The 429178-nt window shown below is 35.6% G+C and overlaps 13 protein-coding genes and 1 long non-coding RNA gene across 23 annotated transcripts; 9 read left to right on the top strand and 5 right to left on the bottom strand.

The window, feature by feature from the left end:
* The first annotated feature begins 7175 nt into the window (after positions 1 to 7175).
* Positions 7176 to 75301, top strand: LOC123564215 (sorting nexin-29-like). 2 transcript variants are annotated; one of them, XM_053536846.1, is made up of 23 exons: positions 7176 to 7312; positions 15529 to 15593; positions 15809 to 15861; positions 16959 to 17039; positions 19024 to 19097; positions 21325 to 21499; positions 24444 to 24514; positions 25402 to 25560; positions 32817 to 33327; positions 36070 to 36158; positions 36645 to 36735; positions 38704 to 38768; positions 42153 to 42216; positions 43807 to 43935; positions 44913 to 44995; positions 50443 to 50549; positions 50841 to 50957; positions 51756 to 51808; positions 53335 to 53425; positions 54572 to 54712; positions 55679 to 55818; positions 57786 to 57836; positions 71194 to 75301. In XM_053536846.1, exons 1-22 carry the CDS (start codon positions 7306 to 7308, stop codon positions 57802 to 57804), a joined length of 2385 nt encoding a protein of 794 aa, XP_053392821.1. In that variant the 5' UTR covers positions 7176 to 7305; the 3' UTR covers positions 57805 to 57836; positions 71194 to 75301. The 2 variants fall into 2 exon arrangements, with proteins under 2 accessions (XP_053392821.1, XP_045213535.2); XM_045357600.2 differs by lacking the exon at positions 57786 to 57836.
* Positions 75302 to 81116: 5815 nt separating this feature from the next.
* LOC123564214 (uncharacterized) lies at positions 81117 to 165426 on the top strand. Of its 2 annotated transcripts, XM_053536842.1 has the most exons (39): positions 81126 to 81420; positions 96808 to 97070; positions 105123 to 105304; positions 122342 to 122445; positions 123001 to 123269; positions 123563 to 123718; positions 124181 to 124221; positions 124589 to 124680; positions 124985 to 125165; positions 125375 to 125452; positions 125903 to 126160; positions 126309 to 126581; positions 127288 to 128466; positions 129524 to 129628; positions 130977 to 131167; positions 132130 to 132291; positions 133934 to 137766; positions 138280 to 138413; positions 139911 to 140151; positions 142906 to 143284; positions 144252 to 145418; positions 145639 to 145760; positions 146082 to 146482; positions 146958 to 147259; positions 148372 to 148455; positions 149197 to 149427; positions 150903 to 151014; positions 151290 to 151474; positions 152566 to 152698; positions 152957 to 153133; positions 153466 to 153558; positions 153852 to 154517; positions 154964 to 154981; positions 156224 to 156330; positions 159206 to 159270; positions 160068 to 160225; positions 162868 to 162952; positions 163451 to 163479; positions 164196 to 165426. In XM_053536842.1, exons 1-39 carry the CDS (start codon positions 81310 to 81312, stop codon positions 164405 to 164407), a joined length of 12579 nt encoding a protein of 4192 aa, XP_053392817.1. In that variant the 5' UTR covers positions 81126 to 81309; the 3' UTR covers positions 164408 to 165426. The 2 variants fall into 2 exon arrangements, with proteins under 2 accessions (XP_053392818.1, XP_053392817.1); XM_053536843.1 differs by lacking the exon at positions 162868 to 162952 and having other exon boundaries at positions 81117 to 81420; positions 164196 to 164316.
* A 1576-nt stretch (positions 165427 to 167002) lies between these two features.
* LOC123564213 (apolipoprotein(a)-like) lies at positions 167003 to 189737 on the bottom strand. Of its 2 annotated transcripts, XM_053536844.1 has the most exons (23): positions 189540 to 189737; positions 188629 to 188847; positions 185631 to 185888; positions 185134 to 185166; positions 184246 to 184455; positions 183658 to 183801; positions 182075 to 182188; positions 181494 to 181529; positions 180283 to 180501; positions 179707 to 179964; positions 178778 to 178810; positions 176535 to 176744; positions 175921 to 176064; positions 175200 to 175313; positions 174701 to 174736; positions 172904 to 173122; positions 172193 to 172450; positions 171125 to 171157; positions 170538 to 170747; positions 170163 to 170306; positions 169750 to 169863; positions 169210 to 169245; positions 167003 to 167374 (listed from the first exon to the last, which is right to left on the bottom strand). In XM_053536844.1, the coding sequence occupies exons 1-23, from the start codon at positions 189610 to 189612 to the stop codon at positions 167124 to 167126; spliced, it is 3366 nt and encodes a 1121-aa protein (XP_053392819.1). In that variant the 5' UTR covers positions 189613 to 189737; the 3' UTR covers positions 167003 to 167123. The 2 variants fall into 2 exon arrangements, with proteins under 2 accessions (XP_053392819.1, XP_053392820.1); XM_053536845.1 differs by lacking the exons at positions 188629 to 188847; positions 189540 to 189737 and adding an exon at positions 186846 to 187021.
* Positions 189738 to 191175: 1438 nt separating this feature from the next.
* LOC123562820 (uncharacterized) lies at positions 191176 to 194777 on the top strand. Its single transcript, XM_045355421.2, has 5 exons — positions 191176 to 191550; positions 191877 to 191958; positions 192461 to 192583; positions 193409 to 193584; positions 194085 to 194777. Exons 1-5 carry the CDS (start codon positions 191254 to 191256, stop codon positions 194166 to 194168), a joined length of 762 nt encoding a protein of 253 aa, XP_045211356.2. The 5' UTR covers positions 191176 to 191253; the 3' UTR covers positions 194169 to 194777.
* A 4734-nt stretch (positions 194778 to 199511) lies between these two features.
* On the top strand, positions 199512 to 202067 carry LOC123562819 (mammalian ependymin-related protein 1-like). Its single transcript, XM_045355420.2, has 5 exons — positions 199512 to 199901; positions 200258 to 200339; positions 200753 to 200875; positions 201463 to 201638; positions 201876 to 202067. The coding sequence occupies exons 1-5, from the start codon at positions 199605 to 199607 to the stop codon at positions 201957 to 201959; spliced, it is 762 nt and encodes a 253-aa protein (XP_045211355.2). The 5' UTR covers positions 199512 to 199604; the 3' UTR covers positions 201960 to 202067.
* Positions 202068 to 214392: 12325 nt separating this feature from the next.
* Positions 214393 to 232855, top strand: LOC123564210 (long-chain-fatty-acid--CoA ligase 1-like). 2 transcript variants are annotated; one of them, XM_045357589.2, is made up of 21 exons: positions 214393 to 214550; positions 218471 to 218639; positions 220411 to 220522; positions 220879 to 220946; positions 221967 to 222068; positions 222456 to 222555; positions 223102 to 223274; positions 223447 to 223479; positions 223851 to 223902; positions 224062 to 224135; positions 224760 to 224840; positions 225346 to 225480; positions 225821 to 225903; positions 226428 to 226578; positions 227000 to 227072; positions 227346 to 227434; positions 227770 to 227886; positions 228295 to 228438; positions 228820 to 228921; positions 231769 to 231840; positions 232192 to 232855. In XM_045357589.2, the coding sequence occupies exons 1-21, from the start codon at positions 214546 to 214548 to the stop codon at positions 232333 to 232335; spliced, it is 2079 nt and encodes a 692-aa protein (XP_045213524.2). In that variant the 5' UTR covers positions 214393 to 214545; the 3' UTR covers positions 232336 to 232855. The 2 variants fall into 2 exon arrangements, with proteins under 2 accessions (XP_045213524.2, XP_045213523.2); XM_045357588.2 differs by having other exon boundaries at positions 214426 to 214644.
* LOC123564211 (meiotic recombination protein DMC1/LIM15 homolog) lies at positions 232705 to 260333 on the bottom strand. 3 transcript variants are annotated; one of them, XM_045357592.2, is made up of 13 exons: positions 260281 to 260333; positions 255241 to 255327; positions 254543 to 254587; positions 251391 to 251441; positions 250184 to 250362; positions 248697 to 248791; positions 243284 to 243356; positions 241386 to 241477; positions 237716 to 237789; positions 235960 to 236074; positions 235663 to 235723; positions 233761 to 233877; positions 232705 to 233231 (listed from the first exon to the last, which is right to left on the bottom strand). In XM_045357592.2, exons 2-13 carry the CDS (start codon positions 255295 to 255297, stop codon positions 233162 to 233164), a joined length of 1029 nt encoding a protein of 342 aa, XP_045213527.1. In that variant the 5' UTR covers positions 255298 to 255327; positions 260281 to 260333; the 3' UTR covers positions 232705 to 233161. The 3 variants fall into 3 exon arrangements, with proteins under 3 accessions (XP_045213527.1, XP_045213526.1, XP_053392825.1); XM_045357591.2 differs by having other exon boundaries at positions 260110 to 260313; XM_053536850.1 differs by lacking the exon at positions 260281 to 260333 and adding an exon at positions 260236 to 260254.
* A 7989-nt stretch (positions 260334 to 268322) lies between these two features.
* LOC123564209 (NHP2-like protein 1) lies at positions 268323 to 283522 on the top strand. Its single transcript, XM_045357587.2, has 5 exons — positions 268323 to 268480; positions 272544 to 272661; positions 279621 to 279724; positions 281440 to 281473; positions 282576 to 283522. The coding sequence occupies exons 1-5, from the start codon at positions 268478 to 268480 to the stop codon at positions 282698 to 282700; spliced, it is 384 nt and encodes a 127-aa protein (XP_045213522.1). The 5' UTR covers positions 268323 to 268477; the 3' UTR covers positions 282701 to 283522.
* Positions 283523 to 296873: 13351 nt separating this feature from the next.
* On the top strand, positions 296874 to 317428 carry LOC123564208 (sodium/calcium exchanger 2-like). 3 transcript variants are annotated; one of them, XM_045357586.2, is made up of 13 exons: positions 296874 to 297017; positions 300739 to 301446; positions 302183 to 302194; positions 303404 to 303480; positions 303682 to 303849; positions 304198 to 304385; positions 307120 to 307349; positions 307747 to 307979; positions 308718 to 308823; positions 309468 to 309646; positions 310483 to 310654; positions 311483 to 311640; positions 312516 to 317428. In XM_045357586.2, the coding sequence occupies exons 2-13, from the start codon at positions 300765 to 300767 to the stop codon at positions 312750 to 312752; spliced, it is 2442 nt and encodes an 813-aa protein (XP_045213521.2). In that variant the 5' UTR covers positions 296874 to 297017; positions 300739 to 300764; the 3' UTR covers positions 312753 to 317428. The 3 variants fall into 3 exon arrangements, with proteins under 3 accessions (XP_045213521.2, XP_053392824.1, XP_053392822.1); XM_053536847.1 differs by having other exon boundaries at positions 296964 to 297073; XM_053536849.1 differs by lacking the exon at positions 302183 to 302194.
* A 6379-nt stretch (positions 317429 to 323807) lies between these two features.
* On the bottom strand, positions 323808 to 331758 carry LOC123564207 (probable ATP-dependent RNA helicase DDX47). Its single transcript, XM_045357585.2, has 3 exons — positions 331368 to 331758; positions 328467 to 328687; positions 323808 to 324760 (listed from the first exon to the last, which is right to left on the bottom strand). The coding sequence occupies exons 1-3, from the start codon at positions 331729 to 331731 to the stop codon at positions 323987 to 323989; spliced, it is 1359 nt and encodes a 452-aa protein (XP_045213520.2). The 5' UTR covers positions 331732 to 331758; the 3' UTR covers positions 323808 to 323986.
* A 35-nt stretch (positions 331759 to 331793) lies between these two features.
* On the top strand, positions 331794 to 349163 carry LOC123564206 (uncharacterized). Its single transcript, XM_045357583.2, has 4 exons — positions 331794 to 331900; positions 333763 to 333901; positions 337401 to 337506; positions 341268 to 349163. The coding sequence occupies exon 4, from the start codon at positions 341278 to 341280 to the stop codon at positions 347128 to 347130; it is 5853 nt and encodes a 1950-aa protein (XP_045213518.2). The 5' UTR covers positions 331794 to 331900; positions 333763 to 333901; positions 337401 to 337506; positions 341268 to 341277; the 3' UTR covers positions 347131 to 349163.
* Positions 349164 to 353391: 4228 nt separating this feature from the next.
* On the bottom strand, positions 353392 to 379520 carry LOC123564202 (uncharacterized). Of its 2 annotated transcripts, none has more exons than XM_045357580.2 (4): positions 379373 to 379520; positions 370868 to 370982; positions 357222 to 357373; positions 353392 to 356565 (listed from the first exon to the last, which is right to left on the bottom strand). In XM_045357580.2, the coding sequence occupies exons 1-4, from the start codon at positions 379418 to 379420 to the stop codon at positions 355483 to 355485; spliced, it is 1398 nt and encodes a 465-aa protein (XP_045213515.2). In that variant the 5' UTR covers positions 379421 to 379520; the 3' UTR covers positions 353392 to 355482. The 2 variants fall into 2 exon arrangements, with proteins under 2 accessions (XP_045213515.2, XP_045213516.2); XM_045357581.2 differs by lacking the exon at positions 379373 to 379520 and adding an exon at positions 371444 to 371940.
* LOC123564205 (uncharacterized) lies at positions 360454 to 383444 on the top strand. Its single transcript, XR_008369870.1, has 2 exons — positions 360454 to 360591; positions 381841 to 383444. It is a non-coding gene; the product is annotated as an uncharacterized LOC123564205 (long non-coding RNA).
* LOC123564204 (uncharacterized) lies at positions 383204 to 388078 on the bottom strand. The gene is made up of 2 exons (XM_045357582.2): positions 387726 to 388078; positions 383204 to 385412 (listed from the first exon to the last, which is right to left on the bottom strand). The coding sequence occupies exon 2, from the start codon at positions 385239 to 385241 to the stop codon at positions 384321 to 384323; it is 921 nt and encodes a 306-aa protein (XP_045213517.2). The 5' UTR covers positions 385242 to 385412; positions 387726 to 388078; the 3' UTR covers positions 383204 to 384320.
* Positions 388079 to 429178: the final 41100 nt, after the last annotated feature.

Genomic DNA, 429178 nt, shown 5'->3' with positions numbered 1-429178 from the left:
ACACGTCCTCATATGACTCATTATACCAGATTTCATCAACAGCAAGGAACTACATTTTTGACTACTTCACATGTAACACTGAGTAGTCACTTCCTGATTGGTGTAATCAGTCCTTAAGCGGAACTCTAAGCCGCCCGCTTAGCTCAGTAGGGAGAGCATTAGTCTACGGATCGCGGGGTCGCGAGTTCGATTCCCGGGCTGGGCGTATGCTCTCCGTGACGATTTGATAAAAGACATTATTGTGTCTGAAATCATTCGTCCTCCACCTCTGATAATTCATGTGGAGAAGTTGGCAGTTACTTGCGGAGACAGGTTTGTACTGGTACAGAATCCAGGAACACTGGTTAGGCTAACTGCCCGCCGTTAACATGGCCGAAATACTGTTGAAAAACGGCGTTAAACCCAAAACAAAACTATTACACATCAATCGAATGGACTTTATGATCCCAAAGGACCAGAAATATAACAACACTGAATCTAAGCCGGTGCTGTTGGTGTGAGTGATGTCATACTGTTCATTACCTCACTTCAAAAGACTCACTCAAACTGAGTCTGTTTTTTATTGCTTGGTTGCGTTCTGTGTTTTAGCACAATCTTTTCACATATTTTATTGAATATTTACAGTCTGTTGCAGCTTACAGACTGTTCCACTGTTCTACATTTTTAGCGATCAGTATATTGGACTCTTGTTTAGCAATTTAGATCAGTATTGAGTGTAAAATGAAATACACCCAAACAGAAATATCCTATATATAATGTCTCTATAATGTGCCTGTTCTAGATATGCAGGAAGAGTTACATTTCCTTGATCATGAACATTTTCAGCGAAGCTGTCTAAGCCAACTTTTGTCCTACTTAAAGAATCAGTGAAAGTTGTAAATTTATATTTATTCAAACAATTAAAACAGCGGGAGTGGACGGAAATAAATACATGCATAATTTTATAGGTTGAAATTAATATACATTTCACAAACAATTTCGTTACATTTTAACAGAGTGTTACATTAGATATAGTAGATACTGTCTCTAATGCATTTATCGGAGAAGCGCAACAGATTACTGTAGACAGGAGGTATTTATACACGTAATATTTATCTGAGATTTATCTGCATGTCAAACACGTTCAAAGGCCCTTTACATACAGAGGCAGCCACTCTAGGTGCTAATTCAACCTCTATCAGTACAAACACGGAGCAATCTGACTAGAGGGATAGAGTGAGGGAAAGACCACCAATAGAGAGAGAGAGAGAGAGAGAGAGAGAGAGAGAGAGAGAGAGAGAGAGAGGAGACTTTTGGATAGAGATATGTCCGGCTAACTAAGCCTACATCTTTGCAAATAGAAAATCTGGTTCTTTAACGTGTCCGATGTGTAGCACAGATACAAGCGAGGTCGTTTTCTTCTGAGAAAAACTAGTACTTGCCTCTTAGTTAGGTGGGAGACTCTCAAGAGTATGTTAGAAATTTCCAGGACCGGATTTCGAACCGTGGACCTTTTAATTGGCAGTCAAGCGTGTTACCACTTGTCCACTGGATCACCAAGTACTACGATTAAGTTTGCTTCATAAACATTACTACAGTGTAAACTTCAAATGATGGTGATCTTATTGGCCAGCTTGTCTGCTGTAACTAAAAATATGTAGAATGCATTTCTTGGATTTCCTCAAAAAACTTTGGTAAAGAGAGAATGTATATGTTCATTGGAGTTTTTACTTTTTCTATTTTATTGTCACAACATTCTTGTTTGTGCCGTGTGGTGGCCGTAAAAAGTTTCTCCGTACCTTCAATCAGAGCTGTTATATTTCCATCTTTTCAGATCGTTTTGCACGTAATTGCTGTTTAACCCCTAATGGTGTTACTAATATATTATCCATTTTAGTCTTTCTATTCGCGAGATATTGGTATAGATGAGTATTCATTTTTTTGTAAACACACTTGTATATTAATCATTCAGTATCAAATTCTATTCTAGCATAAAACTGCTGTTACTGTCACTTTTCAGGGGTGTTTTAACAAGAGAGAAAACGTGTGTTAACAGAGAGATTCTCCCGCTCACGTGCTGTTATAACACCTTTTATATATGCGTGTTCCGTGGCAAAGCGTAAACGTATTACGGTCCCAAAACTAATAATTCAAAAGAAAATGACGTCAACGTGAAAAAAAAAAACAGCGCAGCTAGACTTTACCGCGCATTTCTTGGAAATTTAATGACGTTGAGGGACAATATATTCATTTACTCGGTTAGCGCATGATCTTTTCGTGTTATAACATCTGCAGAATCCCTCGGGAATCGTTGGTACCCTCGTCCTTACGGGCTCGGGTACCAACCAATCCCTTGGGATTCCCCCTCGTTTATATGATTGAAAAATTGTTGAAAAGACGTTAAACCCGAACACACACACCCTTGGGATTCTGCAGATGTTATAACACGAAAAAAACATGCGTTATCCCTACCCTGTAATCCTGCTTTTTCGGATTTTTTTTATCATTTAAACATTTTCAGAATGGCGATGAATCCCTTTTGATGTCTCTGATTAAGTCATAGGTATCATGAGCAATTTTCACTTCTTTTTTTAACTGTTTGTCTAAATAACTGCCATTCGTTTCTAAGTGTTATGTCTACTAGTTTTCTTGAAATTTGAGTGTACACGATTTCGCCTTATAACAAGGGTTTTTATCTTAGTGGAATTTATTCATGGCACATATTTAGATCCTTTACTTACTTTTTATGTTTTTTTTCTTTATAGATTTTAATACCGTTTAAAAGATATTGCTTATGCAGTGGTATTATTATGCAATGGTTCGCTTCATCTGGCACCGGATACCATGTACCAATTTGCATTGTAATAGCAATACATGTATATATTTTTAGGAAATACTAGAAAAAAACGAAAGTTTTCAATCTTTAACTAATGTAAATTGTGTATATGTCAAAGTAAACATACATACCGTTCAACTTATGAATATTTACAACTTAAGCACCATTTTGTTGTTGTTGTTGTTTTCTAACCATGAATCCCTACAACTGCTGCTTCAAAGTAACTTGATAATTTCCAGAAAGACATTAAATAGAATGAAACTGCTTATTTTGGCCTACTGTTAAAAAAAGCATTCTTATGAATTGCAATGAGGTGTCTCCCACAAGACAGTTTTAAATATACTTAAGTGGTGGAATCTAGGATCTAAGCGACATAATATCATTAACATCAACATCATTTTGCATCGTTATTCTGGTCCATTGACAAATGAAAAAATGATTACTTGCATTTATTAAAATTCATTTTGAAAGATTTGCCTTTAAATATTTCTTATTTTCAGAAAGAGAGCAAAAACGCCAGCTTACTACTACATTTCATACAGAAAGAAAAAAAAAACATTACCTGACATCACTGGATAGGCAGAGCCTAATGTCTTATTATTCGTAATTTCAAGTAGCGCATATCGGTTTCTATCATACACCATAAACGTACCCTATCTGATGTGATGCATTGTTCGAGAGGGCTTAGACGCTTTCCTACGGAGGTGAAGGCCCCGGGTTCGATTCCTGGCTACTCTCATTGCAGTGTGTCCTCGGGCAAGGCACTTTATCAGGACAAAACTAAGTAAGACACGTGCGGACCTCCCCTGGTTATCCCCCAAAATCCTCAGACTTATACGTAAACGGGACAAAATGTATTTAAACATGAAAATGAAAGGTTAACAATAACCCATTGCCCAAGCATTTAAGGCCCTAAAATGTAGGATCCAAAAGGAAAAAAGAACCTCCTATTGGTCTTATTTGGAATCGGTCACTTTTACTTGCGACTCACAACCGGGTAAGAAAAAGTTATACCCTACTTGTTAAACATAACGAAACAGAGAGTTGTGGTGTAGCCCCCTTGAAATGTGAGGGTCTAACGCATACCGACCCGGTCACAAAGGCAAATATCCTCAATAAACAGTTTGAATCTGTCTTTTCAAAGCCCCAATCCCTAAGCCTGAAACAACTCGGCAAAAAAGCAACAAACCCTAAATCAGCACCAGAGATGCCAACGATCCTCATAACTGTTGAGAGCGTGGACAAGTTACTAATGGAGCTAAATCCAAATAAAGCGTCTGGTCCTGATGAAATTTCCCCAAGATTACTTAAGGAGCTTCACCAAGAGATAGTCCCAATCATTAGAAAGATATTCCATCTATCTGTTGAAACAGGTCAAGTCCCAACAGACTGGAAGAGAGCAATCGTTGCACCAGTTTACAAGAAAGGTCCAAAGTCCAAGGCTAGTAACTATAGGCCCATATCCCTAAAATGTATTGCCTCTAAATTAATGGAACATATTCTTGTCTCAAATATCATGTCCCACTTTGACAGAAATGATCTCCTTAGCCGGTATCAACATGGCTTCAGGTCAAAGCATAGCTGTGAAACACAACTTATAAGCTTCACACAAGAGGTATTTGACAATCTTGAGAATGGCCAACAGACTGACGTTATCGTCATGGATTTCAGTACAGCCTTTGGCAAGGTTGACCACCATAAATTGATTCATAACCTCGATACCTTGGGAGTCCACTCATTAGCATCCCAGTGGACCAAGTCATTTCTCAAGGACCGTTCCCAAAGAGAAGTTGTGGATGGCTTTACCTCAGATGAACTTCCTGTTCTTTCCGGGGTTCCACAAGGATCAGTCATAGGCCCTGTCTCTCCCTAGTAAGTCACGACTTTTTGCAGATGACACTATTGTCTATCTGACGGTTAAATCCTCCCTTGATTCTCAATCCCTACAAAATGATCTTCATTCCCCAGAAGCCTGGGAAAAGGACTGGTCAATGGAATTCAATCCAGATAAGTGTGGGGTGTTGAGGATTACTCGAAAGAAAAAAAAACCTATCATATACAATTATACACTCTATAATATAGGTGAGATCGTGTTTGTAAACAAATCCATTGTATTTTCTATTTTTAGAACTGATAAGACAAAGACCGGGTGGGCAGACGCCGAGCGTCCATGTTTTTTGTAATCAGTGATGTTTTTCTAACGGCTTAAACTTTCTTAATACACAAATAATATCAATAATTTTTTGATCAATGGAAAGTGTATAAATCAAGCAATTTATTGATTACTTTTGATTATAATTTCGAAATTAAATGGATTATTTATGAACGCTTAACTTACAGTGTTTTTTCTAAAAGTGTGGAGGATCGCTACGCCGCTATTAAATTCTTATGTCATTTAAAACGGTTATTCATTTTAAAAAGATATTTAAATGGGAAAATATGAAAATCGAAAGCATTTCAAAACCTTTTGAATTTTTAAAATCCATAAATGAGCGAAAAGGTTATTAAACATTAAAAATTCAGATCCCATACAAAACGATGTAAAACATTTGTCTTACCCACCACCAGATAAACAGGTATTCATGCGGGATGTCATGGCGATCTCTCCTATATCACTAAAAACTATAGAAACTGTTAAATACCTGGGCGTTACACTAAGTAAAGATCTCAGTTGGTCAAAACACATTGATAACATGACATCGAAAGCAAACAATTCACTTAGATTCATCAAAAAATGTCAAAACAAACAACAGAAAAGTAAAAGAAACAGCTTACAAGACCTATGTCCGCCTACAGCTTGAATACTGTTCCACTACATGGCACCCTTGGCAAAAAACCCTAACATACAAAATTGAACGAGTACAACGATCTGCAGCCCGATACGTATGTAACAACTATGGTCAAACAAGAAGTGTCAGCCAAATGCTTAATGATCTCAACTGGCAATCCCTTGAACAAAGCCGAATTAAAATTCCCTTATTATATTTTTAAAATAAGGTAAAATAGAAAAAGTGGAAACTCCACAGATCGTTCAACACGACAAAAACGAAAATGTTGCAGGCTTGGTTTTATTTGAGCCTGTTCATGGGCGGTAGTGGAAATGCATGCTACCGGGTTGAGCAGAACTCAACATTTACACATGCTAAAAGTACAATAGAGAATAGTGGAAACTTCACAGGTCGCTCAACACGACAAAAACGAAAATGTTGCAGGCTCGGTTTGATTGAACCTGTTCATGGACGGTAGTGGAAATACATGCTGCCGTCCACGCCTTCTAGCCCCGGGTTGAGCAGAACTCAATATTTACACATGCTAAAAGTAAAAAAAGGGCAATTTAGAGACATCCGCAGATGTAATCAAACGCCGGTGAACATGGAACCTTCAATGATATACGTGTTGAGGCGTGTAATTCCATGAAGAGCGGCGTTTGGTCCCCAGATAAAGTAAAGGGTTTGCACCAAACGAGAAAACAATGGGCAGAACTAAACCAACTGGAATTTAGGAAGGGGATCTGAGGTTATGGAGCCTGCGTATCACATGAACTATCAAAAGACAAAATTAAAAAGCAGGCACCTTATCAAAGGGGTGATTAAACAATACCCAAGGCTATGAAAGCGGGAGTATTGGAACCACCCAGGCCGAAATGGTCATGTTGAGAAACAGTACCAATAACACGACATAAAAATCGTGCTGAACGATCTGAGAAGATCGAAATATAACACCCCTGATTGAATGTATGGGGAGAATTTTTTACGGCCGCCACACGGCACAAACAACGCTGCTGTGATAATAAAATAGAGAAAAGTCTTATTGCACTCGACCATAACCACCTCACACCTACAAGGAACCTGAACTACTTGATCCAACAATCTCACACGGAATGGTCTCCCCCTACATATACAGTCCAGCCCCAGTTTGATACTATTCACTGAGAGGCTGGCAACTGTAACCTTCTAATCTAGATCTATGTTTTTATCTTAGTTATTGTAGTTCTTTTTAACTTTGCACCTATTGACCTTGCTCATCTTTTAACAATCTGTCCCAGACAAAGCGCCTCCCAGTTATAATCAGAATTAATTGTAGGGCAGTACACAGTAGATGAAATTGCCTCAGTCGACCGAGCTCATGCAGTGTGTCTTTGGGTAAGGCTTTTTATCAGGATTGCCTCAGTCGATCCAGCTGTAAGTCATATAGGTATCAGCAAATTGCTGGGCGTAAGGTATAATTGGTTTTAACTGTTCTTAAATTAGGGTCGCTCCAAAGCTCTACAGAGCTTTTTTTCATTGTTTCACAAGCGACGGTAAATAAAATTTACCTTTCTCTTCGAACTTTTCGCCAATTTGTCCTATTCGCAAGTTACGAAAATTTTTAATCACGTGACCTGTGGGAAGTACCAAATCAAAACATTAATTTTAGAAGACATTTCTCCTCTTTATTGTGTCATCAAATACAAATTCGTTCATTCGATGTCAATGCTATGAAGTTTTGAAATGAATGGCACGTATTTAATCAGATAAAATTCATTTATGTCTTCAAGCTGCTCTACTTCTCTGAAGTAATTTCGGATTAGATATATTTCGGATAGGAAGTGGCTAGGTGTCTGGTAACGGACTTCTAGAGGTCTTGTAATCAGTATATATCGTCCATTAAACGCCAGAAGGGGCTATCAGCATTCTTTGTACATATGTGGATAGCCCCTTCTGGCGCTCAACGGACGATTAGTCTAAATAATGAGACCTCGGGCAGACCGATTTTACATTTTGATATTTTACGCTGTCTACCTAGAGGTCTCAACCAGAAACAATCAAAACTGTGGTGGAAACTGTGTCAATTGAAATTACGATTTATCAGTAGTCACGATTTTTCTTTAGCTCTAACTGCTTACCTGTTGTTTTAAATCATAAATTTATAGTAAATAAAAAACATAAGAACAGGACATATTTATCAAGAATTTCTGTTGTAAAAAATTTAAACCTCTAACGTTTCAATCGTCTTCATGTAATGGCGGTCGGAGGCGTGACCAATGAAAACGCTTGGTGTAGTAATGTGTTTACCAGTGATCGGCCATTTTCCAATATGTAGTACACTCGTGTTAAACCTTGGCATTTTTTTAACTGCCATAGTTTGAATTTTTCTCAAGAAATCTCGGTAATATATCAATCATTGAAAAGGAAAAAATACAGGCCTTCTATGTATGTATTTCTTTTTTTTATCCGTTGCATTGTTATAACATAATTCCCGCCCAACGGATTCCATTGGGTGTTACTTACGCAAAGAAGAGGACAGTGCTATCACATTCTTTACCTTTTCTGGTTTGTACTCGGAGGCGGATATCGACAAGTCAAAATAATATAACGATATTCAACTCTCGAGTACAATTGTTTGGACTAAACGGACGATATGTACTATTATTTACTGTTTATTACCAGTGTATAAGGTAATTGCTGATAAAAGTTGTAAATAGTTGTCATAAAGTTCCTGTTATTACGTCGTTTTTGACACAAATGCAAAACACCCTTTACTGGTGCACGCATGAGAATAGACGTCTAGACTCCAAGCTCTTCACGTTCTATTTATATACCCAATTACTTAGAAGCCCTTACCAGGTTAACTAGACACATGCATAATCTATTAGTCATTAGTCTTCGTCAAGTCAGTGTCAGTTCTGATTACTTGAATTAATTATTCCTTTTTAGCTCATCGGATATTTGGGAAAAAATGATGAGTTATGTCATCACTTGATCGGCATCGCGTTGCCTGGTTAAGTTTTATGTTAGGTCAGCTTTTCTCCTAAACTGTCAAACTTTGCTATTGCTTTGAGACTTGCAACACTTGTTCACCATCAATAGCTGACCCTGTGCAGGAAGAAACATAACTCCATCCAGCTTTTTGCAAGAATTATGGCCCCTTTTGGATTTAGAAAATATCAGATTTCTTGGTTAAGTTTTATGTTTATGTCAGCTTTTCTCCTAAACTATCAAAGCTATTGATTTGAAACTTGCAACACAGTTCATCATCATAAAAAGCTGACTCTGTACAGCAAGAAACATAACTTTATTTTGCTTTTTGTAAGAATTATGGCCCCTTTTGGACTTAGAAATATCAGATTTCTTGGTTAAGTTTTATGTTTAGGTCAACTTTTCTCCTAAACTATCAAAGCTATTGCCTTAAAACTTGCAACACTTGTTCACCATCAAAAGCTGACTCTGTACAGCAAGAAACATAACTCCATTTTGCTTTTTGCAAGAATTGTGGCCCCTTTTGGACCTGGAAAATCAGATTTCTTGGTTAAGTTTTGTGTTTAGGTCAGCTTTTCTCCTAAACTATCAAAGCTACTGCCTTAAAACTTGGAGCAGTTATTCACCATTAAAAGCTGACACTGTACAGCAAGAAACATAACACCATCCTGCTTTTTGCAAGAATTATGACCCCTTTTGGACTTAGAAAATATCAGATTTCTTGGTTAAGTTTTATGTTTAGGTCAACTTTTCTCCTTTACAGTCAAAGCTAATGCTTTAAAACTTGGAGCAGTTGTTTGCCATTAAAAGCTGACTCTGCACAGCAAGTACAGTAACTCTACATTGCTTTTTGCAAGAATTATGGCCCCTTTTGGACTTAGAAAATCATGAGTAGGATAATAATTCTTTTATACAGTCTGTAACAGAGACAAAAAAATAAGATGAGCATCTGTACCCGCAAGGCAGTGCTCTTGTTCCTCCATACCACAGTCTTGTGGAATAGCAGGGCTCCAGATAAGATGCGTATTAGTGTAAATTACGCTTTGAAATATGCATAATATTATACGCATATCTGATAATTTTGAAGTGTATAAAAACATATATGAAATTTCAGAAACGCACGCAATGACTTTTTACTAGCATAAACAAAACCTGAATCGTCTTGATGCTTAACATAACAGAGCACGGTCAGCATTAATTCTCCCACATTGAACGTACACATGCATTGAATGGTACTTTATAAACCTAGTTTAAACAATAATATTATACACTTAGTGCGTAAATCAAACAGTTGGGAATTAATATTGATGGTACAGTAGTGTATTTTAAAACGATGTCCATTTAAAATATCAACTTCCAGTGCAGAGTAAACAACAAAATTGTCTCTTTCATAGAATGTAAAAAGTGAACAAATTTTAAACCATAAAAAAATTATCCCCAAAACAGTTAAAGATATATTGGATATATTCTATTGCATTCAGTAGTGAGTGTGAAGCCAAAGCAAGCCAAGGGAGAAAAAGAATCAAAAACTTGAATGCTGAATTCATAATTTTAACATCCAAAACATTGTGGAATGATACTAATTTCACTTGGGTAATGATTACATTTTATTCGGACTTTATTAGACTCCCTGTGTAAAATCTCAAAATTTAAACTAAAATAAAGGTATTAAATCCATATAATATTTCAGTGAAACTTCAAAATTTTGTTGTTTGTAGCATCATCTGGAGCATGTGCAGTGAAAAATCTTAATTTGATTTCGAAAATTATAGCGTATATTTATTTCTAAAGTCACTACATGTTCATTGTAAATATAGTTCGTTATACCCAAGTGGAAACTGGCAGGTACTCGAAAATGCAGCTCTTTGATTGGTCAATTAGGACCACTGATGTACGGTGATGTCATGATAAAGACTAATTTAGTTATGAATTGAAATTGAACTGCAAACAAATCCATGGGTGTTACACCCAAGAAATATGTTATAAAACAGATTTCTGTTGTTTTTTTCACATTTACAAATTTTCAGTTGTCAGCTCTCACTTGGGTTCTATGAAATTTTAACAGCAATTTCCAGTAATCTGACACGGTTATCTATTTACTCGAGCAGTAAAATGAATTTAACAATTCATGAGCGCAATACAATCATGTCATAAATACTAAAGAAAAAATAAAGTTTATTATTTTGATTCATCAATTTCGAGAAAAACAATAATTTGATAAATGCTTCAAATTACAGCGTACATATTGCTATTTATTATTTATCAAATTTGCGATTGTATTTTACCAAGGATTAAAGAATTATAAATATTTCTATATTCTGTCACTTGCAATGTACGTAAAACGATGAGAAACATAAGAGATCAAACTTTTGAAAGCATCTCCCATTTTTAAAGTAAAATGTATAGTCTACTCTTTGGAAAAAGCGTTCTCAGTATTCATATTGATTACTGGACCTCTCAACTGCGGGCCTAGAAGTCTGGTTCCTGGACACCTAGACACTGCCTTTCTGATATTAAAGAAACTGGCAGTTATTCTAAGCCCAAGTTTTACATAAGACTTATATAGGAGAAAACTTAAAAAATCTTCTTGTCTGAAACCAAAAGACCTAGGCCTTTGATATTTGGTATGTAGCATTGCCTTTTGGTTTCCTACCAAAATTGTTCAAATTATGCCCCTGGGATGAAAAGAAGCCCCGCTTCGGGAGTCTCAAGTTTTACATAGATTTAAATAGGATTTTTTTAAAAATCTTCTTGTCTGAAACCACAAGACCTAGGCCTTTGATGTTTGGTATGTAGCATTGCCTTGTGGTTCTCTACCAAGATTGTTCAAATTATGCCTCTGGGGTGAAAAGAGGCTCCGTCCCGGGGGTCCCAAGTTTTACATAGACTTATATAGGAATTTTTTAAAAACATTTCTTGTCTGAAACTGCAAGGCCTAGGCTTTTGATTTTTAGCTCGACTATTCGAAGAATAGTCTAGCTATTCTACTCACCCTGGCGTCGGCGTCGGCGTCACACCTTGGTTAAGTTTTTGCATGCAAGTACATACAGCTATCATTTAAAGGCATATAGCTTTGAAACTTATTTATTCTTTTTCTAGGTCAATTACCAACCTCACTGGGTCAAGTTCCATAACTCTAACATGTATTTTGAGCAAATTATGCCCCCTTTTGGACTTAGAAAATTCTGGTTAAAGTTTTACATGCAAGTTACTATCTCCAAAACTAATGCAGATATTGAATTGAAACTTCACATGTGTCTTCGGGGTTATAAAACTAGTTGATAGCACCAAGTCCCATAACTCTGACCTTCATTTTGGCCAAATTATGCCCCCTTTTGTACTTAGAAAATTTTGGTTAAAGTTTTGCGTGCAAGTACATACAGCTATTACTAAAAGGCATATAGATTTGAAACTTATTTTTTCTTTTTCTAGATCAATTACATACCTCACTGGGTCAAGTCCCATAACTCTGACATGTATTTTGGCCAAATTATGCCCCCTTTTGGACTTAGAAAATTCTGGTTAAAGTTTTGCGTGCAAGTACATACAGCTATTACTAAAAGGCATATTGATTTGAAACTTATTTTTTCTTTTTCTAGATCAATTACCTACCTCACTGGGCCAAGTCCCATAACTCTGACATGTATTTTGAGCAAATTATGCCCCCTTTTGGACTTAGAAAATCCTGGTTAAAGTTTTACATGCAGGTTACTATCTCCAAAACTAATGCAGATATTAAATTGAAACTTCACATGTGTCTTCGGGGTTATAAAACTAGTTGATAGAATCAAGTCCCATAACTCTGACTTGTATTTCGGGCAAATTATGCCCCCTTTTGGACTTAGAAAATCCTGGTTAAAGTTTTGCGTGCAAGTACATACAGCTATTACCAAAAGGCATATAGCTTTGAAACTTATTTATTCTTTTTCTAGGTCAGTTACCAACCTCACTGGGTCAAGTTCCATAACTCTTAACATGTATTTTGAGCAAATTATGCCCCCTTTTGGACTTAGAAAATTCTGGTTAAAGTTTTACATGCAAGTTACTATCTCCAAAACTAATGCAGATATGGAATTGAAACTTAACATGTTTCTTCGGGGTTATTAAACTAGTTGATAGCATCAAGACCCATAACTCTGATATGCATTTTAGTCAAATTATGTCCCGTTTCGAACTTAAAACTCTTTTGATATTTAACATTTTGGGTAATAATTTCCTGCTTCTGTGACAATATTTCGAATAGTCGAGCTTGGCTGTCTTACGGACAGCTCTTGTTTTTTAAGATACAGCTTTGAAATGGCTAGGGTCACATAGTTTTTATACGAGTTATATAGGAAAAAAATACTTAAAAAATTATCAGATCATATTTCCTAGACTGTTTGATTATAATTACCGTATGACCCCAAGTAACTAGGGGTCATTTGACTGTAACCTTGACCTACTGACCTATTTTTTTTTTTAAGATACAGCTTTGCATTGCCTAGTGGTCCTTAACCAAGATTGTTCAAATTATGCCTCTGGGGTAAAAAGAGGCCCTACCCTGGGCGTCCCAAGTTTACATAGACTTACATAGGAAAAAGCTTTTAAAAATCTTCTTGACTGAAAGTTCAAGGCCTAAGCTTTTGATATTCAGTATGTAACATTGCCTAGTGGCTCTCTAACAAGATTGTTCAAATTATGCCCCTGGGGTGAAAAGAGGCCCCGCCCTGAGGGTCACATAGTTTTTATACCAGTTATATAGGAAAAAATACTTAAAAAATTATCCAATAATATTTCCTAGACTGTTTGATTATAATTACCGTATGACCCCAAGTAACTAGGGGTCATTTGACTGTAACCTTGACCTACTGACCTATTTTTTTTTTTAAGATACAGTTTTGAAATTTGGATGACATGTATAGTTTTGCAAGCCGATTTTAAACAGACTTAATTCAGCGACCATCAGTGTGACCTACTGACCTACTTTCTTGTTTTCTAAGCTACAGCAAAAGGATTTGGGCCACCTGTACTATTTCTTTTACAGATTTCAAAAGTAATCTTGCATAATCTTCACCTTGACCAACTCTCCTAATTGTCTTGTTTTTAAAGCTTTAGCTAAGAAATTTGTTTAAGCAACCTACTCTACTCAGGTGAGCGATTTAGGGCCATCATGGCCCTCTTGTTGTTAATGAAAGTATTGATTGGTCTCTCCCTTTAAAGCCCTGCTCCGCTGCTATTCAAATTCTATTGTGTGTATGCAACCCATGAATACAATAGGTAACAGTTAACGGCCACGTGCCACACTTTAGCATGCAAAACCACAGGTATTTCATATAGAATTTATGTAAAATAGACTCTATTTTGATAGGCGTCACTGTTCATAGTCAGGATTTTCATGCTTTTTCAGTGACAATTCAAGGTTAAAAGGTAGGACGGGAGCAGGCATTTAAGGACATAATTTCCTGATGTCTTCTGTACGTTTCTCTGTATTACAACCAATGATAATATATTTGTACTTTCATCATAGTAATTAAGTGGGAAAGATTCTTACATAATATGCTTAATTATAAGTATCTTGGGGGAGCTCTGGCACTGTGTTGTGTTGTGGTGATTTGCCCACTTGACATGCATTGTGTCATTTAGATTAAAACATGGATTAGTACAATTCTTGTAATCTTCCTTGGGATGTACTTGTCCCATTGAATAAATTAATTATAATAAAATAAGTAAGTGCTGGACTATCTTTGGTTTAAATCTCTGTCACTAGGTCAAATCAATGAAAAACTAACAGTAGTTCTTCCACATCATCATCCTCATCATATGACACAAGGTCCATAAATCTGACACAAATATTTAGTGATTTATGTCCCCTTTTTGGTTTGAATTTCAGTTTAATTTTGATGCTTTCCCCCCCATATATCTGTGTTGTTACTGTATGGATTATATTCCAACTTAAAACGGTTGTTCCACATGGTCACCCACATCATATGACACAATGTTCATGATGCTGGCACAAAAGTGCTTTTTTACTAGAATTTCAGGTTCAAGTTATGTTTCACTTCTGCTCTATCTCACTTATTTGATTCAAACTTCAAAGAGTTGCTCCACATTATTAGCCACATGATATGACCCAATGTCATGGTGCATTACTTTTGCAGAAATTTTCCATGAATTATGTCCCTTTTATACATATTTAATGTTTTGATACACTTCTCTATCTCTGTTATTGCTAAATACGTTTGACACAGACTTAAGCTATTGTTCAATATCTTCATCCACATTGAAGTAATTAAACACTCCAGTGACAGCTCCAGCTTCCTCAGATTGCCCAGTTTCACTATCCAGCATCGAAATATATGAATGCACTGTCTCCTGTGACAGCTCTAATGTTTTTGTATAACATTATTAGCTTTGCCAAAGAATCTTTCAATGTGATTTCTTTCTACAGTATTGTAATACAGTGTACTTTTTGTGTTCATTTCACTTTTTGTTTCATGCTAGTAATGTTATAGTTCTGTTATTGCCGTTTTCCTTCTGAATGCAAAGGCCAAAGTTCATTAGACACAGAGCTCAAATGATTGAGTAGAACATAACTGGGATTTATAATTTATGCAAATGTAGATTACTGGCATTACGAACATGCTGCCAATATATTTATTTTATGTATATTGTAAATTCATTACTCATTAATGTTTAGTGGGGGACTAATTTTCTTGGATTTTTTTAATCAGTAAACAAAATCAAATCGTAATGAAGAAATAAAAGCAGTTAAAATATGCATGTTGGGTCTTTTACAAAATAGCCATTTTAAAACCATCCATTCCATGCCAACAAAATTAAGTTTTGTACACATAGCAAGAATGTTATATTTAGAGTCTATGCACATGTACTTGACAAAGGGGGACATTTGAATAAATTGAATTCAAAAAATTGAGATGACTTTATGATAATTTACTTGCACATTTGATTAACAAGTGTTTTTGAATTGAACTTCAGGGGATGATGCACATGCCCAAGAGAAACAGAGCTTGCAGACAAGATTGCTGGATGCTGTTAAACAGGTATCACTTCATCGATTTCCACCAGATTAATTTTTGTGTGTTAATGGCAGTCTACTATATGTGTTTAAATCTTTTTAGCTCAACAGTCTAATTGGTAGTAATACTATGTTAAATTTGTAGTGAAATGGTAGTTTACATGCTACTGTTCTGAAATTCTGTTGAATTCGTTTATATCTGTATATCTTGTATATAGCTGTATCACTTTCTGTTCTCAGTGCCAGGTACGGTTTGGTGGAAGGACAGAACTGGCCACAGACACTGATGCTAGGTATATATATGTACTAACTTCTGTTCTTCTCTACAAGCTAAATATTGATATACATGATATATTTAACATTGTTTCTAACTCCAAACTAAGTCTTGTTCTTTTGTTTTGTTTCCTCTGCAGTATGTCGGTCAGATTCAATGAATTTCAATGAAAATCGAACACAATGTTTAATGATTCAATATGTGTTAATAACAGTAACAGTAAGACATAACTACAAGATTATTTGCTTTTTGTTGAGAATTTGTTCTCCTTCCTTTAGCCTGCTGGCAGCAAGTGATTCCATGCTGGCTGATCTTGGTGTGCACTGTTCGCTATTCAGTCAGTAAATTTTCAGTGAACATCCCTTTGAATACTAAGTACATCCCTTTGAATACTAAGTAGTACTGCCCAAATTGAAAGTTGGACCAGTCCACTTTTGAAATTTAGAATGGTAAAGGTTAAGTCACTGCACAACTTGTGCACATTTCTCCATACAGATTTTACAAATCAACTACTGTGAAATCATTAAATTTCGTGGGCATGAAATTTCGTGTTTTTGGTCAAAACAGCAATTTCATGGGGATATGAATTTGTGGATTTCAACTTTTGAACATAAAATGAATGGGAAATTTACTTGTTTGTTGGGATTAAATTTCGTGGATTGACTCAACCACGAAATCCACAAAAATTAGTCTCCCATGAATATTAATGATTTCACAGTAATGTTCACATGCCGAATAGTGTCCCAAGTTGGAATTGCAATGTGTTCTCTTGATGAGTGTAAGTTGAATACTATGTCCAATTTTCATTGAAACACGTCGACATTTGACAGAGATATCATAACAACCAAAAAGCAAGTGTTGAGTTAGAAAAATTGTTAGAATACATGTAACATATATTGCTAAGTTGCATCAGTGACAGTAGTGGAATTTTTCAAGGTTTTTGTCATTTCGAGAAATGCATTGTAAATTATTTAACTAACATTTGTTTTCAAGAAGTTTCTTTTCTGATCCTAGTATTTCTTTGAATTTTTGTTCTATCAGAAAATATATGGGCCCATGATTAACAAATTTCGATACATGATATAATTCAGTACTATAGTACTTCTTACATTTCAGAGTGTCCTGTCTGTGTGCAGCATGGGAGAGTGTCCTGCAGCATGGTATGAAGGGAGAAACCAAGGCTATAGCAGCTCTCAAGTAAGTTCTCTAGTTATTGTGTTATACTCAGCAGAAAATACAGTTGTGCCTCTCAGGCTTATCAGGGATAAAGCTTTAGTGGCTAGTTAGTGTAGCAGACAGATTTTAATAAGCATAATAAAGTTCCAAGTAAGAGCAACTTAATTTTTTTTATCAACTTTCATCTGTCATTATTGAAACCCGCTCTACATTGAGTATAAACATTTCAAGAATTTAATATGTCTCCCCCAGGAGACATATTGTTTTTGCCCTGTCAGTCCGTACGTCACACTTCATTTCCGAGCAATAACTGGAGAACCATTTGACCTAGAACCTTCAAACTTCATAGGGTTGTAGGGCTGCTGGAGTAGACGACCCCTATTGTTTTTGGGGTCACTCCGTCAAAGGTCAAGGTCACAGGGGCCTGAACATTGAAAACCATTTCTGATCAATAACTAGAGAACCACTTGACCCAGAATGTTGAAACTTCATAGGATGATTGGTCATGAAGAGTAGATGACCCCTATTGATTTTGGGGTCACTCCGTCAAAGATCAAGGTCACAGGGGCCTGAACATTGAAAACCATTTCCGATCAATAACTAGAGAACCACTTGACCCAGAATGTTGAAACTTCATAGGATGATTGGTCATGAAGAGTAGATGACCCCTATTGATTTTGGGGTCACTCCATCAAAGGTCAAGGTCACAGGGGCCTGAACATTGAAAACCATTTCGATCGATAACTAGAGAACCACTTGACCCAGAATGTTGAAACTTCATAGGATGATTGTACATGCAAAGTAGATGACCCCTATCGATTTTGGGGTCACTCCATTAAAAGTCAAGGTCACAGGGGCCTGAACATTGAAAACCATTTCCGGTCAGTAACTTGAGAACCACTTGACCCTGAATGTTGAAATTTAATAGGATGATTGGTCATGCAGAGTAGATGACCCCTAACGATTTTGGGGTCACTCTGTGAAAGGTCAAGGTCACAGGGGCCTGAACATGGAAAACCATTTCCAATCAATAACTTGAGAACCTCTCGAAACAGAATGTTGAAACTTCATAGGATGATTGTTCATGCAGAGTAAATGACCCCTATTGTTTTTAGGGTCACTCCGTTAAAGGTCAAGGTCACAGAGGCCTGAACATTGATAACCATTTCTGATCAATAACTTAGAACCACATGACCCAGAATGTTGAAACTTCATAGGATGATTGAACATGCAGAGTAGATGACCCCTATTGATTTTGGGGTCAGTCTATTAAAGGTCAAGGTCACAGTGGCCTGTTGTAAAATCATTTTTTGGAAATAACTTAAGAACCATTTGACCTACAATGTTGAAACTTAATAGGATGATTGGACATGCAGAGTAGATGACCCCTTTTTATTTTGAGGTCACTTAATCAAAGGTCAAGGTCACAGGAGCCTGAACAGTGACTTGAGAACCACTAGGCCAAGAGTGTTGAAATTTAGCGGGATGACTGGACATGCCAAGTAGATGATCCCTATTGCAGCCAACCATCAGTGTCTCTTTGACTTTCGCTCCTGACCCCTATTGACTTCTTGCCTATAGGACTTTGCATTGGGGGAGACATGCGCTTTTTTACAAAAGCATTTTCTAGTTACCATTGCTTTGAGGTTAGAAGGCAAAAGAAACAAAGGTATGCTATTGGGATTAAAAGTGCATTTAGGGCAAAGGACAAATACAGTTACGGAATTCAAATATTTTTTTCATTTTATCACCCACATTTGCCTTAAATCTTTGAAAAATACCCAAAGTGATTTCAATAACTAAACTGTTATATCAAATAATGAAAAGGATTTATGAGATAAAACTCTTTGTCTCTGTACTGTAAGGGGAGACCACTGTTTGGGGATTGCTTATTGTCGGCAATAATGTAGTCCAGTGATTCGTTGTTTCTGTAGTTCTACTGTTTATTGTGTGTCAGATCAATGATAAGTGAAACCTAATCTTTATATCAAACATTGTGTTTCAGGCAAGTTACAGAAATGACTGGTCTTACAAAGGTGGCAGAAATGTTTGCTGATAAGCCTATTGAGAAAGATCTAGGTCAGTAAAACTTCATGAATAAGATGTCAGAGTTGTATTTAAAGAGAACACAGTTTTGTTATTGATTTGAGCTCTTGAGATGTAAATTTGAAATGTATATTGTTGTTTGTTAGATGGATGGGGCATACAGAACTGTGTAGGAATTATCGGTGCCAAGCCTACTGTTTGATCCACTTTTCAGTTACAAGATAATTATTTGCGTGATTTCTCTTTAAATATAGGACATTTCCCATTATTCTGAAGAAAAGGCAGTAATAGGAACTAAGTTTTCAAAATACTTCTATTAGTTTTGAATTTATCATGAAAAACAATTTTGATAGGGTATTTTGCATTGTTAATTTCAACCATTTTGGACAGCACTTTTCAGAATTTTAAATATTGGTTTTAGAGACAGATTGTTAAAATCTGAGTCGCTATGAAAGTGAATAAAAGTGATTTTTTATGAAAAAAAATGTAAAAGTTAGAAAAAAACATAAACATTGTAACATATTTCATTGGCCAGAATTTTACACAAGGAAATTGATTTTTTTAAACGATATCTTGAAATTAAGATAAAGATCATTAACAAGTCCTGAAAACCTATAAAATGATGTATAACTTATATCTGGACTCCGGGAAATAAAGCAGCAAGTCACACACAAAAAACCTTTTGATTTGGGCTTGGTAGATTAAAGAGAAGGTATTCAGGTCACCACCATGTTTTAGGTGATTGTTAACTTTGTGAGGTTATGATCACCTAAATATGTTATAGGGATAATTCATAGCAATTTTACTTTGTCAGCTTGTTGAAGTCTTCTGTACTCATGGATAACTTGAGCCTAGCCAGGCTAGATTTATCCTAATAAAGTCATTTTTAGCTCATCTGATTTTTTGAAAAAAAAATGATGAGTTATTGTCATCACTTGATCGGCGTCGGCGTTGCCTGGTTAAGTTTTATGATATTTATGTTATGCAAGATTTATAGCCCCTTTTGTACTTAGAAAATATCAGATTTCTTAGTTAAGTTTTATGTTTAGGTCAACTTTTCTCCTAAACTATCAGAGCTATTGCTTTGAAACTTGCAACACTTGTTCAATATCATAAGCTGACCCTGTACATCAAGAAACATAACTCCATCCTGCTTTTTTCAAGAATTATTGCCCCTTTTGGACTTAGAAAATCAGTTTTCTTGGTTAAGTTTTATGTTTAGGTCAGCTTTTCTCCTAAACTATCAAAGCTATTGCTTTAAAACTTGCAACACTTGTTCACCATCATAAGCTGACCCTGTACAGCAAGAAACATAACTCCATCCTGCTTTTTGCAAGATTTATGGCCGCTTTTGGACTTAGAAAATGTCAGATTTCTTGGTGAAGTTTTATGTTTAGGTCAACTTTTTCTCTTAAACTATCAAAGCTATTGCTTTGAAACATGCAACACTTGTTCACCATCATAAACTGACCCCGTACATCAAGAAACATAACTCCATCCTGCTTTTTTCAAGAATTATTGCCCCTTTTGGACTTAGAAAGTCAGTTTTCTTGGTTGAGTAATATGTGTAAGTCAGCTTTTCTCATTAACTATCAAAGCTATTGCTTTAAAACTTGCAACACTTGTTTACCATCATAAGCTGACCATGTACAGCAAGAAACATAACTCTGTCCTGCTTTTTGCAAGACTTATGGCCGCTTTTGGACTTAGAAAATATCAGATTTATTGGTTAAGTTTTATGTTTAGGTCAGCTTTTCTCCTTAACTATTCAAGCTATTGCTTTGAATTATGCAACAGTTGTTCACTATCATAAGCTGACTATGTACATCAAGAAACATAACTCTATCCTGCTTTTTGCAAGAATTATGGCACTTTTTGGACTTAGAAAATCATGGTTAGGACAATTTTTCTATTAATCAAAAAAAAATCAGATGAGCGTCAGCACCCGCAAGGTGGTGCTCTTGTCTTTACATAAGGTCAGTTTCCAGTTCATCACTTTTCAAGGTTTTGGCAACAAAATTTAAACAGAATCTTTACTTTATGTCGTAATCATGAACTGCAAAACTATTGTGCAACTAACAAAGTATCCACAAACAGATACATACCTGGGCTATTAAGTCATGGCAAGATATCTCTTAGTTAACCGGATTGAAATTGCACTTAATGGCAAAAGTGAATACTGGCCCTGCTGTGTTTATCATTTGCTTTGTTCTTTACAGTGATGATTTTATGAAAGTTAATTGTTTCCCTTTTTGTTAAGTGTTCTGGAATTATGTGAAGGAAGTACTGACTCGACATGAGGCAGACAGATTTATGAACCTGAAAAACATTAACAGTGATTCTGGTCGAGGGAGATCATGGCTACGGGCATCACTCAATGAACACTCGTTAGAGAGATACATGCATATGTTAGTGGAAAGTGATACGTTACTGAGGTGAGTTAAGTGATAATGGCTGAGGACATTACTTGATAAACACTTATTAGAGAGATACATGTATATGTTAATGGAAAATGATTCATTACCGAGGTGAGTTTAGTGGTGACTGTGTGCTTCACTCAGTGTACACTCATTAGGTAAATATATGTGCATGTTAGTGGAAATTGATACATTACTTAGGTGAGTGAAGTGGTGGTGACTGTGAGTTTTACTCAAAGAACAGTTGTTAGAGAAATACATGTACATGTTAGTTTGAAGTGATATATTACAGAGGTGAGTTAAATGATTATGACCGCTTTCTTTACTTAGTGAACACTTGTTAGAGGGAAACTTCTGCTTTCATGCTATTTCTAGTTAAATCCTTTATCTTGTATTTAGAGTAAATGATCCCCTACAACAAACTGCTGAGTTAAGAATAGGTTTAATCCTTTGCTTTGGAATGATTTAGCTTGTAAATGCGAATTCAGCAAAGCCTCAGCATAACCTTTCATACGGAGTCACTGTTCATCTATTTTCACTTATTATGGCTATTTTCACATATGTTAAAGGACAAAAATTGTAATGAACACTAAATTTATCTCATAAAAGATATGTTTAGCTGGAACCATAGCAATAGGACTAGATTTGATTATGCCAGCGTTGCGGCAGCCATTTTGTTTTAACCAAATTCATATCGGAAAATAACTAAACAGATACATGTATATATCAATCTTGGCCAATAGAAGTACAAGAAACTTGTACAAGGTGAGATATATACAGATACAAAACTGATTACACCTGATGATATCATTCCATGCCCTCAAAAACATGCATATCCTAGCTGTTATAATAGAAACTCTTTGTATCTGATAGTGTCTAAGAAATAATGTATTCATTAAGCTGCACTGTTATATGAACTGCTGAAAGTGGAAGCACTGATGATTTAACTTGTTTAAACGTAGGGTAAACCTGGGATCTATTTTCTGTCAAAATGTGTGTTGTTTTGACTTTTTAGCCCACCATCATGATGATGGTGGGCTATTAAAATCACTCTGCGTCCGTGGTCCGTCCGTCCGTCATTCCGTCCGTCCGTCCGTCCGTCCGTCCGTCCGTTAACAATTTCTCGTTATCGCATCTCCTCAGAAACTACTGGGGGGATTTTGACCAAACTTTGTCAGAATGATGTATTGGTACCCTAGTTGTGTCCCCCTGAAAATCAGACTGGTTCAACAATTTATGAGTGAGTTATGGCCCTTTGTTTATTTCTATAATTTCTATAGATTTATATAGGGAAAAACTTTGAAAACCTTCTTGTCCAAAACCACAGAGCCTAGGGCTTTGATATTTGGTATGAAGCATCATCTAGTGGTCCTCTACCAAGATGATTCAAATTATTTCTCTGGGGTCAAATATGGCCCCGCCCTGGGGGTCACATGGTTTATATAGACTTATATAGGGAAAAACTTTGAATAACCTCTTGTCCAAAACCACAAGGCCTAGGGCTTTGATATTTTGTATGTGACATCATCTAGTGGTCTTCGACTAAGATTGTTCAAATTATACCCCTAGGGTCAAATATGGCCCCGCCCTGGGGGTCATATGGTTTACATAGACTTATATAGGGAAAAACTTTGAAAATCTTCTTGTCCAAACCACAAAGCCTAGGGCTTTGGCATTTGTAATGTAGCATCATCTAGTGGTTCTCTACCAAGTTTGTTCAAATTATCCTCCTAGGTTAAATATGGCCCCGCCCCAGGGGTCACATGGTTCATATAGACTTATATAGGGAAAAGCTTTTAAAATGTTCTTGTCAGTAACTACAACATTCAAACTTGGACCACATGTATATTTTTGAGTGGCAAGATGAACCTTGACATGAGTTGACCTTGATTTTGACCTAGTGACCTACTTTCACATTTCTGTAGCTACAGCCTTCAAATTTGGACCACATGCATAATTTTGTGCATTGGAAAAAACTTTGACCTTTATTTTGACCTAGTGACCTACTTTCACATTTTTGAAGGTACAGGCATCAAATTTGGACCATATGCATAGTTTCCTGTTTCAAAATGAAATTTGACATTGATTTGACCTAGTGACCTACTTTCACATTTCTCAAGCTACAGCCTTCAAATTTGGACTACATGCATAGTTTTGTGTACCGAAAAAAAACTTTGACCTTGACATTGACCTAGTGACCTACTTTCACATTTTTGAAGGTACAGGCTTCAAATTTGGACCACAATGCATAGTTTTGTATTCTGAAATAAAATTTGACCTTGATTTTGACCTAGTGACCTACTTTTACATTTCTCAAGCTACAGCCTTCAAATTTGGACCACTTGCATAGTTTTGTGTACTGAAATGACCTTTGACCTTTACATTGACCTAGTGACCTACTTTCACATTTTTAAGGTACAGGCTTCAAATTTGGACCACATGCATAGTTTTGTATTCCGAAATAAAATTTGACCTTGATTTTGACCTAGTGACCTACTTTTACATTTCTCAAGCTACAGCCTTCAGATTTGGACCACATGCATAGTTTTGTGTACCGAAACAAACTTTGACCTTTACATTGACCTAGTGACCTACTTTCACATTTTTGAAGGTACAGGCTTCAAATTTGGACCACATGCATAGTTTTGTATTCCGAAGTAAAATTTGACCTTGATTTTGACCTAGTGACCTACTTTTACATTTCTCAAGCTACAGCCTTCAAATTTGGACCACTTGCATAGATTTGTGTTGTGTACGGAAATGAAATTTGACCTTGAGCTAGTCAGTAAGTCTTGAAATTTGGAACACTCAAAAATGGCACATTGGTGGGCGCCAAGATCACTCTGTGATCTCTTGTTAATAATTTAAAAAGGTAGTTGTTCTGATCAAGAAAACACTTCTTACCAATCCTTCTTTGCTTTGTAACAACATAATATTTTAGCAGTAAACATTTTCATTTCAGTCAGTTTTACAACAGCTGGGCATTTCTAAGAGACCAGGAAAAGAACAGCATGCTCCCAATGATGGCTAGAGGTGAATCTTTTTGTTGTAAACTAATTATTTTTCTTCAAGAGCGCTAAATAGAATAAACATTTACCTGACATCATCTTATTTTAACAAAACTTTTGTGTCAACTGTTGCATTTTGTTATCGACTTTTCAAACTTATTCAAATGATTCTGCTGAAAGTGCAGTAGGAGATGAAGAAAAAAATATCTGCATGAAATGCTGTTCTATTGACTTGCACCAAACATAGGGCTGTATCCTTCTACTATCTATCTGACTTTTTAGCTCGACTTTCTGAAGAAAAAGTAGAGCTATTGCACTCGCCCTGGCGTCGTCATCACCATTGGTTAGCTTTTGATAAAGTCAAATATCTCTGTTACTATCAAAGCTATTGACTTGAAACTTAATATTCATAGATTTGCCGATCCTATTCTGTCATTCATTTCGCATGAACACCGAAAAAAAAAAAATTTCTTAAATAATGAATGAACTATATTATAGCTCAACCATATTCTGGTATTCACTCAAGATCTAAATAAACTTAAAAAAGAATTTGTTTTAAAATATGATAGAGGCATTAATTTGGGAATATACAGTATCATTCTGCAGACATGTAGCAGAATTATACATTTTTGATACAATCAAAAATTGTATTTGAGGTTTATTTGTGAGCTATTACCTAAATACATACAAGTGCATTAACAGAAAATGATATTGAAACAACTGTCATGAGGAAACCCATGTGTTGTATATATTTGTTTCATTTAATAGTTTGTTAAAAAAAGATGTTGAACAGCAGATCACTTATAAAACAGCTATTTAGAAGCTTTTTATTGTGACAGACGGCCTGTATTTGCCAAACATTAATGTCAAAAGTTGCTTCTCATAATATTATTTGTATACATGTTATTGCAGGACTGGATTCAATTTTGTTTGCTATCACAGTTGATAATGCTGAGTTAAACACAGTACTGCAAACTCCTAAAACAGTTGTCAATGTTGGTAACCTCCCAGCGTCAACAGTGAAACCAGAGGAGGAACTTAGGCCAGTCATAGCTGGTGAAAGCCCACCTGGTAAGTTCTCTTTCCTGTTATAGCATAAGTCCTCCTGGTAAGTTCTCTTTCCTGTTATAGCATAAGTCCTCCTGGTAAGTTCTCTTTCCTGTTATAGCATAAGTCCTCCTGGTAAGTTCTGTTACCTAATTATGTCTCCCACCACACAGTGGTGTGGGAGACATATTGATTTACTCCAGTCTGTGTGTGTGTATCTGTCTATCACAAAGCTTGTCCGCACTCTAAGTCGAACATTTCTCATCCGATCTTCACCAAACTTCAACAAAATGTGTCTGCCAATAAGTGCTCGACCAAGTTCGATAACTAGCCAAATCGGCTTAGGCACTTCGGAATTATGGCCCTTGATTTACCAAAAACACTCAGATTTCTTGCACAGTTTTACCCCTACTAGTAGTATAGGCGTCCTTTTGGTGTCAGGAAAGCGCATGCACATGTGGATTAAGTAAACAGTATATAAAGACTGACTTACTATTTAGATGATTAGGCAGTCAAGGGAAACATGCGCTTTTCTCAAAAGCATCTCTAGTATAGCTTGTGAAGTTATTCCTTGTAAGATCCTGGCTCTGTTATCTGCCATAGCATTGGCAGTCTATCTGATAAATTCTGGTACCAGTCAAAGATAGTGAAGGTCCACATGGCTAGATCTGTTATCTATTATAGGGTGTGACAGTCTCTTTGGTAAGTTTTTTGTACCTGTCAAAGCCTGTATAAGTCCACTTGGTAAGATTTGTTACCTACCAGAATCTGTAAAAGCACTGTTATGTACCATAGCATGTGAAAGTAATATTGACTAGCTCTGCTACATACCATAGCTGGTGAAAGTAATATTGACTCTGCTACATACCTTAGCTGGTGAAAGTTATATTGACTCTGCTACATACCTTAGCTTGTGAAAGTAATATTCACTAGCTCTGCTACATACCATAGCTGGTGAAAGTAATATTGACTCTGCTACATACCTTAGCTGGTGAAAGTAATATTGACTCTGCTACATACCTTAGCTGGTGAAAGTAATATTGACTCTGCTACATACCTTAGCTGGTGAAAGTAATATTGACTCTGCTACATACCTTAGCTGGTGAAAGTAATATTGACTCTGCTACATACCTTAGCTGGTGAAAGTAATATTGACTCTGCTACATACCTTAGCTGGTGAAAGTAATATTGACTCTGCTACATACCATAGCTGGTGAAAGTTCTTCTTGTATGCTAGTGACAGTCTTTGTGGTAAGTTCTATTACAAGCCAGTGAATGTGGATGGTTTTCATAATAATTTAGTAAAAGCATGACATTCACTGTTTTTACTACAATCATCCCTAGCCCTGGTGTTATTCTGTGTGCTATACTGAAGATAAGTCTAACAGATAGTCAGCCAAGACATGCTCCAGAAATTGATCATTTCTGTTTCACAAACATTTAAAAAACATGCATAAAAACAGTTTTGTGTCCTAAGTGCAACACAATTTTATTTGGCATATTATTCTACTGCCAAATAAAGAAAATAACTGATGATGCTTCTCACAGTGAATATGGCCTGGTTTTGCAGAATAGTGTTCTTTACCTTGCACAACTGCTGTAGACAATGTAATTGCAGTATTATGGAACTTTACATATACAAAAAAATCTGTGCCATTGCATAGATCAGCATTGTTCAAATAAATGTCTTAAAGTTCCTTGAGTTTATGCTTTTACTTATATGTCAAAAAAAAGATAGAGCAACTATCCAAATAGAAAGTATGCTTAGTCACATAGTTAGTGAAATATCACTTTCAATATTGGCTTATTTTTGCACATGAACTTGCACAGTTAGAGTCATAATGGGAGGTAATCAAAAACAAAGGATTTGTTAATATTTCCAACCATGTTAAGAAATAGACAAACCTTGAACATTTGTATGAGAAAAACAATTATAAACATAAGATTTAACAAGAAATTAGTACAATTTATGTTTATAGCAAAAATGTGACTGCCACATTTTGAAGAACAGCATTATGACCCTTTGATACATGGACAGTATTAGATTTTGTTAAACTGTGTGTAAATAGTCATACCATACTATAGCTGGTGAAATTCCACTTGGTAACTTTAGTTACAGCAGCATCTGAAAGTCCACCTGTTAAGTTTAGGTTTTACACTAGTATGCCAAAGTCCTCCTGGTAAACTCTTGTTACATATAGTAGCATGTGAAAGTCCTCCTTGTATGCTCTGTTACATACCATAGCAGGTGAAAGACATTTTGGTAAGCTCTATTACATATAATGGCTTGTAAAGGTAATCCTGGTAAGCTCTTAGAAAATACAGATTGGTGAATGTGATCTTGGTAAGCTCTGTTACATATAATGGCTTGTAAAGGTAATCCTGGTAAGCTCTTAGAAAATACAGATTGGTGAATGTGATCTTGGTAAGCTCTGTTACATATAATGGCTTGTAAAGGTAATCCTGGTAAGCTCTTAGAAAATACAGATTGGTGAATGTGATCTTGTAAGCTCTGTTACATATAATGGCTTGTAAAGGTAACCTGGTAAGCTCTTAGAAAATACAGATTGGTGAATGTGATCTTGGTAAGCTCTGTTACATATAATGGCTTGTAAAGGTAACCTGGTAAGCTCTTAGAAAATACAGATTGGTGAATGTGATCTTGGTAAGCTCTGTTACATATAATGGCTTGTAAAGGTAATCCTGGTAAGCTCTTAGAAAATACAGATTGGTGAATGTGATCTTGGTAAGCTCTGTTACATATAATGGCTTGTAAAGGTAACCTGGTAAGCTCTTAGAAAATACAGATTGGTGAATGTGATCTTGGTAAGCTCTGTTACATATAATGGCTTGTAAAGGTAACCTGGTAAGCTCTTAGAAAATACAGATTGGTGAATGTGATCTTGGTAAGCTCTGTTACATATAATGGCTTGTAAAGGTAATCCTGGTAAGCTCTTAGAAAATACAGATTGGTGAATGTGATCTTGGTAAGCTCTATTACATATAATGGCTTGTAAAGGTAATCCTGGTAAGCTCTTAGAAAATACAGATTGGTGAATGTGATCTTGGTAAGCTCTGTTACATATAATGGCTTGTAAAGGTAATCCTGGTAAGCTCTTAGAAAATACAGATTGGTGAATGTGATCTTGGTAAGCTCTGTTACATATAATGGCTTGTAAAGGTAATCCTGGTAAGCTCTTAGAAAATACAGATTGGTGAATGTAATCTTGGTAAGCTCTGTTACAAAAGCAAGTAAAAGTAAGTGTTGTAAGCTCTGTCACATACAATAGCTGTTGAAAACTCTGTATGTATATTTGCATTTGAAAGTCATTTTAGTAAGTTTTGTAACCTTTGTGACAGTTTAATTTTAGTGCCACTTTGCATATCATATCTACTCTGATAAAGCATTTATCTGTCCAGGGCGTCAAGTTACCTATATTTACCTATATTTTCCTATATTTTAGCCCTCTACCTATAATAACCTATAAAATCCTATATTTTGCCAAAATACCTATAAATACCTATAATCTGGAAATTTTGTGGTAAGCAAGGAATACAAAGGTCATTCAAACCATTAAAAAAGAAGTAATTCTATGATAATTGAGTTTATAAATATGCTGTTACCTTTTAGGCATTGAAATTTGTATTCCTTTCAGGTGTAGCGACCCAGCCCAGCCCAGCTTTAGGAAAGCTTTAAGTAATGGAAGTTCTTTTTTCAGTTGGAATATTTTCCATTTCTTAAAGCTTTCATGTATAAAAATGTGAATAGGAAATGCACGTTTTTATTTTGTTTTCAGAATAAGCCTTAATGTTTCATAATTAAGCCTCATAATGCCTGCTAATAAGAGTCAGTTTCGAGATAGGTGGCTGTCAGAAGTAGATGTATGAAACTGTTTTTAGCTCACCTGTCACAATGTGACAAGGTGAGCTTTTGTGATCGCGCGGTGTCCGTCGTCCGTCGTCCGTCCGTGCGTCCGTCCGTGCGTGCGTCCGTCCGTCCGTAAACTTTTGCTTGTGACCACTCTAGAGGTCACATTTTTCATGGGATCTTTATGAAAGTTGGTCAGAATGTTTATCTTGATGATATCTAGGTCAAGTTCGAAACTGGGTCACGTGCCATCAAAAACTAGGTCAGTAGGTCTAAAAATAGAAAAACCTTGTGACCTCTCTAGAGGCCATATATTTCACAAGATCTTCAAGAAAATTGGTCAGAATGTTCACCTTGATGATATCTAGGTCAAGTTTGAAACTGGGTCACGTGCCATCAAAAACTAGGTCAGTAGGTCAGATAATAGAAAAACCTTGTGACCTCTCTAAAGGCCATATATTTCATGGGATCTGTATGAAAGTTGGTCTGAATGTTCATCTTGATGACATCTAGGTCAGGTTCGAAACTGGTCACGTGCGATCAAAAACTAGTCAGTAGGTCTAAAAATAGAAAAACCTTGTGACCTCTCTAGAGGCCATATATTTCATGAGATCTTCATGAAAATTGATCAGAATGTTCATCTTGATGATATCTAGGTCAAGTTCGAAAGTGGGTCATGTGCCTTCAAAAACTAGGTCAGTAGGTCAAATTATTGAAAAACCTTGTGACCTCTCTAAAGGCCATATTTTTCATGGGATCTGTATGAAAATTGGTCTGAATGTTCATCTTGATGATATCTAGATCAAGTTTGAAAGTGGGTCACGTGCCATCAAAAACTAGGTCAGTAGGTCAAATAATAGAAAAACCTTGTGACCTCTCTAAAGGCCATATTTTTCATGGGATCTGTATGAAAATTGGTCTGAATGTTCATCTTGATGATATCTAGATCAAGTTTGAAAGTGGGTCACGTGCCATCAAAAACTAGGTCAGTAGGTCAAATAATAGAAAAACCTTGTGACCTCTCTAAAGGCCATATTTTTCATGGGATCTGTATGAAAATTGGTCTGAATGTTCATCTTGATGATATCTAGGTCAAGTTCGAAACAGGGTCATGTGCGGTCAAAAACTAGGTCAGTAGGTCTAAAAATAGAAAAACATTGTGACCTCTCTAGAGGCCATACTTGTGAATGGATCTCCATAAAAATTGGTCAGAATGTTCACCTTGATGATATCTAGGTCACGTTCGAAACTGGGTCACGTGCCTTAAAAAACTAGGTCAGTAGGTCAAAGAATAAAAAAACCTTGTGACCTCTCTAGAGGCCATACTTTTCATGGGATCTGTATGAAAGTTGGTCTGAATGTTCATCTTGATGATATCTAGGTCAAGTTTGAAACTGGGTCAACTGCGGACAAAAACTAGGTCAGTAGGTCTAAAATTATTAAAATCTTTTGACCTCTCTAGAGGCCATATTTTTCAATGGATCTTCATGAAAATTGATCTGAATGTTCACCTTGATGATATCTAGGTCAATTTTGAAACTGGGTCACATGCGGTCAAAAACTAGGCCAGTAGGTTTAAAAATAGAAAAACCTTGTGACCTCTCTAGAGGCCATATTTTTCATGAGATCTTCATGAAAATTAGTGAGAATGTTCACCTTGATGATATCTAGATAAAGTTTAAAACAGGGTCACGTACCTTCAAAAACTAGGTCAATAGGTCAGATAATAGAAAAACCTTGTGACCTCTCTTGAGACCATATTTTTCAATGGATCTTCATGAAAATTGGTCTGAATTTTTATCTTGATTATATCTAGGTCAAGTTCAAAACTGGGTCACATGAGCTGAAAAACTAGGTCACTATGTCAAATAATAGAAAAAACGACGTCATACTCAAAATTTGGTCATGTGGGAAGAGGTGAGCTATTCAGGACCATCATGGTCCTCTTGTAATTTTGTTCTGTAGATGGTTTGATTATAATTGTTTTCTTTTTCATTCATGTCCAAATGCAGGCCCAACACAATATTTTATACTTGTATTAACAATGTACTGATATATGTTGTTAGCAATATGGCTTGGTTTGCCTAATTCCCTGTTAAACTGATTTGAGTACCAGTATTGGTAAAGTTTTGTCTGTTGATGAATTGATAGTTTATTATGAAAGTAAGATATATGTTAAAATGTTATTTGTTTAACATCATAAAAGTAGCCACTTTTTCTGTTCCTTTGTATTTTATGTTTAATAAAAGAGAGTGCTGGTGGTGGTGGAGGAGGATAAAACACTTGTCTGACTTGTTTTCTTCATTATAAGCAACCTATATAATCCTATATTTCTGGCCCCCAAATACCTATATTTCAGGATCCTACCTATATTTTTGACTCCCAAAAGCACTTGACGCCCTGTCTGTCTGTAAATAAGGAAATATTTATAGTCAAGCTGCAAGAATATTTTGATATAATTTTGTTTAGTCATACTCACAAGAATGCCAATTTCCATTCAACAGTGTGATGTACTTGTTATTTGCAAACCCAAACATTAGTTCTATTCAAGAGAAACTTGTATGCATCTTTAGTTCAGTTTGATATTTCAGAAATCTAGGATACAGAATAAACACATATTGAAAGAGTTGTATAGCTTGTGATTTTTAATCCAGATTAACAATATGCTGGTCTACAAGGGGGCACACCTGACATGTCCACCAACTCTGTACCAAAATCTAGGATCAGCCCCTGTTAACAAGAAAAAGTTATACTAGCTTCCTTGTATTCAAATTATGACCCACCTGTCTTTTCATGTGATGTTCAGTGATAACTGTAGCTTTTAGAAGGATACAAGGAAATACATGACTGTGTCAGTAAGAGTACTGCAAAAAGATGTCTTTTGATACAGACTGTGTTGCACTGGGTCATACTGATTACACAGTATTTGTATTGTTGATTGTCAGAGATAACATGTTATATCAAACAGTTCTGATTAAACACATGATAAATAAACTCATCTGTCGGGTCACAGGAAAAGTTAATCTACAAGTTTATATGAAATGATAATGCATGGCCCAATTTACTTCCATGTTCATATTAAACATATCTTTATGTTAGTTTTGTGGTTGTAAAAAGCATGTAGAAAATATGCGAAAATTAAACTTGAATTGATGAGGATGTAATATTAATGGAATGTGATTTAACTGATGAATTAAGATTTACGTATAATTTAAATAATATTTATCATGTGATTTGAAAAATGTTTTTTTGGAGCTACGGGTTCTGTTATTTTCATTTAACGAGTCTTACAGGATACTACTAGCACATGAAGGACATTTGGATGAGGGATTGTTTCATTTTCAGGGAATAAACAAAGAATACATGATTTAATCAGGATTTTATAAATAAGAACTGCTTTTCACTTTGTTAGATCGAGAGAAGAAAAAGGAAAAGAAGAAGAAGAAAAAAGTGTCGCATATAGTTAGTTTTGATGAAGATGACTCTGGTTTAGGGAGATTCTCCAGGGTAAATCAGACAGGGAAGAGCGGAAGTTTCAGTTTTGGCTCACCATCTGATGCATCAGAAAAGTTAGCGCAACAGTTTCAGACAATTTCACAGGAATCTGTGACTTCAAGCTCAAAAATTAGTGCTAATGTTGAAAGTGCTGGGTTTAAAACTATAGACAATGGTGCAAGTGCAATGACACAAGATAGCCAGTTAAGTACTATGTCAAAGAATAGCCAATCAGGTGCAATGACTCAAAATAATCAATCCGGTGCAATGTTACAGTCCAACCAAACAGATGATGTGTTCCAAAATGGTGCCAATATACAATCTTCACATGTTCTTAGATCTTCAAGTAGAGAGCCTAGTATTGCCTCAGGTAGATCAGATAACAGAAGGAGCCAGGGATCTTTCAGTTCAGCAGACTTTGAATTAAGGTACTAATAGTTTCATAATAGGTTTGTGCATTGTCAGTATGTGACTTTCCCTTTATTCATTCATCTAAAACACCTTTGGTTAGCAGACTCCACAATTTTTAGCTGGAGAGGGAAATATTCAGAGCTCTAGATAAGACCCAAATTTGTGTAATTATGAATTGGGTTTTAAAAGAACACATTGAAAGTCAAACTAATATTAATTTATTTTGATTAATGTAGAGATATGCATTTTACTTGATAGAAAAACTATGTTATTAGCTCGACTATTTGAAAGTTTCCAAATACTAGTTTTTGTTGATGTTATTTAGTCAGCATCATGTTGGCATCTGCTTTTGCATCATTAAAGTTTTGCATGTAAGCAGGCTCCTCAAAAAGTACTAGGGTAGATGTCTTCAAACTTCAAACATGTATTTGGCATCATAAGAAAACCTCACTGGACAAATTACATAACTTTTATTTTGTTAACACTATGCCCCTTTTAACAAAGAAATATTTGTTTAAGTTTCGCTTTTAAACTGCCGAGCCAAAGGCTTTCAAACTTCACACATGTCTTTCACTTCTTTAGATGACATCACAGTCAGTAAAGTTAAACAACTCTAGCTCATATTATTTTAGAATAATGCCCCTTTTTCAACATTGAAATTTTGGTTAAAGTTTTTCATGTAAGTAGGTTTCTCTGAACCGTTTGGCGGAATGCTGTCAAACTTCCCACATGCCACAGAGCAAATTACATAACTCAAGCTCTTATTTTATTATAATTATGCCTCTTTTTTGCTCACTCATTAGACAAATAAGGGGGGCTTTTGTACTTTTCCTGGAGTGGCGTTGCTGTTTGCATCGGTGTCACTATTGCATTCTGGTTAAAGTTTTATGACAAGCTTCTCAGTTTGTCTATATCTTCTTAACCTTTGATAAGGGGCAGACATCTGTTAGTTTAGGACCAGGTTTCCAGAAGTTGAAGGTCACTTGGATCAAATATTTTAATAGTGCAGGTTTAAGTTATATGACAAGCTTCTTAGTTTCACTATATCCTTTTATATACTGCCTATATTGTTATTTAACTTTACATAAAGATGGTCTAGGTGAGGGTCAAACATCTGGTAGATTTGGGTCAGGTACCAAAAAGTCGATCAGCATCACTCTGTCAATACTGAAATGTTTTATGACAAGCGTCTCAGTTTCGCTTTATCTTTTTACCTACAGCCTCATTAATAATCAAATCGGACATAAACATTGATCTTAATAAGGGGCAGACACCTTTTGCCTAGGTTCAGGTATACCTAAAATGGAACACAGAGCATGTATTTTGATCGTTTCTTTTTTAATACTAATCATTTGAGCCGCGCCACGGGAAAACCAACATAGTGGCTTTGCGACCAGCATGGATCCAGACCAGCCTGCGCATCCGCGCAGTCTGGTCAGGATCCATGCTGTTCGCTTTCAAAGCCTATTGCAATTAGAGAAACCGTTAGCGAACAGCATGGATCCTGACCAGACTGCGCGGATGCGCAGGCTGGTCTGGATCCATGCTGGTCGCAAAGCCACTATGTTGGTTTTCCCATGGCACGGCTCATTTTTAGACAAAATAAATGTTGATAGATATCTTATAATGAATTCTGATAAAAGCAAATCAAAATTTTCTGATGTAATTAAAACACACAAGCCTTTTAGTGTTTGTAATGGATTTGTTTTTGAATGGAAATTTGTCATTAAAATGAAATTAACATAAATACTATTACAAAAAAGTTGATGTTCTAATAAAACTTTATTAGAAAACATATGCAACACATTCAGTGAAGTAAAGTACCCTGAAAATTAACATGTAGATTTTCAAAGAATCAAGTTGAATACAGATAACCCATTAATAGAATTTTCATTTGCAGATTCGTTTGTGAAAATTTAAACTTGTGCTACACACCTAACAAAATATGGTTCAAAAGGTAAAAAAAAGAAGAAATAAAGATTAGGAAAAATAGCTAAAGTGGGGTTTGAACCTATAACCTGAAAACATGTAAAATTACTGGCTTAAAAGACTTAACAACTTGGGCATGGGGGCAGATTATTATAATATTTATATGCAAATAAGTAGAAGGTTTTCAGTTATGGATAGACAACCTTTAAAACAAATCTGAAACAAGTTTCTATTTGGGTATGACTGCTGAAGGTAAAGGTAAATTTTATTTACCGTCGCTTTGTGAAACAATTAACATAAGCTCTGTGGAGCTTTTGAGTGACCCTATTTTAAGAACAGTTAAAATCATTTATACGTTACCCCCAGCAATTTGCTGGTACCCATTTACAGCTGGGTCGACTGAGGCAGTCGTGATAAACTGCCTTGCCCAAGGACACACCACAATGGGAGTAGCCAGGATTCGAACCAGGGGCCTTCACCTCCGTAGGAAAACGTCTTAGCCCACTCGACCAATGCGTCCAATGCGAAAAAGATCTTAATTCTGTAAAAGAAGCTGTACCTGCTTTTGTGAACTTTGACTGTGCTCATTTAGAAACACATTTTCATTTATTCAAAATATAGGAAAAAATACCTTTTTTGGATTATTTGTGATTTTAGCAATAATCATATACATGTTTTGATCAAAACCCTTCTGTTTAAAATAAATTCAGTACAGAAGTGAAATGTTCTGGTTGGTAACAGTATGTTAGTATAGGTCATTAAATGCGAACCTTGTTCTTTTCGATTTTCAAAATTCTTTCCCATGAAAAATCAGCTTTTTAACATTTTAGCATGGAGATGAGTGGAACTATAATGACCCCTGTGACCCCTGGAGGGCGCAGTGCTATAGAAGATGATGATACTGGACTGGGACGGTCATGTGAGTCATTTGTTATATTCCATATTTGCGGATGCCCTTCCACATAATAAAGTTACTGTTCTAGACATCTCTCGATACCTTTACACTGAATAAAGGGTCTACCATGGATGTTAAATCTTTTCAAATTTTACAAATGTATAATAGAGCCACCATAGTAATATACTTATCATGCTGGACACGACTGATTCTGCCTTTGCGACCAGTGTAGATCATGTTCAGCCTGCACATCCATGCAGTCTGATCATGATCTGCACTGTTCGCCATTCAGTCAGTATCTTTTTGGTAAGCACCCCTTTTAACTGTTAATGGTACTGTCCAAATTGAAAGATGGACAAGTTCATTATAGAAATTTAGCATGGTAACCTTTTAACAATAACTTCAGTAGTTTGGTTGTTGAGGAGTGTCAGAAATAGAAATCAAACAGGAAAAATCTTTGAATAAATGGTGTTGTGATGAGTGTAATGTTACAGTTTATTCTGTCTACAGATGATTCCAACACATTATCTGCTTACAATGGTGAGGATATACAGTCAGCTACATTTGCTCTACAGCAAGCCCAGATCAGCTTCAATGAAAGGTATGTTATAATCTGGCATGCCCAGATCAGCTTCAGTGAAAGGTATGTTATAATCTGGCAAGCCAAGATCAGCTTCAATGAAAGGTATGTTATAATCTGGCATGCCCAGATCAGCTTCAATGAAAGGTATGTTATAATCTGGCAAGCCCAGATCAGCTTGAATGAAAGGTATGTTATAATCTGGCATGCCCAGATCAGCTTCAATGAAAGGTATGTTATAATCTGGCAAGCCCAGATCAGCTTCAATGAAAGGTATGTTATAATCTGGCATGCCCAGATCAGCTTCAGTGAAAGGTATGTTATAATCTGGCATGCCCAGATCAGCTTCAGTGAAAGGTATGTTATAATCTGGCATGCCCAGATCAGCTTCAATGAAAGGTATGTTATAATCTGGCATGCCCAGATCTGCTTCAATGAAAGGTATGTTATAAACTGGCATGCCCAGATCAGCTTCAATGAAAGGTATGTTATAATCTGGCAAGCCCAGATCAGCTTCAATGAAAGGTATGTTATAATCTGGCATGTCTTCACTTGTAACATTACTGAAGGTTTATGGAAAGATCTCTTTCTGTAATAAGTATCTTTCAATAGATGGATGTGTGTAATGACACTATGTTAGAGCTTCATTTATATACATTTATGTTTACTAGAATGTTATCACTGGGCATACAAATGAGTTCAGTTATGGTAGATGAGGTACTTTTCACAACAGTTTTATTAGCTCATCATTCTGATTTTTAGCTCGACTATTCATAGAATAGTAGAGCTATTGGACTCGCCCATGCGTCGGCGTCCGCGTCGGCGTCCGCGTCCGCGTCCGCGTCCCGATTTGGTTAAGTTTTTGTATGTAAGCTGGTATCTCAGCAACCACTTGTGGGAATGGATTGAAACTTCACACACTTATTCACTGTGATAAACTGACTTACATTGCACAGGTTCCATAACTCTGTTTTGCTTTTTTACAAAATTATGCCCCTTTTTTGACTTAGAAATTTTTGGTTAAGGTTTTGTATGTAAGCTTGTATCTCAGTAACCACTTGTGGGAATGGATTGAAACTTCACACACTTATTTACTGTGATAAACTGACTTACATTGCACAGGTTCCATAACTCTATTTTGCTTTTTTACAAAATTATGCCCCTTTTTCGACTTAGAATTTTTTGGTTAAGGTTTTGTATGTAAGCTGGTATCTCAGTACTCACTAATGGGAATGGATTGAAACTTCACACACTTGTTCACTGTCATGATCTGACATGCACAAAGCAGGTCCCATAACTTTATTTTGATTTTTTACAAAATTATGCCCCTTTTTCAACATAGAAATTTTTGGTTAAGTTTTTGTATGTAAGCTGGTATCTCAGTATCCACTAATGGGAAAGGATTGAAACTTCACACACTAGTTCACTTTCATGATATGACGTGCAGTGCAAAGGGTCAATAACTCAACTTTGCATTTTACAAAATTATGCCCCTTTTTCAACTTAGGAGTTTTTGGGTTAAATTCTTATATGTAAGCTGGTATCTCAGTACCCACTAATGGGAATGGATTGAAACTTCATACACTTGTCCACTGTCATGAGCTGATAAGCACTATGCAGGTTCCATAACCCTATTTTACTTTTTTACTAAATTATGCCCCTTTTTCGACTTTCTTATTCATTCAAGCGACAAGGCTGTTAAATAGTCGAGCGTTGCTGTCCTCCGACAGCTCTTGTTTAAAAAATGTAAGAGGTATTGTCGTCACTTGCTCGTCGGTGTTTGCGTCGACTTTGGTTAAAATTTTTGTTTAGGTCCACATTTTCTCAAAAAGTATAAGAGGTACAGCTTTGAAACTTTGCACACATCTTAACACCATTTGATGACTGTGTAGGCCAAAACTCTGATATGCATTTTGTCAGAATTATGACCCTTTTTAGCTCCACTATTCAGAGACTCTGTAACAAATTCTTGTTTGTTGTGTATTACAGTCACAGAACTCAGGGAGATGGTGGAAATGTTTCTGATGATATACATAGTGATAGGATGTCTACAGGTAAACCAGCATTCTAACATGGTTTATTTGTTTTGTCAATTAAAGAAACAAGTCAATAATAAAATCCATCATAATTTCTGTCTGCATGTTTTTAGGTTGAATATCCGGAAAATAGGTAAAGCTGTTGCGCTCTCCCATTCGTTGCATCAACACTGGTGTCCCAGTTTGATGAAATTTTTTAATGTTAGCCAGTATCTCCTGATATCTTAGTAAATATTTATGGGAATGGATTGAAATGTCTCACACTTATTCATTGTGATGATCTGACATGCAGTGGACAGGTTCCATAACTACTTCGCATCTTTACAAAATTCCCACCCCCATCCTCCTCCTTTTCTATTTTGCATTTTTAGCTCACCTGAGCAATGCTCATGGTGAGCTATTGGGATCACGCTGTGTCAGGCATCCTGCGTCTGGCGTGCGTGCGTGCGTGCGTGCGTCCGTCGTCAACAATTGTGTTTAAAAGACATCTCCTCCAGAACCACTGAATGGATTTTGAAGAAACTTGGCATGGATGTTCCTTGGATGGTCCTCTACCAAAGTTGTTCAAACGGTTCTGCTTAGTTGCACATAGGGGCTGTTGCGCTCTCCCATTCGTTGCATCAACACTGGTGTCCCAGTTTGATGAATTTTTTTAATGTTAGCCAGTATCTCCTGATATCTTAGTAAACATTTATGGGAATGGATAAAATTATTTGATTTGTCAAAAAACATGCTGGCCAGAGGGCGTGGTCACTTTTCCCTATATGTATATAGTGGAAACTTTAAAATTCTTCTTTTGTGAAACTGCTGGCCCAATTTTAGAATAATTTTACACAAATGGTCCTTGTATGACCCTCTACCAAGATTGTTAAAATTATTCCGATTCGTCAAAAAACATGGCCACCAGATGGCATGGTCACTTTTCCCTGTATGTATATAGTAGAAACTTTAAAAATCTTCTTGTGTGAAACTTCTTGCCAGATTTGAAAATAATTTTACACGAATGGTTCTTGTGTGACCCTCTACCAAGGTTGTTCAAATTATTTTGATTTGTCAAAAAACATGGCCGCTAGAGGGCATGGTCATTTTTCCATAGATATGTATATAGTAGTATTTTTAAAAATCTTCTTTTGTGAAACTGCTAGCCTGATTTGAAAATAATTTTACACGAATGGTTCTTGTTTGACCCTCTACCAAGATTGTTTAAATCATTTCGATTTGTCAAAAAACATGGCTGCTAGTCAGGGGGGTGGAATTCCTATGTCTGACTTGTCCGACTCGGGACTTTTTGACGGCGGACAAGTGAGTTTTCGCATTCCGTTTGTCCATGGACAAGCGCAAATTTTCTGGTTTGAAATGAAAAAAAGGAAAGAACAATTTAGAAACTCTGAACAGTGCTTCAAGTTTATGGAGTTTATAAAAGAATTTGATGTACGAAATGGATGTTTCACCCGCCAAGGGCCTCTCGATTTCTCCAGTTTTGGGAAAACCATACTGTGTCTAAATTTAGCATATCTTTCTCTGCGTTCTGATTGGTTCCTTGTCTCGATCTCGCGTGATTTTTGTACATGATAACTCAGCAAATAGAAACCGGAAACGTAAACAATTACCACAAAGTTTTTTACTAATTCGTTGTTACCACTTCGTCTGCCAACAAAAATTGAAGTCAGTAGTCAAAGCACAAAGAGCTCGCTAGTACGAGTCAGAAGTCAGAAAGTTTCATGCTTTCTCACATGGCTTCGCACGGCATGATGGGTATTTTTGTTAAATGCTTGACGGCCTCACGGACGAACACAAGCTAAAGTGTCGAAAGCTTATTTTTGAAAAAGCTACAGTATTACACTTTATTATGTTTGCTTTTGTTACTACTTGTAGATTATTGTCCAAAATAAAGAATTATTTGCATGCTAAACTGTTGAAAATCCGGGAAAGTAAATTTTGACTGCGGACAAGTAGATTTTCAAGTCTCATTTGTCCGTGGACAAGTGAAAAATATTGGGATTTCTACACCCCTGCTAGTGGGTGTGGTCACTTTATCCTTTATGTGTATAGTAGAAACTTAGGAAATCTTCTTGTATAATACTGTTAGCCTGATTTTAAAATAATTTCACACAAATTTTCCTTGTGTGACTTTTTACAAATCCTGTTTTCTGATTCATCAAAAAAAAAATGGCCACCAGAGGAAGTGGTCACTTTTCATCATCAGTTTCTTTAAACAGCATCTCCTCCAAAATTACTGAATGTATTTTGATGAAACTTTACACAAATGATCTCTGGATAGCCCTCTTTCAAAATTGTTAAATGGTTCCGGTTCATTGAAAATACAGGGTTTTTTTTGTTGATAATAGGTTTTCAGTGATCAGACTTTAAAAATCCTTATCTCTAGAGCTTTGATATTTGGCATGTGATAAAAAGGGTTTGAATTTTGACTCTCTACCATAATTGACCAAATTATTGCCCCAAGGTCAATAAAATGGCCATGCCCGTGTCTGACATGTACTTACTATAGGCTTATATATAAGAAACTTCAAAAATCTTCTCTGAATCAATAATAGCTACTAGCTAGAGCCTTGATATTTGGCGTGTGATATCAGATTTGTAATGACTACCATAATTATTCAAGTTATTGCCCTAGGTTCAAAAGTGTGTGTGACATGTATAAAATATAGACTAACATAAAAGAAACCTAACTCTGTACTTATACAAACACACAGGTGAGCGCGTTAGGGTCAACGACCCTCTTGTTACGAAATTATGCCCTGTTTACAACTATAATTTCAATACCATCTAATGGGAATGAATTGAAACTTCACACACTTGTCCACTGTGATGATCTGACATACAGTGGACAGGTTCCATAAATATTATTTGGATTTTTACAAAATCATATCAACTTGCCAACTTAACAATTTCTGGCTAAATTTTTGAATTTATGGGAATGGATTGAAACTTCACACCTTGTCAGCTATGATGAGCTGACAGGCATTGTACTGGTTCCATAACACTGTGTTAAAGTTTTAAACAATTATGCACCTTCATTATTTTAATTTTCTTTAATAACAAGGCTGCTGAATACTGGAGTCTTGCTGTCCTCTAATAGCTCTTGTTATGAGCATGTTAAAATTATAATAAACAATGCCTTCTTTTGGTTTATGGTTTGTTTTACAGTGGTTCTTGATTTAGATGCTTGGATTTGTAACCATTCAGTTTAATCCTGCCCATCTGAAATGGTTGACAAATACATGATGATAACATCCTTGTAAGATTTCTGAACTAAGTTTTAGACAAGGCATTATGTAGCTCGACATGAACTATGACATAAACATAAACCAAAGAAATATAATGTGAACTAAGTTGAAAGTTTTAAGAAGGACATGTTATTGTATATCATTACACTTTCAGAGGAACTAAAGAAGGCAGTTGTATCAATGATGCTGAGAAAAGATGAAGTTGAAGAACAGAATAAGTAAGTTTAAATACCTTGTGTAAATTCTCACTTTAGTTTAGTACAATTGACATCATACATTAAGCGACTTTTCATTAAACAAACGCTTCAAATAACGCCAAAATGTTTTTACTTCATATATGCATTCTATTAAACAACTTTTCCATTATGCAACCAGCGACCACATAAAACCGACACCAGCAGGTATAATTGCGTGCAAAATATACCTATTAAGCGACCGTATAGGGAACAGCTCTTCTGTTATTTTCACACGGGGCTAGTTTGTGAACAATTTTATCACATGTATAAAGAAAACTATCGACCAAACAAACAATTCTCAGTAACTTCATTGTTTTTATATGCCAACCAAAAGTATAACAAAGGAAAACCCCAATTATTTTAACCGATCAGACATGGACATACCATTTGTTACAAGCAAGGGGCCTCCGTGGCCGAGTGGTTAAGGTCATTGACTTCAAATCACTTGCCCCTCATCGATATGGGTTCGAGCCTCACTCGGGGCGTTGAATTCTTCATGTGAGGAAGCCATCCAGCTGGCTTACGGAAGGTCGGTGGTTCTACCCAGGTGCCCGCTCGTGATGAAATAATGCATGGAGGGGCACCTGGGGTCTTCCTCCACCATTAAAGCTGGAAAGTCGCCATATGACCTATCATGTGTCGGTGCGGCGTTAAATCCAACAAAAATAAAAAAAAAAATTTTGTTGCACGCCATGAAAATGGTTATCAAAATAATAGCTTGAGAGGAAATCTTTAAGCTGATTTTAATCACTCTCAAGTCAGCTTGCTTGAAAACAGTTACTGATGGCATATGAGAAGGTGAGGCCATTACTCCAGTATTTCTAAAACCCATCACCTTCCTGTTTGGTGGCTGACAACTTATTCACTAGACCACTGCTCCCTTCATCTAAAATTTTAAATTAATATATAAGGGTGCAGCTTGATCTTTTATTTCTAAAGCTACATTTGGAATTTTAAATTTTCTTTAATATTTACATGTGTGTAGATGGGAGTTATAGAACTATAGCAGCCACCTTGAATACACACACTATGCATACATGTACATGTAATAGATATTTGGTCGCCCATAAAGAACCTGCCAAAGTATACACCAGACTCCATCTTTTAAGTAATTCTGCCCAAAGCTGAGAATATATGAGCTGCGCCATGAGAAAACCAACATAGTGGCTTTGCGACCAGCATGGATCCAGACTGTTCGCTAACAGTTTCTCTGATTGCAATAGGCTTTGAAAGCGAACAGCATGGATCCTGACCAGACTGCGCGGATGCGCAGGCTGGTCTGGATCCATGCTGGTCGCAAAGCCACTATGTTGGTTTTCTCATGGCACGGCTCATATGTTGCTGTCTCTTTTTCATAGATATAAAAAGGAAGTGGAAGCAATGCATATTTGTTTTAAACAACATGTTACATCAAAGTTACCTTTATTGAAAGCTAGCACACTTGATTAAGAAAAAGATCACAGCAAGCAGTTTTGAGTAGATTTCTGTGTAAGTCAACACTCTAGCCACTGTGAATGATGTTTTTTATTGTATTTTGTTTAAAATAGCTAGTGTTTTTTAATATTTGCGCAGATCATTAAAACAAATGCTGGAACAGGAGATGGATTCCTCGTCAATACTTAGAGCTGAAATAGAAGACATGAAACATACAGAAACTACAAGACAGGAAAAAGAACAAGCTAAACTACAAGCCTTACAAAAGTAAGTCTCTATTACAGTTTGTAATCACATGTCAAAATGTGTTATCAATTTTAGAAGGTAGTGTTACACAGTACAGATCCTTGAAACTAATGGCATGAAACTCACAGGGCATGAAAGTTACGAGAATTACAAAGGCAGGAGAAGGAAGAGCCAAACTACAAGTTACCTAAATTATGCTTTTTAGCCTTTTTAGTGACACACTGTGCTATCAGTTTTATGAAGACATTTTGCTATGCTTATAGAACATATAGGGTTTTATGTTTATTTCCCAAGAGATACATTTTTGCACAATGTGTGATTTAAAGGTAATAGGGAATTGATCCCTCTATGGTAACATGCGATATACCGAATGAGATACTAGTATATACTGTCGAATTAAAAGATGTGTACTTCTGGCAAATGCACAGAGCGTCTGACTTCGGATTTTTTGGAAGAATACGTGTTTTCCTTGTACCTAATAAGCGTCCACATAATTTGTCCGAACCGCAACGTCTTGCACATCAGTACAAATATAGATATATGGTATATATACACGTAGTGTTCACTTGTAATTAAAAGCACCTAGTGAGCACAGTTCGTATAAATAAATATACCTCTCCGGAGGCTGCGCCTATTCAAGAGGTAGGAATTACCTGTAATACAATACAATGTGGGCAGTGTTGTTTTTATTCCAAAATCTTCCTTTAAATTGATAGGGAATCGATCCTATGTGTAGCGATGAAAATCGGGATCGATCCCGCGATATACCGAATGAGATATTTACTATCAAATTAGAAAATGTGTCCTTCCGTGCTCTCATTAGACAGTTCTTTTCAAATGTTATGGGATGAAATGAAGTCTGATCGATTCCCAGTTGAGGCAGTGCCTTATTTCACATTATTGATGTGTGTGATTATATTTTCTTCTTAGCAGTTGCAGTCCTGAAAATTGTCAGTATTATGTGTATATTTGTTGAGAGTAATATGTATTATTTACAGAGAAAATGAGCTGTTAAAACACCAGCTGAGGAAGTATGTAAATGCTGTGCAGATGTTACGCACTGAGGGAACTTCAGTTGATGGTAATTTTGTAAAAGATTTAGCCTATTCAACTATTTGACATACACAACCAGAACCACTACACAGTCCGATGATATACAGTAAAACACAAATTATCCTATTTGTTCACAAGTTAGCCATATATCATGTATGTTCAATTACGCAAACCAGTTCCATTAAAAATAACAATTATAGTGACTTGTTGCCACCTGAAAATATTTTACTTAAGAAATAATTAAAAAAAGAGTGTTTTAACACTATTTATGCACAATGGGCAGTTATGCGCTGGGCGTAATAATATCACGAGGGCGCAGCCCGAGTGAAATTATTTGTACGACGTATTACCGCCCGAGTGTATAAATAGTGTTAAAACACAGTTTTGCTATAAATTATTTCTATTCTAATTTGCCCTTAATGTAAAACAGTAGATGAAATATAAAAGCCCTCTTTCTTTGTTGCAAATGATTTGTGAAATATGTTCTTTTAAGCTATTCAGATCTTTGGATTATAATGTATTTCTGCACATTTCATAAACTGGAAGCACTGTAATGGAATAACATATCTATTCAAATAAGAGAATAAAGTCTGTACTTGGCATATGGAAATACCAATCATTTTATGAATAAATGCCAGCCAGTGAGTAACTTTATTTAAGCTAGTTCTGCACGTTTGGATCAAAATTTTTTCTGCAGTGTAGAATTTGATTAACTCACATTTTTCATGGGATCTTTATGAAAGTTGGTCAGAATGTTCATCTTGATGATATCTAGGTCAAGTTCGAAACTGGGTCACGTGCGGTTCAAAACTAGGTCAGTAGGTCTAAAAATAGAAAAACCTTGTGACCTCTCCAGAGGTCATACTTTTCAATGGATCTTCATGAAAGTTAGTCAGAATGTTCACCTTGATAATATCTAGGTCAGTTTCGAAACTGGATCATGTGCCTTCAAAAACTAAGTCAGTAGGTCAAATAATAAAAAAAAAATTGTGACCTCTTTAGAGGCCACATTTTTCATGGGATCTGTATGAAAGTTGCTTCATGATATCTAGGTCAAGTTCAAAACTGGGTCAGCTGCAGTCAAGAACTAGGCCAGTAGGTTTAAAAATAGAAAAACCTTGTGACCTCTCTAGAGGCCATACTTTTGAATGGATCTTCATGAAAATTGGTCAGAATGTTTACCTTGATGGTATCTAGGTCAAGTTCGAAACTAGGTCACGTGCCATCAATAACTAGGTCAGTAGGTCAAATAATAAAAAAACCTTGTGACCTCTCTAGAGGCCATATTTTTCAATGGATCTTCATGAAAATTGGTCAGAATTTTTATCTTGATGATATCTACGTCAAGTTCAAAACTGGGTCACATGAGCTCAAAAACTAGGTCACTGTGTCAAATAATAGAAAAAAATGACGTCATACTCAGTTCAAAACTCGGTCATGTGGGGACAGGTGAGCGATTCAGGACAGGTCTGTGTGCTTATTTTTAGCTCACCTGTCACAAAGTGACAAGGTGAGCTTTTGTGATCGAGTGGCGTCCGTCAGTAGGTCTTAAAATAGAAAAACCTTGTGACCTCTCTAGAGGCCATATTTTTCATGGGATCTGTATGAAAGTTGGTCTGAATGTTCATCTTGATGATATCTAGGTCAAATTCGAAAGTGGGTCACATGTCATCAAAAACTAGGTCAGTAGGTCAAATATTAGAAAAACCTTGTGACCTCTCGAAAGGCCATATTTTTCATGGGATCTGTATGAAAGGTGGTCTGAATGTTCATCTTGATGATATCTAGGTCAAGTTCGAAACAGGATCATGTGCGGTTAAAAACTAGGTCAGTAGGTCTAAAAATAGAAAAACCTTGTGACCTTTCTAGAGGCCATTCTTGTGAATGGATCTCCATAAAAATTGATCAGAATGTTCTGAAAGTGGGTCACGTGCCATCAAAAAGTAGGTCAGTAGGTCAGATAATGAAAAAACGTTGTGACCTCTCTAGAGGCCATATTTTTCATGGGATCTGTATGAAAGTTGGTCTGAATGTTTATCTTGATGATATAAAGTTCAAGTTTGAAACTGGGTCAACTGCAATCAAAAACTAGGTCAGTAGGTCTTAAAATAGAAAAACCTTGTGACCTCTCTAGAGGCCATACCCTTGAATGGATCTTCATGAAAATTGGTCAGAATGTTCACCATGATGATATCTAGGTCAGGTTTGAAACTGGGTCACATGCCTTAAAAAACTAGGTCAGTAGGTCAAATAATAAAAAAAAACTTTGTGACCTTTCTAGAGGCCATACTTTTTATGGGATCTGTATGAAAGTTGGTCTGAATGTTCATCTTGATGATATCTAGATCAAGTTTGAAACTGGGTCAACTGCGGTCAAAAACTAGGTCAGTAGGTCTAAAATTAGAAAAATCTTTTGAACTCTCTAGAGGCCATATTTTTCAATGGATCTTCATGAAAATTGATCTGAATGTTCACCTTGATAATATCTAGGTCAATTTCGAAATTGGGTCACGTGCGGTCAAAAACTAGGCCAGTAGATATAAAAATAGAAAAACCTTGTGACCTCCCTAGAGGCCATATTTTTCATGAGATCTTCATGAAAATTAGTGAGAATGTTCACCTTGATGATATCTAGTAAAGTTCTAAACAGGGTCACGTACCTTGGAAAACTAGGTCAAAAGGTCAAATAATAGAAAAACCTTGTGACCTCTCTAGAGACCATATTTTTCAATGGATCTTCATGAAAATTGGTCAGAATTTTTATCTTGATAATATCTAGGTCAAGTTCAAAACTGGGTCACATGAGCTCAAAAACTAGGTCACTATGTCAAATAATAGAAAAAACGACGTCATACTCAAACCTGGGTCATGTGGGAACAGGTGAGCGATTCAGGACCATTATGGTCCTCTTGTTGAGATATTTGATCATGATTAAAGTGAACCGGACATTTCACACTAATTTTAAGACATTATTTTGATTTTTTTTATGTGTCATATGTTTTAATATCATACTTTGACTTAAGAAATATAGCAACAGTGCCACTGTAATAAATTTACTCACAGGTTTCCATTAATTCATAGATTGATTTTCATTTCCGTACACTGAATCCAGGCTTTATTCTATGTTTTCCGGATAAATGACGTTACACCATCACTTCCGATTTTTCAAACGTGCAGAACTACCTTAACAGTTACTGGCAGTGTTTCTATTTTTCTCAAGATAATATATGATAGTAAAATGTTTGAAATATTAAATGGTTTCAAGTAAAGTCTTAAAATCAGCGTGAAGTATGCAAACCTCTTGAGTCATAGGCAGATATCTCAAAAACAAACTGAGGAACCTGTACATTTTATTTCACCATATTATAAACCATATGTTTATTTATGACTGAATAAATTCTTTAAAATCTACAGTGTACAAAAATATCTCTTCCCGGAAATATCAAAATTGCAATTTTTCCGTACATTTCAGTTTTGTATGAGGTCCAAAGTTTTAAATCAGTCTAACCAAAAAATAAAGCACACAACCTTTCTTCTTTCTTTGACTTATTTTCTAAATAGCCTGTTCCCCTATATTCTCACGGTACTAATGACAATAAATACAGTAAGCAAGCAAGTAAAGATGTAACAGTTTTTTCGTTTAATAAATAACTTAAAATAATTCATTATCTATCAAAACATACAAGTTTTGACACAAAATATAATTAAAATACTCTTCCCGACAATCACGTGTCAACATGTACACTTTCTACCATTTTGATATTGTGTCCTTGGTATTTTCGCGTTAAAAATGTTGTTGTTGTAGTTGTAGAATTATTGTTAGGTTACATACCACCGCATTTGTTTATTTCCGGTACACTAAGGAATACCGTGTCTGTTTGTAAAAACAACTATTTAATTATAACAATATTCAATTCGGAAAAATTATGTGAAATGTTCCACACCCAGTACTTGACAATTTACTCATTTCGACAGTGTGTACACTTAAAAGAGCTGTCCCTTCTCAGAACCCCGACCTTTGAACCTTTATATGTGACCACTAAATCCAGTCCGTGTTGGAAATTATAGTACAGAGGTGGGAATTAAAGGGAAGCGAGGCATTGTGGGATCATCATTCATCCGAATCGGGCCTATTTATAACAGACAACATAAACAAAACATTGGCAAAAACGATGTTAACAAGTGAAAAATACAGGATTTTTGTTTAATTGGATAAAATTTTAAGTATTTGAACTATTTTGAAAGCATACTCACCAAAACTCTATGCATTCTGGATAAATTGATTAAAATTTGAACTGAAAATGAAAGTAGGTTGTTTGTAAACGATGTCCAGGTGGCGCTGCTGTGCAAAATGGAAATAACACGAAATTACCAGTGACGCGAGAATACCGAGGATGACTATTATATTCTAATGTTTTGAAAAATCAGGTTGAATTGTACATTTTAGAAATATTTTTAATCCAGATGTGCAGAACTTCCTCAACAGTATTTCTTTTATCAGAGGTTTTCACGTTATACATGAACTGTAACAGTGCTATAACAATTACATTTCAAAATGAAACACTAGCTATTTTTAGCCAAATTACATGTAGTATCCTAAACTGTTACAGTGCTATAACAATTACATTTCAAAATGAAACACTAGCTATTTTTAGCCAAATTACATATAGTATCCTAAACTGTTACAGTGCTATAACAATTACATTTCAAAATGAAACACTAGCTATTTTTAGCCAAATTACATATAGTATCCTAAACTGTTACAGTGCTATAACAATTACATTTCAAAATGAAACTGCTGGCTATTTTTAGCCAAATTACATAAAGTATCCTAAACTGTTACAGTGCTATAACAATTACATTTCAAAATGAAACTGCTGGCTATTTTTAGCCAAATTACATATAGTATCCTAAACTGTTACAGTGCTTTAACAATTACATTTCAAAATGAAACTGCTGGCTATTTTTAGCCAAATTACATATAGTATCCTAAACTGTTACAGTGCTATAACAATTACATTTCAAAATGAAACACTAGCTTTTTTTAGCCAAATTACATATAGTATCCTAAACTGTTACAGTGCTATAACAATTACATTTCAAAATGAAACTGCTGACTATTTTTAGCCAAATTACATATAGTATTCTAAACTGTTACAGTGCTATAACAATTACATTTCAAAATGAAACTGCTGGCTATTTTTAGCCAAATTACATATAGTATCCTAAACTACATCCTTGTTAACCCTTATCATGCTGGACAGGATTGATTCTGCCTTTGCGACCAGTGTAGATCTTGATCAGCCTGCACTTCCATGCAGTCTGATCAAGATCTGCACTGTTGGCCATTCAGTCAGTATCTTTTTGTTAAGCTCCCCTTTTAACAGTTATTGGTTATGCCCAAATTGAAAGATGGACATGTTCATTATAGAAATTTAACAGGGTAAGGGTTAATTTGAAAATTTTCATTTATAGTAAATCTGGGTATACATGTTGATGAACCACAGCCGACAATTCCACCTGAAAAACCAAAGACAGATTATAGTCATGAGGCAGAGGAGTATGAGAAAAAACTGATACAGGTAATTCTTGGGATTTGTTTGGGTTTTGTGGTAAAACTTTGTACAGGTGTGTTTGCATGTTTAGGTAGAAACGTGTACAGGTTACTTCTCACTTTTGTTTCCTGTTGAGGTAGAAACTGGTACATGTAGTTTTTCGGTTGTGTATGCTAGCTTAGGTAGAAACTGATGCAGGTATTTTGTCATCTATGTTTGTGTTTGCCTGTTGAGGTAGAAACTTACCCAGGTAATTTCTCAGTTGTGTTTGCCTGTTGAGGTAGAAACTTGTACATCCCTCTTGTATTTAATTTTCAGGTGGCTGAGATGCATGGAGAACTGATGGAGTTCAATGAATTATTACATCGTCAACTCAACATGAGAGAAAACATGCTCAAACGATTACAGAATGAACTTGTTGACCTAAGAGGACCAGTAAGTCATACATTTATCATTGAAATGCTACACATTTGCATAATTTCATTTCATTTAAGCATAAATTCAGATTCACAAAATATGCTTACCAACCCAGCACTTAAAGGCGTACACTAGAATTCGGGGCTGAATTTTTTCCCAATAGAATTTCTTCAAACTTTGGATATTGAAGGACAATCATCAAGGGCAGATAACTCTTTTTCAGTACTGCTGACCTATGATTTTTATGCCTCCGGCATCTGCTGATGCGGGAGGAATATAGTGATTGTCCTGTCCATCCATTTGTCCGTCCTTACGAGGTTAACCAAATGAGACCGTTTCGTCTAGCATCAGTACCCGTAACTAGAATGACTTGATACTAATGCAGATGTAACCTGTGACCATTCCTCATCTTCAGACATCACCTGACCTCAGTTTGACCTTGACCTTGAACATGACCTTGTTTTGGACTTAGGTTGCTTTGTATCAACAAGGATGCCACCAGGATCAAGCATTTATTGAACGCAGCTACATGTTAATACAAATTTTTGTTTCTTAGATGATTGCCCTTCAATATCCTAAGTTTGAAGAAATTCTATTATTGAGAAAAATTTCGCCCATCTCATATACAGGGTATTCTAGCATAACGTCCTTAGTGTATGTTATGGACATTGAGTTTTACAATCATTTAAAGACCAATAGGCTTGGATGGGTATGTTTCATTTTTAGACCAAATATTGCAAGTCAAAGCACACTTCACTTGACTGTTCTGCAAATTGTTCATAAAGTTAGCATTCACAATTTGTTTTATTTTTGCAGTTACCACATGACATCAACTTCACTGATGATCTACTTGCAATGGGCACTGAAAGGTATATTTGTTGGTATTAAAAGAAGTTCTGCTACCAATAAAATAAAGTTTTATGCTGAAATTGACATTGCTGTCTTTTACATATCTGGTATATCTCACTATTTCCAGCCTTACTTAAGTAAAATGTCAGATTAACTAAAGTTTACCCAGTATGTATTAGGTGTAAAGCAATCAATTCTATGAAAACTGACCTGAACACTTGTCGCTTAGGTGATTTTTTGTGATCACCTTGTGAACATCAATGTCAGGCATCAATACTTTTGTTTAAACATCTAAGCCTCTGAAACTACAGGTCAGAACAAAACCAAACTTGGTCTTAAGAATCCTTGATCAAATTTTAAGAAAGTTTGTGTGAAGATATATTTATCAGTCTTGTATTTACCGCCTCGGTAGCCTAGTGGTAGAGCGTCCGCTTCGAGAGCAGGAGGTCGTGGGTTCGATCCCTGGTCGCGTCATACCAATGACGTATAAAATGGTACTAGCAGTTTCCTCGCTTGGCGCTCAGCATTATGAGGATAGTGCTAGGACTGGTCAGCCTGGTGTCAGTATAATGTGACTGGGTGGGATATCATGCCACGTATCTACGGCGTGATATTCCATTGAGGTAGCACTATAAAGTTGGGCATTGTGCTTACTGCTACAAGTAGACACCGTCGTTTATATGACTGAAAAACTGTTGAAAAAGACGTTAAACCCGAACACACACACACTTGTGTTTAAAGTTTTTTCCATTTTGCCTCATGTGCTGGTTTGTTTTTTTAAACTTGATAAAAGTTTATGAATTGGTCAAAATTGACGGTGGCCTTTCTATAACAAGAGTAGTTTTTTCTTAGAACTAAACATAACTTATACAGAGTGTGTATCTCTATAAAATCTAGGTCAGGTTTGATAACCAGCCAGTTCAGATTAATATCTCCACAATTATGGCCCTTGAATTACTCAAAATTGCCAAAAAAAGAAAAAAAGACAGTGTCTCCGCTCTCTAACTTGAGTAGTTCTCATCCAATGTTCACTAAACTTAGTCACAAGGTTAATGAGCATAATATTGACAAGTTCAATAACCAGCAGGATAGTCTCAGTCAGTATTGAGTTATGGCCCCTGAATTACTAAAAATTTCAAAAATTGACAGTGTCCAATTAATAACTCAAGCGCTTCTTGTCCAGTGTCAGATATTCACTAGTCTGCCCAGTGAGTGGAGTATTTTAAAAGTCAAAAGTAATTTGCTGTAAAGGGGTGTATTTTGTGGCTGTTTAGCACTCTTGTTGAAACCTCGTTTAACATTTGTAATAACTTCACACAATTGTTTCTTGTATTTTCCTCTACCAAAATTGAAAAATACCATGTTAATTTTTTTTAAAAAAATAAGGCAGCTATGCTATGTTTGGGCTGTTGAACTTGAATGAGGTGCTCAGGGCCATTATGACCCTCTTGTTTGAATAATTTAAGTATGTGAAAATGTTATGACCAAAAGATTTTTTCAGCAGTCAATGACATCTAGAAACCAAGTATGTTTGTCATGTTTACAGTTTGAGTATGCAGCAGACACGCCTGATTAATGTATGGATCCCATCTGCCTTCCTTAGAGGCTCAGCATCAGATACCTACCATGTTTATCAGGTAAATACAGTCCTTGTGATAACTAGAAAATAGTGTAGCAGACATGTCTTATTAATGTGTGGATCCCATCAACCTTCCTCAGAGACTAGGCATCAGATACCTACCATGTTTATCAGGTAAATACAGTCCTTGTGATAACTAGAAAATAGTGTAGCAGACATGTCTTATTAATGTGTGGATCCCATCAACCTTCCTTAGAGGCTCAGCATCAGATACCTACCATGTTTATCAGGTAAATACAGTCCTTGTGATAACTAGAAATAGTGTAGCAGACATGTCTTATTAATGTGTGGATCCCATCAACCTTCCTTAGAGGCTCAGCATCAGATACCTACCATGTTTATCAGGTAAATACAGTCCTTGTGATAACTAGAAAATAGTGTAGCAGACATGTCTTATTAATGTGTGGATCCCATCAACCTTCCTTAGAGGCTCAGCATCAGATACCTACCATGTTTATCAGGTAAATACAGTCCTTGTGATAACTAGAAAATAGTGTAGCAGACATGTCTTATTAATGTATGGATCCCATCAACCTTCCTTAGAAGCTCGGCATCAGATACCTACCATGTTTATTAGGTAAATACAGTCCTTGTTATAACTAGAAAATAGTGCAGCAGACACGTCTTTTTAACATATGGATCCCATCAACCTTCCTCAGAGACTGGACATCATGTTTACTAGGTAATTAAATTTCTTGTAAAATCTAAGAGAATAGTGCAGCAGACACATTCAGTTAATATAAGACATAGCAGACAGGGCATCAGACAACAACCATGTTTATTCTGTAAATATAGTTCTTGTTAACACTTAGAAAAAAGTGCAGCAGAAACGTCTGATTAGTTTATGGATATCATCAAAATTCCTGAGAGGCACAACATCAGATACCTACAGTGTTTGTCAGGTAAATAGAGAATATCATATTAAGATTTATTATTATTAAGAGTATTATATTTTGAATTGAAAAATGAATTGTATGTGGATTTGTGTGGTAACAGATCCTCTGCACAAGGGAATGAAAATTGCTTCAGCTAATCAGTAAAAATAAAAAAAAGAAGATTTATTTCAGTGAAAAACAATAATATAGTGTGTGAAAATTGCAATTTTAGTGATAATAGGTTATATAAAAATGCTGTTTGATTTCAGGTGTATGTAAGAATAAAGGATGAGGAATGGAATGTTTATAAACGATACAAACAGTTTAATGAGCTTCATGGTGAAATGAAGAAGAAACACCCTTTAACTGGAAAGTTTGAATTCCCTCCAAAGAAATCTTTTGGTAAAAAGGTAAAGTGTGTATATAAGAAAAGTACAGCATTTGACAGAACATGCTAACCAACTAACTAATTATAGAATTCTTAGACTTTTGTAATTGTTGATATAATCTTTAACTGAGCCGTGCCATGAGAAAACCAACATAGTGTTTGCGACCAGCATGGATCCAGACCAGCCTGCGCATCTGCGCAGGCTGGTCTGGAGCCATGCTGGTCGCAAAGCCACTATGTTGGTTTTCCCATGGCACGGCTCAACTGATATTATCCAAAACAGAATTGCATCTGACAGTGAAAAAAGGTATATATGCTAAAATTCCATTTAAACACGTAATTACTGGTAATGAAGAGTTAATTGCAAGGTTTCACGGTCACCCTTTTGAAGTCATCATTACTGTAACAGTGATACATCAACTTAATAAACTGTAGTAAGTTATAAGGTATATCAGTATACTTTCAGTGCTGCTGTAGTTTTAATTACTGACTGTTTGACGAAGTCTTTAAATAGGATAGCTAGGTTTCAAATATTTTAGGTCAACCTTCAGTCAAGTTGAGTGAATGGAATAGTCTTACGCCATTATTGGAATATATAGCATATTTTTCCATTTTTCTGTGATATTTTAATGTAAGGTCAAATGCCTTTGTGTATCCAGTTTAATAGTTTATTGAGATATGTGTGGCTACCTTAGAAATACTATATCTCATTTAGTAATTTGCTCTTGAATAAAATCATTGTTTGTAGTTCAGATACATATTATTATCTAATACGTTATTAAGGGTTATCTTGTACATCTTAGGGATAGTCACCAAATATTTACCTGTTTTGTGTGATGTTGACGCTATGACGTAATAATTGTGATGTACAAACTCTATACATGTTGCATAATAACACACATTGTTCAGTCTTCTTCATTAATAGGAAAACAAATCAGTGGTGTTAGAATTTTAGATTTGAAATGTGTTGATACTTCTGCTGTTTCAGGATAGTAAAGTGGTTGAAGGAAGGCGTGTAATACTTCAGACCTACCTTAGGTGCTTGATCAATTATATGTTAGAGAAAGATTCCAGATTGTCCAACAATCCATGTAAACAGACTTTGTTGGATGTTCTCCCTTTCTTCAGGTATGTTTTATTTCTTTTTTCAGCTTAAGAAAGTGAGTCTACTAAAAACATTTAAATATTTTAACATTTAGTTCTTGAAGTCATTTCAGTACGGTGAGACACTGCTTGAGCAACAATGGTCAGAACACTGTGTATTGCTGAAGCAATTTTCCTAGTCCTGTCATTTCCTTACCTCATCTGTATGAAATAATCACAGTTGGGTCAAGCATCATTAATTGGATTGCTTGACCAGTTGTCCTAATCCTGTCATTTCCTACCTTTTCTAAATGAAATGATGACGGTTTGGTCAAGCATCAGTATAATTTGCTGTATTTTGGTTAGTGGGCAAGTTATAAAATGTTTGCGAGGTTAGCTTAAGCAAGATTTCCGACTGTTTGGTCACTAGCATACTAACCTAATATTGCAAGATACTGATTAATGCACATTTTATTACACATTTTTAACATTTCATCATGTTTTTTTATATATATTTTGATGTGTTAGCTAGTGTTAGTATTTCAAGATTTTTTGTCACAAACGTACAAACTATATATTGCCAGATACTTATCATGTACTAGGTTATTTGTTGCATTATTTATGATTTAGTCAATTTAGGGCACATCTGACAGTTTTCTTCATACAGACAGATTTTTCTGAACTTTTGCTCATTTGTTAACTTCAAAGAATATAGTCACGGCATTTGCTTTTGATTTATTGCATGCATTATTTTTTACAGATGCAAAAGTACCAAAATATGCAAAAATGTTTTTAATCTTGCACTAGCCCCGGCGTCTGCATACATGCCTACTTCTGTTAAAGATCTTTGTAAAGTCCATTATCTTTTTCATTATTTAATATATTCAATTGAATATGGCAGTACTTGCTGATAATGACAGTGTACATTAGTATGACAAGATGTGTTACTCTGCGAACAGTTTTTCCTGAGTTATGTCACATTTTAACTTGGAAATTTTTGTTAAGTTTTTCAAAGAGTACAATACCATATTTTTAACCATTTCAGATGCTATGTTAAAATTTCACTTTCATCTTTCAGGTAAGATAAGGAGATTGTGGCATCAAGTCCCATAACTCTTATATGAGTTTTAACAGAATTATCCCCCTTCTTGGACTAAGAAAACCATGGTTGAAGCTTTGCTTGTTCCAAAGTCAGTCGATATTAAATTGAAACTTCATACAAATTATTAAGATGGATAAAACATGGTGATAGGTGTATGTTCCATAACTTTGAATTGTATTTAAGCAAAGTTATGCCCCTTTTTGGACATGGAAAATAAAGGTTAAACTATTGCATGGTAATTACTATCTTAAATGCAGATACTTTGTTGAAACTTCACATAGATGTTGGTTACAAATGAACAAGATCACAGCATCAAGACCCATAACTCTGAATTTGAACAATATACCTATTCCTAGATAGAAAATCCACTTCACTAATAAGCCTTAATGCTGTAATGAGAAAGCTCTTGTTTATGTGAAAAATGCCCAATTTATATATAAAAATGACTTTTTTAAAAGAAGAACTTATAAAATAGGTATTGTCCAGAATTAATTCTTAGATCCAGATCTTTACTATATTTTAAAATTTATGAAAGTAATCAGGGGTCACTGCACTAATTTGGAAGAAAAATTACGTAACTTTCGGTTAAATTTCAACTAAAATTGTCAAAAATGTGACAAATATTGGTATTTCGACTTTCAAGATATGACAAAAAGTTGTTTTTTTACAGTGCATTTTTGATATAAATCTTCAGGTTTCATCTATTATGAGCATTCTATCTGAAAACAGATGACATTTTCCGGGGAAAAAAATTGGCCAAAAGAGTCTGTCAGATGTGCCTTTAAATCAAATTATAAAAAAAGCTTTAAATGTATATCAGATTCATTACTTTTTATTTTGATTGAAATAAAGGAAATAAAATAATTCCAAATGTAATTGAAATGTTCAGACTTTCTACTTTGACTTTCAGATTTTGTATACTTTATTGATTGAATTGAAGACGTTTTTACACATTGTACAGGTATTTCATGAACATATAATACTTGATTCAAAGTTGGTTAATGCTTGAATCTTGATATGTTAAAATTTCAGCAAGGAAAAAGAAAACAAAATAATTAGTTTGACTTTTTGCCATTCCTAAATTGGCCAAATATATCTAGGTAGTAAAGAACCAGCCAATGAAAAAGACAATGAAATATGTGAAATCAAATAAATGTTCCAATATTTTTGGAGACAGAATACAATATTATTTATTTCCATTTTATGAAATGCTTCTGAAATTTTGAAAAGATCATTTTATAAGAAAAAACATAATGATATTTTGTAAATGCAAAAAAGTTTTGAGTGCAAAAATTAAAACAAAATCAGATCCTATTGATGTTTATCTAAGTAATATAAATTCTGTTTTAGAGTCTTGTTTTGAGTTAACCATTTCATTTATGTTATTATTAAATGTAAATATGGCGAGGGAAATTATTCTTCAGTGAGCATTATTAACACAATACCTGTTTTTCAAAGCTTGCATCTGTAATATAACCATATTCTAAATATATATATCAATATTTCCTCAAGTAATCATGCAGTTCTCGTGCTTTTGATATAGACTGCTATGTCTGTGGCATAAAAGCTTTTACAGTTATAATAATTGAGCCGTGCCATGAGAAAATCAACATAGTGGCTTTGCGACCAGCATGGATCCAGACCAGCTTGCGCATCCGCGCAGTCTGGTCAGGATTCATGCTGTTTGATTTTAAAGCCTACTGCAATTAAAGAAACCGTTAGCGAACAGCATGGATCCTGAACAGACTGCGCAGATGCGCAGGCTGGTCTGGATCCATGCTGGTCGCAAAGCCACTATGTTGGTTTTCTCATGACACGGCTCATATATGAATTTATTAATATATTGTTGTTGTTTTCGTAAATATCATTCGACAGCTGCTAAAGACCGCCTTCAGATTTTCCTCTTTTTAGTCTGCTTACCTTTTATAGCCAGCTACTAAGCATGTCATTCTTATTTATTGTCTTCTGTTTATTTACCAATTTTAACACCACCAGCAAATAACCTATATACATATAGGAGAAAATTGATCAAAGGTTATTTTGCGATAACCCATGAGCGTGCAAAGTAGTGACATCATCCTCTATGTATAGAATGATCCATGTGCATAGCACGAAGTGTAGTTCATATCATAAAAAGTAGTTACCATTTTTTTAGCTCACCTGTCACATAGTGACAAGGTGAGCTTTTGTGATCCTGCAGCGTCCGTCGTCCGTTCGTCCGTGCGTGCGTGCGTCCGTCCGTCCGTAAACTTTTGCTTGTGACCACTCTAGAGGTCACATTTTTTGTGGGATCTTTATGAAAGTTGGTCAGAATGTTCATCTTGATGATATCTAGGTCAAGTTCGAAACTGGGTCACGTGCCATCAAAAACTAGGTCAGTAGGTCTAAAAATAGAAAAACCTTGTGACCTCTCTAGAGGCCATATATTTCACAAGATCTTCATGAAAATTGGTCAGAATGTTCACCTTGATGATATCTAGGTCAAGTTGGAAACTGGGTCACGTGCCATCAAAAACTAGGTCAGTAGGTCTAAAAATAGAAAAACCTTGTGACCTCTCTAGAGGCCATATATTTCAATGGATCTTCATGAAAATTGGTCAGAACGTTCATCTTGATGATATCTAGGTCAAGTTCGAAAGTGGGTCACGTGCCATCAAAAACTAGGTCAGTAGGTCAAATAATAGAAAAACCTTGTGACCTCTCTAGAGGCCATATTTTTCATGGGATCTGTATGAAAGTTGGTCTGAATGTTCATCTTGATGATATCTAGGTCAAGTTCGAAAGTGGGTTACGTGCCGTCAAAAACTAGGTCAGTAGGTCTAAAAATAGAAAAACCTTGTGACCTCCCTAGAGGCCATATATTTCATGAGATCTTCATGAAAATTGGTCAGAATGTTCACCTTGATGATATCTAGGTCAGATTCGAAAGTGGGTCACGTGCCATCAAAGACTAGGTCAGTAGATCAAATAATAGAAAAACCTTGTGACCTCTCTAGAGGCCATATTTTTCATGGGATCTGTATGAAAGTTGGTCTGAATGTTCATCTTGATGATATCTAGGTCAAGTTCGAAAGTGGGTTACGTGCCATCAAAAACTAGGTCAGTAGGTCAAATAATAGAAAAACCTTGTGACCTCTCTAAAGGCCATATTTTTCATGGGATCTGTATGAAAGTTGGTCTGAATCTTCATCTTGATGATATCTAGGTCAAGTTCGAAACAGGGTCATGTGCGGTCAAAAACTAGGTCAGTAGGTCTAAAAATAGAAAAACCTTGTGACCTCTCTAGAGGCCATACTTATGAATGGATCTCCATACAAATTGGTCAGAATGTTCATCTTGATGATATCTAGGTCAAGCTTGAAACTGGGTCACGTGCCTTAAAAAACTAGGTCAGTAGGTCAAATAATAGAAAAACCTTGTGACCTCTCTAGAGGCCATATTTTTCAAGGGATCTGTATGAAAGTTGGTCTGAATGTTCATCTTGATGATATCTAGGTCAAGTTTGAAACTGGGTCACGTGCCTTAAAAAACTAGGTCAGTAGGTCAAATAATAAAAAAACCTTGTGACCTCTCTAGAGGCCATATTTTTCAAGGGATCTGTATGAAAGTTGGTCTGAATGTTCATCTTGATGATATCTAGGTCAAGTTTGAAACTGAGTCAACTGCGGTCAAAAACTAGGTCAGTAGGTCTAAAATAATTAAAATCTTTTGACCTCTCTAGAGGCCATATTTTTCAATGGATCTTCATGAAAATTGATCTGAATGTTTACCTTGATGATATCTAGGTCAGTTTCGAAACTGGGTCACGTGCGGTCAAAAACTAGGCCAGTAGGTATAAAAATAGAAAAACCTTGTGACCTCTCTAGAGGCCATATTTTTCATGAGATCTTCATGAAAATTAGTGAGAATGTTCATCTTGATGATATCTAGGTAAAATTCAAAACAGGGTCACGTACCTTCGAAAACTAGGTCAATAGGTCAAATAATAGAAAAACCTTGTGACCTCTCTAGAGACCATATTTTTCAATGGATCTTCATGAAAATTGGTCAGAATATTTATCTTGATAATATCTAGGTCAAGTTCAAAACTGGGTCACATGAGCTCAAAAACTAGGTCACTATGTCAAATAATAGAAAAAACGACGTCATACTCAAAACTGGGTCATGTGGGAAGAGGTGAGCGATTCAGGACCATCATGGTCCTCTTGTTTAACACTGTTGATACTAGTATGTCGTGTAAGAATCGTAATAACAAGTTCCAAAATGTGATTTATCGTAGAATGACCCGAGTTTTTCATTCGTTATTATGCGAAACAATATACGGCATTCATGATATATTCTTACGCATAAGAACTCAAAACAAGGGTTATTCTGTGATAAACCACGCTTGGGAAATTATTATTTCTTAATTACATTGATTAAGTGCATTAAACTCAGGCATTGTTGATAGAATGCTAAGTTACAGAATATCTTGATTACTGTGTATACCTAAATGCTACAGATTAGTTTTATAGAGTCCGTCAGCTTAGCTCAGTAGGTAGAGAGAAGATTTTCTTGGGCGAGGCATATGTTCTCAGTGATGGTTTGATAGAAGACATTATGTTTTAAATCATTCATCCTGCATTTCTGCCTCATGTGGAGAAGTTTGTGGATACTTACAGAGAAGATGCTTGTACATTTACAGAATTCAGGAAAACTGTTAGGTTAACTGCCCGCTGCTGTAGAACTGAAATACTATTAAAAAAGATGCTTAACCCAAAAACTTGGGGGCCTCAGTGGCGGAGTGGTTAAGGTCGCTGACTTGAAGTCACTTGCCCCTCACCGATGTGGGTTTGAGCCTCACACGGAGGTTTTGAATTATTCATGTGAGGAAGCCATCCAACTGGCTTACGGAAGGTCGGTGGTTCTGCCCACTCATGATGAAATAATGCACAGAGGGGCTTCTGGGGTCTTCCTCCACCATCAAAGCTGGAAAGTCACCATATGACCAATAATTGTGTCGGTGTAATGTTAAACCCAACAAAAAAAAAAAAATCCCAAAACAAATAAATTAACAGATTAAATTAGTTTAAAACAATTACCACAGAAGTTTTGGTAAACTATACTAAAGTATTTTGATTTGTGATGCTATTTAAAACCATATTATGTTAATTTTGCTACTTCGGTGGACACCAATGATAAAAGTTAATTGAAGAACTATGGTGGTGGCCTAATGGATAAGGTGCCTGACCTGAAATCAGGAGGTTGAAGGTTTGAGCCTGTCAGAGGCGTGTCTTGTTACTGTAGAGAGACCAGTTGTTGAACCATCAGCTACTTCAGTGATGGTTAGTGACTGCCTGGCTGTCTGGTGCATGGCATTTAAAGATAGGAATCAGAAAAGAATGCTCTTCAATATATGTAGGTGTCTTGTAAGCCAACATTACTGGCTCTTTCAGAATGGTTGACACTAAAATAAACAAGCATTTTACGTTTTACATTTAAAAGAAAGAAAAGATTAATATTTGTAACATTTCTCTTTTTTTTCTTAGTGGCTAAAATATTCTGTGCATGTATTTTTAGCCCATCATCAGATGGTGGGCTATGCAAATCACTTTGCGTCCGTGGTCCATCGTCCGTCCTTCCGTCCATTAACAATTTCTCATTATCGCATCTCCTCAGAAACTACTGGGGTGATTTTGTCCAAACTTTGTCAGAATGATGTATTGGTACCCTAGTTGTGTCCCCCTGAAAATCAGAGGTTCAACAATTTTTGAGTGAGTTATGGCCCTTTGTTTATTTTTATAATTTACATAGGGGAAAATTTTGAAAATATTTTTGTCCAAAACCATAGGGCCTAGGGCTTTGATATTTGGTATGTAGCATCATCTAGTGGTCCTCTACCAAGATTTTTCAAATTATTTCCCTAGGGTCAAATATGGCCCCACCCCGGGGATCACATGGTTTATATAGACTTATATAGGGGAAAACCTTAAAAATCTTATAAACTACACATTCAAATTTGGACCACATGTATAGTTTTGAGTGGCTAGATGAACCTTGACATGAGTTGACTTTGATCTTGACCTAGTGACCTACTTTCACATTTCTGTAGCTACAGCCTTCAAATTTGGACCACATGCATAGGTTTGTGTACCGAAATAAACTTTGACCTTGACATTGACCTAGTGACTTACTTTCACATTTTTTCAAATTTAGACCACATGCATAGTTTTGTGTTCCGAAATGGAATTTGATACCGGGGCCTCCGTGGCCAAGTGGTTTAGGTCGCTGACTTCAAGTCACTTGCCCCTCATCGATGTGGGTTCAAGCCTCACTCAGGGCTTTGAATTCTTCATGTGAGGAAACCATCCAGCTGGCTTGCGGAAGGTCGGTGGTTCTACCCAGGTACCCGCTCGTGATGAAATAATACACAGAGGGGCACCTGGGGTCTTCCTCCACCATCAAAGCTGGAAAGTCGCCATATGACCTATAATTGTGTTGGTGCGACGTTAAACCTAATTAAAAAAAAAGAAAAAAGAAATATCACCTTGATTTTGACCTAGTGACCTACTTTTACATTTCTCAAGCTACAGCCTTCAGATTTGGACCACGTGCATAGTTTTGTATACCGAAATGAACTTTGATCTTGAGTTTGATCTAGTGACCTACTTTCACATTTTAATAGCTACAGCCTTCAAATTTGGACCACATGCATAGGCTTGTGTACCGAAATAAACTTTGACATTGACCTAGTGACCTACTTCCACATTTTTGAAAGTACAGGCTTCAAATTTGGACCAAATGCATAGTTTTATGTTCCGAAATTAAATTTGACCTAGTGACCTACTTTCACATTTTTCAAGCTACAGCCTTCAAATTTCGACCACTTGCATATATGGTTTTGTGTACCGAAATGAATTTGACCTTGATCTTGACCTAGTGACCTACTTTCACATTTCTGTAGCTACAGGCTTCAAATTTGAACCACATGCATAGGTTTGTGTACCGAAATATAAACTTTGACCTTGACATTGACCTTTTTGAAGGTATAGGCTTTAAATTTAGGCCACATGCATAGTTATGTGTTCTGAAATGAAATTTGACCTTGATTTTTTCCTAGTGACCTACTTCCACATTTCTCAATCTACAGCCTTCAAATTTGGACCACGCGCATAGTTTTGTGTACCGAAATGATCTTTGACCTTGAGATTGACCTACTTTCACATTTCTTAAGCTACAGGCTTCAGATTTGGACCACATGCATAGTTTTATGTTCTGAATTAAAATTTGACCTTGTAAAATTTCACCTCATAATTATTTTCACATTTCTCAAGCTACAGCCTTCTAATTTGAAGTACATGCATAGTTTTGTGTACTGAAATGAACTTTGACCTTGAAATTGATCTAGTGACCTACTTTCACATTTCTCAAGCTACAGCTTTCAAATTTCGACCATATGTATAGACCACATGCACAGTTTTGTGTAGCAAAATGAACTTTGACCTTGATTCTGACCTTGAGCTAGTCTTGAAATTTGGAACATTTAAAAATGGCTCAATGGTGGGTTCCAAGATCACTCTGTGATCTCTTGTTGCCTTTCAAAAGTTTTTCATTAAAGGGAAGTAATAATTTGCAATACAATGTATGGATAAAGTACACTGTTTATCATTTTCAGTTTTTAATGTCTTGAAAGTATATTTCCCTACTTTTTCAGAAAAGGGAGATAATAAATTGAATCATTTGTCTTTGATTCTCTTAGCATAATTGTTTAAGATCTTTTTTGAAAACTTAATACAGGTATAAAAATATATGTATATGTTAAAGATTAAAGTAGGAAACAGATCAATTTTATAAATTAGAATTTTAAAACTTGTATTTTTTTGGTTAGAGAAAGTAATTTATTGAGAAATAATTTGCTTCACATTAACCAACGAAGATTCATTGGGCGCCATTATAACTTTTTGAAGCCAACGTTAGCAGCTTCCTGACATTGAGGTTTTTGCTTCTTGTCATGACCTGCACATAAAGTTTGGTAAATTATCATGCTTATTAAGTAATAAGAGAGGTTGTGATATCTTCCTGATAACATGATGTCAGCATTCAGAACATTGCAGTTTTTATACGCCCAAAGGAACGTATTATGTTATACCCCCGGTGTTCGTCTGTCCATCCGTCCATCCCTTAGCAATTTCATGTCCTCTCTGTAACTCTTGAACCCCTTGAAGGATTTCAAAGAAACTTGACACAAATGTTCACCACACCGAGACGACGTGCAGAGTGCATGTTTTGGATGTCTCGCTTCAAGGTCAAGGTCACACTTGGGGGTCAAAGACCATATCAGTTTGTTTTGTGTCCGCTCTGTAACTCTTGAACTGCTTGAAGGATTTCAAAGAAACTTGGCACAGATGTTCACCACACTGAGAGGATGCGCATAGTGCATGTTTCGGATGACTCGCTTCAAGGTCAAGGTCACACTTAGGGGTCAAAGGTCATATATCACTTTGCTTTGTGTATATTGTTCTTCATTGCAGTGCTCTTGTTTTTATTTGGCAGATCCCTTTTTTGTTCACTTACAGTAAATTTTATTTGAATTACTTCCCTTTTATTAGCCCACCATCATCAGATGGTGGGCTATTAAAATCACTCTGCGTCCGTGGTCCGTCCGTCCGTCATTCCGTCCGTCCGTCCGTCCGTCCGTCCGTTAACAATTTCTCGTTATCGCATCTCCTCAGAAACTACTGGGGGGATTTTGACCAAACCTTGTCAGAATGATGTATTGGTACCCTAGTTGTGTCCTCCTGAAAATCAGACTGGTTCAACAATTTATGAGTGAGTTATGGCCCTTTGTTTATTTCTATATTTTACATAGATTTATATAGGGAAAAACTTTGAAAACCTTTTGTCTAAAACCACAGAGCTTAGGGCTTTGATATTTGGTTTGAAGCATCATCTAGTGGTCCTCTACCAAGATTGTTCAAATTATTTCTCTGGGGTCAAATATGGCCCCGCCCTGGGGGTCACATGGTTTATATAGACTTATATAGGGAAAAACTTTGAAAAACCTCTAGTCCAAAACCACAGGGTCAAGGGCTTTGATATTTTGTATGTGACATCATCTAGTGGTCTTCAACTAAGATTGTTCAAATTATACCCCTAGGGTCAAATATGGCCCCGCCCTGGGGGTCATATGGTTTACATAGACTTATTTAGGGAAAAACTTTGAAAATCTTCTTGTCCAAACCACAAAGCCTAGGGCTTTGATACTTGTAATGTAGCATCATCTAGTGGTTCTCTACCAAGTTTGTTCAAATTATGCCCCTAGGGTCAAAAATGGCCCCACCCAGGGGGTCACATGGTTCATATAGACTTATATAGGGAAAAGCTTTTAAAATGTTCTTGTCAATAACTACAACATTCAAATTTGGACCACATGTATATTTTTAAGGGGCAAGATGAACCTTGACATGAGTTGACCTTGATTTTGACCTAGTGACCTACTTTCACATTTCTGTAGCTACAGCCTTCAAATTTGGACCACATGTATATTTTTGAGTGGCAAGATGAACCTTGACATGAGTTGACCTTGATTTTGACCTAGTGACCTACTTTCACATTTCTGTAGCTACAACCTTCAAATTTCGACCACATGTATATTTTTGAGTGGCAAGATGAACCTTGACATGAGTTGACCTTGATTTTGACCTAGTGACCTACTTTCACATTTCTGTAGCTACAGCCTTCAGATTTGGGCCACATGCATAGTTCTGTGCACTGGAAAAAATTTTGACCTTGATTTTGACCTAGTGACCTACTTTCACATTTTTGAAGGCACAGGCGTCAAATTTGGACCATATGCATAGTTCCGTGTTTCAAAATTAAATTTGACATTGATTTTGACCTAGTGACCTACTTTCACATTTCTCAAGCTACATTCTACAAATTTGGACCACATGCATAGTTTTGTGTACTGAAAAAAAATTTGAACTTCACATTGACCTAGTGACCTACTTTCACATTTTTGAAGGTACAGGCTTCAAATTTGGACCACATGCATAGTTTTGTATTCCGAAATAAAATTTGACCTTGATTTTGACCTAGTGGCCTACTTTTACATTTTTCAAGCTACAGCCTTCAAATCTGGACCACTTGCATAGTTTTGTGTACTGAAATGAACTTTGACCTTTATATTGACCTAGTGACCTACTTTCACATTTTTAAGGTACAGGCTTCAAATTTGGACCACATGCATAGTTTTGTATTCCAAAATAAAATTTGACCTTGATTTTGACCTAGTGACCTACTTTTACATTTCTCAAGCTACAGCCTTCAAATTTAGACCACTTGCATAGTTTTGTGTACCGAAATGAACTTTGACCTTAAGATTGACTTAATGACCTACTTTCACATTTCTGTAGCTACAGGCTTCAAATTTAGACCACATGCATAGGATTGTGTACCAAAACAAACTTTGACCTTGACATTGACCTAGTGACCTACTTTCACATTTCTCAAGCTACAGCTTTGGAATTTGGACCACATGCACAGTGTTGTGTACGGAAATAAAATTTGACCTTGAGCTAGTCAATAAGTCTAGAAATTTGGAACACTCAAAAATGGCACATTGGTGGGCGCCAAGATCACTCTGTGATCTCTTGTGTTACTATAAATAGCTTATTTTGAAACTTTTTTTATTATTGTCCGTAGAGAAAAACCGAGACCACTTTTCTGTGGTACAGCATGAATGGTACCTCCAATGTTTAGGTGTATTTTGACATACCTGTACCTGGTAAGGAGTTTTTTTTGTGGACTTAGAGTATTTTTTTGTGGACTTAGAATTTTTTTTGGAATTTTTAGCTCACCTGTCACAAAGTGACAAGGTGAGCTTTTGTGATCGCGCAGCGTCCGTCGTCCGTCCGTGCGTCCGTCCGTCCGTGCGTAATCTTTTGCTTGTGACCACTCTAGAGGTCACATTTTTCATGGGATCTTTATGAAAGTTGGTCAGAATGTTCACCTTGATGATATCTAGGTCAAGTTCGAAACTGGATCACGTGTGGTCAAAAACTAGGTCAGTAGGTCTAAAAATAGAAAAACCTTGTGACCTCTCTAGAGGCCATATTTTTCACAAGATCTTCATGAAAATTGGTCAGAATGTTCACCTTGATGATATCTAGGTCAAGTTCGAAACTGGGTCACGTGCGGTCAAAAACTAGGTCAGTAGGTCTAAAAATAGAAAAACCTTGTGACCTCTCTAGAGGCCATATATTTCACAAAATCTTCATGAAAATTGGTCAGAATGTTCACCTTGATGATATCTAGGTCAAATTCGAAACTGGGTCATGTGCCTTCAAAAACTTGGTCAGGAGGTCAAATAATAGAAAAACCTTGTAACCTCTTTAAAGGCCATATTTTTCATAAGATCTTCATTGGTCAGAATGTTCACCTTGATGATATCTAGGTCAAGTTCGAAACTGGGTCACGTGCGGTCAAAAACTAGGTCAGTAGGTCTAAAAATAGAAAAACCTTGTGACCTCTCTAGAGGCCATATTTTTCAATGGATCTTCATGAAAATTGGTCAGAATGTTCACCTTGATGATATCTAGGTCAAATTCGAAACTGGGTCATGTGCCTTCAAAAACTTGGTCAGGAGGTCAAATAATAGAAAAACCTTGTGACCTCTCTAAAGGCCATATTTTTCATGGGATCTGTATGAAAGTTGGTCTGAATGTTCATATTGATGATATCTAGATCTAGTTCGAAACTGGGTCATGTGCGGTCAAAAACTAGGTCAGTAGGTCTAAAAATAGAAAAACCTTGTGACCTCTCTAGAGGCCATACTTATGAATGGTTCTTCATAAAAATTGGTCAGAATGTTCATTTTGATGATATCTAGGTCAAATTAGAAAGTGGGTCATGTTCTTTCAAAAAGTAGGTCAGGAGGTCAAATAATGAAAAAACCTTGTAACCTGTCTAGAGGCCATATTTTTCATGGGATCTGTATGAAAGTTGGTCTGAATGTTTATCTTGATGATATATAGGTCAAGTTTGAAACTGGGTCAACTGCAATCAAAAACTAGGTCAGTAGGTCTTAAAATAGAAAAACCTTGTGACCTCTCTAGAGGCCATACCCTTGAATGGATCTTCATGAAAATTGGTCAGAGTGTTCACCTTGATGATATCTAGGTCAAATTTGAAACTGGGCCACGTGCCTTCAAAAACTAGGTCAGTAGGTCAAATAATAAAAAAAAACTTTTGACCTCTATAGAGGCCATACTTTTCATGGGATCTGTATGAAAGTTCGTCTGAATGTTCATCTTGATGATATCTAGGTCTAGTTTGAAATTGGGTCAACTGCGGTCAAAAACTAGGTCAGTAGGTGTAAAATTAGAAAAATCTTTTGACCTCTCTAGAGGCCATATTTTTCAATGGATCTTCATGAAAATTGGTCTGAATGTTCACCTTGATTATATCTAGGTCAGTTTCTAAACTGGGTCACGTGCGGTCAAGAACTAGGCCAGTAGGTATAAAAATAGAAAAACCTTGTGACATCTCTAGAGGCCATATTTTTCATGAGATCTTCATGAAAATTAGTGAGAATTTTTACTGTGATGATATCTAGGTCAATTTCAAAACAGGGTCATGTACCTTCGAAAACTAGGTCAATAGGTCAAATAATAGAAAAATCTTGTGACCTCTCTAGAGGCCATATTTTTCAATGGATCTTCATGAAAATTGGTCAGAATTTTTATCTTGATGATATCTAGGTCACGTTCAAAACTGGGTCACATGAGCTCAAAAACTAGGTCACTATGTCAAATAATAGAAAAAACGACATCATACTCGAAACTGGGTCATGTGGGAACAGGTGAGCGATTCAGGACCATCATGGTCCTCTTGTTTCCCTTTGTTGTTCCTGTCCTTTGGGCTTCAACAGTCAAGTTCTTTAAAGTTTGCTCCCATCCTCTGATGTAACCCTTCAGGCGTATATTGCTCCACTTTGCGGAACTCTTGTTCACATGTTATTGCAGAATACATTCTAAATGAACTTGTTAAACGAAAGTCTGATTGAAAATTACTGAATTCACAGTCGCTGAGAATGCTTTCTTTTTCTAGTGCTGTCAAACTTTATATGGTAAAATATTTAAGTAATTGCTTAGCTTAGTCTCTTATTTCAAATGCTTGTTTTTGACTTTTATGCATCTTCAATGTTGACTTTTTCATTTATATCAGATCCTTATATGACTATCTCATAGATCAAAACACAAGAATTCTGAATTTGACAGAAAACAAAGTATAGAAAGAAGAAATATACTGAAGCAAATACTTAAGATATAATGTGCTTAAATATAAATATCATATTTGCATGACTGAAATAAGTACTGCAGACATATACTACTATCCATAGTGTAATTTAGCTATAAATACATTGTTATAGAAAAACAATAAAGCAATAGCATGAGTTTAAAATAATAGACTTAACTAAGTATTTACTTAAAGGTGGTTAATCAGGTTTTGGTCAACTAATGGATTTGTTCAAAACTTAACCAGCTGATCATTAACACTTTTTTTTTGTATTCATCAAAATTTAATATGCATCACTGGAAGTATCTTTAGAATTTGATTTTCCTATCCTGGTTGCCCAACCAAGAAAGCATTTTTTTAGTATAAGTATAAATCAAATATTACATATTTTGCCTAATGAATAATGTGAATATAAGCACTATTGTATTAAAGTTGTCAAAGATTTGCATTGACACCTACATATTTTGCCAAAATTCATTAGAAATGCAAGTTCATAAAATTATTATTACCTCCCTTTGTCTGTGTCGGTTGCGCAACCAAGATAGATTGTAAATAAATGAATTTCAAAGCTACACGCTGTTTTTAAACCTGACTTTTGTTTCAGGTGGCTGTAATATCCCACTATTTATCAAATGCAAATACAAAACTAGAAATTATATTGAAATAAAAAGAAACAGACCACTTTTTAGATGCTTTTATATAAAAAGTAATAAAATATACATTTCCATTAGGGATCTAACCCTATGTAATGGGTCTTTTTGTTCCTTAAATAAATCTCTAACAGAATATATGAAAACTGGAAAATATCATAAAATGTTGCCCAAATGTGATTGACCACCTTTAAGTTTTTTCCATGAAATTGGGGCCTGGGATCAGTAAATGATATATTTTGATTCAGGGAGTCAGAAGGTCAAGGTCATGTCCTTCTGAAAACTGTAAATTACAGTAACATACCCAGTTACTCTGGCTGACCATCATGGAGGTATATGCATTTTATAAAAAACTCTTATAAAGTTGCATATTTTATATGTGTATTTCAGTGATAAGATTCCTGAAAAAGATAAGAAGAAAAAGAAGTCTGATGGTCAAAGAACACCACTATCATCTAGTCCAAGACAAGCAGCACCAGTTCCTGAACAATACTCCGGTTTATAGCTTGACACAACATGGACTCGTATCTAGTTCAAGACAAGTTGCACCGTACCTGAAAAATACTCCAGTTTATAGAATAACAAAACATGGTCTCACTTCTAGACCAGGACAAGTAGCGCCAGACTACCTGAACAATATTCCAGAATACAGCAGAACAATACATAGACAGTCCATGTTATACATCTTTCTTATTATGTAGTTAACAGTGCTGTGAAATTGTTATAACATTATTGTTATAAAGATATGAAGTTTGGTCTATAATTTGAATGAACACTTTAATACAGTTAACATGATAAGGAATGAAAAAGTGCCTAGAGTATATTCTTTGAATTGTATTTGAACATACACCTTGAAACTTTTTAATTTAACTACATGAAGTATATAATAATGGAGAGCTTTCCTACTTGTTCCAACTTTTGCACCCATGTCCAGATTCTTGGTTAATGAACAGTTGTGACTCAGTGGCTTTGCTTCAAACCTATCATAGTAGTTCCAAGTCATCACCTATATCATATGGCACTAGGGCCATTACTGTGCCACCAATCTTTTATGAATTATGCCTTCTTACTTAGAAATTCAGGTTAAAGTTTGATGCACTTTCATTCTTTTAAACATTATTGCTAAATGGATTTATTGAAACTTTACATAGTTGTTCCACATCATCAACCAGATCATATCACATGAGGGTTATAACACTAGCTCCAGCATTTAATGAATTATGCCAGGTTTTAGGTAGAATTTCAGGTTAAAGTTTTGTCAGACTTTCATACTGTATCACTGTTCTTACTTAATGGATTTAATTTTAGAAATGCTGAATGTTCTCCTATATTTAATGAGTGAATAAAACATAGACAAGAGTTTGGATATATAATTTAATTATTCAAATTATTTCCTATATTTTAGTCAGTGATCAAATAAAGGGGCACTTTTGATTCAAACCAAGCAGCATTTTCAACTGTTGGACTACATTTTATCATTTGTTCCATAGTATAGGCTGTTACAGTTCACTCCCTGATTGGAAAACATTGCATAACAGAATTATTCTTAGTTCTATTGATAAACTAAAGCTAATATGATATCACATTGTTATGATGTCATATTTTTATTATGTCACTGCTGAATCATTCCCCTTAAGAATTTCACAAAGGTTAAAATATTTTCATGGCTCCACACAAGAGTCAGTTTGAATTTTAAAATGTTTTGTTTCTGATTAGCACAGAAATAGTTCATACATATACAGCATGCAGAGCATCAGGTTTACAATTAGAGCTATACTGATAAAATCTAACTGTTGATTATTCATTCTCCTAAAATAATATTTGGGTTGTTTCTCTGTATGTTTACAGAAAATGTTACAGATAGTGTTAGAATTTAAGTATGTCTCCCACCACATAGTGGTATGGGAGATATATTGATTTACTGCTGTCCGTGTGTGTGTGTGTGTGTGTGTGTGTGTGTGTCCGTGTGTCTGTCTGTCACAAATATTGTCCACGCTCTTAAGGTGAACAGTTCTTATCCGATCTTCACCAAACTAACAAAATGTGTTAACCAATAAGTCCCCGACCAAGTTCGATAACAAGCCAAATTGCCTCAGGCCGTTCAGAATTATGACCCTTGAATTACCAAAAATTGGTCTTTTTATTCTTGTCCACACTCTAATTGAACAGTTCTCATCCGATCTTCACCAAACTTCTACAAAATTTGTTTACCAATATGTCCTTGGCCAAGTTCGATAACGATTCAAATTGCCCCAGGCACTTTAGAATTATGGCCATTGAATTAACGAAAATCACTCTGTACACACTTGTCCGCACTCTCAAGTTGAACATTTCTCATCCGATCTTTACCAAACTTGAACAAAATGTGTTTGCCAATAAGTCCTTGGCCAAGTTCGATAACTAGCCAAATCAGCATAGGCACTTAAGAATTATGGCCCTTGAATTACCGAAAATCACTCTGTACACAGATGCCAGTGATACATGTATTGGTGCATGGTTAGATACATAACTATTCAGATAATTAGGCAGTTGTGGGAGACATGTGCTTTTCTCAAAAGCAGCTCTAGTTCAATAGAGTTGTTTTTCATCAATATTCTGGTTATGTATTCCAAGGCTAATAAGTTTGAATTAATCCCATTTTGTGGTAACAGAGAATGATTGACAATCAAGTGAAGTGAAAAAAGGAACTGACATAATCATGTCTTTGTGTCATTGTTTTACTAATTTTCTTGATCAGAAAAGTCAGTATTTTAAAATTGTCAAATGTCATAACTTTGTCAATTCATTGTCAGTAACATTACTCCGAAACTTCGTGGTGTTGTGAAGTGTTTTTAGATGTGCACTACGATATTTCTAAGTAGTAAAGGGGTTTATAAATGAGTTGGTAAATGTATTCTGTAAGAATTTTTAGCTCACCTGTCACATAGTGACAAGGTGAGCTTTTCTGATCGCGTTGCGTCCGTCGTCCGTGCGTCCGTCCGTCAGTCCGTAAACTTTTGCTTGTGACCACTCTAGAGGTCACATTTTTCACGGGATCTTTATGAAAGTTGGTCAGAATGTTCATCTTGATGATATCTAGGTCAAGTTCGAAACTTGGTCACATGCGGTCAAAAACTAGGTCAGTAGGTCTAAAAATAGAAAAACCTTGTGACCTCTCTAGAGGCCATATTTTTCATAAGATCTTCATGAAAATTGGTCAGAATGTTTACCTTGATGATATCTAGGTCAAGTTCGAAACTGGGTCATGTGCGGTCAAAAACTAGGTCAGTAGGTCTAAAAATAGAAAAACCTTGTGACCTCTCTAGAGGCCATATTTCTCAATGGATCTTCATGAAACTTGGTCAGAATGTTCAGCTTGATGATATCTAGGTCAAGTTCGAAACTGGGTCACGTGGGGTCAAAAACTAGGTTAGTAGGTCAAAAAATAGAAAAACCTTGTGACCTCTCTAGAGGCCATATTTCTCAATGGATCTTCATGAAAATTGGTCAGAATGTTTATCTTGATGATATCTAAGTCAAGTTCGAAACTGGGTCATGTGCGGTCAAAAACTAGGTCAGTAGGTCTAAAAATAGAAAAACCTTGTGACCTCTCTAGAGGCCATATTTTTCATGAGATCTTCATGAAAATTGGTCAGAATGTTCAGCTTGATGATATCTAGGTCAAGTTCAAAACTGGGTCACGTGGGTTCAAAAACTAGGTCAGTAGGTCTAAAAATAGAAAAACCTTGTGACCTCTCTAGAGGCCATATTTCTCAATGGATCTTCATGAAAATTGGTCAGAATGTTCACCTTGATGATATCTAGGTCAGGTTCGAAACTGGGTCACGTGGGGTCAAAAACTAGGTCAGTAGGTCAAAAAATAGAAAAACCTTGTGACCTCTCTAGAGGCCATATTTCTCAATGGATCTTCATGAAAATTTGTCAGGATGTTCACCTTGATGATATCTAGGTCAAGTTTGAAACTGAGTCACGTGCGGTCAAAAACTAGGTCAGTAGGTCTGAAAATGAAAATTGGTCAGAATTTTTTATCTTGATGATATCTAGGTCACATGTGCTCAAAAACTAGGTCACTGTGTCAAATAATAGAAATAACGACGTCATACTCAGTTCAACACTGGGTCATGTTGGGATAGGTGAGCGATTCAGGACCATCATGGTCCTCTTGTTTAGTGAAAATATGAAGCTTGCCAAAATGTTTATCTTGAATATTGTTATAATGTTACTCATGTACTGATCTTGGTCTGAAATACGTTCATGTTATACATGAATACATAGATGGCGTTCTTTAGCAATGCCAGTGTGCTCGAGGGACCAGTGCAATTATGTTTATTATGTATATATAATGAATTATGCATGTTTGTAACCAGTCAAAATGTGGCGCACTGTAAAAATCAGTACCATATGTTGTTTATTATATATTGTCAGACATTTTAACAAATGTGTTGTTTTAATGGAATATTTACAATAATGGATATAATTAAATGAATATTTTACTACACATCTATTTTCTCTGGTTTATAATCGTCATCTGGTCAGTTACAGAAACTTCATGACATAATCCAAACATTTAGTATTGCAGGATTTTGCTTCTCTTAGTTGATGATAAATGAGCTAGATTCACACATGCAATTAGACGTAACATGTGTTTAATCCAATTTTGAATTTTAAAAAAAAGTAGCTCTGCCACAGACCGCAAAAAGAGATCAAGAAATTTATACATAAATCAGGCAAACTTCATCAGTAAAAAAGCAAAGCAGTCCAACTTTTGTCATTAAAAACTTTAAAACAACTTGAACAGTCATCAAAATACTTAATTTAAAAGATCGCATATTCATGGTATTCCAAACAGATATGGTACAAAGTTCTACTCATTGATCAAAAGCTCGAAACATAATCCTGTAGTGTTAAATATCCAGTTTCAGAAATCTATTAGGGGACCAGCCTCAATCTGTTCAGCAACAAATCGTCACTTTATCAAACACGACTGTTTTTGGATATTCGATACCGTTCTATGCATTGCAGCAATTAGCCAGTTCCCCAAAATATCTAATAATGGGTGTTCTCGTACTGCTTACAAACATAAAGGCAGCTTTTGAGGTATTCAAAGCTGCAGGACCAGACCATATTCGTCCAGTTGACATTGAAATCATCTTTCAAAAATCTTTCTCATCCGGTACTATTTATCAGATTGGTCCAAGGCGTTTATTTGCTCGTTGTTCAAAAAATGGAAACGCCAGAAATTCCGAAAATTATCAGCCTATATCGTTGCGTATTATATAAAACACTGGAGCATACAGTTACTCCAATATTTCTGCTCGCCTTACTAAACATGATATTCTTTAAGCTCGTCGGCATGACTATCGTGACATTGTGAGACACAACTGATGAAATGAGTAATAACATTTCCAGTCGTAAAGACACTGACTTAATCCTTCACCACTTCAGTAAAGCTTTTGACACAAAATGAATCACTTTAAAACTCGAACGCTTTCTAGATTATGATATTTGCAAATGCACTATGTTGGTTTTCTCATGGTGCGGCGCATATATAACTTCCATCTTCTTATGTACATAAAATGCATGACCCGTTGTACAACGCAACTAAGCAAAATAATAGAAGACTTCATGAGAGGTACCCATATGAAAAAAGGGACAAGCATCTATAAGTAAACATTAATTCTGTAGAAGTATTTTGTTTGTATAGAACAGGTGCAAAAGTTATCATGTAAATGCGATGATGCAGAATTTATAGAATTCTATGTGGTTTACCTATTTATATGTATTTTAACTTATTTCGGTTCGTTTGACTAAGTACAATTGAAGATTATCGACGATCATGCACGTTTTAACGCCGCGACATATCTTTAGGGACGTTAAACACCTAAACTTTACACATAAATATGGAAAATACTGATGGGTGTTCCATCGCAACTTAATTAACGCAGTTGAAAATGAATGTATAAGAGTGAATTACACAAATTTCTCGTGTTCTAAGTGTATTGAGGTCACTACGTATTAAACAATTGCTAATGTATGAACTCTGTTTTTTTATTACTTTATTGTTACCTTTACTTCATTGAAATTTATGCGTGAATGTTGATGATGTTGTGTTTCGTCAACATGAAATAATTTATAATTGTTACTGAAATGTGTCAATGTTTGTCTGTGATAACAACAAAAACTTCGTGTAGAGTTACGAAAGTTGTAAAGTATATAATCAATTACCCTTAGACTGATCCTGTATTTATAGCAATCTTGCTGCGGTGGTTTCCACATAATGCAAGTTGATTATCACGTGAACAGAATCAGTTCGCGTTAATATAAATTATACTGACTCTCCTAAGTAATAAGAATAGTATTTTTGTCCGAAAAGAAAAGAGCGACAGAAAGAATTTCATGTTAAAACATTTTAGTCAATGGTGACTTTACAATGTGTTTGATATCATAATATTTATGGCGTTAATTTTATACCTGGCGAGACTACTTTTACTTTGTTTTTGTAATCACATGATTACTCGAGTCCACACGAAGAATTTAATTTGTTTGTTTTGATTTATTTCAAGTCACACCCACTTAGGACTTAAGGTTTATGCTGATAAAAGAAGGAAGTTGGTACTTGACTAAGCACTTCAAAATAGTTGCAGTTAAAAATTGTTCTACCTCAAAACAGTTGTCATGTTTACATTTGAAAATATTTCTGTCACTTTGAAGTAAGACACTTTATCTGAGGTGTTTATTTAGGAATTGAATGTAAAAGCACAGAGTACATGAATAAAACAAGCCAAGATAACCCTTTATCGCTTACTAGAGTTTTACATCACCAACATGTTCCGAATTTCCGAATAGAATCATTTCTGCTGAATACCTTTGAAACTGGTTAACAGATTCAGTAAGTTTGCCTTTGAACCGGATTAGGAAATTAGACACAGGACTTACAGCCTTGTGTTAATAAATATGACTTTTAACAATCTTGAAGGCATAGGAAAAAGAGATCAATATAATTGCACCTTTACTAATCGTACCAAGTGTTCTGTATTACAAAAGTGCTTCTATTGTGACATTTCGATGCAAGCAAAACTGTATTATCTGCACTATAAAATACTTACTGCTATTTCATTTTATTATCGCTTGTTAAAAGTTATTTTTTACCATACGTAAGTTGACAAAATCATAGGAACCAGTGGTTCAGGGTAAAATCAAACACGTATTAATAAATCCTAAACGATTTCGTTGTGCAAAAATGTATATTATTGTGTTTTAAACCGTTTTCGTTTTCTACTCTATTGTGTAATCGCAAGGGAAGTAAACTGATAAATATCTCTGCTTTAAAGTACTAGCCCAAGGCAAGAGTTGACATTCTTTGCGGATCACAACTTTGAATTAAATATTAAAATTTCTGTTATTGATATTAGCAAAACTATCATACATTGCACATTTGTGAAATCATTTTTGTTAATTTCAAGGACTTGGAAATCAATTTCTAGACTTTATTCAATGTATTTCTATCAATGAAAATGTTAGGGTCTATCTCTAAATCTTGGCAGAAGTTTACAGCCCCTGACCCTGACAGCAATGTTCCTCTTAAATCAAGATGGCTTTTAACAGTTATAATAGATGTTTACGAAGGAATGCTTCTGTGAACTGATTTCAAAATATGACCAGCGGTTAAGTGGGAGATGACGTCCGAACATCGTTTTAGTTTTGTCAGTAGATTTAAATATTACGAACATTCTCAGGTGGCCATTTTTAACGGATCAGAATTCTTTGAACAATCTTATTAGAGGATCTTCCAAAGCACATTCATAGGAAATTGTTTTAAACTTGGGTTAGCAGTTTCTGACAAGAAGATTATTTTTAATCCTCTTCATTTACTTATAGGGAAATAACACATCGCTCTCTAGGGGCCATGGATTTTGACAAATCAAATTATATTTTACAGCCTTTGGAGAGTGTCACCCATGAAACCTTGCTGTAAATTGATATTTAATAATAACAAGTGATGATGGTCAGGCTTCGCTCAGGGCACAACAAGCTCAATGCTCACACGTACAAGAAATACAGACTGACATCATCGCCAACTTGTCCATGTGGTGAAGAAGATCAGACTGCGGAGCATATACTTCAGAGATGTAAAAGGCACGACCAGGAGCGAGCTGCGACTTGGCCGATTGATACCTCAATCCACCAGAAACTGTATGGAGGCATTGAGCATATGCGGCAAGCAACAAGTTTCATCGAGGCTACTGGTCTGACAGTGTAGTCGCGAGCGACAAGAAGAAGAAGAAAAGAAGATATTTAATAATTAGGCTGACTTATGGTTTAGGAGGATATGTTATTTGAGGATGTTTATATTTTTATACCAAAAAACTAACAGAGATAAGATAAGATACAATAAGATAAGATACGACAAGATATGTTCATTCTAGTCTCACTCTTCATGAATACAATTATAATACAATTACATCCACACATAAAATATTCATGCAAACCTTTTTTTAAAGAAATATATATGAGACTAGGAGAACATGTACCTATTACAAAATTAAACTTTAAAATGGTTTTATATTGCTATTGGTATCAATTCTTTAAAAAGAATTTATATAAATCACAATAAAATCTCCATCCGCTAATATGAACAATATGTTGATATTACATATTATATACGCACACATGCCTTTAGCCCTTACAACAGACAAACTGCATCGGGCAAGAAGAACCCAAACATGGTATTTATATAATGTATAGTTTAGTTAATAAAAAGGATTGAAGACTGATGCTACGCATAAATGTAGTGAAAACAGACCTTGAACAAACTAAAAAAGAAAAATGATATTGACAGTTTTATTTTGTATTTTATAATTGTTTACCAATAGTTTCCCTTTATCAAAATTAATTGTATAATGAATTTTTTGCAAACGTTTTGGACAGTGGCTATCTATCACTTTGCAATTTGTCTCCACTTGAGCTTGAGGAAATATCACGAATTATACAAAATGTATTAAAAAAAAGTTGTTTATATTTTGCATACTAGTCTCTCACAGGATACGAGTATATTGTTGTAACATTGTATTGAACATTTAAAATTTTCACCATTATGTGCGTCGTAACTGATGTAGTTAGTTTTTAAGATTTTGCGTTGCTACTTATTAAGTTAGTTACAAGAAAATGTTTCGTGTTAACAGATAGAGTTGACATCTAGATAAGTAACACGAATAGGAAATGCATTATTTAAAACATATTAGAATTTTTGTTTTCAGATTTCCTCGCCCCATATACTGTTGTTTTCCATGAAACATTACAAAGTGTAGAGGCTTTCAAGACATGTTAGTCTGTTTGGTATAACGCACGTTATCTTGTATCACGTGTGATTCGGATGTTGTCATTCTGTTTATATCAAACTTCCTCCCTCTAACTTTGTTTAGTATAATCATGCCACTTCGGGTAATGAAACATGATTAACTTAATCGGTTGTTTTTAAACATAGCATAGTTTGTTGTCTTGACAGTTCTACTTTCAGTTTGATAAATATACATGTTTGTGTAATATTTCACAATAATCATGTTTAAAAGAGAAGTACAACACTACAAGTTTCGAAGATAATATTTTTATATATATTTCCAAACAAGTGACCTTTTCATTAAGATTCTCCTCTTCTCCAGTATATTTATATACTCCGCGTCATTGAAAAGTTACCACTTAATATATATCTCTTTACTTGTTTATACAATATCTACGTCACTTTTTTTATGGCCTGTGCGCGGTCTATTACTCATAGACCCTGTCTGATCATGTCTCCTAACCCATTTCATGACTGTCAGGTGAGAACAGCACATACGACATGCAATTTCACGACATGAAAGTTCGGTGTCAACCATGTCAATGGCCTGATGGCGTTGATCGTGCCTTAAACGTGACATTCTTAGCAAGGATATTCTGGATTTTTTAACGTATTCCTTTTAGTCTGTCGACTAACTTTCAAGTGCAATGAATGATTTGCGATAGAATTTTCGTAAATGTCGACATTGCCGGAAAAAGTCATTTTGTACGTGCAGCCCGTGCCTCAAATGGAGTTAATCGAATTTGACAAATCTTTACACCAGTGACGTCTCAGTTGCGTCAAAAATGTAGTCGTGTTATGCTTTTAACACATTCCACTGTGATTTTTAAAATATAAGGGCCATTAGGGTGGTAACTTTTCAGTGACACTGAGTATAGTAATATCTGATAAGACATTAAATTTCGCAGAGAAACAATTTTGATGTTTTCCCGGACGAACGCTCCTAAAATGACCCGGAACTTAATAAACATACTTAACTACCATTTAAGAAAGATAAAGTTACCTCAGTTTTAATGTAGTGGATTGGTCTACCCGAGAAATGCAAAATATGCAGCGAACCATGCTAATTATACCTTTAACTAGTTTGTAACAGAGCTCGATATTATTTAAGGTACGTGATAGAGTCGAGTAACGACAGTATCACATCGAAGTCAATATGAGAGCATAAAATGGATTTCTGCAGTTATATTACATTTGCTCTCATTGCAGCGTTAATTGGACAATCCTTGGCTTCTCATTTTCGCGGGGCAATTATTTCATGGAAACCCGGGTCAAACCAGGTATGTGTGTTTTTATATTTATTATTGCTTACTTTTTTATTATCACTGTACAATACGCATACAATAAAAAGAAACTAATATATTCCGGTACTACTTCATTCAAATGGAATTGGTAACTGATATTTAATATCTGGGTATATGTTTGGTCAAAGTCTTAATAACGTATATGTTTTGGTCCGGAGAAGATGAAAAACCTACTGACCTTTAACCTCGAGTGTGACCTTGTTCTTTGCGCTAGGGATTTGGGTGTTGTGCAAGTACGAGAAAGATTTGTGCCAACAAATAGCAAAATCCCTTGATGGATTGCAAACTTATGTACCGCACTGGAAATCACTATTGACCTTTGACCTCCAAGTGTGACCATGATATTTGAGTTAGGGATCTGGGTTTTTGTGCATGACACATGTGAAAAAAAAATGTCAAGTAATATTAAAATCCCCTGATGAATGACAGAGGTATGGCCGGGCAGTAAAACAAATTTATTGACATATGACCTCTGAGTGTGACCTTGACCTTTGGGCTAGGGATCTAGGTGTTGCGCATGACATAGCATCACAGTATGGGATACATTTGTGCTATGTAATATTAGAGTCCCTTCAAGGATGACTGAGTTGTGGACCGGACAGTAAAAAAACTACTGACGTTTTACCTCAAAGTGCGACCTTGAACTTTGGGCTAGGGATCTGTGTGTTGCACATGACACATCGTCTCATCATTAGATACATTTGTGCAAAGTTACATCAAAACCGCTTCAGCGATGACAGAGTTATGGACCGGACAGGGAAACTATGTTGATCTTTGAGTGTAATCATGACCTTTGCGGTAGGGAACTGGGTGTTATGCATTGCACGTCATCTTATTAGGCCTAAAAAATTATTTGTTTCCGGTATCCCGACCTACCCTAAAATTTTGGCCCGACCCTAATTGTTTTTATGACCTTGAAGAATTTTTTATGCTCTTTTTATGCTTTAAACATGGTCAGTGATGTTAGAAATAAACTTACTGATGCTCTAAAGGTATAACCCACTTATTTGTATTCATTTTGACACAAAAGAAACAGTTTCCGAAAAGTCCCACTTTAAAAAAAACCGACCTACCTACCCTATCTTTTTAGCATGTTAACGGAAACAATTTTTTGTTAGGCCTTATGAGATACATTAAATCCCTTATGAGACAATGGTATGGACAGGACAGGTGAAACATTGATGACTATTGTCCTTAAAGTGTGACATTGAACTTTGAACTAGGGTTCTGGGTTTTGCACATGACATGATTGTCTGTTCTATGGGCAATATTTGTGCCAAGTAATATTAAAATCCCTTCGTGGATTACAAAGTTACAGACCGGACTCGAATTCGGTACGGACAAACAAACAAACAAACGAAAGAATAAATGAACGAATGCAATTACTTAAGGCCGATTCCAAGGGTGGTTGGGGGAGGGGGATAAAAACATGTTAAATCATAAAAACATGCTTTACTTAAAATGCACATACAACAAAAGTGCATTGCCATTGATAAGAGACTTATAAATATCTAACATACTGTCTGAACAACAATCACATGTTATATCAACCAAACAAAAATATCTCGGTAAACTAATAAGATTGTAATTGCTAATCCAAGGTTTAAATATTGCTGTAAGAATATTAAGAATAAAACAATGAGAGCAACAAAAAGACACCATTACCAAAAGAAAAAAAATGGTGTGTAAAAATCAGTTATCCGCTATAGACCATGAGCCAAATGGGGTTTTGCTCCCCCAGCGGGGGAATTTTGCGACCATATGTTTTTGAAACCCCAATGTGTCGTGAACATTTTGGCATAAAGTTTGCAGCTGGCGAGCGGGGCTTTTCTCCGTAACCACGCTTTAAAATACGTTACCGTCAAAATCTGCATTTTTTCATCAGTTTTTAAAGACAAATTGTACCATTATATTAGTAAATCATTTCAAGTTTGCATAGGTTATTTCAAGATGTATACTAAATGCTGCAATTTGATTAAACTTTAATGTCTGAAATGTAATGTTAAAAAAGAAAAAAATCGGAAAAAGATACGTTACCCTAAAAAACAAACATTTTTGGCATAAAGTTTTTACTGCAAATACTATTAATTTAGATGACCAGGTAATCAAAAAATGAAGTTACCATTAAAAAGTTCAGTGTTCAATGATATAAAAATTGCCAGTATAAGTTAAGAGAAAGCTGACTTTTAGCGATTCTTAAAATGTAACGTCATTCTTCCAAAATTTGCAATTTTTCAAACTCATACATAATTCGAACATGTTTTTCTTAAAAATGTTCATTTTATATTAACATTCTTTAGTTATATGTAATACAACTATTTGTTTATTTATAAACAAGCCTCTAACTTGTAACATATGTTACATTGAAATGTACAATACATTTTACGTTACCAAACATACAAATTATAGTTTATGTCTTCAGATTCTTTAAAACATACTTTATCATTTGTAAAAACAAAATTACAATATTATTCTGTTCTTAACAGTATAGATTTGCATTTCAAACTGTAGGTTTAACTTAAATTACACGTATTTACATATCAAACTAAGTTACAATTTACGTTACCGAACACACAAACTGTATCTCTTGTGTTCTGTTACCTTAAATGTACTTTAGCATTTAGAAATAGCATATTACAATTCAATCAAAATATTTTTTAACATAGCTTTGCATTTTGACTTTAAACACATTTATTAAAACAAAAAAACAACAACAACAACAACAACAAAAAAAAAAACAATCCACGTTGCAATTTACGTTACCTAACATATAAACTATACATTTCCATGTATAAACTATACATTTTCATGTATTCTGTAATGTGAACACATACTTTATCTTTGAAAATTAGCTATTATTTTTTGGTTTTAAATATTTTGCATATACATTAAACTATCAAACTATGATGGCAGCAACTATGGAATAAATATATGTTAAGCAATTCTTGTCCTGCGTTGCAAACTGTAGTGTCCTTATTTGTAGATCGGTGTCCTTTTCCTCAGTTTTAATCATCCTTTCATTCAGAGATTGGTAGTTTACACTACCCTTTCTGTGCACAGTCCAGGGAAAAAGGGTCGGGTTATAACAAGTACAGTATGGGCCTTGCTCTGTCACTGTGGCTTTACACAATTATGGAAACATCGACTGGGAGGGGGTTTTTTGTCAGGGTCTTTGCGATGTGTTCAGGTCTCCTGTTCTGATGGATAGAACAGTAGGGGCACATTGTGCCAGAGTCTCACTTGTGGGTCTGGTTATGGCTTACTAACCCTTAATCAGTAAGTGGAATTGTGGATTTGGTTAAGTGGCGGCAAGATCGATTTATCCCCAGTGTGAGACTGCAGTCTCTAAAACTGACGGTAGATATGGCTGTGCAGCCTTAATTTAACCACAACATCCTTTGTACTTGGGTTGAAGCACGAGTCCATTCCAGATGGGAATTGGTATTTCGGGACCTGTCGCGGGACCTGGTTTAAGCAATAGAGATCATTGGGCTAGAGGCCTGGGGAAAGTGACTGCGGGTCATGAATCACTTACTTTGGATCCTCTTTCAGATATGGGTCAGCAGAGGCAAAGCCCAGTCCGGCAATAGACGCAGAAACTGCGACCATCTGTTTGGGGTTTTCCCAGCTTTCTGGGCATCCCAGGTTTATCCTTGTAAAAGATGCAGAAACTAGTTCATTTTACTACCATTAGCTTTCCAGAAAACCCAGGTTTCTCAGATTTGTATGTTTTGTAGCTATCTTGGCTATGTTTTAGAAATTTAAGTCGGAATGATTATCCCATAGTGCACATTAGTATGGGTACGATAGTCCCATCCCTGGGTATCCCAGCACCGTAATAATTTGATGTCTCTCCGTACAAACCAGGAGTTTATGAACTAATGTCAGTATGTGTATCCCCTGATATGCATTAGTGTTAGTATTATGGTCCTTGCTCTTGGTATCCCAGGGCCTTAATAATTTGGTATGTTTTTTAGGCATCCCAGAAGTTTATGAACTTAGGTCAGGGTATCCAATGACCTTAATTCGTGTATTTATAAGATATGTGTGGAATACCTGCTTCTATACAAGTAATTAGCCTTCCACTGGGGAATCTCGTCTGTTTTAAGAAACCTGGTGGTCTGCTTCGCATTAGATGTATAATCGTTACTGGTTAAAATCCATGTTAATTATCCAGCAGTGTATCCCTGTAATGCTTGATTCTGTAAGGAATCCATTTGTGACCTCCCAGGTCACCTTCGCACACACTTTGTCGCCCTTGTGATCCACTTTATAGAACGGGTTGTGGGGGTAGGGTGAGTGTAGTGGGAATGCAGTTAAAGGTTACCACGGTCACTGTCAGAGGATTGAATGCAGTTGTACTTATCATCAACAACCGAAATCTAAGGGCATCTGCTTGTTAGCGTTAGAAACCTCTTCAGACCCTAATAGGAGTGTCGACCCTGGAATAGTGAATACCATTTTCATTGTAAGGTCAAGGTTACACTTAGTGGTCAGAGGTCATACCTTTGGGCTTATATTGTTCCGCATTGCGCTGTTTATGTTATTTATTTGTACGTATGATAATTATGATATGCAGTCATACTGGTACATGCAAAGAACTATATATTCTTAATATATTTAAATAATATTGTCTAATGAATTATAAAATCTATATTCATTCATTTGATAATGTTGTTCATGTCTGTTGATGTTAATTTATAGTTCAGTGTATAAAAATCCTAACCATAATAATGTGTAATACCAAAATTTTAAATATCTTTTTTTTAACAAAAATAGTCATATTTTGGAAAGGTAACGTATTATACGTGACATATTGAATCAGTTAAATCTTTGGGTAGTTGTATCATAATTATATCAATTATTGAACTGTGTATTAATCATTATCATTATTTTATAACTTAAAAACATCATATATGATGACATATTTTTTAATGTTCTAGTGATTTCAAACAAAGTAACGTAAATTACGGATAAAACATAACATTTGTTCACTTAAAATGATATGTACATATGGTAATTTTAATTTTAAATACATGAACATTTGTAAATGCCTTATTTATAATGATTAATTGAACAATTGGCATGTTTATAATATTTTATTAGCATAAATGGTGAATTAAATGAAAATTTGCATGGTAACGTATTTTAAATCTTCGTAACTCGTTAAAGCCCCAACGGAAACTTGCAAACTTTGGTCTGTGAACAACTATAACTTTAAGAAAATCATAATGTTGAAAATTCCCCCTGGGGGCGTTGCGGGGGGGGGGGGGGGGGGGGGGACAGGGTCAGTTGTCAGCTCAAGGTCTACTATGATCAGATCATATAGGAACTGAATAGTAATAACCCAATATAAAATCATAACAAAGAAAGAAAAAATATTGAATATGAAAACATGTTCTTACACTATCTCTTATCAATGATGTGTTCGAAAATATTCCATTTAGCTAATATTGTTTTAACAAAATATTGAAGTTGATATTAATAAAACTAGTGTAACGCTTTCGCCGAGAGAAATAAAACAATTTGAAAGTATATATCTGTAGAACAGGCATTGTATGAAACCAATTTATTTACTATTATTTCGAACCTTATTAATCTCAGATCATAGTCTCAGACGTATGCCTGATATTAGCTAAATAAACGTTTTAACCTAATAACTGTTTCAGACCCTTATTATCTCACCTAAATTGAGAGCTATTAATATAGATGGTTACTCCGGCGTCTGTCGTCGCTCGTACGTCGTCCATCCTGCGCCCTGCGTCAACTTGTTTTGCTTAAATATCATCTCTCTAAAACTATTGATCAGAATTACACCACACTTGGCCAGTAGCATCCTGGCATAGAGAGGATCATCCAAGTAGCCTTTCTTTTGCATGTAAGCATATTTCTCAGAAACTACAAGGCCAAACGCTTTAATATTTTACACATGTCTTCGGCATCAACAGATAACCTCATATGACAAGTTACTTAACTCTAGCTTTTATTTGCTCACCCTTTGCCCCTTTTTAACATTGAAATTTTGTGACAGTTCTGCATGTAAGCATGTTTCTCAGGAATTACTTGACCAAATGTTTTCAGATTCTTCACACGTCTTTTGTATCATGATCACTTCGTGTGGTAAGTTTTGTAAGTATGGTCTACATGTTAGCAAAATTATGCCCCCTTTTTAACTTAATTAACTTAAAATTTGCTAAAGCTTATCTTATATAAGCTAGTATTAGTAATAAGGTCGTCAAGTAGTCGAGTGCGCTGTCATTAGAAAATTCTTGTTTAATTTGAGAACAGGTTTTAACACAATATTTACCTGGTTCAGTTTTGAATTTTTACTCTGAAACATGTATTTGCATATATTATACTTTAATAGCTGCAATAAGTGTATGTTTTTCTGCTGATACATTAATGTTACAAAAATATTCAGATCTATAGATAACAAATATAATTTTACAAACTGATATCAACTTTTTCATAGCACAATACTTTTGTTAGGTATGTATCTGGACGAAACGCGAATACAGAATTTGCAGATAGATTTCCTTTGTCGAAAGGCTGGGAGAACCAACCCCATTTCTCCCTCCACGGTTATCTCCAAATTAAAAGAAGAATTTCTTGCCTTAGGTCAACATTTTTATAATCTGTTTTACGGGACTGTCGGCTCTAATTTATTTTGACAAACCAAACAAAGACTGTGACGAATTAAGTGAAGAGAAATAGTGAAAAAAAACCCAAACGAAACAGTGAATACGAATGTGAACTGAAAAGTGATAAAGTGAATACGTCAGTGAATTGAAATAGTCAGTTATGATTTTATCAATAAAATATCACCTCTGACTAATAATTTTCATTGAGCCTACAAATCCTCTATCACTGCTACTGCCTACAGTTGAGACATTTTGTTTGATCTGGGTGAACAATAGTGAATAGATACACGAAACATATTTAAAGTTCTAGTGTTAAAGGTATTAGACATTTGCGAATTAAGACGAAGTGGATTCAAGGACGATCGAATTTTCAAGGGGACGTTCTTTTTGAAATTCCGGAAGATACAATGAAGTATTTAAAAGCTGATTCAGACACAAAAAGCAAATAAATCATGTTGATAAGTACACCATACTATATAGTGTGAATAATTAACAGTACATGCAGAAATGATGGTTCAGGATCCACTCGAGAAATTCTACATTCTAAGACACATTAAAGACAAAATCCTATAGCAAAACGTATTGTTAAGTATACCCCACTAGCCTGAATAATTGTAGTACATGTAGGGATGAGAGTTCATGGGTCCTCCAAAGACATTTTGATCATCTACAAGACAAGTGGTGCATTTAAAATGTCACCTAAGGCAGACATTCTACTACGTCGTTATAAAAGCTAACTCTTTTGTAAGGTAGTAGAAGTGCACCTCTATACTCTATAGTCGAGTACCAATTTCATAGTTCTAGACAGGCCGGACAAAAGTACCAATTTTTGTCAACGGTAGCTTGGAATAATATTAGATTTTTCACTGACAAGACCAAGGTCATAGCTCTTCTGAATTCTATTTTAAGAATATTCCAATTCTAGGGTCATGAGATGCATTTGCATGAAGTGATATCAATTTTCACATTGTCAGTCTGTACATCTGTACCTCACAGTTGTGAATTTTGAAGCCATTTTAGACAAAAACTCTGAGCAATTCCAGTAGATAACTACATACTAGCATGGATAATTGGAGTATATATATGTATGGTTGAAGATTCGGAGATTCTCTCGAAGAATCTTTGAAACTCTTCGAGACAAATGGTGCTTTTAAAGCGATTTCAGACAAGCCATCCGTGTAAGTCATGTTGACAGGTACACACTACTAACTTGGAGAATTGTACTACATGTAAGAGTAAGGCTTCAGGGGTCCTTGGGATTCCGCAAGATTCTTTAAGAAAAAATGGTGCATTTCAAGTAAATCAAGTACACCCTACTAGCTTGGAAAACTATAATACAGGTACGGTTTCGAATTTTGAGATAACCTTCCTGAGAAATTTTGAAATTCTACAGGCCAAAACGGTGCATGTTAAGCCATTTCAGACATCATGTCTGAGAACACCAGGTTAAAATGTACATCCTTCTAACCTGGATAACTGGAGTTAAGGTAGATGGGAGGTTTATGGGTCGTCTCCAAAATTTTGTTAAAGTTCTACTTAATAAAATGATGCATTTTCATATAAAAATTTGAAAAATTGGGTTGACAAGTACACACTACTAGCCATGATAATTGGAGGTCAACTATGGTGTTACAGGTGTTCTCCACGAGAAATTTTAGATACAAAAATATTTGAAAAATTTGCTTTGAGTACATACTGCTTGTAAGTATTAGTGTTTGGAGGAAATACATGGGTGACTGTTTGTGGGAGTGACCGTTGGCTCGGGCGACATACAACAAGCATAACACCGCATTTAAGTGAATAAGTAAACTGTATATGAGTTGGGCATTTCTTAACAAATACACCAATTCTAAAATACACATAGAAGTATATATTACAAAAGTACAACAGCAAAGACGATTTGAACACATGATTTACAAAATAAATTTGCTTTATCGACTCAGTTTCGTATAAAAATAGAACTAGATTTAGTTGAGCATTTCCATAAAAATAGAGGGAAAGAGCAGAAGACAAATCTGGTCCAAACTTTGTATCAAATTCCTCTACCTTGATGGTTTTTATAGATACAATTAATGTATCTAAGTTATGCAATTAGAAAAAAAAATCGGTGTATCAACGTAGTTAGACATTTTCTTATGACCAAGCCAAGAATCAATACAAATCGAGTAGGCATATTTATATAATCTCTGGTTTATCTTAAAGACTTTTTGTCAACCCAGGGAGAAACTGGATCGGATGCATGACCAAAAGCTTTTTAGTATGGCGAATGAGGAATTCACGTTTTCATTTTTTATTTTTAAGAAAATATTTTTATGAACTGAAGAAGCTTATTTATGCCATGACAAGACAGTGTTGGGTTTTGGATGTACATAATCGTTTTCTATCAAAGCATTATAAACTTGACTTTGCTTTCTTAATAATAGATAAAGCGAAGAACTAACTCCAGATATATATTTTTACATTAAAACTAACATGTTTCGTCCATTGGACTTCATCAGAGTATGTCAATGTTAGAAAGTGTTTAACTCCAGTAGGGGGAGTGGGGTCGAGGATACCCCGGAAAATTTTTAGAATTTGTGAATGCCAAATTCTAGAGGCTTTTGACACTGAAAATATGGCCTTCAGTTACTCCATGTTTAAGTTATAAACTTTTGAAAAGGGAATTTTTATTAGGGTATTAGAGCCTTGTATGAAGTTGTACCACAGATTAGTTTGAATATTTTAAAAGCAAAACGCTGAATTCTAATGAGTTTTCAGAAAAAATTAACGTTATGGTCTTATGAAAACGAAACGAATAAAACTTTACAAATATATACATAAACAACCGTCCATATGCATAGGTTTTTACTTTATAGGGTATATTTCATTCATACATTGAAATTATTATAATGAAGTAAAAAATACACCGTACTGTTTTAATACTTTCAACTCAATCTCTTCTGCATATTAACTTTAGATCAGTACAGATGTTTGTAAAACAAGCTGAATAAACGTCAGTGATATTTGTTTTACCTTATTATAAGTGGTTGTAAACCTTACACTAAACCTTTCATGTGCCTATTTAAAATATCAAATTTAAAAGAAATTTAAAGCCTATAAAAGTAATGTCAGTGACTTTAGAGCCAGATTTATTTAGGATATATTGAAGCCAGAATTTTTTTCAAGCATATCCGAAGTCAGAAATGATTTATTTTATTCAAGCCTTCACACCAAGCCACACCCCCAAACGCCGTAACAATATCATCAATATAATCGGCCTCTTCGAGGGCCAGATCGCCGGATATCTCAAACATGTTTAACAAAAACTTAAAATATTGAGAAAAAATGCATGTGAACATATTTTAAGTTCTCAAATGTTTAAAACAACTGTAGTTATAAGAGTGCGGTCAGGGTTCATTGCGTTGAATTTTACTTCCTGTTTTATTCTATTAAATCCCTCATTGTCGAATATTTATAAAAGCCAGAAGATTGCGCTGGGACAGGTTTTTACATAAATTATACATATTTCACGTCAGAGAGCGGACGCAGTGGTCCATTTAAAACACTGTTTGACTACGAAACCAAATTCGAGTCACCGATCCTTCTACTTAAAGTCGTTTTGGGTAAGAATCCTGTGTATGGGTGCTGTTACTGGAGAGTCTTCTGTATTATGCACAATTTTCACACTAACGCTACTTACAGTCTTCTACAGGAGTCACCTAGGTTACCATGTAGCGATTATAAATAAACTTTCAAACAATTCAAACATCAGCAAGTTCTTAAACAAAGTTCTGAATTAAGTTCTGAATAATATGTTATACAAATGCATAAATACACACTGAGACATTCTTATCAGTTGGTGTAAGCAGTTTTGAAAACAACTTGTAAAACATTTTTCTTTTGCTGTTTTTAATGAAGCGGACAAAACCTAATCAAGCTGTTTTATTTCTCTTTCAAAATCCCTCCCGTCAAAATTTCGTTGCCGGACAAAACCTCTCCCATTGAAATATCAGTGTGGACAAAAACCCATCCAGTCTAAATTTGAAGACAGACAACACCCTTCGCGCAATATATATCATTATATTTATTTTCAATTGTTATGAGAATGTAAAACTGGACATTATTTCTTCACACAAGAAAAAAGGAACAGAATTATATATCTTCACTTGAATTGTTTCATGATTAGTTTCATTTTTCATGTAATTGTGGCTTTCAAAATGCTGTGTGGTCGTGTAAAATATATCAAAACAACTTATTTTACGTAATGTATCGTTTAACTAAACATTTTATTTACAGATCTAGAAAGTTGTAATCTCAACCATGTGTCAGTTGATGTGATTTCAGGGTTTCGCGTCTGGCACATACGCTTTTGAAGTATTAAATTGTGTGTGTTTAATTTTGTTCCATTTTAATCCATTAAAAAGTGCACAAAATGTGTTTGCAGTGTTATTGTTATATTAAGATTATGTAAATTATGCAATCAAAATGTTATCGAGTCAGAATACCATTTCATATTATGTTGTCCACGTTATAGTTGCATAAGATCCAAATACCTGGGCCGATGCTCATGGCCTATTGTGCAAAAGTTTAATACACTAATGTCATCCAGTAGTAAATGATGTATATATAGTCTTGCAAAATATATTAAAGAAGCACTAACTGTAAGAAAGAATACTCTTGAAAATCTACTTGTCTTCTGATCGAATACAATTATTCTGTTTTGTTCTTTGTCTTCTGTATATATGTTCACTTTCTCGTGTATGATTGTCTTTGCCATAAGTTTTTTTTTATATTTGTAAATGGCCAAAGGCAAATGTATTGCTGTTTGACAATAAACTGAAACTGAAACTGTTATAAAATACACATGGAATCATGGCCGGTAACGAGAAGATTGCGGAACAGATTTTTCTTTCAATAATTACACAGTGCATGTTATATATCAGAGTTGTACGGCTGTGCGGGAGAGATAACGTCGCGTCTAGACATTTGACATTACGTATTGACAAGTTGAAAAACATTACAAAGCAGTAAACACTCCTATAGACCAGCAAAACGTATTTGAATAGCGAAATGATTTGCATAACAAACTGTTTGAACGTGCACTGAATTTCATTGTCGTATTGCTAGTGTAAAAAGTAACTTTAATATCTGATTGATTTACGGTTCGTTTGTTTGTTTATATGGTAGTAAACTTGAACAAGAGAAATTTTAAAGTACTACACCATCTATACTGACAGACGGCCATTTTTCAAATGTTAAAATTCATAACTTGCGTTTAATACATCACGCCTTAAAGACAAAGAACGACCTACTTTCTTGAAACAGTTATGACAGAAAAAATGTACAAAAACATTCACTCCTACAGGTTTTAGGTTTTCTACACAAAGAAATTTCATCCTCTGCATGATTGAGTATTTAACATAATAAACTATATGCATTCTGAAAAATTTGAAATATATTATTATATCTTATTGTATTTGTTTGTTATTATCTATACAAACAGAATGATTATAAGGCCCTGGTGTATTGATAAACCTAAATAGAAAGACTCTGAACTAATTTTAAATATACACTTTGATACCTGTACATTAATGTTCTGAAGTACTTTTGAAGTGCTATTTCCAAGCAAACTCATTTTCTTAAGAAACAACATAAATATTATTGTTTTATACATCTAGTATACAAAATTTAAATATATCACCAAGATTGATAAGAATTATGTTTAAGATAGGTCTACCGTTCATTAACTCATTCTCTTGTCAGTGTACTCTCAATTCGTTTTATAAATTAGTATCGGCCGTACGATATGTAAGGGTTGTGCAAAGAAGGTTTTATTGTCTATTAAAGTGGAATTATACGCATTTTTCAAATAAAAATACAGCACAAATAGATATGTGTGTAAAAAGGGTGGAGGAAATTATAGTTTTTAACCCAGTATACCAAACTCTTCCTGTTACCATTACAAAATAATAACTTTTTAAATATGACTTTTCTTATTTTGACTGGGGCAGTCTTTTTAAGAAAAGTCAAACTGCTTGCAGGAGTTGCTTCCCTTCAACCTCAGAAATCTCTACTTATAGGTAAGGGAGATCATTGCGTACAAGACTGAAGAAATGAACTATTTTTTATTAGTCCGATTTCTTCATTTCTAAAGCATCACTTTCAAATACTTATGCGGCATTATTGTTAATTAAACACATTTAAATGCACAGCAACCGAAAACTTGCTTTTATAAAACATTCACCAAAAACACACTACGTGCTGTAAGATGCACATAATGCCACTTTAATGTCTCATCAAAGTACACAAATCAATATTAAAGACATGATAAAATTCTACATATACATGTACTTTGCCACTCTTTAGTAGAGTTATAAGAGGCTACTAAAACATGATATAATACACAGTTTTCAATAATTACAACACATTTAAAATAATAATAATAATAATTCAATCTTGTTAAAGAATATTAAAAGCCATTTTACATATATATATAGTTATATACATATATGTAAAGATGCAGGCATGCATACATATATATTTACACATTTAAACGAGGAATCAGAATAACAAGAGGGATTTAGTATGACATACATATTACAAAAAATGTAGTACACGTTATATACAGTGAGGTCAAAGCTATATTATTCAATAGGATTTAATATTATGCGTTTACTAAAAGCAGAAAAAGTCACAACAAAAGCACCGGGTTTATTCATTCATTTGACAAGTGGAAATTATTTAGAAAGGATATCTTACTCAACTACCACTAGATACTAGTCATTCCCAATTTAAAACAAGAGCACTGCCTTGCGGGCGCAGACGTCTCTGTGTAATAGAAATATTGTCCTATACACGACTTTTAAGTCCGAAAGGGGCAACAATTATTGTAAAGAGCAATGTAGAGTTATGGTACTAGCTGTGTAGAGTCAGCTTTACTAGCGAATAACTTCTCCAAGTTTTAAAGCAATAGCTTGGCCGATAAGGAGAAAAGTTGATCTAAAGATAAAAAATAACCAAGAAATCTGATATTTTTGAGTCAAAAAGGGTCTATAGTTGTTGCATAAAGTAGGATGAAGTTATGTGTCTTGCTGTACAGAGTCAGCTTTTGATGGTAAACAAGTGTTGCAAGTTTTAAAGCAATAGCTTTGGTAGGTTAGGAGAAAACTTAAAATATAAAACTTAAGATCCATGAATAAAACATAGTTTTGAAACTTTTGAGTATTAAAAAGATGTAGTGTCTAAATCCTGGTTTTCCTAATTGCTATACATATCATTACCAGGGACCTTGTTTAATATATGTTGACAACTACAAGGATAAAATATTCCAGTTTACTGCAATTTAAAACGACTTGTTTCTACAATATAAAACAGCTTATTAATAGTGATTCTAATTTTCGGACGGACGACAACAACTACTGCCTCTGGAGCTGTCATAATTGGGACATTATTCATGCACTTATACCCTTCTTAATTTCCACTAAAATATTTAATTGCGCATAGTTACTCTGGCAGTTTCATGTAAATTCACAAACACCATAGGGGAAAAGAACCAACTACTCAGTTTCTTCCATCCTTATTGTCTATTATTAATTTTTATCTAGGTATTGGAAAATAACTTCCGAGTTTCTTCCCACCTCACCGTCTATCACCATTCTGGTATGTAGATACATACACACTAGTGACAGAAGAATCAACTGGTTTACCTTTTCTCCCTTTTTGCGATAGATTAAACAGAAGGAAAAACTAACCAATGTGGAGAAATAACCAACTGTTCTATTTTCCTCTCTTTTTGTGAAAGAAAAAGTATTGGGGGGGGGGGGGGGGGGGGGGGGGGGGGGGGGGGTGACGAGAAGGAGATGGGGGAACTTACAATGGTTTGGGTGTGTTGGGGATAACTGGTTTGCTTTTACTTCCTTTTTTGTGAAAAAAGAACATCGGAGGAAAAAATATTCAAAGAGGAGAAACAGCCAACTGGTAGGTTTATTTCTCCCTTTGAGTGAAAGGAAAATCAGAGGGAAAATAACCAAGGTTGGTCAGGTTTTTTTTCTCCTTTGTTTGTTTGGCGTGGGCGACTAGCCAATGGAGAAAAAAAGCAGATGGAGAGAAAAAACGTTATGTTTTTTTTTCTCCTTTTTTGTGAAAGGAAAAAATAGGAGGAAAAACTAACCAAGGGGAAAATAACCAACTTGTCTGTTTTCTCTCTCCCTTTAATGTGAAAGAAAAAATAAGGGGAAAATTTACTACAGGGGAGAATAAATCCAGCTGGTTAGATTTCCTCTCTTGTTTGTGCACAAAAGCCAACATATTGAATTTTCCCCGGGGAAAAACCGACGGGAAAAATCTTAACGCAACACTGGGTGCAAGTGTGAGTTTGGTAACCGGTAAAGTGATTTTAAAATAATTGTATTATTTTGCTGCTGCAGACCGTTCCAAGGCGATAACCTTATGAATTTTTATTTCGCCTTTTTATGTGGGTTGTATTGTGCTGGTTGTGTGCCTCTATGGTAATTTGTGTGTTCCGTGATTTTTGTGGGGTGGCTTTGGTAGTCTGCTTGGGATCCTCGAATTCATTTTATCTGGCGTTTATTGGGAGTGCGTGTTTCCTTTCTAAACCCTAAAAATATCGAACTATGATTTGTTTTGCTCAATGATATTTGTGGATTTTTTTTTCAATATAAACAGCGTTGCTCTTTTGTTTACGTATCTTACAAAGACACTATTTTCGTTTCCATTCATCTAGAGAGAAATAGATGTGGACTACCGTATATCGTGGCGTATGTCGTATGGTAGCTACTTCACGTGCAGCGACAATACCATTAAGAACGGCATTTCTATCGGCGGTCACGGTAAGATCGAATGCTTCTCCAACTGTTATGGTACTTTTGGATACTTGTACTACAAGTGCACGGACTACAGTTCTGTAGAGGATTGGTCTTCGGGTAAAGGAACACTAACCAAAACAGTGATACCAGCCGATGAAAGCTCTAATGTATATGAATTCGGGTAAGAAAAACATAAATTTATATACTATATGGTTATTCTTATTTCATACAATAATAATAGTATCCGAAGACTTTTTTTCTTTTGCTACGTAAAGAATACTATAGACAGTTTGCTCAGACGTGCTCGCTGGAGCAAATTGTCCACAGTATATTCTTTGCTTTGTATGAAAGCCGGAATATTTTTTTCAAAAATTGAGGTCCGGAATATTTTTTTCCAGAGCAAACTAAGGACATATTCCTCTTTTTCAGTGTATTTTCGCTATACTTGTTGTTAAAATATAACAGGCGAGTTAAAGTTATCAAATTTTGAAGCAAGAAGCAGCTTGACACGAATGATTGCTACTGATTTTGACCCATTTAATATATAATGAGCAACATGGTTAAACGTTATTTGAGAATGAAAACACATTATATAATTGATAACTTTTACATATATGAAATACAAGAGATTTTGCAAGTCACAAATGAATGATTCCCTTTAAAATTTTGTATTGAAGCGGTGTGATGCATTTTGACAATTATTCATTTATTCATAAATATAATTTTCCCCATTTTGAAATTATCAGCTTGTGAAAAGTATGTTTAGATCCTGTCTTTTGGGACTAATTTAGGCAAATTGACTAATGACAACCTTATACAAACCTGTATTACTAGTCTGACATAAATTCAAGCAAAAATGTTCATCTGTACTTTTGAATTATAATTGCTTTTAGATAAAACAAACATAATTTAACGAATCTATCTAGACCTTGATGTAAGCCACAGGCAGACATTCTGAGAAAAGTAAAATCAAAAAGTGGGATGGAAACAGCGACAAATTTAGTAGAATCCATACAGTTTTGGTGTCTATTCAAAACTTAAGTATTGTACAACTAAGACATGCATATCATCAGATAGCAGGTCTATCATCTTTTCTTCTGGACTTTAGATATTGCAGATAAAAAAAGGTACTGTTTTGTGAGCGAAAGAAGCAGAAAATTTAGTCTAACGACTGAATCTAAGGCTGGCAAATATGTATGCTCGCTAATTTTTAGGGAAAATCTAATCACTAAGCTGGTGTATACCATGTCTATAGTACATAAGCCAAGGTTTAGGAGACTAGGGGGCTCCCCCAACACAATTTTAAAAATCTAAATGCTGCATCTTGAACTCTGGTGAGGTTATGAGAGGAAGAAATCTATGTCATCAATTGTTTCACAATGTTATCTGCCGTTTCGACCTAAAGAAAGCTAAACCTTTTCAGAAAAACCATTAAAGAGTGTATTTGAGAAATGAGTTAAAACTTAACCTTGTTAGCTCATCTGGGCCAAAGGCTAATGGTGAGCTTTTGTGACCACTAAATGTCCATCGAGTGTCGTGCCTCTTGCGTCGTGGTTCGTTCTCCCGTCAACATTTCCTAAAAATATTTTGAAAACCACTTGGCCACTTGGCGGATTTACACTAAACATCACAGGAATGATCTTTAGGTAGCCCCCTTTCAAAATTGTTCAAAGAATTGAATTCCACACAGAACACTGGTTGCCATGACAACCGAAAAATATTTTTGTCCAAACAATGCATAGAGGCTTGATATATGGCATGTTACATCATCTGATGGTCCTCTATGGATATTGTTCAAATTATACCCCTGGGGTGAAAAGAGGCCCCGCCCGGGGGTCCCAAGTTTAACATAGACTTATGTAGGAAAAAACTTCAAGGCCTAGGCTTTTGATATTTGGTATGTGGCATTGCCCTGTGGGCGTCTACCAAAATTCTTCAAATTATGCCCCTAAGGTGACAAGAGGCCTTGTCCTGGGGTGCCAAGTTAAATTACGTAGAAAAAATCTTTAAAAAATCGTCTTTAAATTTCAAGACCTAGGGCTTTGATATTTGGTATGTAGCATTGTGTAGTTGACCTCTAACAATATTGTTTAAATTATGCTCCTGAAGTAAAAAGAGACCCCGCTCCGGGGGTCTTATGAATTATATAGGAAACTGCCTAAAAATTGTCAGATCATATTTCCTAGACTGTTCAATCATAAGTTCCTGATGACCCTAAGTGATTAGGGGTCGCCTTCCTGTGACCTTGACCTACTGACCTACTTTCTTGTTTTTTAAGATACAGCCTTGAAATTTGGATGACATGTACAGTTTTGCACACTGATCTTAAAACTGAATTTCAGTGACCATAAATGTGACCTACTGACCTACTTCCTTAATATTTTAGCATCAGTTTGTATCTGAAACATGTTAACACAACTGGGAAAAGATTTCAATGCTTACTTACATTTGACTTTTTTACCTGATCTCTTACAATTGTCAGTGTAGCTCGCATTATTCAGTTGAGCAATCCAGATTCATCATGAACCTCTTGTTAGTCCCCTACTGGTTGAAAACCAGTTTCGGGGACTATAGGAATGCGCTTTTCCGTCATTCCGCAATTTCGTGTCCGGTCCATAACTCTGTCATCCATGAAGGGATTTTAATATTACTTGGCACAAATGTTCCCCATGATGAGACAACGTGTCTTGTGCAAAACCCGGACCCCTAGCTCAAAGGTCAAGGTCACAATTGGAGGTCAAAGGTCAACAGGGCTTTTTTCCTGTCCGGTCCACAACTCTCCCATCCTTAAAGGAATTTTAGTATTACTTGGCACAAATGTTCCCCATGATGAGATGATGTGTCATGCGCAGATCCCGGACCCCTAGCTCAAAGATCAAGGTCACAATTGGAGGTCAAAGTTCAACAGGGCTTTTTTCCTGTCCGGTCCATAACTCTTCCATCCATGAAGAGATTTTAATATTACTTGGCACAAATGTTCCCCATGAGGAGACGACGTGTCATGCGCAAAACCTGGACCCCTAGCTTAAAGGTCAAGGTCACAATTGGAGGTCAAAGGTCAACAAGGCTTTTTTTTTGTCCGGTCCATAACTCTCCCATCTATGAAGGGATTTAAATATTACTTGGCACAAATGTACCTCATAATAAGACGATGTGTCGTGTACAACTTTCAGACCCCTAGCTCTAAGGTCAAAGTCATACTTAGCAGTCAAATGTTAACATAGCATGAACAGGGTCTGTTTCGTGTACGGTCCATAACTCTGACATTCATTAAGGGATTTTAATATCACTTAGCACAAGTGTTCTCCATGATGAGACGACGTGTCATGCGCAAATCCCGGACCCCTAGCTCAAAGGTCAAGGTCATAATTGGGGGTCAAAGGTCAACAAAGTTTTTTTCCTGTCTCGTCCATAACTCTGCCATCCAATAAGGGATTTTAATATTACTTAGCACAAATGTTTTCCATGATGAGACGACGTGTCATGCGCAACACCCAGTACCCTAGCTTAAAGGTCAAGGTCACACTTTGAGATCAAAGGTCAAGAGGATTTTTTTCCTGTCCGGTCAATAACTTTGTCATGCAAAGTAGGATTTAGATATCAGTTGGCACAAATATTCCCCTGGATGAGACAACATGTCATGCGCAAGAACCAGGTCCCTAGGTCTAAAGTCAAGGTCATATTTAGAGGTCAAAGGTCAAATTCAAGAATGACTTTGTACGGAACATTTCTTCTTCATGCATGGAGGGATTTTGATGTAACTTGGACCAAATGTTCACCACCATAAGGCACCTTTGTTTTTAGAATTACATCCCTTTGTTTTACTATAAATAGATTTTATTGTAACTTTTTTATTACTGGCAGTAGAGAAAAATCGAGACCACTTTTCTGTGGTACAGCATGCATGTTACATCCAATTTTTAGGTGTATTTTGACCTATCTCTACCTGGTAAAGAGTTTCTTGTGGACTTATATTATTATTATTTCTTTTTTAAGATTAATTTCCCTTTGTTGTTACTATAAATAACTTACATGATAACATTTTTATAATCAGCCAAAAAAATTCAATATGAAAACAACTGTGGGTTTTTATATATGCACATTTTAATCCAAGTGTGTTGTTATAACATATTATATATGTAGTTCAATATTGTTTATACATCATTGACAGATATCAGTTCATTATGTTATACTGCAGTAGAGAAAATTAGGTGCCTTCCAGTAGGGGACTTTGTATTGCATAGCAATACTTCATTCACTTGTTCTTAACAATATACACGATGAGCGGTTATACGTCGGACGTAATAATTTTAACAGGGTGCACCAACGGAGCGTATGAATAGTGTTTAAACAAGGTGTTGCCTTTTTTCCTTAAACTGTCATGTTATCTTTAGAAATTGTTCTAATCTTGCTGCATTGAGAGGGGGACGCTATAGGGTCCATCGAAAAATTGAACATTTTAAACGCTAAATCCGGAAATGTGAGTTAAAACACCAGTTTCTACATTCTTGTGAGTTTTGAAAGAAAGAAATCTCTGTCACAAACTGAAGTGTCACAAGTACATATGTATTTTGTGCCGTTCTTTTACCAATAAGAAAGGCAACGTTATATTATTCTATAAAGGTATATCAAACTGTACATTTTTCATTATATATAAATACCGTTATATGTCTGTCAAAGTGTTTGAAAGCAATCTTCATGTATTCATCATATTACCTTTAGAAAATGTCCGGGAGTCTTTCTCAGGGCTATTTCGGAAATGTATGACTGCAAATCTGAATTCTAGAGGATTTGCAGGCGTCAGTTACATTTTTAAGCTATATTATGACAAATGTGTTGTTTGAATATTGTAGGAAGTTGTACCATTGTTGATTTGAATATTTTAAAAGCGAAATTCTAGAGAGATTTTACAATGAAATTATCAATATAATATTATCAATGCGGAACAATTATACATAAACAGTCTTTAAAAGATGGTACCCCACCCTTTCCTCATGTGCCTAAGCCCATGTGTATTGTATAGGGATTTTAAATCATTAATATAACATAACATTCAAAATTACACCATACAGAAGTAATATTTTCAAATCAGTCTTGAACTCTTCTTTAGCAGTACCTAGTATTTATTTATTAATTTCCAGAGTAAAGTAAAGGATATATGGAAATATTGTTTTTGTTCTCAATCTGACCTGGAGTCAGAATTTTTGCAGTGATTTTGGAATCAGAAATTTTCTTTTCAATATGCTGGAGCCAAACTATTTTTTTAAAAAAAAAAAAACAATTCCGAAGTCACATGTTATTCATAAATATCTCAGCTTCCGCTCCCATTCAACGTCAAGAATATCAATTGGTCAGCCCCTTATTTTCGGTTCGAATAGGCCCGTCGGTGAATATTGCTCGATAAGGTTTGCTCGATATTCTAGCCTTTACTGGAATCACCGCCACTATTAGGTATTTGAATTTTACACTCTACCTGCGTAAATGTGTTTTGAACCAGTTACAAAGTTATCGATTGCACACACTGAAAAACTGAAGTCTCAAATAGCTGGATGTCAGCAACAGTCCTTAATAACAAACTTGCTGTATACACTGACATGTCTGGAGCTTGGCCAGTACCCAGTTAACTTACTGAAACTTATATATATATATTTATAAATATAACTATGATAAAACTGATTGCATCAGTGAAATGAAGGAAATTATTCTAATGGGAAACCAGAAATATTTGCTGAAATATTCTCAGCCCAAATAGAAATAAAGCAACAAAACGAAACATTTTATAACTTTACGGTATGTATTGTCAGAAAATGAATTTCAACAATATTTGAAAAAAAATACTCTTATGTATGAGTTTTAATTCCGTAGCATAAAAGCTTTTCTAAAAATAAAAAGGTACCACATCAATATAACCAACATATACTGAACGAAACAGCTAACCCGCACATCTCTATATATCTTCAATACTTTAAAATGTAGCGTACACTAACATGTTATTGATCAAATGCCGAACTTTCAACAGAATCAAAGAAAGTCATCAAATAAATTCATTCATTTTACGATTTCAACCCATATTTGACAAGTCACAAAAATAAACAGAAATGTTTTCAATTTACAAATAGATAATAAAAACTAAAACGTATCGTGGGAAGAAAATGCAATAACTTCCTGGTCGTGCATTTTCATTATTTTTGTGATATTTAACCATTTTGTAGGAAAATATTAGTATTACTTCTTTTAAATTGTTTACAGTTGTTTTTTTTTTAAATCAGAACTTTTAGGTGTATTTTTCTGACTTTTTTCAGTTGGCTTAGGAAGTAAATTGAATTGTAGTATAATGGCTTTAAGAAATCATTATACTTTTCATCTAGTTTTTCGGTAAGTTATATGTCACACACAAAAGAATTTCGGAATGCTACTTAAAATAATTTCAGCACTTGGTCATATGAGAAAGTGACAGGTCATGATATCTCGCCCAGGTTAACTACCCTCTGTCCACGTCACGACTGTCGTTTTGTCCAGTTTAGGAGTTATGACATGTTTATTTTCTAATTGTCATTTTGCGTGTGTGCTCCGAGAAAAACATTTTAGTCATCCGATGGACATGTTTCCTTGAATACCACGCATATTTTGAGACAGATCTTCAGTATCATTCTGGTACTCAGTTAGGTTAGATGGTTAGACATTATGTCCGATACACACAAAATGAATAAGTTAGGTTAGGACCGAGGCAATTAACGTTGAAGAATAGAAGTTCTGTTAATAACTGAGAAAATGCTAGTGAACTATGTTAGGGAATTATGAAGAAAGGCATTGATGTATATATTATCTTTAAACTTAGTAGAATATTAAATAGTTATTATAGAAGAGAGCACTAGTTGTTTTTGCTGATATTGAGGAGAGTGAACCTTAGACCCTGTTACACCACAGAATCTTTGAAATTTTATTATGTTGTTAACAACACTTTGATCTAAATCTGAATTTAAAAAAAAGTATGTACACTAATTCCAAATTAATTTGTAAATTAGCAAATGGCAGTTCAGTAAATAGAGTCTGTGACATTTTAACCTTTATATTTGACCATACAATGCGTTTTCGAGTACGACTCTATAAATCATTAACTGGAAACAATTGTAAATCACATCAAGTATACTTGTAGGTTATTCATGAATCCTTGCACCAATACCGCAAAGTTATATTTAAATATCAGTGTTTAACATATGACCTTTTGACCTCAATATTTTGCATATAAATGCCATATATGTTTTGGAGACAGCACTCGGATGATCCGGGGATGCTTATACTTTAATGTTATTGTCTCAATGCATTTACATTTCGGCCCTCATTAATTTTTTGCAATAGCAAAAACCACCTGACTAATATTGAATACTCTACAGACGGCGATTGATACAGAGAACTGGCTCAATTTGCAGATAATGGGTTGCTTCTACTGGTGTCCCTGTAATACATGAAGGCTATAGTACAGTGGAGCAAAGAATGGTGATTTACCCTTAACCCTAGCAAGATACAAATTCTAATTTATGTAGCAGTCTATGTACATATAATAATTGAATGCATAGATAGCGGTTAATCGGGTATATTAAATTATCTCAGAATCGCTATATAACAACCAACCTTTTGTCGCATATGCATCTTTATATTAACACAAACTTTTGTAACATATGCATAGTTGTGACAAAACAAGCTTTTGTAGCATATGCATAGCTGCAACCACAAAAGTATTTGCAGCATATGCATAGTCACAATAACACAAGCTTTTGCAAAGTTACATAAATACAAGCTTTTGCAGCATATACATAGTTGCAACAACACCAGCTTTTATAGCATATGTATAGTTGCAACAATTCAAGCCTTTGTTACATTCGCTTGGGTGCAACAACTTTTGTAGCATATGCAAAGTTACAACCGCACAAGCTTTCGTAGCATATGCAAAGTTACGAAAACACAGACACTTGTAGCATATACATAGTTGAAACAACATGCATTTACAGATTATGCATGGTTACAATAACACAAGCTTGTTACATAATACTTGTTTGCAAGAACACAAACGTTTGTAGCATATGCAAAGTTAAAACAACATAAGCATATGCTTAACAGCTTCAACAGAATGTTTATTTTGTTCAAAATGAACGATTGTTTTCAATTTACTAAGTATACTTGTATTACATATAACAAAGGTCTATTCCATACAAAACTTAATCTCCCATAACAGGTTCGAGGGAGCAGCTTGGATAAACTCATTGAATGTCGGTGGCGGAGGAGATTGGAAACTAAAAGTGAAAGCTGACTTAAGTAATCGAACTGATACTGGAACCATAAACACATCGCCAACGGCAGATATACCACCAATTATTCGCTTACAGCATGGTTGCAACAACACGATTAAGATTGAAGGTGAGTACGAGACATGATTTCGATATATCGTCAAATTGATATTTTACAGAAAAATGAATTACACCTGTTCCCACCGTGTCCATGTATTATTCCTAAATATTTGCCTACAAACATTAGTTGAATATAATGAAAATAGATTTTGTGTTTATAATTGTCTCAGTAAATGCTGGTTATCTCACTGCGTGCTTAAACTATGCCATTTTGGGGCAAACTTGTTAATATTAAAAGATTTCTGAATAACCCCAGCCTGGCACATGCATTGTACAGCCCAGTACAAATAACTTTATACCTTACAACGACTGAAAGTTACATCAGTACTTAACGCCCTTTAGTCGGGGCTTCAGTGGTCGAGTGGTTAAGATCGAAGATTTTGTATCACTTGCCCCTCGCCGCTTGGTTCAAGTAAAATCAAGGGGGATAACTCTGATTCGACTAACAAACTGATACCAACTTTAGAGCGGTGTCAAAAGTACAAAAAATTAAATATGCCTTTTTCCTCAACTGATCAAGCAGACAAAGCCCTCTTACATAATACACTATAACTGTTATTTTTAAAGCTATACAGTAACTGAAGTCCTGCTGGAAAGTTTAGATGCATAATAACCAGAGCTGCATCAAATGTGTCTGAAGAAGTTATAAGAGTTTTACATAAATTGTAAACGATAAAACTCACAGATTGTACGAGGAAAATCGAATACATTTGTTTACATAGCATTTGATGTAAATGTGTTATGTATAGATAGCTTTTCTCATTTTTCCCTAAGGCAAAGCATTGTTTACTGACGTTGTTTTAAGACATTATTCAGTATTTACTATAACATTCTCCTTTAATCTGTTACTATAACATTCTCCTTTAATCTGGAAAATTCTATCACTAATGTATCAATTATTGATAAACAGTGTATGTCAGTTATTTTTAGAAAAGACTGTCCAGAAATTTCTTTTTTATTTTTATTGTTACCTGATAATTATAGAACCTTCCATGATACAATATATAGTCAGATGTTTTAGATTGAAACAGAACCTAAGAAGCTAAAATGTAGATAGGGAATCTACTGATGAAACTTTCCTGTATTTCTTAAAAACATATTATTACCAGTTTGGATATTTAATATTTGGAAGGATTATTCGAAGGATTTATATTAAAATTTTCTGAATTTAAAAAGTTTTCTTTGAAAAGAGGAATTATAAATTTTGGATATTACTTTTGAACTGTGTGAAACATTGTGGAATTCATTCTGACTGGATTTAAATTTGACCTGGACAGGATTTGGACTATTTTAGTTATTAGATTGGATTTTAAAGCTTTTTGTCATTTTCAAAGTTATTTGGATTTTTCCTTAGATTCATGAATAAAAATTTGTTATTGTTATAGTTGCTGGTTTACCTTTCTGTTACTTTTATTTACTGTAACAAGAAATTGTTACCCTCTGACGTAACAAATGTCTGACAATGAGAAATAAAAATTTGAGAACCGTTAAAGTATTAGTAAAAATACATGCACAATGTTAATTTCAGCATTTAAAAAGGCGTTTCAGATACATAAACTCATTTTGAAACCTTGATCTTTGAACTGGACATGGCAATATATACCTGAAAGGTAACACAAATGGCCATCTTTTAAGAATTTCAAGATGACTGTATGTTGGCAAAAACTTGTGAAACAGTCGCTGCAAAATAGCCGCATCACTTCGATTAAAACATGCCCATTATCTCATAACTATTCACTTTAAATTGGATATAGATTTACAATAGATATTCTGTTAGACCCTCTTATTAAAGTATACATAGTATATCCTAACAAAACAGTGCACACTCAACACTCTTTGAGTGAGCAAGAGTCGATGGCAATCTTTAATATCTTATTTAGCTTAATTTTATGGTATTTTTTTTTATTTCATCAGATCAGAATAAAAATCCTATTATTCTCATTCACTAAGAATTTAGTAATGAGTGTTAGACCATTGGCCACACTTCTTAAATTTACTGAAAGATAATTAAAATTTCACTAAAAAAAACAAGAATAATTATCAATTCCGAAAACGCAGCCTCCCCAAATCGATGTGCACACCGCCAACACACAAGGCAAACACACGAGGACAAAATGAACAAATATAGGAACACAGTGAGGCACCGCCTTTGAACTGTCAGTGACAAAAACACATGTCACACCACCGAGGAGTTTAAACCGATTTAAGGTGCGCACCCAACCTCTCATTTACCCCAGCTATGTTCCAAAGTCACGGGCTAGTGTAAATAAAAGTAATGCCGGCCAGGTGTATCTTTAACACACGCAATGGAAACAAAAGGCATGACATGTAAAACACAAGAATGTTCTAGTATGATTATATAAAAAGGAAACATTAAGAACCAACAAGAGTGCCAGAATGTCACAATATACGCCCTTCACAGCAAATTTCTTTACTCTAGCACCTGTATTTGCAAATGAAATTTTAATTTTGTGGTTGTTTAGTAATCATTGTAAGTCATTTGTTTTTCTAAGTCCACAAAAAAACTCCTTACCAGGTAGAGATACCTTAAAATACACCTAAAATTTGAAAGTAACATCCATGTTGTACCACAGAAAAGTGGTCTTGTTTTTTCCCTACGGTCAATTATAAAAAAGTTACAATATAAGTTATTTATAGTAACAACAAAGGGAAGATAATCTTTAAAAAAAAAAAAAAAAAAAAAAAAACCCAAAAATTGTAAGTCCACAAAAAAATCTTTACCAGGTAGAGATTAGTCAAAATACACCTCATAATTGGATGTAGCATGCATGTTGTACTACAGAAAAGTGGTCTCGATTTTTCCCTACGACTAGTAATGAAAAAGTTACAATATAGGCTATTTATAGTAACAACAAAGGGAAGTAATTCTAAAGAAGGGAATTGCCCATGACACTTCGTCTCATGATGGTGTGCCAAGTTACTTCAAAATCCCTCCATGCATGAAAAAGAAATGCTTCGGACAAAGTCATTCTTGTATCTGACCTTTGACCTCTAAGTGTGACCTTGACCTTTGACCTAGGGACCTGGTTCTTGCGCATGACACTCCGCCTCGTGGTGGTGAACATTTGTGCAAAGTTATATCAAAACCCTCTATGCATGAAGAAGAAATGCTCCGGACAAGGTTTTCATTCTTGTATCCTTTGACCTCTAAGTGTGACCTTGACCTTAGACCTAGGGACCTGGTTCTTGCGCATGACACTCCGCCTCGTGGTGATGAACATTTGTGCCAAGTTATATCAAAATCCCTCTATGCATGAAGAAGATATGCTCCGGACAAAGTTTTCTTTCTTGTATCCTTTGACCTCTAAGTGTGACCTTGACCTTAGAGCTAGGGACCTGGTTCTTGCGCATGACACTCCGTCTCATGATGATGAACAATGTGCCAACTTTCATCAAAATCCCTCCATGCATGAAGAAGATATGCTCCGGACAAAGTCATTCTTGAATTTGACCTTTGACCTCTAAGTGTGACCTTGACCTTAGACCTAGGGACCTGGTTTTTGCGCATGACACTCCGTCTCATGATGTTGAACAACTGTGCCAAGTTTCATCAAAATCCCTTCATGCATGTAGAAGATATGCTCCGGACAAAGTCTGTGGACGCCGCCCGCCCGCCCGCCAGGGGCGTTCCCATAATACGTCCCGTTTTTCAAACGGGCGTATAAAAACGTATGTACTCAATGCATTTGCAGAAGACAGAGCAACAAGAGAAACATCCTTAAGGGTTCGACGAATCATGTCAAAACAGTTCAGTCCTGGTGGGATTAAAATCTGCTACTTCCCCTCTTCCGTCAGACACAATCAAAGAGGGAAACGTAGTGTCCAACTGTAAACGGGTTGAAAACTACATATGTGGTGTCTCAAAACAGTCGGGTCCTAGCCTGTTTTAATAAAATATATTTTATTCTGATTTTACCAAACCTAGTTGGAAAATTACCATAACCCACAATCTTACGAATTTTGTGAACCATATCTACATTAAATCGGGTTTTGAAATAACTTCTAGCAGAAGTGTCTTTAAGTTACTACTGAATTTTAAAAGCAAATTAGAATTACGATGGTAAAATTTAGCAAAATATTTACGCAATTTGTAATAACAATAGCCTTGCTGCAGAAGTTTATATGTAATATATTGATTACGTTCATTGAAACATGACTACCCGCTCTGGCAAACCTAATTAATTGAGAAATATATATTAGTACCCCATAAGATGTTGCCTGAGGTACATTCCTATCCAAACGGGGGAAATTTACAATACTAAAATTATTATCATCCCTCTTGTCATAAATTTTGGTATGTATAATATTGTCATAAATAGAGAAATGTGAATGTAAGAATGAAGCAGCAGTATCCGAATTAATAGTTATATCTAACTGGAGCTCCCGGGGATTATTAGTATCTACAGTTGAAAAAGTCCGGATTATCCATATTAAGAATATCATCCAGATAGCGTGGGGTATTATTAAATGCAGTAAAAATGTCAGCCTACGTATCGGGAGAAAGCTTCAAGCTTCAAGCTTCAAGCTTACTGGAACCACTCTCTAGTCCACTTCCTTGAAAAAACCAGTACTGGTGTCATTTGAGAAGTCATGGCCGTGACCTTATCCACTAGACCACAGTTCCCCTTAAAGTCTCTTTCATAGCAATATAAAACAAATATGCGACAATGGGTGTACAATTTTTACCCATATGTATACCAATTACTTGCTTGTTTCAAACTATTTTCTTTTGTATTTCTATTGAATTTATATATATATATATATATTTTTTTTTTTTTGGGGGGGGGGGGGGGGGGGGGGGGGGGGGGGGGGGGGGGAGGGTACATTTGATATAGGCACTACTGAATATTTCGATCACCAGCTGTTGTTGATGTATAGTTTAACTACTGTCGCATCGCAGTCTCTAATTAGCGGATATTATGTATCCATCTCTTTTATGTGCATCTGTTCACAACGAAGCACTGACCTTAATAAATATATATATTCACATATTAGGGCGGATAAAGCCGCCGAAAGCATATCAACAAATGTGGATGAATTTGCATATTAAGAGAAATCTTTCAAAATTTGAAAATTGTCACTTGAAAGAGGAGGTGGAATGGGAGGTGGTGGTAAGATAAAACCAGAAATTAGCCAAAATAAAATTAAAGAAAGAAGCGTGCTATTCACTCTTGAATGCTGACGAAGAAGGAAGATGCCGTTTCCCGATTGGTTCAACGGTATCACGTGATAAAAGGAATTCCAAGATTGGCTTTTACCGTAGTACATAAATTAACATAATTCAGAATGGGACCAATTCGCCCCAAATGTACAACAATGACATAAATAATTTTATCTACCTATAAAATTCATTTATGTGCATCTGTTCACAACGAAGCACTGACCCTGAGGACTATGTATGGGAAAATATAAGAGTGAACTAAGTGTTGACTGAAAAAGGGCAATATTTATTTTGCCGAACAATACCTTAACAAATATGTATTTTCACATATCTGGGCGAAAAATACCGCCACGAAAGACCAGGGAACAAGTGACCTGGGATGCCGCCCAGAGACACAGGGACAGATGCTTGAGTGTCATGGTAAATATCCATGTAACAAGTATGATGTGGGTGTGTAAACAAGTCTAAGAAGATTATACGGTGAATTGCAAATGATTGCCGCCTAAGACAGATATTTCAGTCCGAAAAAATAATAATATAGGATGGTCAGAAAAATATAAAACACATTAGTAATTGACTATGGTGTGTCTATAAATTTTGTACAAAACAATGGCAAGAATCGTATAGAAACAAAAAGGTAGAACCATTTCGTTCAAATGACTAACACTAGACAAGCCAATATTAACAAAACACAAGTTCAGTATTAAAAGGAAAACCGTTGCTACTGATGTCTCTGCTTATAAATGTTTCTTAAGCTCGAGCTCATCAAGCAATGATAAATGACTATAAAGTTCGCAGCTTCAGCCAGTCGAGCTAAAAAGACACTTTGCAAACAATATAACATTGAAAGTTGCTGCTTAAAATTGACACTTTGAATATGCTTTAAGCAACACAAATAAAACAACACAAAAAACTAAAACATTCAGCTTGCTGCCTAAGTCAGTCAAGTAATAAGAAAATATTCTTGCTCGCTGCTTCAGTCAGTCGAGCAAATAAAAATGAAGAAAGTAAGCTCGTCGCCTCAGACAATCGAGCAGTACTGACTGTTTGTGTTTATTAATCGATGCACACCTTGTGTTTCATAAGATCGAGCTCGTCGAGCAATGGGAAAAGACGATAAAGCTCGCCGCCTCAATCAGTCGAGCTAAAAGGACACTTTGCAAACAATGTAATATCTAAACTTGTTGTTTAAAATTGACACTTTGAATATGTTCTCAGCTCGCCGCCTCAGACAGACGAGTAATTTATAAAAACAACAAAAAAAAAACAGACTTAAACATTAAGCTTGCTGCCTAAGTCAGTCAAGTAGTGAGAAAAAGTTCTGGCTCGCTGCTTCAGTCTGTCGAGCAAATAAAAATTGAAGAAAGTAAGCTCGTCGCCTCAGACAATCGAGCAGTACTGACTGTCTTTGTTTATAAATCGATGCACACCTTATGTTTCATAAGCTCGAGTTCGTCGAGCAATGGGAGAAGACGATAAAGCTCGCCGCCTCAGTCAGTCGAGCTAAAATGACACTTTGACACTTTGCAAACAGTATAACATCTAAACTTGTTGTTTAAAATTGATCTTTACCGCCTCAGTCAGGCGAGTTATATATACAAACAACAACAAAAACAAACTAAAACATTAAGCTTGCTGCCTGAGTCAGGCAAGCAATAAGAAAAATCCTTGCTCGCTGTTTCAATCAGTCGAGCAAATGAAAATTCAAGAAAATAAGCTCGCCGCCTCAGACAATCGAGCAGTGCATGTATAACTCCCGCGGTACATAGCGAGACTGTTCATTCGACGTATTTATATTATCATATAGATCTAGCCGTGCTTAATTCTTTCACTGTGACAGCCATTATAAACTAAAATCGAACACTTTTAATATATGTAACGCTTTGCTACCTGAGACAGACAATGAAGAAAGAAACTCAAATTGGTGGTAAGCCTTTAAATACCACTGGAAATGGTTGCTGAATATACCCGTCAAGACAGAATGTGACCTCTGAAAATCACACATGCCTATATAGCTCTTTTACAGGATCGTTTGTGATGTTTTGACGTATGTATTTTGTGTGAGCCTGTGACGACCAACGGCCGAATCGTGGAATTTGTGTATTGGAGAAGTGCATGCCATGGGCCAAAGTTGTCCCTCTAACACGGAATGAGTGTGTTGTGGACGTAATGGGGTCAAGCCGACAGGCTTCTGCACAGAGTTTGAGAATGTGTCGGATGAAAGTTGAAGGAACTGGATGGCCGCAGCGAAATCGTAATAAAGGACCCTTCAAAGTTGAGATTGTGTTTAAATATATCTGTAAGGCCCGTAATGGGCACAGATACCTGTGTTCAGAACGGTGAAGTACTATCGTGAAGGGTAGGAAAAGGTCTTCCCGAAAAAGGACATTTTATGAAATTAGTACATTTATAAATCTGTTTGTAGTTTTCGTTGGAAAATATTCGAGTATTCAGAATAAGATTAGAGGTTTGAGCATGAAGAATGGCGATGAGGACCAGTGTAACCAAGATGAAAACCTATGGTGAAACCTAGTATTAAGTAGTCGTGACCTGATGATCCCCTTAAGTATCTTGACAAAACATTTACCCGTATGGAAATCGTAGGTTTGCCAACTATGCCACTGTTTTTGATTACGATTGATGTTGGGTGTGGTTGTGGTGTTAACAAATTGTTGAATGTGTGTGGAAAAGGCTTAGTCTTCGCAAGTGAAGGCACAATGGCCAGAGTGATATGATCCTCTGCAGAACCCAGAGATGGGGCCGAGGGCATAGCGGCTCTCGGCATAAACATCGCCTGTTGTATGACCAGCAGATATTGTTAAGGAACTAGGTGTGTCTACGGAAGATGTTTCCTTAAAAAGAGTTATTAGGGAAAGGGTGTGCATATTGTTTTGTTTTTCTGCATGAGGGAAAGCCATGTTTGGTAACAGTAATGCAAAGTCGATGAACTTGTTGTTCTGAATTTGTTTTATCATTTAGGGACTGCGAAATTGAGAGCGTCCTTGGGGTGGAAACCGGTTAGACGAAGTATGTATGGCTACCAAGCATATTTCCTGCAAGCTGATTTACATGTGAATTTACGACATGAACTAAATTGTCTTGTTCCTCCTCACTGTTTGAATAGTCTGAAATTGACGTATTTTCGTAAACTGTCGACGATACCTCGTTGTTTGTTTTAGGCACAACATGCTGGTGTACCGTCTGGTGCTATAAATGAGTATCTGTCTCGTGGTAGCAGAGCGTTTTTGGCGTTCCATCTGTAAGAAGAATATAATAATATTAGAACACTGAGAAAAATGACGTACGCCAGACCATAGTCTGGAACCTCAGAACATAGTCTGGAGCCTGAGAACAAAGTCTGGAACCCCAGAACACAGTCTGGAACCTCGGAACATAGTCCGGAACCTCGGAACATAGTCCGAAACCTCAGAACATAGTCTGGAACCTCAGAACATAGTCTGGAACCTCAGAACAAAGTCTGGAACCTCGGAACATAGTCCGGACCCTCAGATCATAGTCCGGAACCTCAGAACATAGCCTGGAACCTCAGAACATAGTCTGGAACCTCGGAAGGGCCGATCGTTAGGGAAGGGCCGATCGCTAATGTTGTAAGAACTTGGACCCAACCCTTTTGCTTTTCAATATATCGTAAATGTCTTGTCTCTGTATATATACATGTATATATAAGCAAAAAAAATATGTTTAAACTGAAACCTCGGAACATAGTCCGGAACCTCGGATCATAGTCCGGAACCTAAGAACATTGTCTGGAACCTCAGAACATAGTCTGGAACATCAGAACCTCAGACTGGAACATCAGAACAAAGTCTAGAACATCATAACATAAGTCTGAAAAAATAACAACAAAGTAGTCTTTAACATAAGGAAATATTAATGAACTGCAGAATATAGTCTGGAAAACATCTGTAAGACAAACAGAATAACATCAAAACGCCGCGAAACTTAATAATATTATTTCATGTATATATCATACGTCAGAACAAAGCCTGGAACCTCAGAACAAAGTCTTGAACCTCGGAACATAGTCCGGAACCTCAGAACATAGTCTGGAACCTCAGAACAAAGTCTGGAACCTCGGAACATAGTCCGGAACCTCGGATCATAGTCCAGAACCTCAGAACATAGTCTTGAACCTCAGAACATAGTCTGGAACCTCGGAACATAGTCTTGAACCTCAGAACATAGTCTGGAACCTCGAATCATAGTCCGGAACCTCAGAACATTGTCTGAAACCTCAGAACATCAGTCTGGAACATCAGAACAAAGTATAGAACATCATAACATAAGTCTGAAAAAATAACAACAAAGTAGTCTTTAACATAAAAAAAAAATATTTATGAACTGCAGAACATAGTCTGGAAAATATCTGTAAGACAAACATAATAACATCAAAACACTGTGAAACTTAATAATACTATTTCATGCATATATCATATGTCAGAAGGAAGTCTGGAACCTCAGAAAAAAAGTCTTGAACCTCAGAACATAGTCTGGAACCTCAGAACATAGTCTGGGACCTTAGAACATAGTCTGGAATCCCAAAACATAGTTTGAAACCTCAGAATATAGTCTGAAACATCAGAACATCAGTCTGGAACCTCAGAACAAAGTCTGGAACATCAGTCAGAAAAAAGTCTGAAACATCATAACATAGAATGGAACCTCAGAACAAAGTCTGCAACATCATAACATAAGTCTGGAATATCAGAACATAAGACTGAAAAACAAAGTAGTCTGTAACATCAGCAAACATTCATGAACTTCAGAACATAGATCTAGTATGTCACACATAATAACATTAAAACATTGCGAATCTTAATAGTACTATTTCATGTTTATATCATACGTTAGAACATAGTCTGGAACATCAGAAAATAGACTGGAACATTAGAACAAAGTCTGGAATATCAGAATGTAATCTGTAGCAACAGAACAAAGTCTGAAACTAGAATATCAGAACAAAAATCTGGAAAACAAAATAGTCTGTAACATAAGCAAATATTCATGAACTTCAGAACATATAGTCTGGACAATATCAGAAAATAGTCTGGAAAACATCAGAACATAGACTGGAAAACGTCAGAGACATAATCTCGAACATCGTACCTCGTACAGAAATCTAAAATTAGTCTGTAACGTATGACAATATAACACACTGTGAAAACTTACTATTAAATAAAATGTATATATTATTATTGTTATTTTGTTACAATTATAATACATCAGAACATAGTCTGGAACATCGTCTGGAACATCAGAACATAGTCTGGAACTAAAAAAAAAAAAAAACATTTGTCAAAAAGCAGTTTTATCTTATTTATCTTTAAAATGACAAGTTTGAAACTGATAAGGCAAATATATGCTTTAAACAATCACATGAAATTAAAAATCACACTGTTACCTTTATTGGGATTTCAATGCCAAATAAAAAAAAAATAATAACATATTAGGACTCCAAACAAATGCCGGTAACAAATTTATGAAATGTACCAGATCGTACTGTAACTTGATATCGCATGATTGCGAGCTGCGGTTGATAAAATAATTAAAAACACATTCATGCTACACCACAATCTTTATATTGAATTGAAGGTCAGAGCTGTTTACATCATTGAATTTACCATTTAAAATGTCAGACTGCACCGCCTAGATAAACCTTTCATCGGATACAACAATAAATTTCATAATAATGAAAATATCAGAGAATTATCATTTTACTGAATGAAAATTTACATCAGGAAAAGGTTACAAGGTACATAGTTTGATTTCATGCAGCAGATGTCACAATAACAAGACAAAAACAAACAATGAAAAATCTTGAAAAGTTATCGTTCTGTAACATTTTTAGCACGGCAACATATTGCACAGTTTGATATAGACCATTAATTACTGAGCTTGTTAGCAATCAAAACAGTAGGGTATTTAGAATAAAATTTAGGCAAACGTAAATCATAAAGAATGCCCTTTGCATAAACTGCTGGACAATATTGATATACTTTTCAAATCTAAAGCATAGAATGCTATGAGTAAAAAAGTTACGTATCTTGTTCATCTAAATCTGCAGTCCTCTGTTTAATGTTTTAACCATTGCAGCATGGATGTTGGAATATAACTGCTGTTGGTCTCCATCTGACAGGTGTACACCGTCTGCTGAGAAGTCAGTGAACTGGGCCATTTGCGACCAAAATCCTTTTATTTTCTAAAAAGTAACCCGAGTATGCGGAAGTTCTTGAATCCGTGCTGATAACAGATAATTTGAGTCATCAACCCGGTGATTACACCGAGAAGTATCTACTTGGTAGCGGCCTGGTTCAGAAGGTTGTCAATGAAAAATATAGCAGATTAGCACTCTTTTGACGTGTTTAAGAAATATCAGCCTGTCCGCAAGATCCACAATTGATGATACCCAAACAAAAAAAAGATTGGAATGAATCGGTGTAATAAATGGTGAACAAATGGAGTGGAGTCAAAATTGGAGTGGAGTCATGGAGTGGAGTCAAATTTGTTTTATCAATAATATTTATTTATTGCTATTTTTATAACTATTCAACATAATAATGCTTTTGTCTTACATTGATTGTAGCCACACGGAACAGAGGGCTTGGTCAAATTGTTAATTGTCAGTATATTTTATCTCATTGTTTTTGAAGAGATTTTAAACCATCACATAGATATGAAATACAAATTTATTTATTTGAGAACAGTTGTAAACAAATCAAAAGGCGGTCAACCCATGGGAACATATTCAAATAGACCACAGTATAAAATACTGGTAAAAAGTAATAACCAAGTTTCCAAAACTAAGTTCCAACTGAACAACTGTAGGAGCATGTTCTAATTACTACTTGATGTATTCTCTGATAGGTTGGGTATAATAATAGACATAATTTTTCATAACCTTTATCAGTGAACAAATATAACACTCCTCATCAGTGTTTTTTTTTATTGAAGTTTGTTGTTTTTGTTGTTTTACTTAACAAATTTTTCACTTGGCCTTAGATCATTTTCAAAACTTGTTGACAGATTTATTATGAGAACCTTTCAGTCCCATTCTAAATACCAAATATCAATATCAATTTACAAGTTTAATTATCTTATTAGATGAATTATTTCAACAGTATTTAATTTAAAATAAACAAGAGGTATTTATGAGTCAGATAAAATTTAGATATTTAAACTTGTTACATAAATAATTTAATATTTGTGATTATGCATTATTAGTGTTTGAAATTGTTTATGTCCACTGATATTGCAATATTGACTACCGTTTAGCTCGGGTAAATAAAAAAATAAGTAGCATGCATGTTGGTGTGTTAAATTTATTAATTTTATTGCTGACAAAATTTCTATTGTATCAACCCGCGACCTGCAGCCCGAAACCCGCAATTTTGTGTACATGTATATATTTTGCGGGCTGCAGGTTGCTACAATGAAACATTTTTCCATTATAGCAACCCACAATTTAGTGAATACAATAAGCCTCTGCAATTTTGTCAGGTGTGATGTTGATCGTTGAAAAAATTCTTGTATTTTAAGTTTACACTAATTTCTTTATTTTCGATTGCGAAACAAGTTCTTACAACTTAAGATTAACCGCTAGCGAGACTCATTTCAGATGGAATTAACCTCGAGTTAAGATGTTTTAGTTGTCTTGTAAAATGAAAAACGCAATAAGTGTTTAAAAACAAACTCAAACTCAAACTCGTCACAAATTGCTGTATCTCGTACAAAAATGATAGAATTATGAGATTTCACAAGTTATTCTATTATTCTGAGACCTGGATGCCCAGGTCAAACCGAAGTTATGATTATTTTTTGATATGCTCCAGTAACCAGCATGTACACCTCATTCAAATAATTATTTTTTTTATAATTTGGCTTTAACGATTTTTTTATTCCGATGTTACTTTGTTCCCAAAAAATTGCTTTACAGTGTAAAACCGCACTGAAAAATAACCACCAGTTAAGGAACTACACATGGAGTAGCATTATTTATTGAACGACCCTCGTATTTCTGAGTGTCAAAAAGTTAGCAATTTTTGAGGAGTTTGGGGTGCACAAATTTTTAGCAAATTTCTGATTTCCTGACTTATGTAATGATAACACATTGTTATGGTACATTACAATTTTATTTACAAATATTAGCGAATTTTTACAATTTGCCAAAATTTCCACCTTGCTAAGTTTACCACTTCTACGGTATGTTTCTGCCATCAAAAACTGTCTATTACTTGGATTTTTCATTGATTTTCACCATTCTGTGTTTATCACAGGTAGCTAAATACCTTCTGGAAATATACTGGGCAAATGATTTAGTTAATTTATTACTATTTTATCTATGTACACACATATCAAAATAAAATACAATGCACATGTAATCTTAAAATCTCAGCCAAGTTTGATTCTGAGCTACACCTGTATACTGTAAGTCAAGAGTTGTCGGCCCTTCAGTATAACACAACTTGTTACATATCACCTTGTTAGATCTAGTACATTACATGTATCTTGATTTCTTTTGGAATCCTAATCATATTTATATACAATATGAAGTGATCTTAAGATTTAGATCTAGATCAGGAGTGATTACAAGGCAAATCAGACTAAAAAGTCTAGCAGAGTCAGAGCTATAAGGCCTTGATCTATAAAAAATAAAATGATTCCCACGTTTACACTTTCATTTCTGCATCAATCCAAATGATATGAAGAATTAAAATCTGGTGCAAGTGTGATGGTAAGATCATTAAGAAATGGGCTGTTGCTTGTAATGTTTAAAAGAAAATTCTCTTCAAATGGTCACATTGACCTAATGATTCCAATAGCCCCTTCATCCGAGTGGTCTCAAATGCATTTCACAGATAAGAAACATGTATTTTATAAAGTTTCACCTAAAAGTCTGTTACTTTTGATATTAACAAGAAAAAAAAAACAAGAAAAATAACATGTTATCTCCATGCGATGAACATTTAACATATAAATGCAAATGCCATTTCAAATTTAAATAATAAATCCAGTGCTACATCATAAAATGCTACAAATTTGTTTCATCATTTTTAATTGGAATTGACACCACTATGATAATGCACGTCCTTTCTCCTGTCACTTAAAATGAAAATTAATGTAGGCAACAACCATCCAATATACCCTAATAAAACCTTTAAATATTTAATCAACCGCATGGTAGGTGTTGGAAATACATGGAACTAGAACATAGATATAGACACTCATTTATTTTTTCAGAAATATATTATATTATATATTGACTCGCATTTTCTCCAAAGGGCAATAAATCAATTTTTCTGTTAACAGGAATTTAGATGGAGCTTCACAGGCTTAATACAACATTTCAAAATTTTGACTCAATGACTCCACTCCAAGTTTGACTCCACTCCAAAATTTGACTCCACTCCAAATTTGACTCCACTCCACGACTCCACTCCAATTTTGACTCCACTCCACCACTCCACTCCATGACTCCACTCCACGACTCCACTCCATGTTTTGTAGTATGCCAACAAATCGGGTGATTTATTCACGATTTGATCACGATTCAAATGGTATGCAAATGAGCTAATGAATCGGTAATAAATCGTAAACAAATCGTTTAATAAATCGGTAACAAATCAGGACTTTAAATTGTTTTGCTAAATAATGAATCGGTAACAAATCGGGTATGCTGAAGTTGAAATGAAAGGAATTTGGAATCAGTGGCACTAATAAATCGGTAATAAATCGTGCTAATGAATCGGTAATGAATCGTACTAATAACTCAGCATTATTTTTAAGGGACGAAAGCATGGGTACAAAAAGTTTGAGGACGAATTGTGTGTAAATTCTCTAGAAAGGGTAGCATTAACTATAAAAATGGCAAAATAAATGTTCTAGTAAGTAAAGGACAACATGAAATATATAGATTCTATTTACAGTATAGCAATTGCAAAATTCAAGAATATGATACATATTAGAACATATGCATCAGATCTAATTTATAAAATTTCTTTAAAATTGTCATGAAAACATATGACAATCTTGTAATTATTTCCTAAAAACTTAACAGCTTCAAATATAGTGTAGAGAGTTAATTTATGTACTTAAGCATGTCCTTTTACAACTATATCAGACAATCAAACATTTGCACTTACTCCATAACTGATAAAATTCCAGTATTTCAGAGGACATGTACGTGGTGTCTCTGTGTATTTCAGTTATCCCGCCAAAATGCATTAAAGATGGCTGACAATATACTCATGTTTCCCGCCCAAAAAGTCACAACTTTACTTTTTAATGAATCGGTAATAAATGGTACTGCACAAAATATCTGTTTCTAATGAATGTTAAACAAATCGGTTATCTGCAATGAATGGGGGAGGGACTTTCTCTGCAAAACCCGATTTGCTTCCGATTCATTAAATGAATCGTAAACAAATGGTGTTAATAAATCGGCAAATCCCGATTTGTTCACCATTTATTCACGATTTTGATAACATTTGTTACTAGATTTTTTTGTTTGGGTATAACAGTGTTGAGGCCCGCCTCTTCAAGAGAAATCGTTTGTGTCAATCACGAGAACCACAACGTCCGGAGAACAATTACTCAATGTCCGACAAATTATTCCGTAGTGTTTCGACGTTAGCTCCAGGATAACAAAAATATTTGACCAATGACGACGACGATAGTTTTAAATGGAAATGTCACAAAAGAATGACCCAAAATCTGGATGTAAACCGCCATTCTGAATTATTATACGAAGTTTACAGTTCATCGCCGTGTACAAGAAAACATCGAAATTTACAAGTATATCCCATCCGTACTGCAGTAAAGCAGAGTGTAACTGTTAACAAATATGTTGTGTATAAGATTACCATAAATATTCAACCAAATCACTTAAGATAAAACCAGAAATTAGCCAAAATAAAATTAAAGAAAGAAGCGTGCTATTCACTCTTGAATGCTGACGAAGAAGGAAGATGCCGTTTCCCGATTGGTTCAACGGTATCACGTGATAAAAGGAATTCCAAGATTGGCTTTTACCGTAGTACATAAATTAACATAATTCAGAATGGGACCAATTCGCCCCAAATGTACAACAATGACATAAATAATTTTATCTACCTATAAAATTCATTTAGCTACAGGCTAACTCACGACTGAGGCGAAAATTTTAGTTCCAAAATGGCAGAGAAAGTGTTGAAAGCGCTGTTTAAAGTTTATGAACTTTGTTATTCTCAGTGTTGTAAAAAGGTATCGCGGACCTTCACTGACCTTTGAAGTGTGTAGGGATGATAAAAACCGGATCTGTTTACTTGTAAAATTTTGAACATTTTGGGCACCACTTTGACTGCTACAGTAACAACTGAAATAAGTTCGACCACGCGCATGTACACAACGACTTCCTATCTATTACTATGATGGTGGAACTGCCCCTATTATTGGTGAACAAGAGTTGTCCATGATTTCGTTAAGATATTTTAGATGGTCATTATTTTAATATCAAATATTTCTGTTTAAATACAGACACATTAAGTGAATTGAATATTTTCGTTACTATGCCTACTAGATGCCCGCGTGTATCTGAAATAATGTGCGGAGTGACTACTGAGGTCTTCTTTTGCCGTTAACACTTTCATGTGTGTCTTTAACCCAAACAATACAAAACCTAATTATAAGCCTATAAACGGTTTCTGATACAACTATATTGTTATTATTGTACCAAAGGTGATATACATGATTACTTTCATTACTTGTATTTTGTTATCATATTTTATAAACAACAGTTATAGATGCTTATAAATTCATTTGCCATTGAAGCGTTTTTTCCCCCAAATATTACAATAATATTGTTTTCAGTGCACGATTCGGACAATGATTTTGTACGTTGTCGCTGGGCTTTAGAGACCAATGACGAATGTGGTGATGTATGTGACGGACTACCCAATTCTAATTTGAATGCAGTATGTTAATAATTATTTAATTATCATACCCTGCAAATGAAGTTGAAATGGGGTATATAGGAGTCTCTTACGGTGGGCCTGGCAAGCGGACGAAAATGCGGACTGTCTGCTGCAAAACATTTTGACTCGAACTACTTCCGCAGTATTAAAAGGATATATTGTTTCTCTTTACTTTTTTAAAATTAATTTGGCCATTTTATAAAGTTCAAAGTTACTTGGATTACCCTGCGCCTTCATTTGTTCGGTTACTTCCAACCCCGCATATTTTGCCTCTCTTCACTTATTTGAATTCATCATAATATTTTAGAAACTTGACATAAGAGATGTTTTGTTTCCTCTGACAAAGCAGTATTTCCGCTTTAGTGATATCTCTAGTTTAATATCATAATATTAACATGATTATATAGCGGACTCTGAATACATGCTGCAGAGATGATATAACTGCGACAGAAATTAAGTTTTAAGTGATGCCAAATATTAATCTTTTGATTAAACAAACGTGTAAGTAGTGAAAACTGTTAGATATAGCATGACTAATTGTTACGATTTATGCAGGACTGTACAATCTCATACGAGTCTGTGTATTCTCTGGGCTGGTATGCAGTTGCCATACAAGTTGAAGATTATATCAATGCTACATCTGAGACACCACTCAGCAGCATCCCTGTCCAATTCCTTGTTAATGTTTACAAGTCCAATGCATCATGTGCCAAGTCGACGGAATTCGTTGCTCCAACACCCCCTAACGACGCATGTATAGGTGTGCCTGAAGGTGAAATCTTAGAACTGGACATTGTAGCTAGAGTTGCAAGTGCTGACAGAAGGTACGTTGCTTATTCACCTAATGTTAGAACCCCCTTGACTATTTATTTATACCTCATGTAAAATGATAAAATATCCTCGTTAGTACAATCTAGATTTAAAACAAAAAATGTAACATGAAGTAAAAAGTCAGTTTTGTGACTTCCACATAGACCTTTTTACGTGTTTTTTGTTGTTTTCTGCCTTTTGCATCAAACAGAGAAAACTCCGTAGTACTATTAAAGGATTCGAAATGTCTGGTAATATATGTTTATTAAAATGTTATAACTCAAAAGAAACAGTTTTTTTATTACAGTATTTCAGAAATAAAGACATTATCACCACTTGGGATGCTAAAATCCAATGTGTACAATATTTCTGCAACAGACTGGAAAGTAAATGTCACATGGAATTCTTCACACTCTGCGGATACGAGTAATGTGTTCTGCTTCACGGCGAGGGAAACATCAGGGTATGATTTACTTAGAATATTCGTAGTGGAAGTAATGTGTTTTATTATTCAATAATAATGCTAAATAATACTAAATGTAAATATTTCGTATAGTTCATATATAGCTTGTTGATTATTTTGGGTTAAGTACTTAAATGAATGTAGATGTTTCGGATATTCACACTAAAATGAAAAAAATGTCAACACTAATTGATTAAATTCAATGGAAGGTAATGTTTGACAAACTTGTAGGATATCTGGAAAACGTTTAATTTATCCGAACTACCCGCTTTGACATGTTTCCGGGTGTGGTTCACCAAACATGTGTTCTGACACTAAATAGGTGTGTTATGTTTGATATAAAGTAATCTTTACTGAAATAACAGTACTCAGGGTGTTCGTAACTTCCAGTTAAGTATATTTTATTTCTTTCACTCGTGTTTTACGCACGATATCACTTACTTAATAAACTCTCTGTTCTAGCATTGAAAGCGAGAAGAGATGCATAACATTGTTAAAAGATGGTACGTATCAGTCTTAAGGATTATTACATGTTTATAAATTTCCTAATTAAGGTTGTAAGAACATTACCAAGAAATGGAATAGATTCGTCAAAATAACTAACTAACGTTATATATGTTGATTACATGACTTATTTCAGAAAATATTTAACAGATAGAAATGGTGATATATACTAACTAAGTAACAGAACAGTTGGTGAACTGTGCCTTTATCGCATGTCTGTTTACTTTACACAGTCTAGTTGACTGACTGGTTTCTGATAGTACCATTGACCAAAAGAAATAGAAAAAAGTAGATCAAACAGATTTGTTTTATGATTAGCCGTATTATGAAAGTAATTATGTTATTACCTGTATAAACAATTTACAGTATCACCGCCGAAATTTATTAACGGCACACAGTCACCTATCGGAAGAGTTCTTCCAAACCAAAGGACATGGACAATAAACACCGACATAAATGTAAGCAGAAAGTAAAAAAAGGACCTAAAATTTAATATTTGATGTCGAAGTTTGATATGATAGTGTTTAGGAAAGAATTTGACAATTACTCAAGATAGCTGCAGGATCCCGCCCTAGAAATTGAAGTTAAAAAGTAAAATTGGCTAGAGAGTAATGTAAAAGTTGAATAAGTACTAGTTTAATAACATGCATGTTTTTGTACTCTCGTTCAAAAGCATAATATTGTAAGTGACTTTTGTCATGATTTTAATTGGTATAAACTTCAATGTTACCGACTAATGAATTACAAATAAATAATTTACAGATTAAGCAAACTTCACGGGATGCCTATATTAGAATTTACGACAGCAAGGGTTCACTTGTTGAAGCTATAGATGCTTCTGATACTCATTCCGTCACGGTAAACTCGGACAAAAACATGATGCAATTTATAATACCATTGACTCTGAAAGAAAAGGAAACTTACTATTTTCTGTTCGACCTTGGTAAGTATGACTTTTATCTGTAAATACGATTAGTTCAACTGAATAGACAATAGATGTACATAATTGCGACCTCATAATGAACGAGATTTACATTAATATAAGATTTATGGCACGTGTATGGTCTTTCACGTTTACACCTAAGTAGTGACATTATACCCGAATGTTTAAAGACATATATTTGATCTAGCCATTTCTCATTTCTGTTTAAGGTGTTGTAAAGGGTACAGAATATTGTGGAGCGGATTCCTCCCCGATTGAAGATTCGTTGTTCTGGGAAATGAGTATAAGTGCGTTGCCCATTTAAAGTGTTTATTAAAACTTTTGCGCTTATTTTCAAGAATGGGTTCTATTTCTAACTTAATAAACTGTTACAAAATTGATACGATTCAGTAATATATTAATGTACCAATTTAAATCTAAGAACTCTTTATCATTGCAAGTGGATATTATGTTCTTTTTGATTTTCCATAGTTCTTTTGGTCATCTATCTTGTACATACAAATTCGACATTCATATTATCAAGAAAACCGTATTTAAGAGCTTATTCCTAATACTAGAAAGAATTTGAAAAAGAAGCATGAAAAGAATGTAAATATTGAAACAATATTAAGTTCTTAACATTTATAATAGAAAATTGGTCAAGGTACATAAACAATCTTTCTTCTAAATATATCGTGATAAACACTCTTGTTTCGTTTGTGTGATGCCTTGGGCTAAATCTGGTTCTTTTTACTAAGTTGATGTTACTCCACCATTGATAACAATGGTGACGAGTCCGTTAAAGACAAATGCTACTACAAAATTAGAGTGGACAGTGGACGAGCCTGTTTCAACAGAATGCACTTTAACAAGACCAACCGGTACATCTGAGAATATCTCTATATGTAACAATGCATGGATTGGAACAAACTTGACAGAAGGACATTATATGTTTAGAATTAAAACTACCGACCTAGAAGGAAACATGGCTTACCAAACAGTTACATGGGAAGTTGGTGAGTAATATTTCTAAATGAAAAACAAATTGGAACGTTCCTATAAAGATTTGATATAATTTAATAACATTGACCATTGTAGGCCGACTGTGATAAAAAAAAAAAGAAAAAAAAAGATTAATCTAAAATGTTTGTCGTTCTGTTTCAGATACTACTTCACCTATTGTGTCATTTACGTCTACACCAGCAAAAGAAAGTAACGAACACCATCCGCTGTTTGAATGGGTCTGTAATGAACCTTGTACCTCTAAGTGTTCATTTCTGGAACAAGGAACGACCAATTCTGTAAATGTAGCTTGTTTCGGGACATCTATAGTCTGGGATGTACCTGTCACTACTGATGTAAAGACTTATACATTTCACATCACAGCGACTGACGATGTTGGAAACACTGCAGAAATGCATTTCAACTGGACGGCCGGTATATATTCAGTACAGAACAATATATTCAAGGCAACAAAGCCAATACAGTAAAAACTATTTTCATGCGAGGAAGCCGTTATGCTGGCTTGCAGAAAGCCGATGGTGCTATCTTTGTGCCCGTATGTTCCTGAAATAATGAAATAATTCTCAGGGCACCTTGGGGTCTTATCCCACCATGAAAAGCTACAAAGTCGTAATATGACATTATATTGTGTTGGTGTAACGTTTAATCCGACAAAAATGCGATATCAATTTAGGGAAAAAGAATATATAAAATTCATTGTTATCAAATGCGCTAAAATATCTATCATGCAAATGGTTATGGTTTTACTTTAACAATTTCTTATTTTCTATATTACGTTTTTAATATTCGTTGATATAAGCATACCATTCTTGTGATGCGCTTCAATGTTTTGTTTTAGATAGACTGAAAATGAAAATCAGCTTGTAACTCATTTGTTCGTGATTTTATAATCCGTACTTTTTTGTAACTTCATTTAGAAGTGCCAGTAAGTAGTTCATTAACTGATGCAAGTTTACATTGAAACACATCGTGTATACCTATTCAGACCTTGAAACACAATCATCTTTACACAAATTCTAGGGTTAGAAACCAACTATGGTCATACACGTTTTCAGAGATTATGTTCCTTTATCTTGCCGGTAAAATATGTTGATTTGTTGGAATCATTATTTTTTTTCAGACTTTATACCTCCAGAGATACATCTTTGCAGTGCAGGCGAAAACATTTCTGTTGATTGCTCAACCGACTTAAAACCATTATCAATTTGCAACGTTACAGTAGCAGACAGTGTAGATGCTACTCCAAGCCTTTCATATGACGATGTAAACGTTGGAACGTGTGGCATTGTAAGGAAATGGAAGGCACATGACGGTGCCGGAAATAACGCAGAAAAATCACAACAAATCCATGTTGTGACCCAGAAACCGCTGCGAGTAGTTCGGTACCCTGGACCTTTATCCGTAGCTTGTGGGGCTTTAGAGAATATGACCGAAACATTGATTTCTTTGTTTGAAATAGAGCATCCTTGTGACCTTGATGTGAAATTCAGTTATAAAGACAATCCCAGTGAGAAATGTGGTATCCTAGTAAATAGAACTTGGACAATAGCAGACAACTGTGGAAAATTTGTAAATGTACTTCAGTCTCTTAAAATACTGGAAGCTAAGAAACCTTTGTCTCCTGAAGATGGGCAAAGAGGCGTTGATTTGAACATGATCCTGCGATGGCAGGACGCGACATCTAGCACTAAATTTAAGGTTTACATTTGGGAACGTGGTTTACCAGTGCCAAAATCTCCTTTATCTGAAACATACAATAACTACTACAGAATTACATCCTTGAAGTCGGGAACAAGGTATCAATGGCAGATAATATTCCTCTTTGATAACAATGAAACGTATCTCAGTCCAATATGGGTATTTGAGACAAGAAAATATGCAGACTTAGTTGTAGTGGGCATAGATGTGCCACCCTCTGGTTTTACTAACAACGATTGTACGGTGAAATGGACAGTGATGAATTCTGGTGGTATTGCTACACAGTCAAGACGCTGGTATGATGCTGTTTATATTTCATGGGATGACGACTTCCGAAATTCAAAACTAGTAAAGACAGTTTATCAAAAGAATGTTATATATCCAAAGGATGGTTATTCTTCAACTACAACCTTCAGATTAAGCGAGAAGGAATTTGGAAATGCATACATATTTATTCGCACTAATTTATACAATTATGTAGAAGAGTATAACACAACAAATAATGTAATGCGCAGTTTATCCACCATACACGTCAAGCTCACACCTCCACCTGATCTTCAAGTTACGTCTATGATTCTGTCAGGAACGAAAGTCTTTTCAGGTATGATAGAAGTCTAGTTTAGGAAACCGTAAAGAAAATGAAAATTGATTTATAAGACTACATTATCTTACAAGTAAGTACCGACGATGCATGAGGCTACTTTATTTAAAGACTACACATTCACTAATAAATGTAACGGAATAAGCATGATTTAAGAGCAGTAATACATTGGTTTGTTAATGTGTTTGTTTTCTTTAGGTTTAACGCCGTTTTTCAACAGTATTTCAGTTATGTAACGGTGGACAGTTAACCTGTTCTCCTGAAGTAACTGCGAACTTCCCACATGGATCAGAGGTTGAGAACGAATGAGTTTATACACAATGTCCTTTATCAAATCGTCACGGAGAACATACGCCACGCCAGGTTGAAATGTACGACCCGCAATCCATAGATCTGCGCTTTCCCTATTAAGCTTAGCGAGACTTTGGTGGGTTTTACAAATGTTTTAATGAAACTAACTAATATATTTTCGTTTGAATTGACACACTAAAAGTCAACAGTTGAGAGATCTATATGAAAACTAGCGAATCGTATGTTTTTCAATCGTTGCGAAATATAAAGACACCTTAAAGCGTTTAAGGTTTAAGACGGACAATTTACACGAAAAACGGTAATCTGAAGCCGCCATTTAATACAGTTATCTGACCTAAATCATGTACATTGTCTTACCAAAGTTACCACCCTTTTTGCGAATGGTGATCTTCAAAAACAAATTACCAATGCATAAGATGTTTTTGTAAAGACAGTTTTATATGTGATTAATTTTGTTTTTATATAAAAAATGTCTATTCAAATGTTAAGTCGATAGTTTGATATACTGACACACCTTTTTCTGTTAGTCTGTAAACATTGAAGCGTTTCAGTGTTTTAAAGATCAACATCGTCGACGAAAATATTCATTTAGTTATTTCAGATATTATTTACTTTTCATATGACACCGACGAAAACGAATTCATATTTTGAACAAATTGATTCTATTCCAAAATAATGTTGATTATTATACAGATATTGAACTTTTGCTTATATCTTACTTACAAAAATATTTCCTTTATATTAGGAACTAACATTGATATATCATGGACTGTGGTGAACATGGGACAAGGGCCGACTAGAGACAAGATATGGTGGGACAAACTGTGGTGGTCCCGAACACAAAGCCTTGGTAATTCAAATTTACTATAATAGATCTCAATTTTACTATATTAGAATTCCGAATAAGCTTGTGCTAGGGTGTTGCACATTTCATCACATCTCATAAAAATATTTGATCAAACAAAGTCTTCTATTATTTTGCTGGGATGCATTTTATGCTAACAGATTTTATTGATGGTTTAAATCGCTGACATCGAATATCTTGTCTTTACCTCTGTGGATTTTAGCCCCGGATAGTCATATAAGGAAGTCATGCAGCCGGCTAGTGAACAGTTATCTTTTCCATCCAGATGCTTTCAAATGCCTGACATACTGCCAAGAGATAGACTTGAAGTTTATTCCATTATTAAAACCGAAATCCACCTGAAATTTGCCGGTGATATATAAAATCTTTAAAGAGATCCTTTGTAAGCATAGAATACGTATAAGCAAAATCATAGTAGATTCGATTTTATATGAGTCTGTTCATGATAGGTAATGGTATGGGTTGTTAAAAAATATGAAGCATTTGCTTTAACCTCAAATGAATGAAATATTGCGGTCTTAAATACTTATTCATCAAATTGTCTGAATATCAATGCAACGTTTAAATAGCTAAAATATGGTGATGGTCAAGGCAGAAAAGTGACATTTTAACTTCAACATTAACTGTTCATTATCACATAAAACATTTATTCATAATTTACAGGATGTTCTGTATTACATATTTATTGGCTGTATCTGCGTAATGCGTTTAAAGAGACCTAGTGCTAAAATGTCCTAAGTGCAACTGGCAATAAAAAGACATAAACATTCACCAAAAAGTCAGATGAATTGTTTTTATCTATATACCTATCATGAACATTAAAGGCATAAACATTATTTTCTGTTGATGGCTATCGAATAAAATGTACTTGGGACTTTTGCTTCATTTGTTTGAAAACCATATGTGCCACACATCGCAAGTCGCCGCGGATTATGCAGAAATATAGAAAAGACTTCATGATCCCAAAGGCCAAAAATAATAACAACATCTAAGTACGAGACGACTACTTTCGACCGACACATCTGCTTCTGTGACCGATGATACAATAAAGGCCTAACAAAGCGAATAAATAACGTACATATTTTGTAGCCACATTACACATGAATTTTTTTTTTGCATATCGGCAAATTCAAATAATTATTAGTAACTAAATTATAGTTTTCTCCAGAAAATCAAGGTGAAAGAAATATAGATTGTGGTGTGAATAGACTGAAAAAAAGTTAACATTTACATTGTTTATGTTCAATTTATGACCGGAATGAAATAAAATGCAAATAAATTGTAATGTTTTTTATTGTCGGAGAAATATTTTAAATCGAGATCTCAATTACAGATCGAGACTCAAAACTGTTGAAATCAGCGGTTCATTATGGATACTTAAATCAGAATGCCAACTACACAGGGACAGCGACAGTGCCGATACCGGAGTTCATCACGGGAGATTATTTCTTCATAGTTGAAACTGATGCAAATGGTCAAGTTTTTGAGTACATCAACGAAAATAATAATGTACTTGCAGCACAGGTATAACATGTGTTTAAAACTTTTATTAACGTAAACGTAAGTTCAAAATTAATGCAATTTTAGTGTTGAATTATCACATACCCGTACCTGCACAAGTATGTGTAAAGAAGGTATTTCAAAATATTTTAATTTGTAATGTATGCGTGATTATAAAGAAAGTTTATACTTAATGTGTGATCACATGCATACTTGGAATACTTTATTGCAGATATACGGTTATCAGTAATGAATATCTAACATCCGTTTGAGTCGTGACACTGTTCAGTGATGAGTTAATTGACCGAACCTTTTAATGATGAAAGACTGAGTCGGTTTCAATACGTTTAATACGTTGCAAAACGTTTAAATAAACGACGCTGAAGTTAGGAAAAAACTGGTTTAGTTGAGCCCGATATGATATGGAGCGAGAGAGCGATGCGTGCACGCATAGCTAATGGAATGGTTGTGTTGCAATTCAGAATCTATAAAGAAAATAATAAAAGAGCTTGTTTCCAGGATGCGTTAAAACGATTTAATGATAGTCGCTAAAACTAAGAAGTAGGTAATTTGTAAGAAAATGGTTGCTTTAATTGATATTAACATTGCTATGTAAAGACTATTTACAATTCGAGATTTGTATTTCGTGTAACCTGATTGATAGCACAGTTTGTGCGTACGGGTAAGTATGATGAAGATTCAAATATAGCACAAAAATAGAAACCCTTTAACGGTTGATATGAATATTCATATTTGATGATTTAATTACCATTAAATGCAATGTGCAATTAAGACTTATTTTCAATATATGCATAAGTTCTTAATACAAACTTACTCATATGTGCTTATACATGCAAGAGCGTGTTGTGATACTACTACGAATAAATATAAATGAAGTCGGACAGCATCAATACAAGTGTATATTTTCAATAAACCTCTGAATACATAATGTAGTAACTTTTAAAACTGTTTTTCGTCCTCTACAGACGCCAGTCTATGTGACACTTACGCCGCCGCCTGACCTAATTGTGCGATCGATCGAATGTCCGAGCGTTTGGAAAACAGGAGATACCGTTAACGTAACATGGGTTGTTGAAAATATTGGACATGATTCACCGGAATCACAAGCCTACTGGCGAGACGAAGCGGTGAGATAATTTCCTTATCAAAGTATAGCGCGGCCATCTTGACAACAGATGAACTAATATGTAACCGACACACAAAATTTTATGGCCGGCTAAATTTTGAGACCATTATATTGCTGAGTATACTTAAAGACCCATCACGACCTAGTGACCTGCTTTTTCCACCCACAAGAACCTCATGCAAATCATTCTGATAATACTGGTATAATACAGCTATTCTACAAGATGACAGGTGGACAATTTAGGCCTTCCCTGAATTAATGTGTTTTCATAACATCATCTGAAAACTTTTTTAGTTTCTACTATGCCCCAACGATAACTTGATATTTACAAACATGACTATAAATAGATTAAAATGGAACATAGGGAATGTTCAACAGATATTTTGCCGTGTGGGTTCGAAACTCAGCATCGACAGTCAATTTTTATTTCACTTTTGCATAAACATTAACATTCCTTCATAAGCTCTATGAAAACACGACAGAGAGGTATCTAAAAGCGATATGGCAGATCAGAATATTTTATTATATATAAAAGATGATATTGATTAAATACATGCACTTTATCCATGTAAATAATGAAAATACTATTGTGTTAAATTAAGACATATATACAAATACAAACAATCAAAGAACAAAAATACGGAAGCAAAAATGAAAACGAATAGGAAAAATAAAATAAAAATTTGAAAAAAAAAAAAGAAATCCTCATGAGGATTCGAACCCACAAAACGATTCGCTTATATCTAATTCTTGTCTGTATTTTACCCAACTGAGCTATGTTTCCATATACTAAATGGATATTTTAAATGAAAGAAATTCTATTATTTGCTTGTCAAGTAATGTGCAAGCATTATGCATTGTTATTTCATCAGTTATCATGAATTAGACTCGTCCTCGCGTTTCGGCGGGAATCACGTTATCATTGGGGATTAGTATCTTTTCAGTTTAGTTTTATAAACATAGAATAAATAACTATCTTACAATGTAGAAACAAACAATGTGGTCTAAACTCACCTTAATACATCAAGTACTACGCATACCACTATATTAATTTAATAATATATTTAGACATTAAACACGTTGTCTTGGCCATTTATATGTCATTGTCAATTTGAAAATAGATACTTGTTTTTTCTCATTTTCTTCATGTAAAGCATGTATAATTAATATTATGGAAAAACAGAAGAATCCAGTTATTTTGTGATGCGTCTTTAAGCAGTGATTCAGTGGCATAATTTGGAGATTTCAGGTTTTATCCATTTCCTATCTCGCGGCTTGCTTATATGTTTTGATCACATTATCGTTTACCTATTCCTTTTCAGTGTAAACAGAACATTCAGTTATTAATGCATTTTAGAACAAGTACAAGAATTGGTACTCTGCAGAGTTTTGTGAAACGTGGTTGCACCGGCTTAAACGGAACTCAATTTTAAAATGACTTTAAATGGACTTCATGAAAACATAATAGCACTACTGATACAAGTTTCATGTCACTCTTCATAAATGGCGACATATTTATACTTGCGTATTTTGCTACTGCTTATTGTATAAATATGCCTCGGCAAATATTCTATAAGGTGTCAATATAATCATAATACCAAAATGAAAATAATGATCATATACAGTATGTTTTTCACTAACAGGTATTGATGTCAACGGCCTCTAATTGGCATCGACGCATTGGAACAGTTCCTCATCACAAGGTCGTAAAATCGGGTGAAATTTATGCATCTACAATTCATGTGTATGTTGCACCAGATATAACATCGGATGACTATAATCTCACAGTCACAGTCGACTTTAAAGACTATTTATTTGAATTTACTTATAAAAACAACAACAAGCAAACTAAAGTAGTTACTGTGACACAGCTTCTTCCGGATTTAAAAGTACAAAATTTTACAGTTTCGTTAGAATATAATTCTAATGTTACCGTTTTAAATTATGAATGGGAGGTACAAAACATAGGCCAAGGGAACACTGTTTCAGATAACTGGATTGACTCACTAATGGTTAAACTACCTGACAGTGACGTGTATGTACTATTGCAACAAATAGAAATATCAGAACAAAACGGACTTCAGATTCGTGAATCGTATACTCGCAGCGTCAGTTTTGATCTCCCCTTCACCGTGTACGGAATCGTGAATTTTCGATTAGCTGTCGATGAATTATATCATTCTACAGGTGACAGTGACATATCAAACAATGTAATTATAGCAAGAGATGTTTTAATAAATCTAAGAGCCGTTGACCTAATGGTGTTAGATAATATAACAACATCAAAGAATGCACAAGCGGGAAGAGACTTTTCGCTGACATACACTGTTTCAAATATTGGAAGCATGGATGTCAAAAATATCCTTTGGATTGATAGAATATTTATAGTTGAAAATATCAAAAATCTAACAGCAGCATACAATCTTGACAAATACTATGAAATCGATATTAATATGAAAGTAAAAGAAACCTATTTCCGAACTGTCTATTTCACCCTGCCATATGTGATGTCCGGTGATTACATTGCCGTCGTAATAACTGATACGGAAAACCAGGTATTCGAGGGTTCATATAAAACTAACAATAAACTTACGAAATTATTTAGCGTGAATCCTGCACCTGCCGCGGATTTAGCTGCGCTATCCGTTCATGCTGAATTGTTGAGCTCAGTCGGCGAAGATAATATTATTTCTGTTCAGTGGCAAGTGAAGAACATCGGAAACTCTATGGATAAATTCCAGTTGTGGCTTGATCAGATTATGTATAAAACAGATGAGTCAGACACTTTTATAACATTGAATACATACAAAGTAGACCGCAAACTTGAATCAGAGGCACAATATCAGGAGGAAAGAAATATAATTCTTCCTGTAAATGTTAGTGGTAACATCTTCCTTTGCATTATGGTGAATAGTGATGGCAATATTTACGAAGCTAATTCAAAACAAAATAACTTTCTATGTCAAGATTATCCTGTTACAGTTAGAGTTTACACTGCAGCCTTACTTACAGTTACTGTCGATAAGATTACAACAGCTTTGGAAAATGAGCAGATAGTGCCAGGTTCAAAAGTCGCTTTAGAATATACCGTTACAAATATCGGTGGCCTACCAACAGTTCAGTCTTCCTGGATCGATTCTATTTATTTGACAAATTCAGAACCAAGTTCAACAGCTGACCTAAAGACAAATGGTATTCGTGTACAAGATATAGTTCACGTCGGTAATTTAAAAGCAGCTCAAAGCTATTCCGTTAGATCCCAATTTTCAATTCCAAGAACGTTTGTCGGAGATCCGTTTATCCATGTTTTGTCTGTAAATACAGATACAGAAGAAAAGACAGACGAGACAAGTTTTCCTTCTTCGATAGGTTCATATAAACAGCCAATTAAGTTATCGTTTCTCTTACCAAACTTGCACATTGCAACCAATCAAACAATAGGTGATCTTCAGGGTGGACAGCCTGTCACCGTCGAATACGTAGTACAAAATTACGGCAACTTTTCGACTCAAAACATTTGGTTTGACAGTGCTTATCTTAGTGAAGATTTTATAATAGATGCTTTCGATATTCGGTTGAATACAGTTCTGAGAAGTTTTAAATTAGATGTTGGCGAAACAACGACTTTGAATATAAGTTTTATTCTTCCTTTAGACATGGAAGCAAAAAGCTACTTTTTGGTTATTGTATGTGACTCGAGAAATGATATCTTTGAAGAGGAAGAAGATGATAATGAAATCAGATTAGTTTTTGACATGGAAACACGGACAAGTTCAGATATTGTAATTACTAATGTTGCTGCTCCAGTGTCCTCTCAGTTTGGCAGCACCATGCACGTATCTTGGAATGTTGTAAACAATGGATCGCAGCCTGCAAGCGGATACAAATGTGATTCAGTTTATATATCAGAAGATCGTCAATGGGATATTAGTGACAAGCAATTAGGGTCACCAAAATGCTCAATATTTCATCTGCCTGCAAATAAAAGTGACGGACTGAGCCATTCTATAAGTTCTGTTACACCTAATATTCCAGCTCAGTCTTACAACACATTGGTGAAAACTCGGTCAAATGTGATTGATTTGAATCTTGACAATAACGTGGCCATTTCTAGTCGCCAGACTAAAATTACATACAACACTTTATCGGTTGGATCTTCTACGAATGTGCCCTTATCCTTTCACGGTTTTTCAGCTTTGCAAATAATTAATGTTACCACGGATCAGACACTTGTTATAAATATATCATCGGATACCTCTGATTCAATGAACAACGTTTACATAAAAGCTGGACGTCCAGCAACCCGTTACGACTTTGATAAAGTTTCAGATGACCCTAATACCGCGAATAAGATTATTTCAGTTCCTGACACAGTTAGCGCCGATTACTTTATCCTTATTGAAAACATAGGCTCACGTTCGTCTGAAGCGATACAGAACATTAAAATTGCAGTAAAGTATGCGAAGTTTGACATTCTTGATACTTTTCCACGGTCATTAATACCAGATGCAGAAACAACACTTCATATTTCTGGGACATTATTTCCCGACGACATGGAAGCACGATTATTTTATAAAAACAGTTCCGTTTTAAGTTTCACAGCAATGAAAACATACATTTTTTCTTCGACAGAAGCGTTTGCAACATTTCGTATTCCGAAAGATACAACAGTTACACAGATGAATCTGTTATTACTCTCCCAATCTCTAAATGATAGCATCGAATATAAAAACGCTATTTACATTGTAAAAGGCACGAAAGGATATTTATCTGTTAATGTTGAGAGCCCTGGTCGGTTGAGAAATGGAGAAGAAGGTATGTTCAAAGTGAATTTTCAGAACCTCGGAGATTCAGATATTTTAGTGCCGGTAATAAATGTTGAAGCCATAGGCAATGGAACTATAAGACTAGAGAATGAATTGCAAAACGAATTTTACCAAAAACGGTATCTTGTTTTCGGTATGTCTGAATATGGACCAGCCGGAATACTTCCTCCAAAATCTCACGGAGTTTTGAAATTTAAAACTAGACAAGACCGTCTGATAACGAGAGGTCGTCTTTCAATGACTCTAAGAGTTTCTGAGATCAAACCTGAATTTGAAAGATCAAATCCATTTCTGCAGATGAAAGAAGACATAAGACTTCCCCACTATGACAAAGAATCATGGGAACCAATATGGAATAATTTTATTTCCGTCACTGGAAATAGTACCTTGTCTCTACTGAATAAGATGTCGATTATCTTAAATGAAATAAGTTTGGCTGGAAGACGTGTGCAGAAAGTAGATGACATAATAAGATATCTTGTAGATTTTGCTGATGCTCCGTTCGGCGATAGAGTTCTCGTGTATGAAAACGATGTCGATGTCCAGACGGAAAAAAGCGTACGTCTGATTGTAGATCGCTTCATGTCTGCACGTATTGGTTCCAGAAGACAGCCGGGATATATTGGAAATGGGTGGATTATACCGTTATGGTAATTCTAGATTACTTATGCACACGTTTTGCTCTTCTGTCACAACTTATCATAACTATCTTAGACCAACAACGCTGATTGATATTTAAATCATTTGAAATCGTAGAAAAGATTAAGATGATTTAGCGCAAAAATTACGTTATCGATGTGCGATTAATTCTGTGCAGTATGTGAGGTAAATAATGAACACCTTTTCGTTTTCAACTGGGGACCTCGAAAAAAAAAACAACATTTAATTTAACAAATTTGACAGCAAGTTCTTAAAATCAAGGTTTACTCGTGATAAGTTTACAACAACATTGTGAAATACCTCATTTAAAGGATTAATTTTGTATACATTTTATTTATTTTTTTCTAATCAGTTCAGTGAAAACTAAAGCACACTATTCTTTCTTTTTGCTGGCTGAATTTTCTTATTATTCCATATTTTCTTTGAACATCAGGGTTAAATAATATTTTACATTACAGAAAAAAGGTGATCAGTATGTGAAAAACTACTTTAAAACATTTTAGGGACACAAAGATCATTCAGATAGATGAGTTGCTTCTGACACTTGAATTTGAGAAGGAATATTACGATTTCATCAATGTAGACGAGGACGTGTACATTCATGCCGAACAAGGTGTCATTACAAAACAAAATTCAGGTACATTGTACATGCTTTTTCGTTTTGCATACTAACCGGAATTTCTAACGGTCGTTAAGATATTTTTGGTGATAGTTCTGACCATAAATTAATTGATTAAATTTCTTACAATTTAGACAAATATGTTATTAACACATTTAAGAAGAATTTCAACAAAATCAAAGTGTGCACAGATATCATTTCATTCATTTTGCGATCTCAGCCGGTTTTTAAAAAAATCTCTCAGAATCATAGAATGCATCCAATAGAGAATAATAGCAGATTCGGTTTGATAGAGTCTTGTTCGTGAGAAGTAATAAAATGTGAAACATATCCCACGACCCCTCACACCGGCATATGCGGAGCTCTATTACACATGTTTTGAATGGACTCCATGATCCCAAAGGACCAGAAAATATAACATCACTGAATCCAAGTACGGGGAGACTTTTTACAGCCGTCACACGGCACTTAAAGATTGCTGTTGTGATAGTTAATAAAATCTGTAAAACGACCCGTTGGAAGCATAGAATGCAACCAGAAAAGAATAATAGTAGACTCGGTTTGATTGAGTCTTGTTCTTTAAAAAGTCATAAGCATACAAGTTATAGTAGTGATTTTATAAAGAGCAGATCTCATTTTTAAGGATGCAGACGAATAGATATTGACTTTTCACTGATATTTGATAGTCAGCTATCAAGTCAAATTTAGTTTAGGGATTTGAAGGATAAAGAAACTTTTTAGCTTTTTGTCAAAATTGGTCTGCCTTATAACGAAATTCTCTCATTATTTTTTTGTAAATTTCAGATATTGATCTGCATGTTTATGACTTTTTGAAATTTGGCTGAGGTTGTAGGGTAAATAAACTTAGATCATAGCATGATTTCTGCGAAAAGGTCTTTTGGAAGCATAGAACACCACCAAGCAGACTTTGTTTGACTGACTCTTTTTCCTGAGAGGTGATGAAACGTGCAACATCCCTCACGCCCCCTCTCACTGGTGAAAGATGAATTTTATTATAGAAAAGTGAATAAATGTTCAGCACGATCCCAAAGAATCAGAGAATATAACAACACTTAGTCTGTTAAGGGAGACTTTTTATAGCCGCCACACGGCACTTAAAAACTGCTGTTGTGATTGTTAATCTGTGAAAAGATCATTTGAAAGCACTGAAGACACAATCAACACAATAGCTCGATTTTGTTAAATGATGTAAATGTCGTTTTCAAAATACATTTCTAAATATGTGAGAATTTTAATAAAATGTACTATTATATTTGAAGGAGCGTTAAAAGTTTCGTTAAAAGTATATTTCAAAATAATCGAACCTCATAGAAAACAATAGCAGATTTATCAACATGATGTTAAGTTGTTCTGTTTCTTTATCTTGAAATAGTGTCTTCAATGATTGAATTTTTGCTTACTTAAGAAGCGATGTTCCTGACAACTGTAGTAAATAGATATTTTATTTAACAAATGCCTGTGCACAGAATATCTTTTTGTTTTGACTTTTTCTAGAATTTGTTCTCCGACGTTACAGAGACAGCAAAGAGTTTCGCTTTGACATAGACAGTTTAAAACTTAGATCAATAGTTTCTATAGTAGATCGAAGCAATTTAACGCTTCTGTATGAGAAATCTCTCTTAAAACAAATACACCATTCGGATGGACCATACGTTATTGTTCAATACAATACAAACAACAGAATACAGTCCATGGAGTCAATGAATTCTCTTTCGTCTGAAGGAAACAGGAAAGTGTAAGTAATTATATAGAGGATAATTGTTGGTTTCGGTGTAATATCACGTTATAATTTCACCGAGTGGGCACCAAAAGTGATATTTTCACGAGTGGCGCAGCCACGAGTAAAAATAACAACTTTTGGTGTTCACGAGTGAAATTACCGTGATATTACATCGATACCAACAATTTTTCTGTTTCTGTTTATTTTATGTCTAAAACTCTACTTTTGTTGTGTTTATTTCAATAAAATGTCGAAATTTGCGGGAAATTTTATCAGGAAGCATCGCAAAGGTGACGTCATTTTAACGACGTCATCGTCATATTGTTTCCGGCTTTCAGTACGCTCGGTAAACTTTTTGACGTTAATCTGGGTATCAGATTTGATAATTTTCACTGAGTGGCCAGTGAGTTTATCAGGATATAATTCACCGTTATATTTCGATAAACCACCGAAAAACATAAAATAAATTGTTTGTTCTGTTTCTCCGAATTACCTACACCATATATCATTTTATTGTTTAACATAGTTGGATAACTGCGGCTCGCTGTATGTGTCTGACGTTCATATTCCGTTGTTTCTACAATTGACAAACACAATAGACCGACTTGTAATATATGCTATTTATTCATATTTATTGGTTTCCAAAAATGAGCTGCACTCTACTACTTATTTTATGATAATATTCCATTATTTATCCTACTGAACTTCACAATACTATGACGCATACTATTTTTCTTACGGTTATCTTTCTTGGGTCGTATTACATTTCTCAATTATCATATTTCTTGGTTTCTCAGAATGACCCACACAATACGTCGACTCGTATGTTGTTTCTTATGTTTATGTATTTCTTGTTTCCCCAGTTAACCCTTACTAGTGTTATGTTTTCTCGCTCTTGCTCGTATTCAATTGTGTCTATTACCGCACATAACGGTGGTGTTTTTAGTTATTTGTATTATGAATAATTGTATAAAGGTGGTTATTTTCGTGTGCTAAATAAATCGTGACTGCCTGCAGTGACGGTCGCATGCGGATCACTTCTATTCGAATATACAGAGATGTAGTCGTCAGTAACAAATATTAATGTAAATGACACCGTTAAAGTATGAATGAATATACAAGATTTTCAATTATAAGTAAACTGAGTTGCTATCACGTTGCAAAACGCTTACGTAAGTGACGATGACGTATTAAAAACCTTTAACTTGGTGCTGTCTTACATGAAGCCCTAGATCACAGCCTGTTTGGTAAACTTTGGGCAGCTCTCATATTCCTTTAAAACTGGACAATGTTTGATCTTGTCCCTTAATAGCTATTGTATTTACTCTTTAAACAAGAATAAAAGTCGATATAGATTTAAAAAAAAACAGAGGCTAAATTCTAGAAAAGTCGGTCAGTTTTGAGGAAAATATGACCATTGGTGCAACATAATAACAGTGCATTTGTTGACAACACATGAACAAACGTTCACGCTTCAAGGATTAGCGCAAAAGAAACTAACGAATTTGAACCGGTTTAATGTTTTGATGGAGGATTTCGTATATGAAAGTGAACATCATGAAATCAAAGACAACGTTGTTTTACAAAAAAACTCCCAAAACGACAACAATTAACATTAACAAAAACCTAAACAACATATAAAACATGCATATCTTTCTACGAAGGGTGGCGTCTACCTGCCATGTGTTTTGTGTTCCAAATAGGGCCCATAGGATGTCTACACTTCAGAACAGATCAACACCTTATTATAAACACCTCACAGTATTCGAACATTTGTTATACGTCTTCTCTTGTATTGATTTGCAAAAAAAAAAAATGATTACGGGCTAAATTGCACATAATTTTGTGCAATCAAATTATAAATTTGGAGTGCCACATTCGAATTGAAAAATATATTCTCTTCCAAAAGTACAAATGTTTGCCATTTTTCAATTTTGAAATATTTTGTAAGACACTTTTTATAAAACGATTCATTATTTCTTCGACAATAGATAGTATCTCTATTTATCTAAAATGGATAAAATTATATCAAGTGTCATGTCAAAGTTCTCTCTCACTTTGGTTATGCACATTATGAATTTCAACAGCAAATGTGACTGAACACTACGATAAACTTCTTTCTATTTAGCACTCGGACATTATTGATAAAAAGCATTAAAAAGAAGACGTGTAACATTTTTTAACATGGTGAGGCATTAAGGCTGTTGAAGTGTAGTTCCTTTCTAGGACCCCAAACCATAACATAAAGAGCATGACAAGTATAGGATACATTTATTTTCCAGAAAAACATGCATGTTTTATATGCTCTTTAATTTAATATTTTTAAGCAATGCTTCTTTACATAATTTGATATATTCATTTTCACGAAAAAGCGTCAATCTAAACGTTAATGAATAATCATAATTGTGCATAAAAATATTTGCAAAAATTATATGAATGATGTTTTTTTAATTTCCTTCACTGTATTATGGTAACATCTATTAGGTTCTAATCGCGTTTCATGAGCATGCATAAAATATTACATACTTTTCTAACAATGTTATTATTTTTACAATATACCATTACATACGATATGATGTAGGTATAAACGTAAAACTGTCAAATGTCACATAGATACAGTATTACAAATTCAATAGAGAAACATATTTTTTAAATAAGAATAAAAATTGATGATGGCATCATTAACATATTGATTTCATTTCCAAATGAATGAAGGTCTCTACCAGAGGTTTTTCTCAGTTTGAAAATTAGTTACTGTTTTAATTTCAGTTTGTACACATACGACTACGACAGTGGCAATTTACGGGAGATTATAACAAACTCAGGCACCAAACAGTACTCGTATAATTACCGGGATTCTTCTTTAAAGTATGTAGAATACGACGACGGATCTATGTTTATATTCGAGTATAACAATCTTGGTCATATATCGGCAAGAAGATTCATCGTTGCAAATCGTGTCGTTTCAACGCAGGAGTACATATATAGCGATGGCGGTATGCTCTCAGTTCGATCAGAACCTGATGAGAATGGGTATAATCTGACTTTTTCTGAAAAGGGAGATATAATTCTTGTCAAACGTAAAGGCTTTATACCAGATAAAACAGTTATGACTAAAAATATGGAAACGAAATACCAAGGGGACATGGTAAGAATTTTTCAAAGAACAGTTTATTTGTGTGTCAAATGTTTTTTTTTTTTAATTTGAATGCTGTTCATATAGGCAGGAAGATGTTTATTATTTTAGTTTTAGAAGGATAGTTTAAGATATAGTATATATACAGTTAAAGATTTCCCTGGCTTTGTAACGTGCAAGGTATAACATATTCTCTGCTGAACCTCAATTTAAAGTCACATCCGGAAAACGATTATTGTTTTTGTATAAGCAGTCCAGCGGATTTGGAATCCCCGACTCCCAAGTATCAGTTTTATACATTTCAATCTCTTTTGAACCTCAGTATTGATTGACTAAGTCAGGGGTGAGAAAATAACATTTCAGATTAAATTATGAATATGTGTTTTCATGTATAACAGCCAAGCCGGTGGTCCCAAAATGTAAACGCCAGACATATACAAATAAAACAAAGACAAAGAAATAGACAACCTATTAATTTTCCTAGACGTTTCTTAAATCATTAAACATTAAACACAGAGTATTTTTATAACTTAAGTATCAAAAATACAGACAAATAATGACGGAAGAAATATCATAAAATCTGTTAGAAGGTCCTTTGGATGCACAAGTGCGACCAAGCAAAATAATAGCAGACTCGGTTTTATTGAGTCTATGAGAGAAAGTGTAGACATATTAATGGTAAAGTATAAATAGACTGTAACGGACAAAGAACCCGACTGCCAGATGGCATAGAATAATAGTGTAGAAAAAAGCCTAGGGGGAGGGAGGGGGTTAATTGTCAGCTCAAGGTCTAGATCATTCGCTTTTATTTGCTACACAGGCATTTACAATTTACGGTGTTTTAGTCATATAGTTCTTTTTTAAAATGAGTAAAAGTAATTTAATACTATAGCAAGACTTCTCTAAAATATAAGGGGAATGTTGCTCCTTTCTGTTATAATAGTTAAAGTATGTTTCTTAAATTTCATTTGTATTTTAGATAGTTACTAGAAGAATATTCGATAAAAAAGGATATCGTTTGACAATAGAAGACGGTAACAATGATAGAATACAAGCCATGTTCAATGAAGTTGGTCAGTTGACTGACTTTTTTGACGGTGGAGGAAACGCATATCATATCACACTGAATGAGAATGGAACTTTGAGGAACATATCTTATCCAGATGGAACGAATAAAACATACCGTTACTTTGAAAATAACCATATGACAACAACACAGACTGGTGCAGTAAAGAGATACGAATACAACGAAAGAAAACAATTAGTAATGAAAGATATAGGTGAAAATAAAATCACCTCATACGAATATGACGATATTGGAAATCTAGTTAAAGCAGTAAATGGGGAAGGTGAAATAGCAGTCACATATAAAGGTACAATTCCTATACGTATAAAGTATCCCCACGATACAGTTAAGTATGAATACAATGACGATGGCCAATTAACACATATTTTAAGCGAAAATGGATATTATATTCAGTATAGATATAATGAACTTGGGTTAGTGCATCAGGTTTTGAATCAAGAAGAAAATGTTATCCTGTCGGCGGAGTACAGTCGCTCTGGGAAGATAACAAAGAAACACTTGGGTAACGGTGCTTATACAGAATATGCTTACGATGCTACTACAGGGTTATTGAAGACCTTGTCAAATTTCTATCCAAATGGAACACTTGTGTCCGTTTTCAATTACTCTTATTCATCAAGAAACAGAAGAATCGCTGTGGAAACACTTGATGGAACTTGGAAATTCAAATATGATCGAGCCGGACAAGTTATTTCAATGACTGATCCTAATGGAAATACAACTGATTATACATATGACAACCGAAAGAATAGGAAGATTGTTTCAAAAAACGGAATGGACGATCATAATACAGTTAACGAAATGAACCAGTATATCAAATACGGTACCAGCTATCTTAGATATGACAGAAATGGTAATGTAATAGAAAAGAACTCAACAAACCAGGAACGCTACACTTTCGACGAAGACAATAGAATTATTAAGTATCACTCTGACAAAAATCAGTGTGACTTTTATTATGATGCATTAGGAAATTTACAGTCAAAGATATGCAACGGAATAGTGACGGACTTTCTCATTGACCCTCGCGGAAGCTACAACATGGACATTCTTGAACAGGTTAACATATCTATATTGATAAATAAACAACATATCTCGCATACTGTATATTGTACAGCTGTATCTGTACAGTGCGAATAAGTAGTCGAATATAATGATTAAACACATATAGATTGACTAAATATGTTTTCACATTTGCATAAACTAAACAAACTATAAAGGCACTTTACATGTCTATAATATATTCTCATCATGTGATTAACAATGTCTACACTTTTAGATCGAGACAGAAGATGGCAAAGAGCAGCGAATTCAATTCTTTCACGGCGGGGAGGGTATTGGGCTTATTGCCGCAAAGCATGGCGATGGTAGAATGGACTTTTTTATGTATGATCCGTTGGGGTAAGATTTTTTTTATCATTTTCGAAGAAATCAGTCGAACAAATAGATAGAAACAAGGGACTCAGATTATGTACCTCTCTGAGAACAATTCATTTATATACAATATATACAATGTGTTGTCTGTTTATACAGCAATGTGGGCTTTGCTTATATCAAATATATTAACGGATTTAACGATTACATGCCGTTTAAAATGTAATCATAATGATATTAGAGTATGGTTCACTAATTTAATAATACCATATATTTTAGATCTGATGGTAAAAAAAGTGCAAAATCTGAAATATTATATCAAAATCAAATATTTCTTGTGTCATTTAGATCAGTTGTAAATATACTAAATAAGGACGGAGCGTTGTTGAACTCGTATGTGAGAAATCCATTTGGTGAGATCCTGCACTCGTCTGAAGCAGTGAAATCCATGTTTACATTCATTGGACAATGGGGTGTATTAGATATAGAAGAAATGCCAGGGATTTACTTCATGCGGTCTCGCTTGTACGACAGCTACCTTGGACGATTTATAAGTACAGACCCATTAGGTTTGAAAGCACAAAGCAAGAATTTCTACGCATACTGTTCCAACAATCCTGTACATTTTAATGATCCGCGTGGAACATGTCCGATGTGTTTGCTGATTGTAAAGGGTGCTATTAAAGGTGCAGGAAAAGGTTTATTTGATTACCTTGGAAATACGCCAATAGATGACTGGACATGGGGAGGTGAATATTTCTACTTTATATCAACGATAAAGACATTTCTGTTAAATTAGTTATTCTGCCTAATGAAAATGCTTAAAGACAATTTTATTATATAACAAAACGTCTTAAAAGGTGTTTACATTCTTCAATATAATGTTTACTGTTACAAGCTATGTACCGATGCATTTATTTAAGTGAGATAAGCAATTGGTGAATAGTTATATATTTGTTTCCAATAACAGAAATGATGCATTTTATGCTATTGTATTTAAAATAGCCAAGAACAACGAAAGCACTTACCAAATATTTCAATAAAAGCTAAGTACATTTCTATAAGATAATAAATAGGGGACGTCAGCAAATGTTGAGAATTCTTCTGTGTTCAGCAATTTTGAAAACATTATATCTATAAAGACACTCCAGGCGTTACTTTCAATATCTTTAAGGTTTCAGTCGTATGCAAAAGAAAGTACTTAAGGCATCCTTTTGATTTCAGGTGCGACCGGAGAAATCATTAAGGGTGGATTGAAAGGAGGTTTAGACCCTTTCAGAAAGTATTTGCCGAAGGTGGCTCAAATTGCTTATGATGGAGCTGCAGAAGTGCTTGGAAACTGGGCACAACATGCTATCGATGGCGAAGCGTATTCGTGGAAGGATGCTTTTAATGACTTTACCACGTATTTTATAGATGAGTCAGAAAGCGCACTGGAAGAGAAATATAACAAGTTCAAAAATTTAAATGAAAAGTTTAAGAAAGCATGTTCGCTTATAGAAAAGTTCACCGGATATTCTCCAGGGGTTAGAAATTTAAATTATCACAGATTGAATTTTATTAATTAGGCGTTTTGATGGAATCCCTGAAAATATAACTCTGCCCATCTGTCAATTTCCGGAGACAGCCAATAGCTTTTACATTTATCCTGATTATTTGTAAAGCTGTTTTAAGTATTTGCCTGTGATAGTTATTTGTTTCTCCTGTCACAACACTGCTGTGTTTAGTCCATTTTATCTTCAAGGTTAAGGCGTTGAGTCAAAATTATCTAGGAATACGGTCAGTAATTCGGCCGAAGATGTGCTTTCTATGTGAAGTCGGAAGAAGTCCAAAGTAAATAGATCCTGCTTTTCACATTTTTTTCCGCAAATTTGTGCAGAACGAGTGCTTTGATTACGCTTTTCACTGGTAGAATACGTTCTGCATCATATGAGACTCATACTCAAAAGATGGCAAGTTTTGCAGATTGGAACCAAAAGTAACGGTTTATTGTGCGGACAAGAACAAATATGCGCCATTTTTAGGGTAGCAGACCACCACTGACTGGCATTTCACTAGAAACTATTCAGGCCCCTATTTTCTTTTCATTTTTTTTTCTCATTATTTTGTGATAGAACTTTCATGCAAAATAAGTGTTGAAAAAGCGATGTTCTATAAAGAAACGTAAAAACGACCTGAATGTGTCGTTTTTTATATGAAATAAAGAAGGATTTGAATTACTGGCCTTTAACCGGTAAGGTACGCCGGACCAAAATACGTTACCCACATTAGAATTTTATTTGAACATGGCATACGGCGTGTATTATCTAGTTTTTAAAATCAGTGCCAGCTATATGGCCTAAGTATTTATGATAACATTTAGGTGTGTGGAGCATGGGGGTGTCAACGGAAATACCGTTATCAACTTTGTCTGTGCCTTTGTTATTTATAATTTCTGATAATTCCTATTGCAAAATGCACGTAGACAGCATTTATACAATGAAAATTGAGTCAGCGGTGTCCTTAAATTATTATTACTATCCGAGCTAAAAGTCACAACACAAAATTTTGTTTACCCCACCGCGCCTAGCAATAAGTTTTATTAATTGATGCTTCTTAGAAAATCATGTCATCTTTAACACACATAAAATTGTTACAGGCATGTCAATGGAAGGACAAATTGAAAGAAGGGCTTGAAAAGTTAGTAGACGATTTGATAGCATGGATATTATCTGTGGATCCTGTAAGTTAAAGATCATTTTTTCTACACTATTTCCAAAAGAGTAGATGTACAGTATAGTTTATTCTATTGAAACTTGTTAATAAACATATTTACATAATTTAATCCTATAAACAGTTATGTAAGTTGCCTTCCGTATTTTTTAATTTGCATAAGTATCCTTGTAAAGAACACGGCTAAAAGTATAACAACACTTTTGTGTAATGAATTGAATTTCCATTTTGTAATTGCAATATTATATGTTATGTTTCATACTTTGATACAGAATGTATAATGAATATTATTGCAGGTCAGATTTTATGTAAAAATACGCGTATATGGTACATTGTACTATTATTAACATATAAATTCATCAGTAAACGAACAGCTTCAGATGAAACCTTATACTGTCGGTGTTTTATCAGCTTTATTAATGCTCTTTGAAAACCAATTTTGGAAACTATATGTTTGGACTTCGTTCATCAGTCCGTTCTCCCACCAATCCGTCCTATTTGTTTACGATCACTTGCTATGGATGGACTAGAACTTGAAACAAGATGCATGTACCGTAATAAAGCAATGAACCGCCCCAAGCTTAAAGATAGGTTTCCTTTCCGGTCTATACGTTTTATGCATGAAAGAATCATCAAAGAAAATCATCTGCACAAACGTTGAAATGTTTGTATAGTGTGTACATCGTCCCTTAATTAAGAGGGAATTTTGTATCATATGACGTGCATTAGTTATACATAACTGTATTTATAGAATGATATTCTTGGACCAACTGGATTTGGTGCTGCAAGGTTTATACGAAAGGACACTACACTTCAGTACAAGATCCGATTTGAAAATGATGCAAATGCGACTGCACCAGCTCAGAGAGTGTATATTGAATACGAGTATAATGAACATCTTGACTCAAGAACCTTTGTTATGGGAGAATTTGGCTTCGGTAATTTCACAAAATCAATACCTGTCGGAAGCAAGTTTTTTCAGGTAAACTTCATCGCAAATATATTAATGATATGCATAATTGAAATTATATCTTCTTGTGAAAATGTATAATGATATGGATTTCGAATATTTATAAAATTTAGTTCCATATTGAACTTATGGAAACAGTGACCACAGTGAAATGGGATATTTGTTTCTCTTTTTGTGTCATCCTGTTATGTAGAATTAGACTAAAAAGCGTCATTTCTTATGCACGTACGTGTTAGATAAGTCTTTCGATTAATCTTTATTTATCCGTTTATTGATTTACTGATTGTTTAAGCCATGTATGTATTTAAACGTTATGATCATGTTAATGCATATATTAAGTAGAAATCTTTCTATCTGTCTGTATGCACAGTAAATTTCTGATGGCAACCATCGTTACTTCATTGTGTTTTGTATCGATATATAATTTGGAGTAAGATGTTACGACGATCCACAGCTTTTTGTTGATTCTGCATGTATAGCTGATATTAAAGGAAATTCCTATAGTTTTTCATGCGCACCTTTCTGCGCAGCCGACACTTTCTATGGAAAACTGAAATGAAGTCAACATTTGTTGAAACACGTGACAGGAAATATTGAATATGAGGAATCTTGAATGAAATAACATGTTTGATAAGTTTTATCAGTAATCAAATGTTGATACTGGTTTATGTTGTATTGACAAGTATCATGCCTGACAGGTATCTTGCCATTTTTGTGGTTGTGTTTTCACATCGCATTTTAGTACATATATAATGTAAGACAATTGACTTAATAATGATAAGACAATATCACCTTTCAGATTATTTAGTATTCAATCATAGAAAGAATTAAGAATTTTTTTATAAACATTTTTTTAACTTATAACAGATATGCATGTAATCAATTTGGTCAGGTTAGCGCCATTTTCTGTTCGAACAGTTGTTGTATTCAAGCGGTCTTAACGTAAAATTTAGCCTGGTGACCCATACATTTTTAGCCATTTTTATGCTCACAAAACAATTATTTATACACAAGAAAAACAGGAAAATATTCTATGAAACAGTTTTTTCAAAATTTAAAAAATATTCTTCACTATGGGTATTTTTCATTGAAAAAAAAATCACAAAAGTGAATATGAAACAATATTTTTTTTCATTTCTACCCATTACTGTAAGGATTTAGTATTACAAATATGACTATGATATCAAATAACTATAATAATAAAGTCTGTAAAAAGAATAAATCTTATTATGCTGTCTTGATATATATTTTGGTTGGTATTTATAAAAAAGCAGAAAATAATTAAAATGTTGAAAAATTGCTGGCAGTTTCAGCAACATTGGGTATGTTCAATACAATTTTTAACAAAAACAAGCCTGGTGACCCATTGTTTTTATTTGTTTATTGTTTTCAGCACAAATTTTCCTATTTTATATGTGAATTTGAAAAAAATCTATGAAAGGAAAAAAACTATAGGAATTCTCTTTAAGACGTATTTTTTTTCACAGGGAGTAATTGATTTAAATGTCGAGATGGGTATCTTTGTAAGTGTGTTCGCTGGTCTTGATCTGGCAAAGCAAATGGTGATCTGGGAATTTCAGACTGTTGATCCTAATACAGGTTAGGTTGTTTTTAGATGCATACCGGTTCTATTACCATCACAACGCCTTTATTTCCTTGTGTTATGGTGAATGTATGTGTAAAAAAATTTATGAAGAACGCACATATTTAAACAATCATTTTTGCGTATAGACTGGCTTCCTGGTAAAATATAGCAATACTTAGTTAAATTATGACATAACGGCATAGAAAATTGTCTAGTTACTTTCCTGTTCTGTTAACAATTTAATCTATGTATTCATAATTCTTATAAAACATTATTTTGTCTAAAACAGGAGAGGCACCTGTTGACCCAGGGATTGGATTTTTACCTCCAAACAACGGTTCCACTGGGCAAGGATTTGTTACTTTTTCAATGAAACTGAAAAGGCACACGTCCCATCTTGCAACCGTGCATGCAAATGCATCAATATACTTCGACAGAAATGAGCCTATTGATGCCCCGAATATATTCAATACGGTACTATTTTTTTTTGCAATTATACTTTCTGAATAAGCATCACATATATATTGTAATGATGGATTTGCAATTTTTATCTACTTAATATGATACATTTCTCAAGCTGGATCATTTCTGCATCAGTAGCAAAATGGGTTATTTTGAGTCATGCTATTTATGTTTTGTTGTTACTGATACAGGAAATAGGAACCGAATAATCATGTAAAATATCCGCCATTTGAATATTATGAACCGCTTAAACTCATGAAATAGGGTCGCAAAATCAAGTTTCTTTTGCGAAAGTAATGTGTGCGTTGATCCTGATTTAGCCGACATAGGGGTATGCGAAATATTATTTGAAAAATCGTTATGCATTTGAACTTTGAGACGGACCTGTATATGTGTATTAAATTACATCAAGATCCATTAATGAGTTATTTTCTTATGTGGGAGTTTGTGAATTTTAAAAGAAGTAAAGTGCAGTGACTCTACAGTAGCTGAAGAGATCCTGACGCACCACCACCCTATCGTGATCTTTACTTTTACCCTATTTTATGAAGATCCATCAACAGGTTACTTACATACAGTCAAAAGCCCCTATTTATTACCAGAATCAAGGGGAAACACTGGGCCAAGGGGAATAATATTAAATATGAGCAAAGACCATGTGCTAAAAATAATTATGAGAGGTTTAGTGATTCTAGCTAAAATACGTCTTGAACTATAAGCATTTACAGACAGGCACACAGATGCACGCATACACACACGGACGAACAGCCGGACGGACAACGCAAAATCTATATCCCTTTGCCGTCGGCGATGGCTAACAAATGTTATATAGTATTATTTTTTTGAACTGTCAAAACTTGTTCCCGGCTTTCATTGTAATCTGTCCACGCTTATATAAGCTTAACATGAAGGCCAGAATCATGTTTTGACAGTTCAAATAAATAGTACAAAACTGTGTGAGTAAACATGTGTTTAAACCTTAATTTAGCACGTTTTACGGTAACTATATACGCTAACATAGCAATATTCTCTGTTAAATATACATGCTTACTGTCTTATTTTGTGCGGATGTACATTTAATCATATATAAATAATATACACAGGTTGACGATAGTTACCCTGAGATGAATGGGACAGTTATATCGGAGACTCAATCATCAGACTCAGTTACATTGTCACTCAGAGCTCAAGATACAGGGTCAGGAGTTAAGCACGTTGATCTCTTTCAACAAAACGGTAATTCAGGGTTTAATATACATTTTCAGAAACGTTGGATATAGCATTTGTCACGTTTACATAGTTTTGTACTTTAGTGTAGACAGTATTCCGTTAGAATTACCACGAAACGTTGATCGGTCCAAAAGCTATACAGTCTTATGTTACAATGCTACAGTATATAAATACCGACATTAAATTGATACTGAATCAAATAGCGTTTTTGAATATATACAAGCGAAGTCTTAGATTTTCTCTTTAACCAATGTGACATTTCAGGAGAAGGTTTTGTCCTGTATAAAGCTGCAATAACAGACACAGCTTTCGTGTTGAACATTGAACCTGGAGACAATTTTTTGTTACTACCAATTCCAACAGATCAAGTCGGAAATCGACCATCCATCGACACATTTGATCAAAATCATGTCATCAATATTACTTTTTCTGAAGATATAGGTACGTTGATTGAAGAACTATTTAATACATTTGAGTACTGACTTATGTACACACAAAAAGTCATGCTCATCAACCGACTTCATATAATAAAATTTGCCTCAGTGGCATAGTATATTTAAATGTATCATCCGTGTTGAAAGAGTGCCACGTTCTCTTCCACTTCACTGCATGAAAGTTTACTTTGTTTTAGAGACCGTCTGTTAACAATGCTTCTGTTTTTATTTCATAATCATGGTAATGGTGGTATTTATAGAAAAGTTTTGTTGTATTGCGATTGATCAGTATATTATGATACATTTTGTATTATAAAAACATTGCTTTAACTGTTGAAGGAGACTGTGAATGTTCAGGAAACGGAAATTGCAGTACCAGAAGGAACATATGTGAATGTTTTGAAGGATTTTATGGCTCATTTTGCAATTCAAGTAAGTATAGTTTAACTTAGTTATATGTATGTTAAATTGGCAAATGAGTATGAGCTAAAATGTTTTCGTATCAACTTTAAGCATCTGGAGGTTTCCTTCCTTATATCATTTAGAGGTCAATAATGTAATATTTACTAGGAATCTAATTTTAGAAATATTAAAAGTCAATTCAAGCTGGTCCTGCGGGTAAATTAGTGATTTGTAGAAGAATAAGTTACTGCAGCACTTTCAAAAGATTATCCGCATATTTATTTCATAGTACAAAATTCAACTCGCTTTGTTTTTTGTTTCAGCTTCAATGCCCGTAGAACCTCCTGTTTTGCTGCTCAGGGGGAGTAGCGGGTTTGTTGCTGAAAAAATTAGCTTGACCATATCAGCAAAAAATCTGTCAGGGAAGTTAGAAGATATGCATATCTTTGTTTCAAACTTTCCACCAGGAACGACATTTTCAAAGGGATATATCCAGAATGACGATGAACTTGTCGTAGAGTACACTGAGTTCGGTATCGTAGATATGGTAGCTGAAAAAAGTGGCAATATTACTCTAAAGGTTCGTGTCGTTCAACTTTCACCCGGAAAAAATTTAACACGAAATGGGGAAATATCAGTCACTGTTTATCATATAATACCTGCAGTAGATATTATGGCAAGCGCTTGTTTCTTCAAAAGCAGTAACGGTGAAATATTTGCAAAATTAAATACGTCTGTCAAATTCAACAACGAATCGACGATTTTATCACATTCCGTTTCGCTATCGTTACCTTCATGGGTACACGTAGATGGCAAAGAACATATCGGGGGTGTTAACGATATTGCAGACAAAGTTGTTGACATGAAACTTAATACGACAGGTCGCTTTGTTCCGTTCAGATTTACCGTTGATGTAAACATCCAACGTAGCGATGGTACGTCTTCTAACTTCTCCAGGGTGTTTCAAGTATCAGAGTTTTGTAGCGGAGGTGAGGATGTTTACAACTTATCTTCTCTAGATTGTCGCAAAGTTTTAGAATGTAGATTTATATCCTTCTTATTAGGTTGTCTGTCATTTTCAAGGACTGCTTAATGATTTGAGCGAGGAATATTTTAGTAAAAGTATTCGTAGACTGCATCAATATCTTAAATCATTTGCTCATTTACTCTTTATTAGTTTTGACAACTTAAGATGAATGTGCCATAAAATATAACATTTTATACTCCTTTTAAGTATATCTTGATTAGTGCTAGAGAATAAGTAATGACTTTTAATATCTAATGTTTTAACAAGGAGATGTTATTTGATAGGTGTCTAATATTAAGTATAAGTGAGGTGAATTTGTCTAAATATTTGAATTTTTATTATGTAATAGTTCAAAATGTTTTTTCATATCATAATGACTCGTACAAATTTTATCTTTTCCTGTTGCAGTTTCACCTAACAATAATGGTATGTATAAGATAGTCAGCAGGTAATAAGGAATTATTATTTACGTGGACTTTTTTATCACTGTCGAGACTTTTTTTTCATTTTGACTTCCCCAGCTGATCAACAATCATGCAATTATATGTAGGAATAATACTAGTATTGGATGGATCATAATTTCCATGGTTCTGCAGCGTATAAAAATGACACGTAGACAGCCTTTTATACGCCCTTAGGGAGAGAATTATGTTATGACACCGGTTTCTGTCTGTCCAGCCGTCCGTTAGCAATTTCGTGTGCGCTCTGTAACTCTTGAACCCCACGAAAGATCTCAAAGAAATTTGACAAAAATGTTCACAACATCGAGACGAAGTGCAGAGCGCATGGTTTGGATGGCTCGCTTCGAGGTCTAGGTCACACTTAGGGGTCAGAGGTCATATGACTTTGTTTCGTGTCCGCTCTGTATCTCTTGAACTGCTTGAAGGATTTTAAAGAAACTTGTTACGGTAAATATATGTTTTTAATCCTTGACTGTGCTCACCATTAAATCATTTTCAAAACGAACAAAGTCATCGCTCTATAAAGTTTTCAGATGTTTAGAAAATCTTAATTCTTTACTAATATGTTGTATTTTTTTTTCAATGTTTTGTTTTACTTTTACAACAGTATAAGATAAGGCAGTAACATGTACATTCTAGTTTCGGTTAGAATGTTTCACAGAAATAGTATTTTCAGTTCTATCCACGTAAAAGGGATCCTTATTGATTTTTAAGTAAGCTAAATGTCATTTGCTCTTAAGCAATAATAAACAAAGGATTTTTGTTTATTTTCTTTTACAAAAATTTATTTGTTAAAGAATTAGTTGAGGCCAGTCTCTTAGGTTTTTAAAACGATAAATATTAATACCATCTATGATTTAAATGTTTCCTCCAATGTGAAGTAGTGTCAATGTAGTGACGTGAGAAACAACAACAGCAAAACAGTGCTCCAGTAGAAATAATTCACAAGTCGAAAGGCTGATACGAAGATTTACATCTTACACATGTTTTCGCTATAGACGAACAATCCGAGTATGAATGGTAACAAGAATGCCGTCAAAAATTTCTTTAAGCCAATTCCTACATTTTCATGATTAATATCATTATATTTTAAATATATGAAGCATTTTGAATAAAAATAATTCATATATATGTTGCTATTTCTACACAACCTAAATATTTCATAATGTTAACGCTAGTAACAATTATGATTTTCTACATATTCTAGAGAGAGCCACGCCTGTTGTAGTTGTAATAGATGTACATATTCCAGCATCTGATAATTTGCAAGTTGCAGAAATTTTTGAAATGTACAAATCTAAAGTTAAACCGATGGTAAGTGTAGAGAGTTTTATCATTATTATTATCACTGTCATTATCAAGATGTGCCTGCGGACAAGGTTCATTGAAGCCTCAAAGGGTCTACATATACCACTGTAAATGCTCCGATTACTGATAATTGAAACTTTTATATAGTTTATAGATAAGATTATTGTTTATCAAATATTGATCCTAATCAAACATTTATCTTTAATACTGTTTATAATCCCCCGCCACAAATGGTGTGGGGTTATTGGAATGATCTCCGTCCGTCCTTCCATCCTTCCGTAACATTTTGTGTCCGCTCTATATCTCCTAAACCCCTTGAAGGATTTTCATAAAACTTAAGTCAAATGATCACCTCATCAAGATAATGTGCAGAACCCATTAGTCAGCCATGTCGATTCGAGGTCAAGGTCACAACTCAAGGTCAAAGGTTTGAACCTTCCATTTCGTGTCCGCTCTGTGTCTTCTAAACCCCTTGAAAGATAATCATGAAACTTGGGTTAAATAATCATCTCATCAAGACGATGTGCAGAACGGATGAGTAAGCCATGTCGACCAAAGGTCAAGGTCACAACTTAAGGTCAAAGGTTTGAGTCTTTCATTTCGTGTCCGCCCAGTATCTCCTGAACCCCTTGTAGGATAATCATAAAACTTGGGTCAAACGATCATCTCATCAAGGTCTAAGGTTTGAGCCTTCCATTTCGTGCCCGCTCAGTACCTCCTAAACCCTTTTAAGGATAATCATGAAACTTGGGTCAAATGATCATCTTATCAAGACGAGGTGCAGAACCCATGAGTTAGCCATGTCGGCTCAAGGTCAAGGTCACAACTCAAGTTATCCCCCGCCACAAATGGTGGGGGTTATAGGAATGGTCTCCGTCCGTCCTTCCGTCCTTTCGTCCTTCCGTAACATTTTGTGTCCGTTCTATATCTCCTAAACCCCTTGAAGGATTTTCATAAAACTTGGGTCAAAGGATCACCTCATCAAGACCATGTGCAGAACTTATGAGCCAGCCAAGTCGTTTCAAGGTCAAGGTCACAACGCTAGGTCAAAGGTTTGAGCCTACTATTTCATGTCCGCTCTGTATCTCCTAAACCCCTTAAAGGATAATCATGAAACTTTGGTCATATGATCATCTCATCAAGACGATGTGCAGAACCCAAGAGTAAGCCATATCTGCTCAAGGTCAAGGTCACAACTCAAGGTCAAATGTTTAAGCCTTCCATTTCGTGTCCGATCAGTATCTCCTAAATCCCTTGAAGGATAATCATGAAACATCAGTCAAATGATTATCTCATCAAGACGATGTGCAGAACCCATGAGTAAGCCATGTCGGCTCAAGGTCAAGGTTACAACACAAGGTCGGAGGTTTAAGCCTTCCATTTAGTGTCCGCTCAGTATCTTCTAAACCCCTTAAAGGATAATTATGAAACTTTGGTCGAATGATCATCTCATCAAGACAATGTGCAGAACCAATGGGTTAGCCATGTCGGCTCAAGGTCAAGGTTACAACTCAAGGTCAAAGGTTTGACCCTTTCATTTCGTGTCCGCTTTGTATCTCCTAAACCTCTCATGGGATAATTATGAAACTTTGAATAAATGATCACCTCACGATGTGCAGAACTTATGAGTCAGCCATGTCTGCTCAAGTTCAAGGTCACAACTCAAGGTCAAAGGTTTGAGTGTTCCATTTTGTGTCCGCTCTGTATCTCCTAAACTCTTGAAAGATTTTCATCAAACTCGGGTCAAATGATCACCACATCAAGACAATGTACAGACCTCATGAGTCAGCCATGTTGGCTCAAGGTCAAGGTCACAACGCCGGGTCAAAGATATCTCCTAAACACCTTGAAGGATAATCCTGAAACTTTGGTCAAATGATCATCTTATCAAGACGATATGCAGAACCTATGTGTTAGCCATGTCGGCTCAAGGTCAAGGTCACAACTCAAGGTCAAAGGTTTGTCTGTATCTCCTGATCCCCTTGAAGGATCCATATGAAACCTGGGTCAAATGATTGCCTATCCAAAACAATGTGCAGAACTCATGGCCACAACTTAGGGTCAAAGGTTTGAGCCTTCCATTTTGTGTTTACTCTGTATCTCCTAAACCACTTGAAGGATTTACATTAAACTTGGGTCAAATGATTACCTCATCAAAAACTCATGAGTCAGCCATGTCAACTCAAAGTCAAGGTCACAACTCGAGGTCAAAGGTTTGAGCTCTGGATCTCCTATAAACCCCATTGAAAGATTTTCATGAAACTTGGGTTAAATGATCACCTCATCAAGACAATGTGCAGAATTCATGGGTCAGCCATGTCAATTCAAGGTCAATGTCACAGCTCAAGGTCAAAGGTTTACCCTTTCACTATCCATACCAGTGGCGGGGAATTAAGCTGTCTTTCAGACTGCCTTGTTAACAAAAATATCATCCATTCAAAGCATGTAACTGGATATTGCCAAAACGTGTTTTAGGAATACAGGCATTGCTTAACCATATTTAGGACGAACGGTTTTAGTATCAAGCATAGTCGATAATACAAACATATTTTGGTTATAGGTCAATCTTCTTTAAATAATTTATGGTCATTTTTGGATGAAATTGACCGCCTTGTCCGTATTGAAAATTTCAGATTTGCTTTTGTACATAGTAAACAATACCCAGAATGTTTATTACTTAAAATCAGTTAGTATTTCACGAATAAATAAATTGCAAAATATTGCAACAGAAGGTCTGATGAAAGGACACACAGAATTTGCTCCATTTAGAGACTATCGATGTTTGCAGTATTTCTAAATAAAACAAAAGTTTCTTAGGAAAATATCGCCAATTGTGAAATGAAATTACGCATAATAATCGTCATATATTCTTATATTCCAGCTAGATGGATTTTATTCCAAGCAACTTGGCGAAACGTTTATCAGGACAACTATAAAGTCTCTCATGTAATTTCTAATGGTTTCTTATTATACCCCACTATATATTTTTGACCGAACAAACGAAATGACATTTTGTGGGTACTGAGAAAAATTAGTAACGGTACATTCGGTTCATTCCGTACTACTTATTGGGTACTTCCTGTTGCTTATTGGGTACTTTCTGTTTTACATGGTTTATATACAGTAGACTTTTAAAGGGAAAACATTGAAAATATTCTTGTCCAGATCTTCTATGAACATTTTACCCTTATTCTTTTATTGGTATTTCACCGGCGCAGACCTGAAAATGAGCTTTTGAGCATTAAAGTGTTATACAGGACTTCGTCCGGCAGTTTGGTGTATGTATGCTTATGCAAACAAGTTCACTCGGTACTGAATACAAAACTAAGCTATTTCTCTACACCAGTGATACAAAACCATATCAATACTACCTTCAATGAACATGGACACATTTTATGACTCTCAAAGATATTCTTTATATTTTTTTCAAATGTATATAGCATTATATTTGATTTATGCAATGCAATGAACTATTTCACTAGCATTCCTGACAGAAATTATTCATTTAATCAATCGTATTTTATTTATGCAATGCAATGAACTATTTCACTAGCATTCCTGACAAATTATTCATTTAATCAATCGTATTTTATTTATGCAATGCAATGAACTATTTCACTAGCATTCCTGACAGAAATTATTCATTTAATCAATCGTATTTTATTCATGCAATGCAATGAACTATTTCACTAGCATTCCTGACAGAAATTATCCATTTAATCAGTCGTTTTTCTATTTCGTAGGCGAGGAAGTTTGCGAATTGATCACGTAGTTATCACAACAAATGACGAAGAGACGTTACAGTTACTTGCAACAGCCATAGCAGAGATGACGACAGCCACACTTGTTTACGACAGTAAGCCGGTAGCAGTGACAAATGTTAGTGTCAGTAATGTTAAAGGTAGGGAAATATTTTAATTTTCATATACTCTGTGCACTTGTCCCCAAAAAAAACACAGCTGCGACACATTTATACAGTTCATTGACCATTCAATAAAACGTACTTTACTTATTCTAAATGAATTTTGTTTTATCCAGACTAGTTCATAAAAGTTTTGTTTACATGAGTATAGAGTACATCTGATTTTGCATTTGCAAATAAAACAATAAATATTTTAAAGCTATGCACTTTTAATTAGATCTAATAATAGTCTTAGTGTTTTTGAGATAAATGAGGATGAATTGACATTTTTGGGCAGCATTTAAAGACTGGAAATGTTGACCTTTGGCAAAATTTACATGTGTTCTACAAATACAAATAGAGATGACCCCGCCCGAGCATTTTCTCTATGGTACCAAAACACCCTATTTGAAGCATTTCTTGGTATTATGTTTGATACAAAGCTTTCTCTTATTCCTCATATTGAATATCTGAAAGCCGATCGTATGGTTTTATTACGACTTTATAGAGCCTTGATTAGATCCAAGCTAGATTATGGTTGACAATGTGTTGTTTACGGTACAACAAGAAAATCTTTTTTACAAATGTTGGACACTATCCGTAATCAATGTCTTCGTATTGCTCTTGGTGCACTTAGAACATCGCCAGTTGAAAACTTGCAAACAAACTTTACACACGCCGAGAAAAGTTGTCATTGCAATATGCTTTGAGGCTGGCTGCAAGCAAACGTAATGCTGCTTATAAAATTATCTTTAAACCAAAGTTCTTCGATTCATATGAGGCAAAGCAAAAACATAGCAAACCGGTCTGATTTCGCATACAATCTTCTATGACTGAAACTAATAACATTGAATTCGATAAAAATTCCATTCCTAATACAACACCAGGAACCCTTTCCTTTTAATATGAAAACTGCGTTTAAAAAGCACGAGACTAACTCTGAAATACTCAGATCCAAATATAATGAAATAAAGTCAACTCACAGGGATTATTTCCAAATTTATACAGACGGTTCGAAAGATAATTTAAAGGTTGTCTTCGCAGTTGTCAGTCACCTTCAATATTCTCAGCCGAGGTAAAAGCTAAATTTTATATAAAAATATTGTGAAGAAAAGTTTGATTATATATTTCAACTCACTTTCTGTTTTACAGTCGAATCGTAACCGAAATATGAAAAATCCTTTCATTCAAAATATTTTTCTAAGGGTTCATACACTATCTTTCAAAACGTCTATCATATTTTGTTGGATTCCAAGTCTTATTTTCCTTTCATTACTACAATCTAATTTGAAATTACTATATGCGGATTTTAAATCACATCTTATGTAAATGATAACCATAATGGAACAGTGCCTCGTTCAATAAACTTCATGATATAAAACCTACTTTAGGTGCATGGCACCAAGGGAATGGAGGATGTTGATCATCCCCGTTGTCGAATTGGTCATACCCGTTTGACTCTTTCTTATCTTCTGAACCAAGACGATCAACCGGAATGTGTACCATATCTAACACCGCTTACTATTAAACATGCTTTGATCGACTGTGTGGACTTCGTTCCACAGCATAGTACATACTGTGACGGTCAATCTTTGAAAGAGCTGTTTGAAAAAAGTTTCAGTTGGCAATATTTTATCCCTTTTTATTGCAGATAGGCAATTTATAACAAAATCTAAACATCATATATATTTTAGTTGCATACTTTGCAATAATATTGTTCGCCAATGGTATTTTAACCATTTACATGTATATTTTAGAGATACTTTACGATTTACATTTTCAATGCAAGTTCTGCTCGCTCGGCGATATATGACCTAATTGTGTCGATTTGCCGTAAATTATAGCTCACTCACTCTTATGTAACGCGCACCTGTCGAACGAGTAAACGTTTTACACACATTTGAGCCGTGCCATGGGAAAACCAACATAGTGGCTCTGCGACCAGCATGGATCCAGACCAGCCTGCGCATCCGCGCAGTCTGGTCAGGATCCATGCTGTTCGCTAACGGTTTCTCTAATTGCAGTAGGCTTTAAAAGCGAACAGCATGGATCCTGACCAGACTGCGCGGATGCGCAGGCTGGTCTGGATCCATGCTGGTCGCAAACCCACTATGGTGTTTTCTCACGGCGCGGCTCATTTGATCTCTCTTCGGAAAATGATCTTTGTCAACTGTTGATAAAAAGTACTAATTCAGAGCCTAGCCGGTAAGTAAGCTGTGGCCGTCTTTCACTAGACTAAAATTTATATCATTTAACGACCAGGGAGTGTATATCACCCATCAGCCTTGAAATAACCTTTGTACAATGGGATTTGTTTTTGCGCATTTGTAGAGTTTCCTTACAACACGAATAAGATGGCGGTACGTAAAGTTGGTGTCTTGTCTGTCCATTAAAAATTTTGAAGGAATGCAAACAATTATATATGTACTTTACAACGATCATGTCAAAACATAACTGACAGCCGCGAAGGTATGTCCTATTTATAATATAACTAGCAGAAAAGAGAACGAAAGAGATTATCTGCAAAAATGTCTTTCTTCGCAATTTTCGAAGTCATAATATATGTCTTGTAAGGACAAATTTTAACTAAATGTTCTTAAAATCTCACTAATACCTGATGTCACATTTTGGTATGTTAACAGCTGAAGATGCCTGTAATGTGTACACATCCATACACCCGTGCAATCAGTCAGAGTGTATAATGGAACAAAATAAACCCAAATGCAGGTATTGATTTGAATGTCATTTGTATGTACATAACGGAAAAAAGGAGAATAAATTTGAATCGGGTTGAGCACCACTTTATCAACTATAGTTCAGTTATATAACGGCGGGTAGTTAACGTTACCAGAGTTCCTGGATTCTGTAAAAGTACTGACCTGCTCACCGGAAGTATCTGCCAACTTAACTACATGAATCAGAGATGATGGACGAATGCTTTCACACACAATGTTTTCTATTAAATCGTCACAGAGAACATGCGCTTCGCCCCTGGATTGAAGTCACACGATTTAGAATGCATATAAACATTCATTTGTATGAATGGTATCTCAAATGTTCTACTGAATAAGTACATTTCTGGCTGTTGGGTGCAGAACATAACATTTGTAGGTTTTGTTCCTTATATTTCAATTTTAGGTCACCAGAAGACAATACATTTATGACGTCTTAAAAATTATTATGTAACATGTATGACAAACTTGATTGTTGCCTTTTTATTTTCAGTACTGTAGAACACGATTCAGATTTCAAAGGTGTGTATGAATACTTAAAGGCTAATTTTGAAATCACGTTCTTTTTTCGATATTTGGTTGTATTGTTAAGGGTTTTGAATCTTTTTGCGCTCTCTGAGGGAGGAGACAAACATGTAGTCACCACTTTATCCGTCCGTCCATGCGTCCGTCAGTCCGTCCAGCAGTTCTCAGCAACCATTAGCAGGAACTCCAAGAAACTTTACAGGAAGCTTTACTCTCAGTTAAGATGCACACATTTTTCTCAACTACTTGCTGGAGTTCTAAGAAACCTTAAGTTTTGTCCATTTATGTGTTAAAAACAAATGCAGTTTCACTTCCTATGTCAAGAATATATTCGAGGAGCATACATCATTTTACTAATAACGCTTGTTAATTGTTATTGCTGGTTTAATTATTAAATCTCATATATCTTTGTCTTATTTTTATCAAAATATGAGTGAGTTTAACAAGTAGGCTGGACATTGTTAAAAATGGCAAAGGGGAGATAATGACAATCATTTTCCCCACAATAGCTTTTAAAAGCAAACAAGTAAATAGTGATAGTTTGAGAACGTCTATCATTTGCATGATATTTAAGAAAAAGTTGTATTTTCTGAATCGAAGCTTAATAAACGTCTCATATATTTCGTGGTTTATCTAAGCACATTACATGTATATTATTGAAACTTGATTTCCTAGGAACACATTCTAATACGTGTTTTTGTCTAACTGCGCAGATTCCATAATGCTGGTCATTTTACTAGCAGTATGCATTCCTATAGCATTACTATTGCTAGCAGTAATCGCTGCACGGTGTTTAAGAAGACGAAAGAACAATGCAAGAGGAGGTTACAGACGGGATCAAAACAATCCTTCTAGAATATATATGTCAGAGTATCGTCCGGACGACCCTTCTTCTGTTGGTGTACCGTTGCAACACAGACAGTGACCCAAAGTGATGTTCGCATGAAGCGAATAAGCAGGAAAGTATCAAACGAAGGACAGTACTTTTACAATGTGTGTATAATGTACTTGAAATATATAAAAGGAACATATTTATCGAAATCACAAGTATGCTTGTACATACAAAAATATTCAATATTCAGACATACAGGCATTCCCATTTGAAAATCTTAGTATTGTACAGACACATGCCTACTTAAATGACAGAAAATCAGATATAATTAAGTTTAAATAAATTTTCTTTTATAATCTTATTATTTGTACGATATAAATTCTTGCCCCGTTGATCAATAAGTAATTCAGGATGATACTTTGAAAAAGAGATACTTACAAACATATCTGAATTTGTGTAAAGAAAAATGGAAATATGTAATTAATTAATTAATTAATTAATTGTAATTTTATTTTCAAATGTAATATAGTTTAAATTGTACATAGCTTCAACAATATAAAAATATTCAGATAATTTGGGAGCTATATCTGCAGCATAGGAAAGCAGGTTACAATATATAACTTTTTTCCTGTTTAAATTTGACAGGATTTAAACTAAAAACAATTAAAAAAAAATGCATCGCATTCCTTTCCATAAATGTTTATCCGTGTGAAAAAGTTGGCTGTCACTTAGTAATCCAAGAATACTGGTTAGGTTAATTGTCCGCCGTTACATAAACGAAATATACTTGAAAATGGCACTAATCTTCCTCCACCCCCCTACCACAAAACAAACCAAATAAGACAAAAACATAGATACAGCAAAAAACAACAATCGTTCACGACAATTAGTTCTATATTAACGAAGATCTGACAAAAATATGTTTGATTTTATTTATTCAGATATTGAATTCATATATTTCTGTTGTGTGTTATGTACGTACAGTGCTTGAATTACTTGTATGCTAGTATCGATAGTACACAATTTGTCTGCTGTACATATAGTACACATAGTCGTCTGCTGTACATATAGTTTGTAATTGATTGCAAGGCTGATTAAAACTTCTTATCTGACCTGTCTTAGAATCACTTACCCCTCACCGACGTTTGCTCGAGACTCATTTAGGACGTTGAATGCTTCATGTGAGGAAGCCGACCAGCTGACTTACGAAGGTCAATTGTAGTACCCAGCTGCCCGCCAGTAATGAATTAATGCACGGAGGGGAACCTGGGATCTTCAACCATCAAAGCTGGAAAATTGCCGCGTGAACTATAATTGTGTCAGTGCGACGTTCAACCCGACAAAAATGATTATCTGACCTGTCAGCTGACGCCTAACCGTTGCCTAGTAGTTAAGATTGACTTCGAATCACTTGCCTATCGCCATTTTAGGGTGTAATAATATTTTGTCATCCGGCTGGCTAAGGGAATGTAGGTGGTTCTACCAAGGTACTCACCCTTACCTGAAGTAATCCCTGGTTGAGAACCTGGGTTCTTCCTTCTCCATCAGCAGCTGGAAAGTTGCGTTATGACCAATTCTTGTATCATTGTGAACTTAAACATATCAATAAAAATCACCAAACATTTGTATGGAAAAAATAAAACCAAATAAATATACAGATTGGAGCTCCTTCGAGCACTGAGCACATCAAACAAAATCAGTGGCACTATTAAAGCGACATGCCTTCAGATCGTTCGACAACAAAAAATATATTTTTTAGATATCTTGAAATAAATGCTATATTTCCTAAGAAGACTTTAAAACTTAATTACCGAAAAACTTTATGTTACGGAAGCACATGAGAATATTATTACTTTTTACGATGAAAATTAAAAAGCGTTTGTCACGCTTTCACTCCAGGTAAACTGTCTCAATTATAAATACCTATATTTTGAAGTCATTATTCACTACTTCAGCTATAGCTCTATTGGAGCGGCGGCGGTCCGGGGTTCGATTCTCGACGTGGTAATCTTTTCTTCTTGATTTGGAATTTTTAAAATATTTTAGAAACAAAGATTCATATTCTAATGTTCATAATACGACCAAAACTTCAATTTGAAAGAAAGATTATTTTTAGCGAAATCTGGAGGCATGTTGCTTTAAAACGTTTGTGGAAAAACTATGGTAACCCTCTACTTGAGCTTAATTGCTTATAAAATAGAAAAAGTGGAAACTCCACAGGTCGCTCAACACGACAAAAACAAAAATGTTGCAGGCTCGGTTTGATTGAGCCTGTTCATGGACGGTAGTGGAAATGCATGCTACCGTCCACACCTTCCAGCCCCGGGTTGAGCAGAACTCATTTACACATGCTACATGTATAAAAAACAATTTTGAGACATCCGCAGATGTATTCATACGGCGGTGCGCGCGGAACCTTCAATGATACACTAGCGTGTAATTCAATAAAACCTCAGCAGTCATTTAATTTAATGGATACTGTACTTACTGAGGGACTTTCATACCGACTAACATTGTTAATAGGTCACAAAGAAAGTTTGTGACGGTATGGGATATTTTATTGGATGGAAAGTGTAAAAATGATAACGTGCTCGAACTTGACATTCAGTCAAGAAAAGGACAATAACATAAGTGTTATGATTTTAAAAAACCTTCTTAACAAGCCGGATATTTCACCTGATTGGGAGGTATTCTCTGACACAAAATTATCTTCCGATTGAAAGCTTATATTATGCAAAATTTGGAAAAAAACATAATCTTTTTATTCCGTGGACATGGTAGTGGTGACGGTATACACGAAATAAATCGTTCATATGAGGTACTCTATCAAGTAACATTTTCTGATACTGCACTCTATACTCGCTAAAACGGCAGCGTTTTCTTGGTACAGCATACAAAGTCCATCTGTATTGTTAAATGTTACCATTACACAAAACGGATATTCGTTACAGAGGAGACAACATGACGTGGGTGTTCTTGTAAAAGGTATGGAAGTCTGCATGTCGAACCCGGGCCTGTCAACATTCAGTCGTTTATACACAAGTCCGTGAGTACGATATGCTGAAATATAAATCATAGAGAGGAGAGCGATTAAAAGAAAATTATGAAATGTATTTCAGCAGTCATGTCTTTTAGTACACATGCATTCTGATACTTTCACGATATACTGTACATCATAGGAGTAATCACTAGAAAGTAATAGGTTTTAAAACGAATAAGAGCATTCCAAGCATATCGATAATATAATCCAAAAAATGTCTTTATTTTAGCCCTGGCCGCCGATAGATTCAAATCAAAGCGGCCTTAGAAATATTCATACATCATCCTCTCTTGTTCGTCACATTATTCGTTTAATTAAAAACCTACTAAGTTACGCAAAAATCTTATTCACACATTTATCTAATTGTAAGATAAATTGAAAAAGGGACAATACTGGCATACGTACTGTACGTTCATGCTTACTCTGACGAGGTAATACTTAAGTTGAAGCTTTCTCGGAGGGGGTGACACTTGCGTTTAGGTAACACTGGCTTTCATACTTTCTGGAAAAGGTTATACTGTCGTTCATAAGTACTGGGAGAAGGAGATGCTTGTGTTCATGCTTACTGGGCGGAGGTGACACTTACGCTTATATTTACTGGGAAATATTAATACTTGCGTTCATGCTCACTTGGAAAAGGTAATCTTGCATTCATGCTGATTGAAAAGAGGTAATACTTGCGTTAATACTTACTGGAAGGAGGTGACGCTTATGCTTATTGGGAGAGGTTAACACCCGGGTTTATACATTTTGAGAGGTGGTAATACTTGCGTTTATGCTCACTTGGGAAAGGTAATTTTGCATTCATGATTATTGGGAGGTGGTAATACTTGCATTTATACTTAATGGGCGAAGGTGACACTTATGCTTCAGCCTACTCGGAAATGTTAATGCTTGCGTTCATGCTTTCTGGGAGAGATTAACACCTGTGTTTATACTTTTGGAGAGGTGGTAACTCTTGCGTTCATGCTTACTGGGAGGAGGTAACACTTGCGTTCATGCTTACTGGTATGGGGTAAGACTTGCATTCATGCTTATTGGGAGAGGGTAACATCTGTGTTTTTCGGTGTTCATGCGAAATGAACGACAGAGTAGGAGCTGTCGTTCATTTTGCATGAATCTGTCGTTCATTTCGCATGAACACCGAAAAACCAAATCATTTCTTATATTTACATCATACTTACTGGGAGAGGTTAACACCTGTGTTTATACTTTCTGGGAGTTGGTAACACTTGCGTTCATGCTTACTGGGAGAGGTTAACACCTGTGTTTATACTTTCTGGTAGGTGATTTAACTTGCGTTCATGCTTACTGGGAGAGGTTAACACCTGTGTTTATACTTTCTGGGAGTTGGTAACACTTGCATTCATGCTTATGGAAGAGGTTAACACCTGTGTTTATACTTTCTGGTAGGTAGTATAACTTGCGTTCATGCTTACTGGGAGAGGTTAACACCTGTGTTTATACTTTCTGGAAGGTGGTAACACTTGCGTTCATGATTACAGAGAGAGGTTAAAACCTGTGTTTATACTGTCTGGGAGGTGGTAATACTTGCGTTCGTGCTTACTGGGAGAGGTTAACACCTGTGTTTATACTTTCTGGGAGGAGGCAATACTTGCGTTCATGCTTACTGAGAGGAGTTAGCGCTTGTGCTCACGCTTACTGGGAGGAGGTAACACATGCGTTCATGCTCACTGAGAGGCGGTAATAGTTTTGCGTTCACACTTAATGAGAGAAGGTAATACTTGAGTTCGTACATAATGGGAGGAGATTATACGTAACTGAATAATTTTCCTACAGACTGGAAACAATACTAACAGTGTTATACTGAATATAGGCAACATTAATTACTTACGTGGAGGAAGGCATATTCCAAAATTTACCGGCAAAGCTGCAATTGTAAAATATCACAACCAATAAATAAAACAGAATTAAAAGAAACATTAACAGTTTAGAACGGCACAATGTACCGAGAATATCATTTTAATAAAAATATAAATTTTATTACATATCGAAATTTATTTTCAACATAAAAACTGTTAAAGTCAACATTCTACATTTCCACGTCCAATAAATGTAAAACCTTTTTATACAAATAGAGAGCAAACGTTTACTAAAGAACTGAAGTTTACGGTACTCGAGCTCCGTATAGCTACCTTAGTTCTGGCATGTACGAATTTAAAGGAATCCTCCGTAGACAAACATATGCACAGGGTCCATTTTCTGAACAGGTCAGTAGAGATGTCACTGTTTATGTATGCAGAGAAATTCAGAAGTGTTCCAACGCTAATTCGTACTCACACAAGAAAAGGCCAAGGTGGTTCCATTTACAGTTTTTATTTCTAAATATAAGTACTGATTGATGCTGAAGCAAATTTAATGAAGATTATCTTACTTGAACATTGTGGGATATCACAATATTCCATAGCTGGATCTGTTTCTGTTGTAAAGCACCAAGGTTGTCCTTGACTACCATCTGGGTCTCGGCAGTACGAACCAGCTTCGTTTACTACAACATATTGAAATAATGTTAACATGATACGTACATATTATTACATTTCAAGACCAAAATATTCGAACCAGTTTCTTTAATTATGCAAGTTCCGCAAAACAGTTGAAACTGACTTTTCCATCTTAAGCGTGCACATTATTTTAATGCTTTGTATTATGGAATGTCATATATTTCTATGTAAATGTCTCTGTGAATACAACATAGCTTAGTCTTAAGTCCGCATGTACTTTAAGGTTTATTTTTAGCACGGTATTAAGTATGATATTTTATAAGGTAGGTAAAGTGTAGCAGCTTACTATCGTTATCGGGGAAGTCCGAGGACGTGAAGTTATGTTCATGTGGGGACTGTGTATTCCACGCTTGGCAGGTATATCCGCTTGCCGTGCAGTTTCTTCTACCAGTGTAGTTCCTAGACTGGCCTGCTCCATAACACTCATTCACTAATAAATAAGAATAAGAAACTTCAGTGAACAAAAACAATACTCAGCTAATGCAACACATATATCTCACTTTGAACTTTGTAATAAAATTTAAAAGAATGTTACTGGTACAGCTGATACAATACACGTTTATAGGAAAGTATGGTGATGTAAACATCAACCCAGTTGGGACCAAAGACATTGCGAGGCTGGTGCAGTTAAGGTTAAGTTCATAGGAACCATAAGTTGTACCTCCACAAGAAATAGAAGCAGAAGTCCAGTGGAAATTATCCTGGCATGTCCTAACTGGACAATAGCTGGCCAGCGAATAGAAGCCAACTAAGAGAGTCTGACATTCGTATTTCATTAAAGAGCCAATATTCCTTGTGTAACCGCCTTCGAGTTTTGTGTTACTACAGGTATTGTCTGTGGAAAGGGGAGAATCTGGATCCCCACAGTAATCTGTAATATATTAAAACATTAACTAAATCATACATTACGTTTAAATTGAAGTTTTTCTTACTAACTGTTAAGTAAATGCAAATATGATGTTTATATTTGTAATTGTAAACTGATTCAATTGTTACATGATTGTCTTTGTTATGTACCTAACTTAGAGTTCCCAAAAATCACTTTTAATGTTTAGAACAATATTTTACCACTGCCATTCCTTCATTTCACTTAAAAAAGACCATGTCATTATTGTCATGTATTTTACGACATCAATTGTTTTTTTAGAAGGAACAAAAATACAGATGGCTGTTATCATTACAGCAAATCATAAGAAAAGCAGAATGACCAGTTTTCGTGCATAGCAAAATATATGAAATTGTACGAACCTCCTGGGCATAACCCTTGGGACACCGTGACAGCTAAAATGTAAAGGTATAGACACACTTCAAAGTAAAAAAAAAAAAACACTAAATATGTCGGTAGTTTGAAATATTTTGACAGTCGGATGCCGATTCCAAATCGGATTCTGATATCACATTTTGAGTAATATAGTTTAGTAAGAGTGAAATAACTGCGATTTTTACTAATAGGCGTCGATATTATACAACAGGTATAGCATTCAGTTTGTCATTCATATTTGCGCAACGTCAATGAATATCATGGCGACAATTTCACGTTATCAGTAATTTCTGGCCGAAATATATTCATGTATCACTTTCGTGACACGGCAGAGACTAAAATGAATAAAATGGGAACTGTTGGCAATTTGCAATCGGATACAAAGTATAGTTCATGTATGTTCAAGTCTATACCATTCGCTCAATATAATTATGAACAATCATAAAGAAGCCTTACTGGCCGAGTGGATAAGATCGCTGATTTTGAATCACTCGCATCGGGATTAGAATGTTTTCGTATGAGCAGGAATGCAGTTTCCCCTAAAAATCCAAACGGAAGTAAAGAGTGCTAAAAGCCACGAAGGACGGGCACGATGAATCTTGAATGCAATATTCCCGAGGGATGTAATAAATGAATATTAATTGGATGTACAGGGGTCACAAACAATATTATTGTAATTATAAAAATATTCGAACAGGAAAAGTTACATTAAATAAAACGCAGCCGCGCTGATAGCACTAAGCCATCTAGCTGGCTTATGGAAGACCTCTTGCAATAATGCCAAAAGGGGCACCTGGGTGACTTCCTCCACAGTTAAAATCGGGAAAGTCGCCATCTGACCTGACTTTCTGTAGGTGTGACATAAATACCAAGAAAACACATGCATGATTATAACCTGATAACGCATAATGCATTTACAACAACAGACGCTAAAAATTAAAGTAATATTGTAATTTTATAATTAAAAGTAAATGTATAAAAATATATTTTGGAATTCTTTAAACATGTTAGATGAAAATAAGAATGAGAATATAGAATGGGTTTTTTCGCAATACCTGAGCAATCTGGGATGTCACAAAATTCCCATTCTGTACTGGGATCTGATGTATAGCACCAGGGTGCTCCTCTGGCTCCGTTAGGATCCCGGCAGTAATTGCTGGCTTCTGTTGCGTTTTTGTCGGGGAACATAGATTTATATATGTAAGGATGCGACCATGGACTTTGCTGATCCCATCGTTGACAGATCTTACCTGAAGCAGTACATATTCTGCTTCCGATATAATCTTCGGATGTCCCGTTGAAACATTCGCTACCTGAATGTTAAATGAAAAATATGTCACTTTTTACGTAAATTATTCAGACATAGTACAAATTATATTTACTCGAACTTCTTTCTGATTTGACAAATAACAATTTATCTGACTGTTCGAGAAGTCGCGTTTCTCAAGTCGAAGGCGACGGAAAGTGATCTAGTTGGAATACCCACATTTCCAAATCGCAGCTACCGGAAACATAACACCACAGCGACGTATGAAAGACAAGTCAAACACACAACCAGAAACCAGTATATGTGTCCTGTTTTCACACATATTAGCGCTTTTACTGGAAATGAATTCTTTAGTTGAAATGTAGAATTTGTTTTCGTTACATACTTTGCACCAGAATACATTAACCACTAGTATCGCGGAAATAAATCGACGCTGCTTCACATCATAAAAAACGAAAACAGCAGGTGTATCAAATTACATTGGTAAACAATTACTTACTTCCGCAAGACAAACTTGCTGATCTCCAAGTTCCGTTTGATTGACATAATTCTAGAGGACAGTAGTCTATTTTTGCTTTGGTGCGCGTCAGTAAGTTTTTACACGAATATATTTTGACTGCTCCCTCTGTTGTTACATTTGGTGTGACGATTGCATCAAGATCAAGTTCTGTACAAGGTTCATCTACCGTCACATTGTGTGGGGAGACACCGCAATTAGCTGAAAATACCAGTCATATTTTAAATAAACATCAAATGTAAATAGAACTCAAATGATTAGTAACTACCTTAAGGGTCCTCTTAAATAGTTTTTTAACTTTACAATACCAGTCTTAAAGTGTTGTGTAGCGGCTGAAAACAGCCGCCCATACTTTAGCTCAATGTTGGTATTATGTGTGGTTCTTTGGGATCATGGAGTTTATTCCATGTTTCTGTTTAAAGCAGATCCCCTGTTCAGCCTTTGCCTGAGTAGCGAGCGTTGTTTCACATTGCATTAACCCTCATGAACAAGCCCAATTTTTTGGTTATGTTTTATACTTCCTACGGACACTATTTGAACTGTACACAGAACTGCATTGTGTAATTGCCTTTATGAGTTTAGTCATGTAACAATCCTTATTTGCGTGACCAGTAAGAAATTTGCATGTATTTCACTGCTCGAGGGTATACAAATCTTTAATTAGTCTTAACCCGATGTTGTCTACAAATCATCTTTGAACCTTATTGTGTATCTGAAAAGAAGAAGTCATGGAAATTGCCATTTTAAGATTTGAGGAAATACCGGGATTATGTTCGTACCATCACGGATACCCTATGGAATATATTGCATGTTTCCATTGAAAAAGTCACCCCAGACGAGGTTTCGGACCTATTTTGGTGAGCATGGACATGTAAACCTGATGATGGTGTATTTAATTTTGAATCTGACATAAATTGTAGATTAACGGGCAGGCGGACATGCACTTGATACCTCCATGGTATTTGACAATTTGGCCATATAACATATAAGAAGACACTGTCGTTTATATGACTGAAAAACAGTCGTGTGGGCGCTGGCATACTGTCGCATTATCAGAAAACTGGAACTGCATTAGCATAACTACAATAATTATAATATCTAGAAGTAAATTCAGAAACAAAATGCATAGCATTACGATATCAAAAAAGTAGATAATTAATATTGACATCCTATACTTCTGGCTCGGACTGATAGTAGTTGGAGGTGTATTAGCTGGATTTCGACCTCGTACATCGGCATTTCTGTGGATGAAAGATCTGCCAACGGGTTCCATACACATCGAGAGCTACGCCCTAGCGGTATCACATATAGCTCGTGGAAGTCTTTCCTACACAGAAAGACCTTAGCATGAATTATTGATATTTTATTTACCGACCTGATATTGTAGGAAAGATAGTTCTGTTCATCCATATCAATTATAAATGATAAGCATTCGCAGCTGCCTCGTTTTCCAGTTTATTTTGAAGTTTATTTTTGTGCACATTATCATCGTGCAAAGTGTACCTTTTACAGGAAGTCAAACATAGGAATCCATCCGCTAGCTAATTTGTAAAGTATGTCTTCGAGCATTGTTCAAGGAATATGAAGGCACCTAAGTTGAGCCACCCATCTTTCGTAAGCCCGTTGGATGGTTTCGTCACATAAAATTATACACCACAATCGAGATTTCGTTCCCACACCGGTGATAGGCAAGTGACCTCAACAAATCGGCTAAGGATGCCTTATATTACTCGTGGCCATATGTATTTAGAAGGAAGCAATACTAGCGAGCATACTTACCCGGAGGAGTGCACTTTCCATGATTTACTGGCAATGCTGCATATTTAAGATAAAATAAACATGATTAGAGACATTTACATAATTAGAAGGGGGGAACAATATTAGGAAATATTAAATGTTTAAATCTCTGCAAATTACTGAGCATTTACTTTGACCAGAAATTTTACTTTCAGACATCATTAAAACTGAAATCATTCGAATAAAAGTTGTATCATAACGGGCTGCTAAAGTTTTCTACCTTGAATGTTGCGTGGATGCATACTACAGGAATTTTTCTGTGAATATACGGTTTGAAACAGCCATTAAAATGGATGGTGGTATTAAATTTTGGTAATACTTATTCGGCTTTGATGACATCTTGGTTTGTATCTTGAGAAAATAGACACGGTTATCCTATACTAATTAACATCGGGACATTCAGACTATGTAAACTGGAATTAGACGTCTTTTTGAAATTTTAATGCTTCATTCTTGTAGCAGTTAGATTAGTTTTTCTTACTCGAGCATTCTGGGATATCACAATATTCCATGACGGGATCGGTTTCTGTTGTAAAGCACCAAGGTTGTCCTTGACTACCATCTGGGTCTCGGCAGTACGCACCAGCTTCGTTTACTGGGAGGAAAATACACAAGAACAATTTACATTGTGACTATATACGCTTTAATGTTTAGCACACATATCGTTCTTAAGGTAGTTCTGCACGTCTGATAAACCGGAAGTGACGGCGTAACTTATGTATCCGGAAAACGTAGAATAAAGCCTGAATTCGGCGTTTCACGACTGGGTACAAAGGACGAAATTTGATTCCATAATGGGGAATATTTGAAGGTTTGCAATATAAATATTTTCGACAAAACGCTGCACTTCAGACATCCAACCCCAAGAACAAAACGTATTTTTGCACAAAAAAATACTTATCATATATAAGTCAGATAAATGAGAAATTAATTTGTTTAAGTATGATAAAAAGTACGCATATAATTAAGGGTTTGAACTCTAATAAAGACATGAAGTAAAATGACGCTTACTATATGTTATTTGCTCTTTTCTGTGTCTTTGTACTAATTCTCAATGCCAGTGTTAACTATGCTATAATGCCCAAAGCGCTCGGGAATGAAAATGTAACATACAAAATCTACAAGCCTAATTCGCTCGAAACTTGGTAGCTGTATTAGGCCAGTAACCATATAAATAACCAGTGAAAAAATAATCAGCTTACTGTCAGTATCAGGGAAGTCGGAGGACGTAAAGTTATGTGCATGCGGCGACTGTGTATTCCAGGCTAGGCAGGCATATCCGCTAGCACTGCAGTTTCTTTTACCAGTGTAGTTCCGGGAGCTGCCTGCTTCATAACACTCATTCACTAATAAAACATAAAAAAAATGAAAAACACGAATCCACAACGACATGATTTAGCTAACGTTAACACTTATATCTAAGCTTTAACATGAACAGCAATTTTAAGTGAAAGTAAATCTGAAATACATATATAGAAAGCGTTGTGATATAAGAAAACAGAAGCTACCGTGCACTTACATCATATGCATTATGTGTTTTGAATCTACACGGGAGAAAAATGTATTTTAATTTGTTTTGACGGTTTTCATATATTCTTTTTAGCTTTAAGGCATGTGTGTTTTAAGAATCTATTTTGTTCAAGTACGTCTGAAATAAAGTAAAACATCCAAATATTATTTCATCAAATTATTCAAATATAATGTCATTTTTAAGTAGGTGCAAGTACCCTTCGAGGTGTGAACACAGACATTTAAAGTGTTTGGATGCAAAGGCATATACAGGTTAGACTAAATTTGTTAGAAATAATAATCATACCTCCACAGGACAGAGAAACAGAATTCCAGTAGAAATTAGACTGACATGTCCTAACTGGACAATAGCTGGCCAGTGAAGAGAACCCATCCAACATTGACAGACATGTGTACTTGATGATCGAGTCAACAGTCCTTGTGTAACCGCCTTCCTGTTTGGTTTTACTACAGATATTGTCTGTAGAGACGGGAGAATCAGGATCCCCGCAGTAGTCTGAAATACAACGGATACAGTAACTGCGCCGTAGGTCACACTTCGCTTTAGAAGTCAAAATGCCTAAATGTGATAGGCTTTTATATAGTCTGTTGTGATTTAAGTTGCATCTAGTAAGATCCCTATAAGAAATGTACATTGTAGTGTTTTGTTTTATAAAAACATTTCCATTACAACCCTCTCCCGCCCCCTTATGAAAATATTTTGATTTCCAGTTTCATATTTCCATTTGGTACCCTGAAGCGGTGTCTTGCTTCGGAATTATTTTATTTTCAATCTACCAAAATAGGTAATGGAAGGTTATAAAAATTTGACAAACTTGCATTTCTGGTTAATTTCAATTTAATAAGTAATTGATGCAACTCTTTGACAAATGTTATACACCAGGGGCCGTATTCATAAAGCATCTTAAGTATAAGTATAAGAAATTGATTATTTACTTAAGTATTACTTAGGTTAGAAATTTATTTTACTTAAGTATATTTGTTATTCATATTCATCTTAATAAGAAATTCTTGTTTTTTATTGTGGACGAAAAAATTAAAAAAATAACATTAATTTCAGACAGATACAACATGCACAATTATGTTTAAAGTGCTTTTTTCTGAAAACAACACTTTAATCGTACTCACCACGCTATTTTATTTTCTGACTTAAGTCATTTCTTACGTATCTTAAGTATTAGCTGTTTTATGACTAGAACTTAAGTTTTTACTTAGACTTAAGTTGAAATCACCACAAACTTAAGTAAAATCTTAAACTTAAGTCAAAACTTATACTTAAGATGCTTTATGAATACGGCCCCAGTTCTAATATCCATATCATTCGTAAGGCTACGTTTGTTAAATCTAAACGTATGTTAAAATGCCTCTATCTTGGTTAGGCAACCAGGCTAGGAAATTTCAAAGTTTGAATAAACTTACACTGAAATACTTACATGAATCAAGCATTAAGCACTCAGTGGACATTGATCAGATGTTATTGTTTTGAACAAACTCATTACTTTAACTACATTTAACTCTTGTATCTATTGTAATACAATACCAGTTTAATCCTCTAAAATTAGACGGATTACATTAAAAACAACATGTTGTCAGTGGCATTTTGCCGAAATTTCAATAAAAGCAAACAGTGGCCTTATTCAGTTTTATTCATTCTACGACATCAGTGTATTTCTAACAGCGATTTTCTTTTTATACGCCCGAAGGGACGTATTATGTTATGACGCTGGTGTCCGTCTGTCCGTTAGCAATTTCGTGTCCGCTCTGTAACTCTTGAACCCCTTGAAGGATTTCAAAGAAACTTGACACAAATGTTCACCACACCAAGACAACGTGCAGAGCGCATGTTCCGGACGATTCGCTTCAAGGTCAATGTCACACTTAGGGGTCAAATGTCATATCAGTTTGTTTCGTGTCCGCTCTGTAACTCTTGAACTGTTGGAAGGATTTCAAAGAAACTTGGCAGAAATTTTCACCACACTGAGGCGGTGTGCAGAACGCATGTTCCGGATGACATGCTTCAAGGTCAAGGTCACACTTAATGGTCAAAGGTCATATATGTCTTTGCTTTGTGTATATTGCTCTGCATTGCAGTGCTCTTGTTTTTATTTGGCAGATCTCTTTTTTGTTCACTTACAATATCTTTTTTAATTACTTCCCTTTTATGTTACTATAAATAGCTTATTTTGTAACTTTTTTATTACTGGCCATAGGGAAAAACCGGGACCACTTTTCTGTAGTACAACATGGATGGTACCACTAATTTTTAGGTGTATTTTTACATACCTGTACCTGATAAGGACTTTGAATATTGTTTTTGTGGACTAAGATTTGTTTTTTGAAGTTTTCCTTATGTTGTTCCGCTCCCTTGGGCTATAACGGTCAAGTTCTTTAAATTTTGCTCCCATCCTATGATGTAATCCTTCGGGCGTATATTGCCCCGCTTTGCGGAGCTCTTGTTTTTTTTTTCAAGTAATGTCATAACCATAACAAAAGCAAATGCATTAGGAAAAATATCATATTTGTACTTACTTCCTGGGCATATCCCTTGCGCAATCGTGACAACTAAAATGAAAGGATTTATACAAAATTTACAAAGAATATGTGACAAATAAATACGTAGTTTGATTGAAATTTAATGCTGAAATTGATTTTCAAGTACTAGATATTTTATGACATAACTAGTGGTATAATCGGTTGCCTTTCATATTTTGCAAAATATCAATACCTTAAATAAGGTATGTGCATTTTCTGAACGAAATGCATTCGTGTAATTGACACGAATCCAAAATGAATCACCCCATTCCAAGAATGCATCCTCCTATAAACGAAACCCAACAGCAGGGTGTGTATATGATTCGTCAATGTCAATCTTTTACACCAAAATAACAAAAAGACCGCAAGCACAAAACAAACAAATAGTGGGTGCCGTGTTGGAACTGTTAGTTGTAAAATACCACCGGGGATCTTTAAGCGATTATAACCGTGAGCATAAACCCTACCCCGCTCTTAACCCGCACAATGTTCAAAAGTTACCAGATAGTGAAAACAAAAAAATAACCCCCACTAGTTAAATCTCTAGCATACGTAGTGGTAACAAAATTTAAAATAAAAAAATGCTAACGTGAAAGATTATGCAAAAACACGCCTAATGAAATATATACGCGTGTACTCAGTGTCGTTGCAGAACATGAAGAGAAACATCATAAAGCGCCATTATTTCCTTACGTGATAGTAATTAAGAAGTTTCCTGTTCGTTTTCTGATATCTGGTACAACTCCTGTGGCATTTGTTTGTAATGTTTGTCCAATAAGTCACAATGCAATCAAGAAAATCAGTTACCAGTTACAACAAACGATACTTTATATAGCAATGCTGTGGTTCTAGAATTAAATTTAAAATTCGCTCAAAACAACTGACATAAATACAAATGATAATTTGGAATGGGGTTTTCACAATACCTGAGCAATCTGGGATGTCACAAAATTCCCATTCTGTACTGGGATCTTCTGTATAGCACCAAGGTGCTCCTCTGGTTCCATTAGGGTCCCGGCAGTAATTACTGGCGTATGTGATGTTTTTGTCAGGGAACATAGAATTATAGATATAAGGATGCGACCATGGAGATTGGGTATCCCACCGCTGACAGAGCGTACCATTGCTAGTGCATATTCTACGTCCTATGTAATCTTCTGATGTCCCATTATAACATTCACTACCTACATTTTAAACATAATGACATAGTACTTTTACGAAAACTACAAACTTGAATTTGCTCTGGCTTCTCTTTGAGTTGTCAATCATCTCTATGGCTGCTTGAAAATCCTATACTTTTTGACTGCTAAAAGGTTTCGATTTTAAGCAAAAATAAATGATTGTTTACTTGGAATGGATTTGTTGTCTTAGAAATGCTTGTTCTTAGAAAACAACTGTCGTCAAATTTTGCATCGGAGTACCCTCAAAGTTAAATACAATATTTAAAATGTTGGCCTAATTATTAAATAAATTGAATAATGAAATAACACAGAAATACGTACTTGCGCACGACAAACTCGCTGATCTCCATGTTGCATTTGACTGGCATATTTCTACAGGGCAGTAGTCTATTTTTGCTTTGGTGCGTGTAAGCAAGTTTTCACAATAAAACGTTTTGATGGCACCTTCTGTTGTCACGTCTGGCGTCACAGTCGCATTAAAATCAATTTCTGTACAGGGTTCATCAGTCGTCACATTATGTGAGGAAACGCCACAATCAGCTGAAAGATTCCATCATATAAAAAATCAGATGTAGGTATATATATGTAAAACTTTCGATTATTTGAATAGTGGCGTTGCCTACCGTTTATTATGGCCTTATTGTTGCCAAAGAACCTTCTTACAGAGTTTAATTACCTTTATAACACTAGTCCTTAAATGTTATTGCCGGTGGTAAAATTTCGCCCCAGCCACGGATTCAGTGGTGTTATTAAGTTCGTTTTGTTCAAAATCTCAAAAAGAATATAAATTGCTGGTAATAAAAGTTGATATTTGTCTTTGTTTTTTTTAACATGCCTCAATTTATTTTATCTTACATTTTAAGTTTTGTTGCAAATAAAGCCTCGACCGTATAAAAATGATAAAGGAAACTGATTTATTTTTGTTTCCTAAGATATTGTTGAATTATTATTTCATTTAAGAGGCAATAATAGCGTTCATAAATATTAGAAGGCTATGCTAGGAGATAAGGCACTAGAATTGTTCATACTTACTAGGAGAAAGCAACAGTAGCGTTCATATTTACTTGGAGAAGAAGTCACTAGAATTGTTCATACTTACTAGGAGAAAGCAACAGTAGCGTTCATATTTACTTGGAAAAGAAGGCACTAGAATTGTTCATACTTACTAGGAGAAAGCAACAGCAGCGTTCATATTTACTTGGAGAAGAAGGCACTAGAATTGTTCATACTAACTAGGAGAAAGTAATACCAGTGTCCATACTTATTAAAGGCAATATAAGCATTCATACATACTAGAATGCGATACTTGTGTTCATACCTTTATACTGAGAGAAGGCGATACTAGCGTTCATATTAACTAAAGGAAGGCAATACTAGTAGTCTGACAGACTACTAGTATTGCCTTCCTTTAGTTAATATGAACGCTAGTATCGCCTTCTCTCAGTATAAAGGTATGAACACAAGTATCGAATTCTAGTATTGACAGGTGCACATGCTTACCGGGGTAAGGCAATGATAACGTTTGTACTTACGTGGAGGAAGACAATTTCCATGATTCACTGTCAAAGCTGCATTTTGAGAAAATATTTCAAATTGATAAATATCATTGGAGACATTTAAATAACAACAAAGGGAAAACAACTGCTTTTAAACATGGGAAATATTTATAGAAAGATTTAAACCTTATAACTTACTGGGAATCATTTTCATTTGAAATATTGTGACTTTTTCCTATACTTATTCATACTGGTACGGGCAAATACCAAATGATTTAAAGACCTGCACTAGTCCTACCATTTAACCTAAACTGTCACTGAAAAAGCATGAAAATCCTGACTATGAACAGTGACGCCTGTCAAAATGGAGTCTATTTTATATAAATGTAATTATGGGTTGCATACACACAATAGAATTTGATTAGCCGCGGAGCAGGGCTTTAATTCACAATCTTCATGTCAGTAACTGTAGAGAATGATTATTTTAGCAGAAATATACTTTCCAGTCGGAGCAAACTGGGTTAGAGTGAACAGGCTTAATCAAACCGAGCCTGCAACATTTTCATTTATATCGTGTTGAGCGACCTATGGAGTTTCCACTTTTTCTATTTTCTTACTTGAACATTCTGGGATATCACAATATTCCAAAGCGGGAGGTGTTTCTGTTGTGAAGCACCATGGTCGTCCTTCACTACCACCAGGATCTCGGCAGTACGCACCAGCTGCATTTACTGGAAAATATTTAAGTACTTTGACATGTTTTATATTATTATTTCCAATCATGAAGCAGTCGAGCCGGGCGGTTCGTTTTTTTAATGGAAGTCACGTGATATATATTGGAATATTACTTTTCATTTTCAAATAACTACATTTCGAAATGAGTTTATTTTGTACTTTTTTCTTAATATTTTGTAATGTGCTATATATTTTTATGTGAATATGCCGTGATTTAGAAACGTTAAAGTTCATACATTCTGTGTTATATAGCTCATCCCAATAAGTGACTCAAGTTATTTCCCCTGATATGAGAATGAAAGTAAGAGATAACTAGGTCGTGGTTGGACTACTGTACATGCATTGCATGATATTAAATAATATCTTTCAAGACACTGTAAGGTTAATATTGGCAAGTGTTACACACATTTCAGAGATCTCTGTACTCTATGTTTTGACAATAACATGCTATTCTGCTGTTCTCATATTGTCAGACACTGATCATGTTGTTCTACAGAAAAATAAGTAACGGGCTTAAAATTTACGCCAGTTAATAAACATGACGTCATAAATGGCGCACAACGACACATATTTTCGGGTATTCTTGCATTAACAAATACTACGTTCTTAACTGAATCCTATGTATTAATAGGAGGAAATTCGTGTATTAAAAGGGCGTTTCACGACCTGTTAATACATGTTTTTTATGGTTTACTCCTGCACAAATGTACATCTAGTATATAATAACCTCTTTTTCGTAGCATAAAAGATACAATGTAATCCCTATTATGTTTTATTGTATCAGTTAGCAGTCCCAAATACACTGCCATCTCCTCTACAGGGCCGACAATATACTTAATAGCTAATCCTTACACTGCCATCTCCTCTACAGGGCCGACAATATACTTACTAGCTAATCCTTACACTGCCATCTCCTCTGCAGGGCCGACAATATACTTACTAGCTAATCCTTACACTGCCATCTCCTCTGCAGGGCCGACAATATACTTACTAGCTAATCCTTACACTGCCATCTCCTCTGCAGGGCCGACAATCTACTTACTAGCTAATCCTTACACTGCCATCTCCTCTACAGGGCCGACAATATACTTACTAGCTAATCCTCCGTTTACTCCCTTTTGAACTTAGCGTCCGTTAACCGTGAATGCATTGAATCACGTGTAACTTGTGCGATTGTTTCTTTAATCAAATCAACGATTTCGGTATGTTTTAGTTTTATCGTATAAATCTTGAAAGTTGTCAATACGTTCGTACTCATCCGTAAGTAACTGTTCGATGAAAGATGGACACCATGACACAATTCAATAAAAGAGGCTTCATATTGTAACGGGAGAGGTTTAGCTCTCCTTGAAAAACTATCGGGGAGGATTTGAAAAAAAAAATGCGGAAAGAGTTTTGTTCATCTCGTCAAAAGGCAGCTGTATATACCCGATAAAATACATAATAAAAATGACTGTTAGCTTACTGTCAGAATCTGGGAAGTCGGAGGACGTAAAGTTATGTGCATGCGGCGACTGTGTATTCCAGGCTAGGCAGGTATATCCGCTAGCACTGCAAGTTCTTTTACCGGTGTAATTCTCGGACTTGCCTGCTTCATAACATTCATTCTCTAATAGGTAAATACAAAAAGAAGTTAGAAACGCACAAAGATGACTAATAGCTATGTTAATACTGAACATGCCACTGTCGTTTCAAGAGAAAGTAACAGGTCATGATGCGAATAGTGTATGGTACAAAATAGATAAAGGACTATTCCATGAAGTATAAGCTATACGTATTTTGCATCTTAAACTAGAAAATAAATTTATTTTTCATTTTATTTTAACGGTGGTTAATTATCGTTTTCAAAAATAGATTTCTTTGCTATTAGTCAGTCTTTACAAATTAATTGTGTGGTATTCAATTTTATAATTGCTAAAGTAATATGTCGACAAATAGTGTTGAAACCGAAAATGCATTATACAGTCTATTATTTTGTTAAAGTATAATTTTCTTTTTTAGTACTTCAGGCATAAATCACTTTATACGTTTCGGCTGTAACTTAAAGTGATACCTCCGCAAGAAAGAGAAGCCGAGGTCCAGTAGAAATTAGCTTGGCACGTCCTAACTGGACAATAACTGACCAACGAAGAGAACACATCTAAAAGTGTCTGGCACGTGTAATTCATTACGGACCCAATATTCCTTGTGTAACCCTCTTCCAATTTGGTTTGACTACAGATATTGTCTGTAGAAATGGGAGAATCTGGATCCCCGCAATAATCTGAAATATATCAAAAAAATGATCGTTTCTTTACATTAAAACACTCTCGTAAAAAAACGCTAAAACTAAGTCTTCGCATATATACAAGTTATGAAAGTGTTATGCACTGAGCACCAGTCTCAATCTATTCAGATTACTAACCAGTGATCTATATATATAAGAAGATATATTGGCGAATATGGTAAGGTAAAGTGTAAATTACATATGATAAAAGGTAAGGGTAGATTTCTCGGAAGCACAGAGCACCACAAACACAGCCACAGAGCCACGTAATTGCAAAGTAGGCCCACAACAAAAAGAAGCTGTAACGGAAAAATATAATAGACGGGTTGCTTCAAAAATCCAACAAATACATTTTAATTTTTGCAAAATGTAGACAAAGGGGAAGAAAGGCAGGGGGAAGAAGGGTGGGGGTGGGGGTTAAAATGGAAAGTGGAACAAGGATGAATATTAAAAAGGGGAATGCTATGTTCCTTAAGCACCGTTTCCCTACAATGTAAACCACAGCAGCGCAGACTCTCACGTGCAAAAGACAAACGCACGCACGCGCGCACGCACACACACCATGTTTGAAAAAAGTATTCAAGTCCACTTACGTAATATATCAGGGTTGATAATTTTATTCCTTTGTTTATGAATAACTGAACACTCATAATTAAATTCTCAATTTGTACGAACCTCCTTGGCATTTCCCTTGCGATACTGTGGCAGCTGAAATTAAAATGTTCCTATATTTCCAAGACAATACGGCTAATAACATATTTACTACAAATGGTTGTTTTGAAATAATACTCCATCATTAACTCTATGTTAAAATGCATTTTATTGCTATATATCTAAGGTGTTATCCGTTTGATATAATACAAAAACAGTAACAATTTTCATTTCTTGTAAGACAATAATAAGTAAATGATATATTGAAATTGCAAGCTTTCTACACATTGTCTGTCCGAAAAAGTGATTTTATTAAATGTAAAACTTATGTTTCATGTCAGATGCGATGTAATATAGAGTCCAAGATGAAATCCTAAATAATTATTTGCCTTACTGTCAATTATAATGTATAACGCAGTCGAGAAAATTATGTGACTATATCATTTATCATTATAAGTCAATACTGTTAATTGTGTAGAATTACAGCCTTCAGTTCTCTGACGAAAAAGAGATTTTAAAACCTGAACAATCTGGGATGTCACAAAATTCCCATTCTGTACTGTTATCTTCTGTATAGCACCAAGGTGCTCCTCTGGTTCCGTTAGGGTCCCGGCAGTAATTGCTGGCTTCTATTATGTTTATGTCGGAAAACATAGAATCATTTGTGTACGGATGTGACCATGGTGTTTGAGTATCCCAGCGCTGGCAGTGCTTCCCTGTGGTAGTACATATTCTACGTCCGTTGTAATCTTCAGATGTTCCATTGAAACATTCACTACCTTCATAAAAATAAAATGTTTTTACATACAGTTTAGTATTTACACATGACTTCATATTAACAGAAACAAATATCTAACAGGTAAATCCACATTCTAAGAAAGCACACTCCCCAAACCGCAACTAACAGCAGTACACAATGCTAATGCACACGACAAACATACACAAACACAAGCATCCAATCCCGCAAAGTACATGGAAAAAGCAAGATTACTCTAAATTATATATATTATCTATGTCCTCTCTTTTGCCAAAACTTTGTGAAGCAATGATACAGAATCTGATTCTACCAATTTTGATAATTTTGCTGCACCTTTCAGAAAGGACAGTCAACATGGAGAAAACCATGGCGGCGTTCTGGTTTATGTTAAAAGTCATATCCCAGCTATTCACTGCATACTCATTTGAAGCCCTGATGAAACTTTTACGCAATTTTCATCTCCGTCAAAAAAGGAATGTTGTTCCTATCATGGATGATCTTTAGTCATATTCCTTAATGTAGGGAGCAATGCAGGCCGAGTCGAAGCATATTTGCTACGAATAGGAGACTGTGAAAATATCAATGTCACCTTATGTTCAGATGTAGCATGCCTATTATAGGGAAACACTTAGCAAACCCGACTCTCCACAAAGCGAGTTTGTAACACCACACTCCTCATTGTATGTTGCATAGATTAAGAAAGTCAGCAGTATTTTTAACACACACGGGTTTATTAACAAGTTGAACTATACTAAGAATCGATCTAGATATAAATACATCAGCTTCTTAAACAGTTTTGTTCCCACACCAAACTTTTAAATAATACATACTTCTAAGCCGAAAAGTTCTATGTTACATTAATCTAACCCATTCCAAAATTTCCATATTCCTTAACTCTCTCTCTCTTTCTCTCTCTCTCTCCCTCTCTCTCTCTTTCTCTCTCTCTCTAACCCGATCTCGTGCCATTAAATTATCCTACTCAATTTTTGTTAAACATTTTCCTTCTCTCCTACTTCGATCTCTTTGATCCCATCATTTTTAATTCAGTCTTTTTCTTAATCCAGTCCTTCTATTTGATCTCATTGATTCAGTCTTCCAATTTGACCTCTTTGATACAGTCCTCAAATTTGATTTGTTTGATTCAGTCCTCTCTTCTTAATCCAGTCTTTTTTCTAAGCATTTTCCCGAGTATTTATACCTTTTTCAAATAATGTATCGCAATAACATGTTTACAAGTATTTCAAAATTTTCATAGCAATTTCAAAAACATTTCAATCAAAACATCCATTATGCATTTATATAACTGTAAACAACAGGTGTAGAATCAATCACCAATGGGTATCTTCGAAAATAAATGACTGGTATTGAAACAAAAAAGTAATTAAGATCAAATCTAATAGACAAAACATTCGATTGTGAAACACTTTCCTTAAGTTGTAAACAACAACAATATTCTGACCAGGTAAACAAAGTAATTAACATTTCTGACCAGTTAATGAAAATTCCGTTCAAATCAATAACAAAGTAAGTAAGGTCGAATCAATTTCTGTTGAGAATTTCACAATATCTGGCCAGTTATAATAGTAAACAAAGTAAATAATGCCAAATTTTAACGGATAAAACATTCGGCCGTTATGAAATTTGCTACACTAGTAAATACCAACAATGATCTAAACACGAAAAACAGAACGCGTCTGCATAGGATGAACTGATTTATCCAGCAATTCCATTGAGCCAGTATTCTGGCAGAACCATAGCTAGGAGACGAACCGTCGGAGGCATAGACGACAACCAAGCAGAATAAAAGACATTAATCGCATTTAGCAATTAAACAAAATGCATTATAAAAGCTCTCCCCACTCCACCAGCACCCCCCACCCACCCCCAAAAAAAATAAAAAAATAAAACAAACTGAACGAAAAAAAACCAACGAATGTATCTAAAGTTTAATAACAAACAATCATGATTATATGATTATTTCTCCGTATACGTCTCAACATCATCCTTAATGCTTGATCGTAAGAATTAAACAATGTTTTAGCGGTTCTATGTTAATGTACATTAAGTAACGTAGCATAATATATATACTTTTGCTCGTGACATTTTGACGTTGCCTGGGTACACTAATGTAACCTTACTATGGTTACGCCAAGTTTAAGAATTATATTTCAGTAATTCAATGGCTATGTGTATTTACCTATCGACATCTGTTCTAAAAGTATGTAATCGCTCATTCTTCTTATTGTGAAATTGTGAACAAAGACACTAGAAGAATTTTCATGGAACTGTTTAAAACGAAGTTTTAACGTGTATTTAAGTAACATTGTCAAAATGAAATGAGTTTGTAGAATATATAAAACTGTATCATTGCCTGGTTTGGTTTTCTTGAAATACTGGCATGTTACTCACAACATATTGTTTGCAATTATTTCCGGTCCCTTGGAGCACGTGCACTTGTACAGGACAGCAGAGTTTCTCTTAAGCCGGTACTATAGAACATGAGAGGCTTTGTAAAGTTATCACCTTTCATGACCAGGTTTATCAAACCGAATCTGCTATTGCTTTATTTGGTTGTGTGTGGAGACAGTTAAAGTTGCCTTGTACTAGGTCTCAGTGTGGCATATTTTCAGTTCTCTTCTGTCAGATTTAATCATATCTAAATTCAGAAACATATCTTATAAATATTTATTTTGATGCCTTTTAACACAATTAGAAAACTAAACTATGGGTGTAATAAATCAATTTTGCACACAATTACATACTTGCGCACGACAAACTCGGTAATCTCCATGTTCCGTCTGATTGGCATAATTCTACTGGACAGTAGTCTATTTTCGCTCTGGTGCGTGTAAGCAAGTTTTTGCACAGAAAAGTTTTAATGGCTCCTTCTGTTGTTACGTTAGGGGTCACAACTGAATCAAAATCAACCTCTGTACATGGCTCATCAGTCGTCACGTTTTGTAAGGATACGCCACAATCAACTGAAAGATACGATAATTATAGGTTATTAGCTTTGTATCGGGAAATATGCACGAGTTCTTCAGCGGAAATATTGCACGACTTTAGGAGCGCAATATTCTTCCGCTGAAGAACGAGTGCATATTTCCCGATGCAAAGATAATAACCTTTTTATTACATACGCATCTACACGTATAAATATTTTGTAAATATCATAAATATGTTCAATAGCTTGAATAGGATTGACAATACTGAACTAAATAGAAAAAATAGTGCAACAACACACACTGAATTACGTCACGCACCCGATATGAAATTCAGGCGTCAGTGTATGGAAAAATATTGACGTTTCCGGTACCAGTGTAACTGAACGGGGAATAGAAACGAGTATGTAATAACGTGTAAAATTGAATGCATGTTCAGCCCTTTCTATCACTAAAATTTAAGTTACATGTATGCTGATAAACATATACCTTTAAAATCATACACATTATGTGCCTATAAGTCTGGATAATTTATATTAGATTAGTTATAAAATTGTCAAAGAAATTATGATTATTTTGAAGCATTTATTAACTCCATTGATTCGAATACAAAAATAGACTTTCTGGATGTCGGTGATTTTTGTGAAAAAAAAATATCGAAAATACATACCTTACTCAATTTAAATAAGTCTGAAAGTGTTCATAGTCGTATAAAAAATGGCAATAATTACCAAGAGATGACACATCCTGCACGTGTATAAGTACAAGTTTTGCCAATACAGTTAATAAGCAGAATAAGTCCATTGCATTATTTATCGTTTTGCATGTGAATGTGACAATGTTTAACTTCCAAAACCTGGACGAGCAGAACACAAAGTTTACTTTTTAACTTATATTTTTCATGAATTGATTACATTTTGGCATCATACTGTGTTGCACTGATTAGAAATGTACTAATCAGTATTTTCATTGGGGAAAAACGGGATTGCATTGTTCAATTATCTTTACGTGAGTGAATGCGAATAGCGTTACGTCAAACTTTTACCGCGAGATAGGTGAGCACTCTGCGTGGTATTTACGAGTACAAGAAATCTAATCATTATCTTGCGTGTAAATAAGCAAACATGCATATTAAAAGTTTCCAACAAAAGAAATACGCTGGTAACTAGATATTGAAATTGATTGTCTTGGGACGTTCGTAGTTTTATTGAAGTTTATGCTTTATGTTTTCCATCAAAATGTACATACGAGTTAGTGCAATAAAGAAAAAAAACTTTTCGATTGAAGTAATCATATCTTAACTTACTTCTATGAAATATTAATTCAGTCGCAAAGCCCAGGATCGAACTAACCCAACATATCTCAGACTTGAGTCTAGTATATAATAGTATAGTCTATTTTCATGTTACAGAATCGGTAATTAAAGCAATGAATCGCATTTTGTCAGTTGCACTAAATTTCTTTTTCCGGCCGCAGGCCGATATTGATTTCACATTTACTTCATGTAAATATCTGGGGTGAATGTCATTTAACAGCTGATTAAAACTGTACATTTTGATTGATGGATGAAAAATTCAACAGGTCTTCGAATAGAATAGATAATATTTTCTTAAGGGGTGTGCAAGTGGTCTGAGAGTATAATCCGTTGCAAGGCTCCTGTGGAAATACAGTTTTACATCCCCTTATCGATGACGGGGGTTGGTGGAAATAGTTTACGTCATAAACCTGAATCCCCTCGGTTGTGAAACTGCGGCAGAGTTCAACTACAAACCATATGTAGTTTAAAGTGTGCATTGACTAATGCGGCCGTGTATCTTTTTTAGGATACTTCTTTTGTATGTATCATGTAAACTAGTTAAAGACGCACCACAAAATATCTGTATTCTTTTGTATTTCCATGATGGTAATTATACATGCTTTGCATGAAGAAAATGAGAAATAACAAGTATCTAGTTACAAATTGACAGTGACATACCTAAGGCCAAGACAATGTGTTTAATGTCTAAATATATTATTAAATTAATGTAGTAGTCTGCACAGTACTTGGTGTATTAAGGTGAGTTTAGACCACACATTGTTACAGTTATTTTTCTATGTTTATAAAACTATACTGAAAAGAGAATGACTGAATAAATTTGCAGATAAAGTTTTGAAAACACAGTAATACAGGGAGGGCCTGAATTGTCCACCTATCATTTTAGAATAGCTGTATTATATCAGTATTATCAGAATCATTTGCACGAAGTTCATGCGGGAGAAAAGTAGGTCACTAGGTCGTGGTGGGTCTTTAATACTCAATATAGAACCTTTATATCAGTTACCCTTTTTATCAAGTATGTCATGTTTTATTTTTGATATATTAACTAACGTATTATCACAAGCGGTTAGATTGTACAAGCGTGATCATAAAGCATTTACAGAGACGTAATTGTTTTTAAACGAAGAATGAAATTCTACACATTTCTGATTTGTCTTACGGTTGCTTCGTGCTTCAGTGTAAAGCAGACACCAATATGCTGCTTTCCGGATCAGTTCGAGACGTTTATATTTATTTCTCAGGGTGTGGTTGATGTCCCATCTGGAAAACTCGGGTACGGATATGGATATTTTAATGGAACAATTAAAACGGCATTCGACGGAATTAACCAGTTGACGTACTCACATGAACATTCTATGAATTTTATGTCGATCTGGCCAGTTCCAATCGTACTAGACACTGTAGACATTTTGGACTACAAGAATGTGAATACGATATCATTGGACCAACTGTAATTATAAATACCCTTAATAAACTATATCAAAGTTTTGAATGTGTACCAACGTTGATTTTCATGTTTTACTGTGCGTGTTGTATAAATGTTATCATAGTGTGTAAATCAATATTGTCTTTCAGCCAAATAAGAAATAAGTATAAAAAGCAAATCCAACAATTGACTAAGTCATAATAACAACAATTATTGAGCTGTCCGGCTCAAGTTTTAGCACACATGATGCGGAAATTATATCTTGTCAGAATGACACATATAATACCAGTTGCATGCTGATATAATTGAGGGTTCAACTTTTAGAATGTGCAATGGCGTGCGTATGGAGATGGTACGTGTGATAAAATGGATGTAGGCTTGCCGCTGTATCCAGAATGCATACCTGGTATAATCTAATGTTTCCATATTAAGCCAGATTCTGTTCTTTATCTAAGAATATAACTTTTTACACAAAAAAAATGCTTATTACATTTCATATCTCTAGTTACGTATTAAGTGCAGTTTATACTCATTATTTCAGTTTTGTTTACCCACTTAGTACCATATCAGCACTCTGTTGTTTACAACCTTGCCGCATAAAGTAGGTTGAGCTTACTGAAGAGGGCCAAAATTTCAGAACTTTCTCCTGTTTAATTGTGACTAAAACCTTTCTCCGCTCCGCTTCCGCGGATCAAACTCAGGATCTCTTGATTTGATCTTTCGTGTCTCTTACTACTAAGCCAGTCTGGATGGCTACAGGATGGAGTGCATAACATACATCATTCTTAGCAAGAGCTATATTTCTGTCATTTGTCTATGATTTGGTATCTTACACATAATTCGGCTTATTGAATCAACATTATTATTCTACTTTCTATATACCATAAAGACGATATACTTCTTTTCAGCTAATGCTTCATTGATGAGTGAAGGTTTGCTGGGACAAACAGGAAAAGTTATGAAGACCTTTATATTCCACGATCGCATATATCTAGATCCATCCGAGGTCACAATAACGGTTATTATGTCAGGTATAGAGTTGTATATATGAGATCTTATATATAGAGGATATTATGTAAGTGTCTTTTTATACTAAATTTATTAAACGAGTTAACAGAATGATAAAAGGCGAGTCTTTAACTATAGTTAAAATGTTAATTATCCTGTCAGAATTTAACATGACAGTTAAAGCAAAAACTAACCAAGATATTTCGAAACTTTGAAAAAACATATTACCATTCTCGGAGTCATTTCAAATAGCATGGTATTTGAATAGAAAGTAAGGAAAACCCTTGTGACGGAAAATGACGGCCAGGCAGTTGGCACCGTGAACAGCTTGCTTTTGACAATTTGTAGGACTAGGATATCAAGGTCTGAGCGTTTTGTTTTGTTTTTCTATTATTAAAAATTTAAGGTACTATCTGTACAGTAACTGTAATTTGAAATTCATCAGCTGTTATTGTATCAGGTACAAAATGCTATTTAGACTGCATGTTATCAAGATACCTATGAGGTTAAAGTAACTGCTGTCATAACATGTACACATTTTGATTAGATATCACATTATCTAAACTTGTATAACGTTACAGTTACTGTCAATACATCAGGAATAAAATGTAATTTTAATTTTTCAAAAGTACTTGGGTATATGGCCATGACCCATTTAATGTGCTCTTGTCTTGCCATTTGTAGGTACGGAGATTACCTGTTTGGGCAGAAGCATTTAACTATAACATTTCCGTTAAATAGATATAAAGTGGCAAGGGTAGGAAAAAATGCCACAAGCCGATGGTAATGTACTATCGAAATACATATACTTGCACTTCACAATTTAAGATCAAAGTGTCTTTTTGCAGATGATAAAGAGGGAGAATGTTATCCCGTGAGAATGTCAGTGTCCGATTCGTATGTTTTCGATAGTGACAAAAATGTTGACATCACAGTAGCAGATATACTGGATTTCACCCCTGGTATAAAAGATAAATCCATATTTACACCGCCACCATCATGCATGAATGTGACAACAATAAAGGTAAATGATCCGATTCACCAAGTTCTTTATATTTTTCCTTCTTGTCTCTTTGCCTAACTGTTTGCGTTACCTGCACTTTGTACAAAACTTCTGCTATTTAGTAAATACAGTTTCCTAGCACTACTTTATGTAGTAGAGTTACACTCATATATACTACAATTTTTGATGTAAGTCGTTTGTACAAAATATATAAAGATTAGTTTAGTTTGGTTGGCAACTCGTATAACGAGAGTATTTCCTGGATTCTGTACCAGTACAAACCTGTTCTCCGCAAGTAACAGCCAGCTTCCTCACATGAATCAGAGGTGGGGGATGAATGACGTTAGACACAATGTCTTTTATCAAATTGTCACGGAGAACATACGCCCCGCCCGGGGATCGAACTCACAACCCCAGATCCGTAGATCAGCGCTCTCCCTATTGAGCTAAGCGGGCAGGCTTGTACAGTTAGTGTACTTATATTTTTCATCACTAATATTTATTTTAAACATTCGTTGCAGGACGCAGGATCAATTAAAAGATCAGGAAGAATCCGGGATATTCTTTACGATTTTGCAGACAAGCATAGAAACAGCAGAGGATGATACAAAAAGATCGTTCATACCTCTTGTAATACGCACGAGATAAACGTTTTCTTTAATTAGTGCAATTGTAACCACAGCACAACTCATTAGAATACGATCTAGACAGGCAAATGTGAATTGAGTTGCTATGTTTAAAGTCTTTCATAAACAGTTGATTTAAAACAGTAGAGATTATGTTCTATGATTGTCTCTAATGCTATAATAAAATATACATATTAATAGTGTTCGTCTAAAATTGTCTTTCTTGTATCTGGGACATATTGCTCTATAACTAATCTGAAATAGTTCATCGTATTTAAAAAGAAGACATTGCCCATTTCTAAACTATTAATGAACAACATACATTTATACTAAACATAACTACTTTGCAAATTTTTTCCGCTTTAATAGCTGTATCAAGACTGCGCAATTCATTGTATATATCCTGTTGTTATGCACAAAGTATCAAAATATGTCACAGTTTGTAAGTTGTACAAAAACCAGAATTAAATATTGCAATGCCTAGTGATCTAAAGAAATTGGTTGATGATTAAATGAAGGCACAGTATCTGTTGATATAATGTATGGCACTGGAAAGGTTTCCCTAGCAATTCAAACAGTACAATGAAAATAAGATATCTGATACAAAATATTAAATATCATTACTGAATTCTTTGATCATATGTTCATAGAGTCATTAGGCAATACATTACATACAGATACAGGTCTTAACAAGATACTACTTTAATATCATGTTTTATTATATACCGATATAAATTCTGTCAAAAATACTGCTTATATTTCACAAGAAAGTATGAACAGGCAGAAAAAAATCGTATTGTAGTACCTTTGTATGTTTGCTAGAAACTTCATTGCTAGGATACTGACAGCACACAAACAACTTCATTCATTTATTTCAACAGTCAACGTTAAATTTGTCGATACAACAACAAAAAAGATGGAGTATCTAAAAAGTAGCTAGATCTGGGATTTTGTATTCGGCTCTCGTGGATTTTTGTTTGTGGGCCTCATAAGATCCGATCTGGCAAAATCCACAAGAGCTGAATCCCAGATCGAGCTACTATTGTAATACCCTATTATATTTCATATAGACTTTGCAGAAAATTATAGCAGGAACGGTTCAGTCAGCAAACCTAAGTGTGGCGACATTGCATAAAACAATACCAGCTGCAGAACACATGTTGATTTTGTATACATTTTGCTTGTTTGTTTGTTTTGAGTTTAACGCCGTTTTTCAACAGAATTTCAGTCATGTAACGGCGGGCAGTTAACCTAACCAGTGTTCCTGGATTCTGTACCAGTACAAACCTGTTCTCTGCAAGTAACTGCCAACTTCCCCAACATAGGTGGAGGACGAATGATTTCAGACACAATGTCGTTTATCAAATCGTCACGGAGAACATACGCCCCGTCCGAGGATCGAACTCACGACCTCGCGATCCGTAGACCGACGCTCTACCTACTGAGCTAAGCGGGAGGGTTGTATACATTTTGCAGCGGTCAGTACATTTTTAGTTTTCTTACAAGCCAAGAAACTGATACCGCCTGTGAAAACCTTACACTACTACACGGACAATTTTTCTTACCAATACTGAAGAAAACTATCTTTCACACTGTCGCAAACCATAAGATAAATATGGTCTGATTGTAATATGGAAGGAACGGCAATCAAAAAGCAAAGAGAATGGCTGACGAAGCGGTGCGAAGAGCTAAACTGTAGAATTATGAAACGTAGTGAAGTATAGTTTTATAGGAGAAACATTGACTGAGAAGATGCTCACAACCAAGCAACTTGCAAGTCAAGTGCGTACTCAGTCTCAGTACTCAGTAGTATTATATATTGCTTTAAGATCAGAAGTACCAGAAAATACAGACTTCTTTTTGGGTCGGGTTGTAAAATCATCAGATATCTTAGACATTTAATTATTTCCTAATAGCCATCGTGTAGTTATTTAATGAACATCTATTTAATATTGAATGCTCGTTTTGAGCTAGCACAACTGACCTCAGTTTCAACTCTCTGGCTTTAGTTTTGGGTTTACTTCGTTTTAGGAAGGGCTGCTGCCACTGTTGCATCTTTTTTTACTCAGTCCATTTGCATTATATATAAGCACATATCCATTGTTACTTTTCATATAATTGTGTATAACGGTTGCAATAAATTATTATTTAACTCAAACTGACTTTCATTACTAAAGGATATCATTAAAACAGAAATTTCTGCATATTCTGCCGAATTTTGATCCGAATATTTGGGTAAAAATATGTAAATCGACCAGCGGTACCCCTACAAACATGTTTTCGTTTTCAAATAGGATTTGGTATATTTTTCTGGGTTTTTTTCGGGGTATATTTGAAATGACCAATTTATCATAATGCATTCTGTTTTTTTCGGTCAGGTTTCGGCTTTGGTTCGGTTGTATATGAAATAAAGTGATACATATGCCCACGTTTGAACCATTTAAAGTTTAATTTATCTTACATTTGCACCGATTACTCTAACCTACTTGTTTCAGCTTATCAAGCTCAGACGTTTTGATCATGAACAATAACCTCTTTGCATGTTTTTTTTTTATCTTTCTTTGATCCCTTATAGGTGCCAAGTTAAACTTATTAAATGTACATTTATTATGATTTAGAGCACTGATTTTGTGTTTTGGGTTATAATGTTATAAAAATAATCTATAAAGGAAAAGTTGGAAAAAGGCTGTACGGATTAACTGAGCTCAGTTTTTATCAGATTTTAACGGCGATAATATGGACTTTGAATCCTTCTGTTTTGTCCAGTTATTCAGCCAAAACAAGTGTCGTGAGTCTCCTTTCAATAACTGAAAGGCATTCTACGGACAAAAAGGGAAATATTATGAACACACAATATGATGATGGTGATACTATGTCTGCTCATGGTACTCTGTGATTCTTGCGTCTTGTGCTCTCTGCTTTGATTAACGTCTTTAATAGAAGTCAAAGTCATCAAGAACAAAAATGAGATAATACTATAAGCTCAAGACAGCGCGGTACTTTTCCTGTGATTTTCTCTTCTTACAGTACCAACTATCTTTGTATGGGGTTAGATCAAATTCCCCTAATTGGAGTCAATATTATTGTATTAAATGTTCAAAAATGTAAAAAGCGAAAACATGTAGTAAAAAATGGATTATTTTTTATAAACATTCAAGATAGAGTTATGATTTTTCTTCCATTTCCACATTGTTGACTTGACCGCTTGTTAGACTGGCATTTTTATTTTAATCTTCGGGGTTAAAATATATCGACATAAATTTTTTTGATGTTCATGTTGATGTGTAGAGACAAATAGTCCCCAAAAATACAGCGGCAAATTTTCAGATATTGCAAATGTAATTCTGAAGCGACGTCTAATACATTATATGGCTGTTATTTTGGACAAAATGCTGTATTAGTATACTTTGCACCGTTCCTTATTAGGTTACGATAATTTAGAATTATTCAAGTTAATGAGACTGGCTGAATTGATCCGCGTTTTTCTATATATATTTTTAAACAATATTACCCATTTTGTTCTGAAGTGCTTGTATATTGTAACTGTAAGCGACTATCAAGTTTATAAATTGTGTAAATGAAACAAGAATGTAAGAAACCATAATTTGATAATAGATATAAAGTCTACCATTCTAAGTAATGCACGTGTTCAGGGTTGTTCTGTGATACTACGGCTACGTTTGGTTTGCTAAACATTTCTTAAACGTGATATTCTAACGTCACGTGACAGAGTCAATAAAAGTACCCCCCCCCCCCCCCCCCCCCCCCCCCACTGCTACTGCACCTTATGGTTATCTCATCGTATGTGATGGCACCCTTTGAATAGAGCTCCTCAGAAGCAGTATTCAGAGCACAGACTTGGTGTAGCACAGACCATTAGATACATGTCGACTAGATATGGATATGATCCAAACCATGTTCAGTAGATATCTAATGGCAGAAAATCGTCCGATTTAAAACATATCATATCTTACTACCAGCGCCTAAAACTGTTAGGGCTATAACAGTAAGGTATGTCATACCATGATAACTCCATTCAGAATCATGTTACTAGACATAGCGGCCTCCAGCATGGCGAGGATTTGATTGATGTGCAAACATAGAGCCATACTGCTTCCATAGGGTAGTCCGTATATATACAAATAATATGAAAAATGACACCTTACCACAACGGCTCGTATTTTGAATAAATCTAGTACTGCAGCATTTAAATCCGTATTCAGACAACTGCTCTGAAATTGTATAGAGCTCCGAAAGAATCTGTAAACATACAATAAGGATCCTCGATGTGTTATATCACATGTAGTTATATTTTTCGAAGAGAGCTGTATACGGCGAGACAAATAGTAACAAAAGGCATGACGTGTAAACCACCAGACATACGCGTGTATAAAGATATATAAATCAAAACTAAAGAAGGATATACATTTGTTCACAAGGCCGTTGCTGAAAGCAGAGCAGAAAGAGACACGCCAATAAGGGTTCCAGAAAACAGGGATATGGCAAACACCAAAGCAGTTCAGGTCATTTTTATGATCTGCATATCAGGGAGTCCGCCGCCTGTCCCATTCAATCCAATCAAAAAAGCAAGCCTTTCGTCCAAGTGAAAAGGTGTTGAACACCAAACATGTGTATCTCAAAGTTAAAAATAAAACAAAACATTAACAGGGGGTCCGAAAGAAACAATTGCATTTACAATATTATTGCAGATGAGTCGGGTATTAGAAAATTTAATATTTGACAGTTACGGTAATTCTTTATTAAATGCTTGTTGAACTTGTTTAAAATGTAGTGCATGTATGTGAATAAAGAAATGATACTTATATTTCGTTAAATTAATGTTATCTTAGATAAATCTGCAATATTTAGTTGTATTAAAATCTAAAGGAAGTTGCCGTTAAACATCATCTAATTTTCAGAATTTGGATATATATAATCAATCGTATTTCGTTACACGTGTTAAATTCATAATTTTATAGCTAATACACGTTTGGCGACAAAAAGCATTGCTACAAGTGTCATTCTTTTTGTATTAATAACAACAATGAATCACGAGTTTGATAAACTCTGATATCTTTTCTGTCAGAATTACCAGGACGTGGAGAAATATACTTAAAGTACGTGTCTCTCTAGCAACATAATTGAAGTACACACATTTGATTTTCTTAATTAAAGAAATAAAACATAAATAATATCAGAGGTAGATTCAAATCTCTTCCTTTCGAAGGTTTGAAAGATAGCATATAATGAAGTCAACTTTCAAGTATCGAGATTGTAACCGTTATATCAGTGACCCCTGTGTATCAAGTATGTCATGTTTTATTGGCAACACTCATCTTTTGATATGTTAACTTAGTATAATACGAAAGTCTATTAAATTAGCATGATCATAACACATAAGATTTTAAAAGAAAAATGAAATTATACATTCTTTTTATTTGTCTTACCGTTGCTTCATGTTTCAGTGTAAAGCCAGCACCAATATGCTGCTTTCCGGATCAGTTCGAGACGTTTATGTTTATTTCTCAGGGTGTTGTTGATGTCCCATCTGGAAAACTCGGGTACGGATACGGTTATGCTAACGCAACAGTTAGAACGGCATTCGACGGAATTAACCAGTTGACGTACGCACATGAACATTCAATGAGTTTTATGTCGATTTATCCGGTTCCTATTGTACTGGATTCTGCAAATATTTTGGACTACAAAAATGTACGTATGATTCCGTTGGAAAATAACAGTGATTCTAACTAAATTAAGGTAAATTTATTAGTTTCGTTTATACTAATTTGTTTTATGTCAGTAAGGTTTATTTGAACTATTTTCGTGTCCGCTACCTTAAACAAACCAATATTAATGTCATATATGTTGGCCAAAATTAATTTTCATGCTTACCTAATGAAGACTTAACGTTGATGTACTTTTGTATAGAATTTATTCTTCATAATAATTATAAGCATAGAAAATTATCGGTCTAAAATACACGTGTTTTCCTGTCATTATTATGTATTTGCACCAGATGCATGTCAATATGCAACAAAGGGTTACCAAGAAGGGTTAAATTTTAGAATGTGCAATGGCGTGTGTATGGAGATGGTTCATGTGACAAGTTGGACGTCGGACTTCCACTGTATCCAGAATGCATACCTGGTATATCTCTTTTGTTCCATATCCAATTTTTAACATATATTTTATTACTCGCCAGCTTTTCTTTTTCAGTGTTTCAGTTTTGTTAACCAACTAAGTTTCGAATAAATGCTTTATTAGTGTTAAGTTATTTTTGAAAAGTAAGTGGCAACTTTGCAATATAAACTGGAGGTACCTGACTGACATTGGTCAATAACGTCAAAACTGACTCCTGTCCGTACACTCGGATAGCTACGTGACGTAGTATATGACACAAGTAAACATATTTTATCAAGAGCTATATTTCTACCATGTTTTTATTACATGAGACACTTGTGTTTGTAGTTTTGCAATTTTCACTTAATACAGCATATTAAAACAAAACGTTAGTTTTTTGTGTGTAACATAAGTCCTAAAGAAGGTATACTCCATTTTAGCTAACGCTTCGTTGATGAGTAAAGGTCTACTGGGAAAAACAGGAAAAGTTTTGCAGACCTTCATATTCCACAATCGCATATATCTAGATCCGTATGAGGTCACTGTAACGGTTATCATGTCAGGTATAAAACTTACTACTAATGTCATCGCATATATCTTTTTTTGAAAAAAAATAGATTCGCATGAGGCTACAGTAACGGTTATCTTATCAGGTATAAAACTTACTATTAATGAGTTCAGATATATCTAGATCCGTATGAGGTTACAGAAACGGTTATCATGTCAGGTATAAAACTTACTATTAATGAGATCAGATATATCTAAATCCGCATGAGGCTACAGTAACTGTTATTTTGTCAGGTACAAAACGTTTTATTTATGAAATCGCATATATCTATATCCGTATAAGGTTACAGTAACGGTTATCATGTCAGGTATATGTCAATGTACTGTAGACTCCGTCTTCATGAATATTAATGAGCTTTACTACTTCTTGAATGTATGTATTGTTATATGATTGTACAGTATAATCTTGTATGTTTGTGGAACTATATGCTGTAAATAAATATATAAAAGTACCTGTATTCTGACCGTAGATATATGATAAAACAGGATCAAAATCAGAACCTTTACTAATGCAACCAGATATAAAGTAGTATTGCAAGGTGTACTGTTACTGTATAAATATAGGCCAAAGTGTTTTCTTCAGATGATAAAGAGGGTGAATGTATTCCTTTGAGAATGTCAGTGTCTCAGGCATATGTGTTCGACAGTGACAAAAATGTTGACATCACAGTAGCAGATATATTCGACTTCACACCTGGTATAAAAGACATTTCTATATTTACCCCACCGTCGTCATGTGACAAAGTGACAACAATAAAGGTAAAGCAATCTTTTATCTCCGTTACCTACTTGAGCGAGATTGGATAAATTAACCTTTTATTTAACTAAGGGCTATCATATTGTTATTGCAATTATATGTGTTAACATATTGCAACCCATTTAAAAATCTGTGAAGTCATCAGTAGTTCAAAATATTGTACTGTTAATGATTTGATGACTATTAAAATAAATAAAATAGTAAGATTCTTAAATGTTTGTTTTGCTGTTTCGTTGTAGGAGTCAGGATCAATAAAAAATTCGGGAAGCATCCGGGATATCCTGCAGAAGTTTGCAGACATGCATAGAAACAATAGAGAATAATACAAAATATTCATCATGCCTATTATTATTATTTGTATGACATATAAAGTTTTTTGTGTGAGATTTAACATTACTTTAATTAGCGTTAAACCGGATTCATCATACTAATCAAAACGCCAGAAAATTTTCATTAGTAAGGTATATTCCTTTAAAGCAACAGCTAAATAACTAATTTTTCAAGACGAGTCGAAGATGCGTCATATAAGGATGAAAAGACTCGGGTGACTTGTTAAGATTTGTCTTCCAATTACGAAAAAATATTCAGTCGCAGAACGGTATACAACTTTCGCCCTAAAAAGCATTCTCCGCCTACAAAAACACATATGTTTTCAAACTAGATATCAGTTTAGTTCCAATAGGCCACTCCTTACTCTAGTTATTCAGGTAAAACAGCCTACATATAAGAAAGATCAAAGCTGCCCGATCACTCTGTACTAGTGACACAGTTTTCGGTGAACTGTGATTTCAGACCTGAACGTAGCCGTGAAAGTAATAATAGAACTGAATATACACATCCTAGATATAAATTAAACAAAATACCCACTGATTTTATGAACAGTGATTTGTCAAAATTAGCTATTCGGGAAATTATTACTTTAATTCAACAGTCCAGAGAGAGACAAGAGGAAATGAATAATATTCATTTGAAGTTATGTAACTTAATAACTAAGGAAATGTCGGAAAGAATCCCTACATATAACTCCACCAAATGTACAAATAAACGCTTTAAATCCCATAAACCTTACTGGAATGATGATCTGAATGAACTCTGGAACATTATGAGACAGAAGGAAAGAGATTTTCTAAAATGTCACGCAAATAGAAATATTCGTATGGCAAGAAAAAGGGATTATGTAACCGCAAGAAATAATTTTGACAAATTTTTGAGGTAATCAGACCGTGCTTACAGACAATCCATATCGCTCGACATAGAGGTTATGTGTACAAACAATCCGAATGAGTTTTGGAGGAAAATTAAGAATTTAGGTCCTCGTACAGAAAGATTAATCCCAGTTGAAATCATTGATAATTCAGGTAGCTTGAATTGTGACGAAAATGCTGTGTTTGAAAGGTGGAAAAATGACTTTGCTAACTTGTATAGTGCTAGTGACACTTCGGCCTTTGATGAAGCGAATAACGACACAGCAAAATTACATAAATACCTATTAGAAATGAATATCGAAGATCTGTTATATGTATCTAATGAGCAAATTAACAAAAATATCACCCTGGAAGAAATTTCACAGATTGTTATGAACGCAAAATCAAATTCTTCATGCGGATATGATAGAATTCCATATGATGTGCTAAAGTTCCCTGCTATCATTGCGGCTTTACAAAAACTTTTTCAGATAATTTTTGACAGTAGTATGATCCCTAGTGATTGGCGAAAATCTATTATATGTCCAATATTAAAGGATTTAAATTCAGATCGTCGTATACCGTTAAATTATAGGGGTATCAGCCTATTATCGTGTATTAGTAAGATTTATAGCTCTTTTTTGAACAAGAGACTATCAAATTGTTTGGAAAGTAACAACATTTTGGCTGACGAGCAAAACGGATTTAGACGAAATAGGTCATGTGAGGACCACGTGTTTACATTGAATAGCATAGTCAGAAACAATAATGAAGTATTTACAGCATTTATTGACTTAAGAAAGGCATTTGATTTTGTAGACAGGGACATGCTCTTATACAAGCTCCTAGCAAATGGCGTTAATGGCAAAATGTACAATTCACTAAAAAGTATATATTCAAGCTCTATCTCATGTGTACGGATAAATAATAAATTAACACAGTGGTTCAATTGCACTTCCGGTGTAAAACAGGGCGATAACCTTTCACCTACTTTGTTCTCCGTGTTCGTAAACGACCTTGCTGGTGAGATTAATGACATTGACCTAGGCATAAAATTTGGTGAAAATCAAGTTTCATTACTGTTATATGCAGATGATATAGCATTGATTTCTGATTCGCAAGTTAACCTTCAGACTATGCTAAATAAAATACATGATTGGTGCAAGAAGTGGCGGGTTTTAATAAACACAACAAATCAAAATGTATGCACTTTAGAAAAGGACGTGCTCAGAGATCAGACTTTTTATTCACTATAGGTGACAATGAAATAGAAACAGTGGATAAATACAAATATCTTGGTGTAATATTTCATGAAAAGTTAGACTATTCATTCCACTGTGACGCAATAGCCAAAGGCGCCGAAAGAGCGTTAGGAAGTTTAATATCTAAAATACATAAGTTTAAAGACTTTGGATTCAATTCATACCAAAAACTATTTAATAATTGTGTGGTACCTATTCTTGATTACTGTTCTTCGTTTTGGGGCTATAAACAATTTCAACAAATCGACAACGTGCAAAATCGAGCAATTAGATATTACCTAGGGGTACATAGATTTGCGCCAACAATGGCATTATTTGGTGATACTGGATGGATACCCAGCATGTATCGCAGATGGTTTAACATGTTAAGATACTGGAACAGAATGATTGGTTTTGATGAAAATAGACTAACGAAGAAAATGTTCAATTATGATTATAATGAACACAATAATAACTGGTGCAGTGATATAAAACATGTTATGTCAGAACTCAACATTTTGGAGCATTACCACAATAAAACATATGTTGACCTGCAAACTGTGTGTACCGGACTTAACACATATTATGAAAGACTTTGGACCATCAAAGTACAGAATACCCCAAAACTAAGAACGTACAAACTTTTTAAAAGTCAATTTACGCAAGAACAGTATATCAGTTTAAATCTAAAGAAATATGAACGTTCTCTTTTAGCGCAATTTAGGTGTGAGATATTACCTTTGCGCGTAGAAACCGGTAGATATATTGGAGAACCACTGAATGAGAGACTATGCAAATTGTGCGAGAACTCAGAAGTCGAAGATGAGACTCATTTTGCCATTACTTGCAACAAATACAGTTCAGTCAGATCTAGTATTTTCGCCGATATTTTTAACAATAATGATTTTGTTCAATTACCGCCTGCTCAACAATTATCATATTTAATGCAAAACCATGTTCGAAAACTGGCCAAATATATTGTAAGAGCCTACATATTGCGTAGAAACTGTCTGTATTCTGCAGACTGATTAACTGGCATTAATTGGAGGATATCATTTGATAATTGGTGCATTTCTATTTTCATAAGTGTTTTTAAAATACGCTTACATATTATACATGTATCAATAAGTTGTTATGTAAGCCTTTACCATTCTTATAAATTATATGCATTTTATGTGTATACCTCGCATATAGAACTGTTGAATGCTACTGTAATACGTGATGTTCTTTATTATATTTTGTATTATATTTGGTATTGACCGTCATCAACGTTTGAAAAAAATGTATATAGTGCACTTTTAAAATTTGACGTCTTTGAAATATGTATATACCGATTGAAGGTGACTTATAGGCCCATGGGGCCGGGTGTTCTTAGAATAATGTAGCTAATATTTGGCTTTATATGTACACTGTGTAACACATGTCACTATAATAAAATATTTACTTACTTACTTATATTAGTAAAGGTACCTCATTCTAACAGTAAATTTTGAGCAAAAGCATTTAAGTCATGCCATTGTTCATTTAACTATACAGAACATTTTACCGGCGATTCCCTAGAAGGCGTTTAATGAGCAAACTGGACCAAGAGTGCGATGGCCATCTGTGCAACCCTTTCTAAAACTAATTCTGTTTTTGATCAGTCAAACAGACGATCTTTTTGTGGAGTATACCTATGAGCATAATTAAGCTCTGTCTAACCAATTCTATTCATGTTGCAAAAAACCTTAAAGACGCGCCACAAAATAAATGTGTTCTTTTTTATTATATACCTATATGAATTCTGTAAAAAATCGGCTTGTATTTCACCATTAAATATGAACAGACAGACATAAATTCCGTATTGTACCTTTTAAATTCCGTATTGTACCTTCCGTATTGTATGCTGCCGGACTATTTTCATTAATATGCATGATTCGATTCATTTCTATACATAGCGCACATAAAAACTTCACTAAGTTCCATTCAATATCGATAAACATTGAAAATTTCGTTCAAGAACAAAACAAGAATCAAAATGGTAAAGGTATATAATAAAAGGATCATTATAGCAGTAGCTAGATCTGGGACTTTGTATTCGGCTCTCGTGGATTTTGCAAGGTCGGATCACACTCGGCGCGCAAAGCGCCTCGTGAGATCCGATCTGGCAAAATCCGCTCGAGCCGAATACTGCATCCCAGATCAAGCTACTGTTATAATAGACCTTTATAACGGACACGGACAATGTAATCGTACTATGTACTATGGTCAATATCTGGGGATTTTCTCAAAACACAAAAATTGTAACCACAGGATTTCGTTTTTTTAAGATATTAATACAATAAAGGTTTTCGCGTAATTATAATTATCAAGGCACAACATATATCTTTATAATTCTTGGCAGTGCTCTCGTCTGCTGCGAATAAATCTTGTCCTCAAGGAGAACACAGACGAACACTTTATATCTACATATACATCAGATGAAAAAATGTCATGTTCAGTTTAATCAAACGTCACATACCTGTAATTTTATTTATTGTCATTTGATAAAATACTATAAATTTTTACTTTTGAAATTTTTGAGAATTATTTTGACAGTCTAGGTAAAACAATTCTGACCTCAACTCAAATAGACCATTGCTAGGTCTTTTCACTCAAATAAGTATAGTTTATGGCAGAATATTATCTATTAACTTAGATACAGCGACTTTGATCCAAACAGCTCTAATGCAATTGCAAGCTGGTGTTTTTTTAACTATGTTATTTCTCATGTTTGGTGATAAACTCTTGACCGAAAACGATTTTTCTATTTTCAGTAACAAATAAGCAGCTACCAAATATATATCCAAGCCTTTCTATATTAGAGAGCTACCTATAAACAAAGTTTTGTCATAACATCTCGTCATTTACTGTAATTAAGCTCAATCAATTTAAGCGAATAAGGATTTCTATAATATGTACTCACACAGACGTCTGTGTCGGTTTTGCTCTTTGCGCTCGGGTCAAAATTGGCCACCTTCTAAATTTTTCTAGTAACCGCCCCTATAATCATTAAACCTCATATTTTGTAATAGTGTTGGTTCAATGTTTAAGTCAACCTTCTCAGTGCCTTCTTACTACAATCACTATAATAAAAAAGCAACATTTCTTAAGGACTGATCTTATTAAAGGATAAATTTCTCACATGCTCCAACTCCTTACGCCTGTACAACTGGCAATAGCTTCATCTCGTATCTCAAAAGTGCAAATAGGCAAGTAAGAACAAACAGTAAACCACATTATTTATTTTGTAATAAAGTAAGCTTCTCAAATAAATATATATAGGTACTATTTCTGTGAAATTCTAATGTTTTACCAACCGGAGCGGAATATATTGCAAAACTTAAGTTTCGTTTTGAACAGGCTCTATATCACGACTCTCGAAAGTGCTGACGTAAAACAGGTCATCTCTGATAATCGATCTTCATAAATGTCAGTTACAGTCGTTTGTGATTAGAACTATATTGCGCGTTTAACTGAAATAAGGTTCCAAATTGTTACAGAAAGTAGTCTTTTTGTTTTGCTACTTAGAGCCTCCTCGGAAGTATCATTAGCCCTTTCCTCCACTTACTTTACTAGCCAACAAAAATATGAGGATCCAGTGTTTACAGGCTGTATTATAGCTGATATTGTTTCTAAATATCTATTTTCCTCCATCCCTCTGATTCTTACACCCTGACTACCAAAACATGAGACAACAAACAAATAAGTTTTATGTTGTTCTAATTTTTAAGTATTGTCCCAAACACCCAGATCCTTAAACCATCCAGTTACACTCCTACACCGACCGTCAGTTATCTTTGTAATTTTTATTCATATTCCTTTCTTTTTTAATTCCTTGTGTATCTTTTAGTTGTTTTAGAGCACCCCATCCTTTCCCAAACACTTACAAATACGTCACAGATCACTGTTTTTGTAAGTATGTACAGCATGCAAATTTACAGGATTCAACTTTACCTCTACACATTTTAAAAGACAATGCGCTGTAATTATAATTATACATATTCTCGATACACACTAAGTACAATAAGTACAATAAGTTACCATGATTCCAATAATATGTTTGAGTTTGAGAAAACCCCTCAAATTTGATCGCTGTACAGAGTAAGTTTACATTTACATTTCCATGTCCGTGTCCGTGATAAAGGTCTAATAACCCTGCTAGACCTTTACAACGGACACGGACAATGTAGACCTACTATGTACTATTGTCAAAATCTGGGGGATTTCTCAAAACATACAAATCAAAACACATAACTGCAGGGATTCGTTTTATTTTCCGATTACTTTTTAAGACATCAAATTCAAATGTGTTCATCTTATTATCAAGACTCAGCATTTTTTTATATTTCTTGGAAGCGTTATTCTCTGCAAGGAATAAATCTTGTCTACAAAGAGAACACAGACGAACACATATATTTACATCTTACAAAAAAATACCATGTTCAGTATAAACAGATTTTAAACAGTTGATTTTTTTCATCCTAGCGACCGAAAATACATTCTTAAGGTAAGTCCTGATATACGTTAGCAATAACCAAGTTTGGTAACAATGTTTCTCAAACAGAACTAAATTCGTTTGCCGGTAGCTGTTTCTTTGTTTAGGTACAATAATATTGAAATAGAAAAAGTGGAAACTCCACAGGTCGCTCAACACAACAAAAACGAAAATGTTGCAGGCTCGGTTTGATTGAGCCTGTTCATGGACGGTAGTGGAAATGCATGCTACCGTCCACGCCCTCTAGCCCCGGGTTGAGCAGAACTCAATATTGACCCCAACTGAAGGAGCCTGAAATGCAATCAAACCTCCTATTTTGTAATAATGTTGGTTAAATATTCATGTCAAGCTTCTCAATACCTGCTTAACTACGGTCCTAGGCTCCAACTCTTTAACGCTTACAAAAGCGGCACTGGCTTCCTCTCGTATCTCAAAAATGTATATAGACAAATCAAAACAATTATTAAACTACCTAATTTATTTTGTAGTGAATTATGCTTCCCAAACTTTTTCAACTTTCTTTTTTGAACCGGCTCTATTTCGCTACCCTCAAAACTTGTCATGTCAAAAGTGCTAACTTAAGACAGTAAATCTATGCAAATCGCTCTACATATATATAAGCTACAGTCATTTATGACTATAACTTTATATTGCCCGTTAAATTGAAACACGTTTACAAATTGTTACAAAAAGTAGCCTTTCTTTACAACTTAGTGCCATCATTAGCTCTTTCTTCCACTTACCTCATTTGCTACCAAAAGCAGATGGAGCCAGTGTTTACAGCTCATTTTGTTTCTAACTATCCATTTTCCTCCAACCCAATGACACTTACAACTTGACCACCAACATAAGACAAAATAAATAGAATTTTATTCTCCCAAACATCCAGACCTTTAACCCCTCTCCCCTTTCTCAAGTCCCCTCCACCCCTCCCCCCACACACATACAAGATACAATTCTACATCGACCCTCAGTTCCTTGTCTTACTTTTCATTAACTGTTTTCTGTAAGCTTACACAACATGCAACTTTACTGGGTTAAACCTTAATCTCTACATATTTTTAAATGCGCTTTAATTTATAACCAGACATATTCTCACAAGTTCCTAAAACATATTTGAGAAAACCCCCCAAATTTGAACGAAGTACAGAGTACGTTTACATTTACATTCCCATGTCCGTGTCCGTGATAAAGGTCTACTGTATCTCCATGATAGTAATTATACATGCTTTGCACGAAGAAAATGAGAAATAACAAGTATCTGGTCACAAATTGAGAATGACATATATAAGGCCAAGACAATGTGTTTAATGTCTAAATATATTATTAACTTAATATAGTAGTATGCACAGTACTTAATGTATTAAGGTGGTTTAGACCACACTTTGTTTCTACAGTGTAAGATAGTTATTATTCTATGTTTATAAAATTATACTGAAAAGAGAATGACTGAATAAATTTGCAGATGATGTTGTGAAAACACATTCATTCAAGGAGGGCCTAAATTGCCCACCTGTCATTTTGTAGAATAGCTGTATTATACCAGTATTATCAGAATGATTTGCATGAAGTTCATGTGGGAGGAAAAAGTAGGTCACTAGATCGTGGTGGGTCTTTAACATTTACACAGGTATATTAACAATGTACAAGTTTGTTGCACCCAGTACAATCTTTTGCTAAAATACATTTGTGTCGAGCACGTGTTTTCCTATGATTGTACTGTCAGTGGAAAAATGTTTATATCATAGTCAACAACGGTCTGTTTTGTTTTCACTGACAAATATTGGAGTATTTCAGTGAAAAATGGATACAGTGTTTAATGGTCATTTCGTCTGAGAAGACAAAACAACAGTAACAAACTCCTTGAGAAGATTCCTTTTGGACAATAACAGAAGCAAACTGTGGAGTTAGAAAAGGTGTTAAGCAAATCGATAAACTTCAAGGCATTTTATAGTAGTGTCCAGTTTTTCCAGATATAAGTATTACATCGCAAGATGTTTCACTTATCCCTATCTATAGCAATATGTTTGTAGTTACAAACTAATGATTTAACCAGTTATACCGCTTATAGTCATCTCGTAATAAATGGTAATCTCCCTTAAACTATCTTATACATATAAAATTACTATGTACCAAAAGCGGTCAGACTAAACGCTTTTTTGTGTTGTCTAAATGTAGACATAACTGAACCAAGTTATGGTTATAAAATCATTAAGAAGCAGAAAACACAACCAAGCAATTTATCGAAGACTCGATTTTGCTGGGTGTGTTTATAAGAGGTTATGAAGTACGCAACATTCCTTGCGCTCTCGATATGTTTTCACAAAAACATTGAATGGACTCGATCGAGCTGATGTTGCCTAATGTATTAAAATCTATAGGAAAACCCTTTACATGCATAGAACACAAGTCAGCAACATGACAGCGGATAGTCTGTTCATTGCTGGTAATGACACGTGCAATTCCCCTTTCACTCAAAGCTATGGTTTAAATAGAAATCTGTTACACAGAACCATAGGTTGGACCCAATGCTCACTACGGAACTAAAGCAGAAATATCATTAACATCGAACCAACGTTGGAAACAGCTTTTTAAAAAACAACCGTAACACAAGTCATGAGCTGATAATCTAAGGAGACACAATTGTCTGAGAATACAACATATTATGCTGCCTGCAAGTTAAGATCATACAATGGCTTTAAGGTTGTACGTGTAATAAGTAGGCCCTAATACTCAATTTATCATTTTACAGATCAATCTTTCTGAAAACTGTTAAATTTCTAGCCAAAGCTGCTTGACAGATCAGTATATAGAAACAGATATCTACAAAAAATATAATACAAAGGAAAATAGTCAAGACACTTTTTTTATCGTTTCTATCGCTGTTTGTTTCATCATTTGTCCGAGACTGAACAGAATTAAACAGCAAAATGAAAACCAAAAATGATGATAATGCTATGTCTATTCATGACAGTTGAGTTGTCCTTATGATGTTTTTCCTCTTTGATAGTTAAAGTCAAAGTCATTGCCTTAATTCAAAATCAGTGGAATCGATGCTGCTGTATTAAATCTTCAAAAAAGTGATATTGTTTTACAAAATGGGAGATTATCTTAAAGAAGTTCAAGACAGATTTATGGTTCTTGTTATTTTCACTTGTTTCTGCAACAACCATTATTTCTAAGGTGTTAAGTTGCTCCGAATTAAACAAAGTAAATATCTTAACGTTTTGACAACTGGCGTGTTACGATTTCACAAAGTAATGTTTATTACATCCTACCATAGATTCTTTGATTGTTATGTTAGATTTACTTTTGTTTTAGATTTGCTGTCCGTTTAGTAATTTTTTCTTTCTTTCCGTTTCATTTTTTATTTTATTACCCACAGCAGCCTTAAATCTCTGAACAATACTCAAACAATTTCATAATAACTAAACGATGAAATAAACGTATGTTGCTACCAGGGGAGACCACTGGGTATAGGACACGCAAAGAAGACATTGCGAGCGTTTCGGTAACTTAAAATAAAGAGCATAAAGAGTTTTCTGTTGTCAACAAAATTAAAATACATATATTTCAATAATTTGTTATTATCTCATATCGCTCATTATATTACAATCTATCGAACTGAAAAAAAAATAAAAAAGGATAAATTGTGATTTTTCTACAAAATTTCTTTGAAGGGGTCTATTACGTAGTTTTCTCACCACTGACAACGTGAATGTCACGTAATGGAATATACTTGTTGAACTGGTTCTTTTTTATGGTGACGGATTATACGTGACTAAGCTCATTTCGCACACTAGATTCACGTGCTAGATATTTCAAATTCCGGAGTCGTATTAACAATTGAGCCGTGCCATGGGAAAACCAACATAGTGGGTTTGCGACCAGCATTGATCCAGACCAGCCTGCGCATCCGCGCAGTCTGGCCAGGATCCATGCTGTTCGCTAACAGTTTCTCCAATTCCAATAGGCTTTAAAAGTGAACAGCATGGATCCTGACCAGACTGCGCGGATGCAAAGGCTGGTCTGGATCCATGCTGGTCGCAAACCCACTATGTTGGTTTTCTCATGGCACGGCTCAATTAATAAACTTGTGTGCCTACTTAACGTTTGATGTAGTCTTTACATGTATTTTATTTATATTAGAGAGTATAATATAAACATCACGTTGTCTTCTTGCTTATAACGTAAGCAAATGATTATTGTATATTTGATACAGATATCAAATACCTATCCGCTCTGAACAGCGGATATTGCAACAGGACATCCCGGAAAAGTGCATTTAAACTTAATATGCACAATTGTTGATAACTTCATTACTTTAAATATGTTTTACTATTAATTTAATGAGATGTGTCAGATGAACAGATAGATATTAATGTTATTTATTTTTAAAATATGTGTGAACTAATAACTTGTCTAAAAATTGTTAACGTTTTATTTCTTGACTGGTCTGACAGTGTAGTCGCGAACGACAAGAAGAAGAAGATTTCTTGACAGAACATCATAAGTATATTGATGCTTTCATCCATACAAATTATGAATAATGAACATGTTTATATCTAACTGCGCAACTGTCATATCTTCCCAAATGATTAATACATCCTATTAAGTTTAACTGAATATCAATACTCGATCATCGCAATGTGCAAAAGGCTGGTCAAATAAGCTGAATAATTTCATTCTGGGATTCTGCCAAATTTGTTTAGTATGTAAATAACAACAAGTATAAAGTGACACGCGAAACTATTGTAACTGTATCTAAATAAACAAAAGCTGTCTCCATAGGATGACACATGCCCCCGATGGCACTTTGAATGAATAGTTATGGCCGATGTTAGAGTTTAGGACCTTTGACCTACGGACTGGGTCTTGCGCGCGACACGTCGGCTTACTGTGCCACACAATCATGCGTAGTTATTTTAAGATCCATGCATGAATGACAAAGATATGGACCGGACATGCCCATCATTGCACTATCATAAAATATGACCTTTAACGTCTAAGTGTGACCTTGACTTTTGAGCTACGGACCTGGGTCTTGCGCGCGACACGTCGTCTTACTGTGGTACACATTCATGCCCAATAATTTTAAAATCCATGCATGAATGACAAAGATATGGACCGGACACGCCCATCAATGCACTATCATGAAATATGACCTTTAACGTCTATGTGTGACCTTGACCTTTGAGCTACGGACCTGGGTCTTGCGCGCGACACGTCGTCTTACTGTGGTACACATTCATGCCAAGTTCATGAAGTTATTTGAAAATCCATCCATGGATGACAAAGATATGGACAGGACAGGCCTATCAATGCACTATCATGAAAAATGACCTTTAACGTCTAAGTGTGACCATGACCTTTGAGCTACGGACCTGGGTCTTGCGCGCAACACGTCGTCTTACTGTGGTACACATTTATGCCAAGTTCATGAAGTTATTTGAAAATCCATCCATGGATGACAAAGATATGGACCGGACACGAAAATTGCGGACAGACCGACAGACGGACAGACGGTTCAAAAACTATATGCCTCCCTTCGGGGGCATAAAAAAAAAGATACAATAGTTTCGCGCTCAGCCCTCGATAGAGCATTTTCTCCCAGCTGAAAAGGGACATGACGCGGGCCTTAGTGGCAAAGTACCCAAAGAACCGAGCATCCAAATGAAAAGTATACCACCAAAATTTAAATTTCGAAGAAACAATAATATCATATAAATCGTCAGTGACCATATGTTATATATTACCAAACGAATGAAAACTTTTAGACTGAAGCACGATTTAACTAACATCAGTGATTTCGTACATGTACAACAAATTAAGGTTTAAACATTACGTTAAAATCCCCATAACATTCAGCTGAAAGTATACGCGTATATCCGTGATTATAGCAGTCAATGGGTTACACTGATAAAGTATGCATTGTGAGAGGACATGGGTTGGATAGGTGATAACAGGCATGAAGTATGGACTTTGGAATTTACTCGCATGAACTCTAAAGTACACTAGTTATACTATTTAGTGTGTAAAATTTAAAACCGTGATATTTTTTCATTAGGTAAGTCAAAATATATTTACATATTCTATGCTAAAACATTATTTGCTGTATTTATTTTGACGAGTCAAATTTATTATAAGTGATAAATGAATTTTATCATAAGAAAATGAAATGCCGTTGAGTTTATTTATCAGTTTGTAAGAAAGTTATAGACAGCACACAGTTGATAAAGTTCAAGTTTCATCAGAATGACGCATATTTAATTAGAATAGCATAAAGCTCATATCTTAATAACAGAATTGTTACTATACCTTTCTGGACTTAAATTAAATATTGTCATGAGTGCTATGATTTTAAATCTGTACCGTTAGTTGCTTCATTGGCATGACAAAAAATGACCTTGATACTATTGTAGGCTTCAACATGCTCGGCAATGAACTTGACCTTGATGTGTTTATCGTATAGATAAACGCACAAAGTGTCAAAAGAGGTTATTCACAAACGCAAAATCCCAATTACTATAAACCTAAATAAACACTGAATTGGTACTTAATAAAGAATGACATTTTAAAGAAAATACGTTGTTATCACACAGCAATATTAACGTTGATTTGCGTTAAAGATTTACGGCGTACCAACACAGTGCAGGTTACGTGGCGCCAAACAGGCACCAAACGGACTTCACGTCATGTTTGCATCGAAATATGGAATCAAAACTTTTATACATGTTGAAATCGCAAATATACAGCAAAACCCAAGTTTTTAGACCTTTTCAGTACCCTCTTCTGATCATGGAACGGTAAGGCAGCGGTTCCAATTCTTGTCATATATATGTTGTCCTAGAATCACGTGGAGCAGGAAAACCAAAAAATACAAAACGATACGAACGAACATATAACAGATCAAAAATATGAATATCGTCCTAAAACGGTTATCAATCTAACAATGATCTTAAAGTTTTAATCGATACGGTTCTGACCTGACAGACAAAACAATGAGCATTGACAAGAACATCGATCGTTCGAAATCAACACTAGAACGTTAACTAACATAACCATGTATAAAATATAAAACCTGACGAACCATATGCGTCCGACCTAGATCAGTTCTTAAATACGGTGTTCCGTTTGGACAATCGTGACATTTTATTTAATACTAAACCGCGATGCACGATGGTACGATGACGAAAACGCGATGACACGATGATGAAACAACGATGGTACGATGGTGAAAACGCGATGTCACGATGATGAAATCGCGATGGTGAAAACGCGATGTCACGATGATGAAATCGCGATGGTACGATGGTACGATGGTGAAATGTCGATGTAATATCGCGTTTTCATCATCGTACCATCGTGCCATCGCGTTTTTACCTTACCATCGTACCATCGCGTTTTCACCATCTTGCCATTGCGTTATCATCATCGTACCATCGTGTTTCACAATAGTACCATCGCGTTTTCACCATCGTACCATCGCGTTTTCACCATCGTGCCATCGCGTTATCATCATCGTACCATCGTCTTCCTGTTAGAAATGTTAGTCCCGTACATTTGAATTTTTGTATCTCAATGTATTTTGTGGGACGAAATTTAGCATTTAGATTCTGCTGTTTTGCAGAATGTTTTACAAAATGTTCAGTGCTCTACTTTGTTCCGTTTGGACAATCGTGACATTTTATTTAATACTAAACCGCGATGCACGATGGTTCGATGACGAAAACGCGATGGCGCGATGACACGATGATGAAACAACGATGGTACGATGGTGAAAACGCAATGGCACGATGATGAAATCGCGAGGCTGCGATGGTACGATGGTGAAATGTCGATGTAATATCGCGTTTTCATCATCCTACCATCGCGTTTTCACCATCGTATCATTGTACCATTACGTTTTCATCATCGTACCATCGCGTTTTCACCATCGTGTCATCGCGTTTTCATCATCGTACCATCGCGTTTTCACCATCGTGTCATCGCGTTTTCATCATCGTACCATCGCGTTATCACCATAGTACCATCGCGTTATCACCATCGTACTATCGCATTTTCACCATCGTACCGTCGCCTTCCGGTGGTCATGAGCAGTGGTACAGTATATGTGTCAGTAAAATACAGGCTTGATACAATCTCATCTTCACATTGCACTATGTACCTTGTACATCCTAACATGAATAAGCTGAGTTTGAATAATACCATGTGACTATTACACCCAGCTTTTCATTTATTTTCATGCATACATAAAATACAGAGGACGTGGCCTTGAAGATTTTACAGTTTTACTGAACTGAGCACTGAACATTTGTAAAACATTTTGCAAAACAGCAGAATCTAAATGGCAAATTTCGTCTCACAAAATACATTGAGATACATTCATCTATTGTTGACAAAAATACAAGTGTACGGGACAACGCATTTCTAACCGGAAGGCGATGGTACGATGGTAAAAACGCGATGGTACGATGGTGAAAACGCGATGGCACGATGGTGAAACCACGATGGTACGATGATGATAACGCGATGACACGATGGTGAAAACGCAACGGCACGATGGTGAAACCACGCTGGTACGATTATGATAACGCGATGACACGATGGTGAAAACGCGATGGTACGATGGTGAAAACGCGATGGAACGATGGTGAAAACGCGATGGTACGATGGTGAAACCACGATGGTACGATGATGATAACGCGATGGCACGATGGTGAAAACGCGATGGTACGATGGTGAAAACGCGATGGCACGATGGTACGATGATGAAAACGCGATGGCACGATGGTGCGATGGTGAAAACGCGATGGTACGATGGTGAAAACGCGATATTACATCGACATTTCACCATCGTCCCATCGTGATTTCATCATCGTGCCATCGCGTTTTCACCATCGTACCATCGTTGTTTCATCATCGTGTCATCGTGTCATCGCGCCATCGCGTTTTCGTCATCGTACCATCGTGCATCGCGGTTTAGTATCAAAAAAGGCACGATTGTCCAAACGGAACAGAATCTAAATGGTAAATTTCGTCTCACAAAATACATTCAGATACATTCTATTCTATCTCTTGTTGACAAAAATACAAGTGTACGGTGAAAGTGAAAGTGTAAGTGAATACGCGATGGTACGATGGTAAAAACGCGATGGTGTGATGGTGAAACCACGATGGTACGATGATGATAACGCGATGGCACGATGGTACGATGATGAAAACGCGATGGCACGATGGTGCGATGGCGAAAACGCGATATTACATCGACATTTCACCATCGTACCATCGCACCATCGCGATTTCATCATCGTGCCATCGCGTTTTCACCATCGTACCATCGTTGTTTCATCATCGTGCCATAGCGCCATCGCGTTTTCGTCATCGTAACATCGTGCATCGCGGTTTAGTTTTAAATAAAAAGTCACGATTGTCCAAACGGAACACCGTACCAAACGGAAAAACCGAATAAACTACTTCATGTAATGTTAAAAGAACAAAATGTAACTGGATATTTGCTACATGTAAAATTTACTGGTAAAACACATTCAAATATATTTGGTTCGTTGGATATACACTAGTAATAACTAGTTCTAGAGTAATTAGGGCTTGAAAAAAAGAAGACCATACAGTTGAAACTTTCGTATGCGAATGCTTGACTCTGTATAATGATTTTAATATGAAATTAGGTATGACACTGTGCTAACATAAATGCTTATTTTTCAAATTGTATTCCATGTAAACACATGAAAAATAGGAGCTGTTTAAATGTATCTGTTATCTTGATTGCTTCAAGACACAGTACGAACGTAAAAAGTAATTCATAACAGGAAAACATGTTAATTTTCTATATTGTGATAGTTCATGACTGCCTATTTGTGCATCAATTACAGTGTTAGAATGCAGTATCTTCGTGAAGTACCGGGATTGTCAAATCCAGTGGGCGTGGCTATCGGGACTGCCGCTACGCTCTCGGCTGCTGCAGCCACATATTATTTAACGTCTAAACCAGCACCATGGGAGACAGGAGTGGACATGAACAACCAATCAATAAAACTTCCAGTAAATGTTTTTATTTTTATACATTACAAGTTAGCTTGCTCATTTGCTGAATCGCTTAGGGTTATACTGTATTCTATACCGTAAAGTCATGTTGATGTCTTTAATGAACGTGAACGATAGATTACCACTTATATCTTTCAGCATGCCTACATTGTCATAAAAAGCGAAACTATTTTACTAATTATACGCCCGTTTGAAAAACGGGACGTATTATGGGAACGCCCCTGGCGGGCGGATGGGCGGGCGGGCTTTCGGCGTCCACAGACGTTGTCCGGAGCATATCTTCTACATGCATGGAGGGATTTTGATGAAACTTGGCAGTTTTGTTCACCATCATGAGTCGGAGTGCCATGCGCAAGAACCAGGTCCCTAGGTCTAAGGTCAAGGTCACACTTAGAGGTCAAAGGTCAAATTCAAGAATGACTTTGTCCGGAGCATATCTTCTTCATGCATGGAGGGATTTTGATGAAAGTTGGCACAATTGTTCATCATCATGAGACGGAGTGTCGTGCGCAAGAACCAGATCCCTACGTCTAAGGTCAATGTCACACTTAGAGGTTAAAGGATACAAGAAAGAAAATTTTGTCCGGAGCAAATCTTCTTCATGCATGGAGGGATTTTGATATAACTTGGCACAAATGTTCACCACCACGAGGCGGAGTGTCATGCGCAAGAACCAGTCCCTGGGTCTAAGGACAAGGTCACACTTAGAGGTCAAAGGATACCAGAATGAAAACCTTGTCCGGAACATTTCTTCTTCATGCATAGAGGGATTTTGATATAACTTGGTACAAATGTTCACTACCACGAGACGGAGTGTCACGCGCAAGAACCAGGTCCCTAGGTCTAAGGTCAAGGTCACACTTAGAGGCCAAAGGTCAGATACAAGAATGACTTTGTCCGAAGCATTTCTTCTTCACGCATCGAGGGATTTTGATGTAACTTGGCACAATTATACACCATCATGAGACGAAGTGTAATGCGCAGTTCCCTTCTTTAGAATTACTTCCCTTTGTTGTTACTATAAATAGCTTATATTGTAACTTTTTCATTACTAGTCGCAGGGAAAAATCGAGACCACTTTTTGTAGTACAACATGCATGCTACATCCAATTATGAGGTGTATGTTGACCAATCTCTACCTGGTAAAGATTTTTGTGTGGAATTACAAATTTTTTTGGATTTTTTTTTTTTTTTTAAGATTAACTTCCCTTAGTTGTTACTATAAATAACTTATATTGTAACTTTTTTTATAATTGACCGTAGGGAAAGAACAAGACCACTTTTCTGTGGTACAACATAGATGTTACTTTCAAATTTTAGGTGTATTTTAAGGTATCTCTAGCTGGTAAGGAGTTTTTTTGTGGACTTACAATGATTACTAAACAACCACAAAATTAAAATTACATTTGCAAATACAGGTGCTAGAGTAAAGAAATTTGCTGTGACGGGCGTATATTGTGACATTCTGGCACTCTTGTTTTTTGTTATTTTAATTCAGATTGAGGATAAGAATTTATTAGTTCTCTACATATCTGCGGCAAGGTAAATCAAGGCAGACTTTTATGCATATAAACGTGTTAGACCACTGCCGTTTTGTTATTGACCGTTCAAATGTGTTGTTCTATTGTATTCTTTTATTTGCTTGTTTTGTCCTCGTTCTCTATGTATTTTTGGGTATGTTGTAATATTGTATACATTTCTTACAAACACTGTTGATACGAAGTTTCGAGTCAATTAAAAAAAAAGGTTTTTAACTTTCTGTTTCAAGGATGGCTCAAGAACAAGTGTTCATGTACCTGATGGGAAGTCTTTCATTGACTACATTTATGAGGATGCTAGGACGACACACGAATCTTTCAAGAGAGGCCTCAAAATTTCAAGTATGTCTCAATGACGTTTTGGCATTTTACCATTTACTCCCATTATTTTCAGTTCGCAAAAAAAGAAACTTTATCATTGTCCCTTTAAAAAGTTATCATAAAAATCATTTATATCTTTAATGTTTGCATTCCTTTTTTCAAAATGCCAAGTAGACAATAATAATTGCCTTATAAACACCCCTGCTGGCGTCAAGGCACAGGACTGATGCTATTTTCAGACAACAGGCCGATGGAATGTTATTCTTAAATGTTTCTCAATCCTGTTTTTGCTTGAACAAGTTCAGACCATGAGCAGGTTTAACATAAGATTCCTGAGCGTACTGGCAAAAAACAGACTCATGTTGGTTTACTTGTAGAAAATGGACCGTGCCTTGGAACAAGAAATGGACCAAACAGGGAATACACGTGGCTGACATACAGTGAGGTAACTCTGATCAAACCAGTTTTTATTGTTTTATGTTTTCTACGTTTCATTTCCTTTGTATAACTAAGCGTTACAGTATATAGTAGTCTTATGTCTGTAAACGTCAATACGTTTTAAGGTGTTTGTATATAATTCAACATAATATGACAAAATAGACAAAAAAAAAAAAAACAATAAAAGGCTCTAAGTGTTAGTTACGATGTATTATGACCAGGGTTCGTATTTATCAACGTTTAAAGTTTGAAACTTAGAAATGACAAATCTAGTATTTGTCATACATGTGTTAGAACTAAGCAAATTTGTACTTCTGAAATCTGGTAATTGCCATACATTTGTTCGTAGCAGACGATACTTCTGAAATCTGGTATTTGTCACAAATTTGTTCGTTGCAAGTTTATACTTCTGAAATCTGGTATTTTTCGAAATCTGGTATTTGTCGAAATTTGTTCGTAGCAAGATTATACTTCTGAAATCTGGTATTTGTCACAAATTTGTTCGTAGCAAGTTTATACTTCTGAAATCTGGTATTTGTCGAAATTTATTTGTCGAAATTTGTTCGTAGCAAGATTATACTTCTGAAATGTTGTGTTTTTGTCATAACGTTTTTCGTACCAAATGTATACTTCAGAAATTTTGCTAGGGGTTTATAAAGTCAGAACGTACGCTAATTCGTCAATGACAGAGCGAAATAATAACCTAGCATTTTGAAGACTGACTTAAAAACAACTCCAGTCTATAAACATTCATAAATACAGTCACTGTATATTTTTGGAAACTGAATTTCCATTATGATCTAACAAGATTGCATATATTATACTCGATACAAAAACAATAAAAAGGTCTTAAGTGGACGATACGTACATGTGGCCTTCCATTTTAGACATGTGTACACTTGCTTAAATGTTACCCAATTTCGATAAATATTATCACTATTCAAAAGTTTACATTATGGTTTGTCTCAACATTATTTTTTTAGTTTTTACAAAAGTAGGTTTTCATTTCGGATTATGCATTATATAGGTATACGAAATGGCGAAGGAATTTGGATCCGGCTTGTTGGATGAAGGGCTAAAACCAAACCCGGAAACTATTGTTGGCATATATAGTATAAACAGAGCGGAGGTAACTTTCCTCACCTTTTTAGCATAGTACGTTTTGATTGCCAATAACCCTTAGCCTGCTAAATTTCTAAAATGGACTGGTCTTTCATTCAATTTGGGCAATACCATTTATCATTTGAAGGGGTGTTCACTGAAAATTTACTGACTGAATGGCGAACAGTGCAGACCATGATCAGACTGCACGGATGTGCAGGCTGATCTTGGTCTGCACTGGTCGCAAAGGCAGAATCACTTGCCGCCAGCAGGCTAAGGGTTATCACACATATAATAGTAATACTACTTACGTCATCTTTGCAATATCCCCTTCGACAAACACCCTCAAACAAATGCAACCTTATTCGTATTTTACATTTTATTTGTTTATTTATGACCATTCTTACGATTACAGTGGACAGTAACGGAGCAAGCGTGCAGCATGTTTTCAATAGTCACGTGCGCGCTGTATGATACACTTGGTCCAGACACGTGCGCATTTATAATTAACCAGAGTAAGTTTTACTTAAAACATAACAATAATAGTAATAGCCTTGACAAGAACACGTGATGACATAGATAATATATTATTATACGCCTTACTATAACCAGTAGCAAAAAAAAAAACGTTGAAAATTATCAGACATTGATGGACCAATAATGGGCAGTGTTCTAAAACCTTCTGGCAATTCTCACAATAAATGTGCGATTATGGCAAGAAGGCACAACCGAGCCGTATATTAACCTCACAGCAATAATAGTATCAGCTTTGATAAAAACTCGTAATGGTAATGACATAATTAATAACAATCAGAAATGTTATATTTACAAAAACTGCTGAGACGGACGCATTTATAACATGTAAGAAAGGTATTTTAAAAACTGTTTGGGCAGCTGGGAAGTTGAAATCAGTTGAAACAACTGTAGATGATATATTTTAAATATTGACTGTCTTACTTTTCAACAGATATATAACGCACAATTCATACTTGAAAATAAGATAAAATGTAGTAAATAATGACTTGTTGCATATCAGTATAATTCAACCATTTTTTTTTCAGCCGGAATGTCTTTAGTGGTGTGCGACACATCAGATAAAGCCCAGTTACTACTTGATAAAGCAGAATGTTTGAACACACTAAAAACTATAGTCGTGATGGACAAAATCAGTGAAAACAACATAGCTGCTGCCAAGAAACATGGCATCAAACTCATTTCTTTTAGAACAGTAATGGTTGGTAATATTATTTGATATAATTTAATTTTATATCATATTACACATATATTTCCAAAAAAGAACATTCAGAAAGTCATTGTCGAAGAATTTACGACTATGTATCATCAACCCCTATTTCAATGGATTCCTATGCAGTCTATAAAATTTAATATAAATCATTACTTTTCAGGAAAATGGAAAAGAAAATCCAAAAGAACTTGTGGTAAGTTTTTGCTTTAAAAATGCCTGAATCCCACAAATGTTGCAAATGCTTGAAATCTGAGTACAATTTTAATTAGATTATACAAAATATTTGCTATCAGTTATAACTTAAAACGGATGGCCAATCACACAAAACAACTGTCGGTATATAAATAAAGCTGAGCTGACAAGCAAGCTGTCTTAATTTACGAAAACATAACCAACTGTGTTAGTTTAAAGCTTTGGTTTGACGTACTCGAAATTGCATGTATGTATGTATGTATGTATGTATAACATCTTTGAACATCGTTCAACATGTTATTCGTGAAGTGGTGCTATGAAGATAATATTGTTATAACATATAATAACATTTTCAATCTTTTTGTATTTTAGCCTCCCTCGCCAGATGATCTTTGCCTAATATGCTATACCAGTGGAACAACAGGTATGAACATTTCACCTCAGTGTTGGACTAAATGTAAACACTGTGACACTAGAAACTTCTAGATTTTCATTTTTTACGAGTTGTTATTTCGAGAATTCCTCGCTTAGTATTATAAGTTGATTTGTATGTTTTAACCATTTTACTTATTGAACTGTATAGGTGACCCAAAAGGAGCGATGCTTACACACAGAAGTGTAATTGCAAATCTGGCATCCATTTGTTTTTATGTTGAGGTAAGTTTCCATTAATTTTCGTATAATTTTTTTTTGTATATTGCTAGAATGATTTCACTTGGACGGATGGAAAATTTAAACACATAATATACAATTTACAAAAAGCTGTACTTTTCAAAATAGCAAGGTTCGGCGACAGCTATTACTGAACTACTATATAATATATACCAAAGGAGCCTTTAGAGCATAATTATATAACACAATCAAACAAAATTTAGCATACTCGGCTTAATAATGTCTGCGTATAACTATAAGAGGTAATGAAAGGTGAAACTCAGCGAAAAAACTGTGTATAACAACTTTTGAATATACTACGAAATCCCAAAGGACAAAAATGTTAACAACAGTGAATGAGCAGCGACTTTTCTAACCATCACTCATCACTTAACGATTGTTGCTGTGAAGGTTGATTAAATTAACCTGAAAAATCATGCTTCAAGTCAAGTGCAAAGAAGAGTCATGTCGAGTTACATATATATTATATTTGATATATGTTTTCGAATTACGTATGTTTGACAACACCTTGTCGAGTAACTGTGTTTTATTTCTAAGAGCACTAAATAGATCTTATCAAATCTATAAAGGAATATTTTTTTTTCATGTTTACTGCTAGATACATTTCAGAAATCAGGAGCTAAAATAACTTCAGGAGATAGCAGTTTGTCGTACCTTCCTCTCGCACATGTCTTTGAACGTGGACTTCAAGTAAATATTATTTGTTTTTTGCTTTTGTTTTGTTTACCATATTGCCGACTCAGTTATAGGCCTTATAGCGACTGTCAAGGTTTTTATGAGGGAAGAAGACTTAAGGTGCCTATTAATGCATTATTTCAGACATGCAGACCCAATATCAAGATTGCCTGTCTTAGTGACACAGTGGTTTGCGCGTCGGACTATTAAACAGATCGTGAGTTCGATCCCCAGTCGTGTCCCTTCGTGTGAAAAGGGAGCTTAAACCAAGTTCACTCAATCACTCGCCGCTATCAAGTTTATGTAAATGTTAATTAAATCTGGTAGTGCTATTTTGAAAATGCGTCACCAGTCTTTTCCAATAAGTATTGTATTATTGTAAACAGTATTGTACTATTAGGAAACAAACAGCACAAATAAATGTATATAGTGTAATGCAAACGTAATCGAAAAACTTAAAACAATTATCTGTAGTTTGATATATGATGATTCATAGCTATAAGGGTTGTTTTCTTCCTAGGTAGTTTTCTTCATGAATGGCGCCAAAGTCGGATTTTCATCAGGTGATGTAAAGCTTCTAACAGATGATCTACAGGCATTAAAACCGACAATATTTCCTACAGTGCCGCGGTTACTGAACAGAATGTATGACAAGGTAAAGTGGCAGAGCACAGGAGGGTTTTTTAGGTTATTTTGAAGCACGTCCCGGATACAGTTCAAAATGACAGCATTAGTTCAGACATTTGTGTTCATCTCTGGAATAAATAAACATTTGAACCTACCCTAAGGCTCCCCTAAAACGAAGGAAATTTCGACATTATTTCCTTGTTTTCAGCACATGCACGTTTGTGTATTTAAATAAAGTTTGCGCACGTTTCAATATTATATAGATCAACCCTAAGTCTAATAAGTAGAGACGTTTACTGTATGATGATCAGTGAACATTATTTGAAATTAATATATCATTGGGGAAACTTTATTTTGTTTCTTTCAAGGTGATGATCGGTGTGAAAGGAAGTGCTTTAAAGTCAACGCTATTTCAGATGGCATTAAGCGCCAAGGAAAGTGACTTAAAAAGGTAAAACAAAGGACTGTAGAGTGATAGTAGTGTTAGATCCACCTAATCTCTAACGGAGTTTTTCATGAATCCTGCTTTATTTTGCAAGATCCAAATATATGTATTTATCATCATAAAGGTCTCCAGTATTAAAGTTAGAATTTTTAGGATATCGTAAAATTCATAAGTCAGTTTTATGACTAAGATTGTATTTTCTCTATGTAAAAGTCCGACATAATCACAATTCCGAAAACAAACGAAAATGCAACATTTTTTTTATTTCGACCTTCATGTTTTTATGAATGAAGTATAAGAACGGTTTGTCCTATATTTTAAGAGAAATAAAGGATATCCTTGTGATGGAAAAGATGCTTTAATCTTCCTGATGGGTGTGAAAACTAGTAACGGGTACAGCAAGCGATTAAAAAAGCCCAAATAACATTTGTGCACCTTGTACAGAATGCTCCAGTTGACACATTCAAGTTCTGTAAATTATCTAGCTGTATCCAACAGTATTAAATGAGTATTTATTTTCATTATTTAAGGAGAATTATACGACGCGACAGTATATGGGACTACCTTGTTTTCAAGAAGATTCAAGACCTACTTGGAGGGAAAGTGCGACTTGTGTTTACAGCATCGGCCCCGCTGGAACAGAAAGTTCTAAACTTTACCCGCTGTGCATTTGGATGTGTGGTGAGGTTATCTTGATACGGTGTATGCTCTTTAAGCAGCTTTAACAATTACATAAGATTACAAATGTAAACCATATTCATACGTATATGTAAAGCGCATTTGAACGTGTTTATCATGAAAAGGGCGCTATAAAGATCTGGTATAATATAATATACAGTGCACTCTGTAGAGCAACACCCTTTCGGAGATACAAACATTGAGTTATGTAGAGGTTGTTGTTCTGGAGAGGTAAATTTGATAGTATATTTCAGCATAGGGAAATTTTGATGATGTTTTTGCATAAGAGAGGGCCGCTCTGGAGAGGTTTTACTGTATATACTAAATAAATACATCATCATACAACTCCGAAACAGTCATTAGCAATTAATGCTGTACATCCAAAGGTCATGCTAGTTCCATCGCATATAATAATGTATTACAGGTGGTCGAGGGTTACGGACAAACTGAAAACACAGCGGGAATAGCTTTCAATATTCCAGGAGAAACGGAAGCAGGTAAGTATTTCTCTCTGTAAAAAGTATGCAAGAACAATTAAAACAATGACTGCGGAATAATTTCACGAGGGCGTAACCCGAGTGACACATACACACGGCGTTTAGCCGATTTGTATTATTGAGATATATTAATGCATGATTCTGCTATATTATATCCATTCTAATATGTCTGTTAACTGTTAAATACGAGAAGTATAGACATCCTTGTTTTTTTCACTTTCGTTTGAATATCTTTAAGAACACGCATTAATTAATCAATCGATCTAATTTAAGGTCATGTTGGTCCACCGTTGCCATGTAACATAGTGAAATTGATAGATGTGCCAGAGATGGACTACTATTCAAAAAATGACCAGGGAGAGGTAAAGTGCAATACATATTTTTGTTGTTGCAGCAACGGGAATGGCACATGCTCCTCCATCTATTAATTTTGTGGTCATAAAATTTCGTGGTTCTGGCAAATTAGGAACGTTCACTCGTGCCATGAAAATTTTAAACAAATGTGATTTCTATTAGTTCATTATATAGTTATAATTTCTTGGAGAGATACAACCACGACATCCGCGAAAATCGTGCTAGGACTAGTTACACAATTTATCATGTGATTTTTTTTTTCATGTTTTAGGCAAGTTTATTTCGATTCTTTTGCCTTATCCATGTATCATGTTTTATTGAAAAAGGTGAAACTCATTTTTAGATTGTATGTAAAGGACCAAGTGTATTTAGTGGATATTTCAAAAACGAGGAAAAGACTAAAGAAGCATTGGATGAAGACGGTTGGCTACATACAGGAGATATAGGACAATGGTTACCGGTTGGTGCTTTTTATTGTTTGTTTTGGGTTTTACGCCGTTTTTCAACAGTATTTCGGTCATGTAACGGCGGGCAGTTAACCTAACCAGTGTTCCTGGATTCTTCCATTGTACTACTTTTAAGTTGTACATAGAAAGAAATGGATCATAGAAAACGTGTATTACTTGCCTGCAGTTAGCTTTGATAAAGGTTTTACGATGACAAATAAAGTACCTGTTGCAAGTTCGAATGGCATTTGAACACAAGTGAACAATCATGACGGTAAAGATTTGATGACAGAGAATCGGGCAATCAGATACATACTTGCTTTCGATATGATGAAATGCGAAACCATAAACATGACTACTTTTTCCAAATTTTACCTCTACTGACAAAATCAAAACCTAAAAATATGTTTACCTCTTTACAGAAAGGAGTCCTGAAGATCATCGACAGGAAAAAGAACATTTTCAAACTGTCTCAAGGTGAATATGTGGCAGCTGAGAAGATTGAAAATACCTACATGAGAAGTCAATATGTGGCTCAAGCATTTATCGAGGGCGATAGTTTACAGGTTAGTGGCCGGTTTATAAATGTAGACGTTAGGCTGAACGTATTTGATTGGAATGTCTTAACAGATCTATAGAGTGCTGTCTACCGTTAAATTTTACGTTACAACAGCATCTAAGAATTTAAAAGAAAAGCCTCCAGATCTATACCAACTGTTTGTAACTTAGAAAGCACTTCATTTCAAATCAGCAGAAAAGAAAAAAATAAAAACAGTGAGTTCATGCCGTAAATATTTATACACTGATGTAGCCCGTAAACTGTGTGTTACGCTGTTATTTGTAATGTAGAATCCTAGAAGTCAGCATTACTTTAATTAATAGTATTAAAAGAACTGAATTATCACTTTGATACATCATTAAGCAAATATTTACAATTTCCTTTAAAGCCATATTTAATGGGTGTAATGGTACCTGATGAGGAGGTGATGACACAATGGGCAAAAGAAAACGAAGTCACCGGTAGTTTCTCGGAAGTCTGCGATAGAAAGGTATTTTAATTAAAGATGGATATAGTTTTTGCAAACAGTTTATTCGCATCAAATATCTGGGCTCATATTCATCAGTGTTAAAGACTGCTATCTGTCTCTGTTAATTTTGCAAGTGTGATTCAATTAAGCTTGAAGCTTTCGTTACGATCGAGCTAAAATGAAACTAATTAAAACTAGAGTTGTCACAGGAGTGACGAATTATACCCCCACAACATGGCTTTGTCACAGAACTAAGCCAATGTCAAAGCTGAACTTTCTTGACCTTTGACCTACTGACCTCAGAATCAATAGAGGTCATCTGCTGGTCATGATCAACCTCCCTATGAAGTTTCAAGATCCTCGGCCCAAGCGTTCTCAAGTTATTGTCCGAAAAAGGTTTAAATGTTCCAGGTCACTCTGACCTTTGGAACTCAAAATCATTAAAGGTCATCTGCTGGTCATGACCAACCTCCCTATCAAGTTTCGTGATCCTAGTCCCAAGCGTTCTGAAGTTATTGTCTGGAAACAGTTTAAATCTTCAGAGTCGCTGTGACCTTGACCTTTGACCTCAAAATTAATAGGGGTCATCTGCTGGCGCTGACCAACCTCCCTATCAATTTTCATGATCCTAGGCCCAAGCATTCTCAAGTTATCATCCGGAAACTGTTTAACTGTTTTGTATTATTGTGATCTTGACCTTTGACCTACTAGCCTCAAAGTCGAATGTGACCTGTATTCAATCATGTTACACCTGTGTACAAAAATTTTTGATCCTAGACCCAAGCGTTCTAAAGTTATCATTCAGAAACCGTTTAACTGTTCCAAGTCACTGTGACCTTGACCTTTGACCTACTGATCTCAAAGTAGAACATGACCTGTATTTCATAATGTTACACCTGTTTACTAAAAATTATGATTCTAGACCCAAGCGTTCTAAAGTTATCATCCGGAAACCATTTAACTGTTCCGAGTCACTGTGACCTTGATCTTTGACCTATAGACCTCAAAGTCGAACTTGACCTGTATTTTATGATATTACATCTGTGTACCAAAATTTTTTTAAATCAGCCAAACCTTTTATGAGTTATCATCTGGAAACCGTTTTACTGTTCAGGGTCACTGTGACCTTGACCTTTGACCTACTGGCCCCAAATTCAAACTTGACATGTATTTTCTGATGTTGCACCTGTGTATCAAAAATTATTTAAATCGGTCAAGCCTTTCAAGAGTTATCATCCGGAAACCATGAAAACCAACGGACCGACCGACCAACCGACCGCCAAGCTCACTCCTATATACACCGCCCCCACCCACCCCAACTTCGTTTTGTGGGGGTATAATGATCTACTCTACGATGAGACTACTGTACATAACAGCACGGAAGTTCTATGTACTTGATAACGAATGTTACTCGATTTAATGCAGTTACAATGGACCACGTTATCCCTTGTTGAATCACACTGACTCCTAAATAGTGCCTATATTTCAATGAAACTATGAAGCGTGAAGAAAAAAAAACAAAGATAGAAATCTGGGCTTACATTAAAGCATTCGTACAAATAGAAAGGCACAGGCCAGGATTTGGACCACGATCCGATCATCCAACATCATAAAAGGTATTCTAGACCTAGACCCCAAATACAATCCAATGCAAGTTCGCCATATGCTTGTTATACAACACTTGAAGACAGAAAGTTAATCCTAACTAGTTACAAACCGGAAACCATCTTTTTGATGATCACAATGAAAAAATTCTAGTTTTAGTAACCGTGATCTTGACCTTAACCCTGTGGCATCGTAATGACTTTTTAATTACAAAAAAGTTAGGCCAGGATCAGGATTTGAACTGCGACTCATCCGTTCCACTTTACAAACGTTAAATTAGCCCAACGCATCAGACCACTGTACTACGATGAGTTTTCGTAATAATGCAGATTAAATAGGTTAGGCGACCTTGAACTTGACTCCATTAACCCTAGATAACTCCAACCTTGGTTTTTCTGCAAGTTAGCAATAGGCCAAGTTTGATTTCAATACATAAATAATGTAAGCAGAAAACTTTTTTTTCCATTTTTAATAACAGTGAACTTGAATATAAACCTAGCGTCCTTATACGCAAATCCATCTCCGTACAAGCTACCTATATTTCAAGTTTCAATGCCATCAGTCACTCACAACTCAAATTATTTAGCGAAAATTTGAAACCGCCCTGCCGCCCGCAACATTCGCCAATCTAATAACCAATTTTTGAAAACCCGATAGCAGTTAAAATTAAGTTTGCAAAAAAGGGTCATGAAATGAATGTGAATTCCGTGAATTATTTGTTTATTTAGTTGGGTTTTACGGCGCACCAACACAGTATAGGTTATATGGCGCCAAACAAGACTACAAATTTTGGTTCCACATCTCATTTACATCGAAATAAAAACACGAGGTATGGAATCAAAGTTTGCATACCTGCTGGAATCACAGAGTTACTGCAAAACCAAGTGTTAAGACCCTATTAGTCGCCTCTTACGATCATGCAAGGGTAAAGCAGTGGTTCCAATTCTTTTCATACACAGATTGTCACAGAACCACATGGGGCGAATTATTTGTAGGGTAGTTAATTTGTAGGGTAGGTTCGAAATGTACTCTTAACTAAAGAACAGTACTGAAAAACTTCCGTTATTCCCTTCTTTTTACTAAATGTAGGCTAGGTCTTTCTGAGACAAGTGTAGTTAAAATTCGCGTCTCTTTTAAAGTAGATTAAGATAGAAGTTCACTATTTCAAAGAAGCTAATGAAGTTTCTTGTTTACTCTTGGCGGTACACTAACTGCATTTGACGTTATATTCATTTGCCAACACATTTTACATTTCCATTTAAGGATGTCAAAGACATGATTTTAGCAGATATCAACAAGATAGGGAAGGCTGCTGGTTTGAAAGGATTTGAAATGGTGAGCATCAACTTTTGACCGAATTGGAATTGCCCGTTCTTCTGCATTTGCATAATATAACAAATTTGTATTTTTTAAAAATTAAGGATGTTTATTATAAAAAGAATTTTCAAAAAAATGTTCTCAATGTTGTTACATTTCTTGTACTTGGGAGTTCATTCAATATTTATATAGATAGTTCCGTTTAGGCCGGTGCTTGCGAGGTGAGTGTTGCACTTTTCACTGACTTAAAATGCGTCTCTTATTATTTTGCTTACGTTTTATGCTTCCAAGTGAACTTCTTCGCTTAAATACGCATTTCCGTTATTTTCTGCATATTTCAATTTAATCGATATTTTATTTTCATTTCAGGTTAAAGACATAATAATACACCCAGAATTATTTAGCGTCGAAAATGGACTTCTTACACCAACTTTCAAGAACAAAAGACCTCAACTCAGAAAATTCTTTAAAACGCAGGTCCAAGAACTATATGCTAAACATAATCCTAAATGAAGCAGTCGAGCTGACCCATTTTCATTGTATATTTAAAAGGCTGTCTACAATAACATGCAAGTACCGAGAGGTGGATTGCAGTGCTTATGATATTGATATGCTATGTGTTTAAACATACTGCAAAATGTAGTAATGCACTAATAAAGTGGCAGTTCAAAACATCGCGCAACTTAAGGTGGTTGAAAACCATATCAAAGAAACTAATTAGTTTACCGATAGCGTTTCCATTTTCATGTGCAATATGTGGATTTCATCAAAGAAATCATTATTAATAATGTTTTCTACTACCTAATGCGAATCAACTATATAACAGCATAGGAAGAACGTTCGGTTCCGTTTACCAGTGATTAAAAAATACACAAAATATCAAAGCGTTCAAACAACATTTTATTTCAGTTTCAAAATATATGCAATATATCAATTAAAAATTTACCAGGCAGTGTTAAAATTTCAACATTATTGAAATGTATAATGTAAATATGTAATAAACAGTTAACAATAAAGAACAAATAAATATAAACATGTATACTTTTTATCACATTGTAACTAATATATCTCATACGGCAGTTGCTCCAAGTATCTATTATTTTATAACACTGAATATACACTCTTTAAAAACCTTTAGTTGTCATGAACTTGTCTATGCCTTATGAAACACAACCTATAACAATTCATGGTTATTTTAATTAATACTTTGTTAAAACACACACAATCCATGTTGTATTCTATTCTGTTCTATGTTTATTAAGGTATGGTAACAATAATGTTTACTTCAGGTAAGATATATAGCTGCCCATTGTAACCCCAACAGGAAGACACTGAAACTCTATTCTTTAGCATCTGAAATTCCGCCAGGCGTGATAGCAAACGTAGCCTCACTCTCTGGTCTGTCCGGGCTAGAATATAAAACAAAAATCATGTGATTATATAAAACAAACAGCTTTACAGTCAACCTTAATTCCTTTAGAAATAAATGTCAAAAATGACTTGAAATAAGCTATTATAAGGTCTCAGATTCCTCTAAAAATTTGTGTCAAAAATTGACATGAAATAAACTAAGTCATAGAAATCAGTGCAAGACTGTTATCAGACAAAGATATTTGCAGGACAAGTCGGGCTTAACATAAGTTGAACACATTAGCTCCAACTTGTCCAGATATTACTCCAAAGTTATTTTATATACGCTTTGTACTTGGCATCTTGCATAAATGAATCTAAAACGCCTAAAATGTGTGGTTTCCCAGCCTGCTTAGAAATTTGATTTGTTCTGTTGAATTTTGAATTCCTGAGGCAAGCGTGCATATTCTTATTGCTAATACATGTACTGCAAATCAGTGTCTCCTACTCCTAATCTATAGGACAAATGATACACTTGCTGGTCTTGTATGTTATTTGTGCTGAAAAATTGTATAAAGTGTTCGATACCTGTCGTATATTTTACAAATTCTCGTTTCGCCTCTCCCTTTCCTCAGGCTTAGTCTTGTTGTTGAGGCATGTGCAAGAATATTACCTCCTATCGGCTTCTTCGGGTCTACTGTAAACCTGAAAATTTACAAATATTTGTCAAAATTGACATAAATCTGCATCTTACCACAAGTATGCCTTCCAACATTTATATTATATTCAAAACTGTCTAGGTATAATGAATATATTTTCAAAATCAACTTGATAACTTAGTACTTAAACCAGACCTCTCGGTAATTAATATTCATGATGAGAATAGATATAACAAGTGAATGAAGTATTGCCATGCAATACAAAGTCCCCTACTGTAATGCACCTAATTTTCTCCACTGCAGTATAACATAATGAACTGATATCTGTCAATGATGTATAAACAATATTGTACTATACATACAATATGCTATAACAACACACTTGGATTACAATGTGCATATATAAAAACCCAGTTGTTTTCATATTGAAATGTTTTGGGCGATTATAAAAAAGTTATCATATAAGTTATTTATAGTACCAACAAAGGGAAATTAATCTTTAAAAAAAAAAAATAAAAAAAAATCTGTATAATATAAGTCCACAAGAAACTCTTTACCAGGTAGAGATAGGTCAAAATACACCTAAAAATTGGTTGTAACATGCATGTTGTACCACAGAAAAGTGGTGTCAATTTTTCTCTACGGCCAGTAATAAAAAAGTTACAATAAAATTTTATAGTAAAACAAAGGGACGTAATTCTAAAAACAATGGTGCCTCATGGTGGTGAACATTTGGTACAAGTTACATCAAAATCCCTCAATGCATGAAGAAGAAATGCTCCGGACAAAGTCATTCTTGAATTTGACCTTTGACCTCTAAATATGACCTTGACCTTAGACCTAGGGACCTGGTTCTTGCGCATAACAATCCGTCTTATGTTGGTGAACATTTGTGCCAAGTTACATCAAAATCCCTCCATGCATGAAGAAGAAATGCTCCAGACAAATTCATTCTTGTGTCTGACCCTTGGTCTCTGTGACCTTGACATTAGACCTTGGGCCTGGGTTTTGCGCATAACATGTTGTCTCATCCAGGGGAATATTTGTGCCAACTGATATCCAAATCCTGTTTTGCATGACAAAGTTATAGACTGGACAGGAAAAAAATCCTATTGACCTTTGATCTCAAAATGTGACCTTGACCTTTAAGCTAGGGTACTGGGTGTTGCCATGACACGTCATCTCATCATGGGGAACATTTATGCCAAGTAATATTGTAATCCCTTGATGGATGTCATAGTTCTGGATCGGACAGAAAAAAAACCTTATTGACCTTTGACCTCCAATTGTGACCTTGACCTTTGAGCTAAGGGTCCGGGATTTGCGCATGACACGTCATCTCATCGTGGGGAACATTTGTGCCAAGTAATATTAAAATCCCTTAATGAATGTCAGAGTTATGGACCGGACACTAAACAGACCCTGTTCATGCTATGTTAACATTTGACTGCTAAGTGTGACCTTGATCTTTGAGCTAGGGGTCTGAAAGTTGTGCATGACACATCGTCTTATTATGAGGTACATTTGTGCCAAGTAATATTAAAATCCCTTCATGGATGGCAGAGTTATGGACCAGAAGGAAAAAAGCCCTGTTGACTTTTGACCTCAAATTGTGACCTTGACCTTTGAGCTAGGGGTCCGGGTTTTGCGCAAGACACGTCGTCTCATCATGGGGAACATTTGTGCCAAGTAATATCAAAATTACCTTAATGGATGACAGAGTTATGGACCGGACACGAAACTGCGGATGGACGCACGGAATGACGGAAAAGCGTATTCTATAGTCCCCGAAACTGGTTTTGAACCAGTAGGGGACTAATAATTCACTCACGTCATAGCAGCGCCCGGATCAGCTGTCATTTGATTTGTAATGAAAACCGCTACATTGTATTCTGAAAATACAGTATAAACAAATATTGTAGGTATATACATAGAAAATCGTAAAAAAAAGTAGAATGTTAAAACAGATTTTGAAATGTACAAAAAATATTATACAATTCTAAACAAGAAATGGTATCTGTATCACATTCTTGCAAGTAACTAATTCCACAATTGTCAATAAAGAACAACGTCACAAGTGGACCTAGTGAATCCATTAAAAGGTCGAAGACAAACCAACTGCTGTTACCCTCGGCTATTTTCTGCAGTCTAGACAACATCTGTGCTAGTTTCTGCTGTCTGTCAGCCAACTCACCCCTACCACTGAAGTCAACTCTAAACAGTGCCATGATGGAATCTACAATCTTAAACAAAAGGTATAAGTAAACACATGTATGCTCTCCAAATATATCCTTGACGAAGGAAGAGCAACAGCATTTGCCTACAGGACATTAAAAACAGGGCTATTGCTTTTGTCACGTCTGCTGCTAAGGAAACAATCTTTTTGGCCAAGAAAAGTGCCCAACTGCAACTATTTGAACAAAATTAAGTATGTAATGACACCACCGACTAACTTTAGTGAGGATATATCAATCGAGAAGAGTTGTTTAAAATAGCTTCTAGTTTTAGCTCATAGGGTCAAGAATAACCAATTGAACACAACTGACAGAGGACACTTAAAGAATTCTATAAACCAAGTCTGCTGGAAGTCCATCACATCAGTAGATCTGCTGGCCCCTAAAGAGGCAAGATCAATCAGTTGAATAAAAGGACCACCTGAAGATGGTACAGTTTCATGAAAACCAACCAAGCTATTCATGAAAAGCAGTTTTTAAAGGGTTGACTTGTTTCAGCAATGTAGTCCCTAAGAGGATCTAAGAGCTCAAATTTCAGAAAAGTAAAGCAAGAACATTACAAGGATGCTAGTCATACTATAGACAAACATTGGTGAAAATCCATTAAGTACTTAATGTGTGGAAGCAGTATAAGCATTTTTTACTTTAGCTCTGGTGGTTGCTAAAATCATTTGATTTGTTTGTTTGTTTTGTGTTTAACGCGTTTTTCAACAGTATTTCAGTTATGTAATGGTGGGCAGTTAACCTAACCAGTGTTTCTGGACTCTGTACATGGTCTAGTATAAACTTGTTCTCCGCAAGTAACTGATAACTTTCTCACATGGACGAATGATTTCAGACAATGTCTTTTATCAAATCGTCACAGAGAACATATGCCCCGCCCAGGACCGAACTCACGACCCCAAGATCAGTAGATCTGCGCTCTCCCTATTCAGCTAAGTGGGCAGGTTATAAAAAGAAAATTTGAACAAATCTGAGAAAAAACGTTTCAATGATGCTAGGGAACAAGTTTGGTAAAGAAACATAAACTTGTTCGTATTAAGTCATTTTTAAAAAAGGTTTCCAGCATCCCTAAAAAAAGCCAGATGGACACCATTTAAACAGAATTGAAAGAGGACTATAAACGGCCAAGTTTGGTGAAGATCCATGAAGTAGTTTATTGTAAAAGTAACCTAGTTTTTTCCTACTCATGACTCTAGCTGAAATATGTTTTAAAATATATGCAACACAAACTTTAAAGTGCTTTATAGTGCTTTATGTGTATTTTTCACTAAGTCAAGGACTATAAATCTGGTCGAGTGAAAACACAAATAGAACAAAAGATGTAGAACTTCATACTATATAACAATTCCCTAATGTTTTATGAATCTAACTCAAATTCTTTATGAGATACATGCAACACAAACTTGTATGCTCCTTCATGCAGAAATTGTTTTCAGTCTAAATGTCATCTAATGAGCATAGTCAATCGTCTATTGTGAAAGCAAGCATTTACTAGTAATTGGTTGGAATCCAAATGGTCCTCTGTTGGACAGACACCAAGCAAAACAATATTAACCCACTATTTTGAAGTGGGGGGCATAATTCTATGAAACACAAAATAATTTTTTAGTAAAAAATGTCCAAGTAAAGAAACAAGCTTTCCCTCACAAGAAGTTTGAAGACTCCACTTTCTTCATAAAACTTGGCAGCAACATAATCTAGCAGTTCGTACTGGTGTTCACCTGAAAATTTATTGCTTTATTTAAAAAAGATTTTGTCACATAACTATGGATACATGTCCAAACAAGAGCACCGCCTTGCGGGTGCTGACGCTCATCTGATTTTTTTTGTATAATAGAAATATTGTCCTACTCATGATTTTCTAAGTCTAAAAAGGGCCATCACTCTTGCAAAAAGCAGGATAGAGTTATGTTTCTTGATGTACAGTGTCCACTTATGATGGTGAAAAACTGTTGCAAGTTTTAAAGCAATAGCTTTGATAGTTTATGAGAAAAGTTGACTTAAACATAATATTCAACCAAGAAAATGATTTTTCTAAGTCCAAAAGGGGCAATAATTATTGCAAAAAGCAGGATGGAGTTATGTTGCTTGCTGTACAGGGTCAGCTTATGATGGTGAACAAGAGCTGCAAGTTTTAAAGCAATAGCTTTGATAGTTTAAGAGAAAAAGTTGACCTAAACATAAAACTTAACCAAGAAATCTGATATTTTCTAAGTCCAAAAGGGGCCATAAATCTTGCAAAAAGCAGGATGGAGTTATGTTTCTTGCTGTACAGGGTCAGCTTATGATGGTGAACAAGTGTTGCAAGTTTTAAAGGAATAGCTTTGATAGTTTAGGATAAAAGCTGACCTAAACATAAAAGTTAACCAAGAAAACTGATTTTCTAAGTCCAAAAGGGGCAATAATTCTTGCAAAAAGCAAGATGGAGTTATGTTTCTTGATGTACAGGGTCTGCTTATGATGGTGAACAAGTATTCCAAGTTTCAAAGCAATAGCTTTGATAGTTTAGGAGAAAAGTTGACCTAAACATAAAACTTAACCAAGAAATCTGATATTTTCTAAGTACAAAAGGGGCCATAAATCTTGCAAAAAGCAAGATGGAGTTATGTTTCTTGCTATACAGGGTCAGCTTATGATGGTGAACAAGTATTCCAAGTTTCAAAGCAATAGCTTTGATAGTTAAGGAGAAAAGCTGACCTAAACATAAAACTTAACCAGGCAACGCCGACGCCGACGCCGACAACCGCTCAAGTGATGACAATAACTCATCATTTTTTTTCAAAAAATCAGATGAGCTAAAAAATGGCACTGACATAAAGAAGCATGTATTCCCTTTCTGCACTAAGATGAGGATATAAGGGAACATCATAAAGCAATTTGCTCTGCAGAATGGTAGTTAAGTGGAATAAGTTTGCATTTCTATAAACTAATTCCTGTATGTGTATTCAATAACTATGATCTATTAAAACTTTGGATATTTCATGCAGGAGAGTTTTTCAGATGATTTACTTATACTAATTACTTATATGCAAAGTATGAATAAAATCTGAATAAACTACTTGTACTGTTTTATCAACCTAATCTGTGATTTTGCAGGGTTATTTTGCAAAATCAGAGTATTAAGCAAATGTCTCCAAGGGTGGTAGGGTGATCTTTTTGAAATCTATTGATGTTTTAATAATGCCAATTTTATGGCCATGAAATTAATTTTCTCTGGTTCTATTATATGCACTATTTGACAATCAGGCAAAAACAAACTTTAGAGAAAATCACTTCAAATTTTGTTGACTTTAAATGCATTCTTCATGTGAGGAACAAGAACAACATTTTCTGTGGAAAGTATAATTCACAATCTATAAAATGAGGCCAGATATGAATAATGTTCTCTGTTATTACAGAACCGAATATTCCTTTGGTATTTTAAAATCAACAAATACAAAAAAATATGATTGTTTCCACTATCTTGAACTTAGTAATAAAATTAGTGGTCAGAAGATGCATCTGGGTATGACAAGATTTTTACCAACGTCCCCCGCCTAGGGACATTTTTCACAAAATATTTTGCATGTCAATACAACATCTTCTTCTAAGTATTAAAGAAAGGCAACATACATGTATTTACAATGTTGTAACCGAAACAGACCCTGTTGACTTTTGACCTCTAAGCATGCCCAAGAATGCTACGTTTGTCTGAGCAAAACATGCCAGAATAGTTTAGGTATGAATCATTTTGTGACCAGACAAAGAAAAAGTTCTAAAAAGGTAACCTTGACCTTGGAGCTAGGGGTCTGTGTCTTGCGCATGACGTTATCTCATTATGGGGAACATTTATGCAAAGATATTTCAAAATCCTTTGACGAATGGCACAGTTATGAACGGGACAGAAAACAGACCCTGTTAACCTTTGACTTCTAAGTGTGACCCTGACCTGGGAGCTAGGGACCTGGGTCTTGCACAAGACACATTGTCTCATTATGGTAAACATTTATGCAAAGTTATTTCAAAATCCCTTCGTGGATGGCAGTTATTGTCCGAAACACACCCTGTTAAGCTTTGACCTCTAAGTGTGACCTTGACCTTGAAGCTTGGTGTCTGGGTCTTGCGCATGACACATTGTCTTATTATGGTGAACATTTATGCCAAGTTATTTTAAATCCCTTCATAAATGGCAGAGGTATGGACCATACACGAAACAGACCCTGTTAAACTTTTACCTCCAAGTGTGACCTTGACCTTTGAGCTAGGTGTCTGGGTCTTGCCCAAAACACGTCTCATTATAGGGAACATTAATTTTGTGCTAAGTAATTTCAAAATCGCAGATTTATGAACCAGACATTAAAAAGACCCTGTTATCTCTATTCTTAAAGTGTGACCTTGACCTTGGAGCTAGGGCTCTAGGTTTTGCGCAAGACACATTGTCTTATTATGAGGAATATTTGTGCCAAGTTATTTCAAAATACATTCATGGGTGGCAGTTAAGGACTGAATACAAAGTGTTATGGTCTGATGGAGGGACGCAGCCCATTTCTATGTTTCCCTTTTTTTCTTTGAAAATATCAGGGGGAGAAAAACACTGCATGCACTGTTTACTTAACAGTAATTTTAAAGGGACTGGCCTGCAGATCGTTCGACAAAAAAAATTAATTTTTTTTAGATTTCTGGAAATAAATGCTATATTTCTTAAGAAGGCTTGAAAACTGAATTACTGATAAACTATATGTTACGCAAATGAACACATGAGATTTGGTTTTTACTACCTCTTACAATGAAAATCGTAAAGCGTTTGTAACGCTCTACTCCAGCTAGGTAAACTGTCTCGATTATAAATATCTATACTTTGAAGTCATAATTCACTAATTCCGCTATAGCACTATTGGTTACAATGATGGGAAACTGTCTTTATTGCCGTGGTGGTCCGGGGTTCGATTCCCGATGCGGTCTCTTTTTTTCTTGATTTGGAATTTTTATAATAATTTTAGAAACAAACATTCATATTCTAATGTTCATAATACATGTATGACCAAACTTCAATTTGAGAGAAAGATTATTTTTAGCCAAATCTGTAGTTCAGTGCCTTCAAGAAAGAAATTTGTTGGGGTAAATCAAACGCAATAATTAATGACAGTTGAGTATAAATTTGAGCCATGACCAATATGGATGGTATAATGATGGAATTGTGCTATATTTAAAGAGAAATCAAGGAAAACCCTTGTAAGGAAAAGGTGGTTCAAGCCTTAACTATCATTTAATTCCACTGTTCACTGCAAAAACCAGATGCATTTTGCAAACCATCCTGGAAACTGCTGGTAGTACTTACTTGTATATGCCCTGGCATAAAGAACATTATCCAGAACAGCACTCTGGTCCAGATTGAATCTATCTGATATATCTCTAAGACGGTCAGGACGACTAAAGCAAGGTTAAGGAAATTTCTTGTCACAACATATAAAAATAGCATCGTTAAAATTCTTCTTGTGGATCTATTTATTTTATAAAAATAATTATTCATTCTACCAACCAAAACTGCAATAGTTTAAAACAAGAGGGCAATGAAGGCCCTGTATCACTCCTGAAGAAAGTAGGTCAGTAGGTCACATTCATGGTCAATGAAGTCAGTTTTAAGATTGGTGTGCAGAACTGTACATGTCATCCAAATTTCAAGGCTGTATCTTAAAAAACAAAAAAGTAGGTCAGCAGGTCACATTCCACATGACCCAGATACGAACTTGACCTAAAGATCATCAAGGTTAACATTCTGACAAAGTTTCATGAAGATACAGTCATAAATGTGGCCTCTAGAGTGTTAACAAGCTTTTCCTTTGATTTGACCTGGTGACCTTGTTTTTGACCCCATCTGACCCAGATTTGAACTTGACCTAAAGATCATCAAGATTAACATTCTGACCAAGTTTTATTATGTCATAGATGTGGCCTCTAGAGTATTAAGCCCGCCCGCTTAGCTCAGTATGTATCGCGGGGCCGCGAATTTGATCCCTGGGCGGGGCGTATGTTCTCCATGACGATTTGATGAAAGACATGGTGTCTGAAATCATTCGTCCTCTACCTCTGATAATTCATGTGGGGAAGTTGGCAGTTACTTGCAGAGAACTGGTACAGAATCCAGAACACTGGTATAGGTTAACTGCTCGCCGTTACATGACTGAAATACTGTTGAAAAACGGCGTTGAACACAAAACAAACTAGAGTGTTAACTAGCTTTTCTGGTGACCTAGTTTCTGACCCCACCTGACCCAGATTTGAACTTTGCCTAAAGATCATCAAGGTTAACATTCTGACAAAGTTTCATAGAGATATTATCATAAATGTGGCCAATAGAATGTTAACAAGCTTTACATTTGATCTGACCTGGTGACCTAGTTTTTGACCCCACCTGACCCAGATCTGAACTTGACCTAACGATCATCAAGGTTAACATTCTGACCAAGTTTCATAAACATACAGTCATGTGGCCTCCAGAGTGTTAACAAGCCTTAACTTTGATTTGACCTGGTGACCTAGTTTCTGATTCCACTTGACCTAGATTTGAACTTGATCTAAAGATCATCATGATTAACATTCTAACCAAGTTTCATGAAGATACAGTCACAAATGTGGCCTCTAGAGTGTTAACAAGCTTTTCCTTTGATTTGACCTGGTGACCTAGTTTTTGATTCCATCTGACCTAGATTCAAACTTGACCTAAAGTTCATCAAGATTAACATTCTGACAAAGTTTCATGAAGATACAATTATAAATGTGGCATCTAGTGTTTACAAGCTTTTCCTTCGATTTGACCTGGTGACCTAGTTTTTGACCCCAGATGACCCAATATCAAACTCATCCAAGATTTTATTAAGAGTAACATTCTGACCAAGTTTCATTAAGATTGGGCCAAATTTGTGACCTCTAGAGTGTTAACAGTCAAATTGTTGACGACGACGACACAGGGCGATCACAAAAGCTCACCTTTGAGCACTTCATGCTCAGGTGAGCTAAAAATCAAATTTTGTTTTGCAAATATTTGAATTGAAATAGTATGTAAAAAGAAATATTACCACTGTCACAGTCATGATTCTGCTGCAGCCATGATTCTTTTTGTTATAGCTCTAACCACTTTAACAATTTGCAATACAACATCCTGCACCAAGTGCAAAAATTTGAATATTAGTCCCCTGTTAACAAAATAATAACTAAAGCAATGTGTTGAAAGGATACAAAGTATTTTCTGTATCTATAAACACCACTTTCCCTCCAGTGTATCCATTTGCCCCAGGAAGTTGGGCTGTCACTTAAAGGAAGGAAAAAAGATTAATCTAAAGGTACCTGGGAATGTCTGAAATGAAACAACATTCAGATGCAAGTCTGATCTATGCAGCAGAAGATTTACATTACATGAAAACATTCTGTAGAATAAAACATACATGCAATAAATACAATGCTGACAGAATGATCATACACCTTCAATACAGTGGTATGAATTTTGTTTTGCATTTTAACTGTCTTCCAACAGAACATGAACACTAACCAGTATCGTAATAAGTATATGGATTTAAAACAGAACTAAATTTAAGCTAAACCCTGCTAGACACATCTGACACAAGTTGGTTAACAGATGCTGACATAAAAGTGGGGTTTTATCAAAGTTTTTATGTGAAAAAAAAAAACAACAACAGAAGATTATATATATCTGTAAATTCTTTTTAAACCATAGAAAAACCTGTAAAATTTTTATATTCATTCACAACATATGGCAGTAGCTTATACTTTCAATTACATCTTCATTCCTTGGCTCTCTCGTATGCTTTGCGACTAATTAAATGGCTTTACCGTTGAACTGATGATTTCTCTAGTAAATTTGATAAATGCATTTGTATCACTAGCCTCTATCAGTGTATCACCAGCCTCTATCAGTGTATCACTAGCCTCTATCAGTTTATCACTAGCCTCTATCAGTGTATCACCAGCCTCTATCAGTGCATCACTAGCCTCTATCAGTGTATCTCTAACCTCTATCAGTGTATCACTAGCCTCTATCAGTTTTTAAGACGATTAAGCAGCTAAAGCAGTATTTTTCCATGTATTCTAATTTACGTATTTTTACTACATATTAAAGGGCATGGTTTGTCCCTTTTGACCATTATTTTCAGTGTGGTATTTCTTCAGAGGTAGTCTTCAACTAATTTCAAAACTACTGTGAAACTAGAAATTGCTTTTGTAAAAAAGCACATGTCTTCCCCAATGCATAGTCGTACAGGCAATAAGTCAATAGGGGCAGGAGCGAAAATCAAAGAGACATTGATGGTTGGCTGCAATAGGAATCATCTACTTGGCATGTCCAGTCATCCCACTAAGTTTCAACATTCTTGGCCTAGTGGTTCTCAACTTATTGTGCAGGCTCCTGTGGCCTTGACCTTTGACCAAGTGACCCCAAAATCAATAGATGTCATCTACTCTGCATGTCCAATCATCCTATTAAGTTTCAACATTCTGGGTCAAGCAGTTCTCAAGTTATTGATTGGAAAGAGTTTTCTATGTTCAGCCCCCTTTGACCTTGACCTTTGATGGAGTGACCCCAAAAACAAAAGGGGCCATGTATCTACTCTGTAAGTCCTACCATCCTATGAAGTTTTACGGTTCTAGGTCAAATGGTTCTCAAGTTATTGACCAGAAATGGATTTCCATTTTCTGTCCACTGTAACCTTGACCTTTAATAGACTGATCCCAAAATCAATAGAGGTCATCTACTATCTACCTTGTATGTCCAATCATCCATGAAGTTTCAACATTCTGGGTCAAGTGGTTCTCAAGTTACTGTCAGGAAATGATTTTACATGACCAGGCCCCTGTGACCTTGACCTTTATAGAGTGACCCAAAAATCAATAGGGGTCATCTACTCTGCATGTTCAATCATCCTATGAAGTTTCAACATTCTGGGTCAAGTGGTTTTCAAATCATGTTCAGGCCCCTGTGACCTTGACCTTTAGTAGACTGACCCCAAAACTGATAGGGGTCATCTACTCTGCATGACCAATCATCCTATGAAGTTTCAACATTCTGGGTCAAGTGGTTCTCATGTTACTGACCAGAAACGTTTTTCCATGTTCAGGCCCCTTTGACCTTGACCTTTAATAGAGTGACTCCAAAATAGATAGGGGCCATCTACTTTGCATGACCAATCATCCTATGAAGATTCAACATTCTGGGTCAAGTGGTTCTCAAGTTATTGATCGGAAATGGTTTTCAGTGCAAAAACAATATATCTCCCCCAGTGGGGAGGATACATAAATACTTTTCACCAAAAATTGACACGAAGTAAATTTACAAAAGTTTTATTCCTATATTTGTGCATTGTAACTATTGCCATTAAATACATGAAGGTATAATACAGGTACTAATTCTGCTTTTCTAGTTTTATTAAAACAAACTCCTCTCACTTTCAAGTAATCTTGCAATTGAATTATTCACTAACAGATTTACCACGAAACCTCTCAAATGTTTATGCTTTGGTGTGTTAATGTACCTACATCACGAGACCGGGTGTGGGGTAAACCCAACAGTGACGCAGTTCCGGAGTAAATCTTATTATCAAGCAAGATATTAGAGCGGACGCATATATCCGAAATCCATATAAAAAGGTGCAACGTCTGAATTATTACCACTTTCTCTGTCTTCAACTACGCTACATAGTAAAGAGTTCACAAGAAAAATAATTTACCATTGCACTACTATCTGTTGAAAGCACACAAAAAAGGCTTGTTTCAATTACGTGATCTAAAGATATAAAAAATGTCTATATCTTATTGTAATCAATGGGCACCGCCATGATTCGTCCTTGCCTGACCCGATTACATAGTGAAAGGGGAAGGACCTCCAGACTATGGTCCTTGTGTCAAAATATTGTGGGGGATGATATGGAACAATTATTTTTAAAGTTTGAATCAAATTCCTTCTGTAATAACAGAGAAATAGTGAAAATGCATCAAAATTAACCTCAAATTCCATGTAATAAAGGGACAAAATTTCATTAAAAAAAAAAAGGTACCAGAGTTATGAACCTTGTGTATTACGATATGGGTAATGATTTGGAAATACTATTTTAAGTCTGAATCAAATCTATTCAGTAATAATTGAGAGAGTGAAAGTGCACCAAAACTTTAACCTGAAATTCAAAGAAAAAAGGGGAACAATTCATGAAGTATTATTGCTAGAATTTATGACCCTTGAGCCATATGATGAGGGTGATGATGAGGAATAACTATTTTAAATATGAAGCATTTTTAACCAACAAGTAATTACAGAGATATTTAGAGAAAGTGCATCAATACTTTAACCAAGATGTGCCATGGAAAATGCAAACACTGAAGTAGGATAGTGCTACATTTACTCCGTATAGTTGAGCTAAAAATAAATTTCTACACACACAAACCTCAAGTAAAGCTAGAATCACCCTGCCCCAGATTGGCTTGCGAATGAGTTCTGGATACCATCTGTAACGCATCCGTAGAACTAACTCATTCGTAAGTCATCAGGTGTATCTGTTCAGAAATCGGGGGCATCCAGTGGCAAGGGTGCGAAGTTTGGAACATGGTCAAAATTTTACAACTGATAATACATCCGTAAGGAATCTGTAACAGTTCTGAAACAAGAGGACCATGATGGTCCTGAATCGCTCACCTATCCCCACATGACCCAGTATTGAACTGAGTATGACGTCATTATTTCTATTATTTGACATAGTGACCTAGTTTTTGAGCACATCTGACCTAGATATCATCAAGATAAAAAATTCTGACCAATTTTCATGAAGATCCATTGAAAAATATGGCCTCTAGAGAGGTCACAAGGTTTTTCTATTATTTGACCTAATGGCCTAGTTTTTGAAGGCACGTGACCCACTTTTAAACTTGACCTAGATATCATCAAGGTGAATATTCTCACCAATTTTCATGAAGATCTCATGAAAAATATGGCCTCTAGAGAGGTCACAAGGTTTTTCTATTTTTCAACCTACTGACCTAGTTTTTGACCGCACATGACCCAGTTACAAACCTGACCTAGATATCATCAAGCTGAAAATTCTCACCAATTTTCATGAAGATCCGTTGAGAAATATGGCCTCTAGAGAGGTCACAAGGTTTTTTCTATTTTTAGACCTACTGACCTAGTTTTTAACCCCACGTGACCCAGTTTCGAATTTGACCTAGATATCTTCAAGGTAAACACTCTGACCAATTTTCATGAAGATCCATTGAAAAATATCGCCTCTAGAGAGGTCACAAGGTTTTCCTATTTTTAGACCTACTGACCTAGTTTTTGACCGCATGTGACCCAGTTTTGAACTTGAACTAGATATCATCAAGGTGAACATTCTGACCAATTTTCATGAAGATCCATTGAGAAATATGGCCTCTAGAGAGGTCACAAGGTTTTTCTATTTTTAGATCTGCTGACCTAGTTTTTGACCCCACATGACCCAGTTTCGAACTTGACCTAGATATCATCAAGGTGAACATTCTGACCAATATTCATGAAGATCTCATGAAAAATATGGCCTCTAGAAAGGTCACAAGGTTTTTCTATTTTTAGACCTACTGACCTAGTTTTTAACCCCACGTGACCCAGTTTCGAACTTGGCCTAGATATCATCAAGGTGAACATTCTGACCAATTTTCATTAAGTTCCATTGAGAAATATGGCCTCTAGAGAGGTCACAAGGTTTTTCTATTTTTAGACCTTATGACCTAGTTTTTGACCCTAAGTGAACCAGTTTCGAACTTGACCTAGATATCATCAAGGTAAACATTCTGACCAATATTCATGAAGGTCTCATGAAAAATATGGCCTCTAGAGAGGTCACAAAGTTTTTCTATTTTTAGACCTACTGACCTAGTTTTTGAACCCACGTGACCCAGTTTCGAACTTGACCTAGATATCATCAAGGTGAACATTCTGACCAATTTTCATGAAGATCTTATGAAATATATGGCCTCTAGAGAGGTCACAAGGTTTTTCTATTTTTAGACCTACTGACCTAGTTTTTGAAGGCACGTGACCCAGTTTCGAACTTGACTTAGATATCATCAAGGTGAACATTCTGACCAACTTTCATAAAGATCCCATGAAAAATGTGATCTCTAGAGTGGTCACAAGCAAAAGTTTACGGACGCACGGACGGACGGACGACGGACGACGGACACCGCGCGATCACAAAAGCTCACCTTGTCACTTTGTGACAGGTGAGCTAAAAATCGTAAGAGATCTTAAAAGATCGTAACAGTCCAGAAGACAAATACTGTGGTAAAAAAATAAAAGCTATTACGGTTTTATTCCGGTTCTAACAAGATTAATTAAGGTTCTGTTATGATTGCATTATTTATAAAACCTTTTTCTTACATATCCGGAGCAATCCAGGGATGGGAATCCGGAACTCATCTGCAAGCCCATCCAGGGCAGTGAGATTCTAGCTTAAGAAATGTTTTGATTGTTACAATGATGTTATACTCCCTTTTGATTTGCAACGTAACTCCTTGATTCTCACTGAAAGAAGAAAAAAAACTAATAATCGCTGACAACACTAGCAGATAAACCCTTATGTTATGGCAAGGTGAATCTTTCACAGCAACTTACCACAAAGTGTGTGTGAAAGCTGGGTTTTACCAGTTCTGAATTCTCCAAATGCTTCTGTTATTGCCATACTTTCTATTCCCCCACCCAACAACTTGCTGGAAAAGAAGTTGAATTAGTGCAAGTTTACAAGTAAATAATATTCAATCAACTATTCTATAATAAAACAAGAAGACCATGATGGTCCTGAATCGCTCACCTGTCCCCACATGACCCTGTTTTGAACTGAGTATGACGTTGTTTTTTCTATTATGACCTAGATTTTGAGCTTATGTGACCCAGTTTTGAACTTGACCTAGATATCATCAGATAAAAATTCTGACCAATTTTCATGAAGATCAATTGATATTATTTGACCTAATGACCTAGTTTTTGAAGGCACGTGACCCAGTTCTGAACTTGACCTAAATATCATCAAGGTGAACATTCTCACCAACTTTCATGAAGATCTCATGAAAAATATGGCCTCTAGAGAGGTCACAAGGTTTTTCTATTTTTAGACCTACTGACCTAGTTTTTGACCGCATGTGACCCAGTTTCCAACTTGACCTAGATATCATCAAGGTGAACATTCTGACCAATTTTCATGAAGATCCCATGAAAAATATGGCCTCTAGAGAGGTCAAAAGGTTTTTCTATTTTTAGGCCTACTGACCTAGTTTTTGACCGCAGTTGACCCAGTTTCAAACTTGACCTAGATATCATTAAGATGAACATTCAGACCAACTTTCATACAGATCCCATGAAAAATATGGCCTCTAGAGAGGACACAAGGTTTTTCTATTTTTAAACTACTGACCTAGTTTTGGACCACACATGACCCAGTTTCGAACTTGAACTAGATATTATCAAGATAAAAATTCTGACTAATTTTCATGAAGATCCATTGAGAAATATGGCCTCTAGAGAGGTCAAAAGGTTTTTCTATTTTTAGATCTACTTACCTAGTTTTTGACCGCACGTGACCCAGTTTCGAACTTGACCTAGATATCATCAAGGCGAACATTCTGACCAATTTTCATGAAGATCTCTTGAAAAATATGGCCTCTAGAGAGGTAACAAGGTTTTTCTATTTTTAGACCTAATGACCTAGTTTTTGACCGCGTGTAACCCAGTTTTGAACATGACCTAGATATCATCAAGTTGAACATTCTGACCAATTTTCATACAGATCCCATGAAAAAGGTGACCTCTAGAGTGGTCACAAGCAAAAGTTTACGCACGCACGCGATCACAAAAGCTCACATTCTCACTTTGTGACAGGTGAGCTAAAAACATATGATATTTCATAACATCTAATATCCAATTACCTCAGGTGTTTGTGTTATTCTATGTGGCAGGAACTATGGCAAATCAACAGATGTACTAGTAATAAATGTACAAAAATAATCAATGATCGAAATGTATAACATTGGCAGTTTAATTAGATTTTATACAAGTAATTGGAGTTATGTTTTCCAATTCAGTCATTTAAAAATGAAAATCATTACTCGAGTTCTTGACTCCCTGTGGTGATATTAAACACTTGTTTCCTTTTATCAGCATATTCCAAAGCAGTCAGGAAACCTGGATCAATAAGTTTATTTGCAGCTTCTTTGATTTTCTCCATCTTTGCCTCAGATATGCCCTTAATATTACAAAGCTTCTTTCTTGTGGTCATCTGTACTCCCTGAAAACGTTACTCCAAATATATCAAGCTAGTATGAAGTTATATTAAGAAAGAAATAAAAAGCAAACTTATAAATCTTTATACAAGAAAACCAAACTGTCACAATATTTGCCCATGACAGCACTTAAAATTTACTTTTGAATTTTAATTTTAAACTACACCACTTTAGTATTGAGCAGACTAAATGTCAATTTTCTCAATTCAACCATTTCAAGGGTCATAACTCTACAGCTACAGACTACATGGCTGGTTATAGATCCTGGCCAAGATAATATACCCATAAACAACCTGACTTAAAGTGTGGGGAACATTTGATAAGAACTTCTTAAATAATTAGGTGCATTAGTTTAGAGTGACTGGGAAAAGTTATCTGAAATATCATGCTCATAAACATTGCGACCTGGTATGGTGAACACTGTATAAGAACTTCTCAAATTTGAGCATACACAGTTAATTTTTCCAAGTTGTAGTAATTCCCGGGCCATAATTCCAGAGAGACTTGGAAAACTCCCAACTGGTTATCAAACTTGCCCAAAATAATATCCCCATAATTTCTGTGACAAACTTTGGTGAGTATTTGTTCTTCCAACCAGTTCAAGCGCTCTGAACATCATCTAGATGCAATCTACCCATATGCTAAGTTGCAAGTCAATACCTTGCATAGTTATAGTTATGCTGGACAGGAAATATGGGACAAGTTTGATCTTTGAGCCCCATTTGTGACACTGACCTTTGACCCAACAATCTGGTTCATGCCCATTTAAAGTCAATACCTTGAATGGTTATTAAGTTATGCCTCAAACATGAATTATGACAGACTGAGACTCAACATCACACAATATGTCCACTTTTCTAAGACAGGCATATAATAGCACATGTACCGAAATGTAAAATACAAATAACCTGTCATGTGACTGCATTAAATAAAGTAACCAAACTAATTAATCTTATTTGGTTATAAATAATTAACTCTAATAGAGAAATATTCTAAATGACTACAAATACATGTAAAAAAATAAAGTTCATACCTTTATTGTACAAATTCCAACTTGTTTCAGTTTCTTTATGTCTGCAACATTCTGTTGAAAAGACATTATAAATAAATGGTAATAATTCTCTTGACAAACTAATATGTTCTCAGAGTGTTTTTTTTTTCAGTTTTGAGGTAATGCTGACTGGGCCAGATAGGAAGGAACAGTGCTCCTGATGACTCAAGGGAAAATCACATTGCAATTAAAACATTTTTTTTTTTACAATATTTTTTGTATGTTACACTTGAAAAGGAAATGACTTGAGGCAGAATATCACCAATTCACAGAAAGGAAGAGCTGTCTTTTATATGAAAACTTAAGGAGTATATCATCAAAACAAAGAAATATCTGATAAACAACATCTTTAGCAACAATCTACCTGACAATTACATGTTCTGCTGTACTGTCCTATATGATGGATAATTAAAATATACTGAAAAGTTGTCCCCCTTTAAAAATGAATGACATTTGTAAAGAAATAAAAATAAACAACTGCTGAAAACTATGTTCCACCTAGCTATATGAAATTTCAACACTGGAAAACTATTGCAAATGCATCAAAACAAACATCTGTAACAAAAATGGTGCGTTTTGAAAGGCTCGTAATGCTTTTATTTTAAATGTGACTGCGACATTTTTCATTATGAATACAAAAGAAATTAATATGTTGTTAAATCCTGTGTTTGATTATTTTTTCTCTTAAATTTGTCAAAGGTTTGAATATTGATACAGTAGAAAGTTTATTTGATTTTTGTTTTGTTTTTTGTTACCTCCCTTTATGGCTCTAACTGTAAATGTTTATTATACCGTATTAAAAGTAGCACTTTTCTGAACATTCAATTGTGCATATCATCTATTTGGACAGCTGTTTCATTTGTTTTTAACATAAAATTTAAAGGACAAGGACAGCTTGATAACAAGTTTATTTCATATGAAAGCCATTCTCAAGCCAGTGTGTAAATGCTGTCATAAGCAAACAAAATGGCTGTCTCCATGATCAGCAATTTTCTTGAATTTCAAACTTTAAAAATTCTTTCAGCAAATAACCTTTTAAATAGATTAATTTTATATGTTTCTTGAGTGTAAGATGTAAAAAATGATAATTTCTTTCATTATAACTGGAAAAAATAGAGAAATTATTTTACAGAAATAAGTAAATACAGTTCAAATATGTGTCTAAAATTTAATAATTCTGCCATTTTGTTTTTTGTTGCCATAACTTTCTCATTTTAAGTAGATTTTGAAAATTCTTTCACTTCTTTATATGATTAAAGAAATCCGAGTAGATGAAATTAACATCAAAACAACACTGCCCTTATGGGACTTTAAGGGTGTTTAACTGTCCAAACATTTGGCATCTCTATATATGCAGTACTTTTCCAGAATTCAATGTATATATCAGTATCCTGACAATTGTTTTGCGTTTTATATGCTGTTCAATTTTCATGTGAAACACCCCTTTCTTTCTATGATTTGAAAGCTAAGGATTAGTAGCAAATAAAACATGTTTTATTAATACTAAAAAAAAAGAACTGTCATTTCACTGCCATAATTTATGTCATAAAATCCGGAAAATGTCTCAGGGAAATGGCCACCCTTCTAGACAGTGACCACAACACCTGGTGGTCATGTTTTCTGACAAATCTTACTTTCTTTGATAATCTTGGTAGAGGGTCACCTCGGAAGGAACAATTGTGTCACAGATCGAACATTTATTATATATAGCTTAATTGTAATGTCAGATATGGCGTTCCATATTTTTAACACTTAACCTTCGGGCATGCGTCATAATCGAAATGTGTTGGTTTTATTCATTAGTGTTTATCTTCCGGTATTGAATCGGTGATACTCGTCAATGTACACCTGAGTGAGTGGCGGAAATTGCCAAATGCACTGAAGTTGGTGAACACTTGTCAGTCTATATAGATTGTATTGTACATATCTAATTGTTTTGTCCGTTTTATGTTTTTGCATGGGAGTAAGAATGAGAGAAAGAAATATACTGGTTCTTCTTAAATAACAGTCTTTTCTGTGCACGCATCTCCTTTCCAATCCCGCACTTTCTCTAGTCCACTCTTATGAGTAAGACGTGTATAGTCTAAGAAGAGAAAAACTTCAACTAAGTAATTTATTTCAATTTCCATTGAAATACTTATTTATACAGATGCTGTGGCCAATTAATTATGGATATTATAAAGAAGCTTAACGAACCTACGCCAGAGTAATGTATCATTACACCCTGTGACAATTGTGTGTTGTTTTTTTTTTAAATCAATCCATCAGTTTCTGACATAAAGATTTTCAAAGTTTCAAGTACATGTATATACATCATGTATTACGGAAAAGTTACCACACTCCCTGCATGAGGCCATGTTTTTATTGAATCTTAATATCTTTAATAATCTTGGTAAAGGGTCAGCCAAGGAACATTAATTTGTGTGAAATCATTTCAAATCTCAGATTCTGGCCATAAGTTACCAGCATGTTATTAAAGTTTTCACTGTATACACCGCCTCGGTAGCCTAGTGGTAGAGCGTCAACTTCGAGTGCGGGAGGTCGTGGGTTCGATCCCCGGCTGCGTCATACCAAAGACGTAAAAAAATGGTACAAGTAGCTTCCTCACTTGGCGCTCAGCATTAAGAGGATAGTGCTAGGACTGGTCAGCCCGGTGTCAGTATAATGTGACTGGGTGGGGCATCACGCCACGTGTCTATGGTGTGATATTCTAGTGAGGCAGCACTATAAAGTTGGGTATTGTGCTCACTGCTACAAGTAGACACCGTCATTTATATGACTGAAAAATTGTTGAAAAAGACATTAAACCCGAACACACACACACGTTTAGGGAAACATGATTATGCCTGGAATTTGAATATCTTTGGTAGAGGACCATCCAAAGAACATTTAGGCCAAGTTTCATCAACTTGACACCACATGATTTCACAGGAAATTTTGTTTGAAGAAAAGTGTGGGTGGACAGACCGGACTTCTACATTTTGCAATATTTTAATTTAATCTCTTTCTGAAAACGATGCCATTTAGAAAGGACTCTGCCATGCCTTTAAAGAAAAACTGCTGAAAAATGGGAATAACATGTTATCATCAACTTTATTCAAGATATTACCAGGGGTATCATCTAAAATACTTACAATTCCATGATTTTGTAACAGATCAATATCTTGAAATAAAGATTCCTGAAAAAGAAAAGAAAAGTCCTAGAAAGAGAGCACCTGGGTAAGTATCAGAGTTATAACAAACATTTGACAAAATAACACAAGTAAAATATATGAAGAAAAATATGCTATCTTGTGTTCAAACTTAGCTATTCTGCAAAATCTAATAATCAGGGCAATTCAACCAAATGTCTGTAAGTTTTTTTTTCTATAGGTGAATATTTTTCTTTGGATAAATGCAGGGCTTTTTTTACCAGGAGGGGAATGGGGCCCAGGCCTGTGATTTGGGGAAAAAATAGCTTAAGAATTGGTATTTGGGCAAATGGGAATAAAAAAAAACCTGTTGTAGTCAATTTTGGGGGAAAACTGCATGATTTAAAAGAAATTTTCTGAGGGGAAGGGGCCTATTAACAGCTCCTACTATGAAGGAAAAAACAACAACACTGAAAGTTCTCCCCTGGGTAAATTCAGAAAAATCCTCTAGTTGAACAGATTTAAAATTTTACCAATGATAGACTAACTATCAAGGTTGCTGTGACCTCAGCTTTTGATTGAATAACTTCGAAGTCATCAGCAAACCACTCAAAAGTATATACAGCGCAATGTACCTCATTTCTTGAAGGAGTAAGTAACTGGACTGTAAGAAAATGTAAAGTTTCTGATTATTTAAGTACCTCCTCATCTTCAACTGCCAATGTCTCCTCCACCACTTGATCTTCAGATTCCAACATTGTACAGATTCTGCTGAATGTTTAAAATTACTGAAAACAAAAATGTTAATCTGTAAAGCAATTGCTGAAAACTATGTTCCACCTTCTTAAATGTGAAATTTCAAAACTTGGACATTATTGCAATTGCATCAAAACAAGCTTTGAAAATGGTGAGTTTTTAAAGGTGTTTACTGTCTGCAAGTGTGACCCCTTAAAGAGAATTCCATTATTATGTCTCCCCCAGGAGACATATTGTTTTTGCCCTGTCCGTCCGTCCGTCTATACGTGACACTTCATTTCCGAGCAATAACTGGAGAACCATTTGACCTAGAACCTTCAAACTTCATAGGTTTGTAGGGCTGCTGGAGTAGACGACCCCTATTGTTTTTGGGGTCACTCCATCAAAGGTCAAGGTCACAGGGGCCTGAACATTGAAAACCATTTCAGATCAATAACTAGAGAACCACTTGACCCAGAATGTTGAAACTTGATAGGATGATTGGTCATTAAGAGTAGATGACCCCTATTGATTTTGGGGTCACTCTGTCAAAGGTCAAGGTCACAGGGGCCTGAACATTGAAAACCATTTCCGATCAATAACTAGAGAACCACTTGACCCAGAATGTTGAAACTTAATAGGATGATTGGTTATAAAGATTAGATGACCCCTAACGATTTTGGGGTCACTCTGTGAAAGGTCAAGGTCACAGGGGCCCGCACATTGAAAACCATTTCCGGTCAGTAACTTGAGAACCACTTGACCCAGAATGATGAAACTTCGTAGGATGATTGGTCATGCAGAGTAGATGAACCCTAACGATTTTAGGGTCACTCTGTTAAAGGTCAAGGCCACAGGGGCCTGAACATGGAAAACCATTTCCAATCAATAACTTGAGAACCTCTCGACCCAGAATGTTGAAACTTCATAGGATGATTGTTCATGCAGAGTAAATGACCCTTATTGTTTTTGGGGTCACTCTGTTAAAGGTCAAGGTCACAGGGGCCTGAACATTGATAACCAGTTCCGATCAATAACTTGAGAACCACTTGACCCAGAATGCTGAAACTTCATAGGATGATTGAACATGCAGAGTAGATGACCCCTATTGATTTTGGGGTCAGTCTATTAAAGGTCAAGGTCACAGTGGCCTGTTCATGTAAAATCATTTTTTGGAAATAACTTGAGAATCACTTGACCTACAATGTTGAAACTTAATAGGATGATTGGACATGCAGAGTACATGACCCCTATTTATTTTGAGGTCACTTGATCAAAGGTCAGGGTCAAAGGAGCCTGAACAGTGACTTGAGAACCACTAGGCCACGAGTGTTGAAATTTAGCGGGATGACTGGACATGCTAAGTAGATGATCCCTATTGCAGCCAACCATCAGTGTCTCTTTGACTTTTGCTCCTGACCCCTATTGACTTCTTGCCTATAGGACTTTGCATTGGGGGAGACATGCGCTTTTTTACAAAAGCATTTTCTAGTTTTTTTTTTGGTTTCCTAGATTTTTTTCAAATTCACATAATGATCTGATAGGAAATTTTGTGATAAAAACAATAAACAAATAAAAAAATGAGTCACCAATTTTGTTTTTTCACTTTTCACTTTTGTGAACTTTTTTCAATTAAAAATACTCATAGTAAAAATATTTTTTTAAATTTTGAAAAAAAAATGTTTCATAGATTTTTTCTGTTTACCTTATGTGTACAGATAATTGTATTGTGAACATAAAAATGGTAAAAAAAGTATAGGTCACCAGGCTAAATTGTATGTTAAAGACTGCTTGAATACAATTTTTGTTCAGACGAAAAAATGGCAAGAACTTGACCAAACTGATTAGGTATATCTGCTAGAAGTTAAAAAAATTCTTAATCCTTTCTATAACTGAATACTAAATGATTTGAAAGGAGATATTGTCTTATCAATACAAAGATAGTTGTCTAATATTATATGAACAACACTGTCTTTGTACTAAAATGCACTGTCAAAACACAGTCACAAATGGCAAGTTGCATGATACATGTCAGGCAATGTCAGGTGCCCAAAGTTTAACAATCAATAATATTCAATAAATGCAAGCTTGAATAGGACTTATTAATAACTCTCTGAAAATATATTAAATAGCGTTGAATATGGTTTAAAACGTTAATTAAATGCAAAACAATATCTGTTTCACGTAATGGGTGATGATTTGTACTACATTCAATGTACGGTATAGATTTTAAGTGTGGCTGGCGTGAACCGTCGAATATGACATTAAGTCGTTAAGTGCGAGCAGGTGCCCTTACAGAAGAAAAAGGCCTGCTGCGTACTCTTGCTGTGTACATACAGCGTATATGAAGCGTACATGATGTGTACTGAAATCAAGGGCTTTAAATAGTACGCAGGATATACACCGCACATACACCGATAGTACGTTTGTAGTACACTTTTGACATGCAAATGAGCTCTGCCGCGTACTACTTGCTGCGTACATGCTGTGGACTACATAGTACACAGGATGTACGCTGGAGGAATTTAGTATGCGGGAAATAGTACGCAGCATGTACGCGGCACATACACTTTTCACATGCAAATGAACCTGCGGTGTACTACCCCTGCGGCGTACATGCTGTGTACTCCTGCGGCGTACATGCTGTGTACTCCTGCGGCGTACATTCTGTGTACTCCTGGCCCGAGTCCTGCGGCGTACATGCTGTGTACTCTTGTGGCGAAACTGCTGTGATCATGTAAATTCCTTACCCCACCAACTTTCTTATGCAAATGCTGATCATTTGGACAGAAAAAAACAGAAAAAAGATAAGTGACATGCATCAGTAAGTATTTACCCTTACCAAATAATGTAGATTGATGTTATCAAATAAATTAGTATGCTTTTCTTCATCCACTTGTCAATGAAATAAATCAGTTTTTGTAGCATGTAATTTGGTAAACATCTGAAGAAAATGGCGTAACTGCATCAAGGGGAAACAACTTTAATGCAACTAAATATAAGTGTTATAAATTTCGAAGTATCTGCAGTGTACATGCAGTGTACTATTTTCTTGTACAAGTCCCTCCTGCGTACATGCAGTGTACTCCTTAAATTTTCAGTCTGTGCTGCGTACCTGAAGTGTACTAGTGACCTCCTGCGTACATGCTGTGTACTCGTCGAAATAGTACGCGGCATGTACGCGGCGTATGTAAAATGTACTCCTCTGGCGTACTACTGTGTTCACGGCATATACACAGCAAATACGCAGCATGTACGCCACAGAGGCTTGCTTCTGTAAGGGTGCTTGCAACTAAATTCCATTTTATCCAAAATGAACTTGCAAAACTGAGACAGATTTCCGGATAACCACATACATTTAGAGAAGGTCTTGTATTGTTTTGTCGCTTGACAAGTAGGCAATTTAATTATATTCTCCTTTCCTATTTTTGGCAATCATTTAATTCCTTACGTCGTTGAAAACTGGTGTCACGAGGATACTTGCCATCTTAAAACACTTTTTTTTATCATTAGAATACTGTCACTGTCGAGTAACATTCATAGTAAATGCTGACATAATTTCTGGTGTGTGATTATGCAAATCTCCACGTGACCAGTAAGCAAACAAAAAAGGCTGCGAATCAAGGTACTCCGCGATTTTAAGGACATTGATGATATTGACTGTGCAGAAAGCGGAAGGTCTTTTCACCCAAGAAACCCAAACACACCCCAAGACACTTAGAATATTAATTTATTTGTATCATTTATTTAAAATATATCTATTAAAGACATGTTAATACAGTTAAAATAACCTGTAAAATAGATTTGTTCAAGAAAATACATCTAAGAACATCATGCAGCTGAAACGAACTTGTTACAATGTTAAAGGGAGGTAAAGCCAACGTTTCGATGTAAATCACATATTGATTTGTTTCCCTTGGATATGGTCATTTTGCAGCTCCCCGACGCTCTTTCAGTTAAAAACAATCTTTTTTTGCTCAAACTTCCTAACATATCTTACAAACACACTTCTGTAATGGAAGAGAAATAATTGGATCTCCTTCAGCCTTTATTACATTTTATGATTTACAGATGTTAGAAGAACTACACTGGAAAATATTATATCAAAGAAGGGTCTAAAAGTTAACTCAGTAATATTCCTTTACAATATAAAACAGTTAGTTTTTGTTGATCATGATCACCTGACCCACACTAGAAACCTGAATTTCCTCAAACCCAGTCTCGAACACAGTACCATCTCAACTCTTTCTTTCCTAGAGCTATCCGCTACTGGAATACTCTCCCAGGTCACATCCAAGCTAGTCCATGCCTCAATATCTTTAAAGATCTCGAGAGGCATTATCTCCATTTTAATTTTAAGTTTGCACTCTTCTTTTATCTTATTATCTTTAAACTAATGCACTTAACTATTTTATTTTAGACTAACACTGTTTCCCTGACTTAAGCACCTCCCAGTCATAATCTTTGTTGATTGTTAGGGAGTAACCCGTAGAAGAAGTTTATGCTTTTTAGATTGTTCCCCTTGAATTATTATGTTCTAAAGTTTTTTTTATGATTAAAAAAGAAAATTATCACCATTTACTTCAAAATATGTTATTTTTTGGACATTTTGATACCAAACAATAGGATAATTGTTTTTAAGTGTTTTGGGGTGTCTTTCGGGTGAAAACACCCTCCCTGCAGTGCAGAAAGACTTAGATGCACATAAAAAGCTATAGGAATGCCGTTTAATGCAGTGATTTTCTGGAATTCAATGTATACAGTATACTGACACTTGTTTTGTTGAGTAATTGGATACATGTTTTACATGCTGTTAAATTTTCATGTAAAACTACCTTTTCTCTCTATTTGTGATTTTTTTCTCAAAATGTAAGGCCAAGTGTTAGTGATAAATTTGTGTGCCAGCCCAATGCGCCATTGACTCGTGAAAACGTAGAATTTGATGATCAATATGTGATTACACTGAAACAAATATCTGCTACATAATCAAAGAAGGCGAACAAAACCTTTGTTGTTTTTTTTTTGTAACTTTTCGTCTGCAAAGTATCTGTTGTTGTTGTTGTTGGAGGTAATAGTTTAATGAACCCAAATAAATTAAAAGAACGTTAAGAATAGCCATGTGATTAAATAATTTTAAGGAAAACGTAACTCACAATTATTTCAACCTCATTTTAAACTTTTTGAATATTTCGCACTGTTCAAATCGTTCAACACGACATTTATATGCAGTAAGTGTAAGGCAGGATTTTTCTTTCTTTCTTTCTTCCTTTAATGACTTCGATCATTATTGATCATAACGTCATGCGGGTGGCAATTTGTACAGTCAGAAGAGTTGATAAAAACAAACAACTACCCATATATAATACAGTTAGAAAAAAGTATTAAAAAATAAGTAATTCTGATGCCAAAATCGCTCTGACAGCCAAATTATATGTTTTTCAATAGGGTAGCCGACACAACTTGTTAAAACTATGTACAAGGCTATATTACCTTACATTGTCATAATGGCCTTCTTGAAGGAGTCCACTGTACTAATGGAGACAGTTGACTCAGACAGGCCATTCCAGACTGGTATTAACCTAGGAAAAAAGGAATACTTAAAGCAATCTGTATGTGGGGAAAGACTAAAGTACTGGAAGGGATGACTGTGTCTGGTTCTAAGTGACCTATTTGTAATAGGGGTCAAATATCTATCCTTATCGATACAGACTAGGTTGTTATGAATTTTGTAGAAAAATGTTAAACTTGTGACCTCTCTTTTATGCTCTAGACTATCCAAATCTAATTCTGTCAACATGTCACCCACATGACTGGTCCTACGCCATCTCCTACATGCCCATCTTGCCGCAGTGCGTTGCACCTTTTCAATCCTCTGTACATTCTGTTGGGTGTAGGGATTCCATACTGGTGATGCATACTCAATCTGGGGTCTAACCAAGGTTTTGTATGCCAAAACTCTTGTCCCCTGTGGGGCAAAAGAGAGGTTACGACATATGAAACCCAGTGTTCTAGTGGCCTTACTAGTCACATCGTCTATGTGTTTGGACCAATCCAGAGTATTGGTGATAGTTACACCAAGATACTTAGCAGAGTCAACTGCCTCTAGGACTTGACCATGGAGCAAATAATTATGTTTAATAAGGTTGGCCTGTTTATGTCTAGAAATTCTCAGAACTTCGCATATGGCCACACTGAATTTCATTAACCAAGTTTGTTCCCACTGTTGCAGTTTATTCAAATCATCTTGTAGGGTCAGACAATCTGAGTAGGAATGGATATCGCGATACAACACGCAGTCATCAGCAAAAAGACGCATTGTGGATATGATACCCTCAGGTAGGTCATTAATAATCAAGAGGAATAATACCGGTCCAAGAACTGAGCCTTGGGGAACACCAGATACTACTGAGACTGGGTCAGACTCTGCACCATCAAGGACTACCACCTGAGACCTGTTATTTAACCAAGATTCAATCGATTTAAGGGTGCAACCCCGTATACCATAAAAATTTAACTTGTGCAGTAGTCTCTTATGAGGCACCTTATCAAAGGCCTTGGCAAAATCCATGATTAATATGTCGATTTGGACATGTTTCTTGGTTTTACTATTATCCAGGTTGTGGGCCAAGTCTTTTAACGTTGTGGATCGTAGGAGACTCATACATAAACTAGAGTAATATGGCAGCATGGGGAATTCACTTTCATGGATTCAAGCATTTCTTAGCTATTGCTCCCTGAAAGTAGAAGTAGATGGGTCAGCTTCTTCAGAGGCTCCTTAGACTCCGGAGTATCTGAGGATTCTGTTCAAGGGCCTCTTCTAGCTATTTATTCTTTTCATAAATGGTCTCCCTACCACTGTACGTTCTAGTGTTAATCTGAGTTGATACGTCGAAGTAACCAATACTGGCTTTTATTCAACTAGGTGTGCGCCAAAATTAGACTGATGATGTTAGTTCACGTTTGAAGCTTCAATGGTCGTATGGCTCATAATCCTGTCGCTGAGTTTATTCCAATCAATCACTATTCTTGGAAAGAAAGAGTTTTTAAAATTGTGACTTTTTGCGTGGATTAATTGGAAGTACTTTCTATAATTGTTCGCCTGGTTTGCAATTATGTTTTTATGTATATTGTCCTCGTATTACTTAGCTCTTCAAAAAGAGTTCAATATTGATAGCTGGTACGTGCCCTTCCGCCTCCTTTAAAATAGACAAAGCATGTGGTCCCCATGGTCAAAAGCCGATCCTTCTTAAAAATCTTAGTGAACAAATCTCACCACTAGTCACTAAGCTCTTCCAAAGGTCCCTTGACAGGGGCACTATCCCAGCTGACTGGTCCAAGGCCAATGTCACTCCTCTTTTAAGAAAGGCGACAAAAGCAATCCTGCTAATTACCGGCCTATTTCCCTAACTTGTATTCTTTGTAAGTTACTGGAACACATTATAGACTCTAATATTACCAAGCATTTCCAGGTTAACAATATCCTCTATGACCTACAGCATGGGTTCAGAGAAAAGGTCATGCGAAACTCAGTTACTCGAACTTGTAGAAGATCTATCTCGAAACTTAATTCAAGGCCACCAGACGGACTTAATCCTTTTGGACTTCTCTAAAGCATTCGATCTATTCTTACTCTACATAAATGACCTGCCTGAAAATCTGATTTCATAGGTCCGATTATTCGCTGCTGTCTATTTAACTGTAAATAGTTCTGCCCAAGAAAACATCCCCCAGTAAGACTTGAGCGACCTGTGGAGTTTCCACTTTTTCTATTTTATTATCACGGCAGCGTTGTTTGTGCCGTGCAGAGCCGTAAAAATCTCCCCTTACATTCAATCAGCGCTGTTATATTTCGATCTTCTCAGATCGTTCAGCACGACTTTTATGTCGTGTTATTGATACTGTTTAGTTTCTCAACAAAAACATTTCGGCCTAGGTGGTTGCAATACTCCCATTTTTATAGTTTTGAGTATTGTATAATCACCCCTTGGATATGGTGCCTGCTTTTTAATTTTGTCTTTTGGCAGTTCCTGTGATATGCAGGCTTCATAACCTCAGATCCCCTTTCTAAATTCCAGTTTGTTTAGTTCTGCTCATTGTTTTCTCTTTTAGGGCAAACCCATTATTTTAACTGGGGACCATACGCCGCTTTTCATGAAATTACACACTAGTGTAGCATTGAAGGTTCCTTGTGCACCGCCGTATGAACACATCTGCGGATGTCTCTAAATTGGTTTTTGTACTTTTAGCATGTGTAAATGTTGAGTTCTGCTCAATCCGGGGCTAGAGGGCGTGGACGGTAGCATACATTTTCACTTCCGTCCATGAACAGGCTCAATCAAACCGAGCCTGCAACATTTTCGTTTTTGTTGTGTTGAGCGACCTGTGGAGTTTCCACTTTTTCTATTTGAATACGTTACAGACTTACAGTTATGGGAAAGTAAGTGGGACATGGAGTTTAATCCCTCCAAATGCACAGTTATGAACACAACAAGGTCAAAAACCCTTTCAGATCAAAGTATATACTCCATGGTCAAGTCTTGGAAACAGTCCTGATGCAAAATATCTTCGGGTCACTATATCCTCAGATCTTAACTGGAATAAACACATCAATTTAGTCACGTCAAAAGCTACCCGAACACTTAACTTCATTAAGCGAAATATCCAAGGCAAAAACCCAGAAGTTCGGGAATTAGCTTATAAAGCTCTAGTCAGGCCACAGCTGGAATATGCTAGCTGCGTCTGGAGCCCATATACCCATTCTAACTTTTCACCGGATCGAAATGATTCAGCGGAGGGCCGGACTCCCCTTACAGCAGTGTCACAAACATGCTAAATCAGCTGGGATGGCGTATCCTTGAAAATAGATCTGATTCACGCCTCCTTATGTTCTACAAAATAGTGAATTGTTTTGTTGCTGTACCACTTCCTCCTTATGTCAGTTCCCCCCCCCCCCCCCCCCCCACACACACCCATCCCTTCTAACCAAACATATGCATCCCCACTCCTATACCCAGATCCTCACTCCCTGTAATTACTATAAGTACTCTTTTCTTCCAGCCACCACAGTGCTTTGGAATTCCCTTCCAGCACACCTTGTGCAAGCCCCTACCCTGAACCAGTTTAAGCAGGGTGTGACCAAACTTGCACACAATGCTTAACATGATAGACCTGTTTTTAAACTGCTTTTATCTGTTAATCCTTCTTATTTTTTAACACTAACAACTGTATATCATGCTTGCAATATAGATCGTGTATTACTTTTATTCTCCTGTCCATTCTACTTTTAAATTTCTTGTACAGGCGCGCAGCTGCACGTAATACTCGAAACGAGGCGATATGCAGTATATATAGATAGACAGGAACGTCAGTCGCAAGTGGCGTCGTCTCTCTTGTAGTGGGGCCAGTTCCAGGTCTTTCAGCATAGCGGACACGCATCCATCTTGTCTGGATCTGTAGTCCTTGATGAAGCGTTCGGATATATCTTTGTGCTTCTATGATTATGTGTTTTTTCTCGCTTGGCGCTCAGCATTAAGAGGATACTGCTAGGACTGGTCAGCCCGGTGTCAGTATAATGTGACTGGGTGGGGTATCATGCCACGTGTCTATGGCGTGATATTCCAGTGAGGCAGCACTATAAAGTTGGGCATTGTGCTCACTGCTACAAGTAGACACCGTCGTTTATATGACTGAATTTTTTTTTTTTAAAAAAGACGTTAAACCCGAACACACACACACTCCTCCAATACATTTTTAGCTTTTTGTAACTTATTCTTGCCTTCTTGTTTTTAGTGTGTTGCATGTTTGCCTCCGTATTATAATTATATATGCTTGTTTTTTTAATCTGAGATTATCATGCTAATTTGTTCTCCTCAAACCTGGTTTGTCTGGTCATGATTAGCATAATCAACTGATTTTTCACATTTACTTTGCTTGTATAAAACTATGCGTTGCTTTGCATTTGTGTGCTGTACATATGCTTTTTTATTTGTGTGTGTTTTTGCAGCTTTTTGATTTGTTCGTTTAATTAAGAAATAATAAGTTCCCAATCGTGGTTAATCTTAGAATAACCCGTGTTTTGAGTTCTTATGCGTAAGAATTTATCACGAAGGCCGTAGGCTTGAGTGATATATTGTTTCGCATAAGAACGAAAAACTCGGGTAATTCTACGATAAATCACACTTGGGAACTTGTTATTTCGATTCTAACACGACATACTAATATCAAAAGTGTCAGAAAAAATGGTAACTACTTTTTACCACCGTGCTACGCACCTGGATCGGATGACGTCATTGCACGCGCGTGGGTTATTGCAGAATAACTCGAGATAGATTTTGCTCTACATGTATGTAGGTTATTTGCTGGTCGTATTAGAATATATGTTATAGCTGACGGTTGTAACTTTAAGCTCTTCTCGAGCTTGTTTCCTAGTATGATGTCTTGCCGACTTTAAATAAAATACATTGTATTGTATTGGAGGAAATGGAGGATGTCCTTCAATGCAGGCAGGTACGGCAAGGACTACTGTCTTCTACAAGTTCAGGAACAATATTATTGACATAACTTCTGACCCATCACTTCGTGAGGCCAAGACCACCACCAGCGTTACTGCCAAATCCATGCACGAACAAACGACTATCAGTCAGAACAGCTTCTTCCCTGCCACCAACATCCTATGGAACAAGCTGCCTCAAACTGGAAACTAGACACTTCACCCCACCAAATACGACATAAAATGAAAATGTTGCAGACTCCGTTTGAGCCTGTTCATGGGTAGAGCAGAACTCAACATTTACACGTGTTATAAGTACAGAATATAATTATTATTTAAAGATATCTACAGATATATTCAGTATAATTTCATTCATGAATATATCTTCATAAAAGTGAAGATTTTTTTCTACTTTTTCTGTTGCTGCTTGTTGTCTTTATTGATTAATTGTACCTATATCTAAGATTTTTATTAGATTAATCAACACATGTCTAACAGAGAGGTGTTACACATTCCATTTCCTCTCGTGAACAGACTTAATCAAATCGAATCTGCTATTAGTCTGCTTGGTTGTTTTCGATGCTTCCAAAGGATATTTTTACATATTTCATTTGTTATTTACGTGAAGTGTGCCATTAATTATTCGTGTTTATCTAACTATATGACGATGTATGATAAGTGCTATGACTGTCTTGATTAATACTTAATTAAAAGAAGAGATGAGTAGTGTGATGTTGAGATTTGATTGTTTTGGAGGTTTTTTTAACAAGTGATATATATAGATAGCATATGATTATGATTATGATGATATATGTTTGAATTTCATATGAAGTAATTGCTGTTGGTAAGAATTTATATCATTCGCCAGTACGTGCTTTCTTATTTGTAAATGCAACATGTGTATCAGAAAAGAATATTGAATAGACCAAAAAAGTCCATGCTGGTGAATAATATACATTCTTACCACCAGCAATTACTTCATGTGAAATTCAAACTTCGGTTTGGGGATGATTTATCTCTTATGGGTGAAATTTCATCGGGGTGAAATGTCTGACATTCTATAAAACAAGTCAAGTGGACTTTTTAATGTGTTCTTTTAAAATAAAAATACAGTTGTGAGGATTCAATTTAAGGCCAAAGCGTTTTTTCTCATTTAGTCTGCATATTCATTGTTAAATCATGTAAATGAGAGACGAGTGAAATAAAGTAAAGTTGTGTATTGTGCAAAACTTTCAACTCCGCCATGTTGTAACGTCATGTTCTTGTTCAATCACCGAAAAATGGAGAGTAAGATTTAGGCCTAATTTTTCCTGCACTCGGGTTAAGTTCGCTAGATACAAGATACAAGATACAAGAAGATTTATTTAACGTCGGATAAGTATAAACATATAACACTAGCTTAGAGCTATTTTCCGACAAACACATGTAAATAAGCTCAACATAAGTAAAACACCTGTAATAAAATGCATATATGTTAAAGCACATTAAAGCAAATAAAGCATCTGGCTCTAAGTAGATAAGAAACAAATCACAAATTATCACATACATGTTACAGCACATTAAAGCAAAATAGCACATAGGTACTAGCAAATAAAAAGAAAAAGCAATTTACCACATACAGATTGAAACACATTTAAAACAACATAAAAAAGATTAGCTGACACTACACAAAAATAAGAAGAGTCACATTTTACAACATGCATTTTAAAAGAACATAAAAGAAGAAATCACATACACGCTAAAGCAAACATAAGAACTGCTTAAAGCAGCTGAAGAAGACATTTGCATCACCAGCATACAGCATTCTGTAACTAAAACTAAAAAGAGGAAAACAAGCCTTTCTCCAGATACGCAGGCAGATATTATAACTGCATTTAATATTACATCACGCTATCTGGATGATATTCTTAATATGTATAATTCGTTTTTTGGTCGCGTAATGGCTGCCAGGTATTTGAACTCTAATTTTTCACTTGGCATGGCAACATATGTCTAAATTGAAGCTAGTTTCTGTTTAAATTTCATTGTGGGTGTATTTTTGACATTTTAGTAGGAAAAATGGGAGAGCAGGTTGTATTTGGTGAAGTCAAGCTCAATTTTAGTATGAGTAATACTCCCAAGGCACAGCAGTGTGATTTTGATGTCAGTTTACAATAAGCAAATGTGACCAGAAAAATCTCTCTTAGAAGATACATGACCCCTACTTTTCTGTTCATTTTATATCAGTTTTATCATAACTCTTTAAAATGAGGTAAGGATTTGTTCTCTGAAATGGGTCTAGTTATGTTTGGTAGCTCTTTAAAAAAGGTCGGTTTTATATAGAATATATAGGGAAAACTATTTAGCTTATTGTGACCACAAAAAAACAAGTGTCTCTTTCTGTTTCTTGCTGATCTTTGGGTTTTTATTCATTTTTTTTTTTTTACTGAACGTGTAAAAAAAAATAATGCATTTTGAATTATGGAACCATCAATTTAGTTACGCTTAGTTACTACTCTTTTCTATGAAATAGAAAAAATTGCAATCTTTTTTTTCCAAAATTTACTTTCAATTTATTCAAAATTCACCCCGACCCTGCACTCAGACATAAACTTCCGGTTAAACTGGGCACGAGTTGGGCACGTTGTGCAACACTTTCAGCTAATTCTCCTCCGTGAAGCTGTTAAGCCGAGAGGATCAGGCAACATTATCGAAGACCTAGCACGAACATTAAGATGGTATGTAGCTTAGGGTAATAAATGGTAAAAAATATCATTCTGGCTAGTCAAAAGATGCAACACGCCATACCCACGTGTGTCTAATAATATTAGACAAATGCATAGGAGATGAATCCTTAGGCCTAACAAAAAAATTGTTTGTTTCCAGTGACATAGCCAAAAAAAAATAGTGTAGGTAGGTAGGCATTTTTTTTTTTTTAAACCTTACACCACCCTAGTTTCAAACAGGGAGATTATAAACCTTATAAACATGCATCCTATTGTTATGTTTGATTTACACCTGAATGTACAATGACTTTGATGATGTTTTTGCAATATAAAATGCCATTTGATTGTGTATTTAAATATTATGAAATAAATATATGCTTTATGTTTGTGTTTTGTTGTTTTTTCATTTCCAGAGTAGCCCATCTGATTAGCTCAATAGGTAGAGCAGTCGATCTACGGATCAAGTGGTCATAGGATCGTTGTGTCCTGTATCATTCATTCTCCGCCGCTAATTCATGTGGAGAAGTTGGCAGTTACTCGCGGAGAACATGGTTTATATTTGATTAAACATGAAACTTGAATGAAATCTTGCTGTGGATTCTCTCTTTAAATAATAATTTTAATATTGAATATTATTCAACAACCAACATTTATATTTCAAACTAAAACCAAGTAAAAGCACACTGGCCAGGAATATGATTTGCATCTTTGATCTGCATTGAGATTAATACCATCACCCCCTACCCCAGTCTAAAATTCTGGATTAGGTTAACTGGAAATGCTAGACAATGGAGTTTTGACTGGTATGCCCAAATTGTGAATTAATAAAGCTGCAAGTGGTTGTTCAACATCTTACTACTATAAATCCAGGCTTTTCCCTAGGAAATTTATTTTGAGGGACATCATGTCCCCCCAAATTTATTTTTCTGGAAAAAAGAGACTATTTTGGGGGACATGTTAGGATTTGCTTGAATACTTTGATACTCTTTTTGGGCTTTTAATAGTTTAAATTGATTGAAATTAACTTTTAATTAATTTGAAAAATTGTTTTTTTTTTGGGAAAACTCATGCCCCCCTTTGCTAAGAAAAGGGGGACATGGACCTCGAAAAGTGGTAAATTATCCACCTTTCTTGGGGCTAGGGAAAACCCTGTAAATCCCATCTAAAACCTGACTTTTCAAGACTCTGCAGGCCTCGACCTTAACTTTTTTCAGCAGGTCCACCAACTGCTGAAATCTAGGAGAGCTGCTCAGACTTTAGTGGACCTCCAATTCTATCACATAAATTGTGATGTTGTAGACGTCATAACTTCATATGACTCAAAGAAACAGGACTTATTTCTAAAATAATTAAAAATGGAAGACTGTAGCAATCTGTTATCCCGAAAAATAATTATTTTGAAAAGTGTCCCAAAATATGGACACAATAATCATCATCCACCCGACGTCGACCCGTGTTAAAAGTGAAAAAAAAAAACATTAATAATTATCGGTAATTATTCTGATGATAAACTAAGTAATTAGCCTTGTTTTCATCATTAATTAACACCCCCTCTAAGAGCTAAAAGAAGTGTGTCGGTTATTATGGCATCTGAAGTGGAGATCAAAGCGGTATAGTTGCCCGAGATTGTCATGGCATTACGTCACGTTTTCGCGCCATGTGACACATCACTGTCTGATCGTACTTTCTCGATTCCTTAAATTGTTGAGAAGAAATCAATAAAAAAGTTTTTTATGCCCCCAAAGGGAGGCATATAGTTTTTGAACCGTCTGTCGGTCTGTCAGTCTGTCCGCAATTTTCGTATCCGGTCCATATCTTTGTCATCGATGGATGGATTTTCAAATAACTTGGCATGAATGTGTACCACAGTAAGACGACATGTCGCGCGCAAGACCCAGGTCCGTAGCTCAAAGGTCAAGGTCACACTTAGACTTTAAAGGATAGTGCATTGATGGGCGTGTCCGGTCCATATCTTTGTCATCCATGGATGGATTTTCAAATAACATGGCATGAATGTGTACCACAGTAAGACGACGTGTCGCGCGCAAGACCCAGGTCCGTAGCTCAAAGGTCAAGGTCACACTTAGATGTCAAAGGATAGTGCATTGATGGGCGTGTCCGGTCCATATCTTTGTCATCCATTGATGGATTTTCAAATAACTTGGCATGAATGTGTACCACAGTAAGACGACGTGTCATGCGCAAGACCCAGGTCCGTAGCTGAAAGGTCAAGGTCACACTTAGACGTTAAAGGTCATTTTTCATGATAGTGCATTGATGGGCGTGTCCTGTCCATATCTTTGTCATTCATGCATGGATTTTAAAATAACTACGCATGAATGTGTGACACAGTAAGACGACGTGTCGCGCGCAAGACCCAGCTCCGTAGGTCAAAGGTCCTAAACTCTAACATCGGCCATAACTATTCATTCAAAGTGCCATCGGGGGCATGTGTCATCCTATGGAGACAGCTCTTGTCTTTATCTTTTTTTAAAAGCGAATGTGCAATATCCCGAATAAACTGACATGTAAATGTGTCGTGAACGATGATAGTGGATAGCCTACCTCTGTGACCTATTTGCCCTCAAGGAATTTACATTATTGTTTGAAAAAAATATCTAACAAAGTGTTGTGTCAAATAATACATGTACTATGAATAATTTAAAACTTATTAAAATCCGCAACAACATCATACTGCTTTATTTTAAAACCACATTTCTATTTACGTTCACGAGGTCACGTAACCTATTCTGCCGTGCTAACAGAAATCTGTTTGCCAAAAATCGTTTTACTCCATGTATTTAAATTGCTGCTGCTTTTTCATTATTTAAGATTTTTTAATTGTGTTTTTTGTACATTCTGGTCAAGAGTCTGAATTTTATTACCATAGTATGTACCGTTTATTTACTTTAAGAAAAAGTAAATAATCAAGATCGCGCTGTTTGAAATTTTACAAAACATTATATGAAAATCTGATCGTTTTTAAAGAATTTTGCCTACATTCCTGTCGATATCTTATAAAAATTGTTATAGAACTCAAACTGTATTAGTTCTCAAGCGGTGTTGAAAATTTGAAGCGATTACATTGAAAAATGAATGCACCGCGCGTTTATTGTGTCAAAAGTAACCGCGATGTAAATAAGATATTACGATAGGGTGCACGTGTTTGTGGAATGGAAAATTACCAGCATGACGTTTTGATATTTTTACGATTTGCGGGTAAATTCCAGTCAATCCAGGTAATTTTGCCTGATGTATTAATTTCTGGTAAAGTTACCATGTAAAAACCACTCACCCGATCGGTGGAGTAGTCCATTCGTGCAAAGAGCTATAAAAATAATAATACACTTATTTGCAAAAATATGCGGCCTGATTTTACCGCTAAAAAAGTTTAGGGTCGGTGGTAAAAAAATAGGGTAGGTCGGGCCACCGGAAACAAACAATTATTTTTGTTACGCCTTAGTAAACTTTAATATGGTCTGTTTCTTATCTGGTCCGTAACTCTACCATTGAAAATAATTTGACACAAATCATTACTTGTTATAACCAGCTTATTGATGTGCCAAGCCTGCAGGGGTGGCAAATTCAGTTGACCATATTGCCCAGGTTGTCCCAAAGCTTGTATGGGCAAGTGAAATTGACAAGAATTTACTATATATTATAATATAACTATCAAACGGACAAGTATATAGAATTGACAAAAACAGACGAGCAAGTCACAATCAGATTTCGCCACCCCTGCAGCCTGCTAACAACAAAATTTAATTATTGGTGTTCTCAACAAGGTCAGCTCCAGTTTGTTGATGCATAATGCGTAAACTGTTCTGTTTTGGAATTAATTTCTATAAAGAGTATATAAATATAACATTTTTATTTCGATTCCTGTAAATTAAATTTACTTATATATCTGTCTGTTTTTTCAACTAGCACCACAAGGATAGAAATGGTTTGAGAGATTTTTTTTCTTCTGTTATAGGCTCATGGCTGTTTACACGTGTCTCCCCCACATACAAAGTATTTCAAACCACACTAGGCTTGCTGAAATAAGAAATAACTTTTATTTATATTCTTACAGGCAGATGAAGTAAACCCAAAAGCATACCCACTGGCAGATGGTGACCTTTCCCAGAAAATCTTAGAACTGGTGCAACAAGCATCCAACTACAAGCAGCTCAAGAAAGGAGCTAATGAAGGTAGGGTATTTCTTTTATAAAATGTAAAAATAAATTGTTTGAAGGTGACGGTCTCAAAAAAGTTATTTAAACTCGAGATTAAAAGTTTAAACTACACACACTTGCTGTGATAAACTGACTTAAATTGCACAGGTTTTATAACTATTTTGCATTTCTAGGGAATCTGACATTATGCCTATAAACCTATAAATGCGTACGTCCATCCGTCCTGAAATCTTGTGTCCAACTCCTCCCACACTATTAGCCTGATTTGTTTCAAACTTTCACAGGTAAGCAGCTTGATATGCAGATGACCATAAAGGAAGGATTTTTTTCTGTGACAATTTTTACCACAATTATAATTATAATGGCCCATTAATAGTTTTTGCTATATGGAATATAGAGAAAAATTTGTGTGTCCAACTCCACCCACACTGTTAGCCTGATTTACTTCAAAATTCCACAGATGAACAAGCTCGATGTGCAGATGACCATAAAGGATTTTTTTCTGTGAATATTTTTACTGCCGTCACGGCCCTTTGATAGTTTAGCTATATAGAGGATGGCACAGTGTAGGGGTCATCCGTACGTGTCCTGTGGACGCAATTCTAGTTTTGAATTTGTTTCGTACTTGATCCAAAGTCATGTCATTTTATTCAACATGTAAAGTTGTGCATCTGAAATCTTGTTTGTGATTTCACTCAGCCAGTAATCCCTGACTTGGAAAGGTGTGCATAAAAGGCTTAAAAGTTTGTGTTGCACGACATGTATGCCTCAAAAAGTGTTGTCCAGCATGTGAAGTTGTGCACATAAGGTTTTATTGGCGATTTACTCTCACCCCCACCCACCTTTTAGTGACAGGAAAATGGGGCGCTAGTTTTGTCATATATCTTGGTGTTATATTTTTAGCTCACCTGTCACATAGTGACAGGGTGAGCTTTTGTGATCACCTTTCGTCCGTCATCCATCCGTCGTCTGTCCACAATTTCTTGTGAACAAGATAGAGACCACATTTTGCAAGCAATTTTGATCAAACTTGTACAAAACTTGTATTGGCATGATATCTCAATTCCTTTCGAAAACTGGCCAGATCCCATCATGGGTTCTGGAGTTATTGCCCCTTAAAGGGCCAGAATTTGCTATTTTTGTGCATCAACAATTTCTTGTCTGCACGATAGCAGCTTCATTTATGATTTGAATTTAACCAAACTTGCACACAACTTGTATCACCATAAGATCTTGGTTTCTTTCTTCAACTGGCCAGATCCCATTATGGGTTCCAGAGTTATGGCCCCTGAAGAGCCAAAATGAGCTATTGTGACCTTGTCTGCACAATAGCAGTTTTATTTCTGATTTGATTTTTACCAAACTTGCACACAATTTGTATCACCGTAAGATCTTAGTTCCTTTCTTGAACTGGCCAGATTCCAGTACGGGGTTCAGAGTTGTGGCCCCTGAAAGGGCCAGAATTAGCTATTTTGACCTTGTCTGCACAATAGCAGCTTCATTTATGATTTGAATTTAACCAAACTTGCACAAAACTTGTGTCACCATAAGATCTTGGTTCCTTTGTTGAACCAACCAGATCCCATAATGGGTTCCAGAGTTATGGCCCCTGAAAGGGCCTAAATTAGCTTTTTTGACCTTGTCTGCACAATAGCAGCTTCATTTATGATTTGATTTTAACCAAACTTGCACACAACTTGTATCACCACAAGATCTTGGTTTCTTTCTTCAACTGGCCAGATTCCATTATAGGTTCCAGAGTTATGGCCCCTGATAGGATCAGAATTAGCTATTTTGACCTTGTCTACACAATAGCAGCTTCATTTATGATTTGAATTTAATCAAACTTGCACAAAACTTATGTCACCATAAGGTCTTGGTTCCTTTCTTGAACCAGATTCTATTATGGGTTCCAGAGTTATGGCCCCTGAAAGGGCCACAATTAGCTATTTTGACCTTGTCTGCACAATAGCACCTTCATTTATGATTTGATTTTAACCAAACTTGCACACAACTTGTATCACCATAAGATCTTGATTCCTTTTTATTCGCCCAAAGGGTCATATTATGTTATCACTGCGGTGTCTGTATGTCTGTTGGTTAGCAATTTCCCTTTCGCTCTGTAACCCCTTGAAGGATTTCAAAGAAACCTGACACAAATGTTCACCTCATCAAAACAATATGCAGAGCGCATGTTTCGGAATGCTTACTTCAAGGTCAAGGTCACACTTAGGGGTCGAAGGTCATATGACTTTGTTTTGTGTGTATATTGCTCTGCATTTGCGTCGATTGCAGTGCTCTTGTTTTTAGCTCGACTATTCGAAGAATAGTCTAGCTATTCTACTCACCCTGGCGTCGGCGTCACACCTTGGTTAAGTTTTTGCATGCAAGTACATACAGATATCATTTAAAGGCATATAGCTTTGAAACTTATTCATTCTTTTTCTAGGTCAATTACCAACCTCACTGGGTCATGTTCCATAACTCTAACATGTATTTTTAGCAAATTATGCCCCCTTTTGGACTTAGAAAATTCTGGTTCAAGTTTTACATGCAAGTTACTATCTCCAAAACTAATGCAGATATTGAATTGAAACTTCACATGTGTCTTCGGGGTTATAAAACTAGTTGATAGCACCAAGTCCCATAACTCTGACCTTCATTTTGGCCAAATTATTCCCCCTTTTGGACTAAGAAAATTCTGGTTAACGTTTTGCGTGCAAGTACATACAGCTACATTTTCATTACTAAAAGGCATATAGATTTGAAACTTATTTTTTAGCTCACCTGAGCAATGCTCAGGTGAGTTTTTCTGATCGCTCGATGTCCGGCGTCCGGCGTCTGTCGTCCGTCGTCTGTCAACATTTAGCTTGTGTATGCGATAGAGGCTGTATTTTTCAATTAATCTTCATGAATAGTGGTCAGAATGATAACCTTGATGAAATCTAGGCCGAGTTCGAAAATGGGTCATCTCGGGTCAAAAACTAGGTCAAATCAAAGAAAAACCTTGTGTATGCGATAGAGACTGTATTTTTCATTTAATCTTCATGAATATTGGTCAGAATGATAACTTTGATGAAATCTAGGCCGAGTTCGAAAATGGGTCATCTCGGGTCAAAAACTAGGTCACTAGGTCAAATCAAAGAAAAACCTTGTGTATGCGATAGAGGTGGTATTTTTCAATTAATCTACATGAATACTGGTCAGAATGATAACCTTGATGAAATCTAGGCCGAGTTCGAAAATGGGTCATCTTGGGTCAAAAACTAGGTCACTAGGTCAAATCAAAGAAAAACCTTGTGTATGCGATAGAGGCTGTATTTTTCAATTCTTCTTCATGAATATTGGTCAGAATGATAACCTTGATGAAATCTAGGCCGAGTTCGAAAATGGGTCATCTCGGGTCAAAAACTAGGTCACTAGGTCAAATCAAAGAAAAACCTTGTGTATGCGATAGAGGCTGTATTTTTCAATTGATCTTCATGAATTTTGGTCAGAATGATTGCCTTAATGAAATTTAGGCCGAGTTTGAAAATGGGTCATCTCGGGTCAAAAACTAGGTCACTAGGTCAAATCAAAGAATAACCTTGTGTATGCGATAGAGGCAGTATTTTTCAATTGATCTTCATGAATTTTGGTCAGAATGATTACCTTGATGAAATCTAGGCCGAGTTCGAAAATGGGTCATCTGGGGTCAAAAACTAGGTCACTAGGTCATATCACATAAAAACCTTGTGTATGCGATAGAGGCTGTATTTTTCAATTGATCTTCATGAATTTTGGTCAGAATGATTACCTTGATGAAATTTAGACCAAGTTCGAAAATGGGTCATCTGGGGTCAAAAACTAGGTCACTAGGTCAAATCAAAGAAAAACCTTGTGTATGCAATAGAGGCTGTATTTTTCAACTGATCTTCATGAAATTTAGCCAGAATGATAACCTTGATAAAATCTAGGCTGATTTCGAAAATGGGTCATCTGGGGTCAAAAACTAGGTCACTAGGTCAAATCGAAGAAAAACATTGTGTATGCAATAGAGGATGTATTTTTCAATTGATCTTCATGAAATTTGGTCAGAGTGATTGCCTTGATGAAAACTAGGTCGGTTTTGAATATGGGTTATCTGAGGTCAAAAACTAGGTCACTAGGTCAAATTAAAGAAAAATCTTGTGTATGCAATAGAGACTGTTTTTTTCAGTTGATATTTATGAAATTTGGTCAGGTTGATTGCCTTAATGAAATCTAGGTCGAATTTGAGTATGGGTCATCTGAGGTCAAAAACTAGGTCACTTGGTCAAATCAAAGAAAAAACTTCTGTATGTGATAGAGGCTGTATTTTTCAGTTGATCTTCATGAATTTTGGTCAGAATGATTGCCTTGATAAAATCTAGGTCGAGTTTGAACATGGGTCATCTAGGGTCAAAAACTAGGTCATATCTAAGAAAATGCTTGTTTTATCGCAAGAGGCCAATTTTTTGGTCCAATCTTAATGAAAATTGGTCAGAATATTTGTTTCCATGAAATCACTAGGTCAAACATGTTTTACACTGTTATGGAGTGTTTCTTAGGTGAGCGACCTAGGGCCATCTTGGCCCTCTTGTTCTTTTTCTAGATCAATTATCTACCTCACTGGGTCAAGTCCAATAACTCTGACATGTATTTTGGCCAAATTATGCCCCCTTTTGGACTCAGAAAATCCTGGTTAAAGTTTTACATGCAAGTAACTATCTCCAAAACTACTACAGATATTAAATTGAAACTTCACATGTGTCTTCCGGGTTATAAAACTAGTTGATAGCACCAAGTCCCATAACTCTGACATGTATTTTTGGCAAATTATGCCCCCTTTTGGACTTAGAAAATCCTGGTTAAAGTTTTGCGTGCAAGTACATGCAGCTATTACCAAAAGGCATATAGCTTTGAAACTTATTTATTCTTTTTCTAGGTCAATTATCAACCTCACTGGGTCAAGTTCCATAACTCTTAACATGTATTTTGAGCAAATTATGCCCCCTTTTGGACTTAGAAAATTCTGGTTAAAGTTTTACATGCACGTTACTATCCCCAAAACTAATGCAGATATTGAATTGAAACTTAACATGTTTCTTCGGGGTTATAAAACTAGTTGATAGCATCAAGTCCCATAACTCTGATATGTATTTTGGTCAAATTATGTCCCCTTTCGAACTTAAAACTGTTTTGATATTTAACATTTTGGGTTATAATTTCCTGCTTCTCTGACAATATTTTGAATAGTCGAGCTTGGCTGTCTTACTGACAGCTCTTGTTATTTGGCAGATCCTTTTGTTCACTTACAATAATTTTTTTTAATTACTTCCCTTTTATGTTACTTTAAATAGCTTATTTAAGAAACTTTTTTATTATTGGCTGTAGGGAAAAACCGAGACCACTTTTCTGCGGTACAACATGGATGGTACCTCCAATTTTAGGTGTATTTTGACATACCTGTACCTTGTAAGAATTTTTTTTTTAATTTTGGTTAAATTCTTCCCTATGTTGTTCCTGTCCTTCGGGCTTCATCAGTCAAAATTTTGCTCCAAACCACCTCTGATGTAATACTTCAGGCATGAAACTACTGGCCTAATTTGAAAATAATTATGTCTCCCCCAGGAGACATATTGTTTTGGCCCTGTCCGTCCGTACGTCACACTTCATTTCCGAGCAATAACTGGAGAACCATTAGACCTAGAACCTTCAAACTTCATAGGGTTGTAGGGCTGCTGGAGTAGACGACCCCTACTGTTTTTGGGGTCACTCTGTCGAAGGTCAAGGTCACAGGGGCCTGAACATTGAAAACCATTTCCGATCAATAACTAGAGAACCACTTGACCCAGAATGTTGAAACTTCATAGGATGATTGGTCATGAAGAGTAGATGACCCCTATTGATTTTGGGGTCACTCCATCAAAGGTCAAGGTCACAGGAGCCTGAACATTGAAAACCATTTCCGATCAATAACTAGAGAACCACTTGACCCAGAATGTTGAAACTTCATAGGATGATTGGTCATGAAGAGTAGATGATCCCTATTGATTTTGGGGTCACTCTGTTAAAGGTCAAGGCCACAGGGGCCTGAACGTGGAAAACCATTTCCAATCAATAACTTGAGAACCTCTCGACCCAGAATGTTGAAACTTCATAGGATGATTGTTCATGCAGAGTAAATAACCCTTATTGTTTTTGGGGTCACTCCGTTAAAGGTCAAGGACTCAGGGGCCTGAACATTGATAACCAGTTCCGATCAATAACTTGAGAACCACTTGACCCAGAATGTTGAAACTTCATAGGATGATTGAACATGCATAGTAGATGACCCCTATTGATTTTGGGGTCAGTCTATTAAAGGTCAAGGTCACAGTGGCCTGTTCATGTAAAATCATTTTTTGGAAATGACTTGAGAACCACTTGACCTACAATGTTGAAACTTAATAGGATGATTGGACATGCAGAGTAGATGACCCCTATTTTTTTGAGGTCACTTGATCAAAGGTCAAGGTCACAGGAGCCTGAACAGTGACTTGAGAACCACTAGGCCACGAGTGTTGAAACTTAGCGGGATGACTGGACATGCCAAGTAGATGATCCCTATTGCAGCCAACCATCAGTGTCTCTTTGACTTTCGCTCCTGACCCCTATTGACTTCTTGCCTATAGGACTTTGCATTGGGGGAGACATGCGCTTTTTTACAAAAGCATTTTCTAGTTTTATTTGAAGTAACATTAAGAAAATTTCAACTATATTTTCTCATAATTCTTTTGATTGATCTTGATTATGATTTTTTGACCTTCTTGTCCTTAAGTGCAATGATAATAGGTGAGCGATATATGGCCATTTTGGCCCTCTTGTTTATCAGAATCTGTGTAAAAACAAGATAATTCAAAATGCTCATCTCTTCGTAACAAAAGTGGGTAGAATTATTATAAAACTATTTAACTGATTTATCTTTTATTTAGCTACAAAGACATTGAATCGTGGGATATCTGAGTTTATAGTAATGGCAGCAGATGCTGAACCTCTAGAGATACTGCTACACCTGCCTCTGCTCTGTGAAGATAAGGTACATACTCTTTATGTATTTGTATAGGATTTACTCTTGTATTCTGACATATGACTGTTATAGTGTATTATTTTATATATTACTATAAATAGTATTAACATTAAACAGAATTTTGCAGGACAGACTCATGTAACACATACTAATAAGTGGACGTGTATATAATAATTAGCTATTGGTATGTGCATAAGATTCTATTAATGGGTTGTTACATTTAATATTTTATTTATTAAAGACATATCAGACAGTTTTTATCGAGCCTGTAAGGGAGCGAAGACAAAGTTGTCCAAATGGCTGTTCGGTGTATGTACGCGCGTGCGTCAGTGCGTCCGTCTGGATTTCTTTGTCTGGACCACAAGTTTGTCATTGATTGTGGGATTTTAAAATAACTTGGCACAATTGTTCACCACCATGAGACGGCATGTCGCGCACAAACCCGTGTCAATATCTTAAAGGTCAAGGTCACACTTGGAGTTTAAAGGTCAAATACGGCTATAATTGACCTTGTTCGGACAATAACTTCGTCATTGAATGTGGGATTATAAAATAACCTGGCACAATTGTTTACCACCATGAGATAGTGTGTCGAGTGCAACACCAGCGTCAATATCTTAAAGGTCAAGGTCACACTTGGAGTTTAAAGGTCAAATATGGCTATAATTGACCTTGTCCGGACAATAACTTTGTCATTGATTGTGGGATTTTAAAATAACTTGGCACAATTGTTCACCACCAGGAGACGTGTCGCGCGCAATACCCTTGTCACTATCTTAAAAGTTAAGGTCACACTTGGAGTTTAAAGGTCAAATATGGCTATAATTGACCTTGTCCAGACAATAACTTCGTCATTGAATGTGGGATTATAAAATAACCTGGCACAATTGTTTTATTTGGCACAAATGTTTGTCTCAGTGAGACAGAGTTTCGTGTGCAACTCCCAGTCCTTTTGACAGCTGGCGGGCTCGACATGTTGCCCTTGGGCATCTAGTCTGTATGTATTATGTATATTATAGGCAGAAATTTTCCTACAGACAGAATTTCTTTAAACTTTGTGTACTGACTGAGAGTCAAGTTTAAAAGGGAAGTATGTGTTAAAAATGATAGGTACGCTTCTTTGAAGGAACAGAAACTCTTGACTTTACAAAGAAAATAATATATTTAATTTTACTGACAATAAGAGGAATTTACAGAAATCAAGAAAATTCCTGTTATTACCAAGAAGCCCGCCTGGTTAGCTCAGTAGTTAGAGCGTTGGTCTATGGATCTCGGGATCGTGAGTTCAGTCCTCGGGCGGGGCATATGTTCTCCGTGACTGTTTGATAAACGACATTGTGTCTGAAATCATTAGTCCTCCACCTCTGATCCATTTGGGGAAGTTGGCAGTTACTTGCGGAGAACAGGTTTGTACTGGTACAGAATCCAGGAACACTGGTTAGGTTAACTGCCCGCCGTTACATGACTGAAATACTGTTGAAAAATGGCGTTAAACCCAAAATAAACAAACAAAAAAGAAATCAAGAAACTCAAATGACCTATAAATGTGTTGGTGTGACGTTAAACCAACAAAACAAACAAACTTATATGTGAAAATAGTCTAGTATTTAGTAATTTGTCATGTCGAAGATTTATAAAAAGATAAGATCATTTTAAGAAGCTTTTATGCCATGATTCTTTGTCATTATAAACATGTATGTACTTACATTCTTCTTACATTTCAGAATATCCCATATGTGTTTGTTAAGTCAAAACAAGGTATGCTGAATCCAGTTTTAACACAACCAGATCTTATATCTTACACTTTTTACTTGCTTCTATTTTACACTAAGAAAAGTTCTGTACTGCAGGGTTTGCACAGTCCTTAAATCTTACTTCATTCTTAAAAAGTCCTTATAAAAATGCATAAATGTCCTGGAGGGAAGTACCTGATTTCATTACTGACTCTTCAAAAGTGCTGAAAAAGACTGAAGTTTTAGGAAGTTTTCTACTTGATTTTGCATCAGGAAATGAGCCGCACCATGAGAAAACCGACATAGTGCATTTACAACCAGCATGGATCCAAACCAGCCTGTGCATCCGGGAGTCTGGTTAGGCACTCAGGGTCCATACTGTTCACTTTCAGACCCTATTGCAATTAGAGAAATCGTTAGCAAACAGTATTGATCCTGACCAGACATCGCGGATGCGCAGGCTGGTCTGGATTAATGCTGTTTACAAATGCACTATGTTGGTTATCTCATGGTGCAACTCAATGATGAAAAAACGAGTGGATGTTTTGTATCTGGTGACTTTTAATGTATTAGTGGCAAAATATGCTATTTGTACAGGGTCAAACCTATAGGAGAGAGAATGTATTGTTACTGGCTGCTAGCTTGCAGGAAGATGGCAACCAGCATATGCGTTTTCCAATAAGCTGTCAACAGTCAAAAATCCCTATTGTTTTACAAAATCAAAGGGGAAAACTCTTTTGCTGGGTCAAGGGGGATAATGCAATATTAGCAAAGGTCATGTGCTAATTTTATAATTACGTGAGATTTGGTGAACCAAGCTATAATACTTCATGAATTATAAGTGTTTAAAAAACGTACTGAAGGACATTCACACTGACGAATAGCCAGACGGACAATACCAAATCTATATCCCTCTACCTATGACAGAAATGATAAACCCCTTGAAAAGACCTGAAATATTTTCATAAGTCAGATGAATTGTGTAGTATGGTCAACTTAACTTTTAAATAATCATTATACCAGTATTTGTACTTTTTAAAAGTTGGTATACTAACAGAATTTTGAAATTGTGTTTTATACAGCAATAATTATAATAACCCTTTTATCCAGTGCATTGTAAATTTCAGCACTAGGCCGAGCATGTGGTGTGAGCCGACCAGTGATTGCTTGTTCTGTTACCACACATGAAGGATCCCAGTTGAAGAATCAAATCAATGGGATCAAACTAAACATTGAAAAACTGCTCATCTAACTGAATCTGGAACTCTGAAACAGCAAGAATAAACATTTGATGATCTGAAAGAAACTGCTAAAGGAAGTTCAGTGCTGAACAAAAGACACTATAAAAAAATAGGTATGATGAGAGCAAACTCTCTACCTGAAAAATACAATGCCATTTCTCTTCCTTTTGCACTTACCACGATATAGCAAAACTAAATTACAGCAATTCATTCTACCAAGGACAACACACTAAGCATTCCAGCTATGTTACATTGATCAGCATAAATTTGTTCATTTTAAGTAAAAACATGTTTTGCACAGGCCTGCAATAAAGTGAAGGTTTTTCTTTTTCTTTTCTTTTTTTTTTCTCATTAAAATTTTCTAAAGCTGCTATCAGATTACTAAATAAGAAATGTTTGCACTGTGTGAGCTCTTACAATAGTTTCAGCTATTTCAAAGTTGCAACATTTTTCAGAGTTTTATTTTTAACTTTGTTTTGAATGAAACTTTGTACCGGGTAATTGTTGTTGTTTTTTTTTTTTATAAACTTGGTTATATTAATTCATGTGTAGGTCAGCTTAATATAGATATGTAGTTATTTCTCTGCCATTAATTCATCGTTTTCATTGATTCACCTTTCACAAACCGCTTGTAATGGCCATTAAATTTAAATTCATTGTCATGAATTTTGCTTGTGTAGTATTTTCAATCACAACCATTATGCTTAAGTGTTCATTAAAGAACTTTGCATAGATATCTGTAGTTGACATTTTTTGCAAAATTGTACAGATGTTGCGAAGTTGTTGAAAAAAACTTTCTGTTGCTGAAATAATGGAATAAATTTATTACATTTTGATGAGTTTGAAGATTTTTGTTTGGATTCTGTAAGTGTGCATGCTTGTTAATCCCCAGCAGTTACAGGAATGGTCTCCGTCTGTAACAATTGTGTCCGCTTCATATAACTGAAACCCCTTGAAGGAATTTTATGAAACTTGGGTCAAATGATCACCTCATCAAGATGATGTGCAGAACTAGCAAGTCAGCCATGTCGGGTCAAGGTCACAACTCGAGGTCAAAGGTTTGAGCCTTCCATTTTGTGCCTGCAGTGTATCTCCTAAACCCTTGAAGTGTTCATGAAACTTTGGTCAATGAGTCAATCACAAAAAACTTGTGTATGAACTCATGAGTCAGCCATGTTGGTTCAAGGTCAAGGTCACAACTTGAGGTCAATGCTTCCACCTAATCTTATCAAAAGACGTGTGTCTGTGTAATCAAATCATTGAGGCAAGTACACCTAAACACAATTTGATGAACAGTTCCATAATTCATATGTTAAGTGTTGATAATTGCCCTCGTCAGACTGATCAAAATGCCAAACAACAAACAAACAAAAGTGAGTGGTGTTGGTCACACAGACTAATCCAATACCAAAGATTTTTTAGCTCACCTGAGCCAAAGGCTCGTGGTGAGCTTTTATGACCACTTTATGTCAGTAGTGCGTCGTCCATCGTGTGTCCGTCAACAATTTCTAAAAAAAATCTTCTTCAAAACCACTGGACAGAATTACTTCTAACTTCACAGGAATGATCCTTGGGTGGCCCCCTTTCAAAATTGTTCAAAAAATTGAATTCCAAGTCATCATCTAGTGGTCCTCTACCAAGATTGTTCAAATTATCCCCTGTGGTCAATATGGGCCCCACCCTTGGGTCACATGGTTTACATGACTTTTATAGGGAAATGAAAATCTCTTGTCAAACACAGGTCCTAGGGCTTTGATATTTAGTTTGTAGCATCATCTAGGGTTCTCTACCAAGTTGTTCAAATCATGTCAAAAACTACAGGGCTTTGATACTTGGTATGCGACATCATCTAGTGGTCCTCTAGCAAGATTGTTCAAATTATGCCCCTGGGGGTGAAAAGAGGTCTCGTCCAGGGGTCCCAAGTTACATAGACTTGTATAGGAAAAAACTTTAAAAATCTGTCTTTTTAACCATTAAGACCTTGCCTTTGATATTTGGTATGTAGCATTGCTTATGATCCTTACCAAGATTGTCCATAATTAGGGGGTCACTTGACTTTGACCTGACCTGCTTTTTTTTTTAAAGGTAGAGCCTTGAGATTTGGATGACAAGTACAGTTTTGCACACCGATCCTAAAACTGACTTTCAGTGACCATGAATGTGACCTACTGACCTATTTTCTTAATATTTTAGCATCAGTTTGACATTTGAAACATGTAGCTCATATTACTCTGGTGAGTGGACCAGGGTCATCATGACCTCTTGTATACGCCTAAAACATTATACCATGTTTATAAGTAGCAATACAAAATATTATCTAAAGAGAGAAAACATGAAAAATACATTTTCTGAAGAGTAAAATTGTTTAGTTAATGGTCCCCAAAATACATTAATCAATTGATCCATATTGGTGTTTGTTTATGTAGCTGTACATGCATCCCGAAATCTTGTGTGTCCAACTCTTTCCACACGCCTGATTTGCTTAAACCTCTCTCAGATGAACTAGCTTGATGTGTAGATGACCATAAAGGAAGGAACTTTTGCTGCGACTATTTTTAGCTCCCCTGAGCCAAAGGCTCATGGTGAGCTTTTGTGACTGCTCAATGTCCGTCATTGTCTGTCAACATTTATAAAAAAAATTCTTGAAAACCACTGGGCAGAAATACACCAAACTTCACAGGAATGATCCTTTGGTGGTCCCCTTTCAAAATTATTCAAACCGAGATGAAAAACTTTAAAAATCTTCTTGTCTAAAACCACAAGGCATAGAGCCTTGAAATTTGGCATGTGACATCATCCTATGGTCCTTTATCAAGATTGTGAAAAGAGGCCCTGTCCCGGGGGTCACAAGTTATACATAGACTTGTACAGGAAAAAACTTTCAAAATCTTTTTGTCTAAAACCACAAGACCTAGGCTTTGATATTATGTATGTAGCATTGCCTTGTGGTCCTCTACCAAAAGTGTTCAAATTATGCTCCTGGGGTGAAAAGAGGCCCTGCCCTGGGGGTCTCAAGTTTTACGTAGACTGATATACGAAAAAAAAATTTTTCAATCTTCTGGCCTGAAACTGCAAAGCCTAGGCTTTTGATATTTGGTATGTTGTCTTTCCTAGTGTTTCACTACCATAATTGTTCAAATTATGTCCCTGGGTTGAAAAAAGGCCCTGCCTTGGGGGTACCAAGTTTATCGTAGACTTATATAGGGAAAAAAAATTAAAGATCTTTTTGTATGATATTTGGTATGTAGCATTGCCTGGCGGATCTCCAACAAGTTTGTTCAAATTATGCCCCAGGGGTGAAAAGAGGCCCCGACCTGGGGGTCACTTGTTATAATTATGAGTTATACAGGAAAAAATACTTCAAAAATTATCAGATCATATTTCCTAGAATTTTAATTATAATTACCTGATGACCCCAAGCAATTAGGGATCACTTGACTGTGACCTTGACCTACTGGCTTACTTTCTTGTTTTTAGCTCACCTGTCACAAAGTGACAAGGTGAGCTTTTGTGATCGCGTGGCGTCCGTCATCCGTCCGTGCGTGCGTAAACTTTTGCTTGTGACCACTCTAGAGGTCACATTTTTCATGGGATCTTTATGAAAGTTGGTCAGAATGTTCATCTTGATGATATCTAGGTCAAGTTCGAAACTGAGTTATGTGCGGTCAAAAACTAGGTCAGTAGGTCTAAAAATAGAAAAACCTTGTGACCTCTCTAGAGGCCATATTTTTCATGAGATCTTCATGAAAATTGGTCAGAATGTTCACCTTGATGATATCTAGGTCAAGTTCGAAACTGGGTCACGTGGGGTCAAAAACTAGGTCAGTAGGTCTAAAAATAGAAAAACTTTGTGACCTCTCTAGAGGCCATATTTCTCAATTGATCTTCGTGAAAATTGGTGAGTGTTCAGCTTGATGATATCTAGGTAAAGTTTGAAACTGGGTCACGTGGGGTCAAAAACTAGGTCAGTAGGTCTGAAAATAGAAAAACTTTGTGACCTCTCTAGAGGCCATATTTTTCAAGAGATCTTCATGAAAGTTGATCAGAATGTTCATCTTGATGATATCTAGGTCAAGTTCGAAACTGGGTCACTTGCGGTCAATAACTAGGTAAGTAGATCTAAAAATAGAAAAACCTTGTGACCTCTCTAGAGGCCATATTTTTCAAGAGATCTTCATGAAAATTGATCAGAATGTTCATCTTGATGATATCTAGGTCAAGTTCGAAACTGGGTCACGTGGGTTCAAAAACTAGGTCAGTAGATCTAAAAATAGAAAAATCTTGTGACCTCTTTAGAGGCCATATTTCTCAATGGATCTTCATGAAAATTGGTGAGAGTGTTCAGCTTGATGACATCTAAGTCAAGTTAGAAACTGGGTCATGTGCGGTCAAAAACTAGGTCAGTCGGTTGAAAAATAGAAAAACCTTGTGACCTCTAGAGGCCATATTTTTCATGAGATCTTCATGAAAATTGGTGAGAATGTTTACCTTGATGATATCTAGGTCAGGTTCAAAAGTGGATCATTTGCATTCAAAAACTAGGTCATTAGGTCAAATAATAGAAAAACCTTGTGACCTCTCTAGAGATCATATTTTTCAATGGACCTTCATGAAAATTGGTCAGAATTTTTTATCTTGATGATATCTAGGTCACATGTGCTCAAAAACTAGGTCACCTTGTCAAATAATAGAAATAACGACGTCATACTCAGTTCAACACTGGGTCATGTGGGGATAGGTGAGCGATTCAGGACCATCATGGTCCTCTTGTTTAAGATACAGCCTTGAAATTTGGATGACATGTACAGTTTTGCACACCTATCTTAAAACTTACTTCCAGTTACCATGAATGTGACCTACTGACCTAGCTTCTTAATATTTTAGCATCAGTTTGCCATTTGAAACATGTGACTCAAATTACTCAGGTGAGCTATCCAGGGTCATCATGACCCTCTTGTTACCACAGCTATGGCCCTTTGATAGTTTAGCTATATACAATATAGAGAACAATTCCTCAAACACTATTGAAAGGATATGCTTGAAAGTTTCACAGATTAAGGATCTTCATGTGAAGATGACCATAAATAATGGACTTTTTTTCTATGGCTATTTTCTCTAGAATTATGGCTTTTTCTTAATTTCACAAAATAGGCCCTAGTGAAGAAATTTGGTGTGTTCAACTCTTCATACACTTTTTAGCTCATTTGTCACATAGTGACAAGGTGAGCTTTTGTGATTACCCTTCTTCCATTGTCTGTCCACAATTTCTTTTTAACACAATAGACGCCACATATTGCAATCAATTTTAATTTAACTTGCTCACAACTTGTATTTGTATAATATCTCGGTTTCTTTCAAAAACTGGCCAGATCCCATCATGGTTTCCAGAGTTATGCCCCTTAAAGGGCCACAATTTACTGTTTTGGCTTTTGCAGCCATATGGAGACTATTATGTCCCCCCCCCCCCCCTCCCCCACGCAACTATTGTTTTTGTCCTGTCTGTCAGCCTGTCCGTCACACTTCATTTCCTTTAAATAACTGGAGAACAAATTAACTTAGCACCTTCAAACTTCATAGGGTGGCAGGGCTTATGGAGTAGACCACCCCTATTGTTTTTGGGATCACTCCATCAAAGGTCAAGGTCATGGGCTGAACATTGAAAACCTTTTCGATCATTAACTTGAGAACCACTTGACTCGGAATGTTGAAACTTCATAGGATGATTGGACGTGCAGAGTGGATGACACTTATTAGCTCACCTGTCACAAAGTGACAAGGTGAGCTTTTGTGATCGTGCGGTGTCCGTCGTCCGTCCGTGCGTCTGTAAACTTTTGCTTGTGACCACTCTAGAGGTCACATTTTTCTTGGGATCTTTATGAAAGTTGGTCAGAATGTTCATCTTGATGATATCTAGGTCAAGTTCGAAACTGGGTCACCTGCCATCAAAAACTAGGTCAGTAGGTCTAAAAATAGAAAAACCTTGTGACCTTTCTAGAGGCCATATATTTCACAAGGTCTTCATGAAAATAGGTCAGAACGTTCATGTTAATGATATCTAGGTCAAGTTCGAAACTGGGTCACATGCCTTCAAAAACTAGGTCAGTAGGTCAAATAATAGAAAAACCTTGTGACCTCTCTAAAGGCCATATTTTTCATGGGATCTGTATGAAAATTGGTCTGAAAGTTCATCTTGATGATATCTAGGTCAAGTTCGAAACTGGGTCATGTGCGGTCAAAAACTAGGTCAGTAGGTCTAAAAATAGAAAAACCTTGTGACCTCTCTAGAGGCCATATATTTCATGAGATCTTCATGAAAATTGGTCAGAATGTTCATCTTGATGATATCTAGGTCAAGTTCAAAAGTGGGTCACGTGCCCTCAAAATCTAGGTGAGTAGGTCAAATAATAGAAAAACCTTGTGACCTCTCTAAAGGCCATATTTTTCATGGGATCTGTATGAAAGTTAGTCTGAATGTTCATCTTTATGATATCTAGGTCAAGTTCGAAAGTGGGTCAAGTGCCCTAAAAAACTAGTTCAGTAGGTCAAATAATAGAAAAACCTTGTAACCTCTCTAAAGGCCATATTTTTCATGGGATCTGTATGAAAAATGGTCTGAATGTTCATCTTGATGATATCTAGGTCAAGTTTGAAACTGGGTCACGTGCCATCAATAACTAGGTCAGTAGGTCTAAAAATAGAAAAACCTTGTGACCTCTCTAGAGGCCATATATTACACAAGATCTTCATGAAAATTGGTCAGAACGTTTATCTTGATGATATCTAGGTCAAGTTCGAAAGTGGGTCACGTGCCATCAAAAACTAGGTCAGTAGGTCAAATAATAGAAAAACCTTGTGACCTCTCTATAGGCCATATTTTTCATGGGATCTGTATGAAATTTAGTCTGAATGTTCATCTTGATGATTTCTAGGTCAAGTACGAAAGTGGGTCACGTGCCCTCAAAAACTAGGTCTGTAGGTCAAATAATAGAAAAACCTTGTGACCTCTCTGAAGGCCATATTTTTCATGGGATCTGTATGAAAATTGGTCTGAATGTTCATCTTGATGATATCTAGGTCAAGTTCGAAACAGGGTCATGTGCGGTCAAAAACTAGGTCAGTAGGTCTAAAAATAGAAAAACCTTGTGACCTCTCTAGAGGCCATATTTTTCATGAGATCTTCATGAAAATTGGTCAGAATGTTCACCTTGATGATATCTAGGTCAAGTTTGAAACTGGGTCACGTGCTTTAAGAAAACTAGGTCAGTAGGTCAAATAATAAAAAAACCTTGTGACCTCTCTAGAGGCCATACTTTTCATGGGATCTGTATGAAAGTTGGTCTAAATGTTCATCTTGATGATATCTAGGTCAAGTTTGAAACTGGGTCAAAAACTAGGTCAGTAGGTCTAAAATTATTAAAATCTTTTGATCTCTCTAGAGGCCATATTTTTCAATGGATCTATATGAAAATTAATCTAAATGTTCACCTTGATGATATCTAGGTCAGTTTTGAAACTGGGTCACGTGCGGTCAAAAACTAGGCCAGTAGGTATACGAATAGAAAAACCTTCTGACCTCTCTAGAGGCCATATTTTTCATGAGATCTTCATGAAAATTAGTTAGAATGTTCACCTTGATGATATCTAGGTAAAGTTCAAAACAGGGTCACGTACCTTTGAAAACTAGGCCAATAGTTCAAATAATAGAAAAACCTTGTGACCTCTCTAGAGACCATATATTTCAATGGATCTTCATGAAAATTGGTCAGAACTTTTATCTTGAAAATATCTAGGTCAAGTTCAAAACTGGGTCACATGAGCTCAAAAACTAGGTCACTATGTCAAATAATAGAAAAAACGACGTCATACTCAAAACTGGGTCATGTGGGAAGAGGTGAGCGATTCAGGACCGACATGGTCCTCTTGTTGATTTTGGGGTTACTCTGATAAGGTCACAGGGGCCTGAAAATGGAAAACCATTTCCGATCAATAACTTGAGAACCTGTTGACCCAGAATTTTGAAACTTCATAGGATGATTGTACATGCAGAGTAGATGACCTCTAATGATTTTGGGGCCACTCTATTAAAGGTCAAGGTCACAGGGGCCAGAACATGGAAATCCATTTCCGATCAATAACTTGAGAACCATTTGACCCAGAACCTTCAAACTTCATAGGGTGATAGGACTTAAGAGTAGATGACCCCTATTGTTTTTGGGGTCACTTCATTAAAGGTCAATGTCACAGGGGCCATCTGTCTGTCACATTTCATTTTCAGTCGATAACTGGAGAACCATTTAACCTAGAACCTTCAAACTTCATAGAGTGATGGGGCTTACAGAGTAGATGACCATGTTATTTTAGGGTTACTAGATCAAAGGTCAAGGTCACAGGGGCCTGAACATGGAAAACCGTTCCTTATCAATAACTTGAAAACCACTTGACCCAGAATGTTCAAATTTCATAGGATGATTAAACATATAGAGCAGATGACCAATATTGATTTTTGGTTCACTTGATCAAAGGTCACAGGGACCAGAACATGGAAAACAGTTTCCGATCAATAAATTGAGAACCATTTGACCCAGAACCTTCAAACTTCATAGAATGATAGGACTTACAGAGTAGATGACCTTTATTGTTTTTAGGGTCACTTGAGCAAAGGTCAAGGTCACAGGGACTTGAACATGGAAAACTCTTTCCCATCAATAACTTGAGAACCACTTGACCCAGAATGTTGAAACTTCATAGGATGATTGGACATACAGAGTGGATGACCCCTATTGATTTTGGGTTCACTCGATCAGAGGTCAAGGTCACGGGGGCAATAACATGGAAAACTGTTTCCAATCCATAACTTGAGAACTACTAAACCCAGAATGTTGAAACTTCGTGTGATAATTGGACATGCAGAGTAGATAATCCCTATTGCAGCCAACCATCAGTTTCTGTTTGACTTTTGCTCCTGTCCCCTATTGACTTCTTGCCTATTACTACTATGCATTGGGGGAGACATGCACTTTTCTACAAAAGCATCTAGTTTATGGTTTGATTTGATACAAACTTGCAAAATACATTTAACAACAATAGAACTTGGATTCTATGATGAATCCATCAGATCCAATCATAGGTTCCAGAGTTACGGCCCCTGATTGACCCCTGAAAGATCCAAAATTTGTTAATTTTTATTTGTGAATACGATAGAAGTGATACTTTACATTCGATTTTAACCCCAATTACACACAACTTCAGTCACAATAAGATCTCAGTTCCTTTTGAAAACCAGCTAGATTCCATTATGAGTTCTAGAGTTACTGCGCCTGAAAGGGACAAATTTTCCATTTTGGCTCTTTCAGCCATATAGAGGTTTCATTTATGCCTTGATTTGATACGAACTTGCACAGAATGTTTGTCTTGATGATCTCTAGGCCAAGCTCGAAGCTGGGTCATGTGGGGACAAAACCTAGGTCACCACTCAAATCAAAGGAAAAGCTTGTTTACACTGTAGAGGCCACATTTATGACCCTATCTTCATGAAACTTGGTCAGAATGTTTATCTTGACGATTCCAATGCCAAGTTACAGGTGAGATATATATGGTCATCATGGCCCTCTTTTTGAAGGAATGGACTCAAAGTTGGTCAGCTGCACAGCCTTATCTGAATATGACCATAAAGATCGAAGTCGCAGAATGTGGGGGCATCCCTGTCTTATGGACACAATTCTAGTACCTTTTGAAATGCAGGTATTAAGGATTAAGTGTCAATATTTAGGATCAGTTAGGTAAATTTTATAGAAAAAAATGGTCACAAAAATTTTTGAAAATTGTCTTGAGTGCTAAGTAGAATGATTATGGATCCGACAGATATACTTGTATAAGCAATGAATGAAAAATTCAGAACCGTAAAATGTGTTTTGTTAAGGGAGGATTTCGATTAAGAAGGAGTTTCAGATTAGCAAAGCTCCACAATATAAACATGTACACTGAATCCTTGTGATCAAGACTGTATGTATGTACACTATATCCTCTTGTTCCAGACTATGAATGTACACTTTATCCTCATGATCCAGACTGTATGTATGTACACTGTATCCTCTTGATCCAGACTGAATGTACACTGTGTCCTCGTGATCCAGACTGTATGTATGTACACTTGATCCTCGTGATCCAGACTGTATATGTACACAGTATCTTCGTGATCGAGACTGTATATATGTAGACTGTACCCTTGTGATCCAGACGTTATAATATATGTACACTGTATCCTCTTGATCCAGACTGTATATATGTACACTATCCTTTTGAGCCAGACTGTATATATGTACACTATCCTTTTGAGCCAGACTGTATATATGTACACTGTATCCTCGTGATCCAGACTTAATGTACACTATCCTCATGATCCAGACTGTATATGTACACTGTATCCTCTTGGTCCAGACTGCATATATGTACACTGTATCCTTGTGATCCAGACTGTATATATGTACACTGTCCTTGTGATCCAGACTGTATATGTACACTGTATCTTCGTGATCGAGACTGTATATATGTAAACTGTACCCTTGTGATTCAGACGTTATAATATATGTACACTGTATCCTCTTGATCCAGACTGTATATATGTACACTATCCTTTTGAGCCAGACTGTATATATGTACACTATCCTTTTGAGCCAGACTGTATATATGTACACTGTATCCTTGTGATCCAGACTTAATGTACACTATCCTCATGATCCAGACTGTATATGTACACTGTATCCTCTTGGTCCAGACTGTATATATGTACACTATCCTTTTGAGCCAGACTGTATATATGTACACTATCCTTTTGAGCCAGACTGTATATATGTACACTGTATCCTCGTGATCCAGACTTAATGTACACTATCCTCATGATCCAGACTGTATATGTACACTGTATCCTCTTGGTCCAGACTGCATATATGTACACTGTATCCTTGTGATCCAGACTGTATATATGTACACTGTCCTTGTGATCCAGACTGTATATGTACACTGTATCTTCGTGATCCGGGCTGTATATTTTAGACTGTATCCTTGTGATCCAGATGTTATAATATATGTACACTGTATCCTCTTGTTCCAGACTGTATATATGTACACTGTCCTCATGATCCAGACTGTATATATGTACACTGTCCTCTTGATCCAGACTGTATATGTTTACACAGTATCCTCGTGATCCAGACTGTATATATTTATACTGTATCCTGGTGATCTAGACTGTAAATATGTACACTGTATCCTCGTGATCCAAACTGTATGTATGTATACTGTATCCTAGTGATCTAGACTGTATATATGTACACTATTCTCGTGATCCAGACTGTATGTATGTATACTGTATCCTTGTGATCTAGACTGTATATATGTACACTGTATCCTCGTGATCCATACTGTATATATGTACACTATCGTGATCCAGACTGTAAATATGTACACTATCCTCGTGATTCAGACTGTATATATGTATACTGTATCCTGGTGATCCAGACTGTAAATATGTACACTGTATCCTCGTGATTCATTCTGTATATATGTATGCTGTATCCTGGTGATCTAGACTGTATATATGTACACTGTATCCTCGTGATCCAAACTGTATATATGTATACTGTATCCTTGTGATCCAGACTTTATATGTGTACACTGTATCCTGGTGATCCATACTGTATTTTATGTTTACTGTATCCTGGTGATCCAGACTGTATATGTGTATACTATCGTGATCCAGACTGTAAATATGTACACTGTATCCTCGTGATTCAGACTGTATATATGTATACTGTATCATCATGATCCAGACTGTAAATATGTACACTGTATACTCGTGATCCAGATTGTAAATGTGTACACTTTATCCTGGTGATCCATACTATATATCGAGGACTTAAAGCGAAACATGTCTACCTGTAAATAGAAATAGAAGCAAATAGAATAGTTTCGCTCTAAGCCCTCGATATGTACAATGTGTCCTCGTAATCTAAACTGTATATATGTGCCTGTGTCCTCGAGATCCAGGCTGTAAATAAGTACACTGTATCCTCGTGATCTAGACTAAATATGTACACTGTATCCTCGTGATCCAAACCGTAAATGTGTAGTTTCATGTCAGGCTCAAATAAAGGTTCTGAGTTTGAGCCTGTAATTTCAGGACATCGTTCATAACGAAATTACTAGGTGCACATCTTGTCAAACCATGGATCCAAGGTTGGAGTCATAACTTGAGCTTTTGATTTAAATAATGTCGAGTAGTCCTACACCTCTTGAAAGATTTTCGGGTATTCATATGGTTAAAACTATGTGCAGTACCAAGCTTCTTAAGCTGGCCAAGGTCAAGGTAATTGCATAAGGTCAGTAATTTATCTTAAACCCCTTGAAGGTGTTCCTTTAAACTTTAATAGAAATTTTCATCTAAGGACAGCAGTAGTGAAAATGGTATTAAATGAATTAAAAAATGGAATATTTTTTATTTAAACATGTAATTTAAAATAACTTTATTTTTATTTAATCTGACAAAGTAATGACATTAAACACGGAATTAGATTGACACTCATGCATCTAATTCAGTTTATCCGGTGTCATCAGTACACGTGTACAGTGACGGGCAAAATTTTCCAAATTAGTAAAATCAGTGATATTCAAACGTTTAGGGAAGCAAGAAGACATAAAAATAGCTTAAAAATAAACTCATTGAAAGAAAGATTAACTTTTCTAGTTTACTTCAATAACTTAATAAATGTTCCATGATTTAAAGGTATTTATATATTTAGCTCTACCCCATTTGAATATTTTTTTGAAATGAACTAACATCTTTAATACTTCACCATAAGGTTCACAACCTTTAGGATAAATTACTGACCTTATTTCACTGAGACATCTTATATTTCAGTAAATCACTGAAAAGCATACAAGCAGCAGATGACCCCTATTGATTTTGAGACCAGAGGTCAAGGTCACAGTGACCCAGAACAGTTAAACCATTTCCAGACAAAAACTTGAGACTGCTTGGGCCTAGGGTCGTAAAAATTGATAGAGAGGTTAGTCATGACCAGCAGATGACCCCTATTGATTTAAAGATCAGTAGGTAAAAGGTCAAGGTCACAGTGACCCGGAACAGTTAAATGATTTCCTGATGATAACCCTAGAACGATTGTGCCTAGGATCACGAAAGATGTTAGGGAGGTTTATCATGACCAGCAGATGACCCCTATAGATTTGAGGTCAGTAGTTCAAAGGTCAAGGTCAAAGTGGCCCGGAACAGTTAAACCGTCTCTTGGCGATAACTTGAGAATACTATGGCCTAGGATCGTGAAAGTTAAGAAGGAAGTTGATTATGATCAGCAGATGACCCCTATTGATGTTGTGGTCAGTAGGTCAAAGGTCAAGGTCACAGTGACCCGGAACAGTTAAACGGTTTCCAGACGATAACTCAATAACACTTGGGCCTCTAGGATCATGAAAATTGATTTGTGTACAGTGACCAAATAATTTCTGTTCCTTGTGCAATTAATGAATGCATCAAAGGTGGCATTTCGTGTTCTACGAGCTCTTGTTTATACTAAATACAGTTAATGATTCCTTGAGTCATACATATATCCAAGATCAGATAGTTTCATGTGAGTCGCTTCGGTCCACAATGGTCTTGTTAAAAATCTAGTCAGAAAACACTGTCCATTTAAAAATAACGCCTTAGATGTTTTCTATGAGTGACCTTCTACCAAAACTATTCAAGCAAGCTGTGAAACCCAGATGAGCGGTCGAGAGCCACCGTGGCCCGCTGTTTTACATAAAAATGTTGCAGATATTTCTGATATCAGTAATTCTAATTTTATATGAAAATATAATTTCTTGGTAACAGAAAATATATTTTTAATAGTAGTAAATGAGTTTATATTTCTTAATATAAAAATATCAAAACTTGATTTTCTGAAACCAAAATATATTTATTGATATCAAGAAACAATTTTTTATATCCGAATGTACTTGTTGATATAACAATTCTTAATATCAAGAAGTAAAATTTTGAATTTGTTCGGCTAGCAGTTGGACAATGTTGAATCCCAAGGGAAAGAACACATCACTGTACATATCAAAATAAACGCAAGATTATCTCTCGTTCCAGTGGGCGCGAATGTATTGGTTTTTACCTCTTAAGACTGTATACAAATAGTTATGGGTTGATTTAGAGCTGTTTTAGCAACGGACAAACACCAAGTACGATTTGGTGGACCGTATCATAGCGATTTTATGATCATGGAATTATGACACCACTTTAAAATTCCGTGTGACTTTTATTAAAATGTAAGTAATTTTGATGTTACTATAAGTTAATTTGGGATAGTATTTCGTGAAAAAAGGTTGGTTGATTTATTTATCTAATGATGTCAGAGTATTGATTAACGTGATGCATCTTGATTTTAACGCACTTTATTTCCGTAAAAACAACTCGTAATCCGATAAGTTCTATAGGTAGGTTGTTTCTTATAGAGCAACTGTCGATAAAAGTATTATTATAGAATAATTAAAATAATATAACCGCGTGCTCCTCGTAATGTAACATAATCCTGCGAAGTTTGAGCCTTCATTTCGCTAGATCATGGAGTGACCTTTAAGCCCTTAAAACTACTGTCAGTTCTCTTGCGATGAACCAAACGTCGACTGGACCCGCGACCCCATGCACAGCGTCCAACATACCCACATACAATCACACTGATACTGAGTGCCTGATCAGGGTTGAGAATGGAACAACGCTGTACGGATAATGTGATTAGAATGAAGCTCGTTTCTTTTTTAGTTCTTTAAGTCACGACAGAACCATTTTTAATAAATTTGACCAGTCCAGCTTTAGATAAAACATTCTATTAATTAGTACGATTATACTGAATCCATATTCATAAGCTAAACAAATCGCCAGTTGCTAGATCGCATTTAATTTAGCGCCAGAATGTAACTTAACCAATGAATTTGCTTTACGTTTGTTAAAGTGTAAACCTTTTAATTGTTCCGTTTTCCATTCAGGAGTTAACTTGTTGTGTTATAACACATTTCCTTGACTTATAACTACATGTATAGTAAAATTCAAGTTTTTAATTTAATGTTAAGATTTTTGCTCTTTACAAGCTTATTTATGCTTATTTATAATTCAAAATAAATACTTTACAGGGTATTATTGCATGATAGTAGACACAACGTATTAGTATGATTGAACAATTACTTATGTGTAAGAAAGGTTAAAGGGTTAAGCTACTTAAGTCAAAATACGTCTTGAATAGCATTGATCGATATCCATTTTCAAAGGAATTATATCGACCTGTGTTGAAGCGCAACACAATTTTAAAAAATATAAAACAGTATTTTATACCCAACGTTCTATTGTTCTATTAACTGCAGTCGAACGTAAAACCTTCGCCTTTTTTGACCTGTTTTATTCAGTGACACGGAAGTCAAAAGAGTATCTTAACTAGCCTGCTTATAAAAACTGCTGTTTCGTTTCTTGTAAATTTTTCTGCACATCCCCCACTTAGAATTTTGTGGCTTCCGTGGCCGAATTGTTTAGGTCGCTAACTTCAAATTAATTGCCCCTCGCCGATGTGGGTTCTAAACTTCACTAGAAGTAAAGAATTCTTTAGGAGAGGAAGTCATCCAGCTGGCTTACGGAAGGCCGGTGGTTCTACTCGGGTGCCCGCCCATGCCTGAAAACAAGACCAGGAGGGGAACCTTTGGTCTAGCTACCTTCTCAATCAAAAGCTGGACATAAATTGTGCCATTGTGACTCTACCCAACAAAACACAAAGTACTTCACTGAAAGCGTCATATAAATAATTCCTTTTACTAGAGCTATTCTCGTGTGTTATTAGAGAGATTCTCGCGCTCACGCGCTGTTAACACATCTTTATTAGTTCTTTAAAACATGCGTAATCCCTGCTCTGTAAAATTTGACCTTTTTGAAAATCTCCTTATTATATTTAACATATCATTAAACTTTTTTGCACAATATCAATCTTATTACGTATATATTGTCGTAAAGTGATTCACGGAGCTACTTATTTATGTATATAATCTGCAATGTAAATAAAACGCCCCGATATATGATATTTTTGAGTGCCTGTTATTATGCCTAAAAATAATTGTTTGTTTCCGGTAACATGCTAAAAAAATTAGGGTAGGTAGGTCGGTATTTTTTTAAATTTTATTTAGTTTTTTTAATGGGACTTTTCGGAAATTATTTTTGTATAAAAAATGAATACAAGTAAGGGGGTCATTAGGCCTTTAGGCATCAGTAAGTTGTTTTCTAAAATCACTGAACATGTTTAAAGCATAAAAACTTTAAAAAGCGCAGTTTTGCAACTTTTTGTTAAAACTTTGAAAGAAAATTCTTCAAGGCCATACAAACATTTAGGGTCGGGCCAAAAATTTAGGGTAGATGGGATACCGGAAACAAACAATTTTTTTAGGCCTTAACAAAATTGCACCATAGCCGCATTTACAGTATTTTTGCTAACGGAATAGTTTCGAGTTACTATAGACCGCCATTGTCAGTAAGCATGGGCTGTATAAGTGCTTAAGTTATAATATAGCGACCTGGAAATATTAGCGTATTTCGCGAATTGACAAAATTCTTCCAACCCGGCATAACAAATGTACCATAACACCGGTAGTGAACTCGAACACCGAGCTACTAGTATACTTTGCAGATTCAACATTTACTGAAAGCTCCGTATACGACCTTCCAAAAGCAAGTTAGGATAGAAAGTGCAAATATATTTGTCAAATAAGGGGAAGCACCGTCATCTATCGACAAAGCCTGTAGAACTGAGTGCCTACTAAACACCTATATTTTTGCTTATGTCATGCGGTAACTGCCGAAGATGCACGGAATTCAGAGAGTTCCACTGTGCCTGATGTGTAAGAATGATGCAAGTGTTTCCCCATCTTTGACACCAGTTTACTGGCGCATTCCGCCCAGTGCCTCTCGTCTTTAAATATTTATTATTATTCTCAAGAAGTGATACCATGAATATTTAAATGCAAAATCTGCAAGCTTTATGTACTATAATAAAAGTTGCATTATGCACATCTTACAGCACGTAGTGTATTTTTGGTGAATGTTTTATAAAAGCTAGTTTCCGGTTGCTGTGCATTTAAATGTGTTTAATTAACAATAATGCCGCATAAGTATTTGAAAGTGATGCTTTAGATATGAAGAAATCGGACTTATAAAGAATAGTTCATTTCTTCAGTCTTGTACGCAATGATCTCCCTTACCTATAAGTAGAGATTTCTGAGGTTGAAGGGAAGCAACTCCTGCAAGCAGTTTGACTTTTCTTAAAAAGGCTGCCCCAGTCAAAATAAGAAAAGTCATATTTAAAAAGTTATTATTTCGTAATGGTAACAGGAAGAGTTTGGTATACTGGGTTAAAAACTATAATTTCCTCCACCCTTTTTACACACATATCTATTTGTGCTGTATTTTTACTTGAAAAATGCGTATAATTCCACTTTAATGTGCTTGAGTATTGTGTAGTTGCAAGTTTTCAACAACTATGGGTTTATTCCGGATTCTGACATGTATATATAGATGTCAATAGGGATTATTTATTTGCTAAAATCTTGAAATCAAATCGTTTTACGTCTCCGCCTTTGTTGCAGTTTCCCTAGTGGCGGTAGGATATGTACAAGAATTTGATCGAGATTTTAATTGAAGTGATATCTGTAGATGAAGTATTATCTTACTTTTGATCAGAGGAAAAGATTAAATATTTTGCTAGGCTGCATTCTACGTTTCCAAAGAACCTATATAAATGTGAAAAAGTAAGTTCTGAAGCATAGTGACGAAAGTCTACCCAGCACTGAAATCATTTCTACGCTTAGTATCAGTTTGTATAGAATATTATAGGCGCATACAGTCACAGTGGAGCTAGCTCAAAAACATCTCACGTAATTTAACCAGGAAGAGGTTACCCAGTGTTTAGTCACATTACTGCTAGTTTAGTGATTTCTTTTTATTTTTAATGAATTGTAGATTTCAAGTAACCAAGCAGTGTCAAAATGTCTACCTGTAACGTGAATAACTACGAGTGCGCTGATGCGGGCTTGCTGTTGCCCCTTGTCAATGAATACACATGGAGTATAGGGGCTCGAGCATTTATCTATATTGTTGGTCTACTTTGGAGCTTTATGGGCGTATCCATCATCGCTGACATGTTCATGGAATCTATTGAAATGATCACCAGTAAGAAGCAGAAGGTTCAAGTTGCGGACCCGAACAGCGACACTGGGTACACAGATATCGAGATCCTGATGTGGAACGGTACGGTGGCCAACCTCACACTAATGGCGCTGGGTTCAAGCGCGCCAGAAATTCTTCTTGCTATAATTGAAATTGTAGGTAATAATTTCAAGGCAGGTGCTCTAGGTCCAGGGACAATTGTTGGGTCTGCAGCATTCAACCTCATGTGCATTACGGGAATATGTATTTTATCTGTACCGTCTCCGGAGACAAAGAAGTTGGAACTTATAAAAGTGTTCGCAGTAACATGTATATTTTCAATTTTTGCATATATTTGGCTAATTATCATTCTTATCGTCGTGACCCCGGATTATGTTGACCTGTGGGAGGCATTTCTGACCTTTCTCATGTTTCCCGCCATGGTTCTGCTATCCTATATAGCGGACAAAGACTTCTGTTCCCGTGGACCACGAAAACCCTCACCCGAGCATTTGGATCTAGGTAAGATTATATTTCATTTTAATTCTCACTTTAATCTTGATAAAGTCTTTAAATAGCTTTAGTTTCGTACGTTTTATATTTAACAAAGACAGTTTTAAGGACTAAATAATCACTCTTGTAGCGAATATAGTATTAATTTACCGTGTAACATGCACAGACATAAGTAGTTCATTTTTTTTTTTTTTTAGAAAAACGGTGTTTCTGCACATGCCATTTATGACTCGGTCATTCTCAAATAATCACAAGAATCTTTTTTTAAGTTCTATGGTCTAATCTTCAGTGCTGCTTTTGGCCTTTTTACAAGAAAAAATAATTGCATATTAAATGCACTTGGTTTGACAAAAAGTTTTCAAGGACTGGCACCACTCTCAGCCTGAAAATCATGAAATTCATTCTCCCCTTCCATTCAGTTACTCGGTGAGGGTGTCCAGAGATGGCAAGTGCAAGAATGCATTCAAATACATGTTTGTTTCTGGTTAAAATTACCGATGAAGACATTAAAACTTGCATGAAGTGCAATCACAAGAGAAAAAAACTAAATGAAAACTAATGAAAACAAAATGATAGAAAATCTCAAAATGCATATAAACTGACTTTTATAGTCCGTCCAATGCATGCCAATTTTAGCATTTTTTTCTGTATGACCAACCAGAAACGGGCATCATTTCATTTGATGCATTTATGCTGTATACACTAACACGTTTTATTAACAGATATATGTTATTTTTGTATATAGAGGAAGCGCTCGGTAACTGTTTCTATATTGTAGGATGCTAGCAACTCACATGCAAATCACCTGCTTCCAGCTGGCATATGACATAGCGATTTGCCCTTTCGTGGGTGTATTCTGCTTTTCTGCCTATAATCACTCTGCTTTGAAATTGCTTTAAAAGTTGTGCTTGTCAATTTTAAACAAGTTCTTGATTGAATGTCAACAGAACAACGTATTAACTCGCTATTTTTACATAAATAAACTGGCTAATCATTTCTCTGATTAAAGAAGCTAATGTAGCTGTAGTGTACATTCATTAGAAGAAGAATTGATTCACATTTCACTTCATGTTCATTCCTTATGCATGAATTTACTTAGCAGGAAGTGTTTGCACGGATACACTGCATACTAAGCCCTAGTTATTTCTGTTTGGATTCTAGTTGACGATTAAGACACCGAGGGGTAGGACATCGTACTGGTTGTGTAAAAATACTTCTAATTTCATTAATTGACGTATATATTGCATGATATGGCATGTCATTATTTCAATTTATTTTATTGCTCACAGAGATTAACATGGGAAAAGGTACATAAATATGTAGATTTGACGTGATATAAGTTAGAAACTACTGATTTTGTCATAGATTCCTAGATTCCATATTTGTAATTACATGTACTCTGATAGCATACAATGCACATTACATCTGTTTATAATTTTCCCTATTACCCCTAAGAAAATTTCATTTTGACTTACTTCCTTGTATATTTTTTCATTTTTTGTTTCTGTTTATTTTGTAATTCGTATTTTACTGTGTTATGGTATGGTAACAGATTCCCCATTTCTTACTTTTGTCAAATGACAAATTATTTCTTGGCAATTTTTCTTTTTACACTACGGAGTTAACCCATTACGCGGACAGGATTTAATATCTAACAATTTAATCTACCATAAAACAATTGTTTCGTAAAACGCAAGGGTAAACACTGAATAAATTCCAGCAGACCCGGCTTAAATGAATAAACGTACAACAGTCTGCAAATGAATCTTTTTTCATGGTGAACCACAAATAACTTCACTGGCTATAAGAAAGTTATCAAGTTTTTCATCAAACATATTTTATAAGAGTTTAAGTAACATTTTAAAGCCCCAACAGTAATTTGATCCAAGATGATTCAAAGTAACGTTTAAATAGGATTTGATAGCGTCTGAATTAATTAAATTACATTTTTAACAATATTTTATAGAAGCAGTTATTGAGGGTAAAGAACTGCCAGAGACTGGTATACATGCAAATAAACGTCTCATCTTGGAATTCATTAAGGTAACTATACTGGTTCATTTGGACAACTGTTGATAATGTATTTTAAATGGTTCAATCTTACATTTTGTAAGTTTTCACACATCGTTTTCAATAAAATACTAGAATCATATGTTGCTAAAAGGCACACGCGGTGGGGGTTAAAAAGTAACAGAAACACTATTTTAATATATTGTATTTTGAAATATTGTGTTTTCCATGTAGAAACTGCGGCATGAGAAGGGATACTCCGAGCAGGATGTTGCCACTTTAGCCTCGTACGTGATGGAGAAGGAAGGTTCACACAGCCGTGGCTGGTACCGCCGCAACGCGATCAGAGAGATGACTGGTTCCGTTAAACTAACACCGAATCTGGATGACAGAACTAGGGAGGTAATAGTTGCACCGTAAGCTTATTGGTTTAAACGTAGATGCTTGGACCCGGGGCCCATAACAGAAAATTGAAGTGTTCATATTGTTTTGGTTTCTACTTCGAGACATGTTTGAACAGACGGAATATATGTTCATTAAAATGTTCTTTATCGCCTTGAATTCGTATAAAAGGATAAAATTCTATGATTATTTAGAAAAATTTAAACGATAGGAAAACATCTTAAAAATCTAACATTGTAACTGCTCAGTTGACGTATGATAGGATCGAACTTACAGTACTCCTTTAGTAAATGTTGAACAAAATACCTTTCAGAAGTCTAATATTTAATGATGTTTGTATCTCTATAGTTACTGGAGACAATGTTGTTGTCAGAGGATACAAGTGGTTCTCGTGCATCGTTTTTTTCTAAACCTGAAAGCATGAGTAAAGCGATTATTGAGTTTGCAGCACCATCTGCGGCGGTTCTCGAGAAGGATGGTCGGGTAAAACTGTGTATAATGAGACACGGGAAACTTAACAACAGAATCGTGTTCAAGTATGTGAGACATGCTTTTGTCTCTAACTTTTTTTGACGAATTCCGAGTATATTTGTATATTTCGTACCGCGAAATCAGATAAGTTTAAAGTTTTAAAATCGCCGTGAAAAAGTAGCTGTTTGAACATGCATTGACTGAATGAAATTGATATAGGGTAAAATGGGGTAACTGGGACACTTAAAGAAACACTGTTGAGTAATATTTAAGAAAGACAAAATATAAACTTGATTTATTGATATTTCAATATGCGCAACCTATATAATATATGACGAATATAAACTTTTACAAATACCTGATAACCTGTGATTAACTATAAATTAATTAAACATTGGTCAAGAGTCCCAAGTTACCCCACCCAGTTGGGGTAACTTGGGACATTTTAGTTTTATTAGAATTTATGTATATTGCAGTTGCATTTATGACAAATGAAACCATTCATGTCCACAGATCAAAAAAGAATTCTAAACTGAAAATATAGCTCAGTATTAATTACAATTTATGACTGTTTTGTAAAACAAGGATGCATAAAGAAATCAATATGTCCAATTTTTGCCTAAATTATGTCATTATTTGTTTCAATATATGCTTATTATATAAATCGTTTAAAATAAAAAAATGTTATAAGTGTAAATAACTATGTATGAATTAAACATAAACTTGACATAATCCATTATGTACTTATATATGTGATTTTTACACTTGAAACTGATCAAAATTTTAAACAGTCTTAGAACATAGATTTTATCAAATATTAATGGGACAATTAAAATGTGTGTCTTTTTCACAAAGAAATAAGGACATTAACTAGCTTTTTGCATACAGGAAGACTCGGGGAGGAGGGGGTGAAATGTGAGGGGAATGAAGGTAGAGTTAAGGAGATCTAGAGGGACACATGGGCATACGCTCTCGAAAACTATACCTAAAATGTGTTGTCTGGCCAATATTTGGTGTTTGCTTTAGCCTGAATATTTGACACAACGTTATCTTTTAAAGGAGTAATTAACTAAAAGAACTACCATGTTGGCTTGACTGTCAGTTGGTTCCTGCGCTTCATCTAGTATAAATACTACTTATTAATATAAGATTTGCCGACAGTTTCTTTAAACATGAAAGAAATATCAGTATTAGCCTATTAGACTATCAAAAATTCTAAACTCACCAGATTTTACGCGGAATGAGTGGGAGGGGTTCACGGAACGATCTCCCTTTAAATAAACCTATGTGACTAAACAGTGACTTGGATCATGTAAACTTGGTATCGGGTAGAAAATTCAGTAGTTGCACCAGAGTTAAGCTAATATATATTATGACCACGCCTGTGAACTAGTGGTATACTTTCAAAATATCAGAGTTTCGTTATTACTAGACTTTCTTTCCTTTTTTCATTTCATTCGTGGAAAAAGATTAAAAGTTGACAATTTATAGTGGTTATGTCCAGTTATGTACAACATTTTATGTACTGTCCATTGGAGCATATCCCCTTTTTCTTCCAGCATCCAGTTTGTTCAAAAATAAAATCATGGAGAACTTTGTTCTTAACGACAGTGTCCCACTTGCCCCAATACATTAGGGTAAGTGGGACACTTTTGAAAAGGAACGTTCAAAATAAAGTATGTTGTAATTTCTCAAAAACACTTGAAATCTCATTATATGAAATAGTAATGTGATACCTACAGTTTTGCAACTCTTCCCATAACTGAAGGTATCAACACATACCAATATAAATATTTTGGACATGCCATATTTCACAAACAAGCACCTGTTTTATAACGTCGTTGTCTGACGTCAACGCAACGGTTCATGACAGGCCACTTTATTATTCAAAATGAAAGTCAATAAAACAAAATCATTATACTTTTTATAGAATTTAAAAAAAATAATGCCATGTCCTTGATTTGCAATGATACATAATATGCTTCAATATTTCAAACAAGTTAAATGCGATATTACATATATACGAGAACCAGCTTCTTGCGTCAAAATTGACGTCACATTTATCATCAAGCCGTTACGGTACTGAAATTAAATATCTTTAAGATATTATTGATATACCGACCACATATAAGCAAATATATCTAGAAAGTCAGACGACTATTTCTACTGTGCGTTTCACTAGACAGGAACATAACGAGAATATTTTAATGCAACATCTGAAAAAATAGGCATAATTATTTACAGCGTGTAGTTTTCTTATTTTTATTTAATTAGTAATACTCTCAACATATGTCTAAGAAAATCGATTCTTAAAATATTTTCCAATCCATCGGCAGAAAAGTTTTGTCATAATAGGCTTTAACATTGAATGTTCTTTTTCAACATATGATCTTATTTAGGGAACGTAACCAATATTTACTCCAATTTACTGAAAAGTGTAAAGTGTCCCAGTTTCCCCATTGTCCCAGTTACCCCATTTTACCCTATACGAATTTAGTAAATGCTTTACAATCTCCAGACTGCTCTGTTTTTGAGAACAAAAGCTGTATTTCGCGTTTTCAAATTCTAACACGAAAACGATTCGTGGATTTTTATGTGAAACATGAAAGCAAAAAATGTCATCGTAAAACTTTCGAGAACTTACCAAATCTTAAAACACAATCTAGTCTACAGACTTAATTTTACAGATTAGATCGAAGTATTTTCTTTTGTAAATTATCTCTATTAGAACTTCCATAATGTATTATCATAAAAGGAACGTGTTTTTAAAGTAATGAATTAGTAAGTGATATTTTTAAGGGTTGAGACAATAGATGGAACAGCTGAGTCTGGTTCTGACTACATCGAAGTTAAGAAAAGTTTGGTGTTTGATAAAGATCAGACTGAACAAGAGCTTGAGATAGAAATTGTTGATGACAACATCTGGGAGCCGGACGAGGTCTTCTTTGTCAGACTGAGCGTCGAACCCGACCAGGTTGCCGAAATTGGCAAGCGTGGGGTAGCACAAGTCGTAATTCTTAATGACGATGGTATGTGAATATGGGCATTCTTCTTCTTAAGAGTAATTGATTATCTGACGACAATAATTAATATACCTCATATGATGTGTGAATGAGGATGAAGTAGGTTAACAATTTTAATAATGTGATAGAATTACCTTTTATTTCTGGTCAGCATGACATTTATCACCTGTCCGTAGTTATGGTAACTATGTCTGATAATTGCGACATTGAGACCAATATAACATGTCATTTCTTATAATTATATACACTGATTACTGATTTTATTGTAAAACACAACTTTATTGCTTTAATTAGTCGAAAACTTCTACACAGAAACTTTGGAAAAAAAGGAATCTTCAAATATTCTAGTCTAATAGTAACTCAAAACTTGATTTTTATATTCCTTTCTATGTATTTCTATAAGAGCCCGGAACCGTGGAATTCGACAAGCCTAGTTTCCTGTTCAAAGAGAGTTGCGGAGTTGCTCGAGTACCTGTTAAACGTGTTAACGGCGCCGACGGCGAACTGAAGCTAAACTGGAAAACGAAAGATATTTCTGCCGTCGGTGGAAGGGATTACGAAGAGACAGAGGGTGAACTCATTTTCAGCCACGGAGAGGTTGAGAAACACATCGAAATCACCATCAATGATGATATGGTATTATCATAGGATAGTTTTTGTTTGCTGCCAGGGCTTACCAGCAGTTGCAAGAGCTTATGCTGTACTTGTTACGCTGACTTTAAATAAATGTTATCTAATTTTATCTTAAAAGTTACGTTTGTACTAAAATGACATTTAACATTGCCTATAATTTCTCAAAACAAGAACAAAGAATTAATAGAGACATCTGCGAATATAGAGACGATTGATTGAAGTATAACAAGTCAGTGAATCGTACAGTATTTCTATAGGAATCTCAGTTGCTTATTTTGTATCTTGAAAGCGGACTAGATATTGATTAATTAATAACGTACTGAATAATTAATCAGTTATAGCAAATATGGCAAATCAGTTTTAGCATAAACTGATTGTCCAGATCTTTATTAGTGAAGATGTGGGGAAGAAAAGAGACTGGGTGAGGGGGAGAAAGACCGATACAGATCGTTTTGATAGTTAAACAATATCTTAATTGTGAGCAGCCACAGCTGACCTATTTACATTAAATTGTTTTGTGATCTAAAACATTTTATAGTTTTTTGATTGGCAGTTAGTGATACAAAGTAATATCAACATCTTATTACTAAGAAGTACTGAAACATATCATTGACATTTAGCATGGCAGCATACAGTCTAAGTGTGCACCTTTTTGTCATATTGCCCAGAAAGAGTGAAGATTTTCATGTTATTTGTATGAGACCTACTTTTATTCTCACATAAACTTTTCTTGTGTTTCAGGAGTTTGAAAAAGACGAAAATTTCGAATTATTTATTGACAGTGTGAGTAAAGGCGCCAAAATTGGACATCTTAGCAGAACAGTTGTCACTATTGTGAATGACGATGGTAAGGGATTGATGTAATTGAGCCATTCGGAAATAATAAATTTTGTCAGTCCATGTTAGTAATCAAATAGTATACTTATTTTTTTTCTTCAAAAACTGTTAAAACTGTTGAATAATTTAATTTCAGCATGCACGTTTGTGAGTATATGCGTTCATGCATGCGTGCGTGAGCAAGAATATACTGTAAATAGTTGGATAGATAAATACTTCTATTTCCTCAAAGATTTGAAGACTTTAACAGAGTATTTAGCAATGTAGGATGTAAGTAAAAACAGTCACACAATTACAGTTATGAACGTTGTTGTGTTGTGAGAGTTATTATAATGAATATCGCCAATATGACGGGGGCGCTTAGAACGAAAGCGAAAATCTAAAAAACCGTCTTGTCATTGATTGTAAACTTGTGTGATCTAAATGGAAAAGTTAGACACAGTTGTTTGACATTTACCTCCAAAACACCACGCAAAACAGTTTATTAAACTATGTTATCTGTAGCCTAGCTAGCTTATTTAAAGCTTTTATGCAACTAAAGTAACACAAATGATGAATTAAACCGTATTTTAACTTCATGCATTGTGTTCAGTCTAGAAATTTCACATGTAATTTCAATTCTTTGCTCTCATAAGTCTTTTTTTTTGTCTTCAGAATTTGACGGTTTTGTGAGTCGTATTGCAAATCTCACAAATGCTAACCTAGACTCTCTCAGATTACAACGTGCTACATGGGGAAAGAAATTTGTGGAGGCAATGAACGTCAACGGCGGGGATCTTGAACATGCATCTGTTTTCGATTATGTAATGCACTTCTTCACGTTTGGTTGGAAGGTATGAAGAACTTCCTTAATCATTATGACTCTGGTGAACTGGACTCGGTAGCCATGACTCTGATAAATAAGTCACATTCAGTCACGACTCCGATAAACTAGAGTCACACCCAATTATGACTCTGATGAACTGCAGGCGCACTCGGTCATGATTGATAAACTAGAGTGACTCTCAGTCACGACTCTGCCGAACTGCAGGTGCACTCGGTCATAACTGATAAACCGCAGAGCCACACTCAATCACGACTCTGATAAACTGCAGGCTCATTCAGTCACGACTCTGATAAACTGCAGGCTCACTCGATCATGCTCTGTTAAACTAGAGTCACACACAACTCTGACAAACTGGAGACCTAATCAGTCACGACCTGGAGTTGACAGTAACTACTTCGGTAGACAGAAAGCATTACCCCGGTAAACCATGACTTTAGTAAACAAGTTCGCACATGTGCGTGTTGTCAAGCGGATGCTCCAACTTATCACCATTTTTTCATGGGTTGTGTACATATACATTGTAGTCGGCTAAAAAGCTCATTCACATCTTACTAGTATGTAGTCCTGTTCCATGTCTTGTGAACTTAAATAAAACTTATCTGATAGGAAACAAACTATTTCGCCATAATTTCTGATAACTACCTATTAAGTATACTAACACAAAATTTTGTAACTCGTCAGTGCATCCATTTGGATTGAGATTTCAATTTTTTTTCGTTTATCTATATATGTAACCAATCACTTGTCGATATTGCATGTTTTCATGATTGCTAATGAGAATATAGGTGTGGTGTATATATATTTTACATATGTATAAAAATGTTCTATTTATCCCACTTTCAGCTGATATTCGCCTTTGTACCCCCACCGACTATCTGGGGAGGGTGGCTATGTTTCTTTGTGTGCCTGTGTTTTATTGGAGTATTGACGGCAATTATCGGCGACCTTGCCTCCATTTTTGGCTGTCTTATCGGACTGGAAGATGCTGTAACTGCTATTACATTGGTTGCTTTAGGTAAATATATGAGCCGCGCCATGAGAAAACCAATGTAGTGTGTTTGCGACCAGCATGGATCCAGACCAGCCTGCGCATCCGCGCAGTCTGGTCAGGACCCATGCTGTTCGCTAATGGTTTCTCTAGTTGCAATAGGCTTTGAAAGCGAACAGCATGGATCTTGATCAGACTGCACGGATGCGCAGGCTGGTCTGAATCCATGCTGGTCGCAAACACACTATGTTGGTTTTCTCATGGCGCGGCTCATATATACTACAATGTTAGAAACTGTCATTGTTATAAATTAGTAACGACACGGTGCATTGATTTGTAAGATACTGCAAACTATAATTGATTGTTTTATTATAATTATGCAGAATTAATTAATACGGGGTTATACATAAAACGTTCGGGCAATGTTTTAACTATCATATGCATCTCATAGGTCTTTGTATAATTGCTGATTAATTGTAATCAGTCAGAAACAAAGATAACTTTTCAGGGCATCGAAGAAACTGTTTGGATATAAGTTTAGAGATCAATAATTTCGACAATATGTAATGCCCTCCCTGGCATTGGTTTTGATATTAATATGTTACAATTAGTGTCGGAAATTTTGTTGGGAAAAGTTTTCTAAGCCTTTTTGTTGAATCTTGGTGTCCATCCTGAAATAAGTTACATGCATTCTGATATATTCTAATGCCTGGGTGATAAAAATTTAAAAATGTATATGCAATTATTGTAAATCGAATTGTTTCAATAGGAAATCTGTCGGTGTTAAAACATTGCTTTAGAAATATATATCATAATTTTGATTTTAAAAGAAATAGTTACATTTATTGTATACAGGAACGAGTTTGCCAGATACTTTCGCCAGCCGGACAGCTGCTCTTAATGAGAAAGGCGCAGATATGGCAATTGGCAATGTGACGGGCAGTAATGGAGTAAACGTTTTCCTTGGTCTTGGCTTTCCTTGGGTAATGGCATCTATTTACTGGACAGTGCAGGTATGTGGAAGATAGCAATGGGGTATATGTTTAAACTGATAATAGTATTTGACAGTGTTGCGAGTGTATTCTAGGAATGAAGTAAATGTATTCCCTTGTTTCTGAAATCCTTGAGTAATGCCATCTACCTACTGGATAGGGCAGGTGTGTATAAGGTAGCAGAGGAGTATATAGGTGTTTCTTTATATCTGCATGGAAAATATTTACTGGACAATCTAGGCAAGAGCTAGTATGGTAGTTAAGGGATAATGTAGTCTCCGGTCTCTGTTTTTCAACCAGACAATGAGGTACCTGAAAAGTATGATGGTAAATGTACCTAGATCTATATCTTTGTTTTTGATTTTAAGGGTGAAATATAGAGGTGCATATATGTGAAGAACAGTAACATTGTATATAGGTATGCCTTTCCATAGATAACTAGCTATTTATTGGACAATGCAGGTAAGAGAATAGAAAAAGGGTAAATACATTTTCCTGGGTTAACTGTAGCTTTTTACTGGACAGTGTAGGTAGGTACGAATATGGTAGACAAATATGAAGTACACATTTATACTTGAAATGAAGAGAAGCCGAGGGAGAAAATGTACTCTTTTTTTATGGATGTAACAGAGAATTTTTCAGTTTTATGGGTTCTCTGCAAACTGTGTATAAGCTGAGGGGAAAAAAGTACTCCTTTTTGGATGGTTATTCAGTTTTTATGGGTTCTTCATAGATAGTAACATTTCTTTACATTAGCAGCAAGTTTGTTTGTGATTTAAGAATTCTTTGGGCAGAAATATTTAATGTGCAGTTTTGAAAACTTCACTGAAAACAATATTATTATGAAACTGGTGAAAATTGTACAGTGTTGTGTAAAAGCTCATCTTACTTTTCAGGGTAAATCATTTGAAGTATCTGCTGGTGACCTTGGATTCAGTGTCACCGTGTTCACGATTTGCGCCATTTTTACTGTAATAGTACTCATGGTTAGGCGGTACGTCTCCTTCTTTGGCGGTGAATTGGGAGGACCCAAGGTCCCCAAAATAATCAGTGGCGTTTTGCTGATATTTGTATGGATCCTTTATGTTCTCTTGTCATCATTACAAACATATAAATATATTCCTGGATTCTAATCTAAAATACGTGTACAGACATTATATTTTACCTCTGAGAAGAAACTTTTAAGTTAAAGAGTGTGTATTTTGCAGTTGTCCCCCTTCTTATATTGGTCTTCTTGCCTATTGCTGACAAAATTTACTTCCAAGAAAGAACTTTTGATAATAAAAATATCACCTATATGTCTATTTTACTGTTATGTTAAAATATATATATATATATTTTTACAGCACATGTCTGTCTAGTTTTAAGTCTTGTTCAAAAGCATTTTGTTGTATGCTAGAAACATTGTTAAGTAGAAATGGTCTTTCTACATGGTCATTAGTGGACCCAAATAATTAATAAATACAGAAGCACAGGCCTGCGATTTTTCAGGACAGGTCCTGATTTCAGGCTTTTGACTGCCAGTATTTACCTATATAACTCTAAAAATGGAGATTTCAGGCTTGAGAATGTAGATTTTCAGGTTTTTGATAGGTCTGTATTCAGTACTTATTAATTTTTTGGTGACCTATTTATTTTGCATTGAAAGTAGAACAGCAGTAATGTATATCTGATGTAAGAAATAAAATTCAAGGTATATTATGAGCATTTGTAATGACTGGTATCCAGTGCCTTAACAGATCTCTCCTGTTGACAAAGTCATGCTTGTTTGAATTACTGCAGAAATGGTACATTTTAATATCCGCAGTATGTATGTACACCATACTCTACATTTCAACCATTTTTAAATAAATTGTTTTGTTTGCAAGATATAAGTTATTTTCCCTTTGTAATTTTGTGAGCATAACAGTGAAGTCATATTTATACTTTTTGTCTTGTTTATACAATTGTCAAACTTTTATTTTGTTGATATTTTAAGTGTTTTTTGATGTATTACATGTTGAAAGTGTAGATCCTATAGATATTTAGTATGTCACTGGTAGTAGTAATATTTTACCAAAGTTTGATGAATGTATAAGATGCCTTTCAATTGAGATATTAACATTTGCTTCTTGTGTTTAATCTTTACCCTTCTGAATTTCTAAAATGGACTGGTCTATCATTCAGTTCAGTCAGTATCATTTATTATTTGAAGGGGCATTCACTGAAAATTTACTGACTAAATAGCAAACAGTGCAGACTATGATTAGCCTGCATGGATGTGCAGGCTATCTTGGTCTGCACTGGTCGCAAAGGCAGAATAACTTCCCTGCAGCAGGCTAAAGGTTAAGCACTTAATTTAGTACATTTTGTAGCAGCTCTAAAAGTAAGCAGTCCACTTAAGCAGGTTCATTTTGTAAAATCTGATTCCACCAGGAAGCTTTAACATATTTATCAGCATTAGATTATAAACATTAGTGGCAGTTCTATTTATTTCAGCATTACATGTTAAATTTTTTTTGTTAAAAATTTTGAGTTGGTTTTTCATTTTATGTCTTGACTATTGCTTCTTTTGTATTCGACTTAAATATTCATTGTGAATAGCCATTATATCGATGCCACGTGAATACATATCATTTAGTATACTTGATTCATATGGAGTGGGTGTATGTTATGTCAAGGTATTATTGTAGTAAAATGCTTGCCCTTTGCTTACATTAAGTTATATAATAAAATTAATGGTCAAAGATACGAGTTTCAGTTACATGATGATCTTTAGCTATAAGTATTATGTACAGTATTCTATACACAGAATTTATAACGTTGTGAAGTTTTTAATCTATTTATCTAATTGCAAAAGTAACTACAACATATTTTATGTATTTACTTGGCAGCTGGTTACAAATCTTTCTGTTTGTCAATATATATTATATATATTCCTGCATTGACGTGGGAAACTATGATTTTGTCCGTATGAACAGGACCATTCTCTGGATCTGTATTAAATATTAAATACAAGCATAACAAATTAACAGCTGTTAGCAGTAGCCTTCTGCTGGTCAAATATATTGTTCCCTTGGACATTTAAGGAAATGACTTTATGAAGTATGTTGAACTGCTTATGTCAAAGTCAGCAGGATGTTTTATTGACAAGTACAAATGTACAACTATCTCTTGTACTGTTTTCTGTGATAACACATTTGTGATATTTTATTGTTTTCTTTTACATTCTATTTATTGTCATGTAAATAATATACATATTTATTTTTTATTACATGAACGTTTTAACATGAAGGTTACAACTACCAGATATATAAATTGGCATTTTTTTACCAAAAAATCTTACGTAAGAAAAATTCCAATTTTTCACCAGTCTGCACACTTTTTTATACTGTGACTTGATTCATTGAAACAGGAAGTTTGTTTAATAATGCACCAGAGCATATTTTGCCTAACACTTAAAGTACTTAAAGTGAATTTACATTCTTTATCTTGGGCTTTATTTGCCAATATATATTTAGAGATGACAGAACTTGACATACAAATTAAATCCTTTGTTCTGGTGTAACCCCAAACAAAACCATGATAAAATCCATATTTTTTTTGTTTTAATCATTGATCCTTGTAAATAACTAGATTTTAGACAGCTAACTGCTTCTTGCAAAATAAATAAACCCTATTTGTTTTTTTTCTGTTTGTATTTCATTAGCTTAACAACAAACAGCAACATACCGGTATATCTACAATACAAGATTTTGATATTTACAGATGAATACAAAGTGACTTGTTGTATACAAGTCAGCCCATATTAGTCTGTAGGGAGTTTAAACTAAATATCAAAGAGTTTTAATGATTAGGTTTGACTTATTAATGTGTTGTTCCAAATTGAAGCTCAATAACCAAGCATTTGCCTGAAGGTGATACAAGATTTTCTCTCTTTTTACATAAAATACAAAAAAACTTGCAAACAAACATCAAGAGAAACAGGATTAGTTTTTTTTCACATGAAAGGAAATTACAAATACATGCCTAAAGGTAACAGAGATTCCATATGGGGAGCAAATATTTTTTTCCATTTTTTTTTATTTATACAGAAAGTAAGGGTCTGAAAATTTGGGCAAATTAGGAGTATATATTTATCAGGATTTTATCCATAATCAAACTTAATCAAATCTGCATTATTTATTCAAAGAGTTTGTCTGGAACTTACACCAATACAATGAGACATTTTTGCTTAAGGTATTTATGCATGTTTGTAAAACTGGTCTAGAATGAGACCTGTATCTTGAACATGGCAACTTTATTTCTGTGGTTAGGAAGTAATTTGTGTGTGTTTTAATGTACTACAGTAAAACAATTGCTAGTTCAACAAATGCCTTTCTATGTCACTAAATTAAACTGAAAATTAAGCACTTTACTTAAATCAGCATCAGATTTTTTAAAAAACAAGCACAGATGTTTTATTTGATCATGTGATAGAAAACAGATAAGTGTACAAGAATGAAAAGTTTCATTAAAATTCACAATTTACAATTTTTTCCAATATGCAAAACTGTTATCAATATTTTGATTTTCCAATAACTGTCACTATAGATACTTAAGGGTCTCAAACTATATCATATAATATTTATTTTATTTGCTGTATTTTCACAGCATCTAAAGGTTTAAAAAAAATCAGACTTTAATCACTAAAACAATGTAGAAAATAATGATCTTAACTTCCTAGCTTACATGCACAACTACCTCAAATCAAAGCTGTAAATAAAGCACTTGTGAGTGTCATAGCAATTGTTTTATTTGTTTTCTAGTGTTGATAGTCAAAGAGTGTAATTTTGAAATACAAACTAGTGAACATGTAATCAAGAAAGTGAGTGAAAATTGTTGAAATATTTCATGCTGGCCTGAAATATTTTTTTCGAGATGACAGTAAATAAAATATGTCTGTTTGGTTAAAATTTTCATGTGTATATTTTTTATATTATCAGTACTATTCAACTTCATCCATGCAGCAATATGACTTCACAAATTCATCAATATTCTTTACCCTGATAAATTTCTAAAATGGACTGGTCCATCATTCAATCTTGGCAGTACCACTTACTATTTCAAAGGGGTGTCCATTGAAAATTTACTGATTGAATAGCGAACAGTGCAGACCATGATCACTGGCCGCAAAGGCAGAATAACTTGCCGTCTGCAGGCTACAGGTTAATACATGTATTTTACCTCTACTACTAAGTATATTACAATGTACATCTTCCTTCCATAATTCTGTTTTTATTTCCAAGAGAACTTTTGCTTGTGCTTGAGGTAATTCTACATAGTCTAGTGTAGTATTAAACATACAACAAATCTTGCTAAAAAATGATATCAAAATTCCAAATCTAGAATTTAAGCAGCTTTTTTATATATACCCGCCATCTGTTGTTTTGCCCATATTTTAAAAATCACTAAAAGTACTTCTTTGATATTTAGTGCAGAAAAAGTGCTGCTTATAATGTGTCAACTTTCAACAAAACTAAACTACCTTGTCATTGCATATGTTACATCAGTTTGTACAAGGTCAGTTTTATGAAGATCAACTCACAAAATCTCTGAATACATATTTGGCATTAGGAAATTACCTTTAGTTTCATTATTGTTGATACATATACTACATACTTGCTTTTTCACAGCACAGTTTAGTTTTAGAATGTTCTCAGATGATACAAAAACACATTGATCATCACTTCATTATAGTGCTTGTTGGTATTTAAATAATTATTAAGATTTTCTAGATACTTTTTTGGGATTCAACAGTATTTTAATAGAAATAAATAGTGCGCAATAATTCTGTCTTATTATTTCTGTGTGCGAGTGTGTGTGTGTTCAACATTTTTATCATAATCTATATTCTGTTCTTGGATTTGTTTATATAACACACATAATTATTCCAATCAGCAACATGTCATGGCAAAACACAGATCCCTGCAGAGCTCTTGTTACAAATAGGCAGTATGTTAATTTATTGCCATGATCAGACACATTTCCCTGTATAGCACTCTTGTTAACAAGAACTTTCCGTAAGACAGAGTGCTCAACTTTTCTCAGTGCTTGGCTCTGAATTAGAGCTTTGCCAGTAAAAACTTGATAAAACTTTAACCAAAATATTCTAAGTTAAAATGGGGCATGACTCTGTCAAAATTCTAATCCCAATTATGGGGATTGCTTCTCCTGGTGTAGACTTTGATAGTTAATATCTGTTTTAAGTTTCAAGTCAAAAGCTTTGATAGTAACAGAGATATTTGACTTTATCCAAATTTTTTACCAATTTTTCCTATACAAGTCAATGTAAAACAAGAGACCCCAAGGGCAAGGCATATATTGACCCCAGGGTCATGATTTGAATAATCTTGGTAGAGAACCACTAGAGCATGCCACATACTAAATATCTAAGCTCTGAGCCTTATGGCTTATGACAAGAATTTTTTTAAAGGTTTTTTTCCTAAAAATGTCTATTTAAACCATGTACCCCCCACAGGGCAAGGCAAGTTTAAAACTAAGGGGATAATTTAAACAATCTTGGTTAAAGACTACTTCACAATGTAGCATTATGCTACATCCCAAATATCAAAGTCCTGGGCCATGTGGTTTTGTACAAAAAGATTTTCAAAGTTTTCCCTAAATAAGTCTATATAAATCATGTGACCCTAAGGGGATAATGTTGAAATGATGCTACATACCAAATATCAAAGGCCCAGTGGTTTTGGACAAGAAGATTAGCAAAGTTTTTCCCTATATAAACCAATAGACCCCCAGGACAGGGCCATATTTGACCATAGGGGGATAATTTGAACAATCTTCATAGAGGACCACTAGATGATGCTACATACCAAATATCAAAGCCCTAGGCCCTGTGGTTTTGGCCATGAAGATTTTTAAAGTTTTTCCTTTCAGATGCCATGGTAACCAGAGTTCTGTATGGAATTCAATTCTTTGAACAGCTTTTTGAAGAAGACCATCCAAGGAACATCCCTGTGAAGTTTCATCAAAATTTACCTGGTGGTTTAGGAGATGTTGTTAAAAGGAAAATGTTGACAGGCGATGAAGGATGGACGACGGACAACCATTGCTCAGGTGAGTTAAAAAGGGGAAATATTTCATCAACAAGACAGCCATGATGGCCCTAGGCCGCTCACCAGAGTAACACACCACAACAAACATGTTTGACCTAGTGACCCAGTTTTTGACATCACATGACCCAGTTTCAAACTCGTCTGAGTTTTCAAGGAGATAAACATTCTGACCAAGTTTCATGAAGGTTGAAGCAAAAATGTGGCCTCTAGTGTTTTTTCTTCAATTTGGCCTAGTACCGGTAACCTAGTTTTTTACCCAACCGGAGCTTATATTTAACCTGTACAGAATTTCATGGAGACAAATTCTGACCAATTTTCATTAAGATTGGACCTAAAAATGTGGCCTTTCGAGTGTAAACAAGCATTTTCTTTCATTTGACCTAGTGATCTAGTTTCTGACCCCACATGACCTAGATTAAAACCTGTCCATGATTTCATGCCAAACAAACATTCTGACAAAGTTTCGTGACAACTGGAGCAAAAAGTGGCCCCTAGAGTATAAACAAGCTTTTCCTTTGATTTTACCAAGTGACCTAGTTTTTGACCCTACAAGACCCAGAGTCAAAATCATACAGACTTAATGATACCAAACATTCTAACCAAGTTGTATGAAGATTGAATAAAAAATGTGGCCCCTAGAGTGTTAACAAGCTTTTCCTTTGATTTCAACAGGTGACCTAGTTTTTGATCCCACATGACCCAGTTTCAAACTTAGCCTAGAGGTCATCAAGATAAACAAACAGACCAAGTTTCATTAAGATAGGATCATTAATGTGGCCTCTAAAGTGTTAACAGGCTTTTCCTTGAATATGACTGGGTGGCCTAGTTTTTGAATCCACATGACCCAGATTCAAACTTGACCAAGAAATCATCAAGACAAACATTCTGACATATTATCTTGAGTTTCAAACTTAAAATGTGGTCTCTAGAGTGTTAACAAGATTTTCCTTTGATCTTGCCTAGTGACCTAGTTTTTGACCTGACATGACCTAGATTCAAACTTGGCCTAAAGATCATCAAGATAAACATTCTGACCAAGTTTCATGATGATGGAGCCATAGATGTGGCCTCTAGAGTGTTATCAAGCTTTTCCTTTAATCGACATGGTGACCTAGTTTTTTACCCCACATGACTCAAATTCGAACTTGATCTAGGTCATGACGGCATACATTCTGACTAATTTCTGACAAGTTTCAAACTTAAAATGTGGTCTTTAAGTGTTAACAAGATTTTCCTTTGATCTGGCCTAGTGACCTAGTTTTTGACCCGACATGACACAGATTCAATCAAGATAAACATTCTGACCAAATTTCATGAAGATAGGGTCATAAATGTGGCCTCTAGAGTGTTAACAAGCTATTCCTTTGACCAGGTGACCTAGTTCTTAACTCAACATGAGCCAGATTCTAACTTGGCCTAGAGGTCATCAAGATTAACATTCTGATTAAGTTTCACCAAGATAGGGTAATAAATGTTAACAAGCTTTTCCTTTGATTGGACATGGTGACCTAGTTTTTGACCACAGATGACCCAATATCAAACTCGTCAAAGATTTTATCAAGGGTAACATTCTGACCAAGTTTCATTAAGATTGGCCCAAAATTTTGACCTCTAGTGTGTTAACTGTCAAATTGTTGTCTACGGACGACAGACACAGGGCTATCACAAAAGCTCACCTTGCTGGCGAGCTAAAAATTAGCAGCAGAGTTACTCATGGCATATGACGTGGTACTGATGTCAAACAACTATTTTAAGTTTGGATCAAACCAATTCAGAAACCAATTCAGGGCAATATATGCCTAAAAGGGTTACAAAGATAAAAATTCATACGATATTTCATGCAGACAAACATTCTGACCAAGTTTCATGCACATCAAATGAACAAGAGTGTTAACATGCTTTTCCTTTGATTTGACAGGGTGACCTAGTTTCTGACCCCATATGCCCCAGCTTCAAATTTGGCCTAGGAACCATCAAGATAAACATTCTGACTAAGTTTCATGAAGACAGGGTCATAAATGGGGCCTCTAAGTTGTTTACAAGCTTTTCCTATTATCTGACCTGATGACCTAGTTTTTGACCCGAAATAGTTTCTATCCACGCCTAGAGATCATCAAGATTATCATTCTGTGAAAGTTTGTATCAAATGAAAGCAAAAATGAAACCTCTTAATGGCTGAAAAGGCCAAAATAGACATTTTTGCCCCTTTCAGGGGCAGTAACTCTAGAACCCATGATGGAATGTAGCCAGTTTTCGAAAGGAACCCAAATCTTATTGTATTAAGTAAGTGTGGTTAAAATCAAATATAAAATGTCACTTCTATCGTGTTCACAAGGTAAAAATTACCAAATTTTTGCTCTTTTAAGGGTCAATCAGGGGCTGTAACTCTGGAACCTATGACTGGATCTGAAAGATTCATCACGGAATCCAAGATTTATTGTTGTTGAAGATATTTTACAAGTTTGTATCAAATTAAACCACAAATGAAGTCTCTATATGGCTGCAAAAGCCAAAATAGCAAATTTTGGCCCTTTAAGGGGCCATAACTCATGATGGGATCTGGCAAATTTCGAAAGGAACCGAGATATTATGCCAATACAAGTTGTGTGCAAATCTGATTAAAGTTGATTGCAAAATGTTGTCTCTATTGTGTTCACAAGCCAAAAATAGCAAATTTTGGCCCTTTAAGGGGCCATATCTCTGGAACCCATGATGGGATCTGGCCAATTTCTGAAAGGAACCGAGATATTATACAAGTTGCGTGCAAGTTTGATTAAAGTTGATTGCAAAATGTGGTATCTATTTTGTTCACAAGCCAAAAATAGCAAATTTTGGCCCTTTAAGGGGCCATAACTCTGGAACCCATGAAGGGATGTCGCCAGTTTTCGAAAGGTACTGAGATATCATGCCAATACAAGTTGTGTGCAAGTTTGATTAAAGTTGATTGCAAAATGTGGTCTCTATCATGTTCACAAGCCAAAAATGGCAAATTTTGGCCCTTTAAGGGACCATAACTCTGGAACCTATAATGGGATCTGGCCAGTTTTCGAAAGGAACCGAGATATTATGCCCATAAAAGTGTGCAAGTTTGATTAAAATCAAATACAAAATGTGGTCTCTATCGTGTTCACAAGAAAATGGTGAACAGACGGACAACGGATGACAGGCGATCACAAAAGCTCACCCTGTCACTACATGACAGGTGAGCTAAAAAATATCTGAAGTCCACAAAAAAATCCTTACCAGGTACAGGTATGTCAAAATACACCTAAAAATTAGCGGTACCATCCATGTTGTACCACAGAAAAGTGGTCTCAGTTTTTCCTACGGCCAATAATAAAAAAGTTTTAAAATAAGCTATTTATAGTAACATAAAAGGGAAATAATTAAAAAAAAAAAAAATTATTGTAAGTGAACAAAAAAGGGATCTGCCAAATAAAAACAAGAGCACTGCAATGCAGATCAATATACACAAAGCAGTCATATATGACCTTTGACCCCTAAATGTGACCTCGACCTTGAAGTGAGTCATCCGAAACATGCGCTCTGCACAACGTCTCGGTGTGGTTAACATTTGTGCAAAGTTTCTTTGAAATCCTTCAAATAGTTACAGGGCGGACATGAAACAAACTGATATGACCTTTGACCCCTAAGTGTGACCTTGACCTTGAAGTGAGACATCCAAAACATGCGCTCTGCACGTCGTCTTGGTGTGGTGAACATTTGTGTCAAGTTTCTTTGAAATCTTCAAGGGGTTCAAGAGTCACAGAGTGGACACGAAATTGCTAAAGGACGGACGGAAACCTGGGGTATAACACAATACGTCCCTGTGGGTGTATAAAAAGGGGCATAATTTATAAAACATTGGTGCCAGAGTTATGGACCTTGTGTCATATGAGACTAAAAGGTATCTTTAACTTTGAACAATATAAGTTTGACTGTATTATGTATGATTGTAGTGGGTCAGTTTTGGGTAGTTTTAAATGAATGCACATTACAGCCAGTTGTCTCAAAAACTGACAAGCTTTAAGGCATAAATAAATTCACAAAAAAAATTACCTTATTAAAGTTCCAAAATGCTTTAAATTTCATGTTGAAAACTGAATCTGATGTCCAAATAGATGTTATGCATCATTAGATGCTTGTTTATAGATCACCGATCACCGTGGCCCAGTGGTTAAGGCATCCGCCTCGGGATTGGGAGGTCGAAGGATCGAGCCCTATGGGGAGCGTTTGTCCGGGGGATGTTTGTCATGGGACTCGTTCTGAAATGGCCGGTTCGTGAGCTGCGAGCTAATTAAATGAATGGTTACCGATTTCTCTATCCGCCTGGTGTCTGGCATAGTGGTAGGAGTTGGGAGGTAAATGATATGCATAATAAAGGTGTCTCATAAGCCAAATTGGCTGGCCCTTTCAATAGGGGTGACACTATAATAAACAAGACCTTTTTACCTTTATAGAAATGCAGTACTTTCAAAATTGCACATGAAACTATACAGTCAAAGCCATAAAGGGAATATCTAGAACAATGGATATAATATTTTCTACTATGTTTATCAATACTCAGGCCTTTGGCAAATACAAGAGAAAAAAAATTGTCGTAAATAGGATTTTGCAAGTATTATATTTCTTGTTCTTCCCAAAAAACAGTGGCAGCCGCATTATAAACATTATGGCATCAAATGCCTTTAAATGTGACCATTTTACCTAAGAAAATAAAATGCCTTCACAGTGGTCCAAGTAATTATTTTCTAAATCATAATGTGTTTGAACAAAAGGACCAACTATCCAGACGACATTAAAACTATATATGAGCCGCGCCATGAGAAAACCAACATAGTGCGCTTGCCACCAGTATGGATCCAGACCAGCCTGCGCATCCGTAGCCTGTCCATGCTGTTTGCTAACAGTTTTTCTAATTCCAATAGGCTTTGAAAGCGAACAGCATGGATCCTGACCAGACTACACACTGAAGCTGAATTGGTGGGTTAGTACGAGATGTTCTTCAAAGAAATTGTGCATGGACAATCGATGGAGATCTAACAATCCTAAACGCTCATAATGAGTAATTGGTGCTCATGTGAGTTTAATATACTGTTTTTCAAACTTTAATTTGAAACAGTAAGTTCTAATACTGCTATTTTTTGTATAACTAGAAATGGTGAGGCAAAATATAACTTAAAGATATCTGAAGGTTAGTTATTTTTGCATGACATCTTACAACAAAGAGTATAGCCTTCTGATAGATATATTCAACACAGCTGTTAAGTTTGTTAATAATGTTTCTTCCTTTTCATCAATTTTTTGCGCACGCCAGTTGACTCCTCTGTGTCATCTTCAGGTTGCTGTGGGCGATGTTTTCTCTTCTTTCCTGTCCCTTCAGTCATTTCCATCTTGGCATGTCGCTGTGCCTCAGATACACGTTCCATTAGTAACATTACCTCTTGTTCTTCTGTCTTATACAAAGGCAACTGTTTCCCAATCAGATGCTCAATTCTTTGATATAATTCAACATCATACTGTGTAACAAATGTTACCGATTTCCCTGCCCGTCCAGCTCTTGCCGTTCTACCTACACGGTGAATGTAGTCTTTTGAATGTGTAGGTATATCTAGATTGATCACTACGTCCACATGTGGAATATCCAGCCCTCTACTAGCCACATCAGTTGCTATCAAAATAGATCGAGATTTACTTTTAAATTTCGTCAAAGCCCCAAGTCTTTTGGCTTGGGTCATTTGTCCATGAAGGGGGATTGCCATAAGTCCTAAATTTCTCAACATTAGGGCCACTCTTTGTGTATTAGCACAAGTAGCACAGAATACCATGAATGAGTTCCCTGCTAATTCATTGAGAATATACACGAGATAGACGTCCTTGAACTTGACAGGAATGAAGATATAGTATTGCTGCAGTTTGTCTACTGTCTGATATTTGGAAGATACTTCAACCTTCACTGGATCTTTCAATGATGCACGCTGCAATTTGGCAACTTTCTTAGTCATAGTAGCTGAAAATAGATACGTTCTCCTCTCTCTTGGTATAACCTGAAAATATTTCAAGTCACAGTTAATACATATCAGTCAATTTTCATCAAATTTTATAAAAGCTATGCACTATGCCGTTATTAATTAGTCTTTTGCATATAAATTCAGGTACAATTTACAACAGGGCCAAGATGGCCCTAGGTCGCTCACCTGTGTAACACACCATAACAGTGGAAACATGTTTACGGATAATAGGAGTCATCTACTCTACATGTCCAATCATCCTATGAAGTTTCAACATTCTGGGTCAAGTGGTTCTGAAGTTATTGATCAGAAACGGTTTTCCATGTTCAGGCCCCTGTGGCCTTGACCTTTGATCTAGTAACCACAAAAATAGTAGGGGTCATCTTCTCTGTAAGCCCTATCACCCTATGAAGTAGTCTGTAGGTCAAATGATTCTCAAGTTATTGACTGAAAATGAGTGTGATGGACGGATGGCCCCTGTGACCTTGACCTTTGATTGAGTGACCTCAAAACCGATCGGGGTCATCTACTCTGTACGTTCAATCATCCTATGCTGTTTGAAGGTTCTATGTTAAATGGTTCATTTGTGTGAAATTGTTTAAAAGTTTGGCCATCAGTTTCAAACAAGATCTACAAAGTTTCCACTATATACACATACTAAGGCAAAAGTGACCTAATCCCCTGGTTGCCATGTTTTTTGACAAATCGGACTAATTTGAACAAACTTGGTTGAAGGTCAAAAAAGGACCATTTGTGTGAAATTATTTAAAATCAGGCCTTCAGTTTCATGCAAGAAGACTTTTGAAGTTTCCGCTGTATACATATAGAGAACAAGGCAGTCTGAAAGACAGCTAAATCCCCCGCCACTGTTATGGACAGTGAAAGGGTAAAAATTTGACCTTGATCTTGAACTGACATGGCTGACCCATGCATTCTGCACATTGTCTTGATGAGGTGATCATTTGACCCAAGTTTCATGAAAATCCTTCAAGGGGTTTAGGAGATAGAGTGGACACAAAATGGAAGGCTCAAACCTTTGATCCTAAGTTGTGACCTTGACCTTGAGCCGGCATGGCTCATGAGTTCTGCACATCGTCTTGATGAGGTGGTCGTTTGACCTACATTGTAGGTTTCATATGAATCCTTCAAGGGGATTAGGAGATACAGAGCGGACACAAAATGCAAGGCTCAAACCTCTGACCCTGAGTTGTGACCTTAACCTTGAGCCAACATGGCTGATTCATAAGTTATGCACATTGTCTTGAAGAGGTGCTCATTTGACCAAAGTTTCAGGAAAAGATAAGGCATTTAGGAGATACAGTGAGGACACAAAATGGAAGGCTCAAACCTTTGACCCCAAGTTGTTACCTTGACCTTGAGCCGGCATGGCTGACTCATGATTTCTGCACATCGTCTTGAGGAGGTGATCATTTGACCCATGTGAAAATCCTTCAAAGGGTTTAGGAGATATTGAGCGGACATGAAAGTGTTACGGATGGATGAATGGATGGAGACCACTTCTATAACCACCCACCACTTGTGGCGGATGATTGAAAAAGACTATACCCTCTAGTGGCCATGATTTTTGAAAAGTCAAAAATAAATTAATGTTACCTTAGTAGAGGGTAACAGAAGAACCATTTGTGTGCAATTATTTCACAATGAAACTAATAGGAGGAGATACTGTGTGAATGAGGATGACCCCCACAAGAAACATACAGGCCAAGTATCATCATCTTTCACCACAAGGTTTCAAAGGAGATGTCATATGATGATATAAAGGGAAGTGTGGACTGACCAACAATGGACAGAAAGACAATGAATGTTGAGTGATCACTGTGCTCTGGTGAGCTACAAATGTAGCCTTCACATTGCATATTCCAATTTTCTAGAACTTTATTAATGAGCCGTGCCATGAGAAAAACCAACATAGTGGGTTTGCGACCAGCATGGATCCAGACCAGCCTGCTCATCCACGCAGTCTGGTCAGGATCCATGCTGTTCGCTTTTAAAGCCTATTGGAATTGGAGAAACTGTTAGCGAACAACATGGATCCTGACATATGCGACAGCTTGTTGGATCAACTGCTGGTCGCAAAATGTAGTTTCATGCATGCCAGATCTATTTTATTTTTCATATATATATTTAACTGTTAACATGTGACATAATCTAGCAGCACACAAAGTTGAAAATGCATAAAAAGAAATGAAAGGCAAGACCTTACTATATATTTTTATAATACTTTTAAAAGTAAAAATATGACCACATCAGTGTAACAATATTATTTATTTCAGTAAAGGAAGGCAATGAATAGCAATTCTGAGATCTGAATATTTGGTCTGCTTTCTAAACAAATATTTTTTTAGCATCAGACTGACAAAAGAACTCAAAATCCATTTGTTCATCAAACCCAAATCAGCTGTATTTTCCATAGATTCAACAATAATAATTCAGCCATTAAAAACTTGGACTAAATCATTGTTTTTTATTCAATTTTTGTTAGGCATGGAATGCAAAAAAAAATCATGCCCATACCCTATCTTTTACACCCCCGCCCCACCCACACTTTAACATGAAAATATATAAAAAGCAGATTATTACTTTTGATTTCGATATAATTTCTAGTTTTAAATTATCATTTAATAGATAATGGGATTATATTTCAACAATCTTAACTAAAAGGCAAGTGCGTCTAGCTCAGAACTACCTTTATTTCCAATCTTACAAGAGGCAAAGGGAGGTAACAATAAATTTCTAATGAATTTTAGCTACTTATGTCATAGTCAATGCAACTGTGACAACTATAATACAGCAGTTTTTACATTTAATTCATTCCCTTGGCTTAGAAAACTAGAGCTATCACTAAAGGTGATGAATGTACCCCCAGCACCCACTGACACAGTACATAAAGTCCCATAACTGTGCAGAATTCTTTTTCTGAAAGAACGTAACATGCACCATACACACCTAGGGTTACTACTGATCACTTGTGTTAAGTTTCATTAAATTGTATGCAAGTAACAAAAAAACAAAGTCCCATAACTCTGCATTTTTTTCCTGAAATAACCTAACATACCCCATGCACAACTACTATTGTTACTGATCACTTGTGTGAAGTTTCATTAAATTGTATCAAGGGGATGGGGAGAGATGGTGCGCACAAGATAGTGTCTATGGACAGACGGACAGACAGACAACCTGAAACCAGTCTACTCCTCTTACAACTTTGTTGTTCGACGCGTACAATACTGCATAATTATGCAGACTATGTATATAGCATAGTAACAAAAATCAAAGTCCCATAACTGCAATTTTTTTCTGAAAGAACCTAACATGCCCCTTGCGCAACTTATGTTGTTACTGATCACTTGTGTGAAGTTTCATTAAATTGTGTCAATGGGATGAGAAGAGATGGTGTGCACAAGATGTATCTATGGACAGACAACTTGAAACCAGTATACACCCCCTTACAACTTCATTTTTCGGGGATATCAATAAGAAATTGTATTTTTTGTGTTCTTCTATTCTAAGTAACAACTTGATTGTCTTTAATTCATATCTGAATCATTAAATACAATATAGGTTGAAGCTTTTATGATGATTTGTGATCCATTATTTTTTTTTTAGTTTAACAGTGGATTAATGACAAGCGCCAAGTGTCATCACTGTCTGGCAAAGTGATAAATACAGACTGATAAACTGATCAAATCATGTTAGTAACACAAATATTTATGACCCAAACCTTCAGTATTTTGTCCACTTCCTGTTCAAAGTCCATGTTAAGAATCCTGTCAGCCTCGTCCATCACAAGGAACTTGAGGGACCTCAAGTTGAAACCTTTTGTGTTTTCTAAGTGATCAACAAGTCTACCGGGTGTGGCAATGATGACGTGGGGTTTCTTGGCCAACATCAGGGCTTGGTTCATCATATCAATCCCTCCAACAACTACACAGCATTTTACACCTGAAATATAAAGAATCAGTTTTTAACCTTTACCCTGCTAAATTTCTTAAATGGACTGGTCCATCATTCAATTTGGGAAATACCATTTATTATTCAAAGGAATGTTCAAGCTGAAAATTTACTGACTGAATAGCAAACACTGCAGACTGTGCAGGCAGGTCTTGGTCTGCACTGGTTGCAAAGGCAAAATCACTTGCCGCCAGCAGGATTAAGGTTAAAATGAAATCAGAGGTATGAAATTACTAGGTGATTTTAAAATATGTTTGGGGAGAATATATATGAATTTCAAATATTTTTGTGGACATTTTTTTCAAGTCCTGAATGGGAGTGTGTAAGTGCTGTTGTAGCTAACACTTCTTGGTCTACATGTTTGTTTTTATTCCCCCTTAAGTACTTCATAATGTTAGTCAGTTAAATGGAGTTCTCCTGTTCTGTTCTGTGTCAATTAAGTATGTCATTTTGATAACAAGCAATATCAATATAATTATAACAAAAGCTTCAACAATACAATATATTACCTTTGAAAATAACACACGTCTTTGCTCCAGTAGATGCATTGTTTTATTGTTTTTATGTAGTTTAGTAATTCCAGAGCAGATCCAGGTATTAGCAGGGTCTCTTCTTGCTTTTAAAAATAATATTGCAATTGTACCGTTTTAGTATAATATTTTCATGACTATGTGAATAACTTTATTGATATCTCATTGCAATAAAATTAAACGAGAAACATCTCCTATAGTAATTACCTGTTTCAGTTGTATCCTTTCGGTAACAAGAACGAAATAAATATATCTTTGATATTTTTTATAAGAATGCTAATCTCATATTCAGTAAACTTGGTATGCTGTAATTTAATATTGTAGGTTTAATCACAGACCTGTACCTGCGGGGAAGAATGCCACACCGTCAGACCATATCTGACAGATTTTTATTTCTGAATTGTTCACTATGTGTCACCAAATAACATAAGTTTGATTGAAATCTTTTTAAGTATTCTAATATTGCCAATGATTATAAAAGAAGGCAGATCTGACGCATTTTTTTCAACAAAGGAGTGAATTGAGCTCAGTTGGCAGTGATAAACGCCGGAAATCTAGCTCTTTTTACCTGTCTTTGCTGATTTTGTCGTTTTCATTGCTAAGCCGGGCTCAATCCACTTACGTTTGTTGAAAAAATGGTGTCAGGTCTACCTTGTCTTTTTTTCCAAAAAAAAAAAAATCATTGGCAAATTCAGAGTATTTTAAAGTTGAAGCATTTAAATCGAACGTGGTATTTGGTACTTTACTGTCATACACCTTACACATATGAGAAATACGTCCAAACTCATGGAGGTATAATCCAGCCCAGGTAGCCTACTTGGGTAGACATGCAGTGCATCACTATTTTTGTTTATCCCTCGATAGGTAATTTACCTGATTCTAATGTGTAATATTTTTTTTGCTGACTAAATTTGCCCCGTAAAGATTGAACGAACTTTACTCCTAGACAATCATTAAGTCTTGTCTAGTGGTACTAATCTGTACCCCTAATCTAGTATCAGATCCTTAGGTAGTCCAAATAATTGTACTCGAGAGTTGAATATCGTAATTTTTTTGACTCTACCGCTTCAGAGTATAGCACGTCCTCTCTTTGCGTAAATACACCCAAGGAATCCGTTGGGGGAATTATTTATAATAATGAACGAAATAAAAAATGAAAATACATACATAGAAACCTGAATTTTCTTTCAATATGTATAATTAATGAGATTTCTTGAGTAAAATCAAAACTAATGCAGTTACATGCCAAGGTTTAACGAGTGTATACATATGCAAAATGCCGATCACTGGTAAATCACATTACTACACGAAGCTTTCATTGGTCACGCTCCGACCCTACGCCATTACATGAAGCGACTGAAACGTAGAGGTTTATATTATATCCACGGTGGGTAAATGGTCAATATTAAATATTATGATAGTGTAACCAATCATGTTAAATGATCTCAGTTGGCAACATCGAACGAAGAAGGTTGTCTAACTTTTCATTTTACAAAACGTTCTGTTAGTAGCTATCCAGTCCCTCGTATCTAGTACAGCTTGAGACGAACACGCATATGAAAAACCCTTAGAGATCATAAAACATTAAGTTTTTAAGTTTTTCTTTCATACACCGTACCCTATGAAATCAGCTTTGCCACCCTACCGTTAATCAGCTGATCTGAAATTTCAGAATGTGTTAATATTCCAATACTATTAGTGATACCCTTTTTATCCTGATTTACTATTGTTATACAGTTTATCTTGACTACTTCCTTTTGACTTTTTTCCGTTCTTTTAACTTTTTTCTGCACAGAAGCGCACGTGCGTTAATACGAAAGGGGGCTCAAGCAGTATAACTACATACATATTTTTTACAACAGAAATTCTTGATAAATATGTCCTGTTCTTATGTTTTTTATTTACTGTTTATGATTTAAAACAACAAGTAAGCTGTTAGGGCTAAAGAAAAATCGTGACTACTGATAAATCGTAATTTCAATCGACCAGTTTCCACCACAGTTTTGATTGTTTCTGGTTGAGACCTCTAGGTAGACAACGTAAAATATCAAAATGTAAAATCGGTCTACCCGAGGTCTCATTATTTAGACTAATCCTTAGGGACACTAATTTTCTAACCAAATGCTTGTTTCCAAACTAACCTATTGTTGATCCAATAGCTTCAAACTGTTCTGATATTTGGAAGGCAAGTTCTCTTGTTGGTGTTAGTACAAGTGCAAACAATCTCTGCGGGTTATCTAGCAAAGTCTGAAGTATAGGTAGCGCAAAAGCGCCCGTTTTCCCTGACCCAGTTTCTGCCAAGCCTATGACATCTTTCCCAGCCAGAGCTACAGGTATGGCTTCTCGCTGGATTTTTGAAGGTGTCTTCCATTTAAGACCTTCACATGCTTCACATAAGACATCTACAACTCCTAAAGATTTAAACGTAGCAGTTTCTTGTTCTAATTCTTCAGTATTCTCCTGTTTTTCTTGTTTTTGTGAAACATCTTCGTCGCTGTCAGCCATTTTGAAACACGTGTTTTCGGTGTTGGTATAAAATACTGTCCGATGAAACCATCCTAGAACAAAACAACAAAACGAAAGTGAAAGTACAAATTATATTTTTCCGAAAACGGGTATATTACCCAGATAGCTCTAGTCTTCTTTCTCGCAAGTTGCTGTTTTTCATTTCCAGGTTTGGTTTTTTTTTCATTTTATTATCTAAATGCACCAAATGATTACTATTTATATTTCAATGGAATGGTACAGTTATTTATCCTACAGTTATTTAGGCCTATCAGTACAGTAAATATTCATAATTAAATTTTCAAAAAATGTTACGTGGGTTTCACCTATGCCCTAGTTCAGATATAAGACAATTTTATAGACTTTCAAACATCGTAGGTTTCTGTCACTTTTACAAGTTGACTTTCTATTCGTTTTCTCATCCATAAGAGTTTCGTCCACTGACACTTGGGGGTCAGCACCCCTCCCAATCCGCCCCTGCCAACCTTCAACCAATATATTTTCACATTTTAAAACAAACTGAGCACATATCTCAATCATCATGCTTAAAAAACTCCCATATTCTATAAATGCTCAGAAAAACATGTTTCTGTGGTTTCGTCAACCAGTGACCATGGTAGACCTCTGCTGATATGCGAGAATGACAAACAGAAGCTCATGTAAATTTTCCACATGTAAGAGGTGATTTATTGATAGACGAGAGGTAACCGATCAATAGATCCAGTGAATGTGGGTAGTTCTGGTTAAATATGATAAAGTGTAGGAAGTAATTAGCTTAGTTATTGTCGTAATTAATTGTACGGTCTAATTTAAGGTGAGACATTTTTATCTCTAGTTAAAATCCTAAATATACCATAATTTTGTACACATTTAACCATGCCATACTTCTCTTTAAGGTGCATATACACCACAGTTCCATAGCATTCTTTCAGCTAACGTAGGATTCTCCGCGGAAGACATAATTATAATAAGTAGCCAGGTGCCAAATTCATAAGTACATTGGCAAATTTGGCATCATTTCTAGCAAATGGTACTTTGCCTGTTATCATGAAAATCAAAGAGCTATAAAAATAAATGTATTTTATAGTTCTTTGTGAAAATTAATCTAATAACTAGGTTTCAGATTTGGATTTCCCCTTATTGGCTATTATCGGACTACAGTGCAACCTCTGTGGAGCAAAACCCTTTGGGAGATACAATTATTGACTGTTATGTAGAGGTTGTTGTTCTGGAGAGGTAAATTTGATAGTATATTTCTGCTTAGGGAAATTTTGATGATGTTGTTATGGAGAGTTTTTGCTTAAGAGAAGGCCGCTCTGGAAAGGTTGTACTGTATATTTCTCCATATACAGAAAGCCACAGGATGTTTGAAAAATCAAATAAAAACTAGAAAGTCATTGTCGTCGGAATGAAAATAAGTTAAATGTTTAATTTGAATTTTTTAAAAAATAAATGAGGTGTAAATTTAAGTATCTTTAACCTTGAAAACTTATCCATTACATCTGAAAGAACACCGTCAATGGTAGCTCATCTAAAACTGAACTTTTTGGCTTGATATTAAAGGGAATAACTCGCACATTTTTAGGCGAAAAATAATTTCTCTCAAAATCTATAAAAAGTGAGTACTCTGAAAGTGACTGGGGGTACAAACTAATTGATATAAGGTTTTTGCAAGATATTCTTATAAATAACCAAATGTGCAGACGGTACGTATAGTAAACCGTTGCAATGCTTTTGAAATAAAGCAGAGAATTTACATTCTTCTTGCATTTTATTTGCACCCACTTTATAACTTTTTTCAGTATTATATATACATTCAATGCCAAACTTGGTGGAAATGAACATGTTGAAACATTTCACCGAAAGTGGGCGAGTAGCTTTAATATATATATTTAGATCTGGCACTGAACATTTTGCCACTTGTTCCATTTATAGCGCAACCTGAGTTTTAAGTTTGAGCTATCACGTGTCAGCATCCTAAAGCGAAACGGAAAGATTGAATTATTGTTCATATTTTGTTATTTATTCCAGAGCTTGGATGGAGCTAACAGTCATCGGCAAGAGATAGAGAAAACTTTCATGGACAAGATAAAAAAATCTCAGAGACATGTAAAAAACTTATCGTGCACATTCTTTCTGCCATGTGAACTGACATGTACTTGTACAAGATGTGAGTTAATGCATTTATACATTTAGCGTGTAATTTTCTAAAATATTCTGATTTGAGATATTATCCAGAAATATCACGGTCCGTTTACGATCATGTCACATTTCATGATGGAATGCACGCAGCTTTGATTACAATGTTGCTGGGTTTTCCGAACCAATTTTCAGAAAATGAAAATGGGACGAATGCTCAACATGTACAATTTCGTTCATAAACAGAGCTACAGAGAATGGGTGTATTTGCTTAACTACTCAATTAAATTTTTGAGATAAAACAACAACATTTTTTTTTTGTTCAGAAAAGTAAGGCTGAAGAAAAGCAAAGACAATTCCTACTCACTCATTTGTTAGGAGTATTGTGCCCGAATTGTTATTTCCCGCCACACAACATCATTTTAACTGCTGACTGGTTTGGATGGCATTTTACTCCTTTTTAAAAGTACTTATTCCTTTTGCTTGATATGTTATTTTCCTAGTAACACTTTCAATAAGGTTTTTGGGAGAGTTTCTTCTGAAATACACACAGCTTGGGGTTTTGTATTCCGTACGAGGCGCGCATAATAACCCTTTTATATTTAACGAGCGTAAAGTACCCACCACAGGGAACTGTTTATTGCCGCGGCCAACTAGGTCCGATTGCCGACTCGGGCATGATTTTTTTTCTTGATTTGGTATTTTTAAGATAGTTTAGGAACAAAAGCTCATGTGAAATATCGCTTTCTTTGCCTAATATTCGAATTTCCCCGTCTTCCACGAATGAGCTCGAGTGCACGTGTTGTTCGAGTCATTTCTGGGTATTCCGTATCAATATTGCTGTTATTCATTTCTGTTTATAGAAACTATACGGACACTCGTGAAATGCTGTATCATTATAAATTAACTTTTTATTGTTATAATTTCAACAACGAAACAAAGCAGTCAATTTAACATATAGAAACATGAAAAATGATTCAAACTAAATGGTTCTAACGTGAGGTGAAGACACAGTCAAATGAATGGGATAGCATTTGAAAATATCTAAGGACACAAGTTATGAAAAAACAAACAACTATTTTGTATAGAACAGAACAGATAAAGTATAGCGATTCAGAATAACCTATATTTAATGGATATTTATCAATATAAATAACTTTTTACAGTAATTATGTCTATGTATGCATATCATTTAGACACCTAGCTTAGTAAAAGGTAAAGATGATATTAAAAAGGCTGTTTTTGTCCGGTGCAGAAATGTGCCATCCATGGAGTGATTATAACATTGCATGGCACAAATGTTCTTCATAATTAGACAGCATATCGAGCACAAATCAAGACCCCGAGCACAAAGGTCAAGGTTACACTTGGAGGTCAAACTTAAAAGGATTTCATTTGTTCCTGTCCTGTCTATAGCTCTGTCAACTGAATATGAATATTACATTTGGTTTAAACATTTATTCCAAACAATATACATAGTTATATTTATATATTAACATTACAAGTACAGTTGATGGAAAGGATTAGAATGAATGACAAGTCTTATAGAGTTCTTCTCCTAAATAAATATTACATTTTGTACTTGGCATAAATATTCCTCCTAACCAGAGGACATGACATACGTAAAACCAGACCCCTACCTCAAAGGTATAGGTCACACTTGAAGGTCAAAGTTCAGTTGGGTTTTGTCCTGTCCGATCCATAACTCTGTCGTCCATTAAGGGATTTTGATATTACTTGGCACAAATGTAACCAATAATCAGACGACGTATCATGAGCAACACCCAAACCACGTGCTCAAAGGTCAAGATAACAGCTGGAGGTCGAAGGTCAATAGTTTTTTTTTCTTGACTGTCTATAACTCTGTCATCCATCAATGTATTTTAATATTACTTAATATTTTCCATAATCTGACGTGTCATGCGCAACACCCAAACATCTAGCTCTAGGGTCATGGTCACACTTGGAGGACAAAGGTCATTAGTTGTTGTTTTTTTATGTCATTTCCACACCTCTGTCACCCATGTTTATTTTTTTCTTAGCACAAACTTTCCCCATAATCAGGCCATTTGTCATGCACAACATCCAGATCCCTAGCTCAAAGGTCAACACTTTGAGGTCAGATGTCAACATTGATTTTTTCCCTGTCTGGTTTGCTAAATATTTTAGGTCACTGTTATGCTTTTGTCTGTAACATTTCATGCTTGCATGAATATTTAGACAACTTTGTATAAATATTCAACATATGTCAAATGGACCCAACTAAAAGTGTCTATGTACTTTCTTCAGAATTACTTCACTTTAATGTGTAGACCAGCTCCTAGACTGTGATATTTAAAAAAAAAGATATTTCCAAAACTTTGAATATAGCCAGTCTATATCCTATGTCCAATATCTATTTTGATATAATGAAAAATATTTCATTGCATTTTTATCTTATTTTCCCACCATTTTAAAAATGAAATGTTATTAAAACTATTTTCTTCTGTTAACACATTCTACAAGCAATTAACAACTGTAGTTTTTTTTATATTTGCAAAGTTTAGTCCATCTTTATACAGTACAATATTGTATATACTTCACTGACAGATAACAGGACCGTCTTAGACTGGCTATTGTCAAATATTTTATCCCCATTGCTTAAAGTTATTATTATTATACCGCCAACGAAGTTTGGGGGTATATAGGAGCGAGCTTGTCAGTCGGTTTGTCGGTCTGTCGCTCCGTTGGTTTTCATGGTTTCCGTACAATAACTCATGAAAGGCTTAACAGAATTTTGGTACACAGATGTAACATCATTAAATACAGGTCAAGTTCGACTTTGCCTACAAACCACCACTTTTTGACGTAGTTATGGCCCCTTTCCAACTTAAAATTTGCCAAACTCATGGTTTCCGGACTCATGAAAGGATTGACAGATTTAAAAATGTTTTGATACACAGATCGTTTGCATCTTCTTTTGGCCATTTCTTTCCTATGGTTGCCATACTTCTGTGACAAGGCCTTCTCATGGGGGTATTATTCGTCACTCCTGTGACAGTTCTAGTTGTTATTATCGTTATTATTAGTGATATGCTTTTATTAGGTGAGGTACTATGGTTTTAAATGTGTATATGACTGAAACTTTTACAGAGTTATAGGCTTTTTCATATTAAATAGGTAAATATTGTCCTGACAGTCGGACTGAAGTACACCTTTGCACAGCTCTTTAGGCGATGCATTTCAATCGGATTGCTGTCTTGACTGTCTTTTTACACTATTGTATGAGCTTTACGTCGATTCATGTTTAACCATGCTTACATTCTAGCACCTTCCTGGCTCCATTAATCCTGATCAGATTCTTACATTGATTCTTAGATCTCATTGATGTATTGTAAATTTCAACATTATTCGGATGAGCGATGGGTTGGACCATCATAGTCATTTTGTTTAAAGAGTAATCTCTTGCAGACTCCGTTCGTTTTAAATTAAGTAAAAAGATCGAGATAATCAAGTCCACACTCTAAATACATATGCACTTACTTTTACAGGAACCACCCTGAGCGATGATGTGCCAAGGTGTTCTCATTTAACAGATATATAGTTTGCCATTGATCGTGTTGAGCCCAGCGGAACAGAAACAGTTAGAATATAGAGGTGTGTTTTATTTCATATTTAATCATTATACTCTTTTAAATAAGCCGGCAAATGATTGCATACATATGACTCGTACATTTGATATTTACGATAAACGATAGAAATAAATTTTTGCGCGAAAGCTCCCCGAAGGGAAAGCATATAGTTGCCGCTTTGTCCGTCCTTCCGTCCGTCCGTCACACTTTTGTCCGGAGTATAATTTGAAAAGTATTAATGGCAATTGATTGAAACTTCATATAATCATAAAAGCCTTTGTGACAAGGGCAGTTTCAAAGAATCATAACTCTTCCTTACCTAGTTTTTGAATTATCTCCCTTTATTATACAAAATAAGGCTTGTCCAGAGCATTACTTGAAAAGTATGAAAAGGATTTCATTGAAACTGCACAAAATGATAGAGGCCATTGACGGAAAGTGCAGTGTTAAAGAACCATAACTCTACTTTACCTAGTTTTTGAATTATCTCCCTTTATTATACAAAATAAGGCTTGTCCGGAGCATTACTTGAAAAGTATTAATGGCATTTCATTGAAACTTCACAAAATGATAGAGGCCATTGACGGGAATTGCAGTGTCAAAGAAAGAACCATAACTCCACCTTACCTAGTTTTTTTTAATTATCTCCCGTTATTCAGTTTTCTTGTTTTTATTATCTCCATTTTTTTAGCTCACCTGTCACATAGTGACAAGGTGAGCTTTTGTGATCTCGCAGCGTCCGTCGTCCGTGCGTCCGTCCGTCAGTCCGTAAACTTTGCTTGTGACAACTCTAGAGGTCATATTTTTTGTGGGATCTTTATGAAAGTTGGTCAGAATGTTCATCTTGATGATATCTAGGTCAAGTTCGAAACTGGGTCACGTGCCGTCAAAAACTAGGTCAGTAGGTCTAAAAATAGAAAAACCTTGTGACCTCTCTAGAGGTCATATATTTCATGAGATCTTCATGAAAATTGGTCAGAGTGTTTACCTTGATGATATCTAGGTCAAGTTCGAAACTGGGTCACGTGCGATTAAAAACTAGTTGAGTAGGTCTAAAAATAGAAAAACCTTGTGACCTCTCTAGAGGCCATATATTTCACATGATCTTCATGAAAATTGGTCAAAACTTTTATCTTGATGATATCTAGGTTCGAAACTGGGTCACGTGCCGTCAAAAACTAGGTCAGTAGGTCAAATAATAGAAAAACCTTGTGACCTCTCTAAAGGCCATATTTTTCATGGGATCTGTATGAAAGTTGGTCTGAATGTTCACCTTGATGATATCTAGGTGAAGTTCGAAATTGGGTCATGTGCGATCAAAAACTAGGTCAGTAGGTCTAAAAATAGAAATACCTTGTGACCTCTCTAGAGGCCATATATTTCATGAGATCTTCATGAAAATTGGTCAGAATGTTCACCTTGATGACATCTAGGTCAAGTTCGAAAGTGGGTTACGTGCCATCAAAAACTAGGTCAGTAGGTCAAATAATAGAAAAACCTTGTGACCTCTCTAGAGGCCATATTTTTCATGGGATCTGTATGAAAGTTGGTCTGAATGTTCATCTTGATGATATCTAAGTCAAGTTCGAAACAGGGTCATGTGCGGTCAAAAACTAGGTCAGTAGGTCTAAAAATAGAAAAACCTTGTGACCTCTCTAGAGGCCATACTCGTGAATGGATCTCCATAAAAATTGGTCAGAATGTTCATCTTGATGATATCTAGGTCAGGTTCGAAAGTGGGTCACGTGCCATCAAAAAGTAGGTCAGTAGGTCAAATAATGAAAAAACGTTGTGACCTCTCTAGAGGCCATATTTTTCATGGGATCTGTATGAAAGTTGGTCTGAATGTTTATCTTGATGATATATAGGTCAAGTTTGAAACTGGGTCAACTGCAATCAAAAACTAGGTCAGTAGGTCTTGAAATAGAAAAACCTTGTGACCTCTCTAGAGGCCATACCCTTGAATGGATCTTCATGAAAATTAGTCAGAATGTTAACCTTGATGATATCTAGGTCAAGTTTGAAACTGGGTTACGTGCCTTAAAAAACTAGGTCAGTAGGTCAAATAATAAAAAAATCCTTGTGACCTCTCTAGAGGCCGTACTTTTCATGGGATCTGTATGAAAGTTGGTCTGAATGTACATCTTGATGATATCTATGTCAAGTTTAAAACTGGGTAAACTGCGGTCAAAAACTAGGTCAGTAGGTCTTAAATTATTAAAATCGTTTGACCTCTCTAGAGGCCATATTTTTCAATGGATCTTCATGAAAATTGCTCTGAATGTTCACCTTGATGATATTTAGTTCAATTTCGAAACTGTGTCACGTGCGGTCAAAAACTAGGCCAGTAGGTATAAAAATAGAAAAACCTTGTGACCTCGCTAGAGGCCATATTTTTCATGAGATGTTCATCAAAATTAGTGAGAATGTTCACCTTGATGATATCTAGATAAAGTTCAAAACAGGGTCACGTACCTTCGAAAACTAGGTCAATAGGTCAAATAATAGAAAAACCTTTTGACCTCTCTAGAGACCATATTTTTCAATGGATCTTCATGAAAATAGGTCAAGTTCAAAACTCGGTCACATGAGCTCAAAAACTAGGTCACTATGTCAAATAATGGAAAAAAACGGCGTCATACTCAAAACTGGGTCATGTGGGAAGAGGTGAGCGATTCAGGACCATCATAGTCCTCTTGTTTTGGTTTCTAATACGTTATTCCCCATATTAGGACAAGCACATGTATCGGGGAGCATTATTCGGTTTTACCGATTCCGTGTTCAGATTTGCCCTCGTTCATCCGAATTGTTTGTGTCGTGGATACCTGTAAAAGTATATTTATCTAGTCATCAGGTCTCATATGTTTGTTATTCAGCATATAAAGTTGTGCGCCGGTTGTTTATTGTTGTTGATTTCAATCAGCCAGACCAGAGTGATGGCCCTTCAAGGCATAGACTCAAAAATATGCTTAAATTTAAAGGGCTTAAATGTTGTTTCGCTCGTATTTCAAGAAGTATTTGACATAGAGTCATTAAATCCGATAGTATTATTCAGCATGCGAAGGTGTGTAACTGGGGTTTCGTTTGTGATTTCACTCATCCAGACGAGAGTTATGGTCCCTGACTTAGTTCAAAGAAGATACACAAAGAACATAAAAGTTAAGTGTCGCATGCATCTTAAAAAGTATTTGATCTGGAGTCATAAAGCTATTTAGCATGTGATGTTATGCAACTTGGATTTTATATGTTATTTAAGCCTTAATTACCCCCCCCCCCCCCCCCCTCAAAAAGTAGTTGTTCTAATCTTGAAGTTTCTCTTGATGTTTTGTAGTATCCATGCCAATACTCGCAACCCACCCCTTTAATGACTCATACCACCAACCAAAGGTAATATAAAACTCTACTTAGTCTTGCATTGTCAGCAAGTAGCATATGGCCATGCAGTGACAGGAAGTTGTGGAGATGGTGGCGGAGGGGGACCAGTGGCCTGAAGACACACGTCTAGTTATTTTCTGAAATGTATCGCGCCGTCATTTGATTTTGTATGCTAGGCAAGATATTGAAAGCTTTTACTTTAATAATGATACGTATTACATCTTAAGATACTAATGGTAAGACATTATCAGAAAAAGTCATTACATGTAATAGCCTACATTATATCAGGCCCCTGTATGTCAGTGTGAGTGTCTCTTAAACCGACAGTGCCTCTTTTTATTTATAATTCAATTTAGAAATTAAGGACAGTTTTTGCTTTTCAGTTAAGAACGTTATTGTTTGTGATTTCAGTACTGCCGTCATGGTGAACATCATCATGTGTGGCCCCGCAGGAGCGGGCAAAACTACACTGATTGAAAACATAAGTAAAAAATGCATACGACAATTGAAAGGTATTACAGACATTGTGAACGTAGCAAGCCGTGTTCTGAGTGAACATGGGATTCACAGTAGAGAAGACTACAGATGTAATGATAGAAACTATATAGATGTAAACAGAGACATCATCCAGAGCCAGTGTAGTGAAGAAAGAAATCTTGATGGACAAGACTTCATCACGGACAACTGTGTTATCAATGTACTTGTTTTACTAGAAAAATGTGTAGGTGTAGATGTTGTAGAGACTATTCTGGAAATGAAAGAAGTAGGAGAGACAATTGAAAGATACAAAAGATCCTTAGTAGTGTTTCTTTGGCCTGTTCAGTACGAACATGACGATGGTATGTGTTTATCAATTTCACAAGATCAGTGGCCGGAATTTAGAGAAACGTATTTGAAGTTTTTTCGGAGATTTCAAATTCCGTTTCTAGAACTAAAATTGCCTGACATAGCAGAGCGTATTTCTGCAATTAAAGAGGCTATTGACGGGAAACTTCCTCTGGAGTCATCGACACTTCAAAATTATGATCCAAAGATGAAAGATGAAGATCGAATAGTGCCCTCACATTTCTTGTTTCACCTAAAGAAAGCAAAGAAGGAAAATTGCATCGCGATCCCAACGATAGAGATCACGGAACATTTCGCGAAACAAACGTGGACAGACTATACTAAAGGAGAAACCAGCAGATTCATTGTTAGAGAGGGTCACGATCATTTAATATGCTTAAAGTTTGACATAAGTGTAAAGGCAACATTTGTTCAGAAGATGTTGCTAGGAGGTTTATTTGTAAATGGTTGTCAGTATTCCTTTTTAGGTTGCAGTGCAAGTGGTCTAAAGTCAAGAAAGTGCTTTATGTACCAGGGGAATGCTAGAGATGTGGAACAAATTCTTTTAAGACACGGTGACTTCAGTTCCATCAGAACAGTCTCAAAGCGATTAGCCAGAATAGGACTGCTTTTCTCGGGTATTTTTCCTACCACAGTAACTGTAGCAGAGGAAGATATTACAGAAAAGAACGACATTACAACAGGTGAAACTGGCTTAAATTTTACAGACGGCTGCGGAGGATTAGGAAAGGCTATAGCCCAGCAATTGGCGTCGTCATCAGGAACAGATATTACAAGTAATTATATACCTTCAGTTTTCCAGATAAGACTGCAAGGATATAAAGGTGTTCTGGCCTTAGCCGTAGACATTCCTGAGAAAGCCATAATGGTAAGACCTTCCATGAAGAAATTTGACACCAAAGAACATCCATATATTGGTATCTGTGGTCACTCGAAACCGTACACATTTGGACACTTGAATAAGCAGTTCATCATACTCCTTTCTGGCCTTGGAATTAGAAATAGTATTTTTGAAATAAAACAAGCGGAGTACCTGGAAACTATTCGGAATATGTTGACAGACTCTGAATCAGCCATCCGTATTCTTTTATGGCAAAATATGGTCGATTTCGCTCAGGACATTAACAAAGCTGGTTGCATAGAAAATATGTCAGACATGAAGAAAGCTAAATTAAAACAAGAACTTAAGCGACTACAGTCGAGTCTGGTTTCTAAAGCTGAGAAATTAGACATACTCATCCCACAGTCAAGAAATATATTTGGAGTGTGTGACCAAGCTGCTGTTCTAGATTATGGACAGTGTTTCCTTCGTCTGACAGTTTCGGATAAACCAAAGACAATTCGAGGACAGGTTGTTGTTTGCAAGAATCCTTGCTACTTGTTAGGGGACGTCAGGGTGTTGACCGCTATTGACGAAACAGATAATCCAGACGTTCGAAAATTACATCATCTTGTCGACTGCATTGTTTTTCCAACACGCGGCAAACGACCACATCCTAATGAAATTGCAGGGTCAGATCTTGACGGGGATAGATATTTTGTCACATGGGATGAACAGCTGATTCCAGGATCGGTCAGGCCTCCCTATGATTATCCAGGAACTAATACTAAACCAGAAGGAACAATAACGGAGGAAAAAATAATTGCTTACTTTGCTAGACAAAACGAAACACAGAAATTGGTAGGCAGAGTTGACAAATATTACAACAGATGGGCAAACATAAAAGGTCCTACCTCCACTGAATGCGAAAGACTTGGGCAGCTCTTCTCTAAAGTTATCGACTCTAGCAAAACGGGTGAAGCAGTAGAAATTCCAAGAGGTTTGCAACCGAGAGATGAGGATAATGAGGAAGATTCTGATCTGCCAAAATTTGTATGGAACAAAATGTATAGAAAAGCAAAAGCCTTTAAGGAAGAATTTACATTAAGTGTTGTCGGGGTGGCATACATGAATGAGTTGGCTTTTCGACACGAAAAGGTCATATATCAACGAGAGGGTGGCATACCAGTCGGAGAGCCGGAGGATAGGTGTGATATTTCGGAAGATTTCATTTATGATTTCGCACAACAGACATATTCGAACGTATCCGAATACGAGAAATTCCGATTTCTATTGAATTACGAATGTAGGCTAGGATTACCAGAGGAAGACACACTTGAACTGTTGATGGAAGACTTTTCAGAGCATATAAATTTCTCTCTTTTTTCCGTTGAGGAACGCAAGCACGCTTTGGAACTAGGAATTCCTACGAAGATATTACTAAATGCTCTTAACAGCTCAAAAATAATTTCCGAAGACGAGCTTAATTTCTTCCAGATGGACAGTTCGGTGAACACATGGCAGAAATATGTATCACTTGAACACAATTGCTTTGACTGGAGTTACCTTTTGAAGGCACTTACTACGAATGACAACAACCTTCTTCTGTTTAAGATGCCAGATGGTGTGATTCTTGAGTTACAGATAGTAGAAAAACTCACAATAGGGACAGAACAGCCAGTTACACCAGGAACAATAACAGGACTGTTTTATTCGAAACACTTCGGTTACAAAATCAAGTACATTCTGGGAAAAGAGTATGTCTTGGACTTGACTGGAGATACGTTTCAGCTGTACCGAGATTGCAAGAAGAACCTTACATTTGTGTGGCTGAATGCAACAGATAGAAAACAAGTAAAACGACACTGGAATAAACGCGTTTGTGATGAAGTTAGAAATGCACTTAGCGTAGACTTGCAGAGATTCAACAGGAGGATACTAGATCAAAGTCGAAAACACCCACTTATAAACAAGATGCCATTTGTAATGATTGAATTATATGCACAAAACTGCAATGGAGAAATACCATATTGGGATATTTATGATGCAAATGACATGCTTCCTGTTGCAGAAGAGCTGCCTGAAGAACCTGAAGGAGGCAGTGACTTCGATGTTGATTTTAAGTCAGCCTTTCCAAAGGCTGAAACTGACATAGATGCAGAATCAGACGAAGAATTTTGTGAAAAGCTCAAAAACATTGCTGCCAGTGGAAATCCATATGCGTTTAAGTCACTGTTAGACAGATGGTCGCCAAAGAGGATTCCAAATGAATCGGTTTTTTCTTTAATTGAAATGTTGAATAATTTTATATCAAAGGTAGTCCCTATGCCGTTGCCCGAAGAAATCAAGTTGGTGTTGATGGATATAACAGTTATTATGTCAGAGATCCTAAATGCACCTGCACCGCTTCTTTCAGTTCTGTCTTTACTCACCAGGCTTGGGCTGAACGATTTGAAAATCCAGCTTCTACAAAAGTCCCTTGTTCATGTCTCACAGGAAGAGTACCTTGAGGTTTTTGATGACTGGCATAGCTTTGTTTTCCTTGACCTTAAGTCAGCATTTACTTTCGTGGAACAGCTCTTTATTTCATGGGCAACTTCAGCCGAAGAGGACTGGGATCAAGCTGACGGTAAAGCCTGCCTGCAATTATATGTTAGAAATATGAGCATTCTCCATCTAAGGGATCAAGCTGACGGTAAAGCCTGCCTGCAATTATATGTTAGAAATATGAGCATTCTCCATCTAATGAATCTGATATTTGAACTTCATGAACACACCATTGAGTATGATACAGACAGAAAACCCCCACCAAACAAACAAACGTGCATTACGTTTTTAAAGGTTGATACTACTGCTGAAAATGAACCCACTGTAGTACATTTCTATAAAACAGGAGCCGTTGCCCAAAGTGCGTCTAGATTTAAAGGCCAGTATGTTATGATATCAAAACAGAATAAGAAGCAAGTTATATGCACTGGACAAATTGAAACGCTTAATACTGCACCATGCACGATATCTGTGAAGATTATCGGAAATATACCAGACATCCTGTTGCATTCTATGACCTCTGAAAAAGTCCAGTATTGGAGAATTGATCTGATTGGAAATATAGTTATGTACCAGCGTGTTGTCTCGGCATTCAAGAACATTATTTCAAGAACAGAAATAAATGAGATATTTACACATATTGTTCTGTCCTGCGACTTCATTCCTACAAAAATTAGAAGTGCTGACTATGAGAAACAATCCAACTTTGAGGCAAGAGAGGAATTGAATTCGAGTCAAAATGATGCCGTAAAATACGCTTTGAGTAAAAACGTTTCTATGATTCAGGGACCACCTGGTACCGGGAAAACTGAAGTAGCTTGTCAAATCATAAGACATGTTGTTGAGATGAAATTGTACAATGGTATTCTAGTGGTTGCAGAAACCAATGTAGCAGTCGATAATCTCACACGCCGTTTGAGAAATCATGTTTCTGTTGTCCGTGTAGGACCAATTGAAGGAGTGGAAAATGACCTGTTTGATGTATCTTTGGAGGGTCAGGTTGCTGTAATTGCCGAGAGAGAAGCAAGGAGGGCTAAGGTTCGTGACCAACAAGGAAACATATATAATAACACAAAGCTCATTAATAGAGTTCTGTCAGCAGCCGATGTAATTCTTACGACATGTGCCGGGGCAGGAGACGTTCGGCTCGACAACTACAAGTTTCCGTTTGTACTTGTTGACGAAGCCACACAGACCCTTGAGACAACTTTGCTGTGCAGTCTTGTACATGGTGCTGAACATCTCGTGTTGATAGGTGATCCCAATCAACTGGGACCTGTAGTAAAAGAATGTCCAAAAGAGTGTCATTCTCCAAACCTGCCAGATGTTGGCGGATTGTCTGAAACATTATTCCATAGATGGTTCCGCAAAGGATCAATACCAGTCGCTTTCTTAGATATCCAACACAGGATGCATCCAGCTATTATGGAGTTTCCATCAGGAGAGTTTTATGACAACAAGCTAAAAGCTGCATCTTCAGTAACACAAAGGCTGCCCATTGTGTTTCCGTGGCCAACAGACAAACCAGTCTGTTTTATAGATGTAAATGGAATGGAAAGAAAATGCGGAACGTCATTCTATAATACAGATGAAACTGACATCGTTGGAAAGGTTGTTGATGTCTTACTCAGCGTTGACGAGGAAGCATACCGTGAAAACAGACTCTCTACGCATCAGATTGGTATTATCACTTTGTATCAAGGCCAGGTCCAAAAGATGAAAGAAAAAATACAGAATGTTATCAAAATCAGCACTGTAGACGGATTCCAGGGCCAGGAAAGAGACATCATAGTGGTAAGCACCGTCCGGTGTAATGCCAACAACTCTCTAGGCTTTTCTGATGACACTAGAAGATTGAATGTACTTTTAACCAGAGCGAAGAGAGGACTAGTTGTTGTTGGGAATAAAACAACTTTGTTATCCTCGCAGATATGGACTCGTTGGCTACAGAACGCTCCGGAACTACATAAAGAGGCCATTAAACCGGTGAATGTTGCTACTAAGCAAGATAAAAGACGCGGCGCTCGAGGTTCACCCAAAAAGCCCACAAGAAATAAGTAAACGAAAACAACAGATGTGTATTGACTCGTTAAACAAGTATATATTGTAAATTATATTGATTCAAGTGTTGTTGTGTTGGACAATGCGTATAGCCTCCATATGGTTTTATATTGTATATTTTTGTGCTTGTTGTATACCGTTATATTAACGTTAAATGGACAGAATATGTACAAATTCAACTTATAAAAGTAGAAATCTCCATCGGTGGCAGTATTACTAACGAAGTAGTCGTCATTTTGTAATTTATTAAATGTCGTTATGTTATAGATCATAGAACTGAAAAAGGAACAAATGATTTTAGCATAATATCTTGATCATTTTATGACAATGCCTATTTAATGATTTGCCTATAGCAAAACATGTATTTTCATATGTTTAAATTTTTGCTTTTAATGATATTTTATTGCTACCCTGCAAGAGGAGTGAGAAATCTAGATTAATTACCCTTGATGATTCTTGGAATTTGTACAAAAAATTCTGTAAAGACAACTGTAAATAACCAATATCAATATATGTCGGTATTTTGTTTCAAGAAGTAACTGCGCTCTTTATTCATTTTGTTAATCAATGCAAAGTTTAAGAGACGATAAGTCTTTGTGCGGTTGAAATAACTGATCTATCTACATTTATTATTTATTCGTTTATAGCAAAGTTAAGTTTCTTGTCTAGATAGATACTGTATCTTAATTTCAAAATTGAAGAAATGAAGTATAGTTAATGTGACAAAATCTGAACGGAGTACACATACTAGCTGTCACTATATACTTGCAGTGGTCCTGTTTTAGATAATAATTTAGTATTTTACAAATGAAAATTCTAGTTTGTTTAAATGCCTATGATGATCAAATGTGATGGGTGTAAAATGCACATCTTAATATTTCTCAAACATACAGCATACTTTTGTAGAAAAGATTACAAAGTTTCAAGTGATTCTTCTATGAAATCATATATTTATAGATTTTATTGATAATTATGTCTCCCACCACACAGTGGTGTGGGAGACATATTGATTTACTCCTGTCTGTTTGTCAAAAATCTTGTCCGCACTCGAATATTTATTATCCGATCTTCACCAGACTTGAACAAAATGTGTTTGCCAATAAGTCCTCGGCCAAGTTCGATAACTAGCCAGTCGGCTCAGGCACTTCGGAATTATGGGTTTAGACTTGTTTTGATAATCAAAGCAGCGAAAGTCTGATAAGGCAGTTGACGTCTTGGTGCTTGGTTGACTCATCTACGATTATTCAGATGATTAGGCAGTTGTGAAGACACGCACTTTTCTCAAAAGCAGCTCGGGATTGCTTCAAGTAAAACATTTTGCAAAGGCATCTCTATCATTCTGTGATAGAAGATGATTTTGTTTGAACATTTTAATGTTTATTTGTAATATGTCGTATACATGCGATATAGCATATATTTTGATATCATATCTTATATTATGTATTCTCAATTATTGAATTTCATGATTTATGTACAAGATTTCCAATTTGTTATAAGAAAAAGAATTGCAACTCTTTCCTAATAATTATATATGCACAGAAATATTTTCAGAAACCTATCAGTGTTGCCTTTCGTAACAAAATTAAGGTTTTGTTTTATTTAGGAATTTAATTTATTACGTTGTTGTATGCAAAAATATATAATAAGTATGAAATACAGAGAGAGGAGTTAATGGGTTGTTATCTGAACTTTCTTATTTTCTCAAAACATTATTTTAAAAAATCAGCTGCTCGGGTTATAGGCACCGTATTTATGGTCCCTGAAATGGCAGGAATTACTGATAACTCTAACCTCTTCATTTTTTGTGAATTCTCACCGAATTGGGCCAGATGTTACACAGATAGCAAATCTTGGCTGCTTTCCACAACTTGCTGAATCATGTAATAGGCGCCAGAGTTATGCGCCCTTAAAATTGCAGATCTGCTGCCTTTATACTTGTGTGTACTTATACACTAAGTCTATTCACTAATACAAAACATTTGTAACACACTATGTTTGTACCAATGTTACAAATACAGTTCATTTCAACAAAATGTTCAGAGTTTTTCTTCGATATACTTGTATGTGCAAATTGCATTTACCAAAAGCATATAGAATGGAACTGTTGACCAGGTGGTATTATATATATAACTACTTCTAGTGAATGTGAAGAAAATTTATTTCCACGTATTTCCTAAAATTTAGTTTCTTTTTTATGCCTCCACACATTTATGTTTGAATATAGCGTTGCTGTTGTACGTACGTACGTCCCGAAATAATGTGTGTCCAACTCCTCTCACAATATTAGCCTGATTTGCTTTAAACTTTCACAGGTGAACAAGTTAGATGTGCAGATGACCAAAGAGGAAGGATTTTTTTTCAATGACTATTTTACTGCAGTTATTATACGCCCGTTTGAAAAACGGGACGTATTATGGGAACGCCTCGGGCTGGCGGGCGTGCGGGCTGGCGGCGTCCACAGACTTTGTCCGGAGCATATCTTCTTCATGCATGGAGGGATTTTGATGAAACTTGGCACAGTTGTTCACAATCATGAGACGGAGTGGCATGCGCAAGAACTAGGTCCCTAGGTCTAAGGATAAGGTCACACTTAAAGATCAAAGGTCAAATTCAAGGATGACTTTGTCCGGAGCATATCTTTTTCTTGAATGGAGGGATTTTGATGAAACTTGGCACAATTGTTCACCATCATGTGACGGAGTGTCATTCGCAAGAACCAGGTCCCTAGATCTAAGTTCAAGGTCACGCTTAGAGATCAAAGGTCAAATTCAAGAATGACTTCGTCCGGAGCGTATCTTCTTCATGCATGGAGGGATTTTGATGTAACTTGGCACAACTGTTCACCATCATGAGACGGAGTTTGATGCGCAAGAACAAGGTCCCTAGGTCAAAGGTCAAGGTCACACTTAGAGGTCAAAGGATACAAGAATGAAAACTTTGTCCGGAACATTTCTTCTTCATGCATGGAGGGATTTTGATTTAACTAGGCATAAATGTTCACCACCACGAAAAGAAGTGTCGTGCACAAGAACCAGGTCCCTAGGTCTAAGGTCAAGGTCATACTTAGAGGCCAGAATGACCTTTTCCGAAGCATTTCTTCTTCATGGAGGGATTTTGATGTTACCCTTCTTTAGAATTACTTCCATTTGTTGTTACTATAAATAACTTATATTGTAACTTTTTCATTACTAGTCGTAGGGAAAAATCGAGACCACTTTTCTGTAGAACAACATGCATGTTACATCCAATTTTGAGGTGTATTTGACCTATCACATCCTGGTAAGGATTTTCGTGTGGACTTACAATTTTTTGTTTTGATTTTTTTTTAAGATTAACTTAACTAAGTTGTTACTATAAATAACTTATATTGTAACTTTTTTTTATAATTGACCGTAGGGAAAAACCAAGGCCACCCTTCTGTGGTACAACATAGATGTTACTTTCAAATTTTGGGTGTATTTTAAGTTATCTCTACCTGGTAAGGAGTTTTTATGTGGATTTAGAAAAACAAATTAATTACAATAATTAATTAAACAACCAAAAGATTAAAATTCCATTTGCAAATACAGGTGCTAGTGTAAAGAAATTTGCTGTGACGGGCGTATATTGTGACATTCTGGCACTCTTGTGACCCCTTGTTATTACTTAAAAACAACAACTTCAGCAAAACAAGGCAAAAAAAAATACCGACAAATTCATTTTCTGGCGATTACCATAACAATACACCTGTCAGACATTTTAACGAATTATGTATAGAAAAATCGTGTTTTAAGTTATCAATTTACGGAAAAGAGGTTATACATTAGCGGGATAATTTCATGAGGCCATAGACCGAGTGAATTATTCGGGCGACGTATAAGCAATTTTGAGTTTATTTATTTAATAATTTTGTGGTTGTTTAATTAATTATTGTAATTATTTTGTTTTTCTAAATCCACATAAAAACTCCTTACCAGGTAGAGATACCTTAAAATACACCTAAAATTTGAAAGTAACATCTATGTTGTACCGCAGAAGATTGGCCTTGGTTTTTCCCTACGGACAATTATAAAAAAAAGTTACAATATAAGTTATTTATAGTAACAACTAAGGGAAGTTAATCTTATAAAAAATCAAAACAAAAAATTGTAAGTCCATACGAAAATCCTTACCAGGAAGAGATAGGTCAAAATACACCTCAAAATTGGATGTAACATGCATGTTGTTCTACAGAAAAATGCGTAATTCAATGGATTTTCTTATGTCTTGTGATAAAGACAAACTCGTTTTGGTTTTTTTACAACTGTGCAAGGATTTCATTCAAAATTGAGATTGAAATGATTTATTTCCAAGTTGTTGGTAATACATGAACAGTCCTGTATTGATGCGCATTTACAAAAACAAATAAGAAAACGACAGAATATAATTGAAATCCTTTATTTGATTATCTCAATCTTTTAATTTTTACAATTACCTATACAGAATTCCTTCACAAGCCGCTTTTTCCGTAACGTATTATCTGTGAGTAAAACTGGCTACATAAAGAAATGAAATTTTATGCATGTAATAGCATGGAGGAAAACAAATAGAATACAACCAGAAAATTTAAGAAGCCCTAAAGTAATTTATATCATCATGTTTGAATAAACTTTATTAATTTATTTAACTTTACTACAAAATCTACGTTTGGGAAATATTTCGATTGTTTGGAGAGTAGTCGGACACCCCGATTTCGAATAAAGTGCATCCTCTGTGAATACCCGCGTTGAAACATAGTAATTTGCTATACGGAGGCTATTGCTCTGAAAAGGTTAATTTATTTAGTAACTTGGCTAAAACAGAAACACCATCATTTACAAAGAGGTTTTAGCTCTACAGATATGTGAGTAAAGAAGGCTATTCTTTTATTCATAGACACATAATAGAAACATATTCCATATATGATACTATTTCCTAACAGTAGAAACCTATCCAACACCACAAATATAAGTAAACATGATAAATTTTCCACGAAATAAAGAAAACAAACCACCAACAATTGTTTGTTTTGGGTTTAACGCTGTTTTCAATGTTACGGTGGGCAGCTAACCTAACAAGTGTTCCTGGATACTGTACTCTCAACAAGTAACTTCCAACTTTACCGCATAAATCAGTTTGAGGACGATTGATTTCGGACACGTGCCTTCTATCAAGTCGTCAAGCCCTACTCGGGGATCGAACCCACGATTCATAGATCTGCGCTCCTTTTACGTCTTAGCTGTCAAAATTCAGAACAATTTTAAACATTTATTGGAAGTTTATATAATACGCTAACGCGTATATATGTAACATAAAGATAGTAAATCTTACATCATGATTACGGAAATTATAGAAGTAAATAGCGCTGATATAAAATATCAAAAGAATGAAAAATAACTCTGAAATGTAAAACCGAATTCTGCCGTCAATATACATGAACATTTGCAAGGAGCAAGTAATTTACCGGGCAAGTCCGTGGCAACTGATTATAGGGTCATCTTATGGGATGTGCGTGCGTGCTTGAGGAGTGTTAGGGATAATAAAAAGAAAAACAAGATTTACTCCCGTGGCGGCGCAGCTTAGTCAATGGTCATACGTCTGAAATAACAAACTTTAGAATAGTTGAACTTCTTGTATAATATAGAGATAGACCCTAAAATTTTCAATGATAGTATTACATTAAATGAAGTCTAGTTATTAATTTCCAAGTCCTTGAAATAACCAAAAATGATTTCACAAAGGTGAAGTTTATGATAGTTTTGTTAATATCAATAACAGAAGTTTTAATTTTTAATTTAAAGTTGTGATCCACAAAGAATGGCAACTCCTGCCTTGGGCTAGTACTTATAAGTAGAGACCTATTAGTTTACTTCCCTTGCAGTTACACATTTAAGTGGAAATTGAAAACTGTTTCAGACACAATATTATACTTTTTTACACAACAAAATCATTAAGGATTTATTCATTTGTGTTTGATTTACCCCTCAAGACATGGTTCCTATGATTCTGTCAACTTATATATGGTAAAAAATTAACTTTTAACAAGCCAATAATAAAATGAAGTACCAGTAGGTAAATAATAGTGCAGATAATACAGTTTTGCTTGTATCAAAATGTCACAATAGATCCACTTTTGTAATACAGAACACCTGGTAGGATTAGTAAAGGTGCAATTATATTGATCTCTATTTCCTATGCCTATATAATATTGAAGTACAATGATTATTTTTCAAGTGTGAAAACTCCGAACTATATATTACAATAGCACATGCATAAATTTTTCATTTAATTACTGGTATTTTGAATAAGAAAAAGATGACAAGATAATCATGATTATTAAGAAATATATGTAAAGCGATTTTTAAAAATAACATGATCAGTATTTTATGCACATTTGTCGCATTGGCGTTTGCATTGAAACCAGATCGCACCGGCCGCCAGTTTTACAGATATAAAGACCTCTTTTGAAAAGAACACCCTCTTTCTCACGTACCAAGATTCGTTTCACGTTTGTAGTGAGCCTTTGATGAATGAGAGTGTAAAATTCGGAGATTTGAAAAGAGATATATCAGAAAAACACGTAAACTAAGTTATGTTGTGATTTGGGTGTAGGGGTGGCGTAATGTAATTTTACGCGAAAATGAATTCGGCGACCCCATAATTTTATTCCATAAATCGACAGAAAATAAAATTTTCATCATAATGTTAGTTTTTTTCTCTCAAATTCTATCGTTTGGGTTTTACATAAGACAAGATTTTAGCAAACTTTTTCCTCAAAACTCAACGTCATATTTGACGTCACTTTAACGTAAATATCGACTTAAACATTAAAATGAATTCCACAAATTATACACCATTTTAAAGGCATTTTTAAATGAAAATATAAAGAGTAACAAGCAAATCGATATTTGTTGAATGAATAAAGCTATTTACGAAAAAAGTCATGATTCATCAATGGTCAATGGTCATGTTTGAAGGTTTGCAAAGAAAAAAAATACGGAAATATCAAAAAAGTTAAATACGCAGTCTATGATGAATATGCTGAATTCTATTTTAAACAAAATATTGAGACGAAACCCAAGAACTTCAAATTAGGCGCATTCAACCTTAAACGCCATGTGGTGGGATTGCACCGATGCGGCTTCGGGCCACAATAGGGGCGTTGAATTCTTCATGTAAGGAAGCCATACAGTTGGCTTACGGAAGGTCGATGGTTCTACCCATGTACCCGCTGCACGGAGGGGTACCTAGGGTCTTCCTCCACCATCAAAGCTGTAATGTCGCCATAAGACCAATAATTATGTCGGTTCCATGTTAAACCCAACAAATATATATATATATTCTCTGTTGACACTGAAATTGACAGAAGTCTTTCTGGTACATGCATAGATAAAGACAGTTCTCGGTATACAGTCGTGCAATTTCATAGAACATTTTATTTGGTTACTTGATGAAACCTATCGTCTTGGGGATCAATATTACGGTACCATGTACTGAAAACACAGTGCTATGAATTCTATAATAAAGAATTTTGTGTGCAAGTAACAAACTTCATATGTTCACGTATGTTTATGGCTCGATATCAGCAGTTTTCCTGAAATAATAAAATGACAAAAGCAATTAGCTTAAAACGGTCAGAAGCACAGTATTACATGTACATTAATTTTGGAGTAACAAGGTTGAAGATCAAAGTTCACAACGACCGCCTTTCTGAAACTAGCGCAGTTTATCTGATGACAAATTTCCAAGTCAGCATACCAAACAGAACTCCAGCTTAAAAATGACCTCTTGGGATTTATGGAATAATTTTATTTAGATCAGTAATTTTGTTAGATGGATGCCCGATTGTACATAAAAGGTCGCATTTCACAGAGGTCAATTATTTAAGCAAATGTGGTATGGTGTTTCCTTTGAACAAAGTCCAATCATGGTTAGCCTGTTGGTATTGAGTCTACTTTTTTCTACGACTATACATTAAAATTAGCCAATAATAATATCAACGAAATCAATAACAACAGAAGTAATAATTTAAGAAATAATAATGATATGAGTAAGAACAATGATAACAGAAGTAATAATAATAATAATTATAAATAATGCAGAAAACACTTGAATTGCACTTATTTATCAGAGTCCAGTGTTCAGAGAAAATAATGAACCAAGCATTCATTTATTGAAAGATTTTCTTATATTGTAAAATGAAATAGTTTTAAAAACCTTTTTCTCTTTCTATTTGATGAAGTTTTTGAAGTAGTTGCACGTTTAAAAAAAAACACTTTTTTTCTGTCATTTTTTGGATGACTGTGTGTCACTCCTGTTTATTCCATATTCAATATGTCCATAGAAAAAGTACATTTATACCTTAAATAATTCAGAAGGTCTTGCTTCATAATCAAATAATTTGAAATCCTCAGCATATGCTTTAGAAATAGTTTCCATGTCAGCTTTATCAACAGTAGAAAACATGTTCAAAAATGAGCTATGTTGTAGCTTCTTCCGCTCTTCTGTCGTCGACTTCCTGTAAGCATTTCGCGCCATATCTAGAAAGCCGCTATAGGTTAAATTGCTTGCAGTATCGAAGTCAATCGTCAGATTATAGTTGCCGATAAGACCACGCATTTTTAATTTTGACCAAGATCTCTGGAATACTTCTACTCTATTCAAACATTTCTTTAAGAGAGGTACAAATTCTGGATCAAATGGTTGGTAAGTCGTATCTCTGATAGCGTCGTCAGTAACAAGTTCGCTCCCATAGTATGCTAAAAATTCAATCGTGTTACTTAAATTCAAAGATTTCAGTAAAGCTACCGAATCAGTTTTGATATTTTCCAATTTGCCGACAAAATCATATCTTATTTGACATGGTTTGCATAATGCAGTGTAGCTGTCAAAATGCAGGTCACGTTTAATCTTTGCATGTGAGGTCATTGCGGCAGCAACATATTTCACATATTCGCGAAATGTTAGATCATGACCACATGATAAGCTCTTGGTATCCGGTTTTTTTCTTGCAAACCGAATGGCGGGTACTCCTAATATTTTCCAGTAGATTGGATTCGGTGCTAAGAGCTTATCTATATATCCAGACAGTAGACGGCGGTACGGGTCGCGTACAAACATGAATCTCTGAACATCATTCGAATTCGGTATCACTGATGGTTTACTGCCGTACATGACATGGAAACTTATATTGAAAGGATTGACAAAATCTTTGTATTCTGGCAAAGTATTTATCATGAACAATCGTTTGAAAAATGTTGTGCCAACTTTCCACACGGCGCAGAATTTCACATTTTCGCTTTTACTTGAGTAAGTCTGCACTTTCACAGCCGGTGTCTTACTGCTGGTGGGACCACATTTATTTCTAATGCTGGTACCAAAATCATGCATCTTTTGATATGACGCATTAAGGAATGCTGGTGTTCCAATTTTGTTTCTCTAAAAGTGAAATAAAAGAAAATACTTTGTAAAGAACTTGCATTTCACTGAACATTGTCAGCGTATTTGTGACATACTAAGCATGAACATGGCAGTAAAACATTATATGATTCAATGTCATCCTATTGGCCCTATTAATGTTATAGCATAAAAAGAAGAAGCTTTTGTACAAAAACCCTCAAAAAGGGTCATTGACAAAGTGTCAATGTTTAAAATCATTGCAAAGCATGACAATATCGAGGGCTCAACGCGAATCCCTCGATATGGCGAGATAGCATGTGTATTTGCGAAAGTTACTGTGCAGAATGTTTAATGATTTTATTTCAATAGGTTGTCGAAATCAGGCAACATTTCAAGAGATTAATACATTAATGTAGCACAGGGAGAACTTTAAATGAAGTATGGTCTATTTGTACTATCATGGTACCCCGTGATTTACAGCTGAAAGTGTGACCTTAACTATTTATTACCTACTTAAAGTATTTGAAACACTTCATTTTGAACTTGCAAAGTTCTTCAGATATGATTACCTGACGGGCAGATGAATAACATATGCAAGATTGGCAAAGCTTACACAAAATATGAAGGAAAGCCTTCATAATGTCATCTAATGAATGTGTTGTAAAAAGCTGTAGAACTTTATGTTTTTAATTTACCTTGTGTTTGTATAAACTGTTCGATGATGCCTTAATCCTTTTGTTGTTGTTGTTGTTGCTGCTGCTGCTGCTGCTGCTGTTGAAGTTGACTACATTAAAGAACTTTATAGATGTATCAGCGTTGTATCCTTTCAGGTGGGGAATGTTCACCTCTGCAAAAGATCACGAAAATGTTTAGTTCTACAACGACATTCGTCTAGAAGTGAGTGGTATGGAAAACAAAATGCAAACTGGTACTTGCAACATGAGTAAATGTTTAGATCGCTGGAAGGCTTAGACGGTAGTATGCATTTCCATAACCGTACATAAAAGTGCTATATCAAACCGAGCCTGCAACATTTACATTGTGATTGGTGGAGTTTATACTTTTATTTTAAAACTAGTAGTGTCTTATTTGAAAAAAAAAAACTAGCTTTGCTGTGATTTTATTAGCTTAACATAGTCGACATACATATTGTCTCAATTTCTAGTAAAAAGAAACTTAGCATAAATTTGTAATATGGCAACGAGAACTAATACTCGCTTGAAAACATTCTTAAATCTAGTGTTGATATTAACGTTTATGGTATGCAAAACTTGTTTTAGTCTGACTAGAAACCAGATAATCTCCTTTTTATTTCATTTTTAAATCTTTCTCTTTTATATTTTGACCGATCTTTCTTGGGTCAGTGTTTTGAGAAGAAAAGGGACATAACTATACAAAATTTGAATAACCTCAGGAGTTATCTCCAGCGAACAAAACACAGAGTCTGAACACAGACTAAGCTTGCAAAGTGAATGATCAATCTAAGTACTCGGGGTAACTGATTGAGGCGACGCTAGATTTTTGTACAAGTTCAGACAGGATCGGCGTGAAGTTGGCAGTACAGCAGTAGCAGCAGTAGGAGCAGTTAACTGCTGTAACTGCTGGCAGTAGCAGCAGTTAACTGCTCCTACTGCCAGCAGTTACAGCAGTTAACTGCTCCTACTGCCAGCAGTTACAACAGTTAAATGTTAGCACTACCACAAGTGAAGATGAAATGCTGCTACTGCGAGCAGTTACAACAGTTAACTGCTGCTACTGCCAGCAGTTACAACAGTTAAATTGCTTGTACTACCACAAGTGAAGTGCTGGCATGAGTTAATGTTCTGTTTTAAAGTTAGCGATGCTTTATGCTTTTTTAAAAGGAACGGTCTATAATTTGTATAGTGTTTGCAGAATGCTACTGCCAGCAGTTACAATGGTTAACTGATGCTACTGCCAGCAGTTACAACATCGGAACAGTTAAATGCTTGTACTACCACAAGTGAAGATGATCAAGTGAAGTGCTGCTACTGCCAGCATATACAACAGTTAACTGATGCTATTGCCAGCAGTTAGAACAGTTAAATGCTTGTACTTACAGAAGTGAAGTACTACTATTGGCATGAGTTACTTTTCAGTTTTAAAGTTAGTGATGCTTTATACTTTTTATAAGGAACCGTCTATAATTTAGATAGTGTTTGCATATACAATATAGTAGTATAGATTTATTTTGTATAATCAGTGATAATATAAATTAATTTTAGCAACAAAAAGATGAAAGGCCTAAATAGCTGTGATAGTATGGTAGGTATAAGCATTGCTTAAATATCCATCAGTATTTTTATCTATATAAATTTTCATCTTTAACACAGTATTATGTAAAGCCATAACAGATCGGAAGTGTAATGCGTATTACAATATATTTTTTACAAGTAAGTACAAAATATTTAATATAATGCACAATGTATGAGATGCATGCATGTGCAAATAGAATTAGTTATTATTTTGCCTAGAAAAAAATTGTACTGTGTACTCTGACGAATTAGCTGGCGAAACTTACCGATAATGAAGAGTATGCATGATTTTTTGCGTTAAAATGAAATTTATTGTACATAACAAGAAAAATGGAAAACATATAAGTGAAAGAATTAATCTTATCGCACATAAAAGGTTCCTAAAAATGAATTGACAGAGTACAGAGTCCCAACCGCTAACGTGACAATACCACAGGCAACCACAACTCCATTTTATTTAGACAGGAAGTGAATATAATAAAACATGCGAGAAACAATCCTATAAATTTAACTTTCAAATGTGAAATCAGTTTATAGTATAATGTATTTAACTCCGACTTTTTGCCTTAAAGGTGGATAATCAGATTTTGGCCATGTAACGGATTTGTTCGAAACTTTAGCATCTGATCATTTACACTCATTTATGTTCACTTAACACTTAATACAAATTAGATTTTCACTGGAGGTATTTTTAAAATTTCATTTTCCTATCCTGGTTACCCAACCAAGATAGAGTTATTTTATCATAAGTATAAATTTGATAAACATACTTTGCCTAAGGAAATGTATAAATATTAGACATATTGTAATATATTTGTAAAATATGTGCATTAAAAAGTATGTATTTAGATGGAATTCATTAGAAACGCAAGTTTGAAAAATTATTATTACCTCCATTTGCCTAACTTGGTTGCGCAACCAAGATAGATTGGAAATAAATGAATTTAGAAGCTACACACAGCTTTAAAACTTGCATTTTGGTTCAGATTGTTCAAGAGTTGATATGTCTATCAAATGCAAATGTAAAACTAGACATTGTATCGAAATAAAAAGAAATACCCAGCTTTTTATATACTTTCATATTAAAGGAGAGTAATTACAAAATTTTATAAAAATAATAAAATATACATTTCAAATAGGAATCTAACTCTGTGTAATCGGTCTTTTTGTTCCTTAAATAATTCTCTACCAGAATATACAGAAAGTAAAAAATGTCATTAAATGTTGATTAAATGTGATTGACCACCTTTAACTATGTTGTAATTACCTCCCCGGATTGCAGCTAAGAAACTGAAAGTAGAAAATCTCGCGCTTTTGTAAATAGGAAGGGATGGTTTCGAAATAGGCCCGGGCACGTTTTCTGAATAAAATGACTACATGTATTTTATAAGCATTTATATTCAAATAGTTATGGTTATTTTTATCGAATAACCAGGTTTATTTTAGCGAATGTGTGACTTTCAATTATTGTTAATGCCCATTTAACTTTTCCGTAAAATGTCGGAGTTTTCCGGACGAATGTGTCGTCATCAGTGCTGACGTCACAACCATTCCTTTTCCACGAGGAAGCCAATGCCCAACAAGCAAATTTCTGAGTTGGAAAAATTATCCGAATTAATCCTGAAAATGAGAGGAAAGGGAGCAAAGAAGAGAATGGCAAATGAGACAAAAAGCCCTAGTGCATCTGCGGACAAACGGCAGAAGACAGATGAGGCCGTACAGACGGATCAGATTGGGAACTCAGAGGTCGAACCCATAAGATTGTTAGACACGCAGGACTCGGCCAACCCAGGTAATGTGGGTCGAAATTTTATAAATTTTGATACCCTTTTAAATACGTCCCTTGATAAGACTACCGTAATCCCAGGGTGTGGTGGTGTTAATTCTCCTTGTGTCCCACAGGACAACAACGTTAACTTTATTCAGACCGACAGGTCGGGAATCGAGCCTATGAAATCGTCATCCGATGATATTGCAATACACATTCCACCTAACATTAAAGAGCAGATATGGCGGGGAGATTACATAAATCTTGCTATATTGCTAAAGGGTGCCATAGAGCTTACTGAAATGAATGTTGGTCACACGCTGCACATGTCGCCTACAGGCCAAATAGAAACAATGCCAAAAGAAATTAAAAATAAGATCACATCCATAGAAAAATGGACGGATGCATTCTTGATCTTTTCGAGTATATACTTAGTTAAGAATCCTACAGCATCACGTGACCTTATTAAATATATGTTCATCATTAGGGATGCTGCCGAACGGTTAAAGGGGTTCTCATGGCGAACCTATGATGAACAGTTTAGGTTACGCTAAGCGCATAATCAGGCTTCTTGGGCAGTTATCAATCAAGAATTATGGTTGCGGTGCATGCAGCTTGCTGAAACAGTCAATCCTATGCCTAGCCGTGCTCTAACGGTTGTGACAGGCAGAAAAACGTGCATTGCATTTAACGCGGGGTCATGTCATTGGCTAAACTGTAAGTTTCCGCACCGCTGTTCAGCATGCGGTATGGGTCACTCTAGGCTTTCGTGTTATAAAAGTACCCAGGCAATACCGAGCTCAACAGTAGGCTCGTCCCAAGTCCAGGTTTCTAGTGTTAACAGGCCAACTTTTCGGGGCCCATTCAATAGAAGTAGGGGTGCAAAGAATCAATTCTTTTACAGGAAGTAACTTAAATTTAATTGAAATTGCAAGATCACCAGTTAATTTATCGGTGTTGAAGACGGAATTAGAATTTTATAATCATTCTGATAAAGAAATATTAATGAAAGGTTTCAAGGAGGGGTTTTCGCTACAATATAGTGGTTCTCGAGATCACATTGAATCCAAAAACTTGAAGTCGGCGTTAGAACATGCCGAAATCACTAAACAAAAAATAGAAAAGGAACTTAAAGAGGGCAGGGTCGCGGGTCCCTTTACGGACCCGCCATTTAGCATGCGTGTATCACCAATCGGTTTGGTCCCAAAGAAAAACCATGGTGAATTCAGGTTGATTCACCATTTGTCTCATCCCTCGGGAAACTCACTGAATGACTTTATAGATCCAAAATTCTGCTCAGTACAATACACAAGCTTTGATGAGGCCATTCATTTGTTACAGGATCTTGGCCCTGACTGCTACCTTTTCAAAGTAGACATAAAGAATGCTTTTAGATTGTTACCGGTAAATTTGACAGATTTTGATCAATTAGGTTTCAAGTTTTTGGGATCTTATTTTGTTGATAAATGTTTACCATTTGGTTGCAGTATTTCGTGCAGTTTATTTGAAAAATTTGCCACTTTTGTAGAATTTTGCATCAAGCGCCGCATGAGCGCGGGTAAAATCTTGCATTACCTTGATGACTACTTAGGGGGAGACAAAACGTACGAAAAATGCAAATATTTAATGGTCCGCTTCCTTGAACTCCTGTCTGAGCTTAACATTCCAGTCGCCGCCGATAAAACCATAGGCCCTGTTAAAGTGCTGGTATTTCTGGGTCTAGAACTGGATTCTAAAGAGAACGTGGTTCGAATGCCTAAGGAGAAAATCGATGAAATCGTGCAGAAAATAAGTACCTTAATGTCAAAGGAGAAGGTAACCTTAAAGGCAATGCAAAGTTTAATCGGCAGCTTAAATTTCGCATGCAGGTAATTCGTCCGGGCAGACCTTTCTGTCGGCGCCTTATAAATGCGACATGCGGTCTAACAAAGCCTTTTCATCACCTCAGAATAACGAAGGCCATGAAGGTTGACTTGAATATGTGGCTTGAATTTTTCAAAAATTACAATGGAATTTCAGTTTTTTACGACCGGAACTGGTCAGCAAATGCTGATCATCAACTGTTTAGTGATAGCGCCGGAGGTTTTGGGTTTGGCGTTTACTTTCAAGGTCGGTGGTGTAGCGCTGCATGGCCAGACGCATGGAAGAAATGCGGCATAACAGATGAAATTACTGTACTGGAACTTTTCCCAATCTTTGTATCTTTACATATCTGGGGTGAACACCTCAAAAACAAGAAAATTGTCTTTAATTGCGACTATCAGGCGGTTGTTCACATTTTAAATTCAATGACCTCCAAATCGGAACGCGTAATGGCCCTTGTGCGCGCTATAACAATACGCTGCCTTAAACATAACATGTTGATAAAAGCAGAGCACGTGCCTGGAACAAAAAATGATATTTGTGACGCATTGTCTCGATTTCAGTGGTGCCGATTCCGACGTTTGGCCCCAGAAGCAAGTGTCGAGCCTTGTCCGGTACCAAGCCAACTTTGGGACGTATTCAATCAAGAATCCCATTTTTACTGAAGGGAAGTGTGGCTCCAAATACAATGAAAACATATGAAACATCATTGTCGGCTTTTCAGGCCTTTTGTCTGAAATACTCGACACCATTCTATTTACCATTTCATTCCAAGCAAGTGTCTCTTTTCATTTCATACTGTTTTGAAATTGGGTGTGCTGCATCTACCATTTGTACATACATTGCTGGTATTAGCTTTTTTCATAAAATTAACGGTTTTCCCGATCCAACAGCGTCATTTTTAGTTAGAAAACTACTTGAGGGATGTCGTAGACTGAGAAAAAGTACAGATGCCAGATGCCCAATAACTTTTTCCATACTTAAAAGAGTGGTAGATATTCTACCCGCCATTTGTAAAGATAACTATGAACAGTGCTTATTTCAAGCTTTGTACGTTTTGGCTTTTTTCGGTCTCTTCCGAGTTAGTGAATTAGTGTATACTAGCGCTAATTCCCAACAAAGGACTTTGATGATTGGTGATATTCGCTTCATTCAAAATAATTCGGCAGTCCAAGTTACTATTAGACAATCAAAAGCATCTCAGATTGGTTCGCCAACCATTTTAAGTATGCCATGCGAAAAGAACGAGCAATATTGTCCAGTCTGCCTCTTACGTCATTTCTGTTTGATACGGCCTGGCCACACTAACTTACTGTTCGTTCACAGGGACGGCGCACCGGTTCTAAGGTCTCAGTTCACGGGCGTTTTAGCGAAAGCTATTGCCTATGCAGGTTTACCCAGCAGTCATTACAGGTCCCATAGTTTTCGGATAGGCCGTGCCACACAACTCGCATGCGACGGCGTACCAATGGAAGTTATTCAACGGTTAGGGCGTTGGAGGTCACAGGCGTATAAAACTTACATAAGGGCATAACGTGCAGGATTTCTAATTAATGTTGCTAATCAACCTGATTAACGCAATGTCAATATAATTATGCTATCAACAGTACCTTGAATGTGATCGGATCTAACTGCAGCCAATACGGTACCTCAGTAGATCATGCGAAACGCGTTTTCTAATTAATATTGCTGATCAACTTGATTAACGCAATTTCAATATAATTATGCTATCAACAGTACCTTGAATATGACCAGATCTAACTGCAGCCAATACGGTACCTCAGTAGATCATGCGAAACGCGTTTAATATTCAAGCTAGTTACGGATCGTGTTAGTTTTTCCTTTCTTTACCTTCAATTTTTATCTATTTATTTATTCATTTTTGTCTACAGATATCTGGGTCATATCAGATTCAATCTTGTTTTGGGCTGGCGTACGTGCGGCGAACACTGGTAAAGACAACCTTAAGCTGCCGCAAGATCTTTCCATTGGTTGGTTTGGCGTTAGAGGAATGAAGTGGGAGCACTTTCATAGAGAAATCCAGCGCCGAATGCTACAATACAAAAATCCTAGGTTAATACTTCTAAATCTTGGGGGAAATGACCTTGCATCTGCTAGCATTTATAGTTTGCGCCGGACTATTTCGCGTGAAATTACCTATCTGTTTTCAACATTCCAGTCTACCGTAATTGTGTGGTTAGATATATTGCAACGTAGAGTTTGGCGAGCACGTGCAAAAGAAGCAAATAAGACAATGGAAAATAAACGTCGTCGTATCAATCTTATAGGTCATAGGGAAGTTGCCAGAAATAGCCGAGGAAGGTTTTTCCATGTTGATATTGATTACAAAACGGCGGGCTTCTTTCGCCCAGACGGAATTCATTTATCGGACGTGGGTCTGGAATTTACCCTAGACAAAATTAGAGACACTCTTATAGAATACTTAGGCTAGAATTTGGGGAATTTTTTCTCGAAAAATTTGTGGCGGAAATTCTAGCTTCAGAGGTGTATTATTGATCTTCAGTTAATCAAAATTCATTTACACTTATAATTAAGTGTTTCAAGTATTATCATTTATCGTATTAAAGTAAAAATATTTTAAGCTTCCCCTGTTGTTACGTAAAAACAAAATTCAAAATTCTAATCTTGTTTATTAATTCGGCAAAATACAAGGCCTTGAGTTTCCCCCGTGCATATTTGGTGTCTCTCAAGTGAGCCTTGATGTTTGGCTAACATTTTGGTTAGTGCTGTAGGTCGGGCATAGTGTAGCACATTAGTGCATGGTGTAGCACGTTAGTGCAGGGTGTATGGTGTCGCACGTTAGTGCATGGTGTAGCACGTTAGTGCATGATGTATGGTGTCGCACGTTTGTGCATGGTGTATGGTGTCGCACGTTTGTGCATGGTGTAGCACGGGTGCATGGTGTTGCACGTTGGTGCGTGGTGTAGCACATTAGTGCGTGGTGTAACACGTTAGTGCGTGGTGTAGCACGTTAGTGCATGTTATTACCTAAGATAGCACGTTAGTGCGTGATATGGACCGGTATGTTACGTAACACTGGGGAGAGCTTTTAATATTTTAATATTTTCAAATTCCCTACGATATTTAACATCCGAAGCTGGATTTTCCGATTTTTCGTGTCAGTCAGTTATGCCTTAATGGTACCATCGCGACTTTGACTTAGCGGCCTTATATCTCCACATTTATATCACATAAGGATCTGATCTAACTGCTGCCTAAATGGAACCTCAGTAGATCATATTATCCCACATTTACATCACAGCACATGAATATTTTATTTCACGGAATATAGACTTATAAAGACATAAGACGTAAAGACATTTAAGGATTTGATCTAACTGCTGCCTAAATGGTACCACAGTAGATCATATTATTCTTCATGATATCGAGCTTGAAATATTACTATAATATTATTCGTGCCTATGTATGTATAAATAAACAGTTATAATAATATATGAAGTTCAGAAAAAAAAAATGTTGTTGATTATCTAGTATATTGTTATGCGTTGATACGCCGCCAATAGTTTGCGGCCCCTGTTTGTCCCCTTTTAAGATAAAGCAACTGATTCGCTAGTTAAGTTGTGGTCTAATTCACAAGCCGATGGCATCGGGGCTCGAACCCAGTGAAAGGTCGTACGCCCGTGTGGTGTTACAAAAGCATGAGTCTTAAAATAATTATTTTCAACGATAAATGAAGTATGAAGGATGTCGTTGTGTGCTAAAATCGATATTCCCAGCTCCCGACTAAAAATAGAATGGCGAGTTAGAAATGGCAATCATCCATCAATGTATTCATCCATGTACATTGTATAGATTAAAATCATGACTCTTAAATAAGACAGAAGTTTGGGGGTCCCCAGGTCCGCCCCAGACCTTGACTTTTGGATCGGACCGGGTGGCCGTTGTGGAGGGGGTTGTCCCCCACCCGGCACGGGTGGCCGCCATTCGGGGAAAACTCTTGTTTGGGAGGAACCCGGGGTGAGGTGTGAGGCGGGGGTGGCCTGAAATGCTTACAGCAGTTAATAGGAGGACCCTACGGGACCTTGACTTTGGGACGGGACCGGGTGGCCGTTGTAGAGGGTGACGGTGTATGGGGGGCCAGCATAGCGGCTACCCCGGGAAAACTCTTGTTTACCCGCGAGCGGGTCTCGAACTTGGTCCGAGGCCGTTTTTGGAAATTTTCACTTTTTTCAGTTTGGGCACCCCCAGGTCCGCCCCAGACCTTGACTTTTGGATCGGACCGGGTGGCCGTTGTGGAGGGGGTTGTCCCCCACCCGGCACGGGTGGCCGCCATTCGGGGAAAACTCTTGTTTGGGAGGAACCCGGGGTGAGGTGTGAGGCGGGGGTGGCCTGAAATGCTTACAGCAGTTAATAGGAGGACCCTACGGGATCTTGACTTTGGGACGGGACCGGGTGGCCGTTGTAGAGGGTGACGGTGTATGGGGGGCCAGCATAGCGGCTACCCCGGGAAAACTCTTGTTTACCCGCGAGCGGGTCTCGAACTTGGTCCGAGGCCGTTTTTGGAAATTTTCACTTTTTTCAGTTTGGGCACCCCCAGGTCCGCCCCAGACCTTGACTTTTGGATCGGACCGGGTGGCCGTTGTGGAGGGGTTGTCCCCCACCCGGCACGGGTGGCCGCCATTCGGGGAAAACTCTTGTTTGGAGGAATCCGGGGTGAGGTGTGAGGCGGGGGTGGCCTGAATGCTTACAGCAGTTAATAGGAGGACCTAAGGGACCTTGACTTTGGACGGGACGGGTGGCCGTTGTAGAGGGTGACGGTGTATGGGGGGCCAGCATAGCGGCTACCCCGGGAAAACTCTTGTTTACCGCGAGCGGGTCTCGAACTTGGTCCGAGGCCGTTATTGGAAATTTTCACTTTTTTCAGTTTGGGCACCCCAGGTCCGCCCCAGACCTTGACTTTTGGATCGGATGGCCGTTGTGGAGGGGGTTGTCCCCCACCCGGCACGGGTGGCCGCCATTCGGGGAAAACTCTTGTTTGGGAGGAACCCGGGGTGAGGTGTGAGGCGGGGGGTGGCCTGAAATGCTTACAGCAGTTAATAGGAGGACCCTACGGGACCTTGACTTTGGGACGGGACCGGGTGGCCGTTGTAGAGGGTGACGGTGTATGGGGGGGCCAGCATAGCGGCTACCCCGGGAAAACTCTTGTTTACCCGCGAGCGGGTCTCGAACTTGGTCCGAGGCCGTTTTTGGAAATTTTCACTTTTTTCAGTTTGGGCACCCCCAGGTCCGCCCCAGACCTTGACTTTTGGATCGGACCGGGTGGCCGTTGTGGAGGGGGTTGTCCCCCACCCGGCACGGGTGGCCGCCATTCGGGGAAAACTCTTGTTTGGGAGGAACCCGGGGTGAGGTGTGAGGCGGGGGGTGGCCTGAAATGCTTACAGCAGTTAATAGGAGGACCCTACGGGACCTTGACTTTGGGACGGGACCGGGTGGCCGTTGTAGAGGGTGACGGTGTATGGGGGGGCCAGCATAGCGGCTACCCCGGGAAAACTCTTGTTTACCCGTGAGCGGGTCTCGAACTTGGTCCGAGGCCGTTTTTGGAAATTTTCACTTTTTTCAGTTTGGGCACCCCCAGGTCCGCCCCAGACCTTGACTTTTGGATCGGACCGGGTGGCCGTTGTGGAGGGGGTTGTCCCCCACCCGGCACGGGTGGCCGCCATTCGGGGAAAACTCTTGTTTGGGAGGAACCCGGGGTGAGGTGTGAGGCGGGGGTGGCCTGAAATGCTTACAGCAGTTAATAGGAGGACCCTACGGGACCTTGACTTTGGGACGGGACCGGGTGGCCGTTGTAGAGGGTGACGGTGTATGGGGGGCCAGCATAGCGGCTACCCCGGGAAAACTCTTGTTTACCCGCGAGCGGGTCTCGAACTTGGTCCGAGGCCGTTTTTGGAAATTTTCACTTTTTTCAGTTTGGGCACCCCCAGGTCCGCCCCAGACCTTGACTTTTGGATCGGACCGGGTGGCCGTTGTGGAGGGGGTTGTCCCCCACCCGGCACGGGTGGCCGCCATTCGGGGAAAACTCTTGTTTGGGAGGAACCCGGGGTGAGGTGGGGCTATGTTTCCAAGGAGAAATCTTGTTTTTAGGAACTCGAGGCTGAATGCGACTTGAGTGGTTTTCTTTCATCAGTAGATACACCAGAAATATATAAGAAACTGTTAAATTGCTCCCGTTAGCTGTAACAGGAGCCTTGTTTTTTTGCTGTCATAATCATTCTACTGCAAGCAGTAAGAGGAGCCTTGTAAACATGTAATCGCTGGTAGTTTCTTGTAAAATAACTGGTATACTGGTCTTATAAACCATTTGACTGCTGCCAGTAACACATAGAAAACTGCTTTCTTTCGTCATTTGACTCATTTCACTGCTGGAAGTGACATGCTCTCGTAGACCACTCTGCTGACAGAAACATAAATGAGACTTGTAAACCATTTAACTGCTGGTATTACATAGTTTACAGGAGAATTTAAGGGTGAATGGGAAATTTTCTATAGGGCAAAACTTTTTCCTACGGGCAGAATTTCTTTAAACTTTGTATACTGACTGAGAATCAAGTTTATAACGAAAAAATGTATTAAAGATCATAGGTACCCTGACTTGATCCTGAATTTTCTGCCTTTGAATGTCGGTTTCAAGGGCAGATAATTCATGATAGAAATATATTAAGAACGCTTTAATGATCTTTAAACGATACGCGAGAAGGGTAGGTTTTACGGCCTATTATACATCTGAAGGAATCTTGTAAAACTGATTTTAATAACACAATTTAACTGCTGGCAGTATTATATGTAGGACACTGACAAAATAAATACCTTATGTCATTCTCATCATCTGGTAATACAGCTTGATTAACTGTTATAATTGTTGGCAGTAGTAGCAGTTTACTGGTGTTAACAAACACGATCAATTGCTGTAACTGGTGATAGTTAACTACGACAAGCAATCAACTGCTGTAACTGCTGGCAGTAGGAGCAGTTAACTGCTGCTACTGCCAGCAGTTACAGCAGTTAACTGCTCCTACTGCTGCTACTGCTGTACTGCCAACTTCACGCCGATCAGACATCGAATAGACCTTTAGAATGAAGCAATCCTAAATGAAAATATCCGTTAAAGTATAGATACAGGTATGTTGTAAAAGAAGGCGAAAATGCCTAAATGCGTTTAGCATAAGTGTGTGTTCTAAAAACAGGCTTCATTCACTTGCAGCATTCTAAATCTAATGAAAATTTCAATTGGTACTACATTTTTTCGAGGTCTTTTTACATGTCATTTATTACCACGAGAGACATAGATATTGAACTTATTGGTTTTGAGTTAGCAATTTAGTCAAATAATATCCCTACTTTTTGACATGAACAAGATCTGTACGCAAATTTCAAAGAACGTGTAAGATCTGTATGCAGATAACATTTGTAAAACCGTTTAAATTTTGACATGTTATTTTATGTACATTTGCAGACATGTATTAATGACGCATTTTGTTTAGAGGTTGTTTAGCGGTGGTAGGGTGGTAGGCACAGGGGAAAACTGTTTTTGCAATTTGAACAGAACTAAAGTAAAACAATAGCGGTTTGTTTTGTGTTGTAATTACCATAACTTTTCAAATATCTGAAAAAAAGTAAAATGTGAAATTATCAAAGGACAGTTCGTTCTCGAGACGAAGAACTTAATGAAGACAATAAAAAGAAACGTCATAAGATTTATATTTTGGACAATTTACGTTTATTTTCTTGTGGCAAAAACGACATAGAAACACATGTTTCCTAACTAAAATCATGCACAGCGAAAATATATCTGTCAGTCGATATTGTGACCTAGAATTATCTTAGTGTTGCTGGTAAATATCAAACTTACCATGTACAAATAATAACCTAGTAACTGCCGGCGCACAATTTGCTGCACGAGGCGAAGATTGCACGGGTGATGTATATACCTGCCGAATTACTTTTCGGGTTTATGTAAACCCGATTGACGAAATAATTGGTAAAATGTGTCCCCATAAAGTTGTATTTTATTGCCGTTTAAGGTTAATGTTTCCGCCTGATTTTTCTTCAGCCATTTTTACGTTTAAAATGTGATTGTATGTATACAAACGCTTTACACTACAAGCTCACCTTGCCCGCCAGCTTAGCTCAATAAGGAGAGCGCAGATATACGGATCTCGGGGTCGTGAGTTCGAGCCGCTCGGAGTCATATGTTCTCCGTGATGATTTGATAAAAGACTTTGTGTCTGAAATCATTCGTCCTCCACTTGATGTGGGGAAGCTGGTAGTTACTTGCGGAGAACAGGTTTGTACTGGTACAGAATCCAGGAACACTGGTAAGGTAAACTGCCCGCCGTTACATGACTGAAATACAGTTGAATCACGGCGTCAAACCCGAAACAAAGAAAAAGCTCACCTTGATGTAACAGAAGAAATACATATACTGTCGCTGAGATTCCACATAAAACAACACATTTTCCCTCCTTTTTCTTGGACCATATGTAGCAGCACCTCGAAAATTGTTGAAAGCGCTTGAAATAAATGAAAGTAAGACATTTATATTTTTATTTAATCATATCTTATTGCTTCTGAACACATGATAATGCACAGCAAATACACATAATGGGTAACAAAAGCAAATGGATTGGGCTACAAGTTATTAAAACATTAGAATTCAGCCCTCCTCAAGTACGTAGCATTAATGGCAAATGAAAATGAACGAGTGTATAAGCTAAATTTATCATTTCTTAACGATGTCTTGATGTAGTTCATTAGTAAACTGCGTTGATACTAACGTAAGCTTGAAAATTTTATTGAAAAAGGAACAGTACATATGTTACTTATTGAAATAACACAAGAACTTAGCAAAATACATCATTTTATCTTTAAAGAGAACCATCTGCCTGTTTTTTAAACTAAAGTCGTAGCTTACATTACGTCAGTACTAGATCTAGTACTATTCAGATTTTTTAAAGTTCATATTATAACTAACCATGACGAAATATGTAGTAACATCCAGTCCGGAATGCAAAATATATCCTATTGAAAATCTATAATATTGCCTTTTTACATATCCAAGGTTCTGTAATATAGATCAATTAAATATCATTTGGGTTTTTTTTTTCTCACAGTAGCCTGACTAAATTGTAATGACTAATGACTAATGATCGATCCTTCATTATTTGTATTTATACCGGTAGTTAGTATTACATTTCAAAATTTGTAAATAGTACGGAAGAGCATTAGTGCCATTAGTGCCAGGTGTGTGTCATTTATTAATTCGTACTTTCAAGATACTGACTCGAAATTTCGATTCGGTAACTTGCCTTTTTTTTTTATCCGCAAAATTTGAAATTATCGGAAAGTTAAGAAATAACCGTTAAATGTTACACCACCGTTAAATGTCACACCACTGCTAAATGTCACAACCGCCGTTATATGTCGCAAGGTTGGCGTTAAATGATGCAATCACCCCTAAATGTCGCAAAATTATCTGCCGTTATATGTCTCTTAACTCTTACTGTCGCAATAATTTGTCCACCGTTACATGTCGCAACACAAACTCTTAATGTCGCACAACAAAAAAAGAATTACTAAGGTAAGTTGAAAAGTCATTACAACTATATTCATGATATTGCATCCAATAATTTTGAACCCAGATAAGATAAGGTGTGTGTGTGTTCATTAATGCATTGTGAGGACCACGGGAAGAACTGTTCCTTACTGCATGTTTATTTTTCAATAGTGGCTTGCCGCACATACGTTATTGATTTGATGGTTAAAGACGCGGTACTCGCCACAGTACTAAAATCATTTCAGGTCTAAACTACAGAATCCAACGGAGTCCTGTTTAGCTTATGCGCGTCTTGTCGCCCGTCCATCTTTATCGATCGTCATGCCGCGCGTCATTTCGTTATGTCGCGCGTTATATCGAAATCGTGCGTCGATTAAAAAAAATGGACGATCAACTCACAACACGAAGCACAACAGTGCACCACGACGCTCGACATACTACTAGTATACGACGGATGACAAAAAAATAATTGTAACATGTGCTGGACTTCTTTTAACCAAAGACCGATATTTGAATGAGAATGTTTGGTTTACTGAGTGAGGGTATCCAGTTACTGTAATGTTACTTTTGTTTCCATTCGTTGCTCCCTGGGGTCTTTTATCTATAAAGTTATGATTATTAATATAAAACAGATCATATGTGTAGACTTTATAGTTCCTTGTGTTACGTTACCATGACAATGAAATTTAACAGTCGAATTGTTATTAAAAGATGAAAATGTTGGATTTTGTGTTTTTTGATCGAAATAAGGTATCGTGCACTCAAGATAAGGTTTCGAGTACTCGAGAACATATGTCGTTTGAACGAGATAAGATGTCGTGCGCTCGAGATGAAATATCGAGTTCTTAAATGGCAAAAAAAAAATAATAGAATACTCTTATATGTAAGGTATTTTTAATATTGAAAATATAATTCAATATAATATGATCCAATTATCGAGCACATAAAGTAGCGTGTATTAAATAAAGTCTTCAATTATTGGACACACATTTAGAAGTTTGTACCAAATATGTCTTCGATTATTGAACGCATATACAGTAATGTATCAAATATGTCTTCGATTATTGGACATATAAATATAGTTAAAAACAAAGTCTGTGCGATAATTACTTTTAATGATAAATTTCAAAGAAAGCTATTAATCTATTGATGTTAACTCCTAAAAGAAGATGCATAGTCCTTATTCCACTAATGTAATGTTTATGGATTCCACAGATTTAAAACTACAGCTTAAAAGTTGAGCATACATCTGTAGAGTCTCTGTTGAGACTGGTGAAAATCACAACTGAAAATATGCACAAAATGATAAAAAGGATTCCTATTGAATGCTCAGATTCTTCTTAGAGCCTTCAGCTTATGCTTAAGAATGTCTGAGATCACTTCTTAAAGTGGCATTATGCGCATCTTACAGCACGTAGTGTGTTTTTGGTGAATGTTTTATAAAAGCAAGTTTTCGGTTGCTGTGCATTTAAATGTGTTTAATTAACAATAATGCCGCATAAGTATTGAAAGTGATGCTTTAGAAATGAAGAAATCGGACTAATAAAAATTAGTTCATTTCTTCAGTCTTGTACGCAATGATCTCCCTTACCTATAAGTAGAGATTTCTGAGGTTGAAGGGAAGCAACTCCTGCAAGCAGTTTGACTTTTCTTAAAAAGACTGCAAAATAAGAAAAGTCATATTTAAAAAGTTATTATTTCGTAATGGTAACAGGAAGAGTTTGGTATACTGGGTTAAAAACTATAATTTCCTCCACCCTTTTTACACACATATCTATTTGTGCTGTATTTTTACTTGAAAAATGCGTATAATTCCACTTTAACTTAACTGGCCTCTTGCAGTTCTGAAATAACACGCAGAAACTACCATGAATATCTAAAGTAAAATTCTGAGTCTCTAATCTAATGCTTTACTTGTAAAGGTTTAAATTTTTTGTAAGACTTCTTAGTTATCTTTCATAACTGCCCTCTTTATGCCATCTTGACAAATGATCAGAAAAAAGATTTTGCGATGATGTTACGTGCTGAGCCCTTAATTCAAACTCATTTACTCCCATGTCAAAAGTTATCTCTCTTAAGCAATTCTGAGTAAACTGGCATTTTGTTTCCTCTGTATTAATAGCTATGCAGGCTGAAGAACTGTCACAGAAAACTACGATACGTCGATGTCTAAAATGTTTACCCAGATATACAAACAAACCATTCAAGCTAACATCTCAGTTGCTCCTGTGTAACTTTTGTTCTAGAATCTTACTTGGAAGTATTGAATGAAAATAATTCCCCTTCCAAATACCGCCTATTCCATCTAAACAAGCGTCCGAGGAGAAAACCCATCGGGTTCTGACCAAGCTCCTAAGTTCATTAATAAAACGCTGTTGTACACCGGTAAAAATTCGTTCTATAACAGACTGAAGATCTTTTTTAACCTGCTCTGGTAAAATGGTATAACTTGAAAAACAGAACTGTTGACGTAACCAGTTTAATAAACGGTTGATAAATATCCTGCTAGGTTTGACACATGCACCAACAAAATTGAGTTTACCTAACAATGACAGAATATCTTCTCAAGTTGCCATGTCTTTGTTTAACCAAGAAGATATAAACTTCCTAATTTCATTCAATCTTTCAGGGACGATTTCCATGGTCATTGACAATGTGTAAAATAAAACACCTAAGAATGACATAACTTCAGATTGTGGGCAACTCTCATTTTCAGCTTCTGCGATACCTTCACCTAATGTCAAATAAGCAAACTCAGCATGTTCTTTACGTTCTACAAATTTTCTTGTTGATATGACCAAACAAAAAAAGAAGAAGAAAAAAAAAGCAGTAATCGGTGAAATTAGAAATTCTTTTTAAATCAATATCAATAACCAATGAGATAATCTGAGTGCATAAAATGCCGATGAAATAATGTGGTATGACTTTCTTTGGTGACGTTAGTTCACCATATACATAGCCACAGAAATTGCTTTCGCATGTTATGCCGTAAGTAGATTAGATAAGTAGAAGGCCTTGATTATTTCTTAATTATATCCTAATTCGCTATAGCCCGGCTTATAAATCGTAAAATTTTACCGAACCTTGCAAACTTTAGTAGAGACTTAAGATAGTACATTTCTTAGAGAACAATACCAGATGTCAATTTCTGGATATGGAACACTCGAATCAGTCAACGATGAAAGCCTGGGCTAACCGTTTATGACGTCATCACTAGGGTATTTGAATTCGTAAAAATAATTAGGTTATGTTCAGCAACGTATAAAATTTTATTGCCCTCTTCTAAATTTCTAATAATCTGGTGACAAAACAATTGGGTTATGTAGAGCTTCTCAAAGTTACATTATTCTAAGAAATATTAAAGAAAGGTTACTTTGTGAATAATTTGTATGAAAAGGGATAAATTATTTACAACGACGCATCACAAAATCGTAAACCTTACATTCTGTTTTCAAACAAAGACAAACTTTCAATACAATAGTGTCATAAAAAAGAGGAAACATGTGTTTATAATTAGATTATATCGATTTAGAATTCTTCCAACTATAAATGCCTTTTCTGGTCATTTTAAATTTGTCTACACATACGGGAGAGATGCCTCATTTTTATGTTGTGTATTTCTTTCTTGTGGATACTAATCATAGATCGTATTTTGTAATAATCAATACATACGTAGATCTTAATTCGAATTAAGAACTTCTCTATACTTTTTCAGCGATATGTCACTTGATATAACATAATGGAGAATAATGTAGATAATTTCACGACTATTTCACAACAGAGCTAGGCTAAGGGATGGCATATAAAATATTAAGAAAAGCAGATCCTTTCTAATTGTTAAAAAGTCAAGGAAGGTATATAAAACTGTAAGAAGAAATATTCCCTTAAAGAATACTTGTAGGAATATTTCAGAGAGATTTTATTTGTATCGCGATATTGCATACAACAGTAAACTGTATGACAACATGCACTTACCAAATCTTCTAGCGTAATACTTAGACTTTTTCAAATACCTTTCAAATAACTACATGCACATTTTTTACTCATTTATAAAAGTATATTGTTAATAAAATGTCAAAATTACAGTTAATTGAAATATGCATATCACTATTTATTCCCATCAATTTCATTTAAGTATCTAGCTCATATTATCTTATTGTTTATTGGATTCATTTAAAACATTTGTTTAGAACTCCATTTTTAAAGGTGGCATGTGAGAGCTGAACATTTGCGTATGTTTGAAACGATTTCCTTATTGAATTTTATTGTTTGGGGGTGTTTTTATGTCAGAGATACATTATTTTATTATATAAATAATGAGAAAAAAAGTATGATTGCTTAGATGTTTTTCTTATAATGTGGCTACTTGTATCTAACCTATTTATATCCCGGTTAATTGATATACTATGCTAGTCTGTCGTGTGAATGTAGACAATATATTTACAAATGTACTTTTACATAGGTTTCAAAGTCAACAAAGTACATTACTATTTGACGACTATTTGACAGACTACCTTATTAGTGTATGTTAAATTTGCTTCTGCATTGTAAACGATATACCTATGTAAATTGCTTTGACGTTACGTAAAGGTGGAACAATTGCGGTATAGTAAATGTGTATGTTACCGGATGTGACCAATGGGAAAACTGCATTGTGACACGACAGTAAAACGTTTGCTGCAGGATCCCGAGAAGTATAACTACCCAAATGTGAACTACTAAACCACAGACTGTCTCTTAATGATAGGGAATGTAAGGTGGATATAAGCACTTTTACACCACTTAGTACTCTTAAATGATTGCATTTGGTGAATGACAGAAGTTAATTGGCTTTTCCAAAACGGGGCTACAAATATCACAACGTTTGGATGTACGATTGCTTACAGACGTCGCGTCGTCATTCTTTTAATTACACTGGACATTAGTCATAAGACACTTTCATGATGATGCATGCTGGTATAAATATATACCGTAAGTTGAAAAGTTTATCGTAAAAAAACGTTTAAGTAATGCAAAACTGAATCTAATCAGTGTAAACAATGTTAAAGAAAGACCAAACAAAAATATATGTTAAGCAGTTTCCATTTTGGTATATACTACACTAAACACTTAAAACACGTAAAAATTATACTCAAATGAACAATAGTAAGTCGCGATTTATTTCTTAAGTAATCAAACTGTGTTTATATCTGACAAATGAATATTCTTGTTTTGAAATAAAATTGACATTAGAATATGATTTAATCACACAAAGCATAAAAAAGTCTTACAGAGTAATTATTGACCTATCATCCCAAAGGTCTATGACCATAGTGTAAATAAAAATCAGCTCAGAAAAAAAAAAATATTCGGTCACAATCTGTGTTGGCTTATAGTTTGATTTGTTATCTGAATATCAATCTTTTATTACGTTAGTTTGCAAAAATATACAGAATGGTACACACATCATGACGTTACAAAGAGTAAAATAGCTTTGTTAGATTTATAGATACATTTCACTTAAAATATTACACCCAATGTCTTTATAAAAATCACATTGTTAAAAATATCGCATTTTAGTAAGATATATTAAACACATTTTGGTTATATTCCTACACATTTGAGCTCTGAACAGTGATAAATTAGGTGAAAAACAACTCGAAGTCCTTATTTATTTTTATTCTTACAAGGTCATTGAAATGTTTTGATAAAATTTTGCTGGGCTTCATTTATCCAAGTAATAATGAACTGGACGTCCTGCGACCATTTCACGTCATATTGGACTTCATAATGCTCTCTTACCGGTCCGCGCGTCAACCGTTGTTTATCGCAGAGAAAAACCTTGTCTAAAATAGCGTGCACTAAGGTGACGTCACATAGTACTGGCACCATTGTGACGTCATAAACTTTATAAATAATGTCAGGAAATACCCAGATCTTTTTGTCTCCACGATCTATTTTGAAAGTGATAGGCAAGAAAAATGATCTAACATGTCTGCCTGTGTAAGACAGCTGTTTTCCCAACCCTCGGGACAACATGAATAAAAAGCCTCGCTAAGCCCGGTTTTCCATTCCACACTGTCCCTCTGGTAGGGAAAACCCCGTCTTACACAGGCAGGCATGTAAGATCCTTATATTCTAACACGATCCAATTCATTTTCCGAGCTGAATATTGTGTATTTTTATAGTACTAGTACGACTTGGTGAAAACATGAACGATATAATAAAGTTTGTATTTTCCTATGAATGATTCCACTCAATTATTGTTTTGTGACCACGAACCTTTTAATCTAAATACTTAAGTGACTGGATACTTGTAACCCAATATAATAACACATTTATCACAGTAATGCGACAAATATGCACAATCTATTTCCATCTACCGATTACCTCCCTTTTATTTGCGTTAACTGACGTTTATTCAGAAAAATGATATACTCAGTCGCGGATAATGTCACAAAAGTGTAAAAAGTGTTGTCTAACGGGTTTTGTATTAAAAAAATGAATATTTATATTACACACATTTTACGGTAATTTTGATAAAAAAGGAAGGATCGATAGCTGTATATAAACCGCAATGAATATTTTTGTCTTATTTCTGAAATATATTATTTATTTATATTATTTCAATTTTTCATTCCTACAAAGATAAATTATATAACAAATTTGTCAGGTTTCAATAAAATATGTAACTGCTATATAAGAGCATTTTTATCAAAATAACGGATCGTTGTGCATGAATAAACTTGAAAGCAAGCAAACATGCATTTGCTACTATAAATAGAAAGATATTAACACAAAACACTTAAATCCCAAAAATCTCAAAAATATCCTTTATATGAGTTATCTGCCCCTGACAAGAGAAGGTGCGAAAAGTCAGTGTTCCATATCCAGATTTGTTTTTGACATAACCTTAAATCTTTTTATGTTCCTGGCTTGTCTCTACTAAAAAGTGCAAGATCGAATGACTTATAAGCTTAGCTACTACGCTCAAACAAACAAACAAATATATCCCATAATCAAAGAGAATCAACAGGAGCAAAAAGAAATAAATTCATAAATTAACACATTTAGGCTTTGTTATCCTCACTGCCATAGTATAACACTCAACAAGGGCCATATAAACTATCAATTCATTTTCAGATTTCTGCGTTATGAATATACTTTCCGGGTCATTATGCTGCGAGGCACCTACTCAGCCCTACTTTACTTAGTCGTGGGAAGGGGGAGTATGGAGAAACTAAGTTTCAAGACCAGTCACCTTCTTCTTATGCCCTGACACCCATTTCCCAAAATTTATTGCCGAAAAAATACATCAATCAAAATTATTTTACGCATGAAATAATTATACATCCTACACCTTAATACCTTTGAAATACGGCAATTCCTCGATTTCTTTAAACCTAGGATACACATATGTAATAAATACTCATAACCAGCATTAATGGTAAATTCTCTTTTAAATATTGCTGTTGAAGAAAAATGTTGTAAGCATTATATTGATTTCTAGACCAAGGTTATTGTAGCCATCTGTTGCATGTTTACAAGCTGCATGTTGCATTTTAATATAGCAATCGTTCTTGCCATGAACATTGCTTTTCAAAACTTACAATTTCCGTGAAATGCATCTCTACATCCTTGGAAATCAAGTAAATAATGATACAGAGACAAAAGACTTGTAACAGATGTTTAGGCTGAAATATATATAAAATCTAAGTTTACGAAACGATAATAAAGGAAAAGTGTAAACGACATTAGTAATTATAAATATTTGTAATTGAAGAATAAAATAAGAATTTATTGAAATAACATCTTTATCTTTTGTTTTCAAATTGTGCATAAGTCAAAGTTTGTCCTCAGCAGTCTAATCAGTTCCTATGCTGTTTAGAGTATTTATTGCAAGGTGATTTGCATATATTCCGTTGTAACACGTATGCACACATTCAGAGCTATTTTTAAATAATAGCTTCAGTTATTTTGGGAGCTGCGGCAATTTTATCTCCGTATTTGGTCATGAATTTCTTCAGTAGTAATTGATGATGTCAGCGACTATAACGTATAATCGACTCACATTTTCGTCAGGGAGTTTGGTTCAAACAGCCGTCCGAAAAACCCTCCCCACCCTCCACTGGCCGTTGTAGTATTCTCTTGAAAATCATGTACTATGTGAATGTCAGTCATAAGCAATGTCTAAGCTTGAATTTAGAATTTTAGCTGAGGCGGAATTCGAGTCTCCAATACCAAACTGACTACCAGCGTCATTAGAACAATTGAGCTTTTGCTTTGCTTAAAGTGGACGCCATTATACAGCTATTTGTCTTGGCTCGGTATCCCGATGAGAACGGAACCGTGGCCAGTCACATGCCAGAACTTAACTAACTTTATTTTGAAAAATTAAGTTTATAAATCATAGATCTATTTAATTTGGTGTTTTTATTTGCTGCATAAATTGTTTTGTAAATGCTAATAAATGTTAAATGTTTTTACCTTGTCTTGTCTTGTTACATTAAGCTCACATGACCAGTTAAAAGAGTTAGTATGTTACCACTGATCTATAGCTGAAACGAAATGTTTAATTTTGGACGTAAAAGTCACATGGTCTTGATGGAGATTTTGATGTGATTTGCTGAGCCAGGATCGAACTTGAACTTGAGTCTAATATATTGGGTTATTTTCCGTTAAAGTTTGTTTTGGTACACTGCAGGCATCAATAATAAGTGTACTTTATTTAAAAACTGAATGATATTCTCTGGGACTTCTTGCAAATTCATGAATCGCGCTTGCGATACTTTTGATTGATTGGCAAGAAGCCTTTCGGTGTGGTTCATGCCCATATAAACGCAAAAATATAGCATTCAATTTTACGACAGTTTGCTACAAAAATAACTTATTTGCTTTCCAGGAGTATCAGAAAATCAAAATAAATGTCAAGATATCGATTTTTTTAGTCACAGTCAAAAAGACCCACCCACGTTCTACTATAATTTGCCTTCCGATAAAATGCAGTTCCTGGTTTTTATTTAAGATATGTTTAACTCCACTGATAATTTTTTACAGTCGTATCATTCAATTGTGATCTTTGATGTCAGAAAAATTTGTTAAAGCTATAATTAAATGTTCTTTTTGAAAGTTTTGGCATCTAATTTTGAAAGAATTTTTGGAACGAGGCCATTTTGTTCATGTTTTTTGTGAAGGACGTCAGATTACGCTTGCAGTCTCGCAGAAAGGGTCGTCATTGATATTATTACTAAAATGTGTAACGCTGTGTCTTTCCATAGTAAAATGTATAGTGAATGCAAATTTTGTATACAACAAATAAGTTTGGAAAAAGAACTCATGTTCCTTAATTTGTGAATAACAAATTTCGTCTTGAATAAAAAAAACAGCCAAAAAGAAAATAAAAACGTTCACATAAAAAAAAACTAAAAAGCAGTTAAGAAAACATGCCTAGTCCAAGTCCTTCAAAAATGCCAGCCCCCATTCCTCTCCGATTTGTAACGTGCATAAACTTGTATACAATGTATACCTTTCTTTACCTTCCAAGCCGTTTGTGGGTATTTTGTTCAAAACTGAGGAAGCATAGTTTTGGTGAGAAAAGTCACCAGAAGCCACCCTTTCTCTTGGTTTGCGCTAAAATTTCCAAAGGGGATGCTCCCCGGACCCCGCCGGAGGAGGGGATTCATCTCCCCTACACACTTCCCTTGAGTATAACCTAAACTGAATTCGCTACGCCCCTGTGAAAATTAAATTTGCACCAAGTTAAACAAGCTGAACCTATAACACCAGCAAATCATGATAGTTAATTTAAAATTCATTGATACTTCTTTATTTTTCAGAATACAGAAAAGTTGTAACTGTAGGAGATTCCGTAATAATAAAATTGTCACCGTTGGAGGAAGTCAAAGTTTACGCATTCCTTGGCGCAACAATTCGAAAATAACAGTATCTTATAAATACTAGAAGAATTCCTTCGTCGCATTTTGTTTATTTGATGATTCATGTTGGTGCCAATAACATGGTAAAAGGGTTCTTTGTTTCATAGACGTATTCAGGTATGGTGAATCGTACAATAGCACCCAAAATCCACATCATTATTTCTTCTATACTCCCTGGACCAGTGGACCGTAAAACAACTGATGAAAGAATAAGAGAATTTAATTCTAAAATTGAAAAAAGTTTTGTTAGTGGATCTTGGTGTAAAGTTTATCAAATCTTACAGACGTTTTTGCTATACAAGGCTCAAAGTTCAATTTAAAAGTAAATTTCAATCTACACTTAGGTCGTGTTGTAACGGATATATACAGCAATTGTTTCAAAATGATGATGTTCTGCTCTCAAATATTTGCGACTTCATAACCTCAGAAATCCCAGGAAATGCCCAGAAAAGCCAGAAATATCCCACAAAAGGCCCAGAAGACATGAAAACAACCCTTTGTATACCAGTTACGCTTTCTAATAAATTATAACATTAGCCTTATCAACTAGGTTGCCTAGACCCAAGAGAATTATTGAGCTGCATGTTGACATACAAACTGACCTAAGTGAACCACAGCATTCTGCAGAAAGTAGCAGAGATTTACTGCAATGAAATGCTCCGTTGTCCCTACTGTTACGTAAAAGCCAAAGTCAGGAAAATCAATCTCTAATAAAACTTTAAAGACCTTGGAATCAGATCATACCAAAAACTATCTAACAATTGTGTGGTAGCTATTCTCAAAATCGGGGCGATAATAGTTTCAACAAATTGACAATAGGAAGAACGGAGCACTGAATGCCTCTTAGAATTGCACAGATTTGCTCCAACAATGACATCATTTGATGGCATCGGATGGATTCAATGTACGCACGAAATATGGTTTAACATGTTGAGATAATGGAACTGAATTATTGGTTGTAATTATAATAAACTAATACAGAAAATTTTCAATATGACTAAAGTAACATGCCGATAACAGGCGCAGCGCTGCTTATATGGATCTCAACGTTCTGGAGTACTACCATGATAAAATATGTATTGACCTGCAGACTGTGTATGACGGACTTAGGGAAAGACTTTGGACACACAACTTACATAGCATTCCAATACTGTGAACCAACGAAATTAAATTACATTTAATCAATATGACCTATACGTTTTAAAAACCGGTACCATCAAGAGAGACAATGTAAATTCTATAAGGGTTAAGAGATTGAAGATACAAATAATACCAAATATAATTCGGTCAGATTTAGCAAATCTGCCACTATTTTAAATGATAACGATTTCATACAGCTATCGCTTATTTACATGTTATTACCAGTGATAATGTCAGTGTCAGTAATTATCATGATTATTATTCATTTTGTCATACAGTGTCCTATAATAAAATAGAGTTTCATTCAAGTGATTTTGTTAAGTACCCACGATGATAATGTGAACAATTTACGTGACAGAGTTAGACCAGTAGTTGTGTAATTCACCGTTCCCAGTTCAATATATTGCAGTGTGGTTCATCATTTCGCAATCAATAAATTGCCATGTGATCCACAAGTCCGCCATCAACATAGGGTCTGAGTCTTTATATCACTGTACATTTGTATTTGCATTGTAATGGTCTCCACAACTCCGCCATCAACATATTGTCCGTTCCTTTTATCACTGTATTTGCATTTTAGTGCTCTCCACAATGCCCCCATCAACATATTGTCTGTGCCTTTATATCACTGTAATTGCATTGTAATGCGCTCCACAATTCCGCCATCAACATAGGGTATGTGCCTTTATATCACTGTACTTGCATTGTAACGCGTCCCACAACTCCGTCATCAACACTTGACTGAATGTAACGATTTATGACGTAAAACCAACCATGACACGCTCGCAAACTATATTCAAAATCATGCATGAATTAAGAGGCACAGAGGTCGGAGTATTTTGCTTCACTTTTCCATTGTTTGTATGTGAAAATATGCCACATTTCTTCTTGCTGCAACTAAGCTTACTTCCATGTATTTGTTTTGCAGAGCCTATTGTCACACTGAAGATTTTTCTTACTTTATACGGCTTATGTCAAGCGACAACTTTCAAGCCACATACACACCTGACATAAATCAAGCACAACCCTGGTACCATCTACGTCCGCATGTTAAACACCCACAGCGATTTTGTAACCCATGACGATGAGCAGGAAGTGACTTAATTTCAATCTTTATCATCTGATGATTAGATCTGGGTTTTTTTTTGAGTAAGTAGTAAAAAATGGTAAGTTGGAAAAAAAAACAAGAGTACTTCCAGGTTGTGCTAATAAAATTATGTCGAACTTAACAATATCTGCTTTCAGGTGTTATGGAATAATTGCGTAGGTTTAGAGTTATAACCAAACAGTTCAAAATCATCTTTGTACACCACAGTAAGATTCTGCAGCATTTCAGCAGGAATAGACTCATAGAACTGATTGTAAAATGATTTTTTTAATTTTCGGCGACGTTTTTTGGTAGATGCATTTCTTGCAGTACGTGCCATGTGTAGGAAGTCTGAATAGCTCAGTTCTTCTACCCCTTTAGCAGTCATTTCTAAATCATGATTACCAATTAGACCCCGTATCTGAAGTTTTTGCCATGATCTGTTTAGCGCTTCTAGCGGGGTCATACATTTCAACATGTCAGAACGGAACGCTGTGTGAAAGGGCTGATATGTTGTATCTTGGATGGCGTCATCTGCAGCCATTTCACTTCCATTTAAAGTCAAAATTTGTTCTGTTTCAGATAAATTCAACTGACGGACCAACTCGATGGAATCAGCAGCAAATGTTTCCATCTTTCCGACAAAGTCGTATTTTATATGACAAGGTTTAGAAACCTCTGTCAAAGTGGCAAAGTGCAAATCATGGCCGACACCAACCCGTCTCCTGCTCTTCCGGCGATTTCGGCTCCCTGACCCACCTCCAAGTGCAAATATCACATATTTGATATATTCTTTGAATGTCAGGTCATGTCCACATAAAAGGCTTTTCTGGGAGGGGTTTGCTCTGGAATGTTTTATGGCGGGAATTCCTATTAATTTCCAGTAGACAGGATTTGGCGCTAAAAGCTTATCCACATACCCCGACAATAAGCGATCATATGGATTTCTGACAAATAAAAACCTTTTAGTTCCTAATCCATTATAAACATTTCCGTATTCTCCATCAAACTGTTCCAAGAAACTTATTTTGTAAGGATTTGCTACATTTGTGAAGCGTTTCAACGTTTTCATCATAAAAAGTCTTTTTAAGAAAGTTGTTCCCGCCTTCCAGATGGGACACAATTGTACAACGCCATCCGTTGTTGAATATTTTAAGCTTAAATGAACGTTGGCTGCTTTGTAGTCATGTCCACGTATGTTACATAGCCTCTGTAGTTGCTTTGCACGGTTGTAGCCCAGTGTGCTCTGATAAGTAAATAAATTTATATATTTCATAAGACATCCGTCTGCACAATGTCGATATACCGTTACTTATAAGAAAATTGGAAATTATAGCCAGGTTAGTGAAAATAAATGTCAATCATGATGTTCAGCTGGCGTCTTGACGTCTGTTTATTATTATAAAAATCCCACAGTGAAACTCTAGGAGTTACGCATGTATTTTACAGCTAATACATTAAGAACTTTCATGACTGATTCTTAGAGGTTATCATACCGGGCTGGTGTGCCTTAAGGCGATATTGGCATACTAGGAGAGGTATTGGCCCGAAGGCTTTAGCCCGAGGGCTAATACCGGTCTAGTATGCCAATATCGCCTTAAGGCACACTAGTCCTGTTTTATAACCTTTTTATTGCATATGTTCCACTACACTATTAAAGTGAAAACGACATTAAAATAATGTCATGTTGTACAGCGTCCTTGAAAGTTCATTTATTATATACGTTACTGTAAATAGTAACAAAAAAGCCGTTAAAAACGGTCATTACGGCCGCTGTTGACGAATCCATAATGGCGCAGTGCGTCTCACGCGCCATAATCATAATGGCCTCGAGTAACGGGAACGTCAGCGCGTTCTGACGCTGACGTCATGTAGCAACATCATTATGGCGGGTGAAAGGGTGCCGAATCATTTTCAGATCGATTGTCAGAAAATGATGGCACTGTTGATGAAATAATCAATACAAATGATGCTTAGGCCCCATAAGTTTGTAGAAAAGATATGTAAAATGAAAATAACAAGATGAGTATGAAACGAGGGTATATAATAAAAAGGTCAATAAACGGCTGGTTGTGCCTTCTAGCCATAATGGCACACCTAGTTTCATAATGGCCCTCGGGCTAAAGCCCTCAGGCAATTATGACACTAGGTGTGCCATTATGGCAAGAAGGCACAACCAAGCCGTATATTAACCTCTTATTAATGTGCGGGAACGTCAACGTTTTCTGACGACACTGACGTCATTTCCTTTCAAATATTTGTTTTAAATTCATGAATTTTAGTACCGTAGTAAGATAAAAGAAGAAGCTAGCAAAATTATGTATTCATACCATGTATTCTTTTGTAAAATAAATGTAAGTTGGTATATACTTGACATTCTGCCAGTGGAAAACAGCCGGAAGTGTACCTGATATGGATTTTTGGCACACCCGGAAGTGTGCCTGATATCGATATCAGACACACCAGCTCATACGAACGCCAATATCGGCCTAACGCTGCTCATATACGTTTAAATTCAGTGCAATTTTGTTACTACATTTAGTAACATATGCAATAAAGCGAATCTAATGTCTTAGCGTACACAAATACGAGAGCTATAGAGAATCTGTCATTGGTCTTCGGTTAAGATCAGAAAATCCCAACCTGAGGGCGCACCGCTCAAATCTTTAACGAGGCTGTGCCGAGTTTAAGACTTGAGCGGTGCGCCCGAGGGTTGGGATTTCCGATCTTCGCCGAACACCAATGATGGATTCTATTCCTCACTTACCACAACAGAAACAATAAAAACAAGCATGAAAATATGAAACTCCGTAAGACGTCCGTAAGCAGAAGTGACGTCATGACATTTCAATGACGCACAATAACAAAGTTCCGCTTTAGTTTTATCGTTTGTAGCGTAACGGTACGTTCTTATCATAAAGTAATGAATTTAGAGTCGAGAAATACACTATAAGGAACTGAGAGAAAAGATAAAGGTACCTGATTTTTAATTATTTTACATAAATAACATGTATATTCAGTGCATGAAGTAGTCCGTCACAGGAGTGTGGGATAACCCATGTGAGATAAGATTTTCCAGCATTTCTAAAAATAGAGATTTTTCTGTCCGATAAGTGAGAAAAGTTTTTTTTAGTTACGTCAAAACAGTCTTCTTGGTTAAAGGCTACAAGGACACAGATTCATTAATGAACGCAGCCGTCTCTTCGAAAGCAAAATAGTGTATAAATAACAACAGCAAAACAAACAAATACATGAACATAGTTGGGCACCAAAATGGAACGGTCAGTGGCAAGCCTCTGACCCCTCCAAGATGCCAGAACCTCAAATGAGGAACAAAAACACTATTTTCTTTAAGGCAATTCCTTTAAGACTATTTTCCTTACCAATTTTAGCTTAAAAATCTCAGTTAATGACCGCATTTTTTCTGACCGCGATGTAAAGCATATCTTTGTTTCAGTCCTATTATTTTATAAAATTACACTGCGAATTTTATAATGAAGTCAAAAAAACATACAACTGGCCCTTGAAAATGAAATATTTACAATTACATAACACTTACACGAGTTTCTGGATGATACAGTTTAATATCATTATCACTGACGAAATCTGAAATTGATAGAAACAAACATTAGCTTGCTCAGATAGTTATCAGGAGACACAGAAAATGTTGTTTTATAATAAATATTAAATTAGTAATAAATATGTTTGCAACAATGTACAGTCAGTGTGCTGTGACAATCTGCACTGAAGTTGGGTCGGCATTATGGAATTTTAATTTGCAGTTAAATTAAACATTCTTTCTGTTGTTGAGATTCTAAATTCTCCCGTGGCTTTTGCGCTAATTATAATGTCCTTCACAGATATGAGGAGATAAGCAAGTACAGGAAAGAACTTTAAAGCGGTCATCTTATTAAACTAATATCATCATCATCATCATCATCATCATCTTCATTATTATCATTATCAAAAGCAACTACAAGAAAGTACATTAAATTGGCCATCATATCTTGTTTTATCATCATGTTCAACACTATCAACAACAGCGGCAACAACAGCAGCAGCAGCAACTTCAGTAACAGCAACAACAACAACATATGCATTACTCACCATTTAGGATAATGTATATTATTAATGTAGCCCAAATGAGGACAACAACCACCAATATCTTTCGGGCGAGTCTTTTTCTCTGTCGGCTCGTCATACTTTATACTATCTGAAGAGATGCAACTACAGATTTCATAAAAGTATGCCTAGTAAATGATACAATACCATCCAAACTTTGTCTGGTAGATTATTTAAAAACATATGAGCCGCGCCATGAGAAAACCAACATAGTGGGTTTGCGACCAGCAAGGATCCAGACCAGCCTGCGCATCCGTGCAGTCTGGTCAGAATCCATGCTGTTCGCTTTTAAAGCCTATTGGAATTGGAGAAACTGTTAGCGAACAGCATGGATCCTGACCAGACTGCGCAGGCTGGTCTGGATCCATGCTGGTCGCAAAGCCACTATGTTGGTTTTCTCATGGCAGGGCTCATATGCAAATAACATACATAAGAGATATTGAATGAATGTTCCAGATGAATGATAAAATAACATTTAGAATTCATTTTGTTAAATACGTCTATTGCATGAGACTTGTGGTTAAAATGGTTTAAATATAGCACAAATATCACAGCTTCTGGAATTTTATTGTGTATACATGTACCACAGAGACTGACTTCTTTAATTCAAATACCTGACACGTTGTTAAAGGTTAATTGTGAATTAACATTCTGTTTGTTCCAGTCCTTCTGGTTGTTCCAGTCCTTAGGGTTGAATAGATCGCTTCCATCTCCTTTTATCAACTGCTTGTTTAGTGATCATATCTTTGTTAGCTTTGTTTGAGTCTTTTACCTAATAATTTAATAACATATTTAAACATACATACATTTACTAAAATGTAATTAAATACTAACCTTCTCCTTTGTTTTAAAGAAGTGCTTCTTATCTCCAAGACATTGATAAAATGATTAAGTTGTAATTTTCAACACGTATAGCATATCAAATGATAGCGTACTTGCAAGTGTAAGATAAGTTTCTCATGCTGTTAGATAAACTAAATCGGCTAATTATGTCAGTTTTGCTTTATCTATATTTCCTTTATTTACAAATGTCCACATAAACTGACTGCCTAATAGTCTAGTATATACAAAGGTTTTAACCAGTTATATTAGGAGATTTTCATAAAATGAGTCTTTTATATTTATATAACTCTTTATTGAGATCTACAGAGGATGAATATTTTATCATTGCACATTTTGTACTATTGAAACATAAATTTCATACCAACAACTTATTCACTCGTGTGAACAATTTCTGAGAATTGTTCTCATGTGTAAATCTTAAATCAAACCACTCAGATATGTCACAGGATTGTGAATGCACGTTTAAAGAATTCGTTTCTGTGAAACTCATGGACCCAGGTTCAACATCGCATACGCTTTGCAAAATATTTAGATTTCAGTTTAATGTCATATGACATTTCTTCAAAGCCTGTTCGATCAATGTTGAGTTTTTGAAAACAGAAAAGCACACTTCACAATAACTTGTTACCATTCACTGATACCTTCAGCCCAAGTTACTATTCACTGATACCTTCAGCCCAAGTTACTGTTCACTGAGACATTCGGCCCAAGTTTGATATCATTTCATGTGTAAACGCTCAGTGACTGTCTACCTCTGAAGGGGGCAAATTATATTGAGTTGTGATCATCTTGATTAATTTGGAACTTTTAGTTCAGCTAATTGCTCAACAAGTAGTCATATTTGTTTCATGTGATGGTTTTTAGCTCGTCCGATTTTTGAAAAAAATCTACGAGGTATTGTCACTTGATCGCCGTCGTCGGTATCGGCGTTGGTTAAAATTTTTGTTTAAATTCACCTTTTCTCAGATACTGTAAGAGCTACAGCTTTGAAAATTTGCACACTTGTTTACCATCATTAGGGGACTATGTAGGACAAGAACCATAACTTTAATTTGCATTTTGTTAGAATTGTGGTCTTTTTTATACTTAGAAAATTTGAGTTTCTTGGTTAAAAATTTTGTTTAGGTCCACCTTTTCTCAAAAATAATAAGAGCTGCAGCTTTGAAACTTTGCACACTTTTTTATCATCATAAAGGAATTATGTAGACCAAGACCCATAACTCTGGTATGCAATTTGTTAGAATAATAGCCCTTTATGTACTTAGAAAATTTTAGTTTATTGGTTAAATTTTTTGTTTAGGTCACCTTTTCTCAAAAACTATAAGACTATAAAACTATAATCATCATTAGGGGACAATGTAGGCCAAGAACCATAACTCTAACCTGCATTTTGTCAGAATCATGGCCCTTTTTCTACATAGAAAATCTGAACTATAACTCTTTTCTGACATACTGTCCAGCACTTGCAGACGAGCGATGACACCCGTAGGCGGTGCTCTTGTTAAATAATCGTTTGCGGAATAATCTGTAATACATGTCCAGTATTCCATTATGATTACAACTGTTCTGCTCCCTTGATTTATTTAATGGTAAAAGCGTGATTACACGAATAAAGAACGCGAGAACCTGATGAGAAAACGCGAATCGTACACATGACCTCGTATCATGGCATGTTATTGGGGCACCGCATTTTACTTCTGAGCCTTCTTTTTAACATGATAATTCCAAATGTTTGGTCTTACACTTTTTTCAGTGAAGTATTTCGTGATGTTACGATATAGCCAGCATACTGTCATACTATCGACTCCTGCAGAGATGAGGGCAACACTTCGATTGCACGATACGACATCACGACGTGTGACACGATGTGACAGCACGATAACACGATGCGACAGCACGATAACACGATGTGACAGCACGATAACACGATATGCGACAGCACGACAACACGATACGACAGCATGACAACACGATGTGACAACACAATAACAGGATACGTATGTTCCACTATACTGTTAAAGTGAAAACGACATTAAAATAATTTCATGTTGCACAGCGTCTTTGAATGTTTATATAATGCGCTAGCGCGATTCATGGATTTGCCGATCCTATTCTGTCAATCATTTCGCATGAACACCGAAAAAATCATTTCATTTCTTAAATATATCTCATTTAGTGATTTGTCGTTGAATAAATCACTGTTTGGAGTTCAGATGCGAAGGAATTATATCACGAGGGCGCAGTCCGAGTGATATAATAATACGCATCTGAACGACAAACAATGATTTTATTCAAGAGCACATCACTAAATGAGATAAATTATTTCGATTCTAACACGTTACCAAGTTCTTTAAAGTACATCCTAGACGGCATTCATTAAATATTTTCCCGTTTTCAATCGGTTTCTTTTCCAGCGCGCCGCTATGCCGTTTGACACTATGACGTAATAATTGTGACGTCAGAATAGTGAATTGTTGTATAATAATTCACTGTTTTCAGCCTTCTTTGTCTAATAGGAAAGTGAATCGGATCGTGTTAGAATTTAAATTAATGCATTTTAGTGCCGTAGTGTCTTGTGTCAGCCTTATTCGACTACGATAGAAGAAGAATTAAGCCAGCGAAAATATGTATTCATATCATGTATTCTTCTGTAAAATAAATGTTAGTTTGTATATACTTGACATTCTGCCAGTGGAAGTATAAAATCTTAATGTTTTGAACAGCCGGAAGTGTGCCTGATATGGAGTTTTGGCACACACGGAAGTGTGCCTGATATCGATATCAGGCGCACCAGCTCACACGAACGCGAGTATCGGCCTCACGCTGTTCATTATACGTTTAAATTCAGTGCAATTTTGTTACTATGTTTAGTAGAGGTATGAAGGTATTAAATGCCTCCGCTACTATTTTCTATATAAAATTAACAACTTGTAACATATTTTTATCAAGATTTCTAGCCTTTCACTTCCTGCGAGACTACCCTTGTCTTGAAGGTCTGTCTTTAGGCAATCAAAATATACCCAAAAAATATGGGGTTGACCATAATGCAGTGAAACCATGGTCACGTGACTGAGACACGTGATGAAAACGCTAATATTGCGTAGGTAGACATCAGGAAATACCTACTTTCACTTTCATTTTACAAGGCAGCTTCAAATCAACTTTTGAAGCATATAACGTAGCTTAAAATCATCTGCAGACATTCCTTTTTACAATCAAGCATCAATAAAGCTTATATCTGGCATGAAAATGGCCTTTACTAGGCGGGAAAATTGCACTATATATTGATATGGACTACATTCGAGTGGACCACGGAGGCATATCGGGCTAATTGCCCCCTTCATGCCTATAAGAAATACCAAAGTTTTCAAAATCGTTCTGTTGCAGTCAATTATTGTACGTTAGTCAATTGTCAACAATTTTGCCAACTTTCAGTTTGAAAGAATGGCTACTGTCGGAATTATGCCCCATTCAGACAGACAGTCCACACCTGCAAAAAACGTGTCAGGGGCATAGATAATGTCAAGTTTTCATAAAATATAGTATCATACGGCCTTACTTTTCTTATTTCTATAATTTGTTTGCAAGAAACAGCTAGAAGTACACGAAAAATAATCTATTTCTGTCATTCTTACCTAAAATGGTGTCGCTGATGCAAAACTGAGATGTGGGGAATCACCTTAAAAATCAGAATTTTGCCTACTTTCCGAAAAAAATCTCAAATTTGCCCAAAATATGCAAATGATATGCCATGTTTGTCTTAAAATGGTGCTTATTGCTCAATTCTGATCAGAAAGTACCAGTTTTACATCGGTTGAAGCAATTTTCACGAAGTGCGAATTTTTCATTTTAGGTATGAAGGTATTAAATGCCTCCGCTACTATTTTCTATATAAAATTAACAACTTGTAACATATTTTTATCAAGACTTCTAGCCTTTCACTTCCTGCGAGACGACCCTTGTCTTGAAGGTCTGTCTTTAGGCAATCAAAATATACCCAAAAAATATGGGGTTGACCATAATGCAGTGAAACCATGGTCACGTGACTGAGACACGTGATGAAAACGCTAATATTGCGTAGGTAGACATCAGGAAATACCTACTTTCACTTTCATTTTACAAGGCAGCTTCAAATCAACTTTTGAAGCATATAACGTAGCTTAAAATCATCTGCGGACATTCCTTTTTACAATCAAGCATCAATAAAGCTTATATCTGGCATGAAAATGGCCTTTACTAGGCGGGAAAATTGCACTATATATTGATATGGACTACATTCGAGTGGACCACAGAGGCATATCGGGCTAATTGCCCCCTTCATGCCTAGATCTAACATATGCAATAAATTGCGTTATCGCATCGTATTTTCGTGCTGTCGTGTTATCGCATCATATTCTCGTGTTGTTGCATCTTGTTATCGTGGTGTCGCAGCCGACAGCACGACTTTATTTTGTTTTCTGGGTTAGACATGGAGGTACACTTGCAGTTTAGCGGTCCCCGGAAATAATAGTAAGATACGCGCGTTGCGCGCCGTCGCTACGGTCAGGTGCGCTTTATATAAGGAGGCTCGCGCCAGCGAGCCGAACTTCAAAAATACGCAAAAATGCAAAAATAACCTAAAAATCATGTTTGTCATGGTTTTTTACATTAATATTTGTTAAAATATTAACTACGATTTAAAGGATATGCAAAAATTTCCATTCATTTTTCCATGCGCCGCCATTTTGGATTCGTTAAATATTCATGTCACATGACCTGTAGTGTAGAAACCACGTGAATTCATTCATGCGTGTTGAAAATGTAAACAAACAGCTGTCAAACATAAAATAATGAAAATAAATCTAAATTTTCTGTACTCAGTGTGTGAAAGTATTGAAAATTCAATTTCTTGGTTATTTTCATTAGGTGTACTCCTAAATCTAGCAGGTAAACTGTGTATATTTTGTCAAAGTGGACATTTCAAAAGATTCATCTTTAAGCACTGATGGTTGCTTTTAGAGGTGCTAAAACAAATCTTGTAACAAAAAGGTGTTCATTAGGCATGGATCTTGGTTTTCAAACAGCAATTTAACACTAGAAAAGATAGTGTTTATCACCTATTTCTGGGTGTACAAAATTGAACAGTTTTGTGTGCCATGAAATAGACATTGGAAAACACACTATTGTGGATTGGAACAATTTTGCTAGGGAGGTTTGTGTAGAAATATTGTAGAGGTTTTCAGAGCAGATAGATGGAGTCTGTAAGATTGTTGAAATCGATGAGAGCAATTTCGGCAAAGAAAATACCACAAAGGGCGACGTGTAGACGGTGTGTGGGTTTTTGGTGGCATTGAACGAGACAGTAAAAGATATTTTAATGTGTTGCAGACAGAAGTGCAGACACATTTGTTTCTATAATTAAAGAGTACATTCTCCCTGTTATAACTGTATATTCTGTCTGCTGGCGAGCATATGCCAGCCTAAATGCAGAAGGTTTTATGCATCTCACCGTGAACCACAGTATTACATTTATTGACACGGGTGTTCACACAAATATAACTGAGAGTACTTAGAAAGCTCTAATGGCATCATTACCGAGAAGTGGCAGCACCAAATCATTGTATGATAGCTACTTTGCACAGTACTGTATCAGAAAACAGTACCTACTACAAGCTGAGGACCCATTTTTGAAATTTTTTGAACTGATAAAGCAAATATATCAGCCTTTGTACAACCCTACAGACTTAGAAATCAAAGCATACACTGAAAAAAATCAGCAAAAAAGGCAGAAAAAACTGTACCACTCAGAGAAATCACAAACTCAATGAATAACAGTCTTGATGATTTTGATATTTAATGGAGAAGGTAATTGTGTAGATAGTTGAAATTGTTGTTTAATTTAGACTTTGAGTAAGGCTTCCATGGACCAAACTATATTTGGTGACCTTTATTTATGGGGGCTGCCGCCCCACACCCCCGTTTTATCCCTATTATAGCTAGGATCCAGACCTCTGTCCCCCCAATTTTTTTAAAGAGCAATAACCTTTTAATATATTATTAATGGGGGCTGCCGCCCCCACATCCCCGCTTTATCTCCAATACAGAGTATTGAAACACCAAATAGAAGTTTCATCTTTACTCTGTTTTTTAGAATATCGTGTTAGAATGCAATAGTATAGTTATTTCTATGAAAGAAATTGTCGAAAGAAAAATCCAATATGGCGACCATTGTAAACATAAAGAAGCACCTGCTTAACAACGGTTGAGCATTATAATAGACATTTACGGATTAAGTCTACGTGGACTGTGGACACCTAAGGCTATAGATTTTTCAAGGGGACCGTCTCAACATAGTTTAATTATATTATGCGAGATATGAAAAAGAGTTTATAACGGCAATAGGGTTTGAGTTATTATATCATCACTATGCGGTAGGTGATATAAAATTTGGATGTGCCTGTTTTTAGCTCGACTTTTCGAAGAAAAAGTAGAGCTATTGCATTCGCTCCGGCGTCGGCGTCGGCGTCGGCGTTTCCGTTGGTTAATTGTTTTGATAAAGTCAAATATCTCTGTTACTATCAAAGCTATTGACTTGAAACTTAAAATATTTATTTACCATCAAAGTCTACACAAGGAAGAACAATCCCCATAACTCTGATTGAATTTTTACAGAATTATGCCCCTTTCTAATTTAGCATATTTGGTTATAGTTTTTGATAAAGTCAAATATCTCTGTTACTATCAAAGCTATTGACTTGAAACTTATAATAGTTATTTACTATCGAAGTCTACACAAGGAAAAATAATCCCCATAACTCTGATTGAATTTTGATAGAATTATGCCCCTTTTAACTTAGAATTTATGGTTAAAGTTTTTGATAAAGTCAAATATCTCTGTTACTATCAAAGCTATTGACTTGAAACTTAAAATACTTATTTACTATCGAAGTCTACACAAGGAAGAACAATCCCCATAACTCTGCTTGAATTTTTACAGAATTATGCCCCTTTCTAATTTAGCATTTTTGGTTATAGTTTTTGATAAAGTCAAATATCTCTGTTACTATCAAAGCTATTGACTTGAAACTTATAATAGTATTTACTATCGAAGTCTGCACAAGGAAAAATAATCCCCGTTACTCTGATTGAATTTTGATAGAATTATGCCCCTTTGACTTAGAATTTATGGTCAAAGTTTTTGATAAAGTCAAATATCTCTGTTACTATCAAAGCTATTGACTTGAAACTTAAATAATTATTTACTATCGAAGTCCACACCAGGAAAAAAAATCTGCGTTACTCTGATCTGAATTTTGATAGAATTATGCTCCTTTTTAATTTATAAATTTTGGTTAAAATTTTTGATAAAGTCAAATATCTCTGTTACTATAAAAGCTATTGACTTGAAACTTAAAATACTTATTTACTATAAACGTCTACACCGGGAGAAATAATATCTATAACTCTGATTGAATTTTTACAGTATTATGCCCCTTTTTAACTTAGAATTTTTGGTTAAAATTCTTGATAAAGTCAAATATATCTGTTACTACCAAAGCTATTGACCTGAAACTTAAAATACTTATTTACTATCAAAGTCTACACCGGGAGAAACAATCCCTATAACTCTGATTTGAATTTTGACAGAATAATGCCCCCTTTTAAATAAGAATTTTTGGTTAAAGTTTTTGATAAAGTCAAATGTCTCTGTTACTATCAAAGTTATTGACTTCAAACTTAAAATAGTTATTTACTATCGAAGTCTACACCAGGAAAAACAATCCTCATAACTGTGATGTGAATTTTGACAGAGTTATGTCCCTTTTTAACTAAGAATGTTTGGTAAAAGTTTTTGATATATATATATATATATATATATATATATATATATATATATATATATATATTTTTTTTTTTTTTTTCATTTATTTATTTAACTCATTAAGGACGCAGATCGCATTCATTTCAACTATAATCGAGTACCGCATATCGTATTTATCCGTCAAAAGATAACAGGCGTGTATGCCGAGGATCGCATAAATGCGCTATCCGTCTGATAGTACTGTATGCCGCGTGACGTGATTTTACGTTTGCAAGAGTACCAATGAATGGACTGCTGTCAAAGTCAACCAATGCAAATATTTTACTCTAAAGATTTGCAAAACCCAGAAGCGATCGAAAACAATCAAAATATTTATTATTTAAGCATGTTTTATTTAATATACTCATCACTAAATATATTTATAGGTATTGCCTGTTTTATCTTCTCATTCCATTATACTGCAGAATCTTTCTCATTTATTCAGTATTTTTAATTTTATTAAATTAAGTATAATTTTGTTCTTTCATAATATAATTTGCTTTAAAGTATAGTAATAGACGATATTTGAATAAATATAAAATAATCAAATAATGGCTGTTTTTCTATGTCCAGTCTTTCTTGAATATTGCAGTTTTCTATATTCATGTTACTTCAGTTGGCCTGTAAAACAATTTTGCAAATCAAAATAATAGTAAATTTTAAATTATTGATTAGATCATAAGTTGTAGTTTCAGTTGTGAAAGTTTCAGTTTTATTCATCTTTAATAAACAGATGTTTGTCCCTAATTTTGATCAAATGATGCCTAGATCTTATCGATTATTGATTATCAGTGAAAATCCACAGGCATGCAAAGCAGATAAATTGATAAGTGGCTCAGGAATGTATCGGAAAATTGATACCAGTAATTAAGCGGCGATATGGCTGCAGGTATTAATGAGTTAACGTCGCACCGACACATGATAGGTCATATGGCGACTTTCCAGCTTTAATGGTGGAGGAAGACGCCAGGTGCCCTCCGTGCATTATTTCATCACGAGCGGACTCCTGGGTAGAACCACCGACCTTCCGTAAGCCAGCTGGATGGCTTCCTCACATGAAGAATTCAACGCCCCGAGTGAGGCTCGAACCCACATCGATGAGGGGCAAGTGATTTGAAGTCAGCAACCTTAACCACTCGGCCACGGAGGCCCCCAAAGGTTTTGATAAAGTTAAATATCAGAGGATGGGAGCAAAATTTAAAGAACTTTACTGTTGAAGTCCTAAGGAAAATGACAACAAAGGGAAGAAATTCCCCGAAAAACTCTTAGTCCACTAAATTATTAGCAGGTACAGATGTGTCAAAATACACCTTAACTTTGCAGGTACCATCCATGTTGTACCAAAGAAAAGTGGTCTCGGTTTTTACCTACGGCTAATAATAAAAAAGTTACAAAATAACCTTTTTCTAGTAACATAAAAGGGAAGTGATTCAATAAAAATATTCTAAGTGAACAAAAAAAAAGAATCTGCCAAATAAAAACAAGAGCACCGCAATGCAAAGCAACATAAACACAAAACAAAGTCATGTGACCTTTACCTTGAAGCGAGCTATGTGCTCTGCACGTCATCTCAATGTGGTGAACATTTGTGCCAAGTTTCTTTTAAATCCTTCAAGCAGTTTAAGAGTTACACATCGCACTCGAAACAAAGTTATATGACCTTTGACCCCTAAGACGGACACACAGACAGACAGACGGTCAGACAAACACCAAAATACGTTCCTTCGGGCTAGGGCTGTCATTGATTGGGTCTTTGTCATATCGACGATACTGATATATCGGAAGACAGATATCGACGATGCATCGATATATCGATTATTAAGTTAGTGTAACAACCTATTTGTTCATGTACATGCTATATACCTTCTTGTTAATGTTATTTTTAGTTTAATTGCATGCTTTTCGTGTGTTTTAATTGTATTTATGTATTTCCCCATATGGTTAGTGCCGACTAGTTGGAAAAGACTGCTACGGGACAAGTTTAGACATGACCTTTATTGACAACTTCCGTTACTTAGGGCGCATTTTTGCAGGCAGAAAAGTTGTTTTAGAGGGTCTGAGTGTTTATCTGGATAGTTTCTTTTCTCTGTGTAAAATATCGATTTTTAAAAATGGGAATCGATAATCGATCGACCGAAAAATATCGTTGATACATCGATATCGTTTCTATCGATGACAGCCCTACTTCGGGCGTATAATAACAACAAAGGAATGGAGACGCAATATATTACGTTTTCTACAGTTTTCACAATGTTTTACCTGCTGACCTACATTTTGATCCCAGCTAACCCAGTTAAGATTTATTTTCATTTCGGACGACGACGACGATGGAATACGGATACATTGCGAACAGATAAGCTCATCTTTTCAACTTTGTCGCAGATGCGCAACTTATAATATTGAAGAACCTTTCGGGAAAGTGTTATGACGCTAGATCAAATACTTTTTGCGATATGCATAACAAAACACCTCTCTGGCAAACAGACAGACGGACAGACAAATCCAAATCTTATCCTGTGCGGTAACATAATAAGGCAGACCTAACCATCATTATTGGAATGTTTTCCTACCACACATAAATTAAAATTATCATGTTGAGACGGTCCCCTTGAAAAATTGATCGTCTTAGGTGTTCACAGTCCACGTAGACTTAATTCGTAAATGTCTAACAATAATATTTATCCAACAACAAAACCGGAAAGTATTAAAACTAACAAACTGTAATTTTAGACTCTTTTATTTTAAAAAATATTGGCATGAAAGTGGCCATGGCTGAAAAATTATTGGAAATTTATATACTAATGATTTGCCCCGGCAACGGATGCAAAAAAGTATTTTATGCTAGAAAATGCCTTAAAGATGATCAGTTTTAACTAAGAAATTAAACTGTGTATAAAAGTCATATTTTGTTAGAAATGGAAATATAAAATATACAATTATTCAGCTCCGGCAACGGTCGCTGATAATGTGAAGCATCCAAATATGGGTCAGCTCCGGCAATGGTCACTGACATTCAGTAGTGTCCAAATTTAAGTTGGTGTATCTCCGGCAAGGTCGCTGATATTCGTAAGTGTCCAAATTTGGTTTAGCTCCGACAACGGGCGCTGTAAAAGGTCTTTTGTCTTGTTCATATTTTGGAACAGTTCAGACGATGATGTGTAATTTGACCATCTGTTTCAGCCATGACGGAAAGGTAAAACTGAAAGCAGAAAACACAGGAAAGAAAAAGGGTCGGGGAAGTGGTGGGGTTTTGTTTTATAAATTAAATGAATATTAAACGTACAATTTAAGAAATGTAAATAATTTTTGATGTCTACCTTGCAATGGAGCTGTCGTGGAAAGAGAAAGTTCTAGAGATCGCTTTACTTATATAGAGGATGAGTTGTCCCCCTTGAAAACTCTCTTACACAAAAAGAAATCTAAGGAGGCCCTTATGGGATATTTGGTTCCGGTGATGTGTTGGATAAAATATTTATCCTTAAACGAATAATTGTATCATACCTCGGTGTTTTTTCTTAACAAATTTGGTGCAGGTAATTCGTATACACTGAATACAGGGTGCGGTAACTAAAAGTGTGCAGGTATTTAATACCCGCACGCTAGTTACCGCACTGTTGGATAGGAAAGTATGCCAGCGTGTCTGGAACAGTAGACAGCGAAGTGTATTTTATTGATTTTCTGCTCTAGCATTGGTTTATTTTACCTGGGCTTTACACATTTGTAAAGCAAGGATTTTAAGTACTCACTTAACTGCTGTATATGGCAATGTGGAACGCCTATAACTACCATATATGGATGGCTATGATACAAAACAGAAAGAACATTAAAACTCTCGGGTAAACGATTTATACTCGGGGGCTACGCCCCCTCGTATAAATCGTTTACCCTCGAGTTTCAATGCTCTTTCTGTTACATAGAGTATTATCCAACAACAAAACCGGAAAGTATTAAAACTAACAAACTGTAATTTTAGACTCTTTTATTTTAAAAAATATTGGCATGAAAGTGGCCATGGCTGAAAAATTATTGGAAATTTATATACTAATGATTTGCCCCGGCAACGGATGCAAAAAAGTATTTTATGCTAGAAAATGCCATAAGGCCACGATCACAGTGTAAGAAACTGGGAGAAGTGGGCTTCCGCCAAAGCGGGCTAGCATAAAAGAAAAACCCTTCAGACAACAACAGAATTAAAAGACCTAATTGCCCCTGTTATGTTGTTTAGCATTAAACTATAGCCAAGGTTTGACAGATGTGTATCGTCTTGTGCGAAGAATCTTTGACTTTCATCAATGTCTGGATATTTAATGTAAAATCCTCTTTGTTTAATAAAAAATGTACTAATACAACTGTTGATTCTAGAACGTATTTTATTGGCTATAACATTATCAGAAATATATCTCCAAGATCTCCTCGGTAAAATTTGAGACCAAATTATTTTTGTTTCTGGCATTTTAACCAATACTGTTTTAGTAGTGAAGTCTTTAATAGTCCATGTAATTTCGACCATAGGACGTTGACCAATGTCATTGCCGCCACAATGAATAATTAAAAATTTTGGCGGACGGTTAAAATTAAGAAGATCTGTTATGGTATCACTTAGGTCAGAAACTTTCATTCCCCCTAAAAACTCCCACAAAACATTACCGCTAATAGACTGGAGTCCCAACTGTTCGCCATTGATCCTTTGGCATGCGGTGAGATATGCACCTTTAATTAGAGAGGATCCCACAATCCAAACCGTGAAGTTCGGTTGGGAGTCTGAAAGCATGGAATTTAGTTTGTATCTTATAAATTGATAAGGTAATGATTTGTCAAGTAATAAATCGGACTGCGTATATCGTCTGCACATAATGCAATATATATATCAAATATCATACATCATTTTGCACATTTAACCTAGAACATTATTATTTGCACATTATGCAATAAAATAAGAAATCGCACATTATGCGTTACATATCCATAGCACATTATGCTTTTAATATGAACTATTTATTATCCGCAGAATGAACTGGCAGTTTCCTGCAAAAAATGGGTGTGTAATGGCCCGGCAACGGCGCCATACACAATGAAAAATATCATTAGTTTGCCAAAGTTGGATCGCCGGCATTCACATTACAGCCATTTGGCAAATCCAGTCAGATAATTTTGAAAATATATTACTAGCGGATATATGATTTATAGGCATTTGACTGCCATCTTCCTCTGTATTTTATATCATTAATCGAGCAGCCTTCTTTAAACATATTTGTAGCCCCGCCTATTCTGAAGGAATGTGTTTTGAAATTGTTTGTTTCCAGTCCTACCCATGCCAGCGCTTTATTTAAAACGGCATTAAATTGGTATGTTGTGAGTGGACTACCGTCAAAATGGCAAAATAGTGGGCCCTGTATTTTCGTTCTATATTGTAGAAATATTTTATTTTTTCATAACAGAACTTGTTTTGGTCAGTTATTGGGACATCAATCGAAGATCCCATGTATCTCTGATCAGTTTTTGAACATTTGAAATAAATGCGTATCATATCTTGACTAATAACTAAATCATCTATATTCAAGATGGATTTTTTCGCGTTTTTCTTAGGCAAAGCGAATTCACCAACTCTTAGAAGAGCCATGTAGGCCAGACTAAAAGCGGCGGAAAACATCAGACATTCATACTGTGTATGACAAACAAATCTTAAGGCTTCAGTAAGGCTTGTCAGTACGCCTTGTGTTATCGGTCGTCTGATGTCATGACTTTTTCTGATCCTCCGTAAACCTTCTAACATACTTTTGATAACAAACTGTTTTGTATGATCTAAAAAATTGTTAATTTTGTTTACATAACTGATCGCCGATATATGGCAATTAACTGTTGAATATGCGTATTGTCTTAAAGACATGAAAGAAATATATTCTGCTATTTCCTCAACGCTAGGTGGCCAGGACCGGGAATATCCCGTTTGGAGTCGAAAATCTTCAAATGACTTTAATCCCGCTTGATAATTTTTGTGTGTACTCTGAGATAAAGATGCGTCAATTAATCGTTCTTTTTCCGCTCGAAGATACGGAGAAATGCTTCCGGAATTGGACAAGGTTCTTTTGCCCCATTGGGTGGTAATGCCTGGTACAATCTCTGCCACTGAAATCGACTAATACTATCACATATTGTATTCTTTGACCCTTCAATATGTTTAGCTTTTACTTGAATGTTATTCTTTAACAGTAAAAGCACAAAGTGACGAATCAAATCCATGACAGGTTTGTTTTTGGATGATTTTTTATTGATAATTTCTACCAAGGCACTATTATCGGACCAAAGTATTATTTTCTTGTGGAAATTCCCCCCCCCCCCCCCCCCCCCCCCCCCAGGTATAAAATGCCAGAATAATAGGTACAAGTTCGAGGTATGTAATGTCTTTGTAAATATCGTCTTCCCAAAGATGTGGCCATTTAAAAACAGTCCACTCGCCATTGAAATAAGCCCCGCATCCTAAATTTTTATTGCCCGAGGAATCGGTGTACAATTCTAGCTGAGTATTGTCAATCCATTCTTGTTCGCTAAATATGCAATAACCATTAAATTCATCAAGAAATGTTAACCAAACATTTGCATCACTTTTCATACCTTTGTTGATGCGGACGAAATGATAAGGTTTTTTCGCATAAGCCATTGCGTCATAGAAACGCCGGTTAAATGCTCTTCCTGAAGGTATTGCTTTTGAAATAAAATTTAAGAGACCGACAATCGATTGTAATTCTTTCAACATAAGTTTCTTAGCGTTAATGAGCTGTAAAAGGGATTGTTTTGCTTTCTGTATTTTTTCCAAGGGGACCCGGACAGTCTGATGAACAGAGTCTATTTCAAGACCTAAATATGTTATATTTGTAACAGGCCCCACCCATTTTTCGTTGCTTAGTGGTACATTTAGTTCCTTGCATGTGGTATAGAAAGTTTGCATGAGATAAAGGCATTCTTCGAAAGACCTCCCGGCCATGAAAAAATCATCGAGTAGATGGTCAAAATTTTTTGAACCTGCTTCTTTGCAAACTAACCATTGCAGAAAATTGGAAAATTTTTCGAAGATAAAACATGAACAAGATGCTCCTTGGGGAAGCATCTTCTGTATCCAAAAACCTTCATCCGATTTAATGCCGAGAAGTTCAAAATCTCCCGGCCAGATTGGGCATAAATTGAATGCAGACGAGATGTCAGCTTTTGCCATAAATGCAGATCTCCCTAACCCTTGGACCATTCGAACTGCATTGTCAAACTGCGAATATTGCACGTGACAGAAACTGTTATCAATAAAATCATTTACACTGTTTCCAGTAGGGAATGAAAGATGCGTAATTAACCTCCAGCCCCCGGTGTTTTTTGGAACAAGACCTACCGGATTGATTCTAAGATTCGAGAGTGGCGGAAATCTGAATGGTCCAAGCACTCGGCCTAATGATAAATCTTCATAGAGTTTAGAGGTTAACGCTTCTTTCTGATTATTACAGATTTTAGATTCTTTGAAAATATTGAAATACGCGGACCCATATATTCTAGCCTAAAACCTGTACTGAAACCATGTAAAAGGTAATCGGAGTCGTATTTATTTGGATACTGAACTAGTTTTTCTGCAAGAACACCAATATTAATTGGTGAAACTCCTAGGTCCCATAAACCTCTTTTGAGTAGACTGTCCGAATAATGGTCTGGGATACTGTGGTTGGTAGCCTGGTCTGAAACGTATAGAAGGCCTTATAGGACGCATAGACTGGAATTGTGGGGGTTTAGCGTAACAATATATAGATGGGTGAATTCCGTTGCATTTAATGCATTTGTGCATGAAAATACACGACTTAGCGGCACAGAAACCTTTATTGTTAAAATCATAACATTTTTTGTTACCGTTCTGGAACGCTGGCTGGTTCTGGCCCTGGATAGGTTGCATATACAACATCCATAATTCTGGGTCAATGTTTTCCCAGGAAACGTTTACTTGTACGGACATTTTCAATCTGAACTGCCGATCATACTCGAACCAGCCAACGTTTCTAGAAGCCGCTAGCCTTATATTAGATAGATATTTTAATAACTTATTTGCCTGTTCAGGATATTTATCAATATAAATGCTGATAAAAATGATAAAAGCGTCTGACCAAACTTCAATTTTTTCAACTTGTTTTGGGTTTTGCTCTTTCTTACTAACCAAAAATTCACCATCTATAAATTGAATTTTTTGCTTATCTTCCTGCGTCACCGTTTTTGGTAATAAAGTTTGCAATTCAATAAATTGATTGTTCCATATCTTTTCTTTTAAACTTGAAGGAACATGAGCGGCAAGCATTGAACCTGAACAAGTGTTAATCATTAATGTATTAGAAGAAATATCACCTGTGCTGACTGCTGCTGCTGCTGAATTGTGTCTGCAGATGACGACGCCCTCTGATGGAAATCTTGCAGATTGTTATCCAGAGGAAGCTGGGGTGGCAGCTGATTACCTTGAGGATGAGGACCGTTTTCTGTCTGAAATGGTGGTTGCACCTGGTTCCCTTGGTTAAGAGGAGGTTGTGGGAGCTGAATCCCTTGTGGAAGAATCTGGGTTCCTGGATGTTGATCATTAGCCATAAGGTTAGACGGTAGCTGGTTCCCGCTGTTACTGACAGTTTGAGACCGTTTTCTACCATAGCCAGTCCGCCTTCCAGATAGTGTTGCAGGTTGTGGGGGATCAGTATTTCCGTCTGCGACCCGTCGGCGTGAGGTCCCGGTGGATTTCGCTGTTTTTGTGCGTGATTTTGGCATAGTTCAATATGTAAAAGAAAACATAAATGTCAGTAAAATTAATATTAATCATTAAATTCATTATGAAAAGTAAATAAAGTGTACTCTGGGACTAATCAGAAAAAGAAAAGAAAAATAATGGTCAAGATATATATTGAAAATGACCGAAATATCTTTTGTTGAGACCGATTCACCGAACAATTGTTTCACTGTCTGGTTTGACCTAAATGTATCTACCTCATCAGGTCAATCAGTGCGTGTGAACTACACATTCCACAGACATTACGTCATCTTCGCTTTATGTTATTGTAAAGTCACTCGATTGATTAAACTTATATCAAGCTGAAATACCAATATTTATCTTACGTTGTCTTTAATATTTTATTGTGGGACTGGGAGGAAGATTTAAAAGGTCCAAAATATCGTCTAGAATTAAATAATGGAATACCACGTGGTCACCCACTCAACGCAAAGTCGACGTCTTCTTCGCCAAGAATGACAAGATTAGATCTAAATAATCTGAGAAACTAAATTATACGTTTTTCGTCTCATAAATTAGTCAAATTTCTTAATCGTTTTAGTAAAAACGATTGTTAAAAAAAATAAAATAAAATTTTTAAATCAACATGGCGCTGTTTGAAAATGTGGTCGCCATGTGCTTCGGATTAAAATAAAGCAGAAATTGTCACTAGTAATTATTTCGTATCAATTAGATCTAAGTATTTTTAAAATGTTAATAATTTATAAAAATATCAATAATAGTTTTGTTTTATAAATTAAATGAATATTAAACGTACAATTTAAGAAATGTAAATAATTTTTGATGTCTACCTTGCAATGGAGCTGTCGTGGAAAGAGAAAGTTCTAGAGATCGCTTTACTTATATAGAGGATGAGTTGTCCCCCTTGAAAACTCTCTTACCAAAAAGAAATCTAAGGAGGCCCTTATGGGATATTTGGTTCCGGTGATGTGTTGGATAAAATATTTATCCTTAAACGAATAAATAGAGTAATATACTCTATACATTTTGAACTACTTTAGGGGGGGGGGGGGTCCCAGTTAGGTGTCTGCGCAAAATGTTTTTTGATTTTATTTATACTTTGTGGTAATATACCTACATGTATTAAGTTTCATTAACAAGTGTTACTGTTACCAGTTTTGACTTACTTTAATAGATATTCACATTTAAAGTGGGTGGGGTAATCTGACATGTGACCAGCCAGGAACACAATTTCTGTTATTTTTTTAAAAATGGTTCTAACTTTTTGCCTGAAACTTTCATGATAAAATAACTATGCAATGGACATTCACACAACATGTTGCATTTTAAATTGTACTGAATACTTTTTCAGCACAGAGCCACAAAGTGGTATAATCAAATTTACTGATTTTCAATGGACGAACTTCACCCAAAAGCTAAAACATTTTTATTAGTTGACATATTAAGATGTTATTTTCAGCAGATATTGTAAACTAAATAAACATAAAAATGATAGTATATCAGTATACTCTAATTAATATTGGAAGAGTACAAACTGGGAAAAGTGGGTGGGGTAAATAAATATTCGAAGCAACACTACAAAAATTGTGCAGTTGATACAAAATGGCCTCAGATTGTCTATTACTATCTTAATTGCATGTGCCCCCCCCCCCACCATGAGTGGTGGGGGCATATAGATTTGCTCTTGTCCGTGCGTCCGTCCGTCAATCCGTCCGTCCGTCCGAAGTTCGTGACGCGCCTAGCTCAAAAAGTATTTGATATAAATTGATGAAACCTTGCAAGAGTCTTTATCATGATATGAACTTGCGCACCTTCTATTTTTCGTCTGGCTCCGCCGCCTAATTTTAGAGTTACTGTCCCTGAAATAGTAAAAATGCACATTTTCAGCTTGTGACACGCCTAGCTCAAAAAGTATTTGATATAAATTGATGAAATCTTGCATGAGTCTTTATAATAATATGAACTTGTGCATCTCCTATTTTTTGTCTGGCTCCGCCCCTATTTCTAGAGTTATGGCCCCTGAAATAGTAAAAATGCACATTTTCACCTTGTGACACGCCTAGCTCAAAACGTATTTGGTATAGATTCATGAAACCTTGCATTAGTCTTAATCATGATATGAACTTGCGCATCTCCTATTTTTAATCTGGGCCCGCGCCCTATTTCTGAGTTATGGCCCCTGAAATAGTCAAAAATGCACATTTTCACCTTGTGACACGCCTAGCTCAAAAAGTGTTTGATATAAATTAGTGAGTGTTTATCATGATATGAACTTGCGCACCTACTATTTTTTATCTGGGTTTGCCCCCTATTTCCAGAGTTATGGCCCATGAAATAGTAACAAAATGCACATTTTTACCTAATTATGTGCCTTACTCAGAAGTATTCTCGGTGCCTTACTCAGAAGTATTTAAATGTAAACTCATGAAACCTTGCTTGAGTCTTTATCAAAATGTGACCTTTGCACACATGGCATTCTTCTTGAGAATTTTAGCATTAATTACAGAGTTATGGCCCTTGAAATAGCCAAAATAGTGGATTTTTGTTTGTGATGCTCATAGCTCAAAATGTATATGGTATAGAATAATGAATCCTTTTCATATTTTTTTAGGCTATACCCCATTAAGACTGCAAACATTTGAATTATTTCCCCTTATTTGTGACAAATGTACGATGCGGGTGGGGGTGGGGGCGCACACCCTGTGCCCTACAGACACATTCTAGTTTTATTAAATACAGACTTGGTTGATAAATTTTAACAAAACATTTTTCTCTTTAATAAGACTTTATACACGTGTGCCATGCAAAAATCAATGCAGAAAATTTAATGTTAATTTGAACAATAGCTTTCCTCAAAATATACTGCCTCAGGCAAAACCTTTTGTTAAATACTTTGAGCTTTCAGGGTTAATTTGTCTACATGTCATGTTCAAAGTCCATGCTTTTTCCATGACACACATGTATAAAGTGGGAAATTTTTTGTTAAAATTTATCAATCAATGCTGTATTTATAAAATTAAGATAGTAATAGACAATCTAAGGCCATTTCTTAACAACTGCACAATTTTTGTAGTGTCGCTTTGAATATTTATTTACCCCACCCACTTTTCCCAGTTTGAGAGTGTACTACTCTTCCAATATTATTCAGAGTATACTGATATACTATCATTTTTATGTTTATTTAGTTTACAATATCTGCTGAAAATAACACCTTAATATCTCAACTAATGAAAAATGTTTTAGCTTTTTGGTAAAGTTCGTCCATTGAAAATCAGTAAATTTGATTAGACCACTTTGTGGCTCTGTGCTGAAAAAAGTATTCAGTACAACTTAAATTGCAAAATGTTGTGTGAATGTCCATTGCTTAGTTATTTTATCATGAAAGTTTCAGGTAAAAAGTTAGAACCATTTAAAAAAAAATAACAGAAATTGTGTTCCTGGCTGGTCACATGTCAGATTACCCCACCCACTTTAAATGTGAATATCTATAAAAGTAAGTCAAAACTGGTAACAGTAACACTTGTTAATGAAACTTAATACATGTAGGTATATTACCACAAAGTATAAATAAAATCAAAAAACATTTTGCGCAGACACCTAACTGGGACCCCCCCCCCCCCCTTAAAGTAGTTCAAAATGTATAGAGTATATATATTATTATTATAATTATTTCACAATATTTCATTGCAGTGAGAAATCAACGCTCGGTTGAATAAAATCCATTTCAAGCATTTCGCAGTATTCGTCGACGCTTCTCGCGACCTTTTACTGATGAAAAATGACCCGAATGTATGAAAAGAACTCATTTATCAGTTTTTCTATTGTAAAACCTCTCGTCAAACCATTCACACGATTGTTCTTTTTTTCTTTTGGTATGACATTATATTTGCAAATATATTGTCCGTAACAATTGACCTGGCACTCTTGAATATTCCGTTTGTTTCCGTAAATTAATTTTCGGTGTCCGAACCTGAGCAACAATATAACTATTGAAAAACCAATAATTGCACACAGAAAGAAACAACAGGAACGTTCAAATTTGACCCAAATTAAACTAGATCATTCATTTTTATTGAATGCCCGAAGAAAGAAACAACTGTAACTTTCAACTGTGAACATAAGGTCTGTGCGAGGAAAGTCTGCTGACCTTCTCCAGCACATATTAGAGGAGGGTATACCCCTCTGTGTGATCACTGAAACTTGGCTACAGCCGGATGGTGATGACGTTGTCAGGGTGGAATTGTCACAGGATGGTTACCGCTTTGATGATGTCCCAAGACCCGACCGTAAAGGTGGAGGACTTGCCCTGTTATACAGAAACAATCTCAAAGTGTCAAGATGCCCAGCAGAAACCTTTCAGTCCTTTGAATGTGCTTAATGGAAAGTACGTAGTCAATCATTCATCCTCTACATCTTTGGTATATATAGATCGCCATATTCGGAGAGACACCCAGTAACTCAGGCTATGTTTATGACAGAATTCACTGAGTTTCTTGAAGTATGTTGGTCACCAGTTTATTAAAAACTGAGCCAAAAATCCAATCTCTAGAATCACTGGTTTTTGCAAAATAATCCAATTTTGCAGAGCAGAAAAAATTGCAGCCTACACCTGGCGCAAGACTACAAAGATGAAAATCAAATAACAATCGTGGTCATGATCGACTTGAGTTCAGCGTTCGATACCATCGATATCCCGATACTGATTCAAATTTGGTATACATAGCACTCCTTTGAAATGGATAGAATCTTATCTCACGAACAGAACAATGAAAGTTTTAGTCGAACAGTCAGCATCTGACACGGAGCCACATAGGTTTGGTGTCCCGCAGGGTTCTTGTGCCGGACCGGTGATCTTTACCCTGTATATATCGGCTCTCAACCGAGTGGTGCAGAAATATCCAGCTGGTCTCTATGGATATGCGGACGACCACAAGATTACGTTAAAAATTCAAGCGGGAAATTCTCAACATGAGACAAGTGTTCTTCAACAACTCGACAGTTGTCTCAATGAAATCATAAAATGGATGACAACCTTCAAACTGAAAATGAATCAGTCTAAAACTGAAATTATTATGTATGGAACAAGACAACAGTTAGCGAAATTGAACATCACAAGTGTAAACGTTGGTGGGTGTGACGTAAAATGCGTCGATCATGTCAGAGACCTAGCTGTAACTATGACCAATACACTCAACTTTGACGATCACAATCAGAAAAAGTGTCAGATAGCTCATGTGCAGTTACGAAACCTTAGGGCTATACGGAAACATCTCACACAAAAGTCAACTGAATCATTAGTGCATGGATTGGTTCATTCTCACATTGACTTCTGCAACAGTTTATTTACAGAAATTCCAGCCTACCAAATCAATAAACTATAGCGAGTCCAAAATCATGCCGCTAGAGTAGTCAAGAATGCTTCCTATGAAAAACCAAGTACCGAACTTCTGAAAGAATTACACTGGCTTCCAGTTAAGGCTAGAGTCATGTTCAAAGTTTAAGTAATAGTCTTCCGTGTCATCAATGGTACAGCTCCAGTATATCCGAGGGAAATGTTTGTACCTACTCGACAACGCTACAGACTTCGCTCACAAAGTGACACTAACTTTAACATCCCTAGACGGCGAACAGAATTAGCAGACAGATCTATGGCAGTCGTTGGTCCCAGATGGTGGAACGATCTGACTAGCTATCTGAAAACCATTCAGTCTGAAGTCAGCTTTAGATCAAAACTGAAAACACATTTATTTAGGCAGTTTTATGAACAATGAGTGTAGTCTTGTTAAAATACAAAATATCAGAAGTGGTGTAAAATAGTATTTATACATGTCCAAATATTTAAATCTAAGTTCTTGAATCCTGTTCATATTTTGTATGTATATATGTTAAATGTGTGTTATGTAATTGTAAAGCGCAACAGAATATTTTATAATGTTTGCGCCATATAAATGCCATGTATTTGTATTTGTATTTTAATTATTATTATTACAATATACCATAATGTTTCTTGTGCAGATATAGCGGTGCGAACGAAGCGTTTTGCTACTAAACTCAGGGTTGTGTGTTCAAGTCCTCTGTCTGATCAAATTGTTTCTTATTTTATTTGTAAATTTAACAGACGGAAAACTTGTCTCACTTATCATGATTTATAAATAAATTACTCTACTATTCAACATTCTTCTTAGAATCTACGTACATGTCAGTAAACCGTTCTACAAAATGTCATTTAAAATCTTCAGGAGCGAGCAAGTATTTATTCATTCAAGGAACTTCTGTAAACGACAAATATGAAATGTTTCATAAAAATGATAATGTAATCGTTGCAGTTACAAACATGAACACCGAATTACAAAAAAGGTGGTCTGAACTGAATTCGAACCCATGGTTACGTGTTAAAAAGACGGAAAACATACCACTACGTCACCATGCCATTTGTTAGCTATTTCGTTTATTTTGATTAATGTAGAAAAATGAAACTAAGCACTCAATTACATGTAGCCTCTGTATAGCATAGATAATAGTGCATGGACTGGCTTGTATCAGTGTAACTATAATATATGGATGAAGTTATATGATACGAAACATACATTCAAGTAAATTCGATACGCCATAATCTCTTTCCAGGAAAAAAGTGTGCCGAATCCTAGTATGATATATGTGTATTTTACATGAATGCCTTACGTTTGTCTTATGTACATACAATAAAGCAGGTGATATACCACAAGATAGAAGACAGTGTAAAGACACCATACTTAGATTGGATTTAGAATATATTGCCCCTATCTTAGAGCTTTACATGCTTTATTGGAGATACAAGTGTAAAATGATATCATCCAGTATCAGAAAGCATCGTAACTTATGATATTAAAACTCGTTGATAATTCTGCCACACGTAGAAATACGGCCGCTGTGGGACTATGGCCATTTTTGTGCTGAGGGTTATGTCGCGTGCTATCACATGTTTGAAATATTGAAATTGATGTTTTGCTTCAATCGAGGGCAAAACGCAAAATATAGAATTAATTTCACAGATGAATTTCATAACAAGATTGTAATGAATTGAGTTTTAAGTTAAAGCACAGAATAGTTGAAGATAAGACAAACTTAATGTTACTTTAGTTCTAATAACCAAGAGTTGCTTAATGAAAAGCAACGCAATGAGAAACGTATACATGTGGATACAGACCTGTATCTCAAATAGAACTGAATAATAAATTAAATACATATGTAATCCACGAGCTGTTTGACCGGTTTTGTGGCGCAAAAGCCCGACAATGTTCCTTAAACAAGCTACTTCCAGTCTGGAGAATCCATATGTATCAGCAAGGACAGGGACACACTAAAATTCAGATAGATATCAGCAAACAAACACTAAACCGTTAAGAGAATCATAAACAAGGACTCGACGAAGCAGGGCATTGGACAATTATCAGATCATTCCGTCACTCGGTAGGATGTAGAATTAATTGTCATGAACTTTTTTATCTGTCAGATATATTTCACACTTATATTTCGATGATTCACTGAAAAAATGTACATGTAATAATAAATATTCAGAGTTGGTTCATTTCCTCCTGATATCTCATCTGCAAAAAAATTTCAAAGTATTATGTGTTTGATGGCTTCACTGTTGAAGCTATTTCGATGATTTCTTGACCTATACCATTGGAATCGTTATCTGAAGTAATGCAAACTATGGCCGGAATATGCACAAAAACTCTGTAGACAACATGAGGGTATTCAGTCTGAGGCTTGCAGTGCGCTTTCCTCTTTTATATCTCACAAGTTAAAGCATAGCAAAAGTTCCTTGAAGGGCATATCTATATAAATATAAAATGATCATCTTGTAAAATTTTGGTTGCAATGTCTGTTTTATACTGCCAAAAATTTCAAGTAAGTATTTACGCTAGTTATTTAACATAAATTGTTAAATCCAACAACAAATCAAATCTGTTACCACTTTCAGTAGAGTAAATACGGCAATAAGACATTGACCTGGTCAATCCGTTACGATTTGATGCGTGAATTTGTTGCGCATAATTAGAGGGTCGCAATGGGGTTTGTTTTCATATATTAATTATGCTGATATATGTCTATCTGGTCGACTGAATGTATGTTATGTTCTTCAAGAATGGAGGAAATAACATCCTCGGGTTTAGTAATATGTATTCAGTCAGAGTCGCCTCAATTAGGAAAGAATAGTCTAACGTCAGGGGTTATTTCTAAGGTCACGGAGTTTTATTGGCCAGCTTGTAATGACAACAGCTTTCGGTATCAGTAGCTCAGTCAAGTGTGACTTATTGAACTATAATATTCCTTCTCAAGAAAAAGAATAATAACCATTACATACGATAAGAAACCCGTATTTTAGCCAGTACCTATAACATGTACTTACTAAACACATGAAAATATTGCGATGTTAATAAAATATTCTTATTTAGCTAATAGTATGTCACGAGTAGATTTTCTTAAACAGTTGAATAGGACTGAGACATAACTTTATTTTGTTGCATAAGAAATGAATCACATGTGTAAGAATGTTTGTAAGGCGTAAAAAAAATTGTTTGTTTCCGGTATCCCGACCTACCCTAAAGTTTTGGCCCGACCCTAAATGTTTTATGGCCTTGGAGAATATTTTTTCAACTTTTTAACAAAAAGTTGCAAAACTGCACTTTTTATGCTTTAAACATGGACAATGATGTTAGAAATCAACTTATTGTTGCTCTAAAGGCATAGCCCCCTTATTTGTATTCTTTTTTTCTTTTTTTTTTTTTTTTTTGACACAAAAAATATTTCCGAAAAGTCTCACTTAATAAAAAAAAATCCAAACAAAATTTTCCGACCTACATACCCTAATTTTTTTTAGCATGTTACCGGAAACAAAGAATTTTTTTTAGGCCTAAGCTGTCTTTGATGAGCTCATAAAACCCACTGTAGTATCCATACTTCCAATTATTAAAGATAATCCATTAAATTTAAATATCAGTTGGCTCTTATTTTGGTCCAACTTCCTTATTGAATAGTTTTATTCAAGATGAAATGTAAGGAGCACAGAGCACCCCAAACACAGCCATAGAGCCATGCATCGCAGAGTAGGCCCGCAACAAAAAGAAGCTGTAACGGAAAAATATTGTAGACGGGTTGCTTCAAAATCCAACAATAAGTACATTATAAATATATGTAAAATTCAGAAAAATAAGGGGGTGGGGTGGTAAGGGGTAGATAAAAGTGTCGGATGTGGGGGAATGTGAGGCGAGGATGAATATTCAACAGAGAAAGCCACGTTCCTTAAACGCAATATTCCTACATCGTCGCAGACACGCACGTAAAACACACACACACACACACACACACACACACACACACACACATATACACATACACACACAACTAACATTCGCAGATGAACAAACAGAAAAGTAAGAAGAAACAACCCTGTGGGGCACCGCCCATAACAAACACGCACAAATACACATACACACACACATAAGCAGGAAAAACAACAGTAGGGAACCGCCTTGGGATGACCGGCGGTCAAAATTATGGGGGGGCAAGATAACCTACTCTTGGTAAAAGGAGAAAGGTGACAAATGCAAGTGAGCATAAAACAAGGGAAAGGGATGGGATGTGGCGATGGGCGTAATGGGGATAGTGAGGGAGCCAGAAAACAGACGCCTCTAATTTTAGAATAAATTTTAATGGAGAGGAGAGAATTGTTTAATTCTTTAATCAATTTAGTTCCGGCGACTTTGCTTCATGTCATGAGAATTCTACCTAATAATGTAATCCGATGTAGGACGATACATGGTCCAACTGAATGCTTAAATGTTATGTTTGGTGGAAAATATTGAAGTTTTTCGTTATATTTCAATCGTGGTCGCTCAACATCTAAAGAAAATGATGTTAAATATTATGACAAGAGAGCAAATACACTCCGTTTGCATTTTACCCAAATTATACCGCTTCGATAGCTCAATGGTAGAGTATCCGTAGTTTAAAAAAAAACAAGGAAACTTTACAGGCTTATAAATTACAGACTCATTCTTGTAAAACGCGAGTTTCTTGCATGTCAAACTTCTACGACAGGGCACAATTGTCATTATTTTAGAAAGGCCACCGTAAACAATATAGTGTGTGCAATAACTGGCGTGCCTACCAAGGAAAATTATGTCAAGCTTACAGCAACAGAAAAACTAAAATACCATATGTGATAACTAAAATGCGTTTGTTTGTGACATTTAATGTTGTGTTCACCGTGTTTTGTTTCCTGTTTTCTGTTTTTCATATTAATGTCATTGTTGAATTATTGATGAAGCTGCAGTCATTCTCACGTCAACACAATGAATTACTGCTATCCGACGTTTTTAGCAATTTCAACTAATAACCTTTATGACTGGAATGTTAAGGGGACGCATACTTTGAAATTAGAAAAAAGTGGGTGGGGTATTATAAAATTTACCTGCAAAAAAGTACAAGGTTTTGGTAAATGAAATGAATACTGTTTCAACTGTTATAAGTACACAAAGGATTGCTCACTAAAATAAAATGAGAAAAGCTGAAACAAGAAAGTTATTGTTGAATTACATAAGACTTCTTGTGTACATTCAAAGTCAACAATTAAGTCTTTTTGGTGCGAAAATAATAGTGCTTCACTTTGTCCAAACATTTATCAATGTCCTACAGATTCTAATTTAAAGAAAGAATGTGAAATAAGTTCACTGTATTGCTTTTCATTTCGCATATGTGAGCTAAAACACATTATTTAGTTTGTTTACAAAGTAGTGCATAAGAAAAGATACGGTGGTCAGGGAATGCCACATTCCAAAACTAAAAGAGTATATCCCCCTTAATACATTAAACATTTATCGTTACAGAAGTCTAGTGGCTTACAATAAAGGCCTAAAAATGTTGACATTATTAATTTTTAACTTGGTATTCATGAACTACAATGCACTTAAATATCAAAACACATTCAACAAACTTTTGAAAATGTATTGTCTTAAAAATCCCTAAAATAAGGTATGAAATTTGGTTGAGAGGTCCAATCAATGTGTATATGTGCAAAAGTAACATTCTTATCTTGTTCACAAAACTTACTAATACACAGCAGGAATGTTAATGATCAAAACTGCACGAATATACAGTTATCCTCACTTTAATGTAATTTATAATTTGTCCTTGAATTCTCCACCATACTTTTCATAACTCTGTTTGCACGAGTTGCACGAGAACGCTGTCATTCACGTAAAAAAACGGGTCAAATAAGTTGTAAATGCAATATCATCTAAACGTAATTAATGGATTATGCAGTTCAAGATAAACTTTATCTCATAACGTAACGAACATGTATAATGTTGTAACAACAACTTTACTTACACTGATTTAAGTAGCAATCGGTTTATAAGTGACTTTATTGATTCATTTTGTGTTTTGTTATTGTTGTCAAAAAGTATAACGGAAGTGCCTCACAACTGAAGCGGAAACCAGTTTGATGCGCAAAGTAGTCCACTGTAAGTAATATTTTTTGACAAATGTCCACAGAAATTAATAATTTTCTAATATTAAAGACGATTATCTGAATAGGATTCATTATTTGATAAGAAATTATAATCATCGACATGTTTTTTTAAAAATCGTACACGTGCTGAAACCTAAGTTGTCTCCCGTTGTTTATTAGAGTTACCTTTCGTCCGTCGCAGTAATACATTTGCAGCGAATCGCCGAGAAGTCGTGGGAAAATTAAAAACCATGTAAACAAACTAAAATTAACCACCTTTTCAAGATGAATTTCAAGTGATCGACATTATGCATTTAACCCGCCTGACCTGTGTACCATCTTAGATATCTGTTCTAAGGTATTCATTGTATAGAATGTCATGTTATGCCCTTGCAATGCTAATCCCACTCTGATTTTTTTTGTTTACATTTTTTATCAATGAGAAATATGGCGTCCATCCCGAGATGAACTGACGTGGCGTTAAATTTTTACATGTTTAAGCAAACCTGGTGTGTAAGAAAGAAAATCTCATCCCTTCAACATTATTTGGAACACTGTTATTGTAAAAAACCTGTTTTTTCCTTATACAAAAGCTTAATATTTTGTGTTGAATGTACTTTCACAAAGACCTCTGTTTTCCTATTACATTCATAGTACCACATCCTTATCCACAAAATACTGAATATTATAGGTGTCCATCAGTATTATATCAGTTTAGGAATATGTTTTTTATTTTCCCTCCATCGATTTCTTGAATATGCACCCCTTCCGCATTGCTGTATGAACTGTGAATGTAGCAATATGCGTCCCCTTAATTAAAAAAAGACATATTTATGTTGAGAGTTCATTTTCATTGAACAAACTTGTTTCTGACGCCTGTAATAAGCAGGATCAGATGTCACAACATACACAATAGCCCTGATAGAGCTTGAAGGTGCCATGCAACTTTGCAGGCAGCGTTGTCTACTGGCCAAGATTCAAGGTCGTGACCAGTATAACTGGAAATATATTTATGTACAGACTCACACACGCTAAAGGACTATAATAAAAATACACTTTCTTATGATCTAACATTCTACAAACGTTTCATTCGTGTCACTTAAATAAAGCTGTAAATTTCTGATGTCAAATAAAAACAAAATGTGCAAAACACATAATTTCTTTCTTGTAAAAAGCAATGTAGATAGTTTCAGAGATTCAATGTGTTGATAGTGCCAGCCATTCCCATTCACCAGAGGTTTGGTTAACACCCGGAGGAGACATCTGGTATGCGAGAATGCGTGACAAATCACAGAGGAAAAATTAAACTCTTCACGCGAATAGTAATTAATATTCAATATTATTCATTCGACAATTTCCTGTGGGAAGAAAGGAAAGTCTCTGTGGATTATTATTTCAATCACAATCATCATCGTCATTATTTTTGTTACTATTACTATTATCATTATAATTATTATTATCATTAATACGCCACATTTAAATATCACTCTCTTCATGTGTAAATACAGGGGCAAAACGATTTACAGAACTTTTATAAAAAAAAATAGGATTTCAGATCTGGAAACAATTACTATATGAATTAACTAAAAATGAATATAAAAATATCGACATAAAACCAAACAGGTCAAACGGATTAAAATATTTAAAAAGGGCATATATCCTGTAACAAGAGGAAATTTGAAAGAATGCAGCCCATTCAGGCTTAATCTACTTATGGAGGTGCATGTCATAAACATAATTATACATGATAAAGTACATAAACAAAGTATACTATATAACCATGCTGTCTTACGGACAGCTCTTGTTAAAATACATTTAACCAAAATATACATTTTAAAGAAGTTTTAATAACAGAAATAATAATAATTAGTAAATGTAATGATAGAATCTTTAAAATTAATGTTAACACCGGTAGGCCTAATAGTAAATATGAGTACTAGTATGTTTTAAAATTATGTCTGGCTTTTTATAGTAGAATGCAATTTATGCAGTCACTTATAATTCATATACGAATGACATTGTACACTGTAATAATGTTTTTATGATTAATGTTGTATATTGATGTACAGTGAAGAGACTATAATAAAGAATAATACTAATAACTATATAGACAACAAAGGTAAAAGCTACAAAATGACACGCTGGGGCAACGCCATGGAATGATCAGTGGCAAAACAACAAAATAGTGAACAAAACATTACTTTTAATCCTAACTATGCGCGAAGTGAAAGGACAGTGTAAAATCAGTCCGTTAAACGCGTAATGTTATTGAAAGGAATGGTATATAATACCCCAGTCACACATACGGCGCGGATACTGCTCCTGAGCTCTCGCCGCGTGCACGTCGCGGAGCAGGCATGCGGCTCTACTAGGCCATGAGCTAGACAAAAAATTGGTACCATTTTTCTGGCAAATTCTCTATGTCACTTTTTGAAAGATACATATGTGCACTTCTAAAAAAATTCAGAGGGGCCTGTCAACGACACAGCTTAAGGTCTGAAATCAAGCGATTTCAAAATGGCTTCCAAAATGGCCGTCATTTATTTGAAAATGTCAATTATTCTTATATTCAACCTACCTACAATGTCTTAATGTCTAAAGACATATTCTTGATAGTTTTTAGCACTTACTGATGTGTTACATATATTATTTTAAAGAAAACAACATTTTGACTTTAAAAAATGAATATTTATGGCAATAAATTAATACAACAACAACAACAACAACATAATTTTTCATCAAAATAGTATATTTTTACATTTTAGATATGCTGATAATGGGACTTACCTTGATATTTCAAATGAATATGTCAATTAGGATTATATCTGGAGAAAAACACCACTTATTTCAGCTGATGAGTTCTTAGTTTTAGTGAATCATGCAAAATAAATGTGGGTGGGGTAATCACATTTAAACACTATTTTTACTGATAGTATGTATTATTCAGGTGTATGCGTATTGCTAACATCGTATATCTATTTTATTAGATTGATTAAGACACTAAATAAGAAAAACTGATTTTTGAAATATGTAGATGAAGTGTAAAAAGACTGAAACGAAAAGTGTAACAGTCTTCGGATAGTCACTATTATCCGGATTCCCATGATTGATTGAGACCTGTTCTTAAACAAGTCACTTTATTACAGTAAACATTTTATACTCAGTTGTACTAGCATCTAACGCAATGTCTTTTCTCATCTATTTAAGAGGCTTTATGTAGTGAATATTAGTGGAAAAAGGTCAATAAATACCAGACTTTACAGGATAAAAAGGTACAAAATGTATATCATAATTCATTACAACTGCATTTCATGAAAAACTGTATTTGCAATTGTTGAGAAAAAAAAGATTGGAATCTTGTGGGGAAAAAAATTTTTTTTTTCAAATCCACCACTACTTCTAGAAAATGGAGGCCAGTCTGCAAAAATTATGCAATTATGTATTGAACAAATTAACAATTATTCATTTTTTGAAAGTAACTCATTACTGCATATATTCTAAACAATTTAATATCAAGATGATAATTTAATTTACTATAATGTCTTCAAACACAACAAAATAAAATAGTTAATATAATGAGTAAATTCAGAATGTTTCCCTAAAGCAATCTTGAAATTAACTTAAAACTCACATGTTCTTGTGGATATACAATTTCCATATAATACATTCAAATTTAAAAAAAAATGTAGGGTAATGAAGGAATATATCTTTAATTGAATTGTAATTCATCAAACATTTAGACGAAAAATTATGCAACACTCCAAAATTCTATTTAAACGTATTTTTCTAATGATATTTTAATTTTCTTATAACGCCTTTGGTATTATTCCAAATGTCCATACCAGATCACAAGTAACCCTCTTTAACAGTCCAACATCCATGCTATTTCTTCATTATGTTTCTTTAACTTTAAACATCTGTAACTTACCTCTATCTCAAATGTTTTTCATATACAGAGTCCACATACCCTTTTGTTGCCCTATATCCCAAATTGTTTATTGTATTGTTTTTGCATTTCTCGCACTATCTTATATCAAATATTGTTTCTTGTAAGTATTTCTAATACCCCACCTACACTTCTACCTCCTTTTTTCCAAAGGCTTATTTCGTCATTTTGCTTCTTAGTACTTCAACCCTGCATTACACTCAGTTTGATCAAGTCTTCGAGAGGTAATGAAACTTATAACACCCCTCAAGCCCGCTGGCTTAACCAGAATTCTATTACAGCAAAACTGAATAAAATTCATGATCACATTCGTAAATGTGTCCAAGACATTTATGCAGAAAATCACCCTTGCAATTGATGAAATATGACTTTATACATGAATTCATATTTCCACACCAACAATGAACTTTCGTATGGACTAAGACAGTGAAATTAATGTTTTGTTTCGTTAGGTGTCGAGTCACACTGACAGAATTTAGGTTATATGGCGACTTTTCCAGCTTTTGATGGTAAAGAAAGGCATGTATTGGTTGTCATATTGGTAGAATGACCAACCTTATGTAAACCAGCTGAATACTTCTTCACATAAATAAAACATACAAAGCGAACGCAGATCAGTTAGGGGCAAGTGATTCCAGTCAGTGACCTTGAACACTCCACCACTAAACAAATAAAGATTTCCGTTTAACAGTAACTGTTATCATTTTTCATAAGACCTAAGACCTATCCAGTTAAACATTTGAGTTATATGTATTTATTATTCAGATCTTCATATATAACAAAAAGAGATAAATTTTTAAACAAAATATGTTAGCTTTCTTTGTCCCCGTTGCAATTTTCTAAAGTGTGTGTGTGTGGGGTGGGGGGGGGGGGGGGGGGGTTGAGGCCACTTAGAGTTGCCCTTGTCCATCTGTCTGTTCGAATTTATGTTATACATAATATCTTAAAAAGTATTTGAAACCGAGTCTTCAAATCTCACAAGTTATCATTCAATGTGTGAAGTTGTGCACCTGATGTTTCAGTTGGGATTTCACACAACCAAACCAGAGTTGTGACCCTTTACTTGGTTAAAATATGCATTGAAGGGGACTTTAAGCTTGTGTTGCATGAAAATGTAACTTAGAAAAAATTGAAATATGGTTCTTTACTTAGTAGAAAATAATCAGCCGTATATCTGTTCGAATTTGTGCCGTGCATAACATATTTGACCCAAAGTCATCAAACCTCACAGAACTGTCATTCAGCATGTAAAATTGTGCAATTGGTGTTTTAATTGGGATTTCACACAGCCAGACCAGAGTTATGGCTCTTTACTTGGTCAAAAATATGCAAAGAAAGGGCCTAAGCATTTGTGCCGCATGTATCCTAGAAAGTATTGGACCACGGATTATGTAACATTATAGGAATGTTATCTAGTGTATAACGTTGTACATCTAGAGTTTTGTTTGAGATTTCACTCAGCCAGAACAGAGTTATGGCCCTTAGCTTAGAAAAAAGTAAGCATAAAAGTTGGAGTCACATGAATCTTAAAACGTATTTGAATGAAGGTCACGAAACATAAGGGCAATATTATTCAGCATGTGAAGTTGTTTACCTTAGGGTCTGTTTGGGATTTTCGATGGTCAGACCAGTGTTATGGCCCTTGATTTAGTCAAAAATATATAGAAAGATCAGACAAGTTTGTATTGAATGTATCTCAATTAGTATTTGACTTAGAGGATTTTTATATAGGATCTGAAGTTGTGCACCTCGTGAACTGTTTTGGATTTCACTTGGCCAGTCCAGGGTTATGGTCCTTGACTTAGTGAAAAATTTACATAAAGTGCTTATACGTTTGTATTGCGTATACCTGAAAAAGGCATGAAATCATACAAGAATATTATTCAGCATGTGAATTTATGCATCTGGATTTAGTTTTTGATTTCACTTTGCAAGACCAGAGTTATGGCCCTTGGGTTAATCAAAATAATGCAATAAGTGCATTAAAGTTAATGTCACGTGTATCTTAAAATGTTTAACCTAGAGACTTGAATTGTTAGAGGATTGTTATACATCATGTGAAATTGCACTCCTGTTTGCAATTTCACTCAGCAAGATCAGAGTTATGGTCATTGACTTGGTGAAACAATATATAAAGTGCTTTAACGTCTTTGTTGCATATATCTGAAAAAAAAAACAAACAAATCGTCTAGAATCTCGAAACCATGTGCAGTGGAAGAAAGTGAAATCACCAGTGTCCTGTGGACACACAGCTAGTTTATAAATATTCAAAAACCATATATATTTTGGCAATATCTCTTACAACAAGAATACATGTGGGGGAAAAGCATGTTATTACTGAAACAAACATAGCTTGGGTTCAGTGTTCATTTTTTAACTTTAAGGTAATCTTATAGATTTATATTTGATGAGATATATGTCAAGCACTCTTTTCTGTAAATAAATGATTTTCTGATTCTGTTTGAAAGAAAACATTTTTGATATTACACTTCGACAATTAATAACAGTTGTTAAGTTTTAATTGTTTAAAATAGATGGACAATGCATATATTGCCTATTGGTTACGTATTGTAAAAGAAGGTACGCTTTTGGATTTGTTATGGATATTTACATATATGTACTTATAAATATTCTTTTTCTACACAAATCGGAAATTGGAAAAGGAAAGAAAATATTTTTGTTACTATTAAGTAGGGTACGTATTAATCATATGCGAAATGTTTATTTCTTATAACAAATAAATGTCATGTAAATCATAATAATGCAGGGTAATAAAAGCAGTTCTTTTACAATACAATTCCATTAATGCCAAAAGATTAGACGTATTTATGTTAAGTAAGCAGTTCATATACATCTTTGAATTTTGAACGAAAACAGTTCTGGGCAGTGTATAATTTTGTGCAATAGTAACGTAAAATACCAAAAATGTAACACATTCAGATCAGTTACCATAATTCACTTCATGTTAACGCATTGCTTCGATTAATTGCTGTGTACAAATCAATACAAAACAGGTTTGATCTATAAATGTTAATTTTGAATCTTTAAATGCTTGTTACATATAAATTTGTACTTGATAAGGTTAATGTGAAACAAATTTTCAATAAAAAATTACTGATTATTATATTGTGTTTATTGTTCATATCATTTTGTAACAATATATGAAGATGATGTTTCATTGTGATAATTAAATTCATAGAAGGATAAAAACTACTTCAAAAGTTCTAAAATTTCATTTTAATAGAATTGGCAAGATTACATAGAAATGTGACATTTGATATTTTGGTAACGTATTTTATGTAAGTTACACTGAAGAATCCATTACTCTAGGGTATAATATATATTGAAAATATGTTTTTATATACAAAGTATAAAATACTTCAGGGAACTATAAAATCACAGCACCAACTGTTATGAAGAAATATTGTTAAAATGAATATGCAGTAATATCTTTATTTCTTTAATAAATAATTGTCACGTAAATTATATTAATAGAAAGGTATTAAGTATTTGTTTACTCATGCAATTTTGTTGGTGGGGTGTGATGAAGTGAATTATTATAAAATAAACAATTTAAGTACACCTGAAAATGAAAACATTGCTTTGAACATAAACTTCAAAGGCAATTTCCATTCTATAAGTAACATTATATGTTTAGTCACGTAAATTATAAAAAATGTGTAACATCTTGGCTCAACTTGACATTTTTTCTTTGCAAGAGCTTTTTGCATCTAAGTAAGTGATATTTGATAATATATATACCTAATCTTTACAAAATTATATAGAATTTTTGTGTCCAAAATATGATAGATATTTTTCTCAATATTTTAACAAAATTTTGGTTGTCATAGAAACACATAAAACTCGGTCACTAAGCTGTGCCATAGAGAGCCCCCCCCCCCCCCCCCCCCCCCCCCAACTTTTTCAAAGACTACTGACATATATCTATCCAAAAAACACTAAATCTTTTTGCCAGTCTGATTGGTACCAATTTCTTAAATTTGGGGTCTTGGCTCACGGTCTATACCGGAAGTGATCATAAATATATTGAGGACAGCCGGTAGAGTCACAACAAAGGGCGAGGGCTGTGGCCCTAAAAAGGATCGTTTACCTCCTGAGCTTGTATTGTCATCTTCCACGCTGAACGCTGAGATTGGTACTCCGCAAGGACTACGAGAGACAGCATGACAAGACGCCCGCTGACGCTTTATGATGGACAGTGAAGGCGCGAATATTCTCGCTCATATGGGACTCCCGGCAGCGAGTATGAATAAAACTACAAACAACAACGGCGCGGATAGCTACGTCTAGCCACGAATAGAAACGTAGTAATCTGTATCGATTCGTAGCTGAACCGTACCTCATAATTGTAATCCGTATCAATCCGTACCAACACTTGGTCAAAACGTATTCAAGACTTATCCCAAACTTGCAAGTTTCTCAAACTTTTGAACATGCACAAAGGTTTGAGCGATCCGTAGCCATTTGAGCGTGACTTTAGTTCAACTTGGTTGAAACTTATTCATCCGTAGTTAAACGTACTAAAACGTAGTTATCCGTACTGAAACATACCTTGTTGTATTGATCCGTAGCTGAACGTAGTTATCCGAGGCTGCCCGTACTTACCTACCGGCTTCTTTGTTTCGATAAGGTCTATAAACACCTTATAGACCACTTAAGAGGTTTGTAACAATTACCAAACCTGTTCTATTTCTACTGTTTACACGAAAAGTCTTACGACAAAATATTCCATGTGCCTATAGTGGGATTCGAACCTGGGTCGCTCGGATGCTAGTCCAGTGCTCTAACTACTGCGCAAAAGAGCCGACACGCTTACGCAGGTGTCAGAGATTAAATTTAAACTTACTGTAAGTTGTACGTAAGCGACCATAACAATGCAATAGAAGCATGAGAAGTCCGTGCATGTCATTTACGGTGCGCGCGTGAGTTTTAAGTAAAATGTTTCGACCAGTTTTACACATCCTCAAAATTGATATAAACCTGACTTTGCTGTAAAATTTCAACATTCAATTTTACACAGCTGAAATTTAAAACGGACATACCCCTTTGTCTAAGTTGAGAATACTTCATGAAACAGGCCATTTTATTCAAAATATATATTTTGCACTCCACAAAGTCTTGTCGGTCTTATGCCATTTACTTGACAGTCTTTCATTTATGTAAAACAGTCAGTTTCCTGGATTATATACTTGTATTGACTTTACATCCACAAGTAACTAACAACTTCTTTATGTGAGTCAGATGTGGAGGACGAGCGCGACTTTACACGAAATAATGTTTACTCAAATCCTTGCCATGTCACAGAGAACAAAAGCCTCGAACTAAAACCTCTTAACTAGTAGTACTCGTTACTTTCATTGAAGTTTTCATATTTTCTCGATGGTGTGATACAAGAATAACAGCAAGAACACAAAAGTTTCAGTATCTCTAGAAATGTACTAACGTTTATATTTTATATAGTTTATATTATTGATTTAGTTCACCTAAATATCAACAATACAAACACGCCTGCGTACAAATTTATGTTTTCCTTTTGAAAAAAAAAGAACTTCCATACATGTATCGTATCATGATGATATGGGTTTTAGCACTTTCTTCATAAAAAGTTAACACAACTTTAGCGTTTTCTATTGTTCCTATGTTATCCGGTGTATGGAGATATGCCCAGCCTGCTAAGATTATTTTACAAAAAATATATATATACAAGAGAACCCAACTACGCTGTCTGTTTGTTACGTAATGGGCATGCACCATTTACTGGCTCACGCGATATGGATGACACGCATTTCCTTTGATCTTTACAGCATGTTACACATGGTAACACACATTATTACTAAAAAATCTGTGCTGATACTTTACAAAACTGTTGCGATATATATCAACACGGAAAACTCTATGGAATTTCATAGGAAAGAAACTGTTGTGATATATAACAGCACAGTAAAACTGTTCCGAGATATATCGCAACATTTTTTCTCTTAATTACCGGGGCCAGGTCCTATCGAGGGAGTATTATTTTTTCCTTTAAAAAAGAAAAAAGATGATTTTAGCTCCAATTTATAGTTCACGGAGAAAGAATGATCACAAACACCTGCATCTATAAAGTAAAAGAATAAATAAACTAGAATATTTCAGAGGCTCAATATTTATCGCCAAATGAACATCAGTTTTCCCGTATGGCCAATAAAAACGTTACAAAAAAAATCCACAAAAACGTCCTTAAAAGGCAAGATATGTCAAAATAAACCAACATATTTGAGATACCATCCATGTTGTACCACAGAAAAGTTGTCTCGGCTTTTCCTTACAGCAAATAATAAAAAGTTACAAAATAAGTTGCTTAATTATAGTAAAACAAAGGGAAGTAATTCTATAAAAAATGGAAGTTCCCAAAAAAAAGGGATCTGCCAAATAAACAATATATTTTAAATTATGCTCTGGACACGGAATATGATGGGCAGATTTGACTTTGCTATGACCTTGACCTTTGATCTACCATCCTGGTTCATGCACTCTGCATATTGTCTCGTCACCACCTACCTATACCACAAGTTTGAAGTCAATACCTTGAATGGTTAATAAGATGCTCCGGACACTAATTATGCTGAACCTTGACCTTAAACCTACAGACCAGACTCATGTTCTCTGCACATCGTCTCATCAAGACCTACCTACATGTCAAGTTTGAAGTTAATACCTTGAATGGGTAATAAGGTATGCTCTGGACACGAAATATTTGACATTTGAGCTCAATTTGTGACATTGACCTTTGACCTACAAAGCCGGTTTAAGTGCTCTGCACATTGTCTTATCGCCATCTACCTATATGCAAAGTTTAAAGTAAATACCTTTAATGGTTATAAAGTTATACTCCGGACACGAATTATGACGGATTGACGGACGGACAGACGCACGCACCATCACATAATACGTCCCGTTTTTCCAATACGGGCATATAAAACATGAACGTTATTTATAACACGCCAATACTGACGTCATGTCGACATATTATTTGGCACACTACAGATACCATGAAAGAGTGCTACAATATTTAATCCAGAATCAAAACGATAAAAGAACGATGTTCAACATTTCATTCACACATCCTGAATCGATTATAATGACACACGCAATAAAAGAATATTTGTCCTCTTTTGAGATGAATTAATGTTTTTTGTTAGTAGGCACATAATGCCATATTTTCCTGCTTATTCTGCTGTTAAATGTACCGCGATTAATCACGTCTACGCAAGAGGAGTTCACGGGCGTTGTCATTTTATGTTTAAAACTAGTTTACTCTTTCACTAATAACTCAGCAAGCAATTCGACACTTCGTGTACAAACATTCCCTCTTTTTCTCACCCAAACATTGTTTAAAAAAATGCTGCCGTGTTATATATTTTAATCACCAACACACCAGGTCATGCCACATACTGCTACTATAATTTACAATGCTTGTTGGGTTTAACGTCGCACCGACACAAGTATAGGTCATTTGGTCATAATGTTAGAGTCTTTCTCAGCGTGGATTTTATTTATATTGTCTTGTGTAACTTGTTAAAAATAGGGTAAGTGCGAGGTTGGCATGCCCTAAACGAGTTTAAACCCCCCAGGTTCCTTTATTTAGGGTATTGACAGTTCCAAGGCGGTGCCCCTATTTTCAATTGGTTTTCTGTCTGTCTTGTATTTAGTGTTGCGTATATTGCCTTGTTTATTATTAGCGCTTTTTCCTCCTTCTCCTCACTCCCCCTATTGCCCCCATCCTTTCCCCTTGCAATTGCGCTCCCTTGCTTTGGCACCCCATCTCCCTTTACTATGAGTTCGTTTATTTTGGCTGCCGAAATCCTAAGGCGGTACACGATTGTTTTTTTCTACTTATATGTGTGCTTGGGTGTCTAAAGCGGTGCTCTACAGTGTTGTTGTAACTTACTTGTCTGTTTATTTATGTTGGTTAGTTGTGTGTGGTTGTGTGTGTACATGAATGT

This window comes from Mercenaria mercenaria, chromosome 2, assembly GCF_021730395.1.
Source record: "Mercenaria mercenaria strain notata chromosome 2, MADL_Memer_1, whole genome shotgun sequence".
Taxonomy (NCBI): Eukaryota; Metazoa; Mollusca; class Bivalvia; order Venerida; family Veneridae; genus Mercenaria; species Mercenaria mercenaria.
Note: the sequence above shows the minus strand (reverse complement) of the source record. Positions and strands in the feature narration are given on the sequence as shown.

Coding starts and splice junctions, on each gene's coding strand:
- LOC123564215 (XM_045357600.2), top strand. Junction 19,098..21,324: donor GCCTATTGAGAAAGATCTAG/GTCAGTAAAACT, acceptor CTTTTTGTTAAG/TGTTCTGGAATTATGTGAAG. Junction 42,217..43,806: donor GAAGTTGAAGAACAGAATAA/GTAAGTTTAAAT, acceptor ATATTTGCGCAG/ATCATTAAAACAAATGCTGG.
- LOC123564214 (XM_053536842.1), top strand. CDS start 81,310: ATGGATTTCTGCAGTTATATTACATTTGCTCTCATTGCAGCGTTAATT. Junction 123,270..123,562: donor GTTGCAAGTGCTGACAGAAG/GTACGTTGCTTA, acceptor TTTTTATTACAG/TATTTCAGAAATAAAGACAT. Junction 145,761..146,081: donor TTTATGTATGATCCGTTGGG/GTAAGATTTTTT, acceptor TGTGTCATTTAG/ATCAGTTGTAAATATACTAA.
- LOC123564213 (XM_053536844.1), bottom strand. CDS start 189,612: ATGGACTTATTCTGCTTATTAACTGTATTGGCAAAACTTGTACTTATA. Junction 183,802..184,245: donor GGCTTCTCTTTCTTGCGGAG/GTATCACTTTAA, acceptor TTTACCTATTAG/AGAATGAATGTTATGAAGCA. Junction 170,748..171,124: donor CCAAGGGTTATGCCCAGGAG/GTTCGTACAATT, acceptor AATATATTACAG/ATTACTGTGGGGATCCAGAT.
- LOC123562820 (XM_045355421.2), top strand. CDS start 191,254: ATGAAATTCTACACATTTCTGATTTGTCTTACGGTTGCTTCGTGCTTC. Junction 191,551..191,876: donor ACATTTTGGACTACAAGAAT/GTGAATACGATA, acceptor TTCAACTTTTAG/AATGTGCAATGGCGTGCGTA. Junction 192,584..193,408: donor AATAACGGTTATTATGTCAG/GTATAGAGTTGT, acceptor GTCTTTTTGCAG/ATGATAAAGAGGGAGAATGT.
- LOC123562819 (XM_045355420.2), top strand. CDS start 199,605: ATGAAATTATACATTCTTTTTATTTGTCTTACCGTTGCTTCATGTTTC. Junction 200,340..200,752: donor GTATCCAGAATGCATACCTG/GTATATCTCTTT, acceptor ACTCCATTTTAG/CTAACGCTTCGTTGATGAGT. Junction 201,639..201,875: donor ACAAAGTGACAACAATAAAG/GTAAAGCAATCT, acceptor GTTTCGTTGTAG/GAGTCAGGATCAATAAAAAA.
- LOC123564210 (XM_045357589.2), top strand. Junction 218,640..220,410: donor ACCAATCAATAAAACTTCCA/GTAAATGTTTTT, acceptor TTCTGTTTCAAG/GATGGCTCAAGAACAAGTGT. Junction 223,275..223,446: donor TTTCTTTTAGAACAGTAATG/GTTGGTAATATT, acceptor ATTACTTTTCAG/GAAAATGGAAAAGAAAATCC.
- LOC123564211 (XM_045357592.2), bottom strand. CDS start 255,297: ATGTTGGAATCTGAAGATCAAGTGGTGGAGGAGACATTGGCAGTTGAA. Junction 251,442..254,542: donor TGTTACAAAATCATGGAATT/GTAAGTATTTTA, acceptor TCTTTTCAACAG/AATGTTGCAGACATAAAGAA. Junction 236,075..237,715: donor GTGGAGTCTTCAAACTTCTT/GTGAGGGAAAGC, acceptor CTTTTGTTTAAG/ATTGTAGATTCCATCATGGC.
- LOC123564209 (XM_045357587.2), top strand. Junction 279,725..281,439: donor CTCTGCTCTGTGAAGATAAG/GTACATACTCTT, acceptor CTTACATTTCAG/AATATCCCATATGTGTTTGT. Junction 281,474..282,575: donor GTTTGTTAAGTCAAAACAAG/GTATGCTGAATC, acceptor TGTAAATTTCAG/CACTAGGCCGAGCATGTGGT.
- LOC123564208 (XM_045357586.2), top strand. CDS start 300,765: ATGTCTACCTGTAACGTGAATAACTACGAGTGCGCTGATGCGGGCTTG. Junction 303,850..304,197: donor TGGATGACAGAACTAGGGAG/GTAATAGTTGCA, acceptor GTATCTCTATAG/TTACTGGAGACAATGTTGTT. Junction 311,641..312,515: donor CTATTTACTGGACAGTGCAG/GTATGTGGAAGA, acceptor CTTACTTTTCAG/GGTAAATCATTTGAAGTATC.
- LOC123564207 (XM_045357585.2), bottom strand. CDS start 331,731: ATGGCTGACAGCGACGAAGATGTTTCACAAAAACAAGAAAAACAGGAG. Junction 328,688..331,367: donor AGCTATTGGATCAACAATAG/GTTAGTTTGGAA, acceptor TTTATATTTCAG/GTGTAAAATGCTGTGTAGTT. Junction 324,761..328,466: donor AAGTGGACAAAATACTGAAG/GTTTGGGTCATA, acceptor AAATATTTTCAG/GTTATACCAAGAGAGAGGAG.
- LOC123564206 (XM_045357583.2), top strand. CDS start 341,278: ATGGTGAACATCATCATGTGTGGCCCCGCAGGAGCGGGCAAAACTACA.
- LOC123564202 (XM_045357580.2), bottom strand. CDS start 379,420: ATGTGTATCCTAGGTTTAAAGAAATCGAGGAATTGCCGTATTTCAAAG. Junction 370,983..379,372: donor GGAATTGCCGTATTTCAAAG/GTATTAAGGTGT, acceptor ATTTATTTCAAG/CGCTTTCAACAATTTTCGAG. Junction 357,374..370,867: donor ATTTCTTCTGTTACATCAAG/GTGAGCTTTTTC, acceptor GATCTTTTGCAG/AGGTGAACATTCCCCACCTG.
- LOC123564204 (XM_045357582.2), bottom strand. CDS start 385,241: ATGATGAAAACGTTGAAACGCTTCACAAATGTAGCAAATCCTTACAAA.